At 39.6% G+C, this 555995-nt stretch overlaps 3 protein-coding genes and 2 pseudogenes across 30 annotated transcripts, besides 13 other annotated features; all 5 read right to left on the minus strand.

Annotated features, from left to right (window-relative positions):
- On the minus strand, positions 3924–188313 carry BRIP1 (BRCA1 interacting DNA helicase 1). 22 transcript variants are annotated; one of them, XM_011525333.4, is made up of 21 exons: positions 188069–188313; positions 186232–186350; positions 184581–184692; positions 181843–182016; positions 173914–174041; positions 171886–172005; positions 133252–133542; positions 126038–126259; positions 123885–124084; positions 118382–118514; positions 109055–109209; positions 105625–105790; positions 105046–105186; positions 102905–102964; positions 101186–101347; positions 69217–69376; positions 67798–67919; positions 40736–40848; positions 18215–18297; positions 10621–10950; positions 3924–8925 (listed from the first exon to the last, which is right to left on the minus strand). In XM_011525333.4, the coding sequence occupies exons 2-21, from the start codon at positions 186322–186324 to the stop codon at positions 8081–8083; spliced, it is 3810 nt and encodes a 1269-aa protein (XP_011523635.1). In that variant the 5' UTR covers positions 186325–186350; positions 188069–188313; the 3' UTR covers positions 3924–8080. The 22 variants fall into 22 exon arrangements, with proteins under 22 accessions (XP_011523635.1, XP_011523637.1, XP_011523634.1 ...); XM_011525335.4 differs by having other exon boundaries at positions 101186–101287; positions 186232–186354; XM_011525332.4 differs by having other exon boundaries at positions 186232–186354.
- Positions 82949–83694: an enhancer, noted in NCBI's record as "NANOG-H3K27ac hESC enhancer chr17:59835525-59836270 (GRCh37/hg19 assembly coordinates)". NCBI's record gives its function as "activates a minimal SCP1, AML or CMV promoter by ChIP-STARR-seq in primed H9 embryonic stem cells {active_cell/tissue: H9 hESC(primed)}" and the evidence as "EXISTENCE:reporter gene assay evidence [ECO:0000049][PMID:30033119]".
- Positions 108931–109030: an enhancer, noted in NCBI's record as "active region_12535". NCBI's record gives its function as "activates an Ori minimal core promoter by ATAC-STARR-seq in GM12878 lymphoblastoid cells {active_cell/tissue: GM12878}" and the evidence as "EXISTENCE:reporter gene assay evidence [ECO:0000049][PMID:35858748]".
- Positions 140543–141565: an enhancer, noted in NCBI's record as "VISTA enhancer hs778". NCBI's record gives its function as "enhancer in: other[7/11]" and the evidence as "EXISTENCE:transgenic organism evidence [ECO:0001131][PMID:17130149]".
- On the minus strand, positions 190152–252767 carry INTS2 (integrator complex subunit 2). Of its 4 annotated transcripts, none has more exons than NM_020748.4 (25): positions 252720–252767; positions 251137–251447; positions 249746–249884; positions 246510–246612; positions 244185–244298; positions 236725–236855; positions 236305–236478; positions 232193–232419; positions 229245–229370; positions 222453–222524; positions 222254–222368; positions 220100–220168; positions 218550–218684; positions 216298–216474; positions 214571–214679; positions 209686–209790; positions 205792–205956; positions 202672–202873; positions 199698–199823; positions 197050–197245; positions 194522–194773; positions 194058–194165; positions 193819–193924; positions 192618–192794; positions 190152–192511 (listed from the first exon to the last, which is right to left on the minus strand). In NM_020748.4, the coding sequence occupies exons 1-25, from the start codon at positions 252723–252725 to the stop codon at positions 192342–192344; spliced, it is 3615 nt and encodes a 1204-aa protein (NP_065799.2). In that variant the 5' UTR covers positions 252726–252767; the 3' UTR covers positions 190152–192341. The 4 variants fall into 4 exon arrangements, 3 of the variants coding, with proteins under 3 accessions (NP_065799.2, NP_001317346.2, NP_001338624.2); NM_001330417.2 differs by having other exon boundaries at positions 252707–252767; NM_001351695.2 differs by having other exon boundaries at positions 252439–252767.
- Positions 229102–229411: an enhancer, noted in NCBI's record as "active region_12536". NCBI's record gives its function as "activates an Ori minimal core promoter by ATAC-STARR-seq in GM12878 lymphoblastoid cells {active_cell/tissue: GM12878}" and the evidence as "EXISTENCE:reporter gene assay evidence [ECO:0000049][PMID:35858748]".
- Positions 252798–252897: a silencer, noted in NCBI's record as "silent region_8802". NCBI's record gives its function as "represses an Ori minimal core promoter by ATAC-STARR-seq in GM12878 lymphoblastoid cells {active_cell/tissue: GM12878}" and the evidence as "EXISTENCE:reporter gene assay evidence [ECO:0000049][PMID:35858748]".
- Positions 267390–390063, minus strand: MED13 (mediator complex subunit 13). Of its 4 annotated transcripts, NM_005121.3 has the most exons (30): positions 389925–390063; positions 387852–388086; positions 377322–377490; positions 360248–360393; positions 358572–358769; positions 356229–356423; positions 354636–354798; positions 354326–354436; positions 335335–336018; positions 319937–320150; positions 317325–317406; positions 311792–311913; positions 309785–309875; positions 309436–309650; positions 308956–309152; positions 306983–307899; positions 297512–297673; positions 292820–293043; positions 291247–291436; positions 289791–290253; positions 287537–287756; positions 286373–286564; positions 285652–285875; positions 281124–281266; positions 280465–280623; positions 280167–280352; positions 277750–277898; positions 275610–275783; positions 271702–271802; positions 267390–271385 (listed from the first exon to the last, which is right to left on the minus strand). In NM_005121.3, exons 1-30 carry the CDS (start codon positions 389988–389990, stop codon positions 271253–271255), a joined length of 6525 nt encoding a protein of 2174 aa, NP_005112.2. In that variant the 5' UTR covers positions 389991–390063; the 3' UTR covers positions 267390–271252. The 4 variants fall into 4 exon arrangements, with proteins under 4 accessions (NP_005112.2, XP_011523853.1, XP_011523855.1 ...); XM_011525551.3 differs by lacking the exon at positions 280465–280623; XM_011525553.4 differs by lacking the exons at positions 360248–360393; positions 387852–388086; positions 389925–390063 and having other exon boundaries at positions 377322–377412.
- RN7SL800P (RNA, 7SL, cytoplasmic 800, pseudogene) lies at positions 330522–330801 on the minus strand (annotated as a pseudogene).
- Positions 361912–362097: a silencer, noted in NCBI's record as "fragment chr17:60114488-60114673 (GRCh37/hg19 assembly coordinates)". NCBI's record gives its function as "represses an EF-1alpha promoter that drives an FKBP-Casp9 reporter gene in an ReSE screen in K562 erythroleukemia cells {active_cell/tissue: K562}" and the evidence as "EXISTENCE:reporter gene assay evidence [ECO:0000049][PMID:32094911]".
- Positions 389454–389553: an enhancer, noted in NCBI's record as "active region_12537". NCBI's record gives its function as "activates an Ori minimal core promoter by ATAC-STARR-seq in GM12878 lymphoblastoid cells {active_cell/tissue: GM12878}" and the evidence as "EXISTENCE:reporter gene assay evidence [ECO:0000049][PMID:35858748]".
- Positions 389704–389983: a silencer, noted in NCBI's record as "silent region_8803". NCBI's record gives its function as "represses an Ori minimal core promoter by ATAC-STARR-seq in GM12878 lymphoblastoid cells {active_cell/tissue: GM12878}" and the evidence as "EXISTENCE:reporter gene assay evidence [ECO:0000049][PMID:35858748]".
- Positions 390464–390723: an enhancer, noted in NCBI's record as "active region_12538". NCBI's record gives its function as "activates an Ori minimal core promoter by ATAC-STARR-seq in GM12878 lymphoblastoid cells {active_cell/tissue: GM12878}" and the evidence as "EXISTENCE:reporter gene assay evidence [ECO:0000049][PMID:35858748]".
- Positions 390774–390853: a silencer, noted in NCBI's record as "silent region_8804". NCBI's record gives its function as "represses an Ori minimal core promoter by ATAC-STARR-seq in GM12878 lymphoblastoid cells {active_cell/tissue: GM12878}" and the evidence as "EXISTENCE:reporter gene assay evidence [ECO:0000049][PMID:35858748]".
- Positions 425697–426302: an enhancer, noted in NCBI's record as "OCT4-NANOG hESC enhancer chr17:60178273-60178878 (GRCh37/hg19 assembly coordinates)". NCBI's record gives its function as "activates a minimal SCP1, AML or CMV promoter by ChIP-STARR-seq in primed H9 embryonic stem cells {active_cell/tissue: H9 hESC(primed)}" and the evidence as "EXISTENCE:reporter gene assay evidence [ECO:0000049][PMID:30033119]".
- Positions 431389–431951: an enhancer, noted in NCBI's record as "NANOG hESC enhancer chr17:60183965-60184527 (GRCh37/hg19 assembly coordinates)". NCBI's record gives its function as "activates a minimal SCP1, AML or CMV promoter by ChIP-STARR-seq in naive H9 embryonic stem cells {active_cell/tissue: H9 hESC(naive)}" and the evidence as "EXISTENCE:reporter gene assay evidence [ECO:0000049][PMID:30033119]".
- Positions 445855–446380: an enhancer, noted in NCBI's record as "NANOG hESC enhancer chr17:60198431-60198956 (GRCh37/hg19 assembly coordinates)". NCBI's record gives its function as "activates a minimal SCP1, AML or CMV promoter by ChIP-STARR-seq in naive H9 embryonic stem cells {active_cell/tissue: H9 hESC(naive)}" and the evidence as "EXISTENCE:reporter gene assay evidence [ECO:0000049][PMID:30033119]".
- On the minus strand, positions 461708–465424 carry POLRMTP1 (RNA polymerase mitochondrial pseudogene 1; annotated as a pseudogene).

A 555995-nucleotide genomic window follows, 5' to 3' on the forward strand; every position in this document is an offset into this window, starting at 1 on the left:
AAAGATACAGACTGGCAAATTGGATAAAAAGTCAAGACCCATCAGTGTGCTATATTCAGGAGACCCATCTCACGTGCACACATAGGCTCAAAATAAAGGGATGGAGGAAGATCTGTCAAGCAAATGGAAAGCCAAAAAAAGCAGGGGTTGCAATCCTAGGCTCTGATAAAACAGAATTTAAACCAACAAAGATCAAAAGAGACAAGGTCATTACATAATGGTAAAGGGAACAATTCAACAAGAAGAGCTAACTATCCTAAATATATATGCATCCAATACAGGAGCACCCAGATTCACAAAGCAAGTCCTTAGAGACTTACAAAGAGACTTAGATTCCCACACAATAATAATGGGAGACTTTAACACCCCACTGTCAATATTAGACAGATCAACAAGACAGAAGGTTAACAAGGATATCCAGGACTTGAACTCAGCTCTGCACCAAGTGGACCTAATAGAAATCTACAGAACTCTCCACCCCAAATCAACAGAATATACATTCTTCTCAGCACCACATCGCACTTATTCCAAAACTGACCACATAATTGGAAGTAAAGCACTCCTCAGCAAATATAAAAGAACAGAAATCACAACAAACTGTCTCTCAGACCACAGTACAATCCAATTAGAACTCAGGATTAAGAAACTCACTCAAAACCACACAACTATATGGAAACTGAACAACCTGCTCCTGAATGACTACTGGGTAAATAACAAAACGAAAGCAGGAATAAAGATGTTCTTTGAAACCAATGAGAACAAAGACACCACGTACCAGAATCTCTCAGTGTGTAGAGGGAAATTTATAGCACTAAATGCCCATAAGAGAAAGCAGGAAAGATCTAAAATTGACACCCTAACATCACAATTAAAAGAACTAGAGAAGCAAGAGCAAACAAATTCAAAAGCTAGCAGAAGGCAAGAAATAACTAAGATCAGAGCAGAATTAAAGGAGATAGAGACACAAAAAACCCTTCAAAATAAGTCAGTGAATCCAGAGCTGGTTTTTGAAAAGATCAACAAAATTGATAGACCACTAGCGAGACTAATAAAGAAGAAAAGAAAGAAGAATCAAATAGATGCAGTAAAAAATGATAAAGGGGATTTCACCACCGATCCCACAGAAATACAAACTACCATCAGAGACTACTATAAACACCTCTATGCAAATAAACTAGAAAATCTAGAAGAAATGGATAAATTCCTCGACACATACACCCTCCCAAGACTAAACCAGGAAGGTGAATCTCTGAATAGACCAATAACAGGTTCTGAAATTGAGGCAATAATTAATAGCCTGCCAACCAAAAAAAGTCCAAGACCAGAGAGATTCACAGCCAAATTCAACCAGAGGTACAAAGAGGAGCTGGTACCATTTCTTCTCTAACTATTCCAATCAATAGAAAAAGAGGGAATCCTCCCTAATTCATTTTATGAGGCCAGCATCATCCTGACACCAAAGCCTGGCAGAGACACAACCAAAAAAGAGACCAATATTAAGTAGGAATTTTCCCTATTTAATAAATGGTGCTGGGAAAACTGGCTAGCCATATGTAGAAAGCTGAAACTGGATCCCTTCCTTATACCTTACACCAAAATTAATTCAAGATGGATTGAAGACTTAAATATTAGACCTACAACCATAAAAACACTAGAAGAAAACCTAGGCAATACCATTTAGGACATAGGCATGGGCAAAGACTTCATGACCACAACACCAAAAGCAATGGCAACAAAAGCCAAAATTGATAAATGGGATCTAATTAAACTAAAGAGCTTCTGCACAGCAAAAGAAACTACCATCAGAGTGAACAGGCAACCTACAGAATGGGAGAAAATTTTTGCAATCTACCCATCTGATAAAGGGCTAATATCCAGAATCTACAAAGAACTTAAACAAATTTACAAGAAAAAAACCCATCAAAAAGTGGGCAAAGGATATGAACAGACACTTCTCAGAAGAAGACATTTATACAGCCAACAGACACATGAAAAAATGCTCATCATCACTGGTCATCAGAGAAATGCAAATCAAAACCACAATGAGATACCATCTCATGCCAGTTAGAATGGTGATCGTTAAAAAGTCAGGAAACAATAGATGCTGGAGAGGATGTGGAGAAATAGGAACGCTTTCACACTGTTGGTGGGAGTGTAAATTAGTTCAACCATTGTAGATGACAGTGTGGCAATTCCTCAAGTATCTAGAACTAAAAATACCATTTGACCCAGTAATCCCATTACTGGGTATATACCTAAAAGATTATAAATCATGCTACTATAAAGACACACGCACATATATGTTTATTGCGGCACTATTCGCAATAGCAAAGACTTGGAACCAACCCAAATGTCCATCAACGATAGACTGGTTTAAGAAAATGTGGCACATATACACCATGGAATACTATGCAGCTATAAAAAGGGATGAGTTCATGTCCTTTGCAGGGACATGGATGAAACTGGAAACCATCATTCTAAGCAAACTGTCACAAGGACAGAACACCAAACACCCCGTGTTCTCACTCATAGGTGGGAATTGAACAATGAGAACACTTGGACACAGGGTGGGGAACATCACACACTGGGGCCTGTCTGGGGGTGGGGGTCTGGGGGAGGGATAGCTTAGGAGTAATACCTAATGTAAATGATGAGTTGATGGGTGCAGCAAACCAGCATGGCACATGTATACCTATGTAACAAACCTGCACGTTGTGCACATATACCCTAGAACTTAAAGTATAATAAAAATAAATTAATTAAAAAAATAAAAATACAGGAAAAAAAAGAAAAACAGGGAAAATATACGAAGACAATACTGCATCTAAAATAATAACAAACAGTACTAAATACTTTTAAAACTTTTCAACTATATGTGAATCATATATAAAAGATAATGGCACCTAGTTTACAGAAATGGTATGCCTCTTGTACAATTTTGTGTTTTATAATAGCAAGGAGCCAAATCAAACTTTAATATTGAATTCTATAAATATTAATGTAAAATATTTTCATGTGAAATGATGAAATTTTGGGGAAAGCGTTAAGATAATCAAAATAATATAAATTCCCGAATAAAGGAAGACTGAGCCAAGAAAATACAAAGTTATTATAAAATGTACTAAAATATCTATCTAATTATGCCTTGTTACACATTCCTTTTAATCAGTATTTACCATTGGGTTTTCAAAGGTTAATTTCTGGGAACAGTAAATTTCATATAGCTTTTGTTTTCTTTCCAATACATTGACGCTTGTTTATTACAGAGTGGAATTTGGTGTAAGATGGGTTGTTTTGGACCTGGTCCAAGAGGGTTTAGTTACTGAAAGCACCTCATTATAAGGTAGTCTTACCAATAAGGTGATCTGCTGGCTCAGATCCCATGTATATTATAACAAGGCTCCATTGTGGAGTACAGGAAGCCAGGCAGCTAATGGTTCTATCAAATGAAACTTAAGAAACAAAATTCTTTTTTTTTTTTTTTGAGACATGAAAATTGTTTAAGGCTAGAGGATCATAAGCCTTGGTCACTTTTCCAAATTTCTATTTCCTGATGTTCTTTATTGTATTTTTCATAGCTCTGCAGTTATTTTACGTTAAGGTTTTAGCTTTCTTACATTCATTGCTTGATCTGGTCTTAAAATTTTTTTTGATTATCATCAATACTATCTATTTACAAAAGATTAACTGCATTTACCTATGGAAATAGATAATAAACCACCAAGAATTCATAAAGGTTAAATTCTTGTGTAACTCATTGAGAAATCAGCGTTTAAAAGAGCATATGCGAGAATAATTGTGTGGTAATCAAATACAAAAGAATGCCATCACTTAGAGATGACCATGATAACCAGCCTTTCAAGTGATTTGACAACAGGTGCTTTGATTTCATGAAATTTTGTAAGCAGCCCTAAAGAATTAAATATTTTAAATGCGTTTTAATATAGGAAAGTAATACAAAAAAGTCCAGTTGCAGAAAAATAACGGGGAAAAGCTTTTTGTTAAAATTAATGTTTTGAATAGAAAGATCTTAACAACAAAGCCTTATAGAAACTTAGAAACAGTGCCAAATTTAAACCCATGTAATAACTAAGTGCATAGAAACATAGTAATAGTTTTATAACACAATTCTAGACAGTTTTAAATAATTTAATCAAGTCATGAAACATCTACTCTTTACATTGTACCTTTATTCCAAGAATAAAGCCCTGTCTCTAACTGGTAGTTTTCCTGGTTTGCAGCCTGTGTGCTCTATATACTTTCAGTCCTTGAATAAATTCAGTATTAGATAATTATTTCATATGCATTGAATGTGTCACATAAATTATTTGATAAACAATCTCTACCTTATACATCTCAAAAGCTTAAAAAATAAGCCAGCCAAATAATTTTTCTTTCCTCAAATCTTTATTGTCAGTCTATCACCTATATATCTATAGTTAGGGAAGCTTTCATATAGAGCAAGGGTGCACTCCAGATATATGATTCATCTACTAATTAATAATGAATAACTTGCAATGTGCCAGGTGCTCTTTTAAAAGCATTTAGATGTTTTAACTTATTTAAATCTGTAAACATTTCTTTTAAAAGTATGTTATCAGTAATGAAAATGGCCTACATCCTACTCTATAAAGGCCAGTAGTTTACTTCTTGGAATATCATCTTGGTCAGTCATGATCTGAGGAGAATATACACCTGTTTCAACAGTGATTATCATTGTATAAAATTTTTGAAACACCTTTTGGAATTACTAAAGGGTTGTGACACATCTCTATGTACATTCTCAGTAATGAAAATTTTTAACTTCAGGGAGAATTAAATTTTGGAAAGAATAAAAAATATCTAGGCCAGGCATGGTGGCTCACGCCTGTAATCCCAACACTTTGGGAGGCCGAGGTGGGCAGATCACTTGAGGTCAGGAGTTTGAGACCAGCCTGGCCAACATGGTGAAACCCTGTCGATACTTAAAAAAAAAAAAAAAAAAAAATTAGCTGGGTGCAGTGGTGTACACCTGTAATCCCAGCTACGCAGGAGGCTGAGACATGAGAATCGCTTTAACCTGCGAGGCAGAGGTTGCAGTGAGCCAAGATCGTGCCTTTGCACTCCAGCCTGAGCGACAGAGCAAGACTGTCTAAAACAAACAAACAAAAACATATCTAGCTAGGGAAAGGGGAAAGTATTGGAGATGAAGTTGGGTAATAACACTAAGATATGAATAATATGCTTAATTTTCTCATGTAGTTTACCAATTCTAAAGGTAATTTCTTTTTTTTTTTTTTTTTGAGACGGAGTCCCGCTCTGTCGCCCAGGCTGGAGTGCAGTGGCGCAATCTCGGCTCACTGCAAGCTCCACCTCCCGGGTTCACGCCATTCTCCTGCCTCAGCCTCCTGAGTAGCTGGGACTACAGGCGCCCGCCACCACGCCTGGCTAATTTTTTGTATTTTTAGTAGAGACGGGGTTTCACCGTGTTAACCAGGATGGTCTCGATCTCCTGACCTCGTGATCCGCCCGCCTCGGCCTCCCAAAGTGCTGGGATTACAGGCGTGAGCCACCGCGCCTGGCCCTAAAGGTAATTTTAAAAGTCCTCAAAATGTTTTAATTGTAGCATTGCGAAAATAAATATCTAGCTTTCCAAGTTATTATGCACATATACCATCTGTGTCAGTCTGTTCTCATGCTGCTAATAAAGTCATACCCAAGACTGGGTAATTTATAAAGGAAAGAGGTTTAATTGACTCACAGTTCTGCATGACTGAGGAGGCCTCAAGAAACTTACAATCATGGCGGAAGGCAACTTTTCACAGGGCAGCAGGAGAGAAGAATGAGAGTGAAGCAGGGAAAAGCTCCTTATAAAATCATCAGGTCTCATAAGAACTCAGTATCACGAGAACCGCATGAGGGTAACCGCCCCCACGATTCAATTACCTCCCACTGGGTCCTTCCCACAACACGTCGGGATTATGGGAACTACAATTCAAGATGAGATCTGGCTGGGGACATAGCCAAACCACGTCACCATCGTTCCCTAAATGTAAATGAGTAAGAGCCACTTTACTTTTTAAATGAAATAATATGCTTTATTTTAACCGTTCTGGAACAAAAGCAAATGAAAATCGACTCAGAATATCAACAGACATTCCTTTATAGATTCTCAAAGCACAAAGAAATTTGTATGATTTTATAGTACTAACCGCTGCATTTTACAGATGAAACTAATTCCCTGAAGGGTGTGGTGATTGCCAATATGACTTAGCAAATCAGTGGCAGAGCCAGGTGTAGAGCCCAAGTCTCTTGTCTTCTACCAGGTATTTATTCGTTTCACTACCCTACTATCCCTATCTGTGGTTTAAGAATAATACCAGAGGAGATAAATTGTTTCACCCTTTCAAAACAATGTAAAAATTACCTTCTAATCGAGTATTTGGTATTTACTGCTCAATGATCAACTAGAAAAAATATATAATACTAGATGGGATCTAATATATTCTAAATTCTTTAACTGGTAACTTGTCAATTTAAATGTCTTTGAACTACGCTTAGAGTTGTAACATCAAATGCTATAGAAACAGGCTGTAAAAATCTAAATGTCTCAAAATGGAAGCAAAGACATACCTATATAATGATTCATTTATCCAAATGAAATGTAAAGTAAATCCTTACTGGAAATTTTGACTTGAAAATAATAGACCATACAGAATTCTTGGATAGCTCATAAAATTTCAATTCAAATTACTCACAAAAAGTCCCAATGCCCAGTGAATAACAGATGTTTCTTAAAAAGAGATCAATGAATGTATTTTTGGAATGATGTCAGAGATGAGCCTCTTTTATAATCATTTTTGATTAGACATATAGCTTCATTCACAAAAACACAAACAAGGTCAAAATTCACAGAAAGGATTACTGTGCCCTAAGGAAACATATTTTAGCTGCAGCTATAAATGTGGGTTTGCTTATCAAATTTATATATGAAGTTTTCTATCTTAATCATTGTATAACTAAAGCTTATGCTAGAACAATACCAGAGGGGATAAATTGTTTCACCCTTTCTAAACAATGTAGAAATTACCTTCTAGTCTAGTGTTTGGTACTTATTACTCACTGATCCACTAGGAAAAATATATAATACTAAGCAGGATCTAGTATTTTTTTCCACAATGATGGTGAAGCTAAATAATTAGAATAGAAAATTTGGAATACTTCATTTGGCATTTTATATCTTTACGTCAATTTGTTTATGACATGTTTGGTTTTAGGTTTATTATACAAAGAATGTAAAACAATTTCAATTAAAAATGCATACTACTTTCTTAATTTCTCTTAATTACTTATAAGTAGGCAGTTTAATAACGAAATAAACCTTTCAAGACAAATGGTGATCTCTGAAAAAGTCTTGGACTGATTTGAGGTAAAATCTATAGCGAAATATGACTGAGGTGTCACTAGATTAGACTGCTGTTAATTTTTATGTATCAGTGTGAAAACAAATGGATGAAGAGAACCACCTAATATGAATATTTACGTGAAACTAGAAGTGCCCTAGGATCTTTGAATAATTTTAAATTGCATTTAGCTAAGGAAGACTTATTTGAGGACAGTACTTTGTATGAATTACTTTATCAAAACTCAAGAATGGGCCAGGCACTGTGGCTCACACCTGTAATCCCAGCAACTTAGGGAGGCAGAGAAGGGCAGATCACGAGGCCAGGAGTTCGAGACCAGCCTGGCCAACATGGTGAAACCCCATCTCTACTAAAAATACAAAAACTAGCTGGGCATGGTGGTGCACACCTGTAGTCCCAGCTACTCAGAAGGCTGAGGCAGGAGAATCACTTGAACCTGGAGGTGAAGGTTGCAGTGAGCCCAGAGCACACCACTGCATTCCAGCCTGGGCAACAGACCAAGACTCTGTCTCAAAAAAAAAAACCCAAAAACTCAAGAATAATAACATTTACATTTCTGAACATAAAATAGTTTTTTAAAAAGTATGCCACTTATTCAATTTACAAATTATTACTTACAACAGAGTTTAACATAAGCATGATGACATATTTTTACTTAGCTTGAGAGTTAAGTATTATTACTTAAAACCAGGAAACATGCCTTTATTTTTGGAAGGAGATGGTTTAAAGTTCTTTATTTCTATTTCATGAGTTTTTCCCAGTTCCAGTTCATTTATCCAAGTTGTTTTTACATTACCATCAATGTCATCAATTTTACTTTCTTCAATATGCAGAATTCCATTCAACTTTGTATCTATGCAATCCTCAGCTTTCACTTCTCTGGCTGAATCTACTTCTTTTATAGTTCTAATTTCAAAAAGGTCTTTAGCTAAAATGCAATCTGAATTGTTAGCCAATCTATTTCCTCTATCAGTTTCAGCTAGGTCATTTTTTTCTTCATCTGTATCTTCAGGATCATAAAGTTCAGGTGTAAAATAGATAGATTCATCTTCTGCTTCTGTTTCAAAATCTCTATTTGAAGTGGACTGTTTATCTTCTTCACTTACTAGAGACAATTCAATGTCTGGATCCAGGGCTTCTTCAGAACAGAGCGGATGTTCAGAATGATTTTTTCTAGTAAGGGTGGCATCAATCTTTAATGATGAAATAATGGTTTCTGATTGAGGGCATGATCCAAACGATGTGTTTACTGTCAGATTTGAGGATTCACATTTATCAGTGAAGGGCAAAACAGTTTTACTTTCCATCTTCTCTGTTTTGAAACGGGGAGGACTAGAGGCACTATTCTCTGATGACCCGAGCTCAGGTGTTGCCTTCGGTATTTTACCAGTAAAATACTGTCCCAAAGAATTAAAGCTTGACCAGCTAACTCTCTTTGTTTGTTTGTTGAAAGTTGGGCTTGTGGATCTGGAAATCACAATTTTTTCTGCTTTCCCTGCTTCTTCCAGGAATACTGGATCATCTAAGAATACAAGAATTTAAGAGATTTAACTTTCTGCTCCTAGCTAACATAATTGCTAGGTTAAAATAATTATTTATTAGAAATACCTAAATAACTGTATAGGATACATAACTTAGAGCCCCCAACGAATACTAGTGGATTTTCATCTTGGAACAGAATATTAACTCTGAAAGAAATCTTAGGTCTCTAATGTTTCCTAGCCCAAGTTATAATGCTGTCTGGTAAACTATCAAATTCCACAGCAGGGAGCTCAAGAATGAATGAGGAAAGAAGGGGTAAAAGGGAAGAGGAAGGGAGCTGAGGAAAGGAGGGAACAGGCTGTAAACATTTGCCTTGAAAATCCACTAACCAGTGACTGAGAAAAACTTACCTAGACTAATTCTTTTATTTAATAAATAAGGAAAGTGACATAAGGCTAAGTTATTTGCTCAAAGTTATAAAACTGGTTAGTAAGAAGACCAAGACTAGAAACTAGGTTTCCTGATTACCAAGTTAATCGGCTTGAATTCACTATTTATAGTGAATTTTGTATTACTATTTTGTAGTATTTATATACAAAATTGTATTACTATTTTGTAGTACTTATATACTACAAAATACATGTTTAAAAATTGATGTTTTTCTTTTTTTTAGTCCGAGTTTTGCTTTTGTTGCCCAGGCTGGAGTGCAATGGCGCAATCCTGGCTCACTGCAACCTCCACCTCCCAGTTCAAGCAATTCTCCTGCCTCAGCCTCCTGAGTAGCTGGGATTACAGACAGCTGCCTCCACACCCAGCTAATTTTTGTATTTTTTTAGTAGAGACGGTGTTTCACCACACTGGTCAGGCTGGTCTCGGACTCCTGACCTCGGATGATCCACCCGCCTTGGATATATGAATTAAAACAACTGAAATTATATCCAATGGAATAGACCAGAGTTTGGCAAACCTTTTCTGTCATAGGCCAGATAGTAATATTTAGGCTTTGTGGAGCATAATGTATCTGTTGCGACTACTCAATTATGCTGTTCTAGTGCAATACACACAAATACTCAACTCTGCTGTTGTTTCTAAAATGTAAATAAATGGGCATGACTACATTTCATTAAACTTTATTTACAAAAACAGGCAGCAGGCCAAATTTGGCCCATGGGCCACAGTTTGCCAATCTGATACAGATGATTATTTCAAAATATTTTAAAATATTATTTTTCATCACTTAAAATAAATGTCTCTCACCTCCTAAAAATAAGTTCATAAGAACTATCTATATAGGAAAAGTAGTTCATATAGAAGTATCTACATAAAAATTAGGCCAAATTTTTATATAGCCTTTAGAATAACATCTACCACTTACATGGTACTTTACAATGCTGTGATATTTATAATTTTGACCTTTACAACCCAACCTGAAGGGATAGCTAGGCAGGCATTTTTTTTTTCCTATTACGACTCAAAAAGGACAAATGACTTGCTCATGATCACAAAGCTAGTAAGTGGCAAAGCCAGTTAGTGGAAAACCAGAAAATATGCTCTGGTCTCCTGACAAAAGTTTGTTCCCATTACAGTACACCATACTGTTTCACTATTTTATGATAACACCTTATATTACAAACCACCATATTTAAGGAATTAATCTATACCCAAATAAATATCATTTCACTAAATATAATGAAAGACTTCTCTATCAAAGGTAAATGGGAAGAACTTTTCATACTTTTCTCCTTTCTGGAGATAATGCTACTTGGTAGAGGTGAATTTTTGGTAATAATTTTAGGACACTGTAGTTCCTGGACACATATCTTTGCTTCATCTTCCACAAAATTTTCTGGTGATAGATGACTTGCTGCTTCCAGTAAATAAGGTGAGGTACTGTACTTTAAAGAGGTCACTTCAAGTGTAGACTCATTGTCCTGTATATTGGTTCTGTCCTTTATGGATACATTAAGAACTTTTTGATGCTTTTTGGAAAATTCAGCCAAGGATTCCAGTGCACTTTCAAAGGTTGAATGGTGCTGAATCTGCTGCCGTACCCATTTAGAAAGTCCTAAAGAAAAAGGTAAACCCAGGGAAAATTTGGTTACTTAGTTATTAAAATATTACATGCTAAGGTAATACACTTGCTTTTTCTAGTGAAGTAACCTAATTTGTATTTTGAATATACAGAATGGTTCTCCATATGTTTTTTCTGCAATTCAGCAATTTTACTACATATGTATCAGTAACATATGAGTAACATTCTCTTTATATACAGTAATTGTCAAATGGAGAGAGCAAAGAGGCAGTAGAAGTAGGGCAGAGATGGGAAAACATATTCTCTGGTTAAGAATAACTGGTGAACATGGCAAATTTAATTTCATCATAATTCCCCACAAAAATTGCCTTTTTTTTTTGTAGGGAAACTAGAAGTTGTAAACAATACAACTTTCCATTCTAATATTCTAAATTTTACTCCTTTTGCAAAAATAATTTCAAGATTCTAGTCTCAAGTTTTTTTGTTCCCTTCCTCCACCAATTCCAAATATATCTTAAATTAAAATTATTCTGGAGGTGAAATAAATAACACTGTCTTATGGGTAAATCACATCCCTTCTGAATTTTTATGATATAATTATTTTTAATATATAATCAAGTTATAAAGGATATGATTTGACCTGTGACATAAAAACTGCACAAAAATGAAACCTAAGAGTTTAAGGTGTTTTCTAGTATGGTGTGCTTCCAAATGAAATGCAAAATCAGGTATTTGGACTTTTACAAAATAAATATTCCCTGCTAACACTACTAAAACTAGCATCATCTTTTGGAGGAATTAGTTTTAAAAGTCACTATAGGGTAAAAATTTAAGTTCTAGATTTTAAAACTAAAAAAATTTTAAATAAGCCATTTCCCTTGAAGTTTTTTATTTTGTTCATTTGGGGAATATGATTAGACCATAAAAATATGTGAAATTCTCTAAAATTGAAAATTTTTAGGCTGAGTGTGGTGGCTCACATGTATAATCCCAGCATTTGGGGAGGCTGAGGTGGGAAGATTGCTTGAGGCCAGGAGTTCAAGGTTTCAGTGAACTATGATCACGTCACTGCACTCCAGCCTGGGCAACAGAGTAAGACCTGTCTCTAAAAAAGAAATAAGTAAATAAAAATAAGAATTTTAGTACTATATTTACCTCTTCATTTCAACCTTTTTATAATCAAAGAAAGCCTTTTCAATGTAAAATATCATTGTCTGCTTTTGAAAACTTGAAAGAATCTGAGCTCCACCTGCTGACTAGACACCAGCACTTAGCATTTTTGCCTTTAGTTACTGTTTGACCTATGCTACTGCACACTTTACGTGGAAAGGGAAGATAAAACAAATAAAGCAATATTTTCTGCTTTATGTTTTAATATCAAACCAAATACAGTCATTAAGCTCTGAAATTGAAAAGGTAGAGTCTACACCCACACATGGCTAATCTAAAACAAAATTTAACATCTCTTTATTATAATAAAATGTATTTTTTTTTTAGCTAAAAGGTAATAATAAAGATACACATGTATCCCATAGCTCTTTAGTAATCACTCCTGGTATTGACTCTGAAAACTGTTTACTGTTGGATGAAACCATCGAGTGAGAAAAAAATGATACTACTGCCTGCATCAAAGCGGTAGGAAAATTTGTGGCACCCTCTTGTCATGATCCCCACTTCAGAATATACCTGGCTGCTTCTTCCTGGGGAGAAAAGAGAAAACTGGACCTTATGTCTTTTTCTGGGAGGCTGCCCCAGGGACTGGCTTCTATCTTACCTGTACTGAAGAGCTGACATGAGCTGGCATACCCTACATGCCCAGGGGCCACTAAGAACAAAAGCGCTGTGCAGCAAGTTTCTGCTCCACAGGAACCACAGTGCAACAGAGGCCCATATAGTTTGATGGCCACTCCCTCAGGGGGACAGAAAAGCCTGGAGTGTGCATCCAACATCTTGGCTTTTCAAGGAGCTGTCTAGGGACTCGTTTCTGTCTTGCTTGTCATAGAGTACTGACTGGACCTAGCATACTCTGTATGCCTGGAATCTACTAAGAACAAAAGAGAGTCAGGCGTGATGGCTCATGCCTGTAATCCCAGCACTTAGGGAGGCCGAGGCAGGCAGATGACTTGAGCCCAGAGCCCAGGAGTTTGAGACCAGCGTGGACAACATGGTGAAACCCCATCTCTACAAAAAATACAAGAATTAACTGGGTATAGTGGTGTACACCTGTGGTCCCAGTTACTTGGGAGACTGAGGTGGGAGAATCCCTTGAACCCAGGAAGCCGAGGCTGCAATGAGCTGAGATTGTACCACTGCACTCCAACATGGGCGACAGAGTGAGACCTTGACCAAAACAAAAAAAAACCAAGCAAATATTTCTAATAAGGAATTTACAGAGAAGTCCAAAGAAGACAGATCCACGGAAAAGGTTTGAGAGGCTCCCAGAATGCCTACCAGGGCTGATGAGTGAAGGTCTTTCCCTGTACAAAACCAGTTAGTAAACACTGTGAGAGGTGGCTGTTTTTTCAAATGTGTGGATACCATACAAGGTTACAAGAAACATAAAGAAACAGGAAAAAATAACCCTGTCAAAGGAACAAAATAAGTCTCCAGAAACCAACCCTTAAAAAAAAAAAAAAGCTATATGAATTACCTGGCAAGGAATTTAAAATAACTGTCAACATGATGCTCACAAGTTCAAGAAAATAATATAGAAAAAAAGGAGAATTTCAACAATGATAAAGAATACAAAAAAGAACTAAAGAGATTTTGGAGCTAAAAAATGCAATAACTGGACTGAAAAATTCACTACAGGGGTTCATCAGCAGACTTGATCAAGCAGAAGGAAGAATCAGGAAATTTATTTTATTTTACTTTATTTTATATATTTTATATTCTGTTATGTTATGTTATGTTATGTTATGTTATTTTTTTGAGACAGTCTCGCTCTGTCGCCCAGGCTGGAGTGCAGTGGCGCCATCTCGGCTCACTGAAACCTCCGCCTCCCTGATTCAAGCGATTCTCCTGCCTCGGCCTCTCAAGTAGCTGGGACTACAGGCATGTACCACCACACCCGGCTAATTGTCGTATTTTTAGTAGAGGTGGGGTTTCACCACGTTGGCCAGGCTGGTCTTGAACTCCTGACCTCAAGTGATCCACCTTCCTCAGCCTCCCAAAGTGCTAAGAATCAGGAAATTTGAAGGCAAGTCGTTTGAAATCATCCAGTCAGGGAAGCAAAAAGTAAAAAACAAAATGGAAAAAAAAAAGTGAAGGCTTATGGCTTCATTTATGACTTGACTTATGGGGCACCGTCAAGCTGACCAATATACACATTCTGGGAGTCCTAGAAAGAGAAAGAGAGAAAGGAGCAGAAAGCTTATTTATAGAAATAATGACCGAAAACTTAATAAACCTGGGGGGAGGAAAATGACATCCAAATACATGAAGCCCAGTGAACCTGAACAGGATGAACCCAAAAGTCTGTACCAAAACACTTTATAATCAAAGTGTCAAAAGTCAAAGAAAACAATAGAAATTTGAAAACAGCAAGATAAAAGCAACTTGTCATATACAAATGAAGTCCCATAAGACAGTCACTAGGCCGGGCATGAAGGCTCATGCCTATAATCCCAACACTTTGGGAGGCAGAGGTAGGAGAATTGCTTGAGCCGAGGAGTTTGAGATTAGCCTGGGCAACATAGTGAGACCCCATCTCTACAAAAAAAATTAAAAATTAGCCAGGTCTGGTGGTGCATGCCTGTAGTCCCAGCTGAGGCTGAGGTGGGAGGATCACTTGAGCCTGGGAGGCTGAGGCTGCAGTGAGTCATGATCATGCCACTGGACTCCTGCCTGGGTGGCAGAGTAACATCCTGTCTCCAAAAAGAGAAAGATTTCTCAGGCGACATCTTGCATGCTGTAAGGAAGTGGGATGACATGTTTGAAGTGCTGAAAGAAAAAAACCTGCCAGTGAAGGATATTATATCTGGTAAAGCCATCTATCAAAATGAATAGGAGGTAAAAACTTTTCCAGATAAGCAAAAGCTGAGGGACTTCACCACTAAACGTGCCTTACAAGATATGCTAAAGGAAGCCTGCTAAACAGCAACACAAAAGCATAAAGTTTGCTCGTGAAGTTAAAAGTGTACACAAATACAGAATACTTTAATATAACAACAGTGATACATAAATAATGTTTAATTCTATACAGAAGTTAAAAGACAAAGTATGAAAATAACTATAATAGTATGTTAGTGGATACACTATATAAAAGGGTATAATTTGTGACTTTAATAATAAAATGTGATGGGAAAAGTAAAAGTGTAGAGTTTATACAACTGAAATGAATTTGTTAGCTGAAAATATTGTTATAACTATGTTTCATGTAAGACCCATGTAACCACAAAGGAAATATCTATAGAAGGTATACAAAAGAAAAATGAGAAAGGAATCAAAGCATTTTTCTTCAAAAAATTAAAAAATGAAAAGCTTTTAAGACCAGCAACAAAGCAAGGATGTTCATTCTCACTACTTCTATTTAGCTTAGTACTAAGAATCCTAGCCAGACTATTAGGCAAGAAAATGAAATAAAAGGAATCCAAATTGAAAAAGAATAAAGTGAAATGATCTCTCTTTGCAGATGACATGATCTTTTATGTGGAAAACCCTAAAGATTGAAAAAAAACCTGTTAGGACTAATAAATCCAGTAAAGTTGCAGAATACAAAAATCAATGTACAACAATCACTTGCAATTCTATACACTAAAAACAACCAAAAGAGGAATGTAAGAAAACAATCCCATTTATAATAGTATGAATGAAGCTGGAAACCATCATTCTCAGCACACTACCGCAAGGACAGAAAACCAAACATGGCATGTTCTCACTCATAGGTGAGAACTGAACAATGAGAACACTTGGACACAGGAAGGGGGACATCACACACCGGGGCCTGTTGTGGGGTGGGGGGAGAGGGGGGAGGGATAGCATTAGGAGATATACCTAATGTAAACGACAAGTTAATGGGTGCAGCACACTAACATGGGACATGTATACATATGTAACAAACCTGCACGTTGTGCACATGTACCCTAGAACTTAAAGTATAATAATAAAAATAAAAATTAAAATAAAAAAACTCAAACCAGGGAAAAAAAATAGCATCAAAAATAATAAAATACCTAGGAATAAACAACTAAGGAGGCAAAAAACCTGTACACTGGAAATTATAAAACATTGCTGAAAAACAGTAAAGATAACACAAATAAATGGAAAGATATCCCATGTTCACAGATTGGAACACCTAATATTGTCAGAATGTCCATACTACTGAAAGCAATCTTTTTTTGAGACAGAATCTTGCTCTGTTGCCCAGGCTAGAGTGCAGTGGCGCGGTCTTGGCTCACTGCAACCTCCGCCTCCCAGGTTCAAGCCATTCTCCTGCCTCAGCCTCCAGAATAGTTGAGATTACAGGCACCCGCCACCGCACCCGGCTAATTTTTGTATTTTTAATAGAGATGGGGTTTCACCATGTTGGCCAGGCTGGTCTCAAACTCCTGACCTCGTGATCCACCTGCCTTGGCCTCCCAAAACACTGGGATTACAGGCGTGAGCCACCATGCCCGGCTGCAATCTAAATTCATATGGAACCACAAAGGACCACAAATAGGCAAAAGAACCTTGAGAAAAATGATAAAAGCTGCAGGCATCATACCTCCCGATTATAAAATACATTACACAGCTGTAGTAGTCAAAAAAGTATGGTACTGGCATAAAGAGAACCATATAAGCCAATGGAACATAATAGAGAGCTCAGAAGCAGATCCACACATATATGGTCAGCGGATCTTCAACAGGGTGTCATTGGGGATTGATATGCTTTGGTTATTTGTTTCCTCCAAAGCTCATGTTGAAATGTGTTCCCCCATGTCATAGGTGGGGCCTAGTGGGAGGTATGTGGGTCATGGGGACAGAACCCTCATGAAAGCCTTGGTGCTATGATTGTAGACTTTCTGAGGTCCTCATTAGAAGCAGATGCTGATGCCATGATTCTTGTGCAGCCTGCAGAACCATAAGCCAAATAAATCTCTTATCTTTATAAATTATCCAGTCTTGGTATTGGCAATGATTGTTTGGATATGACACCAAAAACACAGGCAATAAAAGCAAAATTAGACAAGGAAGACCATGTTAAACTAAAAAACTTCTGTGCAGCAAAGTAAATAATCAGCAGAGTCAAAAGGCAGCCTATAGAATGGGAGAAAATAATTTGCAACGCATATATCTGATAAAGAGTTAATCCCCAAAATATATAAGAAACTCCTATATCTCAATAGAAAAAACAAACAAAAAAACACACCAAAAACCAAACCAAAAAAACAGATATGCAAAGAAATCCAAATAACCCAATTAAAAAATGAGCAAATGAAAAGATGTTTCTCCAAAGAAGACATATGATTTGGCCAACAGGTATAGAAAAGATGCTTAACATCCCTATTCATCAGAGAAATGCAAATCAAATCCACACTGTGCTATCACATTATACCTGCTAGGAGAGCCATTATGAAATTTTAAAAAGAAAAAGAAGAAAAAAGGAAATAAGCATTAGGGAGGATATGGAGAAACTGGAACCCTTGTGTGCTATTGGTGGGAATGTTAAATGGTGCAGTTGCTATGAAGAACAGTATCAAATCAAAAAATTAAACTTAGAACTATGATGATTCGCCAAATCCTACGCTTGGTATTTGTTCAAAAAAATTGAAATCAGCATCTTGAAGAGATATCTGCATTCCCATGTCCATTGCAGCATTGTTCCCAATATCCATGAGGGGGAAACAACCTAAATGTCTACTGACAGATGAATGGATAAAGAAAATATGGTATAATGTATACATAAAATAAAATATTAAGCAGTCATTGAAAAGAAGGAAATCCTGCAACATAGATGAACCTTGAGGACATTATGCTAACTGAAATAAGCCAGTTACAGAAGGACAAATACTGCATAATTCAATTTATATGAGGTATCCAAAACAGTCAAACTAATAGAAGCAGAAAGTATAGCGGTGGTTGTCAGTGGACAGGGGGGAGAGGGACATGGGGCATTGCTGTTCAGTTGGTGTTAAGTTTCAGTTATGTAAGATTTAAAAGTTCTAGATATCTGCTGTGAAATACTGTGCTTATAGTTAACAATATTGTACTGTGCACTTAATAAGATAGTAGAGCTCATGTTATGTGTTTTTCACCACAATAAAAATATGAAGATTGTTACTAGTTTTTACTCTAAGCCCAGCTGAGATCTTACCAGATATATAGCGACTTGGGTTATTCCTAAAGCGATCATCCACTAGAATAAGAGCTCCCCAATCATTTCTGTGTCTAATACATCTAGAAAAAATAGGGAAAAAGTCAAATAATTATAACATCGGAAATAAATCCAGTTTTCCAGTGGGACAGACAGAAAATTGGAAAAAAATCAATTTTATAGATTCCTTTAAACAATTTGTTATTATCAGAAAAGTTACAGAAGCTATCCAACACAATGTAACAAACTAGATGTATTAAAAATTCCCTACTTTTTCCAAATACAGATAACTTGCATCCAAAATGTTGTATTTTATTTTGCACTCAAGAAAATTATAGAAAATATATTCTAAGATCTTTCTTAGCCACATAGACTGTTTTCTTTTTTTTACCTTAAGTATTATAAATAATTGTAAAGGTCCTTTTTACTAGTTTGATGAGAGTTTTAAATCATGAATAAACATTTAATTTTGTCAAAAATATTCTAAAATTCAATTGACATAACATGTAGTTTTTCTTCTTTTGACTGTTAATATGGTAGATTACACTGGTTCATTTTCAAACACTGAATCATCCTTGCATTCCTAGTCATGGTGTATTATTCTTTTTATAGATTGTTGGATTCAATTTGCTAGTTTAAAAAAACACATTAAAAATAAAAACATACTTTTTAATAATTATTAAACAATTTTAAAGTGCACAATGCAATGGTTTGTGGTATATTTACAAGGCTGTATAACCTATACCACTTATCTATCCCAGAACATTTTCACCACCCCAAAAAGAAACCCTGTGCCCACTAATTGTTACTCCAAATTATCCCAATTATTCCCCATTACCTCTGGCAACCACTAATCTTTCTGTCCTTAGAGAGTTGCCAATTCTGGACATTTCATTTAACGGGAATCAGACAATATGTAGCATTTTGTATCTGGCATATTTCACTGAACATGATGTTTTCAAGATTCACTCATATTGTATCATTTCTCAGTACTTCATTTATAAGTTAATGTTTCCACTTTTTGGCTAGTATGAATAATGCTGCTATTAAACATTTGGGTACAAGTTTTTATATGAATACATGTTTTTTATTCTCTTGGGCATACACCTAGAAGTGGAATTGGGGAGTCATATAGTAATTCTATGTTTAACTTTTTCAAACACTGCCATACTGTTTTCCAAAGCAGCTGCACATTTTACATTCCCACCACCTACGTACAAGGGTTCCAAAATCTCCACATCCTCACCATCATTTGTTATTGTATACCCTTCTAAAAATATATCTACCCTAGAAAGTGTGAAATAATATTTCATTATGGCTTTGATTTGCATTTCCCTAACAACCAATGATGTTGAACATCATTTTTTACGTGCTTACTGGCCATTTGTGTATCCTTTTTTGGAGAAGTCTGTTCAAATTATTGGTCCATTTTTAATGGCCCATTTTGTCTTTTTATTATTAAGTTGTAAGAGTTCTTTATATATTCTGGATACTAGATCCTGCTACACATGATTTACAAATATTTTCTCCATATGTGAGTTGTCTTTTCCATTTCTTGATACTGTCCTTTGAAGAATAAAAATTTGAACTGTAACAAAGTCCAATTTATCTGCTTTTTCTTTGGTTGCTTGTGCTTCTGATAGCAGATCTAAGAAACTATTGCCTAATACAAGGTCAAGAAAATTTATACCTCTGTTTTTGCCTTTTTCTGTCTTTGATCCACTTTGAGTTAACTTTTGTATATGGTGTGAGGTAGGAGTCTAATTTCATTATTTGCACAGATATCCAGTTGTCCCAACACCATCTGTTGAAAAGACTATTCTTTCTTTGAGTTGTCTTGGCACTCTTGTCAAAAACCAGTTCACTGTAGATGTATGAATTTGTTTATGGACCCTCAATTCTACCCATTGATCTATACATCTGTCTTTATGCCAGTACAACATAGTCTTGATTATTGTAGCTTTGTAGTAAGTTTGAAATAGAAAACTGTTTGTTCTCCTAGTATGTTCTTCTTTTTCAAGATTGTTTTGACTATTCTGGGTTCCTTGCTTTTCCATAATAATTTTAGAATCAGCTTCTCAATTCCTGCCAGAAAGTCAGCTGGGATTTTGATTAGTATTGTATTTAACCTCTATATCAATATAGGGGAGTGTTGATATCCTAATGATAAGTCTTCTAATCCATGAACGTGGGATTCTTTCCATTTATTTAGAATTTTCTTTCAATAATGTCTTGCAGTTTTCAGTATACAGATCTTTCATCTCCTTAGTTAAGTATATTTCTAAGTATTTTCTTCTTTCTGATGTTATTTTAAATGGTATTTTTTAAGTTCATTTTTAGATTTTTGGCTGCTAGTGAATAAAAATGTCATTGATTTTTTAATATTGGTCTTGTAACCTGAAACCTTGCTGAACCTATCAGTTCTGTTATTTTAAAAATGGATTTCTTAGAATTTTCTTAGAATGTAATATATCATTTGCAAATAAAAATAGTTCTGCTTCCTCCTTTCCAATCTGTATACCTTTCTTTCTTCTTCTTGTCTCACTGCCCTGGTTAGAACCTCCAATACAATATTGAATAGAAGTGGTAAGAGTGAAAATCACTGTCGTGATCTTGAACTTAGGAAAAACATTTCAGTCTTTTAAGATTAAGTATGATGTTAGCTGTGAGCTTTTAATAGATGACCTCATTAAAGCTAAGTAAGTAACCTTATATTCCCACTTTGTTGAGTATTTTCATCATGAAAATGTGTTGAATACTGTTTTATGCTTTTTTTTTTTTTTTGCATCTTGAGAAGATCGTGTGGTTTTAGTCTTCTTTTAATATGGTGTATTACATTAATTGATTTTATAAAGCATGTTGAACCAGTCTTGGATTGCTGGGATCAATCTTACTTGGTCATGGTGTATAATCCTTTTAGTATGTTGCTGATTCTGTCAATGGCTTTTATTTCTATAGTCATATGAAATATTGCTGTACAATCTTCTTTTCTCGTAATGTATTTTACTTGTTTTAGTATCAGGTAATACTGGCCACATAGAATGAGTTGGTAAATATTTCTCTCCCATTTTTTGCTAGAGTTAATGAAAGATTAATGCAAATTCTTCTGTAAATTTTTGGTAGAATTCACCAGTGAAGCCATTTGATCATGAGGCTGAGGCAGAAGAATCACTTGAACCTGGGAGGTAGAGGTTGCAGTGAGCTGAGATCACGCCACTGCATTCCAGCCTGAGTGACAGAGTGAGACTTTGTCTCACAAAAAAAAAAAAAAAAAGGCCAGGCGTGGTGGCTCATGCCTGTAATCCCAGCACTTTGGGAGGCCAAGGTGGGCAGATCACGAGATCAGGAGATCGATACCATCCTGGCTAACACGGTGAAACCCTGTCTCTACTAAATATACAAAAAATTAGCCGGGTGTGGTGGCGGGCACCTGTAGTCCCCAGCTACTCGGGAGGCTGAGGCAGGAGAATGGCGTGAACCTGGGAGGTGGAGCTTGCAGTAAGCTGAGATTGCGCCGCTGTACTCCAGCCTGGGCAACAGATAGAGACTCTGTCTCAAAAAAAAAAAAAAAAAAGGGGGGGGGAAGTGTTTTGATGACAAATTCTATCTTTACTTGTTATACATCTATTCAGATATTCTATTTCAGCTGGTCGCAGTGGCTCACACCTGTAATCCCAGCAGTTTGGGAGGTGGATCACGAGGTCAGGAGTTCAAGATCAGCCTGGCCAACATAGTGAAACCCCGTCTCTTCTAAAAATGCAGCCGGGCATGGTGGCAGGCACCTGTAATCCTAGCTACTCAGGAGGCTGAGACAGGAGAATTGCTTGAACCTGGGAGGCAGAGGTTGCAGTGAGCCGAGATCATGCCATTGCACTCCAGCCCAGGCAACAGTGTGAGACTCTGTCTCAAAAAAAAAAAAAAAAAAAAAAAAAAAAAAAAAAAGATATTCTATTTCTTCTTGATATATTCTCAGTATTTTGTGTCTATCTATGAATTTGTCCATTTAATCTAAGTTATTTGTCATCACACAATTTTTGAAGGTATTCTCTTATAATCCTTTGTATTTCTGTAAGGTAGTAACATCCCCTCTTTCATTTCTAATTTTAGTGAATTAGAACTTCTCTGTATTTTCTTTGGTCAGTCTTGGTACAGGTCTGTCAATTTTGTTGATCTTTTCAACAAATCAACTTTTGTTACCTTGGTTATTCTCTACTGTTCTTTGAATTCTCTATTTCATTTATTTCCTTTTTCATTTCTAGTATTTCCTTTAATTGCCTCGCTTTGGGTTTAGTTTGCTCTTTTTTTTTTCCTAATTCCTTAAGGAGGAAGGTTAGATTATTGATTCCAGATGTTTATTCTTTTAAAATACAGATGTTTACAGTATTTTTTTTTTTTAGACAGAGTCTCGCTCTGTCAGCCAGGATGGAGTGCAGTGGCATGATCTCAGCTCACTGAAACCTCCGCCCCCTGGGCTCAAGCAGTTCTCCTGCCTCAGCCTCCCAAGTAGCTGGGATTACAGGCATGTACTACCACACCTGGCTAATTTTTGTATTTTTAGTAGAGACGGGGTTTCACCATGTTGGCCAGGCTGGTCTCGAACTCCTGACCTCAGGTAATCTGCCCGTGTTGGCCTCCCAAAGTGCTAGGATTACACACGTGAGCCACCGTGCCTGGCCTAGATGTTTACAGCTTTTTTAAGTTTCCCTGGGAGTAGTACTTTCACTGTGTCCCCAAAATTTTGGGACATTGTTTCCATTTTCATTTATCACAATGTATTTTTCAATTTTTCTTCTGATTTCTTCTTTGACCCACTGGTTGTTTAAAAGTATATCATTGAATTTCCATGTATTTGTGAGTTTTCCATTTTTCCTCCCATTATTGATTTCTGGTTTATTTCATTGTAGTCAGAAATAATACTTGTAATGATTTCAACCTCTTAACATTTATGGAACCTTATATTTTATGGATGAACGGATGGCCTATCCTGAAGAACATGCCATGTTCACTTGAGCAGAATGCGTATTTTCCTGTTGTTGGGTGAAGTGTGCTACAGATGTCTGTTAGGTTTGTTTGTAGTTGTTGGTTTGTAGTTTTGTTCAAGGCTTTTATTTTCTGTTGATTTTCCTTCTAGTTGTTCTACCCATTATTGAGCAGGGTATGGAAGTCTCCAAGTATTACTAAATTATTGATTTCTGATGCTTTTTGCTAGATGTGTTTTGGGGCCTTTTTGTTAACTTTGTATGTTTATAATTGCATATTTAGACTTGTTATTTTTTTTTATTTTTTATTTTTATTTTTTTTTGAGACAGGGTCTTACTCCAGTTGCCCAGGCTGGAGTGAAGTAGTGAGGTCATGGCTTACTGCAGCCTCAACTTCCTGGGCTCAGGTGATTCTCCCACATCAGTCTCCTGAATAGCTGGGATTATAGGCACATGCCACTACACCTGGCTAATTTTTTTGTACTTTTAGTAGAGACAGGGTTTCATCATGTTACCTAGGCTAGTCTTGAACTCCTAAGCTCAAGCGATCTGCCCACCTCAGCCTCCCAAAGTGCTGGGATTGCAGGCAGAATGGCACTTTTATCATTATAAAATGTTAATTGTTTCTATTAACTTTTTTTTGTCTTAAGGGTCTATTTTATCTGATATTAGTATAACCAAACCAGCTCTCTTTTGTTTACTATTTGCATGGTATGTCTTTTCCCATCATTTTATTTTCAACCTATTTGTGTTTTTTAAACTAGTGTTTCTCTTGCAGACAGCATATATCACATTGTTTTCAATCCATTCAGCCAAACTTTGCCTTTAGATTGGAGTATTTAATCCATTTACATTTAATGTAATTACTGATAAGGTAGGATTTACTCAGCTATTTTGTAAAATACTCACTTTGCTATTTGCTTTCTATATGCCTTACGTATTTTGTTCTTCTGTCTTTCCATTACTTTCCATTTTCTCCAATAGACACTTTCCAGTATATAATTTTAATTCTCTTGTCATTTACATTACTATATTTTCTTATTTTTATTAGTGGTTGAAGAGTATAATAAACATATCAACCAGTAATAAACTAGTCAGGAAAATTGCCAACTTAATTTCAATAGTACAAAAAAATGGTCCTTCTGTTCCCTCATCTGTCACCTTTGGGTTGTTATTGTCATATAAATTATATCTTTAAACATTGTATGCTGGTGCAGAAGAATTAACATTGTAGGTTGGATTGTTTACCCCTAGAAAGGTCTGTTTAAAGGTGTTCCTGGGCTGATGAATGAAAACTTAGATTCAGGAGGGTACCTGTGATTGACTGATAAGAGTGTCTCACTGTGCCTGAACTGTTTGAGTAAACAATATATTAATGCTGAATACTCATTCTCCTTTTGAGAGTCTAGTCTTCTGGAAACTGCTAGGCAGAGGCTGCCTATATGACCAGCCCCAGTAAAATCCCTGGGTGCTAATGAGTTCCTCTGATTGGAAATATTTGACACATGTTGCCACAACTCATTGCTCGGGGAAGTGTGTCCTGTGTAACTGCACTGGGAGAGGACACTTGGAAGCTTAAGACTGGCTCCCTAGACTTTGTCCCATGCACATGTTTTGTTCTCTTTGCTGACTGTGCTTGGTGTCGTTTCACTGTAATAAATCCTAGCCATGTATACAGTTATATCCTGAGGCTATCTAACTGTTCCAAGTGAATTGCTGAACCTGAAGGTGGTCTTGGCAACCCACAAGACAATCACCACAGATTTACAATTATTGTTTTATGCAGTTGCTCTTTTAAAAAATCAAGAGTAAAAGAATTATAAGCAAGAAGTACCTTTATATTAACTTTTACATTTACGTATGTCGTTAACTTTGTGGGTATTCTTTATTTCATCGTGTGCATCTGACTTACTTCCTAATATCCTTTCATTTCAGCCTGAAAGACTCCTTTTAGTATTTCTCGTAGGACAAGTTTGCTACAGAGTAATTCTCTTGGTTTTTGTTTATTTGGGAATGTCTTAATTTTTACCTTATTTCTGAAGGACAGTTTTGTTAGATATAGTATTCTTGGTTGACAGTCATTTTCTTTCAGCACTTTGAACATGTCAATTAACTGCTTCCTGGTCTGGAGGATGTTTTGTATATGATGAGTTATTTCTCTCTTGCCGCTTTCTAGATTCTGTCTTCTGGCTGTTTGATTTCAACCATCTAGATAGGAATCTCCCTGAGTTCATCCTACTTGGAGTTCGCTTATCTTCTTGGATGTATAAATTAACGTTTTTCATCAAATTCGGAACGTTTTCAGCCATAATTTCTTTAAATATTCTTTCTATTCTTTTTTCTCTCCTCTCCTTCTGGGACTCCAAATATGCATATGTTGGTACGCTTGATGAGGTTTTACAGGTCTCTGAGATTATGCTAGTTGTTCTTCATTCTTTTTCTTTCTGTTCTTCAGAGTAAATAATCTCAATTGATGTTTAAGTAAATCAATTCTTTCTTCTGCCTTCTTAAATCTGCTGTTGGGCCCCTGTAATGAATATTTCATTTTAGCTATTATACTTTCCAACTCCAGAATTTCCATTAGGTTTTTGTTAAGCAAATTTTATCTCTTTATTGATATTCCCTATTTAGTGAGGTGAGACATCATTCTCACAGTTTTTGACACAGTTTGCTTAGTTATTGAATGTATTTGAACTAGCTTTCTCTCCTAAGGCATAGCTTTGTCTACTAAGACAAATGTCTGGGTTTCCTCAGGGAGAGTTTCTATTATTTTTTTCTCTTAGTTATACTTTCTTTGTTATGTGTCATGATTTTTGTTGAAAACAGTACATTTTAAATAATATAATGTGGCAAATATAGAAATCGGATTATTCTCCCTCTTCAAGGTTTTTTGTTCTTGTAATTTTTCTAAAATAATCTTGTAAAGTCTGTATTGTCATGTGTGGTCATTGAAGACTGCTCGATTAACTTAGTAGTCAGCTAATAATTAGACAGAGATTTCCTTAAATGTCTAGAACCATCATGTCTCCCATTCTTTGCCAAGAGTCTCTGCATATATTGGGGCATAATTTCAATCCTCAGCACTGTAGGTAATAACTCTGATCTTGTTTTCACTTCCTGCTTCAGCAGAGCACCAAGGTGATAGCTTAGGGCCTTTTCAGGTCTTTTCTTAGCATGTCCACATCACTGGTCACATGCACTCTCCTACACATATGCATGGCCCACTAAAATCCCAGGAATATGTCAGAACTTTAAAAGCTCTCTATGGACATTGCATTCCTCAGCTTTTCTCTTTACATTTTTTGGCTAGCCTCTCACTTGCCCCAAATGTCATTCATTGTCTCAGGCAACTGTGAAGTTAAACAGCTGGCTGGGTGAGCTCTGAGTCAGGTCAAATAAAGATAGCCTTGTGAGTGGGGTCTTCCAGGAAACTCCCAGGTAGGTCACATAATTCTCTGGAAATGTACTCCAGACCTGTTTTGCTCCCTCCAATGACTGTCAGGTTGTTGGCTTTCCTCACGATTTCAGGCTATTGGTTTTTAAGGCTATTGTGAACTTGGAGAGAGGTGAGAACAGAGCAAGTTAAAATACCACAAAGCTTACTGTTCTTACTGCAATTCAGCTATTTTTAAGGAGTAAATTCTTCCTAGAATGCTGTAACTTTTGGTTAATACCCAGAGTTTTGATAAAGTTGCTTCTAACTTATTTTTGCCTATTTTCTCATTGCTTTTAGAAATTTCAGAGGTCTTTGTTCTGCCATTTTTGAGGACCTTACCCAATTTGCTGGCACTCTGTTGAGGACATCTTCATCTATGTTTCAGAGGGATATTGATCTATAGTTGTTGTTGTTGTTGTTGTTGTTTTAACTTTTATTTTAGTTTCAGGAATACATGTGCAGGTTTGTTATAGAGGCAGATTGCATGTCATGGTGATTTGTTGTGACAAATTAGGACCGATTATTTTGTCACCCAGGTAAAAAGCAGCATAGTATCCAACAGGTAGTTTTCCTTGAATGGTAGCTCAACTCTTAGTTCAAACAGCTTAATTTTAAGCTCTCCACCCTCAAGTAGGCCCTGGTGTCTGTTGTTCCCTTCTCTGTCCACATATACTCAATGTTTAGCTCCCGTGTATAAGTGAGAACATGTGGTATTTGGTTTTCTGTTCCTCCGTTAGTTCATTTAGAATAATGGCTTCCAGCTCCATCCATGTTGCTGCAAAGGACATGATCTTACTCTTTTTTATGGTTACATAGTATTCCATTGTGTATATGTACCACATTTTCTTAATCCAGTCTACTATCAATAGGCATTTAGGTTGATTCCACGTCTTTGCTACTGTGAATAGTGCTGTGATAAACATACAGATACATATGTCTTTATGGGAGAATGACTCACATTCCTTTGGGTATACACCCAATAATGGAATTGTTGGGTTGAACAGTACTTCTGCTTTAACTTCTTTCAGAAATCAACAAACTGCTTTCCACAGTGGCTGAACTAATTTACATTCCCACCAGCAGTACATATGTGGTCCTTTTTCTCTGTAACCTTGCGAGCATCTGTTCTTTTTTTTTTTTTTTTTTTGACTTTTTAACGATAGCCATTCTGACTAGTGCGAGATGTTATCTCATTGTGTATGTATGTGTTTTTTTGTTTTTGTTTGTTTGTTTGTTTTGAGACAGAGTCTCACTCTATTGCCCAGGCTGAAGTGCAGTGGCACAATCCCAACTCACTGCAAACTCCACCTCCCGGGTTCAAACGATTCTCCTGCTTAGCCTCCCAAGTAGCTGGAATTACAGGTGTGCGCCACAACACCCACCTAATTTTTGTATTTTTAGTAGAGATGGGGTTTTGCCATGTTGGGCAGAGTGGTCTTCAACTCCTGACCTCAAGTGACCTGCCCGCCTTGACCTCCCAGTGCTGAGATTATAGGCGTGAGCCACCACGCCCAGCCACATTGTGGTTTTGATTTGCATTTCTCTAATGATAGTGTGTTGAACATTTTTTCATATGCTTCTTGGCCACATGCATGTCTCCTTTTGAGAAATGTCTGTTCATGTCCTTTGGCCACTTTTTAATGGGGTTGTTTTTTGCTTGTCAATTTAAGTTCCTTATGGATTCTGGATATTAGACGTTTGTAAGATGCATAGTTTGCAAACATTTTCTCGCATTCTGTGGTTTGTCTTTACTCTGCTGATAGTTTCTTTTGCTGTGCAGAAGCTCTTAAGTTTAATTAAGTCCCATTCGTCGATTTTGTTTTTGTTGCAATTGCTTTTGGTGTCTTCATGATGAAATCTTTGCTAGAGCCTATGTCCAGAATGATATTTCCTAGGTTTTCTTCAAGGGTTTTTAGTTTAAGGTTTTACATTTAAGTCTTTAATTCACCCTGAGGTGGTTGTTGTATATAGTGTAAGGAAGGGGGTCCAGTTTCAATCTTCTGCTTACGGCTAGCCAGTTAGGTCCCACTTGTCAATTTTTGTTTTGTTGCAATTGCTTTTGAGGACTTAGTCACAAATTCTTTGCCAAATCTGATGTTTAGAACAGTATTTCCTAGGTTTTCTTCTAGGATTTTTATAGTTTGAGGTCTTACACTTAAATCTTTAATCCATCTTGAGTTAATTTTAATCCATCTTGAGTTGATTTTTGTATATGGTAAAAGGTAGGGGGTGCAGTTTCATTCTTTTGCATACAGCAAGCCAGTTACTCCAGCACCATTTATTGAACAAGGAGTCCTTTCCCCATTGTTTATTTTTGCTAATTTTGTCAAAGATCAGATGGTTGTAGGTGTGCAGTTTTATTTTTAGGCTCTTATAGTTTTCTTTTTTCCCCCTTTTCCTTTTGTTTTTGTAGTCTTCATCTGGTTTGGTTGCTGGTTAATTCTGGTCTCATAAAATAAATTGGGAAGGATTGCATCTTCTGTTTTTTAGAAGAGATTATGTAAAATTTGTGTTATTTCTTCTTTAAATGTTTGGTAATATTTGCTAGTGAACACAGCTGGGTGAATTTTTTAGAAGGCTTTTAACTATTAATTCTATTTCTTTGCTAGATAGCTATGCGTGTTATCTGTTTCATCTTGGCCTCATAAAATAAATTGAGAAGGATTACATCTTCTATTTTTTAGAAGAGATCTTGTAAAATTTATGTTATTTCTTCTTTAAATGTTTGGTAATATTTGTTAATGAACACATCTGGGTGGAGAATTTTTTAGAAGGCTTTTAACTATGAATTCTATTTATTTGCTAGATAGCTATTCATGTTATCTATTTCATCTTGGGTGAATTTTGGTATTTTGTGGGTTTTGTGGAATTAATCTACTTCATCTAAGTTATCAAATGTATATGTATAGAGTTTTTCGTAGTATTCTCATATTATTCTTTTAATGCCTGTGGAGTCTGTAGTTATACTATTAATACCTCTTTTATTCCTGATATTAGTAACTGTGGCTTCTCTTTTTTTTCTTTGTTAATTTTGCTAGAGGTTTATCAATTTTATTGATCTTTTCAAAGAGTCTATTTTTTTCTGTTTTTCAACTTTTATTTTATTTTAGATTCCAGGAGTACATGTGCAGGTTTGTTACAAAGGTATATTGCATGATGTTGAGTTTGGAGTACAATTGAACCTGTTACCCAGAAAGCAAGCATAGAACACAATAGGTAGTTTTTCAACCCTTGCTTCCCTCCTTCTCTGCCTCCACTTACATTCATTCCCTAGTGTCTATGTTCCCATCTTTAAGTCCATGTGTACCCATTGTTTATCTCCCATTTATAAGTGGGAACATATGGTATTTGGTTTTCTGTTTCTGTGTTAGTTTGCTTAGGATAATGGCCTCCAGTTGCATCCATGTTGCGGCAAGGACATGATTTCATTCTTTTTTAATGGCTGTGCAGTATTCCACGGTGTATATGTACCACATTTTCTTTATCTAGTCCACCGTTGATAGGTATTTGAGTTGCTTCTATGCCTTTGCTTTTGTGAATTGTGCTGTGATGAACACACAGCTGCATGTGTCTTTTTGGCAGAATGATTTATTTTCCTTTGGGCATATAACCAGTAATGGGATTGCTGAGTTGAATGGTAGCTCAACTCTTAGTTCAAGCAGCTTAATTTTCATTTCACTGATTTCATTATTTTTGTTACAATTCATCAATTTATACTTGTTTTTATTACTCCTTTTTTTCCTGTTTGCCTCACATTTATTTAGCTCTTCTTTTTCTAGCTTCATAAGGTAGAAACTAAGATCAATGATTTGAGGATGTTTTTTCCTAAAATAAGCATTTAATGACATAAATATCCATCTGAGCACTGCTTTAGCTGCAGTCCTTACATTTTGATATGCTGTATTTTCATTTTTGATCAGTTCAAAATATTTTCTAATTTTACTTGAAACTTGCTGTTTTGCCTGTGGATTATTTAGAAATATGCTGCTTAATTTCCAAGTATTTGGACATTTTTCTGTTATTGATTTCTAGTTTAAACTAGATTACTAGTTTAATTCCATTACAGTCAGAGAACATACTGGACTTGAGTTGGCTAATAATGTTGCTCAAGTCATCTATATCTTTATTAGTTTGTCTACTAGTTCTGTTATTGAGAGGAATTTTGAAGTTTCCAAGTATAATTGTGTATTTTTCTATTTTTCTCTTCAGATCTGTCAGTTTTTGCTTCATGTATTTTGAAACCCTGTTTTGGGGTGCATACACATTTATGATTCTTATGTCTTCTTGGTGAATTCACCCTTTTATCATTATGTAATGTTCTCTTTTATCCCTAATTTTGTTTGCTTGGAATTCTACTTTATCTGGTATTATACAGTTACTTGAGCTAGATCATTGGTATTTTGAATTCTGGTCTCCTTTCTTAATCTACCTGCTAGTGTTGACTTTTCAGAGTTCTCAAACAGCTACTCCACATATTCTGTCTAGGTTTTTTAGACTACTAAATATGCTTACTTCATCTTTTCTAGGACTGAAACGCCCAAACTATTTTTTAAAGTTAATTTTAGCTTTGTAAATTTTAACTTTTATCAAAGAAACACGAACACATAGTTTTATGTTTTCAATGAAAAACATAACTGTCCTTTCCCTACCCACCTCCTGTTTACAATTCCCATTCCTCAGAAACAATTACTTTCAATATTTTAGGTAGATCTTCTGGTTATTTATCTCCATATTTCTAAGGAACATTGATCCTACTACTACTTCTTGGTTTTTGAACTTTAGAACTTACGTACTGATTCTCTCCTGTGGAAGATGTTTATTTCTCTTATACCACTGATACTTCACCATCCCTTCCTGGGAATATTAACAACTGAGTCACATAGTGCACTATAATTAGATTTCCTTTATTGTACAAGACTTTTTGCCTTCCCTGGAGTTAATAACTGCCTCTTCTTTTTGTGGATTAATTTTTAATGTTTTCTGTCATTAATTAATCCCCAAACCATGCCATAGCTGTAAAAATTCTTCCAAGTATGGTCAAACCTTCTATCCTCTGAACTCAATTTAGACTACTTGCTGCACTGTTATCATTCCAGAGTTTTCCTTCCTGGTTGTTTTAGGAATTATCTTTGCCTCTATTCTGGATTGGAACCCTAGTTCCCTGCATCCTTGATATTCCTTTTTAAATTTTTTTTTTTTATTTTGATGGAGCACATCTTCCAGTAACATCCTGAGAAAGTGTCCATTTGAAGCAAATGTTTTAGGTCCTTGTATGTTGAAGGCTTTATTTTGTCTTATAGTTTATTGATAGTTTGGCTCATGTAGAACTTAAGTTACAAATCAAAAATTTCCCTAAAATATTTGAAGACAATTTCTTCTATTTTTTTGGTTTCAGTGTTGCTTTTCAGAAGTCTGTTATGATTCTGATTCTCTATCTTTTGTAAGATAGAGACCTGTCTTTTTGTCTTTGGAAGATTTTAAGACTTTTTCTTTATCCCCGGTACTTGGAAAGGGCACAGTGAAGTGCTTTGTAGCTTTTCCTCCTTTACCTGTGCCTGAGTGAGCCCCTTCAACCAAGAAATCGTGTTACTCAATTCTGAGAAATTTTCTTGAGTTATTTCTTTGAGATGTTTCTTTCCTTTATTTTTTCTGTTCTCATGATCTGAGCCTTCTATGTATCAGAAGTTGGTTATTGCATACTGATCCTCTAATTTTCTAGTTCTTCTTTCCTGCTTTCTCTTTTTGATCTGGAAAATTTCCATTTTATCTTCCAAGCCCTATTATGCATTTAAAAATTGTTGGTATCATGTTAATTTCTAAGCACTTTTTCTTATTCTTTTGTTCTTGTTTCATGGAGGCAATATGGTACATCTCTATGGATATTAAGATTTTTTTTTGAAGATTTCTCCTATCTGGGGGTTGGCAAACTATAGCCTATAGTGCCTACAAAAATAGCCCATGTCTTGTTTTTGTACAGCCTCCAATGTGTAGGAATGGTCTTCACATTTTTTTTTTTTTTTGAGAAGGAGTCTCATTCTGTCGCCCAGGCTGAAGTGCAGTGGTGCAATCTCGGCTCACTGCAACCTCCGCCTCCCAGGTTCAAGTGATTCTCCTGCCTCAGCCTCCTGAGTAGCTGGGATTACAGGCGTGCGCCACCATACCTGGCTAATTTTTGTATTTTTAGTAGAGATGGGGTTTCACCATGTTGGCCAGGCTGGTCTCAAACTGCTGACCTCAAGTGATCATTTTTAAGAGGATTAAGGAAAAAACAAAAAATATGTGACAGAGACTGTATGTAGCCTGCAAAGCCTAAAATATACACAATAGTCCCCCACAGCCACAATCTTGCCTATGGTCAAAGTTACTCACGGTCAAATGTAGTCCAAAAATATTAAATGGAAAATTCCAGAAATAATTCATACATTTAAAAATGCATGCCCTTCTGAGTTGCATGATAAAAATCTCATGCTGTCCCACTCAGGATGTTAATCATCCCTTTGTCCACCATGTCCATGCTGTATACTCTTTTTGCCCATTAGTCACTTAGTAGCCATCTTGGTTATCAGATAGAAAAAACATAGTATACGTAGAGTTTGGTACTATCCATGGTTTCAGGCATTTAGTGGAGGTTGTGGAATCTATCTTCTGTGGATAAGGAGAGACTACTGTACTGTCTGGCCCTTTATAGAAAACACTGGCCAATCCTTGTTCTAGTCTGTTGTGTTGTTTCTATTTTCTCAGAGTTCTTCTGCTGTGTTTTTGTTTGCTTTGTTGGACTTGTTTTGTTGTTGTTGTTTTGGTCTGTTTTTCATGTTACAGACTTTCTTTGACAATCTGGTGAAGACTCTGCACTTACTTAAGAGTAAGGCACTAAAACACTGATTGGCAGCTCTGAATGTATGGGTAGAGCTTATAGGCTGGGAAGTTTGCTATAGGGTAATTTGGCAGGAACTGGGCCAATTTGTAGATATTTTCTCATGGGGTGGTCAGTTTCCCTAAAAAGGAATTCTACACGCTTGGTAGATGTAAGACTGATTGTCAGCCTACTCAGAGCTGAAAAGAAAAGGGGGGTGGAGTTCTCACATTCAGTATGTAAAATCCCCGTATATAATATTAACCTCCATCTTTAATACGTCCTCAGCTGTGCCTGGTGTTGAAGAATACAGAGTCTCTGTTGTTCAACCTTTCCAGAAGTAAACCTGGGTGAGGGAGGAGGCTAATTGTTTCTTATACTAATTTGCAACCAAGCCACCTGTTTTTAAACCTTACTTTCATTGACATTTTAGATTGCTCCAAATCCTAGGCTTTTTCATGCATAAATCTGAAAGTGCTTGTTGACTATCATCAATGTAGATTTAAATTTCAGCTTTCTCTTGCCTGCTAAGTCATTCAGTCATTCGGCTGTTTTCCAGTGTTCAAAATGTGTTGATATCGCTTGTCTGTCACTGTCTCCTCTCTCTCTTTGTAATATTGTAGGTTTGACATTTTCATTTCTTTATTATCATAGGATTTTGAGGGGGTGAAGAGTAACATAAATGTTCAATTTTTCTACAAAGACAAAAAAAATCTAAATTTTATAGGGCATTATTTTTTGATATTATTTTAAAGTAACCTATAGGCTCCAAGGCAACAGACCATAACACTGGGAAGGATAGGAAGAAGATTAATATTGTCAATACTACAGAAGAGTATTGAAAGTCAATGGAAAGTCAGTGTGCCACTGTATTTTGGTTCCAGTTTGATTTATGTTTAAAGCATTCTATGGTATGGTAGAAAGGTATTTCTGTTAATGAAACAATTCAAAGAAAAAAGATTTCACCTTTTCTTTTTACCATTGTTTTCAAACTGCCTTGCTTAAATGAATTATGCCGGCTTGAGACAAAGATTATACTTTCAGTAAAGCAACAAAGACTAGTTAGAAAACTCATAGTGCAGTTGTAACCTGGTTGCAAAACCATCTTGTATGTTTCCAAAGGCTGTTCTTGTATTTCATAGACTTATATTACTTCAAATACTCTAACAGTCCCATGTGTGCTTAAAAAAATTAACATTAAAAGGAATCCATTGGTTTCTGCTTACTTTAGATCTTCTGTATCCCTTACAAGAAGAGTGCCTCAGAGTATAAGCACCTTTTCTGTCAATCAATATACATTATGAGTTTTATTAAATAACATAAAACATTTGCTTGGTCTTTATTTTTTTAATTTAAAAAATTTTACTTATTGATTGGTTTTAAAGGGTAAGTTCCTTTGTAACAAATTATTAATTATTGACATTATTCCCTGAAAATCAGTAAAATGATAGCTGGGCTCTCCATTTAAAAAAATTAATAAAATTCTAAAAGTACAGTATTATATATCAATACTATAAATACATGATTTTTATGATATTCCAGGAAAGCATGTTTTGAAGCTCTAAAAGCTCTCTGGGCAATGTTGTATGGCAGGAAAAAGCACTGAACCTCACATTTTTCACTAATTCAACAAGCATTTGAGACTTAGTTGGTTGCTGAGAATGTAACAACGTAACACATGTTCAAGGAAGAAAACAGATAGGCTATTACAATACAATGAGATATGTGCTATAATACAGATAGCAACCAAAATGCTATAGGTTTACTAAGGTATAAATAACTCTAGTTGGAGAAGTTTTAAAGGTCCTCATAAAGGACATGACTTTCAATGAGGTTTTGATTGCTAAATTTGCCAAACGAATTGTATGATAACTTATAAGCCAAGGCAAAGCATAATGAAAGAATATAGCATGTTTGATAGTTTAATACTGACATACTTATGTTTAATAGTGAAAAATTCGGTGGCTAGAGGTAGAGGATAAGGATGAAAAAGCAGGTATTACAGTTTTAGAAATGGATGGGAACAAGATGTAAAGGGCCATTTAGTAGCCATGTGGCCTTAGAAAAATAATTTAATTTCTCACAACCAGTTTAAAAACAATTCAGGCTGAGGCAGGTGGATCATCTGAGGTCAGGAGTTTGAGACCAGCCTGTCCATCATGGTGAAACCCCGTCTCTACTAAAAATATAAAAATTAGCTGGGCATGGTAGTGCGTGCCTGTAATCTCAGCTACTCAAGAGGTTGAGGCAGGAGAATCGCTTGAACTTGGGTGGAGGAAGATGCAGTGAGCCAAGACTGCACCACTGCACTGGGCGACAGAGCGAGACTCCATCTCAAAAAAAAAAAAAAAACAAACCCAAAAAAACCCAAACAAACAAACAAAAACAAAGCAAATCAAATAAAACATCAAGTAGCAACATGCATTGCTACTGGAAGTGATTGGTAGAAGAATCAAATGAGATAATATATGTGGAGAAGGTTTGTAAACGAGAAAACCACATACAAATATGACTTCTGTTTCACATGGTTTCTTGAAATTCAAGGCATTGCTTATACTAAAAGGAAGAAAAAAATCAACTGAGCTAAGAATACTTATTTTCCGCAAATTGAGTATAATGACTAAAAGTCAACAATTTCAAAAATATATTCAAGCGCCCCTAGAAACTATTAGCTGAATATTAAAATTCAAAAAAAAAATGTCAATCAGCAGGGAGACACAAAGTAAGCAGATGTGATGCTTCAATAACCTTCAGTGCAACTTGATTCCAAGTAAAATGGGATTTCTAGGGAAAAAAGGGGAGCAGGATCTCTGTAGCTTAACCATAGACCTGAATCACTCAGTTTGAAGAAAAACACATGCAGAATACCATTCTAAAATGATGGGGAGTGGCTGGGTGTGGTGGCTCACGCCTGTAATCTTAACACTTTGGGAGCCTGAAGCAGGAGGATCACTTGAGGCCAGGAGTTCAAGACCAGCCTGGCCAACATAGCGAAACCCGTCTCTACTAAAAATACAAAAATTAGCCAGGCGTGGTGGCATGTGCCTGTAATCCCAGCTACTCAGGAGGTTGAGGTAGGAGAATCGCTTGAACCTGGGAGGTAGAGGTTGCAGTGAACTGAGATCGCACCACTGCTCTCCAGCCTGGGAAACAGAGCAAGACTCTCTCAAAAAAAAAATAATAATAATAATAAAAACAAAAATAAAAAATAAAATGATGGGGAGTACAGTGGGTGACATGTTCTAGGGCTTAAATCTAGTTGTTGTAGTCTTATGTCTAAGCTATACACAAATACACATAGCTTATGTATTTGTATATATATACATATAGCTATGTCTAAGCGATACACAAATCTGAACCCACATGCCATCTGGTTTACAAATGGGCTAATGTAAATACACAAGACACCAGAAAAATAAAAATTTTTTATTTGACTGGTTAAGATTATGATTAGTTGTGGGACTTCTGGTTGAAGTGCAAATATGTCAACTGATCATGTTTTCATGATTTTACTCTTAACCAATTTCTTTTTTTTAGATGGAGTCTCCCTCTGTTGCCCAGGCTGGAGTGCAGTGGCGCAATCTTAGCTCAACGCAACCTCCACCTACCAGGTTCAAGCAATTCTCCTGCCTCAGCCTCCCCAGTAGCTGGGACTACAGACACACACCACCATGCCCAGCTAATTTTTGTATTTTTAGTAGAGACGGGGTTTCACCACGTTGACCAGGCTGATCTCAAACTCCTGACCTCAGGTGATCCACCCGCCTCCACCTACCAAAGGGCTGGGATTACAGGCATGAGCCACCTCACCTGGCCCAACCTGTTTCTATGAATTATCCAAATGCCTTACAGCTTCACTAGGAAATAAATAATTACATGGTGAAGTTAATTAAAATTTCATAGAGAATATAAAATATTAATTTGTGGGCCGAATGTGGTGGCTCACGCCTGTAATTCCAGCACTTTGGGAGGCCAAGGCAGGCGGATCACAAGGTCAAGAAATCGAGACCATCCTGGCCAACATGGTGAAACCCCATCTCTACTAAGAATACAAAAATTAGCCAGGCGTGGTGGTGCGAGCCTGTAGTGCCAGCTACTTGGGAGGCTGAGGCAGGAGAATTGCTTGAACGCAGGAGGCAGAGGTTGCAGTGAGCTGAGATTGTGCCACTGCACTCCAGCCTGGCTACAGAGCGAGACTTCATCTCAAAAAAAAAAAAAAAAATTTAATTTGCACAAAACCTAATTATAGCATTTACAAATTAGATGTTGATGCCCTACAATATGAAATTAAGGGATAGTAATGCACCACATAATGATGTTTCAGTCAGTGTGAAGTGCATATATGATAGTGGTCCCATAAGATTATAATGGAGCTGAAAAATTCCTATCACCTAGTGATGTCACCATTGTAACATTATAGCACAATGCATTACAAGTGCTTGTGGCGATGCTGGTGTAAACAAACCTACTGTGCTGCTAGTCTTATAAAAGTATAGCACATACAATTATGTATGGTATATAATACTTGATAATGATAATAACTGTGTTACTGGTTTGTGTATTTACTATACTGTACTTCTTATCACTACAGTGTACTCCTTTCACTTACATTAAAAAAAAAGTTAACTATAAAACAGCTTCAGGCAGATCCCTCAGGAAGAATTCCAGAAGAAGGCATTGTTATCACAGGAGATGACAGCTCCATGCATGTTATTTATTGGTCCTGAAGACCTTCCAGTGATTCAAGACATGGAGGTAGAAGACAGGGATATTAATGCTCCTGATCCTGTGTAGGCCTAGGATACTACATGAGTGTTTATGTCTTCATTTTTTTTTTTTTTTGAGATGGAGTCTCGCTCTGTCGCCCAGGCTGGAGTGCAGTGGGGTGATCTCGGCTCACTGCAGCCTCCACCTCCCGGGTTCAAGTAATTCTCCTGCCCCAGCCTCCCAAGTAGCTGGGATTATAGGCACCTGCCACCACATCCAGCTAATTTTTGTAGTTTTAGTAGAGATGGGGTTTCACCACGTTGGCCAGGTTGCTATCGAACTCCTGACCTTAAGTGATCTGCCCACCTTGGCCTCCCAAAGTGCTGGATTACAGGCTTCAGCTATTGCGCTCCCCATGTCTTCATTTTTAACAGAAAAGTTTAAAAAGTAAAAAAATAAAAAATAAAAATTTCAAAAATAGAAAAAGCTTATAGAATAAGGATATAAAAATTATTTTTGTACAGCTGTATAATTTGTGTTTTAAGCTAAGTGTTGTAAAAGAGTCAAAAAGGTAAAAAAAAAGATAAAAAGATAAAAAGTTTATAAAGTAAAAAAGTTACAGCAAGCTGGGCACAGTGGCGTGTGCCTGGAGTTCCAGCTACTTGGGAGGCTAAGGTGAGAGGACTGCTTGAACCCAGGTGTTCGAGACCAGCCTGGGCAACATAGCCATACCTCATCTCTCAAAAAGAAAAAGTCAGAATAAGCTCAGGGTAATTTATTATTGAAAAAATAAAAATAAATAAATTTAGTATAGCCTAAGTGTACAGTGTTTATAAAGCCTACAGTTAGTGTACAGTAATGTCCTAGGCCTTCACATTCACTCACTACTTGATCGACTCACTCAGAGCAACTTATAGTCCTGTAAGCTCTATTCGTGGTAAGTGCCATATACATTTGTACCATTTTTAATATACTGTATTTCTATACCATATCTTTACTGTACTTTTTCTACACTTATATACTCAATTACTTATCCTTGTGTTACAATTGTCTATAGTACAGTAACATGCTGTATAGGTTTGTGATCTAGGAACAATAGGCTATATCATATAGCCTATATGTGTAGTAGACTATACTATCTAGATTTGTGTAAGTACATTTTATAATGTTCCCACAACAATACAATTGCCTAACAACTCACTTCTCAGAATATATCCGTTATTAAGTGATGCATGACTGTATAAAATAATGATTTAAAAATGAGTCTCACAAAGCACAAATCTTAATGGGCAAGAATATTTAGAAGTCGGAGTATCATGATTAAATGTTTAGTTGGTGTTAATTCTTTAGGATCACGATTATAGTTTGTTTTAACCCTTCTTCAATGATTTGCTAATTTTTTTTTTTTTTTTTTTGAGACATGGTCTGGCTCTGTTGCCCAGGCTGGAATGCAGTGGCATGATTTTGGCTCACTGCAACCCCCACCTCCCAGGCTCAAGCGATCCTCCTACCTCAGCCTCCCGAGTAGCTCACATCTGTAATCCCAGCACTTTGGGAAGCTGACGTGAGTGGATCACTTGAGGCCAGGAGTTCCAGACCAGCCTGGCCAACATAGTGAAACCCCATCTCTACTAAAAATACAAAAATTAGCTGGGCATGGTGGCGCACGCCTGTAATCCCAGCTACTCAGGAGGCTGAGGCAGGAGAATTGCTTGAACCTGGGCGGTGGAGGATGCAGTGAGCCGATATCACGCCACTGCACTCCAGCCTGGGCAACACAGTGAGGCTGTCTAAAACAATAATAATAATAATAATAATTAATTATTTTATTTTTTCTTTAATTATTAAATATCCTTCAGTTTCAATGTTATCCTTCAACATTATCACTATACATAAAAGGCACAAGAAAATATAGATTGTAATCACATTGTTATCTAAAGCTTACAAATAACATTAAAATGAAAATGATTTTTTTTTCTGTCAGATGTCTTCTTTACATAGAAGCAGAATGAAAAATTGTGCAACTACAGAAGCTCACTGGGCAGTAAAATAGATTTTGTTTCTATTTGATGATATTTTAACAGATACACAGATTCCGTACTGAAAGTACACTTTCAAATAGAATATCTCCTCACACTGGCTGGTATATCAATTTTCTTCCCTGACATTTTGGGGGAGGTGAGGAGAGAGGTCTGTTTATCTATAAAATTGTTATCTGAGCTTTGATGTTCACAAGACAAAACTTTTTTGATTTGATAAGCTTTCTTTAATATTTACTGAGCATCTTTGTGTGCTATTCATTGTTAGATCAATCACAAAATTTCTTTAAACTTTAGCAAATTGTGAGTTTTGTTTTGGGAATAACTTATTCTTCTTACTCTTTTCAAATTCTACTTGTGACAGCTATCATTGAATACATACCAGTTCCTATGGTTCCAGTTAAATAAAATTTTACCAAGTTTATTATAAAGAGTAAAGTAGCAAGACTAGATTTATATATATAGCCCTGTCACAGATAATATTATATTAAATTTCACTCCACTTACCTACCAAGGGCCTGGTTTAAGGCCCTGTATGCTTGAATTTCATACCACTGACGGCCAGGTAGAAGACCTCTCAATTTTGAATGGTGGTCATTGTATTGTCGTTTTAGTTCAACCTAATAATTTTAAAATATATTTAAAAAATTAGTAGATAATTAAAGCTCATTTTAAACATCATATTAACTTCTAACAGTTTGAATATACATATTTTTAGGGTAGAGATTTTATTTTGTTTTTCAGTACTGATTTTTTTCGTTTCATTTAAAATAGTTTTATTTAGCTTCACATTCCTTAAATTACCTAATGCATATAACTAATCAGCTGTGTGATCTCAAGCAGTTTTATTGAACTTACATTCATTAAATCCACACAATTTTCAGTGTACAAGTAGGTGAGTTTTGACATATATAGTAATGTAACCACCATCATAATATAGAACATTTTCATCACCCCCAAAAGTTCCCTCTTATCCCTTTATAGTAAATTTCTTTCTTCCACTGCTGGCCCTGGCAACCACTGATCTGCTTTCTGTTTTGCCCTTTATAGAATTTCATATAAATATTATCATATACTATGTAATGACTTGTGACATTTTTCATTTAATATACTTTTAGAATTCATTCATGTTGAAAGGTTTATGAGTAGTTCATTCTTTTACGTTTATCCAGTCTGGTAATCTCTGCTTTTTAATTGCAATGTTTAGACCATTTACATTTAATGTAGTTATTGTTATGATTGGGTTTAAGACTACCACCTTGCTTCCCCCCTACCCCCCCAATCTGTACCATTTTGTTTTTATCTTTTGGATCAATCAAGTTCCCCCCTCCCCCCATATTATTTCCACTACTGGAAATAATATGCTTCCATATTATTTCCACTACTGGATTATTAGCTATGTCTTTGTGTGTGTGTGACTCCTCTAGGGTTTATGATATACATCCTTATTAGTCTACCTTAAAATAATATTTTACCACTTCACATATGATGTAAAAACAATACCACAATATACTTCCATTTCCTTTTATTGTCCTTTATGCTATTGCTGCCATACATTTTAGTTTTATACATGCTATAAACCCATAAAACATTTTGATTATGCTTTAAACAGTACATTATCTTTTAATTTTAAATAAGTTTATAATTTTGAAATAAGTTTAGATTTACAGAAAAGTTCCAAAGATAGTACAGAGATTCCTTATACCCTTTACCCAATTTCCCCTAATGTTAACATCTTATATTACTATAGCTCATGTCAAATTAAGAAATTAACATTAGTACATTAGTATTAAATAATCTATGTATTTTATTCAGATTTCTGTTTTGTCCCAAAAGATTATCTTTTAAAATATACCGTATTTACCCACAGATTTACCATTTCTGGCACTCTTCATTTTCTCACGTAGATTTAAATTTCCATCTGGTATCATTTTCCTTCTACCTGAAGAACTTTCTTTAATATTAGTAGTGCACGTTTGCTAGCAATGAGTTCTTTCAACTTTTCTTTTTCTGAAAAGACTTCACTATCTTCATTTTTAAGAGATTGTCCCACTTGATCAAGAATTCTAAATTGACAGGTTTTTTCTTTTGTTAAAGACGGCTTTTCATTGTTTTCTGATTTGCATAGTTCTGAAGAAAAAATATGCTATTGTCCTATCTCTGTAATGTTCCCCTTTCTTTTAGCGACTTTGGATTGGATTACAGTGTGCTGTTGTGTGTATTTTGCTTGCGTTTTTATTAAGCTTCTTGGACCTGTGGGCTTATAGTTTCTATCAAACTTGAAAAATTTTCAGCCATTATTTCTCTAAATATATATATTATTCTGCCTCGAAACTCTTCTTCTTAGACTCCAATTACAACTATATTAGACTACTTTATATTACTCCACATGTCACTGACCCTCTTTTTTTTCACTCTACACTTCATTTTGGATAATTTTTATTTATAAGATTTCAAGTTCACCAAATTTTCCTTCTGCAGTGTCTAATCCATCCAGTGTATTTTTTGTTTCATATAGAGAGATTTCACATAGGTATTTAAAAAATAGCTTCTGTTTCTCTTTTCAGTATGCTTATGTTTTCTGCTATCTTCTTTGAACTTACAGAGCATAAAACATAAGATATTTTAAAAATCCTTGTCTGCTAGCCAGTTCTAACATCTCTGTCATTTCTGGTTTTGTTTCTATTGATTGATTTTCCTCTGTATTATGGGTTAAATTCTCTTCTTTGCATGCCTGCTAATTTTTGATTGGATACTAGACATTGTGGGCATTAAGTCAGTGGTTACTGGATTTTGCTGTGAATGCAATTAGGGTACTTGGAACCAGTTCATTCTTTGGCAGCTTTGTTAGGGAAAGTCAAGAGCAGCCTTTAGTCTAGGGCTAATTTATCCCCCATACAAAGGTGAAACTCTACTGATGATTGTTTCAAGTACCCCATGTGTTATGAAGTTTTTCTCTTCTGGCTGCTGGGAACTCAAACTATTCCCAGACTTTGTAAGCACTAGGAAGTTTTCTGCCTACTCATTTCCCTGGCCTTATGTAGCTTCCTCTCATGTATATGCCAATCAGTACTTGACCAAAAACTTAAGGGGACGCCTATGCAGATACCTGGAGCTTTCTCTCTATGTAGCTCCATCCTCTCTAGTACTCTACCTTGCAAATTCTAGCTGCCACGGACTTTCCCTAAACTTTATCTCTTTAACTCAGTGTGACCACTGAGCTCTGTTTGAGTTTATTCTCCCTGAACTGTGGCCTAGTAATTGTCTCCAGGTAATAATCTGGTGCAATTGTAGTATTCCAGGACAAGTATATCAAATGGTACAGTTGTCCCTTGGTATCCATGGGTGACTGGTTTCAGAACTTCCCTCAGATACCAAAATCCATGGATGCTCAAGTACTTGATACAAAATGACTTAGTATTTGCATAACCTATGCATATCCTCCTTTATACTTTAAATAATCTCTGGATTACTTTAATAGCTAATATGATGTAAAGCTATGCAAATAGTTGTTACATTGTAGTGTTTAGGGAATAATGACAAGAAAAAAATCTGTACATGTTCAGTACAGAAGCAATTTTTTTTCAAATATTTTTGATTCACACTTAGGTGAATCCACAGATGCAGAACCCATAAATACAGAGGGCCAGTTGTGTATTTTTGTAGTAGAAGCCTAAATAAAGATATGTGGAGTTACTTTCTTGAAGGAAATCATTATATTGAAGAGACATTGCCCCCCCCCCATGTTTATTGCAGCACTATTCTCAATAACCAAGATATGGAATCAACCTAGGTATCCAACAACAGATAAGTGGATAAAGAAAATGTGGTATATATACACAATGGAATACTAAACAGTCATAAAAATGAATGAAATCCTGTTATTCACGGCAACATGGATGGAACTGAGGACACTACCTTAAGTGAAATAAATAAAAAACATAAAGTTAAACACCACATGTTCTTGCTCATATGTGGAAGCTTAAAAATGTTAATCTCGGCCAGGCACGGTGGCTCAGGCCTGTAATCCCAGCACTTTGGGAAGCTGAGGCGGGTGGATCACAAGGTCAGGAGATCAAGACCATCCTGGCTAACACGGTGAAATCCCGTCTTTACTAAAAATACAAAAAAATTAGCCAGGTGTGGTGGCAGGCGCCTGTAGTCCCAGCTACTCGGGAGGCTGAGGCAGAAGAATGGCATGAACCCAGGAGGCGGAGGTTGCAGTGAGCCAAGATCGCACCACTGCACTCCAGCCTGGGTGACAGAGTGAGACTCTGTCTCGGAAAAAAAAAAAAAGGTTAATCTCATAAAAATAAAAAGTAGAACAGAGGATACTAGCAGATGGGAAGGGGAGAAGGAAGGGAGGGATGGGGAGATATTTGTTTTTTGTCTTGTTTTTTTGAGAGACAGGGCCTCAGTCTGTCCCCCAGACTGGACGGCAGTGGTGCGATCATGGCTTACTTCAGCCTTGACCTCCTGGGCTCAAGTGATTCTCCCACCTCAGCCTCCCAAGTAGGTTGGACTACAGGTGTGTGCTGCCATGCCTGGCCAATTTTTTTCTTTTTTAATTTTTATAGAGATGGATTCTTGCTATGTTGCCTATGATGGTCTCCAACTCATAAGCTCAAGAAAACCTCCCACCTTGACCTCCCAAAGTGCTAGGAATACAGGCATGAGCCACTGCGTCTGGCTGAGATTTGTTAAAGGATATAAAGTTACAGCTAGATAGAAGGAATAAGTTCTAATCTTTTATACCACAGTAGGATGACTATAGTTAACAATATTACATCATTTCAAATAACTAGAAGGAGGAGATTACATGTTCCATACACAAAGAAATGATAAATGTTTGAGATGACAGATACGCTAATTACCCTGATCTAATCAATAAACATCATATGTATCAAAACATCACTATGTACCCTATGAATATGTACAATAATTATCTGTCAACTAAAAAATAAAATAAAGAGTAAACTTCTTGGAAACATTTTAGGCTTTCAAGATATATTAACAAAACTTATACAGCAGTTCCCTCTTATCTGCAGTGGTTTAAGTTAACTGCGGTCAACTGTGGTCCAAAAATATTAAATAAAAAATTCCAGAAATAATTTATGTTTTAAATTGCCCACTGTTCTGAGTAGCATGATGACATCTCATGCTATATCCTGCTCCATCCCACTCAGATGTGAATCATCCCTTTGTCCAGTATATCCATGCTGTACATACTACCCACCAGCAGTTAGTAGTTACTTAGTAGCTGTCTAGGTCTAATCGAGTGTCATGGTATTGCAGTGCTTAGGTTCAAGTGACCTCTATTTTACTTAATAATACTTTACTAAATTGTAAACCTACTCAAGAAAAAACAAAGTATTTTCCGTGTACTCTATAACACTGTTAACTTTTTCTTTTTTTTTTGAGACAGAGTCTCGCTCCATTGCCCAGGCTGGAGTGCAGTGACATGATCTTGGCTCACTGCAACCTCCGCCTCCCAGGTTCAAGCAGTTCTCCTCTCAGCCTCCCAAGTAGCTGGGACTACAGGCGGCCGCCACCATGCCTAGCTAATTTTTGTATTTTTAGTAGAGTTGGGATTTCACATTGTTGGTCAGGCTGGTCTCAAACGCCTGACCTCAGGTGATCCACCTGCATTGGCCTCCCAAAATGCTGGGATTACAGGCGTGAGCCACTGTGCCCAGCCACTATTAACCTTTTTAAATAAAAGAACATGCTTTAGGAAAGAAAACAGAACAGTACACTTCTGAAAAGCAGCTTTCAAATTGGGAGGTCAAAAAATTTTATCTTACTGTAAAAATAAAATCTAAGCTTTTTTTTTTTTTTTTTTTTTAACACGGAGTCTTGCTCTGTCACCAGGCCGGAGTGCAGTGGCGCGATCTTGGCTCACTGCAACCTCTGCCTCCCAAGTTCAAGAGATTCTCCTGCCTCAGCCTCCCGAGTAGCTGAGACTACAGGCGTGTGCCACCACGCCCAGCTAATTTTTTGTATTTTTAGTAGAGACAAGGTTTCACCATGTTGACCAGGATGGTCTCGATCTCTTGACCTCGTGATCCACCCGCCTCGGCCTCCCAAAGTGCTGGGATTACGGGCGTGAGCCACTGTGCCTGGCCAAAATCTAAAAACCCAAAACCCCACCCTTTTTATTTTACATTCCCTCAAAAGAATCTGTCAAATTTCTAAAATGAAACTTTACAACTAGAATATAAAGGACATATAAAGGACATAGACTTTGCCTTTTTTTTTTTTTTTTTTTTTTTTGGACAGAGTACCGCTCAGTCACCCAGGCTGAAGTGCAGTGGTGCGATCTCAGCTCACTGCAACCTCCACCTCCTGGGTTGAAGTGATTCTCCTGCTTCAGCCTCCCACGTAGCTGGGATTACAGGTGCACGCCACCATGCCCAGCTAATTTTTTGTGTATATATATATTTTTTGTTTGTTTGTTTGTTTTTTAGTAAAAACAGGGTTTCACCATGTTGGCTAGGCTGGTCTCGAACTCCTGATCTCAGGTGATCTGCCCACCTCAACCTCCCAAAGTGCTGGGATTACAGGTGTGAGCCACCACGCCTAGCCAACTTTGCTTTTTTTTTTTTTCTTTTTTTTTGAGACGGAGTCTTGCTCAATCACCCAGGCTGGAGTACGGTGGCATGATCTCGGCTCACTGCAACTTCTGCCTCTTGGGTTCAAGTGATTCTCCTGCCTCAGCCTCCTGAGTAGCTGGGACTACAGGTGCATGCCACCATGCCCAGCTATTCTTTTGTATTTTTAGTAGAGAGGGGGGTTTCACTGTGTTAGCCAGGTGATCTTGATCTCCAGACCTGGTGATCCCTCTGCCTCGGCTTCCCAAAGGGCTGAGATTACAGGCATGGAGCCACTGCCCCCAGCCCAACTTTGCTTTTTAGGGCAACATAAGTAGTAAATGATAACATAACACCATAGTAAATATTAGATGATATGTTAATACCCTCCCTGGAAATTCAGCAATAAAGCACATGATAATTAAGACTATAAGAAAAAGTACTTTTAAAATTCTGTCCAGCTGGGAAAAATATATGTATTTCCTACCTATCTCTCAAAAATGTAACTAAAGCAGCTTCTCTTCTTTAACAATATTTTCCTCAAAGAAAGTTGACATCTACTTTGTCAGACATAATAGCTTATGTGTTTTCAAAATTTCCTACACCATGGACAGACTGATACATTATAGTGGTCACTGTTCCGAAGACAACAGTTGCTCTAGGACGTATTAGTTATAAATGGAATATTTAGAGTGAATGTAGCAACTATTAGATTAAATAAAATTATGACTCCTTGGTCTTCTATTTTTCATTAACATAATTAAAATTTTCTGTATGGCTACATTGTTTTAATTTATTGCAAATTTTCAAACACCTTTTACACTCCAAATGGCCTTTAAAATACTGCCAATATTTTACCCAGGGGAATTTATTTTAGATAAAAAGTTTAAAAACCTACAAAAGAACAAAAAACTCCCAAACAAAAAACAAAACCCTGAAATGAACTGTATATAAAGGTTAACTTTGAAATAGTTCTTATTACATAAACAGATTTTTAAAATTAATCAATAATAAAAATTACTTTGTGAGATCACAGTTAATTGGAAAAAGCAAAACTAAGGGTTAAGAAAAGGTGGAAAGTGAGTACACCTCATTTTAATGACATCAGAATCTATTTCATTGTACACTTAGGGATTATCAAGCATGAAAATCAATGACCAATTTAAAATGACATACAGCATATGTGAAAAAGCCAGTTTCTCCTGCCAGCAAATAGCCTAAATGTTAAGTAAACCAAAGGCTGGAAGGGATTAGTTGAAATGTCAAAAGACAACCTTTTACTTTTACCTGCTCATCCTTATAAACACATTCTTATCTCTCAGGCATGCTTTCCAAACAAATAGTTTCAATGTGCACCACCAGCAAAAGGCCCAAGGCAAGCTCTGCCATCTTGTAACTGTCAAAGAGATTAGTCTTTGATCTATTTGGGAGGTCATGCCCACATTCACATTACCTTATAATCTAACAACATTATACCTGTTGACCAATGCTTCCTTAATGCCTAATGAGACAGACATTTTACATTATGGAAGTTAACTGTGAATGTTTTTTCTAAGTTTTGACAGAAAGTAAGCACCATAAACTGAGCTCAAGTGTGGTTTGGGAAGATGATCTTTTAGATCAGTTAACATTACTTTTCAAATACATTTTACAAGCCTTTCCCAAAATAGAAAGCTATACTTAATTGTACTTTTTGGAAACAGTTAAACTACTTGCTTCCCATCCCCAATAAATTAGTGTATGTGTAATTTTGGAGGGGTGTGAAGAGCAGGAAAAAGACAAACTATTTTATTAACAGTTGCAAACTGAAGGCCCATAGTTGTGTTTTGTGTGGCCCTTACTGTGGCTTAAAATAATTAAAATTTATTTGCTACCATCTAAAACTTTGGCTATCTCACCACTGTCCTCAACTAACCCACTCATTTAAATAACCTGTTTAATTCATGTAGCTGCTTGAGTTTGCAACCCATTGGTTCAGATGCTGCATAGATTCACAAAAATTTATCATTTCATAATTGAAGGTCAAGTTTGTACCAAATGTAAAGCTCCCTTACTATGATAGTTTTTAGACAAATAAATATATATCTGCATCAAAATCTAACCTAACTGACATAAGTAGAAATAAGATCCTCAATATCAAAGGCATTGATAATTAAGACTGAGGCGGTTTAGAATTGGGTAAAAATACCCAATAGACAGATGGCATTCAAGCAGAAGTTATATGATTTTGGATTCTGATTTTTACCATTATATCATAATGTACTTGAGATTGAACAGAAAGTTTCTTAAGTTCTCCATGCCTTGGTTTTATTGGAAACAGTATAAGTAGCAGAGCACTTATAGCAGCAATAGACAATATGAAATAATCAAAAGGATTATACTGCATATGTCAACGAGAAATTAAGGTCACAATTATTAACATTAGACTTTTTCAACTTTCAGTCAAACTCTTTGCACAAAAGTAGCCTTTTTAAAGTTTATCAGTAGCTTCTGAAAAAATAAATGGTGTGATAAATATGAGCTAGAACTATAAATGCATCTCTTCATTTTACTGCTGCTTCACATGAAAGATGGTGGATTTTATCCCAACTCATACCAATACATATTATGATTTCAGTAATAAATGCCTTCCTGAAAGCAATCAATAGAAGAATATAATTTTTTTCTTGTATGTAAGCTTGAAGACAAAAGTTCAAGCCTCCAAATGAGACTAAGGACAAATAATCAGCTAAACTACATAATTATAAAAATATTAAGAAAACTCTGCTTCAGAAAAATAAACACATTTGTCTAGCAAACACTTGAGTAGAACAGTTTTATCTTTAGCCAAGGTGCAGGGCCTAAAGCCTAAACATTTACAGCAAACCAAATCTGGAAGACAGAGACTGTGCATTAGAGACATTTGCTGCTCCGTATCATCATAGTGTAAACACTTCTATCAGGGTATCACAATATAAATTCCAATGGTTAGAATTATAAACTCAGCATAAGATCTTGTATGTGATATAATTTAGCTAGATTAAAAAGAATATAGCTGGTTTTATTTCATCTGGCATATTTTCAAGATTTCTGACACAGTTAACCAAATAGTGTGTGTGTGTGTGTGTGTGTGTATATACACTTTTTTTAAATGGGGAAAATGAGTTAGTTTCTGCCAAGAGTTAAGAAGCCAGGCTCCCTTTTAAATAAGAATAATAATGATAAAAGCACATTAGAAATGGTTTTTAGTTGTTACTTACTTTCCCTGTTACGTTACAACTTGACCACAATAATCTATCAAGACATAGTAACAGCAATATATTTCACATATGCTTTAAGACTGTTTTGGATAAGGTGCTTTTTTTGGTAGAGAAATCTATATTAAACTTAGTATCGCTAATTGTCAGTGTTGACTAAAATAACCTGGATATTTCAAATTTAAGAAATAGAACAAAATATATCCCTCTGAAATCAGGTATCTCCTCTTCTCAACATATTCAGCCTCAACTGGTTATAAAAATATAACCAGTTTTTCCTATTAAAAAGTTAATACTCTAAGACATGCAAGAAATCTTAGCATGCTTATTCTGTAAAGGGCTAAGTTAAAGTTTTCATTTTTATTTTTTAGAGACAAGGTCTTGCTCTGTCACCCAGAATGGAGTGCAGTGGCATGGTCATAGGTCACTGCAACCTCCAACTCCTGGGTTCAAGCAATCATTCTGCTTCAGCCTCCTCAGTAGCTAGGACTTACAGATACGTGCCCCAACACCAGGCTAATTAAAAAAAAAAATTATTTTAGAGACGCAGTCTCACTACATTGCCCAGGCTGGTCTTGAACTCCTGGCCTCAAACAATCCTCCTGTCTTGGCCTCCCAAAGCTGTGGGATTAAGGTGTTATCCACCATGCCTGGCCTAAAAAATTCTTTTTAAGAGTAATGACCTTTGTGTCAATTTAGGTAGGTTATCCATGTTAAAATATTACTCAAACAAACCTGCAAATGTTTAAATTATCATCTCTAGAACATGCCACCATTCGTGTTATAGTTTATTTTGAGGAAGAAGGTATAATGGAAAAAAAGAAAAAGCACACGGCTTGGAATCAAGGCCTTGAGACTTAGGTTGTTTGACCTTGGACAAGTCACAGTAGCCCTTTATAATTTCCTTTCTCAATTTCTTCGTCTGTAAGAAGGGGCTTAGAATTAGAAGTCTCTTAGCTTTATTGAAGTTGGAGACTGTGTGCCAACCTTACCTTAGAGAATTGGTTGAAGAAATAAATGACAATATGCATGAAACAGTAAAGCATCAGATACTAGAGGTAAGTGGACGAGAAAGTCATTACTTACCCCATATTTCTGAAACCCAGTGTAGGTTTCAGTGGACTTTAAATGCTGTCGTAATATATTGCTGCATGGTATGTGAAATAAGCCATAAGGCTGTGGAGGCCATATAGTCATTACCTTAGTCAGTTCACCCCAAATCATTTTACCACCTGGACCGATTCCTTCTGAAAGAGCTCTGACTACATTATTCAATGTTTGGCACATAACTTTAGGTGACTTAAAAAGTAAGTTTCTTGGGTTCTTGGAGTGGCTACTTTTTCATCAAGTGTCAATGAAAATATATACATTGGCAGAATACATACAGAACAGTGTTCAAACAGTTTTGAAACAAATATTTTAAAAAATAACTTCTACAATTGATCTTAAATTTTCTAAGAAATTTTAGCTAACATTAGCACTCTTTAATATCCTCCATAATACTTTTTGGTCACTTTTCAACTTATGAAGTGTTTTTGAAAGCATAACTATATAAAATATGCTAGTGGTGTAATCTATGAGAATGAGTGCATGATTGGTACCATATTAGTCTAAATATTATTTTATTCAAATATCTTACAATCTAGAGTTTTTCTTGTTAAAGTCACATATGAGAGCCCGATAACTGTGAATAAACTTTTGCTAGCAATAACAACTAACAAAATAAAATATTATCTTATGTAAGAAAGCAGTAAATAGAATCAGAGGTTCTTAAAGGAATGAGTCAATATTAAGAGGATTTAATAAGGGGACTCAGTAATGGTGCATTCAGCAGGTGACAGAGACCTACTTCTACCTTATATAACACTGGAAAAAGGCAAGATTGCTCATGGAAGAGGCTTTTGGATGCCAGAAGATGTAATATGACGCATAATGGCACTCAGGGAATTATATAAAGGTTCCTGGCAATAGTAGCATAAAAAGTAAAAGTTAATCCCAGTGAGAGGAGGCTCAGACTCAGCTTTCATATGATTAAACCCTAACATCTAAAAACAAACCTAAGCAAGAGCGAGCATGTACATAAGAAAAAAGATTAAATGAGTACTGGAAAATGCTGAAAATACACTTAAAACTTTATTACCACCACAGTCCAAAAGATGAAGTATAACACTTTTGCTATCTAGATTTTTATTATTACATCCAAATTATATTTCAGGGCCAGGTGTGGTGGCTCACGTTTATAATCCCAGCACTTTGGGAGGATGAGGCAGGAGGATCACTTGAGGCCAGGAGTTTAGGACCAGCCAGGGCAACATAGCAAGACCCTGTCTCTACAAAATAAAAATTAGCTGGGCATGGTGGTAGGAGTCTGTAGTCCCAGCTACTTAGGAGGCTAAGGCAGGAGGATCATTTGAGCCCAGGAGTTTGAGGCTGCAGTGAGCCATGATCTCACCACTGCATTTCATTGTGGGCAACAGAGACTCTGTCTGTCTGTCTGTCTGTCTCTCTCTCTCTCTCTCTCTATATATATATATATAATCTTTCAAACATGAGCAAAGGTTTGATTTTTTTTTTTTTTGAGACACAGTCTTGCTGTGTTGTCCAGGCTAGAGTACAGTGGCATGATCTTGGCCACTGCAACCTCTGCTCCCTCAGTTCAAGCAATTCTTGTGCCTCAGCCTCCACAGTAGCTGGGATTACAGGTGTGTGCTATGACGCCCGGCTAATTTTTGTATTTTTAGTAGACACGGGGTTTCGCCATGTTGGTCAGGCTGGTCTCAAACTCCTGACCTCAAGTGATCCACCCGCCTCAGCCTCTGAAAGTGCTGGGATTACAGGCGTGAGCCACCGCGCCTGGCCACAAAGGTTTGATTTTTAAAATATATGATCACTTTCTACCTTTGAAATATTATTGCCAAGAATATTTGATTCAGAGCTTTTCAAATGTGAATGTGAGTTTTGGAATAAGACATATGGAATCATAGCACTTTGATAACTCATGCTTTATCTTAGAAAGTAATGCAGACTTCTGATTTCAATAAGTCAAAAAAAAAAAAAAAACCCCAGACATTTCTTTTTCCCTCACCTGTCAGAGAAACTGCCTTTAAATTAAAAGACAAATAGGAAACAGAAACACAGTCTCCAACTTCAGTAAAGCTAAGAGACATCTGATTCCAAGCCCCAATATATGAACATAAAAGGTAGATGGACAAATGTTAAATGACTAAGCAGAAAAGAGAAAGTTCAAACCAACGTATCCACAGAGCTACTGCTGGGACATAAGCCAGTTTGACCTGCAGGAGTTCAGAAAGTCTCAGGAAATGGAGGTATAAGGAAACTGTTGGGAGGATGTGTACCGCAAAGATGAAACAGTAAGCAAGAAACAAGAGGAAGATCTGAGACCCAGGAAACTGGCAATCCATCACAGAAGACAGACAAATCAAATTCCTAGGATGATAGCAGTTATTGGATGATAGCAGGATATTGGCAGTTATCTGGGCTTGATGAGCAATTTAGCCCTGACCGAAGTAGAAGATCAGGAGGCTCCAGAAATGATATCTCCAGGAGAAAAAAGGAACTGGCCTGTTATCTGACAGGTCTGATAGAAAAACTGTATTGAGAGGCATGGCACACAACTATTGGAAGGTGACACATTTATTTAGATAAAGATCTTTTAAAAAGAGAAAAAGGAAGTGGAAGAGAGGAGGGTTCTATCAACCCTAAAGTTCAAAACAGAAAGGAGGACGGGCGGCTGTAACCCCAGCACTTTGGGAGGCTGAGGCGGGCGGATCTTCTGAGGTCGGGAGTTCGAGACCAGCCTGACCAACATAGAGACACCCCATCTCTACTAAAAATACAAATTAGCTGGGCGTGGTGGCGCATGCCTGTAATCCCAGCTACTCGGGAGGCTGAGGCAGGAGGATCGCTTGAGCCTGGGAGGTGGAGGTTGTGGTGAGCCAAGATCACGCCATTGCACTCCAGCCTGGGAAACAAAAGCAAACTCCGTCTCAAAAACAAAACAAAACAAAACAAACAAACAAACAAAAAAGAAAGGAAATCATTTGATTACAGTGAACAGTATTTTCATAGTCATGATAATGTACATAATAACTATAGATTTAATTAAAAATTGTAATGTAACTATCTTGGGAGGCTATAAGAAGGAAAAAGCAGAGTAAGTGAGGTAAAATCCTGTCTCAAATAGGAATTTAATAGTTCATGTCTAAAACTGATTAAATAAAGATAAAATATGGAGGTAAATACCAGATAAAATAGCTAAAGAAGTGAAAGTCACTGCCTGTCAGAAGCAGGGGCTAGAAGTGGGGTGCAGGCCAAAAGACTGTTATAAGAAAAAGCTATCTACTGTATTTAGTGTATATTAGACTCTTGGTAAGTGCTTTATTGGACGTTTTTCAACTTGATAAATCATAATTTAAAAACAAATGCAGATTATTAATTTTAATTTATTGTATACATTTGTATGCCTCACTATGTAAAACAGTGGTGCTCAACCGAGAGCAATTTTGCCAACCAGAAGATAATGGCAATGTCTAGAGATATTTTGGGTTATCACAACTGGTGGCAGGGTGACCGTGGGGGGTGTCTAGATCCCACTACCGGCATCTAGTGGGTAAATGCTAGAGATGCTGTTAAACATCCTGGAATGCACAGGACACTCCTCGGAACAAAGAATTACCCAGTCCAAAATGTCAATAGTGCCAAGTTTGAGAAACACAGCTTGAAAGTAATTTCAAGTCACAAATCTGGTATACTTGATGCAGTAGGAAAATACACTGAGTTATTTGTATAGCTTACTATAGTCACTGACGCACTGGGGTGATGTGTCCTACAGTTACAAAGTATAAACTGAACTCATTCCCAAGCTTTCAAGCCTTTAATCCTAGGGAAAAACAGGAAAGAGTGATGTTGTAAACATGGAACAGCAATATCTACTACAGTTTATGTTATTTGAGACCTTAAAGCTTTACAGTTAGAAAAAAAAGTGACATAGTCACCTGAAGCCCCTCTACATGTCTACAATCTGTAGGCATTGAGAGAATTTGACTGAATAAACTGATTAAAATTCACAACTAAAATTCTCCTCAAAAGAAAAAAATTAGTTATTTTCAGAGAAGCTAAAAAACAATCCCACCACTGCCCTTAAGGTAGAGCTGCTGATTATGCTCCATGCCAACATAAGTAGGTAAGTGTCAATCAACCTTACAAGTCCTCAGGGTGATAATTTCACTTTTAAATCCTCCAACCTAGTTTGAGAGCAAAATTAATATATAAAGGTCAAAGTTCCTTTTCTCACCAAAAATAAGATGAACACAAGAAAATAACTTCAGAATTGTTCAAAAATCAAAACCAAAAGTTTTTATTTATTAATTATCCAGAGAAACTTCCAGCAATATTTTCAGGCATGGCTTTATGTATTTATTTATTTATTTTTTGCTAAGGAAATACAATGACATGAGTATTAGGAGAAAAAGGTTATCAACCGAACTTGCTTAAAATTTTGGGATTTTAAATATTTCCATCCTTGATCCCAAAATATCTTTTAAAAATATGGAGAATTTAAAAATTAACCTCAGCAATTCATCCATTTGTTTTGTGTTTTTTTGTTTGTTCATTTGTTTTTCAGAAGGGATGGAAACAGAGGGGTTTCATTAACTCATTTTTTGCTGGCCAAGGTAAATATACAATTTATTAACCTAGACAGCTTACTTAGATTTAAACTAGGTTTTAATTTTGGAATTTCAAGATATACTTAGAAACTGCTTTCAAAATACTTTTGGCCAAACTATCTTAAAAAAAAAAAAAAGCTGGGGAAAAAAATACTCTGAGGAGGAAAAAAAAGGTTTAAGTAATTGAGGATATACTCACTCTAGACTTTTAGAGGTGACAAGGTTTTTTCTTCTATATCTGTGATGGAACCTAAGTATTTCCAAAAATTCCAAGAGCAAGTTGCTGAACTTGTAAATGTTAAAGAGTTAAGTATTACAGCACTTTAAGTTTATATTCACATCCATTTCCCCTGGGTAACCATGTATTATTATCAGAGCTATATCCAGGTGGGTCTCTGTATCAGATGCAACACTATAACCAGAAGTCCACTCCACTCTGACCTCAGGCTGTATTCCTGGATCTGGTTTCCCATAACTTAGAATGTCCCAAATCCTGAAAATGGCATACAGAGTCCTAAGTGATTTGGCTCCTAAATACCTCTCCCAGCTTCTATTCACATGCCATTCTCTCAGACTCACAACTTCAGCTTCTTTCAGTTCTTGGAAACTGCTATCCTCTTTCAACCTTAGAACCTTAACACATGCTGTTCTCTCTGTTGAGAATACTCTTATCCATTCTGTACACATTCATAACTCCTAGTTTTCTTTCCAGTGTCAGGTTAAATATCACTTCCTCAGGAAGCCTTTCTTGATCCCCAAAGACCTGCTATAACATTCCCAGGGTTCCTGTGACTTTTTCTTATAGCCTTTATCACAACTGTGATTGTTTCTTCATTACATTAATGTCAATATTCCTTGCTAGACTATAAGCAACATGAGACAAGGGGCTATAAACTGTGTTGTGTATCACTCTGTCCCCTGAGTCTATTATAATACTTGGTGCTCTAGCCAGATATTAAAAAAAAAAAAGGTTGCTTTATTATTCTGAATAGTTGCTTTTTTTCTTTTCTTTCTTTCTTTCTTTCTTTTTTTTTTTTTTTTTTTTTTGAGACAGAGTCTCTGTCACCCAGGCTGGAGTGCAGTGGAGCAATCTCGGCTCACTGCAACCTCCCCCTCCCAAGTTCAAGCAACTCTAGTGTCTAGTGTCTCAGCCTCCCAAATAGCTGGGATTGTGCCATCACACCCAGCTAATTTGTGTATTTTTAGTAGAGAGAGAGAGTTTCATTATGTTGGCCAGGTTGTTCTCCAACTCCTGACCTCAAGTGATCCACCCACCTCGGCCTCCAAGTGATGGAATTACAGGTGTGAGCCACTGCACCCGGCCTATTCTGAATAGTTTTATAATCTGAATAGTTTTGTTGTAATCTAACCTCTGATGAGGCCATTCCACTTTATGAAATGTTTGTATATTTGAATCTCACTGTAGAGAAGATTCAAATCTCATCTCTCTGGCTCCTCCATCCCTTTTAGGCAAGTTAGTCAAAGTAAATTGGTATCTGCAAGGGAGGCGAAAGGTGTTGGTCAACTTCAGCTTTCCTAAGCATCTGAGCACCTGGTTTCTATTCCACCAAAGCATCTTGTTATATGTTCCTGTTCTTCCATAAATTATTGACATTACTAGTGTAGAGACAGCATCTTGTTCATTTTTACACCTACTGCATTTTGTACAAATTAAGCTCTTAAAAAAAGTTTGTTAAATGAATGAATAAGTGCATGACAAAACATTCAATATCATTAACATTTTTTTTTTTTTGAGACAGTGTCTTGCTCTGTCGCCCAGACTGGAGTGCAGTGGCGCAATTTCAGCTCACTGCAACCTTTGCCCCTTAGGTACAAGTGATTCTCCTGCCTCAGACTCCCAAGTAGCTGGAATTACAGACGTGTGCCACCACACCGGGGCTAATTTTTTGTGTTTTTAGTAGAGACTGGGTTTCACCATGTTGGCCAGGCTGGTCTCGAACTCCTGACCTCAAATGATCTGCCCACCTTGGGCTCCCAAAGTGCTGGGATAACAGGCATAAGCCACTGCACACGGCCGTCATTAACATAGTTTTGATAGAAGAGTAATTCAAAAGGGATTTATAAATCTATTCAAAAGGAACAGATGAATCTACCTAAAAGGTTTCTGAAGTCAAGTTCCTCTTGATATACTACAGTCCTTTGCATTCCTGCCCTCATTCATTTTCTCGTGAATATTCATATTGCCGTCAAAGCAAAAGGAATAACAATGGAACAATATCATTCTCCTTAAAAAGAAATCTGTTAGATTTAAGAATTCTAATACAGCCAGGTGCAATTGGCGCGAGTCTGTAATCCCAGCTGCTCGGGAGCTGAGGCAGGAGGATCATCACTTGAGCCCAGGACCAGCCTGGGCAATATAGTGAGACTCTGTCTCAAAAAAAATTTTTTTTTAATTCCAATACTACCATCATCTGATAATATTTTGACAGTTGAAAGCACTGGTTTAACATGGTTTAATGTGCTTTATTACTTTATTAATGCTGTTATCCTTTAGGGAAAGCACCCTTTTTCTGTGGTTTATAAAATGCCAACAATGCATGGAAGCCTATCAATTTTTTTGTGTGTGTTTGTTATAAAGTCGATAAGTAACTAATATAACTAAAATAGATGTCTGAATTTTTCAATCATAAATGTAATTTTAAAAAATTGATTAAAATAATATATACCCAAATAGTTTGGTACATTGAGAGCTAAGATAAGTTTCCTAAACAAAAAAAGGAACTCATAATGGTTATTGTATGCTAATAGTAAGATAGACAATTCAGATCACTATGCGAATTTTAAATAGTTTCCAAATAAAATCTAGTTTGGTAACTCAACATACTATATTACCAAAAAAACCCACAAATATAAAATTTATTAGCATGATAAATTATTTTAATCATTGTAAGGGCACTTCTGACAATGAAAAGTACCATCAAATTTTATTAAACCAATTATAAAAATCTAAACACACCACTTCAACATTTTAAAAATATAAACATTTTTAGCCATATGCCATGGTTTTATACATTTTTCTTCAGAGAAGTAAAGGAACAATACCTACGAAGGAGAACTTTTCTATATACTATTATACTATACTATGCTAGGCAATACAAATAAAATGCAATTTTAAAACCTAAATATATTTGTACCTTATCATATCTCACAAACTATGTCCATGTCACCAATTGGAGAGGTGGATGCCTCAATTATAAAGCTGAATACTCCTGTGGTTGTTAGATCACAGTAATTGGCCAGAGGATTTGCTTTAGATATCCATTAAAAAGGCAGCCTTGTTATACTGTGATTTAATTACATGAAAAAGAAAACAACTTTTATTTTAGTTATACTTTTCCATCGACATCTAGTCATATAAAAGCCTTGGTTCATTCTCATGCCCCTCAAATGCTTTGGTTTAGTGCACAGAAAGTTTTCTTTTTAACTATTATACGATTAAGTATATCCTTATGAATGATCAGAAGCATCTGGGAAAGGTGGAAGTGAAAAAAATCCTCACTGGGAAAGTTAGCTTAATGCTTACCTTCAGAGTAGCCCATTATCAACATTTCATAGTGGGTTTCTTTATTTTCAGGTCCCTCAGGTATGTGCAATAAATTATGACTTGAACTAAACAAGTCACACTTGGCTCCAAAATGAAATTTTCCTACCTCTACTTTCTAGTCCCTAAGGTGGGAAGAGGAAATCCTGGTCACAGCCAAAGGAGTCATATTTTTGGCTCTAACATACATTTTCCTTCTTCTCAAAAAGCCAAACCCTGCTATTGAGACTGCAAAGTCTTATGTTAGTATTTTAAACTGTATTTTAACTTTTACTTCCATAATCTTTCTCAAATTTAAGAAAAAATTTTAGTATCATAAAATTAATGTCACTGCCTTCTTTTTCCCACTCAAATCACTTTTCTGACTCAATGATCTTAACCTTTTTAAATATGAAGTCAAATGAAATAGACAAAATAATGCAGAAATAGGTTGTTTCGTTTCTATAAGGTAGAACATTTAAATTTTTATTTACTAAATAACTTCTACTTATTAGACTATTAATGTAAAAGAAAACTATAAAGTTCTAATTTAAGGTCCTATAATTTGAAGCATAGTTTTAGTTTTGGAAGAGCCATCTATGTAGGTCATTTAGATCATCATCTCTTTTCATAGGGAATAGGAGTATGGCAGACACACCCTAAGGTGATATACAGAGAGTCACAACTTTGTAATGCTCTCCCCTTAAGTGAGGGCAGAACCAGTGATTTGCTTCTAGCCAACAGAATATGGAAAGGGTTCTGGGATAGTCACTCTTAATTAGGTTATATTATATAGCAAAAATGATGGGAAGTTATTCCCATGATTTTTTAATTTTATTTTTTTCCTCACAATTTTATTAAGTTGTGTAAGACTCTGTATTGGCTGACTGGGGCTAGAGAGCTTCCTATTGGCCTCTGGAAGTATACTGTCATGATACGAGGGGGCTTGTGAAAAGGCCACATGGCAAGAAACTGTGAATAGCTTCTTGAAGCCAAGAGTACACCTTAGGGCTAGGCACGGTGGCTCACACTTGTAATCCCAGCACTTTGGGAGGCTGACGCGGGTGGATTACTTGAGCTCAGGAGTTCGAGACCAGCCTGGGCAACATAGCAAGATCCTGCCTCTACAAAAAAAAAAAAACCACGTTTAAAAATTAGCTGGGTGTGGTGGCGTGTGGCTGTAGTGCCAGCTACCCAGGAGGCTGAGGTGGGAGGATCACCTGAGCCCGAGAGGCCAAGGCTGCAGTGACCCATGACCGCACCACTGCACTCTAGCCTGGGCAATGGAGTGAGACCCTGTTTTCAAAAAAATTTAAAAAAGACTGCCTCTTGGATGGATTAGGAAGAACCTCAGTCCTACAACCACAAACGGACCCCAAGTGCCAGATAACAACACAACCTGGCCAACACTCTGATTGCAGCAGTTTTGTGGAACCCTGACCCAGCTAAGCCATGCCCACACTTGTGACCAATGGAAACTGAGATAATAAATGTGTGTTAAGCCACTATGTGATAATTTGTTACACAGCAATAAAAAACTAATACAGGCTGGGCATGATGGCTCACACCTATAATCCCAGCACTTTGGGAGGCTGAGGTCTGAGCATCCCTTAAGGCCAGGAGTTCAAGGCCAGCTTGTACAACATAGCAAGACCTCGCCTCTCCAAAAAAAAAAAAAAGTTTAGCCAGGTGTGGTGGCACATGCCTACAGTCCTAGCTACCCAGGAGACTGAGGCAGGAGGATCAATTGAGCCCATGAGCTCAAGGCTGCAGTGAGCTATGATTGTGCCACTGCACTCCAACCTGGGCGACAGAACAAGACCTTGTCTATAAAATAAAATAAAAATATTTAAATAAATAAATAATAAAAGAGGGATAGCTAATATAGTCAATATAAGATACTCCCTCCACTTATTATGTTCTACTATGTATTAAATAAAGTGTAAGATGCTGTTGAGGATTGAGCATTCCCTTCTACATATCCTCTAATGATTTACTACTATAACTACCCTGTATTGCCTCCTTATGAGTCATATCACTGTTTACTACCATCCTGTTCATTATTATCTAATGATTACTATCATTTCCATCCTTAAAGTCTCCAGGAATGGAGAGTGGTTGCTGTTGTTTTTAAAAACAAATAACAAAGTCAAATACAATTTTAACAACTTCTACTAAAACCCCATTCAATCATTAACTAAAACATTTATTAAACACTGTGTTTTTAGGTAATATCTTAGTTGTAGAGACACAAAGATGCTGAAGAAATTATCCCTATCCTCAAGGTACACCATGAAACAGATTATAAAACATCTTTATAAACACTAAATATGTGCTTTAGGAAATAATAAAGGACACTGGTAAAGGTAACTGCAGGTGAATACTACAATATGCTTTTGAATTGCAATTCCTCTGTTTTCCCTATATTATTTAAAAGGCAAATGCATAAAAACAATAATTAAAAACTAACAGCCACACAAAGTATAAAGATGGAATCTGTGACAATAACAATATAAAAAGGGAGGAACAGAGATTCAGATGATAGTTATAATCCCCAAGGTAAATACTAAAAACCAAAAAATACATATAAAAGGAAAGAAGGGAATCAAAATAGTATACTACAAATCAACTAAATACAAAAAAGGAAATGATGAAGGATTGAGGAACAAAAAGCACATGACACAAGAAAACAAATAGCTACATAGCAAAAGTAAGTCCTTTCCTATCAGTAATTACTTTAAATGTAAATGGTTTAAACTCTCCAATTGAAAGGCAGAGATTGGCCAAATGGATTTTTAAAAACCTGATCCAACTATACGCTGTAAATAAAAGATTCACTTAGATATAAGGAAATTGGACCTCACCATATATCACATAGAAAAATTTACTCAAGAGGAATCAAATATCTAAATTAAAGAGTTACAACTATAAAACTCTTCAAGGAAAACATTAGGGGCAAATATGCATGATGTTGGATTTGCCAGTATTTTCCTAAATATGACACCAAAGCACAGGCAACAAACAAACAAAAAAAACAGATAAACTGGACTGCATTAGAATTTTAAACTTAACTTTTATATTCCATAGAGGCATACAAATATTTTCAAATACTTGTTTAACCATTTATAAAAATGTTAAGAAATCACCCATAATGATGCTCTGACATATTTCAAGTATTTTAGGTATTGACTGCTATATTCTGGGCATTTCCAAATAATAAAAAGCCTTCTTAATCATTATAAAAACTGCATGCGTATACTCTTAAAGCTTGTAACACACCAGTCTTATAAATGGATAACTAACAAATACCTTTTAATTATGAAAAAATGCGATAGTTGAGGACTTCTTTTTGAAGTCATGATTCTAAGTCCTTTGCCATGTGCGGTAGAAATTATCCCTTTTCTCCCCTTCCTTGACTTTGAGATTGTGCATGGACGTGTTTTGGGCAACAGGAGGTTAGCAGATGTGATGTAAATAGGTATTTGACTTAACTGCTTACAGTTAAGCCTGCCCTCTTGTACTACTGCCATTGCAATAATAACATGCCTTGGCTAGTCTGTTGGTCCACAAAGAATGAAATACAGGTGGAACAGAGCTGACTCAGTTGACTTCAACACAGATCAGCCAACTAGGGCAGAGTAGCTGAGCCCAGCTAAAATCGAGAGAGCCAACCAACCAAGCCCAAGCCTAGATCATCTGTCACCCAATCACTCCAGAGATGTATGACCTGTAATAAATGATTGCTGTTTTAAGTCACTAAGTTTTGGAGTTGTTACAGAAGAAGAACTGATCCAGACATATGGCAATAAGAAATACACTTCCCAGTACATCTAGTAGTGCTGGTAAATAATTTCACTTTTTCTATCCCTTGTCCCTGCAGCTTGAACTATTCTTGTGTCCACTCTACTTGTACCTTTTGGGAACCACTAGGGATAACCCTTTAGAACCACCTTCCTCCCCTCTACCCAGAACCCATTGATGCTTCTGTTATTTTGCTGTTTTATGCACATAAGCAGAACTATGACAAATAGGATCATGACTGAGGAATGTCAGAGTAGGCCATCAGGTGTCTTTTTTGCATGACAGACTGAGATATTGTCTAGGAAGAATTTATCCTGAGGAAAAAAAGCATTAAGAACCCCAGATTGGTATAATAACAATGTTCAAAATCATAGCTGTTGAGGCAAAGGTGGAGAAAAGAGAAATGGAATTTTCTCACAAATGTATATTTTTAATTTTAAGAATTTTTGGAAAATAATGAAGAATAACATAATAAATACCTGCATTCTCATATTTTCTTGCAGCTTATTTTCCTTTACTAAAAATTATGGAAAAAGTTAAAATTCTTTTGATAACTACTCTGAATATCATTCCCTTCTCTTCTCCTCATATGTAATCAGAATTATAATCTTGATGATCCTTTCAGGCCTTGTTACTTTGTACGTATAATATTTAGTACAACCTAGTATTAGCCATAAAGTTTTTCTTCTTTTCCAGGTCTCAAGAACTCATATGTAGGGTCCAAGGAAGAGAGAGGACATAGGCAAAAATGGAAATAATTAGTTTTAGGGAACAAAATTGTATTTTATTAAGATATTGGAAGAAGATGTGGTCTAAAGAAGGGAAAAGGATTCTTTCCACTTTAACAAAGCAGCCTTAGTGCAATAATGTAGAGCTAGAGTAAAATGATAAGACATTAAAAGGAGACAATACCAGTACCAACAGCAGTGCCATCAGTAGCACTCTACTTCAGTGGAATGCAGCACCAATGCTGTTGATGGTGACAGTAGATTTCTTGGGTAGATGTCAACTGTTTCATCAGTAGCTGTAGTCAAGGCAGCATCAGCCATTTTAGAATAGGAGACCCAGCTTTGGGCATAGCCATTAGTGCCCTCAGCAGTAGCACTGGTTAACTGGAGAAAGGTAGTAGAAACCACCAAAGTTACTGGAGGCTGAAAAAGTATTAGACTCTGAATCATCAAGTGAGATACCCCCTGAGGACTTTCAGAAATTTTGAAGAGGTCCAGAGGTTACGGAAGAGTAAGGGCTACCAAAAGAAATACTGCTTATTACTGTTAATGTTACCTAAAGACTGCTACGGACTAGAAAAATAAAAGAAAAATTATCTAATTCACAGTACCTAGTAAAGTATTAACAATTAAAAAGATAACTATTCTAATGAAAGAACTCCTGCTTTGGTATGAGACCCTAACTGACTGTATCCTAGGGGGAGGGATATAGGTCATAATCAATAAGTCAGCTCAGTGGTCAGAAAATCTCAAATTTTCTCAGATTGCCAGCACTTTCAAATGCCTGTAGGAAGTAAAAGAAAATCCTCCTTGATGAACAATAAGTTCAACTTAGGCTCAAATTATTACTATAGTTTTTCAAATATATTGTTTAGGAAACAGTCAGTGATAATGAGATACAACTGTTTCTGGCCAAGATTGAGTAACTGGTTTAAGAATATTTCTTCCATTGTAAGTAATCGCATAACCGGGCAAAATGGAGCAATTGTTTTCAGGTAGTAGACACCAAACAGCACAAGACAGTAATTCTGGAGCTAAGTGGAATTCATTAGGTGAACTCCATTATCCCAGTTCTCTGCTTGGGTATAATTTCCTGACCACAGCACAGAGCATTAAAGTACAAGCAGAGCGCAGTGGTCCTGTTGAGCTGAGGTGGAAGAGATCAGAATATGGAGTGACTAAATCACAAGATCTGCAAGGCAGGACACTGGAAAGAAGCGAGCCAGATGGACAAAAGACCCCAGGATTCCCCGGAGGAACCCATGAGTCTGTGGTTAAAAGACTGATAAAACACAAATTGCTGGGCTTCACTTCCACAGTTTCTGATTTGGCAGGTCTGGATGAGCCTGAAAGTCTTTATTTCTATTAAGTTCCCAGGTGATACGAATGCACCTGGCCCAGGACCAGACTTTGAAAATAACTCCTGTTGACCAAAGACAGTATAAGTTGAAAATAAAATAAAATCTGTATCTACTAAATTTTTCTCACTCATTCAGATTCACCAAAGATTTAAAAATGTCTAAGGATACAGGAAAACATATACAGGCATCCCTGAGAGACATTGCAAGTTTGGTTCCAGACCACCCCAATAAGGAGAATATCATAACAAAGTAAGTCACATGAATTTTTTGGTTTCCCAACACATATAAAAGCTATGTTTACACTATACTGCAGTCTATTAAGTGGGCAACAGCATTATGTCTCAAAAGCCAATGTATATACCTTAACTTGAAAATATTTTATTGCTAAAAAAGGTGAATGATCATCTGAGCCTTCAGTGAGTCACTCTCTTTGCTGGTAGAGGGTCTTGCCTCAATGATGACTGCTGACTGATCAGGGTGGTGGTTGCTAACGTTGGAGTGGCTGTGGCAATTTCTTAAAATAAGACGACCATGAAGTTTGCTCTATCATGTGACTCTTCCTTTCACAATAGATTTCTCTGTGGCATAAGATGCTCTTTGATAGCATTTTACCCAACATAAAACTTCTTTCAAAATTGGGGTCAAGCCTCTCAAACTCTGCCGCTGCTTCATGCACTAAGTTTATTTAATATTCTAACTCCTTTGTTGTCATTTCAACAATGTTCACAGCATCTTTACTAAGAATAGTTCCTATCTCAAGAAACCACTTTCTTTGCTCATCCATAAAATGCAACTCCTCATCTGTTCAAGTGTCCTCATGAGATTGCAGCAATTTAGTCACGTCTTAAGCTCCACTTCTAATTTAGTTCTCTTATTATTTCCACCACAGCTACAGTTACTTCCTCCACTGAACTCTTAACTCCCTCAGAGTCATCCAATGAGGGATGGAATCAATGACTTCCAAACTCCTGTAAGTGTTGATATTCTGACCTCCTCCCATGAATCATGAATGTTCTTAATGGCATCTAGAACGGTGAATCCTTTCCAGAAGGTTTTTAATCGACTGTGTCCAGATGCATCAGAGGACTCGCTATCTATAGCAGTTATAGCCTCGTGAAATGTACTTCTTAAGTAATGAGACTTGGAAGTAGAAATTACTCCTTTATTCATTGGCTGCAGAATGGATGTTTTGTTAGCAAGCATGAAAACAACATTAATCTCCTTGTACATCTCCATAGAGTTCTTGAGTGACCACATGTGTGGTTAATGAGCAGTAATATTTTGAAAGGAACTGATTTTTCTGAGGAGTAGATCTCAATAATGGACTTAAAATATTCAGTAAACCATGCTGTAAACAGATGTGCTGTCGTGCAGGCTTTGTTGTTCCATCTATACAGCACAGGCAGAGTAGATTTAGTATAATTCTTAAAGGCTCTAGGATTTTTAAAATGTTAAATGAGCATTGGCTTCAACTTAAAGTCACCAGCTGCACTGGCCCATCACAAGAGAGTCAGCCTGTTCTCTGAAGCTTTGAGGTCAGGCATTGACTTCTCCTCTCTAGCTATGAATGTCCTAGGTGGCATCTTCTTTCAATAGAAGGCTGATTCTTCTACACTGAAAATCTGTTGTTTTGCGTAGCCACCTTCATCAATTATCTTGGCCAGATCTTCTGGATAACTTGCTGTAGCTTCTCCATCAGCACCTGCTGCATTAACTTGCACTTTTAAGTTATGGAGATAGCTTCTTTCCTTAAACCTCATGAAACAACCTCTGCTAGCTTCAAACTTTTCTGCAGCCTCCTCACCTCTCTCAGCTTTCACAGAATTGAAGAGAGTTAGGGCCTTGCTCTGAATTAAGTTTTGGCTTAAGAGAATGTTACGGACAGTTTGATCTTCTTTCCAGACACTAAACCTTTCTCTATATCAGTAATAAGACTGTTTGCTTATTATTTGTACATTCACTGGAGTAACACTTTTAATTCCTTTGAAGAACTTTTCCTTTGCATTCACAATATGGCTAATTGGTTGGTGCAAGAGGCCTAGCTTTTGTCTTGTCTCAGCTTTCAATATGCCTTGCTCACTAAGCTTAATCATGTCTCGCCTTTGATTTAAAGTAGGAAGCATGCAACACTTCCTTTCACTTGAACACTCTGGGGCCATTGTAGGGTTATTAACTGGCCTAATTTCAGTATTGTTGTGTCTCAGGGAATGGAGAGTCCCAAGGAGAGAGAAATGGGGGAAGGGTAGTCAGTGGAGCAGTTAGAATACATACATCACTTATGAATTACGTTTGCTCTCTTATGTGGGTACAGTATGAGATGCCCCAAAACAATTACAATAGTAACATCAAAGATCACTTATCACAGATTACCCTAACAGTATAATAATAATGAAAAGGTTTGAAATATCGTGAGAATTAACCCAAATGTGAAACAGAAACAAGTGACCACATGCTGTTGGAAAAATGGTGCTGAAAGACTTGCACAATGCAGGGTTACCATAAACCTTCAATTTGTAAAAAAGCACTATAAAAGCAAAGCGCAATAAAATGAGGGATCCCTGCAATTAACTTTATACAAAACCAATGACTCCTGTAATAATAAAACTTAAGGTTTTGATGGCCTACCTGTAGATCTTTCACATTTGGAAAAGGAATTCCTATTGTTATGACAGCACGGGCATTGTCATCTGAGAAATCCAGACCCTCACTCACTTTACCACGACAAACTGCTACCAGGAGAGCTCCATCTTAAACAACAGAAAAAAGCATATCCAAAATTCTCAGAAATTGCTTATTCTTGTCATTTTGAAAATACCTGATTTATAATTATAGTAATTACAGTAGCAAATTTAAAATAATCAAAATAAAACACTATTATGAGATAAAGTTTTAAAAGTTCAATGTCTTTAAGTAAATAAGGGGAACAAAATTACATTTATATGCAAAAGGGTAGCAAACCAATTTACAAACTCTGCATCTTCCAGATAACTTATACAGTAAAAACATGTCAGAATAGCAACTTGCATATGAACTGTGTGATTATAAACAGGTTTATTTAATAAAAATTGAAGTTGCATTATTACCTTTACCACCTGAAAGTAAAATTCTCAGAATAATTGAAATAATTGTAATTGATAATACATATCATATGGAATCAATATATTTAAAAGTATTGAAAACAGACACAGAGAACACCATAATATATACACCATAAAAAGATACTGATATGTTATATTACCTCTTTCTTGCATTGTTCATAAACTACTACTATCCCTTCACATCAAACTTTTTTATTTTATTTTATTATTTTTTGTGTGTGAGACAGGGTCTCACTCTGTCAGCCAGGCTGGAGTGCAGTGGCACAATCACAGCTCACTGCAGCCTTGACCTCCTGGGCTCAGGTAATCCTCCCACCTCGGCCTCCTAAGTAGTTGGAACTATAGGCACATGCACCACACCCTGCTAATGTTTGTACTTTTTGTAGAGACAGGATTTCACCATGTTGCCCAGGCTGGTCTCGAACTCCTGGGCTCAAGTGATCCACCCGCCTCAGCCTCCCAAAGCGCTAGGATTACAGGCAAGAGCCACCACGCCCGGCCTCACATCAAACTCTTCATGGATATGCTCTAACTTGGAATTGAGTTTTCAGTTATGTTTTGAAAATTCAAGTTTACCTTATGTAATAGAATACAAGCACCAAGTGTACTAAATGCATCAGAATATAGGTCTCATTTGGCTAGTAAGGAATATATTTATATATATCCTAACTGCCTTTTTGCACAAACTATTTCAGGTAGTGCACTGAAGACTGTGAGATGATGGCATCGTTTTTCTTAAAGTTGAATCAGCATACTCAAGTGAAAATATTCATAGGAGAACAAGTACAATTAAAAGAATTTCTTTACCCAATTTATTTTCTTTTCACTCAGGATTATAATTTTTCTCTTAAGTGTAATTCATCTAAAAATATAAAATTATAATTGTACCTTCTTACTTTGTAATAAAAAATATTTTTTCACCGACCATGAAATAATTTCCAGTTACCTTTCTCTCCTTTGTATTTGATTGCGTCATAGTACACCTGCAGTAATTCATCAAAATTTGTTTTTTCTCCTCCCTGTGGTTCTACAATGACTGTCTTCACCAACTCCAGATTATGCCATAAACCAGTAGAGAGCCAACGTTCTTTTAATTTTTCTAATAACTAAAGAGGGGAAAGAAAAAAATGATTTTTTGTGTGTCTAGCTAAACAAACTTAACTTCATTTGTTTAAGCCAATGTGACTACGGCAAGTATATTAATCTCTCTGTGTCTTTTCTCATTTATAAAATGAGGAAAACAATATATCTCATAGAGCTGTTATGGGGTTAAATTTATTAACAGATTTAGAGAGATCTGAATGGTGCTGGCACAGTTAGCTGCTGCTGCTGCTACTACTACTATTATCTTGGCAATTTCTACCACTACTACTGCTACTACTACTATTACTACTACTACTTCTACTATTATCTTGGCAATTTCTACCACCACCACCACTACTACTACTACTACTACTATCTTGGCAATTTCAAAAGCAAAAGCAAAAAACAAAAAACCTCTGTCAAAGTTAACAAACTTTAAGTTCTCTCTTTAAACCTAAGGTGAAGTTTCTTAATATTCTTAAATAGTCTTCAAATGAAGATGATTTAAGATCATTTTACTAAGTGTATAGGCAGATAAGCTCATTATTTGAATATTTGATCATCATTAATAACCTGCATTGAAAAAAGATAGAAATAAAGACTCAGCCAAGAAGTAGAAAATATATGGGCACAAATGGAACATTTACAGCCATGGGCTAGATTACAAAAGGACATTCAACAAATTTTAAGCAATCCTTATCATATTGATCACATATTTCAACAGTTATGCCATGGTAGATTAAAAGTCAATAATATAAAGTCATGGTAGATTAAAAGTCAAGCCCAAAACAAAAACTCATCTTGATTGATTGATTGATTTTAGAGACAGGGTCTCTGTCACCCAGGCTGGAGTACAGTGGCAAGATCATAGCTCAGTGCAGCCTCGAACTACTAGGCTCAGGCAATCCCTCCACCTTAGCCTCCTGAGTAGCTGGGACTACAGGTGCATGCCACTACACCCAGCTAATTTTTATATTTTGTGTAGAGATGAGATCCTGCTTTGTTGCCCAGGCTAGTCTCAAACTTCTGGTCTCAAGGGATCCTCCAGACTCAGCCTTCCACAGTGCTGAAATTACAGGTGTGAACCAACACACGTGGCTGTAAAACTCATATTCTTAAAAACCATATGAGTTAAATAGAAAAAACACAGTATAACTCATGAAATCTTTAGTTATGAATAAGAAAAGCACTCACAATTCGAAACATGTGGCATACAGCAATGGCAATACATGGAAATACATTTATAGCTTTAAATATATTTATTTTTAAAATGTCAAAATAAAAGAATCAAGTATTCTTTCCAAGAAGCTAGAAAATGAAATATAGCAAATGCAAAGAAAGAAGTTAATAATAAAGCTGAATAAATGAAAAAGACAAAAGCTAATATTAGAGATTATTATTTAAATTGAACTGTTTTATCCACTTGTTATATACTATGAGTTCTACACAATTTGGACAAGTTATTATAAGAAACCACCCAAAATTCTCTGGAAAACAGCAACTGATCAATTTTTATAAGATAGTTTATTTCCTCAATTTTACCTTTAACTATTTTTAGAAATAAACTTCTTAATAAGACTATAAAACAAAACATTAGTAAAATAGTTAACTGCTGTACAATATGCTTTAATTAAATAGGAAGAACTACTTTAATTCCATAAACACAGCTAAGAAGTTATTATATTACTTTTTATTCTCCAGAAAGACATCAAGGGAGGAATAGAGGAACAAAAAAGCTGTAGTTAGACAGAAAACAATTATTGAAATGATAATAATGTCTTTCCCTATCGGTCATTACTTTAAATGTAAATGGATTAAATTTTCTAATCAAAAGATATAAAGTAGCTGGATAGATAAAAACGCTGTCTGCAAGTGACTCACTTTAAATTTAAGGATACCCATAGGCTGAAAGTGAAGGGATAGAAAAAGATATTACTTATAAATGGTAACCAAAAGACAGCAGAGGTGGCAATTCTAAGATACTAAATAGATTCTAAGTCAAAAATTGTCACAAGAGACAAAAAAAAAGGACATTATATAATGATAAATGGGTCAATTCACTGGGAATATTTAACAACTATAAATATACACACAACCAACATCAGAGCACCCAAATATAGCAAGCAAATAGTGATTGTACTGAAGAGAGAAATAAACAGCAATATAAGAGGAGTAGGAAAGTCATATATCTAACCTTCAGTAATGAATAAAACATCCAAACAGAAGATCAACAAGGAAACGGAACTTGAACAATACTAGAGACCAGATGGACCTGACATATATAGAACATTTTACCCAACAGCAGCAAAATACATATTCTTCACAACTGTACATGGAACATTCTCTAGGACAGATCATGTGTTAGGTAACAAAGCAAGTCTTAACAAATGTAAGATAAAAATTAATACCAGGTATCTTTTGCAACCACAACAGAATCAAACTAAAATTCAGTATCAGAAAGAAAACCAGCAAATTTACAAAAATATGAAAATTAACACACTTTTGAACAACCAATGAATGGGTCAAAAAAGAAATCAAAAGGAAAGTTATGAAATTATCTTGAGACCAGTGGAAAAAAAACCACAACATACCACAAGTAAGAAATACACCAAAAGCAGTACTAAGAGGAAAGTTTATAGCGGTAATGCCAACATTAAAAAAGAAAGATCTCAAGTAACCCAATTCTACACTTCAGGGAACTAGAAAAAGAACAAAGTAAATACAAAGTTTGCAGAAGGAAAGAAATATTAAGATTAGAGCAGAAATAAAATAGGGAACAGAAAAACAATTTAAAAAGTTGGTTTTTGAAAAGATCAACAGAATTGACAAGTCTTTACCTAGATTGGTTAAGGAAAAAAAAAAGAGAAAATCAGAAATGAAAGAAGACACACTGATGCCACCGATACAATAAAAGACTACTCTGAAAAATTATATGCCAATAAATTGGATAAAATAGATGAAATGGACAAATTCCTAGTAATATACAACCTACTAAGACTGAATAATGAAGAAACAGAAAATCTGAACAGACTAGTAAGGAGACTGAATCAGTAACAAAAAGTCTCCCATCAAAGAAAAGCTAAGGACCTAAATGGCCTCAATACCGATTCTACAAAACATTTTTATTTATTTAATTTTATTAATTTTTTATTTTCATTTCTTTGCTAATTAATTAATTTATTTTTGAGATACACTCTTGCTCTGTCACCCAGGCTGGAGTGTAGTAATGTGATCATAGTTCACTGTAACCTCAAACTCCTGGGCTCAAGCAATCTTCCTACTTCAGCCTCCCAAGTAGCTAGGACTAGAGGCATGAGCCACCATGCCCTGGTAATTTTTTTTTTTTTTTTGTAGGTATGGAGTCTCACTATATTGCCCAGGTTGGTCTTGAACTCCTGGCCTCAAGTGCTCCTCCTGCCTTGGCCTCCCAAAGTGCTGGGATTACAGGTGTGAGCCACTATGCACAGTCCTCTATGAAACATTTAAAGCAGGGGTCCCCAACCCCCAGGCCACAGAATACTGGTAGAATCCAGGCTGCACAGCAGGAGGTGAGTGGCAGGTGAGTGAGCATTACTGCCTGAGCTCAGTCTCCTGTCAGATCAGCAGCAGCATTATATTCTCATAGGGGTACAAACACTATTGTGAACTGTGCTTGCAAGGGATCTAGGTTATATGCTCCTTATGAGAATCTAATGCCTGATGATCTGAGGTGGAACAGTTTCATCCCGAAACCATCACCCCCACCCCCAACCCAGGTCTGTGGAAAAGCTGTCTTCCACAAAACCAGTCCCTGGTGCTAAGAAGGTTGGGGACCATTGATTTTAAAGACTAATACAAATGTAGATTCAATGTAACTCCTATCAAAATCCCAATGACATTTTTTACAGAAACAGAAAAAAATACAAAAATTAATATGCAACCACAAAGGACTTGGAATAATCAAAACAATCTTGAGAAAGAACAACAAAGCTAGAGGCATCGTGCTTCATGACACTTACATCTTACAAACCCACCATAATCAAAATAGTAATTGCATTGCCATAAAGACAGACATATAGACCATTGGAAGAGAATAGAGAGCCTGGAAATAAATCCACACATGTATGATCAACTGATCTTCAGCAAGGGTGCCAAAAATACATAATGGGGAAAGGACAGTCTCTTCAACAAATAGTTCAGGGCAAACAATATCCACATGCAAAAGAATAAAACTGGACCTTTATCTTACACAATACACAAAAGTTCACTCAAAATGGATTAGACTTAAATGTAAGATTTCAAACTGTTGGCTGGGCGCAGTGGCTCATGCCTGTAATCCCAGCACTTTGGGAGGCCAAGGCGGGCAGATCACGAGGTCAGGAGATTGAGACCATCCTGGCTAACACGGTGAAACCCCATCTCTACTAAAAATACAAAAAATTAGCCGGGCATGGTGGCGCACGCCTGTAGTCCCAGCTACTCGGGAGGCTGAGGCAAGAGAATCGCTTGAACCTGGGAGGCGGAGGTTGCAGTGAGCCAAGATCACGCCACTACACTCCAGCCTGGCGACAGAGCGAGACTCTGTCTAAAAAAAAAAAAGACTTGAAACTGCAAAACTCTTAGAAAAAAACACAGGAGAAAATTTTTGTAACATTGGATTTAACAATGATTTTATGCATATGACATAAAAGCACAGGCAATAAAAGTAAAACCTACGATTGGGACCACAACAAACTAAAAGGTTTCTGCAAAGTAAAGGGAAAAAAAAGAGTGGAAAGGCAACCTAAAGGATGAGAAAAAATATCTGCAAACCATATATCTGATAAGGGGTTAATATCCAAAATATATTAAGAAACCCAATATTAAAAAAAAATTGAAAAACAGGCAAAGGACATGAATAGACAGTTCTCCAAAGAAGACATACAAATGGTTAACAGGTATATGGAAAGATGCTCAACATCAGTAATTATCAGGGAAATGCAAATCAAAACCACGATGAGATATTGGTTCACAGCTGTTCGGAAGGCCATTATTTAAAAAAGTAAATAAAATAACTATTAGTGAAGATGTTGTGATATTGGAATCCTTGTGTATTGCTGGTGGGAATATAAAACAGTATAGCCACTGTGGAAAACAGAAAAGGAAATAAAAATCAAAATAAAACAGTATATATAGAAATGTTTTATGGGTTTCAATATACAAGTCTTTTACCTCCTTAAGTTTATTCCTAAGTGTTCTATTTGTTTTGATACTACTGCAAATGGAAATGTTTTCCTAATTTGCTTTTCAGACAGTTTGTTGTCAGTGTATAGAAATACAACTCATTTTTGTATGTTAATTTTGCATATTGCAACTTTACTCAATTTATTAGTCCTAACAGGTTTTTTAAAAATAAGATCTTTAGGAAAGATCACGTCTGTAAATAAGGACAATTTTACTTTTTCCTTTCCCATTTGGAAGACTTTTATTCCTTTTTCTTGCCTAACTGCTCTGGCTAGGAATTCTAGTACTACGTTATACAGAAATGGCAAGAGTGGGCATCCTTGCCCTGTTTCTGATCTTAGAGGAAAACCTTTCAGTTTGCACCACTGAGTATGCTACGAGCTTCTTACATATGACCTTTATTATATTAAATTTCCTTCTATTCCTACCTTGTTGAGAATTTGTATCATGAAAGTGTGCTGCATTTTGTCAAATGCTTTTTTGCATTATTGAAACAATGCATGAAGATTCTTTTCAGCAGATGGTGTTGAGAAAACTGGATCACCACATGTAAAAAGAATGAAGTAACACCTTGCCTACATAATAAAAATTAACTCAACATTGGTCAAAGACATTACTGTAAGAGCTAAAAAATATAAAACTCTAAAAGAAAAAAATAGAAGGCTTTATGACCTTGGATTTGGCAATGATTTGTTGGCTGTGGCATCAAAAGCATAAGTAACTAAAGAAAAATACAGATAAACTCGGATTTCATAAAAAATTATAAAACTTTTTTGGATACTGTCAAGAAAGTTAAAATGATAGTACACAGAATGCAAAGCATATGGCTGATAAAAGATTAATATCCAGAAGATATAAAGAACTACAACTCAACAACGAAAAAACCAAACAGATTCAAATATAGGCAAAGGACTTTAATAGACATTTCTTGAATGATTAAAAAAAAAAAAAAGGCCCAAAGGACATGAAAAGATGCTCAACATCCTTAGTCATTAGGAAACTGCAAGTCAAAACCACAATGAAGTCCCACTTCACTTAGTATAACTGCTGTCCAAATAAGTAAGTGTTGCAAGGACACGCAGAAACTGTAACTGTCACACATTGCTAGTGGCAATGTAAAATGGTACAACTGCTGAGGAAAACAGTCTGGCAGTTCCTCAAAAGTTCATAGGCATAGAATTACCATATGATCCAGCAATTCCACTCCTAAGTATATAACCCCAAATATCTGAAAGTACTAGGATCCAAACAAACAGCTGTATGCTGATGTTTATAGAAGCATTATTCCCAATAACCAAATAGTGGAAACAACTCAAGTGTCAATCAACAGATGAATAAACAAAATGTATGACCTACGTGCAATGGAAAATTATTCAACTATAAAGGAATGAAATTCTGACAAATGCTTGAATATGGATAAACCCATAGTAAGTGAAAAAAGCCACTGTATTTTTGTACACAAAGTACAAATATTATATGATTTCACTTATATGAGGTACCTAGAATAGACAAATTCTTAGAGATGGGAAGTAGAACAGAGGTTACCAGGGCCTGAGGGAAGGGGCTAAACAGGAGTCATTGTTCCATCAGTACAGTTTCTGACTGGGATGATTGAAAAGTTTTGGAAAGGGATACTGGTGATGGTTGTACAACATCATGAATGTACTTGATGGCACTAAGTTGTACACTTAAAAATGCTTAAAAGGTAAATTTTATGTCATGTGTATTTTACCACAATTTTAAAAATTGAAAAGAACACACAAATGAATACTATTTAGTAACATAAATAAATGAACTAGTTTCTCACATATTAACCAGGATGAATCATAAACTTCTAGATGTTGAGTAAAAAATGCAAATACAGATAGATAACAAATATGATTTCATTTATATAAAGTTCAAAAACAATATGTTCTTTGAGAAAAATATATATAACTTTAAAAAACTCATGAAACTAATACCTTTAGCTTTAGGGGGATACAATTGGGAAGGAACAAATGGAGGATTTTTTTTTTTGAGACAGAGTCTCGCTCTGTCACCCAGGCTGGAGTACAGTGGTGCGATCTCGGCTCACTGAAATCTCCGCCTCCTGAGTTCAAGCAATTCTCCTGTCCCAGCCTCCTGAGTAGCTGGGACTACAGGCGGACACCACCACACCTGACTAATTTTTGTATTTTTAGTAGAGACGGGGTTTCACCATATTGGTCAGGCTGGTCTCGAACTCCTGACCTCAGGTGATCCACCCCTCAGCCTCCCAAAGTGCCGGGATCACAGGCATGACCCACTGCGCCTGGCCAGATGGAAGCTTCTAATGTAGAAATAATGTTCTATTTCTTAAGCTGGGTGATGGATACTCAGATCTCCATTTTATTATTATTTAAAATGTACATATTAGTTTTGTAGACTTATATACACACATATTTCACAAATATAAAATATAAAAATTAAACAACATTAGTCTGATTATTAATATGATGAGTTAGAGGAGGGGTTATAACAGGTACATTTAGGCTACTAATATAGTAATCCAGAGATGGTGGTAGCTTGAATTAGAAAGAGTTAAGAAAAAAAATGCAAACCTTGAGAATAAGATAAAAAAGAAACAGTACAAACTTTCCATTTCAAATGGAGGCAAAGGCCCACTAGAAGATTATCTAGGGAAATACACTTTGTTGAACTCACTGTTCACTATTAATTAAGGTTCCAGACTTAGCAAAATTATATTTCAACTTAGATATTTTTGTCTAATACAAATACAAATCATTTCTGTTCAGGAGAAAAGATAACCCTAAAAGTTACTATTTATTGCCCTGTAGTACATCAACCAGTTTTCTTATAGTCTATTCCTTTATTAAATTGCCTACAAGTACGTGAATCCTTAAATGCTCTCTGAATAGGCCAATCATCATACTTTTTCTTCATTAATCAGTGAGTTTAATAAAATCTGTGATAGGTGTTAACTTTATATGTGAGCTATGACTTTATCTTTTTGAAAATTAACTGTAGAGAAAGAAAAGTGAACAGATTATAAAAATACTTAAAATTAAAATGAGTAAGATATGGTGTTGGATGGGACATGACAGGGAAGGGAGAAAAAGGTTCACAGGTGCTCTGTAGGTATATGATTAGCCCAAATATGATTACAGTACCTGCTATGTTTTGAACATTTGTCCTCTCCAAAATGTTGAAATTTAATCTCTAATGTGGCAGCATTGAGAGGTGGGGGATTTTAAGAGGTGACAGGGTAACAAGAGTGCTGCCCTCATGAATGGATTTGTCCAGTCATGTATTAATGGCTTATCATGGGAGTGGGACTAGTGGCTTTATACAAAAAGGAATAGAGACTCGAGCTTGTATACTCAGCCTCCTTGCCCTGTGATACTCTGAGCCACCCTGGGACTCAGCAGAGAGTTCCCACCAGCAAGAAGGCCCGCACCAGATGCAGCCTCTCAGTCTTGAACTTCTCAGCCTCTGTAACTGCAAGAAATAAATTCCTTTTAAAAAATAAATCACCCAGTTTCAGGTAGTCTGTTACAAGCAACAGAAAATGAACTAAGACAGTACCATTCATTCATACAGGCAACACTGGCAAAGGACCAAGACTGGAAGGAAAGATTAAAAGTTTGTTGCCTTTAAGATATCCAAATGGAAATGTTGATATGGCAGTTGGGTATATGGGCATAGTACTTAAGGAAGAAGTCAGAATTTAATTATATATTAGGAAAGCATGACAAAAGATAAAACTAAAAAAGAATGTATAGAGATGAGATTGCCTAGTGGGAGAGTACAGATTTAAAAGGGGGGACCAGCAAGAAAATCTTATTTCCTCTCCATTTTTTTTTTTTTTTAGAGATGGGATCTCACTCTGTTGCTCAGGCTGAAGTGCAGTGGTGTGATCACAGCTCATTGTAGCCTCACATTCCTGGGCTCAAGCGATCCTCCCACCTCAACCTCTCAAGTAGCTGGGACTACAGGTATGCACTGCCATGTCTGGCTTGAAAAGAACAACAACAACAACAACAACAAAAAACCAGAGAGGGTCTTGCTGTGTTGCCAAGGCTGGTCTCAAACTCCTGGACTCAAGCACTCCTCCACCTTGGCTTCCCAAAGGGATTATATGCATGAGCCACCACACCCAGCCCCTCATCTCTACTACTGCTCATCCAATTCATCAGCAAATCCTGCCAGCACTACTTTTAAATTTATCTAGACTCTAAACATTTCTCACTATCTTTACTGCTACCACAGTGGTCCAAGCCACCACCATCTATCATCTAGATTACAGCAGACTCCTTAACAGTCACCCTTGCTTCAGCCTATGCTCTCTACAGTCCATTTTCCATACAGCAGCCAACATAATCCTTTTAAAACTAAGTTTAAACCCTCCAATGGCTTCCTACTGCATTTAGAACAAAATCTAAATTCTTACTGTGGTGTGATTTTACCCAGCTATTTCTTTGGCCGTATCTCCTTCAATTCCCCATACTTCAGTCCTACTCTGCTACAATGGCTTCCTTTTGCTCAAACTAGGTACTCTCCTGTCTCAAGATTCCCACTATCTGAACATTCTTCCCCCTAAATCAGAATGGTTTGCTTCCTCTCTTCCTTTACACTTTTACTCACTGTCACCTTCTCAGATAGGCCTTCCCAAACCATCCAATTAAATTCTAAATGAGCACCCTCCAGCCCCCACCCAAAAAAATTCCAACCCCAGGATCCTCTTTTCCCCCTTTCCTTGCTTTAGTTTTCTACATAGCACTTATCACCATCTGTATTAGTCCCCTCAGGCTACCACACAAAAATATCAGACTGAATGGCTTAAACAAAAGAAATTTATTTCTTACAGTTATTAGTTTAAGCCACAGATTGAGTGGCTTAAACAAGAGAAATTTATTTCTTACTTCTTGGCTATGAAGTCCAAGATAAAGGTGCCTGTTAACTTGATTTCTGGTTAGGGCTCTCTTCTTGGCTTGCAGACAGCCACCTTCTGTGTCCTCACATGGCCTTTCCTCTCTATTCAGAGAGGAACAGGGAGAGAGAGCAATGAAGTTTTCTGGTGTCTCTTCTTATAAGAACACTAATCCTATCAGATAAGGAAGGCCCTTACAGCCTCATTTAACCGCAATTACTTCCTTAGAGGCCCCATCTCCAAATATAACCACACTGGGGGTTAGGGCTTCAACATAAAAAATTTGGTGGTATACAAACATTCAGTCCATAATATCATCTAACATATTAGTAGCTTTCTGTGTCTCTCATTTATTTTCTGTCTCTCACCCTGGAATACAAAAGGACAATGATTTTTGTCTGTTTTACTTACTGCTGATTGCCCAGTGCATAGAACAGTACCTTACATATAGAAAGTGGTCAGTAAATACTTTTTGAATGAATTTTATAAATGAATGAAAAATGAAGGTCCAAAACAATGGAAGGTCAGGGAGGAGAGTAGGGAGGGGTAAAACATAACTGTAAAACCAGATGCCCAAGTCCTTAATAAAAGAAGAGTTGGCTGGGTGCAGTGGCCCACACCTGTAATCCCAGCACTTTGAGATGCTGAGGCTGGAGGATCACTTGAGCCCAGGAGTTCAAGACCAGCCTGGGCAACTTGGCAAAACCCTGTATCTACAAAAGTACAAAAATTAGCTGGGTGTGGTGGTGTGTGCCTGTGATCCCAGTTACTCAGGAGGCTGAGGTGGGAGGACTGCTTGAGCCCTGGAGGTTGAGGCTGCACTGAGCTGTGATCATGCCACCGTACTCCAGCCTGGGTGATAGAGTGAGACCCTATCTGAAAAAACAAATAAAAATAAAATATTAAAAATAAGAGTATCCAGATGCTTTGTAAGATGACAAAGATGAGGGGGAAAGAAGGGTATGACTAAAAGACATGAGCAAACAGACTAGCTAGACTAGACTAGTTTTCTCTTGGTGAGACTTTGTTCATTCATTCCTTCCTCCCTTCCTTTCTTCTCCCCTCCCTTCCGGAAGAAAACAGACAGGTAAAGATTTAGAAAGAACAATGGAGAGTAAATAGGATACTAAGTCTGAGATACTGCAAGTTACGAGAGGAAAGGATGGTCACAATTTGGAAGGTCTGACGAAGTGGTATGTCCTCTGGGTCTATCCGGATTTTAGTTCGGGCAAAGAGCTATGAGGAACACTTCATAAAAGGGAGAATTTGGTGACTATGACACATTTCCACAGAACACAATGTGTTTTATTTTAATTTCTTCAGTGGAGATTTTTTTTAAAGTACCTTAAAACCTTTTGTTAAGGATTACACAGGGGCTACATGCAAATTTGGAGTACAATTCTATAGCAAAAACATACTGGTTATTTTAGTGAAAATGGCCTACAGCAAATTTTCAGTTTCAGATAACAAAATATTTAGGTCTACAGCTTTTATATTCTCATTGCAGGTGACACTTGAATTACACATTTAGACAGCTTAACTATTTCTGTCTTGCCAGAGAAATCACATAAATAAACACAAAAATAACTCAATTGTTAAATTCTCTTAGGTATCCTAACTAGGCACCTAAAAACTAACTTAAAGGAAAGTACGATGACACAGAGCTGTCTCTCAGGTCTTATGGCTTACATATATGAAAAATGTGAGGTATCTTTGTTGAAAATATCCTACTTAATAGCTCATAAAGGGTAAATACTATTCATATAGGGAGACCAGCCAACATATAGTGATAGAGATGATTTAATTTACTAATTGGTGTTCACATCACTTCAATTTGTTAACCTCAGAGGCAATTTTTTTTAAAGTCAGATCTCACAAACTAAAAGACACTTTAGAATGCCCATGTCTTATCTGGATATTGTCATTTTACTTTGTCAAACTTCTTTAAAACTAGTATTTCGCTAGGGAGGGAATAAGTTAGAATGCAACCTAGTGGGGAAATCCTGCATTTGCTCAATGTCCATAGCTTTTACACAGTTCCAGATGTTCAGTACATTAATAATACACTAACTCAAAGCCTCTTTTTGAAACTTTAGAAAGTGCAAATTGCATTAAGACCTCTTTGCCCTCATTAGTGGTATTGTTACAATCCCAGTCCTCTGGAAAATGTTTTTTGGCATGTGTTTAACTTTATAATATTGCCATTTACTCACTTTAATAGCCAGTACTCAAGTCTTAATGCTTTTAATAGGCCTGCCTAAACAGACTACCATCTTTTGTAATCTTACTCACATAATTTATTTCATAAGTAGAACCTGGTATATTTTTCCATCTAAAGATGATTCTTCATTATTCATTTCATGAGGTACTCATATGTTTTAAATGTTTACTTTCTTTTATTCAGTTGATATGTACCCATATGTGGCATATGTTAGAAATAAAAAAGAGTTCCTTTTAAATACTAATAAAAATGAAAAAGTAGTAGTGTTTTTTAAATAACTTTTTTAGTTACAGTAAAAATGAATGTCCTTAATTTTTGCTAAATACAAACTGAAAATATAAGAAAACCAAGAATATGAATTTCTATTGAAACAGCTTCCTGTTTGGTGATATTTGACTCAGCACTTTCACCTCAAGAGGCTGGGTTATATTTCAGAATCAAACTTTCAATGAACACAGGTGCAGTTGGAGGTGCACTTGGAGGAATAATATAGACAAATACTGCCCTAAAGTGAAAGTAAGACCTCTGTTGGCAATCTAACTGGAAATGAAGATCCTACAGCCCTCTCTGAAAAGGAACACTCTCTCTCATAAATTAGTTAAAATACTGAGGACTCTGAAAATGTCAGAGCTGCACTACTAGTGCAGTAATGCACTAGTGACACCTGATTTACAGTTACTTCTTGATACATTCTGATAAAAATATACAATGATATTTACAATGCAAAAAACTTCAAAAAATGACATTTGTAAAACAACTAACATATTTACACATGAAATTCTACTTTCCTGAAATCATGTGAAAAGAAAACAATAAAAGCCAGACGCGGTGGCTCACACCTGTAATCCCAGCACTTTGGGAGGCCAAGGCAGACAGATCTCTTGAGCTCAGGATTTCAAGACCAGCCTGGGCAACATGGCTAAACCCCATCTCTACAAAAAAAATAACTGGGCATGGTGGTATGTTCCTGTAGTCCCAGTTACCCAGGAGGCTGAAGTGGGAGGATCACCTGAGCCAGGGAGGTAAAGACTACAGTGAGCCAGTGATTGTACCACCACATTCTAGCCTGGGCAACAGAATGAGACACTGTCTTGAAAAAAAAAAAGAGAAAAAAGAAAAGAAAACAATAAGAACTCAATACTATGTTATGTATGGAACAAATTCTTAACTCTTTGAAACATAAATTCTGAATTACTGTTGTTTCATCAACAGTTAATTCATCAATGTCTAAAGTAATCATTTAGTTAAAATGTATATAATCTGACTTGTTTTGCTTTTTAAAAATGAAGAACTGTTGACTGAGTTAATAATGTTGGCTAAAATCTGAATGTATAAACTTATTCACACAAATTCAACTATATGTTTCATTCTTTTCCTGAATAGATTAACTGTAGGCGAAAAAGGCAACTCGTTTTCTATACTTCTGTAAATGGGCTAATAATTAAACTATAATGAAGTCAGTGCTCTTGCACTATTAGAATTCAGGCTGAGGGAAGCAGATGAATAAGAAGCAACCACTATAATGTTACCTAAAAGTTACTACTTTCAAGTATTGCCATCTGAATCTGCTGTAAATTTGTTGCTCTAAAACTTGAAAGAAATTTTTTGGAGAAAGCATCGCTTCACAATCTAGTGAATAAGATCCAAAAGAAAAATATTTAAATTACAGTGCAGTGCATAACAAACATAGAAAGGCCTCAAGGCATACCACTACAGGAAACCATCAAATCACAAAGGAAGACAGCAAGAGAAATAAAGAAACAAAGTACCTACACAACAACTAGAAAATAATTCACAATGCTGGGTGGGCGTGGTCACTCATGCCTGTAATTCCAGCACTTTAGGAGGCTGAGGCAGAAGGATTGCTTGAGGCCAAAGGATTGCTTGAAGCCAGGAGTTTAAGACCAGTGTGGGCAAAACAGCAAGACCCTATCTCTAAAAAAAAAAAAGTTTTTAAAAAATGTATCTGGGTGTGGTGGCACATGCCTGTAGTACCAGCTACTCAGGAGGCTGAGGTTGATCCCTTCAACCCAGGAGTTCAAGGTTATAGTGACCTATGATCACACCCCTGCACTCTGACCTGGGTGACAGAGCAAGACCCTGTCATAAATAAATAAATAAATAAATAAATAAATAAATAAATGGCAGTAATAACTCTTTACCTTTCAATACCTACCTTGAATGTAAATGAATTACACTCTAGCAAAAAGACATAGAGTCTTAATTCCCAGAGCAATTTAGAAAGAGTAAGAAAAGAAGATCCAACTATATGCTGCCTACAAGAGATTTGCTTTTAAGGATGCACAGAGGCTGAAAGTGAGCAGCTGAAAAAAGCTATTCAACAAAATGGAAACCAAAAGAGAGTGGGGTTATCTATACTTACATAAGACAAAATAGACTAAGTCAAATACTGTAAAAAGAAACAACGAAGAACATTATTTAACAAAAAAAGGTCAATTCATCAAGAGGATATAACAATTGTAAATACACATGCACCTAACATCAAAGTACCTAAATATATAAAGCAAGTATTAAAGGATCTGAAAAGAGAGATAGATTCTAATACAATAATAGTAGGAGACATTGATACCCCACTTTCAACAATGAACAAATCATCCAGACAGAAAATATATTTAAAAACATTGGACTTGAATAAATTTAGACCAAATGGACCTAACAGGCATTTACAGGCATACCTTGGAGATATTGTAGGTTCAGTTTCAGACCACCACAATAAAGCAAATATCACAATAAAGTGAGTCATACATTTTTGTTACCCATCATATATAAACGGTTAATGTTTATACTATACTGCAGTCTATTATGTGTACAAGTGGCATTATGTCTAAAAAAATACATACCTTAATTTTAAAATACTTTATTGCTAAAAAAATGCTGACACAGAGACATGAAGTGAGTACATAGTATTGGAAAAATGGTGACAATAGACTTGCTTGACACAGGGTTGCCACAAACCTTTAATTTATGAAAAAAAAAAAACCCAGAATATTTGCAAAGTGCGATAAAGCAAAGCACAATAAAATAAGGTATTCCTGTACAGAATATCCCATTCAAGAGCAACAGAATACACATTCTTCTCAAATACCATAAAATAGTCTCCAGGATAGATTATATATTAGGCCATGAAACAAGTTTTAACAAATTTAAGTTTGTTATCATATCAAGTATCTTTGCTGGCCACAATGGTATAAAACTAGAAATGAGTAACAGGAAAATTTGGGAAAATTCACAAATATATGGAAATTAAACAACATGTTCCTGAACAACCAAACAACCAAGGGGGCAATGAAGAAATTAAAAGGGAAATTTAAAAAAAATATATTGAGACAAACAAAAATGGAAACACAACATACCAAAACTTAAGGGATGCAGCAAACGTAGTCCTAAGAGGAAAGTTTACAATAACAAATGCCTACATCAAAAAAGAAGATCCCAAATAAATAACATTACTCCTCAAGGATCTAGAAAAAGAAGAACTAAGCCCAAAATTAACAGAAGGAAAGAAGTAATAAAGATCAGAGAATAAATAAATAAAGTAGAGACTAGGAAAACAACACAAAGATCAACAAAACTATGAATTGGTTTTTGAAAAGATAAATGAAATCAACAAACCTTTAGCTAGATTAACAAGAAAAAAAGAGAATATTCAAATAAAATGAGAAACAAATGAGGAGATATTATAACTGATACCACAGAAATACAAAGGATCAAAGTGACTATTACAATTATATGCCAACAAAATAAACTGGATACCTGGAAGAAATGGATAAATTCCTAGACACATACAACCTACCAAGACTGCATCATAAAGAAATAGAAAATTTAAACAGACCAATAATGAGTTCTTTCCAATCAAAGAAAAGCCCAAGACCTGTTGGCTCACTGCTGAATTCTACCTAACAGTTAAAGAACTAATACCAATCATTCTCAAATGCTTTCAAAGAAGTTGAAAAGGAGGATATACTTCTAAATTCTTTTTACATGACCAGCATTATCACCCTGATACCAAGGCCAGATAAGGACAATACAAGAAAAGAAAACTGTAGGCCAATATCCTTGATAAATAGAAAAGCAAAAATCCTCAACAAAATACTAGCAAACCAAATTCAACAACACATTAAAAGAACAATTCAACATGATCAAATGGGATTTATCACTGGATGGAAAGATAGTTCAACATATGTAAATCAATAAATGTATACAGCACATTAATAGAATGAAGGACAAAAACCATATGATCATCTCATTAGATGTAGAAAAATCATTTGACAAAATTCAACATCCTTTCCTGAGAAAAACTTTTACTAAATTAGGTATAGAAGAAATGTACTGCATATTTGGCCAATAAAGGCCAAATATGATAAGACCACACTTAACATTATATTCAATGGTGAAAAAATTGAAAGCCTTACCTCTAAGATCTGGAACAAGACAAGGATGCCCACTTTCACTATGTCCACTTAACACAGTACTGAAGTCCTTGCCAGAAAAATTTAGAAAGAGAAAGAAATAAAAAGCATCCAAATAGAAAAGAAAAAAGTGAAACTGCCCCTGTTTGCTGAAGACATAATCTTATATATAGAAACCCCTAAAGACTACAACAAAAAACTGTTAGAACTAATAAATGAATAAATACAGTAAACTTGCAGGATACAAAATCAACACACAAAAAATCAGTAGCATTTCTATATACTAATAACAGACTATCCAAAAAAGAAATTAAGAGAACTCCTTTTACAATAGCTACCAAAAAGAGAGAGAAAGAAAGAAAGAAATTTAACCAAGGTGAAGAAAGGCTTGTACGCTGAAATCTATAAAATGTTGATGAGAGAAATTGTAGAAGATACAAGTAAATAGCATGATATTCTTTGCTCATAGACTGGAAGAATATTGTTAAAATGTTCATATTACCCAAAGTGACATATTGATTCAATGTAATCTCTATCAAAATTCCAATGTCATTTTTCATAGAAATAGAAAAAAGAATCCTAAATTTCATATAGAGCCACAAGAAGCTTTGAATAGCCATGGCAGTCATGAGTAAAAAGAACAAAAATGGAGGCATCACACGACCTGATTCCAAACCACACTGCAAAGCTATAGTAATTAAAACAGCATGGTATTGGCATAAAAAACAGCCACAGTGACCAACGAAACAAAGAGCACAGAAAGAAACCCATGTATGTGCTCAACTGATTTTCAACAAAGGTGCCAAGTATACACAATGGGAAAAAAAGACTCTCTAAAAATGGTGCTAAGAAAATTAGATATCCACATGCAGAAGAATGAAAATGGACCCTTATCTCACAATATTTAAAAAAAAACTCAAAATGAATTAAAGATTTAAACCCAAGAACTGAAACTGTAAAACTACTAGAAGAAAACAGAGGGGGGAAAACTACATAACATTGGTTTAGGCAATGATTTTTTGGATTTGATCCCAAAAGCACAGGCAACAAAAGCAAAAATAGGCCAATGCAATTACAACAAAGAGAAAACAATAAACAAAGTGGCAACCTACAGATTGGGAGAAAATATTTACAAGCTATATATCCAATAAGGAGTTAATGTCCAAAATATATAAGAAACTCAAACAACTCATTAGCAAGAACACAAATAACTCAATTTAAAAATGGGCAAGGGATTTGAATAGACATTTCTAAAAGAAGACAACAAATGACCAACAGATACATGAAAAAATGCTCAAAATCACTAATCATTAGGGAAATACAAATTAAAACCATGATGAAACATTACCTTATGCCTGTAACAATGGCTACTGTCAAAAAGATGAAAGATAACAAAGTGTTGGTGAGGATGTGGAGAAAAGGGAAGCCTTGGACACTGTTGGTAAGAATGTAAATTAGTACAGCCATTATAAAAAACTGAATGGACATTACTCAAAACACTCAAAACAGAATTACCTTATGATCTAGCAATCTCACTTCTGAGTATTTACCCCTAAAATTTGAAGTCAGTTTGCAGAAGAAATATCTACACTCCCTCGTTCACTGTAGCATTGTTCATTTGGCTGGAATTGGAGAACATTATGCTAAGTGAAATAAGCCAGGCACAGAAAGATAAATGTCTCATGCCCTTACTTTACGTGGCATCTAAAACAACTGAACTCAAAGAAGTGACAGTAAAATGGTAGTTACCAGAGTCTGGGGCAACCACCCTTCTACTTTCTATCTCTGAATTTGACTACTCTAAGTACCTCATATAAGTGTAATAGTGTATTTGCCGTTTTTATGACGAGCTTATTTCACTTAGTCTAATGTCCTCCAGATTCATCCATGTTGTAGCATGAAAAGAAATACCCATTTATTATCTCACAGTCTCTGTAGGTCAGAAGTCCAGACACAGGGCAGCTGGTATGGGAATGTGGGGAAGGTTGTGCATGTGTCGGGTAAAGGGGTATATGAGAGCTGTCTATACTGTCCACTCAATTTTGCTGTGAACCTAAAACTGGTATAAAAAATACCATGTGACCTATGGTATTCTCTACATTGAGCTGCTATCTGTAGAATCTTTTCCTTGATGACTTTTTTCCTTTATGATCTCTCATGTTAGCATGACTTCAAGCTAACATTATCTACACTAGGCAAGCAAGGTGAATCTTATTTCTAAAAACTCCTCAGAAATAGTACTTTGTACAAAGGCAAACAACCAACGCACTGATATGAGCTCTAACCATTCATTCACCATGTCCTGTAGAGACTGATGTATCTTTTGAAAGACTTTTCAAAAATGCAATAACCCTTGAGTTAACTAGATATCTTAAAATCGAAGGCTAGAGATTGGGAGAGTTCGCTTCTATAATTTGCATCTGCTGTATATTTGAGAATATATAAAATACAAGAACCCAAATAGATGGGTGAAACTCTTAAAATGTTAAAATCGTAGCTAGAAGTTAGAAACCTGTGTAAGCCATATTAAAGAGATAAAGTAAGTACAGCATTTCTCTATGAACATAGATGAAAAAGGATGGAAAGACACTAGATATTCAAGATACACTACATATACATGAGGTATCAAATATCCAAGATACATTAAATATATCTGAGGCATATAAAATACTACCCAATATCCATAAAATCTTATTCAGCCACCCATTGGTGACACCCATTCTGGCTCCATGTATCCTCTGCCCAAGAAAGGCAAATAAAATACATTGTAGCTCAGCAGGCAAACTGATGGACTACAGCTGTGGCCAAGTGCATTTGCGCTGGCCTTACTCTAATAAAGTGTGTCAATTGTGCATCTGTTGGGTCCCCTTGCATAAACCTCATTTCTAGTCTCTGTAAGCACACCATCAGCAAAGGAGAGCTGATGTGGAAAAGAGAAAGACAAGACATAAACATTGCACAGCCCAGGATTTAGGTAGTGTGGTCCTTCCACCCACTTACATTGTATTCACATGTTAACCTACCCTCAACTCTCTCCCCTTGCCTCCCACTGTGTGTTTTAACTATCTTTACTAAACTATATGATTCAAGCATCCCAATGTGGTGTCACTTTTTTGTCCCATGACCTCTGGGATAAGTATATTTGGAGACTACCACTGCATCAAGTTAACGTCCCTCCTGACACCACACAAATCATCTAAATTCAAAAGGTGCCAATATGAAACTGTCAGCCAAAAAGGAAAATCAATTGGTTGCTATTATGAAGATTAACTGGGTAGATATTAAAGATTGTAACCAAGATGAAACAACTAGAACCTCCAAGTTTTTCTAGTCCATATCAAGCTCAAAAATTGCTTTAATATGTAAAATGTACAGTAAATTAATCATAAGTTATATTTAACTAATTTGTCTGTCATTTCCCAAAAGTGCTTCCTATATTTATCCTTACATCCATGAAAAATAGTTTAGAACTAAGGGGGTGGGGGGAGCACAGGGAGTTAGGATGAATTCAGCTTCTAAATTTGCTACTTGATCCCTGCCTGCTATGGTTTGAATGTCCCCTCCCAAAGTCATGTTAAAATGTAATTGTCATTGTAACAGTATTAACAGGTGCAGCATTTAAGAGACCATTAGGCCAGAAAGGTTCTGTCCTCATGGATGGGTTTAATGCCTTTAAAAAATAAAGGAGCTTTTTCTTTCTGTGTCACTTGCCCTTTCACCTTTCACCTCGAGATGATGGAGCAAGAAGGCCCTTACTAGATGCTGGCAACTTGATACTTGGACTTCTTAGTCTCCAGAATTGTGAGAAATAAATTTATTTTCTTTCTGTCCAGTCTGTGGTATTCTGTTATAGCATCAAAAAATTGACCAAGACACTGCCTTCTCAAACTAAGTTACCTGGACATCCTTGACTCTAGTTTAATCTTAACTTCTCTGCCTTTATTCTCCCTAGATTTTTCACTTAAAAATTATAATACATATACATACATAAACACACACATACACATATACACATACATATGTATGTGTGTGTGTGTGTGTGTATATATTATATATATATATATATATATATATATATATATATATATATATATTTTTTTTTTTTTTTTTTTTTTTTTTTTTTGAGACAGAGTTTCACTCTTATTGCCCAGGCTGGAGTGCATGGCGTGATCTTGGCTCACTGCAACCTCCGCCTCCTGGATTCAAGCAATTCTCCTGCCTCAGCCTCCCAATTAGCAGGGATTACAGGCATGTGCCACCATGTCCGGTTAATTTTGAATTTTTAGTACAGACGGAGTTTCACCATGTTGGCCAGGCTGGTCTTGAACTCCTGACCTCAGGTGATCCACCCTCCTTGGCCTCCCAAAGTGCTGGGATTACAGGCATGAGCCAGCATGCCCAGCCTAATCAATATATTTTTATAAAGCTTTTTTGAAACCAGATGTGATACAAATATATTCATGTTATTTATAGAAAGTACATAAATGACTATATTCATGCACACACACACACACACACACACACACACACAGAGCAAAAAACAACTTGGTTATTAAATTGTTACTTTCCAACTGCCCTACTATTTTCATTCAATTGTTAAAGCAGCTTTTTAACATCCTCTTTCAGAGTAGCTCTTATATCTATCTTCCTAACAGTTTAGCTCATAATCAAAAACAAATGTGAAAAGCAAACATAAATATAGGTATACCAATATGTAGGTATTTTTATATAAGTGCATATTGTTCTAAATAAAAATAATAGGTCAAATTAATATTTATCAGATCAACTATATTTCAAACAGTAGAATACTATTACGAGGATAGCATTGAACTAGAAAATCAGGAGTTCTAAGGCAAATGCTTTCACTAATTAAATGTATGACCTTAGCCATATGAATTGTCTACTCAGAATGTAGTATGTGCCCAGTAAATGTTTGTCAAATGAATAAACAAAGGAACAAACAAAGGAATACTTTTTGTTTAATAACCAAGAGCAGAAGTTCTCAAGAACTACATCTAACCTGAGAGATATACAACCTCTCTACCACATCCCAAAGCCTCAATGGCATAATGATTCTTTCTATTTAACACTGTAGAAAAAAATATTTCTTCAAAAGGCTCAGTTGATCACTTAAAGCAAATTTATATCTATAGAAATTTCAGCCTTCTACACGAGGGGAAAAAAAACACTTTTTAATGTAGCAATTTAGTTTCTCCTTTAGGTTAAGTGCGGTACAGCTTTAAAAATGAGAACCAAAACAAACTAGTAGCACTGCAAATTTCTTAACATACAAATTTAGTGCTGAACAATACTTTAAAAAACTACAGCTAGAGAGTGAACAGGAATGTTTGCATTTTATTCCTCATCTGACATTCAGTGATGAATGTAAAATATGCCCTCAGGGAAAATGGTTTATACATATTACTCATAAAGATGTATTTTTTTTTAAGTCGAAGTCTGTATTGTATGAATAAAAAGATCCAACTTGTTACTTTGGCACCAGAGAGTCTCTTTTCAAAATGATTTAATAGAAAAGTTTCTATTCTCTTTATATGGACAGAAACTTCTCTGTCCATATAAAGAGTTTAGAAACTCTTCTACCCATAAAAATGAATTTCAGAGAGTTCTAAAGCAATGCTGCTACTACTTAAATAACAACAGAGTCAAAATCAAATTTATCTTAGTGGAAGAATGGCATTCCTCCTAGTTACCATAAACTATTGGTCTGAAAGAATGTGGGGAAAAAAACTAGATGAACAACGTTCTCACTCTTACCCTTAAACAAATGCTGCAGTTTACATCAAAAGAATATTAGTTTTTACTCAGTGAAAGAGTAAAGTTTTGAGTAAATCACCCATTCCAATTATCTAGTACAGGAAGAAAACTGGCCATTAAATATAAGGGGGAAGAAATGACCACTAAAATGTATGGTTTGAAAAACTTTAGACATATATTTTTCTTTTTTAGAGATAGGGTCTTGCTATTGGCCAAGCTGGAGTGCAGTGGTGTGATCACAGCTCACTGCAGCCTCAAACTTCTGGGCTCAAGCGATCCTCCCATCTCAGCCTCCTAAGTAGCTGGGACTCACAACACCACACCTGGCTGATATTTTTTGTTTTGTTTTTTTAAACACTGGGTCTCTCTATGTTACCCAGGCTGGTCTTGAACATCTGGCCTCAAGTGATCCTCCTATCTCAGCCTCCCAAATTGCTGGGATTATAGGCTTCTGCACTGGGCCTAGACTTCTACCATATGTTTCTTTCTTTCTTTTTGATTTTTAGTAGAGATGAGGTTTCACCATGTTGCCCAACCTGATGTCAAACTCCTGAGCTCAGGCAATCCACCCACCTTGGCCTCCCAAAGTGCTGGGATTACAGGTGTGAGTCACCGCACCTGGCCCTTATCCTATGTTTCTTTTATGAAACTCTGCAACCAGTCTTTACATTACATTTTCACACATGCCAAGCTAAACTCTGTGATTATGAAAATATTTTCTGTGCCTTTGCTAATACATGTCTCCTTGGTCCAGAATATTATATTCCTCACTCCCACATCTACCAGTAGAAATCTATCCACCTTTCTTTAATACCCACTGAAATATCAACCACCTCCTCTAGGAAACTCCTCTGCTTCATTCAATCACATGTGATCTCTTCCTACTCTTAATTCCATTATCATTCTTCTTAATCTCTCTAATGATTACAAATTTTGTCAAATAATGCAAGGATGTGTACACTTATTTTATACCACAACCCAAACTGAAATCTTCTTGAAGAGACAGTAACTTGTTTATTTTTGAATCTTTAACAGGACTTAGTGCAGTCCTCCGCACAAAGTATGTACTCAATAATGATTTCTTCAATGGATTAAGTAAATAAAAATAAATGTGAAGTAAAGTTATGAGATTTCTCAGGAAGATCTTAAATATAATATAAGCAAGGCTCTCAATATAAATATTTTGGTATTTTAAAGAAATTCAACTAAAGATATTTAAAGTTCTTTCTCAATACAAAATAAGTATTAGTATATGGAATTAGGCTGTATTGCTCTACGGGAAATCACAGGAATTTTAGTTTGCAGTTCTAAAATACCTCTAACTTCAAAGGCAGTAAGAAAGACTTGGAACAATAAGAGTTAGTCTCCATCCATTCGTGTGTTTATTCATCAAGCATTTATGGAAAGATTATTATGTGCAGTTGTGATGCCTTTGCTACCTAAATTTCATAAATATCATTTCACTTCTATTAATATTTTCATATGCCATAGTCACAAATCTTTATTCTAATGGTTCTTCCTAACCTTTTTCTTACCCTGATAAATTAACCCCTGTGATAAAAAGTTTATGATAGCCCCTAAGATTCCTACTCCCTATATACAACCTGCATAAACTTCTCCCCGTTGTGAGATAAAAATAAGACTTTACTTCCATGATTAGATTATATTATGTAGTAAAGATGAGGGGATTTTATGAACGTAATTAAGGTCTACCTCAATTGATTCTGAGTTAATCAAAAGGGAGATTATCTTGGGTGGACCTGACTTAATCAGGTAAAAGTCCTTAAAAGATACAATGCACCCCTACAGAAGAGACACCTTTGTTGGCTTTGAAGAAGGAAAAAAAAAAGTAGTAGTAGTAATAAGCTGCCACGTTGTTGAGAGGGCGATATGACTAGGACCTGAATGCAACCTTTAAGACCTAAGAGTCATCCTTAGCCAACAGCCCGCAAAAGACTGGGTATCTCACTCAGTCCTACGACTACAAGGGATAAATTCTGCAAACAAACTGAGGGACCCTGGAAGCTAATCTTTCCCCAGTCAAGCCTTTAGTGAGACCACAACCCCAGTTGACTCTGCTGGGAGCCTTGTAATACACTGAGAAGAAAAACCCAGATAAGCCATGCCCAGACTCCTGACCCACAGAAAGAGTAAGATGATAAATGTGTACTGTTTTACGGTGCTAATTTTGTGGTAATTTGTTATGCAGCAACATAGAACTAATACAACCCATCTAATTATATTTCAATCCTGGTTCCTCATGTCCCCCTGAAATGAATTCTAATGTAGGCTTTCTGTCTTCTGCATGGTCAGTATCAAACCCCTCTGAAATGAAAACTAGATGGCATAATATTAATACATTTAATAACTGTAGTCACTGTACTATGTGAGAATTGACAACGGTACTGACAAAAGATTATAATAATGTGCTAGTTTGCTCTTATGACTAGATTCTGAAACTCAGTAGCAAATTTATTTTTGCCAATTTTATTGGACTTCTGATTTCAGCTCCAATATGTAAAGAACTGGAAGTCATCACACCTGTTTTACAACAGAAAAAAGTTAAACAAACTAAAAATCAATTACTTTTCTGGGATCCATCTGAGAACTGAGGTCACAAGGCAAACTGCCACCCTGAAATCTGGAGAGACAGGTAAATACAGAGAATCAAGATATGCTTACTGGGACAGCGGCCACTAAAACATAAATTGACAGAAATAGTTAAAAGATAATATTGATGAATTGCTGGAGATAAAATGTGAACTAGTTTATAAGTGAGAAACTCCTAGGGGCTGCAGTCTTGCCAGGGGGCCCACAATTTTTAAGACATTACCTCTAAAAATCCCACCAGGTTCCCACAGTAAAGAGCCAAGAAAAACCCTACTGTTTCGGGCAGGAGGAGGGAAAAAAACAACCATTTTGAAATACGTTCAACGCATTCTCTAAAACAATGGCCAGTCTGCCAGTAAGGAAGATTTTACCAGATCCTTATCCAACATGAGGGAAGGGATCATTTCCTAAACTGCAGCTCCCTGCCATCTAATCTTATGATATGAATGAAGAGCTCAGAAACACTTGTGAAGGTCACAGGCAAGGGACACAGTCATGCTAAAAGACTGAGACATAATCATAGGATTAGAAGATGCTTCCTGTTCCCCATACCTTACCACCACATCAACAGGGCTCCAGTATAACAGCAGAGGATTACAACAGAGAGAGACAGCTGCAAGGCTCAGATTCTATTTAAGAATAAGTTTTTAGGGACATTGGAGAGTAACTCAAGTCCACATTAAGAATTAATTAAAGAGCACTGGTCAAGATAACTACAAGGTAGTTATAAAAGACAGTATAAAATGTGTTTTAACATAGATACAAAAGACAATATAAAATGTATTCTGTTTTTAATTTTTTTTATCTGATTTGAAAGTCAGTTGCAAAAGGTAATAATTGTAAATCTGTGTTGAGAGACATACAATGTGTAAAGATGTAATTTTTATAATAATGACACAAAGAAGGTAGGATTAAAAAAACAGCTACATAGGATTAAAGCTTCTGCATTCTATTGAAAATTAAATTAGTATTAATCCAAACTACATAAGATGTTAAATATAATTCCTAGGACAACCACTAAGAAAATAACTAAAAAATACACAGTAAAAGAAAAGCCAAGGGAATTAAAGTGACACATTAGAAAAATTTAAATGGCACACTAGAAAATATCTATCTATTAGATTCAAAAGGCAATGATAGAGAAATAGAGGGGGAAAAGGCACCAGATATACAGAAAACAAACAGCAAAGTGGCATTTGTAAACACTACCTTAGCACTAATTACATTAAACGTAAATGGAGTAAACACTCAAGTTAAAAGGCAGAGATAAGCAGAATGAATTTTTCAAATGCTCCAACTATATGCTGTCTATAAGAGACACACTTTAAATTTAGACACAAATAGGTTGAAAGTAAAAGGAATGTTATTCAGCCATAAAAAGGAATAAAGTATTAATTCATCCTATAATGCTGAACATGGAAACATTACACTATGTGAAAAAGCCAGACACAAAAAGTCACATATTGTATGATTCAATTTAGATGAAATGTTCAGAAAAGGCAAATCTATAGAAATAGCAGATTAGTGGATACTAGGGAATAGCAGGTAAGAGTAGGCAGTGACTGTTAATGAGTTAGGAGTTTCTTTTTGGGGTCAGAAAAATATTCTGGAATTAGACAGTGGTGATGATTACACAACTTTGTGAATATACTAAAAATGACTCAATGCAAAAATGCGCAAAGAATTTGAATAGGCATTTCTCTAAAGAAGATGTCTGAATTACTAATAAGCACATGAAAATATACTTAACATCACTAGTCATCAGGGAACTGCAAATCAAAACCACAAGGAGATACTACACTTTATACCCATTTGAAAGGCTATTATCAAAAAAAACATAAAATAACAAGTATTGGCAAAAATGTGGAAAAATTGGAATCCTTGTGCACTGCTGATGGGAATCTAAATTATGCATTGACTATAAAAAAAACAGTTTGGTGGTTCTTCAAAAAGTTAAATTTAGGCTGGGCGTGGTGGTTCACGCCTGTGATCCCAGCACTTTGGGAGGCCGAGGCAGGCAGATCACCTGAGGTCAGGAGTTCAAGACCAGCCTGGCCAACATGGTGAAACCCTGTCTCTACTAAAAATACACAAAAATTAGCCAGACATGTTGGCGGACACCTGTAATCCCAGCTACTCGGGAGGCTAAGGCAGGAGAATCACTGGAACCTGGAAAGCGGAGGTTGCAATGAGCTGAGATGATGCCACTGCACTCCAGCCTGGGTGACAGAGTGAGACTCCATCTCAAAAAAAGAAGTTACATTTAGAATTATCACAAGATCCAGAAATTACATTTCTAGGTATATATCCGAATGAATTGAAAGCAAGGTCACAAATAGATATTTGTACACCAGCGTTCATAGCAGCATTATTCACAACAGGCAAAAGGTAGAAACAATCCAAATACCCATCGACAGATGAATGGATAAGCAAATGTGAGATTATATATATATATATATATATATATATATATATATATATATATATATATATAAAATGAAATATTATTCTGCCATAAAAAGGATTCCGATGTATGCTACAAGATGGACGAACCCTGAAAACATTATGGCTAATGAAATAAATCAGAAACAAAGGACAAATACTGTATGATTCCACTTATATGAAGTAGCTACAATAGCCAAATTCACAGAGACAGAAAGAATACTAGAGGGTAACAGGAAATGGGGAAAAGGAATCTGGGGAGTTATTTTGTGGGAACAGAGTTCTTATTTGGTATGATGAAAGGTTCTGAAAATAGATAGTGGTCTTGGTTGTCTAACATTGTGAATGTACTTAATTGTACACACACAAAAAATGCTAAGGCCGAACGCAGTGGCTCACGCCTGTAATCCCAGCACTTTGGGAGGCCAAGGCGGGCAGATCATCTGAGGTCGGGAGTTCAAGACCAGCCTGACCAACCTGGAGAAACCCCATCTCTACTAAAAATACAAAATTAGCCGGGTGTGGTGGCACATGACTGCAATCCCAGCTACTCAGGAGGCTGAGGCAGGAGAATCACTTGAACCCGGGAGGCAGAGGTTGCAGTGAGCCAAGATCACACCATTGCACTCCAGACTGGGCAACAAGGGTAAAATTCCATCTCAGAAAAAAAAAAAAAAAAAAAAAAACCTAAATTTTGTTATGCATGTTTCACCACAATTAGAAATGACAATAAATATCAGAAAAATAAATCAAAGACCTGCGAAGCCTCTGGGGATGTGGGACTGGGAAGAAAGGAGGAGTAGTATAGTGAAGGGAGCTGTTGTTTTTTCATTATAACCATTCTAACATTATTTAATTATGTATAAGAATTATTTTGATAAATTAAGATATTTAAAGCTAAAAAAGAAATTAAAGAATTTAATGACAAACAACAAGGTTTTAATGATATGTATTATAAAGGATTACTATCCACACTATATATTTAAAAGCCCATACAAATCAATTAAAAAGACAAATACAACCAAGACAAGCAGACAATAAACAAAAATTTTAAAAGAATTAAACAAAAACCTGCAGAACAACTAATTGACAAACCTGACAAAAACAAAACCTGACAAAACCTGACAAACTTGATAAAAACAAGCAATGGGGAAAGAATTCCCTATTTAATAAGTGGTGCTGGGAAAACTGGCTAGCCATATGTAGAAAGCTGAAACTGGATCCCTTCCTTACACCTTATACAAAAATTAATTCAAGATGGATTAAAGACTTAAATCTTAGACCTAAAACCATAAAAACCCTAGAAGAAAACCTAGGCAATACCATTCAGAACATAGGCATGGGCAAGGACTTCATGACTAAAACGCCAAAATCAATGACAACAAAAGCCAAAATTGAAAAATGGGATCTAATTAAACTAAAGAGCTTCAGTACAGCAAAAGAAACTACCATCAGAGTGAACAGCCTACAGAACATTCTGTAGGCTCCCATCCCTACAGAATGGGAGAAAATTTTTGCGATCTACCCATCTGACAAAGGGCTAATATCTAGAATCTACAAAGAACTTAAACAAATTTACAAGAAAAAAACAAACAACCCCATCAAAAAGTGGGCAAAGGATATGAACAGACACTTCTCAAAAGAAGACATTTATGCAGCCAACAGACACATGAAAAAATGCTCATCATCACTGGTCATCAGAGAAATGCAAATCAAAACCACAATGAGATACCATCTCACACCAGTTAGAATGGTGATCATTAAACAGTCAGGAAACAACAGAAGCTGGAGAGGATGTAGAGAAACAGGAACGCTTTTACACTGTTGGTGGGAGTATAAATTAGTTCAACCATTGTGGAAGACAGTGTGGCGATTCCTCAAGGATCTAAAACTAGAAATACCATTTGACCCAGTCATCACATTACTGGGTATATACCCAAAGGATTATAAATCATGCTACTATAAAGACACATGCATACGTATATTTATTGCAGCCTATTCACAATAGCAAAGACTTGGAACCAACCCAAATGTCCATCAATGATAGACTGGATTAAGAAAATGTGGCACATATACACCATAGAATACTATGCAGCCATAAAAAAGGATGAGTTCATGTCCTTTGCAGGGACATGGATGAAGCTGGAAACCATCATTCTCAGCAAACTATCACAAAGACAGAAAACCAAACACCGCATGTTCTCACTCATAGGTGGGAATTGAACAATGAGAACATGTGGACGCAGGGTAGGGAACATCACACACTGGGGCCTGTTCTGGGGTGGGGGCCTAGGGGAGGGATAGCATTAGGAGAAATACCTAATGTAAATGACGAGTTGATGGGTGCAGCAAACCAGCATGGCACATGTATACGTATGTAACAAACCTGCACGTTGTGCACATGTACCCTAGAACTTAAAGTATAATAATAAAAAAAGAAACTATGAGATAATAAATGTTTACTGTTTTAAGCCACAAAAAAATTAAACAAAAACCTGCAGAACAATTAATTTCGCAATCAAAGAAATAAACTCAATTGGAACAAAGTATATTCGAAGGATTTCCTGTGTCTTTATTTTTAATTGAAAAGCTAGAAGCAGAAAAATAATCTATTCATTTTGCTAATATATATACAGTCACTAAAAAGTTATTTCAATGTTATAGTCTCTAGTCACCCAATTATAAATGTCTGTAACTAAAATTCATACTGTCTGCTATATGCATTCCAAGCCTAGCAGAAAAATGTCACCCAGACATCTCCTATCTCCCTTTTTGTGACTATGACTGGAAAATATAAAAAGGTTTTAGCAATGAAATAAGATTTTGCTTTAATCGCTTACATAACTGTGGAGTGAGTACAGTTTCCATAATCCCATAAATAACTTTTCTTCCAATTTCCCGGAAGATATTTGTCTCCATATTTAAGAATTAAAAGTCCTAAAAATTTTATTAGGTAAGACCAACTCCCTACAAGTTTTATTGTATGACTTAGTATCAAGCTTAATTACTAGTTTTCCTAAATATAACTGTTTGGTGTAGATGTTCACACTGGAATAAATCTTGTTTTCCATTAAGAATTTTAAAAAATGTTTATGTCCGTTTTATTTTTAGATATTCTTGTAAAAAATTATCTGATTAAATATGTTTTTGAAAACAAATCCTTTAATTTATCTACAAGAGACTAATTGCTTTAGTGTATCCCTAGCTATCAAAGTACATATATATAAAAAGACAGTAGAAGAGTCAAAAGTATCAATATTGTCATTCAAATATATTACTTCCAAATGCTTCTGTCCTTAGAGGTATAACTTCCTGTGGAAAAAAGAGAAGGGAACGCCACTTCTCTACATTGGATTTAGGTTAGATTTTGATGCAATGTGATGTTACTTTCAGGAATTATAAGTGGTTTCAATGCTTTGAATGTTAGGAGGACCAAAATATACTAAATAATTTCAAATTAACTAAAAAAAATTATTAAAAATCAGTGACTCTAAAAACAACAACAAAATTCTTCTGGCCAGATACATGAAGTAAAATGAGGGCAACGAAGAAAGTTTGGCTTAGATTAACTTTAATGAAACCTTCAGAAATGTAATTTATGAAAATAAAAAAGAATGCTCTGTTTCTTTCTACTCTGAAAATATCGACTTGTCCCTAAGAATAAAAATGTACACATAAACACTTCTCCTATATAATTAACATTGCTTGAAGACTTTTATTCTTTCAGATTATTTTATTTTATTTTAGAGAGAGTCTTATTCTGTTGCCCACGCTGGAGTGCAGGGGTGCAATCATAGCTCACTGTAACCTCAACCTCCTGGGCTCAAGCAATCCTCCCACCTCAGCCTCGCAGGTAGCTGGGACTATAGGTGTGTGCCACCACACCCAGCTAATTTTTGTATTTTGTAGAGGCAGAGTTTCACCATGTTCTCCAGGCTGGTCTCGAACTCCTGGGCTCAAGTGATCCTCCCAGCTCAGCCTCCCAACCTGCTGGGATTACAAGCATGAGCCACCACGTCCAGCCTTGCTCTTTCAGACTTTTAAGTAAAACAGAGGTAGGACAATCAGGCAGTATCTTAATCAAAAAATAAGTAAAATAATATGTGATGTTTAGAAAACTATAGTTATTACCTTGTTGCCTCTACCCTAGGAAGCTTACTGTGGTAATTTTAAAATTAGCATGCCAATGTTTAAAATGTAAATGATTATTTAAAGGCAAAAGAAACAATAAATATTCCCTTACCTTGTAAGATGGCAAGAAACACAAAATTCCTTGGCTCACAGTCTGGCACACAGATAACAAAAGTGCTCCCACTTCATCTTGGAACTCAAATGTTTCAGTATTCTGGAAGGTAGCACAGAGATTCCGACCCTTGGGGCCTGACCCAATGGTACCAACCCAAACCTAGAATATGAATATGTCATTATTAGAGTTATGCCTGAAAAAGGCATGGAAATTAGTATTTATTTGGAAGTATGTACATAAAAGATCAAGCAACAAGTTTAACAATTTATTTTTAAATTGTCAGGGGGTTTTCTATTACCTTCAATTAACTGTATACAGATTTAATTTATAAATGTTTTGCTTTAGGCAGATCACTAAATTCTCTTAGAGTGAAAATTCTTTGAAAGCAAAACAGGTTGTACCTGTCTCTGTTTACTTAATAGCTTTGCAAAATTTAAGCATGTAACAAATTTTTGTTAGGTGAATAAATGAACAAGTGAAATGATGAATATATACCAATAGCAGAATCAGATAATTCCAAAATACTGGGGATGAAGGCCAGTATAATTTGCCATAGGCAAGTCTCAAAAATGACAGGAACTACTCTTTCAAAAATTCATTGGTGCTCAAAGATCCTTAGTCATAGAAAAAAATCACACCCACCACATCTTACAGTTATTTGCAATTCTATCTCCCTTATATGTAGAGAGAGGGAGAGAGACGAAAATTTTGCAAAATGTTAACAAGTGATGAATCTAGGTGAAGGATATAAAGATATTCACAATATTAATATTATCTTTCCAACTTTTCTGAAATTTCTAATTTTTTGAAATACAGTTGAAAGAATCAATGAATGAATGATCAAAATGTAGCATTGAGTAGAAAAAAACAAACTTTTTCCTTTGCTCTCACACCACAGCAATCAACACAGAAAACTTCTGTGACCAAATGTGTGGGAGGTTTTTTCCACATACCAAGCAATCAATTCTGCAACAGACATCAACTGGGTGTCCTCTAATTCAATTCAATTCTGATACTATCTACTGGGAGATGATAACTTCAGATCCCAGAGGTTGAGGGCTCAGTCCCCAAGACTGCCCCTGATTTCTGTGGCCAGTCACAGTTGTTTTTACTTGCACTTCTGACTGATCAGCTAGAAATCGGGCATCCCACAACCCTCTGCTTGGGTTCAATTAATTTGGTAGAGCTGCTCACAGAACCCAGGGACACATTTACCTACACTTACTGATTTATTAGAAAAAATATTACAAAGGATACAGATAAAGAGATGTATGTGGGAAGGGGCTCAGAGCTTCAATTCCCAGGCACATCACCCTCCAAGTGTTCAGGAACCTCCAAGTGTTCAGCTATCTGGAAGCTCTCTGAACCCTGTCCTTCTAGGTTTTTATGGAGGCTTCATTATGTAGGCATGATTGATTAAACCACTGGCCATTAAGATAAACTTAACCTTTAGCATCATCTCCCCCAAGCCCTCCCCAGAGGTTGAGGAATGGGGGTGAAAATCCCAACTCTCCTATCATGTCTTGGTCTTCCCGGAGGCCAGCCCTGATCCTGATGCTACCTAGGAGCCCCCTACCATTAGTCATCTCATTAGCATACAAAATGTCACTTTGGAGATTCTAAGGATTTTAGGAGTTGTATGCCAGGAAATGGAGTGGAAGACCAAATATATATATTATAAATCACAGGCATATACACACAAGAAACATTATTCACCTTTAAAGAGGAAACTCTGGCACATGCTACAACATAGATGATGAACTTTGAAGACATTATCTGCAACATGGACAAACCTTGAGGACATTACTAAGTAAAATAAGCCAGTCACAAAAACGACAAATATTTTATGATTCCACTTATATGAAGTATTTATAGTAATCAGATTCATAGAAACAGAAAGCAGAATGGTAGTTACCAGGAGCTGAGGAGAGGGGGAGAATAGAGAGCTGTTGTTTAATGGGAACAGAGTTTCAGTTTTTCAAGAGGAGAAAGTCTTGAGATTGGTTGCACAACAACATATACATACTTAATAAGACTGAGCTGTATACTCAAAAATGGTTAAGATGGTAAATTTTATATATATTCTACCACAATTAAAAGTTTTTTAAATTTTAAGTTGAAGGAAAATATTACAGTGTAACAGAATCCAGCTGCACAACTACATTATTATAATTCAGCGACATTATAGGTTAAATGGACTTTTGTGCAGTAGGCTGAGAACATAGAGCCTGTAATAACATTCTTATGAGAAAACGTATGCTGAATTTACCAACTTCCCATATTTATCTGTGTCTCTAAAGAAAGCAACTTGAAAACGTGGAACATGTATTCTTCCTTCACTGCTGTTCATAGTCACATTTCTCAGCAGGAACACTCTGGCATTTGGAAAGCACAATTCTTAGTTACATAGGAGTAGCATTCTAGGTTCCCAACTACCAAATGCCGTAGTTGCTCCCAAGTAATTGTGAGGACCAAAAATGTTCCCACCTATAAACCTGTGTATATAGCTTAATAAAGAGCTAGCATTGTGTTAGGCACACAGGTGATGTTAACTTAACCACTTTAGCATTAACCACAGCTTAACATCACCTGTGTGCCTAACCACTTTAAAATATTTCATAAAAAGAAACCAGAAGGCATAATGAAAAATAACAATCTATACATTTCCACAAAAATTAAAATAACATTTAGTAGCCATCGTTATAAAACATTAAAATCTTAAATCATAGGACTCATAAGAGTACTTTTAACTCATTTCAGATATTCAAACATGCTGAACACTTGCTAAATACCAGCTATTAATCTAGGCACAGAGGAAGAACGTGGATGTAAAAGGAAGAATCAGGATACACTGTAGTCTAATGGAAAAGAGAAGCATAAATAATTATACAAGCTGGGCATGGTAGTACATGCCTGTAGTCCCAGCTACTCAGGAGGCTGAGGCAGGTGGACTGCCTGAGCCTGGGAGTTTGAAGCCAGCCTGGGCAACATAGCAAGCGACCTTGTCTCTAAAAAGATAAAGTCTGGCCAAAATGGCAAAACCCCGTCTCTACTAAAAATACAAAAATGTGCCAGGCATGGTGGCATACACCCATAATCCCAGCTACTCAGAAGGTTGAGGCAGGAGAACCGCTGGAACCCAGGAGGCGAAGGCTGCAGTGAGCCAAGATCGCACCACTGCACTCCAGTCTGGGTGACAGAGCAAAACCTTGTCTCAAAAAATAAAAGTAAAAATAAAAATACAGAGATAAAATAAATAAAATATAAATAGGCTGGGCACAGTGGCTCACGCCTGTAATCCCAACACTTTGGGAGGCTGAGGCAAGTGCATCATTTGAGGGCAGGAGTTCAAGACCAGAATGGACAACATGCTGAAACCCCATCTCTACCAAAAAAATAAAAAATTAGCCAGGCGTGCGGCGCACACCTGTAATCTCAGCAACTTGAGAGGCTGAAGCAGGAGAATTGCTTAAACACGAGTGAGCCAAGATCACACCACTGCACTCCAGCCTGGGCAACAGAGCCAGACTCTGTCTCAAAAATCAATCAATCAATAAATAAAACATAATTATACAATGAGAATTAAAGAAATCAAAATTTTGTTTTCATTACAAAACTAAAACTTACTTAGAAGAAGAAGCTGAAATACAGCCTTTTGCATCCCAAGTGACTGGATTATTTCCTTCTGTTGACACATCATTAAGTAGCTGACAGATTTTCTTTTATTGTAAAACTGGAATGTTGAATTTCCTACCAAGATTTACTTGCTGGCACTTCAGGTATCTTCTAACTTGTTTACATAGTTATATTGAAGTAGAAACACTGAAGGCCTTCCAAAAAAAAAAACAACAACTAACCTGTGAATTTTTAATGATATGATTAGCCTCCAGCTGGATAGTAAATGTAACACCAAGTTCTGACGAAAAGGATTTCATTGGTGATAATGTACCAGATGTCAAAACAATGGTCTGAACTTTGCCATTAATATCTGAAAAGGCCTAAAAGAAAACAACATTAGATAAATAAAATTATCTTTAGAAGAGGCTGGGCAAAGTGGCTCACACCTGTAATCCCAGCACTTTGGGAGGCTGAAGCAGGAAGATCGCTTGAGTCTAGGAGTCTGAGACCAGCCTGGGCAATATGGTGAAACCCCGTCTCTACAAAAAATACAAAAATTAGCCGGGCATGGTGACACATGCCTATAGTCCCAGCTACTCGGGAAGCTAAGGTGGGAGGATCGCTTGAGCCTGGAAGGTCAAGGCTACAGTGAGCTGAGATTGCACCACTGCACTCCAGCCTGGGTGAAGAGCAAGACCCTGCCTCAAAACAACAACAACAACAACAACAAACAACTATCTTTAAAAGAGTCAACCACATTTATTAAAATGCTGGTACTGAGCAAGAAGACAAAATTTCCATTTACATGATGAGCTTACCACAGCTGGATTTAAGCACCAAAAGTTTAGCACATGAACTGCAGTTTTCTGTCGTGAACGTTTCTTATTTTTTGGTAGAACCAACAACCCATTTTTGTCTGAAATATCAATCTGATTTGTCCAGGAGTAAGTCTGTTGAATCGCAATTTTATAATCATCTGCAAATCTAGATGCAAAGAAAGTGCTAATTAAGTGGCAAAACTTTTAAAACCTATGACCCAGCTACATACAATATAAAAACTGATTACATTAAAACTCATTTGAAAGAGCTGGTACCTTCCCATTCAAAAATAACATTCTCCTTACCATTAATTAAATTCAGTAATTCTGATATTAATAAAGCCATTAATCATAGAATCAACTGATTCTCAGAGGGAATATTAGAAATCATCTAACCATCTATCTTTTATCAGCTACTTCCTAACCTCATTTTCAAACATTACATATGTCATGGCAGAAGCAGAATTAAAATCCAGGCCTCCTAACTCCCAGTCCAGAGCTCTCTGCATGCTCTACTACATGATGAGTTACAAAATAGAAAACAGTATTATGGTTAAAGAGACTAAAAGGTGGGTTATACTTTTTTATTAAATGAGAAAATAGAAGGATAATTTTTACTGAAAGTTTTTAAAGTATTAGCAACAAGTTATAAAATTCTTACATTCCTTTGAAACCTGAGTCTCAGCCTTCATCTACTTTTAATGAAGGTGCTGAACCAGATGATATCTGTGATCCCATCCAGTGTATAACTGCTTTCAATAAGAATCTAGAAAATGGTTAAGCTTAAAAATAATAAAATGTGGCCAGGCGCGGTGGTTCACACCTGTAATCCCAGCACTTTGGGAGGCCGAGGCAGGTGGATCACGAGGTCAGGAGTTCGAGACCAGCCTGGCCAACATGGTGAAACCCCGTCTCTACTAAAAATACAAAAATTAGCCAGGTGTGGTGGCAGTCGCCTGTAACCCCAGCTACTCAGGAGGCTGAGGCAGGAGAATCACTTGAACCCGGGAGGTGGAGGTTGCAGTGAGCTGAGATAGCGCCACTGCACTGTAGCCTGGGTGACGGAGCAAGACTCCATCTCAAAAAAAAAAAAAAAAGTAAAATGTGATATTCTCTACCATGTCTTCGCTATAGTATTTCCTTATTCATTTCACTCCTAGAGAGATTAGATCTCAAAATTAAAGTTGGGAACTTAACAACTGTGGAGAGAATCTTATAAAAATACTGGGAGCCAAAAACTGTAAAACTCTTAAAACAAAGGGGAGACCGGGTGCGATGGCTCACGCCTGTAATCCCAGCACTTTGGGAGGCCGAGGTGGGCGGATCACGAGGTCAGGAGATCGAGACCATTCTGGCTAACACGGTGAAACCCCGTCTCTACTAGAAAATACAAAAAATTAGCCGGGCTTAGTGGCGGGCGCCTGTAGTCCCAGCTACTCGGGAGGCTGAGGCAGGAGAATGGCATGAACCCGGGAGGCTGAGCTTGCAGTGAGCCGAGATCGCGCCACTGCACTCCAACCTGGGTGACAGAGCGAGACTCCCGTCTCAGAAAAAAAAAAAAAAAAAGGAAAAGAAAACATAGGGGAAATCTTCATATCAGATTTGGCCATGATTTACTGGATGTGACACTAAAAGTACAGGCAACAACAAGAAAAGAGAAAGATAAATTGGACTTCAACAAGATTAAAAACCTTTTCTGCATCAAAGGACACTATGAATAAATGAAAAAACAACCCACAGAATGAGAGAAAATATTTGTAAAGTATATATCTCTTACAGGACTGACATCCAGAATATCTAAATAACTACAGCTCAACAACAACAACAAAAAAACCCAATAATTCAAAAGTGGGCAAAAGACTTCAATAGATATTTCTCCAAAAAAAGACATACAATTGGCCAATAAGCACATGAAAAGATTCTCAACTTCTCTAGTCATTAGGAAATACAAATAAAAACCAGATGATATCACTTGATACCTATTAGGATGGCTATTATACAAAAAATAAAATAACGAGTGTCAGCAAAAACAATTCTGATATATGCTGCTACATAAACTGTTGGCAAGGATGTGTAGAAATTGGAACCCTTGTGCATTGATAATGAGAATGGAAAATAATGCAGTTGCTGTGAGAAACAGTATGGTGAGTCCTCAAAAAGTTAAATGCAGCATTACCATATGATTCTGCAATTCCACTGCTAGGTACTTATATACACCCAGAAGAACTGAAAGCAGAACTCAGATATTTGTACACCAACGTTCATAGTAGCATTGTTTACAATAGGCAAAAGATGAAAACAACCCAAATGTCCATTAACATAAGAATAAATTAACAAATTGTGGTATATACATACAATGGAGTATTATTCAGCCATAGAAAGGAATGAAATTCTGATATATGCTACTACATAAATGAACTCTGAAAACACTGTGCCAAATGAATTGAAATAAGCCAGACACAAAAAGACAAACATTGTATGATCGCTCTTATGTGAAATACCTAGAAAGGACTTCATAAGATGAAAATAGAATACAGGTTAGCAGGTGATGAGGGGAAAGACTCTAGGGGTTATTATTTCATGGGTACAGAATTCCTATTTGGAATAATAAAAAATTTCTGGAAATCTCTGGAAATGAGTACAATGTACAACATTGCAAATATACTGTACTTAATGGCACTGAGTTGTATACGTAAAATGGTTAAAATGGTGTATTTTATGTATATTTTACCACAATAAAAAAAAAATACCAGAACTAGGTACTACTATAATTTAAGTTACAGGATGAGAGGGATTGGTTGTTTTTCATTTTCCACAGTTCATACAATAAAAAAGGGACTTTCTGACACTGTAGGAACATAAGAAAACTTTAGCAATAGAAGATAATTTAATATGAATTAATTAAATATATTTATTTAATGATTTCAATATTCATTAATATAAAAGACTAATTTTGGCCAGGCATGGGCTCACACTTACAATCCTAGCACTTTGGGAGGCTGAGGTGGGAGGATCACTTGAGGCCAGGAGTTCAAGACCATCCTGATCAACATAGTGAGATCTCATCTCTACAAAAAAAATAAAAATTAAAAAATTAGCTGGGTGTGGGTGTTGCACACCTGTAATCCCAGCTACTCAGGAAACAGGTGGGAGGATTGCTTAAGCCCAGGAGGTCAAAGTTGCAGTGAGCTGTGATCATGCAACTGCACTTCAGCCTGGGTGACAGAGAAGTCCCTGTCTCAAAAAAGCATCAGACTAATTTCAATTCCTCTAAGTCTGTGTCAATAAGAGCAAATATATAATAATATCTATAACACTTGTTTTCAATTCTCCTATTTACTCACCCAAAATAGGTATGTATTAAACACATGCTAGCATCCAAATTAGGCTATTTTTAAAAGGAAAATACATACTAGTTATCTTCACTTACCTGCTATTTTGCCTAAAAAGATAGTCAAGTACCATAAAAAGTCCTTTAAGCATTATTTGAGTTGATGCACTAATAACAGGTACTTCTCTTGCCTCCTCTTTACCATAAATTGGTGAGATTTTTTCCTCTTTTTGAAGAACAGCAGAAAAATGTCCCTATAAGAAATTACCATATTAAGTATAGAGGGGTTGGGAGGGAATTGGAAAAAGAAACTTCTCAAAAATACAATGAAACCCAACAAAACATGCATTGAAATTTTAGGTGAACAGAATTGCTATAGTTTGATAGTCTGACTTCTCCAAATCTGATATTGAAATTTCATCCCCAGTAATGGAAGTGGGGCATATCAGGAGGTTTGGGACCATGGGGGTAGATACCTCATGAATAGATTAACGCCCTCCCTAAGTAGAGAGGGGGTGAGTTAGTGCTCTGTTAGTTCCCACGAGAGCTGGTTGTTAGAAAGAGCCTGACACCTCCCTCCCTTCTCTCTCTCGCTTCTTCTCTTGCCATATGATCTGTACAAACCAGCTCCCCTTCACCTTTTGCCATCAGTGGAAGCAGGCTAAGGTCCTCAAAATTAGATGCTGGAGCCATGCTTCGTACAAGCTGCAGAACTGTGAACCAAATAAACCTCCTTTCTTTGTAAGTTACCCAGCCTCAGGTATTTATAGTGATACAAACAAAGACAATTATTAACAGCACAATGCTAACAATATATTTTAGATTGCCATATTAGCAAAATTCTCCTCAGAGTCAAAGACTCTTTAATAATAAGTTAGGTATTTAGAAGATTCAATCAGGGTATTATTTGGTGCCTTTCAGATGTAAGGAATTAAATAAAAATGTAGCAAATGGCTTCTCCAAAAGGCTTTAAAGAGTTGATATGTTGCCTTAAATCCATGAGTTATTTCCAGAAAGTAATTCTGATGCTGAGAATAATATGACTACATCACAAGCAAAACTAAATGACTTAAGGAAACAATACATGCTAAATAACAAAATGTATGTTAACTGGTTCTTTGGTCTTTACATGGCTCATAAGTTTTAATATGGATGAAAGTGTGGACATTAAAACAAAATTATAAGAAAACAGAAGAGTATGTTCCCCACATTGTAAAAGAGAAAATTCTGAATACTGAAGCAATAAAAGATATTGGTGACAACTCTGATGTCTGACAATAAAATGTGTTCAATGAAAATAAAATGGGGAAATAGGATAAATAAGAAAGATACATTTTAATATTCAGATATATCATGAAACAATACAAATCTATAAGAGTAAAAATCAGCCTTCACTGAACAAAACATTACAGAATACAAATAAGTAGAAAGACTTAAAAAACAAACCAACAAAGAACAAACAAGAAAGACAACATGAACTTGGAAAAATATTCAGCCCTGCAATGAAATACAAATATCAAATTATTCTTTTTGAAAAATGAAGTCCCCTCAGCAACACCTTATATCAAAGCTTAATATCCTTCTCCAACACTGGCAGAACACTGGCAATTTACTCTGATAAAATATAGAAAATATAAACTACTAAAGGTGAGGCGCTGTACTAAAAACAGAAGGGCTAAATGAAATCCTACATATTCAATTATTAGAGTACTCCGAGCTCAATTCCAGTTAGCTTACCTACACATTGGCAGCTGGGTTGGGGGGGGTAGAAAAATAGAAAACTAAGCAATGGAAAAATAAATAAAAAGTTAATTATGGTTCCTTAGGAAACATACATAAAGCTGTATAAAAATATAATCAAGTAAGCTACATGCATTACTATCATGGGCTATAATAATACATACACGTGATGATATCCACGCTGAATATCAATATAACTATACTGGCAGAATAGAGAGTGAAGAGAGAGAAGAAAGAAGGGCAGAAAAGCAGGAAGCAAAGGAAGAAGAGAGAGCGCATGAGTGAGCGTGTGTGTGTGTGTGTGACAGAGAGAGAAGAGTGTGTGTGAGTGTGTGCGTGTCTAAAGGAGCTAAATCATCATTATACTTAACAGAAAGTCAACAGACAACATCTAAAATTGAAAACTCCAAAGAAGCAGAACCCACGTTATTTTTTTAAATGTGGTTAAATATCAGAAGAAACCACTACAAGAGATAAAAGTGCACTCCAAAGTGAGAATTGGGATTGAGGAGTGGGTCAGAGGAATGCTTTTCTCAACAGAACTGACTCTTTATATTCTATAGGTATACTACTTTGGTAAAAATTCCTAAAAATATTGATAATCATAATGATGAATGTCTTAGCCAACTAGAATTAGGGCAAATTTCCTTAATCCAATAAAAATAACTATAAAATATATAATATAATAAAAATATAATATATATATTATTTAACAGCTCTAATTAATTTTTTAATTTAATTAACTGAATTGAATTGAATTAAAATTAACAGCTTTATTGAGCTATAATTCACATGCTTACAATTTACCTTTTTAAAGTGAGTTCTGTGGGTTATTTCTATATTATATATTTTATATATTATATATTTATATATAATATAGTATATATTATATATTTATATATTTTATATAAATATATTTTATATAATATATTTATATAAAATATATATTCATATATGTATTAATATATTAATATATAAATATATTTTATATATAATGTAAATATAAAAATATATATTTATATATAATATATTTATATATAATATATTTATATTATATTTATATTTATAAATTTATATAAATTTATAAATAATTTTATAAAATTATAATTTTATTTATAAATAAATTTATATAAATTTATATAAATTTATAAATATAATTATATATAAATATATTGCATGTTTATGTATTAATAAATATATTAATATATAATATATTATATACTATATAAAATATATAAAAATATATTATATACTATATAAAATATATAAAAATATATTATATACTATATAAAATATATAAAAATATATTATATACTATATAAAATATATAAAAATATATTATATACTATATAAAATATATAAAAATATATTATATACTATATAAAATATATAAAAATATATTATATACTATATAAAATATATAAAAATATATAAAACATTATATATTAATATATTATATATAGTTATATACTATATATAGTATATATATTTATATAAAATATTTATATAAAATATATAATATATATACTATATATTATATATAAATATATAATATAAAAATAACCCACAGAACTCACTTTAAAAAGGTAAATTTTAAGCATGTGAATTATACCTCAATAGAGCTGTTAATTAAAAAAGAATTTTTAATCACAGCAAACATCTCAATAAAGGGTGCAATACTAGTAATTCCTCCTTTAAGCAACAAAACCAAGATGTCTTTTTCTTTTTTTTATTTTATTTTATTTCTTTTTTGAGACAGAGTCTCGCTCTGTCGCCCAGGCTGGACTGCAGTGGCGCGATTTCGGCTCACTGCAAGCTCCGCCTCCCAGGTTTGCGCCATTCTCCTGCCTCAGCCTCCTGAGTAGCGGGGACTACAGGCGCCCGCCACCACGCCCGGCTAATTTTTTGTATTTTTAGTAGAGACGGGGTTTCACCGTGTTAGCCAGGATGGTCTCAATCTCCTGACCTCGTGATCTGCCCGCCTCGGCCTCCCAAAGTGCTGGGATTACAGGCGTGAGCCACTGCGCCTGGCCCAGGATGTCTTTTTCATTGCCTGTGATAAACAACGCACTGGAAGTCTGAGACAGCATAGTAAGAAATAAAAACATGAAGAAATAGAAAGAAATGAGAAAGAAAGAAACCGGTCATTATTCAGACAATATGGTTATCTACATGGAAAATTTAAGATAATCTGTGGGCAAACCTGTAAAATAATTCAACAAGGTGGTTAATAAGACAATTATAAGATAAATATATAAAAATCAAACACCAGTTTTATATAGCAATAACAATTAAAAATGTAATTTTAAAAATATATCATTTGTAATGGAAACAGAAACTTTAAGCTACCCATGAATAAATCTAACCAAAGCCATCTAATCTTTTAAAAATAAAATTATAAAATTTTATTGAAAGATAGGAAAAAATAATGAAGAACTATATCTTGTCATGAATGGGAAAACTTCATAATGTAAATGCATGAATTCTTTCCAAATTAATCTATAAATACAGTGCAATTACAATAAAAATTCTAACAGAACTTTTCCTAGAGATTATAAGCTAATTCTAAAATTCAAATGGCAGAGTAAAACAAAGGACAGCTGATACAATTCCAAAGGAAAATAATAAAGTGAGGGATATGCCCTACTATATATAAGCACTTTTCTTAAATCATTAATTAACAAATGTGACAAATTAGAGAAACAGAATGGTGGAACACAATCAAGTCCAGATATAAATTCACACATATATGAAAATTAGAGGGACTGGGTGTAGTGGTTCACTCTTGTAATCCCAGTGCTTCAGGAGGCCGAGGTGGGAGGATCGCCTGAGGCCAGGAGTTCAAGACCAGCCTAGGCAACATAGTGAGACCCTGTCTCTACAAAACATAAAAAAAATTAAGCCAGGCACGGGTGGCTCATGCTTGTAATCCTAGCACTTTGAAAGACCGAGGCGGGTGGATCACTTGAGCTCAGGAGCTGGAGACCAGCCTGGGCAACATGACAAAAGCCCGTCTCTACAAAAAAATACAAAAAATGAGCCAGGTGTGGTGGCATGCTTGTGGTCCCAGGTACTTGGGGGCGCTGAGGCACAAGAATTGCCTGAACCTGGGAGGCGGAGGTTGCAGTGGGCTGAGATCACACCACTGCACTCCAGCCTGGTTAACAGAGTGAGATTCTGTCTCAAAATAAATAAAAAAATAAGTAATTAGCCAGGTGTGGTAATGCATGCCTGTAGTCCCAGCTACTGAGCAGGCTATGGCAGGAGGATCCCTTAAGACCAGAAATCCAAGGTTACAGTGAGCTATGAATGCACCATTGCACTTCATTCCGGGCAACACAGCAAGACTCTGTCTCTTAAAAACAAAAAAAAAAAGTTAAAAAATATTTTTTTAATTAAAAAAAGAAAAATAGGTAGCAGAGGTAGCATTACAAATTAGAGGGAAATTAATATGCACTATTTAGGAAACAGTGCTGGGACAATTCTCTATCCATACAGGAAAAAAATTGATTCATAAATTCACAACATAAACAAAATGAATCCAAGGCTTTGTAAAAGTATTTATAAATCCCATCCTTTATAAACAATAAATACCTTAAAATTTTTAGGAGAAATATAACATAGGATAAGAAAAGACTGCTTAAAGTAAATTCAAAAACCACAATTCATAAGGGATGTTCATATCAGAACTGTTTATTATACTGGGAAACTGGAAATAACCTATATTTCAACTTATCAGATTAATCAATTTAGAATAAGTACACTCATAAAAATGCTACACCGCAATTAAAAATTATGTGAAGGAATCTTTACTTAAATAGGAAAGTATACACAATATATTGTTAAATTAAAAGAGGGTAAAACAAATGTGTCATATCAGAAATATATTTATAATAAGCAAATATGGGCATAGAAGAAGGCATAAGTAGACATAAATCACAATGTTCACAATGTTCATCTTTGAGTTTATGAGTCATTTTTCTTTGTGCCATTCTGTATTTTCCAGTTTTTTTCCCTTGACATACATTTTATTTGTACATTTTATAACTGACATGTAACATATACAGTAGAATGAACTAATCTTACATGTACACCTCACTAAATACACACACCTCCCCATGTAACTAACACCTGACCAGGATACAAAACATTCCTAGAATCCCAGATGTTCCTTTGTGCCCCTTCTCAGCCCAAACTGCTTCAAACCCCCACATAGTTGTAACCAGTACTTCAACTTCTGTCACCATAATTAGGTTTGTCTGTTCTTCAACTTCATAAAAATAGATTTATACAGTTTATACCCTTTTGAATCTGGTTTCCTTCACCTAACATAATATTTAAGATTCATCTAGAGCCAGGTGCGGTGGCTCACACCTGTAATCCTAGCACTTTGGGAGGCCATGGTGGGCGGATCACCTGAGGTCAGGAGTTCGAGGCCAGCCTGACCAACATGGAGAAACTCCGTCTCTACTAAAAATACAAAAAATTAGCCAGGTGTGGTGGCGCATGCCTGTAATCCCAGCTACTTGGGAGTCTGAGGCAGGAGAATCACTTGAACCCAGGAGGCAGAGGTTGCGGTGAGCTGAGATCACGCCATTGCACTCCAGTCTGGGCAACAAGGGCGAAACTCCATCTCAAAAAAATATATATATATATCTATATGGTTGTGTTGGAAGCAGTTCATTTTTTATTGCTATGTAGTATTCCACTATATGAATATGCTACAATTTATCCTTTTCTTTTTTTTTAAACAGGGTCTTGCTCTGTGCCCCAGGCTGGAGTGTAGTGGTGCAATCATGGTTCACTGTAGCCTCAACCTCCTGGGTTCAGGTGATCCTCCTGCCTCAGCCTCCCAAGTAGCTGGGACTACAGCGCATGCCACCACACCAGCTAATTTTTTGTAGACAACAGGGTCTTTGTTGCCCAGGCTGGTCTTGAACTCCTGGGCTCAAGCAATCCGCCAGCCTCAGCCTGTCAAAGTGTAGGATTACTGGCATGCACCACCACCCTCAGCCCCATTTTACTGTTATATAAGTAGCTTTCAAAATGCAAACAATTTATGCAAAAAATATTATGAAAGATGTCACAATATGGAAAAATTCTTACAATAGATACCACGCTGCATTTTATAAATGCAGGGCAAAAATTTAAGTATATCCTGATTAAAATATATGTTTTAATAGTCACATGCCCCGAATACTATTGTGATCATGTTGGCAATTATTTTCATCATTTTTTTTGTTCAAAAACCTCTTTGAGAAATAACATCAGCAAGATGGAAGAATTTGAGTTTTCTAGCCAGGCACGGTGACTCACACCTGTGAGCCCAGCACTTTGGGAGGCCAAGGCAGGTGGATCACTTGAGGTCAGGAGTTTGACACCAGCCTGGCCAACATGGTGAAACCCTGTCTCTACCAAAAATACAAATATTAGCCGGGCATGGTGGGGCATGCCTGTAGTCCCAGCAACTCAGGAGGCTTAGACATGAGGATCACTTGAACACGAGAGGCAGAGGTTGCAGTGAGCCGAGATCACGCCACTGCCCTCCAGCCTGGGCAACAGAGTGAGACTTCATCTCAAAAAAAAAAAAAAAAAAAAAAGAATTTGAGTTTTCCATTGTCATCTCCCAACAATGAACCAATTCTGACAACCACTCGCACATGAGAGTACCTTTGTTAAGAGTCTAAGAGTCTAGCAGAGAAGTTCCAGGACCCCATTGGAGCAAAAAATCCAAGAACAGATGCATTGAAGAGGGCAAAAAGTATAGTTTCATATTACCTACATCACCCCTGCCCCATGGAAGTACAGCCCAGTGCCAAGAGAGCCTCCATTAGCCCACAATTCTTCCCATGGGGAAAAGTGAGAATATAGTGAGTGATTAATGAAATAAAGAAAATGTGGCACATATATATATAATGAAATATTCAGTCTTAAAAAAGAAGAAAATTTTGCCATTTGCAACAACATGGATGAAACTGGAAGTATTATGCTATCTGAAATAAGCCTGATAGAAAGACAAATACTGCATGCTATCACTCATATGTGTCATCTAAAAAAGTTGTACTCGTAGAAGCAGAGTCCTCAGCCCCAAAGTTCACTGGTGAAGATGTACAACAACAGGAACTTTTGTTCATTGCTGGTGGGAATGCAAAATGGTACAGCCACTTTTTGTCAAGAGACAAAGTCTTGCTATGTTGCTCAGGCTGGAGAGCAGTGGCTATTCACAAGCATGCAATCATAGTGCACTACAGCCTCAAATTCCTGGGTTCAAGCAATCTTCCTGCCTCAGCCTCCCAAGTAGCTGGGACTACAGGCGCATACCACCATACCCGGCAGTTACAGCCACTTTTGAAGACTGTTTAGCAGTTTCTTGCAAAGCTAAACACAGTCTTACCATATAATACAACAATTGTGTTCCTAAGTAAATATCCAAATGAGTAGAAAGCTTGTCACTAATAGAAATGTTTATAATAGCTTTATTCACAATTGCCAAAAACTGGAAACCATCAATGTTTCTTTCAGTAGGTGAATGGATAAACTGTGGTACATCCAAATAATGAAATATCATTCAGCTATAAGAAGAAATGAGCTATCAAGGCAAAAAAATACATGGAGGAATCTTATATGCATATTGCTAAGACAGAAGCCAGTCTGAAAAGACTACATACTGCACAATTTCAACTATATGGCATTCCAGAAAAGGCAAAACAATGGAGTTAGTAAAAAAAATCTGTGGTTGCCAAGGGTTTGGTGGGTGTGGGCGTGGTGTGGTGGAGGGATGAATAGGTGTAACACAGAAGATTTTTAGGACAGTGAACACACTCTGTATGATACTGTAGTGGTGGATTCCTAGGCAAAACCTAATTGAACTCTACAACACAAGGGGTAAACCTTAAGGTAACCTATGGACTTTAATGAACAATAATGTAGCAATAATGGTTCATCAATTATAACAAATATACTACACTATTGTAAGAGGTCAATAATGGGGAAACTATGGAGTTGGTGTGTATTGTGTATGTGTATAGGTGTGTAGCTGGGAGTGAGAGTATATGAGAATTCTGGACCTTCTGCTTAATTTTTCTCTAAACCTAAAACAACCATTCTAAAATACATAATCTATTAATTTAAATAAGTAAATAGCAACAAAAAAAGAAAATATATTCTTATCGGCAAAAAACATTAGAAAATATAATGAAATTTATGCAGCCTCTATTTAGAAAAATGTACAAAAGGATACGCTCATAAAATTTTGCATATAGCTTCATAAGTTTCATAGTCTTCCAAAGCCTACTCATGATCTCTCCATGAATATCAGGTTTATAATTTCTAAATTAAGATGAACAAAATAGGAATTTCTCCTCTTTTTATTTTCTAAAATTTTAACTTTTACAATTGACTAAGTAAGTCTACAACCTAAAAATATTGACTCCTTTTAGCTTTAAACAAAGCAATTAATCCCTTTAAAGACTAATTTCCTTCAAACTAAATAATGCTATATTTTCACCCACAATTTACCCATGCCATCACTTAAAGATTATCAAATTTAGATAATAAAATTTTTAAAAAATTAAATTGCTATATTTAACAATTCTGGGTTACTCACTAGATTTAATCTGGATTTAGTCACGACTAAATCACTTCTAATTCACTAAATACGTTTCACAGGTAGAAAAAATATCTTACCTGCAAAATGGGAAAAGTAGCAGTGGTGATACCCATTTTGTGTAAAGTTAAGAGCATTTCATTTCCACTCCATATTTTACAAGCTGATTCATAATCTCTTTCTACAAGATATTCAGCGTTTGCTTCTAACCAACTGAAATAAAATAAAACAATTGTGTCAACCAGTATCATCCTTACACACACTATTTCAGCAGAACAAGAGAATCATCATTATTGTCATGCGTTGATCTGTATATCTTGACATTCTTAGGACATGAATGTGGATTAATTAAGACACCTTTTAAAAAGCATTCATGTCTCATATTGCAAAATAAACTTTATATAACTGAAAAGAAAGCTTTTATTCAGAAGAAACAAACATGCATATGATTTCCCACTTGTTTTGTGGATTCACATTGCTTTACTTAGCTAATGTCTCTTCAACTGAGAGCCAGGTCTTAGGTACTTATCCCAAATATATATAAAAGGAAATGCAAAACAACCTAATAAAGAAATTAAAGTGTTACATATTAACACAAAAAAGAGAATTACTAGAAAATATATAAATACATTCATTGATATATATACACATTCATACATTAAGTGTTTGAATGCCTATTTTATTCCAGACATTGTTCTGGGTAGTGAAAATAACAGCAGTTAAATAAAATAGGCAAGGTCCTTACTCTCATGGAAATTACATTCTACTAAAGGGAGACAGGAATAAACATCAAAACAAATACATAAACAAGAAAATGTCAGGTAGTCATGGGATACTATATGGCCATAAAAAAGAACAAGAACATGTCCTTTACGGGAACATAGATGGAGCTGGAGATCATATCCTTAGCAAACTAATGCAGGAACAGAAAATACTGCATGTTCTCACTTATAAGTGAGAGCTAAATGATGAGACCACATGGACAAGAGGGGAACAGCACATACTGGGGCCTATCGGATGGTGTAGCGTTGGAGACGGGAAAAGATCAGGAAAAATAACTAATGAGTTATAAGGCTTAATACCTGGGTGATGAAATAATATGTACAACAAACCCCCATAACATGTTTACCTGTATAACAAACCTGCACATGTACCCCTGAACTTAAAAGTTAAAAAAAAAAGTTCTAATAAAATGAAAAAAAAATCAGGTAATTATATACAAATAAATTATGAAAATAAATTAGTTTAATATAACCTAGTTGCAACTTTAATTTTAATGTCAAGAATGCTCTCCCTGAGGTGACATTTATTCTAATAACTGAATGCAAAAAGTATCCAGTCATGGGAGAATCAGAAGAAAAGAAATATCCAAGCAGAAGGAACAGCTAGGAGAAAGGTCCTGAGGTGGTTAGCAAATTTTGCTTGTTTGAGGATCTGAAAGAAAGCCAATATGATTTGCAGCACAATGGGCAAAAATGAATAATGGTATGAACAATGTCAGAGTGATAAGCAGAAATCAGTCATCTTGAGTCATCATAAGAAATCTGAATTTATTCAAAGGGCAATGGGAAGGCTTGGGTTTTAATTTTTAATTTTCGTGGGTACATAGTAGGTGTATATATTTATGGGGTACATGTTTTGATACAGGCATGCAATATGTAATAATCACATCATGGAAGATGGGGTATCCATCCTCTCAAGCATTAATCCTTTGTGTTACAAATAATCCAATTATATTCTTTTAGTTATTTTTAAATGTACAGTTAAATCATTATTGACTATAGTCACACTGTTGTGCTATCAAATACTAGGCCTTATTCATTCATTCTATTTTTCTTTTTTTTGTACTCATTAACCAACCCCTCCTCCCCTGTGATCCCCATCTACTACCCTTGCCAGCCTCTGGTAAACCATCCTTCTACTCTCTATCTCAATGGATTAAATTGTTTTCATTTTTAGATCCCACAAATAAGTGAGAATATGTGATATTTGTCTTTTTGTGCCTGGCTTATTTCACTTAACATAGTGACTTCCAATTTTATCCATTTTGTTGCAAATGACAGGATCTCCTTCTGTGTTATGGCTGAATGGTACTCCATTGTGTATATGTAACCACATTTTCTTTATCCATTCATCTGTTGATGGACATTTAGGCTGCTTTCAAATCTTGACTATTGTGAATAGTGCTGCAGCAAACATGGGAGTATAGCTATACCTTTGATATACTGATTTCCTTTATTTTGGGTATATATCTAGCAGTGGGATTGCTGGATCGTTTGGTAGCTCTATTTTAAGTTTTTTGAGGAACTTCCAAATTGTTCTTCATAGTGGTTGTCCTAATTTACATTCCCACCAACAGTATACGAGGGTTGTCTTTTCTCCACATCCTTGCCAGCATTTGTTATTGCCTGTCTTTTGCATAAAAGTCATTTTAACTGGGGTGAGGTGATATCTCATTGTAGTTTTGATCAGCAGAGAAATGCTGATCAATGATGTTGAGCACTTTTCATATGTCTGATTGCCATTTGTATGTCTTCTTTAGAGAAATGTCTATTCAAATCTTTTGTCCATTTTTAATTAGATTATTAGATTTTTTCCTACAGAGTTGTTTGAGCTCCTTATATATTCTGGTTATTAATCCCTTGTCAGATGGGTAGTTTGCAAATATTTTCTCCCATTCTGTGGGTTGCCTCTTCACTTTGTTGATTGTTTCCTTTGCTGTGCAGCAGCTTTTTAACTTGATGTGATCCCATCTGTCCATTTTTGCTTTGGTTACCTGTGCTTGTGGGGTATTGCTCAAGAAGTTGTTCCCCAGACCGATGTCCTGGAGAGTTTTTCCAATGTTTTCTGGTAGTAGTTTCATAGTTTGAGGTTGTAGATTTAAGTCTTTAATCTATTTTGATTTGATTTTTGTTAATGGTGAAAGATAGGGGTCTTGTTTTATTCTCCTGTAGATGGATATCCAGTTTTCCCGGCACCATTTATTGAAGAGACTGTCTTTCCCTCAGTGCATGTTCGTGGCACCTGTGTCAAAAATGAGTTCACTGTAGGTGTGTGGATTTGTTTCTGAGTTCTCTATTCTGTTCCATTGATCTGTGTGTCTGTTTTTATGCCAGTACTGTGCTGTTTTGGTGGGAAGGTTTTAAATACAGAGTTTTAAATAAAAGACAGACTATCTATTTTACATGTTTAAAAAATGATTCTAGCTACCAAGCTAGAATTGATTACTGGAGAAAGATGAGTGAAAGTAGAGACCTGTTAGGAGGTTGTTATAATATCCTTGTTGAGAGAAGACTGTAGGATGATAGATATGAACAATCAATGATATTGAGGAATTGGGGATATACTGTGCAGGTGGCATCTATAAGACTTACTCATTAATTGGATGAGGTGAGGCAGTAAGGATATTATTAAGGATAGTATTTAACTTTTTTACTTGAGGAACTGGTACATACTGTTTGCTTAGATGAGGAAGACTGGGGAGAAAACAGAACACAGGAAGAAAAGCAATTCTGTTTTAGATGTAAAGTTGAAATGTCTATTTTGATATACAAAAAGAGCTATAAAGTAGATAGTTGGATATAAGAATGGCATTCTAGGGAGAGGCTGAAGCTAGAGACATAGGTTCAGGCCTCACCAGTACTGAAGATTATATTCTAAGCTATGATACTACAAACTATTTAGGGAAAATAGAACTACAGAAGAAACTAGGTCCCAGTACCAAGTAAGTCCTGAGGCACCCCAACATTTAGATATCAAAAAGAATAAGAATTATCAAAAGAAATGATAAAAAAAAATGGACTGTGAGAAGGAGGAAAATCAGAGATGTCACAGAAGCTAAGACAAAAATGCTTTTCAAAGAGGTAGTCATCAACTACCCAACACCACTGACTGGCTGAGATAAAAGAAACAATAACCTCTGTATTTGGCAATATAGAGATCACTAGTGATCTTGATCAAAACAATTTGCGTAGAATTGTCCAGAGAGCAACACTGCTAAGATCGATGAGGGAAGAATGTCAAGTGAGAAAATAGAATTAGCAACTACAGACAACTCTTTCAACAAGTTATGCTGTAAAATAAAAACCACAAAAATCTGCATGGCAAAACACCACCAGAAAAGACACAAATGGCAAAATGGGGTGGAAAGTATTTACAACTCTTATTGCAGGCAAAGATTTTAATTCCCTAATATATGAATGGGGTTCTATAAATCATTAAGAAAAAGAACCACAATAAGAACAAAAAAAGGACAGAGATGTCAACAGGCAGTTGACACAAAAGGAAATATAAATGGCCTTTAAAGATGCTTAATTTCATGCATATTAAGGAAAATGAATATTAAAACTACATTGGGATACCACTTTTCACCTAGCAGGCTAGAAGAAAACAATTTCCATACTCTTATACATTGCTGGTAGAAGCATACATTAGCCCCCCTGTCATCCACCTATTGTGTAAATGTTAGCTATATCTATTGAAATTACAAATATGTCTATGCTTTCACCCAACAATTCCACTTCTAAAAAGATTCCTATAGATATATTTGCATACAAATGAAATTATGTATGTTCAAAGTTATTCATTATAGCAGTTTAAGAGCAAAAAACTAGAAACAACCTCCTCTATTAATCAGAGGCTGGTTAAATAAACTATTGCATATCTATCTAATGGAATTCTAGATATCTATTTTTTTTTTAAACTGAGAAAGCTTTCTAGGTCTTAACATGGAAAGGTCTCCAAAATACACTGGGAATTGAAAAAAGCAAGTTGCAGAAAAATGTATGTATACTATGCCATCATTTGGAAAATAGTGAGGGACAAGAAAATATATCTAATATTGGTTCATAAATGAGTAATATGCATTGAATGATAAACTTGTTTAGGAGAACACAGACATTAAACAGATCAGGGATGGAACTGGAAGGAGGTTTTTACTATACAAATTTGTATACATTTTGTCTTCAAACCATGTGACTGTGTAACATTCAAATTTTTTTAAAGTGTAAATGTGAAGGAAACAGAAAAATGCTACAATAAATGAAATGGGATTCAGAGTTGGGAAGTTTTTTTCTATGGTAACAAGATTCTAGATCAACAACTTAATGTCTAATAAAAGAAAAATTAGTGTAAATTGTCATAAAGCTAGTACTAAATATATTATTTTAGAGTACTGAAATCTTGATTAATTAAAACCCATGAAACTAGAATCCTATTTAAATTGGAGAATAAAGCAATAAATTAAAGCCATGATCCAGAATTTTAAAATATATTAATTAAAAGCACGTTTAGTTTCTGGTTCAATATCCTAGACACATCCTTCGGGGCTATTATGTTATCCTGCCAAATTAGGAATAAGATTCACAATTATTCATTTTTAAAAATCACTTATGTTCATTATATTCTTGTGAACAAGACAAAAGGTTGGACTAGCCTTGTTTTTAAAGCTTAACTGGCAAGGAACAATTCATTTCCCAAGAAGCCTAGTTAACCAAAGTTTACTAACTTTAAATACTCTGGCATAATCAAACATATTTTTCATATAAAGGCAGCACAAATACACTAATAGACAAATCTTCTTACTTAATGAGGCTACAGCACACAGCTCGTAGGGGTTCATGATCTTTCTTCCTTATATTATTGTTGACCATACTATCTAGTTCATCCCGAGCAAACCGAAGCTGAACTTCTGTTACACTGTAACTTGCTGATTCCCGAGCACAGTCCTCGATGTTATGAGCTTCATCTAAAATGACAACCTGTTCTTTCAGATTTAAATCCATCTATAAGATAAAAGAATTTTCTTGTAAAACATTTGGCAAAATAGATTTAACAACAGCAGGCAAGATATTTCATTTTAAAATTCACACTATAGGCCAATATTGCAAATGCAATTACATAAGCAACAGAGATTCTAGGTCTTAAATAAAACTTCTGAAGCACTATGGCCAACCAAATATCAGCTCTACATTATTGTGTTTGCCATTTTTTTACTCTTAAAATACTTTGCAAACCTATCGACAGCAACAAAAATATGTCAGTGAGTCTGGATCAAGGTACCACAGGCTACACAGAAAGGTATAAAATCCCACTATGAAAGTGTTTCCAACATAATTTTACAAACTAATTATAAGACCTTTAAAAATAAAATAACAATATAAGATTAAAAGCATAAGACCTTTAAAAGTAAAATAACAATACAAGATTAAAAGCATAAAACCTTTAAAAGTAAAATAACAATACAAGATTAAAATGACTCTTAAAATACTAACATAATATATATGTTTTGTTTTAATCTGTCCTGCAATCCTTCTCCAACATGGGAGTTGGAGAATTGTTCTTCTCCAACTCCCATGTGATGCTGGCAGGACTATTAACCTGTGAATCAAAGGACATCACCACTTTCACAATGGGGGTAAGGCCCAGGATTGTCAGTTAAATAGAGTATTCCATCCTTCTGTGGTCACAGTGACTGGTTCAGGTTCAGGAACAGACATGTGATCCACGGTAGGCCAACCAGAGTAATTTGGAGGGACTAATATGTGGCCATGCTCTTTTCTCCAGGTGAGCTAGCTGCTTATGGTTATCTTTGTTCCATAAGCAAGAGTGAGAACTTGCCTGAGAATAAAGCCATCACAATAAAGAGAATCAAGTATTTTTTCTTAAGCATTTTTTAGGGTAGGTTTGTGTCACTTGCAATAGAAAGAGTACTGACTAATACAAGGAACTGTCACAAAGCAATTGTCAATGAGTTATTTTGAGGAAGTAAGAATACACAGACAGCTGAAAAGTTGAGAAAAAACCATGGAAGAGTAGGAAATATATTGGGGTTTAAAAGATAAGTAGGATTTGGATTTGGACAGACAAAGAGTGGACAGGGCATTCCAAAGAGGTGTCATCAAAAGCAAAGATAGAGTAAAGAACAAGGTATCCTCAAGGGAGTATGAGGTAATTTTTGAAGGATTCAAATTGGGCAGATCCAGGTCAGACTATTGAGCATCTTGAGTGTAAGCTTAAGAAATATGAACTTTATCTCATGAGCAAAGGAAGCAATAGATTTTTAGGCAGATAAAAGGATGTAATAAAAGCAATATTTGGAAAACTGACCTGGCATTGATATGCACAGTGTCTCAGAAGGAAGAGATCTAGTTAAGAGATAACCAAATAAGAGGTAGGATAGAAGGGGTAGTAAACATAATGCCTATTAATTTGGATCTTAAAGAAATAGAAAGCTGAGATGAATTGTGCAGTCAGATCTGAAGACAGGAATAACAATTGACTATGCCAAATTATTCACTTTTTGTCTTATGCTGTTAACAATTGCATGTCTCTAAAAAGAACCAGGCAAACAAACACAAATGCCATTATCTGAAGTTCACTTCTCAAAGCTCACAAGGCATAATTTTATTCCCCCACATAAGTTCTTCAAAACATAGTTTTTTCAGAGAAATGTTTCTAAATAATTCTTTTTGAATATTCATAAATGCAAAGAGAAATCCTGCTGTAATCCCACTTCAGTCACTATGTTCCTTAAAACTGCTTGTTATTTTGGAAATTAAAATGAGTGGGTTGATTTTAACCCATGTTAGGATATGTTTTCAGTACTCTAATATGTTTACACAAATTTATTTACATAAATTAAAGCAAAAAAAATTAAAACATCTAAAAGCTTTTACATTCAACATTTACATCTCCATGAGTAGGAAGAAGGTTCTCATTTTTACACATATACTCACACTTTCCCTTATTTGTGCATCTAGAAGATAGTTGTAGGGACAAAATATGATGTCAGCATCTTGTATTAGTTCTCGGGCTGTGTAATATGGACAGGCCTTTAGTTTCTTCCCCAGGCTGACAAGTTCTTCTATATCCCAGGCTTTGCACATCCCTTGGAAAGTCTGTAATGTGTGCTGATCACTAATTTTATGAACTCCATGATAAAAATAGCAGGATTTTCCCTAGAAACAAATATGCATAACTGAAATGTGAACCAATATTAGCATAGAAGGAATAAAATAAGCTTATCTCAGAATTTGAGGAACATCATTAAAGCCACAAGGCTAAGATTTTACTGGCTACGCCACCACACCTGGCTAATTTTTTGTCTTTTTTGAGACAATACCATAGCTACAATCACAACGAAGTCTGGTTGACTCAGACTTAGATAGAAGTCCAAATCGGAAGAGCTCCAAATACCCTAAATTAACTTGAAAAAAATTTCTTTTAAATATGTTTGTTATGCCTTTTTTTTTCTGATTAAACTGATGTTAGGCATGAAATACTTCTGAAAGGATTCACAAAACAATGGTATCACTGGTTGCTTCCAAGGATGAGAATTAAGTGACTGGGCACAGGAGTGAGAGATTTTTCTCTGTAGACCCTTTTGTACCTTTTCAACTTTGAGCCATGTGATAGTATTTCTTATTCAAATATAAATAAGAAGGAAGGAAGGTAAGTAGGTAGGTTGGAATGTCCTAAGGGGAAAAAAAGAAAGTAAGAGTATTCACTACAAAATATTCAGGAGTACCAAAAAAAGCCTAAATTATCCATAATTCTATTACACAAAGAATGCACTAGAAACATTTTGGTGTATTTCATTTCATATTTCTTCTATACATGTGTATATAAGGATATCTCTACAATGTGACCCAATATTAAAATAACAAGAACAAGCAAGGCACGATGACAGGTGTGAGCACTTTGGGAGGCTTAGGCAAAAGGACTGTTTTAGGTGAGGAGTTTGATACCAGCCTGGGCAATGTAGCAAAACCCTGTCTCTACAAAAAATAAAAAATTTTCTAGGATTGGTGGCGTACATCAATGGTCCTAGCTACTCAGGAAGCTGAGGCAGGAGGATCACTTCAGCCCAGGAGTTCGAGGATGCAGTGAGCCATGATCAAGCCACTGCACTCCGGCCTGGATGACAAAACAAAGCCCTATCTCTAAATAGTAATAAAAACAAGAACAAAGCAAATGTTCCCCAGGCATTGAGGATTATTAACAATTCAGCCACAATAAACAAAAATTTTTATAAAGCATATTCCCTTTGTTTTCTTCTGTCTAGCGTATTAAAAATCATACAAGGAAAATCTTGACATCACTAAGCATCTTTTCGTTGCTGCTCATATATGTACATTGAATTAATGTGCCATAGCTGATGAACCAGTTTTCTTATTACTGGGCTTATAGACTGTTACCAATTTCTGCTTTAGACATAAGGCTGCAGTGAGCATTCTTATGCTGGTTTCTAAATATTTTCTTAGTCTATATTTTTAGAAATGGCATTATGGGATCAGACGCTACAAGGTATTTTTAAGTTTCTTGAAAACATATAGTGAAATTATCCTCCAGAAAGTATATATTGCTTTGCATTACCCTTTTCCCACATCCTTATCAACACTGGTGTTATCTTTTGTTATCTCTATCTTAAAAGTAAAAAATAGAATCTTGTTTTGATTTGTATTTTTTATAGTTTCTAGCAAAGTTTAACATAGTGTTGTATGAATAGTCTAACAAGGTTCAATAGTAATTTGTGTTTCTTCTTTTATGTTATCTACTAATGCCCTTTGCCATTCTATTACCTTTTTTTTTTTCAGAGATGGGAGTCTCACTCTGTCACCTGGGGTGCAGTGGCACGATCCAATCTTGGTTCACTGCAACCTCCGCCTCCCAGGTTCAAGCAATTCTTGTGCCTCAGCCACCAAGTAGCTGGAACCACAAGTGCATCACCACATATGGCTCCTTTTTTGTAGAGACAGGGTTTTGTCATGTTGCTCAGGCTGGTCTTGAACTCCTGAACTCAAGCGATCCGCCTGCCTCGGCCTCCCAAAGTGCTGGGGATTACAGGCATGAGCCACTGCACTCCACCCCATTCTATCACTGGAAATAAAAAAATTTCATTACAGGCTGGGCACAGTGGCTCATGCCTATAATCCCAACATTTTGAGAGGCCAAGGCCGGAGGACTGCATGAGCCTAGGAGTTCAAGACCAGCTGGGCAGCACAGGGAGACTCAATCTCTACAAAAAAACAAAAAAAATTAAACCGCAGTGAGCAGTGACCACGCCACTGCACTCCAGCCTGGGCAACAGAGTGAGATCCTGTCTCAAAAAAAAATACTCATTATGTGCATTAATAAAAAAATAAAATGTTTGATAAAACCCAGCCCTAACAAGTGTCTCATATACTATTAAAAATGTACAAAATTAGAAAAGTATATATATTTTTAGTAGAAGTATAAAATTCTAGTAGTAGAAGTACATAGGCAATTTGTCAAAAAACTACCAAAATTTAAAATTTTACCATTAATGTGAATAGATGTACCCTGTACTGTTAAATAGCCAAAAAATTGAAAATTAACCAAATGTCTACCCATAAGGGACATGTTAAATAAATTATGGTAAATTAATACAAAAACTTTAGCCCTTAAAAATGATTTAGATTTGTCTATGTGTTGATTAGGCTCTCTATGTTAAGTGAGAAAAACATGTTGAATAACGTGTATAGAATGATTAAATTCATGTAAATTGCTTTTTTAAAGAATATGTGCACATACATTATAGCAAATACATTTTTTAAACATTCTGGTAGAATAGATATATAAAATCTTACAGTAGTTACCTTAAAGGATTAAGGAGATGGAGGATCTAGAAAAAGCCTCTCTTTTCATTTTCTAACCACATACATGTACTACTTCTCTTTTTCAATTGTCATTGGAACTAAGTGGTAGAATAATGGGCCACTTTTATTTTAATTAATTCTACTATTTATTTTAAAACGATTTTGAAATAAAAATATTTATTTTTCCTAGTTTGCTATCCTTAACAAAAAACAACCATACATAAAATATATAAATTATATCAGGGATAAAAGACTTTGAGGCAGCTATATACATATGTGTGTGTGTGTGTGTGTGTGTGTGTGTGTGTGTGTATGTGTGTGTACATACACATACATATATACATATGGGTTCAAGCACTTCTCATGCCTCAGCCTCCCAAGTAGCTGGGATTACAAGCACGCATCACCATGCCCAGCTAATTTTTTGTATTTTTAGTAGAGACAGGTTTTGCCATGTTGGCCAGGCCAGTCTTGAACTCCTGACCTCAAGTGCCCACCTCAGCCTCCCAGAGTGCTGGCATTACAGGCATGAGCATCATGCCCGGCCAATGTATTTTTTACAAATACATAATAATTTCCCCATATATATATATTCAAAATATTTTTGTCTAATAATTATTAAAATTATAAAATATAAAAATAATTAGTCTAACAAGGTTCAGCAATAATTTGAATTTCTTCTTTTAGGTTATCTACTAATGTCCTTTGCCATTGTATTACTGGAAATAAAAGATTTCATTACAGGCTGAGCGCACTGGCTCATGCTTATAATCCTAACACTTTGAGAAGCCAAGGCAGGATGAAATGTCTCTCTCTTTCTGTGTGTGTGTGTGTGTGTGTGTGTGTGTGTGTGTGTGTGTGTGTGTAAAATTAAATTGTATTTGTATACGTCTGTATAATAAATTAAATTGTATATATATACACACACATATATATGCATATATATAATCTTTACATGTATTTTTATCTATGAATTATCCAAAAGGAGAATCCGTGTTTTCAAAACATACATACATCAATACATACACAAATGTATCTAGATATTGCTAGAAACAAAGTAAACCATAAGAGATTCATAACCTATAAAAGAATGTCAGCAAATCAAAGGACAAGACATGAATAGCTGAGGACCAGTTCTCCTAAAGCTTTGTATTCAGCCATGTTAAAGGATGATACCTGTTAGTCCTCCAAAGTATTAAAAATAAAAATTAGGAGGAAAGGACTCATCTAACTATATTTATTTAGGCCATTTTCTACATTATTTTCACTCACTTTCTCTAACCTCTACTGTTCTTATTCTTCATACTGTGTCAACTTCTCCCTACCTCAATGCCATCTTTGGATTTTGTTTCTAGTGTAACCAAAATAGCAATGGATGAGGAATCAGAAAATTTGGGTTCTGGTCCCTCCTTGCTAATTACTTGTCTGACTGAGAAAACTCCAGGGCCCATTTTTCTCATGTGACTAAGCATCAAAAGAATATTTGAACCAGAAGGCTTGTAAGATTCCTTCTGACTCACTGACTATATCATCTCTAAAATTCCTTCCAGCTCTAAAATTCTGTGATTCAGGTAAAAACGTGTCAATCATCTTTCATACTCTCAGTTTGATACAGACTGAGTTTAATAATAGGACATTCACCATTTCTTCATTCCAAGCTTCTTCCATACAATTCTGAAAGCTTACCTTTATACAAAATGATCACTAAAGTGCCTTTAGAATCTATGACTATGAGCTATTAAGTCTCATTTTAACCAAAAAAAGATATATATCTAAAATAATATTTCAGAATTGTCATTCCTGACTCTAGTTAAAATTATTTTTTCTTAACTGAAACAAAAATTAACTTTTAACAGATAAGTGCATACTTTTCCAGTATAAGGGCACTTTAGTAAAAGAAACAATGAACAAAAACACATGTGCCTTGGATCAAGCCAAAAAATCAGAAAGTTTACACTTTAAGGGCAGTTAGAATGACACCCCTCTGCAGGCTGACAGCAAAACCAGAAAAGCTCATCCATTTTAGCAGTGTAACACAACCCTGAGGAAGTCTGTCAATTGAAGTGTTATCACACTTTAAACACTTCCATTCAAACTGTCAGTTATCTATTTATCATTTCGCTTTGGTAATTCAGTCAAAGTAAACACAGACACCTATGGTGACTTTGTAATTGCCCTTCATTACAATACCAAATTACTAACAGGGCTTGAGAACAAGAAAGAGGATGTTCATGTATGCCCGTGAGGTAAGCATTCTGAGGCAGAATTAGGTCAAGACAAACCACAAGCAGATATCTTCAATTATTCATATTACTAATATTAAAAAATAAAATACCTGTTCACTTTAAGACAAACTAAAGGCCAATGAAAAATTCGGAACATTGAAGTCTACTGAATTCCTTTTTATTTTTACATGATTCAAACTTATGAGTAAAGATCAATAAAAACGTAACCAGCACTGTAGGATTCTAGGTTACACAAAATGAAACTGTCTGCCTTCAATACACAATCTTACACTTTATCATTGCTTTTACCAATGTATTTTACCAATGTATGTTTTTGGTTGGTTGGTTGTTTTTGAGACAAGAGCCTTGCTCTGTTGCCCAGGCTGCAGTGCAGTGGCGCGATCTTGGCTCACTGCAACCTCTGCCTCCTGGGTTCAAGCGATTCTCATGCCTCAGCCTCCCAAGTAGCTGGGATTACAAGCATGCGCCACCACGCCCAGCTAATTTTTTGTATTTTTAGTAGAGATGTGTTTTGCCATGTTGGCCAGGCCAGTCTCGAACTCCTGACCTCAAGTGCCCGCCTCTGCCTCCCAAAGTGCTGGGATTACAGGCATGAACCATCAGGCCCAGCCAATGTATTTTTTACAAATACATAATTAATTTCCCCAATAACAAGTAAAACAAAAAAAGATAAAAATATGGTGACAATGCCAGCAAGTCTTCTTGCATAGGCTATATAGCCAAAAAATAAATTTCAAGCATTTGAGGAATTCAGCAGATCACTTAGTCACTATGGAAAGCAGTCTACTTATGCATGAAATTCATGGAGTTTTACCATAAAGAGCTTTATTTTATTATTTTTGAACACCTGACACTTAATACTTTCATCTCTCCTTGAAGAGAAGTTTTTTAATATACAGAGTAAAGGAATTTCACAATTCCTCAGTTAGTTAGAAATAACTCTTTGGAAATAAATATGACTGTAGGATTTCAACAATGACTTTGATTCAGTAATTCTGTATTCTCTCCTGGCTCGGAACAAGTCACTCAAGTTTTGCCATTGGAACACCTTACTACTTATACTTTATAATCTCGTTTGAATATCTGTTAAAGTATCTTTTGACCATCCCTAAATAAAGTTTAAATAAATTTTCATCTATAAAAGAGAGTATTAAGGAAGAAAAGCATAAAACAAAATAATTCACATTATATGGTAGGGGGTGATATATCAATGAAATGAAACTCTGGGGGCTATAGCTCACAGTTTTTTGTGTAGAACCAACTCTAATAAGATACTAGTGAAAAACAAAACAACTCTAAAAATATATTAAAATATCATTGGTCACTTCATAGTAATCAATTTATGGTTCACTGATTTGGGGGTATAATTTCATACTTGCAACTTCAATTTTAGAGTAAACTAATTATCACACCAGAACATAGGCTCCCAAACTAATACTGCCAAAAGAAATTATTTGAAAGTCATATAAGTCTTTAGTAAGAAAGAATTCTCTATTTCCACCAAGCCCAAATTCATATTATTCTAATTTCCCTGGAAAATTTCAAAACCACCAATGACATCTTTTGAAAGTTAATAATTTAGTATAACTTTTAAAAGAGGGGTTTGTATTTATCAGAATTATGAGGTGGGATAATCATTATATTTCTCATTCAATTAAGAAAATTCAAACTTTGCCCAGACAGCCTAAATAAACTATCTGCTTTTGAAGTTTTTAAGTATATAAAGTATATTAATTAGATCTAATTAGACTAAACCATTTAAACACTTCTATCTCCTCATATGATATCATCCAAGTTTGACTATTTTTGGTAGCAGGATTTAAAAGAAGAAACTAAGATGTCTGACTACAACAGAAATTAATTTCAAGGAATTAAATATCCCAAGCTTTAAGACCAAATCCCATACTTTAAAACTTGACTAAAGATTTTATTACAGGAAAATTGTTTTTTAAAAGATATCAATACTAGCAGTTAATTTGATTTTCCGAAGTTGATTATCACTAAAATGTACATATAAAACACATACTGAGTAATTTAAATATTTTCAGCCTTATTTTTTCTCTAACACAAAATAACTTTACTCACGTTTTTCCCATCTAGCAATTCCATGCACTTCTCATTTCTGTTGAAGTTACCGACTACCTCAGGATGGACACAAGTATGATCCCTGCTGGAAAGAATAGTCATTGGAACCCCTGAATATGCCGTCCTCCGGAGCTCTCTAGTAATCTGAGCAATCTGCTTGTGTGTGCGTGTCCCAAAATATATTTTGGGTATCTTGGATTTCCCTGTATGATCCTTCTTAATGGTATTCGATGACTCTTGACTGTTTCCTTGTTTAGTAGAACAACAGCACCTAGAACAGTGGCCAGGGGGCTGTAAGAAAGGAAAGAAACGATAACTAATATCTAAACTACCATAAAAAACGTTATCAAACCTCACATGGAATCAGAACCTGTAAGTAATGAATCACAATGGTCAAATAAAGAGAAATAACAAGAAATTATAGTATCTAAAACTTGCCATTAAAGAAAAAACTACAATTTAAAATTGGTCCTCATTCTTTCTTTTAAAAGTTATAAATGATATTTCCAAATTTGCATTCTTTCCAACATACCACTCTAACTCTCCAATTCCAAATGTTTTGAGTACATTTTAACTCTCCTCTTTCATAAATTATAAAAATGATAAAACAAAGTAGGAACAATTTTAATTTTTTCTTAGGCTTCATACGAACTTGTGATATTATAGTTTAGAGTTAATAGTTTTGTTCACAGCATAGTTCATTCAAATATTCCTTAATACACCAATGCTTTTGAAGCACTTTTAAATATAGTTTACAAAAGAATAGAATTATCAAGTTGAATCTAAAGGATCACTTAACAACTTCAAAAAGAGAAAATTCTTCTTTAGCAAAGGTACGAAAATAAATGCAAAATATTAATATTTAATAATGAAAGCAGGTTGCTTGTGTGGAACAAGTATATCTGAAATTCAGTTACCTGTCATGGAGTGTAAACCAATCAGTAAAATTATCATCCAGGGTAGTTTTTCCTGGACAATTTCACTTGTAACTCAGTTTCATAACTGAAATAGTTATATAAATGTCTCTTTAAACAAACCATATGGAACATCAGGAATATAGTCTACTTAATTTACCTGATTTTTCTCTTCTGTTTCCAAATTCTCAAATACTAAAAAAAAAAGTTTAATGCTATATATTAGAACTCACAGGTTCTTAATAACTACTTCCTTCTAAGTCTCAATTATTACACCAAATGACACAGAACAAAGTCTCATTTTAGAGAAATAGTGTAAAATGGTTAATTTATAGAAGTGGTCATTGATGGGGAGGGAAAAAAGGTAAATAGCATTGTAACTTAAAAGACTGTGTGCTAAAGAGTTTTAATTTAGTAGAACAAACACTCTACTTGACTGTTTTTTTTTATTATTGTAATCAGTAAGATTAGCCTTCATAAACAAATGCTAAGTCATAGCATGTTACACCACAATACTGGGGATGAAGCTGTCTTTTAGCCTCAACTCAGTGGAAAAGCAAGTTCAAATTACTCCCAGTCTCACTCAACCTTGTCCGCCATTAAATATTACAATACATGATAGAATGGATGTAAATGTGACCCTTCTGGAGCTGTCACTCACTGGGATAAAAGGTTCACTGATGTGCCAAATAAACAGTCAGTCAAAGCAGATAAAGTTACAGCCATGCTGGAATTGTTACATTCTCCTCTCAGGTTGCCAGTAACAGCAGATTTCATTACAGAGTGCTGCCACATTAAATAGCCAGTTCCAAATATCCTGCCTTCTATATTGAATAATTACTTATTCACTAAAAGGATAAAAAGAAGAGTTATGAATGGGGCTCTTGTCAACAGTGAGGCAGGAAACAGCTGACATGTGGTTTATGTTACATATGTTGCAATATCCAACAATTTACGGTCACAGAGAAAATGGAATGCAAATTATATCATGATATTTCTGACTGAATTCTTTTTGGCTTTTGCAATGATCACATTAATCAATTAACATACAAAAAGAATTAAGGTAACTCAATTAGAATTAATTTACTTTTTCATACCATCAATTTTTTCCCTCAATTATACTATTTCTCTTCCTTATGATACAGTTAAATTCATGTGAATACTAGAATGCTATGGCCCAATGCACTGTTATGTACTATATAGATACATTCTATCTAAGCATAAAAGTAATCCAATAAAGTAGCTTTTTCTCAAGGCTGGGAAAACTTACTTTTTGATGTTACACTTTTCAACATCAATTCCACTTAAAGCTTTACCATCTACTCCCTTTAATTTCACCTTTTCTCTTGGTCAAAAAAATTCAAACAATAATACAGAAATATTTTTTAAAAATCAACTATCCCATCACGAATAATTTAGTGTATAACTTACTGACCTTCATATATACATATCTTTCATATCTTTTTTTCAAATAGAAAGGGATGCTATTATACAGTTTTACAACTAGATACTTTGTTTTCAAAGTTTTTAATTTTTAAAAGGGGTGAATTTGGCACAAATAATTTAATGTTCTACTTATCTTTAAATGTTACACTAGTAGTGGTACTAACAAAAGCAAAAGATCAAGAACTAGTCTCAGAAAACTTTTCTCACTAGAGTGACTTTAGTTAGGACTTGAAATCTGTTTTTTCACTCCATAATTCAGAATATTATAAACCACAGCTAACTTTATATTAAATGTTTTTGTTTGTTTTTTTAAGTTGTAAAGTAATATGAACAAATTATAACATCTATGAACTTAAGTAGACTCCTCAAGAAGATGGTTTTCTTTTTTTGTTTTTCTTTTTGTTTTGCTTTTTTTGAGACAGACTTTCACTCTTTTTGCCCAGGCTGGAGTGCAATGGCATGATCTCGGCTTACCACAACTCCATCTCCCAGGTTCCAGCAAGTCTCCTGCCTCAGCCTCCCAAGTAGCTGCGATTACAGGCGTCCACCACCACGCCTGGCTAATGTTGTGTTTTTATTAGAGATGGGGTTTCTCCATGTTGGTCAAGCTGGTCTCGAACTCCCGAAATCAGGTGATCCGCCTGCATCGGCCTCCCGAAGTGCTGGGATTACAGGTGTAAGCCACCATGCCCGGCCAAGAAGATGGTTTTCAATAGGTACTTAGGCAAGTAAGGTATAAGGTGGAAATTAAAAGTTAATTCTTTTCCCTTTGCATTATTAAACAGGAATTATTTCTTCAGAAGCAATCTTCTATTAAAGTTTCCATTTAAAAGATTCGGTACAGGCCGGGCATGGTGGCTCACATCTGTAATCCCAGCACTCTGGGAGGCCGAGGCACGTGGATTGCTTTGGGTCAGGAGTTCAAGACTAGCCTGGCCAACATGGTGAAACCCTGTCTCTACTGAAAAAACAAAAATTAGCCAGGCATGGTGGCATGTGCCTCTAGTCCCAGATACTCGGGAGGCTGAGGCAGGTGAATCACTTGAACCAGGGAGACGGAGGTTACAGTGAGCCAAGACCACGCCACTGCACTCCAGCCTGGGTGACAGAGCAAGATTCCATCTCAAAAAATAAATAAATAATAAAAGATTTGGTACAATCATATTTGAAGACAGAAAAACTGATTGTAGTAATATAACAAAGGCTTCAAAAAGTCACTTATAACAAAAGATAATTACCTGTACCAAAATCAGCAACTTTCAATGCTCTAAGAAAACTAGAGGAAGGATCCTGATGCCAGCAGTGTCAGGAGGTCAGAATATCCCCCAATCAAATTACCAGGCTAATACTTTATGGCCTCTCTCTGAAACCCTTTGACCCAGGGGTCTTAAAACAATTAGATGAATAAAATTAAATAATTTTGTATCTCTTATTGAGTATTTTTCCTGCTAACAAATGATCATGTTTATCTTTCAAAAAGACTTTTTTATTTTCCCTTTGCTGTTTAAATTGACAGAGATTTCCTTTTCTCCAGGAAACTAGAGAATAAATTTTATAATATTCACTCTCATCCAATAATATATCTGAAAATCAATACATAAGACATGGGGCTTTCCAAAATCTGTAAACTCTAAGACCTGTAAGTGGCTACACAGTGCCAGAACCAAACTCTTTAAGAAATGGCTTCTTCTCCAAGCTAGAAACTGTTCAGAGTCCTTTTACTTCAAGAAAAGGCAAGAAAACCCAACCCAAGTAACTGCAAAAATATACTATCATTAAAAAAAAAAAACAGGAGATACATGTGGATGTGACAGCTATAATATTTCCATGTGCAGTAGCCAATTGTTTAAAAATACATTTCAAATCTACAATTATCAAAACTGTTCTTAGAACATCAGCAACCAAGGATTTTCAGAAAATTTTTCTTGTGTTTAATAAATTATATTCCCTCTCTTGTTGTATTATATAGAGACATGTCTACATTCTTTCAAAGATGAAGAGTTCGAAGATTTGATCTTGAAAGAAAGATGAATTGCTGAGTCCTTGCCACTGTTCCTTTCACAAGCTATAATTATAAGTTCAAACGGTAACATACCACAATGTCAACTTCTAAAGATTTATAACTTTCTCCAAACTTTCCCTACCACTCACACAAAAAAATACTATGCCTAAATACCTGAAAAATGAGCATAGCAATTAAATATTTTTAGAAATGGAAAATGATAAAGAAATAGGAACTAATTTCATTGCCAAAGAAGAAGTTCCTTTGCTAACTGTAAATCAGGAGAGATTCTCAAAGGAGACTACAAATTGAATTTCAAAAGCAGGCAGGAGTACGAAAACTAAGTATATAAAGAAGTAGAGAGAAAAAGAGAATGAAGAGAAACCTGTTTGAGTGAAATAAAAGGAAAACTAGGTCAATGAAACAGTAAAAAAAAAAAATACAAAAACTTGTGTTCTTCCATAACTTTCCACATGTGCATGTATTGTCTTTCCAACCACACTGCAAATTCCTTGAAGACAGAAACTATGTCTTACATTTCTTTATATAGCTCATTCATCGAGAGTGGTGTTTTGCACATAACTGTAACTTAGCTTTTTTTAAACTGATGAATTATGACTAAATGTCCCTGAACCAAATACTGTACCCATGCATTACAATTAAATCTGACAGATGCTTAAATGATGTCCTAATTTGAAGTGCTGCACATATCAAAAAGATACTTCAAAATCCAGATTAGCTTTTAAAGGAAAAAGTACAGGACAATTACTATTTTTCAAGGCCAAAAAGAAAAACCATCTTATGCTAGTATTTTAGTCGTGACAAACATATATCCCAATATTTTCATTAGTAATAATACTGCCATTTTTAAGCCTGTCCTTGTGCTAAACATTTTTCATCTAATATCCCATTTCATTCATTCATTGACTCAAGAGACATTGGAATCCCTATATATCAAGCCACGGAGAAGACAATGACAAGGATCACCTCATCTTACTGACAAAGAGAGCTTCATTCTTAAATTGTTCTACAAAGTGTAGTTCTTGGAGTTTATCACACCATTTTCACTCATAAACCAAGGAATTGTTTAAAGTTAGTTATATTATTTTATGAATGCAATTACAAAATATTCCTAAGTATGATCTTCATAAAAATTGTTTTAACTTATTAGTTGACATTTAAATCAAATATGTTATAACAAGATCCATATTATGTCCCCCAAGGGAAAAATAAAAAACACAAACTTTCAATTAATAGACTCTTTAGAGCAAGAGTCAGCAAAAGAGCCAGACAGTAAACATTTCAAGCTTCAAAGGCTATATGGTCTCTTCTTCCATAGGAAGATATCTTTTATGATCGAAATGTAGAGAAGGATTTCCTAAAACAATAAACCAAAAACACAAATGAGTGAAAACACAGCTTCATTAACATGTTAAACTTCTATTTAAAGATACATATTCCTTAAAGAAGGAAAGAAAAATAGGTAAAAAGGGGGCACAGGCTGACAGAAGATACTTGCAGTGCTTACAGTCAAGTGAGGATCAGTATCTACAACATATAAAGAATTCCAATAAATCTATTTTTAAAAGACAAACCCTACAGAAAACCAAGAACAGGCAAATCACAGAAGAGAAAAGCTGAAAGGCTAATAAATATCTGAAAAGATGTGCCATCTAATGTACAGCTTCACTAGTAATTAGGAAAATGCAAATTAAAACCATAATTAGATTCCATTTCCTATCCACCAGATTGGGTACTGGAGAGGATATGAAGAAACTCTTATTCACTGCTGATCGAAGTATAAATTGGCACAACTACTTGAGAGCAAATTGGTGATCTAGTGAAATCAAAGATACATATACCCTTTGACCCAGCATGACACTGTTAGGTATACATGCTAGAAAAACTCTTGCACATTAAGACAGATACAAGAGGAATATTAATTGCAGCATTGTTTTAATAGTGAGAAAAACAAGCTACATGTATCAACAGAAGGAATGGATGAGTAAATTGTGGGCTCTTTCCAATCAATGGAATAATATTATAATGAAAATATATGAATGACAGTTGTATGCATCGACATCGATAAACATGAACAAGCAGTTGAACAGGCTGAGTATGGCTTAAACAAAATTGTATTTTCCCCATAAAATTCTAAATAAGTTGATGATAGAAATAAAAATATAAAACTTCAGGTAGAGAGTGAGGAATCAAGACTATGGAAGATAATCTTAAAAGCTAACAATTGTCATGAAAAACATACCTGAAAAATGCTAGAAGTGCTGGAAAAAAAAAAAAAAACCCACAGTAAATATACTCTGTTCTGGTTTCTCCTCAGTTGTTTCATACCCAGCAGAATAGCTTTCATCTTAACACCTCCTCCTCAAAAGTTTTCAACCTAATTTATTAGGAAATGGGTTCTCAAATTAGGGTCCATGGGCTATTACAGATCACCCAGAAACTACAGACACAATTTTGTGTGCATTTTTAGAAAGTGAACCCCTAACTTTAATCAAGTGCTCAAAGCAGATTGTGACTGATTTGGGTTAGGGCTTTATTCCAGAATTTATATCTGGTTTTTTAACGAAAATCAAATGGAAACAACATTTTCTTTATAACCAAATTAGCCAGACATAGTTATTCTGTAAAGGAATAAACAACAGCCAAGAGAATTTCATAAAGTTTCCTCCACTGCTTCTGAACTCATTTCTATTTTAATGTTTGTTAATTACCTAATATTAACATAAGGCTAAAATACTCAGTTCACTAATGTATATTTCTAACTTCATTTTACAGATAAAAAAGGAAATTCAGAAGAATTCAAATTCCCACAAAATACACAATAAATTTGTGGAGAAGTTGAAATTCATAACCTTAAATCTTTAAAGTGAAGCTTTAACAGGATTGTTTTCATCTACCACTTAAGCAAAAAAGCAAAACACTGCCCTTTATTTCAAAAAGTCATGCATATGAAGAGCTAGTGGTAAAAGGCCAATGAACATAGAATTATACTACAAACTTTGAGACATAAAAAAGGGTTTTTTAATCTTTATCAACCATTTGCTGTTGTCCAAGCCATCTAAACAGGTACTGAATGCCCGTTGTGCAAAATCTCACATTAGCACACACTCTAGTAAGATAGCAAAAGTAACATAACTATACCTTTTCAACTATTCTTTTTTTAAAAATTCAAACAGTAGTAGTACCCTACTGCCACCGTTTCATGATTAGACTGCACAAAGCAGCTGTTTATCCACTCACAGCAACCAGCAGGTGAACCTGATTCAATATTTATCACAGGCTTTCATAGATCACTGCTAACCAAGCAAACGTTTTAATTAAGCTGGAACTTGCTTCAAAGAGCTCATTCAAGATGTCAATCAGCAGGTAGGGGATCAGATACAGTGTCAGGTGAGAGTGTGTAATACAAATCCACAACTTTCTTCATCCCATCGCTGTAAATTAGCCTGCTCTAAAGTTCAGACTCTGATTGTAACAGACTGCCAGTCTCCTGGAATGTGTAACTGAAGTCACTCAAATTCTATTGTGAAGGTTGTAAGCAATATGTTAAACTGCAGTGGGCTAGCACATTAAGACAGATCCTTTTCACGGTTGTTTTTTGATACCATAAGTGTTTGTTACCCTACTCTCCACTTACTGTTTACTTTCTTGCCTAGTGTAAATGGGAATTCCTTAACACAGTTGCTCCAGTTTCTGAAAAGTCTGTGTTTCAATAGAGTAAATCAATAAGAATTATCAGTTTAAGAACAAGCATATCATAAAGATGACTGACCTGCTATAAAGCAAAAATTATCCTGGTATAATAGAACTTTACATAGATGTGATTATAGCAATGAGTCTCAAAGCAGTGATGAGTCACACCGATCAACTTCATGAGAAAAACCCAGGGTGTTTATAAAAAATAAAAAGGGGAAAAAGAAGACTCAAACGAGCAAAATGGGGAAGTGGGCGGGTAGGCGGAAAATATCTTCTTTAAATAAGAATGCCAGCTAAGAATTGTAAATAAAATGATAGAATTTTAAAAATCACCATTTTGCAACTTTCCTGTACTAACTGATTCAGGCAAGTTACATAAATGGATGCTGAAATCTTTCAGTGAAAAGTTATTAGGGAACAGAATATTGACAAAGTCTCAAAATATCACCCCACAGATTATTCATTAATTACAAAAGGAAAATGTACCTTTACAATGAAGAGACCTGGCAGTGACACTCTAACCAAGTGGTGAAATTCAGCATCAATGGTATTGAGACTAACTGGCTTCATATGCCTCCTGATATAAGAAATATACTCTTGTGCCCATCTTCAATAAAACTACATGATTATTAAATCCAAACAATCAAGACATGAATCAAAAAGAACCTGGGAATAGAGAAACTGTGGTAAAAAGACATATATGTATTATTTAGTCGGTGAAAATTCATCCAATTGTAATTTATGATATGTACACTTGGTTATAGATTGTATTTCAAAAAGGCTTTTAAAAAAAACCCTATCTCTTGAGATTGCAGGTAATTTTTACTTTCTCCTTTATGGTATTTTTCAAACTTTCTTCAATGAACCTTTTAAAATGAGAAAACAATGCTATCCTATCATGTCATTTTCCACATATTAACCAAAATGCTATAAACAAAACATATGACATAGAGATTTGTGCTTCTATGGGCTTTAAAAATTAAATGGTTATTATTACATACAAGTCTCTAAAGCAGCACTACCCAACAGGATTTTCTGTGATGACAGCGTATTTGATATCTGCACTATTCAATATATTTGGCATTAGCCGCATGGGCACTTGAAATGTAATTAGTACAACTAACTGAATTTTAATTTTAATTAATCAAAAAACATAAATACATGTGGCTAGTGGACAGAATACATTTAAAGTATTATCAGAGATTCTAGAAAACCAATGGTTATTGCAGGTGCATTGTATGTGTGAGAAATTCTCTTCGTAAATTCAAGTTAGAAAGGAAAAAGCAAAAGTACACTGTAAAAATTGTGTGCTCATAGGTAAAAATGGGTTCTGCAGGTTGCAGCTCATGAAAACTGGGTTCACAATTTTTGTAGACTAGTAAACTACTTTTCTTAATCTTTTTTGTTCTAATTTTTGTCTGAATTCCAATCAAAATCCCAGCAAGATTTTTTTTTGGGTAATCTAAATTTAATCTTGAAAATAAATAAGTGAGAATAACCAAAACTTTTTGGAAAAATAAGATGGGGACAGGTGTGATCTCTCACACCTGTAATCCCAGCACTTTGGGAGGCCAAGGCAGGCATATCACTTGTGCTTGGGAGTTCGAGACCAGCCTGGGCAACATGGCAAGACCTCATCTCTAAAAAGGGGGGAGGGGGGGGAAAGATGGGCAAGTAGGGTATATATTTCTATAGATGTAAGAATTTCAAATATATGATAAAGATGCTGTATTAGGCACCTCTATGGACATGTGTCCACCTACTTACTCTGAAATCATCTATATCCCCTGCTGAAAGGCTGAACCTAATATCCACATTAATAACACATATCCAAAGACACTCTCAGGCATAGCAAGATCAATTAGTTTCACTTTCCCAAGAACTTGTATTTGGGGCATTTAGACTGAGTTGATTAATTACAGAAAATAGGCCACATCATTTGGTAGATTTTAGGCTTCCACTTTGAGATGTCATGGTAAGGTCATATGAAAGAGTGTAAGTATCTAGAAAAACCAATCTACAAAAAATAATGAGAAAACTTTGCTGAGAAATGCAGATGTCACACCAGAGGCCCCAAAGAGAACAGAGAAGCTGCCTAAAAACTTTTCATTTCCAATGAGGGGAATTATATCTCCTGCATGATCTTTCTTTTAGCGGGTTTCTATTTCTTAAAAAGCAGATCACTCCCTTAAAAATCTGATTTAAAAATGGGCCAAAAATTTGAATAGACATTTCTCAAAAGATATACAAATGGCAAACAGACATATGAAAAGGTGCTCAACATCACTGATCATCAGAGAAATGCAAATCCAAACTACAATGAGATATAATTTCATCCCAATTAAAATGGCTTTTATTGGCTGGGCACGGTGGCTCACACTTGTAATCCCAGCACTTTGGGAGGCCGAGGGGGGCAGATCACCTGAGGTCAGTAGTTCGAGACCAGCCTGGCCAACTTGGTGAAACCCAATCTCTACCAAAAATACAAAAATCAGCCAGGTGTGGTGGTGCACGCCTGTAATCCCAGCTACTCAGGAGGCTGAGGCAGGAGAATCACTTGAACCCGGGAGGCAGAAGTTGCAGCGAGCCGAGATCATGCCACTGCACTCCAGCCTGGGCAACAGAGTGAGAATTTGTCTCAAAAAAAAAAAAAAAAGGCTTTTATCCAAAACACAAGCAATAACAAATGCTGGCGAGGATGTGGAGAAAAGGGAACCCTCATACACCGTTGGTGGGAATGTAGATTAGTACAACCACTATCGAGAACAATTTGGAAATTCCTCAAAAAACTAAAAATTGAATTACCATATGATCCAGCAATCCCACTGCTAGGTGTATATCCAAAAGAAAGAAAATCAGTATATCGAGGAGATATCTGCACTCTCATGTTTATTGCAGCATTATTCACAATAGCCAAGATTTGGAAGCAACCTAAGTGTCCATCAACAGATGAATGAATGAAGAGAATGTGGCACATACACAATGAAGTACTATTTAGTCATAAAAAGAATGAGATCCTGTCATTTTCAACAACATAAATGGAACTGGAGGTCATTATGTTAAGTAAAATAAGCCAGGCACAGAAAGACAAACTTTGCATGTTCTCACTCATTTGTGAGAGCTAAAAATTAAAACAGGTGAACTCATGGAGAGAGAGAGTAGAAGGGTGGTTTTCAGAGGCTGGGCAAGGTAGTCTAGGGAGGGGAGAGAGTGGAGTTGTTAATGGGAACAAAAAAGTAGTTAGAAAGAATAAATAAGACTTAGTATTTGCTAGCACAACAGGGTGAATATAGTAAAAAATAATGTAATTGTACATTTCAAAATAACTAAGAGTATAATTGGATTATTTGTAACACAAAGGATAAATGCTTCAGGTGATGGATACCTCATTTACCCTAATATGATTATTACACATTGCATGCCTGTATCAAAATGTCTCATGTACTTCATAAATATATACACCTACTATGTACCCACCAAAATTAAAAATTAAAAAAAAAAAAAGCAAACCACCCTGTTTAAATCAGGTGGCATTTCAAATCTGTGGGGGAAATTATTCAACTAATATTTAGATGAATGACTATTTGGGGAAAAAAATTAGATCCTATCTCCCACCTTACATCAAAATAATTTACAGTTGAATTAAAGATCAGTATATAAGAACTGAAACCACGAGACTTCCAGTCTAATATGGCAGATTAGGTACACACATTTGCCCTCCTTCCCACCTAAAACACCACTAAAATAAACTTACTTAGTAGCTGAAGTTGCAAACTGGAGGTCCACAAATCATACCTGCTTCACAATCATGTTTTGAATGGCTACACAGAGTTTTATAAATTTGAACTACTTAAAAATTATGAGATGAAAATCCATAGTGCTGGTTTCTTCTAGAAAAACTGGTTGACTGGCCACATTAGGCCTGTATTCTTACAGGACAGCAATCCACTAACATTGACTAGATTGCCACATTTGGATGAGACATATACTCTCAAGGTATCACAGTCCCTGCCACTTAAAGAATGTAATCACATGCACTTATACTTAGACCCCTTCTTTCATTCATGCTACCTATCTGGTGCTCATTTAAGTTGCCAACCCTGGTTACAAAAGTGTAAAAAGGGCCAGGCACAGTGGCTCACGCCTGTAATCCCAACACTTTGGGAGACCGAGGGGAGTGGATCACTTGAGGTCAGGAGTTCAAAATCAGCCTAGCCAACATGGTGAAACCCTGTCTCTACTAAAAATACAAAAATTAGCCAGGCGTGGTGGCATGCACCTGTAATCCCAACTACTCGGGAGGCTGGGGCAGGAGAATCACTTGAGCCAGGGAAGCGGAGGTTGCAGTGGGCTGAGATCCCGCTATTGCACTCCAGCCTGGGCAACGAAGCGAGACTCTGTCTTAAAAAAAAAAAAAGAAAGAAAGAAAGAAAGTACACTCCACAGAGTGGGAGGGGGCTTGAGCAAGAGGCTCAAGAGCACTGGTTACAAAATTTTCTGGAGTTTAAATACTCTCTAGAGGTTTCCATTGGTTATTTTGTTGCACACTATGTAAATAAACACGTGGCCTGTGACCAGTCTGATTGGTTGTGGGAGGCAACCAATCAGAAGCTGAAGGGAAGCTACAGTTACATCCTATGCAAAGGAAGACATGGCCCATGACCAGTCTGATTGGTTGTGAGAGGGGACCAATCAGAGGCTGAAGTGAAGTTACAGAGTTACACCCTATGCACATGAAGACTGGTTGTGGGAAGGAGAGGTACTTTCCATTCTTTAACCTGCCATTCAGTAGAAAGGCAGGGTGTTGCAAACAGAGTAGCCTCTGATCCTTTTGTTACTTGGGGGTGGAGAGGTGAGTTTTTCTTTTTGATTCAGTTTTAGGAAGTCAGTGTGAATCGGCCTTAGGTTCCCTGCCTCCAGACCCTATTCTCCTGCCTCAATTTCATTCTCTTTTTTTTTCTTGTATTTTTTACCTTTTTATTTTTAATTTTATTTTTTTTTACAGACAGGGTCTCATTCTGTTGCCCAGGCTGGAGTACAGTGATATAATCATAGTTCACTGCAACGTTGAACTCCTAGGTTTAAGCAATCCTCCTGCCTCAGCTTCCCGAGTAGCTGGGACTATAGGCACATGCTACCACGCCTGGCTACTTTTTGCATTTTTTGTCTTTTTAAAATTTTTCTTAAGATACAGGATCTCTCTCTCTCTCTCGCCCATGCTGGAGTTTAATGGCACAATTATGACTCACTTCATTCTCAACCCTCAACCTCCTCGGCTCAAGTGATCCTTCCGTCTCAGCCTCCCAAGTAGCTGGGGCTACAGGTGAATATCACCACATCAGGCCACCATTTCATTCTCAGCAGATATTGAAGGCTCAATGAATATTACTGGTAGAAATAAGCAACAAAATAAATAAATCTCACATTAACTAAAACTGCACATGAAAACATTTGTTAATGACTAAAAATTGTCAGAAGAATCAGTAATAGCCACCAGTAAAAGAACTAAATGACAGAAGACATAATAAAAACCTCGTGTGACTGGTTTTTGATGTGAAAAATATAAATTAATGAATGAAATGTCTTCCCTATAAGCGTTACATAAAATTAGTAAATGACAAAAAATAAAAGACAATAAAAGAAGAAGAAAAGCTATTTGACGAATAGACTGATAATGGGATTCTCATCATTTTTTTCTGTAAAATCTTTGATGTTACTAGAATTTTTATAAGCAAATATCACTTTTATAAAAACAATTACATTTTTTAAAAACATACACAGAAAAGAAAACAATATACAGGGTAGAGATACTACCAAAAGGAGAAGTAACTAGTTTTTCAGGGCTTGCAGAATCATTTTACTCAATTTGATAAGATTTTTGTCGTACTAATAGATCCAGTTATGTGCCCTCTGGGAAAAATGCACCAAAAAGCGCCAAGGAAGAAAGGGAACTGGACAGACTATCCAGTAAGGCCAGTCAAATCAATCATACAGGTTAATGAGATGACTGAATAGGAAAACAGACTGCTCTCACATCTACTATTGTTCAGAATATTAGATTAAGGAAAGAGCTGAGACAAGGTTTCCTTGTGGAAGGACAGGAGAAAACATAACATGGTTATAGCTAAGGAAAAGAATCAATAGAAAGGAGGAAAAATAATTGACAAACATCCAGTGATGTGTAAATGTGTAGTGGGATGTGAATGGGGAAAAGTTTGTGTTTAAAAAAAAAAAGGCCCTGTATGACTAATATGGGGACCAACAAGTTTTCAGTTTAAAGGTGGGACGGTTCCAAATGACAACGAAGTCCCATGTGTAGTGGTGCTGTTGAATTAATGGCTAAATTAGGTCGTAAGTTTCAAGAAGGCTGAGGAACTATGGTCAAAATAGCAGATCATCAACACAGATCATGAAGTACCCCAGGATGGTGACTGCTTCTCCTACTCCAGATTCACTGAGTAACAAGGAGAATCTGACATTTTTACTGCCCTGATGTGTGCCTACTTCACTAAACCTCAAAAGCATCTTTCTTTAAAAGATTCATACATGTTTCCAATGCTGTTGTCAATATCAATTATCTTCTGAATGAAACGTTAACCTTGCACAAGTAATGCAACATCTGGCTTATAGTAGTTTTCACTTAGAACAATGCATATATTTGTTTAAGTTTTCCAAAAGGCCAACATTTAAAGAAACAATAAATGTCCTTAAAAATATGATTGTATGGCCTTCTGCTTTTAGCCATACGAAAAAACAGAAATCTTATCTTGCACCATAAACTACTAACAAATTGGACAAGATATATGAAACAGTACTTTTCAGACACTGAATTGTGATCTCAGAGAAAAGGAAACAAAGAGGTGATAACTACATTACTTTACTTCTACAGATGAAAACACAATAACTGAAAAGAAAAATCCACTAGTAAGATTTAACACCAAATTAGAAATAGCAGAAGAGATCAAGGAGCTTGACAAATCGGCAATAGAAGGTAGACAAAATGAAGCACAAAGAAGAAAAAATAGCTTAAAAAATGAACATATAGTCAGTGATGTATAATATCAAGCTGTCTAATATACACATAATTGAAGTCTGAAAGGAAAAAAATGAGTACTTAAGAAAATATTTTTAAATGGCTCAAATTGTTCATAATTTGATGAAAACTATAAAACCATAGATCCAAAAAGCTCAATGACCCCAAGCACACAATAAACACACACACACACACACACACACACACACACACACACACCTTAGTTGAATTGCTGAAAGCAGAGATAAAAATAGAATTTTTTTTTTTGAGACGGAGTTTCGCAGTTGTTGCCCAAAGTGATCTCAGCTCACTGCAACCTCCGCCTCCTGGGTTCAAGTGATTCTCCTGCCTCAGACTCCTGAGCAGCAGAGATTACAGGCATGTGCCGCCGCACCTGCCTAATTTTTTGTATTTTTAGTAGACACAGGGTGTCACCATGTTAGCCAGGCTGGTCTCAAACTCCTGACCTCAGGTGATCCACCCGCCTCAGCCTCCCAAAGTGCTGGGATTACAGGCATGAGCCACCATGCCCGGCCTAAGATAGAATTTTTAAAGCAGCCACAGATTACTCTATAGAAACTATGTAAGACAAGCCAAGGGCAGAATATCTTTTAAGTGCTGAAAGAAAGAAAATGTGAACCTAAACTTCAATACCCAGTGAAAATGTGTTTCAAAACAAAGCGACGGTTCCTATCAATAACCCAATGAAGTTTCTTGCAGAAATAGAAAATACCATCCTAAAATTCACATGGATTCTCAAGGAACCCCGAATAACCACAATAATCTTGAAAAAGAACAAAACTGGAGGTCTCACATTTTCTGATTTCTAAACTTACTACAAAGCTACAGTAAGAAAAACAGCATGGTACTGGCATAAAAACAGAAATATAGACCAATGGAACAGAATAGAAATTCCAAAAGCAAACCCCCACATATATGGTCAAATAATTTTCAGCAGCCTATCAAGACCATTCAATGGGAAAAGAACAGTTTTTTCAACAAATGGTGCAGGGAAACCTGGATATCTACACACAAACAATGAAGTTGCACCATTATAATATATGGAAAAATTAACTCTACATGGATCAAAACCTTAAATATAAAAGCTAAAACCATAAAACTTTTCCAAAAGCACTGGTGATAAAAAATGGACTTCATGAGATAAATTGGACTCATGAAAATTAAAAACGTTTATGTATCATAGACCACCATCAACAGAGTAAAAATGCAACACACCAAATGGGAGAAAATATTTACAAATCATGTATCCAATAAGGTATTAATATCTGGAATACATAAAGAACTTCCACCAACTCAACAACGACAAAAGCAATCCAATTCCAAAATGGACAAAGGCAACATCATACTGAATGAGCAAAAGCTAGAAGCATTTCCCCTGAAAACCAGCACAAGAAAAGGAAGCCCGGCCGGGTGCAGTGGCTCACGCCTGTAATCCCAACACTTTGGGAGGCTGAGGCAGGCGGATCGCAAGGTCAGGAGATCGAGACCATCCTAGCTAACATGGTGAAATCCCGTCTCTACTAAAAATACAAAAAATTAGCTGGGCAAGGTGGCGGGCACCTGTAGTCTCAGCTACTAGGGAGGCTGAGGCAGGAGAATGGCGTGAACCTGGGAGGCGGAGCTTGCAGTGACCCAAGATTGTGCCACTGCACTCCAGCCTGGGCGACAGAGCAAGACTCTGTCTCAAAACGAAAAAAAAAAGAAAAGAAAAGAAAAGAAAAGGAAGCCCTCTCTCACCACTCTTATTAAACATATTATTGGAAGTCCTGGCCAGGGCAATCTGACAAGAGAAAGAAATAAAGGGCATCCAAATAGGAAGAGAGGAAGTCAAACTATCCCTCTTTGCAGATGACATGATCCTATATCTAGAAAACTCCACAGTCTCAGCCCAAAACCTCCTTAAGCTGATAAACAACTTGTCAGGATACTAAATCAATATGCAAAATTTACTGACATTCCAATTCACCATCAACTGTCAAGCTGAGAGCCAAATCAGGAATGCAATCCCATTCACAATTGCCACAAATAAATAAATAAATAAATAAATAAATAAATAAATAAATAAATAAAATAACTGGGAATACAACTAACCAGGTAGGTGAAAGATCTCTACAAAGGGAACTACAAAGCACTGCTTGAAGAAATCAGAGATTTCTTACAAACAAATGAAAAAACCTTCCATGTTCATGGATAGGAATAATCAGTATCATTAAAAAGGTCATACTGCCCAAAGCAATTTACAGATTCAATGCTATTCCTATTAAACTACCACTGACATTCTTCAGAGAACTAGGAAAAACTCTTTTAAAACTCATATGGAACCAAAAAAGAGCCCAAAAAGCCAAGGCAACCCTAAGCAAAAAGAACAAAGCTGGAGGCATCGCACTACCCAACTTCAAACTATACTACGTGGCTACAGTAATCAAAACATCATGGTACTGGTACAAAAACAGATACATAGACCAATGAAACAGAATAGAGAGCCCAGAAATAAGGTCACACCTACAACTATCTGATCTTGAACAAACCTACCAAAAACAAGCAATGGGGAAAGGATTCCCTATTCAGTAAATGGTGCTGGGATAACTCGCTAGGCATATGTAGAAGATTGAAACTGGACCCCTTCCTTACACCGTATTCAAAAATTAAGATAGATTAAAGACTTAAATGTAAAACAAAAACTATAAAAACCCTGGAAGACAACCTAGGCAATACCATTCTGGACATAGGAACAGGCAAAGATTTCATGATGAAGACAACAGAAGCAATTGCAACAAAAGCAAAAATTGACAAATGACACCCAATAAAATTAAAGAGTTAATGCACAGCAAACGAAACTATCAACAAAGTAAACAGACAACCTACAGAATGGGAGAAAATTTTTTGCAAACTATGCATCTGACAAAGGTCTAATATCCAGCTTCCATAAGGAACTTAAATTTACAAAGGAAAAACAACCTCATTAAAAAGTGGGCAAAGGACATGAATGGACACTTTTCAAAAGAAGATATATATGCAGCCAACAATCCTATGGAAAAAAGCTAACATTACTGATCATTAGAGAAATGCAAATCAAAACCACCACAATGAGATACCATCTCACACCAGTCAGAATGGCTATTATTAAAAAGTAAAAAAAAAAAAAAAAAAAAAAAAAACAGATGCCGGTGAGGTTGCAGAGAAAAAGGAAAAAGGAACACTTGCACACTACTGGTAAGAATGTAAATTAGTTCAACCATTGTGGAAGACAGTAGACAGTGTGGCAATTCCTCAAAGACCTAAAAACAGAAACACCATTTGACCCAGCAATCCCATTACTGGGTATATACCCAAAGAAATATAAATTGTTCTATTATAAAGACACATGCACACGTATGTTCATTGAAGCACTATGCACAATAGCAAAGACATGGAATCAACCTAAATGCTAATCAATGGTAGACTAGATTTTAAAAATGTGGTACATATACACTGTGGAATACTATGTAGCCATAAAAAAAATGAGACTGTGTCCTTTACAGAAACTTAGATAGAGCTGGAGACCATTATCCTTAGCAAACTAATGCAGGAACAGAAAACCAAATACTGCATGTTCTCACTTATAAGTAGGAGCTAAATCATGAGAACATATGGAAACATAAAGGGGAAAAACACACAATGGGGCCTATCAGAGGGTAGAGGGTGGGAGCAGGGAGAGGATCAGAAAAATAACTAATGGGTACTAGGCTTAATACCTGGGTGACAAAATAATCTGTACAACAAACCACTACCACACAAGTTTACCTATATAACAAACCTGAGCATGTACCCCTGAACTTAAAATAAAAATTAAATTTAAAAAAAATGGGGCTGGGAGTGGTGGCTTACACCTGTAATCTCAGTACTTTGAGAGGTAAGGCAGGAGGATCACTTGAGACCAGAAGTTCAAGGCTAGCCTGGCCAACATGGTGAAACCCCATCTCTATTAAAAATACAAAAAATTAGCCAGGCGTGGGGGCACACACCTGTAATCCCAGCTATTCGGGAGGCTGAGGTGGGAGGACTGCTTGATCCTGGGAGGCGGACACTGCAGTCAGCTGAGATAGTGCCACTGCACTCCGGCCTGGGCGACAGAGTGAAGCCCTGTCTCAAAAAAGGGCAAAGGACTTGAATAGACATTTCTCCAAAGAAAATACACAAATGGCTAATAAGCAGAAGAAAAGATGCTCAACATCACTAATCATTAGGGAAATGCAAATCAAAAACACAAGATACCACTTCACACCCTTAAAAATGGCTATTCTTTAAAAAGGACAACAAAACAGATAATGAGGTTGGCAAAGATGTGGAGAAACTGGAACCCCTGTGCATTGCTGATGGAACTGTAAAATGGTACAGCCACTGTGAAAAACAGCTTGGCAGTTCCTCAAAAACTTAAATATAGAATTACCATATGGTCCAGAAATTCCACTCTTAGGTGTATACCCAAACGAATGAAAACAGAGACTCAAACAGATACGTACACCAATGTTCACAGCAGCATTATTCAAAATAGCAAAAAGATGGAAACAACCCAGATGTCCACTGGCAGATGAACGGACAAACAAAATGTGGTATATCCATACAATGGAATATTATTCAGCCATAAAAAGAAATAAAATTCTGACACATACTACATGGTGGATGACCTTGAAAACATTATGCTGAGTAAAATAAGCCAGACACAAAAGGACAAATATTGCATGATTCCACTTACATGAGGTATCTAGAGTAGTCAAATTCATAGAGACGGAAAGGAGAACGGCATTTTTCCTGGGGCTGGACAATAGGGAAATACAGAGATATTGTTTCATGGGTATGGTGTTTCAGTTTGGAAAGATGAAAAGGTTCTGGCACTAGATAATAGTATATAAATATGCATAATACCACTGAATTTACACTTAAAAACAGATAAATGGTAAATTTTATGTTATATATATTTTACCATTAAAAACATGAAGGTAAGAAAAAAAGCTGAAAAAATATTTGCAATGCAAATGTTAAATAAAGCTCTTTAAGCTAATAGAAAAGTTACACAATACAGAAACTTGGACCTACAAAATGAAGGGCACCAGAAGTGAAAAACTGGAGGGTTAAGAAAGAAATTATTTTCCTCATTTGTAAATTTGTACATAGCTGATGATTTAAACTAAAAATAACAAAACACTGTGAGGGCTATGACAAATGTAGAAGTAAAATATTTGACAAAAATGGCACAAAACATGGGAGAGTAGACACGGAAGTATATTGGCAGAAGGTTCTTACACATTATTTGTGAGTTGAAATATTATTTGAAGGTACACTGTGATAAGTTTAAGATGCAAAGTATGAAGCAACTCACAAAAATAAAACTAAGAGGTATACTTAAGAAGACAGTGGTGAAGGTAAAGTAGAATCCTAAAACATGTTTAATTAATTCAAAGAAGACAGAAAAGGGGAATAAAGAAAAGTTGGAACAAACAGAAAACAAATAGTAACCACAGTGATAATTACACTGAATGTAAATAGTATAAGTGTTCCAATTAAAAAGAAGAGGTTGTCAGATTGGATAAATAAAGAAGACAATTATTTATAAGAAACTTATCTTAAATCTAAAGACACAAATAGGTTAAAAATAAAAGGATGAAAAATATATACTATGGAAACATTAATCCTAAGAAAGCTGGAGTGGCTATATCAATGTTAGCCAAAATAGATCTCAGAACAAAGACATTTCATAATGACAGATGGGTTAATACATCAAGAAGACATAATAATCTTAAATGTGTATACAGCTAATAACAGACCATGAAAACCCATGAAGCAAAAACTGGTAGAATTGAAAGAAAAGGCAAATCCACAATTATAGGACCCTTACAGTATTCTCTAATTAATTTATAAGTAGACCAAAAAAAACCAGCAAGGATACAGAAGATCTTAGCAAGATAATCAACAAACTTGACCTAACTGATTTTTATAAATGAATACCCATACTTTCCAAAAACTCACAGAGCATTTGCCAAGACAGATCGTCAAATTTAAAAGAACTGAAATCATATAGAATCTATTCTCTAACCACACAAAAATAAATTAGAACTCAGTAAGAGAAAAATATCTAGGAAAAAACACCTAGTTAGTGTTTATTTAGACTTCTAAATAAATCTTGGGTCAGAGAAGAAATCACAAGGGAAATCAGAAAAAAATGTAACAACATCAAAATTTGTGGGACACAGATAAAGAAGTGCTTAGAGGGAAATGTATAGCTTTCATTGGTGTTTTATTTAGGAAAAAAAAAGGTCCAAAATCAGTTATCAACTATTTAAGTTTCAATCTTTTTTTTTTTCTTTTTTTTTGAGACGGAGTTTCGCTCTTGTTGCCCAGGCTTGAGTGCAATGGCACGATCTCAGCTCACTGCAGGCTCCGCCTCCTGGGTTCAAGCAATTCTCCTGCCTCAGCCTCCCGAGTAGCTGGGATTACAGGCGCCCACCACCATGCCTGGCTAATTGTTTGTATTTATAATAGAGACAGGGTTTTGCCACGTTGGCCAGCCTGGTCTCAAACTCCTGGCCTCAGGTGATACGCTCGCCTCAGCCTCCCAAAGTGCTGGGATTACAGGGGTAAGCCACCATGCCTGGCCAAGTTTCAATCTTATGAAGCTAGCAGAAGAGAAAATTACATCCAAAGAAAGTAAAACAATGGTAATTAAAAAAAAAAAAAGCAGAAACCAACAAAATAGAAAATGGAAAAACAGAAAGTCAACAAAAACTTTTTAAAAGATCAATAAAATGGATAAACCTCTACTACCTATTACAGATTGAGCAAAATGAATTCTAGATTAAGCAAAAAAAAGGAGATAGACACAAATTCACAAATTATGAATATCAGAAATGAAAGAGGGCATATCACTACAAATCCTACAGACACTTAAAGAAATAAGAGAATATTTTGAACATTATGCCAATAAATTCAAAAACTTGAATGGACAAATTTATTGAAAGATACTAATTACTAAAACTGACTCAGAAACAGAAAATGTGAATACTCCTATACTCATTTTTAAAATTAAATTTAAAAGTAAAAGTCTTCCCAAAAATAACACATAAGGGCAAGATGGCTTCCCTGGTGAATTCTATCAAAAATTTAAGGAAGAAGTAATATCAATACTTCCCAACTCATTTTATAAAGCCAACATTACCTTGATATCAAAGCCAGATAAAGACATTACAGAAAACTATAGACCAATATTCTTATGAACATAGATGGAAAGAATCCTTAACAAAATTTAGCAAGTCAAATCTAACAATTATATAAAATGGGTCCTATACCATGATCAAGTGGGTTTTATTCCACTAATTTACAGTCAGGCCAACATTCAAAAACTAATCAATGTAATTTACCATATCAACAGGATATAGGAGAAAAAACATATAATCCTACCAAGGAATGCAGTAAAACTTTAAATATAAAATCCAACATCCACTCATTATAAAAATGTTCAGCCAACTAGCGATAGAAGGAAACTTCTTTAGCCTGACAAAGGGCATAGACAGAACACCTAGCACAAATGTCATACAGAACAGTGAGGGACCAGAATGTTTTCCACCACAAGGTTGTGAACAAGGCAAGGGTATCCACTCTCATCACTCTAATTCAGCCTTGTACTGCATGAAAGGTAAACACTGTAAAGGAAGAAGTAAAACAGTATTTACTAGAGAATGAAACATGCAACTTTGGGTACTTAGAAAGTCCTAAAGAAACTCCAAAAATATCAACTAGAACCAATAAGTGATATAACAAGTTGCAGGTTACAGGGTAAATATACAAAAATGAATTCTACTTCTATAATAGTAATGAATAACTGGAAGGAAATTATAAGTGGAATCATACAATATCTGTCCTTTTATGACTGGCTTATTTTACTTCACATAATGTCTTCAAGTTTCATCTATGTTGTAGTACATGTCAGAATTTCCTTCCTTTTAAAGGCTCAATAATATTCCATTGTATGTATACACCACATTTTGTTTATTCGTTTATTTATCAATGGACATTTTGGTTGTTTCCACCTTTTGGCTATTGTGAATAACACTCCTATGAACACTGGTGTACAAGTATCTGAGTACCTGCTTTCAATTCTTTTGGATATTTGCCTAGAAATGTTATTTCTGGACCATATGGTAATTCTGTTTTTAACTTTCAGAGGAATCAGGAACAAGGTTTTTCAGTTAAACATACAGAAAGGAAGAAAATTAGAATGGGCCCTCTGGTACTGGAATGGAACTGGATGTATTGGTATAAACACTCATAATTTTCAGTGTACAGACAGACAGATACAGAAAAAATATAGACATAAATGTATATGTCTATGAGTCTGGGTTTGTGTACACAATACATTGTGTATATTCTCTAGCTGTCTGCTGAAAGGGCCTGGAGCAGCAACTCCAACAGCAATGAGCAAAACTAACTCCCAGAACACAGCGTTCAAATGTTATTTTTCACTAAATGGAACCAGGGTTCCTTGGAGAAATGTCTGAATCCGAGACTAGGGCAGGGAAAATATAAGGTGAGCCTGGAACACTATCTTTTGCCAAAAAATAAGGAAGCGTTCCAAGAATGATTGATATATGTCAGAAAGACACAAGCAACTTAACTGGTTTCCCACTTGAGTACCAAAACAAATCATATAATAATTATAACTCACCGAATAAAATGGAAAATCACAAGTCCATAAAGATATAAATAAAATGAGTAAACTGAATTTTTGTAAGGACATGTTATTTATATAATTTCAGAGTTCTTCCCCATAAAGTCCTCTTTTATAAAGGCAAAAAGATAACTGTAAAGTTATATTTTTTACCTAGCAGATATCATATTAATCAAGTTATCAATCATTAATGAGAAAAAATGAAACTGCGTGCCACCTTATAAGATGCAATGAGCAGAAGGCATCACTTCTGTGACATTCCTGCCAAAGATAAATAACCTCAGTCTAATGAGAAAACCCAAATTAAGAGACATTCTAGATAAGCTGTAATATTCTGAAGTGTCAAAATCATGACAGTCAAGGAAAGACTGAAGAAGTGTTCCAGACTGAAGAAGTTACTAAAGTGATAACTAAATGCAATGCATGGTTCTGACTGGATTCTTTTGCTTTTATAAAAGCGTTATTAAGACAACTGCTAAAATTTAAACCGGTTCTGAGTATTAGATGGCAACAATGAATCAATTTTAACTTCCTGATTCTTATGGTTATATTGTGATTATGTATAAGAATGTCTTTGCTTATAAGACATAGACACTAAAGTATTTCAGGGTGAGGGAACATCAGGGCAACAACATACTCTTAAATGGCTCAATAAAAAAAGATATTTGGATTGTACTTCCAATTTCTCTATAATTTTGTGACAGCCAAACTTTTAAAAAGCTAAAATAACCGAAAGATAAATTTACTGGGCAGACAGTTGGTCAATTAACGAAGTAGTTTTCAAAGGTAAAGTTATCTTTCCACACCCAGTATCCATGAATGAAAACGTTCTACATGACAATTGCAGATACTATCACCACTGAATAGCTACACTCATGTCGGATGGGTTGCTATACATATTTATTTCATTAATGTATCTACACATCAAGAAAACTTAGAGGAGTGGCTGAATTTTGTCAACTTTCTCTGAAATATTCACCAAGTTCACTCAATATGATAAAGAAGATTTGAAACTTTTGAGAATTAAACATTTCCACCATAGAGAATACTATGTTTTCTCCAAGCTCTCAAAAAATTATAATTACTGGGCCAGGCACAGTGGTTCACTCCTGTAATCCCAGCACTTTGGGAGGCCAAGGCAAGCGGATCATTTGAGGTTGGGAGTTCGAAACATGCCTGGCCAACAAGGCGAAACCCTGTCTCTACTAAAAATAAAAGAAATTAGCCAGGCATGGTGGCAGGCACCTGTAATCCCAGCTACTCGAGCGGCTGAGGCAGGAGAATTGCTTGAACCCAGGAGGTGGAGGTTGCAGTGAGCCAAAACTGCACCACTGCACTCCAGCCTGGGTGACAAAGCAAGACTCCACCTCAAAAAAAAAAAAAAAAGCCATAATTATTGGAGCTGAAGGACATACTCAAGCAATTAGTCATCCATTCTATCATCCTACCCCTAGGCAAATTTGCAGACAAGGCAAGAGATTCACACTAACTCCACTAACCTCTGGCCTAACTTAACCAAGATTACAATAGTATAGAACGGGCTGGCAAACTTTTTCTCTAAAAGGCCAGAGATTTTCCTGCTGGCTGAACATGAAAAGAAAGAAAAGAAAAATACATAAATAGACAGAGTATATATTTTAGGTTTTGTGAGCCATATGGTCTCTGTCACAACTACTCAACTTTACTGTTATAACGCAAAAGTTCCACAGACAATATGTATAAACAAATGTAAAATGCGTTCAAAAAAACTTTATTTATAAAAGCAGGCAGCAGGCTGTATTCTGCCCATGGGTCATAGTTTGCCAACCACTGGCATAGGAAAAAAGATTACGACAAAAAAGTATCCATCAAAATAGACCTGCTAAATTTTACTATGACCGTGATATATTAGGTGAAAAATAAAAGCTATATACTATAATCCTAATTTTGTGTGTGGGGAGGGAGTATATATGTAATATATGTGTAATATATGTCATATATACTACATAACAAATATATGTAATATATACTACAGTATCAACCCCTTTACAGGGGTTGAGCTCTGTACAACACCTGATTGCAGGAGTGAGCCACCACGCTCGGCCCAATAATTACGATTTTTTTGAGAGCCTGGAGAAAACATAGTAGTGTTCTCTATGGTGGAAATGTTTACATATATACTCAGTTGATACTGGGTATATATGTAATATATACTACGTAACAAAAATGGCAACAAATTCTACTTATCTTTGTATATAAGCTCCCTTTCAAGGTTACTTTGTAGCTCTTCCTACCAAGATGTGAGCTTTACCCCTTGAGTCTGGATTTGGTCATGTGATTTGCTTTTGGTGACTGGAACATTAGCAAACCTGACACAAACAGACTCAAAAGGCATTTGTACACTGGGGCTTGTTCTCTTGCTGCTCTTGGAACCCTGAGGCCACCATATACATAAACCAGAATTAGCCTGCTAGATGATGAGAGAGACCCACCTCATGGTCCCAGCTGACTACCAATCAACTCCCTGAAGCAGGGCTGCCTTGCTGACTTACAGCTGACCTGCAGTTGACCACAGACACATGAGTAGGCCACCTGAGATCAGCAGAAGAAATGCCCAGCTGAGCCCACCCTAAATTGCTGACCCCCACAACAGTAAGCTAAATAAATGGTTGGTTTGTTACAGCAACAGATAACATTGCATGTGTGTGTGCACGCACATGTGCGCACTTAAGAATAGACAGCAGGCAGAATATCAGGGGTTGATATTGAGGAGACAGTTTAATTAAGGATTAATGTTAATAATTTAAGTACACATTTTGGTGGTTCCCAAATTTTCTCTTAGATGATGCTTTTATATTCAGAAAAAAGTTATTTAGAAATATAAAATTTAATTCAATATAAAAGAGTATTTTTCATTATTTCCACTAAATATTGAAAGTCTAAAAATATGGACATCTTGACCTGATGTATTTAAATGAACTGATAGATTTTACTTTCTAACAGAGAGTTTGGAGATAAATAGTTACAGGTACATAGGAAACTAAGCAAAGGACAAGACAACTACTAGCACCAAAAAAAATAAATACTGGTTTGGGGAAAGAACTGTAATAAGTTTAAATATTTATAGAATTATAACAATACAAATACCAAATGCTGGCAGGCTGAAGGGTAGAAGTAATGAGAAAGGAGAAAAGAATAGGAGGAAGACAACAGAAAGTATCTAAAACCGAAAACTCAAGAGAAAAGCAAAATATGCATGCTACTTCAAAAACTATCAGAATACAAAGGATAAATAATTGAAAATTATTTACTTCAGATAGTGGGAATTGGTGAATAATAGAATTAGGGCAGGGGTCTACTGCTTTTCTGTTTGAAGCCAAGTGGAATTCTTTGACATATTTTTTCACACATACTGTTAAAAAAAAAAAATTAAAGAGAAAAAAAAGTCCAGGAACCAATCCAAGTACATATAACAATTTAGTACATGATAACAGCAAAACTTCAAAACTGGAAAAATGATTAAGTGACACTGGGACAACTGATCAACTATTTGGGAAAATATGCAATTAGAGCCTGACCTCATACATGCATGAAAATAAATCCCATAAACAAGAGAGTTAAATGCACAAACAAAACTGTAAAAGAACTATTAAAAATATCCTTATAAATTTATAGAAACGGATCTAGAAAGATCCTCATGAAAGTGTTCATGGTGTTTCCTTCTGGAAAGCAGAAAGGGAGATGGGGTTAACATAAGGGAGAACATTTTAATTTTTATTCTGTATTGGTTTTTATAATGTTAAAGGTTTTTCAAAAAATGTTATTACTCTTTTTTTTTTTTTTTTTTTTTTGAGACAGGTTTTGCTCTGTCACCCAAGCTGGAATGCAGTGGCATGATCACAGCTCACTTTAACCTCTACCTCCCGGGCTCAAGCAATCCTCCTGCCTCAGCCTCCTGGTAGCTGGGACCACAGGCATGAGCCACCACACCAAGCTAATTTTGTTTGTTTGTTTTTTGTAGAGACAGGGTCTTGCTATGTTGCCCAGGCTGATCTCAAACTCCTGGGCTCAAGTGATCCACCTACCTCAGCCTCCCCAAGTGCTGGGATTACAGGCATAAGCCATCATGCCTGGCCAAAAACTATTTTTAAATCTGCATTAAGTCACCTGTATTTAACAATACTGTCATACCCTCTTAGGTATAAGGATCTGAGTAAAAATTGTAAGCTACAAGAAACAGTGGTGAATCATACATCTACTTAACTATGGCCATTTTTTTCATTCATTTATTCAACAAATAATACAAGTAGCTACTAGGTGCAGGCTCTGTGCCAGATGCTGGTTATAAAAAACTGAAAAAAAGAGACATTACACTTGTCCTTATGGTCAGTCTGGTAATGAGACAAACAAAACAAAAAACAGTTAAACCTACAAATAAATAAATAATTATAAATTTGGGTAAGCATTGTAAATGCTTAGATTTGGTGTTGAGACACTAAAAAAGGGACGAATCTTGAATAAATAACCTGCATGGTAATGCATATAATATGACCTGTAACAGTATAAAAATGAACTGTCATCAAAAAGTCATCTGGAAGAGTTTATTCAGAGACAGAATAGTGAGGTGGTTTAGAGGATCAATTCCAGAGCCAGACTGCCTGGGTTTTAATCCAGCTTCTACTCACCAGGTTTGTGACATGAACAAGTTATTCAAATACTCTGTGGCTCAGTTTCCTCAGCTATAATTGCGGAAAATATTAATACCTTCCTGATACGGTTGTTATAAAGATTGAGTTAAATTCTTTTATTTTGAAAACTGTCAAACCCAAAGAAAAGTTAAAAGAACATGACAATAAGCATCAACTCACATGAACCTGTATTTGCCAGGTGAATTAATATTTCTAAAGTGCTTAGCAGAGTGTCTGGCACATAACACAGTAAGCACCAGTATCAGCATATATATGCAGTTATGTTAAATAGCTATTTTAAATAAAAGTAAATTAAAACCATAAAGTAAAAGAAAGAAGGGTAGGAAGGAAGGAAATAAAAATGGGGTATGGGAGGAAGAAAAAGGAAGAAAAATAGCCTAAGGATCGCCCCAGTGTTAACACTTTGTAAGAAGGTCAACAGCGCACTCTGCTGGACCCAAGTGTCTTCCACACACCAGGCCCAAGTTATGAATTAAAATAATATGCTACTGCTACATTAAATCAAATATAATTACTTTAATTAAAGTATATAAAGAATGTTAGCATTTATTTAATGAATAAATAAAAAGCAGGTATAAGCATAAGAATATATCTGAAGACAACCCTGGCTATTGTGAGGATTTACTAAAAAAAGAACAGAATATAAATAAATCTAGAGAAAATGATTATGAATGATAGAACAAAGTAATATCAAAACGTTAACATACTATTCTAAAAAACAATGTTTTTCTTAACTATATTTTGACCATGTGGAGACAGATGCTTCACTAGAACTTTGACATATGAATTGTCAGATTAAGAAAATAAATCTGAACTGTAAGGAAAGGGATCAAGCAGGGGACACCAGAAAGTTAATTATATAAGAAAAGGTACTGACACTATCTTCCGACTTGAAAAGAGAGTTAGGAGACTAGAAATGATAGAAAAATAAAGAGACAACAATCTACTTCTCCAATCCACTAGGTGGAAACTAAATGATTTTCATAAAAACTAAGAAAATTTGAAGAACCTAAAAAGTTTAATGTCAAATTCAGGGGAAAACAGAAATCATCAAACTAATTTACCATTTAATTTATGGAAGAAGGTTTGTCAAAAGTAATGCAACTGCAGATTTGAAAAACGTGAAGACTAAGACACACCTTTGCAGGGATGAGAATTAAACCATTAATTTATGAATCCAAATAAATATTTCTATTTAAAAAATACTGTACTCCCTAGTATCATATAATAAAAAGCAAGATAGGAAAAGCGTCCTTAGAATTTAAAGGTGTTAGAATTCAATTAGATATAACGTATCTCCTGACCTCGTGATCCGCCCGCCTCAGCCTCCCAAAGTGCTGGGATTATAGGAGTGAGCCACCATCCTGGCTAACACGGTGAAACCCTGTCTCTACTAAAATATAAAAAATTAGCTGGGTGTGGTGACGGGCGCCTGTAGTCCCAGCTACTTGGGAGGCTGAGGCAGGAGAACGGTGTGAACCCAGGAGGCGGAACTTGCAGTGAGCCGATCGCGCCACTGCACTCCAGCCTGGGCGACAGAGCGAGACTCCCTCTCAAAAAATAAATAAATAAATAAATAAATAAATAAATAAATAAATAAATAAAGCATCATTAAATCTAGTCTCCCATTCTTTTTCCTTCCATATGAAGGAACTGGTTTTCACAAAAAAGTTACTTACCCAAGTCTATCAATTTACCTTATTCAAGATTATTACAAGGTCTAGATTAAAATACAACAGATAAAATGTGAGGCATTTTGGTCTGAAGAAAAAAGCAAAAATAAAAAAATATAAAAAAAAGTGAGGCATATGATCTGTCAGCATAAGAAAAGTTCTAATATATGGACTACTTTTTTTTCAATTACTTTATCCAAAAGTTTTGGCAATAAACTCATTTCAAAAGCTGCTGTATAATAAATATTAAAACTTACGACATTAATACACATGAAACTATTTTTCTTCTACTTTTCATGAAACCACCTATCCCAAAATCTACAGAAAATACTTTTATGATTTATAATAAGTCACTTTGCAAAGACTAAGAAATGTTACAGCAGAAACCAAAGTAATTTCCTACAAGGAAAAATATTTACTCCCCTATGACACCCAAAAATCCCATTTTTTAAATAAATTACCTCTACTCATATCCCCATTATTTTTTCTTATATTACATTCTTGGAAATAATTAGTCCTTGTTCTCTGAAAACCTAGATGTATTATTTAATGCTAGAAATCCATGAGAAATTTACTAAAAATTTACTTAACATACAAAAAGGAGAAACATTCATGCTCACTAAAACTATACATTTTATAATAATTATATTTCTATTATAAGTACTTATCCTATTTTTATGTTAGGAAGAAAAAAATAAAGTTGAAAATACAAATCATTTTACCTATGTATTTTTGGGTTTTTTTTTCCCATAACCTTTCAGAAAGCACATAAAATTACTTTATACGTCATGTTTTTCATCATAGACTACCATGAAAAGAAACAAATATTAGAGCTCAACCATATGTTCTTTGCATTGCAAAAGTGCTTTGATGTCTGTTAAATTTACTTTATGCATGTTTAATTAGTATGACATATATCTCTTACATCTTCTTGCAAACAAAAATTCAGTGTCACACTAGTGAAATGTTATCATTTGAGGGACTAGATTTAATTGAGAGATTTAACTTGTTCAAGAAGTTTTCAGACTTATGAGAAATTGTCAGAGGCCTATATCTTAATGTTATGAGTAATAAATCACCCACTTATGAAAAATTATTCCATTTCTAGAGATATGTAGAGTTATACCACCTAAAGCCAAGGAAGAAAATATGCAATTTCTAGCTTAAAAATAAAACAGATATAAAGATACAGATATACAATTATAGATACAGCTATATTTTACCAATGAGCAGACCATAATCAATGATCAACATATATCAGCATACTACATAACCAAAAGGAGAAATCAATCAAAGCATTAGGCTTAAAATTAAGGTACTCAACCAAGGGCACAGTAGATGTGCTTATGGTCAAGCGGTTTAGACTCAAAAGATTTCAGCCATAAACATCTTCAACAGATATCAAAAGAATTTTTGGCCAGGTTCCGTGGCTCACGCCTGTAATCCCAGCACTTTGGGAGGCCGAGGCAAACAGATCACCCGAGGTCAGGCGTTCAAGGCCAGCCTGGCCAACATGGTGAAGCCTCATCTTTACTAAAAATACAAAAATGAGCTGGGCGTGGTGTCAGGTGCTACTTGAGAAGCTACTCAAGAGGCTGATTTAGGAGAATCACTTGAACCCAGGAGGCAGAAGTTGCAGTGAGCCGAGATCGCCCACTGCACTCCATCCTGGGTGACAGGGGAGACTCCGTCTCAAAAAAAAAAAAAAAAAAAAGAAAAGGAATTTTCTACTAAACTCTAAACCTAACTCCTCAAAATTTATAATGTTGATCAGTATTATCAACAATAACATTAATAATAGCTTTCAGCAGCATTTAAAAATAAGAACTACAAGGCCAGGTGCAGTAGCTCACACCTATAATCCTGGCATTTTGGGAGGCCAAGGCAGGTGGATCGCTTAAGCCCAGGAGTTTGAGAGCAGCTTAGGCAACATAGCGAAACCTTGTCTCTAAAAAAGTTAACCAAATAAATAAAATGAAAATAAGAACTACATATTACTCCAAGCAACCTACAGATTCAATGTAATCCCTATCAAAATACCAATAACATTCTTTACAGGAATAGAAAGAACAATCCTAAGATTCATATGGAACCACAAAGACCCTGAATAGCCAAAGTAATAGTATGCAAAAAGAAAACTGTAGGCACCACGCTATGTACTACACAAAGCTATAGTAACCAAAACAGAATGGTATTAGTATAAAAATAGACACATAGACCAATGGAACAGAATAGAGAACCGAGAAGTAAATCCAGGTATTTACAGTTGACTGATTTTCAACAAAGATGCCAAGAACACATATCGGGGAAAGGACTCCCTCTTCAATAAATGGTGCTGAGAACACTGGATGTCCATATGCAAAAGGAAAAAACTAGATCCCTCTCACCATCTACAAAAACCAACTCAAAATAGATTAAAGACTTAAACATAAGACCCAAAACTATAAGACTACTAGAAGAAAACATAGGGCAAAAGCTTCAGGACACTGATCTAGGCAGATTTTATGGGTAAGAATTCAAAAGTACAGGCAACAAAAACAAAAATAGACAAATAGGACAGTATCAAACTAAAAAGCTTCTGCACAGCAAAGGAAACAACAGAGTATAGAGACAACCTGTAGAATGGGAGAAAATATTTCCAAACTATTCATCTGAGAAGGGACTACTATCCAGAATATACAAGGAACTCAACAGCAAAAAAAAAAAAATCTGATTTTAAAATAGGCAAAGGGTGTGAATAAACATTTCTCAAAAGATACATAAAGCCAACAAGAACATGAAAAAATGCTGAACATCACTAATCATCAGGGAAATATAAATCAAAAGCACAATAAGATATCATCTCACTCAGTTAGAATGGCTTACTATCGAAAAGACAAAAAAAAATAACAAATGTTAGTGACGATGTGGAGAAGAAACTCATATACTATTAGTGGAAATGTAAATTAGTACAGACATTACGGAAAACAGCAATGGAGGCTTCTCAAAAACCTAAAAATATTACTACCATATAATCATATAATCCAGCAATCCTACTACTATTTATCCAAAGGAAAGAAAATCTAGAGTACAGTAGCATGATCATATCTCACCACAGTCTGAAACTCCTAGAGTCAAGTGATCGCCCATGCCTCAGCCTCCCAAGTAGCTAGGACTGCAGGCACGTACCACCACGCCTGGCTAATTTTTTTAAAAATTTTGTACAGATGGGGTTCTCGCTATGTTGCCGGGGCTGGTCTCAAACTCCTGGCCTGAGTGATTCTCCTACCTGAGCCTTCCAAAGTGTTGGGATTACTGGTGTGAGCCACCACACCCAGCCAACACCATGTTTATTGCAGCGCTATTCATAATAGACAAGGAGTTGGCATCAACCTAAATGTCCATCAACAGATGAATGGATAAAGAAAATGTGACACATATACACAATGGAATATTATTCAGCCATAGAAAAATATTGAAACCTTGTTATTTGCAGCAACATGGGTAAGCCTGGAAGATATTAAGTGAAATAAGTCAGGCATAGGCAGGTAAGTACTGTATGTTCTTACTCATATGTAGGAGCTAAAAAAAATGAGCTCATAGAAGTAGAGTAAATTGTGGTTATCAGAGGTTAGGAAGGGGTGAGGGGAGGGGAGGATAAGGAGAGGTGGGTTTACAAATTCATAACTACAGCTAGATTGGAGAAACAGGAGGAATAAGTTCTGGTATTCTATAGCACTCTAGGGTAAATATGGTTAACAATAATTTCTTACATATTTTCAAAAAGCTGTAAGAGAGAATTCTGAATATTCGCAACACAAAGAAATGACAAATGTTTGAGGCGATGGATATGTTAATTACTCTGATTTGATCATTACACATCATATACATGTATGAAAATTATCACACTGAATCCCATAAGTATGTATAATTATTATGTGTCAACAAAAATAAACAAAAAATAAAGATCAGAACTACAAATATGTAATATTATTAGTCGGTATTATATAGAATCTTTTATCAGCAGCAGCTAAAGGTAAGAACTACAAATATGTATCCATCTGCTGCTGTTACTACTACTACAGCTGCTGCTACTTCTACTACCACTTGGCGCTTAAACTCTAAGGTATGCCAGATACTCTCAGCACTGTATAGATATCAACTTGTTTAATCCTCCTAACGGCCCCGTGAGATAGGTACTATTACTAACCCCATTTAACAAATAGCTAAACATAATACCAAGAGTTTAAAAAATCAAGGTTATACAGTTAATAAAGAGTAGAGCTATGATTAAAATCCAAGCAGTCTCAAGATATGAAAATAACCTAAGTGTCTGTCAATGGATGAATAAAGAAAATGTGGTGTGTATGTGTATGTCAATGGAATATTAGCCCTAAAAAAGATCCTGCTATTTGTGACAACATGGATGAACCTGGAGGGAGGACATTATGCAAAGTGAAATATGTCAGATGTAGAAGGAAAAATACTACATGATCTCACTTATACGTGGAATCTAAAAAAGTCAAATACATAGAAACAGAAATCAGAACAATGGTTACTGGGGCAGGGAGGTGGGGGATTTGAGGAGATGTTGATCAAAGAGTAAAAAGTTGAATCTACATAGGATGAATCAAGTCTAGAGATCTAATGAACAGCATCATGACAACAGTTAATAATACTATATTCTAGGCTGGATATTTCGATATTGGCTTTAAAATTTTCAGGTGTTCTCAACACACACACACACACAAAAGGTAACTATGTAAGGAGATGAATATATTAATTAGCTTGTGATATGATTTGGAAGTGTGTCCCCTCCAACTCTCATGCTGAAATGTGATCCCCCAAGTTGGAGGTGGGGCCTAGTGTAAAGTGCTTGGGTCATCAATGGCTGGTGCCCTCCTCACAGTAATGAGTTGAGTTCTTGCTCTGAGGTCACACGAGATCTGGTTATTTAAAACAGTGTGGAACCTCCTCTGCTCTCTCCTCTGTCCTCTCTTTCCATGTGACAAGTTTGCTCTCTCTTTGTCTTCTGGCATGCTTGTAAGCTTCTTGAGGCCCTCACCAGAAGCAGATGCTGACACCATGCTTCCTGCACAGCCTACAGAACTGTGAGTGAAAATAAACCTCTTTTCTTTATAAATTGCCCAGCCTCTGGTATTGCTTTATAACAATTCAAACAGACTATCACAGCTTGGCTGTAGTAATAATTTCACTATGTATATATATATTAAAACATCATGTTTTACACCTAAAATATATATAATTTTTATTTTATGTATTTATTTTTTATTTTTTTTTAGAGACAGGGTCTCGCTCTGTCACCCAGACTGGAGTACAGTGGTTCAATCATAGTTCAATACAGCCTCAATCTTCTGGCTCAAGGGATCCCCCTCCCTCAGCCTCCTGAGTAGCTAGGACTACAAGTACACACCACCACACACAGCTATTTTTTTTCTTCTATTCTTTATAAAGACAGGGTCTCGTTATGTTGCCCAGGTTGGTCTTGAACTCCTGACCTCAAGCAATCCTCTCACCTTGGCCTCCCAAAGTGCTGAGATTATAGGCATGAGCCATGATGCCTGGCCCAATCTTTATTTAAAAATTAAGATCAGGCAGTATGTGTCCAAAGTCCATTCTCTTAACCAATAAAAACAAAACAAGCCAGGTGCAGTGATTCATGCCTATAATCCCAAAACTCTGGGAGGCCCAGGCAAGAGGATCACTGGAGGCCATGAGTTTGAGACCAACCTGGGCAACACAGTGAGACCTCATCTCTACAAAAAATAAAAATAAAAAATTAGCTGGGCATGGTGTTGCACAGCTGTAGTCCTTGCTATTCAGGAGGCTGGGGTTGGAGGATCACTTGAGCCTGGGATTTTGAGGTTACAGTGGGCTATGATCACACCACTGCGTTACAACATGGGCAACACATTGAGACCCTGTGTCTACAAATAAAGCAAACAAAAACAATTCCCAAGAAAAAAAAATCTTAATCACAGGTGACTCTATACTTGATTTGTTTATCTGTGAGCTTCTACATATTTCTTTCCTTATCTTGGTGTTAGAACCCTATTTAGGTGGCTCCAGGACTGCAAAGAGGCATTTTAGAGAGAATATAAAATAAAGTGATTAGGGCATTTGCCAGAACATGAGAATGCCTAGGCAGGATTTAGCTCTACTATTTACTAGCTTTGTGATCTTAGGCCAGTTTCTTCCTTCTCAGAGTTTCCTCATCTGTACGATGGGAATACCAATATACCTGCTTCATAATCATTGTAAGAACTCAGTAACATTCAACAAATAAATATTTATTAGACAACTAATATGCACCATATGCTATTCTAGGCATGAGGGACACACATGAAAAAGACTGACATTACATCGTAATAGGACAGACAAATAATAAACAAGTAATCAAGTAATTTCAGATAATAGTAAGCCCATGAAGGAAAGGAAAGAAAATGAATGAGAAAACACTGTGGCAGAGCTCAACATATAGCTTACATTATAATGATGTTGATGATTATTGCAATTTAACAGAAGAAGCTTCTACATAATTTCTCCAACTATTAATATAAAGCTTCAGTGAAGATCACCAACAAAACACAAATTAAATGTACAGTAACTGAAAACAAATCTGTGGTTGCCTGGGAATGGGGGGACAGGGCAGAAAAAAGGTCCATCAGTCTATCTTGCACTTAGGATGGACCTTTTCTAGGCATCATTTTGCAATATCATGCACTGGTCATTTAAATAATATTTAGTTCGCTGAGTTTAAGTTCATTGAGTTTTACAGATCTTACAAATGTTGACACATTTCATTATATAAATATAAAAAGTCATATTCTGTAATATCACCAATTTCATCAGAAAAGTCTGTAGTTATCACAAAGCTGCCAAGCTCAGAGTATATACAAATTTTTTAAAATTCTGATTTTCACTTGAAAGCTCAAATTTTATCTGGCTCATTTTATCATAAAGAATTACCATGGTTAGTATATCATTCACTCTTTTTCAAGCAAAAATGATGTTCCATGACAAAAAGTGGCTAGTCAGCTCACAATCCAAACTATCCTACAGGCGCTTCTCCCCAGGACATCCATCCTGCTTCTGTATGCAAAAGTGTTTTATGAGTTCTATTCATTTCTTCAGACAGAATGTTAAAAACCTAAACGGCTGAGATTAAATAAAATTAGTAATTTTTACTGCTTCATCAAAGACATTCTTAAATGAAACTGGTTTTTTTTCAAAACTGTGATCTAATGATGCTGGAAAACTATTATTAACATAGGTTGGGTTGAGGCCAAGGTGGGCGGATCACGAGGTCAGAAGATCGAGACCATCCTGGCTAACGTGGTGAAACCCCGTCTCTACTAAAAATACAAAAAATTAGCCAGGCGTGGTGGCAGGCGCCTGTAGTCCCAACTACTCGGGAGGTTGAGGCAGGAGAATGGCATGAACCCAGGAGGCGGAGCTTGCAGTGGGCGGAGATCACGCCACCGCACTTCCAGCCTGGGTGACAGAGCGATACTCCGTCTCAAAAAAAAATTAAAATAAATAAATTTAAAAAATTATATACATATAGAGAGAGAGAGAGAGAAAAAGAGAGAGAGAGAGAAAGAGAGAGAGAGAGAGGTTGGAGCCAATACCTTGATTTCTGCTAAGGCACCAACAGTTTTACCCATTCTTGCTTTTGCGCCACCAGTACAAATGTCAAGACAATCCAAAAGGCAATAATGTATTTTTTCCTTTTTTTTTTTGAGACGGGGTCTCACTCTGTCATCCAGGCTGGAGTGCAGTGTGGTGCAATCTTGGCTCAGTGCACCTTTGCCTCCTGGGCTCAAGCCATCCTCCCACCTCAGCCTCCCAAGTAGCTGGGACTACAAGTGTGCACCACAACACCCGGCTAATTTTTGTATTTTTTGTAGAATCAGGGTTTCGCCATGTTGCCCAGGCTGGTTTCAAACTCGTGAACTCAAGTGATCCACCCGCCTTGGCCTCCCAAAGTGCTGGGATTACAGGCGTGAGCCACCACGCCTGGCCTACAACATCTTAATATTATTACAAAAATAATTTTCACCTCACAGATCACTCCCCAAAAAAATCTCAATATCTAGAACTCCTTGGACTACTCCTTGAGAACTGTTGCCCTAAGAATCCTGAAAGAACTGTAAGGAGTTGGAGAATTTACAAACATTAAAATACAGAACAGAAAAAAATGACTTTCAGATCTCTCTCTAGTCCAATTCTCTTATTTTATAAATAAGGAAACGAGGCATAGAGAGAATAGGCTTTGCCATCTCACACATTAGTAACAGAGATGTGACAGCATTGAGGACTTCTGAGTGGGTTGCTACTGTCCTTTGTATTATACTATTGTTCCTCTTTTGTCAAAAATTGGTTTAGAAAATTCCATATCTTCCTTCTTTAAAACTGAACAATGGCATTAATACATACTTTCTGTGGCGAAAAGGAGTTTATCTTTTCCAGTGGAGAGTTGAGTTTTACAGTCTTTCCTGAATCAACTTTTGCATCCAAATTGTGTACTTCTGTTCCAAAGCAATGACGTTTTCTAATCTGTAAACACAGAACCAAAATGAAGTTTAAGGTGAACTAGAAGTTTAACTGGCTAGTTGTTCTCAAAGGCCAAAACAGCTCTATGTATTTTTTTCCTGCATCCAAAAAAAGACTATTTCTAACAGGCAATAATAAAAGAAATTTTAAAAATGCAAATAAGCACCTCATTACAACACTTAAAGGAAATAGAACATAGTAGTGACTCATGAATCTTAGCCAAACTATCTTTAATTAGTGATGTATCAAAATTAGAGTATTGTAAAATGAACTTCTCATAAAATAGTCCCATCATATGGACATCAAATATAGCAATATTGGAAAGTCCAATCTTATATCTAATTGGAAAATAAAAGTAAATCAAAATTTAAGCATAATTCTACATTGAAAAGAACTCAGAATAAAACTTTTAATGTAAACAGTCATGATTTCCTACAGGATGGAATAAATTACTCGATTACTATTATCACTGTTACTTACTAGATATTTGATAAACCAAGTTGCCTTTGATTAAATTTCTTTTATAAATACCACTAAGTTTTCTTTCCAAACTGTATCCATGCTTTTCCTATTTGTGAAAAATCTATTCACTATATAATTGGGGAGAAAAGCATTTCTATTGATAATCTCATTCCCGCCAAAAATGAAATGAGAACCAGTGAAGTGAGGGAATAAATGTTTTATGTTGAGCCCTACCTGATGACATGCAAATCTATGAATACATTTTGTCGGGGGGAAATCTCTATAGGTTCACACCTCATTTGTCATTGGTACTTTGATAAAATAAACTAGTTCATTCTATTTCTAAAAACAAGGCTGAATTATAGAAATTTATAAAGACTGTAAGTGGAACAGTTAAACTACATAAGACTTCAAGAACCTTGAGTATACTCAATTAAAAGTACCCAGTTACTTACCTACAAATAACATCCTAATTAATAATTTTTTTATTTTATGTTTTTATTTATTTATTTTTTAGAGACAGGGTCTTGCTCTGTCACCAAGGTTGAAGCATAATTGCATGATCTTAGCTCACCACAGCCTTCAACTCCTAGGCTTGAGCAATCCTCCTATCTCAGCCTCCCAAGTAGCTGGAAAGTAGTCTGTAGGGCTACATGTCTGATGAGCCTGTAGGGCTCATGCCACCACACCCGGTCTTTTTTTTTACTTTTTTGTGGAGACAGGAGCCTTGCTATGTCACCCAGGCTGGTCTCAAACTGCTGGACTCAAGAGATCCTCCCACCTCAGCCTCCCAGAGTGCTGGGATTACAGTCGTGAGCCACTGTATTCAGCCTAATAATTATCTTTTTTATTTGTAACTAAATCTATTAAAATCCCAGCCTTCCTATCTCACTGCCATGAATTCTGAGAAAATATTGTGTTCATCTGCATCCAAATTTCATTTAAAATATCTGGTAATTCAAGCCTTTTAGTAATTTTTAGAAATAAATATACATATTTTATCATGTATCAATCTTAAAAACTCAGTAAGAATACATCTTGTCATTACATTAAAACTATCAATTCCAAAATATCCATAACATGAATAATCATATCAAAGGTATTTTAGCCAAAAGGAAATGCTATTTTAAGATAAAAACAATGGAGGAGTTAAAAAGTACAAAGTAGTATATCACTAAGATATGCCTTAAGTAAATATTTTACTATCAAATTCCTCATATATAAGAAACACCATGCAGTTTCACTTGAACGACATGTTACTGTGAATAATCTGCTATAATAAACTCCTTTGTAACAAGTAACTCTACAAAATGAAATTACAACAAATTATTAATTTATGGCTGTCACATGACCCAACTAATCTCCACAAGTGCATTAAAAACATGATACTTGACTACCATGTTCAGCTGTAACTAACTGGGTTATTTACTGCCAATAAACTCTGTTTACCTGCTGTGTAGTTTCTAAGGGTCGAATTCTTTTCTTCTCTACTTGAAAATCATCATTTTCATCTCTGTATATGGATGCCTGTTTCTTAGCAGATAACTTTGCAGCCAGAGTGGTTTTTTCAGGGGAGTCTTATATAAGTAATTTAAAAAAAACAGCATAAATAACTTACAGGTAGGCAATTTTTCTAGAAGAAAACTGGAACCAGGATGTAAGGCTTATTTCTAGAAATTTCATACCATAATCTAAAACATGAAACTTAAACATGTTTAAAAAGTACTTCTCTACCATTCAGTTTACTTTACCAAAGATTCTGAGAAACATGCTTTCAATAGGAAAAGTCCAATTTGATTTTTTAAATCGCCTTATGTACTTGTAGACTACTCCCAATAACATGATTTAAAATGTATAACTGCAAGGATCTCTGAAGAAAATATATTTCATGTCTGTAAAAATCTTTCTTTACAGTATCAACGTTTCTTCCCTACTAAGTTTCTCCACGTTCTTTAGAGCAAAACCATTGATTATAGAATCAAGCTCATATAATCTGTCTTTTAATCCCATAATCCTGAAAGCTCCTTCTCAAGGTCATCCAGGACCTCTTAATCACCAAATAACATTAATTATCCCAATCTTACAAATGTGAACACTAGGTTTTTAAAAGTCTAGTAGCTTGCCCAGTATCATACAGTTATTAAATGGTAGAGCCTAGACATGACTGAATCCTGCTGTGTGACTCCAACATCCATACATGTAACCTCTTAGGCATACAGCCAACACTGTCTTCTTGGAACACAGCAAACACATTTTCTTCTTCCTTAATGTCTGTAACACTGCTCTTAACTATTCTCATACATTGGTTTCTCCCTTTTCCTAAATATAAATATTCTTAAAGGTACCCTCCTTCCTCTTTGCTTCTCTCTAAGCATTCTCTCCACTCCCATGGCTTGAATTAATTTAACAATCTTTTTTAACCATCTTTTTTTTTTTTTTTGAGATGGAGTTTTCCTCTTGTTGCCCAGGCTGAAGTGCAATGGTGTGATCTCAGCTCACCACAACCTCTACCTCCCAGGTTCAAGCGATTCTCCTGCCTCAGCCTCCTGAGTAGCTGGGATTACAGGCATGTGCCACCACGCCTGGCTAATTTTGTATTTTTAATAGAGACGGGGTTTCTCCATGTTGGTCAGGCTGGTCTCGAACTCCTGACCTCAGGTGATCCACCCGCCTAGCCTCCCAAAGTGCTGGGATTACAGGCGTGAGCCACCGTGCCCAGCCAACAATCATTTATTACACTGAGTCTAACCCATGGCCAGACACCATGGAAAAACAGTGAAAAAGAGAATCCTTGGCCCTAAAGGATTTACAGCAGAGAAAGACCTACATGAGCAGGTCCAATACTGTTTTCAAAACACAAATTTGAGGCCGGCCCCAGTGGCTCACGCCTTTAATCCCAGCACTTTGGAAGGCCGAGGCGAGTGGATCACTTGAGCCCAGGAGTTCAAGACCTGCCTGGGCAACATGGCGAAATCCCATCTCTATTAAAAATACGAAAATTAGCTGTGCATGTTGGTGCAGGCCTATAATCCCAGCTACTCGGGAGGTTGAGGCATGAGAATCTCTTGAACCTGGGAGGCAGAGGTTGCAGTGAGCTGAGATCGCGCCATGCACTCCAGCCTGGGCAACAGAACAAGACTCTATGTCTCCAAAAAAAAAAGAAAGCTTGAGATTACATAAACTCAGAAATGAACCTATGCCACATAGCACTGATTTTCAAGTTTTTTCTAAAGTGTAGGAATATTTTCTTCTTAAAGAAATGTTGCAGCTGGGCACGGTGGCTCACACCTGTAATCCCAGCACTTTGGGAGGCCGAGGCAGGTGGATCACCTGAGGCCAGGAGTTTGAGACCAGCCTGGCCAACGTGACGAAAGCCCATCTCTACTAAAAATACAAAAATTAGCTGGGCATGGTGGTGCATGCCTGTAATCCCAGCTACTTGGGAGGCTGAGGCAGGAGAATCACTTGAACCCGGGAGGCAGAGGTTGCAGTGAGCCAAGATCGCACCACTGCACTCCAGCCTAGGTGACAGAACGAGACTCCATCTCAAAAAAAGAAAAAAAAAGAAATGTTGCTTAAAATTTCCAAAATAGGGATGAAAGACCCAGAACTTCCCTGATCCACTTTCCCCCTTCCCTTATGAGTCATGTTTCTTTCTTTATAAGGTTCTTAGAAACACAGTTTGAAAACCACTATACTCTAAAAATCCTAATAGTTTTGCCTATCAGAAGTAGGTCTTTAATCTACCTTGAATGGGCTTTTGTATATGGTATAAAGTAGGGCTCCAATTTCAATTTTTTCCATATGGACATCTAACAGGCCTAGCACCACCCAAGTTCTTCCTTTCCCCTACAAGCTGTAGGGGCACTTCTATAAAAATATCAAGTTTCTGGATACATGTGGGACCAAATTAGGGTTCTCTATACTTTTATATGAGTCTATCACTGTGCTAACCTCAGTCTGTCTTAATTACTCTATATTTACACACAATAAATCCGTATATTTGGTGGATCAAATCTCTCACCTTGACCTGCTTCTTCAAAAGCATCCTGGCTATCCTTAGTCCTTTGCATTTCCATATATATTTTAGATAAGATAGGTAATTTTGAGCTCTGCATGTCCAGGCAACCAGTAAAATAACCACAAAATAAACCTAGATCAGTGATTCTCAACCAGGCCAATTTTAACACCACCACTTCTCATCCCAGGCATACTGGGCAATGTCTGGAGACATTTTTCGTTGTCACAAAAAGAGCAGAGGTGGAAATACTACTAGCATCCAGTGCATAAAGGCCAGAAGTATTGCTAAACATCTCACAAGGGAGAGCTCCTACAACAAAGAGTTATCCCACTCAAAATGTTAATAGTGCCACTGTGGAGAAACTCTGTCCCAAATAAATACGGGGCAAACTGACATGGGCCTATTAAGAGGGTAGGGAATGTCCACCCAAAATGATCATTTAGTTTTAGAAAACTGAACTGCCATGTGCCAAATAAGGGTAACCCCAATTCATAAAAATAAAAATCATATTATCATCACATACAAAAAGGCTTATCTTCCTGGTCTTGATAGCAAGGGAGTTTGAAGGAAGTTCATCAAAGGGGTAAAATCTTTAAGATACAAAGTTAAAAAGAAAGAAGATATCTCCCGATTATGTTTTTTTAAAATCTTCAAGAAACCTAAGAAATACCCAATAGAAAAATGGAGGCTGGGCACGGTGGCTCACACTTGTAATTCAAGCACTTTGGGAGGCTGAGGCGAGTGATCATTTGAGGTCAGGAGTTAGAGATCAGCCTGGCCAACATGGTGAAACCCCATTTCTACTAAAAATACAAAAATCAGCCGGGCGTGGTGGCAGGTGCCTGTAATCCCAGCTACTCAGGAGGTTGAAGCAGGAGAATTGCTTGAGCCTGGGAGCTGGCCAGTGCAGTGAGTTGAGATCGCACCACTGCACTCTAGCCTGAGCGACAGAGTGAGACCCCACCTCAAATAAAAAACAAAAGAAAAATGGCAAACAACTTGATTAGGCAATTCACTAAAGAGGGTATCCAAATGACCAATAAACATATGAAGTCACCAGAGAAATACTAACTAAAACCCAATGAGAATACCACACATACACAAGAATGACTAACTTTTTTTTTAAACTATAAATATCAAGTACTAACAAAAATGGTGAACAACTTTCATATACTGCTGCAGGGGTTGGAGGGATCTGACCGGGGACGCATAAATTGATTCAACCACTTTAGAAAATGTTGTCAGTATCTACTATAGCTGAACATATGTATATACTATGACCAGGTATGTGTCTACAGACAATACTTACCTATTTGCACCCTTTGAACAAGAATGTTCATAACAGCACTATTAAACAATACTGAAAACAACCCAATGCCTAACAACTGTAGAACAGATTAATAAACTGTGGTATATTCATACAAGGAAATAATACACAGAAACAAGAAGTACTACTATATGCAACAGCATGAATGAATCTCACAAATACAATATTAAGCAGAAGACAGACACAAGATTACATATATAATTCCATTTTTTTTTTTTGAGATGGAGTTTCACTCTATTTCTGTAAAAAGGCAAAACTCATCAATGGTCACAGGAGGACAAGAATTACCTATGGAAAGAAGGGACAGTGACTGAAAAAGAAGATGAGGAGGGCCTCTGGGGTGTTGGTAATGTCTCTCTCTTTTTTTTTTAATCTATGTAGTAGTTATGACAGTGAAAATTCATCAAGTTATATACTTAGGATTTGCATTTTTCTATATTTAGGTTACAGATTAAAGGATTTACTTACAAATATAAAGAGCGTATCAGAATACAACCTTGATTTTTCCCATTTAGACTATTCTAAATAACACTGACTCACAGTAATGTCAAAATCAAGTTGTGTACATATGGATAACTCATTGTTGATAAAGACACAAAGGCAATGTAGTGGATAAAGGATAGCCTTTTCGATATATCCAGGTGCTGAACAACTGGATATCCACATGCAAAAAAATGAACTTGAATCCATACCTTACACCATATACACATATTAACTCAAAATGGATCTTAGACCTAAATGTAAACCTAAAATTCTATCTGATCAAAGACTTGTATTCAAAATGTTTAAAGAAGTCTCAAAATTTAACAGTAAGAACACAAACTAATAAAAAATAGGCAATTATTCGAACAGACATATCATCAAACAAGATACATGGATAGCTAATAAGAACATGAAAATATGGGAAATAAAAATTAAAACCACAATGAGATACTGCCACATGCCTATTAGAGTAGCTAAAATTAAGGCCAGGTATGGTGGCTCATGCCTATAATCCCAGTGCTTTGGGAGGCCGAAGAAGGCAGATCACTTGAGCCCAGGGGTTCAAGACAAGCCTGGGGAACACAGTAAAACCAACAAAAACTATAAAAATTAGCTAGGTGTGGTGGTGCATGCCAGTAGTCTCAACTACTAGGGAGTGTGAAGTGTGAGGATCACTTGGTTCCAGGAGGCAGGGGTTGCAATGAGCCAAGTGAGCCAAGATCACAGTACTGTACCCAGCCTGGGCAACAGAATGAAACCCTATCTCCAGGAAAAAAGAATGGCTAAAATTAAAAGGACTGACCATACCAAGGGTTCACAAGGATGTGAAGAAACTGGAACTCTCATAACTGCTGATGGGAATATAAAATGGTATGACCACTTCATGAAACAGTTTAGAAATTTCTTAAAAAGTTGGCCAGGCACGGTGGCTCACGCCTGTAATCCTAACACTTTGTGAGGCACAGATGGGTGGATCACTTGACGTCAGGAGCTACAGAGCAGCCTGACCAACGTGGTGAAACCCCATCTCTACTAAAAATACAAAAATTAGCCAGGTGTGGTGGCACATTCCTGTAATCCTAGCTACTTGGGAGGCTGAGGCAGGAGAATCACTTGAACCCGAGAGGCAGAGGTTGCAGTGAGCTGAGATTGCGCCACTGCACTCCAGCCTGGGCAAGAGTGACTCCGTCTCAAAAAAAAAAAAAAAAAAAAAAGTTAAAACATACACACCTACAAAGCAATCTGGTCATTCTGCTCCTAGTATTCACCCAAGAGAAATGAAAACATACATCCATACAAAGATGTAGACACAAATGTTCACAGTATCTGTCTTTGTAATAGCCCAGAACTAGCAATAACCCAAATATACATAAACAGCCAATAACCAATTTGTGGTATATCCATGCACAATTACTCAGAAATAAAAAGAAACAAACTATTAATACATGCAACAACATAGAGGAATCTCAAAATAATTGTCATAAGTGAAAGAAGCCAGACAAAATAAGTATACATCCTGTATGAATCCATTTATATAAACTATAGAAAATGCAAACTAATCTATAGTAACAAAAATCAGACAGGTGGTTGGTTGGGGAGGTGAGTCATGTAGGGGTGGGAAAGAGGGATAACAAAAGTCCATGAGAAAACTTTTTGGGAAAGTGAGCATGTTTAAAAAGTTTTGGATAAAGTGAATATGGGGTTGGTGTGTATGTTCACTGTCTTGATTCTGGTGAAAGTTTCATGGAGGTACATATGTCAAAATGTATCAAAGTGTACCATTTAGGCTGGGCGTGGTCGCTCACGCCTATAATCCCAGGACTCTGGGAGGCCGAGGCAGGTGAGTAACTTGAGGTCAGGAGTTCGAGACCAGCCTGGCCAACATGGTAAAATCCTGTCCCTACTAAAAATACAAAAAATTAGCTGGGTGTGGTGGCAGGCGCCTGTCATCCCAATTACTTGGGAGGCTGAGGCAGGATAATTGCTCGAACCCAGGAGGTGAAGGTTGCAGTGGGCCAAGGTCACACCACTGCACTCCAGCCTGGGCAACAGAGTGAGATTCTGTCTCAAAAAAAAAAAAAAAAAAAGTACCATTTAAATATATGCAATTTGTTATGTCAAGTAAACGTCAATAAAGCTGTTTTTAAAAGGTTGTATATAAATATTATACACCAGAATTCCTATAATTAGCTGAAAATTAATCCCATTCATTCCTAACAACAAATATTTATCTAGCACCTACCATATGCCAGGCACCCTGCTAGAGTTCTAGGGATACAATGGTAAGCAAATTGACAATATTCCTAACCTCATGAAGTAGTCTGCCAAGGAAGCAGAGATTAATAAAAGATTTAGACAGACACATATAATACAAACTGTAACAAGTGCTATAAAGGAAAGGTACACAAGGAGAAGACAGACTATAATAGGAAAATCAAATCTACTCTGACAGAAAAATCAGTGATGGATACCCCAAGGAAGTCACATGTAAACTGAGGAAGAAAAGGATAATAAATTGAAGATGGAACTTTGCTCAGAAGAGACACTAATAGAAGCAAAGGCTCTGAGGAAGGAGAAAGCATAAATCTTTGAAGGAAAGGGAAGAAATCCAAAAGGCCAAAATCAAAACAATGTAGACAACACTATTGGTCACCTATTTAATAACTGTTCCACTTCTCTTTCCTCATTCCTACCAGAAGTTCAATCATCTACCCTCCTCTATATAGTCACATGCTTTAGAGGAAGCTGACTCCATCCTTGATTTTAGGAAATGGATACTCTTTGTTTTGACTTAAGTCAATCATGGCAACCTCTGTCTCCCTGCCAGTGACTGGTAAAGGAATAGCATGAGTAAAAGCAGAAAAAAGCGTTATTGGATGCTCTAAACAAGAAATGGTAGTTTGGACTATGGAGGTACCAATGGATATGGAGATGTACATGAAGAAATAAGAAAGAGCAAAGTGTCCAGGATGTTCCCTAGGTTTCTTAGGTAAATAATAGTCTATCCTTTCTATACAGCCAAAAGCAGGTGAAATATTTTTTAAATATATTATTAATAATCTTATGTTACTCTTAATGTATTTCTCTAAAATTAGTAAAAATTATTTAAAGATCACACATAAACATACCTGATACTTATGTAGGATACTGGCCTCAGAAGGCCAGGCAAACTTATCAAGAATGAATCAATGAGGCTAATTAGATTTCGTCTTAGGATACAAACATTGTTTTATAGAATTCTAACATATAATTAACAATAATGGCTACAAATAACATCAATTTTGGAAAATCATTTATTTTGCCTTGCCTTCCTTAAAAAATTATTTAGGACAACAAAATGTCTCAATAAATTAAAAGTCAAACCAAGAATTTAAAAACGTCTATGGATTTTTGACCACTCTGTGCTATTTTAAAATCATTCCAGAGAAACTAGATAGAGATATATAATCAGTTATGCTAACCAAACTTATATAAATTAGGGCTTATAACAGTAATAATTAAGACTCTTATTACAGATATCAACTGACCCAGGCAAAATATAAATTACCTTGACAAGTTGATGAAGTGCCATTTCTTTCAGAAGGTGGTGTGCTTGGATAGTTGAAATGACGTGAAGTTCCTTGGTTCATGTCATTGTTTGTAAAATCCTTTGAATGGCATGCACAACAACATGACAATTGTACTTCAGCTTTTTCACTTACGCCCTCATCTGCTGGTTTCCCTAAAAATGAAAGAACATCTATTTATAATATATCTAATTAAATAAACATCAATCATTCTCTACAGCCCAGTTCACCCAGGATTGGGAGGTTTCCTAAGATAAAAGATTTTTAGGGCTAACACCAGGAAGGTACCTGGCAAACCTGGACAAGCTGGTCACTTTATCTGCAGCATCAAATTAGGACAGGAGAGAAATAAGCCAAAAACATTTGGTTGGACACAGTGGCTCACGCCTGTTATCCTAGCACTTTGGGAGGCCGAGGCAGGCACATCAATTGAAGTCAGGAGTTTGAGACCAGCCTGGCCAATATGGTAAAACCCTGTCTCTACTAAAAATACAAAAATTAGCCAGGCGTGGTAGTGCACGCCTGTAATACCACCTACTCAGGAGGCTGAGGCAGGAGAATCGCTTGAACCTGGGAGGCAGAGGTAGCAATGAGCAGAGGTCATGCCACTGCACTCCAGCCTAGGCGACAGAGCAAGACTCTGTTTCAAAAACCAAAACAAAAACATTTATAGGGAAATTATCACCCATTTATGTAATCTGTAAAAATCTAATAATCTAAGATTAATAATGTAATAAAAGTACAACTACTCAAGTATTCATTTATATTAAGATTTATCTAAAATTCAAGAATGGATTGAAACAAGGACATAAAGTATATCCTTAATTACTACTCTTTCCCTAAATGAAGAATTTGAAAGTTCAATATATTAGATAATAATCTAACACATAAGGGTTAAATCATTCCCCCAATTATACTTCTATTTCAAATAGAAACATGTTTTTTGATGTATTAATTCTGATACTTGCATCAAAATACATTTTAAGGTCAATATTCAAATCAATAAAATAGGTAATTTTAGTGCTAAATATAATACCAAATTGTAATAAGTTTACATTGTGTGCCTACATTGTATACAAATGTACAATTCATATACCCCCAAAAAAGCTAAATAATTTATTTTTAAAAATAATCAGTATTGACATTGTTTTCCCATTTGTACCATATAAATATTCCTAATTCTATTTTCCAGACATCTGCCATTAAGACCTGAAGTTAGTACCGATAAACTCATTTTTCCCAAAATTAACGTCAGTGAGAATCAAAATGAACAACCAAAAGCTTATGAAGTATTTACTGTTTTTTTTTTTTTTTGAGACAGAGTTTCGCTCCTGTTGCCCAGGCTGAAGTGCAATGGCGCGATCTCGGCTCACTGCAACCTCCACCTCCCAGGTTCAAGTGATTCTCCTGTCTCAGCCTCTCGAGTAGCTGGGATTACAGGCACACGCCACCTCACCAGGCTAATTTTGTATTTTTAGTAGAGACGGGGTTTCTCCACGTTGGTCTGGCTGGTCTCAAACTTCCAACCTCAGGTGATCCACCTGCCTTGGCCTCCCAAAGTGCTGGGATTACAGGCGTGCGCCACTGTGCCCAGCCTTAATATACTCTTATTAGTAACAAACATTTCATTTTAAAAATGTATCTATATACCTATATACACATACATACATACATACACATACCATGTTTAACCTCAATTCTCCTAATACTTTAGGTTAAAGCCATCTAATGTAACTAAAATGTATCCAATATTATATTTCTGATTCATTATGTAGTTTATATAGTCTTTCATAGAAGTAAATATTAATAGGCATTTGTTAGCAAACAAAGTAAAAATAGTTTGGCCTGGTGGCTCATGCCTATAATCCCAACTATTTAAGAGGCTGAAGCAGGAGAATCACTTGAGCCTGGGAGTTTGAGGTTACAGTGAGCTATGATCACATCACTATGCTCCATCCCAGGTGACGCCACTCAAAAAAAAAAAAAAAAAAAGGAAAAGTAGTGGGAAGTAATATAAATTCATACAAACAATATTATACTAAATTTCTGTTTATCTGGCATTTAAACAAGTAGAAAGATCAACTAGAATGTATTCTTTTTTATATATTCCATGTGCTGATGTTATGAGAAAGGAACAGGTAAGCAAATATATTAAAGGATTTCCCCCCCCAAAAAAAGCAATTAGTATGTGTTACAGCATCATGACAGCCCATCTCTTGCATCTTTTACATACAAATTATCATCTAATTATTTTTATAATAACTCTAAGCATCCAAAACTTTGTTTGTTTGTTTTCTTTCACCCAGGCTGGAGTGCACAATCACAGCTCTCTGCAACCTCGACCTCCTGGGCTCAAGCGATCCTACCACCTCAGTCTCCCAAGTAGCTGGGACTACAAGTGTACATCACCATGCCTGGCTAATTGATTGTCAATTTTTGTAGAGATGGGGTATCACCATGCTGCCCAGGCTGCCAAGTCTTTATGTACTTTCCGACTCATCAAAAGACTAAATTATGTTCAATACTATTTTAGCATTAATTAAACATATTTTGCTATATTGAAACTCTTTTGGAAGATTTATAACTTATTTCAAAGAAACATCTTTAAACAAATATTTAAGTTAGCGACAGCATGGCTGAACCAGTCTGGATAAAGAATACTGTATTATATTTTCTCAGATCCCAGTAAGTAACCTGAAGATATCAAGCAACTACTTACCACTAAGAGATTGTTGCCATGCTAAAGCAGAACAAAGTAAGGCTAAGCTTTTTCCACTTCCTGTGGGACTCTCCAACAAACAATGTTGCTTGCTGTTTAATCCTCTGAGAATCTATGAACACAGAAACCAATGAAAATAATAAACATATTAACTTTATAAAGGTCTCTCTCCATCTGAAGTTTAAATAGAACAGCAAGGAAAAGTGAGATTGCACTCCAGGGAACACAACAATAGCAGAAGGAACTCATATTTAGTTAAATCCAAACTGTATTCCTTTACACCTCTCCCTAAGATTATCTTACTAAAATATCAAGCACAAGAGAAGAAATGAAAAGAGGAATCTGTGCCAGAATTATGCAAGCATCAATGATTTCTGTAAAACCAGAATACATTACTACCTATCAATATATTTGATGAAAACTTAATGAAGGATACTGCTAGTGAGAGTACAAATTGTTACAACTACTTGGTAGAGAAATAAACAATTTCTTATAAAGTGAAGATGCCCAGCTCCAGCAAGTCCAGTTCTATGTGTACACCCAAAACCTTTCCCACATGAACACAAGGAAACATGCATAAGAAAGTTCACAGCAGCAGCCACGCTTGTAATCCCATCACTTTGGGAGGCCAAGGCAGGTGGATCATTTGAGGTCAGGAGTTCGAGACCAGCCTGGCCAACACGGTGAAAACCCGTCTCTACTAAAAATCCAAAAATTAGCTGGGCGTGGTGGCGCATCCCTGTAATCCCAGCTACTGGGGAGGCTGAGGCAGGAGAATAGCTTCAGCCTGGGAGGCAGGGGTTGCAGTGAGCCAAGATCGCGCCACTGCACTCCAATCTGGGCGACAGAGTGAGACGCTGTCTCAAAAACAAAAAGAAAAAAGGAAGTTCACAGCAGCATTGTTTGTAACTGCAAAAGAATGTAAACAACCTAAATGTCTACCAATAAGAAAATGGACAGATAAATTCTGGTATATTCATCCAATGGAATTTATACAACAATTAAAATGGATTAAGAATCAACAGGGCTATACATTAAAAATAATGCTAAGTTAAAAAACTCAAGTTCTGCATAAAAAGTAAGGTACCGTATCACATCAATGCACAGTTTCAAATATGTAAAATAATATTCTATATTGTTTATGGATACATATATATGTAATAAAAGTATAAAAACATGGCTAGGAAAGGAAAAGAACAAATTCAGGATACTAATAATCTTGTTACCAGTAAATAAGATATGAAGTACATATGGCAAAATAGCTGTAACAAAACTGGAAAGCTGGTTTACTCAAATTTGTATATTAATTTTCTACATGATCCAAACAAAACAATGGTGAGAAAAATAGTATTCTGTGTAAAAGATAGTAAATACTCTGTTTTTACTTAAAAGTATAGCAGTTTTTCATTAAAAGTATAGAAATTCCAAATGAGCTGAGAACATTTTTCAGAATGTTCTTCTTTGCCTTAACCACAGATATATACAGTTTAGCTGCAATCAGTAGTTTCCCAGAGGTTAGATATTCTTCCAAGTGAACCCAGAAAATATTCTCCATTTACTGAGAATATGAATGCAGTCAAATACTCAATGTACTTTATGGGTCATAAGTATCTATATCTTAATAAAAACTTAACTGCTGAAAAATACTTACAGAATTCATCATAGCAAGCTGTGACGGGTAAGCTTTATAAGGAAAGTAAATCTTCACCCCACCAATTGTATATTCAGACCACATTGAAGACATAGTGCTTTCCTGTTTATTTCAGATTCCTAACTACAACAGAAATGAAAATGTCAAATATTGAGACACGCCTTACAAAGAAAACCAGAGAACCAAAACTAAGGGAGAAATCTGGAAACAGAAACTGGAATTAATAAAAGTATAAACAAAACAAATGGAAACAAAATAATTTCCTAGTCTTATAAATCACAGCGGTCAAGAGCATGTCTTAGAGTCTAACAAATCTAGATTTGTATCCTTCACTCTGCCAGGTATTAGTTGTGTGACTTCGGGAAAGTTAGTTACCTTCTCTAAGCCACAGTGACTGCATGTACCCCATAGGATTGTGGTAATGATTAAGTGAAATAATGTGCAAATATGATAAAGTACATACCAGATTAAACATGAGCTCTTGTAACAGTTAGATCAGATGTAATCAACCTACAGAAACAAATAAGTTCCTGAGGCCTCTCTCTCTACAACTCCGTAGCATCACTCTTTCTCCAGTTCTTCCCCTTTGTGTTACCCCTTTCTGCAGTCCTCCAGTTAGAAGAAAAAAGCTGTTGACCAGAAGTCAGGAAGCATAGGTTCTATACCAGGTTTTGGTATACTGCCTGGTATGTTATCTTTGACTCAGGTATGTTATCTTTGACATATCTTTTTACTTCTCTAGTCTAAGATCCTTACCTGTGATAACCCCTAATTTAATTTAAAGGCTGTTATAAGAAAGAGAATGCCTTGGCACATAGTAGGCACTCAAAAATGTTATTTGAAGATCAGTAGAGTATTATAGAAACAGGATGGGCTTTGGAGTAAGGCAATCCTAAGTTTGAATTCCACTGTGTGAATCACTTAACTTCTCAGAGCTTGTTTCTCCATATATGGAATTGAAATACTACTACTTACCTGACAGGGTTTTTATGAAAATTAGCCAGGGCAGAATGTACCTAACCCAGGATCTGATACAGATGAGGATCACTTTAATCCTCACCTCTTCTAAACCACTTTTCTTAACCTAGGATCCACGGATGTAATTCAGAGACAATGACCTCTTGAAATTGCAAGCATAAGTTTCTGTACATGATTGCATTTTTCTGAAGAAAAAGTCCATAGATTTCTCTTCCCGTAAATATATCTCAAGGAAATCAAAATAGCGGGGGAAATTACATGCACTGTTATTAAATAAGGAATTATTTGCAGTCGTGGGAAAAAATTGTAAATTCAACCTGGGGACGAAGAGATGGTTAAAATAGCAATTCAATAGATTATGAAGCCAATAATAACATTCACCACTGCTTGTGTGCTCCAAAAGAAGAACCATTATTCTAGGGTATTTTCCAGCTCTAACATTTTGCGATTCTATCTGTAAAGCTCTGAGAATGAGGTATGGTGGAATCTAACCTCTTAATATGAATCAACAACTCAACGCTGGCCTAGTTACTCAGATATAATCTAGAAATCAGCCCGTCCTGTACCCCGGCTGTGGCAACAATAGTGTCAAAATGGGGTAGCTTCCCCCAAACATTGCATAAAGGATAAACACACCCCTCTGCCTCCCGCCAAGAATTAACGCAGCGCCCGGGCTAAGAACAGGCCTGCGCTCAAAGGAGGTAAGGATAGGCTCCCTCCTCAGGTTTTCTGCCCCGTATCTCCCTCCTCCCCCAGCCAGTTGAGATCCCCGAGACCCTGGTGATCCAGTCACCACCCATGGGCCCGCAGGCTGTGCAGAAGAACTCAAGCCCTTTCCGTGGACTTCCCTCCGACTTGCCTGTCTGGAGGGAAACCGAAGCAACGCTCTGAGCTCCGATTCACTGAAGAAAAGGAAAGGAAACCGACTTCTGAGAGCAAATAAAGCGGAGCCCTGGAAGAGAAGAAAGGGCACGAGCCCTTCCTCCTCCCTCTTCCTGGGGGTGCTGCTACTTCCCCGGCCTTGTGTGCAGGACTGGGGCCGCCGTTACCTTTCCTCGACCCACCAGACCCCTCAACCACACAACCCGAGACGAATTCCCGCCTCCCGCCCCCTCGACTCCCAGCGCCCAATAGCCCAGCGAGCTCGACCAATCACCCGCCAAGGCCAGGAATCAACCAGTCCCGGTGCGAGGTGAGGGGGCGAGAACTTCGGCATCCAATGGAAGTCTCCGAAAAAAAAAAAAAAAAACAAGGGCTCAAGGTACGCGGCGGAAGGTTGTCGCCACTCCAGCAAATCCCTAGTGTTTGTTTAAAGTAGAAAGTCGTCTCAGTTTGACTTTTGAAACCGGCGATAGAGTCTATGCAGCAAATTCCTTGGAAACTGGAAGTCTCATTCTTCACGTCCGTAGACCAGCGGAAAGGAAGTATCTTTAAGCTTTGCCAAGTTCTTTGAGCATTTATCAGTGCCACTCAATTTAAATTACCCAGCTTTGCAGTAGCCAGGATAGCGAAGACTCAGGCGGGAATTGCCAGACTGCTGAGCCAAACTTAAGTAAGAAGGCTCTGTGACATCGGGCTACAATCTATCTTTCATAATATTCAAGGCTTTCCCGGATGCTAAAATAAGCCAGAGACAAGCTCTCAGGGTCTCCAGTATCAGATCACTTCTACTTCCATTAAGGCTTATCCGCCTTCCATCCCTCCTAAGACCAGTTTATTATTTGCCAGTAGTACTTTAATTTACTCAAAGAAAAGGAGGTTCATCATGATCTTGCCAAATCATGTTATTTTTTTAAAAAATCTGTATAACCTAAACTTGGCTCAAATAATAATGTCTCCAAAAGGCAAAACCTCATACTGTTTCTCAAATTCAAGTAACTAGTTTGGGGAAGGAGTTTGCTGGGAAGAAAGAGCAGGAGGGGGCTAGTTGATTTGTTTGCCTCATTGTCAATTGTGATATATCTTACCAAAAATGACAAAACTTGTAGTCATAAAAATAAACTCTACCCTTTGACCTAGTAATCTGAGCTCCAGATATTTATCCTAAAGACGTAATCTAAACGAAAGAAAATGTGATACCGCAATTGACAATAATATCTATTGGTAATACTGAAAAAAATTATGAACTTCCCAGTCTAGTAATATGGAGGTGGTTATGACAGATGAATTCAATACATTATGAAGCCAATAAACTTATAAAAATTAAACTTGCAAGAAAAAATCCCATATAAGGTTAAGTGAAAAAAGGCAAAGCAAACCCCAAACTGGGTGTTAGGGATTCAGTAATGTGAAAATACATATGAATGAGCAAAGATGAAGTAATTTACTGTTAAGACAATGAAAGGAAGGATAATGTTTAAAAATAAATCCTTAAAAATACCTTCAAATTGTCATTTCTCTTTTATAATTTTTAAAACATCAACTCTTGGCCGGGCGCAGTGGCTCACGCCTGTAATCCCAGCACTTTGGGAGGCCGAGGCAGGCGGATCACCAGGTCAGGAGACCAAGACCATCCTGGCTAACACGGTGAAACCCCGTCTCTACTAAAAATACAAAAAATTAGCCGGGCGTGGTGGCGGGCGCCTGTAGTCCCAGCTACTCGGGAGACTGAGGCAGGAGAATGGCGTGAACCCAGGAGGCGGAGCTTGCAGTGAGCCGAGATGGCGCCACTGCACTCCAGCCTGGGAGACAGAGCGAGACTCCGTCTCAAAAAAAAAAAAAATCAACTCTTTTGAGTAACTGCTCTAGTATAACTACTCTCATTTTCCTCTCCTAAATTACTAAGAGTTTCAACTGGCTCTCACCTTGCATTGCCATTTAATGTATGTGGCATAACAGAAAGGGATACACGTAGGCCCTGGAGCCATACAGACCTCGAATACAGTCCCTTGAACCGTTCCCTTCAGGTTAACTCTAGTGGAATGAAACACAAAAACTACAGGTTCGTTTGATAAAGAATATGAATGTTTATAAACCAATATTCAAAATAGCTGCACACATCTGTTTTCACTTGAATAAAAAAACACATTGTGACAAATTTTATAACCTTAACTTAAAATACATGAATATTAACATTTACTAATATATTTACACATTTTATTTACATCATCAACAAATCTGATGAAAAAGAGCATATGTGATTATTTTAACACAGCAGGTTATGACCAGTCTTTGAATATTGATCCAGGAATGTGCACTGCATTTAATTAGAAAACATACTTTTAACTTTTTCTGAACTCCTAGGGCATATCTATTCACACAAAATATCGCAAGGCCTCAGTTTAAAAAAAAAAGGAGCAGTTGTATTTAATCTTAAGGGACTACAAAACTGCCTTGTTTAAAAATATGAAAATTCTTATGCTATTTTTAAGATACTTTTATTACTTTTATTTTTCACATCAAAATTACTTAATTGAACATTAAGCATCTAATAAAAAGTTATAAATATTCTATCACATGTGATACTATGCACTTCATGATTTGAAACAGCTACAAACTCATTCTCATAGAATATGAGGTAGGGCCAGTAGTAACCCCATTTTACAAAGGAAGAAAATGAGATGTGACTATTTACTAGTGAAAAGGCTAAAGTTAAATTTCATTTCTCAAAAACTACACCTTCTTATTAGCCTAATTTCTTTTACAAGTGAAGCGGTCTGGCCAGGTGCGGTGGCTCACACCTGTAATCCCAGCACTTTGGGAGGCCAAGGTGGGCAGATCACCTGAGGCCAGGAGTTCAAAACCAGTCTGGGCAACATGGCAAACCCCCGTCTTTACTAAAAATACAAAAATACAGGTGGCGCGTGCCTGCAGTCCCAGCTACTCAGGAGGTTGAGGCACGAGAATCCCTTGAACCCAGGTGGCAGAAGTTGCAGTGAGCCAAGATCATCCCACTGCACTCCAGCCTGGGCAACAGGGGAAGACTCCACCTCAGGAAAAAAAAAAAAAAAACACAAGTGAAGAGGTCTGTTTCAAGTGGGGGTGGGGAAGTGTGTGATTGAGGTATATCTCAGAGAGAAAAAAGGGAATTACTTTCTACATTGATAATTTTTTTTTAATGATTAGGGTTTACCTGAATATGTCTGCCTAATCAATGGAAGTTACTGACAGAGGACTGCAAAATCCTTCGGCAAGACAATATTTTCTACACTTTAACTTTTCCTCAGGTTCAAACACTGCATTTTCTTACTCAAAGATCTTCTCAAAGTAAGATATGAATTATAATCCTGATGACAAACCAAGAGCTCTTTAATCCAGTGGGTTTTATTGCTCTACCTTCATTTAATTTGATACATATTTCCCCCCTCTGAGCATTAGGTAAGTTAATAAAGCATTATAAAAATAAATTTAAAACATAAAACTAAATGAGATCTCTCAGGTTCTTCTTTGAACAAAGATGTTTCTGTAAACACTTTTACACCAGTATCTTAAAATTCCAAATTATTCAAGTATCTCTTTAAACATATGGCTTCATATATTAATAAAAATTGAAGCAAATATGTGAAATCTTTAAATCCTCATCTGTATTTCCACAGAAATCATTTACAAAAGCTACTTGCCTTTTTAAAAGTCTTCTCAATACTCTTTCTTGAGAACTAGAATTCCAACTTGCATTACTATTACTTGCACTGCAAATCTTTGAGATTTCTACTTGTGTTTTTAACTCCTATTATTTCCTTAATTCTCCTTTCCCTTTACCCTTTTTTCCTCTCCCATCTTTGCATCTTTGTCACATTCTGTTACAAGCTCACAGTTAAAATAAACACTAGGGCTACCCACAGACTCATTTTTATAAGAAATTAAAGGCATGGCAGTCTTCACTTCAAAAGCTAAATACAAGGCCAAATTCCCTTTCCAATAATGAGTTTCTTACATGTGTTCCCAGTGGAAAAAAAAAAAGCTCAGCTGCTACAATAGAAACATATCAGCAAAGTAGATCCAAAGATGTGCCAATCAGAAACAAGCAAGCATAATTCTCATAAAGTTCTAAACTATACTCATGTTGAATTGAATTGTTTTAGTGATTCCAAGACAATACTTTACTGTTCCCATTCAGTTTAGAGTTGTTACTAATATGCAGATTCATGTTGGGTATATGCAGCAAACAACTTTTTGTTGTTTTAAATTTTGTTTTAAATTCCACTAACACTCATATTTATTATTTCAATTACTGTTCTTTCAATACAGTGACAGAGCTGTACATCAGGATCCATGCTTCCAGTGTCCCTGGATCCATTTTTATAAGATGAATCTTTACAGATTTGAGACCATCCACTTGGTTTCTCCTTTATTTGTTGAAGACCTACAACATAAGGGAAAAAAAACATTAAGGCCAAGAAATTTGGAAAGGAATTTGGCCTTTTTGTTTGAGATATTAAGATAACCCTTGAAAATAAGTTACCACTTACGTGTAATAATTGGATCAATGTCTCTTGTCTGAGTGGCAACATCAGAGGCACAAACTTGCCCTATTTGGATCAGCAAAGACATAATATCCTCATACAATGGAGGAAATGCTCGACAAAAAGAGACCAAACTTGGCAGAGTTGGCATAAAAAAAGCATACCGCTTAGCCTGTGTTAAAACTGTTGGAAAAAAATGAAACAATATTTTAGTTTACAAATATAAATTCAACACAGCTTACACAACATACTAAGGGGAACTATGCTCTGTGCTGGAGATATGAAGTTCTCTAAACACAGCCAACCCGTCTTCAGAAAGCTCACAATCTAGTAGTCTCAGTCTTTATCCAAGATACAAATTATTATGCACAAGTTTTGCAATAAGTACATTACATGCATTATTTCATTGAATTCCTACAATCTTATGAATGACCAAAGTACTATTATGACACTCATTTTATATATGAGAAAACTCTTAAAAAAAGGTTAGAGAGGTTAAGAAACTTGTTAAAGATCACAAGCCAGTTAGTGGTGGGGCTGAGATTGAATTCAGGCAGTGTAAACTCTTAATCACTACAAATAATTATAACAGGATATAAATACGATGAAAAGAAAAACAACAGGGTATTATGGAAATATTATAATGAGAAAGAATACTAAGTTAACTATGCCATTACATTAAGGGTTGCATTATAGTTCATATATTTTAAAGTAGTTTATTTTCAGACCATTTTATTCTACAAACCAGAAGGTGGTTAAAATATCAGAATATGTTTTAGAACTTATGAAGACATCTAATACATTTATCTTTCATTTATACATATGATGATATTTTTCTGGAACTCTGAGCATTTGTAATAAATGAACATTTGTTATCTACTGATACAATTACATTCTGAAAGTGTATTTGTTTTCCATTTATAAAATACAGAAAGCTTATATTTACAAATCTATATATACTCATTCACAAAATGAAAAATACAATTTGCCTACCTATTCATTCCCACTACACTATAAATCACATTTGTAAACAGAAGTTTCCAAAAGAAGAATTCAAAAGACGGCATAAGTTAAACTAGTATTTAACACATATTGTATCATACTGTCTCAGAGTGACAGAAAAAACATATTGCATCACTAAATGCAGAAAATATAGGAACTATAATAATTTATGTCAGATGTTTGTTGATGTTGATTGGCTACATACCTGTTAACAAAGTTCCCATGACATTGACAGCTAAACGAGCCACACTAAGTGACTTTGGTAATGCATATTGTATACACAAGTGAGAAAGCAACTGGATAGCAAATATCTGCAATACAAAATCCAGTTATTACATGTTTCTCAAGAATATCTTTAGGTATTAAAAATTATAAAATGTTTTGTATAACTAGTAAGACTGGAGAGAGAGATCAATTGTCCTAAAGCTCCAAAATGCTCATTACCTGTTTCTCAAGTTCTGGCTGTGCAATAAGCTCAGGTATGAAATCTAGACAGATGTGCATAGATGGAATACCTGCGACCGTCAGAGGCAAAAGTTCACATGGATAACCCTATCTCAACAAGAAACGGGAAAAAAGTCAGAAATAAAATAACTATAAAAGTACAGATAAAAATACAAATGAAAGATTTCATTTCCTTTCTGTAAAAATTGCTCAGAAGGCTATAGTGCCCCATATGTAACCTGGCATTTCACTTTTCTGATGCACTAGAATAGAGATTAAACTATCGAACATTTCATTAGGTTAAAAAAAAAAACAACTAAAAATCTGGATTTTTCTCCATATTGCAAAAGCCCATGGATCATTTGTGTTTTCTCTGGTTTCTAAATGATCCCTGTTAATATAGTATTCAAAGCCCCCAAGAAAAATAAAGTTCAAACACAAAGCATCATTCTTTGGAAACAGACCTGAAAGTGAACAAGCTTAGCAATGTTGGGATCTGCAATGTACATTTGGTGCAAGAGACAACAGATAAGGCACTGAACTTCTCGAAGGTTACAGAGCAAATTGTCTTCTCCTTCCTCCATTCCCTTATTTGGAGCGCTGGTGGTAATAACACTTTGAACATTTCTTAACAAGCTATCTGGATTGACACCATTTGCTTTCTCCTCTTCAGTAGGTAGGCAAATCTCTAAGAGAATCTGGACAGCTGCACTATCCTATAAGCAAACAAAACATAGAAAAAGTAAGAAGTTTCTAAGAAGTTAAAAAACAAATCAGATTTTATTTTCACATGAACAGATATGATAAAATAACTAATTTCTTAAACACACATACACAAAGAGGTACTTCTAAGAGCAGAACTGAGCAATCTGTAGAGCAGTGGTTCTCACCTTTTTAGGATTATGAACCCCTTAAGAATCTAAAGAAAACTATGTACCCTCTCCCGATAAAAATTAACATACATAAACAAACATCATTACATAATGATATCACATATCTCTAAAATAGATCCATGGACTCCAGTTTAAGAATATCTACTAGAAGAGTATCATGAATTCAGTTACATCCAAAACAGGCCCTAGGCAAAAATGACTTCTACCAGAATGTCCTTTCCTTCCTCTTAATCTCCTACTTTTCCCAGTATGCTATCCTGATTTCCCTTTTTTTCAACCTGTTTAAGGCTCTGGTTTCACAAGGAAAGAGTCTACCTTACCATCCATTCCACCTGCACAACTCATTGCTCAGTCTACAGGCTTGAGCATCATTGCACAGAGCAGTAGCTTGAGGGGTAATGGCAATATATTTGAGGCCCCTATATATAAAGGAGAGCTAAAATCACTCTCATCTAGCAGAAAGAAGTAAAAAATAAAAATGAATACATGACATCCACCTCTGATAGACAGCTACTGCCTAAGGTAGAGAAAACAATTACTTGAGCTAAGTGATTAAGAACTTATTATAAAGTGAGGTTAGACTACTTTATAATCATGGTTCTTGGGGAAAGGAGTTTTTGGTTATTGTTATTGTTATTGTTTTGTTTTCTTTTGTTGTTGTTGACTCAGGAGCCAGAGTGCCTAGGAGTGAATCCTGGTTCTGACATTTACTAAATGTGTAACCATGAGCAAGTCACTTAACTTCTCTGGGTCACATTTTCCTACTCTGTAAAAATGGAGATAATACTCTATACCTCATAGGTAGGTTATAAAAATTAAATGAGCTAATATATTTAAAGAACTTAGGCTAGCACCTACCATATGGTAAGCACTACACAGATGTTAGCTTTTATGATCTTCAATCCCTTATCTGAAACTCCTAGGAACAGATTTATTTTATTGATTTATTTTATTGATTTTTGTTGTTGTTGTTGAGATGGAGTCTCGCTCTGTCGCCCAGGCTGTAGTGCAGAGGCACGATCTCAGCTCACTGCAACCTCCGCCTCCCGGGTTCAAGCCATTCTCCTGCCTCAGCCTCCCAAGTAGCTGGGACTACAGGTTTGGGCCACCACGCCCGGCTAATTTTTGTATTTTTAGTAGAGATGGGGTTTCACCATGTTGGCCAGGCTGGTCTCAAAACTCCTGAACTCAGGTGATCCACCCACCTCAGCCACCCAAAGTGCTGGGATTATAGGCATGAGCAACCATGCCTGGCCAAAAAACTTTTCTAAATATAAAGTTGAACTGCTTATATTGTCATGGTATTTATCACTGCCTGACATTTTATTATACATGCAGTTGTTTTTCTGTTGTCTGTCTCCATAATTTGACATTTGATCTTAAGAAACAAATAACTAAGGATTTTGTCTTCTTCACCACTCTATCCCCAGTTCCTGGAACAATACTTGGCACACAGTAGGTGTCCCAGTAAATATTGGTTGAATGAGGCCGGGTGCCGTGGCTCATGCCTGTAATCCCAGCACTTTGGGAAGCTGAGGTGGGTGGATCACCTCAAGTTAGGAGTTCAACACAAGCCTGGCAAACACAGCAAAACCCTGTCTCTACTAAAAATACAAAAATTAGCCAGGTGTGGTGGCATGTGCCTGTAGTCCCAGCTACTCAGGAGGCTGAGGCAGGAGAACTGCTTGAACCCGGGAGGCGGATGTTGCCATGAGCCAAGATTACACCTCTGCACTCCAGCCTGGGTGACAGGGCGAAACTCTGTCTCAAAAAACAAAAAAAACAAAAAAAATGTGCCGAATGAATAAACATGTAACTCTAAACTCAGAATAGGTAAACACTTAAATTTTATTAAAATATAAATCTTATTTAAATGGCTATTTCATTCATATCATGAAGATTATTCCTGATTTCAGAAATACAACATATCTGATACTCAGAAGCAAAGGTAACATCATTGTAATAGATTCTATAATAAAAGAAATGCACAATATGTCACCAATGTACATGGAGCGCACAATGTGCCATCTATTGAACTGATTATACTAGTAGAGAAGCCCTTGCTCTTTTTGACTAAATTTTACTTTAGCAAAATTTACCTGAGCGGCCAGTAATGCATTTTTCAATTCTTCCCTGGTAACTTCCGGAGCATCAGTTTGTCCAACTAAACCAATTGTATTATTCTGGGAAGGCCTATCTTGCTCTGTTTCCTTCAGATGAGCACTAAGGTAGGCTTTAGATGCAAGAAGATATCCATTCAACATGTGTAGGGTAATATCCATCAGTGGGGGGCATCTAAACAAGGAAAGCAGAAAAGAAAAATATATCAGAAAGAATATAAATTTATAAATTAGCCAGAACATGATCAATTTAGTTTAAATGCTGAGAAAAACCTGAGTAGTACATACTAACTTTTCCCACTAAAATATTCATTCTCAAAAGTTTAATATATGTTTCTTATTCTCTGTATTTCAAGCCCTTATATAAATAGTATTACTTGTTTCATCTTATCAGCTAAAGTCAAATATGTATAATGTAAATTCTAAAGAAAAGATGACCGGGTGCGGGCAAAACAATATTGCATGAAGAAAAACTGTAATACACGTACAAAAAGCTGATATCCTTTATAGATAAAGAGCTCTTTAAGTCAATAAAAAATATAGGCTAAAATATAAAGATGAAATAAATGGCCAGTAAATACTGTTAAATGTCCAGTCTAATAAGAATATAAATTAAAATGGGAATCTATTTTCACCTATCAAATTGGAAAACATTATATCAAATAGTGCAGGAAAGTATATACTATCAAACACTGCTATGGAATGTAAACCAGTTCAGCCTTTCTACATAGTAGAATGAAAATCTGAATTAAAAGTCTTGAAAATGAGCACGACACTTTTGCCCCAATAATTCCATTTTCCCATGTTCTAATGAAATACTCAGCATGGGGAAATGCACATAATCACCAAAGCACTATTGATAAAAGCAAAAAGTAGAAATAAAATATCCTAGGGGATTGGGTTAAGCATAGCTCTATAAAATGGAATACCATATAGCCAATTAAGATAAGAATATAAACTAGGCACAGCAGCACACAACTGTAATCCCAGCTACTCAGGAGGCTGAGGCAAGAGGATTGCTTAAGCCCAGGAGTTCAAGACCAGCCTGGACAACATAGCAAGACCCCCAACTCAAAAAATAAAAATAAATTTGAAATAAGAACATTAACATGAAAAAAGGTTCACAAGTTGTTAAGTGAAAAATCCGAGCTACAAAAACATTAGATACAATTTGATAACAGAATTTAACAACTTCCTTAAAAACTGAATCACCTAAGGTGATTCAGGTGTAAGCTCACCTATTTCAGTGGATTTTTAACAATGATAAATCATTTTTTCAAGAAACAGCTCTTTTCTAGAAGTGTTATTTATTGTGGTTTCCTTTTATTAGATACTTAACATCATTTACATACACAGTTTGTTCTGATTCCTATTTCCTATGAGATCTTAATCTTACCAAACCATATTTAGCTAATTTTGTAGATTTTGTCACTTCGAGAATGTCATCCCTTGGTTGATGACAGACAAGTTTAAATATCAAGTGTGTCCTATTTAGTCTTCCTTACTAGTTTCTCTCTCCTCTAATCCACCTAGCACAAAGCATCTTTTCCTAAGTTATAACCCCAACCACATTAGCCTAATATTCAAGGCCCTCGATAGCCTGACCCCAATTTAACTTTCCAACTGTAAAATGTTCTCTTTTCAAAAATAACCCTCTTCACGGCTTCCTCATTCTTGCTTCTAAACTTCTGCTCATACTACTCTTTTTCTCAAAGTACCTTCCTTGACTCCCTGACCCCCATCTTTATACTATTAGATGAACAAATATTCACCTAAACCCTATGTCCACTCTTCTTTTTTTAAGTTTAAATAAAGCAGTGGGAGTGAAGAGGGAACAAAGAAATCTGTACCTGATTATGATCAATCAGTTGTAAATACCACTGCACTCGAACCAGCCCTAACTCCACTCTTTGAAACATTACCCATGTCCCATCTCCTCTGCATCTTTCCTGAACTTTTAAGAACATTCATTTACCACACCATTCATCTACATGAGCATATTACGTAACTTATCATGTATCTATCTTATGTCCCATGCAAATGATAATCACTTTAAAGGAAAGCCCCTCAACTTATATGTTTTTGATAGTACTTATCATAACAAGTGTGACTCAAAGATTAATGATAGGAATTAACTAAATTCTACCTTTTGAGATGAAGCCACTTGAAAGCAATGCTGAAGTTTAGCAATTGGTAAGGATTTAGAGCCAAATGTGGAATCAATGAAGCTAACATCACTATTGTGCATGCCAAAAAGATCACAGTTTTAACGCAGGTAACGGTTCACAAGAAACCAGTTTTTTAAAAACCTTTTTAATGTGAGAACAGAAATAGTTATTCTTTACTGGTCTAAATTGTGAGAGAGAAAAACCACTATTTGTGGCACCAAAACCAAGAATGGCATTTCTCTAAAGCTAGGTTTTATTAATCACATACTAAATATTAAAATGAATATACATTTCATGAATAAACACAACTAAAAAAATAAGACAAAAAACCGCACAGGTCACACTGCCTACTTATCTGCAAGAAAAATTAAAATATAAGTTTAAACTGAATTTCATCAATTTCTTTTGACTCTCCAAAGTACAGCTCTATAATAAAAATGAAACTCAAATGACATGTACCTGTGAACCCTCTGATCACACCTTAGGACAATGAGAGGATCTATCATCAGGTCATTCTGAGTATACTTTTGTTGTCGTACAAACTTTATTGAAGGCTGAAGTGCATTAACCGTCATTACCCATAGCCTGATAAGAAAATAATCACATGTTCAAAACAGTTTTTTATATATTAAAATCTGTAGCCATCCAGTCCTTTCTATCTTAGAAAGTTATATTCAGTAAATAATTAGAAAATACATATGAATGAACTTTGAAAAAATTTAAGCTACAGACATCTAACCTATTAAAATATCTCTTTAAAAAACACAGAGATAAAACAGTAAACACAAAGTAGTTTCAGAAACGTTCACAGTTGTAATGGAATAATCATGGCATATAAAATTAAAACCTGAGTTAAAACCTTAGTTATACCATACTTGCTATATGACTCTGTGTAAGTCACTGAGGCTCTCTAAACTGTTTCCTCGTCTGTAAAATAGAAATGACATAATACCTGTAAATGAAATAAGACTTGCCAAAACATTCTGTATCTAGTTCCATAAATATAAGTCACTATTCTGGATTTATCATCATAAAGTCTCCAAGTGAGATGCCACTTTGAGATTAGACATTAATAGATTATAAGTGGTTACTAAAATGACTGCACATCATAATTACTAAGGGTTATGCAAATACAGAAGGTACTTGATCTTACAGTGAAGCCCAGGAATCCACCAGAGAACTTCCCCCTCTTAAATATGACTGTATAAACAAGGATCATCAGACACTTAAAGAAAGCTTTTACTTTGAAAAAGATTAAAATATACAAACAGAAAAAAAGGAACTCCAAACAGAAAATGTAGGGATAAGGAGAAAAAAAATTTTCGAACTATTAATATCCTAAAAGAATAAAGTATTTTATACATGAAACAAGAACAAGAGGCATTTAAGAATATTCAGATAACAAAGAGCTCTTAGAATTAAGAAGAACAGGGCCTGACACAGTGGCTCACACCTGTGAAATCCCAGCACTTTGGGAGGCTGAGGCAGAAGGTTCGCTTGAGCCCAGGAGTTCAAGACTAGCCTGGGCAGCATAGTGAGACACCATCTCTACAAAAACTAAAAAAAATTAGGCAGGCACGGGGGTATGCACCTGTAGTCCAGCTATTTGGGAGGCTGAGGCAGAAGGATCGTTTGAGCCCATGAGTTGAGGTTACAGTGAACTATGATTGTGCCACTGCAGTCCAGCCTGGGTGACAAAGCAAGACCCTGTATCTAAAAAGTAAAAATAAAAAATAATTTTTTAAAAAATGAACTAGAATTCCACACTTAGGCTAAATATCAGTCACATATGAGAATAATTCAGCATCTCAAAAAAGTTAAGTTTACCACACTCTCTTTCTCAGGAAGCGAGATGAGTGTGTGTTCCATTCACTAAAACGAGGATATAAACCAAGAAAGAGAAAAATATGGAATCCAACAAAGAAGAGTGACAATAGCAATTTGTCCCAGATGGGAACATGAAGACAGAAAGCTCTGAAAGGAATGTCTCCAAGAAAAAAAAAATAGTGTTTCTTTTGTTTTTTTTTGAGACAGGGTTTCAGTGGCACGATCTCACCTCACTGAAGCCTCCATCTCCTGGGCTCAAGCGATCGTCCTGCCTCAGCCCACCAAGTAGCTGGGAATACAGGCATGCATGCACCACCATGCCCTGCTAATTTTTGTATTTTTTGTAGAGACGGGGTTTCACCATGTTGCCCAAGCTGGTCTTGAACTCCTGAGCTCAGGTGATCCGTCCACCTCGGCCTCCCAAAGTGCTAAGATTACAGGTGTGGGCCAGTGCACCCAGCCAAAAAAATGTTAATGATACATTATCTGATGTGTTATGATTAAGTGTGAAGTAAATTTCCCCTCAATAATGAAGCTTGGGGATGAATTAGTTATTGGTTATTGATACCAATTTAAAAAACTGAGCAAATAGAAAAAAGGTATTAACTAACCCAACATATATGTTGAGTAAGGGGGAGGGCACTTGCATAAGAATGAAATTGTAATTAAAGGATTATCACATAGCTCAATTATGAAACCACTTCTGTAGTCATAATAATATGCATTTGAAATATTGCTTTAACAAAAATTTTAATATACCTGTGTTGTGAGAAACAGGAAAAGGGGCAATGTGTATTAGAAGAAGTGGGACTCACAGGAGTGGAAGCAAGTAAGAGAGCTAACTAACCTTCACCTTGTAGAGTAGAAAGTCAACAGATAATTTCTAAATTGGAAAATCAGGAAATTACAGTCATTATAAGAGATATATGGGGAGGATATAAATACCAGAATAAAAAGATAAAAGAGATGAAAATAGTAGTCTCTGGGGAGCTAAAGTCTAAAATACAAAGGTGTGAGGCAGACCTTATATACTACTTAACTTGTATACTATTTATAGCCCAGTATTCTGTTTTCTAGACCTGTCCAGGTGTTAAGGATCCAATCTATGAACCAGCAGAGACCCAATGACTAAAGACAAACTTTGCTGCACACTGAAATCACCTGGGGAATCTTTTAAAAAGTACTGACGCCTGACTCCCACCCACAAACAGTCTGATTTAATTGGCATGGGTTCCAACCTGGGGATCAGTAGTGGTAAAAACTCTCCAGGTGATTTTAATGTGCAGCAAAACTTGGAACAACTGCAAAGATCCAAGATATAACAGTGATCTAAATCATAATTAGCCACAAATAACTATACATGATAACCCAATTTTCAAGAACTTCCTAAAGTTAGAAATACTGTAAGGTTTCTATTTCAATAAAGTTTGCTTTACTTAAAGATATAACAACTATTTAGTAGTCTTAAGAAAGGAGATATATTGTCATATAGTCAACAAATACTGCTATGAGTGGTGAAAAATTTTTTAAACAATTAAATTTAGGTTATTGTATATTATCCCTGCTATATAATTATCTATTACATGTAACAATACACTGAATTTACCTTCTAGGCATCACAGTATTAAGAACCATCCATAGTTTATTGACTGTTTGCAGAATTCTCCGTGGAACCCCTGAATTCAATAGCTGGCTCATATTGGATGTTAACACTTCCGCATATGGTATAAGTTCACTGGCAGAGAGTAGAGTCAAGTGTTCTATAATCTGCATCACTTGTGTGTTATTTACTGGGACAGCTGAAAATGCTAAAAAGAAAATTTAGCAATCATAACCTAAATTCTGTACAGTTTATCAAGCAGGAAGTAGTAGTGTTCTCTCAGACTATAGACCAAACAAATCAAGAAAACAATGTGGCTAAAAAGTAACTATAGTTACTTGCTATTGTTTCCTACAGAAACCTAGGTACAATTTCAACTAAACTTATTAAAATAAGGGCCAGATGGATGCGGTGGCTCACACCTGTAATCCCAGCACTTTGGGAGGCCAAGGCGGGTGGATCACTTGAGGTCAGGAGTTCGAGATCAGCCTGGCCAACATGGTGAAACCCCTCTCTCTACTAAAAATACAAAAATGAGCCAGGCGTGGTGGCAGGCACCTGTAATCCCAGCTACTTAGGAGACTGAGACAGGAGAATCACTTGAACCCGGAAGGCGGAGATTGCAGGGAGCTGAGATTGCACCAGCGCACTCCAGCCTGGGTGACACAGCAAGACTCCATCTCAAAAAAATAAAAAAATAAGGGCCCTAAGAAAAATTCATGCAAGTGTAGTTGTTCTTTCATAAAGAACAAAAATATTTTTTAAAAATCACATTAATGGGATAGGCATGGTGGCTCACACCTGTAATCTCAGCACTTTGGGAGGCTGAGGTAGGAGGATTGCATGAGTCCAGAAGTTCAAGACCAGTCTGGGCAACATGGCAAGACCACATCTCTACAAAAAGTAAAATAATTAGCTGGATGTGGTGGTGTACCTGTAATACCAGGTACTCGAGAGGAAGATCCCTTATGCCCAGGAGACAGAGTTTGCAGTGAGCTGTGTTCCTGCCACTGCACTCCAACCTTGAGACTGGGCAACAGACCCTGTCTCCAAAAAAAAAAAAAAAAAAAAAAACACTTTACTGACCCGAAGACTAATCTTATTTTCTTGGTGATTCAGACTGATCTTATTTTTTAATTTATTTTTTTTCATTTTAGAGATGGGAGTCTTGCTATGTTGCCCAGGCTGGTCTTTTTTTTTTTTTTTTTTTTTTTTTTTTTCCCTCTTGCCTTTACCAATCAAGAGCCCAGGATGGTTTTGAATTCCCGGCCTCAAGTGATCCTCCTGCTTTGGCCTTCCAAGGTGCTGAGATAACAGGCGTGAGTCACTGTCCAGCCCAGACTGATTTTAAAAACAGGACTGAAAGAGGAAAATATGCTGAAGTATTGCTTTTGATAGCTAACATTTATTTGAAAGGCTCAAACTTGAAACTTTCCTCCAGGTGGTCCCCTTATAGGATGTAAGCACCCAGAAGATTGCTGTTACTAAAAAATATCTAGAACTATGCTCTCCAATAACAACTAACCACATCTGGCTATTGAGCATCTGAAATAACTAGTCCAAATTGAGGTGTGTTATAAGTGTAAAATACACAACAGATTGCAAAGACTAAGTGCAGGAGTCTTAGTGGGGGGTAAAATATCTCATTAAAATTTTAATATTGATTACATGGTGAAATAATATTGGCAGGCCAGGCACGGTGGTTCATGCTTGTAATTCCAGCACTTTGGGAGGCCAAGGCAGGCAGACTGCTTGAGCCCACGAGTTTGAGACCAGCCTGGGCAACATGGCAACCCTTTCTCTACAAAAAATACAAAAAGTAGCTGGGTGTGGTGGCATGTACCTGTAGTCTCAGGTACTGGGGAAGCTGAGGCAGGAGGATTGCTAGAGCATGAGAGGCAATGAGCCAAGATTGCACCACTGCAGTCCAGAGTAGGCAACAGAACAAGGCTCTGTCTCAAAAAAAATAAAGAAAAGAAAAAATATTGGCCATATTTGGTCAAATAAAATGATTATTTAAATTAGTGTTGCCTGTTTCTTTTTCCTGGAAAGTTTATAGGTGTTACAGCTCACATTATATATAGGTGTTATAGCTCACATTATATTTCTATTTAACAGTGCTGATCTAGAAGAACATTCTCCATTACATAGTCCTATTCCACTGCACATATTTCTTTTTTTGACATGGAGTCTCGCTTTGTCACCCAGGCTGGAGTGCAGTGGTGCAACCTTGGCTCACTGCAACCTAGGCCTCCCGGGTTCACACCATTCTCCTGCCTCAGCCTCCCGAGCAGCTGGGACTACAGGCGCCCACGACCACGCCCGGCTAATTTTTTTTTGTATTTTTAGTAGAGACGGGGTTTCACTGTGTTAGGCAGGATGGTCTCAATCTCCTGACCTCATGATCCGCCTGCCTCGGCCTTCCAAAGTGCTGGGATTACAGGCGTGAGCCACCACGCCCGGCCTACACTGCACTTATTTCTAACCAGTTTAGAACCTTTCTAAAACCACACCACCTTTTTAGTGATATAATATAGGACCTATGAGAGAAAAGATACAAGCACATCAGAAAGAAATGGTAAAAATTCCTGGCCAGGCACAGTGGCTCACACCTTAATCCTAGCACTCTGGGAGGCTGAGGCAGGAGGATCACTCAAACTTACAAGTTCGAGACCAGCCTGGGCAACATGGTGAAACCCCATCTCTACAAAAACTAAAAAAATCAGCCAGGCCTGGTGGCTCACACCTGTAGTCCCAGCTACTTGTGGGACTCAGGTAGGAGGACTGCTTGAGCCCAGCAGGTGGAGGCTGCAGTGAGCTGAGATCACGCCACTGCACTCCAGCCTGGGTGACAGAGAGAAAGACACACAAACACAAAAGGAAAGGAAAGGGAAAAGGGGGAAAGGGGGAAAGGAGTAAAAGGGGAAAGGGGGAAAGGAGGAAAGGGGGGAGGGGAAGGGAGCATAAAATTCCTTAAACGCAAAGAGTATTTTATATACTTAAAATACATTCACCAAAACATTGTTATATCCATGGGAAAATTCTGTATGATTATAAGATTTCAATTAGCCTAGCATCTCCTTGTACTACAAAAGGGGTTAAAGGAGTATCAATAATTTACTATACCTTCTTGGAGTTGTTTGGGAGAATGATTTTTAGCATTATTAGTCAGGAGCATTCGCCGTAGCAGGGCATCAGTCCCTGTGATTTCTTCTTCACAAATCCAGTCATCCACAATACATAAATGTGGGTAGTTAGTAGCAAGGAGACGTAGTAAAGCTGAATGCAACCCTTGAAAATTTACAGAAAATCAATTGGATTCTTCATGCTCAAACACCAGAAGCTTCCCCACCCCTCTCATTTTTATCAAGCCATCAGCCCACAAGGAAAGAGGGTTATGCTCTAAGTCAGTGTTTCTCAAAAAATGATTAGATGGCCGGGCGCGGTGGCTCATGCCTGTAATCCCAGCACTTTGGGAAGCCGAGGCGGGTGGATCACCTGAGGTCAGGAGTTCAAGACCAGCCTGGCCAACATGGCAAAACCCCGTATCTACTAAAAATACAAATATTAGCCGGGCGTGTTGTTGGGTGCCTGTAATCCCAGCTACTCAGGAGGCTAAGGCAGGAGAATCACTTGAACCTGGGAGGTAGAAGTTGCAGTGAGCCAGGATCGCAACATTGCACTCCAGCTCAGGCAACGAGCAAAACTCCCGTTCAAAAATAAAAAAAGAATGATTAGAGCACCACCAGCACCATAAGCTTGGGAAGCTTGTTTCATGTGCAGAATAATGAATACCATCCCAGGTACTAGATCAGAAGCTCTAGAATGGAGGCCTAGGAATGTGCACTTCTTGTGCATGCAAACTACAGTTTAAGAACTTCCTGACAGTCATTTGATCAAGGGAAACTGCTTAAATGAAGATCCTGAAGTAATGTGATAAACAGTGAGGTGGGAACTACTACTTATAAAGAAAGCTTTCAACTTTCTTCCACCCCACCCAACATAACAGTCTCCTAAAGTTGTTTGACATAGCAATGGTTCAAGAGTTCAGGGTAGAGGAAAGAAAAGGAGGAGAAAAGAATGTCCATTTGGGGACTATCATATATGGTTTGGAAAAGGTCCTATTCAGAAATACTGATAGGCTTCTGTAGAGAACATGCCCTTTCCTCCAACCCTGTTGAGAATCATCACTATAGATATGGTAAAATTAAAGTTGCCCACTTTGAATACCTGAAAGGTCTCAGGTACTTTATGTACGTTTTCTCATCTCTCCCTAACATTCATACAAAGTAAGCAATGCCTCCATTCTACTGTAAGGAACAAACAATGCTGAAAGACATTTATTAACATTAACAACCCTAAAGTCACACAGTCACATATGTCAGCCAAGAGAAGCAGTACTGATGATACCCACAATGGGGGGCATTTTTTCTTGGTTCAAGAAGTATTAAAGAAGACCAAAAGAAATGGGAAAACTTGTTACCAAATCAAAGCCTTATTTATAACATTTTACCTATACCACAGTTTGACTATTCATGACTATTATGTATAATGTTAATAATGAGAGGCTGTGTGCGGTGGCTCATGCCTGTAATCCCAGCACCTTGGGAGACTGAGGGAGATGGATCACTTGAGGCCAGGAGTTGGAGACCAGCCTGGCCAACATGGGGAAATCCTGTCTCTACTAAAAATACAAAAATTAGCCAGGCGTGGTGGCACACGCCTGTAATCCTGGCTACTTGGGAGGCTGAGGCACAAGAATTGCTTGAACCTGGGACGTGGAGGTTGCAGTGAGCCAAGATCATGCCATTGCACTCCAGCCTGGGTGACAGAGCAAGATGCTGTCTCAAAAAAAATTATGACACCATAAAAATGCCTATTTAGTTAATGAATTAACGAAGTACTACTATGCTAAGTGCTTCACACATAAGTACCTAATAAATATTGTTGCTACCATACTATTATCATCATAACAGTAAGACTACGCAGTAGTAGTAGGAATCAAAGTACTTTAGATCTAATTATCCTTTTATTATGCAAATCAAATGATACCACTGCTTTATCCCAGTAGAAACAATACGCAATTCCGTTCTCATAGAAACAGCTTAAAATTGATGTTTCTGTGTTTGAAAAGACATCGTAACAATCAAAAATGGCATTACTTTAACATTTAAACTTCTAAATGCATACAGGAGTATATATACAGTTAAAACTATACCCAACCATCACAAAAAAGACTGCTTACAAAAGTGTAAACTAATCAACATTTCATACTCTTTTCAATAAAGTATATCAATTGCCAAATGCTGTTAAAAATAACATTATTTTCTGGAAACAGATTATACAAAGAAGCCAGGCACGGTGGCTCACGCCTGTAATACTAACACTTTGGGAGGCTGAGTAGGGCTCTTCACTTGAGGTCAGGAGTTCGAGACTAGCCTAACCAACATGATGAAACCACATCTCTACTTAAAAAAAAAAAAAGATTATACAAAGACATAAGTAAATACATGCTGCAGACATCCGGTTAACGATGAGCAATGAAGGCTCATGTTTCTCCTTGAAACCAACCATAATAAAGAAAAAATTCCGGCCAGGCACAGTGGCTCACGCCTGTAATCCTAGCACTTTGGGAGGCTGACGTGGGTGGATCACCTGAGGTCAGTTCAAGACCAGCCTGGCCAACATGGCGAAATGAGGTCTCCACTAAAAATACAAAAATTTAGCTGGGCATGGTAGCAGGAGCCTGTAGTCCCAGCTACTCGGGAGGCTGAGGCAGGAGAATCACTTGAATCTGGGAGAAGAAAGTTGAAGTGAGCCAAGATCGCACCACAGTACTCCAGCCTGTGAGACAAGAGCGAAACTCCGTCTCAAAAAAAAAAAAAAGAAAAGAAAAAGAAAATTCCAACTTAACAGAAAGAAAAACACCCACACTCAAACATTAAAGAGGTATTTAATTAAGAAAAAATCTCTAGAAAATTAGCTGGGCGTGGTGGCATAGGCCTGTAGTCCCCGCTACTAGAGAGACTGAGGTAGGAGGATGTTTGAGCCCAGGAGTTTGAGGCTGCAGTTACCCACTGCACTCCAGCTTGGATAACGTAGTGAGACCCTTTCCCTAAAGAAAAAAAAAAAGAAAGAAAGAAAAATATCTAATTTCAAAAAACACTACAATATTTCTACTTAACAGGATTTATAGTAAAAATATTACAATATATCCATACTATGGATCATAAAACAATCAGAAACAGTAAGGCAGATCTACCTGTACTGATATGTAAAGATGTTCAAGACTCCAAGAAAAAAAACAAGCCTTAGATGAGGCAGGGGAGGCCGGGCATGGTGGCTCACTCCTGTAATTCCAGCACTTTGGGAGGCCGAGGTGGGCAGATCACTTGAGACCAGGAGTTCAAGACCAGCCTGGGCAACATAGTGAAACCCTGTCTCTACTAAAAATACATAAATTAGACAGGCATGGTGGCGCACATGCCTGTAATCCCAGCTATTTGAGTGGCTGAGGCATGAGAATCACTTGAACCCAGGAGGTGGGGGTTACAGTGAGCCAAGATCATGCCACTGCACTCCAGCCTGGATGACAGAGTGAGCCACTGTCTCAAAAACAAAAACAAACAAACAAACAAAAGAGGTAGTGTACAATACTATTCAGAGTTAAAAAAATTTTTTTTTTTTTACCTCTGTTAAGTGTCTGTTAGGTTCAACCACAAGAACCTGCTGTTTCTGTAGCTCTAAATTAGCTGAATATCTGCAATTTCATACAGTTCAACCTACAGGAGAAAAAAGCCTGAAAATACATATCAACTGAAAATAGCTAGGGTTGCGTTTTAGGGGGCAGGCTGGTTTGCAATAACTGAAATAATAGATTTAGTGAGGGAGGCAAAGAGGAATTTCACTCTTGAACTGTTTGAATTTTTAACATTAAGCACCTATTACACTTCATAACATTATAAACAGAAAGGTTTTTTAACAATAAACTTTAGCAGTAAAAAGCAAAATAAAACATACCTCCCAACTCCTGCTGCAGCCCTTGAGCCTGTCGAATAAGGAATTTGATAGGAATCTGATCCATTAAAGAAGAAGAATATGATTTGGGCTTTCTTTGCATGGCAGCTATCAAAGATAAAAAGTGTAAAATAAATAAAATGTCCAGAAACAACAGAAATCTTAACCTTCAACCCAAATGGAAACAAAAACAAAGTCAAATTACTTTTAATGCAATTAACCTGCGAATATAGCATATAAAAGATGAAGAATCATTACGAAAACAAGTGGCTACACAGGAAGAACAAGAACATACCTGGAGCAAGATCTGGAAAATGTCCTGAAATTTAAAACTAGACAGAAGAAAATTCATAACAGGTTGAGAGAAGCCATGTGCAAAAGTGCCCTACACTAAAAGAACCAACAAGTGAGTCAAGATTTTCCAAAACCTAATGACAAGATCAAATGTGATCATGAACATATGGCCTAGAGCTTCATGATTCCAATGCATCTTATAAAAAGAAACTGTAATTTTATCTTTTTTTTTTTTTTTTTGAGACGGAGTCTCACTCTTTTTGCCCAGGCTAGAGTGCAGTGGCACGATCTCAGCTCACTGCAACCTCCGCTTCCCGGGTTCAAGCGATTCTCCCGCCTCAGCCTCTCAAGTAGATTGGCTGGGATAACAGGCATCCACCACCATGCCTGGCTAATTTTTGTATTTTTAGTAGAGACAGCATTTTGCAATGTTGGCCAGGCTGGTCTCTAATTCCTGAACTCAGGGGGATCTAGCCTGCCTCGGCCTCCCAAATTGCTGGGATTACAGGCGTGAGTCACTGGGCCCGGCCAATTTTTTTTTTTTTTTTTTTTTTTTGAGACAGAGTCTCGCTCTGTCACCAGGCTGGAGTGCAGTGGCGCGATCTTGGCTCACTGCAAACTCTGCCTCCCAGGTTCAAGTGATTCTCCTGCCTCAGCCTCCTGAGTAGCTGGGATTACAAGCGCCCACCACCACGCCCATCTAATTTTTTGTATTATTAGTAAAGATGGGGTTTCACTGTGTTAGCCAGGATGGTCTCGATCTCCTGACCTCATGATCCACCCGCCTTGGCCTCCCAAACTGCTGGGATTACAGGCATGAGCCACAGTGAATTTTATCATATTATATACAATAGTGGTGACTAAATCTTTTTTTTTCCCTGAGATGAGTCACTCTGTCACCCAGGCTGGTATGCAGTGGTTCAATCTTGGCTCACTGCAACCTCTGCCTCCTGGATTCAAACAATTCTTGTGCCTCAGCCTCCCAAGTAGCTGAGACTACAGGTGCCCGCCACCACGCCTAGCTAATGTTTGCATTTTTAGTAGAGACGGGGTTTCGCCATATTGGCCAGGCTGGTCTCAAACTCCTGACCTCAGGTGATCCACCAGCCCCAGCATTCCAAAGTACAGGCGTGAGCCATCATATCTGGCCTCTTTTTAAATTAAGTCAGGCAATACGAATTTGACTTCCTTCTCTCACAACTCCTACCCTCAACCAGCCATGTCCAACCTTTTTTTCTTCTAAGTCCATTTTAATTTCTGTACTTTTGCTGCTATCCTAATTCAGTGCCTACTCACCTTTTGTTTAAATATCTTCTATGGCCCACTTTCCCTGCCTCCAATTTAATCCATCCTTCAACCTGCGGCCATAGTCATCTTATTTAAATAGAGATTTGGCCACCTTCAGTGAATCCTCAGATCACACAGAGTAAAGGTCCTTGCCAGTCAATAGTATCTTTCTCTGTCTCATCTCTACTGCATTCTATATGCCTGGCACCCAAAGCTCATTCCAAGGTACTTTCCTTTACACCACAGGAATATATGAGAATCTCAATCAGGGTGTTTGTAATTTCACAAAGGATGTACAATGTGTTTATTCTCTTACAAACTACAAACAGTAAAGCTCAACCATTTTTCTTTTATTAAGGACAAGAAGTATGTAAGTGCAAGTGTTAGAATAAAGGTTGAGAATCACTGTCTATATAGACCACATATATACCATATACTCTCATTTAGATATAATCTCCCTTTTAAGTTAATAAATTAGCATAGTTTTCCATACCAATCTTTTATGAATTAAGAAAAAATCAGAAGGCAGTTAAAACAATAGTTATAGGTTCCAGAAAGAGATAAATCCTGGTTCCAATACTTATTACAATACTTAATACTAACTTAGGGAAGTTACTTAACTTCCTTGTGCCTCAGTGTTCTCCCCTGTAAAATAAACGTAACCACACCTATCTCAGAATTGTTATGAGGGTTTACATGAGTTAACTATAAGACTAAAGTAAGGCCAGGCAAAGTGGCTCACACCTGTAATCCCAGCACTTTGGGAGGCCAAGGTGGGTGGATGACTTGAGGTCAGAAGGTCGAGACCAGCCTCACCAACATGGTAAAACCCATTCTCTACTAAAAATACAAAATTCAGTGGGGCGTGTTAGTGGGCACCTGTAATCCCAGCTACTCAGGAGTCCGAGGCAGGAGAATCACTGGAACCCGGGAGGTGGAGGTTGCAGTGAGCTGAGATCGTGCCACTGCACTCTAGCCTGGGCAACACAACAAGACTCTGTCTCAAAAAAAAAAAAAAAAAAAGACTATATGTGCACGATTAAAAAGCAAAAAATTATTTCAGGTTCCTAGATAGGAAGACTTAGTACTGCAAAGACGTAAATTCTCTCCAAATTAATCTATAAGTTTAACATAATTCTTATCAAAATCCCAACATAATTTTCATTTGTGAAATTTAACAAAATTATTATAAAGTTCATGGAAAAGATTAAATATGTGAGAATATACAGAAATTCCAAACAAGAACTGTATCAAAGACACAGAAAATGTCAAAACATAAAAAAGAAAATCCAGGCCGGGTGTGATGGCTCACACCTGTAATCCCAGCACTTTGAGAGGCTGAGGTGTGTGGATCACTTGAGGTCAGGAGTTCGAGACCAGCCTGGCCAGTATGATGAAACTCCATCTCTACTACAAATACAAAAATTAGCCAGGAATGTGGTACGCACCTGTAATCCCAGCTATTCAGGAGGCTGAAGCAGAAGAATCGTTTGAACCTGAGAGGCGGAGGTTGCAGTGAGCCAAGATCGCACCACTGCATTCCAGCCTGGGTGACAGAGTGAGATTTTGTCTCAAAAAAAAAAGAAAAACAAATTAAAAACTACACACAAAGGTCAGGAGGATCACTCACACCTGTAATCCCAGCACTTTGGGAGGCCAAGCCAGGAGGACTGCTCGAGCCCAGGAGTTTGAGATCAGCCTGGCAACATGGCAAATCCCATCTCTACAAAAAATAAAAAAAATCAGCCAGGCATGGTGGTGTCCACCTGTGGTCCCAGCTACACTGGAGGCTGAGGCAGGGATCCCTTGAGCCCAAGAGATCAAGGCTACACTGAGCCATGTTCATGCCACTGCACTCCAGCCTGGGTGACAGAGTGAGACCCTGTCTCAAAAAATAAATAGATGAAATGAACTATACACATGTAGGAAGTATAAACACAGGTAAACCTTCTTTTTCAAATACAGGAAAAGATACCACTTTATAATGATATCATGCATGCTAAATCTGACCTTCTGATATTATGTGAAGTAACTAAGTTTCAAAGCCCATTTCAGTGACATTCTCTGTGTGCGTGTGTGTGCGTGCGTGTGTGTGTGTGTGTGTGTGTGTGTGGAGATGGGCATCTTGCTGTTTTCCAGGCTGGTGTCAAACTCTGAGCACAAGTGACCATCCCATCTCAGCCTCCCAAAGTACCAAAGTACTGAGATTACAGGGAATGAGCTACCATACCCAGCCCAATGTTAACGGCAAAACGAAACTCTTCGGCCAGGCGCAGTGGCTCACGCCTGTAATCCCAGCACTTTGGGAGGCCGAGGCAGGCGGATCACGAGGTTAGGAGATGAAGACCATCCTGGCTAACATGGTGAAACCCCATCTTTACTAAAAATACAAAAAAATTAGCCGGGCGTCGTAGCAGGCGCCTGTAGTCCCAGCTACGCCGGAGGCTGAGGCAGGAGAATGGCATGAACTCAGGAAGTGGAGCTTGCAGTGAGCCAAGATCATGCCACTGCACTCTAGGCTGGGCAACAGAGCAAGACTGTCAAAAACAAAAAACAAAAAACAAAAAACAAAAAACAAACCAAAACAAAACAAAAAAAAAGAAACTCTTCTACTTTTTTTTTTTTTTGAGACACAGTCTCACTCTGTCCACCAGGCTGGAGTGCAGTGGCGCAATCTCAGCTCACTGCAACTTCCGCCTCTGGGTTCAAGGGATTCTCCTGCCTCAACCTCCTGAGTAGCTGGGATTACAGGCATGAGCCACCACACCTGGCTAATTTTTGTATTTTTAGTAGAGACGGGGTTTCGCCATGTTGACCAGGCTGGTCTCGAACTCCTGACCTCAGGTGATCCGCCCACCTCGGCCTCCCGAAGTGCTAGGATTACAGGCGTAAGCCACCTCGACTGGCCTTTTCTATTGTTTTTGATTAGGTTGTTACTCTTTACACTAATGGAAGGAAGACCGGTCAAAGACTCAACTCAAATCAAGAGAAAAAAATTCAGTTACAGCTCCATCAGGTGTTAAATTTATATTTAGTGAACAAGACCTATACAATTGTTAAAATACAGGCAATTCTGTTATCTATTAATTTAGCCTCTGATAAGGAGGACTGGGCCATAAATCGTGGTTACATACCCCAACATACATGATTTATGTATCAAGTATACAATGCCCACATTGCAAAGATTATAAAATGATACTAGAGTTTATTAAAATATTGCCCTTATCAAAGAACAGTTTGGAAAGTAACAAAATACAAGCTAATAAAATAAACTACCACTAGAACCACTCCTCTACGTACAACTTACCTAAAGTCTTCGTGTTTGCTAGAAGAGCCTCTTCATAAGACAGTATATAGTAGAGCACCAAAAGCTGTGCTGTGATACTGAAACGCTGATTAAGGCGGATGTTGTCACCCTGGAGGTAATATTACAAATACTCTGAAATACTCTGAATTTCACGAGTGCTTTTTTTTTTCTTGATAGTAAAAGAATCAAAATAGACTATTCAGCATTGCTGCTCCTAACTCAGGTAAAACAGGAGAAATGTTGCTGTGTGTGTATTAAACTCAAAAAAACAACATGAAATCTGAGATGGCATGAGAGATGAAAGGCAACATGCTTAAGTGGTCTTTAAGATAAGACAAAGAAAAGACTTCAGCTACTACTCAATAGCAAACCCATCAGGCTGCTTCTGAAAGACAGGAGTCCCAAGTATTATATGAAATTACCATGAAAAAAGTAACTCCTAAATAAGACATTGTATACTTAAATATATTTGTGAAAAATGCAACTGTTTTTCCCTTCTAACAAACTGGGGAAAAAATACTTTCATCAAATTTTCCCTGAATGAGCCAGGAGCAGTGGCTCATACCTGTAATCCCAGCACTTTGGGAGGCTGAGGCAGGCAGATCACCTGAGGTCACGAGTTGGAGACCAGCTGGCCAACATAGTAAAACCCTGTCTCTACTAAAAATATAAAAATTAGCCAGGCGTGGTGGCAGGTGCCTGTAATCCCTGCTACTCGAGAGGCTGAGGCATGAGAATCACTTGAACCCAGGAGGCAGAGTTTGCAGTAAGCTGAGATCGTGTCACTGCACTCCGGTCGGGGCAACAGAGTGAGACTCTGTCTCAAAAAAAAAAAAAAAAATCCCCCTAAATGAATGTAGGTGTATCTTAGATTCCCAGGATGCTAAACAAACCTATGCTGAATATCTTGATATCCCACACAGTACTTGATCAAATACACAATCTCCAGGGAACCCATTAGACTTTAAAGTGAAGCTTAAAAAAAAAAAAATTACTGGCCAGGCGCAGTGGCTCACACCTGTAATCCCAGCACTTTGGGAGGCCAAGGCAGGAGGATCACTTGAGGTCAGGAGTTTGAGACCAGCCTACTCAGGAGGCTGAAGCAGGAGAATCGCTTGAACCCAGGAAGCGGAGGTTGTAGTGAGCCGAGACTGCCCATTGCACTCCAGCCTGGGTGTCACAGCAAGACTCCAGTCTCAAAAAAAAAAAAAAAAAAAAAAAAAAAAGGCCAGGCACAGTGACTCACACCTGTAATCCCAGCACTTTGGGAGGCTGAGGCAGGTAGATCACCTGAGGTCAGGAGTTCGAGATCAGCCTGGCCAACATGGTGAAACCCTGTCTCTACTAAAAATACAAAACATTAGCCAGGCGTTGTGGCAGGCGCCTGCAATCCTAGCTACTCGAGAGACTGAGGCAGGAGAATCACTTGAACCCGGCAGACAGAGGTTGCAGGGAGGAGGAGGTTGCAGTGAGCTGAGATCGCGCCACTGCACTCCAGCCTAGGCAACAAGAGTAAAACTCCATCTCAAAAAAAAAAGTGCCTGTTTAGCAAACTACTTGGAACTAATACCATTCTTTTAATTTTTAGAGGTGATCTAAGGAAATTTAATCTAATTTTAAATTCAGAACTACCTAGAAGTCCTCTGATAGGAAAATAAAAATATGGGTTAAGTAAGAAGAACTAAAAGAAAAATAAGTTAATAGATATAAAAGAACCACTATTTTACCCCAATGACTCCTTGGAAAATATTGAGTATCTCCTGTTCTGTGACTGGCTGATTTGTGGCTTCTGGATTAGATTTCGACGCAGGAGTAAGTATAGAATTTATGTACACATCAATCAAAGGAAGTAATTGAGGATGAAGTGGAGTAGAGGTTTCACACAGCTGTCTATAAATCCAATCCTAAGAAAGAATGTTATAGACACTGAATTAATTGTGGCAAAAAGAAAAACCAAGCAAAATTATAAAAGTACATACAGTTTTACATGAATTATGAATCAGTAAAACTCACTATTAACTTTTGGCAGTTCCAAATATATTATCTAGTATCATAACTGCCTTTGATTTTAAAATATGAACTACCATTATATCTGTATCATCTTAGGTGCACCCTCCACTAGAAGCTTGCCTTTCGGTTTAATCTATTAGTTTTTAAGTAGTGGGAAAAACATTTTAAGTCCCTACCATATCTGTATTTAGAGCACCATGTGTGTCGTCATGGGAGAGCTCACGTTAGATAGGAATTTGGAGAGAGAGAGATAGGTCCTTCACAGCAAACCCTCAGATAGACTAAGAAAATGTCTCTGAAAAGCACTTACAGGAGACTTATCACTTAACTATCATTGGATGGAGGACATGTAAAATGTTGGGGGTGCATGTGAACTCTTAATTCTTAGCTATTTTACTTGCTAAAAATATAAAGCAGATGATGCAATCTGGCTGGAAAATAATCTCACTAAATCACAAAAAACAAGCAACAATTAAAAAGTGATATATCATGCATATATTATTCACTGTTCTTTGTAAATATCTGAAAAAGTTTCAGTCTACTTTACCTCCTGGGTCTTAATACCTTCTCTTTAGAGGGCCTTTTAACTTGTTAGATATAGCCAACTAAGACAAATCAAAACATGTCAAAATTCTAAGTTAGGTGTGAGGTGTCCTTATGACAAATCAACAAATACTAGTCATGGCAGCTTCCCCAATTTGTAAAACAAAACCAGGCCCACTGCAGTGGCTCATGCCTGTAATCCCAACACTTCGGGAGGCCGAAGTAGGAGAATTGCTTGAGACCAGGAGTTCAAGACCAGACCAGCCTGGGCAAAATAGCGAGACCCTGTCTCTACAAAAAAACACTTTTTAAAGCCAGGTATGAGGCCAGGCACGGTGGTTCATGCCTGTAATCCCAGCACTTTGGGAGGCCGAGGTGGGTGGATCACGTGAGGTCAGGAGTTTGAGACCAGCCTGGCCAACATGGTGAAACCCTGTCTCTACTAAAAATTAAAAAAAAAAAAAAATTAGCCAGGCATGGTGGCAGGAGCCTGTAATACCAGCTACTCAGGAGGCGGAAGCAGGGGAATCACTTGAACCCAGGAGGCGGAGGTTGCAGTGAGCTGAGATAGCACCACTGCACTCCAGCTTGGGCAACAAAGTGAGACTCCATCTCAAAAAAAAAAAAAAAAAAAAAAAGCCAGGAGTGGTGGCTCGCACCTGTAGTTCCAGCTACTTAGGAGGCTGTGGCAGGAGGACTGCTTGAGCCCAGGAGTTTGAGGTTACAGTGAGCTATGACAGCCTGGGCGACAGAGTGAGACCCTGTCTTTAAAATTAAAAAAAAAAATTAGAAAATGGCAGTTTCTAAGTTTTAATAAAATAGCCATGTGCCACTATTGAGAATTTAAATGGAGTATTATGCATTTTGAAAATCTTACATTGTTTTAAAAATCTGAAATTACTGTATAATTATATAATTATAATTACTATCCCTAATTACTATACTTATATAAATGACTAGTAACTTAGCTTAATACCACACATTTCCTACACAAAACCCACAATAAATGCCTACAAACTGAAATACAACTGGGGAGAAAGCATTAATTTAGGTTGTTCTTTGAAATATAAATGTAGGCCAGGCACAGTGGCTCACGCCTGTAATCCCAGCACTTTGGTCGGTTGAGACAGGCATATCACTTGAGGTCAGGAGTTCGACACCAGCCAGCCAACACGGTGAAACCCTGTCTCTACTAAAAATACAAAAATTAGCCGGGCATGGTGGCACACACCTGTAGTCCCAGCTACCTGGGAGGTTGAGGCAGGAGAATCACTTTAACCCAGGAGGCAGAGGTTACAGTGAGCCAAGACTGCACCACTGCACTCCAACCTGGGTGACTGAGCAAGACTCCATCTCAAAAGAAAAAAAATATATATATAAAAATGTAGGGGCATGCTTTTATTTTGTTTTATTTGTAGGGGCATACTTTTATTGACACTTTGTGCTTGGTAAAGGAACGGCTCCTGAGAAGCTGGTAAATACAATGAATAGGCAAAAATCCAGTAATGTTGGCACTCAGGTTGCTGGTGACAGGGACCCGAACTGCATGAGCTGTGACAACCTAAAAGGGAAAAATAGCATTAGTAATATAATAGAACTAAATATAAAATTATTTTGAAAGAGAGATTAGTAAGTAGACTGTCAACACCTAATACAAGTGTGGTCCCTAGAAATGAATGATGAAAATAAATTATTACATGTTTTAATTGTCTTTGAATGCTGAGGAAATGTACATTTAGGGATTTATATAATTCCCTAATTTTTTGTTTATAAACATAGATACATACACAGTGGTGTGATAAGGTAAAAAAATAAAATAAAATTTTGAAGCATACAATCTGGGCTCAATGACTTTGAAGAAGTCATTTATCTTCTGAATCTTTTTCACATCTACAAAACAGGACACTGCCATACCTGCCTCAAAGCATTGTTATGGGGGGAAAATATTCTTTTTGGAAAAACATCATATGAACTATAAAGCACCACATAAATATAAACAGAAATATTTATTCTCAATATGTCATGCATAGGCTCTAATCGTCTTTTAAAGACCCTCTTCAAAGTTGTCTTCCAATTGGTTCAAATTTAAAGACAAAAAATAACTTATGATTCTCCCACATGCTGTGTGACTACTTGTAATTCAGGAGTATATGTGCATATGCGTGTTGAGGGTGGGAGGGATAGTAAAATATAGAAATAAAGATATTAATAGCCACAAAAAAGCAACAACTGGCCGGGTGCAGTGGCTCATGCCTGTAACCCCAGCACTCTGGGAGGCTGAGGTGGGTGGATCACCTGAGGTCAGGAGTTCAAGACCAGCCTGGTCAACGTGGTAAAACCCCATCTCTACTAAAAATACAAAAATTAGGCGTGGTGGTGTGCACCTCTAATCCTAGCTACTTGGGAGGCTGAGGCAGGAGAATTGCTCCAACCCAGGAGGCAGAGGTTGCAGTAAGCTATGACCATACCACTGTATACTAGCCTGGGTGACAAAGTGAGATAAAAAAAAAAAAGAAATGAAAAAAATCCTTATGCTTATCCATGGACAAAAGTGCTAAGGCTAAAGAAGAACATGTTAAGTATAAGAAATTTAGACTCTAGCCTGTAATCTAGTTAGAAATGAATTTTACAGCCTAAAGGTTTAAATAGGACTTCATTTTATCTTTCTCCAGACACATTAAAACAATTACCCCTTGAGATGCCCTACCAGCAACATCTAAGAGTATTCTCCTAAGTATCTACTCAAAGTCTCCAAAAATACATAAATTCAAAAGATGCCTTGGTATGTTATGACTAGTTTTAAAAGTGTATTTTAAATGGATTATTCTTTAAGAAAGTTTCAAAGATGAAATAAATCATCATGAGTTTAAAAAGAAAAAAGACCATATTATTTTCTTAAGGTAAGACACACAAGTTTTCTCCCAAAGAATATTGTAAAAGAAAGTTAAATAAGTACCTAAGAATAAAAAGAAATACCTGCTCAGTAAAAATTTCCTGTGTGAAGATTGTCTTCATCCTGCTCAAGGAGCTTGGCTTAATTACAATCTAAAATTACCAAAAGAATTCCAACAGCATGTAAAAATATATGAAACACAATTTATTCTAGGGAACTTATCTAAAATGGCTATGATACACATAAATGTTCAAATGTTCAAGTACTCTACTCTGTTTTAGAAGTGCTTTCCCAAACCCAACATTAAAGTGTTAATACTCAAAAACAGAACCAATATAAAAAGCACTTAATAAATACTATTATTGGCATTTTCAGTCGGTTGGGGGAAACAGATTATTTACTACATGGAGCTAGGATAGCTGCCCCTCTGTGAGGCCAAGAGAAATATGTGTGTGTGTGTATGTGTGTGTCTGTGTCTGTATATACGCACATATACACACACAAATATATGTATATATGTATATGTACAGATAGACACACATACACTTTTTGCACATATCACACCATACACCAAAAGAAACTCCAAGTAGATTAAAATGTTCAAATGTAAAACATGAAACCACCAAAAAAAACTAGAAGAAAATATAAGTGACCACTTATATAAACCCAAGAAAGGAAAACATTTCTAAGCATAAGAGCAAAATAGAAAACACAAAAAGAACATTTACAGCCAGGTGCAGTGGTTCACGCCTGTAATCCCAGCACTTTGGGAGGCCGAGGAGGGCAGATCACAAGGTCAGGAGATCGACACCATCCTGGCTAACACAGTGAAACCCCATCTCTACTAAAAATACAAAAATTAGCCGGGCGTGGCGGTATGTGCCTGTAGTCCCAGCTGCTGGGGAGGCTGAGGCAGGAGAATGGCATGAACCTGGGAGACGGAGCTTGCAGTGAGCCGAGATCGCACCACTGCACTCTAGCCTGGGCGACAGAGCAAGACTCCATCTCAAAAAAAAAAAACAAAAAAAAAACATTTAATATACTACATAAAAATAATAATGATAATAATTTCCACATGGCGAAGTTAAATGGCAAAAAATACTGGAAAAAGTCAATTATAACATATTGAACTCTCCACTTTTAAAGATACTATAAGATATGTCACTGATTTAATATTACAGTAGCTTTTCAAGAAAAAAGTAGGAGTTGGAACACTACCACTTTCATATTACATGTCAACTGTAAAATGAATCCCAATTTCAATACTGGGTAAAATATACGTCTTGAAATATATGAAGTAAGATGTATAAGGCATAATGACATATCTTTCCTTTTGAATCAGTGAAAGAAAAAAATAAATCAAAGTCCCTACAGGAAAATTAGGATACTGATCAGCTTTTCACAAAAGAAATAAACAAGCCAAAACACATAAATTTTAAATACTAAGTTTCACTAGTAATCAAAGAAATTCAAACTAAGTGATACCACTGTTCATCAACCAAATTTGCAAAGATTAAAAAAAAATAGTAATGCTCAGTCATGTTGAAAGTTTAGAAAAACAGTAGTTCTTACTAACGGTAAGAGTTAAACTGATACAATCTTTCGAAAAGATAATCTGACAGTACTCATGAAACACCTTAACATAGTCATACACTTTTCCTTAGCAATTACCTTCTAGAAATTTATCCTAAGAAAATAATCCAACAGGTGTATGAAGAGATACATGTGGGTGCCTATGTGTGTATTTACATAAACAAGGACATTCCTCTAAGCATTATACAGAAACTAGAAAATCTACATGGGAAATAATAAGGGACCTATTAAGAAGATCAAACAATGGACTATAAGACAATGCAGTCATTAAAAATTATACTGTATTATAATATTTATTGATATGAGTAAATGCTCATCATATATTAATTTTTTTAAATCATCAAATATGTACGTCACTTTAAAGAAAGAACAGACATCAGAATATTAATAGTAGTATACTAGGTATCTCTGAATCATGGAATTATAAGATATCTTTCCCTTTTCTGTGCTTTCCAAGGTTTTTGCATGAGTATCTATTATTTTAGTAAATACAGGTTTCAAAATGCATTTTTCTAAGCGCTCTTGATAAAACTTCTATTAAACAATTAAAATTACTTAAATGAAAACAATCTATTTACACTACAACAAAATGTCCAGCTTAGAAACACCTTTTTTTTTTTAGAAAGAAGTTAAAAGAAAATTACCTTCATCCCCAAAGTGGAACAGACCAAGTCAATGATAGCACTAAGCTGGTTGCTGTGAAAGTACATAGCCACCAATAATAACATCTCCCCAAAAGAAGCAGAGACGCCTGAAGTACTGTCAAAACAAAATAGGAAATATGAATTTTCCAAAGAGAGAAGAAGAAAAGCTTTCTCAACTAACTAAATCAAATTATCTTACCTCTCAAAATACGCTTCTTCTTTTATCATCCAACTTAGCCACACCACCATCAGCTGCTCCTGTTCAGGTGTACTATATAAAATATACCAGAATGTCACTGGTTTAAATTAGATATACTAGCATATGAATAAAAAGCATTCTGAAGTTATTTTTGGTAGAAATTATTTTTCCTGCCCTATTTTCAAGTATCAAGTCAAATTAAAGGCTTGCTGAATTGGGCCATTAATTGTCATTGAGGTATGAAGTAATTCTAGAGCTCAAGAATGAGGACCTTTGCTTTTTTTCATGGATCCCCTCTCAAAGTCTTAGTTACTGCCTTCACAGGTTGGAAAGAGTAAGATTCTTCACATTCCTTAGAAAACAAAGGCCCCTTGGGATTAACTTGTTAAAACAACTACACAACAGCTGATATTTATTTCATATAGAAAAAAATCTAGTGTTAACACTTAAGCATCAAAATATCACAAACTGAGTGCCAAACAGTAATGAGCAGTCCATCTTCTGGAAAAATGAAATTTAATTTATAGAAACCTTATGAGTAGATCTCAAAGTTACAGAGAAATAAATGATCACTAATCATGGGAAAAAAGGCAGTCACAGGCTTACCAGATATGAAAAATGGCTATAAAAATACGACTTTTCTTTGAGACAATGTCTTGCTCTGTCGCCCAGGCTGGAGTGCAGTGGCGCAATCATAGCTCACTATAGCCTCGACCACCCAAGCTCAAGTGATCCTCCCACCTCAGCCTCCCAAGTAGTTGGGACTACAGGCATGCGCTACTGCATCCAGCTAATATTTTTTATTTTTAGTAGAGGGGAGGTCTCACTATGTTGCCCAGTCTGGTCTTGAACTCTCGAGCTCAAGTGATACGCCTGCCTAAGCCTCCCAAAGTGCTGGAATTACAGAGGTGAGCCACCATGCCTAGCCTAACAATGACTTTTTAAAGGGAATTCCTAAATTCTGAGATGGAGTTTCACTCTCGTTGCTCAGGCTGGAGTGCAGCAGCGCAATCTCAGCTCACTGCAACCTCCGCCTCCCGGGTTCAAGCGATTCTCCTACCTCAGCCTCCCGAATAGCTGGGATTACAGGTGTCTGCCACCACACCTGGCTAATTTTTCTATTTTTAGTAGAGATGGGGTTTCACCCTGTTGGCCAGGTTGGTCTTGAACTCCTGATTTCAGGTGACTGACCCGCCTCAGCCTCCCAAAGTGCTGGGAATACAGGCCTGAGCCACCACACCCGGTCTAAATTTTAATTGAAAAGTACAAGCTGACGTTGACTTGTGAAAATTTTTTCACCAATCTCTTTCCACTTCAGTGCAGTAAAAATAGATGCAACAAAAAGCAAATGAAAAGTATAATTCTTCTATTACCAAAAGCTAAGAAAATAAAAAAGGTCATTCTCAACTATACCTAAACCATATAACAAATAATAAAGTGTTATGTAGTAGAAAGATTACAGCCTTTACAGCCTACCACATCTGAGTGAGAATCCCATCTCTGCTAATTACTGGTAGTGTGATCTTGAAGAAGAAACACAAATAATCTTTCTTTTCCTTTTTCACTGTAGCTCTCAAATGTTAAGAACTTTTTTTTTGTTTTTGAGAAGTTTCGCTCTTGTTGCCCAGGCTGGAGTGCAATGACACAATCTTGGCTCACTGCAACCTCCACCTCCCGGATTCAAGAGATTCTCCTGCCTCAGCCTCCCGAGCAGCTGGGATTACAGGTGCCCACCAACACACCCAGCTAATTTTTTATATTTTTAGTAGAGACGGGGTTTCACCATGTTGGCCAGGCTGGTCTCGAACTCCTGACCTTTAGGTGATCCACCCACCTTGGCCTCCCAAAGTGCTGGGATTACAGGCATGAGCCACTGTGCCTGGCCTATCTTAAGGACTTTTAAGTATCTTTCTAAACATTAGTTTTTCTATCTATAAGATATAGACAAAAATACCTTATAAGGCTGGGCACAGTGGCTCTTGCCTGTAATCCCAGCAATTTGGGAGGACAAGACAGGAGGATAGCTTGAGCCCAGCAGTTCAAGACCAGCCTGAGCAACAAAGTGAGATCCCATCTCTACAAAAAAATTTAAAAATTAGACAGGCATGGTGGCGCATGTTTGTAGTCCCAGCTACACGGGAGGCTAAGATGGGAGGATCTCTTGAGCCCAAGAGGCCAAGGCTGCAGCGAGCCCTGATCGTGCCACTGGACTCCAGCCTGCGAAACAAAGCAAGATCCTATCTAAAAAAAAAAAAAAAATACCTTATAAGAGTAATGAGGATTTGAGATAATGTTTAGAAAGTACTTCAAGTAAAAAGAAAAGAAAGAATTCATGTACCTAATTTTACACCATCCTGAAACTCCATTAAAGCTACATTAAAGGGATTTTCTTAAAAGGCATAAACGCATAAGATATTGAGGAGGGACAACACCACAAAATACTGGAAGCTAGAGAATATATAGATAAATGGAAACGGACTCAGCAGACCTGAGGAAGCAAAATGCTAAACTGGTAGAAGAGAAAACCCATCCATTTTATACCACGGAATTCCCAAAGGGCTCAGGCTACTCCAGGCAGTTCCAGGACTGAGAGTGAAGACAGACTAAAATTAAGAGGTTGACATTCTATATAAGTAGTAGACCTCCAAATCACCTCCTGCATTCTGCACAACTAGAAGAATACCCTTCCCTCAGCAGAGAGAAGACTGGAGATTTATTGTCTGGAGGTGGTAAAATCATGCATCTGAATTAAGGGACAACCAGGTATATCTGGAGCACCATTCTGAAAGTAGGAGAATTAAGTAAACGATTATACTGCAGGCTGATATCTACCAGCCCTTAACCCTCACTCTTTAACTTTGTTTATGGGTTTCTGTATAGGTCTTCCCTCTCCAGGCCAGACAATAATCTTTAGAACTCTGATCAGCCCAAGAGTTTCCCAAAGACCCACTTATGCATTAGAGGTTCTAATATGCTTTTTCATTTCCTAGTCTTAAATATGAACAATCGGCCAGACGTGGTGGCTCACACCTGTAATCCCAGCACTTTGGGAGGCCAAGGCAGGCAGATCACCTGAGGTCAGGAGTTCGAGACCAGCCTGACCAACATGGAGAAACCCCATCTCCACTAAAAATACAAAACTTAGCTGAGGGTGGTGGCACATGCCTATAATCCCAGCTACTCGGGAGGCTAACACAGGACAATCACTTGAACCCGGGAGGCAGAGGTTGCGGTGAGCCGAGATCACACCATTGCACCATGGGCAACAAGAGCAAAACTCTGTCTCAAAAATTATATTTATATATGTATATGAACAATTAATATTGGCTGGGTGTGGTGGCTCACACCTGTAGTTACAGCACTCTGGGAGGCAAAGGCAGGAGGATCACCTTAGGCCAGGAGTTCAAAATCAGCCTGGGCAACAAAAGTGAGACCCCATCCCTACAAAAAACTTTTAAAAATAAGCCAGGTGTGGTGGCCCACACTGGCCACTTGGGAGGCTGAGGTGGAAGGATCTGTTGACCCCAGAAGTTCAAAGCTGCAATGAGTTATGACTGTACCACTGAGTTTGCCCCGAGCAACAGAGAGAGCCCCCATCTCTAAATAAATAAATAAATAGAAATTTAAAAATAATAATAAATATTAAGTATCTGAGAAAAGCTTCTAACTTTAAAAATAGAGACCCAAAAAAGGCAGGGAAAAAAAGCAGCTTAGAGAAAAGAAGCAATACAAATAATAAAATCTCTTCAAAATCAGTATGACTAATATCAAAGAAATTATGCTATAATGAACCAATAGACACTACAAAGAAGAAACATTCAGAGAGCCAAAAAAGCACTCTTAGAAATTAAAGACTGAATAGGAATTGAAGATAAAGTTAAAGACAAATCCTAAAAGGCAGAATGATTTCTTTTTTTTTTTTTTTTTTTTTTTTTTTTTTTTTTTTTTCTGAGATGCAGTCCCGCTCTGTAGCCCAGGCTGGAGTGCAGTGGCGCAATCTCGGCTCACTGCAAGCTCTGCCTCCCAGGTTCACGCCATTCTCCTGCCTCAGCCTACAGGACTGCAGGCGCCCGCCACCATGACCGGCTAATATTTTTTTGTATTTTTTTTAGTAGAGACGGGGTTTCACCGTGTTAGCCAGGATGGTCTCGATCTCCTGACCTCAGGTGATCCACCTGCCTCAGCCTCCCAAAGTGCTGGGATTACAGGCGTGAGCCAGTGTGCCTGGCCATTTTGCTCCTTCAGAATGGGTATGTGTGAAGTAAATTCTTTTTGAGACTGGGTATTTCTGAAAATATCTTTGTCCTACTTTGACATCTGATTGATAGTTTGATGGGGTATGGAATTCTAAGTTGGAAATAATTTCCTTTCAGGACTTTGAAGGTGTTGCTTCATTGTCTTCTAACTTCCAGTGTTGTCAGGAAGTCTGACATTCTGATTCCTGGTCCTTTGTGTGGCCTATTTGTTTTTAATATAGAAACTCGTAGGATTAGTTTTTTATCCCTAGGGTTTTGAAATTTCTGGATGATATGCCTTAGCCTGAGTCTCTTTTTGACTATTGTCCTAGGCATTCAGTAAGCCCTTTGAACCTGGAAACTCATGTCTCTCAGTTCTAGGAAATTTTCCTGAATAAATTTGTTGGTAATGTTTTCTTCTTGGGTGTTCTGTCTAAAACCTCCTTTTATTTGGAATTGGACTTTTTGAAATGATTGTCGTATTTTCTTATCCTTTCCTCTTTTCCTTCCCCTCAATCTTGTTCTACTTTTTAGAAAACAGCTTTATTGAGATGTAATATACATACCATAAGATTTACCCAAAGTGTACAATTGAGTGGTTTTTAGTGTATATACAGAGTTATGCAACCACCAACACAACAGAATTTTAGAACCTGTTCAGCACTCTAAAAATAACTTGCTCATTCTAAGACCAGGTACAGTGGCTCACCCCTGTAAACCCAGTGGTTTGAGAGACTGAGGTGGGAGGACTGTTTCAGGCCATGAGTTTCAGACTAGCCTGGGCAACACAGCGAAACACTGTCTCTTAAAAAAAAAAAATTCTCCAGGGGTAGTGGAACGTGCCTTAGTCCCAGCTATTTGGGAGGTTCAAGGAGAAGGATCACTTCAACCCAGGAGTTCAAGATTACAGTGAGCTATGATTGTGCCATAGCACTACAGCCTGGGTGAAAGAGCTTAAAAAAAAAAAAAAAAAAAAAACAGAGGCTGGGCACGGTGGCTCACGCCTGTAATCCCAGCACTTTGGGAGGCCGAGGCGGGTGGATCGCGAGGTCAGGAGATCGAGACCATCGTGGCTAACATGGTGAAACCCCGTCTCTACTAAAAATACAAAAATTAGCCGGGCGTGGTGGCAGGCTCCTGTAGTCCCAGCTACTCGGGAGGCTGAGGCAGGAGAATGGCGTGAACCTGGGAGGTGGAGCTTGCAGTGAGCCAAGATATCGCACCACTGCACTCCAGCCTGGGCGACAAAGCTAGACTCCGTCTCAAAAAAGGAAAAAAAAAAAAAAAAAAAGAAAGAAAGGATAGGTTTTCTTTTTAATTTTTTTTTTTTTAAACAAAGACAGGAGTCGCACTATGTTGCCCCAGCTGGCCTCGAACTCATAGCCTCAAGCAACCCTCCCGCCTCAGCCTCCTGAGTAGCTGGGACTACAGGTGTGAGCCACCACGCCTGGGTAATATGATGATATGAGATATAAGAAACAGAAGATCCAACAAAGGAGAGATGAAGCAAGTCTCCAAAATGATGGTGAAGGTCAATCCCAGGATGAGAGCTTTATACTACCAGGTATACCTGGTAACCATTCCAGACCAAAATGCTCCTGAAGAAATCTCCTCAAGAAGATGAAACTCACAGACTGTCTAATGAGTCAAAACATCTGGAGAGAAGATTTAGGCTGGCAGAGAGTTTGAGGTTACATGAATGGTACATATAACACCAAGAAAGTTAAAAGCAAAAAACAAAAACACAGGATAAATATTAATCCAAAAAAAAAAAAACAAGTTTTACAAGGAAGTAAAAAATAATCATATACTGCATGGTTGAGTTCTCAGTAGTGCTTACATAATCATAACAACTATATATTGATCTAATCTAAATTATAACCATACTAGGAGAATGAGAGGATAGGAAGGACATGTATGGATGTGTTTAGGACAGGGAGAAAAAAGACAGAGAACTAATTTCTCATCTTTCATACTGGGAACTCAATAAAAAATACCTAAAAGCAAAAATCAAGAGGTATCAAATACAAACATATTATTACAGATGTAGCAGTAAAACACAAAATAAACAGCTAAAAGAATTGAAAGACACTGCTTCTAAGAAAGATAAAATAGGAAGGAGAGAAGGAAGGACTGCTATTTGCCTTAACAAATCCTGAAGAACTATTTCGACTTATTTAAACAATGTACATATATAAGATAAATAAAATGAATCAGATGCTACTGATATCCTTATTTTAAAAAAATACAAATAAGCTGGGCCAGTGGCATACACCTGCAGTCCCAGCTACTTGGGAGGCTGAGTCAGGAGGATTATTTGAGGCCAGGAGTTCAAGGCTGCACTGTGCTATGATCATACCCATGAACAGCCACTGTACTCCAGCCTGGGCAACAAAGCTAGACCCCTTCTCTTAAAAATTGGAAAAAACAAAACAAAACTACGACTGTCCATACCTAGACCAGCTTTTGTAGAAAACTCTTATCTAATGCTATACAATTTTATTGAGTAAATAAAAGTAAACCTTGAGAAAATGGAGCAACTTATATAGTTAGGTACCTGACAAGTGTAGAAAAGGCCAGTAGCATACAAAAGGAAAGTGAAACAAAGCGAACCCCAGCTGGCGTAGCAGGAGGACGGCTCGTCATCAACTGCAGTAATTGCTCAGCTTCTTCTTCAGTTGGTCTAAAAAGGAATACATCATTAGGCTTTACATTTTTAGTTGGGATGAAGAAGAAAAAGTGAATTTTTAACCTTTTAGTTACAAATTTTAAACTTTATAATGGTATCTTGCTATTTATAAAATCTTTAACATCTCAAGTTGCCAAATGCAAAACTGTTGAGAAATTACAACTACAGTGTTTTACTGTGGACACAAATACAGGCAGGTCCTCCCTTTGCCCTGTAGTGTGAGACCATAAAAATGACCATGCAAGCTGAAATCATGCAACACAATCTTAATAATCAATGGTGAAAAGTATGGTTGTACTGTAGCCTTTAAAATTTTTGTCAAAACATTAAAAACTCTGTTGATTATAATGCATAATTTTTTTTTTTTTTTTTTGAGACAAGGTCTTGCTCCATCGCCCAGGCTGGAGTGTAGTGGCAGGATCAGAGCTCACTTCAGCTTTGACCTTCCAGGCTCAGGTAATCCTCCCACGTCAGTCCTCATGTAGCTAGGACCACAGGTATGCGCCACCATGCCCAGCTTATTTTTTTTAGTAGAGACAGGGTTTTGCCACGTTCCCCAGGCTGGTCTCAGACTCCTGGGCTCAAAAAATCCACCTCCCTTGGTCTCCTAAAATGCTGGGATTACAGGTGTAAGTCACTGTACCCAGCCAGGAATTTTTTTTTTTAAATGGTAAAACTAATATTTTTATAGTACTCTAATTGAAAATATTAGAAACATTGGGAATTAAACTGTTTTCTTTCTTTCTTTTTTTTGAGACAGAGTCTCACCCTGTCGCCCAGGCGGGAGCGCAGTGGCACAATCTCGGCTCACTGCAAACTCTACCTCCTAAGTTCAAGCAATTCTCCTGCCTCAGACTCCTGAGTAGCTGGGACTACAGGCACACGCCATCATTCCCAGCTAATTTTTGTATTTTTAGTAGAGAGAGGGTTTCACCATCTTGAATAGGTTGTCCTCGAACTCCTGACCTCACTGATCCACAAGCCTTGGCCTCCCAGAGCGCTCGGATTATGGGCGTGAGCCACTGTGCCCGGTCTTAAAGTTTTTTTATTTCTTCGTAAAGACTTTATCAAGAGTAGTTTAAACAGCCTTTGCCTCCTTTTTTTTATGTTTTTTGTTTTTGTAGAGATGGAGTTTCACTCTTATTGCCCAGGCCGGACTGCAATGGTGCAATCTTAGCTCACCGCAACCTCCACCTCCTGGGTTCCAGTGATTCTCCTGCCTCAGCCTCCCAAGTAGCTGGGATTACAGGCATGTGCCACCACACCCAGCTAATTTTGTATTTTTAGTAGAGACAGGGTTTCTCCATGTTGGTCAGGCTGGTCTCGAACTCCCAACCTCAGGTGATCTGTCCACCTTGGCCCCCCAAAGTGCTGGGATTACAGGCGTGAGCCACCGCGCCTGGCCTATGCTTTCATCTTTATTGGCCAACTGTCTCTTCCAATTATCTGTTTTTGGAATATAATGTTCCAAAAACTGTTTCCATGTTTTGGAACATGAGTTCATTATGGAGAGAAAGGAAGCAATACAGGTTGAGTAACCCCAATCCAAAAAACCTAAAATCTGAAATGCCCCCAAACTCCAAAACATTCTGAGTGCCAATATGAGGTAATGAGCTCAAAGGAAATGCTCATTGGAGCATTAAGGATTTTGAATTTCTGTTAGGGATGCTAAATCGGTAAATATAAACATTCCAAAATCCGAAAAGTTCTAAAATCCCAAACGCTTCTGGTCTCAAGCATTTCAGATAAGGGATATTCAACCTTTACAACTACCTCCTCTGCTATATGTACATGAATCAAATAACAGGTGTGCAGTAACCAGCTACCGACAGACTTTGAAAGAAGTGAGGCCATTGGTCACTAACCATGATGTACATCTGTTATTTACTTAGTGATCTGTGTCCTGAGGAGCTCACAAACTCTATACAATTAACTGGTTAATGTATCATGGCAACTGAAATGGCAACTGTGTTGAGAGACCAGCATTATTTAAATAAACTGGCGTAACTGAAACTCATGCATATTGGAGACATGCAAATGAGGACTGTATGTACAATTATTAAGAACACTATTCAAAAGGATTTTGTATGGTGACTAAGAAACATTGTACTGGCCAGGCACAGTGGCTCATGCCTGTAATCCCAGCACTTTGGGAGGCTGAGGCAGGCAGAACACCTGAGGTAAGGAGTTCAAGACAAGCCTGGCCAACATGGTGAAACCCCGTCTCTACTAAAAATACAAAAAAAAAAAAAAAAAAATTAGCCGGGTGTGGTGAGGCAGGAGAATCGCTTGAATCCGGGAGGCAGAGGTTACAGTGAGCCGAGATCACACCACTGCACTCCAGCCTGGGCGACAGACGGAGATTCCATCTCAAAAAAAAAAAAAAAAAAAAACATTGTACTTATTAATCACATCATATTAATTTTAAACAATTATGATATCAGCTGTAAAAGGAAACAAAGGAGAGATTTACTTCAACTAGTCAATGGTAAAAGATCACTCACAGATCATTCACTATAGTTTTGTCAAGCTGTGTTGAAATCACAGGTTTCTTTAAACTGTGATTGGAAATTGATAAACTGCTCTGGCTCCTCCCATATTTATATAGTTCTGTTTACAATCAGAACAAAATAGATGAATACATCTCTGCTAGAAATTCTTGGCCTTAGGATTTCATTCTTCTTACAGGCCAGCCCACTACCTGAGTCCAACAGAAAACTTTAATCCTCTGAATAAAAGGCCTTTGGCTCACTTTCTTGAGAATAGAAACAAGAAGGTAAAATGACAAAAAGGTAAAATATCAAACTATTGAATACTTGAGTCCAGCGATCCCCATCAAAGCACAGTACAGACGTAAGAGTGCACTGGCTTTCACAACATGCTCTTCTTTCAGCCCCGAATACACAGACACATTGGGCTCCATATCCACATCAGCTTCTTCCACAATTCGGGTGCTTCTTACTGTGGGAAGAATGCCCATCAACTCCAGAAGAAGCTGCCTTCTCATCTGCCAAAGGACAGAACTGCTGGTCTCTCTTTTTCTCTGAAAGAAATATGGATCACAAAAGGAAGAAAGCATGAAGCATTTACTAAACTAAAAGGGAGCTAAAACATAGCACCCCACTTAAACACTTTCAAATTGGCCTATTTGAAGAGATTGTCGTGACTACAGAATCTCATTTTAACCAATCAAGCAAACTCAAAATCCACTAGTTTGTCTGAAGAATGAATATTCACCATAATTTGGATTGGTTGCAGAGGAAAGACTAAATTAGTGACAATTTGAATTGTGGAATATTATTTCAATGGTACTTTCAAATACATAAAGACTAACAAAGTGATATGTGGTATAGGAGAAAATGCTCAGATTTTGAAGACGTAAGTTCTTGGGGTTTAAATGCCAGCTCTACTATTAGACGATTATATACCTTTAGGCACATTGGTTAGCCTCTCTGAACCCCAATTTCCTTAATGACAAGGAAATATTTTATCAACAATATTTACCTTATAGAACTCCTATAATTAAGAGTTTACAATTCTTGGCCTGATGCAGTGGTTCACGCCTGTAATCCCAGCACTTTGGGAGGCCAAGGCGGACGGATCACTTGAGGTCAGGAGTTCGAGACCAGCCTGGCCAACATGGTGAAACCCCATCTCTACTAAAAATATAAAAATTAGCTGGGTGTGGTGGTGCATGCCTGTAATCCCAGCTACTTGGGAGGCTGAAGCACAAGAATCGCTTGAACCCAGGAGGCGGAGGTTACAATGAGTCAAGATGGCGCCACTGCACTCCAGCCTGGGCAACAGAGTGATACTCTCGTCTCAAAAAAAACAAAAGAGTTTACAATTCTATAACCACTACAGTTCTTCAGGCAGGGACAATGCCTTAGTCTTCTCTCACTCTGCACAGTCGAACATTGTGCCTAACATACAGCAAGCACTCAAAGTCTGTTAAGTAGATGAATGAACAGAGATAATACATGTATGAAAGCAGTTCTAAACTATACAGGGCTAGACAAATGTTAATTATTATCTTTTGAGTGTCTCTAAGTAAAATATGATAGACCTGCTTTAATAATAACAGTAAGTTCAAAGAATAAAGGTTTATTGAATACAAAAGACAACTACAAACAAGATGAGCATGCCAAGTGCTTAAGGCAGTACCTGACATATATGAAGCATCCAATAAATAAATGTTAACTTTGTTTTAAAAAGCAGAGCTTAAAATCAGTTTTCAAATGGGCTATAAAATAGAACTTGAATATTTTAAAAAACTATGATTCAGTAGCTTAAAAATAGACTACAGGATCTAAGCAGTATACATGTTGTCTAGCTAAGTGACCTCAACGAGTTAAATCGCAATCTGCATTAGCTCCTTCATAGGAACTCTATTCACATAGTTAATATAAATTAGTTTTTGAAAAATTAAAACATTTTGCAAGTTAAAAACTGTTGCAAAATACATATGCATAAGCAGGTGAACGTATAAAATAAAATGTGGTATATACACACAATGGAATATTATTTTTCTTTTTTTTTGAGACCGAGTCCTGCTCTGTCACCAGGCTGGAGTGCAGTGGCGTGATCTCGGCTCACTGCAACCTCTGCCTCCCATGTTCAAGCGATTCTCCTGCCTCAGCCTCCCGAGTAGCTGGGACTACAGGCACGCACATCACGCTCAGCTAATTTTTGTATTTTTAGTAGAGACAGGGTTTCACCATGTTGGCCAGGATGGTCTCCCTCTCTTGACCTTGTGATCCGCCCGCCTCAGCCTCCCAAAGTGCTGGGATTACAGGCGTAAGCCACCCCACCCAGCCCTTACTTCTTATTTTTATAGATTTAGGGGGTACAAGTGCAGTTTTGTTACATGAATCTATTGCATAGAAGTCTGGGCTGTTGGTGTAGTCATCACCCTGATAGTATACCCTGTACCCAATATAGGTAACTTCTCAACCCTCACCCCCTTCCCACCCTCCCAACATTTGGAGTCTATGATGTGTATTATCCCACTCGCTTATGTCCATGTGTACACATGATTAGCACCCACTCATAATTGAGAATATGCAATATTTGACTTTGTTTATGCGTTATTTCACTTAATATAATGGCCTCCAGTTCCATCCATGTTACTGTCAGACATGATTTTATTCTTTTTTATGGTTGAGTTGTATTCCATGGTGTGTGTGTTTGTGTGTGTGTATACATATATACGTGTGTGTGTACATGTGTGTATGTGTGTGTGTGTGTGTGTGTGTGTGTGTGTGTGTGTGCATATATCACATTTTCTTTAAGCAACCATCCGTTGATAGATGCTTAGGTTGATTCCATAACATTGCTACTGTGAATAGTGCTGAAATAAACATACAAGTGTAGGTACATTTTTTATATAATGATTTCTCTACCCAGCAGTAGGATTGCTGGACAGAATGGCAGTTCTACTCTAAGTTCACAATGGAATATTATTCAGCCTTTAAAAAGGAAATCCTGACACATGTTACAACATAGATGAACCTTGAAAACATTATGCTAAGTGAAATAAGCAACATACAAAAGGAGAAATATTGTATAATTCCATTTACTTCAGGTAGCCAGAAAGGGTAAATTCATACAGACAGAAAGTTGAATAGAGGTTACCAGAGGATGGGATGATAGGGGGAATGGGGAGTTATTTAATGGATACAGAGTTTCTGTTTGGGATGATGAAAAAGTTCTGGAAATGGGCCAGGCCCAGTGGTGGCTCACGCCTGTAATCCCAGTACTCTGGGAGGCCCAGGTGGGTGGATCACCTGATGTCAAGAGTTCTAGACCAGCCTGACCAACATGGCGAAACCCAGCCTCTACTCAAAATAAAAGTAGCCAAGTGTGGTGGTGGGCACCTGTAATCCCAACTACTCAGGAGGCTGAGGCAGGAGAATCCTCGAACCCAGGAGGTAGAGCTTGCAGTGAGCCGAGATTGCGCCATTGTACTCCAGCCTGGGTGACAGAGTGAGACGCCGTCTCAAAAAAAAAAAAAAAAAATAGTTCTGGAAACGAAGAGTGATAATGGTTGCACACTGTAAATATACTTAATGCCACTGAATTATATACTTAAAAATGATTAAATGGCAAAATTTTATGTTATGTATATTTTACCATAATAAAAACATATATACACATATGTATTAAAATTTAAAAATATAATAACTTATTTCAGTGATCTAATGCACCAGTTCTCATGAGTCTGGCCCAGAACCCTGGAGATATATGCTTTCAGGGGGTCTGGAAAGGTGTTAATAATACTCAAGACATTATCTGTCTTTTTCTTTCTCATTCACTCACAAGGGTACGGTGCAGTTTCCAAAGGCTTCTACCAAGCCAGACATTGAAGATATTTGAAAAAAATACAATAAAATAAAACTATCATTCTTCTCATTAAATTTTGTTTGGGAAAACACAGTTAGTTTTCATTTAAAATATGTTATGTTCACATTTAATAGGGTTATTGTTGTTTGGTTTTGGTTTTTTTTTAAGAGATGAGGTCTCGCTATGTTGCCCAGGCTAAAGTACAGTCGCTATTCACAGGCACAATTATCACACACTATACCCTAGAACCCCCTGGCTTAAGCAATCTTCCTGCTTCAGCCTCCTAAGTAGCTAGGACTATAGGCACATACCAACACACCAGCTGTTCCTATTTTTAAAAGAACTAAATAAATATTTCAAATATTTAAGTGTTAATTTCTAATATGGTAAATATCAACAGAAAAAAAGCCACATAAACAAAAGCTCTTTGGTATCCTTAGTGATTTTTTAAAATATAAGGAGGTCCCTGAAACTAGAAAGTGTGAGAACCACTTGTCTAATGACATCATTCAAAAAATGTTTCTTTCTCTTTTAGCAGCTGCTAAAGTATTCTGATCCTTAGCCTATACAGATATTTAACCCTCACCTGCTGTCCATTTCGGATAAAAGTTCCAAACCAAGTCCGGACTTTCGCATTTGTTCCAAGAAGCAAACCACTTACAAAACAAACCAAGTCACTCACTCCATCCTCACAAGCTTCATTTTTAGTATGATCCAATGTCAAAGCCACACCAAGGCCTGGCAAGTGACATTCTTCCACCTAGCACAGAAAAGAAAACAAACTGAATTCAGTATCATAAGCAAAAAGGCCAGTGATGCTTCCAAATCTAAAGTATCTAAAGTTTAGAGGAAGAACTCCTACAAAACATAAAAACCCAGAGAGGAAGGTAACATATCCAGTATATAAATAAAATTCCCCACCTCTACAGGACTCTAAAACCATCTTGAGAAGAGTTCTTGGACCTAATATAAAGGCCTTTGTCTAATAAAACACAGGATCACTTACCACCATGCCTCGGACCTTGAGGGCCTGAGAAGGATTCATTTTACACAAGAAGCGTAAGGCATCTGTCCTGCGCCTTCCTCCAAGACTTTCTTCATCTTGTCGTTCTCCATTTTTTATCAGGCCCCTACAAACTAACATGATAGAAACCATCTTCTTCAGCCTTCAGAATTAATTGTTCATGAAGATTTCACATGACAGAAGAAAAGGATCAGGGTATTTGAAAGCACAACAACAGAAATTGGCCAAAATGAAGCAAAAAATGAAAAGAGACTTAAAAAAGAATAGTAAACTCTGGGACAATATTACACATTCAAACACACTTGCAATTACGGTCCCAGAGAGACAAAGAAAGTACGAGACAAAAATACATTTGAGGGCCACGGACAGTGGCTCACACCTGTAATCCCAGAACTCTGGGAGGCCAAGGTGGGGGCGGGGGGGGGGGGGGTGCGGGGCATGGATCACCTGAGGTCAGGAGTTCGAGACTAGCCTGGCCAACATGGTGAAACCCCATCTCTACTAAAAATACAAAAATTAGCTGGGCGTGGTGGCAGGCACCTGTAATCCGAGCTACTCAGGACGCTGAGGCAGGAGAATCGCTTGAACTGGGAGGTGGAGGTTGCAGTGAGCCAAGATCGCATCATTACACTCCAGCCTGGGGCGACAAAAGCGAAACTCCTTCTCAAATAAATTAATTAATTAATTAATTTGAAGAAATTTTCCCAAGTTGAATGAAAACTCTAAACCCAGTTCAATGAGCCCTAAGTGGAACAAATGCAAAGAAAATCATACCAAGAAACATCATACGTCAACTTTCTGAAACCAGTAATAAAAAGAAAATCTTAAAAGTAACCAGGGCCGGGTGCAGTGGCTCACACCTGCAATCCCAGCACTTTGGGAGGCCGAGGTGAGTGGATCACTAGGTTAAGAGCTCGAGACCAGCCTGGCCAATATGGTGAAACCCTGTCTCTACTAAAAATACAAAAATTAGCTGGGTGTGGTAATGCGCACCTATAGTCCCAGCTGCTCAGGAGGCTGAGGCAGCAGAATCACTTGAACCCGGGAGGTGGAAGTTGCAGTGAGCCGAGATCACACCACTGCACTTCAGCCTGGGTGACACAGCAAGACTCCATCTCCAAAAAAGAGAAAAAGTAACTAGAGCAGAGGATAGGCGCATCACCTGAGGCCAGGAGTTCAAGATCAGCCTAGCCAACATAGTGAAACCCCATCTCTATTAAAAATACAAAAATTAGCCAGGCATGGGGGCACATGACTATAGTCCCAGCTACCCGGGAGGCTGAGGCAGGAGAACTGCTTTAACCCCAGGGGAGGCGGAGGTTGCCGTGAGCCGAGCTCATGCCACTGCACTCCAGCCTGGGTGACAGAGCAAGACTCCGTCTCCCAAAAAAAAAACAAAAAAAAAGGAGCCAGAAGAAATTAAAGAAAAAAAAAAAAAGTAGCCAGAGGGAAAAAGAAACTTTACAGAGGAACAAAGATAAAATTTACTGCAGAAAAGAGAATGACATCTTTGTTCTTTGTTTTCTTTTTTCCTAGAGATGGGATCTTGCTTTCTTGCTTTGCCACCATACTAGTCTCAAACTCCTGGCTTCAAACAATCCTCCCGTTTTGGCCTCCCAAAGTGCTGGGATTACAGGTGTGAGCCACATACCCAGCCAGAATGACATCTTTAAATAGCTAAAAGATGACGTCAACCTAAAATTTTATACCCTTTGAAAATATATTTTTCCAGACCAAAAAAGCCAGTAAAATTTGTTGCCAACAAACCCACCCTACAAAAAATAAGGAAAATTCTTCAAGTTAAGGGGAAATTATGCCAGATGGAAATATGGAACTACAGAAAGGAATTAAGAGCACCAAAAATGGTAAATGTGTGGATAAATAGTATTTTCCTCTATATTTTTAGTCTTTAAAATATAATTAACTGTTTAAAACAAAAGTAATAACAATTTGCTCTAAGGTTTATAATTCATGTAAAAGTAAAATCCATGACAACAATGGCACAAAGTACAAGAGGAAAAAGAAAATAAATAGAAAACAAATAACAAGAAGATTCAAACCTAACCACTATAATAATCACATTTAAATGGTCTATGTATACAGTCTAAACACTCCAATTAAAAGACAGAGACTGCCACTAGATTAAAAAAAATGAAGACCGAACTATACCTGTCCACAAGAAATCGACCTTAAGATATGGACAGATTAAAGAGATGAAGAAATATATACACCATGGAAAAACTAATTATAAGAAAGATGACATGGCTGTATTATTCAGACAAAGTAGACTTGAAAAGAAGGAATATTATCAGCAATAAAGAAGTCTATTTTGTCACGCCTGTAAATCCCAGCACTTTGGGAGATTGAGGCAAGCGGACCACTTTAGCCCAGGAGTCTGAGACAGCACGGGTAACATGGTGAAACCCCATATCCACAAAAATACAAAAAATTAGCTGGGCGCGCCAGGTGCAGTGGCTCACGCCTATAATCCCAGCACTTTGGGAGGCCACAGAGGGCGCATCACGAGGTCAGGAGATCCAGACCATCCTGGCTAACACGGTGAAACCGTGTTACTACTAAAAATACAAAAAAATTAGCCGGGCGTGGTGGTGGCGGGCGCCTGTAGTCCCAGCTACTCGGGAGGCTGAGGCGGGAGAATGGCGTGAACACAGGAGGCGGAGCTTGCAGTGAGCCGAGATTGCGCCACTGCATTCCAGCCTGGGCGACAGAGTGAGACTCCGTCTCAAAAAAAAAAAAAAAAAAAAAATTATCTGGGCCCAGTGGTATCGGCTGGTAGCCTCACTCACTCAAGAGGCTGAGGCAGAAGGATCACTCGAGCCTGGGAGATCAATGCTGCAGTGAATCATGACCACACCACTGCACTCCAGCATGCGTGACAGAGCGAGACACTATCTCAAAAAAAAAAAAAAAGCGTATTTTGGAGGTTAAAAATCTCTACAAAGAGGCCAAGGACAGTGGCTCATGTCTGTAATCCCAGCACTTTGGAAGGCCGAGGAGGACAGATCACTTGAGGTCAGGAGTTCAAGACCAGCCTGGCCAACATGGTGAAACTCCGTCTCTACTAAAAATACAAAAATTAGCCGGGCGCGGTGGCTCACGCCTATAATCCCAGCACTTTGGGAGGCCAAGGCAGGCGATTCACAAGGTCAGGAGATCAAGACCATCCTGGTTAACACAGTGAAACCCCGTCTCTACTAAAAACACAAAAAATTAGCCGGGCATGGTGGCAGGCGCCTGTAGTCCCAGCTACTCGGGAGGCTGAGACAGGAGAATCGCTTGAACTGGGGAGGCAGAGGTTGCAGTGAGCCGAGATCACTCCACTGCACTCCAGCCTGGGTGACAGAGCAAGACTCCGTCTCAAAAAAATAAATAAATAAATAAATAAATAAATAAATAAATAAGCCAGGTGTGGTGGCCCATGCCTGTAATCCCATGAACTTGGGAGGCTGATGCAGGAGAATCGCTTAAACCCAGGAGGTAGAGGTTGCAGTGCGCCGAGATTGCGCCACTGCACTCCAGCCTGTGAAACAGAGTGAAACTCTGTTTCAAAAAAAAAAAGTCCGGGCGCGGTGGCTCACGCCTGCAATCCCAGCACTTTGGGAGGCCGAGAAGGGTGGATAACTAGGTCAGGAGATCAAGACCATCCTGGCTAACACGGTGAAACCCTGTCTCTAATTAAAAAAAAAAAAAAAAATACAAAAAATTAGCCGGGCGTGGTGGCGGGTGCCTGTAGTCCCAGCTACTCGGGAGGCTGAGGCAGGAGAATGGCTGAACCCAGGAGGCAGAGCTTGCAGTGAGCCGAGATTGTGCCACTGGGCGACAGAGCAAGACTCTGTCTAAAAAAAAAAAAAAAAAAAAAAAATCATATAAGACACAAACAAATGGAAAAACATTCCAAGCTCATGGATTGGAAGAATCATTATCTTTAAAATGGCCATATTGCCCAAAGCAATCTACAGATTCAACACTCTTCATATCAAACTACCAACATGATTTTCCACAAAATTAGAAACTTTAGGATACTAAAGTTCACACAGCAAAAAAGAGCCTGAATAGCCAAAGCAATCCTAACAAAAAGAACAAAGCCAGAAGCATCACATTATCTAACTTCAAACTATACTACATGGCTACAGTAACCAAAATAACATGGCACTGGTATAAAAACAGACACACAGGCCAGGCACGGTGGCTCACACCTGTAATCCCAGCACTTTGGTAGGCTGAGGCGGGCAGACCACGAGGTCAGGAGATCGAGACCATCCTGGCTAACACAGTGAAACCCCATCTCTACTAAAAATACAAAAAATTAGCCAGGCATGGTAGTGGGTGCCTGTAGTCCCAGCTACTCAGGAGGCTGAGGCAGGAGAATGGCGTGAACCCAGCAGGCAGAGCTGCAGTGAGCCAAGGTCGCACCCCTGGACTCCAGTCTGGGTAACAGAGTAACAAAAAATTAATAAATAAAAATAAACAGACACACGGACCAATGCAACAGAATAGAAAACCCAGAAATAAAGCCACACACCTACAATCATCTGATCTTCAACAAAGTTGACAAAAATAAATGACAGGGAAAGGACTCCCTATTTAACAAATGGTGTTGGGATAGCTGGCTAGCCATATGCAGAAGAATGAAACTAGACCCTATCTTTTATCATATACAAAAATTAACTCAAGTTAGATTAAAGATTTAGATGTAAAACCTCAAACTATAAAAATCCTAGAAGAAACACTAGGAAATACTATTCTGGACACTGGCCTTGGCAAAGAATTTATAGCCAAGTCCTCAAAAGCAATTGCAATGAAAACAAAAATTGACAAGTGTGACCTATTTAAATTAAAGATATTCTGCACACAAAAGAAACTATCAACAGAGCAAACAATCTACAGAATGGGAGAAAATATTGACAAAAATGTATCTGACAAAGGCCTAATGTGCAGAATCTATAAGGACATAAACAATTCAACAAGCAAAAAACCACCCCATTAAAAGTGAGGAAAGAACACGAACAGATACTTCTCAAAAGAAGACATATAAGCAACCAAAAAACATGAAAAAAAATGCTCCATATCACTAATCATCAGAGAAACACAAATCAAAACAATCATGAAATGCCATCTCACACCAGTGAGAATGGCTATTAAAAAGTCAAAAAATAATAGGTGCTAGCGAGGCTGTGGAGAAAAGAGAACACTTACACATTGTTGGTGGGAATGTAAATTAGTTCAGCCACTGTGGAAAGCAGTTTGGAGATTTCTCAAAGAACTTAAAACAGAACTACCATTCGACCCAGCAGTCTCACTGCTGGATATATACTCAAAGGACAACAAATTGTTCTACCAAAGACACATGCGCTTGTATGTTCATCCCAATACTATTCACAATAGCAAAGACATGGAATCAACCTTGGTGCCCATCAACAGTGGATTAAATAAAATGTACATATATACCATGAAATACTATGCAGCCATTAAAAAGAATGAAATCATGTCCTTTGCCGCAACAAGGATAAAGCTGGAAGCCATCCCATCCTAGGCAAATTAACACAGAAACAGAAAACCAAATACCACATGTTCTCACTATAAGTGGGAGTTAAACATTGGGTACACATGGACATAAAGATGGGAACAATGGACACTGGGACTACCAGTGGGGAGGAAGAAAGGGGACAAGGGCTGAGAAACTACCTATTGGGTACTATGCTCATAACCTGGGTGACGGGATCATTCAAACTCCAAACCTCAGTGTCATACAATATACCCATGTAACAAACCTGCACATGTACCCCCCTGAATCTAAAATAAAACTTCGAATTTTTTTAAAAAGAAAAATTAAAACAAAGGTGACAACAAATTGAATAATATGTAAATAATGTTTAGAAAGGGGGATATAACTATAAATGTGAAAACTAAGAATAAAGAAATCAAATTTGACTTGGGGAAAAAAGTATATTTTATAATGAAAAAAAGGCTCAATTCATCATAAAGATATAATCATCCTAAATGCATATAAACCCAACAAAAGAGCTTTGAAATACATGAAGCAAAAACTGACAGAACAAAAAGAAGAAATAGGCAAATCCACAATTATGTCTGGAGACATCAAAACTCCTCTCTCAGTAATTGACAGAACAAGTTGACAAAAAATCGGCAAGGACACAGTTTACAAAGAGTTTTTACATATCATCTGATATTCAATAAATCTCTTAAAAAAGTCAGGGAACTATTACACTATCAATATCTCCATTTTACAGATGAGAAGTATTTTGGTTTGTTTGTTTGTTTAAGACAGAGTCTCACTCTGTTGCCCAGGCTGGAGTGCAGTGGCACATATCGGCTCGCTGCAACCTCCACCTCACAGATTGAAGCAATTCTCCTGTCTCAGCCTCCTGAGTAGCTGAGATTACAGGCATCCACCACCAAGCCCAGCTAATTTTTGTATTTTTAGTAGAGACGGGGTTTCACTATGTTGGCCAGGCTGGTCTCAAACTCCTGGCCTGAAATGATGCACCCACCTCGGCCTCCCCAAGTGCTGGGATTACAGGCATGAGCCACCGTGCCCAGCCAGATGAGAAGTATTTTGATAGAGCTCACACAATAAGTGAATGACAAAATCAGGAATTATAACTCCAGTACTTTTTCCTCCCAGGCTCCTAATTCACAAACTACCTTGCTCAACAAAATGTTTTTATTTTTATATCACTCATACCCAAACAACAACCTTCAATCACTGTAAGTTTTAAATAGAGGTGAAAAAATGTAGTCGATTTTTCTCAATTTCTACTTTATACTTCTCTGTAAACTGACAGCAGTAGGGCTAAAAAACAAAGGTCTGATTCCTAGCATTTCTCATTATACATATCCCGTATTGCTCTCTTGATATTTCACTGATACATGTATCTTCTTTGATCCCTGATTATAGATATTACATCTTCTAGTTCCTTGGGGTTTTTTTTTTTTTTTTTTTGAGACGGAGTCTCGCCCTGTCGCCCAGGCCGGAGTGCAGTGGTGCGATCTCGACTCACTGCAACCTCCACCTCCCAGGTTCAAGCGATTCTTCTGCCTCAGCCTCCCCAGTAGCTGGGACTACAGGCACCCACCACCACATCCAGCTAATTTTTGTATTTTTAGTAGAGATGGGGTTTCACCATAGTGGCCAGGCTGGTCTCAAACTTCTGACCTTGTGATCTGCCCGCCTCGGCCTCCCAAAGTGCTGGGATTACAGGTGTGAGCCACTGCGCCCAGCCTGATCTTTAAACTCAATACAATTTGTGAACTCAATATTTCTTTATACATACTAACAAACTTTCAAAAGATAAAATCTCAAATAAAATCCCATTAATGTTTCTTCTTAGGTCAAAAAGATAGGTCCTGTACATGTCCAAGCAAGTCTTTTCAATATACCATATTAGAATCATATTTACCTTCATTAAAACTATCAGGAACATTGGCCACCAAGAGACACAAGAACCAGGCACCATTTCTAACATGTAGCAAAGCTTCAGCTACATCAACTATAGGGAGCAAGGAAGGGAGCTCTACAAGAAAACAAAGTCAGTGTTAGTCTTTGTTAACAGGTGCACTCCACCACACCCAGCTAATTTTTTTTATTTTCTGTGGAGACTGAATCTCACTGTGTTGCCCAGGTGGGTCTCAAACTTTGGCCTCAAGTGATCCTCCAGCCTCAGCCTCCCAAAGTGCTAAGATTACAGGCATAAGCCACCATGCCTGGACCCAGTGTTAAAGAGTGATATTTCTTTTTTTCTTCTTTAAGACAGGGTCTTGCTTTGTTGCCCAGGCTACAGTGCAGTGGTGTGATTATAGCTCACTGCAGCCTCAACCTCCTGGGCTCAAGCAATCCTCCTGCCTCAGCCTCCTAAACTCCTAGAATTACAGGCATGAGCCACCATGCCCAACCAAAAATGACATTTCATTGTATTATTAAATATCTTTTGACATTTCACAAATGTCATCTAAAATAAAGTACTTTCTTTTCATAGTCTAGAACCAAGCTGTCCAGTAGGATACCCACTAGCAACATAAGGATACTTATATTAAAAACAGTTCAGTTCCTCAATCACACTAGCCACATTTCAAGTAATCCACAGCCACAAAGAACACTGGACAGCATAGCATAGAACAGTACAGGAAATTTTATTTTATAGAACTGGTCTAAAGAGTTATTTTCACGAAAATCTTATTTGCTTTTTTTTTTTTTTTTTTGCGACGAAGTCTCGCTTTTGTCCCCCAGGCTGGAATGCAATGGCGCAATCTCAGCTCACCGCAACCTCCGCCTCCAGAGTTCAAGCGATTCTCCTGCCTCAGCCGCCCGAATACCTGGGATTACAGAAGCCTGCCACCACACCAGGCTAATTTTTGTATTTTTAGTAGAGACAGGGTTTCACCATGTTGACCTGGCTGGTCTCCAACTCCTGACCTCAGGTGATCCACCCACCTCGGCCTCCCAAAATGCTGGGATTACAGGCGTGAGCCACCGTGCCTGGCCTATACTTTTTTTTTTTTTTTTTTTTTTTAAGAAAAGGTCTGCAGCCAGGCACAGTGGCTTATGCCTATAATCCCAGCATTTTGGGAAGCTGAGGCAGGCAGATCACAAGGTTAAGAATTCGAGACCAGCCTGGCCAACATGGTGAAACCTCGTCGCCACTAAAAATACAAAATTAGCTGGGCATGGTGCCGCATGCCTGTAATCCCAGCTACTCAGGAGGCTAAGGAAGGAGAATCACTTGAACCCCGGAGGCGGAGGTTGCAGTGAGCCGAGATCACACCACTGCACTCCAGCCTGGGTGACAGAGTGAGACTCCATCTCAAAAAAAAAAGACAAGGTCTCACTCTGGACAGAGTGCAATGGCACAATCATGGCTCACTACAGCCTCAATCTCCCAGGCTCAAGCCATCCTCCTGCCTCAGCTTCCCATGCAGCTGGGACTACAGGTATACACCACCACACTAGGCTAATTTTTTTCATTTTGGTAGAGACAAGGTCTCACTATGTTGCCCAGACTGGTCTTGAACTCTTGAGCTCAAGTGATCCTCCTGCCTCGGCCTCCCAAAGTGCTGGGATTACAGGCATGAGCGACAGCCTTCTTTACATTTTTCTGTCCTCTTTTATTTCTATCATTCACACCTATTATATACAATCTGGAAAATACAAAAAGGTACGAAGAAGAAAATTAAAATCTGCCCTAATCCCAGAATTCAAAGTTAATAAAAAATGTTTTCACAGGCCTGTAGTCCCAGCTACTCAGAAGGCTGAAGTGGGAGGATCCCTTGAGTCCAGGAATTCAAGCCAGTGGGCTATGATCCTGCCACTGTACTCCAGCCTGAGCAACAGAGCAAGACTCTGTCTCTAAAAAAAAATAAGTATTTTATTTTAATTCATCAAGGGTATTGTTCTTGAACTTTTAACAAAACTGGGATTATAGTCTACTTAACACTTTGCCCTTTGCTTTTTTCACTTAACATATTGTAAACATTTTCCAAAATCATTAACGAGCATTAAAGTCATTAAATCAAAGATACCATGTTAATGTCTGCATAATATGTCACACTATGAAAATAATATAATTTACTTAATCATTGTCCAACTATTAGTCACTTTTGACTTAAAATCACATAACATGTTTGTTATATGATCCCTAAAATAACACAGCATACCAGGCTAAGAAGTTACACAGTATCATTTAACAAGAAACTATATATGAAATCCATCTTAGCACTCAGTACAGTACCTGCTTGTAAAATACAAAGTACATCTGCAGCTTCCTCCAAATATACTGGACTCTCAAAAAGTTCAGAAGACTTGAAAAAAAATTCTCCGTTGGACTCAGACACCTTAAAAAAGAAAAAAAAAAGATATAAACTCTATTAATTTCAGATAATTAAATCCCTATTTTTATAATTATTTCTTGAGCTCACAGATTATGTCTCTTAATGTATCACTAATATACCACAGCAGAATATGCAGTATTCAATCAATTTCAACCAATTTAACCACACACAGCAGTCATGTTAATTATTATTCAGATATAGCAGTATCAATCTCAAGAACTGATTTCTATCTAAATATTTGGAGACAACTGGAATTAAAGGATAAGGCAAGCCAAAGAAATGAACTACAAATGCAGCCTACATAAACTGCTTTAAAAAAGCCAAGAACAGTCAACCTAAAGCAGTTTAACAAATATAAATTCATGGCCAGGTGCAGTGGCTGACGCCTGTAATCCCAGCACTTTGGAAGGCCAAGATGGGTGGATCAACTGAGGTCAGGAGTTCGAGACCAGCCTGGCCAACATGGTGAAACCCTGTCTCTACTAAAAATATAAAAATTAGCCAAGCATGGTGGCCATCTGTAATCTTAGCTACTCAGGAGGCTGAGGCAGGAGAATCGCTTGAACCCGGGAGGTGGAGGCTGCAGTGAGCCGAGATAGCACCACTGCACTCCACACTGGGAGACAGAATGAGACTCCGTCTCAAAAAAAAAAAAAAAAAGAAAAAGAAAAAAGAAAACAAACAAACATATATATATATATATATATATATATATATATATACGTGTTCAATTCTGAATAAACTGTTGGAAAAACAAAGAATTAAAGTTTAGATAACAAAATCTACTAAGCTTTTTGGAAATTCTGCACAATAGTTTCATAACCATATTTCCTATATAATGAAGAGTGCCAAACTAAAAAATTGGAAATCTCCCAGAGGAGAAAGGTCACTTATTTATTAGAGTCACCAAGTGAGGTATTACGGAAAAGATGAAGGAAAACTCTTGGCTGAAATTTAAAAGTATCAAAATAGGCTGGGCATGGTGGCTCATGCCTGTAATCTCAGAACTTTGGGAGGCCGAGGTGGGAGGATCACCTGAGGTCAGGAGTTCGAGACCAGCCTGGCTAACATGGTGAAACCCCGTCTCTACTAAAAATACAAAAATTAGCAGGCATGGTGGCGGGTGCCTGTAATTCTAGCTACTCAGGAGGCTGAGGCAGGAGAATCGCTTTAACCCAGGAGGCAAAGGTTGCAGTGAGCAAGATCACACCATTGCACTCCAACCTGGGCAACAAGAGCGAAACTCTGTCTCAAAAAAACAAACAAAAATAAATAAAAGTATCAAAATAGTAAAAAAGAGAAGGAAATTATAATTGGTGATGGAAATTTTAGAAAAATTTTTTAACATACCTTAAAAACTGTCTAAAACTCGGCCGGGCGCAGTGGCTCGTGCCTGTAATCCCAGCACTTTGGGAGGCCAAGGAGGGCGGATCACGAGATCAGGAGATCGAGACCATCCTGGCTAACACGGTGAAACCCCGTCTCTACTAAAAATACAAAAGATTAGCCAGGCATGGTGGCGGGCACCTGTAGTCCCAGCTACTCGGGAGGCTGAGACAGGAGAATGGTGTGAACCCGGGAGGCGGAGCTTGCAGTGAGCCGAGATTGTGCCACTGCACTCCAGCCTGGGCGACAGAGTGAGACTCTGTCTCCAAAAAAAAAAAAAAAAAAAAAAAAACTATCTAAAACTCACCAAAATCCTCTCTACCAGTATTTTCTATGAAAACAGAATTTAGTCCTTTCTCTTTTTGTCCACAATTTATAAAACTAAACTTTATTTACTATAAATTAACTGACTCCCCAAAATTATAACAGTAAATAAACATAAAGATCTAATTTAGTGGGTTTTTGTGGTGGTGGTGGTTGTTGTTTTTGAGGCAGTTTTACTCTTGTTGCCTAGGCTGGAGTGCAATGGCACAATCTCGGCTCACCACAACCTCCACCTCCCAGGTTCAAGCAATTCTTTTACAGGCATGCACCACCACTCCTGGCTAATTTTGTATTTTTTAGTAGAAACGGGGTTTCTCCATGTTGGTCAGGCTGGTCTTGAACTCCCAACCTCAGGTGATCCGCCCACCTCGGCCTCCCAAAGTGCTGGGATTACAGGCGTGCACCACCACGCCCAGCTAATTTAGTTATTTATATGATAGAACTTTGACATTCAAAAATTTTAAATTCAGAGTTTCAATTAACTATATTACCCAAAGGTCTATGACCTAAGTAATCTATAATTTTACAAAGAAGATAACTTGAATAGCTTTCATTAGTGTAAAGAAGCACTTTGGTCATTTAGTGATTGAGACTAGCCAATCATCCTACATTCAATTCAGCATTGATACTCCCCTCTGCTGTCATATATGAGGCTGTTACTGCTCATCCAGTGTCTAAATGAATCACATACATTTTTCAGTTATTCACATTCAGTTATTGAAAATGTTACTTCATTACACTTTATGGGAGAAATTGTATCCCATAAAGGTATTATCTGCTAATAAATTTGATAATCTGTACAAGCCTTGAGATAAATCCCTTTCTAAATGTCAAGAAGCCACTGTGTATGGATTCCATACGGAAAAAAATCCCTCTCATAGAAAATGCAGAACAAGTATAAATGAGAGAAAATGATAATTAAGAGAAGGACTTTAAGGCAGACTTATAATATCCTTTCAGGCTTTGAAAGGAAAACAAATATATAGAAATAAAAGTAGAGAAGGCCGGGCACGGTGACCCATGCCTGTAATCCCAACACTTTGGGAGGCTGAGGCGGGTGGATCACCTGAGTTCAGGAGTTCGAGACCAGCCTGGCCAGCCTGGTCAACATGGTGAAACCCCATTTCTACTAAAAATACAAAAAATTAGCTGGGCGTGGTGGCGGGCACCTGTAATCCCAGCTACTCATGAAGCTGAGGCAGGAGAACCGTTTGAATCTGGGAGACAGAGATTACAGTGAGCTGAGATCACACCACTGCATTCCAGCTTGGGCAATAAGAATGAAACTCCGTCTCCAAAAAAAAAGAACAAAATAAGAGTAGAGGAGAATTCAACCTGCCTGACTTCTTGTCTCTTTTTCTGTCTACCTCCCTATACATAGACATCAAATCATGCATACTTTGAGCTGTGGTTAAAAGAAATGCACCTTGTTCATAATTGCCAACAGTTCACTAAGCACAAGACGCAATCGACGAGGTGAATCACTGTGTTCAAACTCTAACGTCAGTCCATGCTGAAGCTGTGATACCAGGATGCTCTCTCCACTGCCTCCTCCAAGTTTATGCCTAATGAAGTACAAAACATGTAACAATTATGAAAACACTGATATGGAAATAATTGCATAAAAATTATCTTTTATTGAAATAAGCTATAAAAGGATGTATAAAGTGTTCTAAAATGTTCTGTTACTTCTGAAATGCTATTTAGTTTGCCTGTGTATTTCAGGGATTCACATCCTACGTATAATAAATACTCCACCACATAGGCCAGGCACAGTGGCTCACGCCGGTAATCCCAGTACTTTGGGAGGCTGAGGCAGGTGGATCACAAGGTTGGGAGTTCGAGACCAGCCTGGCCAATATGGTGAAACCTCGTCTCTACTAATAATACAAAAAAGCCGGGCATGGTGGCGCGTGCCTGTAGTCCCATCTACTCGGGAGACTGAGGCAGAAGAATCACTTGAACCCAGGAGGTGGAGGTTGCAGTGAGCCGAGATCACGCCACCGCACTCCAGCCTGGGCAACAGGGCAAGACTCGGTCTAAAAAAAAATAAAAATAAAAATAAATAAATAAATACTCTACCACAACTGACAATTAACACTCACTTCCACTGATGGTGGCTTGCTACTAGATTCACAATGGGCAGGGAAGGACATAGCACCTGCCCAGAATCTTTGGGAATATCTAAGCTTTAAAAGCCTCCCAAGAGGCTGGGCCCAGTGGCTCACACTTGTAATCCCAGCACTTTGGGAGGCCAAGGCAGGTGGATCACCTGAGGCCAGGAGTTGGAGACCAGCCTGGCCAACATGATGAAACCCCATCTCTACTAAAAATACAAAAAATTAGCCGGGCATGGTGGCAGGTGCCTGTAATCCCAGCTACTCGGGAGGCTGAGGCAGGAGGATCGCTTGAACCTGGGAGGCTGAGGTTGCAGTGAGCCAAGATCACGCCATTGCACTCCAGCCTGGGCAACAAGAGCGAAACTCTGTCTCAAAAAAGAAAAAAAAAAGCCTCCCAAGTGATTCCAATAAATCCCTCTAATCTAGGGGAAGTTACCCTACCTACTTCCCACTGAAAGTAATTGGCCTAATGAGTTTAGCCCACATACAACAGCACATTGCCATATTTCTCTAGATAACATTTTATAACATGGAAGTCAAAAGATTCTGGAACTGTAACTATATACAGAAAAGACCTAAGTAAAATGCTCTCCAGAATTTAGATTCTCATTCTCTCTTTTCTGGAGAGCTCTAAAAAATATCTGATTCCCTGTTCTTTGTCAAATCCAAATCCACATATAATATAACATAACATTACCTAAGCTGCTGTTCTTTGCTGGCATCTTGTTCTAAAGCATGAAAGTCCACGGACAACAATGCAACAATGGAGTTGACAGCTTCCACTCCAGAAAGAAGGCGAAGGATGAGTTTCTTATCCTGAGCCCAGCTTTGGCTCTGGTCAGCAGGTGCACAAAGTGCCATCCGTACCAAACAGGGCAGAAGAAGTCTTAATTCTGGATCACTTAAAGATGCCAGGCAAACAACATCCACCTTCTGCATTGCCTCAAAAGCAAAAGGGCTGACAAACTGAAGACTTGTACATTCAGTCATTATTACTGTTTGTTGATCCTAATGGTAAAAATACAAATGAAAGTAGGAGTTTAACTTTCACATGTATGAACACCCAACTTTCTAAAAACCCTGAAAAATGTGGTGTATCTTTAATAGGTCCCTATGTTGGCAATGTTCCTGGCACAATCAAGACAAGGCTTCTCTGTCTCCCTAGGTTTATACTGTCACCTGGGAAATGGGAAAGAAAACAGAGTATATTAATGTCTCTTCCAGCCTCAGGAATCTTCTGCTCTAATACTCATATTTTACAAAGAAGGAATATGAAGCCCAGAGAGATGAAGTAACACGCCCAAAATAGTATTACTAGTTAGAGGCACAATCCAAGGCTGAATCCTCATCTACTAAAATCCCAGTCCAAGACTTTCTCCACTATATCAGTCACATGAGCTCCACAAAATGTAAACAAAAGTGAATGGTCATAGTTAAGTGCTTTCTTTCATACCCCGATAGTTTCACATGCCTACCCCGATATACATCAAGAACTATTGGGCTTCTCTTTCTCACCCTCCATGAGTCGGTGGAAAAACTAGCAAATCACTGGGCAGAACCAATGCCAGATTCAAGGCTCTGGAGGCCACAACACTATCCTATGTCCCCTGTGTTACCGGGTAAAAAGCAGATGTGTGGGTGCTATGTGAGAAAGACGCGTCTCATTAGCGCACTTCTCTGTCTCCAGGAATCATCCAAGGCACAAAAAGTAAACAAAAAGGCAGTGAGCTGGCAGCCAAAGCAGTCCCCTCTCAAGGCCGACCGACTAGCAGCAGCGTGGGTAAAAGTCGTGGGTAAAAACTGCTTTGCTTTCAGGGAGGGGCTGCTCTTTTAACAGAGGGGCGGGCTGACTGGAGCAGAGGAGCCAAGACCTGCGTGCTCCTCCGTCTCGCCCCGGGCGCAACTAGAACCAATAAGTCCCTCAGGCTGAGCAAAGTCTGGCCAGGCTCCGACACGGACCTAGGAACGCGCTGAGGCCAGAGAAGCGGACGCTTCATACCTTAAGATCTACCCTCCAGCCTCACGGAACCGCACACGGACTCCGCGTCCTAGAGGCGGGACGCGGCAGAAATCGAGAGCGCGGTCCGATGTTGGGCCTAGGCGATATCCGGAACCCCAAACCCTAGTTGTGCCTCGAGTCGACTCGGACACCAAGAACTCAGACGCCGGGACCAACCGGGTTGTCGATACAAAGTGGGAAGGATGGGGGCACCACACAAAGGCAGAACCGGGACTGTAGGAACGGAAAAGCGGGAGACTTTTTCAACCTGCACCCAGCACCTTCATTCATCCCCAGCGTCTGACTCCCGTCGGCCACCGTACTGGTCTGAGAGGAAGGGTGGCTGCGAGAGGAAAGGCAGAGACGTCGGCGCCAATGCAACTGTGCGCGTGCGCGGCCCCGCCCCTTTCTCCACTTTATTTGCCCTGCCCTACTTGTTCGCCAAAAATTTAGAAATGTGATTCTGGTAGGCTCTGATTTCCAGAGCCTACCAGCTCCTTCCTTTTAGACAAGCAAGCCACTGAGCCCCTCAGAACTTAAATTTCATCATCACAGGATTGCCATGGCATTCAAATGGCATAACGTGTGTTAAAATCGTTCCCACTATTCTTTGACACTAGTGGTACCAAACTGTACTCTTTAAATCTTTGCCTGTGCCTTCCCAGAACCAAAATTCTAGAATCCCAGGATTTGTGGGAGAATTTTAAAAGTGATCTAACCCCAAACTTTCTTCCGCTCTTGACCTCACACCTCCGCTGTCAGAAGTTAAACACCTTCCTTTCAGGTTCTTAACTTGGGGGACCCATAGAACCTTAGAGAGGCAATGCACGGGGATTCAGGAATTCTCTGGAATCCGTTCAGAACTGAGTGCTCGGCACTTCTTCTGGGAAGAGGGTCCAAAACTTTCAACAACTTCTCAAAGGAAGTCTGATCACTCAGAAAAGAACCACTAGTCTATATATGAAGAACCGCTAGTCCATATGTCTTCATACTATTTATTGTTCCTAGTTCGATCAACGTTTATTTGGCAACTTCTATTTACCAGATATTGTGCTAGGAGCTGGAAATAAAAATATTTTACAAAGATATAGCACTTTATAACCTCTTTAAAAATAAAGTCAGAGCCGGGCGTGGTGTCTCATGCCTGTAATCCCAGCGCTTTGGGAAGCCGAGGCGGGCGGATCACCTGAGGTCAGGAGTTCGAGACCAGCCTGACGCAACATGACTAAACCCCAACTCTACAAAAAATATAAAAATTAGGCCGAGCACGATGGCTCATGCCTGTAATCCTAGCACTTTGGGAGGCCGAGGCAGGCAGATCACGAGGCCAGGAGTTCGAGACCAGCCTGACCAACATGGTGAAACTCCGCCTCTACTAAAAATGCAAAAATTAGCCAGGCGTGGTGGTGTGCGCCTGTAATCTCAGCTACTTGGGAGGCTGAGGCGGGAGCATTGCTTGAACCTGGGAGGCGGAGGTTGTGGTGAGCTGAGATCGTGCCATTGCACTCCAGCCTAGGCAATAAGAGCGAAACTCCGTCTCAAAAAAAAAAAAAAAAAAAAAAAATTACCCCAGCGTGGTGATGGAGCACCTGTAGTCCCAGCTACTTCGGAGGCTGAGACAGGAAAATCACTTGAACCTAGGAGGCAGATGTTTCAGTGAGCAGAGATCATGCCACCGCACTCCAGCCTGGGCAACAGAGCCAGACTCCATCTCAAAAATATATATATATATATGACTTTCAACATAGATCAGCAAAGGAAGAAAAGAATTGTGTGTTGCAATGCTTCTGAAAATTTTTTCCACCTGACCCACAATAATACATTTCACATTGTGACCCAGAAAAAACATATGTATATATCCACATACAAAAATAAGTGTAAGTGTATAAATTTATATGCTATATAAACATATAAATATATAACATATAAACCCACATTTACATGGAAACAAATATTTCGTATAATAACACACACACTACATGTTTCTACTTCTCTTTAAAAAACTGCTGGTCACTGCACACTAAAACTGATTTCACACTCTATTAATGGGTTGCACACTGTACTGTCCTAGCATTTTTAAGCTAATATTTGGGATTTATTTATTGAACACTTGCTAGGCACTGTAATAAATGCTTTATATATATTATCTGATTCAATCTTGTGACGTAGGTAATATTCGCCTTTTGCAATTGTGGAAACTGAGAGAGGGTAAGCAATTTCATCTCCATGGATGGTCATTTCACAGGAAAAGTGTGAAGGCAGTGCAAACATTGGTTTGAGGGACGAATGAGAGGAAGATGTGGGTATGAACTAAGTGATTTTAAAGATCCTTTCCAACTCTAATTATGATCCTCTGTTCACTAATGGAGAAACATCATGCAGATTCAGTATCTCCATCTTGATCTATGGAGAAACAGAAAAATCACTGAATGAGATGGCTGCAGTGTCACATAATGAGTGCTGACACTTCCTCCAAGTCCCCCTCTCCTTTTCTTCCAGTTCACCAACTTGACCTTGAGTTGCTCAAGCCAGAAACCTAAAAGTCATCCTAGACTCTAATCTCTCCCCCTTGTATTAATTTAGCAAAAATCTTTATAATCATTGAAACATTGTAATGTTTGCCAATAAAACTTTTTTTTTTTTGAGACAGAGTCTCGTTCTGTTGCCCAAGCTGGAGTGCAGTGGCACGATCTCGGCTCACTACAACCTCTGCCTCCCAAGCTGAAGCAATCCTCCCACCTCAGCCTCCTGAGTAGCTGGGACAATAGGTGTGCACCACCACACTTGGCTAATTTTTTTTTTTTTTTTTTTGAGACAGAGTCTCGCTGTGTCACCCAGGCTGGAGTGCAGTGGTGCGATCTTGGCTCACTGCAACCTCCGCCTCCCAGGGTCAAGCGATTCTCCTGCCTCAGCCTCCTGAGTAGGTGGGATTACAGGTGCCTGCCACCATGCCTGGCTAATTTTTTGTATTTTTAGTAGAGACAGGGTTTCACCATGTTGGCCAGGCTGGTCTCAAACTCCTGACCTCAGCTGATCCACCCACCTTGGCCTCCCAAAATGCTGGGATTTCAGGCATGAGTCCCTGTACCCAGCCTCTCTTTTTTTTTCCTTTTCGACACAAGTTCTCAAGAAAAGAGCGGCAGTGCAGTTGGGCGATCTTGGCTCACTACAACCTCAACCTCCTGGGCTCAGGTGATCCTCCCACTTCAGCCTCCCAAGTAACTGAGACTATGGTCATGCATCACCACACCTGGCTAATTTTTCTATTTTTTTGTAGAGACAGGGTTTCATTATGTGGCCAGGCTGGTCTTGAACTCCTGGACTCAAGCCATCTGTCCCCCCTCAGTCCACCAAAGTGCTAGGATTACAGGTGCAAGCCACTGCACCTGGCTTGACCAGCTTGCTTTTATTCTTCTACTTTATTTTTCAATCAGACTGGAGGAAGAGAGAAACACAAGTAATGAAAAAATGAGAAAAACAGAAAAACACATTAGAATATCTATTATGTTTCATGTATACTAGGTGCTTAATGTAGGTTGCAGAGTAATTGAGCTTCCAGCAGTTAGAAGACCTAACTATACAAAGGTGAGGACCAATGTCCTTCAGAAATAGTCATAGAATTCCAGAAGCACAAGGATCTCAGAAGACATCTAGCTCCATTTTGCTCAACATGATGCTCTTTATAGTGTGACTATTTTATCTTGTAAGATGTCTTTCAGGAGGGCACGATGGCTCATGCCTGTAATCCCAGCACTTTGGGAGGCCGAGGCGGGTGGATCACGAGGTCAGGAGTTCTAGACCAGCCTGGCCAATATGATGAAACCCTGTCTCTACTAAAAATACAAAAATTAGTTGGGTGTGGTGGTGTGCACCTGTAGTCCCAGCTGCTTGGGAGGCTGAGGCAGGAGAATCGCTTGAACCCGAGAGGTGGAGGTTGCATTGAGCCGAGATTGCGCCACTGCACTCTAGCCTGGGCAACAGAGTGAGACTCCATCTCAAAAAATATATATATTCTTTCATGTTTCAGCCTGTAAAGATCTTTGACTCTTTTACACTGGCTATCTGTTTTAGCTTAGCAGATCATATCTTCATTAATATTATGGATAAAACATTGAATAGAATTGGGTCCAGCCAAGACTTCTAGTTCAGCATTAGAGACATCCCTCCAGGTTGACATAGCTCCACCAATCAAGGCTCAAGTATGAGACTGTTTTATAAATCAGCCCAACTACTAAAACACTACCCTGCTTTGGGATAAAGTTGAATTTCTTTAGGATGGAACTAAAAAGACAGATTGATTGATTATATTTTTTTGAGACAGAGTCTCGCTCTGTCACCCTGGATGGAGTGCAGTGGCTCAATCTTGGCTCACTGCAACCTCCGCCTCCCAGGTTCAAGCAATTCTCCTGCCTCAACCTCCCAAGTAGCTGGGATTACAGGCACCTGCCACCATGCCCAACTAAATTTTTGTGTATTTTTAGGAGAGACGGGGTTTCACCATGTTGGCCGGGCTTGTGTCAGTCTCCTGACCTCAAGTGATCTGCACGGCTTGGCCTCCCAAAGTGCTGAGATTACAGGCGTGAGCCACTGTGCCAAGCCCTAAGACAGATTTTTTTTTTTTGAGGTGGAGTCTCAGTCTGTCGCCCAGGTTGGAGTGCAGTGGCACAATCTCAGCTCATTGCAACCTCTGCCTCTTGGGTTCAAGCGATTCTCCTGCCTCAGCCTCCTGCGTAACTGGGATTACAGGCACCCACCACCATGCCTGGCTAAATTTTTTGGGGTATTTTCAGTAGAGATGGGTTTTCACCATGTTGACCAGGCTGGTCTCAAACTCTTGACCTCAGGTGATTTGCCCACCTCAGCCTCCCAAAGTGCTGAGATTACAGGCTTGAGCCACTGCGCCCAACCCAAAAACAGATTTTTATGGTCTGACTTAAAACTCTAGCTTGGAGTCCTGCCGTATCCCACCATGGTGTCATTTTAGTCAGTTGGAACTGTTTATGTCTCAAATCCTTCTCAATATTCTTGGACCTTCTCATCACAGTTCCTCCTGTCTAGAATGCTTTTCATTCTCTTTTTTAATGCAAACTCCTAAGTGTCCTTTAAGTCTCACCTCCAGTGTTCCCTTGCTAAGAGACCTTTCCCTGACAAACCACCTACCCTTTAACTTATCAGGTATCCCTATTCTATGCTCTCAAGGCACCTTTTGCTTCTTTCAGCTATACTACTTAACACATTATATTGTAATTGTTAGAACTTCTCTGTCTCTCCCACTAAAAAGTATTTTGAGAGGGCCGGGCACGGTGGTTCACCCCTGTAATCCCAGCACTTTGGGAGGCCGAGATGGGTGGATCATGAGGTCAGGAGATCAAGACCATCCTGGCTAACACAGTGAAACCCTGTCTCTACTAAAAATACAAAAAATTAGCCGGGTGTGGTGGCGGGCGCCTGTAGTCCCAGCTACTCGGGAGGCTGAGGCAGGAGAATGGCATGAACCCAGGAGGCGGAGCTTGCAGTGAGCTGAGATCGTGTCACTGCATTCCAGCCTGGGGGACAGAGTGAGACTCCGTCTCAAAAGAAAAAAAAAAAAGGAAGTATTTTGAGAGCAGGGACCATATTTTAGTTCCTTGCCAAAGGCACAGTACGACACTTAACTTACTTTGTTGAATTAATGATTCAAGCATAAAGATACCACGATGCATAGTTTGCAAATATTCTCCCATTCTGCAGGTTGTCTGTTTACTCTGTTGATAGTTTCTTTTGCTGTGCAGAAGCTCTTAAGTTTAATTAGATCCCATTTGTCAATTTTTGCTTTTGTTACAATTGGTTTTTGTGTCTTTGTTATAAAATCTTTTCCTGTTCCTATGTCCAGAATGGTATTGCCTAGGTTGTGTTCCAGGATTTTTACAATTTGGGGGTTTACATTTAAGTCTTTAATCCAACTTGAGTTGATTTTTTATATGGTGTAAGGAATGGGTCCAGCTTCAATCTTCTGCATAGGACTAGCCAATTATCCCAGCACCATTTATTGAATAGGGAGTCTTTTCCCCATTGCTTATTTTTGTCAGCTTTGTTAAAGATCAGATGGTCGTAGATGTGTGGCCTTTTTTCTGGGCTCTCTATTCTGTTCCATTGGTCTATGTGGCTGTCTTTGTACCAGTACCATGCTATTTTGGTTACTGTAGCCCCGTAGCATAGTTTGAAGTTGGGTAACATGAGGCCTCCAGCTTTGTTCTTTTTGCTTAGGATTACCTCAGCTATACGGGCTCTTTTTTGGTTCCATACAAATTTTACAATAGCTTTTTCTAGTTCTGTGAAGAATGTCATTGGTAGTTTGATAGGAATAGCACTGAATCTGTAAATTGCTTTGGAAAGTATGGCTATTTTAATGATATTGATTCTTCCCATCCATCAGCATGGGATGTTTTTCCATTTGTGTCTTCTGTGACTTCTGACAAATGTGTAACATCCGGCATCTATAAGAAACTTTAAAAAAATGTAGAAGAGAAAGACAGCCCTGGCCAGGCACAGTGGCTCATGGCTGTAATCCCAGCACTTTGGGAGGCCAAGGCGGGCGGATCACCTGAGGTCGAGAGTTCAAGACCAGCCTGACCAACATGGAGAAATCCTGTCTCTACTAAAAATACAAAATTAGTCGGGTATAGTGGCGCATGCCTGTAATTCCAGCTACTCAGGAGGCTGAGGCAGGAAAATCGCTTGAACCCGGGAGGGAGAGGTTGTGGTGAGCCGAGATTGTGCCATTGAACTCCAGCCTGGGCAACAAGAGCGAAACTCCATCAAAAAAAAAAAAAAAAAGACAGCCCCATTAAAAAGTGGGCAAAGAGGCCGGGCACTGTGGCTCACGCCTGTAATCCCAGCACTTTGGGAGGTCGAGGCAGGTGGATCACAAGGTCAGCAGTTTGACACAAGCCTGGCCAACATGGTGAAGCCCCGTCTCTACTAAAAATCCAAAAAAAAAAAAAAAAAAAAAAATAGCATGGTGGCGTGCACCTGTAATCCCAGCTACTCGGGAGGTTGAGGCAGGAGAATTGCTTGAACCCGGGAGGCGGAGGTTTCAGTGAGCCAAGATCACGCCACTGCACTCCACCCTGGGTGACAGAGCGAGACGCCGTCTCAAAAAAAAAAAAAAAAAAGTGGGCAAAGAACATAAACATCCACTTTTCAAAAGAAGACATACAGGCGGCCAACAAGTGTATGAAAAACAGGTAAATATCTCTGAGTATTAGAAAAATGCAAATCAAAACCACAATGAGATATCTCACACCAGTCAGAATGAGTATTTTTAAAAAGTCAAAAAAATAGTGCTCGCTTTGGCAGCACATATACTACAATCAGAAACATACAAAGAAGACTATCAAATTTTTTTTTTTTTGAGATGGAGTCTCGCTCTGTCGCCCAGGATGGAGTGCAGTGGCACGATCTCGACTCACTGGCAAGCTCCACCTCCGGCATTCACGCCATTCTCCTGCTTCAGCCTCTCAAGTAGCTGGGACTACAGGCGCCTGCCACCACGACCGGCTAATTTTTTGTATTTTTAGTAGAGACGGGGTTTTACCATGTTGGCCAGGATGGACTCGATCTCCTGACCTCGTGATCCGCCCGCCTCGGCCTCCCAAAGTGCTGGGAGTCCAGGCGTGAGCCACCGCGCCCAGCCTTTTTTTTTTTTTTTTTTTTTTTTTTTTGAGATGGAGTCTCGCTCTGTCACCCAGGCTGGAGTGCAGTGGCGCAATCTCAGATTGCTGCAACCTCCACCTCCCGGGTTCAAGCAATTCTTCTGCCTCAGCCTCCTGAGTAGCTGGGATTACAGGCGCTCACCACCATGCCCGGCTAATTTTTTTTTGTATTTTTAGTAAATACAGGGTTTCACCATATTGGGCGGGCTGGTCTCCAACTCCCAGTGATCCACCCGTCTTGGTTTCCCAAAGTGCTGGGATTAGAGGCATGAGCCACTGTGCCCGGTTGCAATTTTTTTTTTTTTTTTTAATGCCAAAGAAGAACAGATGCTGGCAAGGTTGCAGAGAAAAGGCAACACTTACACACTGTTGGTAGGAGTATAAATTAGTTCAACAATGTGAAAAGTAGTGTGGCAATTCCTCAAAGAGCTCGAAATACCATTTGACCCATCGATGTCATTACTGGTTATATATCCAGAGGAATATAAACCATTCTACCATAAAGACACATGCACGTGCATGTTCATTGCAGCACAATTCACAGTAGCAAAGACATAGAATTAAATCTAAATGCCCACCAATGACAGATTGGATAAAGAAAATGTGTACATATATACCATGGAATACTGTGCAGCCATAAAAAAGAATGAGATCATGTCTTCTGCAGGAACATGGATGGAGCTGGAGGCTGTTATCCTTAGTAAGCTAATACAGGAACAGAACACCAAATACCACGTGTTCTCACTTAAAAGTGGTAGCTGAATGATGAGAACTCATGGACACAAAGAAGGGAACAACAGACAATAGGGTCTACTTGAGGGTGGAGGGTGGGGGTGGAAGGAGGCTAAGGAGAAGGAAAAATAACTATTGGAAACTAGGTTTAATACCTGGGTGATGAAATAATCTGTACAACAAACCCCCATGACACAAGTTTACTTATATAACAAGCCTCCACATGTACCCCTAAACCTAAAAGTTAAAAAAAAAAAAGATACCATGGAATTTTACTAAATAACCTGCTGAATGTTCATTCTCATAATTAGTTTATCAATACTGTCAAAATAAAAGATGAGGGCCAGGCATGGTGGCTCACGCCTGTAATCCCAGCACTTTGGAAGGCTGAGGTGGGCCAATCACGAGGTCAGGAGATCGAGGCCATCCTGGCTAACATAGTGAAACCCCATCTCTACTAAAAATACAAAAAAATTAGCCTGGCGTGGTGGCAGGCGCCTGTAGTCCCAGCTACTCAAGAGGCTGAGGCAGAATGGTGTGAACCCGGGAGGCGGAGCTTGCAGTGAGCCGAGATTGCGCCACTCACTCCAGCCTGGGCGACAGAGCGAGACTCCGTCTCTAAAAAGTAATAATAATAATAAATAAAATAAGAGATTGATTCCAGTTACTCTCTTTTAGGTATGTACTGCATTGTTATTCATAGCACTTTAGAGGACTTGTCGAACTAATTATGTTCATACAAGTGTGTTTCCAAATATACTGAAGGCTTAAGGTCAGAGGTTTGTATCTCTCTTTTTTTTTTTTTTTTTTTTGAGACGGAGTCTCGCTCTGGCCCCCAGGCTGGAGTGCAGTGGCGCGATCTCGGCTCACACTGCAAACTCCGCCTCCCGGGTTCACGCCATTCTCCTGCCTCAGCCTCCCGAGTAGCTGGGACTACAGGCGCCCGCCACCGCGCCCGGCTAATTTTTTTTTTTTTTTTTTTTGGATTTTTAGCAGAGACGGGGTTTCACCGTGGTCTTGATCTCCTGACCTCGTGATCCGCCCGCCTCAGCCTCCCAAAGTGCTGGGATTACAGACGTGAGCCACCGCGCCCGGCCTTGTATCTCTTTTCTTTTTTTTGAGACAGGGTCTCACTCGTCACCCAGGCTGGAATGCAGTGACATGATCTCGGTTCACAGCAGCCTCCGCCTCCTGGGTTCCAGCGATTCTCCTGCCTCAAGCCTTCTGAGTAGCTGGGAATACAGACACATGTCACCACACCTGGCTAATTTTTTTGTAATTTTAGTAGAGAGGGGGTGTCACCATTTTCCCAGGCTGGTCTCGAACCCCTGACCTCAAGTGATCCACCTGCCTCGGCCTTCCAAAATGCTGGGATAACAGGCGTGAGCCACCACGCCTGGCTCGAGATTTGTATCTCATAACTAGTGTATAGTAGATTATTTTATTGTACAAACAAACAGTGTTTTAGTGAAACTATGCCAGTTTCTAATTAACTTGTTGGTAAAGTTAGGTAAATTTGTTAGAATTTCTGGGACCTGGCTGGGCGCGGTGGCTCACTTCTGTAATCCTAGCACTTTGGGAGGCTGAGGCGGGCGGATCACTTGAGGTCAGGAGTTCAAACCCAGCCTGGCAAGCATGGTGAAACCCTGTCTGTACTAAAAACACAAAAAAATTAGCGGGGCGTGTTGGCGGGCACCTGTAATCCCAGCTACTCGAGGCTGAGGCAGGAGGATCTCTTGAACCCAGGAGGTGGAGGTTGCAGCGAGCTGAGGTTGCGCCACCGCACTCCAGCCTGGGCAACAGAGTGAGACTCCATCTCAAAAAAAAAAAAAAAAAAAAAAAAAAGAATTTCTGGGACCTACATTAAAAAAACTAAAACTGAGAAAGTTGCTCATTTTCACTTTGGCAGGACCTTTCCATTTCCCACACCATTTCTGAAATCATATCTGCAAGTTCCTTCAGCACCCAAGATGTAATTCTTGTGGATCCAGAGACTTGAGCAACTAACTAGCTCCTTGAAATCTGTTAACTATCTTTGGTTTGAATTCTATCATAAGCATGTTATTTAGAGCTTGAAGACCCAAGCTGAGCTGGGGGTGGAGGGGTGGGGCTAGGGACAGAAAGGAGGTAAATCTGAATAGATCTAAATAATTTTTTTTTTTTTTTTTTGAGACGGAGTCTCGGTCTGTCGCTCAGGCTGGAGCGCAGTGGCTCGATCTCGGCTCACTGCAACCTCCAGCTCCTGGGTACAAGCGATTCCCTTGCCATCGCTTTCTGAATAGCTGGGACTACAGGGGCCTGCCACCATGCCCGGCTAAATTTTTTTTGTATTTTTAGTAGAGTCGGGGTTTCACCGTGTCGTCCAGGCTGGTCTTGAACTCCTGACCTCAAGTGATCCTCCCGCCTTGGCCTCCCAAAGTGCTGGGATTACAGGCATGAGCCACTGAGTCCAGTCAGGTCTAAATACTTTTTGTTATCTTACCCATCTGTACTCTTATTGGAACATATTTAAAAGTCCTTTTTGTTGCCTTTAATTATCCACCTATTATGTTCATGTTTCCAAGTAGACATTCTCTTGTAAACCTTAGTTTATTCTGAATTTGGCTCTTCTAGAGAGCGTAAGTATTAAACAATCATCTCTCACACTTTTATAAATTTTTTTTGAGACAGGGTCTCACTCCATCGCCCAGGCGGAGTGCAGTTGCACGATCATGGCCCACTACACCCTCGACTTTCTAGGCTCGAGTGATGCTCCCACCTCAGCCTCCCCAAGTAACTGGGGCTACAGGTGTGCACCACCACATCCAGCTAATATTTTATAATTTTCAAAATTTTTGCAATTTCCTTTGAGGTTAACAAAGCTAATTAGAAAGATATAGTTATGTTCTTTTACAAATGAACAACTTGTGACTTCAAGAGGTTAAGTGTTTTGCCCAAGTTCACAAATGTGGCAAACCTAACAACTGAGGAATCCTAATCCTATGATCCTAAACTACTTCTAATATTAAAACGAGTCCAAAGTAGTTAGAATTTTATAACTTCATTAAAAGTATTTGCAAAACACACTTCAGCAAAGTTCTGTAGTTTGAGGTGTTTTATCACAAAAACTCAATTCAAAAATGCTTTTATTCAAAAATACTCAAGTTGGCCAGGCACAGTGGCTCACGCCTGTAATCCCAGCACTTTGGGAGGCCAAGATGGGAGGACTGCTTGAGGCCAGGACCAGCCTGGGCAACATGGCGAGACCTCCATCTCCATAAAAAAAATACAAAAATTAGCTAGGTGTGGTAGCACATACCTGTAGTTCTGACTGCTTGAGCCCAGGAGGCTGTTAGAGTGAGCCATGAGGGTGCCACTGCACCCCAGCCTGGGTGACAGAGGGAGACCCTGTCTCTCAAAAAAAATTTTTTTAAAATATTTAAATACCTTACTCCAATGCTGGGCATTGTGTTGGACTCTGGAGATACAATGATGAGCAAAATAGATCTAATTTCTGCCCTCATAGAGTTGTCTGGTGATGACAAATAATCATACAATTGACCGGGTGTGGTGGCTCACGCCTGTAATCCCAGCACTTTGGGAGGCTGAGGCAGGTGGATCACCTGAGATCAGAAGTTTGGGACCAGTCTGGCCAACATGGTGAAACCCCATCTCTACTAAAAATACAAAAAAATTAGCAGGGAGTGGTGGCAGGCACCTGTAATCCCAGCTACTCGGGGAGGCTGAGCCAGGAGAATTGCTTGTACTCGGGAGGTGGAGGTTGCAATGAGCCAAGATCGTGCCATTGCACTCCAGCCTGGGCGACAAGAGTGAAATTGTCTCAAAAATAAATAAAATAAAAATCATACAATTGTAAACTAAGAAAAACACTACAGGCCAGGTGCAGGTGGCTCATGCCTGTAATCCCAGCACTTAGGGAGGTTGAGGCGGGCAGATCACCTGAGGGCAGGAGTTCAAGACCAGCCTGGCCAACGTGGCCAAACCCCATCTCTACTAAAATACAAAAAATTAGCCGGGTATTGCACCGTGCGCCTAGTCCCAGCTACTTGGGAGGCTGAAGCAGGAGAATTGCTTGAACCCGGGAGGCGGAGGTTGCAGTGAGCAGAGATCACGCCACTGCACTCCAGCCTGGGCAACAGAGCGAGACTCTGTCTCAAAAAGAAAAAAAAAAAAGAAAAAAACACAACAAAGGCTCCATATAGGGTATTACAATAAGAGTGTGTAACAAGGGAGCCTGATCTGAAGCAAGGGTGTAATGTGGAAATCAGGTGGAAGCTTTAAGGCAAAAAATACCCATGGGTCTTTCAAGGAACTCAAATGACTAAAAAGCAAGGAGGAAAACATAGAGGCCCATTTTGAGACTGTATTCATCTTTAGAGCAAGCAGCAGCTACTAAAGGTTTTCAGCTACCAAGGACCACAGTGAGTGTAGAGATCAGATAGGAGTACCTGTCTATTGCAATGGTCCACTCAGATAAGGTAGTTTTATCTAATGTTATATAGCAATGGATAATGCTAATTTAGACTAAGATCAGGACAGCAGAAATAGAAATGAACATATTTGATAGTACACAAAACTGATAGTTTTTGATGAATGGTTGCAAGGAAGAGTTTATGGTTTGCACAACAGGATAGATGGTAGTGTCATGCACAGTGACAAGGGACAAATGGTTGTTCTCTAGGGACCAAGTGGCTTTTGTAGAAGGTAACTGTTGGTCTTACTGATCAGATATGCTCCAAACAAAAAGAAAACGACAAAACCAAGACTTAAACTCACACATTCCGAATGCAAATCTGTAAGACATTATATGGCTTGGACACGTGGCATGATTTAAATTTATCACTTCTAATTTTTTTCTCTGTAGTAGGTAGGAGCAAAATAAGGAAGTCTTTAAAGCATCAGCCTTTAAACTTTTTTTTTTTTTTTTTTTTGAGACAGGATCTTCTCACTCTGTCACCAAGGCTGGAGGGCAGCGGTGTGATCTCGGCTCACTGCAACCTTGCCTCCTGGGTTCAAGTGATTCTCCCGCCTCAGCCTCCCAAGTAGCTGAGATTACAGGTGCATGCCAACACAGCCTGGCTAATTTTTGTATTTTTAGTAGACGGGTTTCACCATATTGGTCAGGATGGTCTCCAACTCCCAACCTCAGGTGATACGCCCACCTCAGCCTCCCAAAGTGCTAGGAAAACAGGCGTGAACCACCGTGCCCGGCCTAGACTTTAAACTAAACAGAAGGTCATTCTTGACGGTTCTGTTGGGTTGCTCTAGAAGGAAAAGACAAAACAAAACCCAGCTCTAACAGTATCAATTTCTATTAATCTCAAGCAGAATTTCTGGTTATAGCTATAGTACACTAAGGGTAGAGGTTCTTAATCTTCAGTCCAGGATTGATAACTCCCCTACAGTAGACAGGAAGATATTGGCAAAAGCAGAATAACAGAATAGACACCTCAGGAATACACTCAAAACAGTTAGATTTAGCCAGGTATGGCAGCAACTCATGACTGTAATCTCAATGCTTTGGGAGGCCAAAGCGAGAGGATGGCTTGAGGCCAGGAGTTTGAGACTCGGGCAACATAGCGAGATCCCATCTCTACAAAAAATAAAACTAGCCAGGTGTGTTGGCATGCACCTGAAGTCCCAGCTACTAAGGAGGCTGAGGCAAGGAGGACTGCTTGAGCCCAGGAGTTCAAGGCTGCAGTGAGCTATGAATGTTTGGTATTCCAAATTTTCAAATGTACCAAAATTATCAATGTACTAATACATATTGGTGCTCCATTGTGGCTGTAGCTGAATTATGTGATTTTTCCCGTTTCCTAAACTTTCATATATTTTGAAGTTTAAAATAAAAATATCCATGTGTGTGGTTTTACAAGTGAATACCCCCTTTAAAAAAAAGCTTGATTTGCAGTTTTTCGCTATACATAAGACTATAGTAAAAAAAAAAAAAAAGATAGAAACAAACCAGAGGTAATATAATAGTGCTTGATTAAAGATCTGTCAGACAGAAAATAACCGAGGATAGGCGGTTCAAACAACATACAACTCCTTTTAAAGGATTTTTAAAATTTTTGCAGCAAAAACTATTTCAAAATGATCACAATAATTTTGAGGTATGTCCTTACTTGGCTTAAGTCTGGACAAAAATATTTTAAATGTGTGCTTACAGAACATGGGCAGAACTATTTTTGATGGATTACTCACTTCTGAACATTGTTCTTATGATCAAATAAAAATAGGATACAGCTAAGCTTTAAATATTTGAAGGTAGCTTGTTTGGACTAGACAATACCTAACTGGCCAGCCTACAAGGAATTGGTAGGTATACAAATATACAATTATTCTACATACTGTACATTTGTATGTGATTAAAATCCTTTTTAAAATAAAATACTTCAGAAAAATTAAAAGACCATTAATCAGTTTCTAGGCTGTCCCTTTCCATTTATAATGACACAAAAATATTGCTACTAATTTTGCACAAATTTAATATGGAAATATTTTCAACAGAATAAGACACAACAATGAAGGCTTCATGAATAATTTATTCCATTTGAAGTTTTGTTTTTTGTTTTTGTTTTTTTTTTTTTAAAAAGTATAAACCTTTTCATTTCCTCAATCACAATTTGTACAACTCAGTGTTATGGCATTCGGCAGCAATAGTGTTTGTTCCTTATTCTCTTTTTGTCACGTTAAAAAGAAAAGCAATTGGACCATATTAAATGTCACTGCTAAACAACAACTTTAAAACGCCCCTTCATAAAGTGACCAAGCTATTTTGAGAGGGTTGATGCTGACATGTCCAGTAATGACGTTACAATTTGTAGCTTAAACTCAATAACTTTAAGGTCCACATATCCAGTTTACTTTGAAAACTAAAGATGTTTTAAAACTTCATGAATACATCAACCTGAGGAGTATTTTAGGTCCCAAATCCAGTTTTTAAATTTATACTCCACAAAAAAGAAAATACATACATAAAAATTTAAACCACAGTTCTGGGCCCATTAAAACACCAAAAAAGACCCCCCAAAAAGTTAAGATTTCCAGCTTATTTCTGGAGGGGTGGGACAAAATAAGAATGTATATTAAAAACATTTTTCCTTAATTCAGACAAACTAAAATCTTAAGAGGAAACCCAGACCAAAATATCACTCATGCAACATTAAGTGTATTAACTGATTGATATGCAATGCCATAGTGGATGAATAGCAAATTATATGATGCAATAGCATTTAAAAACTTTTTAATCTATTCAATTTGAACATTTTAAATAATGCAACATAGTATTCTGATATTACAGTATTAACATAGTGCTTGATTAAAGATCTGCAAATCTTTGTAGTAACACATTAAGTTAAAAAATTACCTCAGAAGGTAAATATGAAGACGAAAGGAGAATATTTTAATACAGTAATCTGTGCCATACTGACAATTGAGTACGAATACAGCTGAGGATAGTTGACTAAGTAGTAAGAGCTTAATTTTAGTGGTTTAAGAAAAGTTTAGAAATATTTAAAAATTACAGCTACTTTAAAATTTAAGGATTACATATAAGTACACTTGGTGGCCTTCTGGCCAAACAATAAGGTGTACAGAAATTTATTCATACAGTGTTAATTCACAGTCCTGATAACTCAATGGCTTGCATAAGAAAGGTATGGCTAGATGTTTCTCACTGGCTGGAAGCAGACATTATATAACTAATCTTTTTAAATGACAAAATACTGAACTTCCACCCTGCTTAATAATCATGGATACCTGCACAAAAAAAAAGATGTTAGCACTGTAACAAAGAAGTCAAGGTGTTGGTAATCCACTGCTATAAAGTATAATATTTTGCTTACCTATTTAAACAAAACTACCCATATTTGTCTGTGACAGTACATTAGTAAGTCAAATCCATCATCCTGCACAAGGCTTAATTTCTCAAATAAGTCTACTGAGCTTTTCTAATGGTTATTTAATAACTTTCCATTGAGTTTGAATGGATATATGAAGGGAAGAAAAAAAATCTTATCAATAAATCCTGTATATTTGGGAACTATTCCCTGATTCCCAAATAAAAAATAATTGTGTACTGGGTTCCCTCCTTATGGCTCCATATTAAATAACCTGTCAGGGAATAATTTTAAATCTACTTTCAAATTGAGGTGTGGTTATCATAGGTTAGTGATTTTAAACAACTGAGAATATAACTTTTATTTTGTAAAGTCACTATTAAGTGTATAAAAAGGATACTCTTTTTATGGAAATTCCAAATAAGCACATTTTCCTTCAAATCTCAGACAAGTTTTTTTTTTTTTTTTAAAGAAAGTACAGAACAAAACATACCAACATAATGTGTGGTGTATTAGCATAATTTAAAAACAAATGCAGAGAGGTGATCTTTAAATTTAATATCAAAATATGCTGACCATTAGAACTGCATTATAATTTTGAAGAAATGATTGACAACCTTTGTCACCAATTGTGTTTGCTTCATAGAAAAAACAAGACTTGCTAATGTTTTCATATACACAATCTGAAGAAGTTATGTTGTTCATAAGAAAGTGATATTTAATTCTAAGCACAGAGTATTCACAAAAACAAGTTTCAGTAAAAAAAAAAACTAAAACAAACACTGAAGTAGAGTTTTGTAAATACAACTGATTTTGTCCTTGTAGATAATTAGTGAACGTACAAATAGAAATTTTGCTAGACTGCTTCCAAGAAAGCTAGGTAGACTCGGCGACTGTGAATTCAAGTCAGCAATGCAGGTAGGAGGCGAACTTGGGCTCTTTTGTGAGCAGCACTGTAGAAAGGATTTTTCAAGGGGGTACAGCCTGCATAAAAGCAGTTATCTTGGCATGTGCAAACAAGAAGGGGGAAAGTTGTATTGAAGGAGGGGTGAATTAAAGTCCCTAAAATTCAAGTCCCTTCTTTAGGGAGGTGAGAACCTCCTTGGCATATGCCCTACCTTAATCTGAGCTGTGTTATAGAAAAGTACAGACTCTGGTGTTTGGGACTGACATCTCCAAACCAAGAAAATTAAATAAATAAAAAAGGCAAGGGAAGTTTAAAAAATGGTTCTTTCACTAGTGGAATAGAGTCTGAATACCAGAATTCACTGAGAATCTATTTACACCACAGTTTGATTGCGCGCACACACACACACCCATACATATGCATACTCTCACATACATTCCCAATCTTTAATTTAAAAAAAAAAGTCAAACAATCAAGAATGACTGCTTGAAAAATAATTTGTAAAATGCCTAGAGCTGGGCTAAATTTCAACCTTATAGCAGATCCTGAAAATAAATTTCATAATAATATTTCCATGCCTAAATATGCCACTGTTAAAACTGAAAAAAATTTAAGCATGTAACATTAAACACTAAAATTAGTTTAAGCATTCAGTAGCAAATGGTTTTTCTTGTAAAACTAAGTTTCTTTCACCGGAAATGGCCTGAAATATTAGTCATAGCCCTAAACCATAGTACAAAATATAACTGAAGAATTCTCATTTTATTCTAAGTTAAACCACCTAACAATACCACTTGTATATTGCCATCATGTTATTCTGTAAAGATGTGATATATAAAATGCTGTAAGACCTGGTACCTTTTCAATTTATAAACACAGTGAACTTCATTACTGTACATGTACTCTGCAACTACAGCTTAGCTGTAAATCCTCCACACACAATGGTATGGACATTATTCCCCCTCTATCCCCGTTAAACTGTACATCGAGACAATACAAATTTACTGTCCCACCCACCCCCTTACAAAAAAATAATACTCTAAAAGCAACCCTACTGCAACTTTTTAATTAAGACGATTACATATATTTTAGACCAATTGCTTTAAAGCAAGAAGGCAGTATAAACCTTCTAGGAAAATTTTTATAAAAGAGGTTAAGAAATATAAGACAATTTATACATTTAAAAACTTACAATAAATAAGAGAAGAGATGCAGGCATTTTTGAATACTAGATACTATAATCCATACAAGAACATCTTCATGTTCTGAAGCCATATGTTGAAATTCATTGTTCCTCATGTTTCCTCTCCATGCTTTTAATATTCATTTAACATGACTGGGTACTATGGCTCATTACTTTTCACAAATACTGTGACTGGAAAAAAAAAAGGTTAATTTTGCTACGAAAATGTTATAATACGTTTTGTATGATCAGTCATCATCCTAAAGAGTTCAATAGAGTCAATGAAAAATAGCAGGGTTATAGCCCCTCCCCCCAAGTCAAAACAATATTTGTTGAAGTAATAAGAATTAGACCCCATCACAAATGACCTTCACTGAGAAGATAATTGTAACTTAATCCTGCAGCGAAACATCCATTTTTCCTTGTTCTTTTCTTGCACAGTTCCATCAAATGAAGATCACAGCATATTCATAATAAAGTTATATAACTGATTCAGCACCACAAAATGAATTGGGAGACATGAGCGTCTGTCCTGGGTTGCAGGGTCACAGGTTAGCCAGGAGAGTGCATTGTACTGTTCCAAAACAAACCTGAAAAGCAAATAAACTGCATAAGTCATTTATTTATTTCCAACCTAGATTTTGGAAGCAGTTTTCAATTATGGCATTTAAGACTCAAAGTCACCTTAAAAAAGAGTGTAACAGAGAGTCCTTGAGGGGAAAGAAGCAATTTCCATAAAAATTATTCTCAAAAGTAGATTACTCAAGTTAGAATAGCAGTGTTTATCTAGAGATCCACTGGTACACAACTGTAAATTCTTGCCAAAAATGAGAAAAATATATAAGAATCAACATTATATTCTTTTAAAGTTGCAGTGACAAACTGTTAATGGTAAAAGAGTTGTACCTGAGGACATCTGAAGTCTGATTTGAGTCAAGTGGGTGGGAGTGTTTACTGTGAAGCAGCTCGTCAGATTGCACTGAAGGCACGTGGAGGTGCAAAGAGGCCTAAGAAGGTAACAGGTAATCAATCAGTCAGCCAAACAGAAAATAATCTGCTATTTAGTTTTACCTTATTCTCCCAATATATCTTATAAAATGATGAAATACATTTTAGTCCTATGTTATGAATGAAAGCCACTATAAAAATGCTTGTTCTCTTTTAACTAATTCATTATAGAAATGTTTTTTTTTTTTTTTTTAAGTAGGGGCAGGTTCTTGTTCTGTTGACCAGGCTGGTCTTGAACTCCTGGCCTCAAACAATCCTCCTGCCTTGGCCTCCCAAAGTGCTGGGATTACACGCATGAGCCACTGTGCCTAGCCAGAAGTGATTTTTAAGTGCAAAACTTACTTTGAATCTATTTCCTTTTCTTTAGCTTTATTGTTTTTGAGACCATACAATAATCCTTAGAAAAAGAATTTCTAATTACCTGCTAAGTCTAATTTGCCTAGATGTGCAAAGTAAATGTTTAAGGAGGCACTAAATTGAGTAGTTAAACCTGAGTAGTCTGTCCTTAAGATATATGACACCCTTTATGACTACGCAGACATACCTACGTCTAGCACTGAAAAAAGTAACAGGAATAAGCATAAGCAAATAGTTTGGTTACAGCACAATAAACCTTAAACAAGCTATCTTCGGTTGAACTGAGAACACTCTAAGTAATACAGTGCACAGATGCCTGCTTTGCCCACTCAATTTCATAATAGAGGGTAGGTAAAAACTGGCACACTCATTTAGATATGGCAATGAATAGTGGGAGAAAGGAATAAACTACTCCACACTCCAATTAAATGAGTCATTTTTTTTATAAGTCAATATAGTATTAAAAAGCTATGATAAAACAATGGTGATGTTCACTGCAGTAACTCTTGGTAGATCTCATTCTGTACACTGTATAAGGTACTATTTTATATTTAGGTGTTCTCTCCTCTGCAACTGCAATACATATAGAAACTCATGTAGTACATTTAGGAATATAACCAAAAATAGCTATGTTTCAACTGTCTACAAACTCTTGATTTATGGAGTTATAAGCAAGTCTCACACTGCAAATCACTACAAATTTTTAAAATGTAATTAGTACCAGTACTCTATTCCTATGATAAAAAGGGATCTAGCTAACAACCCATTATATTTCCAAGCAAAGAGAAACAAACCAGGTGGCTTTACTGCCTACAGTATAAAACTAAAATAAGATATATGAAAAAAAAAAGTGAACAAAAAGTATGGTAAATTATGCCTTAGGTGATAGTTCATAACCAGAAGTCCTAATCTTGTTACAATGTATCTAAGGGTGAATGCCCGCTTTATACTATCCTTTCTGCAAATAAATACTGAGTAGGAAAAGCTCTAGATAGTCCCTTGGACTTTTTGTAAAGTTGTGTTTCCTGAACACATCCCCTGAAACACTAAGATAATAAACTATTAACAGGTGTTAAATAATCCTTTCCTTGTGTATTAATAAGTTTGGGAAATGCTAGGTAAACTATCTTATTTACCTCTGTTTTTCAGACTTTAGTGTGCATACATGTATTATGACTAGAAAAGAGGACAGATAGCATGTGTAGCACCCTCCCAAAGGACCAAAGAATCCTTTGTTTTGTGGAGACACCAAAGACTACTAGTATATAGAAAATCCCTGACCTCAGGTGATCTGCCTGCCTCAGCCTCCCAAAGTGCTGGGTTTACAGGTGTGAGCCACTGCACCCGGCAGCAAGTATTTAAATTAGCATGACTTGTGGATTAAAAACAGTCAACTTCCGGTGGTTTTACATAAGAATAAGTGAGTCACGGCCGGGCGCGGTGGCTCACGCCTGTAATCCCAGCACTTTGGGAGGCCGAGGCGGGCGGATCACGAGGTCAGGAGATCGAGACCATCCCGGCTAAAACGGTGAAACCCCATCTCTACTAAAAAAATACAAAAAATTAGCCGGGCGTAGTGGCGGGCGCCTGTAGTCCCAGCTACTTGGGAGGCTGAGGCAGGAGAATGGCGTGAACCCGGGAGGCGGAGCTTGCAGTGAGCCGAGATCCCGCCACTGCACTCCAGCCTGGGCGACAGAGCGAGACTCCGTCTCAAAAAAAAAAAAAGAATAAGTGAGTCACATCTAAATTTGTTATTCTGGAACAATATTAGCAGCAGTAATATAATTCTGTATAGGGCTTTTATATCTCATTTTGTGACTTATCTCCACTTCATGTTACATTGCTTACTAACAAATTCGGTTTTGTTTTTTTGAGAGAGGGTCTCCTGTCACCTAGCTGGAGTGCAGTGGCATGATCATGGCTCACTGCAGCCTCAACCTCTTGTGCTCATGCGATCCTCCCTCCTGCCCCAGCTTTTCATGTTATTAGGACTATAGGCACATGCCACCATGCCTAATATTAAAAACTTTTTAGAGAGACAAAATTTCACTATGTTGTCCAGGCTGATCACAAACTCCTGGCCTCAAGTGATCCTCCTGCCTCGACCACCCAAAGTGCTGGGATTATAGGGGTGAATCGCTGTGCCCAGCCTGAGTTTGTTGTAATAAATCACGATGAATCTGAGAGTCTCATTACTGTATTTAAAAACCACTCAGTTTTTTTTTAACACAGCAATCTACACACAGCTAGAAAAACTTTTTTAAGTAGTAAATGAAACTAAAAATCAAGTATTACAAAGATTATAAATCTTTTTTTTGTTTGTTTGTTTTGAGATGGAATCTCACTCTGTCACCCAGGCTGGAGTGCAGTGGCGCGATCTCGGCTCACTGCAACCTTTACCTGCCGGGTTCAAGTGATTCTCCTGCCTCAGTCTCCCAAATAGCTAATTTGCACGTGCCACCACGCCTGGCTAATTTTTTTGTAGTTTTAGTAGAAACGGGGTCTCACCATGTTGGCCAGACTGGTCTCAAACTGCTGACTTTGTGATCCACCTGCCTCAGCCTCCCAAAGTGCTGGGATTACAGGCATGAGCCACTGCGCCCAGCCCAAGATTATAAATCTTTTATTCCCCAAAATAATGCAGCATAACAGCAGTGCAGTATGATGTAATTCAAAGAATAACATAATAATCATTAAAAGACCCAGGTTTCAGTCTTGAGTCTATTACCAATTTATGACTTTAAACAGGTGAGTTTTTCTGAACTTAAATATGCTCACCTAGAAAATGAGAAGGTTAGACAGAGGTAATATAAAGTTTCTCTCAGCTCTAAATTTCCATATATGCAGTTGAAACAGATTGAGCATCTCCAATTTGAAAAAATCCAAAAATGGAAACAATTCTGGTCCCAAGCATTTCGAATAAGGGATACTCAATCTACACTAACAACAAGGGCCCTAGGAGTTTGACTTAGGAATAAAGTTCTAAAAATATAAATTTAAAAACTAGTTGTTTTTTTTTTTTTTGAGACAGAGTCTCAGATATTGTCACCCAGGCTGGAGTGAAGTGGTACGATCTCGGCTCACTGCAACCTCTGCCTCCCAGGTTCAAGCGATTCTCCTGCCTTAGCCTCCCGAGTAGCTGGGACTACAGGCGCCCGCCACCACACCTGGCTAATTCTTGTATTTTCAGTAGAGACGAGGTTTCGCCATGTTGGCCAGGCTGGTCTCAAACTCCTGACCTGAGGTAATCTGCCTGCCTCGGCCTCTCAAAGTGCTGGCATTACAGGCGTGAGCCACCGTGCCTTCGTGATCTTGTTTAAAGAGTCACATATGGCAGTGCATTTAAGAACTTAGACAAGCTATAAGACTTAAAAAAGCCACTTCTATATTTCTCAGGACTTAGGCTGTCAATCAGAATTATTTAGGAACTGGGACAGAAATGGCAATACCTTAAGAAAAAGGGGACACTGATATTGTGCTTGAGGACATGCTGACCAGAACCAGTCAGGTAATGGACCTGCTTTGGCAGTTGATACAAAGTAACCAAGGGCCAATGGTTGCTGAAGAATATTAGGTACTTCCTCATGAGGTTCTGTTGATAGTAGCCGATCAGTACTCTGACCCTTAAAAAGACAAAATTAAAAGTATATTAGTTCACTCAGTGTAACTAAGTACCAGATATAAACACAGAATGGCTCATAGCAATCAGTCTCATTATCTTATGACATCGATTTAATAAAATACTGAAGGATATTGAAAAAAAACCAGTTTCTATGTACTTAGGAGTATTATAAGTAAAAGCATTAATAGAACATATTTTAAGGATTGCATGATATGCCAACTGTTTAACAAGTCTGTATTATTATGCCAAGTTCACGGGAAAGTTTGTAAAACTTCACAGATGAGTAAAAAATACAAAATTTTCAATGACATCTTTAACTTTTTTGCTAATATTCCTTTAAGTCCTGAAAACCACACCCCAATCAAAAGGTGGATTCAATTTAGCTTTGTTAATCTAGCACTATCTATAAAATGCAGTTAATAGTGTTGTGAAAATTATTATGGCAACATGAAGGGACAACTACCAAGTCACATGCATATCCTTTGGATTAGTTAATGTATTTCTTGGTATTTAAAAATAGATAAAATAAAAATAATATGCATGAAAACGTTCATTACATCATTATCTATAACAAAAAAAAATCTTACATGTCCAATATTTTGGGAAGGACATAAATTAGGGTATAGCAAAAATGCAATATTTAAAACCTCATTATACTTATTGAAAATTGCAACATAAACGTATGTGGAAAGAAGATAATTTGCTTAAAAGTAAAAATGGTTTTATTAAGGTGGTGGGATTACTGGTGCTTTTTGTTATATGTATTTCCTATCTAATTTCTTTGCAGTTACAAAAAGGAGGAAGGAATGCAAAGTAAGACTGGAAAGATCCTTCCTTACTTTAAAAGGGTAAATTTTATACCTATGCATACTACAATAATCAAATCACCAGTATATATAATTTCTTTTCTTTTTTTTTGAGATGGAGTCTCGCTCTGTCGCTTAGGCTGGAATGCAGTGGTGCGATCTCGGCTCACTGCAAGCTCCACCTCCCGGGTTCACACCATTCTCCTGTCTCAGCCTCCTGAGTAGCTGGGAGTACAGACGCCTGCCACACCTGGCTAAGTTTTGTATTTTTAGTAGAGATGGGGTTTCACTGTGTTAGCCAGGATGGTCTCAATCTCCTGACCTCGTGATCCGCCTGCCTCAGCCTCCCAAAGTGCTGGGATTACAGACGTGAGCCACCGCGCCCAGCCCAGTATATATAATTTCAAATAGAGAGGTGTTATTAACTGAAGCCCAGTTCGTTTTTACTTCAAATATAAGGACAAGACAGCCTGCTTCCATAACTGCTAAAGATAAAAAGGGGGAGTAGATGGTCAGTGTTTTATCTGGTCTTATGAGAAAATTAATATTTTTATTATATTCCTTGTCACAGCCCTGATATGAATGGCTGCTCTTAGAGTTATATATAGTGATTCTGAAAGATACTGTGATCCTACATCTGAGTAAAAAGCTATGGTGAACTGCCACAAAAACTACAAAAAAATGACTAATGCCAAATGGTCTAGAAAATACGGATTCAGGGAAAGTAGAGCCTTAGAGATTCTCTTAAAAATGTGCAATTCAAAGTACTGATGTCCATGATGTAGAAATGCATGAATGTACTGTTAATTAATCTCAACTCTTGCTAATTTCCAAGGAAAAATAGTATTGCATTTCATATATTAATCCATTACTAAGTTAAGGAATGGCAATTGGATGATCTCGGCTCACTACAACCTCTGCCTCCCAGGTTCAAGTGATTCTCTTGCCTCATCCTCCTGAGTAGCTGGGACTACAGGTGCGTGCCACCTTACCCGGCTATTTTTTACATTTTTAGTAGAGATGGGGTTTCACCATATTGGCCAGGCTGGTCTCAAACTCCTGACCTCGTGATCCACCTGCTTCGCCCTCCCAAAGTGCTGGGATTTTAGGCGTAAGCCACTGCGCCCGGCCGAGAAAAACTAAAACTTGTAACACAGTTACCTTGCCCGCATCACCTCCATGGGGGTAATGAGATCCTGGAGAATGTACAGGAGAACCAGTTGGAGAAGCAGGAAGGATATTAATGATATCAGGGTCAAGATCATCTCCTGTGTCTAACAAATCAAAGATACCCATTCCATCTGCTCCATCTAAACAGGAGAAAGAAAAGAAATTTAAAACTCCATTTTCCATATCCTATGGTCATTCACAGGAAAGGGTCAAAATAAATGAAATTTTAACCAAAATGGGTTAATTTAACCAACATTTACTGAGTGTCTACCATGTGCCAAGTATTGTGCTAAAAGCCGTACAAATAATTATGCATAAACAAGCATGTGGTAGTCTGAATAATGGCCCCCCAAAGATGTCCACATCCTAATCCCAGGAATCTAAGAATATGTTACCATAAAAGACTTTGCAGATGTGATCAAGCTAAGGATCTTGAGATGGGGAGATTATTCTGGATTATCCGGGTGGGTCCAATGTAATCACAGGGGTCCTAATAAGAGGGAGGCAGTAGGGTTAGAGCCAGTGAAGGAGATGTGATGACACTATACTGCTGGCATCCAGGATAGAGGAAGGGACCATGAGCCAAGGAATGCAAGTAGCCTGTAGAAACTGACAAAGGCAAGGAAACATTTTCCCTTAGGACCTCCAGAAAGTAATCAATCCTGCTGATATTTTGACTTTGGCCCAGTGAGACTGATTTTGGACTTCTGACTTCCAGAACTGTAAGATAAAATAAATGCGTGTTGTTTTAAGCCACTAAATGTGTAGTACTTTGTTAGAGCAGCAATAGGAAACTAATACAAAGCAAACATAGTACAAACAAAATGAAAATGTGTTTAAAGTGGGACTACAGTATTCCCCCTTATCCATGGGGAATATGTCCCAAGACCCACCCCCATACCCACATAGATTCCTGAAACCAAGGATAGTACCAAATCCTATATACTGGTTTTTCCTTTACGTACACACCTATGATGGAGTTTCAATGATAAATTAGGTACAGTAAGAGATTAACAACGAGAATATTAGAACAATTATAGCAAGGTACTATAATAAAAGGTATGTGAATGTGGTCTCTCTCTCTCTCTTTCAAACTATCTTATTGTACTGTACCCATGGGCAACTGAAATCATGTAAAGCAAAACCAAAGATAAGGAGGATTACTGTATTTACGAATAATACCATGTTCTTTATTAAGTAAAATATTCGAGTTATTATATAACACACGAAAACAAGAGAGCATAATAACCATACTTGTGACTTTAGAGATGTGAGAGTTTTTAAGGTAGCTCAGAATAACAATAAAATCTTCTTTATTTTCTCTTCTACTAAAATGCAATCTATAAATTCACCTGGAAAAGCTACGTCCCTACTTTGGCAGTTTATATAAATTACATTATTTTGGCAAATCAACATAAGAGATATATAAAATGAGTTCATGTACAGGTACCTCAAAAGCACAAGGGTAAACCTATACAAATATTTTGTGACCAACTATTGCCTTTTAAAATAAGTAAAGATGGCTGGGCATGGTGGCTCATGTTTATAATCCCCGCACTTTGGGAGGCCAAGGTGGGTGGATCATTTGAGGTCAGGAGTTTGAGACCAGCCTGGCCAACATGGTGAAACCCCATCTCTACCAAAAATACAAAAATTAGCCAGGCATGGTGGCATGTGCCTGCAATCCCAGCTACTCGAGAAGCTGAGGCACGAGCATCGCTTGAACCCAGGAGGTGAAGGCTACAGTAGGCTGAGATCGTACCACTGCACTCCAGCTTGGGAGACAGAGTGAGTGAGACTCTGTCTCAAAAAATTTTTAAAAAGTAAAGATTTATGGGATAATTCACAGCACCAGTTCTGATATCAACAAGGTGAAAGAATGATTGTATTAGTTTCCTGTTGCCACTTTAATAAGTTACCACAAACTGTTGGCTTAAAAACAACACATATTTATTTTCTTACAGTTCTGGAGGCCAGAAGTCTGAAATCAGTTTCGTTGGACTGCAATCAGGATGTTGGCAAGGCTGAAAGGGATAATCTGTTTCCTTGTCTTTTTCAGAGTCTAGAACTATATTCTTTGGCTCATGGGCTCTTTCACCATCTTCAAAGTCAGCAACATAGCATCTTCTCCCTTTGACTTTGCTTCCCACTGTTTCCACCACATGGCTTTCTTCTCTTCTATGTAGTCAAACCTCCTTCTGCCTCCTTCTTATAAGAACACATGTTATCGCATTAAGGGCCCACCTGCGTAATTGAGGATAATCTCTCCATCTCAAGATCCTTAACTTATCACATCTGCAAAATCATTTTTTGGTAAAACAAGGTAACATTCACACGTTTCAGGTATTGGACATGAATTTATTTTGGGGGGTATTCTTCAGACTACCAAAATGGAACAAATTACGTACCATTGTTGGGATTGAAAGCTAAATCCAAATTTTCAGTGGTATAAGTAGCTGAAGCTACTTGCACAGAAGCAGAAGTAGGAAACACAAGTATATGAGTACATGATGTATCCTGTGGGGTATTTAGCTGAGATGTCTGCATATTTAGAGTCGTGCTTCTTCCAAATACAGAACCAGTTGACACAGAATCTGAAAATGAAAGACATTTTTTCTTTTAATAAACGAAGAATAAATTGTATATAATACTTAAAAACTTAACTGCATAAAGAATTAAATCTGATATAAACTAAAGATAGCTAACCTGGCATAATAACAAAAGAGCCTTGCGGCTCCATTGCCACCAAGCAAGCACTGAGAATGCTAGGGGAGTCTGCAGCAGATATACCACACATTCTACACATGTCTTTGAGCCTTTTACTTAGAGACTGCAAGTTTCGACGACTCAGCAAACAGCTCCAATCTGTGGGTATCAACAGTAAAAAAAAAAAAAAAAAAAAAAAAAATCAAAGTAACAGCATTATTAATATCCTGTAGAACCAAGTTAAAGTTAAAATATAAAAATAGTTAATGGCTTTTAAATTAGTGTATTCCTCCAACACGAGTCATCATCAAGCCAAAATTCTTACTGCTGATGCTACTGAACATTCTTTATCCCCCTAATATTAGGATACACCAAATTCAATTGGTATCTGCTCAACAGAGGATGAGTTAAATAACAATCAGAAAGTGGAAAAAACAGAAAACAATTAAGAACAGCAGTAATAAGACTGATATTAAAGTTAAAATAAGAGTAAAATGTCTTTTTAAAATTTGAATTAAGCCATTTGTGGCCTAGACATATGTGGTTCCTTATTTGATAACCTTTGCATTTTATTCAACATATATACCTAGACGTGGTCAGAACTGTGTGTGAATTTACATAAAACGGAAATATAAATACTAATAAAAGCACAATTTTACCTTTCAATTCTCCATGACCAATCCTTCCTAGACGACCAATTACAACTCTCCATGGCAATGAACTCATTTGTACAAGTCCTAAGCACCACTCCCAAAGTTTCTGTAGACCAAATTTTCTAGCAGAACTTTTTTTCCGACGAGCCCTATTGTGTGAATAAAGAGAGTGTCATAAATATTTCTAAAATTTATATGATTTTGCTGTTGTTGTTTTTTTGAGATGGAGTCTCACTCTGTCACCCAGGCTGGATGGAGTGCAGTGGTGCGATCTCGGCTCACTGCAACCTCCACCTTCACGGGTTTAAGTGATTCTCCTGCCTCAGCCTCATGAATAGCTACAACTACAGGTGTGTGCCAACACACCCAGCTAATTTTTTGTATTTTTAGTAGAGACGGGGTTTCACCGCGTTAGCCAGGATGGTCTCGAGCTCCTGACCTCGTGATCTGCCTGCCTCGTCCCCTCAAAGTGCTGGATTACAGGTGTGAGCCACCGTGCCATCCCGACATTTTAAGAGAGCTCAAATTTGTGAAAAACAGATCTCCTTAATTTTAGTGCTTCACAAAACCTTTACGTAAGTCCTAAGCGAGAATATTCATAAAATCATAGGTTTGGCATCTGAGTTTGCTTTTCTATTTCACATTATAATATATAAATTTTTAAAAAAATTTGTCTATAAAACACCTCAATTCATCAGCAATACTGCTCTACGCCAGGGATTTTTTGTTTTTTTGATGGAGTCTCACTCTGTCGCCCAGGCTGGAGTGCAGTGGCACAATCTCGGCTCACTGCAACCTCTGCCTCCCGGGCTCAAGTGATTCTCCTGCCTCAGCCTTCCGAGCAGCTGAGATTACAGGCACACACCACCACGTCTAGCTAATTTTTGTATTTTTAGCAGAGAGGGGGTTTCACCATGTTGGCCAGGCTGGTCTCAACTCCCGACCTCAGGTGATCCTGTCTCAGCATCCCAAAGTGTTGAGATTACAGACATGAGCCACTGCGCCTGGCCCAGTAAACTTTTTATTTTTTTTTTTGAGACGGAGTCTTGCTCTGTCGCCTAGGCTAGAGTGCAGTGGCATGATCTCTGCTCACTGCAACCTCCGCCTCCTGGGTTCAAGTGATTCTCCTGCCTCAGCTTCCCGAGTAGCTGGGATTACAGGCGCCCGCCACCACACCCGGCTAATTTTTGTATTTTTAGTAGAGATGGGGTTTCACTATCTTGGCCAGGCTGGTCTAGAACTCCTGACCTCGTGATCCGCCCGCCTTGGCCTCACAAAGTGCTAGGATTACAGGCGTGAGCCACCCTGCTTGACCCAGCAAACTTTTTTTAAAGAGCCAATACTTCAAATGGAAATAGCCAGATTTGGTCCATGGGCTGCAGTAAGCAATCCCTGTTCTATACTATAAGTTGAAGACTGACCAAAACACCACACTTCTCAGTCCAAACAACATTGTTACATGTTTTCTGCATACATGTCCTTCACTAGCCAAATATGCAACATAAGCACTCTTTGGCTGAGCAACAGTGGCTATTACTTTTTTTTCTTTTGAGACGGAGTCTCACTCTGTCACTCAGGCTGGAGTGCAGTGGTGCGATCTCAGCTCACTGCAAGTTCCGCCTCCTGATTTCACGCCATTCTCCTGCCTCAGCCTCCCGAGTAGCTGGGACTACAGGCGCCCGCCACTACGCCCAGCTAATGTTTTGTATTTTTAGTAGAGATGGGGTTTCACTGTGTTAGCCAGGATGGTCTCGATCTCCTGACCTTGTGATCCGCCCGCCTCGGCCTCCCAAAGTGCTGGGATTACAGGCGTGAGCCACCGCGCCCAGCTGGCTATTACTTATTATTTTTTTGACACGGAGTCTAACTCTATCACCCAGGCTAGAGTGCAATGGTATGGTCTCGGCTCATGGCAATTTCCACCTCCTGGGTTCAAGCTATTCTCCCGCCTCAGCCTCCTGAGTAGCTGGGACTACAGGCGCGTGCGACCACACCCCACTAATTTTTGTTTTTTGGTTATTTTTGAGACAAGAGTCTCGCTCTGTTGCCAGGCTGGAGTGCAGTGGTGTGATCTCGGCTCACTGCAACCTTCGCTTCCTGGGTTCAAGGGATTCTCCTGCCTCAGCCTCCCAAGTAGCTGGGACTACAGGCGTGTACGACCACACCCAGCTAATTTTTGTATTTTTAGTAGAGACAGGGTTTCAGCATGTTGGCCAGGATGGTCTTGATCTCTTGACCTCGTGACCTGCCCACCTTGGCCTCCCAAAGTGCTGGGATTACAGGCGTGAGCCACCATGCGAGGCCTAATTTTTGTATTTTTAGTATAGACGGGGTTTCATTATGTTGGCCAGGCTGGTCTCAAACTCCTGACCTCAGGTGATCCGCCCACCTTGCCCTCCCAAAGTGTTGGGATTACAGGCATAAGCAACCGTGCCCAGCCAACAGTGGCTATGACTTACTGAGCACTTACTATGTACCATCCATTGTGCCCAATCAATTTACATGTAATACCTCATTTCATCCTAACAACTCTATGAGACAAATAAAATTATCCTCTAGACTTTACAGATAAGTAAGCTGTATCTCAGCTGCATAAGGGTAGTTTTTCCAAGGTCAGTAGTGGCAGGTTTGGGATTTGAGCCCAGGTCTCTCTGACTCCATCACTGCCCCTCTTTTTTTTTTTTCTTTAAGACAGACTTTCGCTCTTGATGCCCAGGCTAGAGTGCAATAGCACAATCTCGGCTCACTGCAACCTCCGCCTCCTGGGTTCAAGTGATTCTCCTGCCTCAGCCTCCCAAGTAGCTGGGATTAAAGGCATATGCCACCATGCCTGGCTAATTTTTTTGTATTTTTAGTATTTTTAGTAGAGTCAGGGTTTCACCATGTCAGTCAGGCTGGTCTCGAACTCCTGACCTCAGGTGATCCACCTGCCTTGGCCTCCAAAGTGCTGAGATTAGAGGCATGAGTCACCATGCCCAGCCCCATCATTGCCCCTCTTAACCATTATCTCACTTCTACTTTATCAAGGTAGTAAAATGATAATACTATTTTGATAATGAAAAGGGTGGTATTTTTTTTCTCTACTTTCTCATACTTCACAGATTAGCATATTCTTTCCCGAGTTCACTTAATCAGTATAAATATCCAATTAAAAAAATCAAAATTGTATCAAGGAAATAAGATACGAAGCACTGTTCTAAGGTTTATAATATAAAGCTTAACATACTTGTTAATGTTTATAATCAATAATATAAAATTAATGTTTCTATCTTCTGCTTCCCCAGCACCATTAAAGACCTAATAATCATTAGATATTTCTGCATATATTTAACTTCTCACCTAAAAAACAAGCTTTTATATAATAAGGAAGAAAATAAACGATAGAACCCAAATCTTTTTTTTTTTTTTTTTTTTGAGACAGGGTCTTACTCTGTCGCCCACGTTAAAGTGCAGTGGTGCAATCTCAGCTCACTGCAGCCTCGACTTCCTGGGCTCAAGTGATCCTTCTGCCTCAGTCTCCCGAGTAGCTGTGACTACAGGTGGGCCACTATGCCCAGCTAATATTTGTATTTTTGTAGAGACGGGGTTTCGCCATGTTGCCCAGGCTGGTCTCGAACTCCTGGACTCAAGTGATCCGCCTTGTCTCAGCCTCCCAAAGTGCTGGGATTACAAGCAGGAGCCACCACGTCTGGCCAGAACCCAAATCTTAAAACTAAAAATCATTTCACGAATTTGCTTTTCAGGTTCTCCTGTACAGCGTTCACTAGCCTTGAAAACATGTTTCAAGTCTCTACTAAAGGCTTGAAATGTTTATTAAGTGATAACTCAAAATGAGGCTCACCTGTTGTGACCTATTAGTTATATCCTTCGTAAATAACTGGGCGTGATATTTACTGCCAAGAATTCTAAAATGGTCATCATATTCTGAAGACAACCAAACTTTTTTTTTTTTTGAGACAGAGTCTCATTCTTGTCACTCAGGCTGGAATGCAATGGCGTGATCTTGGCTCACTGCAACCTCCGCCTCCCAGAGATTCAAGTGATTCTCCTGCCTCAGCCTCCTGAGTAGCTGGGATTATAGGCAACCACCACCACACCCGGCTACATCCTAACATTTAAATGATAAAATTTTAAATCGCCAATTTTAGTAAATGAAGTTAACTTACTCAGTTTATTAGGGGCTATATCTTAGATGGTACATGAGAAAAGTTTAAATGTTCTATAGATACTTTACTAGACCATTTTTTTACATCTTTCAAAAATGTTCAGCTAAAATAATTGCCTCAAGCTTTATGACACAGAAGTTAGTGACCTTAATCTTTTTTGTTCATATAATAGATTAATCAAAATTATTTTTAATTATGTTAGTTATACAATATAAACATTCACTAAAGAAAAAAGTAAAAAGCACCCACAACCCCACATCTTAATATTTTAATATATATAAAACCTTCAAACTGGTTTTCTATTCATTAAAAATGAAACAAAATGTTACAAATGGAATGATATGATATATTTAGGGAAATACAAATACCTATTTGGAACATCGATGTTAATGATACAAGTTTCTAAAAGTTCTCCATATAGATCTGTGCAAGATGCAAGAATCCACCTTTGATCATGTGATAAACAGTATCCCACAAAAAGAACATTATATTTCTGTCCAGCTTCTCCAAATGTTTCTCCTAGCTCTGTCTGTTTGTCCTTCACTGGAGCCAGAATAAAAGGAGGTGCATAAAGTCGAATACACTCTGGTCTCTATAAAATAAAAAATTAAGGTATTATCATACTATACAATCTTAGAGAAATATTGCATTTAAAATGTAATTCTTATCTACCCAATTATAAGATAATTGGAAAATGACAGCTAAGCCAAAAATTGCACTTAGTTTTGCATAGTATCATAAAAATGTTGGCAGGGCACGGTGGCTCGTGCCTGTAATCCCAGCACTTTGGGAAGCACAGGTGGGCGATCACCTGAGGTCAGGAGTTCGAAACCAACCTGGCCAACATGGTGAAACTCCTCCCACACACAAAATTAGCTGGGCAAGGTGGCGCATGCCTGTAATCCCAGCTACTCAGGAGGCTGAGGCAGGAGAATCGCTTGAACCCAGGAGGCAGAGGTTGTGGTGAGCTGAGATTGCCCCACTGCACTCCAGCCTGGGTGACAAAGCAAGGCTCCATCTCAAAAAAAAAAAAAAAAAAAAAAGGTATGTATAGTCATTGAACTTCGGTCATGAAAAACATATACTTACATCAGGACTTCTAAGGGCAGTTTCCATGGCTAAACCTGGACCAAAGCCAGTCAATGTTTTCACATTGGTTGATGTTGGAAGTGGCCTCCGACACTGGGTAAAGGCCGAAAAAGCCAGGGATTTTAAATGCTGGGGATAGATTTCTCTATCTTCATGCTTCACAGGTTGCAACAGGTACTGACAAGGAATAATCTAAGAAGTATAGGCAAATATTACAAATGTTAAACTTCCAAAAGAGAATAACAGGAACTGTGGGTCTAAAACTCTAAAAACTTTTTACTAGAAAATTTACACAAAACCTAATTTAAATGAAAATTTAACGATTGTTTTCTTATCTATTATGTAGGCTTTTAATAAGTAGCCAATTTTACCAATGGGTTCTGAATTAAAGGACTATTTAAAACCTATAAAACTTTCTGGCCAGGTGTGGTGGCTCACACCTGTAATCCCAGCACTTTGGGAGGCCGAGGTGGGCAGATCACCAGGTCAAGAGATAGAGACCATCCTGGCCAACATGGTGAAACCCTGTCTCTACTAAAAACACAAAAATGAGCTGGGTGTGGTGGCATGCGCCTGTAGTCCCAGCTACTCAGGAGGCTGAGGCAGGAGAATCTCTTGAACCTGGGAGCTGGAGGTTGCAGTGAGCCGAGATCACGCCACTGCACTCCAGTCTGGCGACAGAGCGAGACTCTGTCTCAGAAAAAAAACAACAACAAAAAACTGTAAAATTTTCTATATAACAATTATATTAATAATGCCATTGACTAGTCCTGTTGAAGTCTATAAAATAAATTCAAAATTTCTTCTAACAACTTAATATGGTTAATTGCTTTCTCCTTTTCTTGCAACCTGTCTTGTTTAGGTACATGCTACATTTTTCTATTTAGGCTCATGAATTTAAAAATTGGCTTATAAAAGTAACACAGGAGAAACATTTAATGTACTTAATGGAATTTTTTTATTCTGTATTATTACTGTCATATGACTATAAAGTTTATCTTTTATAAATTCTCTAAGATTTATATTATGATATTAAAGTAAAATCAATATAATAGAACTTGGCTTTTAGATAATCAATTTGAATACAGAAAAGTAGTATCTGAAACTTCTGACAACATTAAACTGTTTTACATAATTTTAACTCACAACATCTATCACTCTTACCTGTACAGAAACAGTACTCTTGATATGAGGAGGAAGAGTCTGGACCATTTCTAGAAAGCATCGAAGTAGCCCCAATGTCCACACACTAGAAGAGTTAGTGCTCTCGTCTGTATTTTCGTATGTAAAAGGATCAATTATATAAACAACAATTGCAGGTGGATACGTGACTGCATGTGAATCACCATCTGTGGGGATTCCCACTTTATCCCGATCCATCGTGCTAAAATTTAAGGTAGAAATGAGACAAAAAGTTGTACTGTATATGCTTGGGGTAGCATCTAAGCAGGTTCTTAATATCCCCCTCCTCCCTCTTTTTTGGTGAAAGGTGTCAGAAAGCCTCTCTAAAAATGAAGGACATTTCTTTCTCGCCAAAATGAACCATAAACATTGTACATACAATTTCACAGTGTATAAAGACACTTGCCTTAAGAGGTCTTGCCTTAAATTTACCAAAAAAAAAAAAAAAAAAAAAAAAAAAAGAAAGAAAAGAAAAAAAATTCTTAAAACCATAGGGTAAGGGTATTAGATACAAAAGATGGCTTAGAGTTTAAGGGATAAAACTGAGACAAAGATAGGTCTCTTTGTCTGAGGCTATCTCAAATAGCTTACCAAATTTATAAAGGTGGCTACAGGTAGAGCTAGGCCAGAAAGAAACCACGTTTCCAGACTTATTTAATGTTCTAGTACATTTTCAGACTCTCTCTCTCTATATATGTGTATATATATATCTTTTTTTTGAGATGGGAGTCTCACTATGTTGACCAGGTTGGTCTTGAACTCTTGGTCTCAAGCAACCCTCCTGCCTTAGCCTCTCAAAGTGCTAGGATTACAGGCATGAGCCACTTCACCTGGTCCCATTTTTAGACTATATACATTTATTTCATACTTTACAGCTTCAATGGTGTACAAGTTTCATTCTTTGATGGGTGATTTGATTTTTTTACACTTCAAATCTATTCATATGTTCAAGATGAGTGTATCAATCTCGATAATGGTTTGTTTTTACCCACATATGAGTATAATTTTGGGCACAACTGCATCCTGGGTAGCTGACAGATATAATTAAGCTCTGGCCAACTTGGCCTATAAATCAAAAGGGAAGATCAAAACCTTCATCAAAAAAGGAATGAGAGCTGTCATAATCATTCTTGTCACTATAAATAACTTGGAATCACTGTGTAAAGTACTTAATGTATATTATATCATATTACTCTCATCTTACAGATAAGAAAACATGCTCAGAAAGTTAGAGTTTCCCCGAAGTCACAAAGCAGGTAAATGGCAGAGCTGAGATTCAAACCTCAGTACAACTCTAAAGCCTCTAAATAGAGTGGGTCAATAGTGACTTCTCAATCACCAGAGTGATTTGCACAGGCAAATCTACTTGACAATTATGCCACAGAAGACTCAAATGTCATATGGGTATCTGGACTATATGGTTTTCAAGCTCTTAATTCCCACCCTCAGATTCTAGAATTCTATGATACTTTATGAAGTAAAGTCCTCATTATAATTTTATACATAAAATATTCAACACTAGGCCGGGTGCGATAGCTCATGCCTGTAATCCCAGCACTTTGGGAGGCTGAGGCAGGCAGATTGCTGAGTCCAAGAGTTCCAGACCAGCCAGGGCAACAGGGTGAAACCACATCTCTACAAAAAAGTAGCTGGGCATGGTGGTGCATGCCTGTAAGTCCCAGCTACTCAGGAGGCTGAGGTGGGAGGATCACCTGAGCCCAGGAGGTCGAGGCTGCAGTGAGCCGTGATCACGCCACTATACTCCAGCCTGGGTGACAGAGTGAGACCTTGTCTTAAAAAAAGATACAAACTAAAATTTCAAGACTAAGATAAAAAAGCACTTTATGCTCATTCAAAACGTCTTATTTAGAAAAAAAGCAGCATGGCTGGGCGTGGTGGCTCACGTCTGTAATCCCAGCACTTTGGGAAGCCATGGTGGGTGGATCACCTGAGGTCAGAAGTTTGAGACCAGCCTGGTCAACATGGCAAAACCCTGTCTCTACTAAAAATACAAAAATTAGCCAGGCGTGGTGGCACATGCCTGTAATTCCAGCTACTAGGGAGGCTGAGGGAGGAGAATCACTTGAACTCGGGAGGCAGAGGTTGCAGTGAGTGCAGATCCCACCACTGCAGTACAGCCTGCGCAAAAGAGTGAGACTGTGTCTCAAGAAAAAAAAAGAAAGAAGCAGCATCATAGTTTTTATATTTCTGCAAAAATCAGTATTTTTAAAGGTACCTTTCAGACACATCAGGATGCGGCTGAGTGGGAAGTGAAGATGATTCTCCAGAAATCCCAGCTGTCTGTAGAGCTGATGTCTGTTGCCCTCCTAGCTGACCACTCTGAACTGTATTTGCTTGTGTAGACATGGATCCTGCAGCATTACTGTTCATACTGCCAAAGGGTGGAAACGAAGGTAGTTTATTTGATGATACTCCACTATTCAAGTTGGAGGATGATGAAGATGAAGTTGAAGCTGTGGTCAAAGTTGAATTAGCTGTGGCAACTGAAGTAGATATGGCAACACCTGAAGTCACTGTCATAGTGCTGCTCGCTGCAGATGCTAAGGTGGCAGATGGAGTATTAGCATTTCCAGTATTTGTCATCTGAGGTGGAGTAATCAAAGACTGACTTGTAGGGGCAACTAAATTTGGCTGGGAAAGTAGAGAGCTGTCCAATGGCAGGGAAGCAAGATAAGGACCTAAAGAATAAAAACAGGTACGAAATTTAATTCTTTATTTCACTGACTGGTTTTTTTAAATTCTACTGTGTAAACAGAATCATAATCCAGTTGATGTTTTCTTGGTAATTATAGCCCCGAAATTGCTTGCTAATGGTGTGACCTACACTTGCTTTCTATTTTCCCCTAGAGACTGAAGAAACATATTTAAAATGGAATTGAAAAAGCCAGAATTTTCACTCAAAATTAAAGAAATGATTACTATGAAAGTGTAACAAAATTCTATTTTCTAAGTATAATTAAATGTAAAAAAGGTATCTAGCAATATTCATCAAACTATTCAAAGGGTTTCTAAATCACAAATCAAATAAATATTGACTACATTGACAGCTAATTAAAATATAAAATGGTATAATGTTATGGGGTTCAAATTATAGGAATGTCTAATGAGATTCAATATTTTGGTTCTGCATCTCTTTGGATTAAGTCTAAAGGAAGTCCACTGATCTTTATTTTCAAGAGTATTTATAAGCAATACAGTTAGGCACGGGTAGAATGAAAGAAAAAAAGTATGTAACAAGCAAGTCTTAAACAGCTGTCGTTTTCTTAGCTACAACAAAGAACTATTTCTTGGTTTGGTAGAGATTAACTATAAATTATTTTATCTCTAAACTGTAACAAATGAAGAATCTTCAAGTTATTAAAACATCAGACCCTACAGAGGCAACAGAAAATTTATTTATAACCCATAATTTCTTCCTACCTGATGGGATCCCTCATTAGGGATCAGCAAACTTGTTCTGTAAAGGGTCAGATAATAAATATTTTTGTCTTTGCAGCCACACAGTCTCTATGAAAACTACTCAGCTCCAATGTTGTAGCACAAAAGCAGCCAGAGAAAATACATAAATGAGGATGGCTGTGTTCCAATAAAATTTTATCTACAAAAACAGCTGGTGGAGCAGGCCACATTTTGCTAACACCAGCCTTATACAATAAATACAAATTCAATACCTAGGTCATATCTGCAGACTTGTGCATAAAGCTTGAGTTTAGAAAATGCTTCATTGTTACCGTCAGCTGCCTGAGAAAACCATTCTGCTACCAACTTTTCTGATAGTTTCTTTGATGCAGTAGATCCAACTCTCATGATCCCATCTGTTAACAGTCGAGAAACAGGTCTATGTTGACCTAATCGACAGGACTACAAATATACATACAGAAAGCAGAATTAGTAAATTTATTATTGTATTTAGATACACATTATAAAACCAACCATGAAAGCTACTTAAAATAAGCTTAACCATTTGCAATTAACAGTTATGATAAAAATATCAAGGGTGTTTTTAGAAGTAGGCCAAAAAAATAAACATATCAAGGGTGAAATGGTGCCATAGGTCTTTTTCATTTTTACATTAGAAATTCATTAATTTTTTTTCAAAATTAAAATATCTCTAATGAAAAAACACCTAGATAACAATAGTACTAGAACCATTTTGTTTGAATAAAAGCTTGCAGAATGCAGACATAAGTGAGCATAAAAATGCAGTCATTTTAGGTATACATTAACACCAATTCATGAATTATGAATACAAATATCCCTAAATCAAAGCAAAATAAAAATTGTTATACAAATATATTTATACACCTTCTCCCTCTAGTTCTGTGAGTCACTGATTTTTGTTATTAGAAGCCCAATGTTAAATAAATTTAAAACATTGGATTAAGCAAACTTAGAAGAGTTCTTTACTGTAAGAATTTCAAAGCCTTTAAAAACCTAATATGAATTGTAAATCTCTAAAAGGTAATATAATATACAATGTTTCCCCAAGCCTATTTAACTATGGAACTTTTTCTCTGAGAGGATTTTACCGGACTGATATTCCAAATAACACCCTTTGGGAAATGTTTATTTATTAAAAACACACTACAAATACCTTGTAATTATGTGGAAAATTTTAAAAGGAAGCTAAACTAACATACACTAACATTCAGATTGTATAAGGAATCAAAATTTAAAGACTAAATTTCGAAGCCTTTGTGGAAAAAGGAGGGAATAATAAAGTAAGACTTTATGTCCCATAACACTTATAATTTACAATTATTGCGCCTGGTGATGGATATGTGAGAATTATAACTTAAAAGAAGAGGCAAGAATTTCAGACCTGAAATGGACCTTAGTGATATCTAGCATAGATTTATTTTACATATGAGGAAAGTGAGGCCTAGTGTCACTACCTGAAATCCTAGAGAATAAAGACTAGAATTTTTGTAAATGTAACTTTTTTCCTGGCTATTTAACATTGTTACCCTTTGTTTTAGAAAAAGCCACATTAAAAGGGATATATATCTATATGCCCTCAATGTTTCTTCCTCCTATAGGGGGATAGCCACTCTGACCCACGGCATACACATCTAACAGACTGGGTCAAACTCAGCAAAGAATGTAACTGGCTAGTATGAGAAATAAACATCTAATCTGACATCATCACTGTGTCCCAATCAACTGAACTGCCCAGTATGCTGTATATACAACAATACAAATCGTAAGGTAGTTTTAAAATGTCATCTCTTTTTAAACACCTACCTCATATATTGCAGTAAGATCTCTAAAAAAGCTTTTTGCTCCATTTAACAAGGCTTCATTTTCTGGACACAGTACAACATAGGCTATATCTCTTTGAGATCCATAGGGTTCCAGCATAAGTCTCTCCCAATAAGGAAGAGCAAATGGAGAAAGCACCAGATAATCATAATCATAACCCAACAAAAATGTGGGGATTGGCAGTGGTTCTGGGGATTCATCAGTTCCTAAATAAGAAAGATGTATTTTAAGAAAACACTTAAAAACAAGACATGTCTCCTTTTTATTTATTTATTTATTTATTTATTTTTTGAGACAGAGTCTCGCTCTGTCGCCCAGACTGGAGTGCAGTGGCGCCATCTCGGCTCACTGCAAGCTCCGCCTCCCGCGTTCACGCCATTTTCCTGCCTCAGCCTCCTGAGTAGCTGGGACTGCAAGTGCCTGCCACCACGCCTGGCTAATTTTTTGTATTTTTTAGTAGAGACGAGGTTTCACCGTGTTAGCCAGGATGGTCTCGAGCTCCTGACCTTGTGTCCGCCCACCTCGGCCTCCCAAAGTGCTGGGATTACAGGTGTGAGCCACCATGCCCGGCCTCCTTTTTATTTAAATGTCAAAAGTTAATGAAGTCATTATTAGTGAAAATATTTTATTAGAGACAAAAATACTTAATGCCAGTGGTCAAGACTTTTCAACATTAAGGAATTTCCTAAACAAGTCTTTTTATTTACTTATTTTTTTGAGACAGGGTCTTGCTCTATTGCCCAGATTAGACTGCAGTGGAACAATCACGCCTTACTGCAGCATTAACCTGCTGGGCTCAAGCAATCCTCTGTCCTCAGCTTCCCGAATAGCTGGGACTACAGGTGTGTGCCACTATGCTTAGCTAATTTTTAAAGTTTTTGTAGAGATGGGATCTTGCTGTGTTGCCCAGGGTGGACTCAAACTCCTGAGCTCAAGTGATCCTCCTTCCTCAGCCTCCCAAAGTGCTGGGATTACGTGCAGGAGCCACCACGTCTGGTCTGCATTTAAATTTTTGGCATGGGGCTGGGTGCAGTGGCTCACACCTGTAATTTCAGCACTTTGGGAGGCCGAGGTGGGCAGATCACCTGAGGCTGGGAGTTTAAGACCAGCCTGACCAACATGGAGAAAGCCTGTCTCTATTAAAAATACAAAATTAGCCGGGCATGGTGGTGCATGCCTGTAATCCCAGCTACTCAGGAGGCTGAAGCAGAATTGCTTGAACCCAGGGGGTGGAGGTTGCGGTGAGCTGAGATTGCACCAGTGCACGTCAGCCCAGGCAAAAAGAGCAAAACTCCATCTCAAAAACAAACAAACAAAAAATTGGCATAAAAATACACTGTAGGCCAGGTGCTGTGGCTCATGCCTGTAATCTCAGCACCTTGGGAGACTGAGGTGGGAGGATTACTTGAGCCCAGGAGTTTGAGGCCTAGGCAACATAGTGAGACACCATCCTTATTTATACATTTAAAAATAATATAATTTAAAAAATAGAAAAAAGAAAAAACCTTACTAAGAGCGCAGATCTCATGTTAAGTGTTCTTTCTTTTAGTTTTTTTTTGTTTTGTTTTTGAGACAGTCTTGCTCTGTTGCCTAGGCTGCAGTGCAGTGGTGCGATCTCCACTCACTCCAACCTCCACCTCCTGGGTTCAAGCAATTATCTCACCTCAGCCTCCTGAGTAGCTGGGATTATAGGCACACATCACCATACCGGGATAATTTTTGAATTTTTGGTAGAGATGGGGTTTCACCATGTTGGCCAGGCTGGTTTCAAACTCCTGACCTCAAGTGATCTGCCCACCTCGGCCTCCCAAAGTGCTGGGATTACAGGCGTGAGTCGTCATGCCTGGTGAGTGTTCTTACCATAATAAAAAAATTTTTAAAAGAAAATGACCAACAACCTAATAGAAAAATGGGTTAAGAACATGGAGATTACAAAACAAAACTATCTCTAACACATAAAAAGATGCTCTTTCTCATTAAAAAAGCAATTTAAAATTAATAATAGCAAACAATGATAATTCTATGTGCTAGGTACTGTTCAAAGCTCTTTGCATGTACTAACTCATTTAATCCTCACAAAAAACATAAGGCAGAAACTATTATTAACTTCATTTTAGAGATGAGAAAACATAAATGAGGAAGTTAAGCAATTTCTCTAGCATTTCACAAGAAGTAGCAGAGTAGGAATTTAAACCCAAGAAATCTATCCCCACAGTCTGTACTATTTAATCTCTCAAACTATAATGGGAAATAACCATTTTTCATCCACTGAATCAGCATCCTACTAGGCAAGGCTTTGGGAAAACAGGCACTTTAACTGGTGGGAATTCAAACTGATATTACAGGGGCTGGGCATGGTGGCTCACGCCTGTAATCTCAGCACTTTGGGAGGCCTAGGTAGGTGGATCACTTGAGGCAAGCAGTTCAAGAACAGACTGGGCAAGATGGCAAAATCCCATCTCTAGTAAAAATACAAAAATTAGCCAGGTGTGGTTAATGCATGCCTGTAATCCCAGCTACTCGTGAGGCTGATGCATGAGAACTGCTTGAACCTGGGAGGCAGAGGGTGCAGTGAGCTAAGATCATGCCACTGCACTCCAGTCTGGGCAAGAGAGTGAGACTGTCTCAAAAAAAAAAAAAAAAAAAAAAAAGGCATTACAGATAGTTATTTAGGTTTTTTTTTTTTTTTTCTTGAAATACACGTCTGGGTGCTTATAATCCTAGCCCTTTGGGAGGGTGAGTTGGGCAGATCACTAGGGCCCAGGAGTTGGAGACCAGCCTGGGCAACATGGCAAAACCTCATCTCTACAAAATATACAAAAATTAGCTGGGTGTGGTGGTGAGCACCTGTAGTACCAGCTACTTGGCAGGCTGAGGTGAGAGGATCACTTGGACCCAGGAGGTTATGGCTGCAGTGAGCCATGATTGTGCCACTGTACTCCAGCCAGGGTGACAGAACAAATCTCAAAAATAATAATAATAAATAAAATAAAAATACACCCATGCTTTAAAGCCAGGGATCTGTGCATTACTGAAAAGTAGCTGTAATGATAATGGTGGTAACAATTTGTATGTTCATAAACACTGCACTGGTAAAATATATTATCATATGTAAGGAACAATGGAATACATATAGCCATAAAAAAAGATAATCTCTATATGTGCAGATAGAAATGATCTCCAAAATCAGTTAAGGTACAGAAATAAATAAATAAATATCTACTTTTTTTTTTTTTTTTTTGAGATGGAGTTTCGCTTTTGTTGCCTAGGCTGGAGTACAATGGCGCGATCTCGGCTCATGGCAACCTCGGCTGGCGGCAACCTGCGCCTCCCGGGTTCAAGTGATTCTTCTTCTCCTGCCACAGCCTCTCAAGTAGCTGGGATTACAGACACGCACCACCATGCCCGGCTTATTTTGTATTTTTAGTAGAGACGGGGTTTCTCCACGTTGGTCAGGCTGGTCTTGAAGAACTCCCAACTTCAGGTGATGCACCTGCCTTGGCCTTCAAAAGTGCTAAGATTACAGGCGTGAGCCACCACGCCGGCTACCATCTTAGTTTTTAAAATAATGTAAAAGTTTATACTAAAATATATTTTCTGGCCGGGCACAGTGGCTCATGCCTGTAATCCCAGCACTTAGGGAGGCTGAGGCAGGCAGATCACCTGAGGCCAGGAGTTTGAAACCAGCCCGGCCAACGTGATGAAACCCTGTCTCTACTAAAAGTAAAAAAATGAGCCGGGCATGGTGGCGTGCACCCATACTCCCAGCTGTTCGGGAGGCTAAGCCAGGAGAATTGTGTGAACCCAGGAGGCGGAGGTTACGGTGAGCCAAGACGGCGCCAGTGCACTCCAGCCTGGGCGACAAAGCGAGACTCTGTCTCCAAAAAAAACCAAATAAATAAAATAAAATAAAATAAAATATATTTTCATTGACCTGCATTTTTCACAGAATATTAGTTTTGTAATGAGATTTAAATTATTTAGCCATTAAAAGAGGGAGAAAAGGAAAATATAGGCAAATCTACTACTTTCATATGTAATACATTCCAAATCCATACACAAAAGTCAAAGATTTCAAGACGTATCATTCCAAATATATCTGAAAAACTCCAATTACGGCCCACCTTTCAGAGACAATCTTCAACAAATAATTCAAATATTTGGAATGGCATTTTCATCACAGCTGACAATAAATCTGCATACCTATTATGAGAATTCATTTGCTACTCTGGTCACAACCAGCAAATTTCTTCTTAGTTGTAATTCTTTTTAAATGAAGACCTTAGGGGGCCTTTTATCACTAGTATAACCCTCATTTCCCACTCCACCTCCCTTTTTCATTTAATTTTGTAAAATAAATAACAAAAGTATTTTTTTTGCCTTTAAAAAAAAAATCTAAGCAGTATGTCCCTTTCTTCATGTAAAATCTTGAGGGAAAGCCCCCTATGTGTAAGAACAGACCTAAGAGAAGCCACTCCTTTTGAAGTGGAGTTGGAGAGTTGAGTAAGCTGAATGTTGGAAATGGTGGGAAAAAAAGCTAGGATTGGACCACAGTGGCCTTAAGAATATATCACAAATATATTTAAAGAAAACTAATGTGCTTATTCTAGTTGGGCACAGAAATCTGAGGACTGATATAAAATTAGTCATTATATATCACTATAAATTACTTACCATAAGAGCCTCGGCCAGCCATTTTATGAAATTGTTGCCAAGTGAGAGGACCCTGAACACCCCAAGGTCTTACTGTTCTTTTTTTCTGAATGGCATCCTGAAGAACTGGCTGAAGAGAGAGGAGCATTCGAAGTATATCCTGTGAGCACTGCATACTCACATCTACAAGCATTTTAAAAAAAACAAGTAATTAAGAATTGCTATTGCCAACACAAATAAAATTTTAAGATAATACAAAACACATATAGGGAAGTTCAGGTCTTCAGCATCAAGAAGATTAAACCCTTACTTGTGCAGAGAATTGCATTAAGTTCTACAAGATGATCTGTAAAAAGGTTCTTCTAGATTCTTACAACCAAGAAGACACACAATAAAAAGTTACTGTAACTTATTTCCATAAAAAGTCATTCATTAGCTGATTAATCAATTTATAAATTAATCAAATAAATTTCTTTCTTTTTGCATTTATGTTGGCTGTTTTGGTGCTGTAGGTATTTTACCAGAAAGAAGTCTGCCTCACATTGAAATTATATCCCATCATTAGCACTACTATGGTAAAGTGAATAAAGACTGGTCATAATTATTAAAGTTTAATTTGAAAAAAAAAGTAGACTTTAACAATTCTAAAATACAGAAATTATACAGTAACTTGCTCACACTGCTAAAAAGTATATTATCCATAAATATTTTATAAGCTTATACATCTTAAATATTTATAAATTATCAAATTATGACCTGCATTTCTGACCAACTATCAGAATGGGTATGAAAGGTGCTCCTCATAAATGTCAAATGGCTAAAGGAAAAATCACTAAAAGATATTGATATAATAAATGTGGCCCCCAGAATGGTCCAGTTGTACCACTAAACCTGTTTGAGCACAGTTATATTAAATTATTCAATTTTAATTCGTTATTACCTTTGCCTAGTTTATCGTTATTGGCCCCAATTTCCTATACCTAAAAAGTGTAGTGGCTGGGCCCAGTGGCTCACACCTGTAATTCCAGCACTTTGGGAGGCCAAGGCGGGTGGACTGTTTGAGGTCAGGAGTTTGAGACCAGCCTGGCCAACACAGTGAAACCCTGTCTCTACCAAAAAATATAAAACTTAGCCAGGCATGGTGGCACATGCCTGTAATCCCAGCTACTCGGGAGGCTAAGGCAGGAGAATCGCTTAAACCCAGAAGGCAGGGGTTGCAGTGAGCCGAGATCATGGCATTGCACTCCAGCTTGGGTGACAAAGTGAGAGCCTGTTGTCTCAAAAAACAAAAACAAAAACAAAAAAAAGTGTACGGAACTAGATAAAACTAAGTTCCAAATACAATACTTAATATGTAATATGCTTAAATAAACTTTTGTATACATAGTAGAATACTACTTAGTAGTTGAAAATGCTAACGGGCCGGGCTTGGGTGGTGGCTCATGCCTGTAATTGCAGCACTTTGGGAGACTGAGGCAGTCAGACTGCTCGAGCTTAGGAGGTCACAGGCAGCCTGCGCAACATGGCAAAACCCTGTCTCTACAAAAAGTTAGCTGGGTATGGTGCCACACGCCTGTGGTCCCAGCTACTCAGGAGACTGAAGTGGGAGGATCACTTGAACCCATGAGGTCAAGGTTACAGTGAGCCATGATAGCGTAACACTGCACTTCAGCCTGGACAACAGAGCGAGACCCTTTCTCAAAAATAAATAAATAAAGATGATCACAAAAAAATACCTATCAAGTACTATGCTTATTACCTGCATGACAAAATAATCTGTATGCTGACCCCCAGGACACAAGTTTACCTTTTACTTAATATAACAAACCTGGCACATGTACCCATAACCTAAAAGTTAAAAAAAAAGGAGTGATCATGGAGGATAATCAATCAATAGAAATAAACTGAAAATCCAGAAATCAAACCTCATGCTTATGATAAATTGATTTTTGACAAAGGTACCAAGACAACTTAAAGATAACATTTTTCCATAGATGATTCTGGGACAACTAGATATCCACATGCAAAAGAATGAAGTCAGAACCCTTCCATATACTATACACAAAAAATTCAGAATGGATCAGAGATCTAAATATAAGAGCTAAAACTACAAAGTTATTTCAAAAAAGTAATAGGAGTAAATTTTCAAGACCTTGGGTTAGGTCCTGACCTAGACATCAAAAGCACAAGCAACAAGAGAAAAAATAAATTGGACTTCATCAAAATTAAAAATGTTTGTGCTTCAAAGAATACCATCAAGAAAGTAAAAAGATTTCACATCCTATGGAGATATGAAAAACAGGAAAGTGAAAAGAAGCTGAGTGTGATAGTAGGCCCCTGCAGTCCTAGCTACTTGGGGAGGCTGCAGCGGGAGGATCCCTTGAATCCAAGAGTTTGAGACCAGCCTGGGCAAAGTAGCAAGACCCCGTATCTTAAAAAAAAAAAAAATGAAAAGACAATCCAGAGTACAGGAGAAAATATATGCAAATCACACATGTGATAAGGGGGCTTATATCCTTGTATCCAAGATATATAAAGAACTCAGGATTCAACAATACATAAAAACCTAATTTTAAAAACGGGCAAAAAATCTGAAAAGTCATTTCTCCAAAGAAGATATACAAATGGACAACAAGCACATGAAACAATCTTCAACATTATTAGTCATTAGGGAAATGCAGATGAAACCACAATGAGATACTACTTCACACAAAGTATCACAATGAGATACTTTGATTATAAGATGACTATAATAAGAAAAACAATGTGACAAGTGTAAGTGAAACCCTCATATATTGCTGGTAGTTATGTAAAATGGTGCAGCTGCTATGGAAAACAATCTGGCGGTTCCTCAAAAGATTAAACCAGTCAGGTGTGGTGGTGCATGCTTGTAATCCCAGCTATCAGGGAGGCTGAGGCACAAGAATCACTTGAACCTGGGAGTTGGTGGTTGCAATGAGCCAAGATCGTACCCCACTGCACTCCAGCCTGGATGACAGAGTGAGACTCTGTCTCAAAACAAAACAAAGGCCAAGCGCAATGGCTCATGCCTGTAATCCCAGCACTTTGGGAGGCCGAGGCAGGCAGGTCACCTGAGGTCAGGAGTTTGAGACCAGCCTGGCCAACATGGTGAAACCCCATTTCTACTAAAAATACAAAAATTAGCTGGGTATGGTGGCAGGAGCCTGTAATCCCAGTTACTTGGGAGGCTGAGGCGGGAGAATTGCTTGAACCTGGGAGGTGGAGGTTGCAGTGAGCCAAGATTGCGCCACTGCACCCCAGCCTGGGCAACAAGAGCGAGACTCCGTCTCAAAAAAAAAATAAATAAATAAAGATTAAACAGAATATGACTCAGTGAATCCACTTAAGAGTAATAAAAACATGTCCATATAAAAACTTGTACACAAATGTTCATGGGAGCTTTATTCATAATAGCCAAAAAGTGGAAAAAATCTAAATATCCATCAACTAATGAATGGATAAATAAAATACGGTATCTTCATACAATGGAATATTATTTGGCAATAAAGTACTAATATGTGCTATAGCATAGATGAACCTTGAAAACATTATGGAAAGCGAAAAAAGCCAGTCACTGAAGACCATACAGTATATAATTCGATTGATATGCAATATCCAAAAGCGGCAAATCTAGAGAGACAGAAAATAGACTTAGTGGTTGTCTATAGCTAGGAAAGAAGGTTGGACGGAAAAAGGGAGTGACTGCTAACGGGTAGGGGGTTTAATATGAAAATGTTTTAAAACCCACTGTGTTGATGACTGTCCAACTCTGCATACTAAAAAGCAGCCAACTGTACATTTTAAATGGGTGAATTGTATGGTATTCTTAATTTTTGTTCAGCAAGTATGTATTTTTTATAATTAGAACAGAGCTTTGTCTATCTTCAACAAAATTAATGTTGTCATTAAAATATACAAACTATACTGGCTGGGTGCGGTGGCTCACACTTGTAATCCCAGCACTTTGGGAGGCCGAGGCAGGTGGATCACGAGGTCAGGAGATCGAGACCATTCTGGCTAACACGTTGAAACCCGTCTCTACTAAAAATACAAAAAATTAGCTGGGCATGTGGCGGGCACCTGTAGTCCCAGCTACTGGAGAGGCTGAGGCAGGAGAATGGCGTGATCCCGGTAGGCGGAGCTTGCAGTGAGCCGAGATCGCGCCACTGCACTCCAGCCTGGGCAACAGAGTGAGACTCCGTCTCAAAAACAAAGAAACAAAAAAAACAGAAAAAATACATATATATACAAACTATACTTTGTAGACTTTTAAATTCATTCAAACATAACCTTCTTTCAAGATGTTAAAACTAAATAAACAAATCCAAACATCTATTTTAATATCCTGATCATCTACTGTGTTCATTATTCTAGGTGTTTAGATTATAGACAAAAATCTTTGCCTTTACACAGAACTTTGCAAAGAGTGTACTTAATGGGGGTAAGAAACAACAATTAATAAATTTTATTATGTTAGAAGGTAATAGTCCACACTATGGAAAAAAAGCAAGATGGAGAACAAGAAGAAGGGTTTGCATTTTTATAATGAGAAGATGATATCTGACAAGATTTAAAGGAGACAGAGTTATCCACATAAATATCTGGAAAACGAGTATCCAAGAGGGAGGAAACATGCCAAGGGCTCTAATGCAGGAGCTTGCCACCATTTCATGATGCTGCTATAATTTAATCAAAGTATTCTAATATTGCACATTTATGTTTTCCAACATTATTATTTTTCTTGAGACGGAGTCTCTCTCTGTCGCCCAGGCTGGAGTGCGGTGGCACCATCTCTGCTCACTGTAAGCTCCCCCTCCCGGGTTCACACCATTCTCCTGCCTCAGCCTCCCGAGTAGCTGGGACTACAGGTGCCCGCCACCACGCCTGGCTAATTTTTTGTAGTTTTAGTAGAGACGGGGTTTTACCGTGTTAGCCAGGATGTTCTTGATCTGACCTTGTGATCCACTTGCCTCGGCCTCCCAAAGTGCTGGGATTACAGGCATGAGCCACCGTGCCCGGCCCATTATTTGTTTTTAATACTGAAAATTTTTAATTGAAATATAAAGGCTTTTCTTTCTTCTCTCAAACTCCTGGTCTCAAGCAATACTCCCGCCTCAGCCTCCCAAAATGCTGGGATTACAGAGGTGAGCCATGGTGCCCAGCCCCATTTCTCTCTTTCTTGTACTAAATTATTTTCTTTGGACAAGTTGTTAAGAAATTCATTTTCAAGTCTGCAGCTTTCTGTTTACATCAGTGCTTACTGTTATTCAAAAAACATATACCAGGTAAAGCTCAATATTTTCCATTATTTGGCAAATAAGTTGGTTCTTAAAAACAAAATAATTATAAAGAGTGCCACTAATCCTCCTGCTGCTGTCATTACCACTACTAACATCTGAGTTCTTACTATGTGCCAAAAACTGCCTTTTTTTTTTTTTCTTCAGACCGAGTTTCACTCTTGTTGCCGGGCTGGAGCGAAATGGCAGGATCTCAGGCTCATTGCAACCTCCAAAACTGCTTTTTATTTTTTTTATTTTTTTTCAGACCGAGTTTCACTCTTGTCGCCTGGGCTGGAGTACAATGGCAGGATCTCGGGCTCACTGCAATATCCACCTCATGGGGTCAAGCAATTCTCCTGCCTTAGCCTCCCGAGTAGCTGGGATTATAGGCATGCGCCACCATGCCCAGCTAATTTTTGTATTTTTAGTAGAGATGGGGTTTCACTAGGTTGGTCAGGCTGGTCTCAAACTCCTGGGTGGCTCATGCCTGGAATCCCAGCACTTTGTGGGGGGCCAAGGTGGGCGGATCAACTGCTCTGTATTTCATTTGATTCTCTCAATACCCTGTAAAGTAAATCTATTATTGACCCTATTTTAAGAAATCAAGGCACAGAAAGGTTAACTAACTTGGCCCAAGGTAGCAGGTAGTATATAGTGCTAGAGTCATGGTAGTATATAGTGCTAGAGTCATGTTTCAAACCCAGGCAGTCTGAGTCCACAGCCTATGATCTTAACTACTCTATATGGCTTAAAATAATCTTTCCTTTTTTTTGAATACCTATGATATTTATTTGTGTCTTTCCCTTTTTAAATTTGGTCCCTGAGAATGAATAATTGGATAAATGCTGATACTGTCATATACATGAACTTAATCACTGGTCCATGTGTTGTCCTCTTACATTTCAAAAATTTTCTTTAATAATAAAATGAACAACTGTAATCTCACTGCCCAAGAACTAGAACATTACCAAAAACGATCTTATTAAATGTTTCTCCCTATCCCTATCTCTTGGTCATTTTTGGACACATGTGAAATTTCAAGAATTAACCAATATTCTCAATTTTATGTGCATGTAAATAATACATTTAGTTGTGCTTGTTTCAAAACTTTATTAACGGTAATACATTAAAGAGGTATTTTTAAAGGGTATCTGACTATATGTAATCTTCTGGGACTTGTTCCCTCTTCCTCTCCTCAATAGTATCACTAAGATTCATCTATTTGTTATACATAACTGTAATTCATTTTCAGAAGCCATATAACATTCCATCTGTACTATCATGATTACTCAACCCTGCAAACATGGCCATTTTTTTCTTTTTGAGAAAAATCTCACTCTGTCAAATAGGCTGGAGTGCAGTGGTACAATCATGGTTCACCGAATCCTCCACCTCCTAGGTTCAAGCTATACTCCCACCTCAGCCTCCCAAGTAGCTGAGACTACAGGTGCATGCTACCACACCCAGCTAATTTTTGTATTTTTAGTAGAGATGGGTTTTGCCATGTTCACCAGGCTGGTCTTGAACTCCTGGGCTCAAATGATCTGCCTGCCTCAGCCTCCCAAATGCTGGGATTACAGCCATAAGCCATATCTGTCAATTAAAAAAAATTCCTTTCTATAGGATCACTCCCAATGCACCTTTAATAAAATAATAATAAACCTCTCTTTTAACCCTATTATGCAATTTCTCTGCTATTTACAGCAAAAGTCCCCAGAAAATTGTCTAAGTTTGCTTCTCATCCCGTTCTTTTGTGAACCCACTCCAATCAGATTGACTGAAACTGCCTATCAAGGTGACCACCAACTTCTATTTGGTCACATCCAATAGCCTGTCTCAGTTTTCACCTTAATGTATCGAAGTATTTGATAGAGATGATCACTCTCTTCTAAATATTCCCGGGCCAGGCACGGTGGCTCACACCTGTAATCCCAGCACTTTGGGAGGCCGAGGCAGGTGGATTGCCTGAGCTCAGGAGTTCGAGACCAGCCTGGGCAACACAGTGAAACCTCGTCTCTACTAAAATACAAAAAATTAGCCGGGTGTGGTGGCGTGCACCTGTAGTCCCAGCCACTTGGGAGGCTGAGGCAGGAGAATTGCTTGAACCCGGGAGGTGGAGGTTGCAGTGGGCCGAGATCACGCCACTGCACTCCAGCCTGGTGACAGAGCGAGACTCTGTCTCAAAACAAAAACAAACAAACAAAAATTCCCTATACCTGATTTCTAGGATACCATGCTCCCTTGGTTTTCCTCCAACCTCCTTCTCAATTTCCTTTCCTGGTGCCTTTTCTCCCTCCCCACTTATAAATGTCAGCTCCATCCTTGTACTACTCTATCTACAATTACTCTACAGTTTATTTCATCCAGATCCACAGCTTTTCATAATAACTCACACACAAAATTTTTCTATCTCCAGACCCAATCATTCCTCTGAATTTAAAACATATTATCTCCAAATGTGTATCTGATTTACTCCCCCGTGTTTCCCTCCTCTGTAGTTAGTACTACCATTCACCCAGGTGCTCAAGCTATTATTGATGCCTCATCTTTCCTTACACGTCTTTTGGCAAACCCTGTAGGTTCTATTTCCCAAATAACCTAAAACCTATTACTTACATCTCGCTGGCCTCTTATCTTGTCTAAGCTACCATCATCTTTCACCTAAGCTACTGAAACTGCCTTCCAACTGATTTATCCTGCTTCTGTTCTCACTTTCACTACTTCCAAACCCCAACGCTATTTTCCACACAATAGCAACAGAGTGTCTTGCTCTGTTGCCCAGGCTGGAGTGCAGTGGCATTATCTCAGCTCAACACAACCTCCGCCCCCCAGGTTCAAGCAACTCCTCTGCCTTGGCCTCCTGAGCAGCTGGGACCACAGGCACGCCCCACCATGCTGGCTAATTTTTGTATTTTTCACCATATTGGGCAGGCTGGTCTCAAACTCCTGGCCTCATGATCTGCCCACCTCAGTCTCCCAAAGTGCTGGGATTAGACGCATGAGCCACCGCACCCAGCCATTTTTTTTTTCTTTTAGATGGGAGTTTCACTCCTGTTGCCCAGGCTGGAGTGCAGTAGTGCGATCTTGGCTCACTGCAACTTCCGCCTCCCAGGTTCAAGTAATTATCCTGCCTTAGCCTCCCGAGTAGCTGGGATTATAGGCGCCCACCACCAAGCCCAGCTAATTTTAAATTTTTAGTAAAGACGGGATTTCACTATGTTGGTCAGGCAGGTCTCGAACTCCTGACCTCAGGTGACCTGCCTACCTCAGCCTCCCAAAGTGCTGGGATTACAGGCATGAGCCACTGTGCCAGACTGAGAGATCTCTTAAAAAACAATCAGAATAAGGATCATGTTACTTTCCTTGTCAAAACTGTTCAATAGCTTCCCATCACATTTAGTATAAACCACAAAGGCCTTACATGGTCTATAAGACTCTAAATGATGCTGGTGAATGGCTACCTCCTAAATTTCATCTCCTTCCAGTCTCCCTATCACACAAAGCATTCCAGCAGCATCAGTCACCTTAATGTTCCTCAAACATGTAAAAGCAAAATACTCCCTCAGGGTCTTTGCACTGCCTGAAACACTCTTCCCTCATTTAACTACATAGCTCATATTCTATGTTATGTAGGAGTTTTCCCATATGCTATCTCCTCAGTAGTATCTTATCTGACCATACATCTAAAATAGTACATATGTGGTGTCTTGTTCTGTTTTACTCTGCTTTTCCTCCAAATTACTTCTTACTATCTATTATATGCTTTTTTGTTTATTTCCTATTTTCTCCACTAAATTATAGATTCAAAAAGGGCAAAGAATATGTGTGCTTTGTTCAACAGTGAATCTAGGCTAATACCTGGCACATACAAGGTGCCCAGTAAATACTTAATGAGTGAAAGAATGTTGAATAAAGCAGACCACTAGCAATGTTATGCTAATAAATATATGGAATGTGCCTTTCATATTCCTACATAAGTATATAATTACAGATTTATAATAACCATACTTTTATTGGTGAAATTAAACTAAACTGCTAAGAAATTCTCCCTTTAAAAACATCATCCATAAAGAGTTTTAAGTCCAACTTTAAATGTATTTGCCACATGGGAAACTGCCTTTATTACTTTTTCCTAAGAATGTAACTAAAGGGAAATAAGCAAACAAAAAAGTATTTTATTGGCATACTTTACCGTTTCTTTTGGACCAGGGGTGTAAGCATGAACTTTTCACAAGTGCTTCATCAACTTTTCCTCCTGACATGTTATCCATGAACTGACGCCCATGTTCTAATGCAAGGTAGCAGTCATTGCAACAGTCACGCTCTTCAACACGTACCCAATTGCTAATTACACCACTTTTAGGAAAAGGATCTTGGTCTGCTGCTCCAAAGGGTGAAAATAAATTAGTGCACTGATCTTGTAGCAATAATATCAAATCATCAGATAATTTTTCAGATTCCTTTAGTCCTCCATTAACATGTTCAGCAGAGGTAGCCCTGAGAGCTTCAAAACGTTTTTCTGCTTCTTTGCCACAGTCTGTATTGCGTCCTATGATATCTAGTTCATCTTCAAGAAATAATCCTGAATTGTTTCCAAATTTTCTGTTCATGACAGCACTGAAGCCACAGGTACACCTATATTGTGCTTCCTGCGTTGGATCTGGAATGTAAACTCCAACATCGGCACCCTTGATGTTCATGTTGCAAACACAGATGCAACAACTATCAAAGTTACAGTCTTTAAACAAATTCATAACTGATTCTGAAAGGATGAGGTTTACATAAAGACTGTGTGCTTCAGGGATGGAAGGGACAGTTGCAGGTTCAACAGAATTAAGGGGTCTGCATGTAGATGGGGTAGAAGCTGGTGAATACAAGTCTGAATTTTCATATTTGACTGAACCTTGAGCACTAGCAGGTCCACCAGCTCCACGAGGAGTCCGAGGAGTCCTTGGAGTCCTTGGAGTTGGAAACCGAGGGGTGGATGGAGAAGGAAGAATTCCTGCTCCGCTGTTACTAGGAGGTGCACTGCTAGGAGGCATCCCAAAAGAAGTATGAGTTTGAGGTGTATAAGCAGTGCCATATTCTTGATCCATATTACTTCCATCACTATCATCACCAGGGTAAAAGAAGATCAAATATATATATAAAGGAACATATTAGTAATGTGAAATACAACTAAAAACGTCCCAAATGTTTTTCAATTACATAGAAAATTATGAAAGGACAAGTATTGCAAGAATTACAAGCACAGTCAATTCTTATTTCTGGTTAACATATCTACTCTAAGTGATTGTTGTTGACTAAGGATCAATTAACAAGTTCAAAAATCATTAATAAGCACTCTATACACTAATGCATACCTAGACATCCATATTTACTATCTATAAATTTTGTTTACTAGAAATACTTATATTTCCTTGATTCTAAGATGCTACTGACTATAAAAAAAGAAAAATGATTTTAGAGATGCTCATGTGTAAAAAGGGAAAAATGGTAATTTTAAAATGCTACCACTTATAAGACATCTCAGATTCAGATTTCTTTTAGCCTTGAGTTGAAACTGACCAAGTCAGAGATGTTAAAATGTGAAAAGTGTGGAAAAGATGGCAAATGTAAAAATGGGAGCAATTTAAAATTGCAGCCCAAAAGAAAAGGTGCTTCGGAATACAAATCAAGCATAATAGTCTTAAGTTTCCTAATAGTTTATCCATACCCAATTAACCTTTTTTTTTTTTTTTTTGAGACAAAGTCTCACTCTTGCCCAGGCTGGAGTGCACTGGTGCGATCTCGGCTCCCTGCAATGCCTGACTCCCAGGTTCAAGCCATTCTTGTGCCTCAGCCTCCCAAGTAGCTGGGACTACAAGCATGCGCCACCACGCTTGGCTAATTTTTGTATTTTTAGTAGAGACGAGGTTTCGTATGTTGGCCAGGCTGATCTCAAACTCCTGACCTCAAGGGATACGCCTGCCTTGGCCTCCCAAAGTATGGGAATTACAGGCGTGATTCACTGCTCCCAGCCAATCACTATAATTGATTAACCAGAAATAATTTTTAGAATTTTCAAAAACCAATTTTATTTTTCCAGCATACCAGGTAAATCTATGAAAAAAAAATTAAAGCTGTATAAGCAGTCACATACTATTGTAACAACATAAATCATACCCCTCTTTGATGAATGGCATTGAAGGCCCTGAAGAAAGCAATTCCAATTTTCCAACAGTCCAACTCTGACGGTAAATACACTCTTCTGGCAATTTGATAGGGGGCAGATATTGGCTTGGTAGAGTTTTTAGAGGTGCAAACATGGAACATCCCACTAGAATTTGACAATTTTCAGGCTTATAGACATAAGAAAAATCCTACAATATAAAGATGGTAGGTTTTCAGTATCTTATCTTCTAGGAGGAAAAAATAAATAAACAAACAGGCTCTGGACCTTTTTTCCTTTCTTTAAACAGAATAAAATCTAAATACAATTCTATTATTTTCTTAAATGCATTCTTAATAGTGACAACAATAATTCAGTCCTCAACTTAGCTACAAAACCGCAACCACTATAAAATAATTTTTGACTATAGCAACAAATTAATTCTATAAGAAAATATAGGAAGTGAATTATTTTTCTAGAAAAAACATACTTACTTTAATTTCAGAAGGTTTGGGGCTACAGAATCCCTCATCAACCTCAATTTTGAACTGCGCTCCTATACTAGAACTATTTCCTTCTAGAACAGTTCCTCCAGGTGTTGTATCCATACTACCATATTCTTTATTATTCATATTCATTGGGGAAAATCCCATAATATGTTGTTCCAATGATGGTGGTGTAGGATACATTTTATGAAGATCTGCAGTGCCTATATTTAATAAAAACATACATTTTAACATGACTAAAAATAGGCGAATCTGTGTTTAAACCAAAAGGAGTGGGGAGCTTTGTTGAGATTAAAAGTTCGCAAATTTATCTCGAGCACAGATGAGGGAAGCTTACTTATGCAAGATAACGGGTCCAGATTTCCTGTCTTTGATTCCTTGCAGCTGGCTTTATCATCTGATCCATTTGCTGATTTTTTAGATCCAGGCTATTTAAAAAAAGCACATATTTATCTAAAATTTTACATCCAATGTGATCTCAAAATAGTAATCATTCAGATATAACTTAACAGTAAAGCCCATTCATTAAAAGTAGTATTTTGAATCTGTGATACAGCCAAATACATACTAGTGTTGAAAGATATAAAATATTTCTTAATCACTGACTCCAGATTAATTTATTTGGTAAGCCTCCAAATTAAAAGGAAAAAGTTCCTCCAAAGAAAATGACCAATACTTTCAAAATACACAGAAGTAAGGTTAACCTTAACTTAAAACCCAGTAATAAGAGGCCGGACATGGTAGCTCACACCTGTAATCCCAGCACTTTGGGAGGCTGAGGCAGGCAGATCAATTTGAGGCCAGGAGTTTGAGACCAGCCTGGCCAACATGGTGAAACCTCATCTCTACTAAAAATACAAAAAATTAGCTGGGTGGGGCATGCCTGTAATTCCAGCTACTCGGGAGGCTGAGGCACAAGAATTGCTTGAGCCTGGGAGGCAGAGGTTGCAGTGAGCCAGGACTGCACCACTGCACTCCAGCATGGGCAATACAATGAGACTCTTGTCTTAAAATAAATAAAAATAAGAAAACCTGCAATAAGAAGGGGTTGTAATTAACATTAGAAATGCTTCTTGGTAAAAGATACTTGCAGAGAAAGCATTTGTCTCCTTAAGTTGAACACATTAAAGTTTCCTATATAATCAATCACTCACCTATCTAAATTCTTATTTATACTTTCACCTTGTTTTAATAGTCTCCCTATTCCTGCAAAAATACTGTTAACAGGTAAAACTAAGTACAAACTTCAGAAGATCTAATGACAAAGCAATAGAGTTCCTAACTTTTAGTAGATTGAACAAACAAGTTTTACTATCTCCAAGCTCTTACCAGTGTTTTCAGAGCTAACATTTGTTCCATGTCTTCTGTTAGACAGTCTGTGATAAATATTAATATGTAGACCACGTTCTGACTACAATCTTTTATTTCAGAGGAACCACAGCTGATACAGGAATGGTAGTAGAGAGAAAGTATGAATGTGCCAAAGCATTCAAGGATATAGTTGCCTAGTAAAGGGTGCCCTAAAATGTACTACATTATGGGATACACAGTAAAAGTTTATGTATCTGCAATATATATATATGTATATGTACACACACACATATACACACATATAGAGATATATATGTTGAGAGAGGACTAAATGCATATTATATAGGAAAGGAAAGATCAAATGTACCATAGAAGTTTCCAAGCTACCTTTATGCAGATGAAAAGGAATTCCCTTTTATGATAATGCAGCACCCAATTCATTAATTTGACAGAGACTTGACATTCTAGGGAATCTCATTTTAAGCTTTAATTTCTTTTATCTTCACCTTTCTCTGCAAATGGGTGTTAAAGATTAAATATTATTTTTTTCCTCTTTTATTGTTATATCATGTATCTGTCTTATAATAGCTGTGATGCAAAACAAATTCAAAAGAGCTGGTATTCCTTAATAAATTGACAAAGCAAATAACTTTAATGTCAATTATGTATGTGTTCTCTGAATGAGTAAATTCCAGAGTCATTTCTCAAACTACAGAATCAAATAGGAAAATAATTCTGCTTCCTAAAACTACAAAACAGAACATACGGCAGAGCTCAAATTAAGGTTAATCATGTGTCCCCCAAATGTAAAAACAAAAGGAGAAACAAAACCCTCAAAGTTTATAGATGACACTATGGCAAGACTACTCAAACATGAGATTTAAAAAAGAAATCAATGAATGAGGTTTTACTATATTTCCTATTGTTCAGGGCTAAAACATAGTATTAAACTCACAAATCACTTCTAAAAAATAAAAAAATAATAAAATCAAGGAAAACAAATTATAATCCTATTCATTAATGAGATACTCACTGTTAGTTCATCTTCATCAGAATTGAAGAGATTATCAAGGTCAGTATAAGAGACAGCCAGGTCTGAGTCATAAATCAAACTTGTTGATGGAGGACGGGCATGACTAGTAGGGCGTGGAGCATCTACAAAAGTCAATCAGAAAAATAAAATTAAAACTGCTACTACTATGCCTGTAATCCCAGCACTTTGGGAGGCCGAGGAGGGTGGATCACGAGGTCAGGAGTTCAGGACCAGCCTGGCCAAGATGGTGAAACCCCGTCTCTACTAAAACTACAAAAATCAGCTGAGTGTGGTGGCAGGCGCATGTAATCCCAGCTACTTGGGAGGATGAGACGGAGAACTGCTTGAACCCAGGAGGCAGAGGTTGCAGTGAGCCGAGATAGCACCATTGCACTCCAGCCTGGGAGACAGAGCGAGACTCCATCTTAAAAACAAAAACAAAAAACAAAAAAAAACCTGCTACTAATGACCACATAAGTACTATTCTTTTTAAATTAGACATATAACTTTAAGGTCATAAGGGGATTATGCAACAAGAAATTGTACTTTATTGTTTAAAATCGAGAAAGTGTTTTTATAGAAAAAAAAGTTATAAATAAATGATTATATCTTTCCCAGGAAGCTCACTATAAGGTCAGGTAATCCATAAAATAGCTAAGTACTCTACATGAATAATTAATGCATCAAATAAAAATATAAATACTATTAGAAAAACAATTAAATACACATACACATACTTGTAATTTTTTTTTCTTTTTTTTGAGACGGGGTCTCGCTCTGTCACCACCAGGCTGAAATGCAGTGGTGCAATCACACCTCACTGTAGCCTTGACCTCTCGGGTTCAAGCAATCCTCCCACCCCAGTAGCTGGGACTACAGGCACGTGACCCTATGCCCAGTTAATTTTTTTTTTTTTCCTCGAGTTGGGGTTTTGCCATATTGCCCAGACTGGTCTTGAGCTTCTGGGCTCAAGCAATCTGCCCACCTCTGTTTCTGAAGTGCTGGGATTACAGGTGTGAGCCACCTCACCTGGCCTGTATTTTTCTATCTTTCTGAAATGTAAACGAAGAACAGAACAATGATCAAGAGCTGACTCTTGGGCCAGACAGACTTTAATCTGAATCCCAGCTCCACCACTAACAGTATGACCCTCGACAAATTACTTAATGTCTCTGTGCCTCAATACCAAGAATAAAATGTAATAGAATGTTGGTAATGTGCTTCGCCCAGTACTAGGTGCTTAAGTACTAGATAAATATTACCGCTTAGTTACCGTACTACAATTTTATTTTCCTACCCTCTCGCCCTGTTTTAGGGTAACAAAAACATGATACCAATTACAATGAAAATTAAACTCCCAATATATTCCTGCACAAGAAAAACAATTTGATACATAACCTTCCAAATCATTCTCTGTTAACTGACTTGAGAGTCCTCGTTTTCAGAAAGATAAAAGTCACTTCCCCAGTGTCTCTGGTGTGTCAGTTCTAAAGATTCACTAGAGTTGTGCCTTTGAAATTTTAAAAGTAAAAATCATCTAAGATACTTACTAAAAACCAAGATTTTGAAGCTCCACCTTGGAGATACTCCAGAATGTAGCATATGTCTCACATTTTGAGAAAGCTGAACTACAGGCACAAGAAGGGGCTTACATGTTTCCTATATCCCAGGGAACATCCTAGCATAGGTAAGTAGCCCAAACAACCCAATTTGTTTCCGAGTTTTTTCGTTTTTTTTTTTAATGTATGTATTGTGAAATGACTAAATCAAGCTACTGAACATATTCATTACCTCATATACAGGTACTTTTTTTTATGTTGGGAACACTTAAAATCTACTCTGAATTTTCAAATATACAATCTATTATTAATTGTAGTAACCACAATTTACAATAGATCTCTTGAACTTATTCCTCCCAACTGAAATTTTGTGTCCCCTGGCCATCCCCATTCCCCTACCCCCAGTCTCTGGTAATCACCACTTTACTTTCTACTTCCATGAATCCAGCTTTTTTTTTTTTTTTGAGACAGAGTCTCGCTCTGTCGCCCAGGCTGGAGTGCAGTGGCGTGATCTCGGCTCACTGCAACCTCTGTCTCCCGGATTCAAGCGATTCTCCTGCCTCAGCTCCCAAGTAGCTGGGACTACAGGTGTGTGCCACCACACCCGGCTGATTTTTTGTATTATTAGTAGAGACGGGGTTTCACTGTGTTAGCCAGGATGGTCTCAATCTCCTGACCTCATGATCCACCTGCCTTGGCCTCCCAAAGTGTTGGGATTACAGGCGTGAGCCACCACGCCCAGCCATATATTTTAATTTTTAAAATATTTAACATTTGATTGATTGATTGATTGGAGATGGAGTTTCACTCTTGTCACCCAGGCTGGAGTGCAATGGAGCGATCCTGGCTCACTGCAACCTCCGACTCCTAGATTCAAGCAATTCTGCCTCAGCCTCCCAAATAGATGGGATTACAGGTGCACGCCACCACACCTGGCTAATTTTGTATTTTTAGTAGAAACGGAGTTTTGCCATGTTGACCAGGCTGGTCTCAAACTCCTGACCTCAGGTGATCTGCCCACCTTGGCCTCCCAAAGTGCTCGGATTACAGGCATGAGCCACTGCACCTGGCCTATTTATTGTTTTTACACAGATAGGGTCTCACTACGTTGGCCAAGGTGGTCTTGAACTCCTGGCCTCAAGCAATTCTCCTACTGTGGCCTCCCAAAATACTGAGATTATAGGCATGGGCCATGACACTTGGCCTTGCAGCAGACTTTCAAATCAGGTAGTGTGATGCCACCAACTTTGTTCTTTTTGCTCAAGACTGCTTTAGCCATTCAGGGCCTTTTGTGACCCTATACACATTTTAGGATTGTTTTTTCTATTACTGTGAAAAGTGTCATTGGAATTTTGATAGGGATTGCTCTGAATCTGTAGATCACTCCGGCAAAGAATCCAAACTGTTGAATTTTCAAGCTACCTAGACCATTTGTTCATTGTTCAGATAGATTTTTTTCTTATTTTTGGTTATCCACAGACTGACCCTCTATTTATTCCAAATATTAAAACTTTGTCATCGAAAACACACACCAGAAGATGACTTACTTTGCCCACATCAAAAGTTAAATGGATTTTGCTGTACATCATAGTGAATAATAACATATTGTATACTTGCAAATTGCTGAAAGTAGATTTTAAGTATTCTCACCCACACGCACAAAAAAGGTATGTAAGGTAATGCATATGTTAAACAGCTTGATCTACCCATTCCACTATATATACATACACACACATATACACACACACATATATATACACACTCACACATATATATGTAAAATAATTCCAAGTGTTTGCTCACTGAAGACTTGACAGTACTTTCAAGCTTATAGTTGTGGGGTTACAATAGGAGACTAACAATTCTCCTCATACCAGTCTCCATTGTTTAAATTATAACTGAAAAATGATTTAGAATAAGATAAACTGTAACTGTGTTGTGACACAGAATATGAGTAAAATGTTAAAAAAATGTAAATATATATATATTTTTTAGTATGTGTGTATATATGTATAGGGTCTCACTATATATATATATACACACACACACTTGGCGCACTGTGTATATATATATATATATATATATACACACTCCCCCCCAAAACATCATGTTGTATACCATAAATATATATAATTTTTACTTGTCAATTAAAAAAATTATTTTACAAGTTAAATGGGTTTTGTAAATGAATTACTATACTATGTCTCTCTATTCCATTCACAAGGAGTTTAAGTCAGACATATTCAAAGTGGAGTCTTGACCACTGTGTCCCCAATACCCAAACAGTACCTACACATAACAGGTGCTAACTAAGTATTTGTTGAATTAGTGGCCTCAGAACAGCTCTCTTAACTTGTGTGTGTGGGAAGAAAATGACAGCAAAATTCCAGTAAAGTTTAATTTAGAAATTGTGGTTTTAGATCTGAAGGACCTTAGGCAATGACCTTATCTCCTCATTTTACAGGTGAAAACTTTAAAACATTTTACTCCTATTTATTCTATGTCACAACACAATCATAGTTGAGCTTATTCTAAATCATTTTTCAATTTTTATTTATTTATTTATTTTTTGAGACAGAGTCTCGCTCTGTCACCCAGGCTGCAGTGCAGTGGCACAATCTCGGCTCACTGCAATCTCTGCCTCTTGGGTTCAAGCGATTCTCCTGCCTCAGCCTCCCAAGTAGCTGGGATTACAGGCACCTGGCACCACACATGCTTTATTTTTGTATTTTTAGTAGAGACAGGGTTTCACCTTGTTGGCCAGGCTGGTCTTCACCTCCTGACCTCAGGTGATCCACCTGCCTCGGCCTTACAGGTGTAAGCCATTGTGCCCAGCCCAACTTGGCTCACCACAACCTCTGCCTCCTGGGTTCATGCGATTCTGCTGCCTCAGCCTCCCAAGTTGCTGGGACTACATGCATGCACCACCACGCCCAGCTAATTTTTGTTTGTTTGTTTGTTTGAGACAGAGTCTCGCTCTGTCGCCAGGCTGGAGTACAGTGACATGATCTCGGCACACTGCAACCTCTGCCTCCCAGGTTCAAGCATTCTCCTGCCTCAGCCTCCCGAGTAGCTGGAACCATAGGCGCGTGCCTCCATGCCCAGCTAATTTTTCTATTTTTTTAGTAGAGACGGGGTTTCACCATGTTGGCCAGGATGGTCTCAATCTCTTGACCTCGTGATCCGCCCGCCACGGCCTCCCAAAGTGCTGAGATTACAGGTGTGAGCCACTGTGCCCGGCCTAATTTTTGTATTTTTTTAGTAGGGATGGTGTTTCACCATGTTGGACAGGCTGGTCTTGAACTCCTGACCTCAAGTGATCCACCCACCTTGGCCTCCCAAAGTGCTGGGATTACGGGCGTGAGCCACGGTGCCCAGATCCATTTTTCAATTATAATTTAAACAATGGAGACAGGTATGAAGAGAACTGATAGTCTTCGAATTGTAACCCCCATTGCTATAGGCTTGAAAGTAGTGTCTTCAGAGAGCAAACACTTGGAGTTATGATGATGAAACACTCTACTGTCAACCAACTGGACATCAGTATCTTTCTCCCATTTTTTTCAAGTGTGTTTTTCCTGGAGAGTATAACCATAGCCTTGGCATAGTATAACAATGGCCTTTTCTCAATCACTTTCCAGTCAATATGTGCCTTCATTCTTTTACTTCCTTTCACGTAATTCCCAGTAGAAGGGGGTGAGAAATCTATTACATAAAACTGAGTTTTTAATAGAAAACTATTTTTATATGTAAAAACAGGAAAGAGGCTGCAACAATTAAAAACACAAATTCTATCACCTGAACTTGCTTCTTCCAATAAAAGATAACCAATAAACCCATCATTTAAGAAAGATTCCTTTCTATGAAACATAATGAATTATACAAAAAGGAACATTAGAAGTCCAACAATATCAGATCAGTCTGTAGTAACAATCCTGGAATGCAATATTTTCATTAGGAAATAAAGATTTTACCTTGCTTGATAGAGGGACTAAATAATGACATAGCATCTTCTTCATGTGATAACACTGTTACACTAGATGTCCCATCTTCTACCTGCAAACAAATATTTCATGTTAGGCTGAAATATATAATTTACCAACAATAAAATCTACCAATTATTGAGGAGCTGTGTGTCAGGCATCCAGCTAAGTGTTTAACATACATTATCACTGATTCTTACAGTAACAAGTAAGTAGTATGCTTATTATTACTTTTTTTTGAGATGGACTCTCGCTCTATCACCAGGCTGTAGTACAGTGGCACGATCTCGGCTCACTTGCACCTCTGCCTCCTAGGTCAAGTGATCTCCTGCCTCAGCTTCCCAAGTAGCTAGGACTACAGACACATGCCACCACGCCCAGCTAATTTTTGTATTTTTAGTAGAGATGTGGTTTCACCACATTGGCCAGGATGGTCTCAATCTCTTGACCTTGTGATCCGCCCACCTCAGCCTCCCAAAGTGCTGGGATTATAAGTATGAGCCACCACGCCTGGCCTGTGGTATGTTTATCTTATAGACAAAAGTAGAGACTCTAATGTGCCCCAGAAAATATGGCTGATAAACAGTGAGAGCTGAAATTTTATCCTAAATCTGTCAAATTCCAAAGTCCATGTTCTTTCTTTCTTTCTTTCTTTTTTTTTTTTTTTTTTTGAGACAGAGTCTCACTCTGTCACCCACGCTAGAGTGCAGTGGCATGATCTTGGCTCACTGCAACCTCCCCCTCCTGGGTTCAAGAGATTCTCCCGCCTCAGCCTCCCAAGCAGCTGAGATTACAGGCATGCACCACCACACCTGGCTAATTTTTGTATTTTTAGCAGAGATGGGGTTTCGCCATGTTGGCCAGGCTGATCTCGCTCTCCTGATCTCAGGTGATCTGCCCGCCTCAGCCTCCCAAAGTGCTGGGATTACAGGCGTGAGACACAGCACCCAGCCGGTTCACGTTCTTTCTATTATACCTGCAGCCTTCCCAACTACCACTACTCTCATACTTCCAAAAAGACAAAATTTCAAGTACCTGGCATATAGTAGGGCTAAGTAAAACTTTGTGAAACTAATTTTGTATTAAACATATTATTGGGGGCCAGGCACGGTGGCTCACGCCTGTAATCCCAGCACTTTGGGAGGCCGAGGCGGGCGGATCACTTGAGGTCAGCAGTTCAAGACCAGCCTGACCAACATGGAGAAATCTCGTCTCTACTGAAAATACACAAAATTAGCCGAGCGTAGTGGCGCATGCCTGTAATCTCAGCTACTAGGGAGGCTGAGGCAGGAGAATCACTTGAATCAGGGAGGCGAAGGTTGCAGTGACCTAAGATCATAACTTTGCACTCCAGCCTGGGCAACAAGAGCGAAACTCCGTCTCAAAACAAACAAACAAACAAAAAAAAAAACTCACACGTATTATTGGATCCTTTTCATAACTTTACAGATTTCAATTTTTTTTTTTTTTAAACGGAGTATTGCTCTGTCACCAGGCAGAAGTTCACTGGCATGATCTCAGCTCACTGCAACTTCTGCCTCCTGGGTTCAAGCGATTCTCCTGTGTCAGCCTCCTGAGTAGCTGGGACTACAGGCGCCCGCCATCGCACCCAGCTAATTTTTGTGATTTTAGTAGAGATGGGGTTTCACCATCTTGGCCAGGCTGCTCTCGAACTCCAGACCTAGTGATCCACCCACCTCAGCCTCCCAAAGTGCTGGGATTACAAGCGTGGGCCACTGTGTCTAGCCTATTTTCATATTTTGTATATAAGACATAATTCCTGTGTAGCAAAGTTATCTTAATCTTAACAAATTCTCATATATTTGATTTTTAAATTTTATTCTAATAACTATATATCTTGCACTTCATTTTTACTTCTAGGTGCACTGTAAGTTCCTGAATCACATATTCAAAAATAGCACATATTTTTTAAACTCAGTGATGTATATTTTATTGTATCTTTGAAAACTGGTAATTCACTTACAACATATTTTAAAATCACTGTCAAAATAGCCTACCTAAATGTCCTGATTTCAATTATGACAAGTTTAATATGCCCTTTATCCAACCCAGAAACTTTTAAACAACAAAATATTTTCATTATCAGAGGTCAGCTATAATTGGTACCATGTGCTTGATTTACCCATTCAAAAAAATACATTTTTCTTTTTTTCTTTTTGAGACGGAGTCTCGCTCTGTCACCCAAGCTGGAGTGCAGTAGCCTGATCTTGGCTCACTGCAACCTCTGCCTCCTGGGTTCAAGGGATTCTCCTGCCTCAGCCTCCCGAATAGCTGGGATTACAAGGCGCACACCACCACACCCAGCTACTTTTTGTATTTTTATTAGAGACAGGGTTTCACCATGTTGGCCAAGCTGGTCTCAAACTCCTGTCCTCAGGTGATCTGCCTGCCTCGGCCTCCCCAAGTGCTGGTATTACAGGCATGAGCCACCGCAGCCGGGCAAAAATAAGTTTTTCTAAATAAATGATTACTCTTTCTATTCTAAGACAAAAGAAGTGAGATAACTGTGGTAGTAAGAGTGTTACTATATGCAGTGCTACAAAATCAACAGTGACCCTTTGGTGTACTGTGATTTCTCTTACCTTGTGTTTTTTTCCAGCTTCTCTCTCACTATTTTGTCTATCTTTTTTATCAGGAAAAAGGAATTCCTCATCTCCTTCAACAAATGCATATGGATCAATTTTAGGTTCTTGTTCTGCATCAGATGCTATTGCTGAAAGACACTGGTTTTTAATTTGATATTGCTGCACTAATTCATCAGAAACTTTTAAAGGTTTCTTACATTGCACCATTAACCTGCATAAAAAAATTAAAAAAAATTAATTATCCACATAAGCATTAAAAATTTCCAAAATGACGTTAAGTATCATAATGTTTTTAGAATTACTTAAAGATTATCTAACCTACAATCCCTTATTTCAGAAATGAGGAGGCATGAAAATATTAAATAATTTATTGAAGTCTAAAATTTAGCCATAGAGAAATGGGGCCAAAATCCAAGTTTCCTAACTATATGATCTTTCTACCAAAATATGTTGTCTTTAGGTAATTCACGGTTTAGGTAACTCACGGTTCTCAAGTCCTCAAGCACACTATTTTGTACAAATCCATTCCCTGAAAGGGGCTCTTAAATCTAAACTGCTCCAGTACAGTGACTCAAAGTGGGAGCTTTATAAAAGTGAGTAAAATACTTTTAAACAATTTATACATTTATACAAGGAAAGTGATTATGTATTTTTTTTTTACTGCCATGAGTAGATATACTTTAAGTTTTAAATTTTTGAAGGCCTGATTTGTGTTTCATGAAAATAGCATTATTACTATTAATTCTGGCAAGATGTTTCACAATGGAAAGTGAAGTTTCAGTGCAAGTATCTGAGTTTTCTAATCACATTGGCACATCAATTTTTAAGTTATTAGTCTTCTGGTTCAACACAGCAACTAAGAAATTGTTTCTCTTTATTCTCCTAAAATAACCAATAAAATGACAGGAGATGACAGAATAAAAGAGAAGACAACAAGGAAGTTGGAAAGATGAGCTAGTGGAAACTGACAGACCACAGAAAGCTGAAATCTAAGGATAAAAGAGGGATGCCACAACAAGAAGCAAGCTGATCTATACCAAAGAACCCTGGAAAGCATCAGGAGTTTTTTCTCTCTGAAGACCCGACTGCTCGGTGAGTGTGAACACAGAATCATTAGCTTCTGGTTTGCATAAGACATGTTTAGACTCTCAAATTCCTATTCTCTCGGGTTTACAAAGCTAAGGTTCTCAGGTTGTCCTAACAGTAGCTAGCAGCCAAGCTTGCAGTCAGATCATGGCCAGAATCTTGCAATGACTATTTCACTCTGAGAAAAAAACCAAAGTCCTTATACCATCCTATGAAAACTTCCCATCATCTTGTTCTTCTCCTCTTCATCTTTTACTATTCTAGTCCTCTCTTATACTGCTTCCAAGGGCTTCCTTTATGTTCCTCAATGGGTTCCAGACCCATTCCTGGCTATTTCTTTTATGGGGAACATTCTCCTTCCAAATATCTGCATGGCCAACTCGCTCACTTCCTTCAAGTCTTTGCTTAAATGTCACCTATGAGCCCATAACTACTTTATTTTAAATAGCAATATGCCCATGCCCACTTGCCTCAATAATAATCCCCCTTACCCTGCTCTATTTTCCTGCATAGCATTTATCTTTTAACATATTACATAATTTATTATATTCATAGTTGACTGTCACTCACACTAGAACATAAAAGCTCCACAAGGACAGGGGTCTAACCTTTGTTCACTAATTTAGCACAGATGCCTAGAGTACCTGGTACATAATAGGTGTCAATACTTGCTAGTGAATAAATGAAATCTAAAAATCACAGACTGAGATGTTTTTGCATTAGTACTACTAAAATACACTATCTTGTACTTTGAAATAAACAATTTTTACACACTAGAAGGTACCAATGCCACTGCTTATCTACTCTGAGTACTAAGACAAAAATTGTAAGATATGTAAGGTCTGGTAGCAATGAAGGTATTTGCAGATCGTACATTCTTTGACTCACAGGCAAATCTTATCTCATTCATCTATTCACTAATGCCTAACACTAGTAGCACTTGATCTCTTACAAACTCGGGGCAAAGTAGGCCATCAAAACAAAAACTGATTTCTAAACATGCTATCAAATGCTCAAATACATATCATTATTATTCCAAATACGCCCCAGATTTATTGCAAAAACTAAAATCCCAAGCATACAAAAACTTTCTGCTGTGGGAATATAATGCTAGCACACTGTCATTGGGGATATGTTTTATAATTAATCATCAGGATAGTTCTGTTCTATAAACAGCTGAGTATCAAGTGTAGTTTTTTACCTCACCACATTAGACTCTAAATAACGGTTAGCTGAATTGTCTACCAAATATTCACTAATGCAAATCTTTTTAAAATAGTAATTCTAACTACTTTGATATGTACTTTTCTTATTTAATACTTAAAATAATATTTTAAGATAAGAAGCAAAGGGTATTATCCCTGACTTTGATGTGGAAATTATGTAAAATCAAGGGCTTTGCTGAGGTCACATAGTGGCAAAGTCAGAAATGAAAAGATTTTAAGTATTTATATTCAAATAACTATCCTTAGGGAATAAAGTATAAGAAATCTCCCTTCCCCCAGCCTGAAAGACACTACTACTCTCTGTAGAGACAAATAAAACTCGGTGTTTCATATTACGTTGTCCTCTGGCAGAAGTATAAAAACCTTCACACTGTTTACATAAGTAGTTGCTAGACTACTGTGCAGTAACATTATTAAAAAAACCAACTCTACTGCACAGGGCTCTATTAAAATAAAAAATGAGTAAACCAAATGCATTACCTAAATATGACTGTTTGTTATTTTATTGAATCATTCTCACAGACATTAGCATGTGCAAAGAATTTAAATGTAGTCAATTTCAAGAGTATCAAGACACAATAAATTTTAAAATATAAATTCATTTACATTATACATTCTATATTTAAAGCTGATAATAGAATTAAAAATTGTTACTTTTAAGAGATGCCAGATAAAAAAACTCTAATTACCATACTGTCAACATCAATTATATAGTACACATACACTTTTAGAATACGAATAACCCTCTCCTTTCCTCAAACGAACTTTCACATACAGCCAAATAATTAACTACAGACACAGTTTCAATTAGACATAAAGCTAAATACAGACAAACTGCAAAAAGATCAGGTACAGCCATGAACAGGAAGTGCTGCAAGGCCCAAAGCATTATATTATTCATTAATTGCAACTCTTTCCTTTTACTATGACAATAACATACTATCCTGAAATGTACTCATATAGAATTTAACATAGCTTATGGTAGCATATGCTGTTATGCCTTTATTCAATAAAAATTCTTCCAGATGAGGTATGACAGTTTTTAAGATGACAATTATAGAAGCAGATAAGCTACAGACGGAAAGTTAAGAAACAAATGAATGCAATAATGTCAAAATCTTCCCACCGCCTTTTTTTTTTTTTTTTTTTTTTTGAGACAAGGTCTTGCTGTCACCCAGGCTGGAATGCAGTGGTGCGGTCTCAGCTCACTACAACCTCCACCTCCAGAGTTCAAAGTATCCTCCCTCTTCGGCCTCCTGAGTAGCTGGGACTACAGGTGTGTACCACCACACTTGGCTAGTTTTTTATTTTTTGTAGAGACAGGATCTCACTATATTGCCCAGGCTGGTCTTGAACTCCTGGGCTCAAGTGATCCTCCCATGTTTGCCTCCCAAAGTGCTGGGATTACAGGTGTGAGCTACTGAGCCCAGCCTAAAATCTCCCACTTTTTAAATGGTACTTTTTTTTTTTTTTTTTTTTTTTTACCGTCTCCTATATTCAGAATCAATCCCTAAACTGAGCCAAGGTCACTGTCAAAGGAAAGCTTTATTTGCATTAAAATAAAACAGCAAATATAGAAGACTTACTTAAAAGATTTAGAGTACAGAAAAATCAAAACAAGTTTATTTCATCACAGACTTCTTTCTGTGAATCAAAGGCATTCAGAACTATGTTTTAGAGATCAAATAATGTATTCTACAACTATATACATACAAATCTGGTATACCACTAACACAACATAGGAGTTAATTCTATTGATGAATATCATGGCTAAGATATCCTGATATACTTTGGCTACAGAATAAAACATGTAAAGAACTATGCTCAAATACAGTTCTTTCTTTGCTCAGGGTTTAGACAGGTTTCCCTCTGAATCAGAATCACAGACTAAACAATCACAAATTCTTCTAAAACTAAGTGCTAAACCCATGAAAAAAAGATATAATGTTTCTTGCCAGAAATTTTGCTATCTTTAAAATCTATATGGTTCTTAGCCTCTATTCTGAAATACATGCTATCATTAACTAATAGATAAACTAAAAAGAATTAGAAAAAAAGATATTTGCCACGTGTATCTTATATATGGGTTATGCTATGTTCCACTCCAACCTCTCCTTCCCCACAAGTAAATTCTAACAAATTAGAGAAATTTTACTTTTACAAACATAGTCAATGAAAAGTTAAACATAAAATTGCTACACATGAAAGTCTAAGAATAAAAAAGGTACTCAGAAATGATAAATTCTATAATGCTATACTAGTTAGGTAGCCATCACCACCTGAAACTGCTAATCAGAAAAATCAAGAGGGCTGGGTGCAGTGGCTCACATCTGTAATCCCAGCGCTTTGGGAGGCCAAGGTAGTAGCATCACCGGAGACCAGGAGTTCAAGACCAGCCTGGACAACATAGCGAGATCCTGTCTAAAATCCTGGCTAAAAAAAAATGTTTTTAATTAGCCAAGCGGTATTGTCACATGTCTGTAGTCTCAGCTTCTTGGGAGGCTAAGGAGGATGGATGGCTTGAGCCCAGGAGTTCAAGGCTGCAGTGAGCCATGATCATGCCACTGCACCATAGCCTGGGTAACAGAGCAAGATCCTCTCTCATAAAAAGAAAAAATAAAAATCAAGAGTATTAATTTCTTTCACTAACCCACTACTATGGAAGGACAGTGCCACCTTTCAATAGCAATCAATGGAAACATTTATTTACACCAAACAGAAAATGGAGTTTCACTTAACACAAATAAAACAAAGCTTTGAATTTCTCCTACCGTAATTTTCTATGAAGTCACATACCTGTAAAAGTTCCACTATTATAAATCCACTAGTTCTCTGTTTCTACTGATGCATTCTTGTCCTTTTGCATTGTATATCTACTCTAACTGGGTTATCAGCAATCCCCTCTATTAAGTTTCAGACATGATCCCAACCGCCTGATGGAATCTCTCAGCAGGCACCTCAAACTGCATTCACATGTTTACGATGTACTCACATTACATGTACATAGCTAAAGTCATGTAGTACAAAAAGATGAAAAGCCTAAGTATCAATCTCTCTCCTTCAAGATAACAAGTACTATTTCTATCATCTAATTAAGGTGGAAAAAAACCTAGGTATATGCCAGCATATATGTATGCACATATGTACTTTGGTTCCTCATCTACATACAGAGCTTCTCATATCAGCCTATACAGATTTCCTTTGCTTATTTAAGTGGATATGCCATTATTATTTAGCCAGACCTTCATTATTTAGCAAGACCTTACTTTCATAAGGTGTATCAATAGTTTTGTTTTTTGTTGTTTTATTTTTTGGAGATGGAGTCTTGCTCTGTTGCTCAGGATGGAGTGCAGTGGCGTGGTCTTGGCTCACTGCAACCTCTGGCTCCCAGGTTTAAGCGATTCTCCTACCTCAGCCTCCTGAATAGCTGGGATTACAGGCGCCTGCCACCACGCCCAGCTAATTTTTTGTATTTTTAGTAGAGACAGGGTTTCACCATGTTGGCCAAGCTGGTCTCAAACTCCTGACCTCGTGATCCACCCACCTCGGCCTCCCAAAGTGCTGGGATTACAGGCGTGAGTCACTGCGCCCAGCCTAGGTATTTCAATAGTTATTCCAAGGTACTTCTACTTAGAAACGCTACTTTAAAAAAATCAGAAAAATTAAGTTTGGTAAGATTTAGCCTAAAGTGGGTAAAAACAATGGTACAGACACCTTCAAACCTATTCTTTCTCATCTTTCTACCTCATGAACTAAATACGCTTGGCCTTAAACTCTCCTGTTATTCTCCTACTTTACTGTTTAACTGGCTGCAAAGTTCTTCAAAATATATTCCACAGCATCTATAACATTCATACATCCCTGCTACTTCTAATTTCCCAGTGTCGGCCTCACATCACTTTCTATATGAGTTGTCCAAACTGATCTCCTTTCACACAGACATATCTTTTCATTTCAAGCAACCTTTCAATAACATTACTTGGTGAGTTTTTCCAAAATCCTTATTTTCTAAAACTTGTCATTTTATCTCACTCAATACTTGCAATAGTCCCTCCATCATCTCAAGGATAATATACAAACTTATGAATACTATTCTGCTATTCCATTCTATAGTCCTACGCTTTTCAGGTCTCATTTCTCATCATGACACACCAAACTACTAAGGAGCACCCCTATAATCTAACCATACCAAACTACATAAAGCTTCTGGAGCTTCATAAATGGAATTAAATTATTCCCCACTCTGTGTCTGTACTATATTTTATTTATACCTCTATCAGATAATATGCTATTTTCCATTAGACTACAATTTCATTTATGGTCAAGAGTAAATTTATTTTATACACTAACAGTGCCCCACAGCATCCTGCGTAAGAGAAACTTCAGTTTTATTGAAACTGATTTTAAAAATACCTTTTAAGAATATGAATTTAAAAAGAAAAATAATACTCCTAAGAAGAGATACAAAATGCAGAGGACTTGCAACAGCCCTGTAATTAACTTTATTAAAATTAACTGCTAAACATTTAAATGCACTTTCAAAACTCAAAGAATGGAAAAATAATAATAGATATTTACAATGACTAGGTGACAGAAATTCACCAATTTACTAATATAAACAAACCAGGCTTCTGAATGAATTACTCTATGACTAAAGAGGTGTTTGATCATATTACATCTTTAAAATTGTAAGTGCTTCCAGAAAGAATTTAAGAGGGTTGTTTAAATGCCATCAAAAGAGGGCTGGGCACGGTGGCTCACTCCTGTAATCCCAGCACTTTGGGAGGCTGAGGTGGGCGGATCACCTGAGGTAGGGAGTTCAAGACCAGCCTGGCCAACATGGCGAAACCCGTCTCTACTGAAAATACAAAAATTTGCCAGGTGTGGTGGCACACGCCTGTAATCCCAGCTACTCGGGAGGCCAAGGCAGGAGAATCACTTGAACCTGGGAGGCGGAGGTTGCAGTGAGCCGAGATTGCGCCACTGCACTCCAGCCCGGGCAACAAAAGCAAAACTCCATCTCAAAAAAAAAAAAAAAAAAAAGCCATCAAAAGAGAATAACAGTAATTCATGGAATTTATTTTAATGACAGGGAACATCATCTAACTTTGTCAATTGGCTGTACCACTTTCTACAAGGAGACAACTATTATTTTGATCCTTGTCACATCATATCTGAAGCAATATTAACAGCAGGTAATAAATTATCCAATTATTCCAACAAAATCCTTTTCACTATAAGAAAAAAAAGCATTTTTGTTTCAGCATATAAAAGACCATGTCAAGTATCTCACTCTAGTTTGGAGTGACTGAAATAGTATGGGGAATCTCCCCAATGAAGTCAATCAGTAAACACGCTGATCTTTCTAATAACTATTACTTTAGAATTCAATTTTCTGTTACAAGTTATTCATTATATTAAAGTACCTTAACACTTCTAACACTTCGAGCTGGATAATTTTTTGTTATGGGAGATTATCCTGTGCACTGTAAGATATTTAGCAGCATCTCTAATTTCTACCTACTAGGTGCCAGTAGCACACCCCAAGGTGATAACCAAAAATGTCTCTACACATTGGCAAATGTTACCTGGGGATGGGGCTGGAGGGATATAAAATTGCCCCAGTTGAGAAATACTACACAGAACAATAATTCCAGGAAAAGGATAGAATCATCCAGATGATTATTTTTAAAAGCAAACTTTTAACCTACCAACTATAGAACAATTTATATTCCATAAATGCTTCTTAGTTAACATAGCAGCTAAGCCTTTGATGGTTCACCTTCTGGATATTTACCTTATCATCTAATCTATTATCATACTACAAAAACAAGGCTTATATCTAAAAGCAAATTGTGGCCAGGTGCAGTGCCTCACACCTGTAATCCCAGCACTTTGTGAGGCTGAGGCAGGTGGATCACCTGAGGTCAGGAGTTCGAGACCAGCCTGACCAACATGGTGACACCTCGTCTCTACTAAATACAAAAAATTAGTCAGGCGTGATGGTGCATGCCTGTAATCCCAGCTACTTGGGAGGGTGAGGCAGGAGAATTGCTTGAAGCCAGGAGGCAGAGGTTGCAGTGAGCCAAGATTGTGCCATTGCACTCCAGCCTGAGCAACAACAGCAAAACTCAAAAAAAAAAAAAAAAAAAAAAGCAAAAAGTGAACTGTGACATGATACACATTTCAGTAACTAGTATAACCAAAACAATATTCACATAAGACATATGATTAAAATTAAAACTCTTTTATTCAATCTTTTTTTTCCCTTGTCTATAAGGCAGAAAAAAAGGGTGACAAGGAATAGGCAAAGCATGTTATTTCCTTAACTTACATAATTACAATCCAGTACCACTCTACCCTGCACGCTACTTTTCTACACTATGCTTCCTCCTTCTCATTCTTATTCAGTGAGAAAAATGTCAAATAATTTTAGAACAGATTTTAAGGTTAAACTGTATTAACTTCTAAGAGACCTTCATTTTACTTACAGATAGTCATGTACACAAGCAACCAATACATTTATTTAAAGTTATGGCTAGAATTAACAGCTCTTATGAATACAATGTGCCCACAAAAACTCACTATTGAAGGTTTTAAAACCAAAAAACTTCATACCACCACATTTTTACACACATTAAATAAGAAAATATAACCTGGAAAGAAAACAAGTTTTAAAATAGTATTTTAGGGCCATTTCATTCACCCAAACATTTGCTGAATTTCTATTGTGTATCCAGAATTGTTCTAAGGGGGTGTGTGTGTTTATGCTAGAAGAATACAGCAGTAAACAAGACAAGAGTCCTTGCCCTCATAGAGCTTACATTCTAATAGGGAAAAGACCATTAGCAAATACATAATATAATTTCAGATATATGCTAAGAAGAAATTAAAAGCAGCATACAGGATAGGCAGTGATTTGGGAGAGAAAGACCATAGTTTAGATAAAATGGTGAGGAAAATCTTCCCTGAGAAGATAACTTTTGAGCAGCACTGAATGATAAGAAGGGATAAGCAGTTCACCCTCTTTATAATCCAATTCTAAAAGGCCATGAGGAATGAGCTTGGCTTTTTGAATAATTTATCAAGGATGCTGGTGTAGCTAAATCAGGAGACAAGTAGGATACCAGTAGGTAACATGGGTGAAGAACTAGGGAGGCAAGAGACTGCATACAATCTTACAGATCAGGAGAAAGGGTCTGGATTTTACTCTAAGTGTAAAGGGAAACTATGGGAGAGATTTAAGCAAATAAGTAAGACAATATTTTACTTGCAATGATTACCCTCACTGCTGTGTAGAGAATACATGTAGAATAGAAACAAGGAGACTAGTAATCTCAGGCCAAGAGCTGAGGCTGGCTTAGACTTATACTACATTTAGCAAGAGTAAGATTAAGATCTTTTAAGGCTTGTTTCTAAGACATCATTTACTTTTTTTTTTTTTTTTTTTTGAGACGGAGTCTCGCTCTGTCGCCCAGGCTGGAGTGCAGTGGAGTGATCTCTGCTCACTGTTAACTTCCGCCTCCTTGTTCAAACGATTCTCCTTAGCCTCCAAGTATCTGGGATTACAGGCGCACGCCACCACACCCAGCTAATTTTTGTATTTTTAGTAGAGACAGGGTTTCACCATGTTGGCCAGGCTGGTCTGGAACTCCTGACTTCAGGTGATCCACCCGCGTGGCCTCCCAAAGTGCTGGGATTACAGGCGTGACCCACCACGCCCAGCCCTAAGATATCATTTACTTTCAAGAGACCTGCTGACTATTAAATAAGCTCACTGTCTTCCACAATCCCTAAGAGTATACTGATATCTCTTAATTAACAATCCAGATTAATTTTAATTAAAAATAAAATCATAGATGGGCAGAGTGGCTCGTGTCTGTAATCCCAGCACTTGGGGAGGCTGACACAGACTGATCACTTGAGATCAGGAGTTCAAGACCAGCCTCGCCAACATGGTGAAACCTGATCTCTACTAAAAATACAAAAATTATCTGATCGTGGTGGTGCACGCCTGTAATCCCAGCTATTCTGGAGGTTGAGGCACAAGAATCGCGTGAACCTGGGAGGTGGAAGTTGCAGTGAGCCGAGACTGCGCCAATGCGCTCCAGCCTGAATGACACAGTAAGACTCTGTCTCAAAATAAATAAAATAAAATAAAACAAAATAAAATCATACTAAAATACTTTTAGATTCAAAGGGCCAGATGAAGCACAGGACTTATCTGCTAAAATGACGATAAAAGCATTTTAATTTACTATTATTTTTTAAGAGACAGGGTCTCACTGCTGCCCAGGCTGGAGTACAGTGGCTATTCACAGGTGCAATCCCACCACTATCAGCATAGGAGTTTTGACCTGCCCATTTCCATCCTAGGCTGGTTCACCAGTCGTCAGGCAACCTGGAGGTCACCATACTGATGCTGAACTTGATGCAGACACTTAATCGGCATAGTGCACAGCAGCCCGGAACTCCTGGGATCAAGCAATCCTCCTGACACAACCAGAGCACTCGGCTAGGTATTTTAACAGAGAATAAATCTCTAACAGTAGGAAAAATGAGAGAGAGGCTATAAATGGACCAGATGTTTCACTAAGTCTCAGGGAAGCTCAAAATAAGATAAAATACAGCAGAAAAAGTTCACAGCCTACAATATGCAAAAGAAGGGATTATAGCCCAACTACATAAACAACAGGAGAGTCTAACTGCCTGGAAAAGTGAGAAAAAATCCGGACAGAAATGAGAAGAAGGGGTTACTTTGGTCACACTGCCTATGGGTGTAGCCCTGCTCTGCAAGGAGCAGTAAAAAAAAAAAAAAGGGGGGGGGGAGGGAAAAAGAAAAAGGAGAAGGGGAGACAGGAAGGAGAAGAAAAACAAAAGTGAGAAAAAGAGCTGAAAATGGGACAACAAGAAAGATTCCTTTTTAAGGAAAATGAATAAACTACCTGTCAAAATAAGTATAACATCCTTTTCATTCTGGAATTTTAGGAATGGTTGCCTTCCCTTCCAAAAATTCCCCATCCAGTTATCATAAAGCGAATTATCTGACACCTATACACATTACATACTAAAGTATTTATTGAATGAGCAAGGACCACCAGTCAACAAGCTCTACCTATATACAACATTTCCAATCAGTCTATCTATTCTCTCACATTAAAATACGTCTAGACAGGCCAGGTGTGGTGGCTCATGCCTGTCTGTAATCCCAGCACTTTGGGAGGCCGAGGCCAGTGGATCACTTGAGGTAAGGAGTTCGAGACCAGCCTGACCAACATGGTGAAACCCCGTCTCTATTAAAAATACAAAAATTAGCCGGGCATGGTGGCACGCACTTATAGTCCCAGCTACTTGGGAGGCTGAGGCAGGAGAAACGCTTGAACCCGGGAGGTGGAGGTTGCAGTGAGCTCAGATCACACCATTGCACTCCAGCTTAGGAGACAGAATGAGACTCCATCTCAAAAAAATAAAATTAAAATAATAGTAACAATCAAGTCGGGCGTGGTGGCTCATGCCTGTAATCCCAGCACTTTGGGAGGTCAAGGCAGGCAGATCACGAGGTCAGGAGATCAAGACCATCCTGGCTAACAAGGTGAAACCCCGTCTCTGCTAAAAATACAAAAAATCAGACAGGCGTGGTGGCACGTGCCTATAGTCCCAGTTCCTCTGGAGGCTGAGGCAGAAGGGCTGCTTGGACCTGGGAGGCGGAGGTTGCAGTGAGCCGAGATAGCGCCACTGCACTCCAGCCTGGACAAGAGAGCAAGACTCCATCTCAAAAACAAAAAAACAAAAAACAACCAGAAATACGACAAGAAGAATCCGAGTAAAGAACAAGACCAAAATAAAGTAATTCTAGAGAAAAATAAAATCACAGAACATCAAACAACGGAATGTTATTTTTAAAAAAAATCAGTTGAGAATGTTTTTAAAACATGAGAAAGAAAAATTCAGAATTCAAGAAAGTTGAGAATCCCCTGAGAAAACAGAGCACCATCTGAATCATGGAAGTTTTAAAAAGAATTTTTTAGGAGATGGTATTACCTAAGAAATAGAGAATTTCCAAATGGCAGAACAAAGGCCTTCAAACTGAGTTAGACCTTGGCCGGGCGTGGTGGTTCACGCCTGTAATCCCAGCACTTTAGGAGGCCGAGGCGGGCGGATCACGAGGTCGGGAGATCCAGACCATCCTGGCTAACACGGTGAAACCCCGTCTCTACTAAAAATACAAAAAATTAGCCGGGCATGGTGGCAGGCGCCTGTAGCCCCAGCTACTTGGGAGGCTGAGGCAGGAAAATGGCGTGAACCCGGGAGGCGGAACTTGCAGTGAGCCAAGATCGCGCCACTTCACTCCAGCCTGGGCGAGAGAACGAGACTACGTCTCAAAAAATAAAAAACATAAAAAATTAGCAGAGTGTGCTGGTGCGCACCTATAGTCCCAGCTACTCGGGAGGCTGAGACAGGAAAATGGCCTGAACCCGGAAGGCAGAGCTTCCAGTGAGCCGAGATCACGCCACTGCACTCCAGCCTGGAGGAAAGAGCGAGACTGTCTCAAAAAAAAAAAAAAAAAAAAGCTGTGCGCAGTGGCTCACGCCTGTAATCCCAGCACTTTGGGAGGCCGGGGCGGGCGGATCATGAGGTCAGGAGATCGAGACCATCCTGGCTAACACGGTGAAACCCCCGTCTCTACTAAAAAATATAAAAAATTAGCCAGGAGTGGTGGTGGGCGCCTGTAGTCCCAGCTACTCAGGAGGCTGAGGCAGGAGAATGGTGTGAACCAGGAGGCGGAGCTTGCAGTGAGCAGGGATCGCGCAACTGTACTCCAGCCTGGGCCACAGAGCGAGGCTCTGTCTCAAAAAAAAAAAAAAAAAAAAAAAAAATTGAGTTAGCCTTTCAAGTGCCCAGCACAAGGACTGGAAAAAAGATCATTATACCTGCTACACAGATTCTTGTGACATTTCTAAAGCTAAGAGAAGACCTTAAAAGCCTCACAGAAGAGATCGCGTTTTTTTAAATGAGCAAGAATGAAACTCATTATTACACATTTCTTCTGAAGATACCAGAAGACAGTAAAGCAATGCCTATGAGTTCAAGGGGGAAATTATTTTCAATTATGAAACCAACATGTAGCCAAATTATCAATCCAAGCATGAGGGCAAAAAAATCAGGTCATTTTCAGAAATACAAAGGATGCCAAATTTATCTCCCACTCTTCCCCCCGCCGCCCCCTCCCCCCGAGGGAGCTAAAGATATTCACCAAGAAAATAAAGGCAAAACCAAAAAGAAGCCACTAGTTATAAAAAATTGTGGTATTAACTTGAGTCTAATCAAAATGAAATCCTAGAGAGCTGAAAACAAGTCTAGAAAGCAACTGGTTCACATTATAACAGAAATAAGAAAGTATTAAACTCCATATAATAGTTACATTATCTGGAGCAATCTGATGTTGAGAAAAAAAGCTACATTAAAAAATAAACATAAATCGATAATGAAAATGTGACATTTTAAGCAAATAAAGTCTAAGACATTATTTAACCTATTAGTAGCATTTAAGCAATAAGCAAGTAATTCACTAAAAAAAAGGTAATTCACTGACAATGATCTGATAAGGAAGGAATCGTAATCTTTGTACATTCCTTGGCCTTGTACTAATAAATAGGTAGACAGTTCTATTGAGCATAATGGTATTTTACTGGTTGATTTTCACCTTTTAGAAAAATTTATATGTAAAAGGCTTATTAGACAGACTATAAATGTATTAATAACAACATAGAAAGTCAAGGGATACCTGGAAAAAAGCCTTCTTCTGCCCAAAGTATAACATTAATACAGTGGACAAAGAAGGCAAACCACCAATGGAGGAAGAAACCTATAGCACATAAAACTAATGCAGGATTAATACCCAGAGCATGCAAATAATACATCAGAAAAAAAAGAAAAATGGACTAAAAAATACGATGACTAGGCAAGTCACAGAACAGGAAACCTAAATACACCCAAAACATTTTAAATGATGCTCAATCTCACTAGAAATCTGGAAGACACATATTTAGACAATGAGATGACATTTTGCATGCTGTAAATTACTGAAATTAAATCTTGTAAGACCAACTATAGAGGAAAATATAGTGCAACAGCCATTCTCATACACTGCTGGTTCATGAGGGTTTAAACTATATACCAGTTGCTGAACTGCAACTGGGCAACAACCCTTAATGTTGAAAATGGACATAGCCATGTTGAAAATGGCTTTTAGATGTATTTCCTAAAAAAATTCTTATACAAGTAAACAAGGAAATGTGTACCAAACAAAATGGAAAATGTTAGGGTGAAAAACTGAAAATAACCAACATATCCATCTTTAAGAGTTTAGGTATTTACTATATATTCATAAGGAAATACCATAAAGCAATTAAAATGAATAACTAGAGCTACACGTATAAAAACATGTACTGAAATAATAAGTACCAAATTGAGGCCAGGTGCGGTGGCTCATGCCTGTAATCCCAACACTTCAGGAGGCCGAGGTGGGTGGATCACTTGAGGTCAGGAGTTCGAGACCAGCCTAGCCAGCATGGTGAAACCCCATCTCTACTAAAAATACAAAAATTAGCTGGGTGTGGTGGCTCACACCTGTAATCCCAGCTACTCGGGAGGCTGAGGCAGGAGGGTCGCTTGAACCCAGAGGCGGAAATTTCAGTGGGCCTAGATCGTGCCTCTACACTCTAGCCTGGGTGACAGAGACTCTGTCTCAAAAAAAAAAAAAAGGTACCAAATTCAGGACAGTGGAAGGAAGACTGGAAGAAGAAAAACAGTACATGGGAATTCTAACTGTATGTAAAATCCTTAAGTTGGCTGATGTACAAGTGTTTACACATTATTTTCTCCACTTTTTGTGGCTAAAGTTATTTCATAATGAAGAAGTTCCCTGAGGAAAAAACACAGTAAAGGAATAATGCAAAGTTAATACTCAATGAATTTATTCTTGTAAATCCTACCTTGAATCCAATACTGAGTCCTAGTATTAAGAACTTGCATCACTTCCACCCTTAAATTATAATGGTGACTATTAAAAAAAATACATACTCTGTAACTGATGTTACACTTTCCTGTCCAAAAGGTCCAACTGGATCATCCTTGAATTTATCACTTGGAAGTTGAGGTGGTAAAAACTCTACATCTTTTTTCTTTGGGAACTTGTAATACTTCCAGGCTATATTGGCTTCATCTTCTTCCAAGTTTACTGCTGTACCAACATATACTGTAGGTTCTACAGCTTCCTGATATTGAGGTGGGAAAGACTGGGACAAACTGTCTATCCTATCTTCCATTGGTTTAGAAGGAACCAAGGGATCTGGTGTTGGCATTTGATAAAAATGTTGACTCTGAGGAGTTGAAGGTGTTTTAGTCACTCCTTCATCAACCACATCACAAGGGTGAGGACTAAGTGGGGGTGGTTGAGGTGAATTTGCCATTTCGGTGCCATGCATCTGAGGAGTCTTTGCTACATCATTAGTTCGGATATTTGAAAATCTCACTTGACTGTCTGGAGCAGAGATCACAAGTCTTTGGCTGGCTGAATCTGCGTCCATGCCAACATCATCACTAACAGACACACGATGGTGAAAAGGAGTCAAGGGGCGTTTCTGTGGCTTTTCACTCTTTTCTTGCTTCTCATTGGTCTTGTGCTTAGGAAGTATTTGTTGTTGCTGACCTAAAGATGGTGCCTGTCCTTGTTGTCCAGCATTTCTTGACTTGAGATTTTTGTGCCTGAAAAGTGAAAATAAAGGTTTCATATTTACAGTATCACTATTATGGCGAAGTATAATACCAGTTAATAGTATTAGACACTTCGGTTATCATTTCTTTTTCACATGTAATACTAAAAGTAAAATAATTTGAATTTGAAAGGGGAAAAAAATACTTTGCTCGTGACCTAAATAAAATATAAGGGCATGCAGAAACATTCATAAAAGCCAATTATCTCATGCTCATTTAATAGCCATGTGATCAGACAGCCAAAGATTATGTCTTACATGATTTAAATATTTTAGTATCTAATTTAAATATAGAGGTAAGATTCTAGTTAAGGTTAAAAGGTATAACAAGGCTTGAAATTTACTCATTTTTAAATGTACCTGATATTTCCTGTTAGTAATTATTATAAATTAATGGCTTGGCTAAGCTTAGTCATCACCTACAATCCTACAGCAACTGGCCAGAAAGCGTATTCTACTCTACTAAATAGAAGTTACATCAGTCTGGAAAGTGCTAGAATTGACTGATTGATGGGCCTCACACCATACCTACCTTCTCCAAATACTTAGCACTACAAAAAGAATAAACTGACTAGAAAAGGGAAAGAAAATGCCTAAAATAATTTCTTCCTCATAATTTGAAGCAATTCTAAAACGAAGAACTTAAATGATACACCTAAAAATCAAACAATTTTGTTAAGTTTAAGATTTCTAGGCTGGGCATGGTGGCTGACACCTGCAATCCCAGCACTTTGGGAGGATGAGGTGGGCGGATCACCTGAGGTGAGGAGTTCGAGACCAGCTTGGCCAACATGGTAAAACCCCGTCCTTACAAAAAATAAAAAATTAGCCAGGTGTGGTGGCACGCGCCTGTAGTCCCACCTACTCGAGAGGCTGAGGCAGGAGAATAGCTTGAACCCAGGAGGCAGAGGTTGCAGTGAGCCGAGATCACGCCACTGCACTCCAGCCTGGGTGACAGAGCAAGACTCCATCTCAAAAAAAACAAAAACAAAAACAAACAAAAAAAAGATTTCTTTCAGTGCGCACTGAGATTTCCACTCAATGAGAGATATATATACACATAACATTATTTTTACACTAAGAAACTTTTTTTTTTTTTTTTTTTGAGAGGGAGTTTCGCTCTTGTTGCCCAGGCTGGAGTGCAATGGCATGATCTCAGCTCACCGCAACCTCCACCTCCGGGGTTCAAGCGATTCTCCTGCCTCAGCCTCCCTAGCAGATGGGACTACAGGCATGTGGCCACCATGCCCGGCTAATTTTGCATTTTTAGTAGAGACGGGGTTTTTCCATGTTGGTCAGGCTGGTCCTGAACTCCCGACCTCAGGAGATCTGCCCACCTCGGCCTCCCAAAGTGCTGGGATTACAGGCATGAGCCACCGTGCCTGGCCAAGAAACTTTTAAAATGTGGTAAGATATGGAGTTTACACATTCAGTATTCATTAGGTTTTACTTTTTAAATTTTACTTTTTTGCTGAATCAGAGCTATCCAGAAAGAGTATTAAAAAGCAGTGACAGGCACTTATTTGAAAAACTCTGTTGAGAAGACATACTGAGACACTTTTTTTTTTTTGAGACCGAGTCTCACTCTGTTGCCAGGCTGTAGTGCAGTGGTGCAATCTTGGCTCACGGCAACCTCCGCCTCCCAGGTTCAAGCAGTTTTCCTGCCTCAGCCTCCCAAGTAGCTGGAACTACAGGCGTGCACCACCACACCTAGCTAATTTTTGTATTTTTAGTAGAGACGGGGTTTCACCATGTTGGCCAGGATAGTCTCGATCTCTTGACCTCGTGATCCGCCCACCTTGGCCTCCCAAAGTGCTGGGATTACAGGCGTGAGCCACTGCGCCCGGCCGAGACACCTTTTTGTACAGAGCCTGAGATATCTTATTGTGCATAGAGAAAAAAAAGAACCAAAGTTATCAAAAAAAACCAAACTCGTTTCAAAAGGACATAGGAGAAATCCACCATTATCCTAATATTAAAATCAAAGATATTACACAAAAAGAAAACCATAGACCATTATCTCTTAAGAACACAGATGTAAATAATTAACAAAATATCAGCAACTCAAACCAGCAAAATATAAAAGAATAACACATCATGACCAAATGAAGTTAATTCTGGGAATGTATGGTGTAGCATTCAAAAGAAAAAAATATCATGCATCACATTAACAGAATAAAAGAAAACCATATTATCTCAATAACTATAGAAAAAACCCTATTAATACTATTAATATATTCAACCCCTATTTATATACACTCGGCAAGCAAGGAATAAAAGAAAATTTGCTTGATCTGATGGATATCTATGAAAAACTACAACTAATATCTTACTTGATGTTTAAGCATGAATAATTTCTCAAGATTAAGAACAAAGCAAGAATATTAGCTCTCAACATTTAACATTTTACTGAACGTTTTACCCAATGCAATAAGGCAAGAAAGAGGTCAGAGATTTCGGAGGAAGAAGATAAATTGTCTTTATTCATTGTCAACATTATTACAAACTATACAATAAGGCCAGATGCAGTGGCTCACACCTGTAATCCCAGCACTTTGGGAGGCCGAGGTAGGTGGATCATGAAGTCAGGAGTTCAAGACCAGCCTGGCCAACATGGTGAAACCCCGTCTCCACTAAAAACACAAAAATTAGCTGGGCGTGGTGGTGGGCACCTGTAATCCCAGCTACTCAGGAGGCTGAGGCAGAAGAATCGCTTCAACCCAGGAGGTGGAGGTTGCAGCAAGCTGAGATCACACCACTGCACTCCAGCCTGGGCGACATAGCGAGACTCTGTCCCACCCCCCACCAAAAACACAAACAAACAAAAAAAGTATACAATGAAAGGGTCAGGCTGATCCCCACCTAATCAATCTTAACATTACTAGATATGGGACAACCAGATACTGTCTCTCTCTGACGTAACATAATACAAAGCAACACAGCCACCATCTATGAAGTACTCTTGCCAAAAATATTGAAGTTGAGTCTAATCAAGTAATCAAGCCCCCAGATCAGCACTGAGCACTGTCTAGAACTTTCTATGATGATGGGAAGTTCTGTATATGTTTTTATATATATATATATATATATTTTGAGACACAGTTTCACTCTGTCACCCAGGCTGGAGTGCAGTGGCACGATCTCAGCTCACCACAACCTCTGGCTCCTGCGTTCAAGCGATTCTCCCACCTCAGCCTCCCAAGTAGCTGGGATTACAGGTGCCCGCCACCACACTGGGCTGATTTTTGTATTTTCAGTAGAGGTGGGGTTTCACCATGTTGGTCAGGCTGGTCTTGAACTCTTGACCTCAAAAGATCTACCCACCTCGGCCTCCCAAAATGCTGGGATTACAGGCATTAGCCACTGCACCCAGCCTGTATATGGCTCTTGAGTACTTGAATTGTGGCTAGTCCAATTGAGGAACTAATTTTTTAAGAGACAAGTCTTGCTCTGTCTCTTAAAAGGCTGGAATGCAGTACAATCATAGCACACTGTAACCTCAAATTCCTGGACTCAAGAGAGCCTCCCAAAGTGCTGAGATTACAGGCATGAACCACTGTACCCAGCTGAGGAACTGAATTTTTAATTGTATTTAAATCCAATTACTGTAAATTTAAATAGCCAATAGTAGTTACTAACACAGCTAGTATTGGATAGCTCAGCTCTACAGCTACCTTCCATTTATAGAAATGCAAAGGAAAAAGGAAGAAATTAAATTACACTGAAAGAAGTAAAATTACATGACAAGTAAAACGAAAAATCCAGAATGTGGGGCACTCTATAGGAGGAACTGACCTAGTTTTACCAACCGAGTCAATGTCATGAAAAGGGAGCAGGAGACAACTAAAAGGAGAGATTTAGAAAACATAACAACCAAATGTTTACTCCTTGTTTGAATCCTAGTCAAATAAACTATCTACAAAAAGACATTTCTGAGAAAATCTGGACAAGGTATCATAATATTAGGTATGACGGTAGAATTATATTCATGTAAGAAGATATTCGTATTTTTTAGAGCCGCATACTGAAGTACTGCAGAAGTGTAATATTTAAGATTTGCTTTAAAAACCTTTATCAAGAGCATAGCATAAGGATTTGCCAAATAAAGTATTACATATCTATAAAATGCAGTATTATGAACTTTTTAAAAAGAATGAATCTGTAAGTGCTAACATGGATAAACACCCAGGCTGTTTATCAAAAAAACAATAAGTTGCAGAAATACAGCATGATTCCATTTGTGTGAAAGAAAGCAACAGGCAGACCTACATACATAAGAGGGGAACCTGTTAATTTTTAATTTTATATTCTTGTGTACTGTTTGAACTTTTAATTTTATTTATTTAACTTTTGAGACAGTCTCGCTCTGTTGCCCAGGCTGGAGTGCAGTGGCGTGATCTCCGCTCACTGTAACCTCTGCCTCTCAGGTTCAAATGATTCTCCCACCTCAGCCTCCCGAGTAGCTGGGATTACAGGCACCTGCCACCACATCAGTCTAATTTTATATATATATATAATATAGATATACACACACTATATATATATACACACACACTATATATATCTATATATATACATACACACTATATATATACACACACACTATATATATGTGTATAGTGTGTATGTGTGTGTGTATATATATACACACACACACACATACACACTATACACATATATATATATATATATATATATATATATATATATATATTTTTTTTTTTTTTTTTTTTTTTTTTTTTAGTAGAGACCGGTTTTTGCCATGTTGCCCAGGCTGGTCTCAAACTCCTGATCTCAAGTGATCTACCCACTTCAGCCTCCCAAAGTGCTGGGATTACAGGCATGAGCCACTCACCCAGCCTGAACTTTGTAAAAGAGCATTTTTTTTTTTAAACACAGAAATTTGTTCAAAAACACAAAAAACCAAGAACAACAACAAAAAAAAAAACCCAGCAGGTCCTACCCAACGTATGAATAATCCCTTCTCTTTTTTTTTCCTCATGCTGTTGCCCAGGCTGGAACACAGTGCCGCGATTAGCGCTCACTACAGCCTCCCAGGTAGCTGGGATTACAGGCAAGAGCCACCTCATTGGCTTGAATGGGTTCTTTTTGAATACTTTCAATGACAAGGACCATACTACTGTATAAGGAGATGCATCCCCCTCATCAAATAGCTCCAACTGCTAGAAGGTAAATTCTTAATATTGAATAGAAATTCATCTTTTCTGTATCTTCCAGCCCTTCAGTCCTATTTCTACCTAATTTATAAAGCTGCACTATCCAATAATGGTAGCCACAAGTTACATGTAGCTATTAGACACTTGACAAGTGGCTAGTCCAAATTGAGATGTGCTATAGATGTAAAATACCAATTTTCCAAGACATGTTATAAAATAAAGAAATGCCAAATATCACTAATGTTTCATCACAATTACTGTATGTCAAAATAATATTTTAGATAAATCAAGTTCAATAAAATATATTGGGCTGGGCATGGTGGCTCATGCCTGTAATCCCAGCACTTTGGGAGGCCAAGGCGGACGGAACACCTGAGGTCGGGGGTTCTAGACCAGCCTAGCCAACACAGTGAAACCCCGTCTCTACTAAAACTACAAAAAATTAGCCGGGTGTGGTGGCAGGCGCCTGTAATCCCAACTACTCAGGAGGCTGAGGCAGGAGAATCACTTGAACCCAGGAGGTGGAGGTTGCAAGTGAGCCAAGATCACGTCACTGCACTCCAGCCTGGGTGACAGAATGAGACTCCACCTCAAAAAATATATAATAATAATAATAAATAAATAAATAAATAAAGTAAATTAAACAAATTTTAAAGATCTTCAGCAAGAGAAAAGGTCTAGTTGAAGCAAACACAGTAAGTGAATACGAATGGTTGATAAACAGGAATTCATTGCCCAATTCGCTTACTTTTGTCCATGTTTGAAGTTTCTAATAACAAAACAGAGTAGAACTAAAATGCTAAAAAAAAAAAAAAAAAAGCATGAAAGATTTGAGGAGCAAGATTAAAGTATTCCAAGGTCTTTGTTCATTCCATAAAAAGAGCGTAGACTCTAACTTTAGACTTTAAGGAAAGCAGGCATAATAAATGATTAATTCAATTAACAAAAGAACAAAAATAGAACACCAAACTTCTAAATCAAGAGAAGAAACTGAAAAAAAGAATATAAAAAGGAAAAAATAACAGTATCATTAACTCATCAATTATTCAAATATTTGTCTACTAAATTCAAAGTATGGTCTATGAACCCTCCTTTTCAGGGGCTACAGGGGTTCAAAACTATTTTCATAATAGCATCAAAACAGTATCTGACTTTTTTATTATGTTGAAATTTACAAAGATGGTGCAAAAACAATAGGCAGCAAAACTTCTAGCAACTGAACATGAATCAAAGGGAGTGGTACCAACTGTACTAGCAGTAGTAGTCACTGCTTTCTCCACCACCACACATTCAGTTTGTTGTTTTTTATGATAGTATCACTTAAGAATGTCCTTCATGAAGACAGCAAAAATAATTTTTATTAATCTCAATCCTTATACAATCTTTTTACACTCTGTATAAAGAAATAGGTAGTGCATATAAAGCATTTCTGCTATAGATTTGAAGTACAATGGCTATTTTGAGGAAAAGCGCTTGTACGACTGAGTTACAAGCTGAAACTAGCTTTTTTCATGAAACACCATTTGAAGAACAAAGGACTGGTAGATAAACTAAGATTATCCATATTTGGTCATTTGGCAGATTTGTTTATTAGGTTATCAAACATGAACAAAATGAGTTTGTCATTTAAGGAAGAACTAATCATTTTGAGCTTGACTGCTAAACAATGACTACTACTGCTAATACAGTTGGTACCACTGCAATATTTAGAATTTTGGAAAACTATCTGACACAGTGCTTGAGCTTTCTAATACTTAAATACTTTTCAGGTGAGATCACTGGCAATATTAATGAATGAAATATTTTGATACTCTGCATTGGCTGAATTCCACATCCTCAAATTCAACCAACCAGAGATGAAAAATATTATTTTTCAAAAATGAAAAGTTAACAGTACAAGAATAAAAAATAATATAAATTGTAAAAACAATACGGTATAACAACTATTTACGTAACACATTGTATTAGGTATTATAAACAAACTACAGATTGTTTACACTGAAGGGCCAGGTACAGTGGCTCATGCCTGTAACCCCAACACTTTGGGAGGCTGAGGTGGGTGGATTACTTGAGGCCAGGAGTTCAAGACCAGGCTGGCCAACATGGTGAAACCCAATCTCTATTACAAATACACACACACAAAAAGTTAGCTGGGCGTGGTGGCGCATGCCTGTAGTCCCAGCTACTTGGGAGGCTGAGGCACGAAAATCGCTCGAGCCAGGGAGGGGCAGGTTGCAGTAAGCCAAGATGACACCACTGCACTCCTGCCTGGGCAACAGAGGCAAAGACCCTATCTCAAAAAAAAAAAAAAAAGTATACTGAAGGATGCATACGGGTTATATGAATACTAACTCATTTTATATGAAGGACTTGAGCATCCGTAGATTTTGTTATCTGTGAGGGTTCTAGAATATCGATCCTACACGGATATTTAGAGATGAGTATATATAACAAAATGTGCCAACATTCAGATCTATATAACCCAGTGAACTGATATTTTTCAAATGACCAATGCATGATGTTACAAAATCGAAAGATCCATTCAGTTATTAGTGAAGTACAACCACTGACAGGGCTTTAGATTCCACATTCCAACCAACCCTTAAGAAACTACCACTTGTCAATTTTTGGTGTAGTATCAAAGAAGAATATCCACAATTATCTGAAAAAGTTATTAAAATACTCTCTTCCCTTCTCCAATTGCATAGCTACATGAGGCTGGATTTTCTTCATATACTTCAACCAAGACAATATCCAGCAATAGGCCGAATGCAGAAGCAGATATAAGAATTCAACTATCTTACTACACTCAATATTAAAGAGACTTGCACAACTGTAAAACAATGCCACTCAATTAGCTTTTTGGCTACTGTTTTGGAAAATATAGTGGATGTCTATTTTATTCATGTTAATATGCACTGAAATTATTGTTTTTAATAAGTGGTGCTTTAAAATTTCTCTAAAATATAAATAGATGTAATAAACGTACTTTGCAGTCTTCGGTAATTTTTTAAGACTGTAAATAAGTTCTGAGACAAAAAAGTTTGAGAATTAGTCTATTTTATGCAAGGCAGTAGGAGAAATAGGATCTCCATTCATCTGAGGTGAACTATTTAGTTATGTCCCAAGTGTACAAGGGATGTGAAAAGTAAATGGCCATACATTCACTTACCCAGCTATTAAGAGTAAGAAACTATTAACTGGGGCTACATACTAATAGCAGCAGTTCTCTAAATTTTTGACAACATTAAATCAGCCCTTTTCTTCTATACAGACCTCTTTCTAAAAGCTAGTTTCTTTAGAGAGTACAATTGAATTTCTTTTTTTCTTTTTTTTTTTTTTGAGACGGAGCCTCGCTCTTGTCACCCAGGCTGGAGTGCAGTGGCACAATCTCGGCTTACTGCAAGCTCTGCCTGCCAGGTTCACGCCATTCTCCTGCCTTAGCCTCCCGAGTAGCTGGGACTATAGGCGCCCACCACCAAGCCTGGCTAATTTTTTTGTATTTTTAGTAGAAACACGGTTTCACTGCGTTAGCCAGGATGGTCTCGATCTCCTGACCCTGTGATCCGCCCGCCTCGGCCTCCCAAAGTGCTGGGATTACAGGTGTGAACCACTGCGCAAGGCCAAACAACTGAACTTCATGCTAGAACACAACCACATTGAGCAATCTTTGTAAAAAAAAGAAATTGTCCTCAAAGCACAAACCAACAGAGTAATCCTTTTAGATTATTTTTTCCTATTGATGTTAGGTATGCAGTACTTTAATGTTAACATGAGAAATTTAATGTATTGCTTTTTACTTAGCAGCCTTTCTTTTTTTTTTTATGAAGATTAAAGAAAACCTTTTATTGAGGTATAACTTACAATAAATAGTGCACATTTAAGTGTGCAGCTCCTTTAATTTTTTACATATGAATACATCATTGAGACTTTCTGTAACCCACTTTATACTGTAGTTTGCTTTTTATTTTTCTTTTTTTAGACAGTCTCGCTCTTTTGCCAGGCTGGAGTGCAGTGGCACGATCTCGGCTCACTGCAACCTCTGCCTCCCAGGTTCAAGCGAGTCTCCTGCCTCAGCCTCCCAAGTAGCTGGGACTACAGGTGTGCATCACCACGCCCGGCTAATTTTTTTTTGTACTTTTAGTAGAGATGGGGTTTCACCATGGTGGCCAGGATGGTCTCGATCTTTTGACCTCGTGATCCTCCCGCCTTGGCCTTCCAAAGTGCTGGGATTTCAGGCGTGAGTCACTGCACCTGGCCTGCTTTCTTTTTTTTTTTTTTTTTTTTTAATTGATCATTCTTGGGTGTTTCTCGCAGAGGGGTATTTGGCAGGGTCATAGGACAATAGTGGAGGGAAGGTCAGCAGATAAACAAGTGAACAAAGGTCTCTGGTTTTCCTAGGCAGAGGACCCTGCGGCCTTCCTCAGTGTTTGTGTCCCTGGGTACTTGAGATTAGGGAGTGGTGATGACTCTTAATGAGCATGCTGCCTTCAAGCATCTGTTTAACAAAGCACATCTTGCACTGCCCTTAATCCATTTAACCCTGAGTGGACACAGCACATGTTTCAGAGGGCACAGGGTTGGGGGTAAGGTCACAGATCAACAGGATCACAAGGCAGAAGAATTTTTCTTAGTACAGAACAAAATGAAAAGTCTCCCATGTCTACCTCTTTCTACACAGACACGGCAACCATCCGATTTCTCAATCTTTTCCCCGCCTTTCCCCTCTTTCTATTCCACAAAACCGCCATTGTCATCATGGCCCGTTCTCAATGAGCTGTTGGGTACACCTCCCAGACGGGGTGGTGGCCGGGCAGAGGGGCTCCTCACTTCCCAGTAGGGGCGGCCGGGCAGAGGCGCCCCTCACCTCCCGGACGGGGCGGCTGGCCGGGCGGGGGGCTGACCCCCCCACCTCCCTCCCGGACAGGGTGGCTGGCCGGGCGGGGGGCTGACCCCTCCCCACCTCCCTCCCGGACGGGGCGGCTGGCCGGGCAGGGGGCTGACCCCCCCACCTCCCTCCCGGACGGGGCGGCTGGCCGGGCAGAGGGGCTCCTCACTTCCCAGTAGGGGCGGCCGGGCAGAGGCGCCCCTCACCTCCCGGACGGGGCGAGCAGCCTGCTTTCTATGTGCAGTTTTCCTATGAACATTCCACCACACTAAAGTCTAATATCAGTAAATGTGCGCTATTCAATCTCGCTAATGAAAAATGCGACAAACAATTTTATGCTTCTCACTTATTATAATGGCAAAAAATAATTTTGAGGATAGTTCTCAGATCAGTGAAATCACAAGAAAAACCAACATTTTCTATATGCAAAAAGTGTGAGTAAAATCGGTAGAACCTTTTTTGATGTCACACGTACTTAAATAGCCCTCTCGCCTACAACTCTTTATCACATCACCCACCTAGTTTATTTCCTTCCCAGCACTCATTCAAATTTAAAAAGGATTTAAAATCCTTCTAAAGCCTGGGCACAGTGGCTCACGTCTGTAATTCCTGCACTTTGGGAGGCCAAGGTACGTGGATCATTTGAGGTCAGGAGTTTGAGACCAGCCTGACCAACATGGTAAAACCCCATCTCTACTAAAAATACAACAATTAATCTGGATGTGGTGGTATATACCTGTAGCACCAGCTACTCAGGAGGCTGAGGCACAAGAATCCCCTCAACCCAGGAGACGGAGGTTGCAGTGAGCTGAGATGGCATCACTGCACTTCAGCCTGGGCAACAGAGCAAGACTGTCTCAAAAAAAAAATATATATATATATATATATATTCTTAAAAACAAATTATCTGCCTCACTTCCAAGAGAATGCAGACTTCATAATAGCAGGAGCTTTGTTAGCTAGTGTATTCTGAGCCTAGGACACCTTCTGTCACAGAGTAAGGATTCAAAAAAACCTACTAAATAATTGATAGTTACAGCAGTATTACTTTTTTTTTAAAGCAAGCACAAGCAAAAAACACCTATGGAAACAAACTGTATGTCCATCAAATCCAGAATGATTACATAAACTATGATACTTCCATTCAGTGGAATATTAATAACATTTTTTTCATTTTTCTTTTAAAAAAGAGAGTTATCACTACATTGTCCAGGCTAGTCTTGAACTCCTGGCCCCAAGCAATCCTTCTCCCTTGGCCTCCCAAACTGCTGGGATTACAGGAATGAGCCACCACACCCAGCCACAGGAAAATTTTTAAACAATGAAGCAGAGCTATATAAGTAACTAATATGGAAAGATCTGAGGCACATTAAGTGAAAAAAATTAGCTGTGAAAAATAAATCAGAATAATACTTATGTGAGGCCAGGCATGGTGGCTCATGCCTGTAATCTCAGCACTTTGGGAGGCTGAGGCAGGAAGATCGCTTGAGCCCAGGAGTTCAAGACCAGCCTGGGCAACATAGCATGACCCCGTCTCTACAAAATATTTAAAAATTATCCGAGCATTGAGGCACACACCTGTAGTTCTAGCTAGTTGGGAGACTGAGGCAGGAGGATCGTTTCAGCCCAGGAGTTTGAGGCTATAATGAGCCATGATTTCATCACTGCACTCCAGCCTGGGCGACACAGCTAGTCTCTAAAAAAATAATAATATTTATGTGTTGAGAGGAGAATACATAAAATTAAGTATGGAGAAATAGTATCTAATTGGCAACTAGCCACTTCTAGGGAGAGTGAGTAGGCTTGGGGGAGAGAAAGGATGGTCAAGGGGAACTTAGGCTTTATTCATATACTTTAAATTTCTTAAAATAATTTCTATTCATGTAAATTGTCTGTTACAGTTATGAATTTTTTTTCTTCCCAAATCAATTTTTAAGAGAAGCCAATGTTATCAGGCAGGGTCCAGACCTATCTTTCACACAGAAGAAATTCACTATAGAGAACCGGTTATACAAAACAGAGGAAAGTGAGGAAACCCAGAGACTAGTAATAGCAGGGAGCTTCTATGACTTCTAGCACTGAAAGGACAATAAGATGATGTAGTCTCACCATATCCCAGAAGCTCAGGATGGTGCTAGAACCATAGCAGGATCTGCTCAGTAGTAACTGGGACCATGAGGAAGGGGCTGTGTTAATAGGACACAAGGGAGCTGCTGCTGGAGTTGGCTCAAAAAGGGACTGGGGAAAGACCCTGGCTTCTTCCCTCCTCTCACCCTCCAATCTTCTGTTAGTGCCTCCTATTAGCCAACTCCAGAAAGCAAACGAGTCTAGGAAATTTAATTCCCTGCAATACAGAACAGAACAGAGAAAAAGCAGAAATGGATTTGAGAGCGAGCTAGAGGCCGATTTAACAGAGTCAGTTATCAATGTATGCCCCCCAACCTCCTATATATTCTATGGCAAAGAGGATACACATGTAGTAGCTCACTGTCTATCTGTCTTACCTTCACTTAAGAAATAAGCTAGATTTGTGGTGGGCAGAAGACCTAAAGTACAAAATGTAATACTAATTTTTTTAAGTAAATTATTAGAAATGCTGTATTTACTAAAGGAGCAAACTAACCAAAGCAAGTCACACGTATCGATTATGTAAAATTTTAGCATATTAAATCTCTATATGCCTCTGAGAAATTTCTGAAAATACTTTTAAAAATGACTTTTTTTTTTTTGAGACGGAGTCTCGCTCTGCCACCAACACCAAAGTGCAGTAACGCCATCTTGGCTCACTGCAACCTCTGCCTTCCGGGTTCAAGCGATTCTCCTGCCTCAGCCTCCTGAGTAGCTGGGATTACAGGCGTGTGCCACCATGCCTGGCTAATTTTTGTATTTTTAATAGAGATGGTATTTCACCATGTTGGCCAGGCTGGTCTTGAACTCCTGACCTCACGTGATCCACCTGCCTCAGCAACCCAAAGTGCTGGGATTACAGGCATAAGCCACTGCGCCTGGACAAGAGAAAACAACTTTTTAAAAATAAAAGTTCAGCTTAAAGACCAAGAATTTAAACCTGTGTTGCCAACATGCATATTTTAATGCCTTCCTCTAAAACCATTTTAGACAAAATACTTAAAATCCACCTTTTCAAAAAGAATAAAAAAGTCTAGTTTAGGAACTAAAACAGAACTATTTGATAAAAATTCCACTAGTGGGAAAGAAAATCCTAATTTATTTTTTTCTCAACTTTTATTTTAGGTTCAGGGGTAAATTCGCAGGTTTGTTATATAGGTAAACTCATGTCATGGGGGTTTGTTTACAGATTATTTCATCACACAGGTATTAAAGGACTAGTATCCAATAGTTATTTTTTCTGCTCCTCTCCCTCCTCCCAGCCTCCACTGGACCCAGTGTCTGTTGTTCCCTTCTTTGTGTCCATGAGTTCTCATCATTTAGCTCCCACTTATAAGTGAGAACAGGCAATATTTAATTTTCAGTTCCTGCATTAGTTTGCTAAGGAAAATGACCTCCAGCTCCATTCATGTTCCTGCAGAAGACATGATCTCATTTTTTTTTATGGCTGCACAGTATTCCATGGTGTACATGCACATTTTCTTTATCCAGGCTGTCAGTGATGAGCACTTAGGTTGATTCCATGTCTTTGTTATTGTGAATAGTGCTGCTATGAACATTCCCGTGCATGTGTCTTTATGACAGAATGTTTTATATTCCTCTGGGTATATATATCCAGTAATAGGATTGCTCGGTCAAATGGTAGTTTGGGAAAAGCTTACTTACATTTAAGCATTCTTTTAGTCTTAGACCAGGGATTAGCAAACTTTTTCTGTAGTGAACCAGAGAGTAAATATTTTATCCCCTGGGGGCCAGACTGTGTCACAACTATTCAACTCTGCCATTGTGGGGTAAAAGTGACCACAGACAATATGTAAATAAATGAATGTGGCTGTGTTCTAATAAATCCTTATTTATCAATACTGAAATCCGAATTTCACACAACTTTCACATACCATAAAACATTCTTTATTTTTTTCAACTTTTAAAAAACGTAAAAATCATTTTCAGTTGGCTGGGCATGGTGGCTCACACCTATAATCCCAACACTTTGGGAGGCCAAGGCAGATGGATCACCTGAGGTCAGGAGTTTGAGAACAGACTGACCAACATGGTGAAACCCCGTCTCTACTAAATAATACAAAAAATTAGCCAGGTATGGTGGCGCGTGCCTATAGTCCTGGCTATTCTGAAGGCTGAGGCAGGAGAACTGCTTGAACCTGGGAGGCGGAGGTTGCAGTGAGCCGAGATCACACCATTGCACTCCTGTCTGCGAGATATCGTCTCAAACAAATTAAAAAAAATCATTTTCAGCTTACAGGCCATACAAAACAGGCAGTGGGCCAAATATGGCGAATTCATCACTGTTTGCTGACCCCCATTCTTATACAAATTATGTTCAGATTAGGTGTGGTTTTTTTAGCTATTTTAAACTGCTAAACAATAGCTAAATATATCCTTGTTTTTATTCCAATCTCTCTAACAGAGGTAAATTTTCAACAAAGTTGCCAGACTTTTAAAAATTACGTATTCTTTAATCCAAAGAGCCTCCATAAGAATATTCAATTTATGCAAAAACATAACAGCACACTTGAGAGAGTCTGTTATTATATATTCAAACCAACAGAGCAAATGTAAGAAAAACCTTGGCCCTAACCTGCAGGCACTCCATTTGTTTGGTTCACTTCCATGAGAAAGACAGGTGACCATCTATTCCATCACAAGTTCTGACTAGGGATGTCAAGGCCATTACTGTTTACTTGAATGCAAAAGCCTATGATCTATGTTTAATCTGCAGGATAAAATAATAAACTCTAGGCAACATAATTTTAAAACTTCTCATAACCAAACCTTATCAAAAGGCCTTTATAAACTAAATAAATTTCTAAAGAATTCCACGTTCATCTATTCTTCTACCAATCATTCAACCAATATAATCCATTAGAAAGCGTGACAGTTTTGTCATGCTTTGAGTTTTGCTCCCTTGTGACAGTTCTTCCCTTACAGAATCCTATTTTCTGAATCTTATTTCAACATTTCACCTACAGCTGCCCAAAGAATGTTATAAGAAATTACTCCACAAAATCCATCACTGTATTTATCATTAAAAAAAAAAAAAAAAAGACTGTAGCTGGAAGCACTCCCCTTGAAAAGTGGCACAAGATAAGAATGCCTCCTCTCACTCCTATTCAAAATAGTATGGGGAGTCCTGGCCAGAAGAATCAGGGAGAAAAAAATAAAGGGCATTCAAATAGGAAGAAAGGAAACAAAAGTAACCCTGTTGGCAGACAACATGATTCTAGACCTGGAAAACCTCACAGTCTCAGCCCAAAAGCTCCTTCAGCTGATAAACAACTTCAGTAAAATTTCAGGATACAAAATCACTGTACAAAAATCACTAGCATCCCTATATACCAACAACAGCCAAGATGAGAGCCAAATCAGAAATGCAATCCCAGTCACATCTGCCACAAAAAGAGTAAAATAACTGGGAATACAGCTTACCAGAAAGGTTAAAGATCTCTACAATAAGAATTACAAAACACTGCTCAAAGAAATCAGAGATGATGCAAAAAAACAGAAAAACATTCCATGCTCATGGATAGGAAGAATCAATATCCTTAAAATGGCCATACTGCCCAAAGCAATTTGGATTCAATGCTATTCTTATCAAACTACCAATGACATTCTTCACAGAACTAGGAAAAACTATTTTTAAATTTCTATGAAATTCAAAAAGAGCCCAAATAGCCAAGGCAATCCTAAGCAAAAAGAACAATGCTGGAGGCATCATGTTACCTGGCTTAAACAATACTATAGGACTACAGTTACCAAAACAGCATGGTACTGGTACTAAAACAGACACATAGACCAATGAAACAGAATAGAGAGCCCAGAAATAAGGCTGCACTGCCACAACCATCTGATCTTTGACAAAGCTCACAAAAACAAGCAATGGGGAAAGGACTCCCTATTCAATAAATGGTGCTGGTATAAGTGGCTAGTCATATGCAGATGACTGAAATCGGACCCCTTCCTTAATACATAAACATCAACTCAAGATGGATTAAAGACTGAAATGTAAAACCCAAAACTATAAAAACCCTGGAAGACAACCTAGACAATACCACTCTGGACACAGAAATGGGCAAAAATTTCATGACGAAGATGTCAAAAGCAATCACAACAAAAGCAAAAACTGACAGATGGGATCTAATTAAACTAAAGAGCATTTGCACAGCCACAGAAATTATCAACAGACTAAACAGATAACCTACATAATGGGAGAAAAGTTTTGCAAACTATGCTGACAAATGTCTAATATCCAGTATCTAAAAAAACTTAAATTTATATATAAAAAAAATCCTGTTAAAAAGTGGGCAAAGGACATGAAAACTTTTCAAAAGAAGACATATGTGCAGCCAACATGCATATGTAAAAAAGCTCAACATCACTGATCATTAGAGAAATGCAAATCAAAACCATAATGAGATAACATCTCACACCAGTCAGAATGGCTATTATTAAAAAGTCAAAAAATAACAGATGCTGGCGAGGTTGAGAAGGAAACATTTATACACTGTTGATGGAAGTGAAAATAGTTCAACCACTGTGGAAAGCAGTGGTGATTCCTCAAAGAGCTACAACTACCATCCGACCCAGCAACCCCATTACTGGTTATATACCCAGGGAATATAAATCATTCTACCATAAAGACACATATACGCAAATGTCCACTGCAGCACTATTCACAATAGCAAAGACATGGAATCAACCTAAATGCCCATCAATGACAGACTGGATAAAGAAAATGTGGTACATATACACCATGGAATACTGTGCAGCCATAAAAAAAGAATGAGATCATGTCATCTGCAGGAACATGGATGAGCTGGAGGTCATTATCCTTAGCACAGGAACAGAAAGCCAATTACTGCCTGTTCTCACCTATAAGTGGTAGCTAAATGATGAGAACTCATGGACACAAAGAAGGGTCCAACAGACACTGGGGTCTACTTGAGGGTGGAGGCTGGCAGGAGCAACAGGAGCAGAAAAAGTAACTACTGGGTACTAGGCTTAGTATCTGAGTGACAAAATAATCTATACAGCAAACCCTTGTGACATGACTTTACCTATTTCACAAACCTGCACATGTAACCCTGAACCAAAAATAAAAGCTTAAAAAAAAAGAAATGAAATTACTCTTCAAAACCCAACACTGTATTTACTATTAAAAAAAGATTGTATCATGAGGTCAGGAGATTGAGACCATCCTGGCTAACACAGTGAAACCCTGTCTCTACTTTAAAAAAAAAAAAAAAATTAGCTGGGCATGGTGGCGGGCGCCTGTAGTCCCAGCTACTTGGGAGGCTGAGGCAGGAGAATGGCGTGAACCCGGGAGGTGGAGCTTGCAGTGAGCCGAGATCACGCCACTGCACTCCAGACCAGGGGACAGAGCAAGACTCCATCTCAAAAAATAAAAAATAAAAAAAGATTACTGTAGGCCAGATATGGTGGCTCACACCTGTAATCATAGCACTTTGGAAAGCCAAGGGGAGGACTGTTTGAGGTTAGGAGTTCGAAATAAGCCTGGACAACATACCAAGATCCCCTCTCTACGAATTTTTTTTTCTTTTAATTAGCCAGGTGTGGTGGCACATGCCTATAACCCTAGCTACTTGGGAGGCTGGGGCAGGAGGATCGACTGAGGCCAGAAGTTTGAGGTTGCAGTGAGCCATGATCACTCCAGCCTGGGTAACAAAGCAAGACCCTGTCTCTTCATTTTTTAAAAAAAGAAAGAACTCTTGGGATAAATTTCTCAGGTAGTGCCATTGAGGAAGGAATGCTTTTCTCAAGAGATTTATATGGCTGTATAGCTTATAGATACTATATATACCATAGCTCCATATAAAATTGTCTTTTATTTAGCTACTAGGAAACAAAACTTTCAGAGTCTGCCTCTGGTAACAGTGAATGAACTGAAAGCTTATATTTACATGTACTTCTATAATCAGCTTCAAATTCCTGAAATATTTTTCCTGAATTTTCTTTTGAAAAAAAATCCTGACATATGTTCATGTAAGCTGTTTCAAATAAAGTGGGCATAAGCATTCAGTGGCGTAACAAACTATCACACATAGGCATCAATCGATCGGGAAATAATCTACCTCAAACAACTGCAATTTGTTCTTTGTGTGGCTTCAACAAAATCCCAGGATGCCACTTTAGCAGCTGTCGCTTCTTCGCATAGACCACCTGATGAAGCAGAATACTTCCTCCTAAGATTTAAAGTTACAAAATTCTTTAAAATTCATAAAATTTTCTATCAAACCTCAATGTAGCATTGAAATTAATTTTAAAGATCAACATTATGAGTTAAAGAAAAATCAAACAAATGACTGTTTATACTTTAGATATCTTCTAATTATAAGTAATTATCAACATGCAATTTTTGAACTTATAAATGAAAATACACACTTGTTCTGTGCTCTGTTCATATTGCATTCTTGCCAAACTCTATCCACCACATGATTTGCTAATTTTCTGGGTATTTTCCCACCATGGTGGCTAGTACTATCGGAGTTGAAGCCATCAGATACTGAAGAAAATTTGACCCACTTCTGGACAGACTGAGGATCAACTGAAAACAAAACAAAAAAACAGGCTGTAGGAGAATAAAGGTAGGTTTAAAGTAACATTATTTGGGTTTTTTATTAATTTGTGATACAAGCTGCTCCAGCTATCTGGTAAAATTATTTATATTTTGAGATAAAAAGCATGCTACTTTTTGGAACCAGATCTCATTAGGCAAATGTGGCAATCAAGTACATCTCTGTAACCTACCACTCTCAGTACCAAGAGTGGGGTTCTCAGGAGCCAGGCAGGGCCAGCACACGGTGGCGTGTCGGGGGAGGTGGGCTGAGGGCAAGGAAGGAGGTGTCCCATGGATCATGCTGTATAAGCAAACCAGACTATCCTGATGCCCAGAGTGACATCATCAAGGTCAGAGGCTGGCCAGAGGTGGGGAGACTGGAAGGACTTCGGAGTAGTGCGAAGGGGCCCTGGACACCAGCCATGGAGCTGCTGCACAGAGCCTGGCTTCCACATCAAGGTGGGGTTTGGAGGCCAGGATGAGCCCCTGCAGCGGCAGCACTCTGGCCCTTCTGTCCCTGCCAGCCTCTGACCTGGGTCAGTCAATCATTGCTGGATTTTAGCCAAACACTTTAGTGTTCTCATTTAGTTGGAAATTAGACAGTCTTTTTTGTAAGGTCAGCTGAGCATGAGCATATTTCCCCTCCATTGTAAAAAGCTCTTCTGTGTTTTTATACGTTTCTCCTCCATTGTAAAAAGTTCTTCTGTGTTTTTGTTTTAAAGGTAGATGGAGGGAGGGCAGAGATATAAACTGTTGCATGAATCGATGGGTCAGAACTTTAGTATATGCGTATGTTCTTCTGAGTAACAGGGCGTTTTGCTGAAAATAAGCACCTTGGTAACTAAACCCCTTTTAATAGCTAAAACGCTTTAGTTCTGTATTGACAGTTACTGTAAAAGCTTGGGTTTATTTTTGTAGGACTTAAGGGCTAAGAATTAGAACACAGCAATGGGCTGCTCTGTTGGAGTAATTTTAATTATAGATAAACACATAAACCTTTAAAAATAAAAGCACGCTACTTTTAAATACAGAAAGCAAAATATCTAAAACAGGGAATGCAAACTGGATGGCAGTGTATCAATGCTGATTTTCTGACTAAGAGGATCGAGTAATAGTTGTATAGGAGAGTGTCCTTAATTCTGGGAAACACACTGAGTACACAGGAGTGATGGGACATCATGTCTGTAGGTTGTTCTCAAATGGTTCAGAAAAAGACCAATGATAATGAATGTACATCATACAGACAGGGTGATGGAGTAAATAATAACAGTTTGGAAATATGGCTAAGGAAATTACTTGTACTACACTTGTAAATTCTCAAGAAGTTTGAAACTATTTCAAAATAAATTATTTCTTAAGTACTTACTGTACACAAAATAACAAATTACCAGAGCTGATGAGACAAATTACTGCTATACCTGTTTGGACTTCCTCAGGAGACGTAGGTGGTGTAAGCGTAACCGAAGACATAGCAGGATCTCTTGTGGAAGCAGGCACTTGGTGGACACCCAAGCAAGAAGATGAACAGTGAGTGGATCCCACAGGGCTAGGAGTAGGAATGTCTGACTGAGGGACTAGAACAAAGCATGCTGGGTAGATCATTCGGACACCAGCTGAAAGGAAAAAAATGGGACAGGAAAACCAATTACCTTTGTGACTAGTGAATTAGTTTCACTCAAAAGTACTATAATGGAAAAGTAGGTATCACATTTATACAAATAAAAATACATTTTTATAAATATAAGCTTCTTTGGCATAAGTTTTTCTTTTCTTTTTTTTTTTTCTCTTTTTTAGAAGAAACCACAATAAACCACAATAAGCTGTCAGTGGTGGTTATCTTTGCTGAGAGAGATTTGGAAAAAGGCAGCTTTCCTTTTTTTAGATTTCTAGAAATGTGTTTTTTAAATCTTTATGTGCACTTCTGACCAACTTAATGTGTATTACTTTTTCAATTTTATTGTTTAAGTTTAACAAAGGTAATCTGGACACTAGAATTATGAACCATTTTCTACTTACTTTTCTATATGCCTCTATTTTAAAAGCCTAAAAAATGTGTGTTTTTTCTGTTTCTGTCACAACTGCTCTAGTAGTAATGGGTTTATTTAAAGTGAGCACTGGTAATCTTTTTCTTAAAAAAAAAACAGACAAACAACAACAAAAAAAACAGGCCAGGAGTGGTAGCTCACACCTGTAATCCTAGCACTTTGGGAGGCCGAGGCAGGTGGGTCATTTGAAGTCAGGAGTTCAAGAGCAACCTGGCCAACATGGCTAAACCCCATCTCTACTAAAAATACAAAATTTAGCTGGGCGTGGTGGCAGGCACCTGTAATCCCAGCTACTTGGGAGGGTGAGGCAGGAGAACTGCTTGAGCCCGGGAGGTGGAGGTTGCAGTGAGCAGAGATCACGCCATTGCACTCCAGCCTGAGCAGCGACAGAGCGAGATTCCGTCTCAGGAAAAAAAAAAAAAAAAAAAAGATGAAATAAGGTGATCTTCACGTCTAACATTACCATTAGATTCCCTTAAATACAATATGGTAGATTCTAATTCCAATTATCTCCTAAATTATACTTTCTCCATGCCTCCTCTCATGCCTCTCTGAGGTAGAGTATATGTCTTCACTCCATTGTCAGGCTGTGTGACTTGCTCTGGAATGTAAGCATGTGATATAAGCCACATCCTAACAGAAGCTTTAAATGTGCCTGCAGGGTCAGTGCAGCTTCTCTCACTTCTGTCTTCTGCTATGAGATTAACATGTCCCAGATGTGGGTACTTTGTTAACCTGGGTCCCTGAATGAGAGGACATAGAGAATACAGCCAATCTGAAAAAATCTGACCCTTTTAGGCTGGGCACGGTGGCTCACGCCAGTAATCCCAGCACTCTGGGAGGCCAAGGTAGGTGGATCACTTGAGGTCAGGAATTTGAGACCAGCCTGGCCAACACGGCAAAACCCCATCTCTACTAGCATTACAAAAATTAGGTGGGCATGGTGGCATGCGCCTGTAATCCCAGCTACTCTCAAGACTGAGGCACGAAAAGCGCTTGAACCTGGGAGGCGGAGGAGGTTGCAGTGAGCCAAGATCGCGCCATTGCACTCCAGCCTGGGCAACAGAGCGAGACTCCACCTCAAAAAAATAAAAATAAATTAAATAAATAATAAAAAAATATAAAAAAATCTGACCCTTTTGGCAGGCAGAGCATGCCAAAGTCATAAATTCTTTAGTTACATTTTCTGTCTCTTAAGTTATTGGAAGTGGTAGTTTTACCAAATGTTAAAACATCATACAACACAGGTTGTCAACTTTTCAGCCTCCAAATATTAATTCATTCACAATTAACTGTCCCATCCTAAGCATGCTTCCCTCTAGACAGAATATATTTCCCTGCCCCAATGACTTTGGCTTGGCCATTTAACTAGCTTTGTCTAATGCAATGTGAGCAGATGTAACATACACCATATCCCAGCAGAAGCTCTGAGTACACTTACATGGTTAGGTTCAGTCCCTATTATTCTTCTGTTCTCATAAGAACAGCATGTCCTAGCTACTGGGATATTCATTTAACCTAGGTTACAGAATGAGCAGATACATGGAGCCAAACCAGCTAAGATGCAGCCCTTAAGTAATGTGGGCAGGAAATTAAGGAATAAATCTTTGGTGTTGAAAGCCACTGAGTTATTAGACTTGTTTGTTATTCAGCAAAATATAACTAACACATACAATCATGCATTTTCCCCTTAGGAATAATACTCAGGATCCATACCAACAAGAACTTCTACTGCAGCTAAAGAATCATCTTCCCAATCCATATCTTCCTGTTTTTCTTCAGACATCTCCTTCAAGCAACATGAGATAGGATAGAACTGTTTCCATTCACCAATTAATTTTTTTGTAGCTGAATCAGACATCTTGAATGCCTGTCCTGTGAGAGTGCCATTTAGTCCAAATGGGCATAAGATAACTAGAAACCCAAAGCAGACATCAAATAAGTAACAAAAGACTGTTTTACCAAATAAGAACACAGTGAAAAATGTGGCAAATAATCGTGCAATTATAAAAAAGAAAAGGAAACCAGTAATAACCATTCCAGAGAAAAATCAACTTATTATACTTCGTTACTGTGAAGATAAAGTATGACACTGAGTTTATTATATAAACTGTTAAAAATTTGTCTGCCCAGGCTGGGCATAGTGGTTCACGCCTGTAATCCCAGCATTTTGGGAGGCTGAGGCGGGTGGATCACCTGAGGTCAGGAGTTCAAGACCAGCCTGGTCAACATGGTGAAACCCTGTCTCTAATAAAATACAAAAAAAATTAGCTGGGTGTGGTTGCACACGCCTGCAATCCCAGCTACTCGGGAGGCTGAGGCTGGAGAACTGCTTGAACCCGGGAGGCAGAGGCTGCAGTGAGCCAAGATGGCACCACTGCACTCTAGCCTGGGCAACAGAGGGAGACTTCATCTCAAAAAAAAAAAAAAAAAAAATTGTCTGCCCAAACTCTTAAGATTTTTAACAGAAGCTGGGAATATTTGTGTATCCTTCAATTTACTTTGACTCCCACTAAGAAAAAGCATTCTAAGAAAAAGCAATCTGAGGAAAAACAATATAGATATATAAATCTAAATATTTATAATGTACTGCCATGTAAACTTTAAAAAGCAAATATTAGGTTTAAAGTTAAAATAAGAACACACTGCCAAGCCTTAGAGGCAATTCAGCAATCTTATAAAATATTTCTTCTAGAATTCAACTTTTTTCATAGTATAAATAGTATCAAAAGTCCCTTTGTAGCTATGTTACACATGGCTCTGGCCGGACATGGTGGCTCACTCACACCTATAATCCCAGCACTTTGGGAGGCCGAGGCAGGTGGACCACTTGAGGTCAGGTGTTCAAGACCAGCCTGGCCAACAAGATGAAACCCAGTTCTACTAAAAAAAATACAAAAATTGGCCAGGCTTGGTGGAACGCGCCTGTAACCCCAGCTACTCAGGAGGCTGAGGTAGGAGAATTGCTTGAATCCGGGAGGTGGAGGTTGCAGTGAACCAAGATCATGCCACTGCACACCAGCCTGGGCGACAGAGCGAAACTCCGTCTCAAAAAACAAAAACAAAAACAAACAAACAAAATATGGCTTATATGACCTGACATACAAGATAACCTTGAAAACATTAACACATATAAATCCATTATGCTATCTAAAAGAACACTTTAAACTACTTCACCATTCACGGTCAAGAATTTTTTGGTAATACCTGTATTTAAAAATTTATTTCACTGACTTAACACTGTAATGGGGAAGGAAAAAGTAAATGACATCAAAATCATCATTAGGCTAAAGATCAGGGGGAATTCCATCAATCCCCAAATGTAAAATTATGAAGTCAAATAAGGATCTTTCAATAAAAGATCAAATACCTAATATAATAAAATAATCTACCTTGAAATGGGCTATTAGACTGTTGAGCAAGGGTGATATGCTCTTCACTGAGAAGGTATACAGGTTGATGTTGGTTAATTTCCACACTGGTACAAACATTGCTGTCTCCATGCAAGAAAAAGGTGAAGGAGCAGGACAAGTGTTCACTAAAAAAGAAGAAAAAGTTTTATCTTAGTGATGACTAGTGGCCAAAAATGTTAACTTGCTTTTCTTTATTAGGAAGTATGCAAAAATGCATACCCTATTTTGCCCAAAAATTCTACTTCATCAGAAGAAAAAAAATCATGGATATGAGCAAAGACTTAGCTATAAGAAATGTTCTTTACAACACTGTTTATAGTAGGAAAGGCTGCAAATACAGGAACCAGTTAAACGAGTTAGGTACATTCACACATAGAATTATTATATAGCCACAAAAATAAGTTAAAATAGAAGAGTAGGTTTATTGGAAAGGGATAGGCTACCAAAATAGTAGGGTCAATTTTTTTTTTCTTTTTCTTTTTTAAAGAAAGAGAGAGGGTCTCAGTATGTTGCCCAGGGTGGCTTGTAACTCCTGGGCTCAAGGGATCCTCTGACCTCAGCCTCCAAAGCAGCTGGGACTACAGATGTGGGCCACTGTACCCAGCTCTTTTTTTTTTTTTTAAAGAAAAAAAAAGTTTTATTTGGATAAAGAAAATAAAGGCGGACAACAGAATTAACAGTGACTTAATTTTTATTTTTGCCTATTTTCCCCTCTATATAAGAAACTATAAATGTTTTCTCACTTTATTAATTAATTGGACTAATCATTTAATGCAATCCCCTCCCAACCAATAACATTATTTTAAAGCAATAATGGGTCTTACAGTTGAAGGCATCCTAGAATCAAGAATATATGCAAAACAGTACACCTTAATGAAATTCAGGTATGGCTGGGTATACAGGTTGGAAAATAAAAGTTCCCAAGGACATCAGAGGTATCTTCAAGATACAATTTAGAAGGGTCAAGTTGCGCAGAGGAGGATAAGAGTGTACACTAAGAAAATAAACTCTTTTTATTCCTTCTCCACACATTTATCTTAAGAATTCATCCTTAAAAGTTTTTTAAACTATGATATTAATCAACTCAGAACCTGTTTTATATATGTATAAGCCCTCTTGAATTTCTTCTGGATAAGCAGAACATAGTGAATTAAAATTAAATTATAGTAAAAGTAATGCTAGAGTTAACAGAAGTGGGAAAATAGATGGTAGAAAAGAGGCAAAAAGCAATACAGAGCTAAGAATTTCTGTATCTTATACATATGGAGTCAATACAAAATGTCTAAACTTGATAGAACAAGAAATAGAAATTTAAGCATGTTATTCAAGTTACAAATGTAACTGACAGAGGCTAGTCTGAAGGTAGTGAGTTACCTCAGTTGACTGTTCAGTTAGTTGCAGATCAAACTCCTTGTTCTACTCTTTCCCCTCTTTCCACTACTGCATATGTGACTAGTCTAAAAAATGCTTTTAATCGAAATAAATTTTTTTTAGGCCAGGCACAGTGGCTCACATCTGTAATCCCAGCACTTGGAAGGCAGGCAGATCACTTAAGGCCAAGAGTTCAAGACCAGCATGGCCAACATGGTGAAACCTCCATCTCCCTAAAAATACAAAAAATTAGCCAGGCGCAGTGGCAGGTGCCTGTAATCCCAGCTACTTGGGAGGCTGAGGCATGCGAATCGCTTGAATCCACGATGTGGAGGCTGCAGTGAGCCAAGATCACACCACTGCATTACAGCATGGGCGACAGAGTAAGACTGTCTCAAAAAACATATAAGTAAATAAAAATAAAATAAAATAAAAATTAATGTAACTGACAGAAAAACTAAAAATAATATAACTAAAACAAAAAACAAACAAAAACCTTATCATTCTTGTTAAGAAAGCAGTGACAATGGCTGGGAGTGGTGGCTCATGCCTGTAATCCCAGCACTTTGGGAGGCTGAGGTGGGTGGATCACCTGAGGTCAGGAGTTTGAGACCAGCCTGGCCAACTTGGCAAAACCCCATCTCTACTAAAAATACAAAAATTAGCCGGAGGTGCAGTGGTATGCGCCTGTAATCCCAGCTACTCAGGAGGCTGAGGCATGAGAATCGCTTGAACCCAGGAGACGCAGGTTGCAGTGAGCCAAGATCACACCACTGCACTCCAGCCTGGGTGACAGAGCAAGACTCCATCTCAAAAAAAAAAAAAAAAAGACAAAGAGGCCTGTAATCCCAGCACTTCGGGAGGGCAAGGCAGGTGGATCGTTTGAGCCCAGCAATTTGAGACCAGCCTGGCCAACAAGGTGAAATTCTGTTTCTACTAAAAATACAAAAATTAGCTGGGTGTGGTGGCACACACCTGTAATCCCAGTTACTAAGGAGGCTGAGGCAGGAGAATCACTTGAACCCAGGGAGGCAGAGATTGCAGTGGGTTGAGATCTTGCCACTGCACTTCAGCCTGGGCAACAGAGTGAGACTTCATCTCAAAAAAAAAAAAAAAAAAAAAAAAAAAAAAGACACAGCGGCTAGGAGACCTGAATTTTATAACCTTTTATCTACTGTTCCTTTAATCAGTGGAGTATAGTTCTTAAAAACACAGTTTTCAACTGTTTCATTTCATACATGAAATATTAAATAAGAGAATTTAAAAACAGCCAGTCATGCCTGTTATCTCAGCACTTGGGAGGCTGAGGCAAGAGGAGTTGGGCTTGAGCCCAGGGGTTTGGGACCAGCCTAGGCAGCATAAGACCCCATCTCCACAAAAAAATTAAAAATTAGCTAGGTGGGGTGTGGTGCATGCCTGTGGTCCCAGCTACTCGAGAGGCTGAGGCTGAGGTAGAAGGAACATCTGAGCCTGAGAGGTTGAGGGTGCAGTGAGCTATGATGACACCACTGCCCTCCAGTCTCCAAACAAAAAAAGATATTTAAAATGGATTTTTCTCATGACAAAGCATTTTAAAATAATTTTAAAAATTATTTTAAAAACATTTTAAAAGATTTTAAAAATTATTTTAAAAGCATTTTTAACATTTTAAAAATCTATTTTCCTGAAAATATTATAATATGGGAAATGTTTAAATATACATTAATTTGACCTATCTTAAATATTATTTAGGAAAATAAGTTTACTCTAGTATGTATAAAATCATAAAAGTCATCTTTCAAGTTCCCTAACAGTCTTTCCAATGAGCACTTACCCACTTCATTTTTTAATTTTATGGTTTAGAGACAGGTTCTCACTGGAGTGCAGTGATACAATCGTAGCTTGCTGCAGCCTCAAACTACTGGACTCAAGAAATCCTCCCATCTCACCCTCTTGAGTAGCTGGGACTACAGGTGTGCGCTACCACACCCAGCTAATTTTTTTTTTCCCCCTAGGGATGGCAGGGGCGGGGGGGCTCACTATGTTGCCCAGGCTGGCCTCAAACTCTTGGCCTCAAGCAATCCCTCCACCTTGGCCTCCCAAAGTGCTGAGATTACAAGCATAAGCTAACCTCATCTGGCCCCATTTTATCTGTTAAATAAGAAAATAAAATTTGGCTTCTTGATATAAAGGGATAAATTGGTCTCCAAGGAGTCTTTGTAGCAATCCAGTATTCCAAAGTACAAAACATGTAACCAATGGTCTCAGCTCCCACTGTTTATCTGCCACTACCCTATTTACTAACAACACTCAATCCCAGCAGTCTATGATCAAAGAATCACTACCTCCTATACTGCTAGCATGTAATCCCAATATACAATAGTCTGATCTTATTGTAACATTCAGTGGTTTAAAATAAACCAAGTTTGTATGTGATACTGGAGGGAAACAATATTCTAAATATGTGATACAAGTTTCTTGCTCTGTTGCCCAAGATGGAGTGCAGTGGTGCGACCTTGGCTCACTGCAGCCTCCACTTCCCAGGTTAAAGCGATTCTTCTTCCTCTGCCTCCTGAGTAGCTGGGATTACAGGCACCCATGACCATGCCCAGCTAATTTTTGTATTTTTAGTAGAGACAGGGTTTTACCATGTTGGCCAGGCTGGTCTCAAACTCCTGACCTCAAGTGATCTGCCTACCTCGGCCTCCCAAAGTGCTATAAATTACAGGCATGAACCACCGCACCCAGCCAAGATTTTTTTTTTTTTTTTTTTTTTTGAGACAGTTTCACTCTTGTCACCAAGGTTGGAGTGCAATGGCGTGATCTTGGCTCACTGCAAACTCCGCCTCCCGGGTTCAAGCAATTCTCTTGCCTCAGCCTCCCAAGTAGCTGGGATGACAGGCGCCTGCCACTGCGTCCGGCTAGTTTTTTTTGTATTCTTTTAGTAGAGACGGGGTTTTGCCATGTATTGGCCAGACTGGTCTTGAACACCTAACCTCAGGTGATCCGCCCACCTTGGCATCCCAAAGTGCTGGAATTACAGGCGTGAGCCACTGTGCCGGCCTGAAATTTTTTTTAAGAGATGGCAGTCTCCCTATGTTACCCAGGATGGAGTGCAGTGGCTATTCACAGGCACAGTCGCGGAGCACTACAGCCTCAAACTCCCAACCTCAAGTGATCCTCCTGCCGCAGCCTCTTAAGTAGCTTGAACTACAGGTGTGCACCACCACACCCAAATCTCCGAAATCCTTATATTAAAGGCAATATTCTAGTCAGAGAATATTATAAAACAATTAGAAAATACTAACATAGTAAATTCAGACTTGCTTTTTTTCCAAGGAGAAATGTTATTTGTATCATCCCATCAAACATTTTTGGTATTTAACACTCAGAAAAGTGAGTTAAAACAAAAACATGTCACCACAATAACAATTCGAAGTATTATTAGTTACTATAAAGGATTGCAGAGAATACTGTTGCTCTCCATGAGCTCACACTACAATATCTAAAACAAAAAGTTATGAATGAGGCAGAATTTTATAAATGAAACTTGAACAATCTTCCATCGTGGAAAAAAAAGTTCCTCAAATTAAGTACTGAAATTAATCAAAAGATTATTTCTAAAACAGAAAATGAAGACGTGCTTATAGATTAAAGCTGGCTGCTCTAACAGCAACAATTCCATATGTATGCTAGATTAGGCAGTGCCACATCAAACCTATTTCTAGCATTTGTATTAAGCAGCTACAGAAAAATGATATCCCATTTGCCAGTAGAGAATCCGAGGCACAAAGAGGTTAAATGGCTTGTGTTAAAATCATAATACTAGTAAAGAGAATGCTGACTTCAAACTCTAAACACCCTATCAACCAATTAAAAAAATGGGCAAAAGACTTCAAAAGTCGTTTCTCCAAAAATGATATAAAAATGGCCGATAAACACATAACATGCTCAACACATCACTAATCATTAGGGAAATGCAAACCAAAAACACAGTAAGATACCACCTCACACCCATAAAAATAGCTTTAAAAAAAACAGGAAATAACAAGTGTTGATGAGGATGTGGAGAAAATGGCACTCCTCTGCATTGCCTTTGGGAATGTAAAATAGTGCAGCCACCATGGAAAGCAGTATGGAAATTCCTCCAAAAATTGTACTTCAAATTACCATATGATCCAGCAATTCCACTTCTGGGTAGACACCCAAAGGAACTTAAAGCAGGGACTTGATGAGAGATATGCAGACCAATGTTCATAGCAGCATTATTCACAATAGCCAAAAGGTGAAAACAACCCAAATACCATTTACAGATTAATACATAAACAAAATGTAGTATATACATACAACGGAATACTATTCAGCCTTAAAAATAAGGGGAATTCTATCACATGCTTCATAAATGAATCTTGAAGATTTTATGCTTACTGAAATAACCCAGACAAAAAAGGACAAATACTACATGATTCCACTCATATGAGGTACCTGCAATAGTCAAGTTTCTAGACAGACAAAGTAGAATGGTGGTTATCTGAAGCAGAAGAAAAGAAAAGAAAAATTGAAGAGCTGCCACTCATAAAATTTTATGAGTACACATTCAGTTTGGGATGATGAAAAAGTTCTGCAGATAGATAGTGGTGATGGTTAACAATGTGAATGTACTTAATGCCACTGAACTGTACACTGAAAAATTATTAAGTTTTGTTACGTACATTTTACCACAATAAAAAGAAACTGTAGTCATCTTTTTTTTTTTCCTTTGAGACAGGGCCTTGCTCTGTCACTCAGGCTGGAGTGCAGTGGCATGATCAGAATTCACTGCAGCTTCCACCTCCTGAGCTCAAGCGATTTTCCTGCCTCAGCCAACGAAGTTAGGTGGGACTACAGGTGTGAGCCACTATGTCCAGATAATTTTTAGAATTTATTTTTTGTAGAGATGAGGTCTCACTATGTTGTCCAGGCTGGTCTTGAACTCCTGAGCTTAAGCAATCCTCCTGTCTTGGCCTCCCAAAGTGCAGGGATTACAAGCATGAGCCACTGTGCCCAGCCTCCCCTAGCCATCTTAATTCTGAGATTATTTTTATTCCGTGAATTCAAAAGTTTCCAAACTTGTCTTACATTAGGATCTTCTAAAATTTCCAAAGCCCAGATTACAGTCCCAGGTTAAGACACAGGCATCAATAATTTTTTGTAAGCTCTCCAGGTGATTCCCACATCCAGACAAGTTTGGGAATCATTAATCTGTATTTCTACAGCCTTCAGAGTAACTTTTAAATTTTTAAATTTACAGGTATAATACCAGTATCAGGTATTATTAACATAGCTCCATGAACAAAAGATCTATACTAAAATCCAGAAGTTAACATCTTACCTGTGAATCCTGTACATATTTCTGCTCACTCAGTGAACATATTACTTACATTATACAGTAAATAATACTTAGAAAGTGGCCAGGCACGGGGGCTGATGCCTGTAATCCCAACACTTTGGGAGGCCAAGGCGGGTGGATCATGAGGTCAAGAAATCAAGACCATCCTGGCTAACACGGTGAAACCCCGACTCTACTAAAAACATAAAAATTAGCTGGGCATGGTGGCACACGCCTGTAGTCCCAGCTACTCGGGAGGCTGAGGCAGGAGAATCGCTTGAACCTGGGAGGTGGCAGTTGCAATGAGCCGAGATTGCGCCACTGCACTCCAGCCTGGTGACAGAGCAAGGTTTCATCTCAAAAAAAAAAAAAAAAAAAACCAAAAAAACCCCACAAAACTTAGCAACAACATTATTCTGGTTTACCACTTCAAGTGTTCTGCAAAATGCTGCTTTTTATTGTTGTTTTTAAGTATTATGGTTTTTACTATTTCCTGTAACTTAAAAAAAATACATGTGTAGGAGACATATCGGTCTATAGGGGTCCATAATCTACCTCATATTTTTCATGCCTAAAATGCAGCTCCAACACTTGATAGCTGTATGAGCTTGGACAGATTTGTAAGAGTCTACAGTAAGAATTATAGAAAGAAATTACGGTAAGAAAGGCTGGGCATGGTGGCTCACACCTGTAATCCCAGTACTTTGAGAGGCTGAGGCTGGAGGATCACTTGAGGCTAGGAGTTAGAGACCAGCCTGGTCAACATGGCCAGCAGAGAAACCCCATCTCTACCTAAATTACAAAACTTAGTCAGGTGTGGTGGTGTACTCCTAAGTCCTGAGTATTTGGGAGGCTGAGGCAGGAGAATTGTTTGCGCCCAGGAGGCAGAGGTTGGAGTGAGTCAAGATTACACCACTGTACTCTGGCCTAGGAGACAAAGCAAGACCCTGTCTCCAAAAAAAAAAAAAAAAAAAAAAAAAAAAGAAAGAAAGAAAGAAAGAAAAATTATTGTAAGAAAACCTCAACAAGGAGGAAAAATAGGAGAAGTCTTAGCATTTTTCTCATAAACGTTCTAGAAAGCATGAAAATGTAGAAAATTGACCATGCAAATTCTAGTGACATCATCATTTAAGATTTCAGAAATGATACATAATAATCTTGATGACAGACATTAAGGACAAAACATTATAGACAGGCTACAGGGAAAACAATAAAAAGGCACATCCAGTCTGCTGAAGTAACTACACCTAATTTAGCAGAGAGTTCATACCCTGACTGATACAAGGTACGGGATTCTTCTTGCCTTTGAGATTCTAAAGCATACTCACAATTTAGCATACAATTCCAGAAGGGTTCACTGACCACCAGAGAAGGTACCTTTCACTAATAAACACTACCAAGTTCAACTGGGCTTAAACCCCTAGAACTGTGTTGTAAATACAATAGCCAATACACACATATAACTATTGGTGACTTAAAATGTGGCCAATCCAAACTGAGATATACTCTAAGCACAGCACACACACCTAATTTCAAAAGCAGTACAAAAAGTAAACTATTTCATTAAAACCTTCTGCATAGTTAATTATATGCTGACATGATATTATTTTGGACTTACTGAATTAAAAAATATATTACAATTAATTTTGCCTATACATTTAGTTTTTTTTTAGCTTTTTAAATGTGCCTAGTAGAAAATTTTAAATTACCTATGTGGCTCACATTATACTTCTACTGGACAGTACATTAGATGACAGGAAGAGAGGAAATGAGTCCATAAAAAACCTAACAGCAATAGCTCCTAGCTTCTCTAGAAATTTGCCTTTTCGGAGACAGTGAGAAACCTAACCAAAGGACATCCTAACGCTACTAATGGTTAATAATACATTTTCAGGGGAGACTTACATCTCATGGTGCCTATTTTTAATCAGTTTTGGAGAGCACGAGATAATGTAAAAGCCATACATATGGCAGAAAATAAACACAGCTTTATGGGTGAAATTTAAAGCATATTCTTTCATTTACTTCCTTAAAAAAAAAAAATCGATGAATTTCTTTATTGAAGCACCAAAAGTACTGTTTTAATTATAAATATAAAGGTTCTTGTGTAAGCAATACCACCCAAAAAAATAACTTTCTGCAATGATGAAAATGTTCTACATCTACACTGCCCAATACAATGGCCATTAACAACAGCCATCCTTTCCTTCCTGTGAACTTTTACTGCTTTATCCCACAAAATCAAAAATTTATCACTCTCTATGGACTAAGTTTTTTACTACTAATTCCAGGGCTCTAATTATTCTAATACAAAGGCTTAGAACATATTGAACCAAATATTTAATCCTATTTTCTTTATGTTATATCCAGCAAGGATTTATTATATCCTATATGTACATGTCTATATGTATACACATAATGTAATATAGACATACAAACACACATATATAACATGTAATACTCTATATTGCCTTTTTTGAGATGGAGTTTCACTCTTGTCACCCAGGCTGGAGTGCAGTGGCACGATCTCTGCTCACTGCAACCTCCACCTCCCGGGTTAAGTGATTCTCCTGCCTCAGCCTCCCAAGTAGCTGGAATTACAGGCACATGCCACCATACCTGGCTCATTTTTGTACTTTTAGTAGAGACAGGGTTTCACCATGTTGGCCAGGCTAGTCTCGAACTCCTGACCTCAAGTGATCTGCCTGCCTTGGCCTCCCAAAGTGCTGGGATTACAGGCATGAGCCACCACATCTGGCCTATATTGCCTTTTAAAATTGGAATTAAAGATAACTATTTTACATACAGTAAATATATCAAAAAAGATTTAACAACATATTTTTTCCATAGAAATCAATTATATATAGTTGAGGGAATGGGGTAAGATTAAAGTATGTATTAAAATCAAACATGTTCCCTATTAACTATTTCCCTCCTATACACAATCTCATCTGCCACTTAACAAAACCTCCTATGTCACTATATACGTAAGATACTGAACTAGCTGTCTAAAAAAAGAATTCTTTACTAGTATGTTTCTATTCTGTATACCCTCCTAGAAGCATTTAAAACTTTTGCTAAATACACAAACTTTACCGCACACTCAGCTAAATGGCTACAACAGATTCAACATGACAAAAAGCTTAACCAAACACAATCTTAAGAAAGTTCTTGGCCAGGCGTGGTTGGTGTGTGCCTGTAGTCCCAGCTACTCTGGAGGCTGAGGTGGGAGAACCAATTAGGCCCAGAAGTTTGTGGCTGCAATGAGTTATGATTGCGCTACTGCCATCCATCTTGGGCACAGAGCAAGACCCTGTCTCTATTTAAAAAAAAAAAAAGTTCTTATTCAAGATAATCTTTTTCAAATGCACTCTCAAACATGGCAAGTTCAGAATATCTTTTATAGAAGAGACTAAAACCTACATTAAGTCAGTGGTACTTACTACAACCCATTTGCTTGTGGGCTCACTAGAAAACTCAATGCCTGTCATGTGATCCAGTCCCCAGCAATGTAGGAAAACACCTAAACTATTCAAGAAAACACTGGTCATCATTCTTTAAACCAATTATCTGAAGACTGGTTTGTTCCTGTGGTTACTCTTACACTTGCGGGATTCTTTACAGGTAACCTAGCTGTATCCCTAGAATTTGATTCTATTTCCTCTCTTTCAGTCCCTAAAGACTGTTAAACACACAACTACATGTAGGTCCAGATTATCAGAAAATGAGATTTTTTTCTTTAAAAATTTTAAAGAAAGGAAAAAGAAGATAAAAAGGTAAGCAATATTATTTTCTCCTTTGTTCAGGTCAAAGTAGTTTCACATCATAAATTTTCTTTCTTTACAACTCTTGTTCTTTTTTCAGAATACTTATACCAAAAGTGAATTGATTAGTCAACAAAAACAGTCTATATAATACTTATGTTTCAGAATGGTCTAGAAATGCATTAATTTATAATCAATCTTTATCTACCTTCCCTATATCATTCCACTGAATTCAACAGAAAAGAAGTCCGAAGTAATAACTTAAAGATAGACTTAGCTGCTTGATTTTTGTCCTACTTGCTTTTCCAAAGAAGGAAAAAGGGTAAGAAAGTTCCTGTAAAAAAGAGATTTGAGGAGCAGCATTTATCTTTCCAGAATAAAGTCAGTTATTATACCACAACTATGGTTCAAGAGTAACTCGAAAGAGCATATACTATTTCTGGTAACACTTCACTAATAAAATACAATCTTAATTTAGTTCCCCTCCTAAATGGGTCAGCCCATGGAAAAACACTAGTGCTCAATTACATGGTTAAATAACAAGCAGCATCTGTTGGATTCATGAAAATATCCAATTAAAAGTTGTATTTTTGGCCAGGTACACTGGCTCATGCCTGTAATCCTAGCACTTTGCGAGGCCAAAGATGGTGGGTAGCTTGAGCTCAGTTCAAGACCAGCCTAGGCAACATGGTGATATCTTGTCTCTACAAAATCTACAAAAATTAACCAGCCTTGGTAGCGTGCACCTGTGGTCCCAGCTACATGGGAGGCTGAGGTGTGAGGACTACTTGAGCCTGGCAGTTTGGGCTGCAATGAGCCATGATTGTGCCACTGCACTCCAGCCTGGGTGACAAAATAAGAGACCTTATCTCAAAAAAAAAAAGTTATAATTTCAATTTTTTTTTTTTAAGACAGGGTCTTGCTCTGTTGCCCAGGCTGGAGTACAACAGCACAATCCTAACTCAATGCAGCCTCAATCTTCTGAGCTCAAGTGATCCTCCCACCTCAGTCTTCAGAGTAGCTGGGACTCTGAAGTCCCACTTCAGAGTGTGTGCCACTGTGCCCAGCTTTTTTTTTTTTTTAAAGAGACGGGGGTCTGCAGCCATAAAAAAAGAATGAGTTCGGCTGGGCATGGTGGCTCACGCCTGTAATCCCAGGCCTTTGGGAGGCCGACATGGGCGGATTACCTGAGGTCAGGAGTTCGAGACCAGTCTGGCTAACATGGTGAAACCCCGTCTCTACTAAAAATACAAAAATTAGCCGGGCGTGCTGGTGGGTGCCTATAATCCCAGCTACTCGGGAGGCTAAGGCAGGAGAATTGCTTGAATCCAGGAGGTGGAGGTTGCAGTGAGCTGAAATCATGCCACTGTACTCCACCCTGGGCGATAGAGCAAGACTTCATCTCAAAAACAAAAAGAATGAGTTTATGTCCTTTGCAGGGACATGGATGAAGCTGGAAACCATCATCCTCAGCAAACTAACACAAGAACAGAAAACCAAACACTGTATGTTCTCACTCAAAAGTGGGAGTTGAACAGTGAGAACACATGGACACAGGGAGGGGAACATCACAGACTGGGGCCTGTTAGGGGATAGGGAGCATGGAGAGGGAGAGCATAAGGACAAATACCTAATGCATATGGGGCTTAAAACCCAGATGACGGGCTGATAGGTGCAGCAAACCACCACGGCACTTATGTATCTATTAACAAACCTGCACGTTCTGCACATGTATTGCAGAACTTAAAGTAAAAATAAACAAACAAATAAATAAATAAAATAAGATCATTAAAAAAGAGAGAGAGAGAGAGAGACGGGGGTCTAGCTATGTTTCCCAGGCTGCTCTCAAACTCCTGGTCTCAAGCCATCCTCCCACCTCGGCCCCTTAGTGGTGGATTACAGGTGTGAGCCTATATTTTCAATTATCAATAGCCTTTTAAGAGTTTTTCATAAAGAAAGCCGGGTGCAGTGGTTAAACTTACAAAGTTATAAACTGAGTCAAACCACAGAATCCCAGAAAGGCTCAGAAGTTGAAGGTACTGGTATATATACATATATACATATACATATACATATACATATATATATATATATATATGTATATATGTATATATATATCCCTGAAGGTGGATATATAGGTGTAACTGAAAAGAGAAGGGGCTGGACACAGTGGCTCACACCTGTAATCCCAGCACTTTGGGAGGCTGAGGTGGGCAGAACACTTGAGGCCAGGAGATCAAGACCAGCCTAGCCAACATGGCGAAACCCCGTCTCCTTAAAAATACAAAAATTAGCCAGTCGTGGTGGCTAGTGTCTGTGGTCCCAGCTACTTGGGAGGCTGAGGCATGAGAACCGCTTGAACCTGGGAGGTGGAGGTTGAAGTGAGCCAAGATTGCACCACTGTACTCCAGCCTGACAGAGTGAGACTGTTTCAAAAAAAAAAAAAAAAAAAAAAAAGGAAAGAAAAAGAAAGCAGAAGGAATGAAAGTTCAAAGATATTAGAGCCTCTCCACTTTCTTCCAGATCAGTGAAAAACTTAAGAGGTCCACTCTTTGAAATGGTTGAAACAGAGGGACTCAGAATTAGAGATATTCAGATACAGCTGAGATGATGTATTTAAAAGATTAAGTGAAAATTTAACCACTATGTAAGTGAGCCCCACCTCCAAACCTCCTTTCCCCAATAGGTTCACTAAACACTGGCAGCCCAGCTTATACCCTCTAGTCAGAGTACTGAAAGTCTCCTCTGGGAAAACTACTTAAGCAGGTGACAGAGCGTACAAATACTGGCAGGTGGGTGACAGGCACCCAATAAAAAGAGTCAAGTCCCCAGATCATTCACTCTAGTAAAGCCTGCAATGTCATAAGCTACTCACATACACAGAACCTCCAGTTAGCATTTTAGTACCCAGAAGTCTAAGAGGGTTGCTAATCAAAGATTCTATACCCAGTCAAAACTATCAATTATAAGGATAGAAAAGAAAGAAACTTAAGAGCCTGCAATTCTGCGGTTTGACTCAGAATTCCAACACAGAGGATCTCAAAAGTATCACCATCCTTGCACTCTCAGGAAACTACTCTCAGGTTGGGCACCACCATAACAGTAAATAAGACAAAAAAAAAAAAAAAAAGGAGAAATGAGAAATGAGGGATCCAACAAGAAGGGAAAAGCAAAGAGAATCCCCAAGATGACTACTGTGAAACAGGACTACAGAACTACTAATCCAAATCGGAAAAGAAGAATGAAGGGTAACAACAGGGATATTAATTAACAAGAGGAGAAAAAAAGGGAAACTCATAAGATTATACAAAGTCCTTGAAGGTAGGGAGAAGTGATTTATACTTCTAATAGATAGTCTACTGATGAACTACCAACAGGTACACAGATCAGGAGTCAGCAAACTACAAAAAGTCAGCTAGAAAATATTTCAGGCTAAGTATTTTCAGCTTTGCAAGCCATCTGTCTCTATCATAACTATTTAACTCTGCTCTAGTGTGAAAGCAGGCATAAAACAATCTATCAATGAATGAGCATGGCTGTGTTACAACAAAACTTTATTTACAAAAAAAGTGGCAGAGTACAGGCAGGTGTTTACTAACTCATAACATTAATAATTAAGTGAAAAAAAGGGATAATCATTAACACCTGGGAAAACAAAACGATGTACAAGAAATGAAATGTGAAGGCTGGGCGCCGTGGCTCACGCCTGTAATCCCAGCACTTGGGGAGGCCGAGGTGGGCGGATCACAAGGTCAGGAGATCGAGACCATCCTGGCTACATGGTGAAACCCCATCTCTACTAAAAATACAAAAAATTAGCTGGGCGTGGTGGCGGGCACCTGTAGTCCCAGCTACTCGGGAGGCTGAGGCAGGAGAATGGCGTGAACCAGGGAGGCAGAGCTTGCAGTGAGCTGAGATCGCGCCACTGCACTCCAGCCTGGGTGACAGAGTGAGGCTCTGTCTCCAAAAAAAAAAAAAGAATGAAATGAAATGTGTTTCAATATACTATGGCTCAGTTACAAATAATATTTATAAAATTATAAGAGTATAAACAAATATTGTTTTTACCAAAACTTATAACTATATTGGCAAGATAAGGAAAGGGAGAGGAAGCCAGGTGCAGCGGCTCATGCCTGTAATCCCAGCACTTTGGGAGGTCAAGGTGAGTGGATCACTTGAGGTCAAGAGTTCAAGACCAGCCTAGCCAACATGGCGAAACCTGTCTCTACTAAAAACACAAAAATTAGCTGGGTATGATGGCAGACGCCTGTAATCCCAGCTACTCAGGAGGCTGAGGCAGGAGAATCACTTGAACCTGGGAGGCAGAGGTTGCAGTGAGCCGAGATCATACCATTGCGCTCCAGCCTGGGCAACAAGAGTGAAACTCCGTATCAGAAAAAAAAAAAAAAGGAAAAGGAGAGGGAAAAGAAGTGTGTGCAAAAGTGCCAATATCCAAGTGTTGAGTCGGGGGAAGTAAGATAGCTAACCTCTCAATAGAAAGTCAATAGAATTTCAATGGTAGGCTGTTGTGACCAAAAAAAAAAAAAGTCCACTAGATTAATCCTAAATGATAACTCAAGAATAAGCATGTTATGTCTTTCAAAATTTTTAAACAGGTAACTTAAAAGAAACAGAAGAATTAAAAAGGGCTGCTTCTGAGGAGCAAATCTATTCATTGGGGCTCAGGATTGCAGCCTTTCATTTTAAATCTTGGTAATCTGTTTGACTTCTTAAAACTACATAAATCTATATGCCTGGCTGGGAGCAGTGGCTCACGCCTGTAATCCCAGCACTTTAGGAGGCCGAGGCGGGTGGATTGCCTGAGCTCAGGAGTTCAAGACAAGCCTGGGCAACATGGCAAAACCCCGTTTCTACTAAAAATACACAAAATTAGCCAGGTGTGGTGGCACACGCCTATAATCCCAGCTACTTGGGAGACTGAGGCAGGAGAATCACTTGAACCTGGGAAGCAGAGGTTGCAGTGAGCTGAGATTGCACCACTGCACTCCAGCCTGGGCAACAGAGTGAGACTTTGTCTCAAAATAAATAAATAAATGTATATGGCAGATATTGTTAACTGCCTACCCAATATCCATTTCCACTTCTTTGATCTTTGGTATCTATCTAATATCTATCAGCCCTTTCTTCTTACTAACAAAAACTTCATTTGTTCAGAGCAGCTGTTTCCAAATAAAAGATATTTGTTTCTCTTAGTATGGCCAAAGATATGTCAACTAAAGTTTCCAGAAAATAATTTACTTTCTGACTCAGGTGCCACACCTTCCTTACTTCCTCCCTTCCTTTCTCTTCCTGCCTGGAATCCACTGTGAGGTCTGGAGGTGCAACACACGGGAGGACCATGAAGATGTAAAAATGGCACAGAGAAAACTCTGGGGAACTTTGAATCCTTGATGACATTATTGAACAGCTATACCAGTACTAAACTATCGACCTCCATACTGCTTGCTACTGAGAAAAATCAATCCCTACATAAGCCAAGTAGTTAATGTTGTTCTGTCATTTCCAGCTGAATGCATTCTGAACTTACACAAGTATTTTGTTAACAATAAAGGTTTACGTTAATTTTCAAAGAGGAAAAAAAATGAAAGCACCTTTATTTATCCAGGCTTATCTACTCATCCAGTCTTACTAAAACTAAAAAGTTTGAAAAAACAAACAAACAAAAACTCCAGGTGCACATGAAAAAAGATGTGCATATATGACATCAAAGACCTCAAAATGATTACAATCTCAACCAAATGTTCACTTCACATCCTCTCACATCTTTCAGGAAAAATTAGTAAGTTCCCTTTAGTTTTCTCTTCCCCACATCCCAACTTACTTGCCACTGGTTCATCTCTCTTGAAGTCTCACTAACTCAATGACTGCTGGGAACTTAAATCTTTTGAGAGACTATGCCTTATATTATCTAAATCACGGAGAAGCGAGTAACCTGAAGGTTTTAATTGCATAGGAGAAGGAGGTATCTATCATAAGTCTTCTGTGCCTCTATCTGCAACTAGTCTAATAAGTAGTGTCATAAATTTGCTTAATTCATTGCTCAAGAAAATTATAAGCTCTCAAAGAGTAAATGGTCTTATATAGAAAACACAAATTTAAATTACTTTAATTAAAGGGAATTGAGAGATTGGGAATAAGAAGGGTTAACTTGATCCAAAACATACTCACAGATCACTATCCTTAACAGGTGTTGTTACTTAATTTTAATATCAGAGTGCTGTGCATATATTTCCACAAATACTAAAAAAAAGATACTTCCAAGCCTAAGTCTCTGCTTTCATCCCACATTAAGTCTATCATCACAAATCAAAATTTAGGCCACTGTATTAAAATACAGCCTATTCCTACAGTAAGAAAATGCTTAAAGTGTATAAAGGGAAGTTTGTAAAGTGGTTTAAAAAAAAAAAAAACCTGACTGTATCTAGTACTCTGTCACTGACAACCTCTGGAATATGTCTGTATATTAGCTTGTTTTATCCCACATTCTCTGTTAAGACACAAAAAGGAACAAATCTAAAGAAATATCACGTCAGAATTTAAGATAGCTTACCTTTTATTTATAGGTTTTTCATCTTTTTCATAAGGCTTTACAAACCACTTGCCAATACGTACAAAATTCCTGTTCATTAAACACCGTTCCAATAGATTGTGAACTGCTTTGAAAAGCAGAGTACGGCATTCATAGGAAAGTCCATTCTCCCACACTCCATCTTCTTCTTCTAAAAGAGAAATGAAGGAAATAATAAAATAGTGACACTATAATCTATTCAGAGCCAAGTAAAAAAGGTTACAGTTTAAACTCTATATTCATCAACACTAGCTTACCCCAGAATATTAAGCTACAATCACTTCAATGTATCTCTAGACATTATCAGGTTTCAAAGTTACTCCACAAGGAATAAAAGGTCTAAGTGCCACATATTCTATTAAATTACCTGAAAAGTATTTTTCCACCTTATAAAATTCAATGACATCATGAACATACTGAATTGGTTCCTGTATTAATGAAAAGGACACTTGTTTGTATAACCTGGAAAATATTAAACACACTCTACACCTATGATGCCAATTTCTAAGCTGGCTCACTTGTTACTTTGTCCTAATTCCCCTAGTCATTCAACCTGCCAAAAAAACTAGCCAGTTAATAATTAAAGTCAAAACATTTCATGTCCATCAGCATTCTAATCCACGACTCCACTACAACACTAAGTGATGAATAAAAAGGAAGCTGTTGGCACAGAGCCTAACAAGCGGTGCACTATCAGCCACCTTAGGTCTCATTTCAAACAAATTATTCCCATGATTATTATTCAGTACAGGACCCTTTACTTGGGGGAGAAATTTAAAAATTTAAAGACTTAAATTGTAAATGGCACTTCTGTCAAATAAAATTATAGCTATCTTCACTAACTATATAGCTTCAATTTTGCCAACAAATCTATTAATCACTCCAAGTTAATTTACCAAAAAAACATTAACACAGTCATTTTGAGATAAGTCTGGATGTAGGTCAGAAAAATTTTTTTGTGTACTCTATCCATTTCATATCTGTCACAAAGCATCCAACAAATCGTGCTACAAATAATGATACCACTTCAGCACTCTAACTTTCATTACAAGATTTTAAATTGCTTAGTCTAAATATAATTAACTCTCCTTCTATAGCCTATATACCTTTATAAACATTTTGTAAATATGGGTCATCTGTGTTCAATGTTTAAGTAAAAATAAAAGACAAACGTTTCTCAATTCAACACCAAAAATGCATACACTATACCCACAGAAAAACAGACACAATATGAGCTTCTGAATAAAAGCAAAGACATGTATTAAGAGTTACACATGGTTTATATGCACAATTTATACAACAAATGGGTAGAATAAACATTAACTAAAAAGTATGATAGTGGACTTTAACTGCACTAGAAATTCTGTGCCACTACAAAGATTAATGTTGGTTTTATATTTTCTCCTAAATGATAGTCAAGTCTTTCAAAGCAACTAATTTTTTTTTAAATTTTATTTTAAATAAGCTTTAGGCTGGGCGCAGTTACTCACGCCTGTAATCCTAGCACTTTGGGAGGCTGAGGTGGGCGGATCACCTGAGGTCAGGAGTTCAAGACCAGCCTCGCCAACATGATGAAAGCCCATCTCTACTAAAAATACAAAAATTAGCCAGGCGTCATAGTGCAGCCCTGTAATCCCAGCTACTCGGGAGGCTGAGGTGGGAGAATCACCCAAGAGGGAGAGATTACAGTGAGCCAAGATCGTGCCACTGCACTCCAGCCTGGGACAGAGTGAGATTCAGTCTCCAAAAAAACAAACAAACAAAAAAAAAGGTAAGCTTAGGGAAAAAAAAGTAGAATAAGCTTGAGAAAATGACAATATTTCAGAATTGGTATAGAATAATTTTTTAAGTCTAATATTAATCATAAATATTAAATAGGAAAAATTCACATTCTATTATATCAAAGACACCGTTATCTACTTCCATTTAAAACCAAAACGTTTATGGGTTTCACTTCATTAAAGAAAGTATTAGGCTAGGAGAATAGAGAAGCAGCACAAAGTGACTTCACTTTAATTAATTAAAGGTCTAGATCACAAGCATATTTGTGAGTTGATGACAAAAAAAGAGAAAAGAATCTCAATTGATCTGCTTTCAATTTAATGAGGTCCTACCATTTCAAAATTAAATAGCTACATTAAGACTTTTACCTCAAATTATGAGACTTATGACTACTAGAATATACATGTTCTTAATTCCAACAGAATTATGTTAGGAATATCTTCCAATTCTTCACCTCTTTACAATCAATTTAGTATCTTTTATTTTTATTACCTTTTATTTCAAAAATCCCTACCTTCTGATGGTTGTAACACTTGTTCTACATAAGAAACCACTACCAACATATTTCTCCTAAGTTTTAAAGCATCAAAGACCCAAGACACAGTTACCATTTGTAAGTATCAAGGTTGTACAGTTGTTATAAACTTCAAATAAATTAGTCATTTAAAACTAGAAAATGACTTTGTCTCCTTCGCAAAAATAGTAAATAAAAAAATCTGCTTTCTGGGAGGCTGAAGCCAGGTGTGGTGGCTCACGCCTGCTATCCGGGAGGCTGAGGCCAGGTGTGGTGGCTCATGCCTGTAATCCCAGCACTTCAGGAGGCCAAGGCAAGTGGACCACTTGAGGCCAGGAGTTCGAGACCAGCCTGGCCAACATGGCAAAACCCCATTTCTACTAAAAATATAAAAATTAGCCATGCATGGCACGGCTGTAGTCCCAGCTACTCAGGAGGCTGAGGCATGAGAATCACCTGAGCCCAAGAGATGGGAGTTGCAGTGAGCTGAGATCACACCACTGCACTCCACTGTGGGCGACATAGCGAGACTCTGACTCAAAAAAACAAAAAAAAAAACCTTTGCAATAGTAAAAGCTAAAGCACAATTTATAAATTTTCACATGAAATTCTGAAAATTTTATGGTTTTATTTTGTAAAATCTATTTTAGTTAAACTTGCAGTCAAATGATTTAAGAATATTTAATGTGAGGCCATGTGCGGTGGCTCATGCCTATAATCCCAGCACTTTGGGAGGTCGAGGCAGGTGGATCATCTGAGGTCAGGAGTTCAAGACCAGCCTGGCCAACATAGTGAAACCCCATCTCTACTAAAAATACAAAACTTAGCTGGGCGAGATGGCATGCACCTGTAGTCCCAGCTATCCGGGAGGCTGAGGCAGGAGAATCACTTGAACTGGGTGGCAGAGGCTGCAGTAAACCGAGATCACGCCACTGCACTCCAGCCTGGTGACAGAGCAAGACTCCATCTCAAAAAAAAAAAGAATATTGAATGTGGTTTAGAAAAGTAATCAGTATTAATCTTGAAGCATTTCTCCCTCATTATTCTAATGCTTTCAGAGGGGGTGGGCATCTTATGTCCCCAGTGCCCACAATTCTCATTAACACTAAATAGGAGCTATGCATAAAACAAACAAGTAGAGACCACCTGTTGAGGTTTTCTAAATCCAACGTATCTCTGAAGTATGTCCTCATCTATATGGCAAGCAACTAAGCAACCATTACACTAAAGTAATATAATTTCATATTTTGTTGCTGAGAAAAACGAGAGTAAGTCCTAATAACGCTCAATAAAGTCTGAAGGTTTTTGGTTTTGTTGGGAATCACTTAGAAACAAGAAGCCTACTGAGCCAAGTTTCTAATATCCTGACAATCTAATAACTGTAATAAAAGTACTTTCTACACGTTGTATTCAGATACGAAAAGTGAAATGGTACAACCAACCCACTCAAGGCATAGTGATATGCACTATTTACACTAATTGAAACAAGTTCTTGAATCTCAACACCAGCATTATAATAGGGAGGGGAAGGAGAAGGGAACATATGGCAAATCTTTACCTATCTCTTTTGAACTTAACCAGAGCCTAATAGAAAAAGTCTGCTTAATCTATATAACTATTTTCCTCCTCTAGCCAGGTGCAATGACTCATGCCTGTAATCCCAGCTACTTGGGAAGCTAAGACAGAAGGATCACTTGAAGCTAGGAGTTCAAGACTAGCCTGGCAATACAGGAAGACCCTGACTCCAAAAAACTTTTTTTAGTTAGTAGGGCATAGTGGCAATGCCTGTAGGCCCAGCTGCTGGGGAAGCTGAGGTGGGAGGATTGCTTGAGTCCAGGAGTCGGAGGCTGCAGTGAGCTATGATTAAGCACTGCAGGCTGAGTGAGACAAAGTGTGACCTCCATCCCTACAAAAAAAAGAAAAAAAAATTCCTTCTCTTGTAGCTCTATGTCCAGAGAAAATAAAGTTCAACTCTGCATTCTTAGTACTTTTCTGTTACTATTAGCATTACAGTTCTTAATCATCAGTGTTTCTTGAAATTTTTATGGACTATTTATTGGAAGAAAACACAAATGCTAAATTTGATTACCATATTTTTTTCCTGAAGATGCAGATTACAGTAGTGCCAAAGTATGTGATAAGTCATCAAAATAATTCTCTATCAATGGGGAAAAAAAATCACAACCAAAAAAGCAGACACACCCTGCACTCAACATTTTTCTCAAAAAAATGGCATCTTTAAATATCTCCACGGTGGTAAAAAATGAATCTTCTCCAATACAATTTTGCAAAACTATTAAAATGTAACATATGCTAATGAATAATGGCTCAAAAATTAACATGGTAGAAAATACCATGTATTTCCTGAAATAAAGAGAAATGTTTAAATGCTAGATCAGTGTTTCTCCTGAATAATCATTAATAACCTATACATTCAACAAATATACCGAGAGCCTTAAGTTGGCCGCATCATTATCTATGGCAAAACTTGAAAACTGATTTAAAAACAGCCTAGTATGTTATGTTTGGCTTGAAAACTTAGAAGATACACTTGATCAAAAAAACAGTATGCAGAAGAAATACAGCAAATGAAGTTGTCACCTAGGAGACTAGCCAATTTAAAGAGTCGGGCCACATCACAAGTAAATTTTACAATAGTAGAAATAAATTACTCTCTTTAGACTATGTGGGGCACACAACAATGTTTTAGTTTGGCTGGGACTAGATTCCTATGCCTGGCTGTTTATCTATCTGTCAATCCTATTAACAGCTGTCATTTAAGGTTAAAGTCCACTACAGTTAATATCCTTCAATTAAAACATCCAAAATTAAATTCAGAACAATAGTCCACTTAGTTTGAGCACTATTCATTATGATAAAATTCTGGTATAATAAAACTATCTGAACATGTTACTAAAATCTACTTTACAGACCTCAGGAGCCAGGAAAAAGAACAAATATTTTTAGCCCTGAGTTTTTTTAGTTCACAAGGTATCAGTTTTCTCAAAGAGTCTCATCACAGTCTAACTTGCTATGATTTTTTTAAGATGACAAATGGGAGAGGACGCAGTGTTTGCTTTTATTTTTATTTAAAGGGAAAGAATAAAAGCCAATGATGACAGCAATTGAATTCCAAAAATGTTAGAACACAGAATAAAAATACACAGAAAACTCTCCTTCAAGACCACATTAATGAAAATGATACAATCTTGCTCTGAAGCAAATTAACAGTACACTTAAAAGTACCAGTCCTACCCACCACAGAGATTCTTGACCAGAGGGACTGAGCTAAGATTTTCCCATCACCCATTTTATACCTCTTTCACCCACTATCACACAACCACTAAACAAAGCTACAAAATACAATTTTTAAAAAAAAGGGGCCAGGCATGGTGGCTCATGCCTGTAATCCCAGCACTTGGGGAGGCTGAGGCGGGCAGATCACCTGAGGCCAGGAGTTCCAGACCAGCCTGGCCAACATGGCGAAACTCCTATTAAAATCTCTACCAAAAATACAAAAATTAGCCAGGCGTGATGACACATGCCTGTAGTCCCAACTACTCGGGAGGCTGAGGCAGAAGGATCGCTTGAACCTGGGAGGCGGAGGTCGCAGTGAGCCAAGATCGCCCCACTACACTCCAGCCTGGGAGACAGAGCGAGACTTCATCTCAAAAAAAAAAAAAAAAAAAAAAGAAAGAAAGAAAGAAAAAAGCTGTAACCCCAAAGGAGTTTTATTCCCTAATCCTTTTTGTATCAAAACATATCGACCCCGATTCAACTAATCATTATCCTATAGAGGATAAAGCAAAAAGTAAGAAAATCATCTATGTTTGGCTTTGGAATTCAAGAGATTTTTTGAACAAATAACCTTCTGGAATGTTATAGTTTGGCTAATACTAGTTAGCACAAATCCTGATCCAAAAATCATCCAGCCTTTGCAAATTACTTTGCTCAACGGTATTGACTTACTGCTACAAAATGAGTAACTGAGGGTTTAAAGTATGTATTAAATCAGACGTGATTTGCTGTAACTGATCTTTGCCAGTTAGCAATAAAATAAGTTTACATTCTATTTCTACACATCAGCTAAACTTGAAAGGAAGGTAACCCAAACAAATGCTAAGTGACATAAGAGAAAATGAAATTTAAAATGCACTATGGAATCTGAACAGATTCTTCAGAACTGTCGAAATCATCAAAACCAAAGAAAGTCTGAGAAACTGTCACAGTCTAACAAAGCCTAAGGAGACATGACAATTAAATGTAATAGGGGTATCTTAAATGAGATCCTAGAAAAGAAAAACATATTAGGCAAAAAAATAAAGGAAATCCAAATATATACTTTAGTTAATAATAAAGTATCAATATTGGTTCATTAGTTAATTTTTAAAAATACACTGCATGACACAAAGGAGCTAAGGGGGTTAAACAAAGGCAATTCTGTATTTCTGTTACTGAATATTCCAGTTAAGAAAAACTGAGAATTCTAATCTTTGAAAAAAGAAATGCTTTCCCTCTTCCCTCACTACCAAGAAAAACAAGGGCAATATTATCACCATAATAAAAAACACTTCAGTAACAAGATGTGGTGTGTGCTGAACCAAACAGAAGGACACTGCCTGTGAAGAGCAGGCTCAAGCTAAATTAACCAGCTTTTTAGTTACCACCTGGGTCCTTCCGGTACCCCATTCCTCAGTGCTACACCTCCACTTGGAACTCAGGACTGCCTCCAGCAGCTGATGCTACCCTGTACTGTCCAGCTGCTCTCTTCTCAGGGGAGCTTAGAAGAAGGAAATAGAGTGCCACAGATGGAAGAAATGAAAAAGGGGTTAGCTAGAGAGACAGAGGCAGACTAATTACCCCAAGAGGGAGGTAGACGCTGTCCCTAGAGCAAAGAAAAGGGCAAGACAAATATATTCCATCTGAAAAAACCTTATTATGCTTTAAGATACGTCTGATTTAAGTAACAACATTCTTAAGTAAATAACAGGTTTTATTTTTAAGAAAAGCTAAAATATTATATAAATAACACTGACTATGCAAACTAAAACAGTACAGGACAAGCTTTGGAACAATAAATATGATCATATACCACTCCTAATTGTATTTCAGTTTATTATTTCAATCACTTCACTTTGATAAATTTTTAAGTTATTTACGGCCAGGTGCAGTGACTCACGCCTGTAATCCTAGCACTTTGGGAGGCCGAGGCGGGTGGACTGTCTGCGCTCAGGAGTTCGAGACCAGCCTGGCGAACACGGTGAAACCCCATCTCTACTAAAAATACAAAAAATTAGCCGAGTGTGGCAGCATGTGCCTGTAATCCCAGCTACTCGGGAGGCTGAGACAGGAGAATCGCTTGAACCCAGGAGGTGGAGGTTGCAGTGAGCTGAGATTGCGCCACTGCACTCCAGCCTGGGCGACAAAGCAAGACTCCATCTCAAAAAAAAAGCTATTTACCATTCATTAGCATTCAGTAAAGTCTGACAGCAGTTAAAACCCTACCTCCTGCCTGTAATCCCAGCAGTTTGGGAGGCCAAGGCTGGCGGATCACAAGCTCAGGAGATCGAGACCATCCTGTCTAACAGTGAAACCCCGTCTCTATTAAAAATACAAAAAATTAGCCGGGCGTGGTGGTGGGCGCCTGTAGTCCCAGGTACTCAGGAGGCTGAGGTAGTAGGAGTATGGCATGAACCCAGGAGGCAGAGCTTGCAGCAAGCAAGCTCCACTGCACTCAGAGAGCGAGATCACGCCACTGCACTCCAGCCCGCGGGACAGAATGAGACTCCGTCTCAAAAAAAAAAAAAAAACCAACCTCCCAAAATTATTTTCATTCACGTTCAAGATCACTATCTATTTTTTTTTTTGAGACAGAGTCTCACTCTGTCGCCCAGGCTGGAGTGCAGTGGCAAGATCTCGGCTCACTGCAACCTCCGCCTCCTGGGATCAAGCAATTCTCCTGCCTCAGCCTACTGAGTAGCTGGAACTACAGGTGCGTGCCACCATGCCCAGCTAATTTTTGTGTCTTCAGTAGAGATGGGGTTTCACCATGTTGGCCAGGATGGTCTCTATCTCCTGACCCTGCGATCTGCCTGCCTCAGCCTCCCAAAAGTGCTGGGATTACAGGCGTGAGTGAGCCATGGCACCCAGCTGATCACTATTTTAAAGGTACAAGTAACTACCATTTTTGAAAATTACGCTAAAAATCAAAGCTAGAGAAAAATGTTTAAGACTGTAACCTAGTTTCAGTGGAGAAAACATATCTGACTGGTAACATGAAACCTAGAAGACAAAACTGACTTTTAACAATATCCATCAAAGCAGCTCACATCTAACTTTAATAGTCTTTTAACTTTCACAATATTTTTTCTATTACGGTAAAACTAGGCCAGGTGCAGGGGCTCACACTTGTAATCCCAGCACTTTGGGAGGTTAAGATGGAAGGATCACTAGAGTTCAGGAGTTCAAGACCAGCCTGGTCAACACAGCAAGACCCCATCTCTACTTAAAAAGAAAAAAAGAAAAAAAAAATTAAACATTATGTATCTCTTAAAATTATCTTTGATTCTACAAAGTGTATTTCATGGAATCTTAAAAAAAGATCTGTTTAGTCTGTTTAGATGCTCTGCCAACTTTATTAAGAAGACCAAAGCCCCTAAGTCACCATTATAGTTTTATCAATAATTATGTTTTATCAACAAATATATTTTATCAATAGTTTATAGTTTTTCAACAATGTTATACAGTCTCCAAACATTCTAGTAAGGTGATTTTTATGACCACTTAACGATTAAAATAACTCAAATACTATATCCAAAACAATGAAAGAAAAAGGAGGCTGGCGGACTTAGCTTTTGGCATAATTAGAAAGTATTGTCTCGCTAAAACTACCATATATACATACATCATGTATATGTACATATATGTATATACATATACACATCACTTTACACATTTAGAACTACATTAAATACACACAACTAAGGACTGGACTCTGCAGCAGGCATCTTATTAGAAAAACTACAAAAGCTGGAAAGCTTTCTTGAAGAATTGCAGTCACTCTCAAAAATAACAATTAACACTGGAGAGTATGTTCATTAGAATGTGAAAAGCAATTATCAAAACATACAAATGTAACACGTACATTCCTACATAAATGTTGGTCTTACTAAGTACCAGTTCAAGATACAGACACCTAGAATACATTCTATCCAAAAATAAAATAGATCCTATAGGTCAGAGATACAATAACAAAAACTTCAGAGTACTCAATTTCAAATAAGAACTTAAAAAAAATTATCTAGAAATCCTAAGTTTATCTGTCAAAAATCATTATCAAACTATCTTACTGAAGTCTTTGGAACCTTATAGCATACAACCAATCATTTATATTCCTATTATCTAAGATTCAGTTAATACTGACTTTCACAATTTAAAGCTTCAGTAATTATATGAAAAGCTATAGTTTCTCTTTCTAAAGTAGCATTTGGTCCTAAAAGTCAAGAAAATAAGGAAGTAATCACATTGATTTGCTCACAATAAAATTGTTTGTGTAACCTTTTAGATTATGATCCCATGTCCCATAAAAGCTAAACAAGTTGGCACTTTTCTCTTATTATGTTTGACAGAACAGTATATGAGTCACTTTCCAAAAATAACTAAATTAACATATGCCTTCATAAGTTAATCAAATAGCACAAATGACAATAACAAAATACATGCCTTAAAACACACACACACACACACACACCACACACACACACACACACACACACACGGATAGTTACATTTCCAGTACTTTTAGAATCATCTGCCTATTCAATGCAAAAGACTCAACTTCAGCAGTGGCTGAAGTGACTCAAAAGTTACATCTGGCTTCTAAACTATTACACGACTTTGTTAGGAACTCTGTTTCCTGATTCCATTTTTTTAGATTAATGTAACATGCCTTCTTCGGGCCCTAACTACCTGTGAGAAATTAAGAAGAGAGGTGGTGGAAGGAGAAAGTCATTCACGCCTTAAAAACCCAGCTATAACAACATGGATAATTTAAGTAAAATAAAATAATCATGGTGAAATAAAACAATGAAGCTGAATTTTTATCTGGCCTCCTAAGTCTCCCACAAAAACAAACTTAATTTGTAATACATATGACATTCTGGGAGAAGTATACAATGTTGCTATATCATTAGTTAGAAATGGAAAGTTTCTTTCACCTGATAAGTCATGGTGAATAAGGTCAGCAAAACTGGGGTCTTCACCCCACCAAAATATCCACAATTCTCTTCTTCCAGGTCTTTGATCTCGCCGCCAAACACCAAGTACATCTGCCTTAAGGCAGCGACTAAAACTGCTCAAAATGGGGTCTTCTTCTGTCACAGGAAACAGAATAGGGGCAGAAGTTGGGCCTTGCCATACATATTTTTTCCACTTAATTCCTGTCAAGTCAGCCTGAAGGAAAGAAAGCATTAAGTTTTATTACTGCATATTCACTCAAAGTCAAAAGTACTCAATATGATGTCTCTTATTTCATTAAGACATTACAATTTTTCAATGTATGCTTGAGATATTGACTGCAAATTAGAACAAAAAAAGACTTTATAATTCAACAACCAAGAATTTTAGGGAGAAGAATACAGTTAAAAATTACCACCACCATGTCACTGAATAGCAAGCAAATATGTACTCCAAGTAGAAACAGAAGAAACTGAATGATGTTAAATATAGACACACACTTCAATATGCAAACAGAGTACATTTTTCTCTGTCCTAACTGGTCACATTTGTTCACTGGTGTCAAACTTTTAACTGAAAATCAATTATTAAAGACCCTATCATGGGTTTTTATTCCACATTTACAGAAGTAACGTCTCTAATGAAAAGACATCTGAACAAGTTCTGAAAAAATCTATGTTAATTCTTCACACACACCCCTGTCGGAAAAGTCAAATAGCTACTCACAAAGAACTGTCAGATTTGTGCTAGTCTATCTTCAAAGAACTGATCCTAAAAGTACCAAAAATAGACTGAGTTGGATAAGATAGAAATATAAAACCTGGTGTATGTCTTATTACATGTGAAGAGATGCTGATTAATGGACATTGAAAAGAAAAACATACTGTAGACGAGGATAGAGTATTAAAGATCTCAATTTAGCATGGGCGTTAAGAAATTCGACAAGAGGAATTCAGTAATTTAATCTAACTTAAAGGAGCAAAGCATAAGGTGCCAAAAATGAAACTGCTGATACATGACTGGCAGTTTACACTTGCCAACTAGTTGTGCTCCTCCCACTTAACTCACTTACCTATCATATACTCTTAATATTTCTCATAGCACAAAGGAGAAAATGAAAAAGTAAAGTCACCCAAACTTAAAGTCATTGATGAAGCTCAGCTACTGTCCCATACAGGACAAGTTATTTGCAACAGTTGGTACTTCTGAAAGCCTTAACTGTTGGATGTTACCAGACCTGGGCTAACCTACACAATGATCATCCCTACATCCCGCTTCTCTCGACTTTCCATTTCAATCAAACAAGGGAGCAGCCTGCTCAAAACATTCTGAAAAAGCAACCAAAACACAATAAATATAGAAACAGTGCAAAACCACAGCACCTCGTCCACTAGCCCCCTTCACTCTCACAAAAACATCATGTTCTAATAAAAGCAAGATGGCTAGAAATTGTCAAAAATGGCAAACTGTTTTCAAAGTTTAAAAAGAAAACATATGAAATGGCACCTACTGGCTTTTACAGAGAGATCTTAAGTCACCCAAGAAAGAAACTAACCTGGCGTTAGTTTGACTCATACAAAAAAAATGTAAAACCAAGACAGGTTTCTAGGGCTTAAGTTCTGGGGTCCTGTTTACATGGGGAAACCAAATTAAAAGGGTAAGACATAAAGGCGGTGGGGAGCAGGGGCAATAATGTAAAGTGTGAAGCAGGGATACAGGGCCAATAAGGAGAAAAGCAACAGTTAAGCAAGACAAGAGGGAAAGGTTACTGTCCTGCCAGATAAGGAGCTCAAGTTGAGGACGAGACTACGGTGAGAAGGAGAGTCCGAAACAAGACGAGAAAAAATGCCAACACTCCCCTAAACAGAGCCCGGGACCGTAGGAGAGCGAACGCCGCCTCCCGGGGCTGGCCGCGGAGCTTCGCAGGGCGCCGGCTCCGGCTGGGCCTCGCCCGGGAACTCGGGCATCTGGACCAGACCCGGCCCCCTCCCCCACGGCCCAAGGGCGCACCTCGCGGCCCCCCTCCCTCGGCGCCCGCCGGCCCCGGCACTCACCAGGCAGAAGAGGTTACAGTGACAATCTTCCAGGCTGGCCCCGTTCGGCACGAAGGAGGCACTCATCGTCCCTCACAGCAGCCGCCGCCGGCGCCACAACCCACCATCCGCCATTACCGCCGCCTCCGACCAGAGAGAGAAACACAGACACCGGGGAGGGCCGGGGGGGGGGTAGTGGTTGGGGGGGCGGTGGAAGAGGAGGCCGCCGGGCGCCCGCCCTCCCCACCCACCCCCCCGCCGCCGCCGCCGCCGCCGCCGCCGCGAGCAGCCCCCGCCGCCCGGCCGGCACCCAGCCGCCCGGGGCCGAGGGCCGGAGGCGGGAGGGCCGCGCCGCGCTCGCCTGGCGGGCCGGACTGCGGATCCCGCAGACGCTCGTCCCTCTCTGGGGGACGGAGGGGATGTGTGCCCCTACCACAAGAAAAATAATAAATTACACAATAAATAATCAAAATCAAGTCCGAGACGGCAGAGCCCAAGCCCAGGACGGTTCTCCCGGGCGGAGAGGCGCCCGCACAGGAGCGGGAAGGGCGAGAACCGGGAGAGAAGCCCAGGCCCCCGGCGCGGCAGCGGCGATGTCCTTAAGCCCAGAGTCTCCTCAGCGGCGGAGGTGGTGGCGGCGTCTGCGGGCTCAGACCATTCTCTGGCTCTGTCTTCGTGTCGTTCCTGGGCCAAGCCGGCCTAAAGTTTGCCCTCCTGTGGCCTCACCGGCTGGACGCCGTAGTCTCCCCCATTTTGTGGGCCCAGCGGGCGGTGTTTTTCCCCCTTTAATCCGAATTCACGGGTTTTCCCTTCGCTTTAATGGCGGCCACAGGGACCAGCTCGCCCTCTCTGCTCACCCATTGGCCGCCTTGAGGTCACGTGGGCCCGGGCTCGGTTGGGAGGGGGAGAGAGAAGTGAGCGAGGGAGGGCCGGGAAGCTTTCGGCGGAGGCGGTGAGCTCGGGGGACGGGGCAGCCAGCTGGTGGCCACTAACATAGCGCCATCTGCTGGGTGCCCCGGCCAGTATAAAACGACCCGGGGCCCTGGCCCTCTCTTTGCGGGGAAATTTACAGTCCAGGAAGGTTCATTTCACAAATCAGTGAGAATTACGTGGAAATCAGTTTGAGTTCTTTGGAAGAGAAAGTATTGGCAAAAATTCCAAGACATTCTCATTTATTTCGCGAGGCCGCTGGGGTGCAGGTGCAAACCTCTGGATTTGGGAGTCAGATGATCTGGATGGGGATAAGACTCCTCAACCTAAAAGTTGTGATATGAAGATATAAATTTAAGAAACAAAATATTGCCCTGTAGTTAATAGACTGGGAATTAGAGCCACACTGCCTGGGTTCCAAGCTTGAGCAAATCACTTCCTGCTCTGTGTCTTTACTCATCTGTAAAATGGGGAAAACATATCCCTTACCCCACAAGCTTATTGTAATGAGTTAATACAAATTAAGCAGGTAGCCCAGTGCCCCGCACAGATAAGCACTGTTAAGAGTTAACTATTATTGTTGTCATCATTACCTCATATAGTTATTGTGACGAGCAGGAGAACTAGTGTATGTAAAGGTCTCACTATTTTTTTGTTGTTTACTTCTGTCTCTCTAGTGCCTAAAAAAAGGTTCCTAGCACACAGTAGGTGCTTGATATTTGTATAGTTACAAATGAATGGGTGGTAAGAAGTAAGAACCAAACAAAAGGTTTATTCTCTTTCCCATAAAACACCCAGTGCTTGGATGGGTTACACTTCAATATGAGTTCAAAACAGTTTCTCTGACGGTTTTAGGATTGCAAGAAAGAAAGAAGAAGAAAAAGATGATTCAGAAGTTAGAAACATCAGTGAGTTAGGACTTACTGTAATTTTATGTATTACAGATACATAATTATGTATTATGTATTACAGATACATAATTGTATCTGTAAAATGAATGGTAGACTCTTCCATGTCACTTCTTCAGCCACGGAATGAAAAGAAGTCCTCATTTATCCACTTGTTCATCTGTGGTGGTGAAGAGCCCAGATCTGAAGCCCAAAGCCTGGAGAAAAAGTTCTGCCCCTCACTAGTTAGTCTTAGATCATATTTGACCTTAGATCAAATTAATTTTGCTTTCTCTCGGTTATTGTAAAATGGGGGTAATAAAAGTACTTTTCTTCTAAAATGACTGGTGAATGAAACAATGTAGATACAGTGCTTGCCACAGTGCTTACTTAATGTTAATTATTAATGTAATTTTAAAAATCATTGAGAACCTGCTGGCTCAATTGAGTGTGTTCCTGCTCTGTGCTAGGCCTAGGATACAAATAGGAATAAGATACCTGCCTGTCCCTCAAGATTCCTGAAGAGAGGCACTAAAGGAAACATTTCCTACAGAATAAGGTAAAATACAATGGGGGTAATTGCTTGAATAAAGTATGTACCTACTATGGCATAGTAAGTGCACTAGAAGAAGAGCATCAAACTTAGAGAAGTTGTCATAAAGTAGGTAGCATTTGAAATCAGATTTGAAGGATAAAATGAATTCTTATAAAGCCCTTTGAAGCAGTTAAATCTTATTAAACCTAATTCGAACCCAAAGTCCACATATCAAAGTCAATTATGCAACCAGGACTAATTCAATCCAGGAGCTCAAATCAACTAAGGTTGGCATCCTTTATAACCGAGTGCCAGCACCAGGAGACAGCAATCCCCAGATCCAATGAGGTAAGCGCTCCTCTGCCCATTTCCCGTTCCCTGAAAAACTCCTCAGATCTTTGTTCCGCTGCTTTCCTCAGGCTGAAATGCCCTCCTCACATCTAAAGGGGTCTCCATTCTCCTTAGAAGTCTTGCCCTCCCATTGCCCCCACCCCCTGACTTGAGCACCATCCTCAGGATTCCAATGGCAGGTAGAATATACCTGAAACCTACCAGTAGGAGGTAACATTTGATTGACCTTTCTGTTTGAATGTCAATCTTTTCAAAAAGAAGAGGGAGACAAGGAGACAGAAGCGAAGAAGGGAGGAAGACCCAGAAGAAAAAGTCTGATGGAGGATCGCAGAAGGGAGCAGGAGAGAGAGAGAAAGACAGGACTGAGAGAATGGAGAAGCAGATTAGAATGGGGGGGATCCCAGTTGTGAGGGGAATGGAATCATTGGGAGAAGGGAAAGAGAAGAAATAAATATTTTCAGCCCACAAAGAACGTATCAGTAACCACTTACATTCGGTAAAAATGACATTTTGTGTGATTTAAAGAGTAATGGAGGCCGGGTGCAGTGGCTCACGCCTGTAATCCCAGCACTTTGGGAGGCCGAGGCGGGCAGATCATGAGGCCAGGAGATCAAGACCATCCTGGCTAACACGGTGAAACCCTGTCTCTACTAAAAACACAAAAAGGCGGGCGCCTGTAGTCTCAGCTACTCGGGAGGCTGAGGCAGGAGAATGGCGTGAACCCGGGAGGCGGAGCTTGCAGTGAGCTGAGATCGCGCCACTGCACACCAGCCTGGGCGACAGAGTGAGACTCCGTTCTCAAAAAAAAGAAAAAGAGAGTAATGGAAATACGGACTTTGGGTATACCATCCTGGTGGGGGATGTTGATAATGAGGGAGGCTGTGTATGTGTGGGGGCAGGAGTTATATGGGATTTTTAAAAAGTAATGGAAATAACTAAAAACATTACACACATATTGTCGGCCAGGTGTGCTGTGTCACGCTTGTAATCCCAGCACTTTGGGAAGCCGAGGCAGGTGGATCACCTGAGGTCAGGAGTTCAAAACCAGCCTGGCCAACATGGTGAAACCCCATCTCTACTAAAAATACAAAAATTAGCCAGGCGTGGTGGCACATGCCTATAGTCCCAGCTACTTGGGAGGCTGAGACAGGAGAATTGCTTGAACCCGGGAGGCAGAGGTTGCAGTGAGCCAAGATCACGCCACTGCACTCCAGCCTGGGTGACAGGGTGAGACTCTATCTCAAAATAAATAAATAAAAACATTACACACACATTGTCAAAAGTTTGGCAGATACATAAAAGCGTAAAGATGAAAATTTTAAATGTACATTACCCAAAAAAGTCCGTATCATTACCATTCATAATTAATCACTTTTTAACATTTTGATGTATTGACTTTTCCCTATGTATCTTTTTCCTACATGGTTGAGATCATACTATATGACCACTTAACTACCCACATGTATTAACCATCTAGTATGTGTCAGGTCATGTATTGACAAAATACAGCATATACAAGCAGCTCATAATCTTGCTTATAATGGCACTTGAACAGTTAGACCAACTGGGGTCAAAACTCCATACTTGGCCCAGCACGGTGGCTCATGCCTGTAATCCCAGCACTTTGGGAGGCTGAGGTGGGCAGATTGCTTGAACCCAGGAGTTTGAGACCAACCTGGGCAGCATGACGAAACCCCCCGCTGCAAAAAAAATAAAAAAATTAGCCGGGCGTGGTGACACGTGCCTGTAGTCCTAGCTACTTGGGAGGTAGAGGTGGGGAGGTTGATTAAGCCTGGGAAGTTAAGATTGCACCACTGCACTCCAGCCTGGGTGACAGAGTGAGACCCTGTCTCAAAAAGCAAGCAAACAAGCAGAACTCCATGCTTGCTAGCTCCCTAACTTCAATTTACCCCTTTGTTGAATGTGTATGTAATAATAGCACCTAAATGTCAGAGTTGTTGCAATGATTAAAAGAGATAATCCAAGTAAAATAGGAGCCAATCAGGAATTTTAAGGTTAATTTTAGAGGTTACTTTGGGTCAATAATCTGGGTCAATAATCACCGACTGTCTTCTGTTCTTTGAAATATGGATTCACTCAATGATCTGCATTTAAAACTGTTTTGTAACCCCTTCTGTCTTGTAGGGTCTCCATTCTGAATGAGATGGTAGAGGCACTGGCTTACAAACTACCACTTAGCCTCCAGGAAGGTGACAGAGTTACATCACCTGAGACAGACAAGTCCAGGAAAGGGCCCCTGATGCTCCATATTGTGATTCAGAATCAGATGATTCTGAAAAATCTGCAAGGTCTAGAGCAGCACTGTCCAATAGAAATGCAATGAGAGCTAAAACCTATTGAAATAGAAAAATAAATTTTTAAAAAAGGTACAATGAGAGCTAAATAAGTAACTTGAAATTTTTCAGTAGCCCTGTTAAAGAAGTAAAAATTAGGGCCTGGCGCAGTGGCTTATGCCTGTAATCCCAGCACTTTGGGAGGCCGAGGTGGGCAGATCACGGGGTCAGGAGTTCAAGACCAGCCTGGCCAACATGGCGAAGCCCCGTCTCTACTGAAAATACAAAAATTAGCTGGGTGTGGTGGTGCATGCCTGTAGTCCCAGCTAGCTACTTAGGAGGCTGAGGCAGGAGAATCGCTTGAACCTGGGAGGCGGAGGTTGCAGTGAGCCGAGATCATGCCACTGCACTTCAACCTGGGCAACGAAGTAAGACTTTGTCTCAAAAAAAAAAAAAAAAAAGGTAAAAATTAATGTGAAGTACATATTTTATTTATCTCAGTATGTCAGAATCATTATCATTTTACATGTAGTCAATATAAAAATTGTTGAGATAGTTTGCATTCCTTTTTTTAACCAAACCTTCAAAATCCACACTTATTTGCACTTATAGCACATTTCAGTTTTACCTAGCAGATTTCAAGTGGCCATTAGCCATTTGCAACTAGTGACTACTGTGTTGGAGAGTACAAGTCTAGAGTCAAACGCTGAAAGCTAAGGACCAATTAAGCTGTGGAGTGAGTGGTCTTGAGCCTGGGGACAATATTGATTTTCTTAAGGTCATTTTAATGGTTTAATGTTGTACTTAATTCAATAGAAAAAAAGGTTAAGAAGTTACAAACCATTTTATTTCTTGAATGCACAGACACCACTTCATTGAATATAGAAATAAACAGACCTAAAACAAATCAGCAGGTTGAGACACTTAAAAAAACATTTTAATTCAAAGCATCGAATATCCTGAGTTGTCTCAAAAGTTGCTGACTTGCCATTTTTCTCAGTAGTGTAGCATCCACCCTCAACCTCAAGTTTTATTTCATTTTAATTGTTTCATTTTAATATTAAAGTCTACTTCCCCTAATTTTCTTACTTTGAAATTACGTTTGTAAACCATATGCAAATCAGAAATTCCCCTCCCCTATCTTTCTCCTACTTGAGCCAGTCATTTGACCTCTCTGGATCTATTTTCTCAAACATGAGGAAGAGATTGGCTTAAGTAATTGCTGTGATTTAACACCTAATATGTGACAATATATATCAGACACGGTGTCAAGTATCTTTGCCACAGTTTCTGATGTAAGTACCATATTATCCCAATTTTCTAGCTTGAGATACTGAGGTTTAGATAGCACCCTGCCTCTTTGGCCTCAGGCCGAAGAGGTCTGTAAAGTATGCTAAGGAAGCCTCATCTACCAAGAGAAGCTCTAAAGAAACTTCTTAGGGAAAACAGTTGAAACCAAGTCTTGAAGGATGAGTTGGGTTGAGCAAGGAAAAGATTGAAAGGGAGAAGAAGGACAGGCACAGAAGGAAGATGGGGAGGCCTGAACAGCTTGGTGTTGGTAGGAAATGATTTGGCTGGTGAAGTAACCCCAGGAACAAATCATGAAGAATTTGGATTTTATCCGGAAGAGAAAAACAACTTTTTTTTTTTTAAGACAAGGTCTCTGTCGCCCAGGCTGGTGCGATCATAGCTCACTGCAGCCTCAGTCTCCTGGGCTCAAGCAATCCTACCACCTCAGTCTCCTGAGTAGCTGGGATTACAAGCGAGTGCCACGATGCCCAGCTAATTAAAATTTTTTTTCTTTTCTTCTTTTAAAAAATAATTTAAAATAAAATGAGATGGGGTCTCACTGTGTTGCCCAGGCTGGTCTCGAACTCCTGAGCTTAATTTTTTAACTTTTTTTTTTTTGAGATGGAGTCTCGGCCTACTGCAACCTCCACCTCTCGGGTTCAAGCGTTTCTCTTGTCTCAGCCTCCCAAGTAGCTGGGATTACAGGCGCCCGCCACCACGCCTGGCTAATTTTTGCATTTTTAGTAGAGACGGGTTTCACTGTTTTGGCCAGGCTAGTCTCGAACTCCCGACCTCAGGTGATCCACCCGCCTTGGCCTCCCAGTGTTGGGATTATAGGCATGAGCCACCATGCCTGGCCAATTTAAAAATTTTTAGTAGAGATGAAGTCTCGGTATATTGCCTAGGTTGGAAACCATTGAAAGACTTTAAACATGAGAGTGATGAGCTAAGATTTGTTTTTAGAAACAAGATACCAGGAAACTTGTTGAGGACATTTTGGTAATCTAGGCAGGAAGTGAAGAGACCTGAGCTAATTAAGAAGAGCTGGTCTAAAAACATCCTTTCTGTTTTGCATCTATTCCCTCAGTCAAGGCATCGACAAGGAAGATATGGAAGTAGAAGAAATCACTTTTGCAAAGGCTGAGTATGCTTTTCTTACTGAGCAGACGATTTTTCTAAGAGTGACCAAAGCTGAAAGAGGAGACAAGTGTAGTTCTTTGAACGTGCTCCTCCTGCTAAAAAGTTCCAGGCAGAACTTTGGTCTCACAGGATAATTATTCCTGCCCAGATACAAACTGATTTGTAATTTTACTGTTCTCTCCCCCCAAGAAAAGGTTCAAAGGAGTTCAAAAGATGTGACCAGCCAATAAAATAGAAAGATTATTCTAGAATCTCTTGACTCAACCAAGAGTTTAAAGGGATGTAATAGTAATATAAACAGGCTGGGCACAGTGGCTCACGCCTATAATCCTAGCAGTTTGAAAGGCCGAGGCAGGTGGATTGCCTGAGCTCAGGAGTTCGAGACCAGCCTGGGCAACATGCTGAAACCCCGTCTCTACTAAAAATACAAAAAATTACCGTCCGGGAGGGAGGTGGGGGCCAGCCCCCGCCCGGCCGCCGCCCCGTCCGGGAGGTGGGGGGCGCCTCTGCCCGGCCGCCCCGTCTGGGAAGTAAGGAGCCCCTCTGCCCGGCAGCCACCCCGTCTGGGAGGTGTACCCAACAGCTCATTGAGAACGGGCCATGATGATGATGGCGGTTTTGTCAAATAGAAAAGGGGGAAATGTGGGGAAAAGATAGAGAAATCAGATTGTTGCTGTGTCTGTGTAGAGGGAAGTAGACGTAGGAGACTCCATTTTGTTCTGTACTAAGAAAAATTCTTCTGCCTTGGGATGCTGTTAATCTATAACCTTACCCCCAACCCCGTGCTCTCTGAAACATGTGCTGTGTCCACTCAGGGTTAAACGGATTAAGGGCGGTGCAAGATGTGCTTTGTTAAACAGATGCTTGAAGGCAGCATGCTCGTTAAGAGTCATCACCACTCCCTAATCTCAAGTACCCAGGGACACAAACACTGCGGAAGGCCGCAGGGTCCTCTGCCTAGGAAAACCAGAGACCCTTGTTCACTTGTTTATCTGCTGACCTTCCCTCCACTATTGTCCTATGACCCTGCCAAATCCCCCTCTCCGAGAAACACCCAAGAATGATAAATAAATACTAAAAAAAAAAAAGAAATGGTAGCAGTGGACACCTTTACCTTGTTTCCAATCTTAGTGGGAAAGTATTCAGTTTTTCACCATTATGAATGGTGTTATCTATAGGTTCTTTGTAGATGGCCCTCATCAATTTGAGGAAGTTCCCTTCTATTCCTAGTTTGCTGACTATATTTATCATGGCCCGAAGGTGAACTTTTTCAAATGCCTTTTCTGTATCTATTGGGACAACCATATGGTTTGTTTTTTAATACACTTATGTGGTGAATTGCAAAAAAAAAAAAAAAAATTAACCAGGTGTAGTGTCGCACACTTGTAATCCCAGCTACTCGGGAGGCTGAGGCATGAGAATCGCTGGAACCCGGGAGGTGGAGGCTGCAGTGAGCCGAGATTGCACCACAGTACTTCAGCCTGGGTGACAGAGCAAGACTCCATCTCTAAATAAATAAATAAATAGTAACATAAACAAAAGTACTAGAGTTATATAACATTTCTACCACTGGTTTTGACATTACTTCATTCATTCATTTAATAATATTTATGTTTACTATGTGCAAGGTTCTATGCTAGGTACTGTGATGATTGAGCAATATGAAACAATGCATCAGAAATAGAGCTGACTCTCAAGAAGATTTTTAATTCTCAGATGATAAGATATGAAATAAATAACTACAATTTTTATTTGAAAATGCGAAAAATTGATATAGATCAAATGTTGTGGAATTGAAAGAAGAGGGGGCTACCCCAAGTCACAAGGAAGAAAAGGTTAGTGGAGAAAAACTTTGCATTTTAAATAGATACGAATTAATGAATAAGATTGGAACTTGCAGAGATGTGGAAAAGAGCAATTTAGGCTAGTGTTTCCCAAACTGGAGTTTGAGGACAAGGTTTTGAAGAATGCTACTGGGAATTCCATGTAAAAGAGTTCTTGGCTGTGCTGTTAATTTGCCTCTGTTCTTTTTTTTTTTTTGAAACAGAGTCCTGCTCTGTCGCCCAGGCTGGAGTTCAGTGGTGTGATCTTGGCTCACTGCAACCTCTGCCTCCTGGGTTCAAGCGATTCTCATGCCTCAGCCTCCCAAGTAGCTGGGATTGCAGGTGCCCACCACCGTGCCCGGCTAATTTTTGAATGTTTGTATTTTTAGTAGAGACAAGGTTTCACCGTGTTGCCTAGGCTGGTCTTCAACTCCTGACCTCAAGTGATCTGCCTGCCCCAGCCCCTCAAAGTGCTGGGATTACAGGTGTCAGCCACCATGACTGACCTTTTTTTTTTTTGAGATAGGGTCTCATTCTGTCACCCACACTAGAGTGCAGTCTGGAGTACCGTGGTGCAAACATGGCTCACTGCAGCCTCGACCTCCTGGGTTCAAGCAATCCTCCTACCTCAGCCTCCTGAATAGCTGGGACCACAGGCGTGCACCACCATGCCCACTTAATTTTTTAAATTTTTTGTATAGACAAGGTCTCACCATGTTGTCCAGGCTTACTGTAGCTAGAGGCTGCTCCTTGGAAATGACATTTCTCAGGCTCCCTTATCAATTTCCTTGTGGTTTGGTTTGGCCAATGGAGGCAAGGGTGGCAAATGAGGGGCCATGAGGAAGCTAGGATTTTCCCTCTCCCTGTGCCTCAGTATTGGCTGTATCTTTATGGCGCGAACTGCAAATGAACAGTTCTTCTCTCCACAGTCCCAACTCTGTTGGGCAGTCCTGGCTCCTGGGGTATAGTATGTTTGTTATCTATTGCCATATAATACATTATCTCTGAACATCACAGCTTAAAACAACAAGCATTTTATCTCACACAGTTCCTGAGATTTAGTAACCTGTCAGTGACTCAGCTGGTGGTTCTGGCTCAGGGTTTCTCATGAGGTTTCAGTCAAGATGTGGGCTGGGGCTGCAGGCCTCTCAAGGCTAACGTAGGACTGAGGCACTCACTTCCAAGCTCACTCACACGGTTGTGGCCAGGACACAGTTTCCTTCTGCCAGGTGGGCTTCTCCTCAGAGCTGCACACAACAACGCAGCTTGCTTCTCCACTAGGAAGAAGAAGGGGGAGACAGAGAGAGTCCAAGACCAAGATGGAAGCTGCAGTCTTTTTGTAACCTAATCTCAGAAGTTATATACCATCACTTCTGCCACATGCTATTGGTCACAGACCAACTGTGATACAGAGTGTGCAGGGGCTACACTAGGCTGTGAATACCAGGAGGCAAAAATAACTGAGAGCTGGCCGGGCGCGCTGGCTCATGCCTGTAATCCCAGCACTTTGGGAGGCCAAGGAGGGTGGATCATTTGAGGTCAGGAGTTCAAGACCAGCCTGGCTGACATGGTGAAACCCCATCTCTACTAAAAATACAAAAATGGTGAAACCCCATCTCTCCTAAAAATACAAAAATTAGCTGGGCAGTGGTGGTGCACGCCTATAATCCCAGCTATCAGGAGACTGAGGCAGGGGAATCACTTGAGCCTGGGAGGCAGAGGTTGTGGTGAGCTGAGATCACACCACTGCACTCCAGTCTGGGTGGGTGACAGAGTGAGACCCTGTCTCAAAAAAAAAAAATAATAATAATAATAATAGGGAGCTATTTTGGAGGGTAGCTACCACAGTCCACCATCTGTCCCCAATGATTTGTTGCTCCCACATGCAAGTTACACTCACTTCTTCCCAAAGTCACCAAAAGTCTCCCCTCTTTACAGCATCAGCTTGAAGTCCAGGTGCAGATGAGGCTCCTCGGGTAAAACTCCTTAAGCAGAGCTCCTTGAGTACAGTTCCTCTCCACCTGTGACACCGAAGAGACAATTTATCTTCCCCTCTATATACCCAACATACAACGATGAGACAGGTGTAGCAGGATAGAGGCTTAGTTATTCCTTTTCAAAAAGGGGGGGAAATGGCAGGTGCCAAGGAGTAACTGGCCCATTTTAATTCTGAAATACCACCCCACCACCCATGTAGGTCTGTGAATCTTACTGGGGTTCACTTCATTAGACAAAAGTTATACCCACAAATCTCTTTCAGGTAAGCTCTACTCCACACCTTGAGCTTCTGATAAGATGCCCTTAAGCTTTCTAGCAGTTTTGTCATTTTACTAAGAGAATACTGTATGGGAGGCACACATTTCTTCTCTTTCAGAGCTTTTTGTCTCACTGAATAATACTCTGAGGCACAACCTTAAATCATCCTGAGATTTGATTTTTGTTTATTTATTTATTTTTGAGACAGAGTCTTTGTCACCCAGGCTGGAGTGCAGTGGCACGATCTCGGCTCACTGCAACCTCTGCCTCCTGGGTTCAAGCAATTCTCATTCCTCAGCCTCCTCAGTAGCTGGGATTACAGGCATGCACCACCACACCCGGCTAATTTTTGTATTTTTTAAAATAGAGATGAGGTTTCTCCATGTTGGCCAGGCTGGTCTCTATCTCCCAGGCTCAAGCAGTCCACACACTTCACCCTCCCGAGTAGCTGATATTACAAGTGTGCCTGGCCAATTTTTTGTATTTTTTTTTCATAGAGAGGGGGTTTTGCCATGTAGTCCAGCCTGGTCTCAAACTCCTGGGCTCAAGAAATCCGCTCCCCCATGGCCTCTCAAAGTGCTGGGATTACAGACGTGAGCAACAGCACGGGGCAATGTTACCGCGTTTTCTTGCAAGCCTTCACCTGCAGCCATTTCAAAGATCATGATGTTTCTATTAATAGCTTCTGTGAGGTACTTTAGACTTTGACTAATATTCTGCTCAAAGCCCACTGCCTAGTTCCAAAGTCACTTTCACATTTTAGAATTTTGTTCCAGCAAAACCCTACTTCCGGGTACCAAAATCTGTATTAGTTATCTATATTTCTGTGTAACAGGTTACTCTGAGATTCAGCAGTTTAAAACAACAAATACTTATTATCTCACACAATTTCTGAGAACTGGGAATCTGGGACTTGGATTAGCTCAGTGGTTCTGAGGTAGGAAGCAGGACTTAACTCCAGAGTTGGAAACTCGGACACTGGACCAGATTGAGGACTACCTTAAAGGGAGGGGGTTGGCTGGTGTGGTGGCTCATGCCTGTAGTCCTAGCACTTTGGGAGGCGAAGGCGGGTGAACCAATTGAGCTCAGGAGACCAGCCTGGGCAACATGGCAAAACCCATCTCTACAAAAAAATACAAAAAACATTAGCCAGGTGTGGTGGCACAAGTCTGTGGTCTCAGCTACTAGGTAGGCTGAGGTGGGAGGATTGCTTGAGCCCAGGAGGTGGAGGCTGCAGCAAGCTGAGATCGTGCCATTACACTCTAGCCTGGGTGACAGACTGAGACCCCATCTCAAGAAAAAAATAAAAAATTAAATAAATTAAATACATTTTAAAAATATAAAGGAAGGGGGAGAAGGGAAAAGTAGCTTTCCATAAGACATGCCCACCAGTGTGCCATATCAGTTTACCATTGCCATAGCAACAAGCGGAAGTAGTTATACCCTTTTCCATGGCATGATGACCTGGTGACTGGAAGTGGCAACCCTCTTCCTAGAAATTTCTGCATAAACCACCCTTTAATTTGCATGTAATTAAAAGTGGATGTAAATGTGACTACAGAACTGCCTCTGAGCTGCTATTGTGTGCCTCTGTTGCTGCTGTACACTGCTGCTTCAAAAAATGTTGCTAACACCACTGGCCAACCCTTGAATTCTTTCCTGTGTCAAGCAAAGAACCCTCCCAGGCTAAGCCCGAATTCTAGGGCTTGCTGCCCTGCATCAGTTCTGGCTCAAAGTTTCTCATAAGGTTGCAGTCAAATTGTCACCTAGGGCTACAGTTATCTCAAGGCTTTCCTGGGACTGGAGAATCTGTGAGAAAAATCTGTAGCACATCTAAGTAACAATTCCTCTTCCCTTATCCTTGCGGCATCTCCCTCATGTTGTTCATCTCTGGGTTGTCCCACCATCCCTCTGTTTGCCCTTTGAATTCCTCCCCTACATTTTAAACTAGTTTCTCTCATTATTTTATTCCTTGTATTAAACTCTTTGGCATAGGTACTGTTTTCTGGATCCTGAATTATATAATAGTTAACTAAGTATTATTGAGCTGAACAAAGTTAAACAGATTTCTTACAAAAGAACTTCTCAGGGCTTTTAATGCGCATTGTAAATCTCCCAGAGGAATCTATAACATGCAGCATTTCCCATACTGTTTTGGTCACAGTCCTCTTTTGTTTTTTTTCATGCAACTAATAGCTAGCATGCAAAAGGCATAAATTAGAAACATCGCAGTTCAGTTTGACTGAAACAATAAGTATATGAAGGAAAAGAGTACAAAATATGATGAAAAGAGGGTAGAGGCCCGGTGCGGTGGCTCATGCCTGTAATCCCAGCACTTTGGGAGGCTGAGGCGGGTGGATCACCTGAGGTTGGAAGTTCGAGACCAGCCTGACCAACATGGAGAAACCCTGTCTCTACTAAAATTACAAAATTAGCTGGGCGTGGTGGTGCATACCTGTAATCCCAGCTACTCACGAGGCTGAGGCAGGAGAATCGCTTGAACCCGGGAGGCGGAAGTTGCGGTGAGCCGAGATCGCACCATTGTACTCCAGCCTGGGCAACAAGAGTAAAACTCCGTATCAAAAAAAAAAAAAAAAAAGGTAGGGGGTAGATGCTGAACCATACAGAGTAACGTGTTTACACTTGATCCTATAGGCATTGGAGAGTCAATGAAGGTTGCCTCCTGCTAAGTTAAAAGATAGAATTGTTGAGCTAAATCATTTAACCACAGTAATATACACTTTATTTTTCTTTTATACTCTGAACTACTTAATACAAAAGGAAAATTGCTTTTCTTTTTGAGTCAGAGTCTCATGGTATTGCCTGGTCTAGAGTGGAATGGCTATTCCCAGGGGTTATCATTGTGCACTACAGCCTCAAACTTCTAGGCTCAAATGATCCTCCTGTGTCAACCTCCCAAGTAGCTGGGACTACAGGCACACGCCACCATGTCCAGCTGAGAATTACATTTTAAACCTCTCTCTTTCTTTTGCCTTTACCTTTGGTTCAATAGGGTTGAAGACCCTTGGTCCAAACTTTAGAAGCCTCATATTGTCTGCCTTATGTTTTCAATATGGTAGAAGAAACAGAAAAAAAAAAATGGGGAGACCCTTGGGAGAGAAAATATTTCAACATACCCCCTAAAACACAGCATTGTCTGTGGAATTAAAAGATGAAGGAATTCTTTTCAAAATAATTGGTGATAAGAAAGGAAGATGGAAGTATATCTCAGGGGAAGAATTAGCTAGTGATTAGGAAAAGAACAAACATCCTTTCTGAAAACTAACATTTACATGGCAGCACATATATGACTTATTTATTGCTGCAAAACAAATTATGTCAAAGATTTGTGGCTCAAACAACAAAAAACTTTTTTTTTTTTTTAAAGACAGAGTCTTACTCTGTCGCCCAGGCTGGAGTACAGTGGCACTATCTCAGCTCACTGCAACTTCCACCTCCCACGTTCAAGCAATTCTCATGCCTCAGCCTCCCTAGCTGGGACTACAGGCACGCACCAACACACCCAGCGAATTTCTTTTTGTATTTTTAGTAGAGACGGGGTTTTGCCATGTTGGCCAGGCTGGTCTTGAACTCAGCCTCAAGTGATCTGCCCGTCTTGGCCTCCCAAAGTGCTGGGATTACAGGTGTGAGCCACCACGCCAGGTCACAACAATAAACATGTCTATCTCATAGTTTCTGTGGCTGGACAGTTCTAAGTTAGAATTTCTCCTAGGATTCATTCAGATGTTGGCTGTGATTGCAGTCATCTGAAGGCTTGAGTCAGGCTAGCAGATCTGCTTCCAAGAGGGCTCACTCATACAAATGGCAAGTTGGTGCTGTTTATTGTCAGGAGGCTTCATTTTCTTTTCACATGGATCTATCTCCAGGGGTCCTTGAGTGCACGGAAGCTGGCTTTCCCCAGAGGAGGGGATCCAAGATGCCAAGGCGGAAGTTACAGTCGCCTTTTTTATCTAGCCTCAGAAGTCCCACACTGTCACTTCTGCAGTAATCTATTTGTCATACAAATCAGCCCTGATACAATGTGGAAGGGGAATACTATGATGTAAAGATCATTCAAGGTTACTTTGGAGGCTACCTTCCACATCATGTTTTTTACCTTTCTAGGTTCCTTTGCTGATACTCTTTTCCTCAATAAAGCAACTTACAAAATAGATACATCTTGGGTAGCCAAATCAAGTACACCATACTGAAAACGTCACAGTATCTGGTCAGATTTTTTAAAATTTCAGTGTAATTTCAGCCAATCATCTGGCTTTCTGTCTTTCGAAAAATGTACGGCTTTCCTGTTGCAAAAAATAAGCAAGTCAGGAATCTCTCAAGAACAAGGACCGGTCCAAAGGCTGAAAATACAGCATTAATGGAGAAAAGCAGTGTCTGATATTAGTTTTGGCATTCTCTACTCGCCGTTAATAAATTCATCTGTTTTTTTTTTTTTTCTGGGATAGGTATGTGTAATATTCCACATGCTTGATTTTAGAAGATGTCTTTTTATTTTTATCTTTTTGAGACAGAGTCTCGCTTTGTCACCCAGGCTACAGTGCAATGGCATGATCTTGGCTCACTGCAAGCTTTGCCTCCCGGACTCAAGCGATTCTCCTGCCTTAGCTTCCCAAGTAGCTGAAACTACAGGCACATGCCACCACACCTGGCTAATTTTTGTATTTTTAGTAGAGACAGGGTTTCACCATGATGGCCGGGCTGGTCTCAAACTCCTGACCTCATGTGATCTGTCCACCTTGGCCTCCTAAAGTGCTGGGATTATAGGCATAAGCCACGGTGCCTGGCCAGAAGACTTTTTTTTTTTTTAAAGCATGGAAACAATATAAATATTTAATAACTTTTGTTTTCTGTAAAAAAGCCCAGGCTGCATCCATTCAAAACTTTTATCTTTCAATGTGGAATAAATTACTAAAAGTATAGGACCAAAATCAATGTTACATTTTAATTAACAAAAGGATGTATTCTTCTCACAGGAACAACCTCAAACTTTATATAGTTCCCCACTATGAGATTATTCCAAAGACAAAGGACTGCACTTTCCATCTGTGATTTGAAAACAGAGGCATTATGGTGTATGCAAAGTATCAGTTCTAGAATTAGACAAGGATTTTTTTTTTTTTTTTGACAGAGTTTTGCTCTTGTTGCCCAGGCTGGAGTGCAACGGTGTGATCTCGGCTCGTCACAACCTCCACCTCCCAGGTTGAAGCCAGTCTCCTGCCTCAGCCTCCCAAGTAGCTGGGATTATAGGCGTGCACCACCATGCGTGGCTAATTTTGTATTGTTGGTAGAGACAGGGTTTCTCCATGTTGGTCAGGCTGGTCTCGAACTCCGGACCTCAGGTGATCCACCCTCCTCAGCCTCCCAAAGTGCTGGGATTACAGGCGTGAGCCACTGTGCCCGGCCAACTATTTTTATTTCTTCTTGTTGTTGTTATTCTTGTTTTGACACTTCCTGCACTGCACTCATTGATTCCCTTTTCATCTTATGTGTGGGCAGCTGATAACCTGTTCAGTCTCCACTATCTCAGGTTGACAATTCCACCTACTGGCCAGGCATGGTGGCTGATGCCTGTAATCCCAGCACTTTGGGAGGCCAAGGCAGGTGGATCACGAGGTCAGGAGTTCAAGACCAGCCTGACCAACATGGTGAAACCCCATCTCTATTAAAAATACAAAAATTAGCTTGGCATGGTGGCCTGTGCCCATAATCCCAGCTATTCCATAGGCTGAGGCAGGAGAATCACTTGAACCTGAACCCAGGAGGCAGAGGTTGCAGTGAGCCGAGATCACGCCACTGCACTCCAGCCTGGGCAACAGAGCAAGACTCTGTCTTAAAAACAAACAAACAAACAAGCAAAAGGCCAGGCGCGGTGGCTCACGCCTATAATCCCAGCACTTTGGGAGGCCAAGGCGGGCAGATCACTTGAGGTCAGGAGTTTGAGACCAGCCTGGCCAACATGGTAAAACCCTGTCTCTACTAAAAATAAAAAAATCAGCCGGGCTTGGTGGCGGGCACCTGTAATCCCAGCTACTCCAGAGGCTGGGACAGGAGAATCACTTGAACCTGGGAGGCAGAGGTTGCAGTGAGCCAAGATTGCCCCACTGCACTCCAGCCTGGGCAACAGAGCGAGACTCCATCTCAAAAACAAAACAAAACAAAACAAAACAAAACAATTCCACCTACTTTCTTATATTAATCATCAAGTGCCCTGGGGAACTATGACTTCTCAAAGACATCTTATTACATTTTTACCATAGCCAGCACCATACCTTGGGGACTCTGGTAATAATAAAATAATAATAAATATAATTATTGAACATTTACTGGCCCATAGTGCTAAGCAATTTACATAGATGATTTTTTTTTAAATTGGTTTCTTGGTATCTTCTAATAGATTATTTGATTTCATCCTCTCCACAACCATAGGAGGTCAAATTTGAGCAGACAGGTCTACAGAGGCTTTATCTGCATTATTATAAATTAAACCATTTACAAAAGACAGTGACCGGATATGTTAAGGTATATGACTAGCCCTATACACGAAGATGTAAGAGAGGAAACTTCTGGCATATGTTTACTAAACCTAGGAACTACAGATAAAACTGATACTACAATTTTTTTTTTTTTTTTGAGACGGAGTCTCACTCTGTCACCCAGGCTGGAGTGCAGTGGTGAGATCTCGGCTCACTGCAGGCTCCGCCTCCTGGGTTCACGCCATTCTCCTGCCTCAGCCTCCCGAGTAGCTGGGACTACAGGCACCCGCCACCACGCCCGACTAATTTTTTTTTGTATTTTTAGTAGAGACAGGGTTTCACCGTGTTAGCCAGGATGGTCTTGATCTCCTGACCTCGTGATCTGCCTGCCTCGGCCTCCCAAAGTGCTGGGATTATAGGCGTGAGCCACCGTGCCCGGCCAGATAATACTATTTCTTGCAGCCCCCAATCAACCTCACCTACTAGCACTTACACCCTAAGTAGTCCCCTCCTCTTGAATAAGGGCCAGTCAGAATGTAGCAGAAGTGACTCGTTGCCTCTTCCAGCCCTAAGCCTTAAGAAGGCCCAACAGCTTCCACTTTTATGCTTTTAGGAGCCCTGAGCTACCATTTGAGAAACTGATGTGGAGAAACAGATTCCCTGGGAGTATACTGTGAGAGAGAAGGTCTAGCCTTACCAGCATCCAGCTGAGCGCAGCATTCCAAATGTCACTGATAAAGTGTCAGACATGTGAGCAAGGCCATCCTGAAGATGCCAGCCCTGACCGCCACCTGACTACAGCTATGTGAGACACACAAATGAGACCAGCAGAACTGAACAGCACAGCACCCACCAGTCAATCCACACAATCATGAGAAATTAAAAAAAAAAAAAAGATTGTTGTTTTAAGCCACTACATTTTGGAGTGGTTTTTATTAAGCAGCAATAGATAACAAAAACACTACTAATGTTAATAATGTTAAAGGTTATGGTTGGTTTGGAGTCCTATTAGATAATATTAGGTCAAGAGGCCCAAACATATCAGAATCCTACCTTAGACTACAGCCATTACCTCCTCCTTCACCCTCACCAAGGTCTAGAGGGAGAAATCTACACACATGAGACAGTGGAGAAGGTAAATTAAAACCACCACCACCAGGGCAGCCAGAACCCTGCTTAGTCAAAATAGACACCAGGCTAGGCATGGTGGCTCACGCCTGTAATCCCAACACTTTGGGAGGCCAAGGCGGGCAGATCACCTGAGGTCAGAGTTCGAGACCAGCCTGGCTAACATGGTGAGACCCCATCTCTACTAAAAATACAAAAATTAGCTGGGCTTTGTGGCAGGAGCCTGTAATCCCAGCTATTCGTGAGCCTGAGGCACAAGAATTGCTTGAACCTGGGAGGCGGAGGCTGCAGTGAGCCAAGATAGCACCACTGTACTTCAGCCTGGGCAGAGCAAGACTCCATCTCAAGAAAAAAAAAAGAAGAAAAAAAAAAAAAAAGGACACCCACTGAAACAGGCTGCACCTTCACAGTATGACTATCCACCTGGCTATTCCCTCTCTCGAAGCCTGAGAACAGGCCTACGTTAGAGTGTCACTGCAGTATCATGGGGAAGAAGGAAGAAGAGGCCCAAAGGGAGCCACACCCACGTGCAAGACCTAAGCACATCCTGCATGATGCTGAACACTGGGAAAAAATAGCCCAGTTAATGTCTTAGAATCTGACCAATCAGATTAGCCACTTCTCTCATGGAGAGGAGGGAGAACAAGAGGAAGATAAGGAAGAAACTGAAAGTGTCCCCTTTCCTAGACCCTGTACACATTGTCTTTTTTAATCCTCATGATAAATCCAAAAGGTAGATATTTTTCTTACCCTAGTATCCATGAGAAGATTAAATATTAGAGAGATTGAGTAACTTTTTCAAGGTTACATAGTAAGTATTTGGAATCACAGGGGTGGGTGGGGGGAGTTACCTGGCAAAAATGAGAAGAGATGCCTTTGGAGCATGGCACATTGTAAATTCACTCACATTGTTCCCTCAGTTGTTTTTTTTGTTAAAGTAAAAAACCAAATCAAATGAAAATGCTGTAGGGCCAGGCGCGGTGGCTCATGCCTGTAATCCCAGCACTTTGGGAGGCCGAGGCGGGCAGATCACCTGATGTCAGGAGTTCGAGACCAGCCTGACCAACATGGAGAAACCCCATCTCTACTAAAAATACAAAAAAAAATTAGCCACGCATGGTGGCGCATGCCTGAAATCCCAGCTACTCGGGAGGCTGAGGCAGGAGAATCACTTGAACCCAGGAGGCAAAGGCTATAGTGAGCTGAGATCGCGCCATTGCAGTCCAGCCTGGGCAACAAGAGCAAAACTCCACCTCAAACAAAAAAAAAGAAAGTGCTGTACCATTAGAGGCACCCAAGGAGAGATGGCCCAAAGTCAGTCTTTTTTGTGGCTTGATTGTAGAACAGGTGGAGGGAAAGTATCTCTTTCCACTTCAGCAGAGAAGTGGCTGCACGCCGGATGTGACTGGTGATAAGAGTCAGGAAGTAGCCACTCAGAAGTGCACAAGAGGCTTCCCCTACCTCCGTATATCCTTGAGAGATACAGAAGGGACCTGTGGTGTTAATGACCTCCTTGTAAGGGCTGCTATGGTCCGTAGTATCCAATTGTACTGCCACACTAGACTGGCCTGGAGAAACGTGTGTTACCCAAACATTACATCTCTGACGAAAAACTATATTTGTTCCACCCCCACATTCTCCACTCAAGTTCCCAGAAGTTTGCAATTATCCTCAAAAGAAGTTTCCAGACAAGGCTTACTCAGCTTTGGTTTTCAGTGGGATGAGATTGTTTTGTTTTGTTTTTTCATTTCTTTAAACTTGGCTGACCATTGCCATTCCACCCCCAGATGGTGCGTACAGGCCAGTCATGAACCACAAACCTGTTTCCATTCACTCTTCACCTGCTTGTTCTTTTTGCTCCTCTCCCTGGATCTGTGGCTCTACAATCCAGCTGGATCTATACATCTCCCTCTTTTGTTCCTGTCACCCTCACTACATAACCTGTTGGACCTCTCTTGAGGCCTCTTGGACTTTGATCCTTGCCCAGTTTTCAGCTATACTAACTCCTCTGGCTTGGTATCCCATATTGACTAGCTGAAGTTCTCCATACTAAGTTCCAGTATTGCAGAATTGCACCAGCCAACTGGACCTGGGTGGCATGTAATGTCTAAGCCCTATGCATTGGGAAAGAAACTCTATCTGGAAAAAACAATGGCAGGGATGAAAGAAGAGTTGCCTTTTTTTTTTTTTTTTTTCCCAAGACGGAGTTTCGCTCTTGTTGTCCAGGCTGGAGTGCAATAGCGAGACCTTGGCTCATTGCAACCTCCGCTTCCTGAGTTTAAGCAATTCTCCCTCCTCAGCCTCCTGAGTAGCTGGGATTACAGGCATGTGCCAGCACACCTGGCTAATTTTGTATTTTTAGTAGAGACAGGGTTTCACCATGTTGGTCAGGGTAGTCTCGAGCTCCTGACCTTAGGTGATCCGCCCACTTCGACCTCCCAAAGTGTTGGGATTACAGGCGTGAGCCACCACGCCTGGCCAAGAGTTGCTTTTAAACTGTACTTGCTGGCACTACCAGCAAAATTTTTACCTGCCCGCCTCTGTACTCCTTTCCTCTGACTCCAGGAGATTTGGAAGTATAAGAAAATCTCCTTGGTTACAACAACTTTGGAACACTGTTTGGCAGTATCTACTAAAACTGAACATATGCATATACTTTTACCCAACAATTCTACTCCTAGATACATACCCAACAGAAATGCGCACATATGTTCATCAAAAGACATGCACAAGAATGTTCATAGAAGGATTACTCATAATAGCTAAAAACTGGAATCTCCAAATGTCCAACAGCAGTAGAATGGATTAAAAATAGCATATTCATACAATAGACTATATAGTAATGAAAAAGAATGAACTGTGTTATACACAACCTGGATGAATCTTACAAACACAATACTCAACAAAAAAAGCCACACAAAAAAGCATGCATAATATACATTCCACTTGTATGAAATCTAAAACGGACAAAATGAATCAATGTTATTACAAGTCAGAATAGTGGTTATCATACGGGGAGTAGTAATCAGGTGGGGGCATCAGACGATTGGGTGCTGGTAATGTTGTGTTTCTTGATCTGGGTACTGATCAGTGCATTCACTTTGCAAAAATTCATCCAGCTGTATACTTGCAATTCATGTACTTTTCTAAATATGGATATACATGAATAAAGTGAATGACAGAAAGAAAAATGTCCTTGCTTTCTCCTGAAAATGTAGCTATAAAGGATACCCAAGGTTAGTGACTGAGTAAATGAATTTTCTTGTTTCCCATTTGTCATTCGGGAAAACCTAGCAATGTGTGATTCTTCTGCTGTAATGGATACCTGTCCCCTGTACAAGTGGACATCATGATATTTGGTGGGACATGACCAGTGGGATGGTTCACAGCCAACATTATACGGCTCTCCAACTCTTGGTTCTCAGGTGGACCGGAAGGAACATCACTGTGGGCCTAGCTCTGAGAAGGATCTGGAGGGTGTCCTAAGATGAGTTAACCAGATTGGCTGGATGAGACAGCTTGCAGGCTGCAGAGCATAGGGCCACAGAAAATTTAAAGGACACTGTCAAGGTCTGAAGATGGAATAGAAGAACAGGGAGAGTATCTTAGAGAACTACTTCACCAAAAGGGTTAGGCAGAACAGCAGAAGATAGGTACATGACAACAGGATGGAAATGGAGGCCATTGGGACAGAGTGAGTGGTTTTGGAAGAAAATGGAGCCTGGGAATGAACAATCACAGGCTTTCTATAGGGCTTTTTTTTTTTTTTTAGCCTCTATGGAATGGGCAAGAGCTATAAAAGTTCTGAGCTGCTATAGACAAAAGTTCTGTACTGTTTCCACTACTCTCCTTTCTGGGCTGTTTGTTTTGGTGACATTCTCCATTCACATTTTACCTCCAGACTCTCCTTCCAGCTTCTAGAATTTTGTTTCCTTGAATATTTTTCAGCTCTCTGGCTTCTACAGTTTGGGCCTCCTATTGGGGTGAAAAATTTTATACTTTAGCCAACGACATCCCAGCCCCAACCCATGACTCCCAACGCCTTATAGGTTAACTATATTCCTCTCCTTCAGTCACCGTCACCCCACCAGGATGGGGATCCTGGATTTAAAACAACAACAACAACAACAACAACAACAACAACAACAACAACAACAACAACAACAGCAACAGCAGCAGCAGCAGCAGCAGCAGCTGGAAACAAGCAAGCCTATTGCTTCAGAATTCAAGATCATTTCTTTGCTGCTGAAGCCCCTGTACACCTTCTCTGACACTCCATCCCTGCTCTAGTCTGGTCCCTTTTGGACTATGTTATTGTACTTGGCAAATCCATGCAAGTTGGCTTGGGAATCTTTTTTTTCTTTTTCTTTTTCTTTTTTTTTTGAGACAGTATTTTGCTCTTGTTGCCCAGGCTGGAGTGCAATGGCACGATCTTGGCTCACCGCAACCTCCTCCTCCCGGGTTCAAGCGACTCTCCTGCCTCAGCCTCCTGACTAGCTGGGACTACAGGTATCCGCCACCATGCCCGGCTAATTTTGTATTTTTAGTAGTGACGGGGTTTCTCCATGTTGGTCAGGCTGGTCTCGAACTCCCGATCTCAGGTGATCTGCCCGCCTCAGCCTCCCAAAGTGCTGGGATTACAGGCATGAGCCATTGCGCCCGGCCAGCTTGGGAGTCTTATAAAGAGATCCCTAGTATGTCTTCCATGTTGGGAATTCCTGCAGGCTTTAGTTTTTTCTTTAGCCTTTGTTTCTAATCCTGTTGTTTTTCCATATATGTTGGTTCTATACTTTGGCACCCCTCTAGGACAGTAAGGACAACAGGCACCCTACCCTGGTTGCTCTAGGATGCCACCCTACTTGGCCATCATTATTTCATTTTATACCATCAGGAGAGGATAATCAGAATTCCTTTGTTTCTATGCTCTTTCTTGCTGCTTACCTGGCTATTTGATATTCTCTTTCTAAAATGTTGCAAACAGATCTTAGTCAACAGCAGCAATAAAGGGTGGTGGAAGTCTGCATTTTGGAAACCAACAAAATGGAGTTGAAATCCTGCATCTATCTACCACCTATTAGCTAGGAGACTTTGTGCAAGTTACTTAACCTTTCTAAGCCTTAGTTTCCTCATCTGTAAAACAGGGATCAAGTCTTGAAGGGTTGTTGAGAGGTTTATGTAATATTATGTGAAGATAACATCTGGCCCATATGAGCGACTTAACAAATGCTGGCTGTTATTGTTGGGCTCTTTGTTATAAGAACAGTCATTATCTACCTTCCCAGTTACTGAATGGTGTTAAGGAGTCCAGCTGATCTAAAAAAAAAAAATGAATGCATTTGCTGAGAAGTACATAAATGAATCCCTCTTTATGAGTGTCAGCCAAGAGAAGCATAAATAGCAAACTCTGCAAAGAAGCACATTCTGATGTACAGAAGAATGCAATTCAAGAATACAAATTAGGCCGGGCACGGTGGCTCATGCCTATAATTCCAGCACTTTGGGAGGCCGAGGCGGGTAGATCACCTGAGGTCAGGAGTTTGAGACCAGCCTGACCAAAATAGAGAAACCCCGTCTCTACTACAAATACAAAATTAGCTGGGCATGGTGGTGCATGCCTATAATCCCAGCTACTTGAGAGGCTGAGACAGGGGAATTGCTTGAACCAGAGAGGTGGGGGTTGTGGTGAGTCGAGATCGTGCCATTGCACTCTAGCCTGGGCAACAAGAGTGAAACTTCTTCTCAAAAAAAAAAAAAAAAGAAAACAAATTTAACACCAAAATTGCATTTCACAATAAAAGGCATAAATATTAAGAAATTGAAATAATAAAAAGAAAGTCACAGTCCTAGAGTATTGCTGGTCTCAATAAACAGCTTTGGATTGTAGTAGGCCCTAAGAGAAGCTAGTTCCAAGTAGTATATGTTGGATCTGCCTATATAGAATTCTAGAAGGAGATGGTAGTTATGTTGAATGTGGCAGCAGGCTGAGGGTCTGAGAGCACAAGGCCTCAAAAAGAAACGCAAGGGTTTAAGCAGCAATAACACAAAGGCCAATTAATCAACAGAAAGCAGGAGTAAATAAATATCAGAGGGCAGAACAAGATAGTGTGACCAAAGTACATGCAAACAGTCTGCAGGGAGCAGAGCTATTGATCCGTCAAAGAGCTGGCCTCAGAGAGGGTCACAGAAAATGTGGAAGGAGAGGTAGAATTGGAGGGAGAGCAGCAAGGTACCCAGAGCCAGGAGAGGAGAGCTCGCAGTGCAGAAGCAATATCCTCTCTCAGCTTCAATAGCTATTTATTTCTCTCACTTGGTAAGAATGCATCTGTAGCGAGCCCGGTCTATAATCTTGCAGGCAATAGTAATTGGATGGATAGGAGTGGGGCTGAGACATTGCAAGGGTCTCAGGAAAAATATTTCAGGACAGTCTTCACAGGCTTCTTGGATCCAGGTTTACCTGTGTGTCGTTGATAGAAAGAGAGGACTTGATCGGAGCATGGATCTGATGAGTAAATCCCCCATGGGCAGTCCTCAGGTCCATAGCCTTCCCAGTTAATAAAACAGTAGGATTATCCATGGTCACTTTCTGAAAAAATTATGTGGTGTATCTAGCAGTCTTCCTGGTTATAGTCCAAACAGGGAAATAGAGGAAATATTCTGTGCTGGGGTCAAGTTTTCCTTTTAGATGTGCAATGCCAAATGTATATTTTTAAATTTACTTTTGAGACAGGGTCTCCCTCTGTCACCCAGGCTGGAGGTCAGTGGCACGATCTCAGCTCACTGCAGCCTTGGCCTCCCCGGCTCAATCCATCCTCCCACCTCAGCCTCCCGAGTAGCTGGAACCACAGGCGCACACCACCACGCTAGACTAACTTTTTGTATTTTTTGGAAGAGACGGGTTTTTGCCATGTTACCCAGGCCGATCTCAAACTCCTGGGCTCAGATGATCCACCAGCCTTGGCCTCCTAAAGTGCTGGAATTACAGGCACGAGCCACTATGCCCGGACTTGTACAAATTATTTAACCAGTCTGAGTCTTGGTTTCCTCACTAGAAAAATGGAGATAATATCTATTGGAAAGAGTTGTTATGAAGGTTAAATGAGATACATCTCACCATGCCTGACACATTGAAGCTAAGAACACTCAGTAAGTGGTCTTTCTATTTTCTTTCTGCTGATCCTTGATTGAAAGAGCTGTATCTTGGTTGGGCGCAGTGGCTCACACTAATCCCAGCACTTTGGGAGTGAGGCTGAGGTGGGCAGACCACCTGAGGTCAGGAGTTGAAGACCAGCCTGGCCAATTTGGCGAAACCACTTCTCTACTAAAAATACACAAAATTAGCCAGGAATGGTGGCGTGGACTTGTAGTCCCAGCTACTCGGGAGGCTGAGGCAGGAAAATCTCTTGAACCTGGGAGGCAGAGGTTGCAGTGAGCCGCAATCACACCACCGCACTTCAGCCTGGGCGACAGAGTGACACTCCGTCTCAAAAAAAAAAAAAAAGAAAAAAAGAAAGAGCTGTATCTTATTTCTTATTGTGAGGTTCCCTCCATCTAGCAACCTACTTGGACTTTTTAGACACACTTGGCTGCTATCTTGATCCTAGGTGCTCTCTTAAGAACATAGAGAAATTTGCAATTATGGTATGGTAGAAAGAGTAATTGCTCCCTCAAAACAGCCACGATCTAATCTCTGGAGTCTGTGAATATATTACCTTACTTGGCAAAAGGGACTTTGCAGATGTGGTTAGGGTTAAGGACCTTGACATGGGGTTTTCTGGGTGGGCCCAACCTAACCAATGAGTCCTGAAAAGCACTGAACCTTTCCCAGCTGAGGTCAGAGGGAGATGTGACTGGAGAAGGGTCAAAGAGATGTGTATGTGAAAAGGACTCACTGCTGCTGGCTTTGAAAACAGAAAGGAACCATGAGCCAAGCAATGAAAATATCCTCTAGGAGCTAGAAAAGGCTAGGAACCGACCGGGTTTGGTGGCTCGTGCCTGAAATCTCAGTGCTGTGGGAGGATTGCTTGAGCCCAGGAGCTCAAGACCAGCCTGGGCAACATAGGAAGACCCTGTCTCTGTAAAAATAAGCATGGTGTGCCTGTAGTCCTAGCTGCTCGGGAGGCTGAGGGGGAGAATTGCTTGAGCCCGGGAATTCCAGGTTGCAGTGAGCTATGATTGTGCCGCTGCACTTCAGCAAGAAACCCCATTTCTTCAAAAAATAAAGAAGTCGGCGGGGCACAATGGCTCACGCCTGTAATTCCAGCACTTTGGGGGGCCAAGACGGGTGGATCACCTGAGGTCAGGAGTTCTAGACTAGCCTGGCCAACATGGTGAAACCCCATCTCTACTAAAAAAAAAAAAAATACAAAAATTAGCTGGGCATGGTGGCAGGCTCCTGTAATCCCAGCTACTCAGGGGGGCCGAGGCAGGAGAATCGCTTGAACCCAGGAGGCAGAGGTTGCAGTGAGCCGAGATCGCGCCATCGCACTCCAGCCTGAAGGACAAGAGTGAGACTTCATCTCAAAAAAAAAAAAAAAAAAAAAAGTCTAGGAAATAGGTTCTCTAGAGCTTCTGCAAAGGAATGAAACCTTGCTAATACCTTGATCTTAGCCCAGTGAGGTTTGTGTCGGACTTCCAACCTACAGAACACCAAGATAATATGTTTGTGTTATTTAGGCCACTAAATGTGTGACAATTTGTTTTAGCAGCAACAGAAAACTAACATATACAGGCACTGAAAAGGGCTCAAGGCCATGAGGGTAATTGACAGTATGACTAGATGATTCATAACCAAGCAATACGTGTGGATGATGATTTGATAAAAAATGATCTATCTTCCTAACTCCTCTTAAGTATTATTCCAAAATAATATTTATTTTTTATTCATGATATTCAATTTAAAAATACAGATTTGGCCAAACAAACCTATTTGCTCTTGCTCAAGAGTGATAAGAGCATTTTCTTAAAATGTGTGGTGATAAAACACGGTATGTGTGGCAGGGGTTCTGGGTTGAGCCTAAGCTGTGTCTGCACACTGAATTCAAATATGTCGGGCCATCTCATGAGCTGGCCATGATTCTAGCCACAGAAACGGATAATGTGCTTCATGGGATATATAATAATTGGATTCCTCAGGGCTCATGTGCTGTGCCTAGGGGTGCCTAAAACTGAGACTCCCAGGAAATGGCAATTCATTCAAGTCACCTTTAGTAATAAATGGTTGATTGTAAAGGTACATATTCATGGAAACCCAGAAAAGGCTGAGCAATCAGGGTCAGGAAGAAAGGGCTAAGAAGGTGGCTATCAATTCAAGGCAGTTCCAAGACCTTAGCTGTGGGATTTTGTGAATCTTTACTCTTATGTGACTCAGACACTCCCTTTGTGTCTGCCACACTCTGTGCTCACAACAGACTGGCGTTCATACCATCTCATCTGTGTCTTTTCTGCATCATAGGTTCTGCTTACTCATAACTAGGCTTACTCATAACCTGACTTTAGCCAAACCTTTGATTCATTCAAGTCCTCTCTTGACTTCCCCAGCTTCTCTTGACCCCATAGCCTTTCAACTTTATTTATGCATTTATTTGTTAATTTGAAAATATGCAGCACCTATAATGCGCCCCCATGCACTTGATTATCTAGTCAGAGAGGCAACAATCAAATAATTACAAAAGTGTTGCAGGTACATTCTGGGGTACTCAGCCCATTTGTTTAAACAAAGCCCTAGGATGTGCTGCTGCATGCTCTGTGAACTCGCTGCCTTCAGGAGCAGCAGCAATGAACTGGCCATCCTGTTTAATACCACATGACCTTTCCCTCCCCGCAAAGTCCAGATACAGCTAATGAAACTACAGATTGGCATTTGACCAAGGACAATTAATACATTGGCTGGCCAGCAACCAGCAGTTTAATTCAAATTAATAAGCTTCCCTTAGAAGGAAAAAATTACAGCATAACAGACATTATACAGAATGGACCTGTTTATCACAGGGGGATAAATTTTATATTCCAGAGCCATAATCTAAATGTAGAAGGAATTCATCCATGGAGAACTTTCTCGTTGTGAAAGAGAAAGTTAGAGGGCACTTGTTTGATTCAGGAACTTGAAGCAGGGAGAAGGGCAGAGAGCAGGGTTGGTTTTGCGTAGAGCACAGGGCTGTGTTTATCACTCAAATGATGGCCAGAGTGAGGCTTAGGGAAACTGTGCCACTTTCTTTGCAGGAAAGTATCATAGCTCTAGTTAGGATTAAATCAGTTATAGTTTTCATGCAGTTTGCTTCTCAGGGATTCTCTGGGACAGTCCTTGGTCTGGGCCCAAGTGCATATGTTTCAACACAGCACTGACTCTTATGCCAGACTCCAGGTTGTCATGTTTATCTTAAGCAATTTTCTTTACAAAAAAATTGAATTAGGCTGGGTGCGGTGGCTCACACCTGTAATCCCAGCACTTTGGGAGGCCGAGGCAGGTGGATCACCTGAGGTCAGGAGTTCAAGACCAGCCTGACCAATATGAGGAAACCCTGTCTCTACTAAAACTACAAAAATTAGCTGGACATGGTGGCATGTGCCTGTAATCCCAGGTACTCAGGAGGCTAAGGCAAGAGAATCGCTTGAACCTGGGAGGCGGAGGTTGCAGTGAGCCAAGAGCGCACCATTGCACTCCAGCCTCGGCAACAAGGGCAAAACTCTGTCTCAAAAAAAAAAAAAAGAAAGAAAAAAGAAAAAAATTGAATTTAATTAACTTTTTTTTTTTTTTTTTGAGACAGGATCTCCCTCTGTCGCCCAGGCTGGAGTGCAGTGGCATGATCATAACTCACTGTAATCTCCACCTCCTGGACCCAAGCAATCCTCCCACCTCGGCCTCTCAAGTAGCTAGGACTACAGGTACAGGCCACCATGCCAGGTTAAGCCTTAGGCAGTTCTCAACCAAGAATTTTAGAGATGCCATGGTATTTTAGACAAGCCATACAAAGGCATCAAGGCACAACTACAGCACATGACCTTGAGTTCTCCTTCTGGAACCCACAGTTAGGAGTTTATGTAGAGAAGGTCAGATTCAAAGGCAGCCCCTTACACTGTTGATTGTGGGTTGGCAACAAAGTTGGCATGGCTCAGTTAGCTATAGGTTCTGTGTCATGTCACTGCCGTGGCTGGAAAGAAGGTGAGGCTCCAGGAGTGTTGAATAGTAACAGCATTTTCTTTCTTTTCTTTTCTTTTCTTTTTTTCTTTTTTTGAGACGGAGTTTCATTCTTGTTGCCCAGGCTGGAGTGCAAGGGTGCGATCTCAGCTCACTGCAACCTCCAGCTCCCAGGTTCAAGGAATTCTCCTGCCTCAGCCTCCCAAGTAGCTGGGATTACAGGTATGTGCCTCCACACCTGGCTAATTTTTTTGTATTTTTAGTAGAGACGGGGTTTCACCATGTTGGCCGGCTGGTTTCGAACTCCTGACCTCAGGTGATCCACCCGCCTTGGCCTCCCAAAGTGCTGGGATTATAGGCATGAACCACCGCGCCCGGCCACAGTAACAGCATTTTCTAAGAGGCAGATTGACTAAAGGGCTGGCAGCTCCTGGGAGTTTGTGTACTCTGCTTTTGGGAATAAAACGTTGGCACGTTTGTTCTGTTGTCCGAAGATAGCCTTCATTTTGAAATAGAAACACACAGAGAACTAAGTTTCCTCTGAGACCATCAGGTGGTGTGTCCCAAAGTTGACTTGGAAAGAAGTACTTGGAAAGAAATACAACAAAGTTGCTTGTGGTTATTGTGGTTTATGCAGACCCAAGTCACAGTCCTGGAACGCCGAAGCAGGAATCCAGAACTACAGATCTGCCAAGAACAGAACATGGACCAGCAAATTGGATGTATTATTCTTCATTATGAGAGCCCAGGGGTTGAGGAAAGACAAGCATGAAAGATATTTCAGTGTCTGGAAGACCTCTAGCTGCTAGAGACCATCCCCTCTTCGTAGGATCCTTAGAGGCTGTCTGGTTCAGCTTTCTCGTGTTACTGGTATAATAAATACCAAGTCCCAGAGAAACTAGCAAACCTTGCCTACTTCAATTAATGGTTGAAACATGAATAAGACTCGTGGGACAACCTCCTTTTTAAATGAGATCTGGCAGGAAATGATCATGGTCAGAGCTGAAATGTCTTTTGTGTGAGCATCACATTTACACACATGCTGAGAATCCATGTGTTCAACAGGTCGCCAGCATGTAGCGAGGGTGTTGATAAAGTCCCAGGTCCTCGGTAATGACTGGTGAATGGTGTCATTTAATCATGGAATTAGGCAAGCCAGAAGCCCCAGTGGCCCTTGATCCCTGCCCAAATCCAGTCTATCACCAAGTCTTGTCAATACTGCCTCTATCTACTTCTTTTTCTTCAGAACTGGGCTCACTATCATCTTCTCTTGCCTGGGCTTCTGGGACAGTGTTCTAATGGTCTGCCCACGTTTCCACTGCCTGCAATTTACTTTTCTCACAGCAGCTGATGGTCTTCCCTCTACAGCCTTATTTATTTATTTATTTATTTATTTATTTATTTATTTTATTTTTTTGAGATGGAATCTCGCTCTGTTGCCCAGGCTGGAGTGCAGTGGCGCGATCTCGGCTCACTGCAAGCTCTGCCTCCCAGGTTCACACCATTCTCCTGCCTCAACTTTCCGAGTAGCTGGGACTACAGGCGCCCGCCACCGCGCCCGGCTAATTTTTTTGTATTTGTAGTAGAGATGGGTTTCACCGTGTTATCGAGGATGGTCTCGATCTCCTGACCTGGTGATCTGCCTGCCTCGGCCTCCCAAAGTGCCGGGATTATAGGCATGAGCTACCGCGCCCGGCCTATTTTTTAATTGTTAATTAATGAACTTTATTTTTAGAGCAGTTTCATAGGTTTACAGAAAACTGAGCACATAGTACAGGGAGTTCCTTTATACCCACTTTCTATGCCACTCACAGTTCCCCCTATTATTAGCATCTTGAATTAGTGTGGTACATTTCTTACAACTGATAAACCAATATTGATACTTATTATTAACCGAAGACTGTTATTATGAACCAAAGCTTACATTATGGTTTAGTCTCCTGTTGTATAATAAATGTATGACATGTATCCACCATTGCAGTATCATACAGGATAGTTTCGCTGCTCTAAAAATCCCTCATACTTCACATCCCTTACCAGTGATTGTTTCAAAAGTGGATCCTGTGGCCAGGTGCGGTGGCTCATGCCTATAATCCCAGCACTTTGGGAGGCCAAGGCAGAAAGATCACTTGAGGGAAGTTTGGGCAGTATAGCAAGACCCCATCTCTACAAAAAATTAAAGAATTAACCAGGTGTGGTGGTGTGCACCTGTAGTCCCAGCTACTCAGGAGGCTGAGGTGGGAGGATTGCTTGAGCCTAGGAGTTCGAGGCTGCGGTGAGCCATGATTGCACCACTGCACTCCAGCCTGGACAACAGAATGGGACTCCATCTCAAAAAAAAAAAAAAATCAAAATGCAGATCTTTATTACAGCAAAACATACCTCCAAAACTGCAGATCTTCTGTCTCTCCCCTCACTCAGCCTCACCTTGTTCCACTATCTAGCATTCTGTTTCCAACCATACAGGTCTTTTTGTTTCAATCCCTCAAGCCACACTCAATTCTGTCTCAGAGTTTTGCTCATGTTGTTTTTTTCTTCATGAAATGTCCCATTCTACCTCCCGGCCCCAACTCCAGGTCTTATCACAGCTGCCTCCTTCCTAAACTGTGAGCTCCTCACTGGCAAAGCTGTGTTATTGTACCCATGGTACCCAGCACCTAGTGGATGTGTAATAAATGTTTGCTGAATAATATTAATAATTAAATTATTAGATGAAGAGAACAACAGCACAGAGTTTCACTTGATTGTGAGGAGCTTGGGAAGGGTACTGAAAGTTTGCAATGACGGCTAGGGGATGAAAGGGAAGGAAATGCTGATAGGAAAAATGCCTATTCAATAGGCTGAGAACACAGCTAAAAATCTGTAGAGGCGGCCAGGCACATTGCTCAGGCCTGTAGTCTCAGCACTTTGGGAAGCCAAGGGGAAAGGATTGCTTGATCCCAGGAGTTTGAGACCAGCCTGGACAACATGACAAGACTCTGTCTCTATAAAAAGAAAAAAGAAAAAAATTTAATTAGCTATGCATGGTGGTGTGCCCCTGTAATCCCAGCTACTTGGGAAGCTGAGGCAGAAGGATGCTTGAGTCCATGAGTTTGAGGCTACAGTGAGCCATGATCATGCCACTGCACCCCAGCATGGGTAAAAGAGTAAAAGTCTGTCTCAAAAAAGAAAAGAAAATTTGTAGAGGCCTCAACCCATCAGATGGTGTCAGGGGAGAGCGCTGGATGAATAGTTACAGTGATAAAGAGTTTAAGATTTGCAGGGTGGAACTGTTCTGGTAGTGACAAAGTACAGGGTGTGGCCATAGGAGTCCACTGAAGAGAACTGGAAGTGAAGACGCTGAGTATGAAAGGTCAGGAAACTAAGAAGCTGGGTCATTGAGTGGGTGGCCTACAAAGTCAGCAAAATCTCCCTTCCGCCCAGGAAGAAGAAGTGAGACAGGTATTTAAGAAATATGGCTGATGGATGACAGAGATGAAAGGAGAGAAGATGACAAGTTGGATGTCATGGACTTCATTGGGGCAGAGGTTTTTCATAGGGAAGAAATTGTTAGAAGGGTCTTAGGGAACTGGAAGAATGTTGTTGCTAATGCCTCCCTGTATTGGGGGCATGAAAGAATAAATAGCTTCTACTCGAAAGAAGTACAGGGGAAGTGGTAACCTCAGGGGAAAGCCAGGTTTCAGTTCAGACTAGAAGGTGAGGGAGTTTGCAAGGTGTCTGGTTGCACATAACAGAAATCAGCTCCAGCTATCTGTGGCCAGTAGTGAGTGACGGGTTGAGGGAGTTGGGTATCTTGGACAGTTGCACAAGATGGTAGCCACAGGCCTATCATTATGGGTGAGAAGATGCTATGATGGTCTTGATGAGCTGGGAAGACACTCCAAAAAGGTGTCCACTTTAGATAGTTCTGTGAAGAAGTTAAGGAAGTAGGAGAATTCACCAACAGACAGGGGTTCCATAGGACACAAATATTAATGGAATGTCTGGGGAAGTAGAGAGAAACAGAAGTACAGAGAAATATGGGGATTAGAATGGTCTGTGGGTTCCAAGTGGTGGTATCAGGAAGGTGGTATCTAGAATGGTAGGTACAGGAGGACCTACAAGCACATGGTGACATTTGTCGTGTCTGTCTAGCCCCTATTCTATTCCAAATATCTGTCTGCTCCCTAATTCGTCTTCATCCATTGAATTAGAGTTTCTTTCCTTTGTGTGTGTGTGGGTGTGGGTGGGTGGGGGGACAGAGTCTTGCCCTGTTGCCCAGGCTGGAGTGCAGTGATGCAATCATAGCTCAGTGCAGCCTTGAACTCCTGAGCTCAAGCAATCCTCCCACCTCACACTCCTGAGTAGCTGGATATACAGGGGCACCACCACACATGACTAATTTTTTTAAAAAATTTTGTAGAGATGGGAGTCTCACTGTGTTGTCCAGGCTGGTCTGGATCTCCTGGCTTCAAGCAACCTTCCCACCTTGGCTTCCCAAAGTATTGGGATTACAGGCATGAGCCCGGCTGAATTTGAATTTCTGACTTTCTTTGCCTCATCCCCTTTCTTTGCCCCAGAACATCTCTTAGAGCTTCACTGTGCCACCACGACTTCTGCTACCTCCTTAAGAAGCTGCACCCTGGATTATTTCTTAAACACCCACTGTGCGGGTTGGATGCTGACCCAGCCTGCTCTACTGAGCCCTGTGAAGCCCCCACCATCTTCTAACTTACCATATTATATTGTAATATTTTTGTGTCTCTCTTGTGTTCTAATCTATGAGTTTCTTCAAGAGCAGACATTATTTCTTGTTCTTATTTACAGTCCTCCCCTGTAATGTCTAGCACATTGCTTGTGACCCAGGCAGGGATGGACTTGTCGAATGACTGACTGAATGACTGAGTGAGTGAATGGACTTTGATCTCTTATTGTCCTGTTCCTGTAGTCTAGAAATGTTAGACTCAGAGGTACCCTCTCTGGCAAGACTTTCCCTTTCTTGCCCACCCTTTTATCTGATTTCCTGGTTTTGATTTCATGCTTGCCAGACATAGACCATTTGCTGGGCTAAAGAAACCCAGCTTGAGAGATACCCTGTCCCAATTCTTCCTGGCCTGCTCCTCCCAGGATCCTCCTAGAATATGGGTCTGAGACATATTGAATGTTTTCTCTACTTCCTAAAATGACATCTCTATAATATAGGCTGAGTCCCCATCCCTGAACACTTGGGTTAGGGCCAGGATCACCTGGTCCATATTCCCCAGACTGTCTTTTCCCACCTTCAACACATCTACCATCCTAGCAGAAGGGAAGCCCAGGTTTAGTGAACAGAGTGGCTGAGAAGTTACATGGCCATGATAATGCCTGATTTCAGGAAAGGGATTACTTCTGGAATAGCAGGGAGATGACATGAGAGCAGGCACAGGCTACGGGAGCTTCAACTGTACGGGTGATATTTTATTTCTAAGATGGGTACATACTCATTCGTGATTCCTTAAATCTCTTTTTTTTTTTTTTTTGAGATGGAGTCTCACTCTGTTGTCCAGGCTGGAGTGCAATGGCGTGATCTCTGCTCATTGCAATGTCCACCTCCCGGGTTCAGGTGATTCTCCTGCCTCAGCCTCCCGAGTAGCTGGGATTACAGGTGTGCGCCACCAAGCCCAGCTAATTTTTATTTTTTTAGTAGAGATGGTGTTTTGTTATGTTGCCCAGGCTGGTCTCAAACTCCTGACCTCAAGTAATCCATCTGCCTGGGCTTCCCAAAGTGCTGGGATTACAGGCCTGAGCCACCACACCTGGCATAAATGTTTTGTAATCCTGAAACATTTCAATGACAAAGCTTAGAATGAGAGGTACTCAGCTTTTGCCTTAGCAGAATGCCTGCAGGTGGACCTGGGGATAGAGACAGTAGTGGTTAATGGACTCTAGGGGTTTAGGGGAATTAAATCAAAGTGTTCAGCAGAGAGAGGACAAAGGGGCAGTAGAGGGCTTCTGGGCTCAGGGCCAACATCTTGGACCACAAGTCTATAAGCTGAGTTTGACTGACTGTAAAAGCCTGTGAATCTATTGTATTCACTGGCAAAAATCTTCAAAATAGGCAATCCCCAGCTTATTAGTTTATTTATTGGTCTGTTGTCTGGAACTGGGAACAAGTTTTCCTATAGAAACAATATTACAAATGGTGGCTCTGCCCCAAGGCCAGCCCACAAAAGCTCACAGAACCGTAATGTACCTGAAATATTGTACTCATAATACTAAAGATCCTGACCACTATTTATAAAAGTGTTTCTGTGGGAAAGTGCATTTCGAGTTTTAATGCCGGTAACACATATTCCTCAGCCCTGTGAGTCCTCTGGACTCTTGACCTTACTCCCACTGTGCTGATTCTTATCAGAATGGCACCATAAGCGCTGGCACCATAAGCAGCAGGAAGGCAAGTTAGTTGCTTTCTGTTGCTACAGAATTCAAGCTGAAGTTTCAAGCAATTCATCTTCACTGAGCTGACCCCAACCCCTACCATGTACCCTGGCCTGTGATCTAAGTTTAGCCTTTTAAACACAACAAAGAGCCTCTTATGCAAAACATGCTTTGTGCACCCTATCCCAAGCTGATACATAAACTCTGTCACATTAGGGACTCAATTTGGATGTTTCTGGAATGCCAAAGATGAGCGGGAGTCTTCGTTTCATGAGGAAAATGGTCTGGAAAATTTTGGGACTAGTAAAATCCCTGAGACACTGGAAAGGGACAGCTTTTGAAGAGGGGCTTGTATAATCAAGCGGAGAAGTCACCTGATGTTGACTGAAAGGAGATGAAAAATGTCCCTAAGGAGGCCAGGCATGGTGGCTCACGCTTATAATCCCAGTGCTTTGGTAGGCCGAGGTGGGCGGATCACTTGAGGTCAGGAGTCACAACGCCAGGAGTTTGAGACCAGCCTGGCCAACATGGTGAAACCCCATCTCTACTAAAAATACAAAAATTAGCTGGGCATGGTGGCGACCGCTTGTAACCCCAGCTACTTGAGAGGCTGAGGCATGAGAATAGTTTGAACCCAAGAGGCAGAGGTTGCAGTGAGCCCAGATCATACCACTGCACTCTAGCCTGGGTGACGGAGCGAGACTCTGGCTCAAAAAAAAAAAAAAAAGAGTCCCTAAGTTTAGAACACTGGTGTCTTTGGCAAGGACAAGTATCTCTGAGTATGATACAGACACTCAAATACTCTCACTTAGAGAGTTCAGGTGGAGAACTGAAATCTGAAAGATCCACATGACATTCTGGGGGCCTAAAAACTATGATTTCTTCATAGACAAAAGATATTTTCTGTTGGCTATGAAGATTGTAATTGTAGGAAACTTTCTCACTATATCCAGAGCCCCAGCCTCAGTGGTAGAGGACAATGACATGTGGTGGTCCTGTTGGCCTGGAGGAGTAGCGAGGATTCAAGATTAGAGCCTGGGATAGTCACAGAGGCCGTTGAAGGACAGCATGAGTCCCTGGGACGCTCAGGACTAGATCCACTTTGGGCAGTTGGGGCTTCGAGCCCTAGTGCCACACAGGGCTTATTTTGGTAAAGCACTCTGATTGGGACAATACCTTTCCTCTATGGTGTACAGTCTTGATGGGACTAGAAATCAAACTGCCTTGTTCTTTCCTAGCCAGGGAGCGAGGTGAACAGACTGTTTCCTTAGATTTGAATCTTAGGGCTGGGCACGGTGGCTCACACCTGTAATCCTAGCACTTTGGGAGGCTAAGGCTGATGGATCACTTGAGCACAGGAGTTTGAGACCAGCCTGAGCAACATGGCGAAACCCTGGCTCTACAAAAAAAATACAAAAAAATTAGCTGGGCCTGGTGGCGTGCACCTGTAGTCCCAGCTACCTGCGGGGCTGAGGTGAGAGGATCGCTTTAGCCCAGGAGGTCAAGGTTGCAGTGAGCCGAGATCACACCACTGCACTCCACCCTGGGTGACAAAGTGAGGCGCTGTCTCAGAAAAAAAAAAAAAAGATTTGAATCTTGAATGGCACGACCTAGACACTAAAAGCTGGTTGGCACCTATTGTCCCAGCGTTGTGCCCCCAGCCACCTTAACCTCTAGAGTTGCCCGGCTTCCTGTCCTCCAAGCAGACTCTCTAGCTTTCCCATGAGTCCCATCTGCTACCTATTATCCTCCCAAAACAGTTCTCTCCTACTCAAGTCATCCAGTCTGTTTCTGTTTTGTATGATTGAAGAACTCTCACTAATACAGACTCTGATGGCAGAAGGTTGATCAAGGAAAATCTGCCAGTACAATTTGTAAAGCAACTCAAAGCCTAAATCAGCAGAAGGAATAGTTATAGCATATCATCTTCAGATACAAAAATGACAGTTCATATCTTTCAGATGTGATGAGCTCAACTTTACCTGATATGTTCACAATGTCAAGTTCAAATTTAAAAAACAAAAAACAAGCAAACAATAAAACCCTTTTGGCCAGGCACAGTGGCTAATGCCTGTAATCCCAGCACTTTGGGAGGCCGAGGCAGGCAGATAACTTGAGGCCAGGAGTTCGAGACCAGCCTGGTCAACACGGTGAAACCCCGTCTCTACTAAAAATACAACAAATTAGCGGGGCGTGGTGGTTCGTGACTGTGGTCCCGGCTGCTTGGGAGGCTGAGGCAGGAGAATTGCTTGAACCCGGGAGATGGAGGTTGCAGTGTGCTGAAATCATGCTACTGCCCTCCAGCCTGGGTGACAGAGCAAGACTCCGTCTAAAAAAATTAAAATAAAAATAAATTAGCCGGGCATGGTGGTATGTGCCTGTAGTCCTATCTACTTGGGAGGCTGAGGTGAGAGGATGGGTTGAGCCCAAGAGTTTGAAGTTACAGTGAGCTATGATCACACCACCGCAGTCCAGCCTGAACAACAGAGTGAGACCTCTGTTGTTTAGAGTGAGACCTCTGTTGTTTAGAGTTCTCTGTTGTTTAGAGTGAGACCTCTAAAAACTATTTTTTTTTTTTACCTGAGAAGGCAAAGATGGATGGGTAGAGGGAAGGTTAATATAAATATTATTCTGGGAACAAGTTACGAATTCCTAGCCCTGCATCATGCAATTTACTCTGATGACATGATAAATATGTTGGCTGTATTCAATGGTAACTATGGTTTTGTCTCATTTATTTTGGGAAATAAATATATTCATTTATATTAATAGAAAGATTTTTAGGAAAACAGGCAAATTGCAATTCCATTCCTTTGTTATCATTTAAAATAACTGAGTTAAGATTCAATGGTAGTTTAAAAATAACAATGGAGAAAAATGTGTCTGGAAATGGCCAGTTGGCCAAATGAAGTGAAGTATGTTTCAATTCAACTAGTTGGCATTTTCTTTTTTTTTTTTCTCTTTTTTTTTTTTTTTCTTCTGAGATGGAGTTTTGTTCTTGTCACCCAGGCTGGAATGCTGGAATGGCGTGATCTCAGCTCAGTGCAACGTTTTCCTCCTTGTTTCAAGCAATTCTCCTGCCTCAGCCTCCCAAGTAGCTGGGATTACAGGCCTGCACCATGATGCCCAGCTAATTTTGTAGGCATTTTCTATTTGCTCCATGATTAGCAGACCGGGTGGCGGAGCTTGTCTGAGAAAGGGCAGGCTACTTTGTCCATCAATGCCTGGTGCAAAGACATGCCATCTACTGCACCGGATGATCATCTGGGCCTCAGGCTATGGGACAGCCTGATCCTCGGCCCATGGAGCAGCCTGGTCCTTAGTCACAGGACATGTTTCCCATCCCAGGGGAGCTCAGGTTTGTGGGTTCCACTCTTGAGATCTAAACAACAATGGACTCAGGGGGCTCAGGCAGCTTTCTCTGATCCAGTTTGTCTCTCTCCCACCTGAGTTGAGGCCACTGCAGCATAGATAAAAACTAGGGACACTCAATGTTCATGCTGCCTCTCAATTCTTATCTTCCACTGGAGGCCCAGGACTCACCCTTGTCCTGGAAAAACCCCATTCCTTCTCCCCTTTGCTATGTTTCTGCCATCATCATAGCGTGTGCCTTCCCTCACCCTCACCCCCAACCAAACCCTATCTCACCCATGATCTCTGTTTCCAGAGTTCTGGCTCAGCACAAGTTGGAGCAAAGTGCTTTTAGACACAGAAGTGAAGCAGCTTCCCTGTTATGTAAATGGGATGATACAATAGATCTGGTGCCATGTGACAACCCTCCCCATATAGTCCCTTAAGAGGCAGAGGCAGAGACCTTAAGCAGCTGTCATTGACCCCCTCCTTTTCGTGACAGTTTTAGTCAGCCTCTCCACCTCCTTCTTCCCAGCCCCAGTGCCCTTTATGATAAAGAAAGGGTATGGGCCTGGGATGCGGGAGGTGGAGAGGCTGATTTAAGAGGCTTTCTGCCTCTATGGAATTACCACTTCTGAGTCCTCTATCTGAGATCTCTGTCTGCTCTGATTTCTAACTTCTAGCACAGGTCTTTACAAAATAAAAACTTCAAGGAGCCTACAACTTTATCCAGATTTGGAAGGAAAATGAGAGAAAAACTGCCTTATAGATTGGTAAGTCTAAATCATGGCATTGCCTTTTGCCTATGTAGAGTCTCAGTCATTTAAGGAATAGCATTGTGTGTGACTTTGGGGAGGTCATATGTACCTGCACAATCTCCTGAAATACTTTCCCAATCTGAACATAAGCCCAGGAGCCAGGTTCCTTGACCACTGGCCAAAGCGTCACTCCAAGCCAACTCCAAGAATTGGGCTAGAGAGCCCCATGGTTATCTACATCATGGCTGTAAACTTTGTACCCAGCCAGGTACAATTATTCCTGGGATTCTTACAGCCTTCTGCTTTTACTAAACCAAAATTTACCTTCTCAAAAGGAAGAAGTTTCCCTAGTTATAGAGTTAGATAAAGCACTCTAGCAGTTGAAGACTTACTTGTCTCTTTCCCAGCTTTGACTTACCTGGAAGCAAAAAGCCCTACACCATTGAAACCAACACCTTTAACAGTGCAGCAGGGTCATATGGCCCCAAGATAAGTGATCTGTGGCTCGGGCAACAGTCAGTCTCTGCAGAAGAAGCTAGGCTGGTTGATATCAACTAGCTGACATAAGAATGGGTTATCATTTACCATGGCCACCTTCGTGGTCTGGAAGCATCATCTCCAGGTATCCAGCATCCTGTAGTAATGTGTTTGGAACATTAGAGCCTGGTGCTGTTCAGACAGACCTAGATGAACACTTAAGTGTTTGGATTTTACTATCTCATAAACTTGGCAGTGAAATGGCCAGGTGACTTCTCTATTTCAAAACACTAGGGAGTAGAGGAAACATTTCTATTCTTGGAAATCCTCCTGTAGCTACAATAAATAAAAGCAAAATCCAAATGTCTGCGGTTCATAGTGCCTAGTACAGGCACCTAGCATAGAGCTAGAGTCACCCAGGAGTAAGTCGGGACACACCATGAGTCCTCTTTACCCAGACCAGTGGCTGTTTTTCCACAAGCAGGGAGCCCTGTCACAAGTACTTTGCCTTTCCATAAGAATACTGTAATTCTCACCTCATATATCTCAGAAGGAAACCCTGCTGATTTAGAGCATTAAATATAAGAAGATAACATCTTAAAATACTAGAAGAAAATATGATATTCATCTTGCTCTTAAAGAAAAACATTGTAATCATTAAGTCAATAGAAAAAAATGCCAAAATAAATAAATTCAGTTACATAAAAGAAATATATTAGCTACAGCAAGTTATCATAATAAAAATAAATGCTGGCCGGGTGTGGTGGCTCATGCCTGTAATCCCAGCACTTTGGGAGGCCAAGGCATACAGATCACTTGAGATCAGGAGTCCAAGACCAGCCTGGCCAACATGGTGAAACTCTGTCTCTACTAAAAATGCAAAAATTAGCCAGGCATGGTGGTGCACACCTATAATCCCAGCTACTAGGGAGGCTGAGGCGGGAGAATTGCTTGAACCCAGGCAGTGGAGGTTTCAGTGAGCCAAGATCACACCACTGTACTCCAACTTGGGCAACAGAGCAAAATTCCATCTGAAAAAAAAAATGCTCAGACTCTTTGAACTACTAATTTTAAGAATCTAATCAGAGGCCAGTCACAGTGGCTCACACCTGTAATCCCAGCACTTTGGGAGACCGAGGCAGGTGGATCACCTAAGGTCGGGAGTTCCAGACCAGCCTGACCAACATGGAGAAACCCTGTCTCTACTAAAACTACAATATTAGCCAGGCATGGCGACACATGCCTGTAATCCCAGCTACTTGGGAGGCTGAGGCAGGAGAATCACTTGAACCTGGGAGGCAGAGGTTGCGGTGAGCTGGGATTGTGCCATTGCACTCCAGCCTGGGCAACAAGAGCGAAACTTCCTCTCAAAACAACAACAACAACAACAAAAAACTAATCAGAAATGTGAATGTAGTTTTGTGCACAAAAGTATTTATCATAATGTAATTTAGAATTGGAAACAACTGAATATTCAACAATGGTGAAAGTGTTATAGTAATTTATGATATATATAGATGAAATTCATGGCTCCCATATGCAGTCATTAAAAATAATTTTGTTACATAAAGATACTTATGAGACAATGGTAGGTGTAAAAGGCAAAATAGGGCCAGGTGCAGTGTGGCTCACGCCTGTAATCCCAGCACTTTGGGAGACCGAGGCGGGTGGATCACCTGAAGTCAGGAGTTCGAGACCAGTCTGACCAACATGGAGAAACCCTGTCTCTACTAAAAATACAAAATTAGCTGGGCATGGTGGCAGGTGCCTGTAATCCCAACTACTCGGGAGTCTAAGGCAGGAGAATGGCTTGAACCATGGAGGCGGAGGTTGCAGTGAGCCAAGATTGTGCCACTGCACTCCAGCCTGGGCAACAAGAGCAAAACTCTGTCTCAAAAAAAAAAAAAAAAAAAAAGGCAAAATAGCAAACTGAATAAATCATAAACTACATTTTTAAAATAAAATTAAAAGAACAATTAAAGGCTGAAACAGTGGCTCATGCCTGTAATCCCAGCACTTTGGGAGGCCGAGGTGGGAAGATCCCTTGAGACCAGCCTGGGCAACATAGTAAGACCCCGTCTCTTAAAAAAAAAACACCAATTAAAATTGATGAGAGTAGAAATAATTTTTTTGTTTTATTCTTTATCCTTTTCTATATTTTCTATATTTTTGCAGCCCAATAAATGTTTTTAAAATCACCTCTGAACTTTTACTACTAGTGCTTTTTTTTCTACAACTTTATACCATAATGAGATTTCTGATGGTGCACAAAGACCTGCAGTTTATATAATAAGTGACAAATCATTTTTACTCATTAGATAATTGCATATTAAGTACCTTTGTGTTTTAATATCTATTATCTTAGAGGATAACTGAGTTAATCAGTAGAGTTTACTTTAGACTGAAATAATAATTGTACAGTTTAGTCTGAATGACTTCAACACTTTAAGCAGACCCCTCCCAGATGGCAGCCTGCAGGACAGATGGTCTGTCAAAGGTTCCTGGCCTCTGCTACCTTTGTCTTGGGTCATATCTCTGGGCTCCATCCTTTATCTCACTCTCTTGGCCATGTCTGACTTCCGTATAGGTTCTTCAACTCAAATCAGGTTCCTAATATCCCCAGCGCTCTTGTATTGATGTCTTAACACTTCCCTTCTTCTAGCAGGGCGTGGTGGCTCACGCCTGTAATCCTAGTACTTTGGGAGGCCGAGGCGGGCAGATCACCTGAGGTCGGGAGTTTGAGACCAGTCTGACCAACATGGAGAAACCCCCATATCTACTAAAAATACAAAATTAGCTGGGCATGGTGGCGCATGCCTGTAATCCGTTACTTGGGAGGCTGAGGCAGGAGAATCGCTTAAACCCAGGAGGCGGAGGTTGCAGTGAGCAGAGATCACACCATTGCACTCCAGCCTGGGCAACAAGAGTGAAACTCCGTCTCAAAACAAAAAACAAACAAACAAACAAAACAGTTCCCTGATTCTTCAGCTTGATCCCTTTGACATGATAGTTTGAGACTGCAACCTAGACCAAGACCATGTAGAGAATTTCCTGAGGCTCAGTGTTTGCTTAGAGTCTTGTCCCAGGTCTCCAGAGTTCCTGCCTGGCATGGCACCCCCAATAAGCTAGTAAGGCACCTGCTCCTTGATTGGTCCTCCTTGCTTACCCTAGCTCAGCTAGTTCTCCAAGAACAGTCTTCTAGGCCAGTTGAGAATGTGTCTGGGCCAGCTCCCCATCCTGAGGATCTGGCACCCTCCGGTGGCCATGGGTGGGTGCACCTAGCCTAGCAGTGAGTTTCAGTGCTAGAGCCTGCTAAAATGTCCCCAGGCGTATTAGCACCCTCCAGTGACAGTTTAATGGAGCTACTTCAGAGAGCTGCTATCAGATCCTGGCATGCCTTACTTCTGCAGGGTCCCTTGTAATTCAATTCACCTCCTGCAACTTGCTGATGTATCAAGATAGACTAAGATCTATGTTCTTAAAGGAGAAGGCTTTTGAGGTTTTGAATTTGGCAGGAAAGTCATAAGTACTAACCTGAATGCCAGATACTGAACTAAATGCTTTATAAACATTATCATAAATAATCTTCACAACAACCCTGGAAGGTAGGCACCTATTTTTCATCTCCACCCTCTAGAAAAGGAAATCAAGGCTCATGGGGTTGGGGGGCGGTTATATAGAAGTCAAGGTTAAGCTAAAAGGCCAACAGTTCCCTGTTAGTTGATGGCTTAGCTTGGGTTTAAAACCAGCTCAACCTGACTCAAGCTGACTCAGGTCCTATGCTTTAACAAGCCATACAGTCTCTTTAGGACATTGGGATGCTCTCAAAGATCATCATATATATATAGAAGTTAGTCTGTATGAAGAAGAAAGATTTTTTTTCCCCCGAGATGGAGTCTTGCCCAGTCGCCAGGCTGGAGTGCAGTGGCACAATCTCAGCTCTCTGCAGGCTCCGCCTCCCGAGTTCAAGCAATTCCCCTGCCTCAGCCTCCTGAGTAGCTGGGGCTACTGGAGTGTGCCACCATGCCTGGCTAATTTTTTGTATTTTAGTAGAGACAGGGTTTCACCATGGTTTTACCATGGTCTCGATTTCCTGACCTCGTGATCTGCCCACCTCAGCCTTCCAAAGTGTTGGGATTACAGGCATGAGCCATCACACCCGGCCTAATTTTTGTATTTTTAGTAAAGACGGGGTTTTACCATGTTAACCAGGCTGGTCTCCTGGTTAACCATGAGGTCTCCTGACCTCATGATCTGCCCACCTTGGCCTCCCAAAGTGCTGGGATTACAGGCGTGAGCCACTGACCTCAGCCAAGAATTTTTCAAAGCTGGGCATGGTGGCGTACACCTGTAGTCCCGAGGTACACGAGAGGCTGAGGCAGGAAGATCCCTTGAGCCCAGGACTTGAAGGCTGCAGTGAGCTATGATGAGTGCCACTGCACTCCAGCCTGGGTGATAGAATGAGACCTTATCTCTGAAAACAAAGCAAAACAACAACAAACTAAACTTATAAAAAAATATGTAGAGAGAAGCAGAGACAAGAGTTAGAGCTAGAGTCCTGACAGGGCTTGAGCTCTCGGTTCTAGTTGTTCCTGAGGCCCAAGAATACCATTGTCCTTTTCCAGACTTGGTTTTTTCATCAGATACTCCAGCCCTTCCAATAAATTCCCCTTTATAGACCAGTTTGATGTGGCTTTCTGCCACTTGTAATGTAAGAGCCCTACTAAAACAGGAAAGAAGTAGGGGACTTTGGAATACAGTCTACGTACTAACACCCACAGCAGCATTAGACAGGATACTGATGATCCACAGTCTGATCCACACTGTTATTTTGGTTGCAAGAAACAGACAGTCAATTTACTAGAGACAAGTTACTCATTACTCAAAGACAATTCAAAAGGATGGTTCATAGGAAAAACAAATGTGTACCACACCCTGAGTCAACTGAACCTCACAGCGTTGGAAAGGATTGGAACTACAGCAGTAGCACTAGGGAACAGCCACTGCCTCCTTTCTCTAGGGCTTTTTTTTTTTTAGATGGAATTTTATTTTGCTCTTGCTGCCCAGGCTGGAGTGTAATGGCACAATCTTGGCTCACTGCAACCACTGCCTCCCTGGTTCAAGCCATTCTCCCGCCTCAGCCTCCCAAGTAGCTGGGATTGTAGGCATGCACCACTATGCCCAGCTAATTTTTTTTATGTATTTAGTAGAGACAGAATTTTACCATGTTTGTCAGGCTGGTCTCAAACTCCTGACCTCAGGTGATCCACCCGCCTTGGCCTCCCAAAGTGCCAGGATTACAGACATAAGCCACCACACCCGGCCCTCTAGGGGCTTTTTAACCTCTCAGTGAATCAGCACCACCCTCTCTGGACCAGCCTTTTCAGCTTATTCCCGTTGCCCCTGGCTGAAAAAAAAAGAAAAAAAAAAGCCACTCTAGCTCCCGAAGCTCTGTGGCTTTTCAGTTTCAGCTCATAAAAAATCAAAGCTTTCCTTTGTGACACTTTATTGTGAGTTCCCAAGAGGGAAGATTTGACTTCTGCTTAACTTTTTAAACCAAAGCTCAAGAGGCATAGGTCACTGGATACAGCTTAAGGCCACACCCGTGGACCAGGTGACCAATTCGCTGCAGTCATGGTCATGTGGCCCATTGCCCACTCAGTAAGTTGAGTGGGTAGGGATTTTACTCCAAAGGGATATGGGGAAGGCCAGTAATAATTGGCATCTCTAATCAAGCCTACTTAATTGTAATTTTAACTCTTGCCAGTAAGAAAAATTAAACACGTTGTAAACATGGGCAACCTATTCCCCAAAGACCCTCTCTAATTATCTAGTTGGCAAGAGGACTCACCTTCTGGTGCTTGTAGGCATGTGTGTATTCTCTAACTCAAAGTGCACCTTCTTCAAGTCCCCAGTCTCGCCTGCACCTGCCTTAAACACTGTGCAGTGAGCTAGACTACTCCACTCACTTGGGAGTCTATTAATTTTTTTTCTCCCCTTAACCACACTAAAGACTTTGCTTAGTAAAGCATTTTGAAGATTTAGAAAGTGACAGCTCAGTCTGCTTAGGATTTATATCCCAAACAGATGTGCCAAGAAGTCATAGGAATCAAACTGCTATTCTGTGAGTAGAATAATATATTAACTTGCCTTTTAGTAGTTTCGATTACACAGCTGTACAAATTGCAATGGAGTCTTCATAGCTAAAGTTGCTTTTATCAAAAGCACATTGCTTCTTCAAGGTGGAGGTTTTAGCATAGCAGGCACCCTGGGGGACATGCATGCATCCTTATAAAATACTGCTCATTACTTGCAATAAAATCTTCCAGGTAGTTGAGATATGGTAGTTCTGAATTCACCTTGAGGAACCCTCTGCCCTTCATCATCAGATATATATATATAACTGTATATTATTTCACAGTGAAAATAAGGAGTTCCTCAATAATGGTACCAACATCTTACACTTTGGTCTCTGTGACTCTCAGTATTCTCGACTGTCAAATTGGGATATTGATACCCATCTTACAGGGTTGTTGTAAGTAGCCAATGAAACAATGTTTATAAAGAGCTTAGCAGCTGGGCGCGGTGGCTCATACCTGTAATCCCAGCACTTTGGGAGGCCAAGGCGGGTGGATCACGAAGTCAGGAGATTGAGACCATCCTGGCCAACATGGTGAAACCCCGCCTCTACTAAAAATACAAAAATTAGCTGGGCATGGTGGTGGGCATCTGTAGTCCCAGTTACTCAGGAGGCTGAGGCTCAGGAGAATCTCTTGAACCTGGAGGTGAAGTTTGCAGTGAGCAGAGATGGTGCCACTGCACTCCAGCCTGGTGATAGAGCAAGACTCTATCTAAAAAAAAAAAAAAATTATACTAAAGGAAGAATCCTCCACAACTTTTATCCAATAATTGTTACTTGGCTAGAAATATTGTGTGAACATCTATTTTTGGTAACCTGGAAAGCTGGATAAAGGGCCCATTAGCTAAGATATATTAAATCTTGATTTGAATTACAACTAACATACATTTTTAATTTTTTCTAGGGTTTCATGAAAGGGGTCAAAAATTTTTTAAAAAGTGAGTTCAAACAAGAACGGGAAACAATAAGCATAAAAGTCGGAAAGGCCAGTACCAGCCAGTACCAGTCCTAGAACAAGGAGACTAAGCTTGGAAGTGCACTGCAAGGTGTGGCAATTACACCTGAGTCATTGAGCCTGATTCTGCAAAGGGAGCTTCAGAGATCCCTGATCAATTTTATCTGAGAGCTCCCTACAGAATCAAATGCAGGTACTCTCTGGAGGAAAGCAACTCTCAGTGCGTGTCCTTGGGATTTCCACAATTAAGTTAAATAAAATATAAGCTCACAATTAAGAAAAAAATCATTGGAATCACTGGCTGGGCGCAGTGGCTCATGCCTGTAATCCCAGCAGTTTGGGAGGCCAAGGTGGGCAGATCATGAGGTCAGGAGTTCAAGACTAGCCAGGCCAACATAGTGAAACCCCGTCTCTACTGAAAATACAAAAAATTAGCCATGCATGGTAGCATGTGCCTGTAATCGCAGCTACTCGGGAGGCTGAGTCAGGAGAATCACTTGAACCCAGGAGGTGGAGGTTGCAGTGAGCTGAGGTCATGCCACTGCCCTATAAGACATCATGAGTTAGGATGAATAGAAACAACAAACAATAAATTTGTATCTGTAAGAAATGAAGAATTGGAATCAGAATTGTCATATACAGATTATTAAGTAAGATTTATGAACAACTTAAAGAAACCAAATATGGAATGAAATAGAGAAAGAAGCAAGGAACTATTAAAATGACCAGAAAAATTAGAAAAAGAACCAAATAGAACTTTTAGGACCAATATATATAGATTTTGAAATTAGTGACTCAGTGAATGTGTTAAAAATAGAATAAAAATAGCTAAAGACAGAATTAGTGACCAGGAATTTATATCTGAGGAAATCACCCAAAATTCAGCACAGCAAGTTAAAAGGCATGGAGGTTAAAAGGCATGGAAGGCAGAACAAAATTTAACATATGTCTAATTAGAGTTCCAAAGGGAAAGAATAGATAGGAAAAAGGCAATATTGAGAAGTATCAGTTCAAAAATTTTCCTGAGGCCAGGTGCAGTGGCTCATGCCTATAATCCCAGCTCTTTGGGAGGCTGAGGCAGTTGGATCACCTAAGGTCAGGAGCTCAAAACGAGCCTGGCCAACATGGTGAAACCCCGTCTCTACCAAAAATACAAAAATTATCTGGATGTGGTGATGGACACCTGTAATACCAGCTACTCAGGAGGCTAAGGCAAGAGAATTGATTGAAGCCAGGAGGCAGAGGTTGCAGTGAGCTGAGATCATGCCACTGCACTCCAGCCTGGGTGACAGAATGAGACTCCATCTCCAAAGAAAAGATTTACTGAACTGATTAAAGATGAATCCATGGACAAAGAAAGCACAGCACATATCAAGAATGACAAACAGAACTCTACACCTAGACATATTGTGATGAAACATCACCAATGCCAAAAATTAACACCTTAAAAGTCCCAGAGAAAAAAAGCCAGAGCACCTAAAAAGAACAAAGAAGCTACCAGAAGACTTTTTTTTAAAAGGAAACATAACAATAGTTATATTAGTGCTCACAATAGCCCTACGTAGTAATTACTATTATTGTTTCTATTTTAAGATAAGGAAACTGGCTGAGAGAGAAAGCCCAAGGGCCTACAGATATACAGCAACAAGGATGTAGCTTAGAAACACAATGCTGAGAGGAAAAAGCAGGTAATAAAACACTGCTTCAGCCATATGTAACAAAGTTGATGAATCTTAGAAACACTGCTAAGTGAAAAAAGCAGACGGCAGGAGATTGCATACAGAGTATAATTTTTATAATGCTCACAAACAAAACTAAATAATATATTGGTTAGAAATACTGACATGCGGCAGGGCGTGGTGGCTCACGCCTGTAATCCTAGCATTTTGGGAGGCCTAGGTGGGCAGATCACCTGAGGTTGGGAGTTCAAGACCAGCCTGGCCAACATGGTAAAACCCCATCTCTACTAAAAAATACAAAAAATTAGCTGGGTGCAGTGGCACGTGGCTGTAATCCCAGATACTTGGGAGGCTGAGGCAGGAGAATTGCTTGAACCCAGGAGGCTGAGGCTGCAGTGAGCCGAGATCATGCCACTTCACTCTAGCCTGGGCTACAGAGCGAGACTTCATCCCCCCCCCACAAAAAAAAAGAAAGAAAGAAAAGAAAAGAAAAAAAGAAATATTGACTGTGCATGATGAAATTACTTTTAAAATGCAAGAGTGAGGCTGGGCATGGTGGCTCAGGCCTGTAATCCCAGCACTTTTGGAGGCCCAGGCAGGTGGATCACTTGAGGTCAGGAGTTTGAGCACAGCCTGGTCAACATGGTGAAACCCCCTCCCTACTAAAAATACAAAAATTAGCTGGGCGTGGTGGCACAAGCCTGTAATTCTAGCTACTCAGGAGAATGAGGCAAGATAATGCTTGAACACGGGAGATGGAGGTTACGGTGAGCCGAGATTGCGCCACTGCACTCCAGCCTCCAGCCTGGGCGACAGAGCAGGAACTTGTCACACACACACACACACACACACACACACACACACACACACACAAAGCAAGAGTGAAATACTCAAAATTCAGGATAGTGGTTACCTCTTGACAAGGGGGATAGAAGAGTGGGATAGGGAGAAGAACAAGAACAAGGTAAAAAGGCAAAAGTAATGTTCTAGTTCTTACACTGGGTGGCAGGGAACAGGGACTCATTTTATTATATTTCACATTTACACATCACCTGTATTCTTTCATATGCATCAAATGTCACATAAAAAAATAAAATAAGGCTGGGAGCAGTGGCTCACACCTGTAATCCCGCACTTTGGGAGGCTAAGGCAGGCAGATCACCTGAGGTCGGGAGTTGGAGACCAGCCTGACCAACATGGAGAAACCCCATCTCTACTAAAAGTACAAAATTAGCCGGGCGTGGTGGCACACGCCTGTAATCCCAGCTACTCGGGAGGCTGGGGCAGGAGAATCGCTTGAACCCAGGAGGCAGAGGTTGTGGTGAGCCAAGATCATGCCATTGCACTCCAACTCCAGCCTGGTCAACAAGAGCGAAACTCAGTCTCAAAAAAAAAAAAAAAAAGAAAAAAGAAAATAAAAATAAAACAAACTACCAAAGGACTAATTTTAACTGGATTCCTAAAACATACATTTGAAAACACTGGTTCATCCTTCTGATTGATGGTTGAGGGATATAATCAGACTGTAGAACTTAACTGCCAATTTTTTGTAGCAAATCTTGAAAAGCCTTGCTACATAATTTTTTTCTACAAAATTATTAAAAGCTTTATTTACCACTGGAATCATTCAACAAAAAGCAAAAGCAAATGAGCCTGAAAAAGGAGCTAAGCAATTACTACCTAGGGTTGTCATGAGCACTGATAAACTATGGTTATATTTCCTTTTTTTTTTGATTAGTTGAAGACAATGATGCAAGTCATTGCTGGCCTGGGATTTTAAATCACTGCTCTTGTATGTTCTCCCCAAATGGAATGGTCTATTCATACAGCTTTAATAACAGGTATGCTATTCACATCATTTGAATGGGTATCTTCAAGTTTATATTCCAGATGGCAAAAAAAAAAAAAAAATTCTACATAGAAAAAAATATATTTATAGGACAACTGCATTAGGAATAATTAGTTTCATTTTGCATTTGGTGTCATGTAATTAAAGTTGGTAATAAATGAAAAAAGTTGGTGTCATTTTTTTCTTTTGGTTACTGTCCTGCTAAAATATTACAAAAAGTCAAATTAAAAACATATAACAGGCCGGGCGAGGTGGCTCATGCCTGTAATCCCAGCACTTTGGGAGGCTGAGGCAGGCGGATCAAGAGGTCAGGAGATCGAGACCATCCTGGCTAACACGGTGAAACCCCGTCTCTACTAAAAACACAAAAAATTAGCCGGGCGTGGTGGCGGGCGCCTGTAGTCCCAGCCACTCGGGAGGCTGAGGCAGGAAAATGGCGTGAACCCGGTGAACCTGGCGAACCCGGGAGGCGGAGCTCGCAGTGAGCCGAGATCTCGCCACTGCACTCCAGCCTGGGTGACAGAGTGAGACTCCGTCTGAAAAAAAAAAAAACAACCATATAACAAAATTGTTTTCTTTTGGTGGTAGGATTATAAATAACTTCACTTTTTGGCCAGGCATGGTGGCTCACGCCTGTAATCCTAGCACTCTGGGAGGCCGAGGCAGGCAAATCACCTGAGGTCAGGAGTTCAGGAGGTCAGGAGTTCAAGACCCAGCCTGGCCAACATGGTGAAACCCCATCTCTACTAAAAATATAAAAATTAGCCAGGCATGGTGGTGGGTGCCTGTAATCCCAGCTACTCAGGATGCTGAGACAGGAGAATTGCTTGAACCCAGGAGACAGAGGTTACAGTGAGCCGACACAGTGCCACTGCACTCCAGCCTGGGCGACAGAGTGAGACTCCCTCTCAAAAAAAAAAAAATTCACTTTTCTCATATCAATATTTTATGAACCAATTAGTTCAGTTTTAACGTAAATAAATACACCTGGTTTTCAATCATAGTAAGAGATTTACTCAATAAATTCTACATGAATGTATTTGTACTGGACTGAATTTACATATTAATCAAGTTCGAATTGCTTTTCTAGATCAATTTTATGCAAATATATTTACTACTATTTAAATATTTTTCTTAATAGAAAGTGCCCAAATGAAAATCACTAATTAACAATTAGGAAGCAAAATCAAAATTGTTAGATATTTTCACATTTCATCTTAGAGAAAGAACTCTTTGAAATGGTATTGTCTTATTTTTCAATCCTTTTAATAAATTAAAAATTACTAGACTAATTTAAAATGATTTTTCCTATTACCTGCATTTCCTTCATACTTTAATAGTTTATAATTGTCATTAAAACATCTTTGGCTGGGCATGGTGGCTCACGCCAATAATCCCAACACTTTGGGAAGCTGAGGTGGGTGGATCACATGAGGTCAGGAGTTCAAGACCAGCCTGGCCAACATGGTGAAACCATGTCTCTTCTAAAAATACAAAAATTAGCTGGGCATGATGACACACATCTGTAATCTCAGCTACTTGAGAGGCTGACGCAGGAGAATCACTTGAACCCAGGAGGCGGAGGTTTCAGTGAGCCAAGATCGTGCCACTGCACTCCAGGCTGGTGACAGAGTGAGACTCCTCTGTCTCAAAAAAAAAAAAAAAAAAAAAAAAAGAAGAATCCTTATACACATATTTATGCTGAACTACCTGGTAATATAGATAATAATTCATTCCATTGTATTGGGCCCAGTGATTCTCAACTAATCTTCTTGATATCTTACTGATGCTATGGTATTAAGAATTTCTTTATACATGAACGCAAAGAGGGGAAAAACAGACACTGGGGCCTACTTGAGGGTGGAGCATAGGAGGAGGGAGAGGATTAAAAAAATAACTATTGGGCAGGGTGTGGTGCCTGTAATCCCAGCACTTTGGGAGGCTGAGGTGGACAGATCACGAAGTCAAGAGTTTGAGACCAGCCTGGCCAACATGGTGAAACCCTGACTCTACTAAGAATACAAAAATTAGCCAGGCGTGGTGGTGGGTGCCTGTAATCCCAGCGCTTTGGGAGGCTGAGGCAGGAGAATTGCTTCAACCTGGGAGGTGAAGGTTACAGTGAGCCGAGATCGTGCCACTGCACTCCAGCCTGGGCGACAGAGCAAGACTCTGTCTTGAAACAAACAAACAAACAAAAAACCAAACAAAAACTATTGGGTACTAGACCTAGTACCTGGGGGATGAAATAATCTGTACAACAAACCCCTGTGACATGAGTTTCCCTATATAACAAACCTTCACATGTACCCCTGAACCTAAAATAAAAGTTTAGAAAAATTTTAAAAAGCACTTATATAAAAAAAAGAATACTTTCGTTAAAGAAAGGTACCTAAACAAGCTTAATATTACTTTTGCAAATAAGATTTCAAGACTCAATGAGCACATCAAGGAAATGGCGTCCGTTAGAGAAGCCTACCCCTTCCTATTGGGGGTTTCAGAGGTTACACAGTGCAACTAGGTTTAGGTGATAAATTTAAAAAGCAAAAGGATGTTAATGTAGCAGCTCTCTGCAATATAAGTAATATCTGTATCTTTGAAGCCTAATACTGAAACCAGATGCTCAGTTTTATGACTTCCTTCTCTCAAATGACAAGATAAGAAGAAAAACATATATAAGTCAGTTAGTGTTATCAGGAAGTGATTATTAGTTTTGCTGAAAACATAATGCCTTTGGGGCTTTGAATGAAAGTACTAATTTAAACCATTCCCAAAATGAATAAATATTCAAATGAAGTAGTGCATAAACTTTGCTTGCCTAGGACTAACATAAGTATTTGTGACTCTATCATGTGTGTTCTTTGGAATTTTTCTCTTTCATCTGAAAAAGTCTTTCACCTGGTTACTCTTTTGGAATCAAATTTAGACACAATGCTTGGATTTTTCCCTATGTATAATAAATCAATTAATGCAACTCCTTTCCATTAAGAACAGTCCACTAATAACTGAGTGAGCATGCTTTAAATTAACCTGATATTCAAGAGCCTGCTAAGTTTTAAATCTATGGATTAAAGTTTTACCATATCTAAATCTATGTTTTGTAAGAGTTACTCAAAGCGTATACATTTTATAATTAACATTTTAGCAACATCAGGATTGAAATTAGTGTCTTACAAGAATCTGTAAGCTCCTCAGAACAAGGACTATATCTTTCATATCTTTTTGCTCCCCAGAACGTCTGCTGGGGTGAGTTGGAGAGTTGTTTAGTAGTGAGGGGAGTTGGATTAATAACAGTAATGGGACAGGTAGGCCAGAAGGGAAGAGACGAAACAGCATGGAAAGTATGTGATTTCAGACTTAGTAAATGGGCAGAGCCCAGGGCTAAGAAAACATGGAAAAGACATGTGGGCAAGGATGAAATATAATTTTGTTCATCTTTAAATACAGTTATACGTAAAATACAGACATTGGCAAATTTCCCGAGTCCCACTCTTCTGGGGCTATGTGGATTTCAGTGAGTCAGGATGGCAGTGAGCACAGATGGAGGAAGAGACATTGCTGTTAGGTAAAGGTCCATCATTCAGTTGCTCGTGTCCATATCTTATTAGTGAAGTGCATGTGTGTGTATCTCAACCACAACTTCTGGTGTTCTGGGAATGTACATTTATTTTCCTATGATACTAAGTTTCTATTACAGGTTTCCATTCTATCAAGTGCATCAATCAGGATGTGGAAAGAAAACAGAAAGGTCGAGTGCGGTGGCTCACGCCTGTAATCCAAGCACTTTGGGAGGCCAAGGCGAGCGGATCGCCTGAGAACAGAAGTTTGAGACCAGCCTGACCAACATGGTGAAACCCCGTCTCTACTGAAAATACAAAAATTAGCTGGGCGTGGTGGTAGGCGCCTGTAGTCCCAGCTACTCAGGAAGCTGAGGCAGGAGAATCGCTTGAACCCCGGAGGTGGAGGTTGTAGTGAGCTGAGATCACGCCACTGCACTCCAGCCTGGGTGACAGAGCGAGACTCCGTCTCAAAAAACAAACAAACAAGCAGAAAACAGAAACTGCTGCAAATGTTTCAGGCAGGAAGGGATTTAATATGAGGAATAAGATGTTTATCACTCTTTGGAAAGGGCTGGGAGAGCAAAGGTCCGGGAAAACCACCACTAATCTGAGGAAATAAGGAAGTTGCAGAAATCTTAAAAAGCTATCTCAGCTGCCTGCATAGTCAAAGCAGAGGGAATTCAGCAAGACACCCAGAAGCCACTGTAAAATGTTCACAGAGGCCCACGTGCCTTTGATGTTGGAGGAACAATGGTGGCTTCTGCTTCTCTTTCACCTTTCAAACCTTACTGGAATGCCTCCCATTGACTGAATCTAAACAAGGTTGTTATCAGGAGAGCTTGGGGAAAGTAGTCACTACAAGTACTGGGAGTCTTACAAGAATAGAGATGCTTACAAGAATAGAGATGTTTCTGAGTACCAACAGACAATATCTGGCACATGGTGGAAATTTAATCTCAGTTAATTCAATGATCCTTTACTCTTTCCCTGGGTAACAAATGAGTTCTGGGCGATGTATGTATTGTCAGGCACTGAGGCAGTGGGTGGAAGGGAGAGCGTATTCAGTTTTTATGGGACCTGAAGTTTATGCAGCTGGGGAGGAGGGAGTCTATTAAAAACAATTAAAAAAATACAAAATGAGATGCAAATATGAATTTTTATTTAGAATGAGAAAAAAACCACCACAAAATATCAAAACATGATATTTTTATTATGGTGTTTTTCAGCTTCATAATTCATAATTGGTAATGTCATGTAAATGTTTAGAATTCTCCAGCCGGGTGTGGTGGCTCACGCCTGTAATCCAGCATTTTGGGAGGTTGAGGCAGGCAGATCACAAGATCAGGAGTTAGAGACCAGGCTGGCTAACATAGTGAAACCCTGTCTCTACTAAAAATACAAAAATTAGCTGGGCATGGTGGCACAAGTCTGTAATCCCAACTACTCAGGAGGCTGAGGCAGGAGAATTGCTTGAACCTGGGAGGTGGAGGTTGTGGTGAGCCAAGATCGTGCCACTGCATTCCAGCCTGGGCAATAGAGCGAGATTCTGTCTCAAAAAAAAAAAAAAAAAAAATTTAGAATTGTCAAGTCTGGTAAAACTTCTACCAAGTATTTTTCATCAAGTAGCTATAAGATTTTTGAAATATTAATCTCAATTTTTGAATTGATTAGCTGATTAACCAGTTTATCGTCGATGTCCTCATTGCAGTCATACAAGTTTTAAGCTATTTTTCTCAATGTTGGCACTTTGTGTCATATCTGAGAAATTTAAATGTTTTGGCTGGTCTGAGTGCAGTGGTGTTTACAACTAATTGATCACAACCGGTTACAGATTTCTTTGTTCCTTCTCCACTCCCACTGCTTCAATTGATCAGCCTTAAAAGAATTTTTTTTTAAAGAAATTTAAATATTTTCCCCAATGTGTTCATATGCTCTATTTCTCTTTATTAATTGGATGGTCAAAACAATCCAAAAGTCTATTACCTTTCTTTGAAATTTAGCTTGGCCTGTTAATGAATCATTGCTTTCATTATGATTTGAGATTTATTTTTGTTATAATTTACTTCTTGGTACAGAATCACGTCCATTTATTTCATTGCTGATCTTTATCACTCTGCTTCATACTTTATTAATTTTTTCATAACTGTAAATTTTTATTGGAATTTTCTTTCATTTCTTTAAAAAACACGTTTAAATTAAAATAAAAATTAGCCAGGCATGGTGGTGCACACCTGTAGTCCCAGCTACTCAGGAGGCTGAGTTGGAAGGATTGCTTGAGCCCAGGAGTTTGAGGCTGCAGCAAGCTATGGTTGTGCCACTGCACCCGAGCCTGGATGACAGAGCAAGTCCCTATCTCCAAGAAAAAAAGAAAGAAAGGAAGAAAGGAAGAAGGAAGGAAGGAAGGAGAAAAGAAGGAAGGAAGGAAGGAAGGAAGGAAGGAAGGAAGGAAGGAAGGAAGGAAGGGAAAGGAAAGGAAAGGAAGAAAGAAAAAGAAAGAAAGAAAGGAAGGAAGGAAGGAAGGAAGAAGGAAGGAAGGAAGGAAGGAAGGAAGGAAGGAAAGAAAGAAAGAAAGAAAGAAAGAAAGAAAGAAAGAAAGAAAGAAAGAAAGAAAAGAAAGAAAGAAAGAAAGAAAATATTTAATTTAATGATTACAAAACAGGTGTTTCCCAGGCTGGAATGAGTTGCAATCTCAGCTCACTGCAACCTCCGCCTCCTGGGCTCAAGCGATTCTCCTGCCTCAGCTTCTGAGCAGCTGGGATTACAGGCATACGCCACCACACTTGGCTAATTTTTGTATTTTAAGTAGAGACAAGGTTTTACCCTATTGCCCAGGTTGGTCTGAAACTCCTGGGCTCAAGTGATCTGCTGGCCTTGGCCTCCCAAAGTGCTGGGACTACAGGCATGAGCCACCGTGCCTGGCAGGAAGTATATCATTTAACTACATTTTAACTACAATAAAGACGTTTTGAAATGTTTCAGTGGCTGGGTGAGGTGGCTCATGCCTGTAATCCTAACATTGTGGGAGGTTGAGGTGGGCAGATCACCTGAGGTCAGGAGTTTGAGACCAACCAGGGCAACAGGGTGAAACCCTGTCTCTACTGAAAATACAAAAATTAGCCAGGACTGGTGGCACACACCTGTAGTCCCAGCTACTAGGGAGGCTGAGGCAATAGGATCGCTTGAACCTGGGAGGTGGAGGTTGCAGTGAGCCGAGATTGCGCCACTGCACTCCAGCCTGGGTGACAGAGCGAAACCCTGTCTCAAAAAAAAAAAAAAAAAGAAAGAAAGAAAAAAAAAAGATATATTTCCTTTTCTTTTTCTTTTTAAGATAGAATAGTTCTCTGTCACCAGGCTGGAGTGCAATGGCTCAATCTCGGCTCACTACAACCTCTGCCTCCTGGGTTCAAGCGATTATCCTGCCTCAGCCTCCCAAGTAGCTGGAATTACAGGCATGCGCCACCACACCCAGCTACTTTTGTATTTTTAGTAAAGACGGAGTTTTGCCATGTTGGCCAGGCTGGTTGCAAACTGAGTGAAACATCATCTCAAAAAAAAAAAAAGTAATTAAAATTTAAAATATGTTATCTTGCCGTACTAGTATCCACTTTTTCCTCTCCTAACTTGCCCCTCTGCCTTTCTGCACATTATCAAATGGGAACGGGGTAGGCTCCCGAGCATCACAGCTCCCTCTTCTCCTGCATCTATATTAAGTTTCCTTTCCTGCCCTACCCCAGCCATCGCCACCCCACTTGAACCTGCTGCTTGTTCAGTATCTATGAGTCTCCTACTATAGCCCCTTGAAAGAAATGACACCCTTGGGAAGCGTTTCCAAGGTACAAATCCAGAGAGTCTTGTAAAGAAATCCACCAGGCATATTATAAAGGTACAACTGTTGCAATCATCCTACTCTCTTTCTCCCTTTCTTTTCATCCATGTCTCTCTCTAATTCACTCCATCTTCAGTTGGGTCTGCAGCTTCCACACCTAGGCTGAGAGGTCACAGAAGCAGAGTGTCCCACATTCTCAAGCCTCTTTGTGATGACAGCAGCAGCTGGGAAGGCTAGTGAGGCATGGCAGGGAAATTAGGAGAGAAATGGAAACTCTAGACCAAGAGAGAGCAGGTGGTTTTTTGTTTTTGGTTTTGCTGTTCATTGAGAGGCTCTTCCCCAGATTTTGAGGTTCTGGGTGCCCTCTTATTTTCTGCAGGACAATGATAATTTGTCATCATACCATACCTCAGCCTTACCTTCTCCACAGTTCCTCTGTGTCTCTCAAGATCCACCTTCCCAATCTCTCACTCTCTTTTTTTTTTTCAGACGGAGTCTCCCTCTGTCGCCCAGGCTGAAGTGCAGTGGCCCAAACTCGGCTTACTGCAACCTCTGCCTCCCGGGCTCAAGTGATCCTCCTGCCTCAGCCTCCCCAGTAGCTGGGGTTACCCCATGCCTGGCTAATTTTTGTACAAAAGTTCTATTCTTATATGAAGGCTCCCATCCCTATGGCTCAGCCTTCAAGATCCAACTGAAAGAACGCATCATCTTCAAACCTTCCAAGATTCTTTAAAAAAAATTTTTTTTGAGATGAGGTTTCACTATTTTGCCTAGGCTGGTCTTGAACTTCTGAGTTCAAGCGATCCTCTGACCTCAGTCTGCTGGGATTACAGGCATAAGCCACTGCACCCAGCCACCTTCCAAGGTTCTAAACCTCTCCCCACCTCACCTCACCTCACCTTCACTATTATTTCAGCTGGACTATTCCCCACCCCTGAGTTTCTTGGAACATTTCATTTACCCTTCTGTTACAGCACCGATCACCTTGAGCCTTGTGGCATACTTTAAGCGGATGCCTCATTGCCCTTGACAGAGGTGGGTGACCACCAGCTGGGCAGGATCCCTGTCTGGTTTATACCTATGCCCGCTCTCCCCACCGGCACCTAACACAGTGTCCTTTCCATTGCAGATGTGTGATAATGTACTCTGAGTCAACCTCCTGGCCCTTACTCCACTACAGTTGCCTTCCCCTAGAGTCTGGGGCTCTGCGTGTGCTCATTTCAACTCCCTTGCCTACTTGGAACCTCCCTCTGCCCCTCTCCTGTCCTTTCCTGTTCTTTTCTGCCACAGTTTCCATCTTCCACCCCTGCTGCCCTGCCTGGTCTCCTAGTTAAAGGAGCCGGCAATGCTCCTTTAAAGACACGCCCTTTTGGCCTGGCGTGGTGGCTTATGCCTGTAATTCTAGCACTTTGTCCGGCCAAGGTGGGCGGATCACTTGAGGTCAGGAGTTCGGAACCAGCCTGGACAACATGGTGAAACCCTGTCTCTACTAAAAATAGAAAAAAATAGCCGTGCATGGTGGTGGGCGCCTGTAATCCCAGCTACTTGGGAGGCTGAGGCAGGAGAATTGCTCGAACCTGGGAGGTGTAGGTTGCAGTGAGCCGAGATTGCGCCACTGCACTCCAGCCTGGGCAACAAAGTGAGACTCCGTCTCAAAAAAAAAAAGAAAAAAAAAAAAGATAAGCCCTTTTGCATGGTGGCTCATACCTGTAATCCCAGCATTTTGGGAGGCTGAGGCGGGCGGACCACTTGAGGTCAGGAGTTTCAGACCAGCCTGGGCAACATGGTGAAATCCTGTCTCTACTAAAAATACAAAAAAATTAGCCCAACATGCTCCCTTGAACCCAGGAGGCAGAGGTTGCAGTGAGCTGAGATCGTGCCACTGCACTCCAGCCTGGGTGATGCAGTGAGACTTTGTCTCAAAAATAAAAATAAAATAAAAATAAAGCAATGATATGCCCTTTTGGCAGTTGTGAACTCTCCTTCTACCTCCTGCTCTTCCTGATGTTTACACCCTTAGCTCTGCTGATATCGGCTGCTCTAGAAGTTTGCACTAACCAGATTTCACCTGTTCAAAATGATAGGCAGGAAGACCTCAAACCTCAACTTGCTCCCAGGCTCACCCAGCCCTAGGAAGGACTCTTCTTGGAACTGAGCCCAACATTAATAATACGGTAAAATGGGGAGGCAAGAGTAGCACCTGCCTTATAATCATGGTACATTAGACTTTTAATGTAGGTCGTTTTTCTTGTGGGAGGCAAGATCTAACTTGTTCTACATATGAATCCATGTAATGATAAGCTGTGATATACTGTAACTTACATTTACCCTTTTGCTGATCTCAAAATACTAAACTTCAAAGAAGAAAATATGCCTGTGAGGACTGAATAGTCTGAATTTTTCTAATCAATGAAACACACACACACACAAAGAGCTTTTTAGAGAAATTTTTCTAAACATGACTCTGCTGTAATTAGAGGAAAGGTGTACCTGTCATGTTTTACCAATGAGATTCTTGGGCTTAAAGAGGTTTGCTGTCTGGTTCAAGGTCCTAAAGAAAGTAACTGAATCTGCTCCACTGATTCAGTACAATGAAGAGTTCAAACAAGGTCCTACAAAATGATCTCCTAGCCAAATTCTCAGTTTCTTACATATGATGCCTAAATTCCCCTTCTTAGGAAGAACATTGACAATGTGATGTAGGGTAAGTTATTATAATGGAAATCAACATAACTATAGCAGATCATACCAGTTGCCTACCCCAAGTACATTCTCTCCTTCTTCCTTGCTACTTCCCTACTTCCTTTATTACTGAGGGCATCAATGCACCCAGCTAAAAGACCAGATTCCCTTTAAAACTATATGGCCTCAGCCGGGCACAGTGGCTCATGCCTGTAATCCCAGCACTTTGGGAGGCCGAGGCAGGCGGATCACGAGGTGAGGAGTTCGAGACCAGCCTGACCAATGTGGTGAAACTCCATCTCTACTAAAAATACAAAAATTAGCTGGGCATGGTGGTGGGTGCCTGTAATCCCAGCTACTCAGGAGTCTGAGGCAGGAGAATGGCATGAACCTGGGAGGCAGAGGTTGCAATGAGCCAAGATTGCACCACTGTAGTCCAGCAACAGAGCAAGACTGTCTCAGAACAAGCAAACAAACAAAAACTATATGGCCTAATGACTAAATTCTGAACAATTAGATAAAAGCAGAAATGTTATGAAGGACCTGGGGACAGACTCCATAGAGGTAAACTTAATCAGCTGGGAGATGTGATCCTTTTGCCCTTCCCCCTTTTTTTCTGCCGGGAATACAGATGTGATGGCTGGATTTCCAATAGCCATCTTGAACCATCACTAGCTATACACTAGAATGGTTGATTTGTAAGACAGAAGGAACCCGGGTCTAATAACTGTGAGGCTACCAAACCAGCCCTGAACACCTCATCCATATGAAAGATAAATGAACTACCTTAGTTATGCCATTTTTTTAAAAAAACTTTAGATTCAGGGGATACTTGTGCAGGTTCATTACATGGATATATTACATAATCATGGGGCTTGGGCTTCTAGTATACCCATCACCCAAATAGTGACCATGGTACCCAATAGGTGATTTTTCAACCCTCACTCCCATTCCCACCCTCCCCCCATTTGGAGTCCCCAGTGTCTATTGTTTCCATCTTTATGTCAATTTGTACCCGCTTTTAGCTCCCACTCACAAGTGAGAACATGCAGTATTTGATTTTCTGTTTCTCAGTTATTTCACTTAGGATAATGGCCACCAGCTCCAACCATGTTGCTGCAAAGGACATGATTTCATTCTTTTTAAAATCCATTGTTATTTTACATTTTCAATTATATGCAGCTGAATCTAATCATGACTGACAAAATAAACAGGCCTAGTAACACATTTTTATTGAGTTTTAAATGGACAAATTAGGAAGTACTTAAATATTTTTCTGTCTGTCAAATACATTATTAAATGACTATAAGCCTGTCTATTTTAATTTTTAAATAATATCTATTCCCGGCCGGGTGTGGTGGCTCATGCCTGTAATCCCAGCACTTTGGGAGGCCAAGGCGGGCAGATCACATGAAACCAGGAGTTTGAGACCAGCCTGGGAAACATGATGAAACCCTGTCTCTACTAAAAATACAAAAATTAGCCGGGCGTGGTGGCATGTGCTTGTAGTCCCAGTTACTTGGGAGGCTGAGGCAGGAGAATCACTTGAACCAGGGAGGTGGAAGTTGCAGTGAGCTGAGATCACACCACTGCACTCCAACCTGGGCAACAGAGCAAGACTCCATCTCAAAAAATATATATAATAATAATAATAATAATAATAATAATATCCTTTCCCTTTGCGGGTGTAGTGACTGTAAAGAGGCACAAGGAAGTTCCTGGGATGCTGATACTGTTTGTTTCTTCATCAGATATGTTCAGTTTGTGAAGATGCACTGGCTGTATGCATATTTGAAGTATTCATATTTCTCTCTATATATATATTATACATCAATAAAAAGTTTCAAAATATACTCATTGTAAATTTATCTTTTTGAGCAGAACTAACCAGTTTAGGTAGGATTAAAGATTTTAAAAGGCTAAATACTCTGAGAATTGTGAAGATTAAATGAATAACTAATGAAAAATGAATGGAAATTAGTTTTAACCGATTTATTTATTATTTTTTATTTTTTTTGAGATGGCGTCTCACTCTGTCCCCTAGGCCAGAGTGCAGTGGCGCAATCTCTGCTCACTGTAAGCTCCGCCTCCCGGGTTCACGCCATTCTCCTGCCTCAGCCTCCTGAGTAGCTGGGACTACAGGCACCCGCCACCACGCCTGGCTAATTTTTTGTATTTTAAATTTTAGTAGAGACAGGGTTTCACCGGATTAGCCAGGGTGGTCTCGATCTCCTGACCTTGTGATCTGCCCGCCTCTGCCTCCCAGAGTGCTGGGATTACAGGCGTGAGCCACCGTGCCCGGCCAGTTTTAACCTATTTAGTTACGCATCCGTGAAAATTTCTGGAGAACCTACTATTCATCAGGCACTCAGCTATTACTCTTGGTGCTAACCTAATTGTTTGCCAATTTTTGTTTCATTCCTCCCACTAGACTATAAGCTTCATGGGGACAGGGACTAATCTGTTTTGTTCCTGTTGCACACACAGTTGTCTAACACTAATCTGTTTTGTTCATGGTGTACACATAGTTAACACAGTGCCAGGCAATAAATGTAATGGCTTTTAATGGAATGAATAACTGAGTTAATATATTATAGGTTAAATAACCTCTTGTGGACCACTAGGAAACTGGATTTCAAGTTCCAAAACAACTGATTTTCATGTGATCTTTTGGAATTCATTTGTAAATTATGGGCAATCTATGGCTCTTCAGCATCAATATTCAATCATGAAGTACAAGTGAAATTTCAGGTGATTCTCTTAAAGCTTAGGAAATTATAGTGTCTAAAACATAAGGCTAGCTGCGGTGGCTCACGCCTGTAATCCCAGCACTTTGGGAGGCCGAGGCAGGCAGATCACCTGAGGTCAGGAGTTTGAGACCAGCCTGACCAACGTGGAGAAACCCCGTCTCTACTAAAAATACAAAATTAGCTGGGCGTGGTGGTGCATGCCTGTAATCCCAGCTACTCGGGAGTCTGAGGCGGGAGAATCGCTTGAACCTGGGAGGCAGAGGTTGCAGTGAGCCAAGATCGTGCCATTGCACTCCAGCCTGGGCAACAAGAGCAAAACTCCATCTCAAAAAAAAAAAAAAAAAAGGGCCGGGCGTGGTGGCTCACTCCTGTAATCCCAGCACTTTGGGAGGCCGAGGTGGGCGGATCACAAGGTCAGGAGATCAAGACCATCCTGGCTAACATGGTGAAACCCCGTCTCTACTAAAAATACAAAAATTAGCCGGGTGTGGTGACGGGGGCCTGTAGTCCCAGCTACTCAGGAGGCTGAGGCAGAAGAATGGCATGAACCTAGGAGGCGGAGCTTGAAGTGAGCCGAGATTGCGCCACTGCACTCCAGCCTGGGTGACAGAGCTAGACTCAGTCTCAAAAATAAACAAATAAATAAAATAAGATTAAAAAATAAAAGGGTGAAAATCATAATGCAATTATCACAAGAAACTGTCAAAAGCCCTTAACTACACTAGTTAAAAAGAGTGGAACAGATTAACTTCTTGATATCATAATGAAAAGGCAAACACTATGACTAACACACACCATATCAAAATAGAACATTTTCGTTGCATGGCAAGAAAGAAAAGATGTCTGTGTTTTAAGCAATCAAAGAACAAAATTGAAAATGCAAGCAACTGGAAAATGGCAGTCCCTAGAAATTCTCTGTTAAAATACAGTAAACATATGACTATAAATTTTCAATATAATTTAAAGCATTCTCCTTGGTAGGTTAAAAAAATTGTCTAGATTCAAAAAGAGAGAAATATCAGTTTAACATCTGTAGGAGTCTTATTTTGGGAGTGCATACTCAGCCCCCCATCCTTTCTGTGGAAACTGCCTCTTGACAAAAGGGCAAGCCTAGACAGTCATTTTTGTCAACCACTCCTACCATGGTGTATTGGACAATTGAAGATGTCTTCACCTAAGCTGAACCAATGAGAATCTTTATCCTGAGAACCTTAATCAGAAAGCCTTAAGTCTGTAGGTAGTGGTGGGCTCTAGAACTGGAAGGCCAACTAGAGTTGGAACTGAGGTTGGCACTACGGCTAACCAAAGTTTAACAAAAGCCAAAATTATGGGGAAGCAGAAAGTATAAATAATCAAAGGAAGCCCACTTGAAAAAAAAAGGAAAATGGAATATATATGCCAACAAGAGCAGAAGCAAAAGATGCTGGTTGAGGGGCATGATAGAAAAATGAGTTCTGTTCTTGAATTTTCGGTTTCTGTGAACTCTGGCTGACTTTCTTACTTTTAAAATCATTCAGGTAATTAACTAACACTCCTGTCCCTGCCCAGTTGCCCCAATTCTACATTTTTTGAGACAGAGTCTCACTCTGTTGCCCAGACTGGAGTGCAGTGGTGCAATCTCTGCTCACGGCAACTTCTGCCTCCCAGGTTCAAATGATTCTTGTGCCTCAGTCTCATGTGTAGCTGGGATTACAGGTGTGCACCACCACACCTAGCTACTTTTTGTATTTTTCATAGAGAAAGGGTTTCACTGGGCACGGTAGCTCACGCCTATAATCCCAGCATTTTGGGAGGCAGAGGCGGGTGGATCATGAGGTCGGGAGTTCAAGACCAGCCTGGCCAAGATGGTGAAACCTCGTCTCTACTAAAAATACAAAAATTAGCCGGGCGCAGTGGCAGGCGCCTGTAATCCCAACTACTTGGGAGGCTGAGGCAGGAGAATCACTTGAACTCAGGGGGTTGGAGGTTGCAGTGAACCGAGATCACGCCACCACACTCCACCCTGGGAAGCAAAGTAAGACTCCGTCTCAAAAAAAAAAAAAAAAAAGAGAGAAAGGGTTTCACCATGTTGGCCAGCCTGGTCTCGAACTCCTGACCTCAAGTGATCTGCCTACCTCGGCCACCGAAAGTGCTGGGATTACAGGCATGAGCCACTGTGCCCAGCCTCCAATCCTACTTTTTATTGGAACAAATATTTCTTCAGCATCTACTATTTGTCAGACACTGTTCTTTGTACCAAGGATATAGTAGTAAATACAAGAGAGAAAAATCATGAATTTATTGGGGTCGAGTGGGATAATTATAATGAATATATAAACATAATTATAATGCAGTGTAGTGAATGCAATAAGCCCAAGGTACTATGAGAGAAGAATATCTTTTTTTTTTTGAGACAGAGTCTCACTCTGTTGCCCAGGCTGGAGTGCAATGGTGTGATCTTGGCTCACTGCAACTTCCACCTCCTGGGTTCAAGCGATTCTTCTGTCTCAGCCTCCCAAGTAGCTGGGACTACAGGCGCCTGCCACCACGCCTGGCTAATTTTTGTATTTTTAGCAGAGACGGGATTTCACCATATTGGTCAGACTGGTCTTGAACTCTGACCTCAGGTGATCCACCCGCTTTGGACTCCCAAAGTGCTGGGATTACAGGTGTGAACCACCACGCCCAGCTGAGAGAAGAATATCTTACTTGGCTTATGGTGAACTTCACCAAACATTTTATTTGAAATCGTTTAAGTAGAGTTTTGTATCTTGCAACCAAAAGAATCTGCTTGGGCCAGGTGCGGTGGTTCACACCTGTAATCCCAGCACTTTGGGATGCCAAGGCAGGCGGATCACTTGAAGTCAGGAGTTTGAGACCAGCCTGGCCAACATAGTGAAACCCCGTCTCTATCAAAAATACAAAAATTAGCCGGACGTGGCAGCGCATGCCTTGAGTCTCAGCTGCTCAGGAGGCTGAGGCAGGAGAATTGCTTGATCCTGGGAGGCAGAGGTTGCAGTGAGCTGAGATTGCGCCACTGCACTCCAGCCTGGGTGACAGAGTGAGACTCCGTCTCAAAAAAAAAAAAAAAAAAAAAAAACCCAGAAAAAACAACAACAAAAAAAACCCAGTCCTGTGCAGTGGCTCACGCCTGTTATCCCAGCACTTTGGGAGGCCGAGGTGGGAGGATCACCTGAGGTCGGGAGTTCGCAACCAGCCTGACTAACATGGAGAAACCCCACCTCTACTAAAAATACAAAATTAGCTGTGTGTGGTGGCACATGCCTGTAATCCCAGCTACTCGGGAGGCTGAGGCAGGAGAATCGCTTGAACCTGGGAGGCGGAGGTTGCAGTGAGCCAAGATCGCCCCACTGCATTCCAGCCTGGGTGACAGAGTGAGACTCTGTCTCAGCCTCCCAAAGTGTTGGGTTACAGGCATGAGCCACCTTAACATATATGTGTGTGTGTGTGTGTGTGTGTGTGTGTGTGTGTGTGTGTGTGTGTGTATTCTACAAAATTAGTGTGGCGCTCCTCCCTCCCCAGGTGTGGCTAAAAATGCAGACAGCTTACCTAGGTTAAATTTAGTCTCCATCACTCATTAACATGTGACCTAGAACATATTACATAATCTGTGTTTGCTTCTGTTTTTTATTTTACCTCATGGGATTTCTGTGAAGACTCAATGGGAAATTCATATGTAGAGCTTTAGAAGTATACCTGACATTTAATAAGTACTCATCAATTGTTAGTTGCCATTTTGATTATCGCTGTGGCTGTTATGTTAATCTTGTGTGTGTTGCAATTTGAAGAAGTGTCAGCTGGGAAAGTCTGGGTAGCGGTACTTGCGTGTGATTTCCATATTTAAAGTCTGGTCCTCAGCTTTGCTAAACTAAATTTTGTTAGTATACACAGAGACCAGCTCACATGAGTCATACTAGCACATATATATCAATGTGCCAGTTATTTTGTCACAACAAATTTTATTGTCACACAGGACATTCTGGTGAAGGTATTGGCTCCACTGACTTGACGCAGCTATCAGAGACCCAAGCAGACCACTCTCTTCCCATTAACATATTCTCTTTACAAGCACTGTAAAATATTATTATTTTTAAATTTTTTTGAGACAGAGTCTCTCTCTGTCGCCCAGGCAGGAGTTCAGTGGCGCAATCTCAGCTCACTGCAACCTCCGCCCCCCAGGTTCAAGCGATCCTCCTGCCACAGCCTCTTGAGTAGTTGGGATTATAGGCACCCACCACACAGCTAATTTTTGTATTTTTAGTAGAGACAAGGTTTCACCACGTTGACCAGGCTGGTCTCAAACTTCTGACCTCAAGCGATCCACCTGCCTCGGCCTCCCAAAGTGCTGGGATTACAGGCGTGAGCCACCACGCATGGCCAAAAAATAGTAGTAACCTCTCTCTAGGCCTGCTCCCTGAGGGTGCTTACAGGTCACCTTGATTGGATTTTGGGTGTGCCCAACCCTTCAGTTTTATTTTAACAGCAGATTTCTCAGCTCTGTCATTCCTGCTGATGGATAATCTCATCCATCACCTTTTGAGTGTTTTCTAATTTTATTTCTCAGAGAGAAACCTCAACTTCAGCTTTAGGGGTGCAGTCATTGCTAATATGAAAGATCATGTCAACCATTTACAAATAACTTTATTCAATTTAAAATTACTGTGTACTTTCAGCCATGATAAAATGAAGTAGTATTCCTTCAGTTGAGTCTAAAATTGTCTTCTCCCCATCTTCTTGGAATCCTTGCTATTTAGATAACTCCAGAGGGGCAAATGCTTAAAGTATTGACTCATCTACGTGAGAGAGAGTGCTTGGCACTTAAGTATGCTTTAATAGCTATCACTCTACGGAACAGATGTTTGTATGTTTCGTGGGCATCATAAATATTAAGAACGATGCTATAAGGTTTAGAAAGCATTTTCCATTAATTGTTAATGCTCACTGCATGGATAAGAGAGGGAAATTCCTTGGGGGAAAATCAAGAGACATTTTTATTTCTAACATTACTGTATTTCGATTTCAGGGCTGAAACTGGAGAGAATTAGTCTCTGATTTCTGGAATATTATATGAAAATTCTAATTACTGTAATGCTTGAGTGTCCCTTGTTCCTTATAGCTCCGTATTGAGATATGTAATGTGTAGTGATAATAGGAAACATGGTGGAAGGAGAAAGCAGGGGTGGATTCAAAGGCCAGTTCCACCTCTTCCTGGCTCAAGGATCATGGATTTACTTAGCCTCTTCGAATTTAGTTATTTAACCTGTAAAACAGAAGCTAATAAAAATGACCTCATGGAGTTATGACAATTTTTTAAAAATGTGTAAAAATGCTAGGTCAATTCCTGGATTGCAGTTAATTCTTCTTTGCATCAAATTAGAGATAGTAAGTGCTTGGTGTGGGCTATGCTCAAAAAAAGCCAATGTGTGCCTAAATTCTTTAAATTTTTGGCAAGTAAAGATTGCTTAGTGTTTCTTACCATCACATAGAAAGCTTTGCCCAGTAGGCTGGGTGCGGTGACTCATGCCTGTAATTCTAGCACTTTGGGAGGCCAAGGTGGGCTGATCACCTGGGGTTGGGAGTTCAAGACCAGCCTGACCAACATGGAGAAACCCCGACTCTACTAAAAATACAAAAATTAGCTGGGCATAGTGGCACATGCCTGTAAACCCAGCTACTTGGGAGGCTGAGGCAGGAGAATCACCTGAACCCGGGAGGCGGAGGTTGCGGTGAGCCGAGATCGAGCCATTGAACTCAAGCCTGGGCAACAAGAGCGAAACTCAGTCTCAAAAAAAAAAAAAAAAAAAAAAGAAAGCAAGCTTTGCCCAGTGAGACTTCAGGTCCCATATGCAGGTCTAGTGCCTGTCGATCTTTCCTATCTGCCCATGGCATTTATTCACTCATTTATTGAGGGCCCACTAGGCACTATAAAGGCAATATGGTGTCTGACCTAAACAAGCTCATAGTCTTGTAAAGGACATTGATGCAAAAACAATTACAATGTCATGGTAAGTATTACCTCTAATCAAGACAAGTTAAAGGGTGGGGGAAGGTCAGAGGGAGTACACAGTTCTGTTTAGGTAGGGGAAAGAAGCATATTAAGGAATAAGAAATCCAGGTACCCAGGGCACCAGGACATACTGGATGCCACGAAAATGAGAAATGTGCTGGTTAACTCAGGTTTCTGTACAAAACTCTTTACCTTGCTAGTAAAAGATAATTTGCTTCTGCTTGCACCAAAGAAGACAATGCTTTCAGATGGAAATTAACAAAACAAAACAGAAGACAAAAACCTCCTCTCTAGAGCTGACCTATGTCTGTTGATTAGTTTTATCATGAGCAGCTGCAGATGAAGTCAACTGAAATTCTGAAATCAAATCATGCATAGCACCAAGCTGTTTTTTTCTGGAATGAATTTTAAACTGTTGAACAAAGTCTAAATTTTAAATCCTTTGGTACATCTCCCAAATGGTCTGATTCAGTAAATTGCAAAAAAAAAAAAAAAAAAAAAAAAAAAAGAGAGAGAGAGAAAGATAGAAAGAAATGAGAATAAGAATTATAGAAAAATGAAGCTGGGCACAGTGGCTTACGCCTGTAATCCCAGCACTTTGGGAGGCTGAGGTGGGTGGATTACTTGAGGCCAGCATTCAAGACCAGCCTGGTCAACACGGTGAAGCCCCGTCTCTACTAAAAATACAAAAATTAGCCAGGCGTGGTGGAGGCGCACATCCGTAGTCCCAGCTACTAGGGAGGCTGAGGCAGAGAATCGTTCGAACTGGGGAGGCAGAGGTTGCAGTGAGCCGAGATGGCACCCCTGCACTCCAGCCTCGGTGACAGAGCAAGACGTCGTCTCAAAAAAACAAACAAACAAACAAACAAACAAAACACACACAAAGAAAAGGAAAAGAAAAAAGAGAAAAAAAAAAAGACCCTTGGCACGGTGAATCTGGGTGAATAGAGAGCATTTATTTTTCTTAGTCTTCTCAAACTTCTTTGAAGGTCTGTCTACACTTGCTGTCTCACTTTCTACCCATTCCTCAATTCACCACAACATGGCTGCTGCCTGCGCCACACCAGGTAAAGGCTCCTTCCACTTCACCAACAACTTTCTTTTTCTTTTTTTTTTTGGCAAAAGAGCTTTATTTACACACTGGCACAAGGCTCGTGGGGTGTCAGCTGAAGAAGTAGGTGGAACGCTTCACCTGCTCCAGGTCGAAGGCCCCTGGCTTGGGCACCGCCTGCAGTGTCTCCTTCAGCTGGCTGGCCTAAAAGATCTTCTGGGGCTCAGAGCAGAACCGCTTGACCAGGAACCTGGACAGGTCCTGCAGGATGGGCTCGCTGTGCAAGCGGACAAACTGCTCCCGGCACACCTGGTTCATGACAAGAGACATCAGCTGCGTGCGTCCAGTAACAGTCGTGCACAGAGACGAAGGTCAGGCCCTTCCTGTAGCAGTGCAGGGCGGTGAGCATCATGTGTGAGGAGTCCAGCGAGTGGATGAAGTTGGGCGGGAAGCCGTTCTTCTGCTTTCGTGTGTTGGGCTTTCGGCTGATGTCTCCGTTGTGGGTGTAGGTGATGCTCTGAATTCCACCTCCTATTTGCTTGACCTTGGAGTCCAGGCGATACGGCTGGATGACGGGGACGCCCAGGGGTGTGACCCACTCCACCACGGAGCCCGTGTGGGAGATGAGGCGGGCGCTCTCGGTCAGCCAGTGCTGGATGGCCCGGGTCCCCGAGAACATCTCCTGTAGACTCTTGAAGACCTGGCGTACGAGATAGTGGGAGGCCTCCCACACGAACTCCTGGGGAAAGTCGTTCAGCTCCCGGAGGCGCTTCTCAATCTGCAGGCGCCCGCCATAGCGGGTGACCCCGTACACCATGGTCATCACCGTCTGCTTCACCACCTCGCGGGTGATGAAACCTTCCAGCACCTGTGCCACCCGCGTGCCCCGCTGGGCGTCTTGCCTACGGAACACCTCCACCTGCCCAGCCACGCCGCTGTACACGTCCTGCGGCACATCCGAGGGCTCCAGGTTGACGGAGGCGGCGCCCACGCTGTCGCGGCCCAGAGCAGCATAATGCTGCAGGCCGTTGCAAGAGCCGTCCTGATGGACGGGGAGGTGGGAGACATAGGCGGCAGGGTCGGAGGCGCGCACAGTGTTCGCCACCTCCATACAGCAGGCCAGCGTCTGCCAGGGTTCCTCCGCGCCCATCCACCACTTTCGGCCCGTCAAGGGTTGGTCCGCGGAGTCCAAGATGTCATCCATCACCTCCTCCGCAAAGGCCAGGCGCTTCCGCAGAGGCTCCCGCTTCTTCAACCCCGTGAGGTTGACCAGGTGGATCTTGAGCCAATCCAGGCCGCGCGGGCCGAGCGGGCGGCCCTGGGCGAACTCCAGCAGGGCCCGCGCCACGTCGCTGCCCAGGTGGTTGAAGTGCGGCGGGCAGGGGTAGGTGCGGCTGCGGAAGTCCATGTTGTGCGGCCGCCAGAAGACGCGGTCCCGCAGGTGCTGCGCCAGCGAGAGGCGGTACAGCGCTTCCGCCCGCAGGCTGTGCATCTCCCGGGCCACCTTCTGGCAGTGCGCCAGCTCCCGGTGCAGCTCGGCCTTGCGGGCGGGCGCGGCGCTGTGCGGCAGGTGGGCTTCGGGCGGCTGGGGCGCCTCGGAGGGCGGGGCCGGCACGCCTAGGTAGGGGCAGCCCTTGGCCTGGAAGAGCTGCAGCACCAGGTCCAGCACGCGCCCGTTGACGCGCCAGGCGCAGTTGCCCAGTTGGGCGAGGGCGTCCAGCGCGCCATGCAGCGCGGTGGGCGGGCAGGTTTCCAGCAGCTCCTGGTGCTGCGTGGCGCCTTCCACCGTGCGCATCAGCTTGGTGGGGCTGAGCAGGAAGGCACCAGAGTGCGGCGATGTCCAGGGCAGCGGGGGGCAAAACATGGGTACATCCACCGCCTCGAAGGTCAGCGTGGGCTCCGTAGCCTTCTCCAGCAGCTGCACGTAGGCCGGGTGCGGCTTCAGGATGCCGATCTGCTGGACGTTGCGGAAGGAATACACGTGGTAGACCACAGGGACAAGCCGAGAGGAGCGATGCGGCTTGTCCAGGCTGCATGGCATCTGCGTAGCCTGCACCAGCATCTCCGCCAGCAGCTTGCCCAGCTCCATCTGCACTGGCAGGGGCCAGGGCTGCTCCCGCAGGGCCTCGGGCGCCCCCAGCGCCTCACAGTACTGCCGCGGCAAGCAAGGCTCGGGCACCTCGGCGTCGGAGGCCAGCAGGCATAGGTACTTCCTGTAGTGGTTCTGCAGCGCCTGCACCTGGGCACTGACCCGCTGCCTCTGCACCACGTGCCGGCTGAAAGTGCGCGCACTCAGCTCCCGGGCCAGGGTGGTGAAGGACTCACCTTGGGCGGGCAGCGCCTGCAGGACCTGCAGGAGCATCCGCACCACCTCGCACTCGTCCAGCAGGCACAGGAAGGGGTACAGTGAGAACCGGCCCTCGTACACCTGGCGCTCTAGGCGGTTCTTGGTCTCCCGTAGCTCCCGGCACAGTGCTTTCTCCCATTGGTCCCGCAGGGTCTTCAGGGTCTTCCGCGCGTGCGTGACCTCCTTGCTTGGCAACGTGGGCTTCTCCACGGACACCACGCACATCCTGCTGGCCAGCTCCACGTGGAGCTGCTTCTCAAAGAGGCACTGCAGGGTCTTCAGGGGCAGGTGCAGCTTCGGGTAGGACACACGCCCATCCTTGGCATACACGTCCCTGAGCAGCTTGGAGGTGTTGACCGGGGGCGGCAGCTGCAGCGGGAGGCTGAAGGTGGGCTTCACCTTGTGCACGGCCTTCAGAACAGTGGCCCGATCCTCCTCAGACAGGGGCACGGCGGTGAAGAGTGCCTGCAGCTTCAGCCCCTCCTGGCTCATCTGTTCCAGACACCTTTCGATGGTCCCGGCGTCCTGGTCCTGCCTCCCCATGCACTGGAGGGCAGCCGCATAGGACAGCAGGTCCGGGGTCAAGCCGGCATCCTTCACCATGAATAACACATACACCAGCTCCTTGAAGGCACCCTGCCGCGCCCAGCCAAGCATCACGGCGTTGTACATGTCCAGCGTGAGCAGCTTCCGCTTCTGCCGCTGGCCGTGGTGGACCACCAGCAGGTGGTGGGCGAGGGGCAGTTGGTCAGTGAGCAGGCAGCACTTGAAGAAGGCCAGGAGCCTCTGCTGCTGACCTGAGAGCTGGGCCTGCGAGTGCTGCGCCGACGGGGCCTGCTCCACATCGAGGCTCAGCTTCCCAGGGGCCTCCTGCAGCAGCCGGGCCAGCTGCTCCTCCCAGGGGCTCTCGGGGGGCCTGGCGCGTGCAGTGCTCCAGGCACCCGGCCATCTGCTTGCTCAGGAGCCGGGGCTCCACCTGCAGGCGCCTGGTCAGCGCCTTGAACTCCCCGCTCTGGAATGGCATCTGCAGCTTCGCCTTCAACCGCTGCATACGCATCTGCTGGGTCCGCTTATCCTTCTCCAGTCTCTTTGCCCAGCGGCCACAGGGCACCGGGGTGGCATCCTTGACCCCCATCTGGACCTTCCTGGGTGGCTGGAGGCTACCACCTCCACTGCCACATTCTGGGAGCCACGCCACATCCACCCTGTTCACCACCACCTCCGACACGCTCCCAGCCTGCAGCTGCCGCACCCGCGCCTGGAGCACCTCCAGCAGCTCCACGTGGCCCCAGTCCTTCCTGCGGTCTTGGTCTTGCTCCTGGGGGCTGGCGGATGAGCTCCTCCTGGGGCCGCAGACGCCACCGACGGTCCCTTCTTTGGCGGGGAGTCCCGGGCGGCCGCAAGGCCGCAGGGCCCGTTTGAGCCCCGCCGCTCCACAACTTTCTTGTTGGTAAATACAGGGGGCATTTCTTCAGATCTTAATTGATTTTTCTATACTCTGATTGCTTCCTCTTTCTGAGATGCTTGCTTCTCTTGGCTGCGTGGAACCATAGTCTCCTCTTTCTGCTTGCTCCTTCTTAGTTTCCTCTTGGGCTTTTTTTCCTTTGCCTGACCCTTATATGTTCGAGCTCTTAGAGATGGTCCTAAGTCTCTACTCTTCTCACCTTCACCCTCAACCATGGACATTGAAAGATTCTCCCCGGGGCCTGAAAACTTAAGGGAATGAATAACTCCTCCTTACTCAGGCCCAGTGCCAAGGCTCAAGGCCACTTGTACCAGCAGCGTGCGTCAGCAAGATAGCAGAAGCAGGAAGACAGCTGGCTGGAGGACACATACGCCGGAAGATTGAGAGGGAGGCCGTACGGGTACTACATAGCAGACACGTCAGACTGGGACACTGCCTGTTTACAGAGGACTATAAAACCCCTGCCCCGGACTCACTTGGAGCTGACGCCATTTTAGGCCTCAGTCCACCAGCACCCAGGCGCTTATTGAGACAGCGTGTTGTTCCACACCGCCTCACGTTGTCTGTTGGCGCGCTCTGCTCTCGCGGTTCGAACGATACAAGAGCCTTGCAGACATCTCATTTTATGGCTTTCTTTACTCTTTAGAAACAAATGACTCAAAAATCTATCATCTCTGGCCAGTCGCGGTGGCTCACGCCTGTAATCCCAGCACTTTGGGAGGCTGAGGCGGGTGGATCACAAGGTCAGGAGATCGAGACCATCCTGGCTAACACAGTGAAACCCCATCTCTATTAAAAAATACAAAAAACTAGCCGGGCGTGGTGGCACACACCTGTAATCCCAGCTACTTGGGAGGCTGAGGCAGGAGAGTCGCTTGAACCGGGGAGGCGGAGGTTGCAGTGAGCCGAGATTGCGCCACTGCAGTCCGCAGTCCGGCCTGGGCGACAGAGCGAGACTCCGTCTCAAAAAAAAAAAAAAAAAAAAAAAAAAAAAAAAATCTATCATATCTACCCTGATTCCTTTGGTGAGACCCAAATGCGACATTCATCTGCCTTCTAGATATCACCTAGATGACTTATAGGCACCCCAAGCTCCAAAATGGAACACATCCTTTCACCTCAACATCTGTTTCTCCTCTAGTGTTACGTAGCTTATTAAATAACTTTACCATGAACTTGGTTGACCACACCAGAAACCCGGGAGGTCTCCTTCAAATTGTTTATTCTCTCTCCTCCACCCCCAACCTGTCCATTATAATCAAATATGAAATTTTGTCACCTTGAAACCCTAAATATTTCTTTTTTTAACTTTTAAAAAAGCTTGGTAAAATACACACAACATAATTTTTTTTTTCAAGATAGGGTCTTACTCTGTCACTCAGGCTGGAGTGCAGTGGTGCCATCATGGCTCGCTGTAGCCTTGACCTCCCAAGCTCAAACAATCCTCCCGCCTCAGCCTCCTGAGTAGCTGGGACTACAGGTGCCTGCCCCCATGCCCAGCTAATTTCTGTATGTTTTTTAGAGAAGGGAGGAGGGGTATCACCATCTTTCCCACGCTTGTCTTAAACTCTTGACCTCAAGCGATCCTCCCACCTCAGCCTCCCAAAGTGTTGGGATTATAGGTGTGAGCCACCATGCCTGGCCCAGGTTTACCATTTTAACCTTTTTGCTTGTTTGTTTTTTGAGACGGAGTCTCACTCTGTCTGTCGCCCAGGCTGGAGTGCAATGTTGCGATCTTGGCTTACTGCAACCTCTGCCTCCCAGGTTCAAGCGATTCTCCTGCCTCAGCCTCCCGAGCAGCTGGGATTACAGGCATGTGCCACCACGCCTGGATAATTTTTATATTTTTAGTAGAGATGGGGTGTCACTATGTTGGCCAGGCTGGTCTCAAACTCCTGAGCTCAAGTGATACAGCCACGTTGGCCTCCCAAAGTGCTAGGATTATACGCATGAGCCACCATGCCTGGCCCCATTTAAACCATTTTTTAACCGTACTATTCTGTGGCATTAAGCACATTTGTGTTGCCGAATGGTGCAACCATCACCAATATCCATGTGTAGAACTTTTTCATCTTCTCTGGTTGAAATTCTATACCCATTAAACATTAAATCTTCACTCCCTAGTCTTCACCCAGACCCTGGCAGCAACCATTCTACTTTCTGTCTCTATGAATCTGGTACCGCATATAAATGAAATCACACAGCAGTTGTCTTTGTGTTGGCTTCCTTCACTTAGCATAATATCCTCAATGTTCATCCATGTTGTACCACATGTCACAATTTTCTTCCTTTTTTAAGACTGAGTAGTACTACATTGTATGGATAAACTGTATCTTGTTTACTCATTCATCGCTTGATGGACTCTTGGGTTGCTTCCACCTTTTGGCTATCGTGAATAATGCTTCTGTGAACGCAAGTGTACAAACATCTGTTTGAGTCTTTGTTTTCACTTCTTTTGGGTATATACCCTATATCCACGAGTGAAATTATTGGATCATGTGGAAATTGTTTTATTTTTTGAGGAGCCACCTTATGATTTTATTTTCTTTTTTTTTTTTGAGACAGAGTTTTGCTATTGTCGCCCAGGTTGGAGTGCAATGGCATGATGTTGGCTCACTACACCCTCCCCCTCCCAGGTTCAAGTGATGTTCCTGCCTCAGCCTCCCGAGTAGCTGAGATTACAGGCATGCACCACCACACCTAGCTAATTTTTGTATTTTTAGTAGAGATGGGGTTTCTCCATGTTGGTCAGGCTGGTCTCGAGCTCCCGACCTCAGGTGATCTGCCTGCCTCGGCCTCCCAAAGTGCTGGGATTACAGGTGTGAGCCACCTTGCCTGGCCCATATGATTTTCTATAATGGCTGCACCCTTTTACATTCCTACCAGCAATGCACAAAGCTTCCAATTTCTCTACATCCTCACCAATGCTTGTTTTTGTTTGTTTGTTTTCTGAGACAGTCTTGCTCTGTGACCCAGGCTGGAGGGCAGTGACATTGAAAGAGGAGAAAGGAAGAAACCGGTCAGGCACACAGTTAGGGTGGATCCTTGGTTGAATTCTTTCAAACAAAAGAACAGCTTGCAGGCACAGATAAGGGAACTTGCACAGGGGGGCTTGCCTAAGACATGCCCACAGCTGCACAGATAAGAAAGGCTATGCAGGGCGGGGCACGGTGGCTCACGCCTGTAATCCCAGCACTTTGGGAGGCCGAGGCGGGCGGATCACGAGGTCAGGAGTTCAAGACTAGCCTGGCCACCATAGTGAAACCCCATCTCTACTAAACATACAAACATTAGCTGGTCATGGTGGCACGTGCCTGTAATCCCAGCTACTCAGGAGGCTGAGGCAGGGGAATTGCTTGAACCAGGACCTGGGAGGTGGAGGTTGTAGTGAGCCAAGATGGCGGTGCCACTGCACTCCAGCCTGGGCGACAGAGCGAGATTCCGTCTCAAACAAACAAACAAAAAAGCTATACAGGTGACTTGCCCAGACATGCCCACAATGGAAAATTCCATCCCCTGACACATGCGCAGTAAAGGGAACAAAGGAATATAGAGTAATTCAAGCTAAGGACCCGCATGCTAACTAGGAGGACAGCGTGGAGCTACCACAAATTCATGCCTTATGCAAATGCAATAGCCAGCCCTCATCAGTTTCTTATAAAAGCCTTTGAATTCAACTGTAAAAATGACAACCCTCTTCCAAGTCCCCTCTTTGCAGCAGAGAGCTTTCTTCTTTTGCTTATTAAATTTTTGCTCCAACTTCACCCTTCATGTCCATACTCAACTTTCTTGGTTGTGAGACAAAGAACTTTGGGTGATACCTTGGACTACAAGAGACTGCTACATTGTGGCACATCGGTGACACTAACAGCATGACCATGGCTCACTGCAGCCTCAACCTCCCATGCTCAAGTGATCCTCCCACCTCAGCCTTCCCAGTAGCTGGGACTACAGGCACACACCACCACGCCCGGCTAATTATTTTATTTTTTGTAGAGACAGTGTTTTGCTGTGTTGCCCAGATATATCTTGAACTCCTGGGATCAAGGAATCCTCCCCCTTCACCCTCCCATAGTGCTGGGATTACAGGTGTGAGCCACTGAGCCCTGCTTGTTGTTTTGTTTTGCTTGAGATGGAGCCTCGCTCTGTGGCCCAGGCTGGAGTGCAGTGGTGTGATAGCTCACTGCAACCTCCACCTTCCAGGTTCAAGCGATTCTCCTGCCTCAGCTCTGAGTAGCTGAGATTACAGGTGCCCACTGCCATGCCCGGCTAATTTTTTTTTGTATTTTTAGTAGAGACAGGGTTTCACTATAGTGGTCAGGCTGGTCTCTTGGCCAGACTAGTCTGGAACTCCTGACCTCAAGTGATCCACCTGCCTCAGCCTCCCAAAGTGCTGGAATTATAGGCGTGAGCCACCGCACCTGGCTCCTGCTTGTTTTTATAAGTGTCATCCTAATGTGTGTGAAGGAGTATCGCACTGTGCTTTTGATTTGTATTTCCCTAATGATTAGTCGTGTTGAGCATTTTTCATGTGCTTATTGGCCATTTGTAAATCTTTAGAGAAATGTCTATTCACTTCCTTTGCCCATTTTTGGATCAGGTTGTTTAGTTTTGCTGTTTTTAAGTTGTAGGAGTTTTTTTTTGTTTTGTTTTTGTTTTTGTTTTTTTTGAGACAGAGTCTTATTCTGTCACCCAGGCTAGAGTGCAGTGGCCCAATCTTGGCTCACTGCAACCTCCACCTCCCAGGTTCAAGTGATTCTCCTACCTCAGCCTCCCAAGTAGCTGGGATTACAGGCTTCCGCCAGCTCACCCAGCTAATTTTTGTATTTTTAGTAGAGATGGGGTTTCACCATCTTGGCCAGGCTGGTCACGAACTCCTGACCTCATGATCCTCCTGCCTTGGCCTCCCAAAGTGCTGGGATTACAGGCGTGAGCCACAGTGCCAGGCCAGGAGTTCTTTATAAATTCTGAACATCAATCTCTTATCAGATATATGATTTGCAAATCATTCCTCTAAGGCTGCCTTTTCAGTTTGTTGATAGTGTCCGTTGATACACAAAAGTTTTTAATTTTGATGAAGTCCAATTTATCTATTTTCTTTTTTTGCTTGTGCTTTCGGTGTCATATCTAAGAAATTATGAAATCCGATGTCATGAAGCTTTCCTCCTATGTGTTCTGGTAAGAGTTTTATAGTTTTAGCTCTTACATTTAGGTCTTTGATTCCTTTTTTGTTAAAAATCTAATTCAGATAATGATGCTCCTCTACTCAGGAGCCTCTGATCATTTCTTATCTCAAGCAAAGTAAAAGCCAAAGTCCTTAGGCAAGGACAAAGCCCTGTGCTCTCCCCTCACCTCTCTCTAACTTTATCTCCTTCTACTTTCTCCCCAGTGCCCAAGCTGCTCACAGCCTCAGGGGCCTCCTTGCAGTCCCTCTGGCAGGCACCAGCTCCCCAGGGCTCCTTCCCTTACCCCTATTAAGTCATTGGTCAAATATCTTCTTAAAGAGGCCTTCTCTGATCATCCTATTTAAAAGTTAATTCCACCCAAATGCCTACACTGTATCCTTCTTTCCAGCCTTTTTCCACCCATAGAACCTATCCTTTGCTAACATACTATATATTTTATACTTATTTATTATTTATTTATAGTCTATTCCCCTCCAGCCCAACTAGAAAAAAAATAGGGATTTAAAAAACAGGGATATCATTAAAAATGAAAATAGGGATTTAAAAATTAAAAAATAGAGATTTCAGTAGCCGGGCGCGGTGGCTCACGCCTGTAATCCCAACACTTTGGGAGGCTGAAGCTGGTGGATCACCTGAGGTCAGGAGTTTGAAACCAGCCTGGCCAACATGGTGAAACCCCGTCTCTACTAAAAATACAAAAAATTACCTGGGCATGGTGGTGCATGCCTGTAATCCCAGCTACTTGGGAGGCTGAGGCAGGAGAATTGCTTTAACCTGGGAGGCGGAAGTTGCAGTGAGCTGAGATCGTGTCATTGCACTCCACCCTAGGCAACAAGAGTGAAACTCCGTCTCAAAAAAAAAAAGAGAGATTTCTGGCCAGGTCTGGCTCACATCTGTAATCCCAGCACTTTGGGAGGCCAAGGTGGGAGGATCACTTGAGCCCAGGAGTTTGAGACCAGCCTAGGCAACATTGTGAAACCCTGTCTCTACAAAACAATACAAAAATTAGCTGGGTGTGGTGGCTCGTGCCTATAGTCCCAGCTGTTCAGGAGGGTGACATGGGAAGATCTCTTGAACCTAGGAGGTTGAGGCTGTAGTGAGCTGAAACTGCACCACTGCACTCCAGCCTGGGCAACAGAGTGAGATGCTGTCTCAAAAAAAAAAAAATTGGGATTTCCATTTGTTTTGTTCAGTTGTATACCTGGAACCTAGAGTGATTTAACAAATGAATAAAATAAATGGATTGTACTGCATATTTACCTGTTTCCTTCAGGAGACTCTAAGTTCCTTGCAGGTAAGATTTATGCCCAAGGTTATATTCACTTTTGTATTTACAAATTTACAATGGGCAACAAACCAGTCTCTGATACTTATAAGTGTCTTGGTAGTCAATTATTTGTGAGATACTGAACAAATTACAATACAGTCTGACAGTCTATAAAAAGACACTGTCAGGCCTGAGCCCAAGCTAAGCCATCATATCCCCTGTGACCTGCATGTATACATCCAGATAGCCTGAAGCAACCGAAGATCCACAAAAGCAGTGAAAATAGCCTGTTCCTGCCTTAACTGATGACATTCCACCATTGTGATTTGTTCCTGCCCCACCCTAACTGATCAATTGACTTTGTAACAATACACCCTACCCCCCTTGCCATAATGTACTTTGTGATATTCTCTGCCCCCCCATTCCCCCCCCGCACCCCCCCCACCCCCGCGAATGTACTTTGTACAATACACCCTCCCCACCCTTGAGGAGGTACTTTGTAATATCCTGCCCTGCCTTTAAGAAGGTACTTTGTAATATTCTTCCCCCAACCCCCCCCCCTCCGGCCGCCCCATCCCCCCTTAAGAAGATACTTTGTAATATTCCCCCCACCCTTGAGAATGTACTTTGTGAGATCCACCCCTGCCCGCAAAACATTGCTCCTAACTCCACGGCTTATCCCAAACCTATAAGAACTAATGATAATCCCACCACCCTTTGCTGACTCTCTTTTCGGACACAGCCCCCTGCACCCTGGTGACTAAAAAGCTTTATTGCTCACACAAAGCCTGTTTGGTGGTCTCTTCACACAGACGCACGTGACAGACACTTTCATATATTTCCATGCTTTGAGAATAGGAAGTAAAACAACTGGACTTTTGAAGCAGGGCAAGTGTGTAGCAAGGCAAGGATGGAGACCACCAAGTCCACAGACAGAACCAGAGCTAGCTTCTTGTGTCTTGGGAATAATTCACACATGTATTTATTTATTTATTTATTTGAGACAGAGTTTGACACTGTCACCCAGGCCTGAGTGCAATGGCATGACCACCGTTCACTGCAACCTCTGCCTCCCGGGTTCAAGAGATTCTCCTCTCTCAGCCTCCCAAGTATCTGGGATTACAGGCACACACCACCATGCCCAGCTAATTTTTGTATTTTTAGTAGAGATGGAGTTTCACCATTTTGGTCAGGCTGGTCTCGAACTCCTGACCTCAGGTGATCCACCCACCTCAGTCTCCTAAATTGCTGGGATTACAGGCGTGAACCACTGCGCCCAGCCCATGTCTGTATTTTACAAGTTGATTTTTATTATGCAAAAAGCTTCATGTTCAGATAACTATGAATCAAGTTACCGTTGTGGACTTGGGCTTCCTGAGAGCAGATTCCCTCTCTGACTTTTCCTGGAAGTTACACAGGCACTTCTTCATACCATGCTGGGGAAGCATATCATTTAGTTTGTTAGCATTTCTTTTTTTTTTTTTGAGACGGAGTCCTACTCTGTCCCCCAGGCTGGAAGTTTGTTAGCATCTCTTAGAAATCTTCCCAAATTGGCAAACCCACCAAGATAACTGCCAAGATATTTCTTGACACATTATTTTGACTTCAGGTTATTAGTTAGGATTCCTGTTAGGTATCAGATGTTTATTAGGCTCAGGCACATGGGGCTTTGAAATATCTGAATCCAGCACATCCAGGGAAGAGAAGAAGAGAATATAGCCACTGGCACAGGAATTCAGTTTGTCTCCCTTTTGGGCACCAGGAAGTGGAATCCAGGATCCTCTTCCCTTGAGCTTCCAAGTAAAAGCTTCCCTTTAAATCCAGAAGTGGGGAAAGAGCCTCCAGGTATCAGTGGCTCCAAGCCCTTTGCTCCGTGGAAAGTAGATAAGGACAGGTGAGCAGGACTAATGGTCTGAGTGGGGTCCCCCCAGTTGCAGGCTCTGTCTCTTCCAAGCTCAGTCAAAGGTCAGTAGCAAAAAGAAAGCCTGGAATTTGACTGTTGCGATGCTGTGCTCTCCTGCAAACCCGGGGTCTGCACTGGAGGTTTCATCCCATTGCTCTGTGTCATTAGACACCCTCACCCCCATCACACCCTAGCTAGGTGGAGATGGAACTCTTTTCCGTTACAGGTCTTGAAACCCCCAAGTAGAGCAATTTCTATCTCCCTGAGTCCTACGCCTTTTCAACCTCAAAATCCTCCAGGAACACCTGTCATCTCTGCACTTTAGAAGTCACAAAAATAGGGGTTACTGCAGCCTGCTAGGGGAAAGGGACAATGAAAGGGGTGCTTTAGAATCGCAGAATGTTAGTTCTTCTCAGAGGATCTTGTCCAGCTCCCTCCCTGCATAGATGCTAAGGCCCAGAGAGGTGAAGTGTCTTGGCCTCTTAGTGAAGAAACTAAGGCCAGTTCCCAGGACTCCTCGTCTGAATGCCCTTTTCACTCTTTCATTCTGACTTCCATCCAAATATGCTTGTGGAAATGAGAATATTATAAGGAGGAGGACTTATGAGGAAGGCTGGAATGATGAAAAGAGCCCAGCAGTTCAAGTGAAGAGAATTGAATTTGAGTCTTAATCATAATTACAATTACTGAGTATGTAATTGTTACTGAACCCTAGTCTCAGTGTCTTAATCTATAGATTAATCTATAGTTTCTAATCTACTATCTTTTTTTTTTTTTTTTTTTTTTAGGCAGGGTCTCACTCCAGTCGGCCAGGCTGGAGTGCGGTGGTGCAATCTCACGGTTCAAGCAATTCTCCTGCCTCAGCCTCCCAAGTAACTGGGACTATAGGCATGCACCACCATGCCTGGCTAATTTTTGTATTTTTTGGTAGAGAAGGGTTTTTGCCGTGTTGGCCAGGCTGGTCTCAAAACTCCTGACCTTAGGTGATCCACCCGCCTTGGCCTCCCAAAGTGCTGGGATTTACAGGTATGAGCCACCGTGCCCAGCCTACTTTCTAAACTAATCTATAATCTAGTTTTCTTATAAGGCTATTGTGAAGGTGAAAGCACTGGGTAAATCATAAAGCATTATACAAACAAGGAGATCTACAAGAGAGGTCTGAGGTTGGGAAACAGTAGGAAGGGATGGTTTACACAGTTGAGCTTTAGGGCCCTGAAACTGTAGGCAAAGTGTTTTGTGTTCGTGCATTTTTCTGGGAAGAAGATCTATAAGTTGCATTACATTGTTATTTCCCAGAAAAGGTTAAGAAGAGCCACTGATGTTAGTACTTGACACCACTATGATCGATCTGAGAACTGTTCTAGTTCTACAGAGAGAAAAATGAAGGAGGAATCATTTTTGAGAAATTCATAGAGTTGCCAGATAAAATATAGGTTGCCACTTAAATCTGAATTTCAAACAACAAACCATGTTTTAGTATAAGTATGTCCCATGTGATATTTATATGAAGTTCACATGTAACTGGGCATCCTGTATTTTTATTCGCCAAATCTGGCAACCCTAGAAATTCACTCATCAATGGAGAAAAGGTGACTTGTGTTTTGATGAGCTTGCCTTCCAGATCTTGTTATAACTTGTTCCTGCTGGCAGAGAGCAGGATTGGGATGATGATGTGTTTTAGAAGCAAAAATGAGAGTCGGACAGCAGCCTCATTGAATATTAGACACCTTAGGGATTGTTTTGAATTGAAGCATGTCACCTTATTGATACCATAGCAGGGGCAGATTCAAGCTTTGCATGGCTTGAAATCTATATGGTACTGGGGACCTTCCTTGGGAAAAATAAGGCAAAATTGCAAGAACAAAATTAGATATAAATATGTATGTTTGTTTATTCAAATGAGAAAAGAAGGCCCAATAAACCACTGCAGCCTTGATACTTAGAATAGCACCTGGTGGGCCAGGAGCAGTGGCTCACGCCTGTAATCCCAGCACTTTGCGAGGCCAAGGCAGGTGGATCACCTGAGGTCAGGAGTTTGAGACCAGCCTGGCCAACATGGTGAAACTCTGTCTCTACTAAAAATACAAAAAAATTAGCCAGGCATGGTGGCGGGCACCTGTAATCCCAGCTACTTGGGAGGCTGAGGCAGGAGAATCACTTGAATCCAGGAGGCAGAGGTTGTGGTGAGCTGAGATCGTGCCACTGCACTCCAGCCTGGGAGACAGAGCAAGACTCTGTCTCTAAATAAATAAATAAATAAATAAAAAAAAGACTAGCACCTGGTACATAGTAAGTACTCAACAGATTAAAAAAATGGTAGAAATCAGTGTTTTCCGTGCATGACACAAAGCATAAATAGTATCAGGAAGTCTAAAATTGCACTGTTACTTTGGGCTTATGTAATTGATGAAGGATTAATGTCTTGTACATGAGGATACTTAATAAATATTTGTTAATGAACATTTAGTTTCTCATGGGGACGTTTGCCAGGAATCAAGGGCAGAAAAAAAATGTCATATTTTCTGAAGTGAGCAAAGATATTTGGGAAAATATGAAATATCTATATAATGTTTTGAAAACAATACGGAAAGTTGTACCTTTTCTCAGTTTAACTTTTGTTTCCTTTTTGAGCATTCTGGCTAACAACTGCATGACAGGATTTTAAGTTTTGAAATATTGGTTTTCATATTTAATATAACCATTTTCCCTTTTTCCTTTTTCTCTCTTTTCTTTTCTTTCTTTTTTCTTTTTCTTTTTTTTTTTTGAGACAGGATCTTGCTCTGTCACTCAGGCTGGAGTGCAGTGGTGTGATTATGGCTTACTGCAGCCTCTACAGCAATCCTCCCATCTCAGCCTCCAGAGTAGCTGGGACCACAGGCGCATGCCACCATGTCTGGCTAATTTTTTTTTTAATTTTTTATAGAGACAGGGTCTCCCTATGTTGTACAGGCTGGTCTCAAACTCCTGGCTCAGGTGATCCATCTGCCTCAGCCTCCTAAAGTGCTGGGATTACTGGCGTGAGCCATTGCACCTGCTCCTTTTTCCCTTTTTCTTAAAATGAAGGGCTACTTGTTCTTTTAAAGAAACCATCCACAGGTCCACAGGCCGGGCAAGGTGGCTCATGCCTGTAATCCCAGCACTTTGGGAGGCTGAGGTGGGCGGATCACCTGAGGTCAAGGGTTCGAGACCAGCCTGGCCAACATGGTAAAACCCTTCCTCTGCTAAAAATACAAAAAAAAAAAAATTAGCTGGGCATGGTAGCACATGCCTGTAGTCCCAGCTGTTCAGGGAGGCTAAGGCAGGAGAATCGCTTGAACCCAGGAGGCAAAGGTTGCGGTGAGCCAAGATCGCACCACTGCACTCCAGCCTGGGCAACACAGGGAGACTCCATGTCTCCATCTCACAAAAAAAAAAAAAAGAAAGAAAGAAAAGAAAAGAAACCATCCACAAAGGTAATATGCTCATTATGGATTCTATCATTTACTGGTAAATATAATGTAGTAATTTCTCAGTTGGTCTTTTGTAATAGATACATCACTATAATAAATATCAGAATCAGAAAAACCTATGTAGCTTATTTTTTCCCCCTATATGTTACATAGGTTTTTTAAAGTGAAGAGGTTTTTCTTTTTTGTTTCCAGATTAAACTGTGCTTTAAAAAGATAAATACAGACAAGTATGGAATAAAAGCCAAGCTTTTCTTTTTTCTCGAGACGGAATTTTGTTCTTGTTGCCCAGGCTGGAGTGCAATGGCGTGATCTCAGCTCACTACAACCTCTGCCTCCTGAGTTCAAGCGGTTCTCCTGCCTCAGCCTCCAGAGGAACTGGGATTACAGGCACCCACCACCATGTCCAGCTAATTTTTTATATTTTTAGTAGAGACGAGGTTTCACCACGTAGGCCAGGCTGGTCTTGAACTCCTGACCTCAGATGATCTGCCCGCCTCTGCTTCCCAAAGTGCTGGGATTACAGGCATGAGCCACCATGCCCGGCCCAAAGCCAAGCTTTTGATTTATTCTATATTATACGTCAGAAGCAATACTAACAGAGAAATTCTTGACACAGTTTCTTCTCAAAGCATTTGAAAGTTCATATAAATTTATGCATGGAAAATATATGAAAGGACACTCATCAAAATGCTAGTGGTAATTACCTCCCAGTGATAGTGAAATTATAGGCAATTTTATATTCCTTTTCCCTGTCCATATTTTCTGATTTTTCTCAAATAAACATATTAAAATGTAGAGATAACTCTTGGGAAACAGAAAGCTATTGCATAAGAAATGATCTTTGAGATATTAAACTTGACATTTGAGAATCGGAGTTTTCACTTAGCATATTTTATCACCAGTAATGGATTGAAATTACAGCTCACCTTGCCATCTGTTAAATGGGAATGAAGAAAACATCAAAGAAGCAGAGTATATTTAAAGCACCTAGTATGGTGTGTATTATGTGCTTAATAAACTTAAGCTTTAGCTTTTGTTATTATTAATATATGCTAAGAATCTAAAAATAAACTTCCTTGATACCCTTTAAACATTACGTATTCTCAAATCAACAGGAGGTAAATACTTCGATCATTTAGAAAAGCCATCAGAGAATTAAGCTAATTTTTAGTTTTCCAATTTTCAATTAATAAAATATTTCTAATATACAGGAAATAACAAGAGAAACTCACCCTCTTTCTCACTCTTCTTAATTTTCAATTTTTTTTTTTCTTCCCGAGATGGAGTCTTGCTCTGTTGCCCAGGCTGGAGTGCAGTGGCGTGATCTGGGCTCAGTGCAACCTCTGCCTCCCAGGTTCAAGCAATTCTGCCTCATTCTCTCGAGTAGCTGGGATTACAGGCACATGCCACCATGCCTGGCTAATTTTTGTATTTTTAGTAGACATGGGGTTTCACCATGTTGGCCAAGCTGTTCTCCAACTCCTGACCTCAGGTGATCCACCTGCCTTGGCATCTCAAAGTGCTGGGATTACAGGCGTAAGCCACTGTGCCTGGCCTCACTCTTCTTAAACGTGAAATCTTGCCAGGCGTGGTGGCTCATGCCTGTAATCCCAACACTTTGGGAGGCTGAGGTGGGTGGATCACAAGGTCAGGAGATTGAGACTATCCTGGCCAACAGGGTGAAACCCTGTCTCTACTAAAATACAAAAATTAGCCAGGCATGGCGGCATGCACCTGTAATCCCAGCTACTGGAGAGGCTGAGGCAGGAGAATCGCTTGAACCCAGGAGGTGGAGGTTGCAGTGAGCCGAGATGGAACCACTGCACTCCAGCCTGGGCGAGAGAGCGAGATGCTGTTTCAAAAAAAAAAAAAAAAGTGAAATCTTACAGGTACAACTAAAGCCCTAACCTCTGCTCTTCCCTTACCTTTCTCCCCAGAGATAACTATCCTAAAGCTCACTTGTAGCACTTCCATACCCGCTTTTGTACTATTCCTACTTATATTTGTACTTTAAATCTCCATGCTTACATCTATACTTTACATTCAGAAATAACATATACGGCTATTTTTGTGTGGGGAAACACAAAGCCTAATCAGAAATTCCTTTTACTTGGAATGCTTTTCTTCCCCATTTTCCCATCTTAAACAATAATACTACATTTGTTTTGTTTTTGTTGTTGTTTTTAGATGGAATCTCGCTCTGTCGCCCAGGCTGGAGTCCTGTGGTGCAATCTCGGCTCTCTACAACCTCCGCCTCCGGGTTCAAGTGATTCTCCTGCCTCAGACTCCCAAGTAGTTGGAATTACAGGTGCATGCCACCATGCCCGGGTAATTTTTGTATTTTTAGAGATACGGTTTCTCCACGTTGGCCAGGCTGGTCTCAAACTCCCGACCTCAGGTGATCTGCCCACCTCGGCCTCCCAAAGTGCTGACTTTACAGGTGTGTGCCACCACACCAGCCTACATTTGTTTTTAATAAAACTTTGCTTTATCAAAATGAAATGACTCCAGTTATAAACTTTGCATTCCACATTAACACATGGTTAGTTGTTTTGTTTTGTTTTTTAGACAAGTCTCACTCTGTTGCCCAGGCTTGGATGCAGTGGGGTGATCCCGCCTCGGCCTTTCAAAGTGCTAGGATTACAGGCATGAGCCACTGCACCTGGCCAACACATGGTTAGCTTTAAACCAATAATTACTGTAAGATAAGACAAATCTCCCTGAAGGTTCCATGTAGAATAGTTTGTAATCCATATTCTAATTATGACTTATAAAACATAGAACTTAGAAAAGTAATTACTCCTAAATAAGTTTGTTCATTTATTAAATTGAGTTTTACTCTAAAATATGTTCTTAGGTAAACAGAACAGATCTAATTAATCAATTTAACAAGGTGCTGCACTTATAGCAATAAAATCTTTTTCTAATCCTTATTCAAATTCAAAGTACCAAGCCATTGTTGGGAAATAGTTATTAATTCTCCAAATTATTATGACAATCCTATCCCTTCAAATATTGTTTATTAACCTAAAAATATAATTTATGGAGAGCTGCTACTACAAACTATTAAATGGAATTAGCACATATATAGACAGAGAATTACTAACAAGATGTTGTCAGTTTGAATGGTAAACCAATGTGTCTCCTAGTAGTCACCTCTTCTCTTCCTAAATAATCACAAAGTGACCACTTTAAAAGCCATTCTAAGCTGGGCATGGTGGCTCATGCCTGTAATCCCAGCACTTTGGGAGGCCGAGGTGGCTAGATCATGAGGTCAGGAGTTCGAGACCAGCCTGGCCAACATAGTGAAACTCTGTCTTTACTAAAAATACAAAAACTAGCCAGGCATGGTGGCATGTGCCTGTCGTCCCAGCTACTCAGGAGGCTGAGGCAGGAGAATCATTTGAACCTGGGAGGGGGAGGTTTTGGTGAGCTGAGATTGCGCCACTGTACTCCAGCCTGGGCAACAGAGCGAGACTCCGTCTCAAAAAATAATAATAATAATAAAATAAAATAAAATAAAAAAACACAACAAAAAAAAGCCATTCTAGGATTTTGCTGCAGTGAGTGCCAAGCTCTCTTCTAGAGGAATTGAGCACCTTATCCCCCTTTTTTTTTTTTTTTTTTTTTGATACAGAGTCTCACTCTGTTGCCCAGGCTGGAGTACAGTGGCCTGATCTCTGCTCACTGCAACCTCTGCCTCCTGGGTTCAAGAGAGTCTACTGCCTCAGCTTGCCAGTAGCTGGGACTGCAGGTGTGTGCCACCACGTCCAGCTAATTTTTGTATTTTTAGTAGAGACAGGGTTTCACCATGTTGGCCAGGCTGGTCCTGAACTGCAGACCTCAATTGACTCACCTGCCTCAGCCTCCCAAAGTGCTGGGATTACAGGCGTGAGCCACTGTGCCCAGCCAGCCTTATTCATTTTGAAAAACACAAGGCAGTCGGGTACAGTGGCTCACGCCTGTAATCCCAGCACTTTGGGAGGCCAACGCAGGCAGATCACGAGGTCAGGATTTTGAGACCAGCCTGCCCAACATGGTGAAATCCCATCTCTACTAAAAACACAAAAACTTAGCTGGGCATAGTGGAGGGTGTCTGTAATCCCAGCTACTCGGGAGGCTGAGGCAGGAGAATCGCTCGAACCCAGAAGGCGGAGGTTGCAGTGAGCCAAGATTGCACCACTGCACTGCAGCCCGGGCGACAGAGTGAGACTCCATCTCAAAAAAAAAGAAAGAAAAAAAGAAAACAACAACAACAACAACAACAAGTCTTCAGTCTTCCAGCACTTCTGTTGTCCACACTTTGGTGAAAAATGATAGCAACAAATGAGTTATATCATCCGTGAGACTTTTTATTCTTGGCTTTAATCCCTCTGGGCCAGGAGCTTTAAACTCAATGGGAATATCCAGTATTCTCTAAACAACATCTCCTCTGTCAAGAGCTTTGCTTGTCTCTTAACTATTTTGTCACATTTTCTGGTCAGAAAAGCAGCAACATAGGATTGGAGTAGGTCCCTTCTTCCTTTCTCTGTCACTGCCATTGATAGTATTTCTTATTTTTAAAATAGAGACAGGGTCTCACTTTGTTGCCTGGTCTTGAACTCCTGGGATCAAGCAATCTGCCAGCCTCAGCCTTGCAAAGTGCTAGGATTACAGGCATGAGCCACCACACCCAAAAGAATAAAATAACTGGATAACTTCCTTCCAGTTCTTTCTGCCACTGAGAAGAAATTAACATTCAACTTTATTTTTCTCTCCATACTTTTCTCCCCAGTCATTTCCCAATAGGGAGAAAAAGACATAATTTATTAGCTGCTGTTAATACTTACCCAAACTAATCTCCAATTTAAAAATAAACAAGGCCGGGTGTGGTGGCTCATGCCTGTAATTCCACCACTTTGGGAGGCCGAGGTGGGTGGGTCACCTGAGGTCAGGAGTTTGAGACCAGCCTGGCCAACATGGCAAAACCCCGTCTCTACTAAAAATACAAAAATTAGCCAGGCCTGGTGGCACACGCTTGTAGTTCTAGCTACTGGGGAGGCTGAGACAGGAGAATCGCTCGAACCTGGGAGGCAGAGGTTGCAGTGAGCCGAGATCGCACCACTGCACTCCAGCCTGGGTGACAGAGAGAGACTCCATCTCAAAAAAATAAAAATAATAAATAAATAAATAAATAAGTCTTTTTACTAAATGGTGCTAGAACAACTGAATGTCAACATGCAAAATAATGAAATCAAACCCCTTCCTCACACAACACACAAAAGTTAACTCAAATGGATTATGTAAGACCTAATATAAATGTAAATGTAAGACATAAATGTAAGAGCTAAAACTATAAAATGCTTAGAAGAAAATATAGGAATAAATCTTCACAGTAGTGGGTTAGTCAAAACCTTCCTAAATATGACACTGAAAGCATAAATGACAAGATAAAAAATAGCTAAGTTGGTCTTCATAAAAATTAAGTCTTTTGAACAGGCCCAGTGGCTCACACCTGTAATCCCAGCACTTTGGGAGGCCGAGGGGGCTGGATCACCTGAGGTCAGGAGTTCGAGACCAGCCTGACCAACATGGAGAAACCCCATCTCTACTAAAAATACAAAATTAGCCGGGCATGGTGGTGCATGCCTATAATCCCAGCTACTCAGGAGGCTGAGGCAGTAGAATCGCTTGAACCCAGGAGGTGGAGGTTGCAGTGAGCCAAGACTGTGCCATTGCACTCTAGCTTGGGCAACAAAAGCGAAACTCTGTTTCAAAAAAAAAAAAATTAAGTATTTTGTTGTGTTTCAACAGACACCATCAAAAAAGATAAAAGGTAACCCACAGACTAGGAAAAAGTATTTGCAAGTCATATTGCATGCATGCACTTCATAATGATATTTTGGTCAATGACAGACCACTTATACAGCAGTGGCCCCATAAGATTATAATATCATATTTTTACTGTATCTTTTCTATGTCTAGATACATGAATAACATTGTGTTACAAATGCCTACAGTATCCAGTACAGTAACATGCTATATACAGGGTTGTAGCCTAGGAGCATGGGCTATACCAGATAGTCTAGGTGTGTATTAGGCTGTACCGCTAGATTTGGGTAAATACACTCTATGATATTTGCACAATGACAAAATTGCCTAACAACAAATTTCTCAGACCATATCCCAGTAATTAAGCAACACACAGCTGTATCTCATGAGAGACTGGGATCCAGAATACATTTTAAAAACTCTTACAACTCGCCAGACGCGGTGGCTCACGCCTGTAATCCTAGCACTTTGGGAGGCCAAGGTGGGTGGATCAAAAGGTCAGGAGATCGAGACCATCCTGGCTAACACGGTGAAACCCCGCCTCTACTAAAAAATACAAAACATTAGCCGGGTGTGGTGGCGGATGCCTGTAAGTCCCAGCTACTCAGGAGGCTGAGGCAGGAGAATGGCGTGAACCCGGAAGGCAGAGCTTGCAGTGAGCTGAGATCGCACCACTGCACTCCAGCCTGGGCGACAGAGCAAGACTCCATCTCAAATAAAACAAAACAAAACAAACAAAAAAAAACTCTTACAACTCAATGATAAGACAACCCAATTAAAAATGGACAAAAGATCTGAATAGACATTCTCCAAAGATGTCATCCAAAGCCAAAAAACAATGAAAAGATGCTCAATCTCAATAGTCACTGGGGAAACACAAATCAAAACCACAATGAGATACTACTTCACATCCACTAGGATGTAGTAAAAAAGACAGATAATGACAAGTATTGATAAGGATGTGGAGAAATTGAAACTCTCATATGCTACCTGTGGGAATGTAAAATGGTGTATCCACTTTGAAACAGTCTGGCAGCTCCTCAAAAAGTTACACAAAGCTACCATATGACCCAGCATTCCACCCTAGAGAAATGAGAACATTTATCCACACAACAATTGGTACATATATATATATTTTTTTTAACCGGAGTCTCGCTATGTCTCCCAGGGTGGATGCAGTGGTGCCACCTTGGCTCACTGCAGCCTCTGCCTCCCGGATTCCAGCAGTTCTCCTGCCTCAGCCTCCCAGGTACCTGGGAGAACAGGTACGTGCCACCACGCCCGGCTAACTTTTGTATTTTTAGTAAAGATGAGGTTTCACCATCTTGGCCAGGCTGGTCTTGAACTCCTAACCTTAAACTTCTGATCTGCCTGCCTCGGCCTCCCAAAGTGCTGGGATTACAAGCATGAGCCACCATGCCCATCCAAGAACATTAGATCTAAGCCTTCAGTTTACAATCTAAGAAAGAAAATGGCCAGGCGCGGTGGCTCACACCTGTAATCCCAGCACTTTGGGAGGCCGAGGCGGGGGAATCACCTGAGGTCAGGAGTTCGAGACCAGCCTGCCCAACATGGTGAAACCCCGTCTCTACCTAAAATACAAAAAATCAGCCAGGCGTGGTGGCAGGTGCCTGTAATCCTAGCTACCCGGGAGGCTGAGGCAGGAGAATCGCTTCAACCCAAGAGGTTGCAGTAAGCTGAGATTGCACCACTGCACTCCAGCCTGGGCAACAGGAGCGAAACTCCAAAAAAAAAAAAAGAGAGAGAGAGAAGAAAGAGAAGGAAGGAAAGAAGGAAGGAAAGAAGGAAAGAAAGAGAGAGAAAAAGAAAGAAAGAAAGGAAGGAGAAAAAGAAAAAGAAAGAAAGAGACGATGGTCTGTCCATTACATCCCATTCTGTCTCTTCCCTAAGTAAGAACTTCTCTTTTCCTACTAATGCAGAAGTTTCATCATGAGTTTTGTCTTCTCTGAAAAATGCAGAATGAATTTCTCTGTTTCATCTCTTACTATCTATCTGTTTATCCATTTGTCTACTCATCCATCTATCCACTAATCCATCCCTCCATCTACATATTTTTAATCAGAAGAAACCTTAGGAAAAAAGTCTACTTCAATCCTTTCATTTTATGACTTATTTAGAATGCCAAGATCCCATAAGGAGATGTACTCAAACCATGATTTTGTTAAGCACATATTCTCTAAGCCAATACATTTGGCAGGCAGAATCTACCAAGCATAATGTAAAAACTAGCTGGGAATGGTGGCTCACGTCTGTAATCCCAGCGCTTTGGGAGGCTGAGGTGGAAGGATCACTTGAGCTCAGGAGTCTGAGACCAGCCTGGGCAACATAACAAGACCCTATCTCTACAAAAAATTTAAAAATTAGCAAGGTGTGGTGGTAGCAAGGCGCACCTGTAGTCCCAGCTACTTGGGAGGGTGAAGTAAGAGGATCACTTGAGCCTAGGAGGTCAAGACTGCAGTGAGCCATGGTTGTGCCACTGCATTCCAGCCTGGATGACAGAACAAAACCTTGTCTCCAAAAAAGAAAAGCAAAACAAAAAGGTAAAAACTTGACTCAGGGTGTAAACATTGAAGATGAATGAGAAACAATAGTATTGTGTTCAAAAAGAAGTTAAAGCTGTAATGTTTGAACTCATCTTTTTTTTTTTTTTTTTGAAAATGGAAACTGTGAGCTCTGAGGGACAGAGGTCATGACTTATTCATGTTTGCCTTACACCACATCTGACACACAGCAGATGTTCCATGAACATTTGAATGAAGGAATAATTAAATCAATAAAATTACTTTTAGTAGGATTATGTTCTTGGCCCTGATTCAGATATGTCCAATTTTTCTAGCCTGGTAGACTCTTTTTTGAATGCTGATGTCACTACCCAATATCTCTATTTCTTTAATTATAATATATATTTTTTCATATTATAATATTTCTGAAATCATGATGCATCTCTTATAGTTGATTCATTCAGATAATGTGTTATTTTTTCTGAAAAACTTATCAAATCAATGGTGCATCTTACAATCATTGACATCTCAAAGCTCAGGAAATTAACTTGCTAATACTAGCTTGCTGTCAAAGTTTTGTATCATCAGAAAATGTGAGAGGTATACATCTAAGTCATTGAAATTGTTAAACAAGTAAAAGAAAAGGCAGAGCAATTTAACAGGGATAAATATTAGATGCTGAATTTGGATCTAAAAATCAACTACATATGTTCGAGAGGAGGGATACATGGCTCAACAGCAGCAGCAGCCCCTGCGCTGCCCAGTCCCGATTGCCAGATCCTGCAGGTCATTATCTCCTCGTGGTCATATTCCAGGGCCAGGAAGTTTCCCATTCAGCTAGTATTCCACCCCAGACTCTCTCTCTCTTGCTGCCCTGGTCAATTAGTCCTAACATGTGGACTCTGACAGGCACAAAGGTGTTAGTAAATTTGGGAGTCTTTTTGGACAGGCTTCAGGGGTATAATCATATAATCAACAGCAGTACAAGGGCAACAGATTTAGGAGTTTCAGTGAACTGTAAGCTTGATATGATCAATGATGTGATATAACTAGACATAAAGAAATCTAAGTAAATAGTTTCCAGCTTAAAGCTGGGTGTGGTAGTGTGTGTCTACAGTCCCAGATACTCAGGAGGCTGAGGCAGGAGGACCACTTGAGCCCAGGAGTTCGAGGTTGCAGTGAGCTGTGATTGCGCCACTGCACTCCAGTCTGGGAAACACAGTGAGACCTTATCTCTAAAAAGAAGAAAAGGAAAAGAAAAAGAGAAAGAAAAAATCTCTTCCAGCTGAAGTTAAAACTGGTCTTCCTTTCTTTCTGCCCTCCAGTAAAGTGCCAGGCTACTTCTACCCACACACTTGAAGAGTAAAGCCGTGCCCACATTCAGGCAATCAGAATAAGAAACAGACTGAAACTCTAATCACATAAGAAATAGTCAAAGGACACTTTGGGAGGCCAAGGCAGGAGGATTGCTTGAGCCCAGAAGATCAAGACCAGCCTGGGCAATATGGTGAGACTCATCTCTAGAAGAAAAAAAAAAGAAAAAAGAGGCCCGGCACGGTGGCTCACGCCTGTAATCCCAGCACTTTGGGAGGCCGAGACGGGCGGATCACGAAGTCAGGAGATCAAGACCATCGTGGCTAAGACGGTGAAACCCCGTCTCTACTAAAAATACAAAAAAATTAGCCAGGCATAGTGGTGGGCGCCTGTAGTCCCAGCTACTGGGGAGGCTGAGGCAGGAGCATGGCGTGAACCCGGGAGGCGGAGGTTGCAGTGAGCCGAGATGGCGCCACGGTACTCCAGCCTGGGCGACTGAGCGAGACTCCATCTCAAAAAAAAAAAAAAAAAAAAAAAAAAAGAGTCAAAGGAATTTGAGTTACTTGTCTCGCCAATGACTGAAAAGGTGACATGTTTCCAATTATATGAATGATTGTCTTGTGGAAGAACATTTTGGGATTAAATTAGAACTGATATATAGAAGTTGCTGAAGATATTAACTCAATATAAATTAAACCATAATGCTTTTCAAAAGTGGGTTGGGCTGCCTCTCAAACAAGCTACCCATCTCTGGAGGTATTTAGGCAAAAATTAGGTGACATCTTCTAGGGAATTGTGGTAGCCGGTCTCCAAGATGGCCCCATGATCCATACCTCCTGGTATTCATGCCTTTGGGTCATTCCGTCCCTTAGTTGTGGACTGGACTTAATGAGTCACTTCTAATTAATAGAATAAGACAGTATGCTGGGATATAACTTAGAGACAAGGCTATTAAAGGCAATATGGCATCATTCCCTTTATCTTGTATCACTTGCTCTGGGGGAAGCCAGCTGTCATGCAGTGAGCAGCCCTATGGCAAGGCCCACGTGATGAAGAACTGCAATCTCTTGCCAACAAGCAAGTGAGTGAGCTTGAAGTGGATCTTCTAGACTCAGTCAAACCTTAAGTTGACTGCATCTGCAGCTGACAGTTTGACTTCAACCTCATCAAAGACCCTGGATTAGAACCACCCAGCTAAATTGCACCAGGATTCCTGACCTTCCAAAACCATTTTAAAGTTGATATATTTGGGGGTAATTTGTTTTTCAGCAATAGACAACAAATACAGGGATGTCATAGATGGTTCAGATATCTTGTTGGAACATAGTATTTTGTCTTTTATGATCCCTTTAACTTTGAGAGTCTATGATCAGGTATGAAATGATATTTTTGTCCAGAAGATTATTCCCCAATGGGAGTTAATGCTAAGCAAATGAAAACAAATTTCCATTGATAGGCATTATTTTATTTATTTTATTTTATGAGACAGAGTCTCGCACTGTTGCCCAGGCTGGAGTGCAGTGGCACGATCCTGGCTCACTGCGACCTCTGCCTCCTGGATTCAAGGGATTCGCCTGCCTCAGCCTCCCTAGAAGCTGAAATTATAGGCACCCACCCCCACACCCAGCTAATTTCTGTATTTTTAGTAGAGATGGGGTTTTGCCATGTTGGCCATGCTGGTCTCGAACTCCTGACCTCAAGTGATCTACCCATCTCAGCCTCCCAAAATGCTGGGATTACAGGTGTGAGCCACCGCACCCAGCCTAGAAACACTACCTCTTATAGCCGGAATCCTATTATCCAACTCCACTCTACCATTTCTTTACTCTTGGTTCCACCCTTGCCCCTTCACCTACCACAGCCTGCTTCTTATCTGTGTTTACTTAAACACAGGCTTTGCTCCACCCAGCACCTGTGCAGCCCATTCCTGATCTGCCAGATCCTGCGGATCATTATCTACTCCTGGCCATGATCCAGAGCCAGGAAGCTTCCTATTCAGCCAATATTCCAGCCCAGCCTCCTCTCTCTCCTTGCTGCTCTGGTCAATTTAGTCCTAGCATGTGGACTCTGACAGGCACAAAGGTGTTAGTAAATTTGGGGGTCTCTTTGGACAGGGTTCAGGGCTATAATCATATTTTGAAAGCTTTCAGGTAGGGCATCCCACAAGGCTCATTCTGTCCCAGAAACCTCAAGTTTTCTGATTTCTACTCTACATCTTGTATACATTGGATCTTTCTTTTACTTAATGTCTTAAATAATTACCCAAGGTCTCCTCTCTGACAGGGAAACATTGAAACAACCTTTGGAGGGGCCGGGCGAGGTGGCTCATGCCTGTAATCCCAGCACTTTGGGAGGCCAAGGCAGGTAGATCATTTGAGGTCAGGAGTTCGAGATCAGCCTGGCCAACAAGGTGAAACCCTGTCTCTACTAAAAATACAAAAAATTAGCTGGGCGTGGTGGTGGGTGCCTTTAATCCCAGCTACTCAGGAGGCTGAGACAGGAGAATCGCTTAAATCCAGGACACGGAAGTTGCAGTGAGCCGAGATCACGCCACTGCACACTCCAGCCTGGGCGATTGAATGAGACTCTATTTCGGAAAAAAAAAAGAAACAACCTTTGGAGATTCATTTTAACCATTCATTTATAAAATTTTAAAGATAGTCTTTCACCTATAGCACTAGTGATTGCCTCTAAGGCTCTCAATACAAGTGTAATAAAATAGTCATTTGTCTCAGAGTACAGGGCTGGGGCAGAAGAGGGCCCAAAGAAATGCTTTTATAAACATGTTAAGATCTTTGTGAAAGTAACTAATTCATGAATCTGTTTACCTTGGCAGTGTCTATAGGGTTCATGATTTCATGCCTGACGTTTTTCTTTTCTGCTCCAATACAAAAGTAAATCAGGCAAATGCATACTAGTTTTCCTAAAGATTCTTGAACAAACTTTTGTACAAACCAGTGCCAAAAGCTGCACTAAAAGTAGAGGAAAAAGAGTTATTCTGGATGTGTTTAGCACCTATAAAATACTCAAGTAAATTGTGACTATTACTTTCAGTCAAATAGATGATCAAAGACATCCTCTCCTTTTGATCCTAGTTGTTCAGATTTCTACTGCCTTCCTCATCGGTAGAATTCACTAGGTCTATAGATAAAATCTGCAAAAACCTCAGCTATCAACAGGCAACTCCACAGCCTTTTAACAATATTGCTGTACCTTATTTTAGCACCTTATATTTCCCTGTCACTTTACACCATGACATTCCTGCATTGAAATCATTATGTAAAATGAAATGTGAAGGGAAGCAGTTGTCAACTTTAGAAAGATCTGAGCATTTACACACCTGGCCCTTTCCAGTGGGCAGTTCAAAGGCAAAGCAATCTAGTCACAGAGGGAGGAGAGTTAAACTGAAACTATGACTACACAGTGTCTTTATTACTTTGAAGACCAAAGGGTGTTTGATCCTTGTTCTAATACCAGCTTCTTGGTAACACTGTATAAAGTGCACTGATGCATCTCCAGCATCTACGTTAGCATTTAATTCTTGCTCATCTACCTTTCCAAACAATCATGAGGAGTGTAAATAAAGAATATATTGTATTTAATAAATGCAAGTGACAGCATGGGAAATATATACTTCCTTTTAAAAGTAGTGTTTTAGGCTGGGCGCAGTGACTCACACCTATAATCCCAGCATTTTGGGAGGCCGAGGCAGGCGAATCACGAGGTCAAGAGATCGAGACCAGCCTGGCCAACATGGTGAAACCCTGTCTCTACTAAAAATGCAAAAATTAGCTGGGCGTGGTAGCACACGCCTGTAGTCCTATTTACTCGGGAGGCTGAGGCAGAAGAATTGCTTGAACCTGGGAGGCAGAGGTTGCACTGAGGCGAGATTGCGCCACTGCTTTCCAGCCTGGCAACAGAGCAAGACTCTGTCTCAAAAAAAAAAAAAAAAGTAGTGTTTTAAATTTATTTGGTCAATATAGAAGAAATACATGCTCATTACAGGAGATTTGGAAAATGTCAAAAAGATGAAAGAAATTTTAAAAAATCACATTATACCCACCACCCAAAAGATAGCCATTAATAATGTTTCAATTTCCTTTTGGGCTTTTATTCATGCACAGTTTAAAAAAAAAAAACATTGCTGTGATCATTCTCTCTCTATATAGTATGTATATACTTTTGTGTCCTATTTTCACTTCCAATTATAACATAAGCAAAAAATGCATACTTTGAAAGTTGATGTGAGTTCAGAGTTTAGTAAAAATATGTGTTTCATTTGAATTGGAGTCAAGACTATAATATTCCTTTGAACATTATACAACATGCTTCTTCATCATTCCACCATTCCCTTTTGCATTGTTTAAGTTGAACATTACATCTTTTCTAGATTTTGGATAATGTTATGTTTTGGACAGTGAATATGATTGCTAGCAGTTATTTTATGACAAAATACATTGGAATTAAAAACATTATTTTATTGTATTTATTTTTTGAGACTGAGTCTTGCTCTCTCACCCAGGCTGGAGTGCTGTGGCGCAGTCTCAGCTCACTGCAACCTCTGCCTCTGCCTCCTGGGTTCAAGCGATTCTCCTGCTTCAGCCTCCTGAGTAGCTGGGATTACAGGCACGCGCCACCATGCCTGGCTAATTTTTGTATTTTTAGTAGAGACAGGATTTCACCATGTTGGCCAGGGCAGTCTTGAACTCCCGACCTCAGGTTATTTGCCCGCCTCAGCCTCCCAAAATGCTGGGATTACAGGCGTGAGCCACTGGGCCTGGCCAAAAACATTATTTTAAATCTATTCGTTTGCACCAGGTCTGACATTTATATCAAGAAATATTTTATTCGACTTATTAACATATTACCAAAGATCTAGCATTATCTTTAAATTGAAATAATTGTTTCTTATAATAATAATAGGCTTCAGTGAAGCAATAATTTTAAAACTCCATATCACAAATATTTATTAAACTCTTCAATGTTACATCAGTTTTCCTCCCACACACCCATACTGCAGTCCCAGAATAAGACGCATAAGGAGTAGTAATCAAGAATTAAGACTTTCTTGTTAAAAACTGTCAAAAACTTGCTACACCAGCATCCAGCGACAGGAGGAGAAATGTCTCCAGTCTATTACACTCCCCTGCAAGCCAGGTTTTAATTTGTTGAGAAGGGGGAAAAGCCTATAAAAATCTTGGCAAAATACAGAGCTGCTAATTTAATCAATTTTAGTAGTTAAAGCAGTGATTTCAAGTGCTAACACAATCTGTTGAAAGAACTAATTTCCAAGGTAGGGGAGATTCATTTATTTCTACTTTTTCTTCCCAGTTTTCCAATCTAAGGCTATGTGGGCAGCCATCATGCACTCACTGAGACACCCCCTCCCATGAGTTGAGTCTTGGGCCCTAACTCAATCCCTGAAGAAGCAGAGAAACAGGCCTTCCTTTCCCCTGGGGAGGGCTTTCCAGGTGCAGATGAAGTAGACCTCAACTGATAGATGCCTGTAGTAATAGACACTTGCTTGAGGGTGCATTAAGAGCTAAAATCATGCTGAACCACAAGAAAGGGCTGGATGCTTGCTACACACTGCCCCTGAGAGTGAGAAGGGGTGCTCTGCATCTCCCCTCATTCTGAAATCTCCCAATTCTCGGCCAAGTGCAGTGGCTCACACCTGTAATCCCAGCTGTTTGGGAGGCCAAGGCGGGTGGATCAACTGAGGTCAGGAGTTCAAACCAGCCTGGTCAACATGGCAAAACCTCATCTCTAATAAAAATACAAAAAAATTAACTGGGTGTGGTGGTGCGTGCCTGTAGTCCCAGCTACTGGGGAGGCTGAGGCAAGAGAATCCCTTGAACCTGGGAGGCAGCAGTTGCAATGAGCCAAGATCGCACCATTGCACTCCAGCCTGGGCAACTGAGTGAGACTCTGTCTCAAGAAAAACAAAAAAGAAATCTCCCAATTCTCACTGCCTCTCATCATTAAATTTCCTTTGCAGCAGTGTACTGGCACCATATTTTGATATATTAACAGATATGTTTCTAATTCCTGGTAGTTCCTTTATACCCCCTTGAAAGCTATACAATGAGACATTAATTACCTTGAGAAAGGGTTGCTACAGCAGAAAAGGATTTTTGAGTATGAGCCAAATCCTGAAGATCTCAGAGCATGAACAATTTAGAATATTGCTAAGCGCCACCTCTGAAACTAGATAAAGTTTACTTGGGCTGGAGGAATGGAGAGAGAGAATCAGAAGGAAAGAAGGTTTAGATAGCAGTAGGTTCCTAAGAAAGGGTCAGGGAACTTCCTCAGGCTGGGCACGGTGGCTCATGACTGTAATCCCAGCACTTTGGGAGGCCAAGGTGAGTGGATCACCTGAGGTTAAGTCAGGAGTTCAAGACCAGCCTGGCCAACATGGTAAAACCTGTCTCTATTAAAAAAAAAAAAAAAAAAAAAGCCGGGCACGGTGGCTCGCACCTGTAATCCCAGCTACTCGGGAGGCTGAGGCAGGAGATTCGCTTGAACTCAGGAGGCAGAGGTTGCAGTGAGCTGAGATTGTGCCACTGCCCTCCAGCCTGGGTGACAGAGTGATACTCTGTCTCAAAAAAAAAAAAAAAAAAAAAAAAAAGGCTTTCCCCAGCTTCCTCTCATACCCAACAGGCATGAAGAAACCAAGGTAGAGGGAAGCTGTGATGCATTCCCAGAACCAGAATAGAGCCCAGGCAGGTTTCAACATGCCACAGTCCTCTCACCCACCATGGTGAGGACACAGAAGGAATATCTGGGTTGTGCACCTCAGCAGGTGAGACAGAGGCAGCCTCCAAGCAGCCCCCTGGGCATCAGCGTGGTTCAGGGAGAAGCAAAACATTTTTTTTTTTTTTTTTTGAGACAGAGTCTCACTATGTTGCCCAGGGTGGAATGCAGTGGCACGATCTCAGCTCACTGCAACCTCTGCCTCCCGGGTTCAAGCGATTCTTCTGCCTCAGCCTCCTGAGTAGCTGGGATTACAGGTGCATGCCACCACACCCGGTTAATTTTTGTATTTTTTTTTTAATTAGAGACAGGGTTTCGTCATATTGGTCAGGCTGGTCTCAAACTCCTGACCTCAGGTGATCCACTCATCTCGGCCTCCCAAAGTGCTGGGACTACAAGTGTGAGCCACCGTGCCCAGCTGAAGCAAAACATTTTCCACACACCTGAGAGTAACACAGACCTGGAGCAAGAACTTATGCACCCCACCTAGTTTTCTGCAGTCCAGGAATGATGAGGGAACCATGAAAGTAGGGAAAAAGAGTGTATCAAGAGAGGCTTTGCAGTTAGAAGAGGCCAAAAAAAGTACTTGGGAGGCTGAGGCAGGAGGATAAAAATAAAATAAAATAGGCCAGGTGTGGTGGCTCACGCCTGTAATTCCAGCACTTTGGGAGGCCAAGGCAGGTGGATCACTTGAGGCCAGGAGTTCAAGACCAGCCTGGCCAACATGGTGAAACTCAGTCTCTACTAAAAATACAAAAATTAGCTGGACGTGGTGGCACACACCTGTAATCCCAGCTACTTGGGAGGCTGAGGCAGGAGAATCACTTGAATCTGGGAGGTGGAGATTGCAGTGAACTGAGACTGCACCACTGCACTCCAGCCTGGGTGACAGAGTGAGACTCTGTCTCAGAGATAACTAACTAAATAAATATAAATAAATAATAAAATAAAATAAAAATAGCCACCTGGGCCAAAGACAGAAGAATCAGATAGGACGTGGTACATGTTGGCAGATGCCAGCATGGTCTGATGAACAACGGCAAGACACTACCTGTCCCCACCCTGATGCTGTGCCACTAGGTAAGTCCCCAGATCTCAGAGGAAAAGAGCAGTGGGAACCCTAAACTGACTAATATTTGATATCTGCCACGTAGCAGAATGACACTCTTCGAGTGCAAAAGAGAAATTAAGTCTTGGAAAAATGGAAAAAGGTATATTTCTTGCAAAACTGATTCATGTCATGAGATTTATGGTGGTCACATGTATCCCATGGAATTTCCAATATACGTATACCATAGGCAAAAAGACTTTGAAAAAATGTCACAGTATTAGACTTTGAATAAGAGTTGGACATCATGCAGGAGTGTGAAGAAAAGAACATCTTTGTTGTTTTCTGATCAATATCACCTTCAGACTGGAATTACAGCTTCACTCTATTTCTTCGGGGGTGGGGTAACTATTTTCCTTAGTTTGTTCAAGAATGGATCGACCAATTAATCAAAATTTTAGAAATAACTGGAGGACTGTACTATGCTGCCTGCTTTCATTAACTGCTCAGTTGGTGGACTGACAAAGCACTGTAATCATTTCTTCACAATTCCCATGGTAAAGTCATCCCAAATGTCACCAGCATCATTCACTTCCCCATCAACTGCCACGTCTCTGCCGTGTCATGATGACCTGGGATAAAGGCTGTGGGTGGGGACAAGGGTTGTCACAAGTTGTAGATTAGACAAACCAGAGGGGACCTCAGAAAAGCATTTATTTTGGTTCTGGCTTCCAAGCAGGTCTGCAGCCAGATCGTTCAAGAGAACGATTGTCTATCCTATGTTTAAAGATCCCCAAAGAAGGCAATCTCTAGTAAGCTGTTTTAATATATAAAATCTATATTTTGAGAAGTTTCCTCCTTTTATCAAATCTAAACCCATCTCTTTTTGTTTTCGTCTTAGCGGTAATAAAAATACATCATATGATTCTGTTCTGAAATCCTGTTTTGGGCTTATAGATAATATTTATTCTGCTAGAGATGTTGGCCCTTTTAGAAAAGAGTTTCTGGGCCGGGCACGGTGGCTCAAGCCTGTAATCCCAGCACTTTGGGAGGCCGAGGCGGGTGGATTGCCTGAGCTCAGGAGTTCACGACCAGCCTGGGCAACCCGGTGAAACACTGTCTCTACTAAAATACAAAAAATTAGCCGGGCATGGCAGTGTGCGCCTGTAGTCCCAGCTACTCAGGAGGCTGAGGCAGGAGAATTGCTTGAACCCGGGAGGCGGAGATTGCAGTGAGCCGAGATCATGCCACTGCACTCCAGCCTGGACGACAGAGCGAGATTCAGTCTCAAAAAAGAAAAAAAAGAAAAAAAAAGAAAACAGTTTCTGGTTTAAATGGGGATTTTGTAACTTGCTGTCTCAGAGGCAGATTCCTGATGACTAATGGGGTGATTTTTTTTTTTTTTTTGAGATGGAGTTTCGCTCTTGCTGCCCAGGCTAGAGTGCAATGGCGTGATCTTGGCTCACTACAACCTCTGCCTCCTGGTTTCAATTGAGATGGGGTTTCTCCATGCTGGTCAGGCTGGTCTCGAGCTCCTGACCTCAGGTGATCCACCCACCTTGGCCTCCCAAAGTGGTGGGATTATAGGTGTGAGCCACTGCTCCTGGCCTAATGGGGTGATTTTATGCAGTGTGAGAGCCAGTAGCTGGGTAGCTGGATGCTTGTCTGAAGTGCTGCCTTTCCCTCAGGCACTGCTTGTGTGGAGATACCCAGGAGAGGACCAGAAAGAGCTCTCCTGTTGTGTCAGCTGTGAGGAAGGAAGGGAGAAACAAGAAGTGAAACCTGAGGCAGGACACCCTATTACGTGGCACAGACAGGGTCACCTCATGGGCAGTAGCTGTGACAGGGGACGCCAGAGCAGAGATTTTGGTGGCAAAATACCTTGAAGTCCTGAACTTTGAAGTCCTATATGAAAATATCTTGAAGTTCTACGTGAACCTTAGATGGACATTACTCTAAGACAAGGATTTAAGATGAGTTACAAAAGAGTATTCCATTCTAGCATGGCAAGAAACCCGGGCAAAGATTATTAAGTGATCAATAAAGCTAAAGGTTAGTGGAAAAATGTAGTAAAGTCTACACAGGTACTTGTGAGCTTTGTTTTTCCCAATGATATCTTTAATTAAATGAGTAATGTCCGCCGGGCGTAGTGGCTCACACCTGTAATCTCAATACTATGGGAGGCTGAAGTGGGAGGATCATTTGAACTCAGGAGTTTGAGGCTGCATTGAGCCTTTATCATGCCACTGCACTCCAGCCTGGTCAACACAGTGAGACCCTGCCTCAAAAAAAAAAAAAATTAGTTGGGTATGGTGGCACACACCTGTAGTCCCAGCTACTTGTGACACTGAGGCAGGAGGATCACTTGAGCCCAGGAGTGCAAGGTTACAATGAGCCATGATCACACCACTGCACTCCAGCTTTGGTGACACAGTGAGATCCTGTCTCAAAAAATAAAATAATTTTTAAAGCAACATTGAAATACATTCTCATCGTAAAAAAGTAAGCATTAGAATTATGGCTAATGGGCCCGGCACAGTGGCTCACACCTATAATCCCAACACTTTGGAAGGCTGAGGCACGCAGATCACAAGGTCAGGAGTTTGTGGCCAATAGGGTGAAACCCCATTTCTACTAAAAATACAAAAATTGGCTGGCTGTGGTGGTACGCGCTTGTAGTCCCAGCTACTTGGGAGGCTGAGGCAGGAGGATCGCTTAAACCTGGGAGGTGAAGGTTGCAGTGAGCTGAGATCACGCTACTGCACTCCAGCCTAGGCGACAGAACGAGACTCCCATCTCAAAAAACAAACAAACAAAAGAATTATGGCTAATGTCCTCTTTGACCATTTCTTTCCCCCTACAACTTCCCCAGCACCCCCCATCCTAATAGTCACCCTAGAGAAGGGTCATTCTGTGTTTGGGAGATAACTTTCTGCTTTTCTGGCCAGTACAGCCTCTTCCTCTTGGGGTAAAGGAAGATAACGGGTAAGATGGCGAGGATGAGTCAATATTTCCTCTATTCTTGGACACAGGTTCAAAAGAGAATCATTGGGAGTTTCTCAGTCCAACCAAATCATGATGCAATCCGGAAAAAGAACCTAAAATTTTGGCATGTAGTCTTCATTTTTCAATTTGCAGTATCAATGCCGATTTGTTTTTTTGTGTGTATATCTTTACAATTTTTTTTTGTTTCTTTAGGATTTTTTTTTTTTTTTGAGACAGAGTTTCGCTGTTGTTGCCCAGGCTGGAGTGCAATGGCACGATCTCGGCTCACCGACCTCCGCCTCCCAGGTTCAAGCAATTCTCCTGCCTCAGCCTCCTGAGTAGTTGGGATTACAGGCATGCACCACCACGTCCGGCTAATTTTTTGTATTTTCAGTAGAGACGGGGTTTCTCCATGTTGAGGCTGGTCTCGAACTCCTGACCTCATATGATCCGCCCGCCTCAGCCTCCCAAAGTGCTGGGATTACAGGCGTGAGCCAACCCGCCCAGGCTTCTTCAGGCATTTTTCAAAAGAAATTAAGGGAAGGTACATCAAGCCCAACTGATCTGCCATCATTAACCTGGAAGCTTTTCATTCAATTTTATGTGTCATCAATCTTGGCTTCTAATCTCTGGAATATTGTGATAATTTCAAAATGATCTCCCTATTTCTCTATCTCCTCATCTACCCATCTTTCTTCTCTCAACTCCCTTCCCTCTAATTCATCCATAGTCATAGTTATAAAACATCATTGTTAGCCAGATGTGGTGGCCCACGCCTGTAATCCCAGCACTTTGGGAGGTTGAGGCAGGTGGATCAACTGAGGTCAGGAGTTTGAGACCAGCCTGGCCAACATGGCGAAACCCTGTATCTACTAAAAGTACAAAAATTAGCTGGGCATGGGGGCGGGCACCTGTATCCCAGCTACTCAGGAGGCTGAGGCAGGAGAATGGCTTGAATGTGGGAGGCAGAGGTTGCAGTGAGCCGAGATCTCACCACTGCACTCCAGCCTGGGCTACAAGAGCAAGACTCTGTCTCAAAAAAAAGAAAAAATAATAAAAAATAAAACATCATTGTTATTTTATCAATCTTCAGCAGCTTTTCATTGCCTACAGAATGGAGTCTCAGTTCCTCAGGTTGGCATTCCACAATCTGATTCCAAAATGTGAATCTATACTTAAACTACTCACTACTCAAACTTCATTCCAACCATTGTTCCTGAATGTTCTGTGTGTTATGCCTATCTTGACATCAATACTCCAACCTTTACCTATCTACATTCTGTTCCCTTCATTTCTCTGAGTTCCATCTGTCTTTCAGAGTAGTGTGCTAGCACTGTGTGTCACACAGAAATGAATTTTACAATGTAGAAATCCTGTACTCATTTGCAGTACAATTTGACAGTACATTTCAATAACCATAGAAGTGTTCAAATCCTTGGGCTCAGAAATCCCACTCTTGAGAATTTATTCTCTAATAAACAGAAATAGAGGAAAGGTTAAGTCAATTATGGTACATGTACTTAATAAAATAGAATACAGCTATTTAAAATTATAACTAGAAGCACTATATAGCTTATGAAAATGCTTATGAGTAATTAAAGAAAAACAGAGAATAAAATTGTGATTAAATCTGGAAACCTGGAAAGGGAACTAAAGAAACAGTTGAACTAAAGAAACAGTTGATTTGTGGGGTGGTGGGAGGTTACGTTATTCTTTTTCTTTTATTTGGATTCCCTTGATGCCATCCTTTTTTTTTTTTTTTTTTTTTGATGAAGAAAGTCTCCCTCTGTTGCTCAGGCTGAAGGGCAGTGGTGCAATCTCAGCTCACGGCAACCTCCACCTCCGCTTCCTGGGTTCAAGTGATTCTCCGGCCTCAGCCTCCCAAAGTGCTCGGATTGCAGGCATGAGCCACTGTGCCCGGCCCCTTGTTGCCATCTTAACACTGTTCTTATGATATATAATTGTGACATATAATTGCTGTTCTTGGCCAGGCGCAGTGGCTCACACCTGTAATCCCAACACTTTGGGAGGCCGAGGTGGGCAGATCACCTAAGGTCAGGAGTTCGAGGCCAGCCTGACCAACATGGTGAAACCCCGTCTCTACTAAAAATACAAAAATTATCTGGGCATTGTGGCGTGTGCCTGTAGTTCCAGCTACTTGGGAGGCCGAGGCAAAAGAATTGCTGGAACCAGGGAGGTGGAGGTTGTAGTGATCCGAGATCACGCCACTGCACTCCAGCCTGGGTGACAGAGCAGACTCCATGTCAAAAATAAATAAATATGAAAATAAAAAATTGCTTTAAAGAGTAATGTAGAGTTCTTATTTAAACTATCTGATCAGACATATGAATTGAATCTTTCTCCTCTTAAGAGTTCTTAGCATTGGCTGGGCGCAGTGACTCACGCCTGTAATCCCAGAACTTTGGGAGGCTGAGGCAGGCAGATCACCTGAGGTCAGGAGTTCAAAACTAGCCTGGCCAACATGGTGAAACCCTGTCTCTACTAAAAACACAAAAATTAGCCAGCAGTGGTGGCATGTGCCTGTAATTCCAGGTACTTGGGAGGCTGATGCAGAAGAATCGCTTGAACCTGGGAGGCAGAGGTTGCAGTGAGCCGAGATTGCACCACTGCACTCCAGCCCAGGCGAGAGTGAGACTCTGTCTCAAAAAAAAAAAAAAAAAAAAAAAAAAAAAAAAAAAAAAAAAGAGTTCTTAGAGTTTAGCAAGGTTGCAAGATACAAGGTCAATATACAAAAATTCTATTTCTATGTACTTGCAATGAAATTTTATTAATTGAAAAATTAATTGAAATTTTATAAAGTATCATGTATAATGCCACCCCAAATTAAAATATTTAGGGATAAATATAACAAAAATGGGCAATATGTTTTGCAAAAAACTATAAAACACTGATCACAGAAATTAACAAGACCTAAATAAATGGAAAGATATGCCATGTTCAAAGGCTGGAAGATACAATATTCACATGTCAATTGATCTATAGATTCAGTGCAATTCCAATTAAAGTCTTAGCAGTCTTTTTTGGTAGAAATTGATAAGCTGGCCAGGCGCTGTGGCTCACACCTGTAATCCCAGCACTTTGGGAGGCCGAGGTGGGCAGATCACGAGGTCAGGAGATCGAGACCATCCTGGCTAACACAGTGAAACCCCGTCTCTACTAAAAATACAAAAAATTAGCCAGGCATGATGGTGGGCACCTGTGGTCCCAGCTACTCAGGAGGCTGAGGCAGGAGAATGGCGTGAACCCAGGAGGTGGAGGTTGCAGTGAGCCAAGATCCGTGCCACTGCACTCCAGCCTGGGTGACAGAGTGAGACTCCGTCTCAAAAAAAAAAAAAAAAAAAAAAAAGAAATTCTACCTGGAAGAATAGCTAAAACAATTTGGATTAAAAAGAACAAAGTTGAAGGACTCACACTACTTGATCACAAGATTTACTATAAAGCTGGACAGTGATCAAGACAGTGTGGTATTGATATAAGGGTAGATATAGATCCATGGAACAGAATTGGGAATCCAGAAATAGACCCACACATCTATGGTCTTTTTTTTTTTTTTTTGAGAGAGGGTCTCGCTCTGTCACCCATGGTGGAGTGCAGTGGTGTGATCTCGGCTCACTGCAACCTCCGCCTCCCAGGTTCAAGCTATTCTCCTGCCTCAGACTCCTGAGTGGCTGGGATTACAGGCACCCACCACCACGTCTGACTAATTTTTGTATTTTTTTTTTAGTAGAAACGGGGTTTCACCATGTTGGCCAGGCTGGTCTCAAACTCCTGACCTTAAGTAATCCGCCCACCTTGGCCTCCCAAAGTGCTGGGATTACAGGCTTGAGCCACCATGCCCCACCTGGTCTATTGCTTTTTAACAAAGTGCCAAAATAATTCAATAGGAAAAAGATAGTCTCTTCAACAAATGGTTCTGGAATATTCAACATCTACCTGCAAAAACAAACAAGCAAACAAAAAGCTGACTTTGATTCTTTTCCATGTTTTTAAAATTAGCCCAAAATTTAAGATTTTTAGGGAATAGATTATAGGCCTAAATGTAAAATCTAAAACATCTAGTAGACAGTCTTGTGACCTTGGGGTAGGGAAAGATTTCATAGATAGGCTGTAAAAAGTATAAATCATGAACCTTTTTTTTTTTGAGACACAGTCTCAAAATTAAAATTTCTAACATTGTTAGAAAATAAAAAGACAAGCCAAAAGATAAAAGAGCAAATTGGGAGAAAAAACTTGCGAAGATATAGCTGATCAAGGATATATAAACAACACTTTACCCATATATTTACCCATAATATACAAATAATATTTTCTTTTTTTGAAACAGAGTCTCGCTCTGTTCCCCAGGCTGGAGTGCAGTGGCGCAATCTCGGCTCACGGCAATCTCTGCCTCCCAGGTTCAAGCAATTCTCTGCCTCAGCCTCCGGAGTAGCTGAGATTACAGGCACCCGCCACCATGCCTGGCTAATTTTTGTATTTTTCCTAGAGACAGAGTTTCACCATCTTGGCTAGGCTGGTCTTGAACTCCTGACCTCGTGATCCACCCACCTTGGCCTCCCAAAGTGCTAGGATTACAGGCAGGAGCCACCACACCCGGCCAACATTTTCAATTCAATAGATTAAAAAAAGGCAACCCCCACCCCACTCAATGGACAAAAGAGTTGAACAGACACTTTGCAAAATAAGAGAAACAAGTGTTTAACAAATACATAAGATGCCTTTCACCATAATTTACTAGGTAAAGGCAAATTTAAGCCACACTATAATGACACACCTACTAGAATGACTGAAAATTTTTGAAACTTACAATACCAAGTCCTGGAGAGGATGTAGAGCAACTGGAACTCTTAGACATTGCTGATGGGAAAGCAAAATAGTATATTCTCTGTGGAAGACAGTGTGGCAGCTCCTTTGGAAGTTGGGCATACATTTTCCACACAACTCAGCAATTCTACTCCAAGGCGTTTTCCCAAAATAAATGAAAATACATTTCCATAGAAAGAACTGCTAGCAAATGTATACCAGATTTGTTTATAACCACCCCAAACTGGAAAAATCCAAATGTCTATCAACTGGGGACGGATAAGCAAATTGTGATACATCCATACAATGAAATGCTACATAGCAATAAAAAGGAATGAACTACCAATACATTCAATGACATACATAAATCTCAAAACACCATGGTACGTGATTGAAGTGACACTCAAAGGGCTATATGTAATATTATTTCATTTATATGACATTCTAGAAAATCAAAACCAAAGGGACAGTTACGAGATTAATGATTGCCAGAAAATGGAAGTGAGGATAGGGGATTGGGTACAAAGGAGCATGAGAGAGCTTTTGGGGGTGATGGATATGTTCCGTATCTTGACTGTGGTGGTGACTGTGTGACTCTGTACATTTTTGAAAACTCATTAAAACATACTCTGAAAAAGAGTACAACTTAACTCCATGTAAATTATGTCCCCATAAATCTGATTCCAAAATTGAATTCTGCATACTGATAGCATTGGCATTACCTGGGATGTTGTAAGAAATGCTGAACCCCAAACTCCATCTGCATGCAGACCTTGTGTTGTAGGTCAGGTTCCCCAGGAAACAGGCCCTAAGATTCTGAAAGCTGCATACAGGAGGTTTATTAAGGGGAGAATTTAGAGGGAACGAAGTAGGATTGAGTAGGATTGAATCCATCTGCAGTGCAATTTGACAGAAGCCTCAGCTGAGCCTACAGGGACCTCTGGAGCTGGAATTACCTTCAGGGTAGGCCCTCTCATCAAGCAGTCATTGGATGTGACTGCCCCCAAGGTCTGACCTTGGTTGGGCAAGGTGATTCTCTTTAGCTGAAGGAAATTTCCAGAGAATGACTCAGCTGAGAACCATCAGCTGCCAACACTCCCGGCAGCTGGGTAAATGAGAGCCTCCATCCTGAAAAGAGAATCTGGGCAACTCACCATAGCACCCACTACAGTGCACTCCTTGCACCTTTTGAGTCCACTTGTTTCATAGAATAAGTTCACTCCATCTTGGAAGAGTTCCTTCAGGGTTCTTATTGGTCTCTTTTCCTAAGGAAACTTGTAAAGACAGTGGGATGAACCACATCCTTGCCCCCGCCAATACCACAGCTGGTGTCAAGGTCACAATCAATACTCATCATCTTCCTTCTCTACTGCCCATTCCAGATTACCTCTACCCTCAACCAGCACCTCTTCTGGTCTAACTGGCCTATCTGAGAGATGGACCCTGATCCTTTTCCATGAGCAGTAGGAGTCCCTGATTATTATATCTTTCTTTCTCAGGCTGTGATGCTGCATTTTTCTGTTAATGTCAAGATTGAACAGGGGATGCCAGGTGCAGTGGCTCACACCTGTAATCTCAGCACTTTGGGAGGCCAAGGTGGGTGGATCACTTGAGGTCAGGAATTTGAGACTAACCTGGCCAACATGGTGAAACCCCGTCTCTACAAAAAATACAAAAATTAGCCAGACGTGGTGGCAGATGCCTGTAATCCCAGCTACTTGGGAGGCTGAGGCAGGAGAATTGCTTGAACCTGGTGGGTGGAGGTTGCAGTGAGCTGAGATCGTGCCACTGCACGCCAGCCTGGACGACAGAGCAAGACCCTGTCTCAAAAAAAAAAAAAAAAAAAAAGATTGAGCAGGGGAATATCAAGAGAAACCCCAGTGGATTACTTGGGTGCCAGACTTACTCTTCCCTGCCTCCATCATGTGACAGCAGTCCTATCTCCTCCTGATGAGGGCAATTCCTCCTGACAGGATGATGACTCATTTCCTTGCCTGCTGGTATCCTGGTATAAAGTGCCTAATGTGACTGACAGTTTACTAGAACTCTTGTGTCCCCTGGTGGAAATATTTTCCCTCTGGGATTGAAGACTTCTAGATCCACAGAACCTAGAAGCACAAATTCCCTAAGTGAGCTATTGGGAGGGATGATAAACAGCCACTCCTACTTCTACCCTTTGGTTCCCAGACTCACACATTCTACCGTTTTAGGGACACAGCACTATATAACGGGCACTGACTTAGGGTATATACTGCATTCTGTAGGACGCCATCTATCAACTCTAAGCTGGTGTCTCAGCTGGCTTTCAAAGGCCATCCCATTACTGTCAGGCCAGATGTCTCTGGGTAGCATGGAATACGATAGGACCTCTGGATCCCATGGTAAAGTGTCCTACTGACATACCTCCTTTACTGTTAAGTGGATCCCTTGAGCCAATACAATGTTTTATGGGTTCCCATCATGGTGAGTGAAGCACTATAAACCCTTGGACAGTGGTGCTAGATGAGGCAACACAAGTAAGAAAGGAAAATCCAGCCAGGCGAGGTGGCTAATGCCTGTAATCCCAACACTTTGGGAGACCAAGGTGGGTGGATCACCTGAGGTCAGGAGTTTGACATCACCCTGACCAATATGGTGAAACCCCATCTTTACTAAAAATACAAAAAAAATTAGCCAGGCGTGGTGGCATGCGCCTGTAGTCCCAGCAACTTGGGAGGCTGAGACAGGAGAATTGCTTGAACCTGGGAGGCGGAGGTTGCAATGAGCCAAGACTGTGCCACTGCACTCCAGCCTGGACAACAGAGAGGACTCCATCTCAAAAAAAAAAAAAAAAAGAAAAAGAAAAAAAGGAAGGAAAATCCATACCCAGGATATACGTTGATTGCCAAGAAGACAGCTCATTGCCCCTTTTAGGATAGCAGGGCAATCAATACTGTGGTTGCTTGGTCTCCTTAAGGCATATTGTGATATTGAGGGCTTATTTTTGGTCTCTGTTGCTTGCAGACTGAACATTCAGCACTAGGGTAAGTTACAGCAGCCTTTATAAATGACGTTGGGCCCTTGAGTAGCTTCTATCCTTTCCAATGTGGATACTCACTACTATGGACTAAATGTTTATTTTCCCCCAAAATGTGTATGTTGGAGCCCTAGCCCCCAATATAGCTGTATTTGGAGATGGGGCCTCTAAAGAAGTAATTAAGGTTAAGTGAGGTCATAAGGGTGGGGCCCTGATCCAAAAGGATTAGTGCCCTTATAAGAGACATGGAGAGCACTTATTCTTGCATGTGCCTGCCTTCCCCTCCACCTCCCATGCACTGAAGAAAGGGCATGTGAGCACACAGGATGAAGGCAGCCATCTGCAACCAGACACCAACCCTGCTGGCAGTTTGATTTTTGGACTTTCTCTAGAACTGTGAGAAAACAAATTTCTGTTGCTTAAGCCACATTTTTTGTGGTATTTTGCTGTAGCCTAAGTGGATTAATAAACTCCATTTATGAGCACACTGTGCCAGCCCTGTGGGACTGGTAGCAGCTAGCTGGGTCATTCTGCCTAGTGCACTCCTATTGTTCAGTGCCTCTCCCATGGTGGCTGCTAGGAGCAGGTATTAGCATGTGATGCAAAGATCTTCACATTTCATGTCCATTCCTGTAGATCTATGGACCTATATCTTCCCCATACCCCAGGCCTCCCATATTCTAATATTTCTCTTTCCAGGCCTCTGAGCAACCAATGAAGACATTCACTACTGCCATGAGCTCATATATACTTTTGCCTCGAGCCATGTGTCTCTCTCTACACAAAGCAGATGATCAGCACACTCCCCAAATCTCTAAACATTGGGAGGATTTCCTGTCACTTCTTATTTCAGGGCTAGTCCTGAGAGAGACTGTAGTTAGCAGAGTTTGTTTTCAGCTTGTAACCACATCAGAGTATAACTTGAGCCATCCATGAACCAGTCTCGGTATTGTTCCTCCTTGGCCAGCATGGTGGCTCATGTCTGTAATCCCAGCACTAAGGGAGTCTGAGGCAGGCAGATCACCTGAGGTCAGGAGTTCAAGACCAGCCTGGCCAATATGGCAAAACCGGTCTCCACAAAAATACAAAAATTAGCCAGGTGTGGTGGTGCGCGCCTGTTATTGGGGCTGGCATAAACCTCACATGACGCTTTTTTTTTTTTTTTTTTTTTTTTGAGACGGAGTCTCGCTCTGTTGCCCAGGCTGGAGTGCAGTGGCACAATCTCAGCTCACTGCAAGCTCTGCCTCCTGGGTTCACGGCATTCTCCTGCCTCAGCCTCCCTAGTAGCTGGGGCTACAGGCGCCCGCCACCACGCCCAGCTAATTGTTTTGTATTTTTAGTAGAGACAGGGTTTCACCTGTTAGCTAGGATGGTCTCGATCTCCTGACCTCGTGATCCACCCACCTCAGCCTCCCAAAGTGCTGGGATTACAGGTGTGAGCCACCTCACCTGGCCAATGCATTTTCTTCTTTTTTGAGACAGAGTCTTGCTCTGTCACCCAGGCTGGAGTGCAGTGGCACCATCTCAGCTCACTGCAACCTCCACCTCCAGAGTTCAAACCATTCTGTCTCAGGCTCCGAAGTAGCTGAGATTACAGGTGTGTGCCATCACACCTGGCTAATTTTTGTATTTTCAGTAGAGACGAGGTTTCGCTATGTTGGCCAGGCTGATCTCGCTTCTAAAACTATATGATATAATGGGTCGCATGGCCCAAGAAGCAGGACTGCTCATACTGTAACCTGAAACCACTATGGAGCCCTTTCCTGCCCTAGGCCTCATACAATGCTGGTAGATTTCCTTGTCACTTGGTAAGGTTTAAAGCAGTGTTCCTAAGTAGGTAATATGCTGCCACCAGAGCCCAAAGAAGCCTGGTAGGCATTATGCTTGCTTCTTAGTCGTGGGAAGTGCAAGATGGAATAATTTGACCTTTACTTTGGAAGGAGATATCCTAGTATGCCTGAAGCCACTAAAACGTCACTACTGTGGCAGGCCCCTGAATCTTTATAGAACCCTCTGGAACACATGTCTTATCCAGGCCTCCAACAAGTATTTGTATTTCTTGCTCATCTGGTCCAAATAATATAATGTCATTGATATAGTGGGCCAATGTAATATTCTGGGGTGTTCAGATGGTCAAGTTCCTTTCAGAATTTATTTCTACAGAATGCAAGAGAGTTAACACAACCCCAGGGCAAGACTGTAAATGTATATTGTTGTCCATCTCACACGAATGTGAACTTCTTCCAGTTAGGAATGGATAAGAATGCGGCCGGGTGTGGTGGCTCACGCCTGTAATCCTAGCACTTTGGGAGGCTGAGGCGGGTGGATCGCCTGAGGTCAGGAGTTCAAGACCAGCCTGGCCAACATGACAAAACCCCGTCTCTAGTAAAAAATACAAAAATTAACCGGGCATGGTGTCAGGCACCTATAATCCCACCTACTCAGGAGGCTGAGGCAGGAGAATCACTTGAACCCGGGGGGTGGAGGTTGCAGTGAGCCAAGATTACACCACTTCACTCCAGCCTGGGCAAAACAGCAAGACTCCATCTCAAAAACAAACAAACAAACAAACAAACAAAATGCATTGGCCAGATTAATGGCTAATACCACACACCTAAAGCCATGTTAATCTGCTCTAACAAAAATACCATTTGTAACCCAGCAAGCACAACTGGGGCTACTCCTTGGATGAGTTTGCCACATCCTTCAGGATCTGAAGTTCCTGCATTTCTAGCATTTCTATTTCACTTAACAGTGGACCACTGCATTCTGGTTAAGGTCAGAATTAAGTGGGGAAAACATTAGTCCTGCATTCGTGAAGTCTTCAAAGGTGGCTTTAATCTCTGCTGTGTTCCCTGGAGTGTAATACTGTTTTTTATTTACTCTCTTGGATGGAGGAGGAGGGAGTAGTTTTAGAGGTTTCTACTTGGCCTCCTCCACTATGATAGCCCTACTCTTATAGTCTAAAGAAGAAATTATTGGGAGAAGCAATCTACCCTGGATTCTGAGTATCCCTGCACATTCCTGCTAATATGCTGGGAAGACAAGACCTTGACTTCTCTCTACTTAGGAGATTTCTCAGGGTTGTACACACAGCAATAAACCTTGAGAGATGAGCTAACATCTACTTCCAGGACAAAGAGTAGACTTGCATACTGCTTATAAAAATAGTGGATTCCCGGCCAGGCGCGGTGGCTCACACCTGTAATCTCAGCACTTTGGGAGGCCGAGGCGGGTGGATCACGAGGTTAGGAGTTCGAGACCAGCCTGACCGACATGGTGAAACCCCGTCTCTACTAAAAATACAAAAATTAGGCTGGGCGCGGTGGCTCACGCCTGTAATCCCAGCACTTTGGGAGGCTGAGGCGGGCGGAACACGAGGTCAGAAGATTGAGACCATCCTAGCTAACACAGTGAAACCCCGTCTCTACTAAAAATACGAAAAAATTAGCCGGGCGTGTTGGCAGGCACCTGTAGTCCCAGCTACTTGGGAGGCTGAGGCAGGAGAATGGCGTGAACCCGGGAGGCGGAGCTTGCAGTGAGCCGAGATCGCGCCACTGCACTCCAGCCTGGGCTACAGAGCGAGACTCCGTCTCAAAAAAAATAAAAATAATAAATAAATAAATAAAAATACAAAAATTAGCTGGGCATGGTGGTGGGTGCCTGTAATCCCAGCTACTCAGGAGGCTGAGGCAGGAGAATCGCTTGAACCTGGGAGGCAGAGGTTTCAGTGAGCCAAGATGGAGCCACTGCACTCAAGCCTGGGCGACAGAGTGAGACTCTGTCTCAAAAAAAAAAAAAAAAAAAAAAAAAAGTGGATTCCCATACAAAGGAATGCGATCATGTCCTTTACAGGGACATGGATGGAGCTGGAAACCATTATCCTCAGCAAACTAACGCGGGAACAGAAAACTAAACATCGCATGCTCTCATTTCTAAGTGGGAGTTGAATGATGAGAACACATGGAAACATGATGGGGAACAACACACACTGGGGCTTATTGGAGGGGGTTTCTGGGAGGGAGAGCATCAGGAAAAATAGCTAATGGATGCTGGGCTTAATACCTAGGTGATAGGTTGATCTGGGCAGCAAACCACCATGGCACACGTTCCCCTTTGCAACAAACCTGCACTTTCTGCGCATGTACCCTGGAACTTAAAAGTTGAAGGAAAAAAAATCCTCTGCATCGCCTCTATGGGAACTGGGGGCAAGGGGAACAGATGCAGACATGACACTGATACTGCTTGCTGTGGTCTGATAAAGTCCTTTGTCTCTGACCCAAGAGTCTCATATTCAACCAACAAACATGAAACAATAACAGGCTAATGGTTTGTAAGGAGGGTAAAATCCTAGTCCCTGACAGCAATGATGGGGAGCAGCAATGATGGGGAGCAGCAATGATGGGGTGGTTCTTCCAACTCCCAAGTATTTCCATGTCATATTACATTGGCATTATACATCTGGAGACAGAAAATCAGGTGGGTCTTTGGACCCACCGTGAACTAGACCTGGGTCAAAGGCTCCATGTATTACCTAGCCCCAATATACTCCCACTTTAACAGGGAGACCACAGTGACGCTTTGGGTCTCCAGGCATCAGTGTTAACTCAGGCCTTATATCCAACAGCCCTCAAAATGGTTGGGAATTACCCTTTCCTGAGGAAATGGCCATTGGTTTCCTTGGAGAAGGATTGGGGGAATCACGATCATATACATTTGCTGTGGCACTTCTTCCTGGAAACCTACTCTCTCCTTCAGTCAAGTTCTGGGTTCTGGGTTATTGGGGTGACTGCCCTCAAACTCCTAATCACCCATCTTTGATTTCTTCTGGTTGTACATATTGAACAATTGGCTTTTTGGCTGCTCCATCGATCTTGCCCCCGGGAATAAAATGTTCTTTTTTCTTTCCATCTGGCACTTTTATTGTTTCACTTTTTCTGTTTGATTCATTTGAGTAATTTGGGGGTGTGATATGAACCATGGCTCCAGTTTATATCTTGATGGCTTTCCAATTGCTTCACCATCACCTGATTCCATCACTGGATTTATTCTTTTAGTGAATAGTACATCTGTTCCCCATTGATTTGAAATGGCATTTTTGTTAAATGCTAACAATTAATTTTTTTTCTTTTTTTTTTTTTTTTTTTTTTTTGAGACAGAGTCTTTGCTCTGTTGCCAGGCTGGAGTGCAGTAACGTGATCTTGATTCACTGCAGCCTCCGCCTCCCAGGTTCAAGCGATTGTCCTACCTCAGCCGCCCCAGTAGCTGGGATTACAGGCACGTGCCACCACGCCCAGCTAATTTTTGTATTTTTAGTAGATACGGGGTTTCATCATGTTGGCCAGGATGGCCTTGATCTCTTGACCTCATGATCTGCCCACCTTGGCCTCCCAAAGTGCTGGGATTACAGGCGTGAGCCACCACGCCCAGCCAAAACTTCATATTCTTATTAATTTTCTCCATAGCTCTCCTTGGATCAGGTCCTCCCTGGTGTCACTCATTATGCTAATTGTGCCCAGCTTGCATCTGAGGGTTAAATGCTATCTCCTGGGATCCTGCCCGTTACTCTCAGGGAGCCCAGTTCTGTGGCAGCATTTGCTACCATGAACACTGACCCATATGTAACAGCTACAGTGAGTTTCCCAACACGCCAGTGTCCCTCAGTCAGTGCATTCCTCATTGCTTTCTAAATACAGTGCCCTCTAGACCCTCCCATGCCATAGTAGTCTGGCATTATGCAGAATATCCACTCTAATGTGCCCACTGCATTCAGCCTTTTGATCCCTTCCTCCACCATGGTCCATGATAGTTCTAGCATTTCTACTTCACTTACAATGGATCATTGCTTTTTCCAAACTTTGAGAGGCTACCAAGCAGCTTAAGAGCACCATCACCTGGGATCTTCAATAGTTGTTAAATCTTGTATTATGGGATATTGGCCCCACATCGATAGACTCTGTTATCCAATTTTATTCAGTGCTCCTTGATCCACCACCCTCAAGATATAGTGCCAGATGTACTTTGCTGGCTCCTGCTGGAATCTATGATCTAGGTCCTGCAGCTCCTTTGGCGTATACTGGACCTGAACATGATAGAGAACCCAACCTTCTTTGGAACTTTGCTGCTCTTATAATGAAGGCCCGCTCCTGTTCCTCAGCCTTTTCTGCTCGCCTGTTGCAGGCGATGAGTCTCTTTATATGCTGCCAAGGAGGGCCTCTGGCTTTCACACTTCAACTTACAGGTGATTAATGACCCTCAGCCTTTCATGTCTTTCTCCAGTGCAGCAAGAGCCAGAAGAAACAGCCATCTAATTCTCAAGTCCTTATCTTAATATAATTACTATTGCCCTTGAAACTCTCAAATTCCTCTCTAGTCTATTATCTTCCATCAGTTTCCCATTCCAGTTCCCTGCTGCTGGGAGGTTTTTTGTTGCTGTTTTGGTTTGGTTTGGTTTGGTTTGGTTTGGTTTTCTTGTTTCTTTGAGACAGTCTTGCTGTGTTGTCCAGGCTGGAATACAGCAGCACCATCTCGGCTCACTGCAACCTCTGCTTCCCAAGCTCAAGTGATCCACCTCAGCCTCCCGAGTAGCTGGGACTACAGGTGTGTGCCACCATGTCTGCCTAATTTTTTTTTTTTAGATGGAGTTTTGCTCTTGCTGACCAGGCTGGTGGTGCAATGGTGCAATCTCCGCTCAGTGCAACCTCCACCTTCCGGTTTCAGCCAATTCTCCTGCCTCAGCCTCCCGAGTAGCTGGGATTACAGGCACCCGCCACCATGTCTGGTTAATTTTTGTATTTTTAGTAGATACGGGGTTTCACCATGTTGGCCAGTCTGGTCTCTAACTCCTGACCTTGTGATCCACCCGACCCGGCCTCCCAAAGTGCTAGGATTACAGGCGTGAGACACTGTGCCTGGCAATTTTTTTTTTTTTTTTTTTTGGTAGAGATGGGGTTTTGCTATGTTGCCCAGGCTGGTCTTGAACTCCTGAGCACAAACAATCCACCCGCCTTGGCCTCCTAAAGTGCTGGCATCTGGCCGGAAGTTTTAATAATCACACCACAACCTCCTGCCACGGGTTTTATCAGGTGTTTATTGTAAGCCAGCTGTTGGGTGAAACAGCTCCATAATCCCATTTTAGAATTTGCTTCTCATGATAACTCCTGATACCAACTGACATAAATTAGGTTCCCTGGGAAACAGACTCTGAGTCTGAGGTTTACTCTGAGTCATGTGGGAAATTTATTTGGGAGTGCTTTAGGAACAGGGCTGCCAGATAAAATATAGCATGCCCAGTGAAGTTTGCATTTCAGGTAAACAAAGAGTGCAATATTTGGGACTGTTTATATTAAAAGTTATTCTTGTTTATCTGAAATTCAAATTTCACTGGACGTTCGGTGTTTATATTTGCCAAATCTGGCAACTTCTGTCTAAAGAACAACACCTATGAGAAGTGAGGAAGGCAAGCTTGTGAAGGGGGAGACGTTGAAGTATGAAGCATTTGGAGGAGAGGCTTCAGCTGAGTCTATGGTGAGGTCTATAGGTTGGAGAGCCCTTCCAAGCTGCCCTGGGTCAGGCTCGGTGGCTCCCACCTGTAATCCCAGCACTTTGGGAGGCCGAGGCGACGGATCACCTGATGTCAGAAGTCCAAGACCAGCCTGGCCAACATGGTGAAACCCCGTCTCTACTAAAAATACAAAAATTAGCTGGGCATGGTGGTGGGTGCCCGTAGTCCCAGCTACTTAGAAGGCTGAGGCAGGAGAATCACTGGAACCCAGGAGGCAGAGGTTGCAGTGAGTGGAGATTGCACCACTGCACTCCAGTCTGGGCAACAAAGCAAGACTCTGTCTTGAAAAAAATAAAATAAAATTAAGAACAATAATAAAGCTGCCCTGCCTTGAGGAAGGGGGCCTAGGACTTCATTTTCCCACATCAACCAGCCATTGGATGGAGGCTGCCTCATATCAGGGAACATGATCTTGGGTGAGATAGCTCTCTTCCTAGAGGTATTCAGCTGAGGGCTTTCATCTGCCAACACCCCCAGCAGACTGGGGAATGATTGCCTCAGTGCCAATATGGGGAAATCCCGATCTGACCATTGCATCAGTACACCTACTGAACCAGAATCTGCACTTTAACAACATCTCCACGTGATGTTTATGCACATTAAAGTTTCAGAAGCATTGGTTTAAGGCTGGTTCTCCAACTTTTGTGTGCATCAGAATCGCCTGGAGGGCTTAAGCCTCAGCTTTCTGGGCCCCACCCCTGGAGTTACTGATTCTGTAAGTCTAAAGTCCAAGGATTTGCATTTTAAAAAAAATTCCCGGCTGGGCTTGGTGATTCACGCTTTAATCCCAGCACTTTGAGAGGCTGAGGCAGGTGGATCACTTGAGATCAGGAGTTTGAGACAGCCTGGCCAACATGGTGAAACATCTCTACTAAAAATACGAAAATTAGCCAGGCGTGGTGGTGCATGCCTGTAATCCCAGCTACTTGGGAGGCTGAGGCAGGAGAATCGCTTGAACCTGGGAGGCAGAGGTTGCAGTAAGCCAAGATCACACCATTGCACTCCAGCCTGGGTGACAGAACGAGACTCTGTCTCAAAAAAAAAAAAAAAAATCCCCGAGTGATACTGAGCTCCTGCTGGTTCACGGATTACACTTGAAGAACGACTGGCTCCAAATATACAGACATCTAATACCTTATAACCTGGAGGCAGGTGGCTACTGCAGCTGGTTCAGCTCCTCTACAATGCTGTCAAGGACACAGGCTTTTTCCCTTTATGCTCTGCCATCATTAGCATATTAGCCCTTTGTCTTCATGCTGGTCATTTCTGGTTTCAAGATGGCTGCCATAACTCCGGGTATCACATCCGTGGTCAAGGCATGAGGGATGGCAACAGGCGAGCACCAGCTGTGAATTATTTCTTTTCTGAAGAAACAAAAGTATTTTTGGAAGTCCCTCACTCCTGCAGATTCTTTTTTTAATTTCATAAATCCATATCGTTTTAATTATTTCAGAAGCATGTGTGATATATTCATGAAGTGAGTTAATTTAGAGAGGACAAGACCAACCCATGTCTTCACTAAAAATTTCACAGAAACCCCAAAAACTACCCTTCATGACTGCCACTCATTCCTAGGAAAGGAAAGGAAATGAAATAAATCCAATCCCAAGTGAGGAATAATCAAATATGATTATATGTGTATTTATATATAAATACACATATAATATGTACATATATTTAATATGTACATACATATTAGTAATAAATACATATATTTCAGTAAAGGTGCCCAAATCTGACTAACTTCTCCTTCAACTCTATTATTTGAAAAGAAACCAGGTCAGCACAGGGGCTCACACCTGCAATCCCAGCACTTTGGGAGGCCGAGGTGGGTCGATCACCTGAGGTCGGGAGTTCGAGACCAGCCTGGCCAATATGGTGAAACCCCATCTCTACTAAAAATACAAAAAATTAGCTGAGCATGGTGGCACATGCCTGTAATCCCAGCTACTTGGGAGACTGAGGCAGGAGAATTGCTTGAACCCAGGAGGCAGGGTTGCAGTGAGCCGAGATCATGTCATTGCACTCCAGCTTGGGCGACAGAGTGAGACTCTATCTCAAAAAATAAAAAGAAAGAAAAAGAAAGAAAGAAAGAAAAAGAAAGAAGCCAAAAAAACACATCTTGATGATTTTCTACAATAATTTTTTGCTTAGGGTTTTGTTTTCTGCTATTTTTTTTTCTTAAAGGAACGAAGTTTGCAGGTTTATTTTTATATGTCACTGTCCAGAACAGAGTTTATGACCACTCTCATTGCAAGGGAGGCTGGAAAGATGATGTCTAGTCATCTAAACTTTATAGTAAGAGGTGGCAAGTGAGAAGAGGGTTGAGAATGGCTGCTAAGTTAACCACAAACATTTTATCTTGAGCTGTGGAAGTAATCAATACCAGAAACCTTTAAAAAAGAAGTTGGTTGTTGGGAGTGGGACTGTGTGTGGAGAGTGGAGGGGTGGGACACTGGTTTTTCATAGCAACATCTTCTATACAATTTGATTTATTACCATGTTCATTATAAAACCCACCACTCCACTCTTTCTCATACTCCACCTTAGAAAAGCTTGTTGGCTCAACCGTCAAAAGATTTCTAGGGCTGGTTGCAGTGGCTCATGCCTATAATCCCAGCACTTTGGGAGGTCAAGGCAGATGGATGAAATCAGGAGTTTGAGACCAGCCTGGCCAACTGGTGAAACCCCATCTCTACTAAAAATACAAAAATTAGCCGGGTGTGGTGGCGTGTGCCTGTAATCCCAGCTACTTGAGAGGCTGAGGCAGGAGAATTGCTTGAACCCAAGAGGTGGAGGTTGCAGTGAGCCAAGATCGTGCCACTGCACTCCAGCCTGGGTGGCTGAGTGAGACTCTGTCTCAAAAAAAAATTTTTTTTCTAGAATTTATAATGTCTTGTCATCTCCACTACCACCATCATCATCACTGCTTCTGTCCTTGGTCTGTTAGAATTCATAATCAACAGAGCAGTCAGTGCTCCTTTAAAAAATCTCTCTTCTGGGCTAGGCATAGTGGTTCATGCCTATATTCCCAGCATTTTGGGACTCTGAGGAAGGAGAAGCACTGGAGGCCAGAAGTTCAAGATCAGCCTGCGCAACATAGCAAGACCACCGCCCACCACCACCACCCTGCATCTGTACAAAAAATAAGAAAAATTTAGCTGAGTGTGGTGGCATGCACTTTAGTCCCAGCTGCTCAGGAGTCTGAGGCTAGAAGATTGCTTAAGACCAGGAGTTCAAGGCTCTGCAGTGAACTATGATCACAGCACTGCACTCCAGCCTGGAAAACAGAGACCCTGTCTCAAAACACAAAAAAAGAAACAAACAAAAGCCCCTTCTGTGCTCAAAACCCTCCAGTCACTTCCCCCTCTCACTTAAGGTTAAAATAAAAATCTTTGCAGTGGCCTACAAGTCCTCCCACATGACCTTCTGACCTCATTTTCTTTTCTTTTCTTTTTTTTTTTTTTTGAGATCAAGTTTCGCTTTTGTTGCCCAGGCTGGAGTGCAACGGCACAATCTTGGCTCACCGCAACCTCTGCCTCCTGGGTTCAAGCGATTCTCCTACCTCAGCCTCCTGACTAGCTGGGATAACAGGCATGCGCTACCACGCCCGGCTAATTTTTTGTAGTTTTAGTAGAGACGGGGTTTCTCCATGTTGGTCAGGCTGGTCTCAAACTCCTGACCTCAGGTAATCCACCCGCCTTGGCCTCCCAAAATGCTGGGATTATAGGCGTGAGCCACCACACCCAGCCCTAACCTCATTTTCTCCCCCTGTCCATTACACTCCAGCCACCCTGGCCGCTTGAATATTCCTCAAACACATGATCACGTTCCCGCCTCAGAGTCTTATTTGCTATTCTCTCTGCTGAGAACATCTGCCCCTGTTCCTGGAGCATTCTTACCCAGTCTCCTCCAAATATTCATCCCCGTGGCTCATCCCTCACCTCCCTCCTGTTTTTATTCAAACAACATATTCTCAGTGAAGCCCTCCTTGACTACCCTTGACCGCTCTATTTAATAGCACAACATGTCCCCCACCTCCTGCTTTCTTTTTATTCTAAGCACATGCCACCATCTCAAGCACTATGTATGCAGATCTTTGTTTATGATCTGCCTCTGTCTCTAGAATGCAAGCTCATGAGCATAGGGGTTTTTGTCTGTTTTGTGCACTGCTGTATCCCTAGGCCCTAAAACAGAGCCGGGTACATAAGAAACCCTCACTGAATATTGGAGGAAATGCAAAACCTCAAAAGAATTATTAGAATTTTTTCTTTTTTTTTTTTGAGAGATGGCATCTCACTCTGTCACCTACGTGTTGGGGTGCAGTGACACGATCATAAATCACTAAAGCCTCAAACTCCTGGGCTCAAGGGTTCCTCCTGCCTCAGCCTCCCAAGTAGCTAGAAATATAGGCACACGCCACCATGCTCAGCTAATTTTTCTTTTTCTTTGCCTTTCTTTTTTTTTTTTTTTTTTTTTGAGACAGAGTTTCACCCTTCTCACCCAGGCTGGAGTGCAATGGTGCCATCTCAGCTCACTGCAACCTCCGCCTCCCGGGTTCAAGTGATTCTCCTGCCCCAGCCTCCCGAGTAGCTGAGATTACCAGCACCTGCCACCTCGCCCAGCTAATTTTGCATTTTTAGTAGAGATGGGGTTTCTCCATGTGGGTCAGGCTGGTCTCGAACTCCTGACCTCAGGTGATCTGCCCGCCTCGGCCTCCCAAAGTGCTGGGATTACAGGCATGAGCCACCACGCCTGGCAAATTTTTTAATTTTTCATGGAGATGGAGTTGTCACTATGTTGCCCAGGCTGGTCCTGTACTCTTGGGCTCAAGCGATCTTCCTGCCTCGGCCTCCCCAAGTCGGCCTCCCAAAGTGCTGGGATTACAGGTGTGAGCCACTGCACCCCAGCATATATTTCTTTTTAAAGGTAAACATATGTATTAGAGTTCTTCAGAGATGCAGAACCAAAGTAATGCAGAACCAATAGGATATGTATACAACTGCGTATATACACCTGAATTCTATTGGTTCCGCATTTCCGAAGAAGAGATGAGAGAGAGATTTATTTTAAGGAAACAGTTCACATGATACTGGGGGCTGGTAAGACTGAAATATGTAGGGCAAGCAGCAGGCTGCAATTTCAGTGAAGAATTGGTGTTGCATTGCAGTCTTGAGTCCAAATTCCTGAGGTCAGCAGACTGGAAATCAGGTAGGGCTTCTATGTTGCAGTCCTGAGGAAAATTCTTCTACAGGAAACCTCGGTGTTTGCTCTTAATGCCTTCACCTGCTTAGATGAAGCCCACTCACATTACAGAGGGCAACCTGCTGTCCTCCAAGCCCACTAACTGTAACTGTCACTCACACATGAAAAACACCTTCACAGCAACGTCTAGGCTGGCATTTGACCAATCGACTGGGTACCATACTCCAGCTGGGTTCCAGGTTGACACATACAATTAACCCTCACAGCACAGAGAAGAAAAATAAAGAAAGCTACACAATTCCTATTCTTTTTTTTTCTTTTTTCTTTCTTTCTTTTCTTTTTTTTTTTTTTTTTTTTGAGATGGAGTCACACTCTGTTGCCCAGGCTGGAGTGCAGTGGGGCGATCTTGGCTCGTGATCTTGACTCATGGCAACTTCCGCCTCCTGGATTCAAGTGATTCTCCTGCCTCAGCCTCCCGAGTAGCTGGGATTACAGGTACCCACCAACACGCCAGGCTAATTTTTTGTGTTTTTAATAGAGACAGGGTTTTACCATGTTGCCCAGGCTGGTTTCAAACTCCCGACCTTAGGCAATCCACCTGCCTCGGCCTCCCAAAGTGCTGGGATTACAGGCATGATCTACCATGCCTGGCTAATTTTTGTGTTAAAAATACAAAAACTACTAAAAGTAGAGACGGGGTTTCACCATGTTGGCCAGGCTGGTCTCTAACTCCTGACCTCAAATGAACCACCCGCCTTGGCCTCCCAAAGTGCTAGCATTGCAGGTGTGAGCCACCACGCCTGGCCCACAATCCCTATTCTTGAGGGGTGATGGGAAAGACAGTAGGAAATACAGACGAATATAACAAATGCCATGTTACAGAAGCACAAGGAAAGTTCTGTGGAAGGGTAGAGTTTTTGGTGGGGGGCCAGCTGGGACGACTTCATAAGGAAGTGGTCTTTGAGTTCAGTCTTGCAGGATACACGGAATTTCGATAGGAGGAAAAGGCATTTTTCAGACTACTGAAACCTAGAGCCTGAAAATGCTTGACACATTTGGTAAATGGCCAAAAGTCTTCAGGAAGCAAACTCTTGCTACCGTAGCATCTGCTTCCTGTACCTCCAATTCAATGCTAACATTATGCTGCCTTAATTTGCTCATTATATTTATTTTCCCATGTAGAAGTCTTGATTCTCCATTCTTGAGAACAGGCATATTATACTTTTTTATCCCTAATAGTTCCCAGGTCATAGAAAATACTTAAAATTGTATCTAACTAAAAGTATGTGGCTAAGGTGAACTTGCCTGTCCATGCTCCTATCTTCTGATATAATTTTTCTTTGCACAATTGCTCTTCTGGATAAGTCTGTGTAGTTTAAGTCTACCTGAGCCGTACCGTGGGATCAGGAGTGGGTGCATGATACAGCTTTATCCCGTCGCTCTCAGAAATAGGGGCAGGCTCTGCTATATAGTCTAGGCTCTTTCTGTGGCAAGCAGTAGCAACCAATTCACACAGACTTAAGAAACAAAGGGGATTACTGCACGAAGAAATCAGAAATGACACAAACAAATGGAAAAACACTCCTTGCTTATGGATAAGAATAATCAATTTCATGAGAATGGCCATACTGCCCAAAGCAATTTATAGATTCAATGCTATTCCCATTAAACTAGCATTGACATTCTCCATAGAATTAGAAAAAGCTATTTTAAAATTCATATGGAACCAAAACAGGCATCACACTACCTGACTTCAAATTATATTACAAGGCTACAGTAACCAAAACAGCATGGTACTGGTACAAGAATAGACACATAGACCAATGGAACAGAACAGAGACCCAGAAATAAGACCACACACCTAAAACCATCTGATTTTTTTTTCTTTTTTTGAAATGGAGTGTCACTCAGTCACCCAGGCTGGAGTGCAGTGGTCCAATCTCAGCTTACTGCAACCTCTGCCTCCCAGGTTCAAGCTATTCTCCTGCCTCAGCCTCCTGAGTACCTGGGACTACAGGCACGTGCCACTATGCCCAGCTAATTTTTTGTATTTTTAATAGAGATGGGGTTTCACCATGTTAGCCGGGATGGTCTTGATCTCCTGACCTCATGATCCACCCCCCTTGGCCTCCCAAAGTGCTGGAATTACAGTCATGAGCCATCACGCCCGGCCAACCATCTGATTTTTAACAAACCTGACCAAAACAAGCAGTAAGGAAAGGATTCTCTATTTAATAAGTGGTGCTGGAAGAACTGGCTAGCCATATACAGAAAATTGAAACTGGAACCCTTCCTTACACCATATACAAAAATCAAGTCAAGATGTATTAGGCAGGGCACAATGGCTGTAATCCCAGCACTTTTGGAGGCTGAGGCAGGTGGATCATTTGAGGTCAGGAGTTTGGAACCAGCCTGGCCAACATGGTAAAACCCTGTCTCTACTAAGAATATAAAAATTAGCTGGGTGTAGTGGCAGGTACCTGTAATCCCAGCTACTCGGGAGGCTAAGGCAGGAGAATCGCTTGAGCCTGGGAGGTAAAAGTTGCGGTAAACCGAGATTGCGCCACTGCACTCCAATCTGGGTGACAGAGTGAGACCCTGTCTCAAAAAAAAAAAAAGTATATATATATATATATAAAAGACTTAAATGTTAAACCCCAAACTATAAATACCCTAGAAGAGGGCCAGGCGCAATGGCTCATGCCTGTAATCTCAGCACTTTAGAAGGCCAAAGCGGGCAGATCACCTGAAGTCGGGAGTTCTAGACCAGCCTGGCCAACATGGTGAAACCCTGTCTCTACTAAAAATACAAAATTAGCTGAGCATAGTGGCATGTACCTGTAATCTCAGCTACTCAGGAAGCTGAGGCAGGAGAATTGCTTGAAACCGGGAGGTGCACTCAAGGCTGGGTGACAACAGTGAAACTCCGTCTCAAAAACAAACAAAAAAACCCTAGAAGAAAATCTAGGCAATACTGCTCAGGACATAGGCATAAGCAAAGATTTCATGATGAAGACACCAAAGGCATTTGCAACAAAAGCAAAAATTGACAGATGGGATCTAATTAAAGAGCTTCTGCACAGCAAAAGAAACTATCGTCAGAGTGAACAGACAACCTACAGAACGGGAGAAGATTTTTTGCAATCTATCCTTCTGACAGAGGTCTAACATCAAGCATCTACAAGGTACTTACACAAACTTACAAGAAAAAAACAACCCCATTAAAAAGTGGGCAAAGGACATGAACAGACACTTCTCAAAAGAAGACATACATGCGGCCAACAAACATGAGAAAAAGCTCAACATCACTGATCATTAGAGAAATGCAAATAAAAACCATGATGAGATACCATCTCACACCAGTCAGAATGGCTATTTTTTTGTTTGGTTGTATGTTTGTTTTTTTTGAGACAGAGTTTCACTGTTATTGTCCAGGTTGGAGTGCAATGGTGTGATCTTGGCTCACTGCAACCTCTGCCTCCCGGGTTCAAGTGATTCTTCTGCCTCAGACTCCTAAGTAGCTGGGATTACAGGCATGCGCCACCACGCCCAGCTAATTTTGTATTTCTAGTAGAGATGGGGTTTCTCCATGTTGGTCAGGCTGGTCTCGAACTCCCAACCTCAGGTGATCTGCCTGCCTCAGCTTCCCAAAGTGCTAGGATTACAGATGTGAGCCACCGCACCCGGCCGCAGAATAGCTATTATTAAAAAGTCAAAAAATAATGGATGCTGGTGAGGTTGTGGAAAAAGAGGAACACTTGTGCACTGTTGCTGGGAGTATAAATTAGTTCAACCATTGTGGAAGACAGTGTGGTGATTTCTCAAAACCCTAGAGGCAGAAATACCATTTGACTCAGCACTTTCGTTCCTGGGTATATATCCAAAGGAATATAAATCATTTTGTTTTGAAGATACATGCACGTGTATGTTCGTTGCAGCACTATTCACAATAGCAAAGACATGGAATCAACCCAAATGCCCATCAATGATAGACTGGATAAAGAAAATATGGTGGCTGGATGGAGATACTCAACGAAATACCCTTTTCCCTCCAACCCACACCCCTCATGAGGCAGGGGCTGATTTTTGAGGACATCCTTGTGGCCACTTCTCACATTAGACCTTCCAGCCCAGCCCATGGACCCACATTTCAGTGCCAGGGAGAGAGAAAAGGTCCAGCATTAAAAGTGAAAGTTGTATCCTCATTAACATCTCTGAGAGCACAGGGAGAGACATGATGTTGACAGGAACAGTGTGGGTGGCCTGGTATCAGAGTGTAGCTTAAAGGGTGAGAGTGTATTCTGCCCACCTGGGTAAGGACCCTGCAGGTCTGTGACACTAGGAGGGCTCCAGAAGACAGAGTGAAGCTTTGATCATCAAAGCTTCTAGCTCAGGAGTGGCTTGAATGGGGCAGGTCCAGGCCTGAGGTTCTGGTGACACCAGGCACCAACGACTTGAAAGCCACGGGAGCAACACCGCTTGGGGGAAGCAAGGAGGCATGGCCTCTGCAGAAGTCCTCATCCTCAGTGGTGCGTGATGACACCAGGAGGGGTCCTCATGTGTGGTGGTGAGCAGCATGGCTTTTGGAGTTAGCCTTCCTGGGCTTTATCTTGGCATCACCACTTACTTACTAGTCCCTAATGGTGGCTTCTCTGTGGGGTGTTGTGAGGATTTGCTCAGGTAATGCAGGTGCACGATTGAACCCAGTGTCTTGCTTGTAGTTCTCTTTAGTGTTACTGTTCTTATTAAGGGGCTCGACAGGATGTGAGACCTCAGCAGAAGACTCCTGTGAAGGATAATGGAGCAGAAGGGAATGGGAAGGAGCCTCAGAAATAACAGGGGTCTTTGCAGCAGTGGGGGTGGGGCTGAGCTAGGAGAATGTTGCCTATTTCTGTGAGAGTGAATCTGTCATTTTTTGTTTTTGTGTGTGTGTGTGTTTTGAGACAAGGTCTTGCTCTGTCGCCCAGGATGGAGTACAGTGGCACGATCTTGACTCACCTGCCACCTCTGCCTCCTAGGATCAAGCGATCCTCCCAGCTTAGCCTCCCAAATAGCTGGGACTACAGACGTGCACACCATGCCCAGATAATTTTTTTGTAGAGAAGAGGCCTCACTATATTTCTGAGGCTGGTCTTGAACTCCTGGGCTCAAGCAATCCTCCTGCCTCATCCTCCCAAAGTGCTGGGATTACAGGTTTGAGACACTGCATCCAGCCAAATCCATTGTTTTTACCCTTAGGGCTCTGAGGCCTCAGGAGACATGAGTTATTCAGGCCAGACAGGGAGTGAAGCTAGGATTCACAGTGGATTTTCAATACTTCACTAAGAAGCTTGGATTTCATTCAAGAGGTTGTGAAGAACAACTGAAGAGAACTGTATTAACATTAATCTGAAGGTCTGTGCAAAGAAGTCAGAAAAGGGGAAGCTCCCAGAAAGAGAGACCAATTAAAAGATTATTACCATAGACTGAGGGAGAAAGCATAAGGAGCCGAAATAGGACAGTAGCGTCGAGAATGGAAATGAAGGGACAGATGTGAAGGAGACACTTGGCGACAGAACTATCCCAGGATATATAAAGCATCTGCTTGCCCAAGTCTTCAATGTGTTTCAGTCCAGATCCTAGAGCTTTAGAAACTATGCAAACTAGCACCTTGCCATATGCAATCCAGCAAGCTCTTAGATTTTTAGTTGTTGTTTGCATTTACTGTTTTAAACAATTACATGATTTTTCCCAACTAAAATTCTAATTGCTTTATCGAACACTACATTGAATAATGATTCTCTAGCACAAATATCTTAGTTGATTTTCTATTCCCAGATCATTTTAAATTTGTACATTTTAAACTATTTTACCATCTGCTGACCCATTATAAATCAAATAATTTTTTTTTTTGAGACGAAGTTTCACTCTTGTTGCCCAAGCTGGAGTGCAATGGCATGATCTCGGCTCACCGCAACCTCCGCCTCCTGGGTTCAAGGGATTCTCCTGCTTTAGCCTCCCGAGTAGCTGGGATTACAAGCATGCACCACCACGCCCCGCTAATTTTGTATTTTTAGTAGAGACAAGGCTTCACCATGTTGGCCAGGTTGGTCTCGAACTCCTGATCTCAGGTGATCCACCTGCCTCAGCCTCCCAAAGTGCTGGGATTACAGTCATGTGCCACCGCGCCAACCTCAAATAAATAACTAATAAAGTATATAATAAATGGCAAATATGATACTTAACAAAATGTCATGCTTTCTGTACTGTTGCTAACAATGTCCATTTCTCACATCAGTGCTTTATTTTCCTTTCATATTGATTTAAAATACTTATTCTCACCAGGTGCAGTGGCTCACACCTGTAATCCCAGCACTTTGAGAGGCTGAAGTGGGAGGACTGACCTCAGGATTTCAAGACCAGCCTGGGAAACATAGAGAGACTTCGTCTGTACTAAAAATTTTTTAAAATTAGCCAAGCATGGTGGTGTGTGCCTATAGTCTCTGCTACATGGGAGGCCAAGACAAGAGGATTGACTGCGTCTGGGAAGTTGAGGCTACAGTGAGCCATGATCACGCCACTGTGCTCCAGCATGGGCAACAGAGCAAGACCTTGTCTCAAAAAAGAAAAAAAAAAAAGAGTATCCTCTATATGAAAAGAAGAAAAGGAAAATTAAAAAAAAAGAACAGGAGAAAAAGAAATATGACAAATAAATCTATTAACAAATTATAACCAGATCACTAAGATTTAAGACAAATATACTAACATTAATGACTTGTTAATGCCATTACTTGCCACTGTGTTCCTGATTTAAGAATTTGGGGCCTGGCGCAGTGACTCACTCCTGTAATCCCAGCACTTTGGGAGGCTGAGGCGGGCGGATCACCTGAGGTCAGGAGTTCGAGACCAGCCTGACCAACATGGAGAAACCCCGTCTTCACTAAAAATACAAAATTAGCTGGGCATGGTGGCGCATGCCTGTAATCCCAGCTACTTAGGTGGCTGAGGCGGGAGAATCCCTTGAACCCGGGAGGTGGAGGCTGCGGTGAGCTGAGATCGCACCACTGCACTCCAGCCTGGGCAACAAGAGCGAAACTCTGTCTCGAAAAAAAAAAAAAAAGAATTTGGATAGTAAACTGAGAACTAAGAATTAGGAACACTTAAAAAAGGAAGTAGAAATGTGCAAACCTGGGTGATTTGTTCAGTTTTCCAGGAATGAAATTATTTAATACTATTACGTGATATTATGCTTGCTTTTTCCTCAACAATTAACTGAGGCTAATGACACCTACCTCCCAATGTTATTGTGAGGATTAAACAAAGTAACTTCTGCTTTTCTTTTTGAGACGGAGTTTCACTCTCGTTGCCCAGGCTGGAGTATAATGGCATAGTCTCAGCTCACTGCAACCTCCACCTCCCAGGTTCAAGCGATTCTCCTGCCTCAGCCTCCCGAGTAGCTGGGATTACAGGTGCCTGCCACCAGGCCCGGCTAATTTTTTGTATTTTTAGTAGAGACGGGGTTTCACCATGTTGGCCAGGCTGGTCTCAAACTCCCGGCCTCAGGTGATCCACCCGCCTCGGACTCCCAAAGTGCTGGGATTACAGGCATGAGGCACCATGCCCGGCCAAACAAAGTAACTTCTGTTAAACTACGAAGTGTGATACATATGTAAAATGTTACCTTTTTCTTTTTTTTCTTTCTTTTTTTGAGAGAGGGTCTTGCTCTGTCACCCAGGCTGGAGTGCAGTGGGGCAAACAGCTCACTCACCACAGCCTCGACTTCTTGGGTTCATGTGATCTTCCTGCCTCAGCCTCCTAGTAGCTGGGACCACAGGTGCACGCCACCATGACTGGCCAATTATTATTATTATTTTGTAGATACAAGGTCTCACTGTGTTGCCCAGCCTAGTTTTGAACTCCTGGGCTCAAACAATCCTCTCGCCTTGGCCTCCCAAAGTGCTAAGATTGCAGGCGTGAGCCACCACACCTGGCCTAATTTTTCTAAAATACTGAAATTTAGAGTATGTTTAGTTAGCATTCATGAAGAAAGTTAATCCATAAATGGAATGGATTTGAATTGAACATTCTTAGGTAATTTGTTAACCAGACACATTTGTCAGCCATCTTGACTGGTCCGTGGAGATAACATACACTGTGGACAGATGACAGGTGACCCACGAGTACTTCCCCACTAGCATTAGCAGCCTGGCAGCACAAGACAGCTTATTTCTCAACAAGCCCTTTCTCTGGAGCCATAAAATAGCATCATCAATTTTTTTTTTTTTTTTTTTTTTTAGACAGAGTTTCGCTCTTATTGCCCAGGCTGGAATACAATGGCACGATCTCAGCTCACCGCAACCTCTGCCTCCTGGGTTCAAGCAATTCTCCTGCCTCAGCCTCCCAAGTAGCTGGGATTACAGGCATGTGCCACCACACCCGGCTAATTTTGTATTTTTAGTAGAGACGGGGTTTCTCCATGTTGGTCAGGCTGGTCTTGAACTCCCTACCTCATGTGATCCACCCACCTTGGCCTCTCGAAGTGCTGGGATTAGAGGTATGACCCACCATGCCCAATCGCATTATCAATTTCTTAAGCTAAAAAGAGACTTGTATTAATTTATTAAATCAAGTCGTTATCAAATGCCTGTTTTAAACAGGTAAACTGAATGTTATGGTGGTTTGAAGCTGGGCAACCCACTTCCAGTCTCTTATCATCAGTACAAGAGCAGAATTTGGGGCCTGACAGACCTTAATTTGAATCCTGGCTGTGGTCGGGCACAGTGGCTCATGCCTATAATCCTAGCACTTTCTGAGCCTGAGGTGGGAGGATCCCTTGAGCCCAGGAAACTGAAGCTTCAGTGAGCTGGGATCAAGCCACTGCACTCCAGCCTGGATGACAGAGCAAGATCCCATCTCTTAAAAATTTATAAGTAAACAAAAAATTAAAAGATCCTGACTGCCACAGAGAGAGAAAGGGAGGCTCTACATACATACAACTGTTCCTGTTATCTTTTGCTGTACAATAATCCACCCCAAAATTTAGTGACTTAAAATGACAATTTATTATAATTTCTACTAATTCTGTGGGTTGATTTGCTCAGCTGGGCAATTCTTCCTTTTTTTTTTTTTTTTTTTTGTGACAGTCTGTCTTTGTCGCCCAGGCTGGAGTGTGGTAGTGTGATCCCGGCTCACCGCAGCCTCCACCTCCCAGGTTCAAGCGAGTCTCCTGCCTCCAGCCTCCCGAGTAGCTGGGAACCACAGGCACATGCCACCATGCCCAGCTAATTTTTGTATTTTTAGTAGATACAGGGGTTTCACCATGTTGACCAGGCTGGTCTTGAACTCCTGACATCAAGTGATCTTCCCGCCTCCGCCTCCCAAAGTGCTGGGATTACAGGCACGAGCCACCGTACCTGGCCAATTCTCTCTTAGATTCTTTCACGTAACTGCAACATGATGGTGGTTGGAAAAAGAGTCATCCGAAGCTCAACTAGAATGCACGACCGAGATGGCTTCTTCATTTATGTCGTCTTGTGTTTTAGTATATGGAATAGCTACAAACTAGCCAGGAAACAATATCTGTCACTCTCCATGCAGCCTCTCTACAGGACTCACCTGGGCTTCCTCATGCTATGATGCCTTCGTGATACTTGGACCTCTGACACAGGGGGCCGCATTCCCCCAGAACACCCATTTCAAGAGCAAGTATTCCAAGAGGTTGAAAACACAAGCTGTCAGTCCTTCTAAAGTCTGGAACTGTCACAGGGTTACTTTTGCTGCATTCTATTGGGTAAGCAGATACAGGGCCACACAGATTCAAAGGGAGGGGAAATAAACTCCATGAGGAGAATGATAAAGATTTTTGCAGCCATTTTAAATTCATTACAATGACTATGAAACATTTCCTAGATATATTAAGTGGAAAAAAAAAAGGAGGTTAAAGAATGTATGTTTAGCTGAGCACGGTGGCTCATGCCTGTAATCCTAGCACTTTGGGAGGCTGAGGCAGGCGAATCGCTTGAGGTCAGGAGTTCAAGACCAGCCTGGCCAATATGGTGAAACCCCATCTCTACTGAAGATACAAAAATTAGCCAGCAGTGGCTCACACCTCTAATCCCAGCACTTTGGGAGGCCAAAGTGGGTGGATCACCTGAGGTCAGAAGTTCAAGACCAGCCTGGCCAACATGGTGAAGCCCCATCTCAACTAAAAATACAAAAATTAGCCAGGCATGATGGTAGGCATCTGTAATCCCAGCTACTTGGGAGGCTGAGGCAGGAGAATCGCTTGAACCAGGGAGTTGGAGATTGTAGTGAGCCGAGATTGCGCCATTGCACTCCAGCCTGGGCAACAAGAGCAAAACTCCATCTCAAAAAAAGAAAAAAAAAAGCTGGGCATGATGGTGCACGCTTATGATTCCAGCTACTGGGGAGGCTGAGGTGGGGGTATCGCTTGAACCCAGGAGGAGGAGGCTGCAGTGAGCTGAGATTGTACCACTGCACTCCAGCCTGGGCAACAGAGTGATACTCCATCTCCAAAAAAAAAAAATTGTATTTAGTATGGTATATTTGATTTAAAAAAAAAAGGAGAGTTTTTTTGTTTTTGTTTTTGTTTTTTTTTTTTTAAGAGACAGAGTCTCACTTTGTTGCCCAGGCTGGAGTGCAGTGGTACAATCTCAGCTCACTGCAGCCTTGAACTCCTGGGCTCAAATAATCTTCCCACTTCAGTCCCTCCAGTATCTGGGACTGCAGGCACAAGCCACCACACCCATCTAATTTTTAAAAAATTTCTTGTAGAGACAGGGTCTCACTAGTTGCCTAGGCTGGTCTTGAACTCCTCGCCTCAAGTGATCCTCTCACCTCAAGTGATCCTCCCGCCTCAGCCTCCCAAAGAGCTAGGATTACAAGAGTGAACCGCCACACCAGGCCAAAGGAGACTATTTTATTTACTTAATTTATTTTATTATTACTATTTTTTTTTCTTGAGACAGAGTCTTGCTCTGTCGCCAGGCTGGAGTGGAGTGGCGCGATCTTGGCTCACTGCAACCTCCGCCTCCCAGGTTCAAGTGATTCTCCTGCCTCAGCTTCCTGAGTAGCTGGGACTACAGGTGCGTGCCACCATGCCCAGCTGATTTTTTTGTATTTAATAGAGACGGGGTTTTCACCATGTTGGCCAGGAAGGTCTCGATCTCCTGACCTCGTGATCCACCTGCCTCGGCCTCCCAAAGTGCTGGGATTACAGGCATGAGCCACCACGCCCGGCCAAGACTATCTTAAAATGTGTTAGTATATGCTCAGATAATATCAGCAATGATACATGTGAACCTGGTAAGTGTTTTTAGGAAGGGGAATTAGATGACTGGGTGACAAAGATGGGAGGTGGAAACTTCCTATTGTATACTCTTTTTTATATGTCTTTAACTTTATATCATGTGCATATATTACCTATTCAAATTCGACATCAATTTTTATAGAGACATAACATTTGCCACAATTTATGTCACAAGTGAAATAAATATTGCTTGTGGTGGATAATCTGACAATACTTAACATAGTCAATTAAAGAAATATCAGTTTGTTACCAACTTTGTAGCTTCTTGATCTTCAGTGTGAAAAGCCTGTATAAAAGATCACTCTGTTAAAATGGAACCAGTGGTCAGAGCAGCTACAATTGCATAATAGAACATAAAACACAAATACCAGCTCTTCAGGGAGGAACCATAGGGCTAATTTCCACATTCTTTACATTTCTTCGTTAGCATAACAGACAAATATTTGAACAATTCTTGCTCTAACAGGGCACATGATTTTTCATTAGAAATGGTTGCAAAATGGCTAGGTGCGGTGGCTCACGCCTGTAATCCCAGCACTTTGGGAGGCCGAGGTGAGTGGATCACAAGGTCAGGAGTTAGAGACCAGCCTGGCCAATATGGTGAAATCCTGTCTCTACTAAAAATACAAAAATTAGCCATACATGGTGGCAGGCACCTGTAGTCCCAGCTACTCGAAAGGCTGAGGCAGGAGAATTGCTTGAACCCGGGAGGCGGAGGTTGCAGTGAGCTGAGATCGCGCCACTGCACTGCAGCCTGGGCAACAGAGCAAGACTCTGTCTCAAAAAAAAAAAAAAAAAAAGGAAAGAAAGAAATGATTGCAAAACTTCGTGTTTAACTATTAAATCAGATTTGATTGAGTAAGAGGAAAGATAGGAAGAGAGAGGGAAGAAGAAACTTCTGTTTCTATCTGTGAAGTATTTTAATAAAAATACTAGAGCTACAAAACTAGATGTTTTACTTGGTGTGACTGAATGGTTTCTTAACTTTGAGCAACAGTAAGTCTCATCTGCAAATTATTGGCATCTCAGCTAGTATTACTAATTTGGGACACATTTAAAAAACAAGTTTTAAGAGTCATTTTCCAGAAATTGTCATATAACTGCAACAGAACAGTAATGAGACTGAACTTATTACCAAAAAATGCTCATTTTCAACAACTGTACTTTGGGCCTATCTGATAGTCTTCCTGTTAATGAGGAATAGTTTAGTTTTTGGGTTTTTTTTTTTTTTTTTTTTCAAATAAATCAAGGGATTGAATTCTTTGTAACTTTTTCTTTTTCTGAAATGCAATACAAATGTTCTTAAAATACAGGATTGCCAAGATTGATACTGGCTTTTGAAAGGATACTAATAACATTTTAGTTGCTAAGATTTCTTTTTATATATAGAAAATACTCCTGCTATTCTTAAGAAGTATTTTAAAGATCCAAAGACAGAATTTTGATTGTAGCTTTTATACAATGTTGCCATTATTTTCCATGATTCTATTGCCAAAAAGGAAGGTATAGCATATGAGTACTATAAGCAGCCTGTGAATATCTTTGCTTGCAACAGAATTTAGAAGAAATGATAAATGTGTGCCACTTAAAGGGTATTGTGAGAAAACTGCAATGTTTTAAGGCAAAATGGGTCCACTGAAGTAAGAAAGCTTCAAGTTAAATGGGAAAATAAATCATGATAGCCTCTCTTAATTTGCCATGATTCAGTATGGGTGAGGAGAAGTTAAATGTAGTAGACATATGTTGTGTTTTTCTGGCTGTCCACCATCCTCCCCTTCCCCCTTCCTATCAGCAGCTCAATCTTCCCTTGGAAGGAATTTCCTGTTGTATGTTTTGTTAATGCATGGGCTATCCCTGGAACACACCTCCCAATGCTCATGCCCAGTACAGAAGCAGAGGGCTAGGTCCTTCCTCCAGCTGCCCTTTGGTGCCCCTGGGGAGGAGACACATGACCCAATTTGAGCAATAAAGTGCTCCCTACCAGGATTTTGCATCTTGAGCGAGTGAACCAGACCGGGGCCATCTGGGAGTCAGATTGCTCCCAGCGGCAGGAGCGTGGTACTGAGGCTGGGCATCTCTGCTGCCTCACCTCCATGGTGCCCCTGTATCCAACTGTATTCAAAGCCCTCTAGCCTTCTGTCATGTTGGTGAGTCTCTGATGCCTACCTGTGTTATTGAGATATGGGTTCTGTTGCATGTAACAGAAACCAAAAATAATGGATACTTAAGGCACAAGTTTATTTCTCTTTCACATAAAAGTTTGAACATAGGCATTTTAGGAACTCTGGTTGATCTGGAACCCAGAATACTCTGTCTGCTTTGCCATCCCCAAGGTATGGACTTCCTCATGGTCCAAGATGGAGCTACAGCCATCACATAAGTAATGGGAAAAAGGAAGAAGTATATACCTTCACCCTTCAAGGATAAGTTTAGGCTGGGTGCAGTGGCTGTCACCTATAATCTCAGCACTTTGGGAAGCCGAGGTAGGCGGATTACTTGGGCTCAGGAGTTCAAGAGCAACCTGGGCAACATGGTGAAACCCCATCTCTACTAAAAATACAAAAATTAGCCAGGTGTGGTGGCACACACCTGTAATCCCAGCTACTTGGAAGGCTAAGGCAGGAGAATCACTGAAACCCGGGAGGCAGAGGTTGCAGTGAGCCAAGATCACACCACAGCACTCCAGCCTGGGCAACAGAATGAGACTCTATCTCAAAAAAGAAAAAGAAAAAAAAAAAAGCCAGGCATGATGGCACACACTTGTAGTCCCAGCTGCTTAGGAGGCTGAGGTGTGAGGATTGCTTGAGATCCAGGGTGGGGCAGAGGTTGCAGTCAGCTGAGACTGTGCCTCTGCACTCCAGCCTGGATGATGGAGTGAGACCCTGTCTCAAAAAAAAAAAAAAAAAAGGATAAGTGTAGGAAGTTGCACACATTACTTCTGTTTATATACCACTGGCCAGAACTTAGTCACATGGCTAGACCTAGCTGCAAGGGAGGCTGGGGAAAGTGGTATTATGTGCCAAGGGTTCTTACTGGAAGCTTTCTACTCTTTCCTGAGTAAAAAGGAAAGAATAGAAATTAAATAACAACTAGCACTCTCTCACAGACCTTTCATAAATACTTCTTAAGACAGCCAGAGATGGCTTCTGTTACTTCCAACCAAGAATCATGTCCCACCACCCAACAGTCTCGTGTCTATTGTTCCCATTTATTTATTTATTTATTTATTTATTTATTTAATGTATTTATTTATTTGAGACAGAGTCTCTCTCTTCATCCAGGCTGGAGTGCAGTGGTGCGATCTCGGCTCACTGCAACCTCCATCTCCCTGGTTCAAGCGATTCTCGTACCTCAGCCTCCTGAGTAGTTGGGGCTACAGGCACACATCACCACCCCTGGCTAATTTTTGTATTTTTAGTAGAGACGGGGTTTCACCATGTTGGCCAGGCTGGTCTTGAACTCCTGACCTAATGTGATCTGACCACCTCAGCCTCCCAAAGTGTTGGGATGACAGGTAAGAGCCACCACCCGGCCTATTGTTCCCATCTTTATGTCCATGTGTATCTGATGTTTAGCTTCCACTTACAAGTGAGAGCATGTGGTATTTGGTTTTTTGCTCCTGCCTTGATTCTCTTAGGATGATGACCTCCAGCTGCATCCATGCTGCTGGAAAGGACATGATTTCATTCTTTTTTATGGCTGTGTAGTAGTGAATGGAGTATACGTACCACATGTTCTTTATCTAATCCATCACAGTTGGGCACCTAGGTTGATCCCATGTCTTTGATATTGTGAATAGTGCTGCACTGAACATAGGAGCACATGTGTCTTTTTGGTGGAATGATTTATTTTCCTTTAGGTATGTATCTAGCAATGGTATTGCTGAGTCAAATGGTAGCCCTGTTTTAAGTTCTTTGAGAAATCTTCAAACTGCTTTCCACAGAGGTTGAACTAATTTACATTCCCACCAACAGTGTATAAGCATTCCCTTTTCTCCACAGCCTTGCCAGCACCTTTTTTTTTTTTTTTTTTTTTTTTGAGACTGAGTCTCACTCTGTCACCCAGGCTGAAGTGCAGTGGTGCAATCTCAGCTCACTGCAACCTCTGCCACCCCAGTTCAAGCAATTCTCCTGCCTCAGCCTCCCGAGTAACTGGGACTACAGGTGCAAGCCACCATGCCTGGCTAATATTTTGTATTTTAGTAGAGATGGCATTTCACCGTGTTGTCCAGGCTGGTCTCAAACTGCTGAACTCAGGCAATCTGACCACCCCGGCCTCCCAAAGTGCTGGGATTACAGGTGTGAGCAACCGCATCCTGCCTGCCAGCATTTATTATTTTTTGACTTTTTAGTAATAGCCATTCTGGGATAAGCATGGTGGCTCATGCCTGTAATCCCAGCACTTTGGGAGGCCGAGGTGGGTGGATGGCTTGAGCTCAGGGGTTCAAGACCAGCCTGGGCAACATGGCAAGACCCCATCTCTAAAAAATACAAAAATTAGGCGGGCATGGTATCACATGCCTGCAAGTCCCAGCTACGAGCAGCTGACACAGGAGGATCGCTGGAGCCCAGGAGGTCGAGGTTGCAGTGAGCCATGTTCACACCACCATACTCCACCCTGTGTGACAAAGCAAGACCCTGTCTCAAAAAAAAAAAATTAATAATAATAATAATAGCCATTCTGACTGGTATGAGATGGTATCTCATTGTGCTTTTCCTTTGTTTCTTTAAAGATTAGTGATGTTGAACATTTTTTCGTATGTTTGTTGGCTGCTACATTTCAACATTCTTTAGTAATTTAATTCAACATAAGTCATCTATATGAGCTGAAATTACTATACCATCGTATAGTCAGAGGTTATAGATAAATGCATGAAGATCATTTTTGCCTTGTCAAAATACTGTGCCACATACAGTTATCAATAAAGTGAGTGATGTAATAGTAAATCATTATACTCTCATGACATAAAAGAAAGAAAATAAAGTTAATATGTACAAATAATATTAATGCTGACTATGTAATGAAGCCATGTTTTCTTATCAGGATGTTCATGAATAAAATGAAATGACAGCACAAGGACATTTATTACATAATTTTCTACAGTAGAATAAATTCCTATATGTAACAGAAAGTCAGATGAAATTAAATTAAACTGAAAGGAAAATACTTGAATTAGACCAAATAAAGAAGTTTCTGATGAAAAATTATTACAGGAATTGATTACTGAGCTTGTTACAGACTCCCTGGAATGGACAATTACCTGTCTAGGATAACTTAATTATGGTTCTGCCTAGAGGCATGAGGCTGAGTTGACGACTTCTGCACTAGGATTTTATAGTTTTATTGAAAAAAATATAAAACCTGCACAGTTTTTAATTTAAACTTTTTTTTTTTTTTTTTGAGATGGAAGTATGCTCTTGTCTCCCAGGCTGGAGTGCAATGGCACAATCTTGGCTCACTGCAACCTCTGCCTCCCAGGCTGAAGCAATTTTCCTGCCTCAGCCTCCTGAGTAGCTGGTATTACAGGTGCCCACCACCTTGCTTGGCTAATTTTTGTATTTTTAGTAGAGACAGCGTTTCACCATGTTGCCCAGGCTGGTCTTGAACTTCTGACCTCAGGTGATCCACCTGCCTCGGCCTCCCAAAGTGCTGGGATTACAGGCATGAGCCACCGCGCCTGGCCTAAATTTAAACTTATGAGGCATATAGTGGAATACACTCATTTGGAGATCAAACTATTGGCTGGGCAACAGTTTGAACAATAGTTCTCAACATCTAGTACTTTCCTTCACTTAAAGGAATACCACACTGAATTACCGTGATATTATACATTATAATTTAGGTTGCTCTTTTATATGGAAATATGAAATTACTAATCTACAAATATAGCCTTTCCAATAAAGCTACAGGATGTGTGGAGTAAAATCAGAATTCTCCATTATTCATTACACTTATATGATGCAGGCAAGTGGGCAATCATTTACAAGTCAGTTTCAGATAAAAAACATCATTTAATCATTACATTGCTATCAACCTTGAAAATATCAAAGAGTCAAAGAGGTTAAGGAAGAAAAAACAATTTGTCCTATTTATATACATTAAAATGCTAGCAAAAATGGGTCTGTTTAAAAATCATAAATAATATATATATATATATATATATACAGTAAATAGAGAGAATACAGTATACCAAAAACCATTCACAATTTTTCAGCTAAGAAATAGCAGTGTGGTACATTTCTTCACAGTCTTTTTTTTTTTTTTGTATTTATTTATTTTGAGACAGAGTCTCGCTCTGTTGTCCAGACTGGAGTGCAGTGGCGCGATCTTGGCTTACTGCAACCTCCACCTCTTGCATTCAAGTGATTCTTCTGTCTCAGCCTCCTGAGTAGCTGGGATTACAGGTGCCCACCACCACACCCAGCTAATTTTTGTATTTTATTTTATTTTATTTTTCGAGATGGAGTTTCGCTCTTGTTGCCCAGGCTGAAGTGCAATGGAGCGATCTCGGCTCATCGCAACCTCCGCCTCCCGCGTTCAAGCAATTCTCCTGCCTCAGCCTCCCAAGTAGCTGGGATTACAGGCATGCACCACCATGCCCGGCTAATTTTTTGTATTTTTAGTAGAGACGGGGTTTCACCACGTTGGCCAGGCTGGTCTCAAACTCCTGACCTCAGGTGATCCACCCGCCTCGGCCTCCCAAAGTGCTGGGATTACAGATGTGAGCCACCACACCTAACCTCTTCCCAGTATTTTATATTCATCATATATATTTTAAATAAATATTGCACATTTTCTTCTTTAAAGTATTTCTTTTTACTTAATTTCAGACTTATAGAAAAGTTGTGAAAATGGTACAAAGGACTCCTCTCTAACCCTCATCCAGATTTTCCAGATGTGAACATTCAATCACACTTGCTTTCTCTCGTCTCCCTCTTTCTGAACCTTTTCAGAGTAACTCAGAGATATGATGCCCCTTTACACCTCAATCCTTCACTGTGTATTTCCTAAAAACAAGGAATTCTGTTGCAGTCACCACAGTACAATGATCAAAATCAGGAAATTAATATTGATACAAACCTATTATCTAATCTTGTTCATGGTTCACCATTTCTCCCAACAATGCCCTTTGTAAAAAAAAGAAAATCCCGTATCATATTTTGTGTTTGGTTATGTCTTTTTAATTTTCAGTCTTTCTTGCGGTGTCTTCATGTTGACATTTTGGAAGAATAAAGACCAGTTATTTTGTAGAATGTCCCTTAATTTGGAGTTGCCTGATGTTTCCTCAAGATTAGGGTCAAGTTATATGCTTTTCTGGCAAAAACACCACAGAAGTGATGTCATGTTCTACTTAATGTGTCCTGTTAGGAGGCACATTATGTCCATTTGTCCCATTCCTGGTGATGTCAACTTTGAGCATGGATCCTACATTTTCATTCACAATAGTAACAGAAAAATTCCTTATCTCTTTCAAAATTTTTAGAAACATCATTCCAGTGTCTACAAAATATTTTATTTATGGATGTGTCATAATTTTATAACTGATCATATTTATGTTATCATTGCATTGGTTAAGAACCAATGCATGTATCATATCATATCACAATGAAGTTAAAAATTTTATTGCACACCTGATTTTAATAAAAATATTTTTAGTGTTTTTGTTTTTTTTTTGAGATGGAGTCTTGCTCTGTGGCCCAGACTGGAGTGCAATGGTATGATCTCTGCTCACTGCAATCTCTGCCTCTGGGTTTAAGTGATTCTCCTGCCTCAGCCTCCCGAGTAGCTGGGATTACATGTGCCTGCCACCACACCCAGCTAATTTTTGTATTTTTAATAGAGACCGGGTTTCACCATGTTGACCAGGCTGGTCTTGAACTCCTGACCTCAGGTGATCCATCTGCCTCAGCCTCCCAAATTTCTGGGATTAGAGGCATGAGCCACCGCACCCAGCCAATCTGCCTTTTTTTATGGCTGCATGGTATTCCAAGATATATATGTACCACATATTCTTTATGCAGTCTATTAGTGATGGGCATTTAGGTTGATTCCATATCTTTGCTATTGTGAATAGTGCTGCAATGAACATATGCATGCATGTGTCTTTATAACGGAATGATTTATATTTTTGGGGGGTATACACCTAATAATAGGATTGCTGAGTCAAATAGTATTTCTGTTTTTAGGTCTTTGAGGAATCATCACACTGTCTTCCAGCAATGGTTGATCTAATTTACACTCCTACGCGTATTATTATTATTATTTTTTAGACAGGTCTCACTCAGTTGCCCAGGCTGCAGTACAGTGGCATGATCTTGGTTCACTGCAGCCAAAACCTCCTGGCTCAAGTGATCCTCCTGTCTCAGCCTCCCAAAGTGCTGGGATTACAGGTGTGAGCCACCATGCCTGGCACCTTTCTTCCTTCCTTCCCCGCTTCCTCCCTTCCTCCCTCTCTCTCTCTTTCTCTCTCTTTTTCTCTCTTTCTCTCTCTCTCTGTCGCTCTCTCCCTTCCTTCCCTCCCTCCCTCCTTCCTTCCTTCCTTCCTTCCTCTTTCTCTATTTCTTTTGGAGATGGAGTCTCACCCTGTACCCTGTCTAGAGTGCAGTGGTGCGATCTCGGCTCACTGCAACCTCCACTTCCCAGGCTCAAGCAACACTCCTGCCTCAGCCTCTTGAGTAGCTAGGACTACAGGCGTGTGCCACCACGCCCAGCTAATTTTTGGAATTTTAGTAGAGACGGCATTTCACCATGTTGGCCAGGCTGGTCTCGAACTCCTGGTCTCAGGTGATCTGCCTGCCTCGACCTCCCAAAGTGCTGGGATTACAGGTGTGAGCCATGGGTGCCTGGCTCCACATATTTGCTTTCTTGAGTGAGTGACAAAGGATTAGATCCAGAACACACTGCAGGATTATACCTATCCTAAGTACAAACTTACATAAAAATCATTCTTTATGTATATTGTAGCAGGAAAAAAAAGTCAAAAACTACTGTTGCAGAGACAGGACATAGAAATAGACCTGATAATTAAATAAGAGTGGGGATCATAAATATTGTCTTAAGCCTTTTGGGAACAACTAGATAAGCAAATGTAGCCAGTCAGAATAGTGGACATTTGTAATTTGCCTCTAAAGCATTTATTATTCCTTTTCTGAGCCACACCAAGGGTTACTGCATACAGCTGCACAGGTTGTGCACCGCACAATTCCAAGGGATGCCAATCACATTGCAGACTATGTGAATGGTGACCCTGGAGTTGTGCAGTGCACAGTCTGTACCACATTCCCAGTGATCTGGTCACAGCCCTGATTTTCCTTTGGGATCCACTGCTCACCCTCTCACAGTCAACACAATCTGATAGGATACTACCACTGGACCTAGAGTTATAACACGTAACTAGGTCTAATGCATCCCATCCCTCTGGCCTCTGGGTCAATGGTGGTCACATGAACTAAACCTAAACTAATCCACTCAGTTGAATCACAGAACTCTTAATGTGATTGTACAGCCTTATGACATAATTTTCCAAATAAAGACTGATTTTTTTTTTACACTAACAGTACCTAATGAAGACAGCAACTGTATTAGTCCATTTTCACACTGCTATAAAGAAATATCCAAGACTGGGTAATCTATAAAGGAAAGAGGTTTAATTGACCCACAGTTCTGCATGGCCGGGGAGGCCTCAGGAAACTTGCAATCATGGCAGAAGGGAAAGCAGGCACATCTTACATAGCAGGAGAGAGGAAGTGAAGGGCGAAGAGTCCCTTATAAAACCATCAGTTCTTGGGAGAACTCACTCACTATCACGAGAACAGCATGGGGAAACCACCCCCATGATCCAATCACCTCCCACCAGGTCCTTCCCTCAACACCTGGGGATTACAATTCAAGATGAGATTTGGGTTGGGACACAGAGCCAAACCATATCAGCAACTATCAATTAAGTGTGTCAACATGAAGAACTTATGTTTTTCTCCAAGCACTGATGATGGCATCTTTACCAACTTAGCCACTCTCTTATCTGGTCTCTGGTGCTCAGTTGATGCCATTGAGATGGAGCTGCAATGAGTCTAGTAAATATATTCTTAGAAAAATGTTTTTCTCTGACCAAAACAGAGACTGAACTACAAGAATCACCATAATCTCTAAGTAATCAGCCAAGGCTAGAACAGAATAGGCCATGATGTATTGGGAGGTGGTGCATTCCCATCACTGCAGGTGATCAAACTCAGACTGGGCAATCACTCATAAAACACATAGTCAAGGAGATACAAATGTCCACTGGGGGCTTAAACTATTATATTGCCAAGATGATGCCTGCAATGTGGGCTTTTAAAATGGTAAAGATATTCAAACGTATGCATATAAACAGAAACATGATATTCTAAGAATTAAATAGACTGTGTTATATAGATTTGCCTCCAACATTTTTGGAAGCACAAGAGTGTGACGATGCTTTCCCTTGCAGGGAAACTCAATTGTGATGCCAGTATGTCAAGATTATCAACCAGATTCCAGGGTGGTTTTCTTCACAATTTTGTTGAGCTTGTCTATTTCTTCGTGCATTATATTATTTTTATGTCACTAATTTAAAATTTTAAGAAGACTTTTCCCATATATTTTCCCTATATAGCCATCGAAAAAGCACACACATAACACAGTGACTAATTTTTGTTGTCACTTATGTCTTTCACTTCACCAATTTGTTTACAGATTTATGGTTCATTGACTTTCACAGTTGGAAAATTAATGCTAACCCAATACTTTGTATAAATTTATTATGATTTTACTGTAAATTATTTTGCAGTAGATTGCTTGACTGACGTGGTGTAAAACTCTATAGTATATAAATGAAAACATTAAGCAAGTTGAAGGCACAAAATCAGCTAGCACCCTAATATAGTAGCTTTTGAGTGTGAAACTTTATTTTTTAATGGCACAGATATCGTTAAGTGTACAGCTCAATGAATTTTCACAAACTGAACATATCCATATAATTCTCAGCCAGATCAAGACACAGAGTGTCACTAGCTCCCCAAAAGCCCCCCTCATATTTGCTCTTAGTCACTAGCCACACCCGCTAAGTCCATATCCTGACTTCTAATTGATAGGTTAGTTTTGCCTGCGGTAAACTTTATGTAAATGGGATAGTACATTAGGACCTTTGTGAATGACTTCTCCCCCTCAATTTAGGTTTGTGAAATGTAGCCATGCTTTTGCATGTTGTTTGTTCCTTCTCGTTGTTGTATACTATTCCATTGCTTGATGTACCACAATTTATTTATCCATGCTACTGTTAATTGAGCATTTAGTTACTTGGTTAGATTTTGACTATTACAAAAAGTGCTGCTGGCCGGGCGTGGTGGCTCACACCTGTAATCCCAACACTTTGGGAGGTCGAGGCAGGTGGATCACTTGAGGTGGAAAGTTCAAGACCAGCCTGCCCAACATGGAGAAATCCTGTCTCTACTAAAAATACAAAAATTTGCCAGGCATGGTGGCACACAACTATAATCGCAAATACTGGGGAGGCTGAGGCAGGAGAATCACTTGAACCCAGGAGGCAGAGGTTGCAGTGAGCCAAGATCTTGCCACTGCACTCCAGCCTGGGCGACAGAGCAAGACTCCGTCTCAAAAAAAAAAAAAAATAGTGCTACCATGAACATTCTAGAACATGCCTTTTACTGAATATAAGTATGCATTTATGTTGGGCATATACCAAAGTACTATTTTAATCCTCCAGCGGTAGGGTTAAAATGTCTACCTGCTATCTAATGTGTGCTCAGCCTCATGAACAATGATATATTTTTTCTAGTCATGATGTTAAGAAGGCAGCTTACAGTTTTTCTGGTACAAGAAATACATGACATTTCAAAACATCCTAGTAAAACATTTGGAATGTATTTAGATCTTCATATACTTAAAGCCTTAACTCAGGAGTGTAAACGATTAACTTTTATTTTTATATCCCCACACTTAATTTCTATTTTGAGCCCCCATTCTGCCCAATGGCAGAAGAAACAATCTGAGTGAATGAAGAATGCCTACTCCTGCCTTTCCTCGCTGCACCTAAGTTCCAGAGGCCAAAGTGATGCTGGGGCTGCTAGTTGCCATTTATCTGGGCCACCATGTGCTGAGACCCCACCGTTCCCCTGTGGGGCCTGCTGGCTCCTGGGGAGTCTTTCCGGTCCTGGCTGCAGGGCCTCTTCAGATCTGCTGGTCCCTTTGCCGGGGCAGGGTGGGCAGGCAGCCTCTGCGCCCTCTCTCAGGAGTGTGGCCTGCACGCTGCATGTCCACACTCGTGTACTGTGTATTCTCTTCCTCTGTGCCCATGTCTTGCTGTGTCCAGAGATACCCCTTGGTCCAGATTGGAGTGGGTAGCCTGGATCTCCATCTGTTCCTCCAAATCACTGTTGATGGCACGAACTTTATACCATGAATCTTCTAGGCCTTGGGAGTGTGAAACTCAGAAGCCCAGGTTGGTTCTTATAACACAAAAGCTTTTCACCTCTATCATGCTTTCCTTGAAGCAGTGAATGCTGATGGCTGCAGAGGAATGGAGGTGTAGACGGAAGAGAATATTGTTCCACTACTTAAATATACCTTTTTCTTTTTTTTTTTTAACATGGAGTCTTGCTCTGTCTCCCAGGCTGGGTGCAGTGGCTTGATCTTGGCTCACGGCAACCTCCAGCTCCTGGGTTCAAGTGATTCTCCTGCCTCAGCCTCCCGAGTAGCTGGGATTACAGGTGCCAGCCACCATGCCCCACTAATTTTTTTTTGTATTTTCAGTAGAGATGGGGTTTTGCAATTTTGGCCAATCTGGTCTCAAACTCCTAACCTCAGGTGATCGGCCCACCTCAGCCTCCTGAAGTGCTGGGATTACAGGACTGACCCACCGCACCTGGCCCCTTCATTCTGTTACTTCTTTGAACTCCATTCATAATTGCTTAATTAATTTTTGTTTTTTTTGAGACAGGGTTTCACTCTGCCACTCAGGCTGAAGTACAGTAGTGTGATCTTGGTTCACTGCAACTTCTGCCTCCCAGGCTCAAGCCATCCTCCCACCTTAGCCTCCCAAGTAGCTGGGACTATAGGTGTGCACCCTCACACCTAATTTTTGTATTTTTGTATTTTCTGTAGAGATGGGATAATTTTTGTATTTTCTGTAGAGATGGGATTTCACCATGTTGCCCAGGCTGGTCTTGAACTCTTGAGCTCAAGTGATCCGCTCGCCTTGGCCCCCCAAAGTGCTGGGATTACAGGAGTGAGCCACTGCGCCCGGCCATAACCCTTAATTTAAAAAACAAACAAACAAAACCTTTTCACAATACTACTTCAAGTTTGCTATGATAGCAACTTGATTTATATTAGATTGAATTCAGTGTAGGCTTTGGCAAAATTCACAGCTCTTTGTTATTTCTAAAATAGTTTCAAAATTCTAGATAAAAATTCAATAATAACAAACTATTATTAGTTTCCATGTATTAAGCACACAGTTTATGCCAGGTGCATTGCTATCAACCCTATATATATTTTCTTATTTAATGTTTACAGCAACCCAGTGAAGGAAGGCATTAGCTCCTTGGTTTTTTTGTTTGTTTTTGAGACGGAGTCTCACTCTGTCGCCCAGGCTAGATGCAGCGGCATGGTCTCGGCTCACTGCAACCTCCACCTCCTGAGTTCAAGTGATTCTCCTGCCTCAGCTTCCCAAGTAGCTGGGATTACAGGTGTCTGCCACCACACCCGGATAATTTTTTGTACTTTTAGTAGAGACAGGGTTTCACCATGTTGACCCAGCTGGTCTTGAACTCCTGAACTCAGGTGATCCACCCACCTCAGCCTCCCAAAGTGTTGGGATTACAGGTGTGAGCCATGGTGCCTGGCCTATCTCCTCATTTTATATATGAGAAAACTGAGGCACAAATAGGTGAACTGGCTTGCTTGAGGTCACAGAACTATGCTGTGAACCCATGCAGCCAAGAACTTGCCGTGAACCTAGAGTCAATGCAAATAACCACCATGTTACAGGACCTCAATGCAGAGAAAGAACAGGATCTGGCAACTTTGTTATTACTTTCTCCTTTAAAACATTAAAATCCAGGAAGAAGTGCCCTTTCAGACAAGAAAAACTGATAGCTCCTTCCTACTGCTTTCTGAATCTTGGTTCCCACAAATTAAATAAACTAGTCTCTACTGTGTAAATAGCAGAGTGAACTGATGGAATTATTTGTTACAATTTCTAAGGTCAATTTGCAACATATAAACTTATATACAAGCAGGCAGTCATTGAAAATGTTTGCAGAAGGCTTATGAACTAAAGTTGATAAAAAGTATTAAACAATATGTGGACACACACACATACATCCACCCTACAGAGCAGACAATCCCAAGTGCTACAGTGCTTGCGCAAATATCTTTAATGAAACTTAAGTTAATGCCTTCCAAAATAAAAGCAGCTGCTTGTTTCAATATTATCAGTGCGAAAGCTGTGATCTAAAGGCATCCGGTGGAATAAAAAGTCATTTTTATTTCACTACTTTAATCCCTAGTCCTGAAATAAGGGAACAAGCCCCACAGTATTACATTTCACTTCCTAGTAACTAAAGGAATGTATACTCATAACGAAACTTCCTAACCTTACGGAAAGACACAATAGGGAAAAGGAAAAGTTCCCCAGAAAATTTTCTCTCCAGAGATTATCATTATCAATGATTTTTATTTCTTCAGATTTTTTTCTATTCATATATGAGGTCAGTCTCTATCTGCAGGTATAGCTTTTATAAAACACAATTAACAACTCCAAAAGCCTTAGAGAGCAATGGAGAACTTCATTACAGCTTTGAGAAAATGAATAACTGAAAATTGCATGCATGTCGCAATAAAACTTCCAAAATGTCCACGTTAGCCATTTTCCCTCCATCTCACAAAACTGCCCTTTCTCCCTTCCTCCAAACTCATAGCTACCTTGTCTCAAACCTACTTCCTCTTATTTCTTTTCCTTTTATGTTTTCCTATTCAAAAGTAAAGCAGTCTATAGGCATTTTCAGTTTTCAGCCTAAGTGACCCCATGGTTGAACAATTTGTCAAGTAAATGAAGAATGCTTCCCCCTTAGAAAGGTCCCCCAAGGGAGGACAGAAACAGCAACAGAAAACACTCATAATTTAATGTTTTTGTCCTTTTCACACATATGTAGCTATATCTATTATATTATATTTTATTTTATTTTTGAGACAGAGTTTCGCTCTGTCACCCAGGCTGGAGTGCAATGGTGCAGTCTCAGCTCACTGTGACCTCCGCCTCCCAGGTTCAAGCAATTCTTCTGCCTCAGCCTCCCGAGTAGCTGGGATTACAGATGTGCACCACCATGCCTAGCTAATTTTTGTATTTTTAGTACAGACGAGGTTTCACCATGTTGGCTAGGCTGGTCTTGAACTCCTGACCTCAGGTGATCCACCTGCCCCAGCCTCCCAAAGTGCCGGGATTACAGCACTTTTACAGCATGAGCTGCCATGCCCAGCCTATTTTATTTTATTTTGTTTTATTTTATTTAGAGACAGTCTTGCTCTGTCCCCAAGGCTGGAGTGCAGTGGCGTGATCATAGCTCACTTGGCTAATTTTTAAACTTTTTGTAGATATGGGGTCTGGGTATGTTGCCCAGCCTGATCTTGAACTCCTAGGCTTAAGTGATCCTCCTGCCCTGACCTCCCAAAGTGCTGGGATTACAGGCGTGAGCCATCCTGCCCAGCCTGTATCTATTATATAAGCTGGTTTTTTTGATTACTTTAATGCAAATGAGATTATACCATACTCTGCTCTCTGTCACTTCCTATTTTCATGTAATTTATGTTAGACATCTGTCGATGTCAGTATAAATACATCTAGATCATTTTTTATAGTTGTATACCTTTCATTACATGGATGTTTCACAATTTACTTAGCTAACTACCTATTGTTGGACATTTGGTTATTTCCAAATTTTTGCTATTTTATATAATGCTGCACTTACATAAAATATAGTTTTATATAATTATGTTTAATTATGTACTACTACTGTGTCTGACAACTGACTTGTATCAAGAACATACAAAGAATTGTTACAAGTTGCCAGGCAGAGTGGCTCATGTCTGCAATCCCAGGGCTTTGGGAGGCCAAGGTGGGCGGATCTCTTGAGCCCAGGAGTTGGAGAACAGCCCGGGCAACATGGGCAGACCCCGTCTCGACAAAAATACAAAAATTAGCCAGGCATAGGGGCACACATCTGTAGTTCCAGCTACTTAGAGGCTGAGGTGGGAAGACTGCTTGAGCCCAGGAAGTTGAGGCTGCAGTGAGCCAAGATCACACCACGGCACTCCAGCCAGCACGTCAAAGGCCCTGTCTCAAAAAAAGGAAGAAGCGGGGGAGGCAAATAAGTAGAGTGTAAGCCACCTCATCCAACCTTATTGGAACCAGTAGTTGACTGGTTAATCAGTCCAAGCAAGGAAGCATAAAAACTGATGCATGTGCCGGGCATGGTGGCTCACGCCTGCAATCCCCGCACTTTGTGAGACAGAGGCGGGCCGATCACCTGAGGTTAGGAGTTCGAGACCAGCCTGGCCAACATGGTGAAACCCTGTCTCTACTAAAAATACAAAAGTTAGCCATGCATGGTAGTACACGTCTGTAATCCCAGCTACTCAGGAGGCTGAGGCAAAAAAAGAAGAAGAAATGCTATGTGAAGCCTTTTTATAAGCGCATTAATTTCATTCACGAGGGCAGAGCCCTCATGACCTAATCACCACCTTGAAGGCCTCACTTCTTAACATCATCACATTAGGTCTTAGATTATAACATGAATTTTGGAGGACTCAAGAAAAAAAAAGTGAAAGACAACCCACAGAATGGGAGAAAATACTTGCAAATTATATACAAAGTAGGCCCACTTTATTTGTGGAAAATATGTAGCCAGACACAGTGGCTCATGCCTGTAATCCCAGAACTTTGGAAAGCTGAGGTGGGAGGATCACTTGAGCCCAGGAGCTCAAGACTAACCTGGGCAACATGGGGATACCCTATCTCTACAATAAATAAATAAAATTACTCAGATGTGGTGATATGTGCCTGTGGTCCCAGCTACTTGGGAGGTTGAGGTGGGAGAATCACGTGAGCTCAGGAGGTTGAGGCTGCAGTGAGCCAAGATAACATTAATGTATCCCAGCCTGGGCGATAGACCGAGACCTTATCTCAAAAAAAAAAAAAATCTATCTATCTATCTATCTATCTATCTATCTATCTATCTATTCATATATAGATATAGATTAATATAGATATATAAACATATATTTATAGATATATAGATACATAAATATATAGCTATATATAAGTATATATTTATAAATATATAGATATATATGTAACAAAATATGTTCCAAGACCTCCAGTGTATACCTGAAACTGCAGATAGTACCAAACTCTATATGTACTATGTTTTTTTCCTATACATACATACATACCTATGATGAAGTTTAATTTATAAATTAGGCACTGTAATAGAATAACAACAATAACTAATAATAAAAGAGAACAATTAGAATATACTTTTTGTTTTTGAGATGGAGTCTTGCTCTGTCGCCCAGGCTGGAGTGCCATGGCACCATCTCGGCTCAATGCAACTTCCGCCTCCCAGGTTCAAGCGATTCTCCTGCCTCAGCCTCCCAAGTAGCTGGGCCTACAGGCGCCTGCCACCACGCCCGGCTAATTTTTGTATCTTTAGTAGAGACAGGGTTTCACCATATTGGCCAGGCTGGTCTCCAATTCCTGACCTTGTGATCCACCCACCTCGGCCTTCCAAAGTGCTGGGATTACAGGTGTGAGCCACTGTGCCCGGCTAGAATATACTTTAATATAAGTTACATGAATAGTTGTCTCTCTCTCAAAATACTGTAATATTTGGGATTGCAGCTGCCCGCAGGTAACTGAAACTGCAGAAAGCATACGGGGGACTACAGTATCTGACAATGGACTTGGATCTAGAATACATAAAGAACTCTTACAACTTGATAATAAAAAGGATATAACCCAATTTTAAAATGGACAAAAGATCTGAACAGATATTTCTCCAAAGAAGATATACAAATGGTCTATAAGGGCCAGGTGCTGTGGCTTATGCCTATAATCCCAACACTTTGGGAGGCCAAGGCAGGTGGATCACTTGAGGCCAGGAGTTCAAGACCAGTCTGGCCAACATGGCGAAAACCCATCTCTACTAAAAATATAAAAATCAGCCAGGTGTCGTGGCGCATGCTTGTAGTCCCAGGTACTCAGGCAGATGAGGCACAAGAATCACTCGAACCCGGGAGGCAGAGGTTGCAATGAGCTAAGATTGCACCACTGCACTCCAGCCTGGGCAACAGAGCAAAACCCCACCTAAAAATAAATAAATAAATAAATAAAAATAAAAGAAAGAAAATAAATGGCCAATAAGCACCAGAAAATACACTCAATTTCTGTCTTAGTCTGTTTGTGCTGCTATAACAAAATACCTGAGACTGAGTAATTTATAAGCAAAAAAAATTATTCCTCACAGTTCCGGAGGCTGGGAAATCCAAAATCAAGGTGATAGCACATTTGGCATTTGGTGAGGGCCTGTTCCATTGTTCCCGTTCTTGCAGTGGCATCTTCACACGGCAGGAGAAGAAAGGAAAAAAGAAGAAGAAATGTTATGTGAAGACTTTTTATAAGGGCATTAATTTCATTCACGAGGGCAGAACACTCATGACCTAATCACCACCTTGAAGGCCTCACTTCTTAACATCGTCACATTAGGTCTTAGGTTATAACATGAATTTTGGAGGACACAAACATTCAAACCATAGAAACATCATTAGCCATCAGGGAAGTGCAAATCCAAACCATGTTAAGATACCACTTCACACTCACAAGAATGGCTATAATAAACAGACAGATAATAACAAGTGTTGGAGAAAATGTGGAAAAATTGAAACACTCATATGTTGCTGGAGGGAATGCAAAATGCTTTGCAATGAAGTTGGAACTGCTTTGGAAATAGTCTGGCAGTTCCTCCAAAGCTTAAACACAGAGTTATCATATGACCTGGCAATGCCAGGCTTCATCATATTCCCAAGGGAAATGAAAACATATGTCCACACAAAAAATTATACATGAATGTTCATAGCAGCATTATTCATAATAGTCAAAAAGTGGAGACAGCTGGGTGTGGTGGCTCCCAACACTTTGGGAGGCCAAGGCGGGAGGATCGCTTGAGGTCAGGAGTTCGAGACCAGCCTGGCCAACATAGTGAAATCCGATCTCTACTGAAAATACAAAAATCAGCGGGACATGGTATACGTGCCTGTAATCCCAGCTACTTGGGAGGCTGAGGCAGGTGAATGGCTTGAATCCAGGAGGCGGAGGCTGCAGTGAGCCAAGATCACACCACCGTACTCCAGCCTGAGTGACAGACTGAGACGCCATCTCAAAAAAAAAAAAAGTGATAAACAGATAAATGAAATGTGTTATATTCCTACAACGGAGTATTATTGAGCCATAAAAAAAAAGGAAATAAGTACTGACACATGCTATAACATGAATGAACCTTCAAAACATTAGGTTACTTGAAAAAAGCCAGTCACAAAAGATCACAAATTGTATGGTTCCATTTATATGAAATGTCCAAATAGGCAAATCCCATCCTAAAAGAAAGTAAATTAGTGGTTGCCTAGGACTGAGGGATGGAGGAAATGGGGAGTGACTGCTCATAGGTATGGTATTTTTTTGGGGGAGAAATGAAAACATTCTAAAATTGATTGTGGTGGCCAGGCACAGGGGCTCACGCCTGTAATCCCAGCACTTTGAGAGGCCGAGGCGGGCGGATCACCTGAGGTCGGGAGTTCGAGACTAGCCTGACCAACATGGAGAAACCCCGTCTCTACTAAAAATACAAAATTAGCCGGGCATGGTGGTGCATACCTGTAATCCCACCGGGAGGCTGAGGCAGGAGAATCGCTTGAACCAGGGAGGTGGAGGTTGCAGTGAGCTGAGATCGTGCCACTGCACTCCAGTCTGGCGAGAGAGTGAGACTCCATCTCATAAAAAAAAAGAAAAAAAAGAATGTTTCAGGCAAAGGGAAGAGAAGTGCAATGGTGCTATTTCAGGCAGAAGCTTGTCAGGTTTGCTGTGGTGTGGCTAATGTGGAAGGACTCAGTGGGAAGGAAAAGAGATGAGGGCACAGTAGTGGGCAGGGCCAAGATAAAATAAAGCCATATGCACACTGTTACATTTTTTCCTTGTCCAATATATTTCATTAAATGTAGACAAAACTTATTATAAAGACATAACTTTTGATGTTTGTAAGGTCATCTGTTATTTGCACTCCTTTTTTTTTTTTTTTTTTGAGATAGGGTCTCACTCTGTCACCCAGGCTGGAGTGCAGTGTTGCCACCACAGCTCACAGCAGCCTCGACCTCCTGGGCTCAAGCACTCCTCCCACCTTAGCCTCCTGAGTATCTGGGACTACAGGCACATGCCACCGTGCCCCACTAATTTTTTATTTTTTGTAAAGACAGGGTTTCTCCATGTTACCCAGGCTGGTCTCAAACTCTTGAGCTCAAACAATCTACCCACCTTGGTCTCCCAAAGAGCTAAGATTATAGGCGTGAGCCACTGTGCCTGGCTTGTTATTTGCATTTGTGATTTTAAAATTCCATGTTTTTTATCATAAGATTGTCAGGTGCTTTCTGGACAGGAAATGCCTTAATTTATGACTCACAAACAAATGTAGGTGATCAAATGCATATCTATGTCTTCAATGGAAATATATATACATATAAGTCATTAACGAAGACAAATGAGAACATGAAATTCATGATATATTTTCTTTTCCATCACCTAGCCCCCTAAAGGAGAGATCTTTTTCATTCAGAGCCCTGGGTTTTGTTTTGTTTCATGATTTGCTTTTTTTTTTTTTAAATAAGAGTTTATTTATTTATTTATTTGAGACAAGATTTCACTCCCATCAGCCAGGCTGGAGTGCAATGGCGTGATCTCAGTTCACTGCAACTTCTGCCTCCTGGACTCAAGTGATTCTCTTGCCTCAGCCTCCTGAGTAGCTGGGACTACAGGCACGTGCCACTGCATCCAGCTAATTTTTTGTAGAGACAGGGTTTCACCATGTTGGCCAGGCTGGTCTTGAACTTCTGAGTTCAAGCGATCTGTCTGCCTCTGAGTCTCAAAGTGCTAGGGTTACAGGAATGAGCCACCGCGTGACCAAAAGAGTTTATTTTTTAAAGAAAATTGACTTCTTTGAAAACGTAGAAATGAGGCCGGGTGCAGTGGCTCACACCTGTAATTCCAGCACTTTGTGAGGCCGAGGCAGGTAGATCGCTTGAACTGAAGAGTTTGAGACCAATCTGGCCAACATGGTGAAACCCCGTCTCTACTAAAAATACAAACATTAGCCGGGTGTGGTGGCGCATGCCTGTAATCCCAGCTACTCGGGAGGCTGAGGCAGGAGAATCGCTTGAACCTGGGAGGCAGAGGTTGCAGTGAGCTGAGATCATGCCACTGCACTCCAGCCTGGGTGACAGAGTGAGACTCCGTCTCAAAAAAAAAAAAAAGTATAAATGAAGCACAATTAACGTGTTATAATTTTATAGAGCAAAAGTTCATAAAAATAAATATTCTAATTAACTCTCCTACATCTTATAAACACTATTACCAAACCCATTTAAGATTGAAGATAAATTATATCATGGCATGGGTAAAGATTTTCAATAAGGAGTTGCTAGGATAAAAGCCAAAATTCTCCAGCATAAATTCACTGACAGGGATTTCTGTTTAATCTTTTCAAAATTCTAATACCCAATTTATTTCCTCTAGAGAATAACTTGTGTAGAATCATAACCTCTTTGGTGGACCTTGATTTTTCCATCTGTAAAAGTATAGAACTAGTTTTGACTTAACAGTCAACAAATGCCTACCCTCTCCATATCTAGCTGATTAGAGCGCCCTCATGTGCGCATTTGCTGTAATGTTTTAGAAATCTGAAAAAGACAATATTAATCTCAGCAGTAATACAATAAATAATGTCTTCATTTGCACATTTATAGCAAATGCTATAAATATATAGCTCCAAGTATTACTCAGTAAAAGCTAAAGGCAAATGCTGTAGTAGGTTAATCTTACTGTCGTTCACTATCAAACCTTTCATATGCCAATTTTATCCTAAAACAGTGAAGTTATTCTTTTGGTTTCAATTTTAATTTAATGACTTAAGGGATTTTTTCCCTTAAAACTTCTAAGTATTTCATTATAATATTATTTCATCATTAGGCTTAAAGGAAAATATGTGGTCAATTGAGTTGTTATTTACTATACATGATAGCTTGACATCATCTTTTTAGGGATGGAAAACAGCTCCAGGGACCAAGTCTAACTCAGTTTTTTGGTATAAGAATTTACCTGTCGGCCGGGCACAATGGCTCACACCTGTAATCCCAGCACTTTGGGAGGCTGAGGCGGGCGGATATAGGTCAGCAGATCAAGACCAGGAGTTCAAGACCAGCCTGGCCAAGATGGTGAAACCCCATCTGTACTAAAACTACAAAAATTAGCCAGGTGTGATGGCAGGCATCTGTAATCCCACCTACTTGGGAGGCCAAGGCAGGAGAATCACTTGAACCCGGTTCAAGTGAGCTGGTTGCAGTGAGCCAAGATCACGCCACTGCACTCCAGCCTGGGCAATAAGAGCAAGACTCCATCTCAAAAAAAAAAAAAAAAAAAAAAAAAGAATTTACTAGTTTAAATCATAACAATTTCTTCCTACTCAAAGAGACTACATTGGAGGAAGCCAAAACAGAAGCTTATTTATTTATTTATATACTTTATTTATTTATTTTTGAGACAGAGAGTCTTGCTCTGTCACCCAGGCTGGAGTACAGTGGTGTGATCTCGGCTCACTGCAAAATCTGCCTCCTGGGTTCAAGCGATTCTCCTGCCTCAGCCTCCCTAGTAGCTGGGATTACAGGTGTGTGCCACTATGGCCAGCTAATTTTTGTATTTTTAGTAGAGACGGGTTTTCACCATGTTGGCCAGGCTGGTCTCAAACTCCTGACCTCAGGTGATCCACCTGCCTCAGCCTCCCAAAGTGCTGGGATTACAGGCATGAGCCACCAAGCCCAGCCTAGAGAAGCTTATTTTTTAAAAGAAAATACACAAAAAAATCAAAATCTCTTAAGTCCAATTGTAATTTTTTTTAGCTTTTAAAAAATGTTAATGCCCTCAAATATTCTCCTATCCAATCACTGTATTTTAAATGGCATTCCTCCAACAAATATTTGTTGAGCCCCCACTATGTGCCAGGATTGAAATGTCAAATTGAAGGAGGCAATAGCTACTGAAGTAAAGCAAAAAAAAGTACTGGTTATTTTTCCTTCTATAAAATGACCTAGTAATAACCGCTTTACCCAGGAGAGTTGCTGTAAAGATCTAATAACATGACACATATAACCACACCCCTCAAGAATGAGGTGTTACCGCATGTTCTCACTCATAGGTGGGAATTGAACAATGAGAACACATGGACACAGGAAGGGGAACATCACACTCTGGGGACTGTTGTGGGGTGGGGGGAGTGGGGAGGGATAGCATTAGGAGATATACCTAATGTTAAATGACAAGTTAATGGGTGCAGCACACCAGCATGGCACATGTATACATATGTAACTAACCTGCACATTGTGCACATGTACCCTAAAACTTAAAGTGTAATAATAATAAAATAAAAAAATAAAAAAAAAATTTGCTTAAATAAATATTATAATAAAAAAATGAATGAGGTGTTATTAAAATGTTTGCAAGAGAAACCCTAGGAATTCCAAGCACATATTTTAGGAATGGTTTCTTGTGTAGAAAATCCTGGAATGTGAGGCTCTGCTCATTTTTTTAATGCATATTCTCTTCTTATGTATGTGGAATTTTTTTTTTTTTTTTTTTTTTTTTTTTTTTTGAGATAGAGCTTCGCTCTGTTGCCCAGGCTGGAATGCACTGGCATGATCTTGGCTCACTGCAACTGCCACCTCCTGGTTTCAAGTGATTCTCCTGCCTCAGCCTCCCGAGTAGATGGAATTACAGGCGTGTGCCACCACACTTGGCTAATATTTGTATTTTTAGTAGAGATGGGGTTTCACCATATTGGCCAGGCTGTTCTAGAACTCCTGACCTTGTGATCCACCCACTTCAGCCTCCCAAAGTGCTGGGATTACAGGCATGAGCCACTGCACCTGGCCTATTTTCGTTTTTACTAATGTTTAAAGAGACCCACTTTATGTACAGAATTCTGGCTACAACCTAACAAATGAGTTGCTCTGTTCATCCGTTATAGCCAATTTAAGTAATTATGAAAAGCTCAACAATACTTTAACTGGCAATGAAAGCATCAATATCTCACATTTACCACCACAACTTAGGATTTCTTGGTAGCTAAATAAAATGCTTCTATTTTGTGGGGGGAAACTGTCACATAAGTTGAAATTCTGCAATGTTCAATTGTTGAAAAGGTCTCTATGTTAAATCAAAGGTATAAATTCCACATCAGTAGTATATGAAAGAGAAAAAAAAAAGCCAAAATTAAAGTGATTCATGCCCACTTCCCTAATTGAACCTAAGATTTTACTAACAGAGATGCCGTAACTTTGATCATGCACACATCAAACTTGAATTTAAAAACATGCATGCACTCACTCATCTTTTATCTCTTATGTAATTAATACTGTAAGATTATATTTTGCCTACGTGCTCTATATTACTAATTTATAGGATTATTACTATTCAGTGTTGTTTACTTGAAACCATACTGTACTATACACAACTTTTGCATTCCATGCTAACTTTATTTTTTTAATTAATTTTTTTTTATACAGAGTCTCACTCACTCTATTGGCCAGGCTGGAGTGCAGTGGCACGATCTTGGCTCCTGCAACCTCTGCCTCTCGGGTTCAAGTCATTCTCCTGCCTCAGCCTCCCAAGTAGTTGGTACCACAGGTACATGCCACCACACCCGGCTAATTTTTGTATTTTTGGTAGAGATGGGGTTTCACCATGTGGGCCAGGCTGGTCTCGAACTCCTGACCTCAAGGTTATAGACGTGAGCCACCATGTCCCAACTCCATGCTAACTTTAGAGCTTATTTCCCATCCCATAAGATACAACACTACTTGTGTTACATAGGGAGCAGTGTGGGGAAGAAAAGCATAGAATTAAGTTAGTGACAAATCCAGTGAACTCAAAAAGAGGGAAAAAAACACTCCCAAACAATTGTTTTCCCCATATTCTATTCTCCCTAGAGGTAGTCCATACAGGAATGACAAAAGAAAAAAAAGGATACAAAATGAGAAAGATGTTCATGTGACATATAAGTACAGTAATAAAATCAACAAGCATATATGATATTTAAGCAAAATAGTATGTATGCATTGATGGTCATCTGATATAAATCCATCATTTCTGTTGGCCAACATCTAAAACCTTTACTTTTCTGAGGAGACAAGCTATAAATCTATACGGATATTTCTACAATGAGAATTCACTATTACATATGAACCAATATAATTTGATGTCAAATATTCACAATTAGGTTTAAAAAATCCCCTACTTGGCCGGGCGCGGTGGCTCATGCCTGTAATCCCAGCACTTGGGGAGGCCAAGGCGGGTGGATCATGAGGTCAAGAAATCAAGACCATCCTGGCCAACATGGTGAAGCCCTGTCTCTACTAAAAATACAAAAATTAACTGGGCGTGGTGGCAGGCGCCTGTAGTCCCAGCTACTCAGGAGGCTGAGGCTGGACAATCACTTGAACCCAGGAGGCAGAGGTTGCAGTGAGCTGAGATCGCGCCACTGCACCCCAGCCTGACGACAGAGTGAGACTCAGTCTCAAAAAAAAAAAAAAAAAAAAAAATCCCCTACTTATGTTAAGAGTACCAAAAATAGGGCCAGGAATGATGGCTCATGCCTATAATTTTGGCACTTTGGGAAGCCGAGGTGGGAAGATAGCTTGAGTCCAGGAGTAAAATAGTGAGACTCTGTCTCTACAAAAAAATAAAAAATTAGCTGGATGTGGCACACACCTGTAGTCCAGGTACTCACGAGGCTGAAATGGGTGGATCACTTGAGCCTGGGAGGTCAAGGCTGTAGTGAACTGTGATCACACCACTACACTCTACACCCAGCCTGGGCTACAAGGTGAGACCCTGTCTCAAAAAAAAATAAATAAATAAAAGGTACCAAAAATCTATAGCTGTTTCAGGAATAAAATACATGTAGTTAGTGAGGTTTTTCTCTCCCACTGCTATGACTTAATTTTTGGTTGAGATGCTAAGCCAAACATCATTTTAAGT

This window comes from Homo sapiens, chromosome 17, assembly GCF_000001405.40.
Source record: "Homo sapiens chromosome 17, GRCh38.p14 Primary Assembly".
NCBI classification, from domain to species: domain Eukaryota; kingdom Metazoa; phylum Chordata; class Mammalia; order Primates; family Hominidae; genus Homo; species Homo sapiens.

Bases quoted from the DNA above. Each gene is read 5' to 3' on its own strand.
- MED13 (NM_005121.3), bottom strand. From the start codon at position 389,990: ATGAGTGCCTCCTTCGTGCCGAACGGGGCCAGCCTGGAAGATTGTCAC. The intron at 287,757-289,790 runs GTACCTTTAAAA...CTTAAATTTTAG, and splicing joins CATCCTGATGTGTCTGAAAG to CACGATGGATCGGGATAAAG. The intron at 285,876-286,372 runs GTAAGTATATGT...TTTATTTTATAG, and splicing joins CTGCCCTTAGAAGTCCTGAT to AGACCAGAGTGTATTCGACT.
- INTS2 (NM_020748.4), bottom strand. The intron at 249,885-251,136 runs GTAATGTTATGT...GTACTTCATTAG, and splicing joins AGCAAAGAACAGCAGCTTAG to GCATAAACTTGGAGGAGGCA. The intron at 202,874-205,791 runs GTATAGTAAATT...TTTTCTTTTTAG, and splicing joins TCCCAAACAACTCCAAGAAG to CATTTTCAGCTGTCCCAGTA.
- BRIP1 (XM_011525333.4), bottom strand. From the start codon at position 186,324: ATGTCTTCAATGTGGTCTGAATATACAATTGGTGGGGTGAAGATTTAC. The intron at 174,042-181,842 runs GTAATTTATATT...TACTTATATAAG, and splicing joins CACTTCATCAACTTGTCAAG to ACTCCCCTGAAAAAACCACT. The intron at 105,791-109,054 runs GTAAGTGAAGAT...CTTTGCATCTAG, and splicing joins CTTTTTAGGCAAAATAGCAG to ATTTGCAGATGATTATAAAA.